General features: G+C 40.4%; 10 protein-coding genes across 18 annotated transcripts in view; 3 read left to right on the top strand and 7 right to left on the bottom strand.

The window, feature by feature from the left end:
• Positions 1-83,284: 83,284 nt before the first annotated feature.
• On the bottom strand, positions 83,285-292,307 carry cdkal1 (CDK5 regulatory subunit associated protein 1-like 1). 3 transcript variants are annotated; one of them, XM_084557649.1, is made up of 15 exons: positions 291,007-292,307; positions 288,714-288,877; positions 287,538-287,650; positions 252,360-252,444; positions 223,460-223,556; positions 219,482-219,530; positions 211,339-211,459; positions 196,296-196,399; positions 171,509-171,675; positions 162,586-162,731; positions 143,382-143,562; positions 134,169-134,231; positions 101,588-101,671; positions 98,385-98,549; positions 83,285-85,953 (listed from the first exon to the last, which is right to left on the bottom strand). In XM_084557649.1, the coding sequence occupies exons 2-15, from the start codon at positions 288,869-288,871 to the stop codon at positions 85,795-85,797; spliced, it is 1,692 nt and encodes a 563-aa protein (XP_084413775.1). In that variant the 5' UTR covers positions 288,872-288,877; positions 291,007-292,307; the 3' UTR covers positions 83,285-85,794. The 3 variants fall into 3 exon arrangements, with proteins under 3 accessions (XP_084413775.1, XP_084413774.1, XP_084413776.1); XM_084557648.1 differs by lacking the exon at positions 291,007-292,307 and having other exon boundaries at positions 288,714-288,886; XM_084557650.1 differs by lacking the exons at positions 83,285-85,953; positions 98,385-98,549; positions 101,588-101,671; positions 291,007-292,307 and adding an exon at positions 124,290-124,434 and having other exon boundaries at positions 288,714-289,406.
• A 1,585-nt stretch (positions 292,308-293,892) lies between these two features.
• On the bottom strand, positions 293,893-306,593 carry LOC311496686 (transcription factor E2F3-like). The gene is made up of 8 exons (XM_084556632.1): positions 305,983-306,593; positions 303,746-303,869; positions 301,144-301,274; positions 300,851-300,939; positions 300,435-300,593; positions 299,380-299,494; positions 298,330-298,471; positions 293,893-297,756 (listed from the first exon to the last, which is right to left on the bottom strand). Exons 1-8 carry the CDS (start codon positions 306,262-306,264, stop codon positions 297,461-297,463), a joined length of 1,338 nt encoding a protein of 445 aa, XP_084412758.1. The 5' UTR covers positions 306,265-306,593; the 3' UTR covers positions 293,893-297,460.
• A 3,434-nt stretch (positions 306,594-310,027) lies between these two features.
• mboat1 (membrane bound O-acyltransferase domain containing 1) lies at positions 310,028-325,165 on the top strand. Its single transcript, XM_084556263.1, has 13 exons — positions 310,028-310,532; positions 311,090-311,235; positions 311,556-311,633; positions 313,805-313,900; positions 316,754-316,809; positions 317,094-317,148; positions 318,151-318,343; positions 319,406-319,598; positions 319,700-319,803; positions 319,881-319,945; positions 320,070-320,202; positions 320,462-320,613; positions 322,108-325,165. Exons 1-13 carry the CDS (start codon positions 310,443-310,445, stop codon positions 322,292-322,294), a joined length of 1,548 nt encoding a protein of 515 aa, XP_084412389.1. The 5' UTR covers positions 310,028-310,442; the 3' UTR covers positions 322,295-325,165.
• An 8,805-nt stretch (positions 325,166-333,970) lies between these two features.
• Positions 333,971-372,953, bottom strand: LOC311497008 (transmembrane protein 65-like). Its single transcript, XM_084557096.1, has 8 exons — positions 371,332-372,953; positions 370,722-371,061; positions 352,995-353,039; positions 349,665-349,732; positions 349,021-349,075; positions 344,055-344,097; positions 337,743-337,848; positions 333,971-336,591 (listed from the first exon to the last, which is right to left on the bottom strand). The coding sequence occupies exons 2-8, from the start codon at positions 371,020-371,022 to the stop codon at positions 336,439-336,441; spliced, it is 771 nt and encodes a 256-aa protein (XP_084413222.1). The 5' UTR covers positions 371,023-371,061; positions 371,332-372,953; the 3' UTR covers positions 333,971-336,438.
• Positions 372,954-373,119: 166 nt separating this feature from the next.
• LOC311496941 (protein MTSS 1-like) lies at positions 373,120-418,824 on the bottom strand. Of its 7 annotated transcripts, XM_084556997.1 has the most exons (16): positions 418,172-418,824; positions 416,536-416,597; positions 411,929-412,002; positions 389,803-389,887; positions 388,498-388,589; positions 388,278-388,352; positions 387,367-387,378; positions 382,795-382,952; positions 382,428-382,535; positions 382,196-382,296; positions 380,643-380,907; positions 378,739-378,990; positions 378,306-378,539; positions 377,533-377,692; positions 377,129-377,410; positions 373,120-376,319 (listed from the first exon to the last, which is right to left on the bottom strand). In XM_084556997.1, exons 1-16 carry the CDS (start codon positions 418,241-418,243, stop codon positions 375,796-375,798), a joined length of 2,556 nt encoding a protein of 851 aa, XP_084413123.1. In that variant the 5' UTR covers positions 418,244-418,824; the 3' UTR covers positions 373,120-375,795. The 7 variants fall into 7 exon arrangements, with proteins under 7 accessions (XP_084413123.1, XP_084413124.1, XP_084413125.1 ...); XM_084556998.1 differs by lacking the exon at positions 387,367-387,378; XM_084556999.1 differs by lacking the exon at positions 387,367-387,378 and having other exon boundaries at positions 380,643-380,904.
• Positions 418,825-420,319: 1,495 nt separating this feature from the next.
• mal2 (mal, T cell differentiation protein 2) lies at positions 420,320-427,968 on the bottom strand. The gene is made up of 4 exons (XM_084556631.1): positions 427,597-427,968; positions 426,057-426,227; positions 423,386-423,586; positions 420,320-421,670 (listed from the first exon to the last, which is right to left on the bottom strand). Exons 1-4 carry the CDS (start codon positions 427,723-427,725, stop codon positions 421,599-421,601), a joined length of 573 nt encoding a protein of 190 aa, XP_084412757.1. The 5' UTR covers positions 427,726-427,968; the 3' UTR covers positions 420,320-421,598.
• Positions 427,969-429,556: 1,588 nt separating this feature from the next.
• Positions 429,557-431,127, bottom strand: LOC311496530 (CD209 antigen-like protein D; the record flags this gene model as incomplete). The annotated part of the gene is made up of 4 exons (XM_084556419.1): positions 429,557-429,933; positions 430,408-430,644; positions 430,751-430,825; positions 431,025-431,127. The coding sequence occupies 4 exons, from the start codon at positions 431,125-431,127 to the stop codon at positions 429,557-429,559; spliced, it is 792 nt and encodes a 263-aa protein (XP_084412545.1).
• A 4,026-nt stretch (positions 431,128-435,153) lies between these two features.
• Positions 435,154-443,673, bottom strand: colec10 (collectin sub-family member 10 (C-type lectin); the record flags this gene model as incomplete). Its single annotated transcript, XM_084556400.1, has 7 exons — positions 435,154-435,396; positions 435,640-435,851; positions 436,364-436,459; positions 436,623-436,676; positions 438,918-438,989; positions 441,736-441,807; positions 443,574-443,673. The coding sequence occupies 7 exons, from the start codon at positions 443,671-443,673 to the stop codon at positions 435,154-435,156; spliced, it is 849 nt and encodes a 282-aa protein (XP_084412526.1).
• Positions 443,674-491,647: 47,974 nt separating this feature from the next.
• LOC311496940 (tumor necrosis factor receptor superfamily member 11B-like) lies at positions 491,648-508,997 on the top strand (the record flags this gene model as incomplete). Its single annotated transcript, XM_084556993.1, has 6 exons — positions 491,648-491,740; positions 499,578-499,805; positions 500,462-500,606; positions 505,042-505,248; positions 507,372-507,596; positions 507,691-508,997. 6 exons carry the CDS (start codon positions 491,648-491,650, stop codon positions 508,083-508,085), a joined length of 1,293 nt encoding a protein of 430 aa, XP_084413119.1. The 3' UTR covers positions 508,086-508,997.
• Positions 508,998-518,086: 9,089 nt separating this feature from the next.
• Positions 518,087-519,548, top strand: part of LOC311496513 (tumor necrosis factor receptor superfamily member 11B-like) — a 3,212-nt gene continuing 1,750 nt past the window's right edge. The window contains exons 1-3 of the mRNA XM_084556399.1: positions 518,087-518,105; positions 518,650-519,040; positions 519,306-519,485. Coding sequence (XP_084412525.1) covers positions 518,103-518,105; positions 518,650-519,040; positions 519,306-519,485 — 574 coding nt within the window. The 5' untranslated portion in view covers positions 518,087-518,102. The remainder of the gene's footprint in view (positions 518,106-518,649; positions 519,041-519,305; positions 519,486-519,548) is intronic.

The raw sequence follows: 519,548 nt of genomic DNA, 5'->3' as shown, positions 1-519,548 counted from the left end.
GTACCATTAACATGTAGTCAGGCTATAAGGGAAGCTGGGTGTACTTTGCCATATGGCCATCTGAAGCACAGTTTGCATACTGTGCACGGGACAGAATATAAGAAACATGCCTTACATCAGCCTCATTTTCTTTCCACTTGTGCAGACGGCGAGGATGTTATGAATGGTGCGCACCCACCATACTGAATAAAGACAAACTGGAGCCAGTGCAATGCACTTGATGTAGTTATGCATTACCTAATGTTTACAGTGTATTCAGGATACAGTGGAGAGAGAAAAATATCTAGATGCGCGGTGTATTTAAAAAAACAAAAACAGACTGCATATCTAAAAGTTATTCCTTTAAGTAATTTGTATAATTGAGCATTAATTGGATTACTTTGTGGTTGTTTGCCTACAGGTGGTCTGACCAAAGTCATCGGCCAGACCACGTTCAACAGTTGAGCATCTCTTAGCGACTGCTCCATAAACGGGGAAATGTCTCTTGGACACATCAGTAACGTCAGGCTGGTGTGAGAGATGAGTCCAAGCCAAGCAGTATGCTCCGCGATTTCATCTCTCTCTCTCTCTCTCTCTCTCTCTCTCTCTCTCTCTCTCTCTCTCTCTCTCTTCGAGGCGGGGTTGGGCGGTCTTTTGTCACAAAACACACATCGAACCAACACTCCCCGGCACATCAGGCAGAGAATAGAGAGGGGAGCGAAGAGGCAGGCGACCGTGTGCGTGCAAACCGCCTGTGAGAGCACATCCGCACACCTCGAAACTGACATCTCGAGCAGTTTTCCGTGAAGACTCAAACAAACAAGCTAGGGTGCCAAAAGAAAAAAAAACAAAAAACTATACTTTACGCACGAGGGTTTACTTTTACGCACGAAAGAAACCGGGCTCAATTTGCCACAATCAACATAAAAGTTGAGAAGGAAACTAGATAATAGAGAAAAAAGAAGATGAAGAACACAGCCATTATATCGATTAGTTATTTTTCATTTTTCCTAATTTTCTGTAGAAGCTGCTGTAGACTATGATTATGATGACGTTAACGTCATTCAATTTTCAAAATATATTTTTATTATTAATATTTGTCTATTCGTACTATATTTTGCTGTTGGAAATCATAGGATACCAGAAGTTATCACATTCTGTTTCCTCGGAACACATTTAGTTTACCCAATAAAATAATTTGTGTCATCCACAAACGAGAAATTAAAAAGAATAAAAAGAGAGGTGAGATACAAGCAGGCATACAGCGTTCCACTGCGGAGTTGGAGTGTCGCTAGATGGCATCGCAGAGCCGGAGAGAGCTCAGCATGGCTGTGCTGCAGAGAATTTAGGGAGGGTAAAACAGATCAGCCCCAGCATTGAGAACAGTTACCAGGGGTGAATTACATAATGTCTCTGTGCGACAGGGAGGCATCCAAGCGATGCTGCTGTGCAGTGTGTGTGAGTTTTAAGTAAGGTATAACAGACTGGAGTTGGGCAGATCGGGCTGTGAAATTAAGGGGAGATTAAAGCAATATGGTATTGGTTAAAAAAGGAGAAAAAAAATCAGCTCACTTTAATGATCCCGGGTTCCAGGGGAGCATGCGCGTTTCTGCGCATTAAAAAAATGCCATCAAAATATGGAATGAATTGGAAATGAAATTAAAAGGTGTGTATGTGTGTGACGAAGAGATACCAACAGAGATGGTCAGATGTTCTGTATCTTAATGAAAGGAGAGTCAGAGGTGACTTGGACCCCCACAGGGAAATTAGTATGAAAGTATAGCCACCAAAGTTACTGGATGCATTTCACTGGGTACAATTATATTCAATATGGCCTTCTATGTGCAGTGCATCCAAGTAAAGCAGTGGGTAATTGGGCTCCAATTTGTGTGTTCATGGAGCAGAACTGCAGTGGAAATAAGAATGTTAGCTCATAAACTTGCAGGGCTTCACAATGCCATTTTAATAATGAAATGCAGGAAAACATTAAAGGGTCTAAGTCCACGCTATGCTTTGGAGGAGGACTGATCCTTCAGGAAAGAATATTTTAAATTAGAGTATGCACTGAGGTTTAAGAGATACTGAACACATTTAAATATAAAGGATCAGTATGAATTCAGTAATAATGACCGCACTCACTGTGTGGGTTGTAAAATTTATCTTCTTTTTTATCTTCTTCGTCTTTTTTCCTCTCTTGTACAAACTTTTAGGAACTCGGTGCACCTGGAAGGACAGCTGGTGGACAGCTAACACCTCTTTCACTACCTTGAGCAGGTGTCTTCTATTCTATTCTATATCCCAAAGACAAATAAGACCTTTCACCTAGTTTTGGCTTCATACTTAACTTGAATATACGTGTTTTTTTTATTTTTTATTATTATTATTTTTTTCAATTTCTTGGCACATTTATCTGTCTTTCTTTCTCTCCGTCCCTCCTCCCTCCCTCCTTCCCTCCCTCCCTCCTTTCCCTCTCACCCTCTCTCACCAGTGTACACATTAGTATTCCGCGCACACACACAGACACACACACACACGCCCTGAAAGGATAAGTAGTGCATTCAAACTTTCCTCTCGCTTTCTCTGTCTTTCTCTTTTACTGCCATTGTTCCAGTGAGGTGCAGCTGCCACGCGAGCTGGAGTGGGTCGCGTGCCAACCCTAATCTCAACAGGTGTTCTTTTTGCCCCCTCCTCCCAACTACAACCCCCAACTTTCTTTTGTCTGTCCTCACTCTTTCCTTCTCTCTCCCTCTCTCTCTATCTCTCTCTAGCTCTCTCTCTCTCTAGCTCTGTTCTCCCCTCCCCCTTCCACTTTACTTTATTGACCACTTTTTGTTACATCCCAGCCTCAGAAATTCAACTTTACCTCATTACAATGATCATAACTAAGTTTTCTGATGTGGATTATGTTAAGAAGTGTCAAAATGTAAGAATAAATCATAATAATATGGTTTCCTCATTGCTACACTTTATACGTTAAACTATGGCGCACCTTACTAATAAAAACTAATGTTCAACTTGTGTTTATGAAGTTAGTTCAAACTAAAAGAAACCAGTTTTACTGGTAGTATGAGTAAATCAACTAATGAAAGTACTGAAAAGCCGTCATACTAAAAGAGGGTTGCTCAGCACAGTTTCTCAAGTTATTCCTCTGGTCTTCCCTCAGGTTGTGACATATTTTGATTTTGCAACTTTTAACAAGAGCCAGGGCAAAGTCATGTTTTCCCTCAAGTAGAAATTCAAATTTTCTCTGGTGCAAGAGGTTTGTCAAACCCTCGGTAAGTGAGTTTTATTTTGGTAAGGAAACTCAGTCCTTCTATCTTTACACAGGCTTCAGCCTAGCGAGAAGTCTCCCTCCCTCTCAGTTCCCTTTCTCTATCTTCCCTCCTCCTTCTGTGCGTTCACTTTCTTATCACTCATCTGTCATTCTGTGCTCTCTCTCATCTCTCTTTCTCTCTCTACCTTTCTGTTCAGCTTAGGTCGGTTCGTTTTATTGGCATGAATGTTAAATGAAGAATGTTGAAGAAACACTCTCTTTCTTTTCTCTCCCGACAAATCTGATCTGAGGTCATCTGTTATTCAGAACACTGACACCATATGGTCAGCCACCCACTCAGAGCACATCCAGTGGGTTTCATGAAAACTTAAAATCTTCCCATATTTAAATATTGATGGAGGTGTGTAGTGACCGGCTGTCACAAACCCTGCATACAGTGTCGCCTCCTCAAACTCTGAATCATAACAATAGGTGATCCGTTACAAAAGTGCTGATCTTTCATTACATCATATTTATTCGAAAATAAGTTGAAACTGTAGGTTGAAAAATAATCAGCACCTATATGCAACTAAAATATGAGTAATAAAGAGAGACATAACCAGAAATACACAGAGGTTGATTTAAAAATTGGGTGAGATATTAAATGGGAACGTTGGGAATTGTAATCAGTGACAAAAACCAACACAATTACATTAACAATTCTGATTCTGCTCCTCTACATTGTGTGGTTCAGCCACAAGTTGACCTTTATTACAAATACAAAGGCAACGCTTGAAGCTCTATCTTGTTCGGACCGTTTAAAAAAGTGGCATTGAGTCGACAGAGAGGGGACTGATGGGAATAACCATCTTGAGGAATGTCGGAGATGTAAAGAAATGAGAAACGTTTTAATTGTTTCAGGAGTTTCTTGGAAATGAATGAATTGCGCGTCCCCGTTACAGGGACGTCACCTTCCCTAACACCCCTGATTACTTTCACTGCATCGAGTGGCAAGCTGTGCAGAATACTAAACAGTAACTCACTCATTCACTCGAATATGCACATAAGTACGGGAATCCGCAGGGTTATATTTTGCAGCAGCCCGATGTTGGTTGCGCAAGTTAATCAAGATAACCAGTGGCTGTGATGTGTATAATCGCGCTCTGACAATGCATGCCACTCAAATTAGAGGCCGCAAGTGGACCACATACCTGCGTCCTCTAGTAGCCGTGAAAGGATTTAATCAGTGGAATGAGAAGGCCTCTAAATATGAATTCTAAAGTGGATTAGAGAAAATGGCGAGGAGCAAAAGTCTTTGCTCTGTCCTCATGGACTGCCTTAGTTGGAATTTCTATATAAAAAATGGCTTTTGTGTGAGTTTTGAGCAAGAATAACATGAATTCATCTGATTTTTGTGAGATGGTGCGGTGTGTGTGATTGCAAAGGAAAGGTCATGAGGCTTTTAAGCATAGTGCACAGTTTACCAGGTGGCAGAAACACCAAAATTGCAATGGCGCTTTGGATTACTTCCTACTGCTCCTCCAACTCCGCTGTAAACTAGCAGAGAATCACCTCTTTGATTTATTGCATTTTTACTGTCATCAAAGTCAGTGTTCCCCGCAGAGTCTTTTACAGCCCCATAACAGACAGATGGCTGGTTACTGTATATATGAAATGTATTTATTCAGTCATATTTCTAAAGCTTTGTTTGAACAGGTGTTTTCGGGCACAGATACAGGCAGAGATGCAGACACACACACACACACACAAGAACACACAAACACTCAGCAACAAAGTCTTATCTTATCCAGAAAAAGCAGCTGCAAAGTATGACCCTAGCTTTGCTGTTAATGATTGGCGTTGTGTGATCAGAAGTGTGTGTGCGGGTGTGCGTGTGCGTGTGTACCTCCACACTCTCTACCTTCTCTCAACTGACAAGAGCTCATTATTAGTGGTCTAGCTTTGATTTGTGAAGTTCAGCAAGGTGAATTTGAACATCTGTCGCATTTCAAGGTTGTTCCTGTAGGGGAGAGCAAACACAGGCAGGGCTGAACTACCAAGGTAGTAATTAAGTGGAATCCACACACACACACACACACCCGCGCTCACGGCAGGTAACCGTGCGACAAGCCAATATGTGTAAGATCACAAATATTTTCTTATATTTGCGTAATCTTATGAGGCCATATCATATTAGATGGGTTGATTACTTACTTTGATAGAATTGTAGCAAAGGCAATGCAGAATACTTAACAACCAATTTTCGGCATCAACAGGTTTGAACATTGTGTAGCATGCAATATGCTTTGTTATTTAGCCCAAAATGCTCTTGTTGCATAGCAACCCTGTGAGCTTCAGAAGTTATGTGCAATATAATGTATATTTCTGTCTCAATAAAGAGATGGAACCTGGGCGGAATAGTAATGTGTTCACTATAGAAAAACAGATACACAAATGCTGTTGTTTATGACGCTAAGGTAGTCTGGTCCAACAGTAAGTGATTTTGTCTTGAATTAGATTGTACTGAATTTTCCTGCTCAACATTATTTGAGTTATACTGGATGGAAAATCTACCTCTAATTACGTTTTAACATTCACAGTACCGTGTATTCCAGTGTACAGGATGTAGAATTGAGTATCCTTTTATTTCATTTTCATTTCTAGTCACACAGGGCCATAACGGACTGAGCGAACGGACAGTGCTCTCGGTGCAGACGTAGAAATAATACTCTTGCTGTCATTCTGTGCTTCATATTAACACGCGTACTTTGAAGTAGTTATGACACTTAGCACCTGGCCTTCATGTGCAAAGTACCACAGTGTGTGACACGGCGCTATTGCAGCAGGTGAGTGGTCACTTACATCTGCCACGCAAGGCCGTAGAATGGCTTCAGTGAAGAATGGATGTGTGAACAGTGGGCTTTGTGTGCCACGGTGCATGTAGTCCACAGTATTTACATTACATTCGGGTTGCCTGGTTTCATCTGCGCATGAATGTGTTTGAACGAACGCGTGTGAGAAGACGTGTCAAGTCTGCATGTTTATGTCTTCTATGAGTGGGTGTAGGCACGTGTCAAAGGTGACCAGTTGTCACTGGGCCTTGACAGAAACCAGGTATCACTGAGACATGGTGTCACCTTGTCACCTCCAACCTTTTGTGTGTGTGTGTGTGTGTGTGTATTTGGCATACCTCTCTTGAGACCTCTCCCAACCGGCCCCAGGCAGACTGCAAGGATGACACAAGGAAGGGTCCCAGGAGTGAACCTCAGGTGATGAGGCAGCAGCGTGTGTATGTGGTTCACATCTCTTGAGATTAACTACCTCCTTCAGAGCATGGATGATGAACACGCACACACACGCACGCACACAGATGGTAAGGAAACTTGAGCTCTGCTCTTTCAGGTGGTGATGGTACATTTAGTCAATATCAGGGTCAAAAAAAAGAGAGAGGGAGTGGGGGAAAAGAATGAAGGAAAGAAACATGTACAAGCAAACAAACAAACCTTTGAGGAGGGTCCTAAGTCTTTGAGAAATGTGTGTCAAACTGGAGAACTTATGAATATTTACACAACTCTCCGTGACTTGGACGCTGGAAAAAATGTTGAACTTGGCATAACTTAGTCGTCAGTTCATCAAGCCAGACATTAAAATCCATGTATTCTAAGAAGAATCTATTTAATTATGTAGAAACACTCAGGACATGAATTCGGAAACAATGTGTCATTCATTCTAATAGGAGGGGCAACTTGGCCCTTCTCTATTGAGTTCTCCCAATGCCTCAGTAAAAGTTGCTCTCAACAAGTGCAAACGTTTTGCTTAAAAATCCTGCCGCCATTTAAGAGGACGGCTAACTGTGAGAATAAGACATTTTGTGAACAGTCCCAGAATTGGACATATGCTTTACATGTCGCGTGACAAGTGCTTCCTGTTGGTGCATCTTTAATTATTTGTATCTATCCTTGGTGAATACATGTGCAGTGGTTCTAGAAATCATAGGGACCTCAGTGACTTCACTAGAATACCAAACTGATTATTTATTCTGTTAATAATCTTTTATTAATACATTTGAAATTGAAATTCAGGTGCATCATATTAAATATCTGACAAAGCATTTCATTTCTCCCCTTTAGAGTTTGAGATTTTTGTAAGAACGGTAAATAGGATATCTGTTCTCATTGTTCCATCGCATTAGAAACATATTGGACGTAATCTATCCTCCAGCAAAGTGACAAAGTGCTTTCTCACCAATTACTGACTGCCATCTTCCTCTTCACACCTGGCAGGCAGACAGAGGATATGGCTGACAACGTGAATGTGTGTGACAGAGAGGAAGGGAAAAGGGGGGGGGGGGGGGGTGCAGGATTGGGCAGCGAGAGCCACAGAGACAGATTAAGTCAGAGAGAGGTTTTGAAGAGGTTGTCACTTGTGTTTACGCTTCGCCAGTTGTCATCAGGTGAATGACATATCTTTGTTTCTGTGATATCACACTGCTGTGGTTGAGGATCTGTTCCGATGTTCTCTCTCTTTATTTTAAAGGACCATTTTCGACAATCTAGAGTTGAATCATTGAAACTCGGTGCCCTCATATAAATGTCTACCTTGTTTATCAATACAAATTTAGAAGGGATCAGGGGTATTGGACTAGTTTAGTTGCATCAAACATACTGGGTTGACCAAAGCACACAGGTTCATTCATTTATTTTCCATCCGCTTACCCAATGTTGGGTCGTGGTGGCAACAGGCTAAGTAAGGAGCTCCAGACGTTCCACTCCCAAGCAACACATTCCAGCTCTTCCTGGGGGATCGTGATGCGTTCCCAGGCCAGATGGGATATTTAATCCCCCCCAGAGTCCTGGGTCTACACCGAGGTCTCCTCCTGGCTGGCTGTGCCTGGGTAAACCTCCAAATGGAGGCGCCCGGGGGGCATCCGAACAAGATGCCCAAACCACCTCAGCTGGGCCCTTTTGATGCAAAGGAGCAGCGGCTCTGCAAAGTCAAACACACAGGTTAACGCTGTTAAGAACCCTGAAAACTAATAATTGCAGTTATTTCACTTGATGATTCACAACTAAAACACAAAGGCACTGCATGATCCAAATCTGGACATTTGCAAATGTGATTTTAGGTCCCGAACACAGAGCTTTCGTTTTACAGATGCAAAGTTGCAGAAGTTTTACAGGGTTTGTTTTAAGGCCTGAGGTACTTGAAAACTAACATTGTGAAAATTCTGTCCTCTGTTATCTCTATATGTGTTATCTCTATATTAGTCTAAAAGCTGAAGGCCATGTGTTGCTAGTGGGTGGACTGAGCCTCAGTCTGTTGGCAATATAGTAAAATCAATAACCAGCAGCTGTTCAACTCTTAACACACTACGATATGGCCTTGCATTGCACATATATTTACTTCAATCTGAAGCAAACATTTATGTTTGGTCACTCACACAGTCAACAGATGACTGCTTTTTCTTCCAGAATTACTTCAGTGGTTCATTAACTAAAAGCAAAAATGTTTACATTACTGTCCATGACCATATGTATATGTCTGGGATGATACAGTTTATTAATGCGAGAAGTGGACAGTCAAAATCAATACAGACAAGCTGCCTCCCACATAACACAATACGTTTTTTTTTTTTTGGCTGTGGAAGACACTTAATGCAACCCTGAAGGTGCAAACTGAACAGAAAGCATTTCAGCACATAGTGGGGACAGGAAAACTAGTTAACGAAAAGAGTTTAAGAGACACAAGATATGCATTAAAAGTGTGAACGAGGCTTTAGTTAGCAAACTGTGAAAGAACTAACAATTTGATAGAGTGCAGGGTAAACATGAAACAGAAGGAGAAATCACTTGCCTTTATTAAACACTCAATACGTAGAGAAATACAGTAAAGTAGAGAAATACGTGGAAAATGTTGCTTCCAATAGTTGGACTCAGAACAAGAGGCAGATCACCTCCCTCTGGGACAAATATCCTATTTTGATGGAGGAAAATGAGTCAGTCAGTCACTGTTGCCAGGAGGAAGGCTGGGATGAAAGTAACCTTTGAAAAACATCTTAAGGAGGTCGAGGTACTGTGGGCCACCTGGGTAAAGCAACAGTAAAATTGGTAGCAAAAGAAGGTGAGCTGGCTCGAACACACACTGAAAGAAAAAGAAAATCGAGATGGGCAAGGTCACCGAAAAAAAGGGAAGTTTGCACAAAGGAGCATCTGAAAAGCTTGGCCCCGGCGAAAGTGGAGAAGAAAGAGCTGGACCGGAGCGAGAAGCAGCCAAAAAGCAAGTGTGACTGTCTGGAGAAAATATTCAGAAAGGTGCAGCGAGGGAGAGCTGCGAGAGATGTGTCCATGATCTGGAGAAGAAAAGAGGGAGCTGGCCTAGATGTGGCTGTGACTGGAGAATTGTTACAAAGGGCAAGCAAGCAAGGTACAGATCAAATTCCTGACCATGCATGCGGAAAGGTCAGCATCAGGTATGTTGCTGCAACTGGTCGTTTCTTGCATTTTGCGATAATCTAGTACTATGTTTAAGACTATTTCAGAACTAGCCTTTGGAATTGAAATAAAATAGTGCCTACTCTACATTGTCACTCTGCCTTGCTCAAAAAAGAGTGCTGACATTTTCTTTCTTCTTACAGATTTGCTCCATAGGTGGTGCTGGGCTCCATTGAGGTGGCATTTAGTTCTTTATAGATGGTGGTTATGTATAGGCAATTTCAGCTCCATTCTCAGGGCACTTTCTAAGAGCATACAATCACATTTTTGCACTTTGCTATTTTTGGATTTCATATTGATGTTTCACCGTCTCTAACCAAAGAGTTGTGCAGAAAAGGTTTGGTTGATGCCCACTCTTAAAAAACAGGGTCTTAGGTACAACTGAGTCCTTCACATGACTGCTACTATTACAGTTTTTCTTTTCAGAAGTACATTTTCTTCTTCTCTGCCTCCTGTCAAGTCAGACACAGGCAGTAGCTTTCTCAGTCTGAATCTTACCATTGCTATTCCTAAAATGGCTCCAACACCAGTAGTCCTTTCTGTCCTTGCAGGCTTGTGTCATCTATCAGTATATGAACAACAGGCTGAGTTGTGTCACGCGCTACCAGAACATATTTTGGGGTTTTGGCATGTGATTTTATGCCACACAGTCTCTGTGAAGGACCACTACACCATGTCCTTAACCATTTCACATGTCAATGGCTGCTAATTGACACGTGAAATGTGCCTCAGGGAGCGTGATATTTATATGCAGTTCATGATATCACACAGCATTTCCTCATTCTTTTTTTTTGTTCAGACGTGCTCCTAAGTGGAAGGAGGTGCAAGAGCAACAGTGTTTGTTTCCATGGCATCCTCCATCTACTTTCTGTCTGACTGACTTTCTATGCTGGACACTTCAGAATCAGTGAAACAATTTTCTGTTATTTCGTTCAGGCATGCCTGCCAAGAACGTCGAGTTCCTTGTATAGAGTTCATTGGCGTAGACTTCAAATAAACAGAGAGGGTAGCACCGTTACTTCGCTTCAACCCTTGTGTTGTTTTCCCGTCGACTATGCAAATTTTATCCTCCCGGGTCAAAACTCACCCGGATGTTCAACTGTTTATAAAGCCTAAAATTAAATCTATCACCTAATTCAGTGTTACACATTTTTAACCAATTTCTTCTCAACTAATTATGACATCTTCTGACACGCTTCTTTTCGTAATCCATATGTAGTAGACCACATAAAAAATATCAAATTCTGTGATATAGAAACATCGAAACAGGACAAAATTATCCCCGGGCTACTTATACTTATATATTAGACATATCAGATACTAGTTCAAGGCCTGCGATAGACTGGCGACCTGTCCAGGGTGTACCCTGCCTCTCGCCCAATGCCGGCTGGGATAGGCTCCAGCACCCCCCGCAACCCTTCACGGGACAAGAGGTTACAGAAGATGAAGATGAAGATACTAGTTCACAATTTCTTTTCTTTTTTCTGTCACAACGTTGGGAAAGTATCTGAAAAACGAAAGAAAAAAACAAACACCTTTTCAAGTTTTAACATTTTAACGGCTCCCGCTTCCTAACTTAGTTATCCCTAGTTGTCAGTGTGAAGGACAACTTGAAGTGATAAGACATAAACTACATACATGAACAGGCAGATCGCCAACAACACTTCATTTAGCAAATACAGTGCTTTTGGTGATCCTATGGCCTGAGGTTTAGGACTAATGTGTATAAAGGTTACGTGCACATACAGCCCATGGCTAATATTGTGCAATATTGTTCATCTTGGTTCTCTAATGGTTTTGTTATGGTCGTCTTGCAGCGGACAAATCAAAGTCTCAGCGTGCTGTGAATTGAAAGCACACGTCGTAGCTCACAGTTGGTCACGATCACAGACTCCCATCGTTGTTTAGGTGGTTATCTATAGAATAATTAAGGGCTCTGCGTTGTACAGGAATAATGATGCATTGGCTGAAATAAAGTAACATCTGTTTGTGAGGTACTGTTGGGACTGGTAAACACAAATGTACAGGCTAAGGCGAGTGAACACCTGGTCTTCACTATCGAAGAAACACTCCAGGCTGCCCTAATTTATTCCCTTCAGTCACGGAACAATTAAGATGCAGTAAGATACCTAGGATGGAAATATTATGGGTCACTCGAAAAATTCAAAGTGATTTCATATTTGTTGGGATATTTATTTATCTGTGTGTGTGTGTGTTTTGGTGTGGTCTCCGAGGTGATGACTGCCGTGTCCACACCCACTTTTACTCCCACTCACCCAGCTATTTGTTATGACAGATGACTCCGTGTGATAATGATTGATAGCTGATTGATGGCCTCAGATGACTGCTGTTCTACGACACTGCAGCCAGCCGGCTACGCGCGCTCCAACACTTTCTGCCAGTCTGCCACCACAGAGTTAGCAACAGTCTGCGTTTCGCCTCCCTCACTTCTCCAAGCCAGTCGCTCTGCACTGCGGCAGGCAGGGGAAGCAGACACACACTCTCACACACTCCTCTCAGCTCCACTCCCATATTTTTTGGAAGGGAAGAGACAAGGCGCGAGCTAAAGCCCGACAGCGCAGCGATTTTTTGCGTTTCCTTGCGGAGAGCTGCTGTAAAATCCAGAAAACCAGAAAACATTCAGGGATTTCTGCTTCCTTGCCTTGCGCTGAAAGTTGTTTCAAAGATGTCTGGAGTATCGTCAATACAAAAGGAATATGCACAACTTAACCTGCCTGCCAATAAAGAGACACACAAAAAGTGAGAAGGAAGGAAGGGAAATTTGGACCTCTGTGGTGGATTTTGGAAGCGAGCGAACATGCAATGTTCCAAGGGTCTTTTTTTTTTTTTTTTTCTGGATGAGAGTGAGAAGACAGCAGCGATGCCAAAGGTTTCTCCCTGCCCTCTTTTGAAAACACTCTTGCAGCAGTCGACCCCTTGGGCTCTGGCTATGCTTAGTCTCCACCTGCATGCCGCTGCTGATAAAGCAACGGAAATCTCCCGCGCTCACTCCAGGATATAGACGCAGCCGGGCCTTGTAATTGTGCAGATCCTGCACTCTCCATATGCAATATAAATCATATCCAGCGCAGGCGGTATCCAGCCAGGCAAGCTATACAGCAACCGGCACGCAGCCCGGAGAAAACATAACCCCAGTGGAGGAGAAGGAGAGGCAGAGAACGGTGGACTGAATGAACTGCGAGAGAAAGAGAGAGAGAGGAGAGAGGCGCTTCCAGACAGGGTGACCTACATTTAACACTGTCTGGAGTCAAAGGCAGACCAAGAGGGAGAGATGAAGAAGAGAGAGAGGGGGGAGGGGGGGCAAGCAGAGACACAATGCAGGAGAATGACATAGCACGAACGAGAGATGATCAAGAGAGAATGAGATGCGAAGACTATCAGAAAATAGCAGCGGCAGAGAGAGAAAGCTGATCCTCATCTGAGATCATCCATTTCCTACTCTGCTCCCCCTCTGCCTTTTCCCTTCTCTCCATTCAGTCATTCCCGTTTTGGCTCGCTTCCTCTGCCCATATCATCTTGCTGTCTGCTGTTTTGCTGCTTTATTTTCGTCTCTTACTATTAATCAACCATTGTCTGGCGCGTCTGGGGGAATGCGGCTGTCTGTGTTGTAACCTTAGCCCATGACACACTCACAGTCAGAGAAGGAGTCATTTAGGGTTGTTACTTTGCACACTTTCGTTGTCTTTGCACATGCGGTTCATAATCTGTTTGTTTTGTCTCTTTTTCCTCCTATTTCCCCCTACCTTTCTTTCTCTGCATCCTGTTCTTTAACCCTCTTTCCCCCATGTCCAGCCACCACATGCACCCTCCCCAACCGCAGCGATATCTTAGCTCTCTCTCCTCCTCCTCTACCAGCTGGGTAGTATTTTATAGTGGATTACTTTGTCTAGATCCATGCCGTTATCCAGTGTCACTGGAGGGGCAGAGCAGCACCAAAGCAGCAGCAGCTCTATCTGTCTCTCTGTGAGTTTGACTCATGAGCTTGGCTTCGTATGTGTCTGACTGCCTTATGGATGGAAAGCTGTCTGTCTGAAAGCTGGTGGCTTACAAGCTGGTTCTCACAGATTTTTTTTTTTTTTTTTGTAGCCGAATGTACAGTTGGTAAGGTGGTAAATTCAAGTGTGACTGCCTGCCTGCCTGGCGGAGCATTTGTCCATCTGTCAGTTTTGGATTTCCACTGTGTCACACCGCAAGGTTTCACACTGGCTTTTTGACTTAGAGGTGGCTTAGTTATATTCCCAGCTCTCTTGTTTTTAAGTCTACTCATGTATCTTTGCCCACATCGTACATATTGAACGTCGTCTCCCACAGCAACCATTCTGTCTCACCGCCTCCTTCTTTTTTTCTAGTTTCAACCACTCTTTCACCCATTTCCCTTCCCATTCCCCGCCTCCTTCCCACCCCATCTCTTCCCTTAACTTGCATGTCAGTCCTCGGGGATCAGCGTTAAGGACATGAGCGGGGATTGCAGTTGAAGGAGAGGAAACGACATGGGTAATGGAAGAGGACACACGGGCATCTGTCAGGGAAAATCAAGGGTGGAAAGGGGGAGGAAATGAATTATTCATGAAACGGAATTACGTTGCTCTCACCTTCCTGGATGAGCTTGATCAGAATCCAATATTTCCTTAAACTCTGAAAGAAAGGGAGTCGCTGACAGTCCATACACAGTTAGGACTTTAAAAGCGCTTATTTCAATGAGATATCGTTGCCTGATTTAGTTCTCAGAGTTTGAACTGCTCAGATTTCCCCAAATAAACAAATGCTTAGGGAACATTTCACACATTTTATATTTTGAACGGCAGAACTGGAGTAACATTAAAGCAATACTACAAACATGTATTCACAGCATGCTCTCTCTACTCTAATTCTGGTTTTGTTTATACAAAAGTAACTATAAAACATATTCCTACATTGCTGACTCTCATTTCACCTATACTGTATATAACACACATTGCTACTGCTTCAGGAGTAGTCACTATATAAATTGAAAACCCTGGAAATAAAGTTAAATATAGAGTCAGCTTTGACTATGTTCTGTTACCAGGACCACGCACGCTTTCTCATATCTTCTTCGAGAAATTATGTCAATTTTCGAATGGAGTATTTTCTTCCCCCCTTTTTGTAGCACTGCGGCAGTCTAAATCATCTCTAACTATGCCTCCTCTTGCCTTGTAACCCTGACAGATACTTGCTTGCCTCGGTTGACAAGCTTGTTTAGGCCACTGTGCTCTTTCTATATCAACATAATAAGGTTGACCTTTACATAAACATGCATCCAATGAACCAGCAGCGTGCCCCATTTCCCATACTGTCGTCTTCCCACATCATATGACAGGTCCATTATTTGCAAATGGCAACTACACAGCACATCTCTAGCTTCATGCCACTTACAGTGAATCACATTTGTGTGTAGTGCTTAGTTTTCTCTTCCTGTGTGGCTAAATTGCCCAGCTACTATGTGCTGTTAACGTTTCTATTGCTGTTCTTCTCACTCCCCATGTCCTGTTGAAGCTTGTAAATGTCTCTAAAATCCTGAAGGAATTGAAAAAAAAAACCTTCACAACTTGAGTTACATCAACATCGTATAGTGCATTATTAGCGGAGTACATGGCACACAATGCTAGCTGTCAGTTACGGTCCAAAAAGTGCCGCCAAATTGGAGTCATCTCCGGCATTCCACAGATGATGGCTGCTGTTCTTGAAAGTAAATTGCATCTATTTGTGCTGTAGTGCTGTTTTTTCCTTAACTTTGCTACTTCAAACAGTATGCTGGATTTTTCCCTCTGCTCTAAGGTATATCTTTTGAGGTAATAAACGAAGCTTTAAATCCCAACCTTTAAGAGCAAATGAAAGATACACAACACAGGCATTCAGATGTGGAATCCATAAAAGCCTTTATGCAGTTTGAAGCCTCTTTCTTTTTAGTGCTGCTTGGTGCCTGTCAAGCATCCAAAAGGTATATCCAGTAGTAGATATATTGGAAGATAAATTCACTTATAAGAGTGAAGGGCTGAATCTGGGCTGAACACATTGCAAATGATCACTTTGAGGCAATATAAACCACAGCGTTTCACCATCAACAGGCACAATATCCTCACCATTTGCATAATAGTTTTCAGTCTCGGATACAAAAGGTCAAGCAAGCATTCTGAAAGTCCAGAGAGTTTGTTAAACGAATCTCAAGTTCCTGTTTTGTCTGAATTTATGGTAATAACCAGCACAACGGGGAGCTGACTATGGCTCAGTGATGTTCGCGAAGCTAACGCTGAACTGACCACTGAACATTAAGCTAATCAAGCAGCAGTGTTCTTCCCTTTCATGAGTCACGTCTTTCACATTAAGCTGCATTTCCTCTGGTCTCAGTGGGCGGCCACGGCACTGTATTAATTCCTCATCATATTCGTTTCCATCTCACTCGTGTACTTGTAAGACGGCAATTTTCCCTCTTAATTCATTCTTCCACCTCGGACGGGTTAGAGGAGATTGTTTTATTATGATGTGATGTGTTAGACAGTGACACGGCTCTTCACGCTAAATGGAGGAAGTCTTCTTAAACTATTTAGCATGAAGGATGAATTGTTCACAGGGCTCCTGCTGTCTTCTCGTACTTCCCAGTTATATCGGTGATAGACCTACATCTGCTGTGTGAACGGAGGGGAGTCTTTTATTATAATGTTGTGACGGATTATAACGACATTGTAGTCATTTTGATTCTCAGCTACAAAAGTGACGCCCGTTGCGTTAAAGTGAGAAACTGATTAGAATGACGATATTTAAAAATAATGACAATTTCAGTTTCATTTCATTTCCCTCTCTCCAGTTACCAGCCAACACATCCAGCGAGACAGACACTGAGACTCAGTGTACCAGGTATGTGGCGTGCTCTCGTTTGCAGACAACCAGGCGTATCCAGTCTGTAATCCTCTCTTTGTCATTTGATCTGATCAGTTGCATAACCATGTACTGTATGTACAACAAGAACTGCACTTTTGTCCTTCTTGAGAATCTGTGAAAAATGGGATCAATTAAAAAATGACTTGGCAAGATGCTGACTGCGTCTGTGATGTATTTGTCCTTCTGCTGCTGTACATAAAGAGGATAAAAAAACATGACAGTAAGGTCATGTCGGCAAGATTTATCTCCTTGCCACCATGCATGCCGAGTTCACCACTATAATGGTGCATTTAAAAAAACAAATGTATTAAAGCACGTCTCACGTCTTTGGCAGAAACCGATTTTTGTCACGCACTGATTTCTTTGGTCCCACATTTCCCACTTTAACATCTAACACACTACCGGTATGCTACCAGAAAGCAAAGGTGGAGCTTGTCAACAGCAAAGGCAGGCAACTGCTTGGGGCCACAGGCCATTAGGGGGCCCATGAGGGGCTGATAAACTTTAAAGTAGAGCAGTGCCACTGTGCTAAGTTTTCAATGACAGCTGGAAATCTCTGTCGGGGGTCCCTACCTGACACAACTCTGCACACTAAAACCTGTCATATGTCGTGTGCATGGCTCTTTAAAGTAGTCAAGAATGACAGTGAGGCCCACTTCAAAATGGAGAGAAGTTATCCTTTTGGGAGGGGGAAAAAAGAAAAAGAAAGAAGAAAAAAAAAAAGTGGGGCAGTGGTACGTGAACCAGACGGCGATGATTAATAATAATACTAAATGGCTAACTGAATGCTGCTAGTCTAACCTTAACTATGGGGGATACATTTGAATAAAATAGCTTCACATCGTCTTGTCACATTATTTTGTTTCTTCTTTCTTTGGTGGCTGACATTAGTTAGCTAACAGAGCCGTGCGTCCAACTCGGTTGTCTAGGGTGGATAGTCTAGAATCTTCTCTGACAGAAGGACTGTATGTAATTATGCTTTAACATTATGCAAACACGTCGAAATGCCTCATGAAAATCCTCTGCCATGGTACATAATTAAAATTGACAAGTTTTGTTATTCTGCAGACATAAAGCCCTTTTTGTTATTGTTCACGTAGCCGTCTCGCTCCTCCAGAAGATGAGAAGCGGGCTTTAGGTAACAGACAAGTCAAACCAGCTTTAAAACACTGAGTCAGCTCAGTACCTCACACACACACTCACACACACTGTGTTGTGTCAACTGATGAAGAGATAACACATTTCAACTCCAGTGGAAAAAAAAAAAATACACACACCTTGTGGTTCTAGTGGAGTGTACACAATATCAACTGTGCGAGACACATAACAGATCAACTGAAGTTCAGTTTAACTGAACAAACCGACGCATGTTTGCATACGGGAATATTTAAAAAGTGTTGTACTTTGAAGCTTGATAACAGTTGTCATTTTTTGTCCTTTATTTACATTATTTAATATTTAAAAGCCGTGAACCTTAACAGGGCAAACGGTTACAGAAGATGAATGAACAATGTTTAAAGGGATTGGTAAAAAAAAAAAACAATTAATATTTAGTTCAAAATGTCATTTTTGAAAGCTTCCTAATTAGTCATTCCATTTGGAAAGACATATAGGCACCTAACAGTTTCACAATCCTCACCACAATGAAGCTATAATTTGACAGGCGTGGTTACAGCATCCATCATGACATGGTGTAGCTTTGCCAGTGGAAAACCTACTGCTTCTTTGTGTATGGCTGTATTTGTACATGCTAATGTACTGTGTGAGTGTGCAGGTAGGTAAAAAGGTTGATAAATCTGTGTCTTCCTTAATTGCCATGCAATTTGCCTTCATGTGTTTGCCTGTAAACATACCAAGTCTGTGTTCTTTTAACGTCTCTTGCTAACAGAATGAGTGTGAATATATATACACACTGACACGTTGTGTCCTGGGGCCACTGGCAGAGAATCAGCACACAGACAGCACGTACGTATTAAGCGTAACTGGCCTTTTAAATACACACGTACACAGTCATAATGCATAGAAACAGGTAAACATGCCCATGGCTTATTCCCGTGAGAATGCACTGTGGTTTTAGAGGATGAAGAGGAATACAGATTGGCAGGGTTGTGAGTACAAACACAGATCACACAAAAACACAGACTGAAAATAACAACGTGATCATGTACGTCAGTGGTTGAGATGTTCCTGGAGTTCGCCCACTGTGGCAACTACTTAACAACTCTCAATAGGTGGGTTGTTCTTTCTCACACACAGCAGGCTTTTGCCTTTTAAACGCACTTGCACACGCAATGGGAAACATCAATATATACGGTGCACATTGACTTTCCCAGCCGGAGACACGCACGCAGACACAGGAACACACACCTCTCCCAGACAGTCCCATATGGACTCATTAGGGGCCAGTCTATCACCACCTGTGCACTGAAAGGCCCAACGGACTGGCTTCGACACTGACAGTGGGCAGGATCTGTGCAGGGATTACACACAAACACACACACACACACACACACACAGGTGCAAGCTATCGTACACATAAAGACACACGCAAGCATGTGTACACAGCTCAAAGACAGATACACACCCTTTCTTGGTGGCAGGCACAGACGGCTTAGGGACAGTATGTGCACTAGCTTTAGACTAACAATAGACTGTGACCAGACGTTTTAAAAACATGCCCTTACAGACACTCTAAACTGATTTTTTGGCCTGTGACCCCATTACTCACCCTTAGGGAGATGGACTGAAACTGCACTGTCCTTTTCTGGACTACTGCACAAACTTACATTGTTCTAAACTTTTAGGTTGTGCAGTCTTCTACACACACTCTACACACATTAACCTCAGTTCATCTGGATTTTAACGTCTTTGTTGCCTTTTTTATTATGCAGGGCTAACACAAATTGTTGGAAGACAGACGTCCTCACATTGGCACCCATAGACGATAGAGTGATAAGCTTTTCTTGAAAAAGCAGCCACTACTAAGCAAACCAAAACCAGCCATTAAAAGGTTCTTTCTAAATAGACTTTCAGCATACGTACGCACCAGAGGACTAAATCTACAACTCATGTTTTATTCAAAAATGTATTTCATTTGAAACATACACTGATCGAGGATAACATTATGACCACCTTCGTAATATTGTGGAGGTCTCCCTTGTGCCTCCAAGCAGTTCAGACTCACCAGAGAATGGACATGGGCCTTCTGAGGGTGTCCTGTGGTGTCAGGCAACAGAATGTTGTTAGTGGGGGCCTTTGGGTCCTATGGGTTGAGGGGAGGGGCCTCTGTGGATCAGGCTTGTTCCAGTGCATAGGACAGATACTTGATCTGTTTGGGATCTAGGGAATTTGGAGGCCAGGTCAACACCTTGTGCTGTTTTTCATGTTTTTTTTAGTTGTTCCTAAACCGTTCATTCAAGGAGTGTCATTGCTATGGGGTGGGAGTGCCTGGTTTGGTCTAGGTGGGTTGTACATATCTAATTAACATCCACACAAATGTCAGGTCCAAAAGTTCCCCAGCATGACATTGTATTGTCACAAGATGTTGTTTACTTCTCCTGTCAATGGTTATAATGTTATGCCTTTGTTATGCATTCCAAAGAATGGGACATTTTGTTATTAGGGAAACTTTAACTTACTTTGGGAAAGCAGAGATGGGCAATCTTTCTTTTTGACACATGTGCATCTTGCAAATTAATAACAACACTGCTACTACAATGACACAACCCCTGCTAGCTCACAGCAGCAAAAACCCCAAACCTTGCTGTGTCCCAACAACACAGGCAGGCATAGCACTCCAGACTACCAATTTTGGTGTATGACAAGATAAAGTCTGAATACATTTTTAGGAATGTAGATTGTGTCATCCACCTCCTACACTGGAAGCTCAACAGGTAAGTATATTTTAATGGATATTATTAGTAGAGGAATGATTACAACAAGGTCCTAAGTTAATGTTAACTCATTTACTGGTGACGTTTTATAGTCTGGTAGGCACTTTTGTTCACTGTATTTAATGAATCGTTTTCAGTTGATGATTCCTGTTTAAATATATCCTTTTTACACAAATACAACTGAGACCATAGACAAAAGTACAGATACTTAGAACCTTGACTCAAGCCATATGAATGCTGGTGAACATAACAAAAGAAAAAGGAAGGAAAGAAGAGAAAAAGGCCAAACAAGGGAGTAACTGAATAGCAGGATGTATACAGAATTTAACAGATGAGAAGAGAGTAGATGTAAACAGAATATGAGAGAACGGCCTTTTTCAGTCTCTCCTCTTTGGTTCACTGATGTTCTTCTCATTACTGGAACAGTACCAGGGAATCAGTTGTGTCTAGGATCCCCCAGGATTCCTAGCTCTGGGAAAACCACAGCCCTGTTCATATGGCCGACTCTGTACAGTGTGTGTACTTGTTCCATAGAAGTTCCATACAATAGCAGCACTTGAAAAAGAGGGGAAGACTATGTGTGTGTGAATACTCCCATCAATTTAGTGTCGAAAGCAATTCCCAGGGTGCCTCTTGAGCTGCCTGCAGTGAGTGGTGTCTGAGAGAGAGAGAGGTGAGGTTGGGGGAGTGAAGGTGGGTGTTGTAAGTGTGTGTGTGTCACAAGAGACAGGCTCTATCTGGCAAGCAGATGGTGTTGTTACCGTAGTGTTTATCAGGTTGATTGCTGAACTTTTATTTTTTTAAAAGCGCTTGGCCAAAGGTGTAGCCTGCTTTCAGTGCTGGGCATCCATGTGTCTGACTCTCAGTGAGAAACTGATAAGAATCCACCCTTCTTTTAGAATATATAGTTCACTGGCTGCACATTTCACACAGTTTGCAAGCCACCATGCTGGTCCTGAATCAGAAAACATGACAGTGAAACAAACAAGATTCTTCCAGTTAGAGTTAATTAGTTTAGTTCAGTTTATATCAGAGGAGAAAAGCCCTCTCTGGACATGGTCTTGTTACCATAGCGCTGCTTATCAGTTTTATTCCTGAATTATTACAGTATTACAGTCAGGGAAATTGGCCTTGTATTGATTTGGATCTAAGGGTTTGTCCATTTTAATCACACTGGTGTTAGTGCAGTGAGTATGCAAGTAGTGGTAAGCCTGCCACTATAGAGCTACTACACATCTCTGTCTCGTCCATAAGGTTTACTCAAGTCTTAGTGGAGTCCTTTTACACATTTCCCATCACTTTAATTAAACCTCTAACTTGATTAAGCCGACTTATTAATACTTCATCATCAGCGGCCCATTCATCAACTGCTTAGCTACCAGCTGACTGCCAGGTCTAATCATGTCCACAGAGCTCCCACCCCCATCTCAACCTCCACCTTATGCGGTAAGATTTTGATGTTGACTGCGCAGAAGATATTCCCAAGGAAACTTCAAATTGGAGGTAACTCATAATATTGAGACAGTGTATCAACATGCAGTATTAATCTTGAGACCAACCAAGACAAAAGAAGACTTTTACGCGACGTCTAAGATTATTACAGAGGTAATGAGTGCTTTCCTACTGAAGATGTGTTCTAGGTAACATAGTCATAAATGCCATCATATCATAACATTCAATATTCAACAGCAAAGTGATTATTATAAATGTTTACTGTCACTTAGTGATCTGCTGCTTCGCTCCTACCTGTTGTGCCAATGTACATGCTGTATCAACTAAACTCAGCTAGTTCTGCTGTATTTTCTTAACATACTTGACATGTATATATATATATATATATATTGTAGAAGTGAGACTCGATTAAAAAAATTAATCTAATGAATTAATCTCAATTAATCGCATTTTAATCGCATAACAATATTTTCCCCAAAAAGCAAATTTTTTTTTATTTAAATGGATTTTAGTGGACAACTTAATCAAATAATAGTGTTGTGACAACACAGACATGAATATTGTAAACTCAAGCTCTTTTGATGTCTGGAAAAATGCATTGCATTCTCTCTACTCTCCGGACAATAACAATATCAGTGTTGACTGTTGACGTGAACTGAACCCCCACCAACGTACCAATCACTAGCAAGTAGGTGATGCAGAGAGCCCTCCACCACTTCGCCGAAGGCAGACCACACTGTACGGCAGCGCAGATGCAACATAAATTTGGGAGACAACAAAAGCATTTAGCACTCTCCTTGTACACTCTATACCCCAAAGAGAAACTAACTTGGTGAAACTAATGATCCCAGACAAGACACTTTATCAGTTGTCTGTGAGCTCCAGATCAATTCACAGCCTATCAGCCAGGACGGGGTCAAAGGCATCAAACAGGACATCTGATGACTAAGACCGACTTGACACAGACTGATTGGATTTTAAACTTTCCCTGTGTCCACGCTGTTTTTTTCTCTCATGGACAGTAGCAACCATTTCAAGTTTTTTGACCAACTTTAAACGCATCAGAAAAGCTTTCCTTTTTTCCTGATGTATTCCTGATGGTTTAAATGAATGCTATTCTACCATCCTACCAATCAAATCACCACAGTAGTGAAATATTCAAGATTGCTGTTCGTAAAATATTATTTTTTTTCCATATTGCCTACAACCAATCAGAATAGAGTGACCGTTCAACTAAGTTGCTCTCAGCGTGAACGCAGAGTTGTTAATGACCCGCCAAAGTCATGTTCTACTTTGAGCTGTTTCCCTGTATTTCCACACTTCTCAGGGGGCATAGCATTCATACTTCATCACAGTAGGTCACAGCCACATTGTTCCCCTCTGTATTGCACAGGGTTATACCTTCTTATCCCTGTCAAGGTAAAAACTTTAACCATTCACACGTGCATGCTGATGTGTGTTCACCTGCACGCACACACAACCTAATAATAGCCTAACCTTTATGCTGGATCAGTTACTGATGTCTTGGGATATTTCATCATGTTGAAGCAAGGTGAAAGATCTCTCGTTTCCAACTTTTCTTCCTCTTTCTATAGGCTTCTCCTTCCCTCTGCCTCCCCCCCCCCCCCCCACCCCCCACTCAGTGCAAACTGGCCTTTATCGGTGAACTTTGCTTGACCCTCTTCCACTAATCTGCCATGCTCTAGGGAAGCTAGCGTCAAAACGCAGAGCTTTAATAGACTAGGGGAGCTAAAGGCGAAAGTAACATGGGGGTAAAGGGAATAAGAGATGGCTGCTCATAACAGGGCTAATGCCACGAGCCGTGAACCGCCCTGCCATCTTTCATCAGCTTGTCTCAAGGTGAAAGAGACCTCGTCATTTTCATCACGGTGCACAATTAATTAAATTGAACTTATATGGTTTCTTTGTGTTAGAGCTGTTCCTGTGAAGTTTTATTAATTCATTTTCTTTTTCAGTGTTGCTCATTAATTTGTTCCTTTTTACATAAATACAGAACAGTGTTAATTTTTTATAATAGTTTTGCAAAATGCAAAGCTGACACATTTAGAATGCTTGGAAACGGGTCCATACTGTACAGAGAAATCAACTTGTCACTTGTTGGGTTGTTTCTGTGCCAATAAAGTCCATTCTAAACCGGGCCAGCGGACTGGAAGCGACACAGTTCGCACCATGTTTGTATTTTCACGCATCGAAATCAATTTAAACCCACTGCTTTCACACTCGGCTAGCTGGCACTTTATCCAGGTTTTGCGGTGGCTGTTTTAAATAATCAGCAGGGTTCCGCTCAAACTTCCACAACTTTGCCGCAGATGCCTTTGTGCTCCCAGAGGGCAGAACCCTGCAGAAAGTTACACATTTTAGAAGAAAAGTCTGTGATCTCCCATCGTCCTTACGCCTCTTTCTTTCCATCAAGAGAGCAGGAGGCGGAGGCTGGCAGGGATCCGTGAAGAGAGAGAGATGAGGGACAAAGAGACGAAATGTCAATGAGTGACGCCTAAAAACATGGACAGTAAAAGAGATCTTCACAGAAAGAAACTTTGTGTTGGTGCTAAATACATCGTGTGCTTTCAGTTTGAAAGCATGTTAAGTTCATGTGATCATGTATTTGGAACAATTTTTATTACGTTCAAAGTTTTCTCCATCACATTGTTACTAAACATTTTATTAAATTTTATGACATGTTGGTTTTCACAGTCTCTGTTGTCGCCATTTTTTCAACTTTCACTGACTAAAATTATCGATTACTACACTGAACCAGTGGTTTACGTGGTTTATCGAAATACCGCAAGAAAATATGACAATAACTGCACGTGCTGTCGTCATAATTATTCATTAAAAGGAAGCCTGAAGGAGACGTAATAGGCAAGTAATAGACATTAAAAGACATGGTAATGTACACAAAAGTAAACCACATCATAAATAAATCATAAATCATTGGTTTACATGCATTTTTTAAGGACACCCTCTAACATTATTAATTGTGCCAATGGAGACGAGAAAGTTGGTGAACTGCCTTTAATTTTCGCGCAAGTACAATCTGGAAATCTAGATCTGTACGTAGTAATTTGCAGCTGAAAAGCTTCTAATTGCACATTTCATCAAGGTGCCTGTGCGCTCTGGTGTGTAGGTACACGTGTGTATTGCGACTGACTCAGTCGTTAGCGTTCTGCCTACGCACACGCACCAACAGCCGACACACACACACACATAAGTGGTGCACTGAAACACACACCACTTATGCCCCCTCCACTAAACACACACATTGTTACTCACAAGTACACACATCTTGCAAACACACACACACACACAACATCCCATTCAATTTCACACATGTCAGGGGAGACTTCCTACCAGGCAGTCATATTAAACCAGCTCATTATTTATGCAGGGGAAGAGATTGCCAGTCGCCGATTCGCCTCATAAAATGTTAATATATTCATCGGAAGATTGTAGTCTTTTAATCTGCCCCACCAGAAAAACACTTATCTGCCACTACAGCACCATGTCGTACAGTAACTTGTTCTCTCCTTAGACTTGTTCCCTTTCTGTACTTCTCTCTTTTCCCTCATACTTGTCATATGCTCTTATTCTCTATTGCCCTTCCTCCCTCCATCCAAGCAGTAGCTGGTGATGATCACTGGGGATGCAAATTCTTGTAGTCTTCGCCTTGTTTTCTTGCTTAGCAAGATCGAGTATGTCACAGCTCCTGACTGCAGTTTTGTCTTAACCTGCTGAGACAGATTTATGACACTCCAGTATTTTAGGAATAATTTTGCTTTTGTAAAGTATAAAAATAAAATGTTAACAGCATTTTTTCTATTGTTAGCATTATATGATCTGCAACTTAGACAATGTTGTTCATTAGCGTCATTATTTTTGAAGGAAAATAAAGGTTAAAGTTTAAGTAATTTTTAGTGTGCAGTGATTGTGTTATTCATAAATAATACCAACTTAAGGCAAGCAAATGTGTATTTTACACATTTAGATGTGGATATTACCACATTTTTTTTCTATTCAAAATGTATGTCACATATATATGATTAGATAATACCTCACTTGCATGAGTACTCAACTGGGGAAGCTCCATGGCAACATCAATTAATTAAAGATTTTTACCCTATTCTCCTGTAGTCTCTCAACTTCAGAGTATAAAGTTGACAAATCTGATGCCTAGAAATGACACTGTTATGTTACTAGCATGTTTTTCTAATTGCATAGTGTGTAGATGACAGCATACATGCTGGCAGACATTACCTGAAGGGCCCTACAGAGATGATGAGGAAAACAGAGCGTGGGTATTTGGCAGGACATAATAGAGGAGCATTTTTGTGGGTTTACCATGGTGGCCACAATACCTATAGACTGCCAGGGACTCAAACTGTGCGCTTCTGTTTCCAAAGAAAACCCATGCACAGAAACTGTTCTTCCACTTTGGTTGGTACTAAATCTTAATATCTTTTCAAAGTTTGTGTAAGTATTTCAGTATTTTATTCAAATTTGAATGCAAAAAAATAATACTTAAACATGCAGTCGTCAACACTGTTGTCTTCAATGCGTCTGATGCTCAAAACCTCCTAATAAAACCCCGTCTACCACCAGCCAAACACTACACCCTGGAGTTTTAAATGGAGAGTATACATGTTGCTTGTATACAACACTGGATTATGTTTGGAGGCAACTTTTCTATTGATTTGTTTTTGTGGTGAATGATAAAGTGCAATACTTATGGAATGCATCTAACTTTTGGTTGGTTGGCGGGCATACAGAATCACACTGTTATAAACCCAGATATCACAGGATCCCATATGTCAGTGTGGATGCTCCGTGCTCTCCTTAACCTCAAGTTCTGCCAGTGCCTAAACATAACCGTAAAAAAAAGTTTAACACGGCCTTAGGCACGTCGAGTGGATATTGTACAACAATATCTGATATTTTCTCGTAAGTAAAGATATTACCGATATGTTCAGTATCACATATTTGCATTGCAACATTTCTTCATTATGTTCACACAAAAACTAACTGCACTGTTGCTGTACACACATAATGTGGAGAACCTTTTTTAATATTCTCTCCTTTGACATTTCAGACTGACTGACAAATATATCTCCTCCTGTTTTATTAAAAATATATATTTCTAGCACCTAAAACGAATACATGCTCGCTAACTAAAAATTACCCTGGTTGCTATGCAACAGCAGCCTTGTGCACGGCCCTGTCATTTCCCCAGCCAAACTAATATCCCATAATAACCTCAAATAAGCCCCTTGCTTGTATATGTGTGTGGAGTGTGTTGAGACTGAGAGAAAGAGAGAGAATGAAGAGACAGTGTCCGTCTGCCTGTCTACATAAATATTGTGTTTGTGTGCACATTTGTGCATTATGCGTGTCTGTGGACACAGCTGCCTGTCTGCCTGTATGTCTGGTGTCTTCTGGGCAGACGCACAGTGGATTATACATGATTCATTTCAAAATAAAACCGAAAACGACACAAGCACGAGTGTAAGAATCTTACACACTATGGTTAAAGCGCATTTTAAATGAGCCTGTGGATTTATCATTGTCAAAGAAATATTGTTGGCTTTTTTTACTGAAATATTTACATAAATATAAAAAAAAAAAAAGTGTTTCACAAGTGATTAGTGGGATATATGGCTGGGATTTATTATATACAACCAATAAAATAGTGCATAACACAAACAAACCGGTAAACAAAGCTTGGCTTGGTTGCGTGCCATTTTGTAGCTCTTGCTAAAAAGAAAAGAGCAAAGCAGACAGAAACAGCCACCAATAACACTATAATGTTTGTGTCAATGAACTAGGAGATGCTAGTAAGTCGCCGAGCATGAAGTCATTCTGACACCAGCGTGGGCGAGCCATCAGTATCTGCAGCCCCGTAGCTTAGGAGATTCATCACAAAGTGTTGAGTGCAGTGACAAGTTGTTGCATGTGTGCCATTTGTAAGACGGTGGCGTGTGCTTGTGTCATCCACTCTGCAAAGTGGTGTGGTGGAATTAACTGAGGACTGAAGGTCATTTCAAATTCCCTTGACATATTAAAAAACTTCACCTCCCCCCTCCAACCGGGTGCCACCGAACAAGTCATGTGATGTTGAACTGGCTCAAGTAGAAACTGTGACTGAACATGGTAGAAATGCTTGTAAATCTGTGTAAAGTGAAACATTATAACAAGTTATCTGTCTGGAGGTGATCACTGACATGAAACACAAACGTAATAGTAACTTGAAAAGATTATCATTTCTAGTTTAACTGACACTATATATGTAACATTAAAAACACTGACAGGAGAAGTAGATAACACTGACCATCTTGTGACAACGCAATGTTCTGCTGGGAAACTATTTGTTTCTTTTTGGGAAACTTTTGGGAAGCCTTTTCATAACATGAATGCCAGGTCATAGGAGATAGGATGTTACTTAGACATGCATCACATGTCTAGACATGTGCCACCCACCTAGACCAGACCGGTCACCCTGACCCCATAGCAATGACACTCCTTGTTGGCAGCAGCCATCCCCAGCAGGATGCAGCCTGACACAGACACAAAAATGGGTTTAGGAACAACTCAAAAAACATGAAAAACAGCACAAGGTGTTGAACTGGCCTCCAAATTCACAAGCTCCCAAATTACGCCAATTAACCCAAGTTACATAAACTCAACCAAACAGAAAGTGGAAGCTAAAGTAATGAACAAAGAAGGGCATGTTAAGTCAATTATGTGAAAATGACATGACATGGAGTCTTTGGTCTGACAAAAGGACACAGACCCTGGCAGAAAGTCCAGCCTTTGGAAATTGTCTCTCTTTATAATACCTCACCTGCCTGCAAATTTGTAAACATATATTCACTGGCAATGTGTTGCACATACAGTAGACCATCCTTGAGTCCTCTTTTTTTTTTTACTACTGTTCAGCCACTCAGGTCAAAATCAAGCACTGAAAAGCCTGTGTGCATTTTGAAAAGCATTAAGTGGTAGAAATCATTTTCTCACATGAAAATGATTTGCACCGTGAGGTGCGTCTTTCTTGTTCCACATGTTATTTCCTGCCTCGACCGAAAGTATTTTGATTTGTGAAATCTCATTTAAACACGTGGTCATGACGGATAGGGATAGCAACCTGTTCCATCTCCACTTGAAAAAAATAAATGAATCCCAAGAGTAGGTCAAAGACATGTTAGAGGTTACATGCAGCGTGCAAAACAATTTTTGTCTAGAGCTCATTTTTACCATGTGTTTCTTCTTCAGTGGAAGGAAGCAGGGACTGCAGTGAGTCTAGATTTTTTTATAGAAAATATACAAAACATTCAATGCAAAATTATTGTGCAGAATGATTTCAGAGTGATTTATCAGAAATGATGAAAACATGTAACATTCAATGCATTGAAAAGACTACTCTGACAACACGGCTCCCGAGGGCAGAGTTCACTTTGAAATAGAGAAAAGGAAAATTAGGTGAAGCTGATGAAAAAGCAGCTATTTGAGGCTTTTCAGCGTAACCTAGCCATATTTCCCTACTTTGCATCAGAAGTGGTCTTAAGAGCATATATATATACCTTTATTACATTCTGTGTGAACATAATTTATATGAACTCTCAGAAAAAAAAAGGAGCAACGAACTGTGCCTTTTGATTCTCCGGCTTTATAGGAGCCGTAAGCTATTCTATATGTCACTATAAATTGTGCCTATTTTTATTCTTGTGTCTGCCGCGTGATAATGAAACACATGGAAGGACATAAGCTTCACCTACTGTACTGAAGTAGTATAGAACATTTAAGAGCGATTTAGCAAGTACCATTATACTGAAGACTATTCACCAATAAAGTCACATTAAACTGCAGTTAATCAAGGAAGATTTCGACCTTTGCACTGATTAATGTTTGCTTTGTATTGACACCAGACACCAAAACGAACAAAATGTATTCTATACAGTATATCTAGAAATCATTTGGAAGGAAAGTGTTTTAACAAATGTAAAATTAAATTTGACTATAGATTCAGCTCGCATTTGTTTATTTATTACTCCAAGGTACCTTTCTGTTGAAATACTTAACACACAACAAACGTTTGCTGGAATATGCCTGCTTCTGTTTGCCAGTAAATTCAGTCCAAGTGTTTTCGCAGGAGACACAAAAACATAAAGCCAACAAGAATAACTGTATTGTTGAGGTAAAGGTCTTTTTCTGTCTCTCCTGTTTGAATCAAAGCACGTACAACTCACATCAAAATAAACTAAATAAAAAAAAATAACAACACACTTTTGGCTTTCAGAGCTCTCAGATTTAAGTCCAAGTTCCACAGCGAGTCCAAACTTTCGGTCTAAACTTTCTTCAAAGAAACAACGTTGGCCTTGACAGCATGTAACAGACTGACCTTCTGTACTTTCCAAATATCAAAAGACTCATTTCAACACCCATTCATTCACTTTCACACATTAATATAACACATTCCCTGGTACAATAGGCCAACATACAAACACACGCAGATGGCAGGCGCTGGGACCAATCCAGTGTGTGTGCGCGTGAGTGTGTGTGTGCGACTGTGGCTGTAGGAGGTTGACAGGCAGTGTGTCTGAGATTGTATGTCCAGTCCAATTCTGGCTAGGCCTGCCTGTGTTAGGAGGATTACTAGGCAAGCGAGTACATAAAAAGTATATAGGGCCATGCAGAACTTGAGGTATTAACGTGTGCCCAGCTAAGCAGGGTAACACATCCAAAACATGTGTATTTATGAGCTTCGGTGTAATAACGTCTGTGTGTAAAGGCTGCAAAATATCGAAACAGGCTTTACTCAGTTACTTAGTATTTCTGGCACACTGATAAAGCGCTTGAAGCCATCAGAGTGAATAATATCCAACAGACTGGAGAGGCCTGCTTAGATTTTCTAGCCAGCCCTCTCTGGTTTGATAAGATTGTGTTAGCCACCACCTCGCAGCACCTCAGACTTCAAACAGTTACATATTGCCCTGGAAATTGTCGCAGGGAGCGCGTCAAGTAGATAAATTCATTTTTGATCATACATTTAGCTTTAACACTGCCAGCCAGGCAGTCAGGGAGATAGGACGAAGGAGAGTAGGGGGGACATGGGGTTGAGGGAAATAACAGAGATGCAGAGATGGGGAATGACACGTATGAAGGGCATACACCAATCAGGCACAACATTGTGACCACTGACAGGAGAAGTAAATAACATTGGCCATCTTGTGACAATGCAGTGTTCTGCTGGGAAACTTTTGGATCTGGCATTCGTGTGGAAGATACTTAGACAACAACTTAAAAAACATGAAAACCTGCATAAGGTGTTGACCTGGCCTTCAAATTCCCTAGATCCCAAACTGATCAAGTATCTGTGGGATGATCCACAGAGACCCCTCAACCCATAGGACCCATCCCGTTTACACCAGGATCTGCTGCTTCTATTAGAAGTGCAAAAGGGAACAAAAGGGAAAATCTATAACCATCCTTGGATCTCAGCTAGCTGAAATCCCTAATGTTAAAAATTTGGTATCTCGCAAATACGTGAAAAGTTGCCATATTTTTCCAGGCGCACATTAATTGCTTAATGATTTGCTGCAGATCGTGTCCTTATCTACAATTAATCATGAAAATGTAAATGGGATTTCCGTGGAGGGAGCTCGCAGCCCACAAATAGTATATTAACTTTCATGCTAAGTTATGTAACGTACTTAGCTTTATGGCATTTTGTGTATAAATCAACCTTCGGGTTCTAATTGATGTAAACATGAACTGTAAATAACAGGAGGCAGAAACACCCATGAGTGAAATCCAAAGGAGGGATCAAAACACACACACACACACGCACACCCACACGCAGACTCATGAAGACTGCATAGAGGATAATTTACTGAGCCAACGTTCGATAGAGCTTAAAATAAATTGAATACAGTACAGTTTATTTCCCATAAACACCTGCAGTATCATCTTCCCACATCTGCATAACATGACTAACACCTTCTTATTCCAGTCCTGTTTACAAAATGCAAACATCCACATTCTTTTTGGTTTAAACGCTGACATGGCCCTCATGCTTTTTGCAACATGCGAAGAAGAACAACCTCATCTCCTTTGCTCCGCTACGCCTTAACAAGGTCACAGTATCAGGAGGGGAGGAAACAGGCCTCCATTATGAGGAAGAAAGTCATTGACATCATGTCACACAGCTGTAGATGTGTGTGTGTGTGTGTGTGTGTGTGTGTGTGTAGGAGTGAGACACCTCATCAGGTGGTTTCACCTAGCTGTGGTTTTCTCATAGCGCACTGTGCTGGCAGCCCTGCTAACTTCCTGCCTCTATGTATTTTTAGTCTTGCTGTCTCGCCTCCACTGTCTCAATCTTGTGCATGCACATGACAGACTTAAACAAAAAAAAACACTTATTTTACCTCTTAAACCCTCTAAGGCTTCCAAATCAGATCGACATCAATTGTCTCTTTTTTTCACATTTTTAGGTGTGAGCACTGGAAAACCATGTTGCCAAGTAGAAAGCCATGAACGCTCTCTTTCAGTATGTCGGCAGCAAATATGTGATGACATTTTTATGAACATTATTCTTCCTCCTGCAGGCTGACTTCAGAGGTAATCAGCCAGGGGACAGAGCTGAGCCAGAGACTGCGTGCACGATATATGTACTGCGAGTGAGAAAAGATATAACATAACAAGCCTTTACCCAGAGTGAGAATCAAGCTTATTGCGCTGTGTCCTGCTTAAAACTTTATAGTGGTCCTTTTTGTGCAGAGAAAGCTTTATTAAACTGGGACTGTGGGACTGAGGATGTGAAATGCAGATGTTTTTCTGACCTCCTGAAAAGCAGAGACAGACACGTCCGTGTTTCCGACGTGCAGCTTTTCATCAAACATTGTATTCGCGCTGGAATCAATATTATACACTTGACACTGTCATCTGGCAAACTTCTATTGAGAGAAAACACTTTCCCGTAAATGTAATGGGGCAGAGGGCAGAGTCAAGTGCGGGGGAAAAAAAAAATAAGACAGTGTTCGTTAATTTCCAGAGAAACTGAGCAGCTTCAAAAGTAGCAGCAACTCTTATCGTGAACAAATTAATAGCGTTTTTAACAAGTGTGACAAAGGGCAGAATGTCCAGGCACCACACTTCAATCAACAAGAACAAGTAGCAGGTTGTACAGACCAGAGACTGAAGCAAATGGACAAAAATTCAACAAAGAGCATGCCACCTCCGGAGGTGGGGGGTGTATGAAACTGACACCCAGTCACATTATCAGTATCAGTTGTCTGCCAAGGTGCACGGCCTAATCCTTTATCAACTCGCGTAATGAATCACTGTCTCCTATCAGATCTGCAGTGAGGACAGCACAGAAAATAGGTACTGAGAGCGTGTCACAGTGACAGCTACCAGGACGGAGCGTCAGTTATGCCTGAGCGTTATAGCTGCAAACTCTCACTTCCTCAGCAGCTCTGACACCGTGACCTTTTCAACATAGGATGTTCTCACAGCAGCGCAGGTGGCAGCGCAAGTCAGATGACAATTTGGACGCGCAGCAGAGTACAATGAGCGACGGAGTTAATGAATGCTTTATTAGAGTAAGTCACAGTGCAGACAGAACGTGTGGAGACAGTGAGAAGTCTTGGGATGTAATGGTGTTGAGTTGTTACATTACAGTTACTAAGCAAGCTACTGGTGATTACAAAGGAGTTGCAAACATATATACTCTCCTCTGTAAAAAGCTTGTACTGTATATAGGAGATATATATATAGTGTATATAGTGCAAGGAATCCCTTCTTTTTACACATATCTGGTCAGCAAAGCCAGAGAAATTTGGGTTTGAAAACTGAGTTTGCTATCTTAAAGGAATTCTCAATGCCTTACATGCATCTAGAGGAGAGAGGAAGCTCAAATTCGACCTTTGCGGAAGTCTTTTCAACAACAATTGTGTTTAGAAGAGGCATAGTTGTATAAGTAAACCCAACCCCTCCAAAATATGCTCAATCAACCACTCGAGCCCCGTGTTGCAGGACAGACACCATGTCCATACCCGTACTGTGTCACATCGCACAATTCCATTTTGTCCATTTATCTTCCTTCCCCTTTCCATTCTGCACTTGCCTTTTTGTTACTCTATATTAAAGCAATGAGTCAAAAGGTGCACCGTGGAATTCTTTGCGGTATACTGAGCTTATTCATGCAGGGTTTTCACACGTTTCTCACAATACACTTCAATCAGAGCCACTGTAAGTTTCACTACCTCGAATTATGTATAACTACTGCAGCTGACCACAGTGCAGTCGGCGCAGGTTAAATTCCTCCGTCACGTTACCTGAACAGGTAACCAGATATTTTATTATCCAAACCAGCCCGACTGGTCGAATTACAACTGAACTGAATTCAGAGTTGTCGTGAACTCTGAGAAACCATAAAATACAGCGATAGGCTATAAGAAAACAATGGACAGATAATGCAGCAGTGTCATACAGCAGGTGATATACAAAGCACACTATCTAATACCATTAGAGCTAAACTGATTGCTGCCAATAGTCTAAATACCGACATATTTTTACAAGATTGGTTTGAGTTCCAATGATCAGGAACATTTTTAATAGAATCGGGAGAAGCAACACAATTGTACTTTCCTAAATATGCAATTTTGAACCCCTAAGCCTCTTCTCATATAACCTAATGTTTCATCAGAATTTATAACATCTGTTCTGTAGTTTGGGGGGAAATCTGAGCCGAAGCAAACAGGAGTGATATCCTAACATCTCCACAGAGGTGATGACTGAATGAAAATAAAATGAATATATTTCATAATTAGATAAAATAAATGTTTTTTTTTTTGAGCGAGATGGATGGTAATATTTACTGAAAATGGAATTGTACATTTCACATCTGCCATGGAAAATATTTTCTTGCAGTTTAATGGTGGGTCACAGGCCGAGACTCAAGTAAAGTCAAACTGCGGTGGAACAATTTTCTCGTTCTACTAGTTTTCTTCGCTCTCTGTGTGTTGTCAGTTTGGCAATTACTTTGTGACCGTTTGATTCATGACCTCTAGACTTCTCAGTCTCAGAGTTAAGGTCCTTAATCCTCCGATGGCACAAACCTTTTTGTGCTAGTCATTTGGTGCAACCGGATCCATCAAACCTGGAGTTTGTCCCCTGCATTAAAGTATCTTCCATGCAAACAATACACGCCGTCTCGTTTGTTCTTAGTGTCATTCTCCCTGCCATCATCCGCTGCATAATGTCTATTTAAGTGTGAGACATCGGCGATGACAAGCAATATGAATGTGTGTTAGAAGAGCGATGGACAGGATGTAGTGTGACAGGGTAGAGGGGGTTAAGAGCAGTGAGAGTGGAAGGCCTGCAGAGGTTGTTAATCAGTCAGTGTCAGTGGGAGATATGGGGGTTGGGAAACAGGTAATGAGCACATGTGACACGTCAGTGATGGGAGTGTGAATGGTGGGGATGCTGCAAAAGGACAATATATAAAGGTACCACATCCGTCTGTCTGTGAGTGTTGGAGGGTGTCATAAGGCTGCACTGCATCATCAAGGTGTATTTTGTATGCATAATAAATAAAAAAAAAACTTTCTCTTGACTGGCTTTCTTCAGCCTCTGACCAACTGAAACTGACTTGAACAAACAGCCTTATTCGACATTACTTAAAATAATTACTGGATGAGCATATTCATGACACTTGAGTGTTTTTTGACTGAATTCATATTGCAAGCCATAATGCACAATTTGGCTTTAATGCTCAGATCCAGCTCTTGTGTTTTATTTTGCTTCTTGTTAAACATGGCTAGTATCAGGTTCCAGAGTAAACTGGTCCTGAACTGACCTGCATGAAAGAACAAGATGTAACAAGGAACACCCAAACAGTCAAGCTCACTATAAAACAAGCGGGTCATATGAGCGTGACCTCTCTGTTGGTTTGAGTCCTTAAAGGGGAATTACTGTTTTTTTACAACCTGGACCTTATTTCTGGCATAAAATACGATTGTTTACTCACCCATATAACTTTGGTGTCATTTGGAAGATCTTTAGATCCAGCGGAGGGCCGTGTATATCCATATAGTGGGAGTGACTGGGGCACCGAAACGCAGCCTCTAAATAACGCATTATCTGCCACGAAACTCGTTCATTTCACCAACTCCGGACTCAATGTGGAATAGCAGTAGCGTATCATAACAAAATATTGGTGAAATGAACGAGTTTTGCGGCAGATAATGCGTTATTTAGAGGCTGCGTTTCGGTGCCCCAGTCACTCCCACTATATGGATGTACGCGGCGCTCCGCTGGATCTAAATATCTTCCGAACGACTCCAAATGACACCACAGTCATATGGGTGAAAAAACGATCGTATTTTTTGCCAGAAATAAGGTCCAGGTTGTAAAAAATGGTGATTCCCCTTTAAACTTAGCTTTTAGGCTTGTAACTTTTCTCTGACACTGCAGCCACATAATTTGTTTCAGAATGCTCTCAAACCATACAAGTACAAAAGTGTCACCCCAAATGCTTATCTATCACCTCACTCACCCTCCACTAACTATTTCCTATTCGCCGGGTGACTCTTGCCGGTGCAGCCTTGTGACAAATACCTAGTTCACATTGCATAACATGATCACTATCTGTTTTAGAACCACATGTGGAAGTGGCCCGAATTAAAAAAAGATCAGATCCCTCGTAATTTGTGCTGTTCACGCTGTTAAAAGAAGAAAAGTATATCAGATTTTTTCTTCAGTCTGAGCATGTGTGTTTCCTTTTTTCCCATCATTTATTTAGTCCCTGAAGTTTCTCGCTCTTCATCTCACTTCATATCTTCATATCTTCTTTCCTACAGTTTCTTCTCCTGCCTGCCTTCTCTCTCACATTCTCCATCACCCAGCTTCCTCCGTCTCTACATCTGTCTTTCTCTTCATTTTTTTTTTATTTTTACCAAATCTGCCCTTTCTACATCCTGACCCTTTATTACGGCATCTTATTCCACCATCCTCTTTCACTCATGTCCTTCTACCAGAATACATCCATTCACTACCTCTTAGTCTACCATAACCTTTTCCACCTACTTTTCCTCCTACACGCATCTCATTCACGAGAGATTTGGTAAAAGAGATTCCGGATCACAGATCATATGGATATCAGACGCAGCCTTTCATCATACTGATGCTAAAGAGATTATCTACAGAAAGCAGAGTATAAGCAGTGTCTATCTATCTTTGTGTTATCTATCCCACTTTGCATGCTGATGCCATGCACAAGGATTTGATTAATATAGGAACTGACATCTATACACTAAGAAATCCGATGTGAACAAATAGAGGGTATTTGCATACATACTGTAGGTCATCCTGGAGAATGGAGGCAGAGGGAAAAAGATCTCGGGCGACAGATGGAGAGAAGGAAAGAGGTTGAGTGGAAAAATATAAGCCGGGTGGTATTCTGAGATAGTAAAAAGTTGTGGTGTTCCTCTCAAACCTCCGCTTTTTATTTCCAACATGCCCTCGCTGCTTATTTCGCTTTACCTGCAAGGATACAACACTTTTACTACTTACGGAGGTCCATTGCGCATTTTGTCTTCTGATGTTTTTTTTTTTTTCATAATTACATGACAGGAAAAGACTTAAAATATTGAGAAGAGAAGAGAAGAGAAGAGAAGAGAAAATGTGTTCATAATAAACCTTACATTATTGATAAGAGCATCATTATGGCTGCTTAACAATGCAGTGTCTATAAAAGGGCCTTGGTCGTTACTGTCTGAGTGCTGTCCATGAAAAGGACACAGTATGTTGTTAATCACCCTACATTAGTGCTTACACTACGACAAAATTGTTCTTTCAGCAGGTCCAGCCTGTAGGTGAACTGACATTGTATTCTTGTTGGTAAAGCATAAATCTAAACTTTGAGAATTTACAATCCTTACCTGTGTTCGTTGCTAACATCAACATTTCCATCAAACTCAGATAACAAAAAGAGGTTCAACATCACATATATTTATAGAGAGCCGCTTTACGTGAGCCCTGAAGTCATAATTGGGAGCATCAGTCAAACACAAGCAGTCATTCTGCACGAGATGCAAAAGAAGAGAACATATGAAAGGAAAAAAGACAGAGTGGTGCCTTAATCACTCGCTCATCCCTCTCTTTCGTTCCCCTTCTCTCTTTCTCTTTCTGTACGCCTTTGGAGACGCTTTAGTCACTATAATCCGCCGAGCGCTGCTTTAATCACATCTTCGTGGGTCTCCACTTTTTAATTAAGGCCCGTGTTTCAGCTCATTTCACTGCGCATATTTAGCGAGCCGGTGGGACGTCGACGCATTCATCAGACAGGAGTCTGACAGAACTGCATCAGGCGGCTCCTGAGTGTGGCTTTTAGAGACACTGATTGGGTCCTGAACCAAGGGCAGATGAAGGCCCACAACTTTACATACAAGTAGAGTACTGCATATGCTTTATTTCTATAGTTTCTTCACATGTATAATATTTTGTCTCTAAAGGGCAACCCTGACTCTTGTATCTTTAAAAACAAGCCAATGAAACATTTTCTCAGAATCTCCAAATATCATTCTCTCTGGACAACACAACATGTTGTCTATTGCTGTTACACTAATTGCCTTTAGTCCTTGATTTCAAATTGTTCGTTAAGTGTGTTCTAAATGAAATCTTATTAGTTTAATTACTGCCCGCCGCTGGCGCTGTTTGTAGTTGGACAATCTTAATTTCCATTTAAATATGAGTCTCTTTCACCCACACACAGCACAGTGGCATCAAATCTTACTCAAGCAAAGGGCAGGTTGACACAGATGGATGCACACACACACACACACGCACACACACAAATAGAAGCACACGGATGTGCCTCTGCAAGCATATGCACCTGCACAAACATGATTTCAGACTTGTTTTCTCCTTTCTACTTATATGCAGAATTCCATATTGCCTTCTTATTCCCCTATTCACACTTCCCTTTTAGACTCTTTATCGACCTGTGTCTCTCCCGTGCGCGTGCACACATACACACACACACATCTCCACCCTATGCTCCATCAGTGATCATCACAGAGTCTTCCATTAACTTCACAGCAAGCGGTTTTCCATCTCCCTCAGATTGCTCTTGTTTGTCATCCTAAGCTCTGCCTTCAATCATGTTTGCCCACGCCTTTACAGCACATTGCCCATTTAATTGGATTGAGAACCCCGTTTTGAATATGTAAGAGAAGGAGCCGCATAATAACCAGGAATATTCAAATGAAGGGCCGCGCTTTAATTGACATTTCTGGATGTGTTGAAAAGGACAGAGTCACTTTTTTTAATATATTTTTTTTATGGAGAGTTAACAATGATGTCTGCTTTGGAAGAGGTTTGCTGTAGAGAAAAATCAAGGAAAAAGGATGTGCAATCAGAATTGTCTTCTAATCTGTAAATGTATCTACCGCAGATGTTGAGTAGTTACATCAGTTATCAATGTATAATAAAAAATTTAGTCATTACTATACGGCTAACAGAAATATCTCCATTTCAATTTTTTATTTATTTATTTTTTTACATTTTGAAACGTCACAGAAGCTTTAAGCACATCTCAGCACCACACCTATTAACAAATCTAAAATGCAACATTAGGTGAGGTCAAATGTTATTGATTAGTGTGAGGAAATCAGGTTAGCACTGTCCGATTGCATAAAAGAGAAGGAAAATACTGTGGATTCAGAAACCAGAACCAACCATAAACACAAGCAACAGCAAAACGCATATGAAAGCAGTAAAGCTATGAAGAAAAACAGAATATACATGGCAGAGACAAAAGCAAAACATGCCGCTTCCCCCCTCCACACAATAGTAGGCTACAAATGACTTGCACACGTCAAAGGAAATAAAGATTGATCCTGGTAAGATTGCTCATCAGCCCTTCCCATTTTACCCAATCTGGGTTTAAATTGTGCCGTTAGAGGTAAAACGTTGATTATTGACCGTCCTATTGTAGGCTGAATATTGACGACTCTAACGCCGGCCACATGTTGTGGAGCTGGTGGGTTTAAGGTCAGGTCCATGGCGTCAAAGTTCACACTTTAGTGACAAGAGAGCACGCTTTGGTGAATAATGAAAGAGAACTGTCACTGTAATCACTGGAGGAGAACTAAACAGTTCCCACTAAATGGCCAAAGGGTAATTGTGTGTGGAAAGGAAAATAGTCCCATTATTTGGTGAGTAAGTAGGATTGATGGATGGATGTAAGGATAGATAGATAGATAGATAGATAGATAGATAGATAGATAGATAGATAGATAGATAGATAGATAGACAGACAGATAGATAGATAGATAGATAGATAGATATTTTACTTTTTTCTTAATAGAGACTATGCAATAATTTCTACATTCTTTTGATGATAGTTAATTGAGAGAAGTGAAGCCTGCGCCAGAGTCAGGATCATAAGGATCTGATGCCTGAGAAGTAGAGGCAGCAGCAATGCTTCCCATGTGTTTTGAGATCAAACAAGATTTAATGGTGATTAGATTTTTTTTTTCAAGTTGTAACTAGACCACATGAACAGGCCCCGGGGGACAGATATGTATGTCTGTATAGACACCTGCTGCCTACTGCTGTAATTACAGATTCTTAAATGCACCTTTTGGCGCACTGTTCTATTGCAGCACTGTGAGAAACAGGGACTCTATTGGCGGAGGTTGAAGACTGTTGGAGGAAACCACAGAAGCAGTTAAAGGGAACACTGCCACGTGAAGAAGAGATGGCAAGAGCTCAGATGGAGAGAGAATACAGACAGCATGAAGTAGTGACTTATAACAAAGCGACAGAGTTCAAAGCAAGGCCGAGTCCTCTTGTCTTCTCATTGCTTTTTTCATGCACGCACACGCACACACATGCACAGCCACAGACGCACACACACGTCAGTTGACAGGAATAAGGGTGATTCCATTTCTCTGAGCTGACATAAAGATCACTGTTCCATGGCCCAGGCAGCCTACCGAGCGTGCTCACTGTCGACTCCGATACTTTCCGACACTGCTGCCTCAGGGACAAGAAGACTCTGTCGCTCGCGCTCACACACAAACAGACAGGATCCACAAAGAGCATTACAAAAGAAAAGCATTTTTGCACAGCATAGGGTGTATGTGTGCCGAAATCCACCTCTGTTTGCGCACCTGCATGTGAACGGTGCACACTTCCAAACTGAAGCTTAAGTGCGCGCATGTCTGTGTATGCATGGGTGAATGAGCGTCTAGGAGACTGCCCTTCTGCCTCATCGGCAAATGCCAGCAAGAACCAATGTGTCAGTGGTGTGTGCAAATGCCAGTTAAGTTAGAAGGGCAATTACCAGTTTAGGGCTTCTGACAGCTTAGATAAAGAGATTTTGAAAAAAAAAAAAGTAATTAAAAAGAATTAAAGACATAAAAGGAGACATTTGTTGATTTCATTTAACTCAAAATCTTCTAAAACATACTTTGAAACTGAAGCCAGATCAAGATGGGAGTGATAGTGATGCCACCTCTTAGCAAAATAATATTCTGGCTGGCTCTGGCCAGTTTCAGGGTCACTCTTCTGTAGGTTACTGCCATGTGTAATTCCATTCAATAGAGTATTTCTCCACATTATCATTCATATTATATTGCAGATTGAACATGACCTCAGCTGCTGCACTGAGAAAGAAAGATAAAAGAGGGCTGCTAGAGCTATAATAGTAAATATAAGTAAAGCAACTATATTTGGGCTTGAAATCTCAAAAAGCTTTTCATTGACTCCAGTCTGTTTCCACTACAAATCCACCTTCGTAAGAGACATTTGCTTTCATTTGCAAATACTTAAGATCAAATATCCCCATTGGGAAATGCGACTGGACCTTTGATTTTATCTTTCCGCAGGGACGTCAATGCAAATCTCTTTCCAACGGGAGTCTTCTGTTAGGTTTGATTTCAATGTAAAAATACAAACATGCAGTCAGAGGCCATTGCTTTTGCTCATGAAAGAGCTTAAAATATCAAATATGAAGTGGTTGAAATTGTGCAAATGCTGTGCCACTATAAAACAAACCAAAAGAAAATCTTGTGGAGGGAGAGCTGCTATAATGGCTATAAATGCAGCTTATTTAAGTTGAATCGCAATGTTTACCTTTGGGTAGCACTGTTTGTATAGTTTATTTATGAACACATGCATCCCTCCAAGGCATGTAACGGGAAAATATATCATTCTGTTTGAAACACCTCAGATCAATGACATGAATGCTTTGGGCTCGTTATGGTATGTGATATTCTGTTTATTAATGCACGAACAAAAGGACATGTGCATAGCCTATGGACTGATTTAAATGAGGTGCACCACGAGTGAATGCACAGTTCATAAAGTAAGTTTACATGAACATGAGCATTAGTCTACTTATTGTTGGCATATCCGTGCATACAGTACTTGCAGGCACCTGCGCGTGCATGACATTGCCCTCCTGTCTGCAGTATGTATTTATCTGTGTGGCATTCCCATTAAATGTGGATACACATATCAAGTGGGATTGGGGTCACCAGTGTAATGAGCTTTGTTGTCCCCACATGGTCACCGGGTATCAGTAAAGGGCTGAGCAGACAGGAACACACACATACACACAGGTCCCCCCGGAGCAGTGTACATATAGGCGACATGTTGGCACTGATGAGGGCAGACAGCTCGCCCCCTACACATAGACAGGCCCAGACAGGATGGCGCGGTGCCAGCAGCAGCTACGGGGTGTGGTGCACGCGTATGTGCGTGTCAGCTCTGCCCGCCTCAAGTGTCCTGCTGGGAGTCGGACTCAATGTTACAAACAAACAAGCAAGAGCAAATGGAACAGGATGAATGGACACTGAGAGGAATAAATGCATTCATCCATCTTTTCACTCATGTTTTACAACTCTTGAGGGAAGGAAAGTTGTTATCCTTAACCTTTTAACATATAATATATATTGGTCTATCTTTGTTTTGGGACCTCTGTATAATAGAAAATCTTGAATGGGTATTTGTTTGATATCAGTTATTCATAACGAGGTACAGGGCATATAGTTATATATTAAACATGCCATGGTTTACTACATCAAGTGCTACAAATACAAACGATGGGTTAGATATAATGAGGCATAAACCCTTTGTGACTCAATGTCAGGTCAAGTCAGAGTCAAGGATCTTCTTTCAGATGTATGCTTTATGGTTGAGAAAAGCTTTTTTATGTGTGAGTGTGTGTGTCTGTGTGTGTGTGTCAGTCTCCCGGAGCCCACACCTCTGTAGGTGTAAATGAGACTCAGGCATCAGGCAGAGGCCTCCCTCTAACTAAGACAAGGCAAAAGAGCAAACAAGGTAGAAGACTGACATTTTGCCTCTTTAAAGCTCTTCTCTGAAACAGAGCGAGACGCGCACACACCTACACCCTGTGCGTGAATCACACAGACCCCCCGCTGTTCACGGCACTAGCTAGTTATGCTAATGTCTCCCCTCACTAAGACTGTCAAGGCGTGGAACAGGATTAGCATAAAGTTGATTTCGAAGCACGTACACACACACACATACGGACGCATCTGGGCTATTTAAAATAATCACGCCTCAGACTCTGGGAGCAATCAGCGCAGGGTGACGGGCTCTGGAAGAAAAGAACATATAGCATGTGTATGTAAACGCAATGAGTGCAATCATGACATTATGGGCCTAACTTAATCTGCATACCTGCAATATTAAAGCAATTTGCAATTTTCCTGAAAAAGGGGTTTGAGGCCAGACGTGGTGACATTATTGGATTAGAACAAAAACATACAAACTCCCCGTAATATTTTTTTTGAAGGAACACTACAGGAAATCTTTCCTGTCTCAAGCTGTTGGTCTATACAACTCAGACAGACGACTCTGGAATGAACTTATTGTTACTGCACATCTTGCACATGGCTATTTAATTTTTATTGCTTATTTTAGTTTTTTGTTATATATTTTGTATGGTATGCTGAGTGCCTGTACATTGCTGCCGCAACACTGAAATTTTCCAGTTTGGGATTAGTAAAGTATCTATTTATCTATCTATCTATCTATCTATCTATCTATCTATCTATCTATCTGTCTGTCTGTCTGTCTGTCTGTCTGTCTGTCTGTCTGTCTAATATGTCTGCATCCTACTTGAAGGTAACACAGTCCAAAGAAAAACATAAAATCCAAATCCAGGCACATACAGCTGAAAGGAAGTATAAACCAAACATATTATCTTGGTTCAAAGTAGAAGAAACCGTAGAAGTTTCCTTTTAATGCAGCGCGTACGTTTGGGTACATACTGGGAAGTGTAGGTACACTTAAAAACTATACAGATATACATGTTTAAGTCTAAATTACATTTAAGTTAGATATAAAGTGTGTTCATATAATACATACATTGATCAAGCATAACATTATGACCACCTGCCTAGTATTGTGTAGGTCTCCCTTGTGCCTCCAAAACAGTTGGAACAACACCTTGTGCATGTTTTTTGAGTTGTTCCTAAACCGCTTTTGTGTGTGTGTCTGTGTCAGGCTGCATCCTGCTGGGGATGGCCGCTGCCGCCAAGGAGTGTCATAGCTATGGGGTGGGGGTGCCTGGTCTGGTCTAGGTGGGTGGTACATGTCTGAGTAACATCCATATGAATGCCAGGTCCAAACATTTCCCAGCAGAACATTGTATTGTCACAAGATGGTCAATGTCATGTACTTCTCCTTTCAGGGTCATAATGTTATGTCTGATCGGTCTGTATATATAATATAAACAATAAAGTTTGTTAAAGTGTCACCCTAATACTGTTCACCACAGTCTGGAGGGCACGTCGGCACTCCACCACACAGTTTTGCTCAAAAGTTCTTGTGGCACAGGATTTTACTGGAGATGAACATAGAACTGAAGGACCTGAAGTCTAATTAAAGTCTCAGTCTGTGGTGAAGAATGATACATCACACATCATGTTAAAAGCTGGAAGTAACACTAAAGCTTCTGTTACGCCTAAACCACAAGGCCATTAATTATATTCTCTCTCATACATGTGTGAGAATATGCAAAACACACAGGCTCGCATCAACAGAGGTGTGCAGATGTGCACACGGCCACGCACACACATGCACACTTAAAGTGGCCACCCCACTAGGCTATCAGCTCCAGCAGACCACGGCAAGTTCCATCAGATGTTTCACTTATTTTTTTTTCTCCCTCTCTTTTCCTAGTATCTACAGGAAACAACAGATGGATGGAGAGGAGGGGGAAGCAGGAAAGGAAGGGAGAGTGGAAAAGAGAACCGAGGGTGTTTTTGAATCTAAACTGAATCTAAATTCAGCGCTGCCATATGCTGACCTGCAGAGGAATGCGCCATATGTTCAGAAATTCGTCGAGTGATACCGGGGGCAAACGCTGAATGGGTTTAATATTGCTGTAAATAAATTCAAAGAACACTGTCAGAGACCTCAGTGCTACACCAGAAGTGCTGGTGAGCAAGGCTGGAGAGCTGTGAAATAGTTTTTTTTTTCCTGTAAAGTCCAGCAATTAGCAGAAGAGAATTAATGAGTGTGGTTAACTTTGAATATAGCCTGGTACGTAACTGTCAAGGTGAATACATGAAGTATATAAAAAAAAGAGCAAGGCCTTCAAATAAATGAGTAAATTACATTTATAAATGGACTCAGTGGTGCTTTCAATGGAGGTTGAATAAATGTTATTTGAGACCAGCTCCAGTGTTTTCAACCTTCATTCTCACAACAACATGTCCAGGAGTCTTTCTATTTATTCATTTATTGTCTTTCAGTCTCTTGAATGATTCTCTTTCAGTCCTGTATGCATATATGGGATATATAATAGCCAGGGATATTGTAAATACTGCTGCATACCTAGAACCATGGTCTGAATTTAGCTATTGTCGATCCTTCTGAGCCATCTTTGACTTCTTTCTTTTGCCTTGACCCAAAGCAAAACACTGCACTGAGAAAAACAGTTTTAAAAAAAAGATGCTGTTATATTCAATGACACTGGCCTCCTTTGGACAAATGTAAATGCGAGAGTTTTCAAAGCTTTTTCCACATTTGTGGAAATGCAGAAACAGTCTGAAATACATATACTTTGAAAAATGTGAATTTCATAAGAGGATTTTTCAAATCAACTGACGGAGTAGGGGGATGCCCCAAAGGCCTCGCCTTGATCGAGAGTGGAGGTATATGCACAGAGCTGGCATTTTGATCCTCTCTCCCTTTCTCTCTCTCTCTCTCTCTCTCTCTCTCTCTCACACACACACACACACACATACACATACGTACACACATAAACCGTCAGAGTGGGATATGGGGGTTCTTCCTGCAGATGTGATGGAGGATCATTTGTGTGGATGCGGTGAGCCCCCATGCCCCATACACACACACACACACACACACACACACACACACACACACACTGCCTAGGCCCTGGTTGTCTGCCACGGGTGTCAGTACATCTAAAAGGTCTCACATAAATGGGATTAATGCAGTCTCTCTCCCATCGGCAATCATTAAGCATTCTGTTTAAAGCGCAAACACACTCAAAATAAACGCACTTCCACTCTCCCCTGCTGCAGTAAATTATTCAAAGAAAAAAAAATTAAAGGAAAGAGAAAAAGAGGGAGAAACTGAGATGGGGGGGGGGGGGGGGGGCAACTCTTCCAAGGGGGGGAGATGCATGGGATGGGAGAGACAGATAAATAGGAAGGGAAGGGGGGAGAACGCGAAAGAATTGTTTTGGAGCTGAGAATCCTAAAATGCGAGTGGCTTTGTCACTATGGGCTTGTTTGCCTCTCTCTCTCTCTCTCTCTCTCTCTCTCTCTCTCTGCTCTGTGTTTTTCTCCCATTTCCCATTTCTTTTACCTTTTGTCTCTCTCATCTTCTCCTGACATGTTCCTCCCTCTATCTCCAACTTTCTCCTCCCACCTCCCTCCCAGTTTCACATCCCTGCGTGCTGCTTGCCATACGTTAATAACTGTTTACTTCCCACTGAGAGCAATTAGGCTAAGAGGGCTTATTTTTTTTCTCCTTTCATATTCTCGAACTTTTGAAACCAGGCGTGCAGTTTGAAGTCTATATTTGGAGGCCTTAACTAGCTAGAACATAGCTGGTAAGGCTCTCTGTTGCAAATGGAAGATTTGGGGGCCAGTATGTGCAGACCAGAAAGAGCTTTGTGATATTTTAAATTAGGCTTCTAAAAGATTGTCTTAATTTACCATCGGGGCTTTTGCTTAATGGAAGGAGGAGTATGACTTTACCAGAAGTTGTTAATGTTTCTCCTTTGCTTATTATGGAGCAAACAAAAAACAGGATGTCTGCCTACTAAGTCGAAGCCGTATTCTTTTGAATCTTTGTGTGAAAATTAACCAACGCGCTATTTCTATCGTCACATTCCACAGTATGTTGTATTGAGAGGTTTCATTGAAGTTAAAAGCCTCTGGATAGGAGAGTATGCGTCTATATTAATCAAAAAATAAATAAATAAATTAATAAATATATCAGCTATTCAAAGGAGAGTATTAATTGACTTTCTCCATGAGGTGCAGCGGCATGAGTGATATCGGTGATAAAGGCCTTTCAGTCAGACTCAGTGAGGTAGTGCAGCTGAAGAAAAAAAAAACAAACAGGAAGAGATTGAATCAACATTACTCGAGCGCCGAAGGAAAGCAGATTCTGGAAAATGTAACCAAATGAAAGCTACAATAAGAACATTTCTTACAGCTAGGCACGGCACATACCAGCACATTAAGACACTGCAAAGGTATGCAGCACATGAACGCCTCTTGTCTAAAAAAAATTGTCCACATACTTGAGTAATAAATAAAAGAAAAGAAATTCCTGAATAACTCAAGAAACATATCACAGATAATGATTATTATTTATTATATAATATAATGAAATAATAATCACCGTCTTTGTAAGCTGCTTCTGATTTACACATGGCTATGTAATTCAAGCTAGTAACCATTATTACCATTACTCTTATTAATGTGTCATATGTGCTCAACAGGCGTAAATGAGCTTTATAGAAAATATATACTGAGGAATATACAATGAGTCCATTAATAACAAACCTGGGAGAGAGAGAGCATAGCGGCTGAGAGATGGTTAAGTAATTAGTAATAACTGAGTGGTCACGCTGGTTCATCAGGAGTCACTTCTGAAGAAATTGATCATTATTAAGTTTCATATTAATGCACTAATCACCTAATGATTCATTCATTTAATATCTCCCAGTCTGTTTTCTAGTAAATCATCATCATCTGCAATCTATAAACCAGAGTTATTCAGGTGCTACTCATTCACAGTTCATTATTCAGGATGCTTCAGAGTCACTCCACACTCATTCTTCAGACTAAACTTTTTCGGACACGTGTCAAAAACATATATGACTGTAAGTTTTACCAATTCAAACCCAGACATTATAACGTTTGTTACAGCTAATGAAAGAAGTCTCAGTTTATGTGTCAATACGCGAACTTCAACAACAATCTTTTTTTTAATCTTTTAATGAAACTACTTTCAGAAACAGGAGCTGCTTCATGCCTGCCTGATTTCTTTTGTCATTTTGCACTTTACATATTAATATGTAAAATGTTTTTTTTTCTCACTTATTTGAGGTTATACTGATTTATTATATATCAGAGTAATATGGGAATATAAGGTGAACCATTTTCGGGGTTTTTTTTGTGTGTTTTGGGAGGTTTAAAGTTGCCATAAAGAAGGCAAGAAGTGCACTAGTGGTTTTTGCATATTTACATGTTTTCTATTAAAAAGCATGGAACAAGGGAAGCTATACCCCTTCCCGAAAAGCCTGGTCTTCTCTGTTAGTTCAGCTCAAATAAAATGAATGGAAGGAGAGACGCAGGGGAAGGAGTGACATGAAAATTTGAGAAAACGTTTCATTGGTTGCAAAATTGCTAAACGGGCACGTGTGCTGGATGAGTCTAGTCTGGGGTAGCCAGACTCAGCTCTTATCTGTTTCAGTGGAGAGATAGTCCTATAACTATTCCGAGCCATTTAGGTTGAAACAAATTCAACCCCCCCAGTGCTCAAATAATGTGTATGATGTGTCGCTCTTTTGTCCATCGCCACATAAAGTCAGCGCAAACTATTTGATTGGCCCGGCAAATCTTTTCCAAGGCATAATCAGGTCCCAACGGAGCAACTCCAGACTAACTTTCCCCCAATAAAATGTTGTGGGCTGGTGAAGTTTGGGCTGCCTTCCAGGCTAGGATGAGACATCAACATTTTCAAATCATTTTCCAAGATATGGCATTTTAGTAGGAATACCTAATAAAATGTTGTTTTTTCGGACCAGATACTGGTGCATTGCTACCTGGCAAGGCAGCTATACTCTCGTGATGTTGGTGAAATTACATGACAGTCTATTCTGCTGGGCTTCTAGCTACGTGCTTTCAACTCATACTCAGTGTTCTGTGAGGAACTACTGGCAAAAATGGGCTCATCTTAGCTGTGAAGACTTATTCACATAAACGTTTCTTTCATGTGCAAAGACTCTTTACAAATACAGAAAGAATCGTCCAACGACATGCTAACCATTAGGTACAGTTGGCTAGCTTTCACAGCTCCTCAAACTGTTAATTGTTGTGTTTCCTCTTTGGCACGCTGCCACATCATATGGTTCATTGATATGGTTGACGTTAGACCATGATAGAAATCATAGATAGATGCTTCATTCAATCATGTGGCAGGCACTTAATCTGAAAGTGGACTTTTACACTTTCCAGACTTTATTAAAAGATGACTACCTGAAATGGTACCTACTACCTGAATCTCACATACAAACATGCAACTTATCTACTTCAGCGTATAGTTGATGAGCAGTATCATATACAGTAACAGCAATTAAACATCAAATTTGATTTTACGGGGACTTAAACTGGAAATTACTACCATCACGCACAGTAGGTCTGTTATTATTTTAAACAGCAGTGAGCCGTTATGTTTAATCACTTACTGATTAACACTCGTATTTACTGTGTGGTTGCAGTGACTGTGTTGCACTACTCTGTCTGCAGAAGATGTCAGTCTGATGTTAAAATACTTGTTAGGAAATACAGTTTGTGTAATAGTGAGTGACCCTTCACAGGACAAGCAGTTACAGAAGATGAACGAATGAATTTGTGTAATAGTTATTGGCTGATTTTTGAAATCCCGCCTATTAGAAGCTTTCCCCTCTTCAAAGCTGCATGTATATGTTAAGCAGACCAACAGTAGAGTCATCTCTTACTATACAAACAATGTCAGTGATAATCAGCCACAGATGATTAATCAGGGAGAGAAATATGTGAAAATTGTCTTTTATTTTGTTCACGACCTCTTTACTTTTCTCGTGTGTGAATAAACGCTTATCTCGGTTTTACTTGTCCTCTTTCTTCTTTCTCCTGCTGTTTCTGAATGTCTCCTCTCTTTGGCTATCATGTCCATATACCCTACTGCTTGTCTCCCTGACTACCCCCTCCGCACCACCCCCCGTTCCTTCATCAAAGTGAATTAACAAGCAGATGTTCTGATTAACTTCAGATGTAATATGCAGCCATACTGACATTGAATACATAAAAATAATTCACACTTTTTTTTTTTCCAATTAACTGTGACTTTGCTGTGGTTAATTACATTTCTCTCGGTTCAAAAGTGAGATAGCACGAGACTTCTGAGTGTAGATATATATTCCACTCCTATCCAGCAGCGATTTCCAAAGCCTCGAGATGAAACAGCAGAACTGTTTTGAAAAAAAAAGATTTTAAATGTACGCATTATGTTAACAAGTGCAATAGTGCCACCACTGCGAATTCCCAGCAGGTGAAAGTCATTTTTATGACCACAGTAATATCAGTCTTTGAAATTTCTGTCATTGTATTATATTAAATAATACTGTCACATACCAGCTTCTTTCACTCTTCCTTCCTTTTGGCTCCCCACTGTATACTATCAAATCAATCAAAAAGCTCAAGAAAGCAACTATCAAGTTAGAAAAGAGTATAACTTGAATTCGGTATGCCTTCTGAGCTTAGTCTATGACAACTAGATACTCCAGCCACGAGCTTTGATGAAATATAGTTCAAGGGATGGGGCTACAACATCCATACCTTCTTCTCATCTCTGTCTCCCTTTCGCCTTCTTTTCATTCATAAGTAATGGTACACAGTGAGACTCATCTATAACTTGCACAGCCCCTCTGTGGAAAAGCATCATGCTCATAAATGTTATCATTACCCCCAATGTATGGCACTGGATGGTATGATATATCAGTGGTATCTGTGTGCAGGCATGTGCTTTGTGTGTGTGTGTGTGTGTGTGAGAGAGAGAGAGAGAGAGAGAGAGAGAGAGAGATGGGAGTCAATGAGCCATGAATGAGGCTATTCTCATGTATATTTTACTGTAAATGTATATGTTCCCATGGGTAAATCTGGCGAACGTGTAGATTTTTCTTTGTTAATGTGAGTGGAAAATCGTACTCACTGTGTCCCAGGGCTTTCGCACCTTCTTGACCACTTATTCATAACGACACTGTGTCAGTGTGACGCTTAGCTCATGTGTCACTAAATTATTTTATCAAAGAAAAAAAATTGTCATGGATCACACAGTTTTGGTTGGGTGTGGTGCTAAATAGCTATAGGTTACATTGTTTTCCTCACAAATGTACATATGTGATTATACTACCACACATGACTCTAAGTTAACAACAACCAAAAAAATGTACTGTATACCAATCACAAAAAGAAGAAGATGGGCTGGTTTGATGAAGCACAGTGGATCCTTCATCCTACCAACAGTCAATGTTCATCTTTTACTACAGAAGAAAAATTCATTCATTCATTCATTTTCTGTAACCTTCGAGGGGGGGCTGAAGCCTATCCCAGCTGTCAGTGGGCAAGCGGTAGGGTACACCTACAGGGCGCCAGTCTATCGCATAACACAGAGAGACAGAGAGAGAGATAACCATTCACATTCACACCTACGGCCAATTTAGAATCAGCAATTAACCTAACGGGCATGTCTTTGGACGGTGGGAGGAAGCCGGAGTACCGATAGAAAACTGTAGAACATGTAAACCCCACACAGAAAGGTCTTAGTCAGCAGGCAGATTCAAACCCAGGACCTTAGTCATTGTCTACTGTCTGAAACGACAAAATCAGAATAAGCTGAATGTTAGATTCGAACCCAGAATCCAATCAAAGACCACGACATCACTGTGTTGCCCCAGAAGAAAAATTACAGCACGTAATACCACCTAAGTGTACTATTACGTAATATTGTTTTTAGCATTTTGGAGGGCACAACTAATGTTTGAGGTCATCCTCAGATTCAAACTGCAGGTTTGTGATCGTTAATGGGCCGTTACTGAACCAATCAGTCGGGAAAAGAAGATGTCGAGGTTAATCTGATTAACATCCTGTAATTTGGGTGTGTATTGTTAATGTGTGTTCAAGGTGGGTACCACCCACAGAGGTTCCAAAAATAAAAGTTTAGTCATTTAGATCTGAAGAAACCACTTGGATGAGAGGTACAGTGAAGTCCAGATGCTTCTGTTTTAGCTTTGTTTTAGACAGCATTTAAGGAAACATTGTTTTGGAAACATATTTTGTTCTTTTGGTTACCATTTGTTGCAATGAAGACGATCTTCTCTGATTCTTAATAAACTGTCTGAAGCTGGCTCCAACTACATGATTTTGTGTTTAATTTAACTTCAGATTTACTCCTCTGGCAATAAATTTGGCGGGGATCCTGCTCCATACCAAGATTCGACATTAATTATCTTGAACTTGCCAAATTACTTGCAGACTCATTGGGCTGTCTCAATTAGTAAAGTGATCAATATTTAGAATTCAAACTCTTGAAAATATTTTTCACGATAACCAATGAGCGAAACACTGCAAGGAGACAGAGCAGCTTTCAGCGTTGTTACCAGTTATAGAAATTCTACCCCTTAAGGCTAACATTAGCTAACATACTTCTGCTGGGAGATATTAAGTGACAGCTGAAATCTCACCTGCAGGTCTATCTGAAGAATACACAACAAGTGCTGACCACGTCTCCCCCACCAGTTTTCCTTTCTGCTTTCATTCACTATGGAGTGGTGCATTCATTGCTCCCTGATCTGGCACATTCATTTACATTATATCCATATCTATAAATTATAAAATTGGACAGGATTTTAAAACTCCCACAGTTGGAGCCCCCTTTGGTTGTATATTCTTCAATAAACTTTAAAGTTGGCAGACCACAGAGCAGTGTTTTGGAACATATAGGCAAATAACGTAGGTACAAAGACATCATTTGTAATAAAAACTGTCAGATTTACGGTTCCATCTACTTATGTAACTCTTACTCGCGTACATCAACCCTGAACCTTGTTTATGTGTCCTTGAGCAAGACATGGAATGCCCTACCTCTGGTATGGCACCATTAACTTAATTAAATTTCCATCACCCTGTTAAAAAAGTACAAGTATGCACTTCTCAGAAACATACTTCTAATTACATGGCCATTTAACATGGCCAGTGAGTGCCCTAAATTCTTAAATTTAGAGTGCTCCAAACTTGAGGATAATATCTCTCCCCTTTCATCACACACTGCCTTTTGTGAATATTACAGAATAGAAGTTCACAGGGTTCACATTAGCTGTGGTGGTGGTCGGGGGGTTAGAATCAGAGAGAGCACTTTGAACATATTAATTAATAATCCATGGCTGGGTTATTAGTGTGTGAGGGATTTCAGGCCCCTATTACTGTAGATGAGCAGAACCAGAGGGTATCATGGGTGAGGATGAAGGAAGAGGACACACACTTCTCTAAACTCAGTAATTTGTTTCATATTTGGTGACTCAGACTGTTGGCTACAAGCTAATGGACTTTTGGCTAAAACTATTCACTGAGTCTGCTTGAAACTGATGCTGGTAATTTGAATACAGATTTTGTTTTCCTCTGACTTAAGAACTAAATTGTCTTGACCTGTCAAAAATGAAACTGAATCCCCAGCTCTTCAGTCAGTAAACGGTTCTCTATTAATTGGTTTGTCATTTAAATAATACTGATTAAATAAAAATGTCTAACGCCATTTTACCTTTTTTTGGGGGGGGATCCGAACACATATCTTGTAAGACATGATCAAATGCAGGCCATTATCCACTCATCACATGGAAAAACACCTTGAAGCCACCACACCACTATAGGCAATTTAATTTCCATACGCTTATGCAAATGAGCTTGAAATAATCAAGCTAATTTAGAAAGATGCAAATGCGTTTGAGGTTGGGTTCATTAGTAAAGGGGGCAAGGCATGTGTGTAAGAATACGTGTAAGAGTGTGTGTCAGAGAGAAAGAAAGAAAGGGAGAGAGAGGTGGGTTTCATTAGCATGTGCAAAGGAAAGCTGTGCAGAGAACGGTGAATGTGCCAGGTATAGTGGCAGGTATAGTTGTTGATGTATTGTGGAGACAGTGCGTTTCTTTTTGTTCCTCTCTCTAAAAATTACCTTTGATAATAAACTTAATTTGAGCCTAAGCGTATTTTGAACTTCCTCAAGCTAGTCATGCACTACAGGTATACACTAAACAAAATGAAGGTTACGGTTCGATCGGTTTTGCAACACAGGCCACAGCGGCAGCTTCTCTCACAGACTTGTGACACGAGACCAATCCGCAGCAACTAATTACACAGTGTAATATCCCACCTTCACTAAGAAGGCTTGGGCTCCGCACTCAAATAGCGCTCCCGCAATTATTCTGGATCTGTTGCTGCGAACGCATACGGCACATGCATGCACACATTCACTTGAAGTACATATCCTCACATATACAGGCGTCCTCTGCCTGGTCCCTCAAGGCCAGGCTTCGGTGCCACTGCAGGTTGTAGCAATTAAAAACATCATCCTCCACTTGTCACAAACATGATGAATTTATAGCAGCAGAGCAGTAAGGCATAAACCCTACAACCCGCAATATGTCCCTTTCCTCTTCTGCTCTCATTTATCTGGGTTACCATGATATCATCACTTTTTTATTGATGGAGAAAAAAAATCCCACTCATTATCATTAAATGATTGCAGAAATACTATATTCACACAAGGTGCATGCAATGTTTTCTCTTGCCGTCGCTAAGACATGAAAATCAGGATTTTTCGTTTTCCCTCGGAGTGGCTCAGCGGCGCCGTTGTAGGGCAGCAAATACATGTACAGTACCTGTCATTCCAGTGACAGCTACATGTGCAAATGAGCAGATTTAAAAGGACAGGACATCTCGACAGACACGAGGAACACTTGACTTGTCTTATTATTGGAGAAACAGGTGAGTCGCGCCATGAATCAATTATGTGTCAACTCAAAAGCACGTCAAGATTACATGAGCTGAAAATGGTCCTTTTTTTAATTATTGTGTCAGTATAAATACAAGTAAAGATCCATGTTCAGTATCAGCCTGCTAATTGGTTTAATGTTTTGGGGAAATAACAAACACTTGGCTTGTCTCCTGGTTCGTTAAATCACGTACAGTGTTTATCTTGGCTATTTTCAAAATGGCGGACTTTCATAAAGGAGATGAGAGCGGCTGAAACGCCTCGAGGCACGCCGCTCGATCTCATCCCACTGGTCACTGGTCTGTTTGATGGTAAATGGTAGAACAAAAGAAGAAAAGAATATAGAGGGGCTTCAGAGGCTTCCCTTCAATGCGAGCTTCTCCAATGACTCCAGTCTTTATACCCAGTTTATGTCAGCTGCAACACTTTGCTCTCTGAAGAGAACACACTTGATGGTGATCAGACAGTATAAGTGCGTATGTGTACGGATGAGAGCGTGCTGTTCTGCGTGCTGTTTCTGTACTACACCCCACCCTAATGTATTCCACTTACAGTAGATTCAAAGCTACGATATGTGAAGGAAATCCACACTATAAAACTGAAGCTTTATGATGTTTACTGTGTGTGAAATGACCGCAATCTCATCAGCCACATGTTAACATATTGCAAATAATTATCATCCTCTCCATTTTCATCCACAGCTTTGGTCACAGAATTAAAAATATCGAATGTTATTTGTATTTGCATTGAAATATCTACACGCAGTGGGTTAAAGTTTTCAGAATTGGCCGTTAACATTAGTTCTTTCATCAACATCATATCTCCAAGACCAAGAAATAAAAACACATAACTTAAAATGTACGGCCGATCAGGCATAACATTATGACCACCTTCCTAATATTGTGTAGGTCTCTCTTGTGCCTCCAAAACAGTTGTGACTCATCAGAGAATGGACATGGGCCTTCTGAGGGTGTCCTGTGGTGTCTGGCAACAGAATGTTGTTATTGGGGGCCTTTGGGTCCTATGGGTTGAGGGGAGGGGCCTCTGTGGATCAGGCTTGTTCCAGTGCATCCCACAGATACTTGATCAGTTTGGGATCTAGTGAATTTGGAGGCCAGGTCAACACCTTGTGCTGTTCTTCATGTTTTTTTGAGTTGTTCCTCAACCCGCTTGGGATGGCTGCTGCCATCAAGGAGTATCACTGCTATGGGCTGGGGGTGCCTGGTCTGGTTTAGGTGGGTGGTACATGTCTAAGTAACATCCACATGAATGCCAGGTCTAAAAGTTTCCCAGCAGAACACTGAATTGTCACAAGGTGGTCAATGTTATTTACTTCTCCTGTCAGTGGTCGTAATATTGTGGCTGATCGGTGTAACATTTTGTGAACTGATGTGTCAAAATCTAGGGTTTTGCTGGTATATTAGCCTGATCAATAATTTTTGATCTTGAAGCTTCCAAATTCCCAAACACTTTTTGTTGAATATGGCAACCAGAATAACACCACAACAAAAGTGCACATTCTGTTAAGGCAAATGTGACAGTGGCATGTTGACAGCATCCAGATCATCGCCTCCAGTTTGGAATAAATCACCCGTCTGAAAATCATCTCCCTAATGCAACCCATGGTTAAACAATCAGAGCTTGTTAAGCTCCTTGTTTGTTAATCAAGTACTTGCTTGTTAAATGGTAGATGAGATAATAGACCTCTAGTGTGTGCGTCTAATTTTGGGGGCTGTCTGTCTGCCTGACTGTTTATTGCTTTTAAATATCAGGCACTGCTGTGAAGACTTCTCTAATTAGTTTATTTGCATTGCCACGGAGCACGGATGGAGTTTCACTCAGTCATGAGTTAGTTGCGTTTTATAATCAGCCTCCTAAAAATCCCCCGCAAATGTGATGTGTAATTTCTCAGTGCTCGGCTGCGTTCAGGACAAAAATGAACATTTGAACTCGCGGCTTACAGCGAGACAATTCTATTTCTGAATGTCAGGATCGCTCTCTTTCGCTGTTCTATCCTTAATCTCTTGTTTATTCCCCCTCATGTTTCCTGCGTTTCAGCAATATTCTAATCCCACTTCCTGTATCTTATTGTGATGTGGCTTTAAAACACGAGGTCCGTAGTGTTTTGATGAGTCTATCACATCGTGGCTATTCAAACACCTCCTGCATTTTGTAAGGGGATTGAGCGCACTTCATGTGCACACTATTACGAAAGTATAACGCAGCCCACATAGATTATCAGCCTCCACAGCACTGACATCAAAGGTTGAGAAAACCTCCACTTCATAGTTCAGCCTACATAACCATAAGTCATAAATCCTAAAACAAGGAAGGGTTTAGGGGGAGAGGTGTTTCTACTCTATTATGACTGTTAAGTCCTTTTTAAGAGAGAAAACAATGCTGATAAATCCTTGTCAATGAATGCATCAAACCTGATCACTCTGGATTTGATTACCATTGCCTAATATGCCATTAAACTCACACAGACAGAGAGAGAACAAGAGAGAGATGAAGAGAGGAAGAGGGAATAGTTTAAAGATCTGGTTTCTGAAATCATTTCATTGTGAGCCAATGCACACATACGCTCCTTCCGTTAAAATGCCTAGAATGGCTGAATGGTTACATGAGAGTGTTTTGATGTTGCAGCAGGTAATTCATGGCGCATTGGCCTAAAGCCGGCCACAGAGCTATGCCAGATGATAAATAACATGGATTTAGTCAATAGTGTCTGTTCTTGTCAGTAAAGCCTTTTTCTCTCTCTCAGGATTTTATTTTTCTGAGAGGTTCTTAGAGGGAAATTGTCATGTTTTCATGTCAAAGGCGTGCTTTTATCTGTTTGTTTTCCAGGGTGCTTAAAGTTGTTTACTGTGCCAGGGGGGGCTTTCATTCTGTGTGTATGTTTGTGGAAGTGTGTGTGTTCTTTTGAGTGTGTGTTAGAGAACCACCTAACCATGGATGATGCAAAAAGGAGGTAGAAATTCAACATCTAAGCCTTAATGGATCTCTGCATCAAACAGAGAAGTAGTCCGTGCCAGGCACAGGACCAGATTTTGCAGTGGCCTACTTATCTTCGATCACGAAAAGCTGTCATTGATTCTCGGCCAAATGTTGACATAAAATAAGTCAAACGTGCAGATGACCTTTCCGGGTCTCCCAAAGCAGAGCCGGGGCAAGGTACAAAAGCTGGCAGAGTATGTGATGGAAATTATTCCTCCTTGACATTTCAGGGACCTCGGCCCATCGGTTTTTAGCATTCCAGTCCAGGCACCAAAGAGAAAATGTCACCTTTTTATTTACTTGAGGGAATACACCAATTAAATGTGACTTTAAGGCCAGGCCATGATAGCTCCTCTCTACCGCTGCCACGGTCGCTCATGAGCCAGCGCACAGAAACACACACTCTCCGAATGCGTCCTCATCGTATCAGTGACATTTTAAATAATGCTGATGCTTGACCCTGTTGAGGTAACCTTTCTCACCCACGCGGTTTGGAATGATTCTCAGTAGCTTTCTGAACTAACTGCCCTGACCTGTGGAATCCATGTAGGATCTTTGTATGCTAGGAGGAAGGGTCACTCGACACGTGGCTACAGCTTCCAATGCAAACCCAGATGTTTCAAGCTACAACAAAGTGTTTCTTTGCTAATAATACTAATAACATATTTCATTCATCTTCATTCATTCATTCATCTTCTGTACCTGCTTATTCCTGTGAAGGGTCGCAGGGTCTGCTGGAGCCTATCCCAGCTGTCATCGGGCGAGAGGCGGGGTACACCCTGGACAGGTCACCAGTCTATCTCAGGGCTAACACAGAGAGACAGACAACCATTCACGCTCACATGCACACCTACGGCCAATTTAGAAACACCAGTTAACCTAATGAGCATGTCTTTGGACAGTGGGAGGAAACCGGAGTACCCGGAGAAAACCTACGCAGACTAATAATATATTTAACAGTCATATCAGGCCATATGCATCATATTCGATTCATGAGTTTCTGAGACGTCTGTCACCAAGTTCGATAAAAAAACAGTATACAATCAGGCCCTTGTCACCTTGTCAAGTTTTTAAGGACTGAATCGTCTAATTACCAAAAATATGTACTTTATTTTTTCATCATATGGTGCGTAAATCAGACACGACGCAGTAGAGGAAACATCTATGAATCAAAAGAGTGAATTTGAAATAACCAACATGAGGTGTAGCGGAAAAGTTGAAAGGATAAAGTGGACAAAAGTAGATTTCTGGAATATTTCATAATGCACATGAGCAAAACAACTGGTGCAACACTGATGAAAAGTAAAAAAAATCATGTTTATAAAGCTGCTTGCCGGTAGAAGGAGAAGAGGGAAAAAAGTACACAAATTCTCGAATAAATTGAAATTGAAATGCTGCTGTATGTGGAGTGCAAACTCAAGGCCGGTACATGCAAACATTTTTCATGTACATATTTAAGTTATAGTTAAAAAAAAGTTTTTCCATTTTTCCTAAAGTACTGATACATAACGTACGGGTAAAGTGATGCACTGCAGTGAAATACAGTTCGGGTTAATAAAGAGAAAAAATGACTAATTAGACAAATAAAAGGAAAAATGTTCATACATGTATGACTGCATAGGCTGAATGCATAAGTAAAACTATACAGTCCCTGACAAAAGTCTTGTCACTTATCCATTTTGTAGAAACAACAGTTTATAACCTGACTTTTAATTAATCCATTGGTTTTAGAAATGGCTCATATGAAAGCTAAAACCCTCCCAAATTATGTTTGATATACTAAAATAAATTTGCTTCACTGAAGAAAGATTGATCATTTAATGAACACAGAAAGGTCAGATTTTGGCAAGACAAAAGTCTTGTCGCTTGGGTACAAGTTGACCCTAAGTGCCCCTCAAATATATGTATTATCAATTTGTTTTACAAGCAATGGCTAATTACAATCCCAACAGCTTTTGAAATAATGTTTTGGTGCCAAACAAAACTGCTGAAAAGCATTCTAACGTTCACAGCTTGGTAAAGCCCACTGAGTCAGTTTTTGCAAAGACAAAAGTCTTGTCGATTGTCATATGATGCACCCAATCCTAGATTACAGCCTCAAAGAATAAGAAAAAGATTTGAAGAGACTGGAGATGTTTTTGACAAGCCCAGGTCCGGCAGACCCCGCAAGACAACTGCTTGGGAGGACCGTTTGTTGGCTCGAAAATCCAAGGCCAGCCCATTTTCCACTGCAGCAGAGCTCCACCAGGCCTTGTCACCTCAAGTCCCCTTGTCAACCAGAACAGTTTGTAGAATTCTGTCTCGAAATGGCCCAGAAACCAGCACTAAACAAAAGGCAATTAAAAAAACGTGTGGCATTTGCCAAGGCCCACAGCCTGCTAAAAGGATGGACGCTGGAAAAGTGGCAGAAGGTGGATTTCTCAGATGAATCTTCGGTTGAATTACATCACAGCCGCCGCAAATATTGCAGGAGACCTACTGGAGCTCGCATGGATCCGAGATTCACCCAGAAAACAGTTAAATTTGGTGGCGGAAAAATCATGGTCTGGGGTTACATCCAGTATGGGGGTGTGCGAGAGATTTGCAGGGTGGAAGGCAATATCAATAGCGTAAAATATCAAGAAGTATTAGCTACCTCTTACATTCCCAACCATAAAAGGGGTCAAATTTTGCAGCAGGATGGTGCTCCATCGCATACTTCCATCTCTAAATCAAAGTTCCTCAAGGCGAAGAAGATCAAGGTGCTCCAGGACTGGCCAGCCCAGTCACCAGACATGAACATCATTGAGCATGTCTGGGGAAGAATGAAAGAGGAAGCATGGAAGACGAAACCAAAGCATCTTGATGAACTCTGGGAGGCATGTAAGACTGCTTTCTTTGCTATTCCTGATGACTTCATCAATAAATTGTATGAATCATTGTCGAACCGCATGGATGCAGTCCTTCAAGCTCATGGAAGTCATACAAGATATTAAATATGGATCTCACAGCACCAGTACTTCATTCACTGATGTTATGCATCATATTTTTGTATTTGAAGTAAATGATTTGTTCAATTTTCACATTACTTTCTGTAGGCGACAAAACTTTTGTCTTGCCAAAATCTGACCTTTCTGTGTTCATTAAATGATCAATCTTTCTTCAGTGAAGCAAATTTATTTTAGCATATCAAACATAATTTGGGAGGGTTTTAGCTTTCATATGAGCCATTTCTAAAACCAATGGATTAATTAAAAGTCAGGTTATAAACTGTTGTTTCTACAAAATGGATAAGTGACAAGACTTTTGTCAGGGACTGTATATGTAGGATATAATAGATGTAAACAGTGTGTCTATTTCTTTCTTTTTTTATTAGGACAGTACAGTATTAAGTCTTGCATGTATAAAATCCTTCTAAAAGGTTCTAATGCCCTCGATATAAGACAAAATAATGCCATGTAAATTATCAATTAGTACGTTCTCAGCAGCAATATAGCCACAAATTATTAACAATTATTAACAATAAGACACTGGCTTACAGAATATGGCGCCTATGATCATTATGTCAGTGACAATGAGGTATTTTGAGAACATCCCACGCAGCCATGTCTCTGGCAAGTTTCCTATTCCACTGTAGTTTACGTGACTTGGACGGGGGTCAGGCATCGAGCCCTGTGGAATGTACAATTTTATGCAAGAAACGGCAGACCAAAAATAACTGATGCAACATATTAAATTGGACAGGAAATGCTTCTGGAACACAGGGGATCTTCATCTCTTCCCCCCCTCCTCGCCTCCCCTGCCACCCCCCTCCCCTCTGTAATTAGTGCTTTTTCAGTATTTCCAGCAAATGTTTTCATCAGTGTACAGCTTTGCTACCCTTGGCTGAGAGAGAGTAAGAGCGAAACGCGGAGAGAGAAGGTCCTCTGCGGCTGTTAATAGTTCTCATCTCTCCCTTGGACTCTCCTTTAATTGCTCCGCTCTGCCTGCAGGGTCATTATTACTCTGATCAAGTGCAACTCTGTTTTTCACTGCTTTTCGTGAATATCATTTTTCACAACAGCTGCTTTGAGGTTTCTCAGACACGGGATCAAATTTGATCACCTACCCCGATGCAAATGCACCAGCGTTCTTAGCATTAGCAGGACACAAAATCTTTCACACGCAGGGCTTTCAAGTCTTTAACAAATTTGACATCCAGAACACTTTGAAGTTGTTTTTTTTTTTTTTTTCTCGTTTACTTGCTTTAATCAAGTAAAATGCCTTTTGAGGTTTTGACAGTCAGTGGTCAAACCGCATAGATTCATTTACATTCTGCAACTGGAGGAATTATTGTGAAAGGTTCCAATTCTCATTTCTGGTTTCTATGAAATTGTTCTTCTCTGTCTCTGGGGTTATTATTACATTGTGAAACTATGTTTTTAAAGCTTTTCTGAATGTCCCTGTTATCTCAGAAAAAAGAACCGAGTGAAATTAAATTTGTCACAAAACTGTAATGCAGAGAATAAACCAGTAGTGGAACACAAGGAACAAAAACATGTCACTCAGCGCAGGTAAAGTGCTGAATGTCAGTGTTTGAAAAGGATACCTTTAAAGCCCACCTTGAATCCGACGAATAAAATGGAATCCAATGCAACACATCAAACAGTATACATATTGTCATTTTCATCTCGTTGAAAGCTGATGAATAACTTTCCTTTAAAGAAAAACGAGGTGCAAGAGCAGAGAAGAGGAAGAAACGTTGAAATGCGACTCTGAAAGACCTTCTGAATAAAATCCTCTCCACCGCAGTGAATTCATACGTTAAGCTAAAGGGTAGTTCACAGAGTGCTCTTGTGCTCATCATTCAAAGTTATGCATTTAGACAAACATCACCTATTGATTGCTTCCAGCTGAATAATGTCAACTCTTGACATTTAAGATCACATCAAGGTTTTTTCTATATTTGTGGAGAGATTGTTATGGTTAAGGCAGAGGTGCCTATTTGAAGAACCTAAGAGGCGGCATTTGACTTTTTTTTTTTTTTTTTCAAACATGTTAACTTGATAAAAATCTTTGACTGTGGAAGGATAAAGAAAGAGACGCTGTTATCTGCCCTTTAACATGGTTACTACCATATGACAAATGCCACCAAGACTAGAAGCCGTGTGAAATAACAGGGAATAAAAGATTGTATATTAGTTACACTGCATTAATGCATGTGATATTTTGGAATATAAGGAATACAAGTATTACCCAGCCTGAAACTCCCTCAATCACCTCTACTATAAAGAATACTAGGACAGAAGCTGGCATGTTGTTTGCCAACTGGTAGTCAATCATGCAAACTGTGTTGTGTGCAATCTACCATGCAGGAGTTGTCAAATAAACAAGTGGATCTTCAAATATGGAGAGGCTTATCGCTCACTTCCACTCCCCTGATGTTTTCTAATTCAAATGATCTCAACAGTGTGGCTCTGAATGCTGATTTTAGTGAGTAAGCCTACCATACGTACGCTTACCAAACATATCATCTCCACAACCAAACATTCACCTCTACAGCGTAGAGACTCTAATAGAGATCATAAAAATGTTTACAGTACTCTAAAATTCTTAAATTTATTTTATTTTTATTTTTTTTAAATGTGGGAAAAAAATAAAGAGGTAGTAGTTGGCAACAATGTATGGAATAGTGCAATACATTTTTTAAATTCTCTAAAAACAGGCTTTTGTTGAAAACAAGACAAAATAATATAAATAGAGGAGAATTTGTTTTATGGGAGTTTGTAATGTATGCCAAAACTAACGTTGTAATTACTCTGTATCTGTCTCCAGATAGGCTGCTCATTCTATCACAGGGCAAATAACTATGAGCACACATATGGAATCAGCCATTAACCTAACAAGCATGTCTTTAGACTGTGGGAGGGAGCCAGTGTACCGATAGAAAACTTGGCACAGGGAGAACATGTACAGTAAACCCCACATGGAAAGACCCCAGCAGGCAGATTCAAACCCAGGACCTCAGACATTGTCTACTGTTTGAAATGTGTCTGAAATGAATAATGAAATAAGCTGAATGTTTTTCCCTTTTACATGCAACAAACGCTTGTGAACAAAGCCTCCGAATAGCCCAGTGTCTCTCAGTTAAAATCCATGAAGCCATTTACTTCCATATTTCCACATACACTGCCTGGCCACAAAAAAAGTAGGATAATTACTGCATGGGCGATTATCTTTCAGATAGCAACAAGTTATTTAACCCCAACTGATGCAATGAGTAGCTTCTCATTTCTTAAACAACCATGTCTAAAGACACATCCTGTGGTCGTGGAAAAGATGTTAGTCTTAGTCTCTACTGTACAAGCCTGTGGGGGCAGTGCTATGATCTGGGGTTGCTGCAGTTGCTGAGGTCTAGGTTCAGCAACATTATGTGTCCAAAGAATGAGGTCAGCTGACTACCTGAATATACTGAATGACCAGGTTATTCCATCAATGGATTTCTTCTTCCCTGATGGCACGGGCAGATTCCAAGAGGACAATGCCAGGATTCATCAGGCTCAAATTGTGAAAGATAGGTTCAGGGAGCATGAGACATCATTTTCACACATGGATTGGCCACCACAGAGTCCAGACCTTAACCCCATTGAGAATCTTTGGGATGTGCTGGAGAAGGCTTTGCTCAGTGGTCAGACTCTTTCATCATCAGTACAAGATCTTGGTAAAAAATGAATGCAACACTGGATGGAAATAAATCTTGTGACATTGCAGAAGCTTACTGAAACAATGTTACAGCGAACGTGTGCTGTAATCAAAGCTAAAGGCGGTCAAATGAAATAATATTAGAGTGTGTGACCTTTTTATTTTTGGTGGCGACTTTTTTTTTTTTTTGGCCAGGCAGTGACGTTTTTAATTTTTGTTGATCTCAGATCATGACCTTTACAGTGTCACATGTCCAACATAAAAACAGGGATCTTATATTACTGCCTTTTAATTAAATTGATATAAACTGTTTCCATATAGCAACAGCATGAAGTCAAGGGTTAAGAGTCACCTGATGCACATTATACACAATACTTAGGAGGCTGATTTGGCTTCTACTCTTCCATAACTGCTGCTTCCATAAAAAGGAGGAACAACACGAGCCAGTTTAGTTGGAGAATTTCCTCTTGATAATGTCAGCCAAAGCAAAAGAATTAATAATAAAAGGGCCCACCATTTCTGCCAAGCAAATCAGACCATGAAAAAAGGATAAGAGCATTTGCTGTAATGAACATTATGTGTTCAGTTTGTTCTCTGTAATATTTACAAATATTGCATCTCACGACTGCCCTGCTGCCTTTCTTAGGCAATATTGTTTCTCAATTGCATCTCTTTTGACAACTAATGCAATGCGTGTATCAGAGGAACCAAACATATCCAAGGTGTGACTGACTGCCAGCGGTGCAATAATGAATGCCTTCCTCTGCCAAAGACCAAACTGCTTCAGTTTTCAGATGACAGCGTACCCAAAAGCAGCTCTATTATTCGCTTGGCTGAATAACAAGCTCTGTAACAATATTGTCAAATACACTTCTGTGAATATCAGAGGCGGCCTCGATGTCTGTGATTCAACTCAGTAATGTGGTTAGAGGGTCCAAAAGCACATTTTACATCCAATTTTCTTGGGCTGCGCAGTCTGGGGCCCTGCAGGCAGGACACTCAAAGCAGGGGATCCTGTAATCGCTGCATAGCTGTTGAAACAATTTGTTATGCAACCTCTGAAATACAGAGAACTAATACAAAGCACAATGGTCCATTTTACTGCCAAAATAACAGTGTTTACACAGAGGACGGAACATTATTATCTAGATCTGGTCTCACAAATGAGAATTGTATATCTTGTACATCTACTACCCGAGATAAATCTGTCTTTATCTGCATTCTTCTCTCACCTCCTACAGTATGTGTCAGTACATGCCGCAGAATCTCTCTACATATAATGTTAAGTGCGAACACTGCAGGTTAAATAGCACTCACTGATATGAACAATTAACTGAGGAACAGGGCACAATATATTAACTCTCACCATTTTCTCTTAATGAGGCCCGAGCATTAATACTTACTCTAATCACTGATACTTACCCTCAGCAGCATCCTTAAAATGTAATATGAATCTAATTGGATTTTTGCTTGTATGTGGGTGTTGTATGTGTGCGTGTGTGTGTGCGTGTGTGTGCAGATGGATACAAGGTTATCTAAAATAGCTCCTTCTCCCAGCTACTTTCCTAAATCCTGTTAAAATTGTAATTATCTATCAAAGGTGTCGTGCTGTGAAATAAGCTATGGTCTTTAATAAATACAACAAACAGATAATACCAGTTCGACTTCACAGCGAGTCTTGTAATACAAGGGGAAGGCTGGAAAGGTGATTGTTATACTTTACAGTGGGGGTGTTGTTTAATATGCACTTGGGTCCATAAATATCTGGACACTGACACAATTTTTGTTGTTTTAGGCCGTTAGCTAAAAACATACTGAAGTTACATGAGTATATAATGAGTATAGGCCTCAAGTGCAGACACTTTAATTTGACACACAGGAACGATGTAGGAATAAAACCATTTTTATACAGTTTTCTAAAGTCAGGGGCTCAAAAGAGATTGTAATGGACAGGTGTGCTATATTCCTTAAGTATTTCTTCATCAGTTGAGCAGATAATAGTTGTGTAATTGACTCCAAGTGTGAATTTGTAAACTGTTGCGTTGCAACAATAAGATATGTTCACAGGATCTCTCAGTGCAAATGAAACAGGCCGTCCTTAAGCCTCAGAAACAAAACAAATCATTGAGATGGTGTCACTGGCCAGTAGGGGATTTGCAGACTAGTTGACTAGTCGGTATGTTGACTTCACTGCTTTGCCATGACGCTTTAACCATCAAGACTAGTCACTGGTCACGTGACAACAAAAAACACAGACGCTTCTAAGAAGACAGTTGAGGAGCCCAGTGGGTCATTCCAGCAAACTAGCAGCAGTTCATCAAGTGTGTGGAAATACTTCACTTAAGATGAAGCCCATTCTACTATGACACGCAGAATATGTAAGACAGTCCTGAAATACAACAAATGTACTACTGCAATGCAGACTCATCTGAAAAGGCATCAGCTAATGCTAGCAGAGAAACGCTCCAACTCCTCTCGACAGTAGTAAATGAACGCCTTCACCCAACACCCTGCGTTACCAGAGAGAAGGAGGCTGCAAATCAACAATTTGCTGGTGAATTTCATTGTCGAAGACATTAGACCTTTAACTGCATCACACGGAGAAGGCTTTAGGGAAATACTGCATTTTAACCCAGCAACACTGTCTCATCTTACAGCAATCTGTGGAGTACTATTAAATGCTATTGATGGTGCTGAGTTGCAGCCTGTTTTTACACAGGCTATACATATCTGCAGCTCACAGTATGCAGCATATGAGCAGTCAGTTCTCAGCATATGTAATCAAATCAAGAATTCAGTGTTGCAAAGCTGACTAGTTAGTGTCGACTGTAAAAAATTTGAAGTTGTGCAACCCCTAGTGACCAAACACATATGGAGCTAACATACAATATACAGCAACTCTAAGTGGCTGTAAATGAACCACCCTGTGCATGAAATTACATTTCTTTCTCTTTTAGCTACACGGACAACTTAAAGATGCTGCATTTAAATTTTACTACGTGAAGCAGAATGTTAATCACTTGAACAACACATTCTTACACACACTATATAGGTATATATATCTGTTATTCTGATGACATTATACACACAGAATGGATCCCGATGTCAATAAATCAGAATTCAAATTGAATCTGCCAATCAGATCACGTCCCCTCGGGTCAGTCTGTCTGTTATGAGGTCAGGGTTCTTTCAGCAGATTCCTATCTTGTCAATATATCACAGTGTAGTTTCCAGTCAGCATCTTCTGTGTGTGTGTGTGTGTGTGTTTGTGTGTGAGAGAGAGCATTCCCGGCAGACCTACCTCTATTGCCCTGCCCTATTTCGACATCAGATCTGCACAATCCAATGGGGAAGAAAGTCAGTTCATTGATCCACAGCATGGGAGACATCAAAAGATCCATAGGAGAAAGAGCAGGAAGGAGCAGAGAGGGTGAAGAGTATCTACTGTGTGTGTGTGTGCGTGTGTGTGTGTGTGCGTGTGATTGAGCGAGAGAAAGAGATCACAGTTTTCATAAAATTTTCATAAAGTAATGTTTTTGTTGGAAAATAGATTTTCTTTACATGGGAGCACATCTCCAAATGTGGGCTTTCCATAGCATGAAAGAATGGAGCCGAATGTTTCCCCCCCGTCTTCTAAGATTACCGACCTATCTTGTTTACAAAAATCACTACTTCTTTGTGAAAAATAGTATGTAGAAAAAAAAAAAAAAACTACTAACAAGTAGGGCAACATTCATTACAGTGATTTCATTGGTTGGGGGAATTAGAGATGGTGTAATGCCCCAGCAACATACACATACACATAAATCCTGCGTTGACTGACTTGCCAAATCTCTGGATAGCAACACGGGCCCTGTGCCTGAAATACTGTGTATTAGTGTGTTTGTGTGTGTGTGTGTCTGAGAGAGAGAGAGAGAGAGAGAGAGAGAGAGAGAGAGACCGTAGGCATAATGCAGCACATTTTAAAAAGGGCTCCACATACCAAAACAACATGTCAATTACCATCCTGTTCCGTCCCTCAACAACACGTACTCTTACACACACGAGCACGTTTGCGAAACCACTGCCATTTATGCCATTCAACCTCTGTTTGTGACACAAAACACAAATTAAAATGTCCACTATTATGTACGCGGCGAGAGATAAATAACACATTGAAAGACGGGATGAATAGAAGCAGGCAAGTAGAGACAACCTTGACTCGGTACGCTTGCAGGGAGCCGCTTCGCCCTGGACGTCACTAATAAAGTTATTTTGTGTGCCATGCGGCTCCATTAAGAGAATTTGTAAGGCGCTGCATTCATCACAGTGAAAGTATCAAGGATTTAATAAAACACCAGGAATTTGTCCCATTCACATGTCGGGAAAGCGACAAAGCCCACAACAAGCAGAGACACGGGGCCTTATAATTACGGGGGAGGGGAGGTAAACAAAGGTTACGCAATGTTGTTCCACGGTGAAGTCTCATTCAAGGCTACGGAGCAATTTAGAGTGCAAATTCACAAATAAGCATTCTGCACATTTGTACAGTTTATGCTTACAAGTTGTCAAGGGGTTCTATCGATGATACTTAACTGATAATAAGATTATTTTTTTTGATTAACAAGGATGGACTGACTGAGAAATACACTTTTAAAAATGCGTCTGTTTTTGAAAAGACATTATAAAAAAATTTTTTTAAAAAACACAACATAGCAACACAGATGTCACTATGTAAACATAATTTGTAACCCACCGTCGTAGGCAGTTGGGCTTCACTTTGTCCGCCCATTCATCTACGATAATGGGGAAATTCTCATTAAAGTTGTTATCGTGTCAATATGTGCTTATCTCAAAAACTGTCAGCAAAGTATGACGCATTACGCTGGTAATAGAAGACATACAAAAGTGATGGATATAAATCCCTTAAAACTTTTTTTCTTTCTCTTTAGCCCCCAGTTAACATCTGTTTTGCATGTTTGTGTCCAACACATTCTTTAACAAAGTCATTAGTTGGTCTTTAGCTGATTCCATCTGTTGACTGCCAACTGATGCAATAGGAGGCAACTGCTGAGAGTAAGCTCTCCTACTGCCTCGCACAGCCTGCTCGCTTTCCTCCACTCTCTCTCTCACTCACTTGCTTTATCCCTGCACACACACACATATGCTCACACACATTTTGCAGAGTTTTAGCCCTAAGGAATTAATTTGGTGCTGCGAGTGAACAATTTGAAAATTTCCTGTAAGAAGCTGTTATGATAGTAAACAACTTAATCTGTATTCTAAGTCTTCCGAGGTCATCATGCAGGTACTTCTAAATCTATTTCCAGATACAAACATGCTGTTAATGTTAATGTTATGTGTGTGTGTGTGTGTGTGCTACAAATGTGTGTGTGTTCTGTTTTCCTATCTGGTAAGAAGGTGATTTAATCGTAGCACTTAAGGTAAAAAAAAAAAAAAAAAAAATTCAGGTTTTAATTCATTTGAACAACTGCATTTGTTGCCCTACTAATTTATCTTCCATATGGATGACACTAACAGTCCTGGGTGCAATATGGCTTTAAACTGGCACATGGTGAGGGCAAGCTGGGTTGAAAGAAGAAAAACGCACACACACACACAAAAGAGGATGGCAGACGGGACAAGGGTAGTGCATCTGCTCTTTAATTAAAATGAGAGGGGGGCCAGAGACAGGGCGTTACTCAGAATAGGGGACCATGTGCGCATACATACACACATGCATGCAAGCAGAGTCCTCTGCTGTTGGTCCACGGGACAGAAAACTGCGCCCTGCTGCAAAATTGAGAGTCAGTTAGGCGGTGGGAAAGAAGACAGCCTTATTGAAACACACCACTTGAATGAACAAAATCTGCAGCTTAGATATATGTGAATGTGGAATGTGAATCCAACAATGATGTTATGTGCAAAGGAAAACTGGTCGTATTTGTTAACACTATACAATGTGACTCGGGACGTCACATTGTATAGTGTTTAGCACTGATGGCTCACATTAAGAAAGTCCTAGGTTCTAGCCCACCTGGCAGCTGGCTCATATCTATGTGGAGTCTGCATTTGTGCCTGTGTGGGTTTTCTCCTGGTGCCAAAAATATGCTTGTTGTGTTAAGTAGGGTTTGATTGGTGATTCTAACTGTGTATATAAGTGTGAATTGTTGTTTGTCTTTCTGTGTTAGCGCTGTCATTGACTGGCAACCTGTCCTGCATGTCACCCAATGTCAGCTGAGATAGGTTCCAGCACACCCCACAACTTTCAAAGGATAAGCATTAATAAAAATGTCTTTAGTTCTCAATAACATAATCAATATACAATCAATATACAGGTGAAAATTATTTAGCGCTGACTTAATTCAAAACGGTGCCGCAGACACAGCATGCCCGCATTCACACACGCATGCACAATGTTATATGATGACAGACTCAGTGTTAATGACAGTAGCAGACTAACATCATGAGAAATGTTCCAGCCCACATTATGAGCTATTGTTATTCTAAACAACATGTCCTTTAGCCTTTGCCAACATTGTGTGTGTGGAACATTGATACAACAGATGCAGCTGTCGCAATTTGCAAACAAGAAACTGAAACTCCCTCCATGAATCCCGTGTACAGATCAGAGGCCTGTCTTTGAGGTGCACAGTAAAGTTGGAGGTGTTTTTTTTTTTGCTTTATGATGCAATTTATATTTTTCTCACTTGTCGCTGATTATCCACCGAAATTGTAAAACTTCTTCACATACGACTCCGTGTTTGTTTGCCGTTTGGGCACTTGCACCACTTCACTTCCACACATCGCTGTTATTGTCGAGTATCTCACCATAGAAAAACAAATGCTGTAACAATTTCAGAGTATTGGCACTGATCATTCCTCCACTTGTAAATAAAGTCTGCAAAAAGCGTGGACTGTACCTCCTCATATTTGAAACATCTCACAGCAGAACTAAAAACTCAGAAATGTCTGGTCCCGATGGAACAAACCACCAGCCTCAGAGAAACACGGCAGTGTAGGTGATCAATCTCAGCCCTAAAGGATACTGAAAGCTAAATGAAAGCCATTCTGTGAGCACAGTAGTAAACAAACACAGTGTCTGTGAGCAGATGGAAACTGATGTAATACTGGACAGAAGGAAAAAAACAGAACCACTGCAGGTGCTATGGCCAACATTTATGGATTCTTGTCAGAATCAAGAGTTGACAAAGTTAAACTAGAGCTGTGCGTGACGGCTGAGCAACGTTGAAACTCAATCAAGCTGAAAGCATGCATGCAAAGCTTGTTTAAATCAAAACCATTTTGTGGTGAATTATACTTTTAGTGGGTTGATTTTTTTTGAAAGAGTGGGGAAAAATGATTAAAAAGGAACTGAAATGGACTCATATCAGGGCATTGTGTGATTGTGGTCCCTTTGATGGTTTTTCATTTCATTAATTAAAATCAGTATACAACTGAAAGATACATTAAAGATACATAATATAACACACTGCGACCAGTTTCTCCTGTATTTTATAAACTCTTTATCTTAACATATTTTGATCCTAACATTCACAGTGATAACAGTAGGCATATCCATCTGTGCATAAATGCATTCTAACTACGTGCACACTGTGTGTGCAACTGAATACATAGGGTCGCTCTGGGGAATGTCTCTGTGGAAAAGAGTCAAACAGAGTGAGCAGGACCCCATATATCTACCGTGACTAACAGGATTAAACCTGACTGGGTAGGGAGACAGATTAAAAAAAAAAAAAAACGGGTGGGGGTAAGGAAAGAGAGAGTGCGAGTGGGTGAAATCAAGTTCCACTCTTTCATGCGGATGAGAGAAAGAGAGAAGGAGAATGAAGTTATGAGTATTAAAAAGAAATAGGCAAGAAAAGGAGGAGGGCATAAAAGGGTTAGGGGATCAGAGGAGATTGATCAGTCTGGCTGCGACTACGGTGGAAGTAGAGCATGCGTGTTTGGCTTTGGATTTGTGCATATCTCTACATAAAATGTGTTTTGTACCTGTGCCTGCAGTTTCCTCCACGGAAGAGTGATGCTTCTTCCATTAGCCCCGTGGCACACATATTCACCTAACCCATCCCTAGAGCAATTTAAGAGCAATTTAGAAACGTTTTCACACTTTAATGCCTTTAACACTACTGAGCATACACACATGCACACGCAAACACACACAGAGAGACATGGAGTGCAGAAAGCAGAAAGCGCAGGTCAGCAAGATGTGGTGTTACTAATCGAGCAGGATCTAATATTAGATTAATATTTAACAATGTTGCTCAATGGGGAGAGAGAAAGAGAGAGAGAGAGAGACAGGGAGAGAGAGAGAGAAATAAAACTTGTTTTACACCATCCCACACTGAGTAAAATATGTTTTCAATAAGCCTCTCCTCTGCAGAGTGAGAGACCTGCTCAGCTGGGTTCATACATTTACACCCCTGAAAAATCTCATTTACCTCAAGCACCGCAATCTCGCTTATCGTAACATTAGTCAACATGTTATATTACTTGATGTGGTTCAGAATGTCTCTGGAAACTAGCACGTGTCCTGAAAGTGTTTCGGTTATTATTCTGCAGGGATTATAGACTCAGATCTGCTGACCAGTGCATTTAGTAGTAGCAAGTAACTACGGTGCAGGTTTCATTTGGTAAGACTAGGGCATCTGAGGGTGAAAATTAAAACAAGTGAGTAATCAGACCAATTCTAAACTTATGAATGTATATCTGTCAGTAAATGCCACAGCCAAGCCAGCACACAGGAGGCTTGAGTTAATAAAATAAGATAATCCTTTAATTTATCCCACGGTGGGAGATTGGCATAAAGGACAAATGGATATTTCCCAAAATGAAAACATAAATTAAAATCTCCAAACATTCCCTGATGCCACTGAACTTTGTCGAAAACTGGGTTTTGAAAATAAATGTCCATTATAATGGATTAGACGGACAAACACACACACACAGGGTGTACTTCAACAGGACTTTCCTGACTCCATCTGTGTGACATCCACTCCGCTAAAGACTCAGAGGAGAGGCCTTAAACTGGTTTACATTCTGAAGAAAACACTAAGATTAAAGTGAAGGAGTGGGGCTCTGCCAGAGGTGTGACCTAGTCAACCTTGCTCAAATCCCAAGCCTGAGTAAAGCGGAGAGAGTATGAGAGTGGAGAGGAGCTACAGTTATTTCCTCTTGCTGCTCGGAGCAGTCTGTAATCGCTCTGCTCCCAGCTGCTCTGGGATTTCTATCTGCCCGTGCGCAGAGAAAAGGCTCTGTAACAGGGCTCTAAACAGGTTCGGCTTGTCTTATCGCCATAACTGCAACAAAGTGTGAACACTGACCTACAGTTGAACTTTGAGCCAGAAGAGTGTGTTCTTTGCATTCAGACGAAGCGCGGAGTGAAACACAGAGGTGACTTCGACGTACACAAAGTCAAGTGAAAATGTAGATTCACGTCAGGGAGCACAGGCACATCTGCTGAAGCTGAAAATGTTTGAGTTTGAGTTAAAGGTTTGCACGCCACTCCACATGTGTAGAGAGACAGAGGCTGATGGTATGTTTGAACTGCCTTATATGTGAATGCATGGCCGTGGATGTGTTTCAGAGACAGACTATGAAAAACAATACAAACATTTATATTGGTAGAGCAAGTATATGCTACAAGCTGCATGTAAAATAGTGCTCCATCTACTCTGCAGGCCTCACAATCGTATGTCTTGAGCCAAAACTATTAAATTAAGTTTATAGCTCGAGTACAAGTGTTGCTGATGTCACTAGGGTCACTAACTTTTAACTATAAATGCTTCAATCCAAATCCAGTCAAAACAAAAGTTCTAATTTAATATTGAAAGTGAATCAGGTTAAACCTCAGGTACAGTTACATTCATGTCCATTCATGTCCCCATCTTTGTGTTCTTCTCTCTTTCTCCGGACACCTCCGTTTAAGTGCCCTTGAGCATAGGGTTCAGTCTTCAGGTGCCGCAGCCGACTGAACAGCAGGACTTTGCAGTTCCCGGTTTGCGAATGTGCGTCAGAGTGTCGCCGTAATAAAAGCGAGTGTGCTCAGTTGACTTTCTCTGGATGAATAACGGTTGATACCCCATAAACGCTGATGACTGATACGAACACTCACAGAGATTATATAGCGCATGTAGCCTACACAGTGTGCCGGGAGGAATCGGAGAGAAGGACTGGAAAGTGGAGATACTATTATAATGGGAATAAATCAGGCTCCACTGTGGGGCTTGAAAATGAAACCTGACGTGGGCCATAAATCTTTAGGGATGTGAATAAAGAAGGACCAGAAATTAGATATTAGAACTTTGCTATCAGATGACACCGCTACACCAACTCAAAAATGCTCTTTACCCAAGGAAAAAAAAATTATATACAAATCACCAACATGTTCCAGGAAAGAGGAAGATAGAAAGAGGAAAAAAAGAAGACTTAAAGAGAGCAAAGGAAAGGGGCAGAAAGAGAGATTAATGCAAGCAGTAGACGGCATTAGAGAGAGAGAAAGAGACAGGGATTATGGATACTTTTCTTTTGCAGCCTCATCACAAACAAATAAGCCGATCGTCAAGACCTAGCCAGGCAATTAATATTCAAGGAATTAGTTTTCTTTTTTGAAAAAAAAAAAAAAAAAAAAAAAAAGGGAGGGTAGGGGGATTTAGATTCTTTTCCTCCCTTTGCTGCATAAGGATCCATTTTGTGAGCTTAGGCTATAAACAGCTTGAAATCACTTTGACAGCCTGCTCTATCTCATGGAATACACACATGCACACACATACACACACACACATACCACAGGGAATTTTAATTTCAACCTGTGAAATTGTAATTGCCTCTCCTGTAAGTGGCAAAGGATTGTGGGAAGGCTGGGTGCACACTCACGTGTATCAGCTCCGCTAGTCTTTATTATACTTTTATTATTCATTAATTGGTTAATTTACTTTTTTTTGTTGTTGTTGTTGTTTTCCATTTTTATCTCTCTCTTTCCTTTTCTGTTTCCTCTCAGCTCCTGTCTTTCCCTTCACTCTCTCACCCTCTCCCGTGCTCAGATCTGTTTGTCTCACAGTGATGAGGAGAGCTGGCAGAGCTGACATTAAATTAACTGGAGCTGTCAACGACAGAAGGAGGGCGGCCAGGAGAGGAAGAGATAAAAGAAGGAGCAGGGAAAAGAGGAAGAAAGTGAAGAGGAAATGAAGAAGGCAGAGGGAAGAGTGGTAAAAGAGAGAAAAACAGCACTGGGTGTAAAACCCCCATGACACAAAAATGTGATGAAAATGTCTTCAGGGCATTTGGATGCCGTTATTATTTTTCTTCTTTTGTTCATTTTTTATTTCTGACTCGTCTCGCTGCGAGGCTGCCCTGTGAATGACTTCTCGACTCGCTACGTGTGATTGTTGTTTTCCAACGTGTTGGAAAGACCGACCGCCTGCCTCGCAAACTGTCAGCAAAAACTCAGCAAAAAAAAAAAAGAAAAAGAAAAATAACGATTCTTCTCAAAGCAGAAGGCAAAACAGGCTACAAAGGCTTGCATTTGTATGTAATTAGTTGTGATATTAAGTCATTTCTAACCTGTCACAGCTCTACGCTCTCACTCAGACACACACACTATGAGGTGAAGAGGTTTCTATTAAATAACAGCAGCTCCCTCTTATCAGGGCTTAAAAGTACTTTAGGTATATGAATATGCATGCGCGTATGAATTCTTGTATTGTAAGTGCGCTGGCTGGCTCTTCATAAGCTGCCCCACGTCTTGACTGACGAATATGAGGAATGCAGAGATAAAGACATATGAGAAAGTACAAACACTGGAAGAGGAATGATCTGGTGGAAGAGAAAGTGGGAAAATAAACTGTGGAGAATGACAGGCTCCCGTAGAGCTAGTTACATGCCAAATGTTCCAGATACCTCAGAGCATCTTCATGGCGTCATTGTCAGTGGAAAACATAATAAATCTTTGCTGGCCTGACACTCAGCACTTTTCTAAAAAGAATGAGGAGGCAACGATGATGAAGATTGGAGAGTCTTGACTGTACCTGGTCGTCAGCGCTCATGCTGAAACAGTATCTCTACCTCTCTGTCACACAAAAGTAGAGATACAGTTTGTATTAGTGTAATGGTTGTGGAGTTAGAGAGATTTTTAGTTTGGATCGCTGCTTGGATTACAGTGGCTACATATGGGTCACAGCCTGGTCGACATAACTGGATAGAGATCTGAGTGCTGGCTGGTAATATATAAATCTTTATATCTATATTCCAAACTATACCGTACATTAGCCCTGGAAGCCAACCCGAAGCTCCCCCACCCACTAAAGTAATGTGAGCACTGTTGATTTTATTCACAACAAAATGGCTCTTATTAGTTGTAGGACAATCCAATCGCATGGGGAGTTATCGGACTCATATTCTGATTAGAACGGCACATTTGCTGGATTGGTTTTATCCCAAATATGTTAAATTGGGTCAGATTAAACGAAAAATGAAATAAATAAATAAATAAATAAATTCAGAATTCGATTGAGACTGGATAAATTCTTGACAAATGCACTGGCATTCGCTTGTTGGCCGTCGTTTTGTAGCTGACAATTGGTCACTGGTGGGTGCTCCGTGGTCTGATTGCCTGGTTAAACCTCCAACCTGTCCCCACTCTCTGCTTGAAAAGAAAATACACAGATGGAGTGGTGATGTCAAAGACTGGTGGGCCCGCTATCAGTACAGAAAACTTGGTGGTAGAAATTAAGATCGTGGATGAATCATGTTCCTTTGGGTACACATTTGGGGAACTCCACGCTCCGGTAATATCAGTCACTTGACTTCACTCACATTTCACTTGACATTTCACTCACTGCGGTCTAAGAGAATCGCTGGTTAGTTGGCTTGAAGGGGACAACATGTCAAGTAGGCTGCAAAATAGATGACTGACTGTTCTTTCTTCACACCTGACTGGATAAACACTGTACTCGCTCTGCTGTCAAAGGTCTTAGCTGTTAATCTTTAGACTAGACATACAACTAGTGCCATGCTTATGTCAAGCTTCTCCTTAACTACCAACGAAACCTTTTGTTATGCTAACTAAAAATTCACTGTTCACAAATCTGAACAAAACGGTAGAACAGAATGTAAACTATAACTTTAGGGCTAATAATAGAGACCACTTTAGTAATTATTCACAGTGTTCAAGAGTGTCAGCAAGTGAGTCGCAGCATACTTGGTATGATTAGTCAAGCACATAGTGAACTCTAGTTTTGCCTCTCAGAAGAACAGTCTCATCCAAAGGTCTTTAAGTGTGGACCTTTCATGCTACTCTCAGCTGGGTAGACATTCATGTGAAAACACATAACATGATGCTTTTGAAGTCAAATCTGAAACACGGTGACTTGGTAATTTGGTGCAAACTGTCTGACGTGTCTTTAATTAGTGCTGTTTGCCATAACTATAAGGCTTTGATGGAAAATGCCAATTGTTCGCTCTCTTGAAGGCTATTTCTACAAAATCATTCTTGCTTTACTGTACTGTAAGCAGCTGACTAAGAGAAGACTTGTTTGACAGGTTAAAAAAAAAACAATGTATGAGGGCATAAAACGTGCTCCTGTCTTGAGCAATACAATAGCTCAAGACAGCCTGCTCTTTGGTAGGTGTGTGTGTAATTGCATAGCTATCTTTCCGAGAACCACTTTGAGATTCAGGTGTTCAGAGTGAGGACATTTTGGCTGGTTCCTGCTTTCTCCCACCCTTTCAAGAGTTGTTTGAATGCCAAGACTGGGTTTTAATGTCTTAGAACTAGGATTAGGGTTAGAGTTAGAGTGGGGGTATGGGCAAGGGCTAGGGCTAGAGCTAGGGTTAGGGGTTGGGGTTACAGTTGGGGTATGGGTTGGGGTTACGCACTTAGTTTTGATTGTTTCCTTTAGGATAAGGAGCTACGGGATGCCATGTCACTGAATGTCCCTAAAAAGACAAAAACAAGTTTCTGTGCATTTGTATGTGGGTCCCTAACCCTAACCGTTATGCACATATGCAAGGTTTTCCGTACATTATTATTATCATGCACACATCATTGTTACTGATCATCCATTGAAACAGTCTAAAACTCAACAACCCTTGCTACAGTACTCTCCATTCATACATCAGAGGAGGTTGTCATTTAGTGTTAACAGTTATGTAAATGAGCATTGTCTCATGTGTGGACAACACCACAGGAACACTTCTCCATGGCAACAAACCAGACCTGCGGAGTCTCAATCAATGTACAGTTATTGCCATGACAACATCATTACAGTTCGTTGGCTTTCTTGGGTGATTTACTCTAATCAAACATTACCAAGACGAGAACAGAGTGATGGACATGTGTGTGCGTGACTCTTGCTTAAAAAAAATGCTTTGCGCATTCCTGCCGTCCTGATTAAATATGTGTTAAATGCCTTTTAACATGGTGATAATGATTGAAGTTTACTGTGTTAGGCCTACTTTTGACATATGCCCACGGACATCTATATCGGTTGTCTGAACCACTCCCTCTGAAAGGGAAAGCACAACGTTCAGCATTTCAAAAGTTTCCAAAAAACTTTTAAATTAATTAAATGTCCATGAAGCCGGAGATCATCTACCGTAATGACAGACACATGGGTGTTTGAAAAACTTGTCAAATAAACATTAAGTAAGTTTGTCTGTTTGTTTTTTTTTTATTTTTAGAGAACTTTTTTTTATCTACAAGCAAAACACATCAGATCAGGATTACTGAACCAAAGCGCCATCATTTTTTAATTTTCAAACAGATGAACTTAACATTTGAGTCGACTCTCTCTTATGTAAACAATACACAAATCTGCACAAATGGCGTGTCAAGAGACATTAAAACTGTCTTCAAACTGATAACAGCTTTTAACGCTAAGTAACACTGCAGTGCTGCCATGTTTCTGTGTGCCTATTAAAGTGCTTTCAAGAACAATGCTGCTGTAGAGCTAATATATTGACTTTGGTCTCCCATCCCACTGGTGATTACAAAGACGCTTAACCGTTCAAAGTCAAAGATGTATGTACAGTAGGTCCATCAAACACACACATGCACAGACACAAAACCCCGGACACACAAAGAAATGCACTAAAACAGAACTGGCAAGCCACCAAGACACTCAATAGAGCCAATCTCTCCCTCACACGGCAGGCTGTGAATTCCCAGTTTGCTTTGCAGCGACAATGGGGTGTGTGTGAGTCTGTGTTTGTGAGTGCGAGCAGATAAAAAACACAGCAATCGCTGAATGCAGGCACAAGGGCCACCAAACTAAATGCTTGGACGAAGCTGGCACGGAGACTCGTGTACGCACGCAGCTCATATGATTAGGAATGGATATGGTTGCCAAGACAGTTTCCCCTCTGTTCCAGAAGGCGCTGAGGTGCTTAGCACACAGCGAACAGACCTCAGCCTATATAAATGGGAAAAAACGAGTGTGACAGAAAGAGAGAGAAGGGTGGGAGGTAAAGGCAGAAAGCAACAAAGCATGCTGGTCACCAAAATTGCAAGAATTAATTGGTCACACCCATGTGGGCTTGCATTTGCATCCGACAATTGCTCCTGGGCTTAGCTGCAGGAAATCGGAAGCACGTGTTCAACAGTTTTAGGCGAAAGATACATCAGTGCAAATATTTCCATTCATGATGATCACAATGCCTCTCCGTCCTCAATTTATTGCATGCAGATTCTCGACTTTTACAGCAGTGTGTGCTTACTGGCAGTTAAATTTCCTGTTATCATCAAGTTCAGTAGGAAGGAACGGCGGTTTCACTGCTATTTCACAGACGTCCCTTCCACAGTCTTCATTAGAATGTGTGTTTACTGTATGAGGCTGAAGACACACGTAGAGCACCGCGATGTTTATACACAGAAATTACACGGCGCAGCGTTCCTGCTCTGTGGTAATGTCAAAGACAAGGACAAACGGTAACTCTGGCAATAGAAGGAGATGTGGAAAAGAAGGGTTTTCTGTCCCTGTTTCTGCACAAGGACAGAAAACTAGAGTAGGGTCAGGGTGGCAGCTGCAAATTAGGGCAGTGACACACAAACATGCACACGCGCACACACACACACACACACATTATTAACAGACATTGTTTGAGGAAGGCCTCAGTTGTAAGATAGTGTCAGTCACAGCTATAGTGTGTGTCTGCCCTCAGGCTGAATAGACCTCTCCTCCAGACCCACACACACACGGGTTACAGAATTTTCATATTTTTTTTTCCCCGGGACTTTTGCTTGCTGCATCCTGTGGCAATACAAATCAGCACTAAAATAAATGTCAATTATTTGATTGTGTAAATATTCTAATAGCACCTGTCTCCGTGATATCACCACTGCAGCTTTGACTGGCATGTAGATAGACGTTGAGGAATGTATTCTAAAACATGCAAAGACAGAAAAAATACATATATATATGTTTATAATGGGCATGTTGACTGACAGCATGAGAAACTGACTGGGGCTAAATTGGGATTGCTCACTTAACAAGAGGGGTATGAGCCGAAGCCTAAAAAAAAACAAACTGTTGTCTACATTTAGTTGTCGCTTACCTAAGAGCTGCCTAATTTCTGACGTTCCATGAACCGAATGAATGATTTATATTCGCACTGCGGGGGCGACAGGAAAATCGTCTCTGCGGTGGATGCAGAGGATGGAGAGGAATTTTCTTCGTCAGGCAGAAATTAAAAGGTCACCGCCGCAGATGCCGACTAATGAGAATCTCTGTCAGGCAGTTGCTTGAGTCAAGATCGTCTGTGTTGGTGAAAAACTGGTGCCACTTGTTGGCTTCAGCGTGTACTCAAAGTAACATGCATTTATCTGAACTTGCCTTCTGCGAAACTGAAGTTTAATCTAAAATGATCTGTGTTGTCCTGAAGTTTCCATCAGATCAGTATTAAAGGCTTACGACTGAAGGGAAGAGTCTTTGGCTCAGTTTTATCCAGATTTAAATGAGTCTGAAACACCCAGAGCGACCACTGACATGTTTACACTACGTCTTACATGTTGAATTATTACAGAGTATTCACTATTACAAGCCAGGCACTACACTCACAGTCAGGTTAAGCAGTTTGGGCTGTACAGCGATGACATACTGTGCAGCAGCATGAAAACATGAATCCCACATGTTGGCACTTGTGCAGTTAACAAAAAACAGTGATAACCCTAACCCTAACCCTTCACCAAGTGATATCTTACAATGTTAGCCGTTATAATAAATGCATTGTTTATCTATAGAGCAGATTTCCCAGCTAAAGATTACACAGTGCCTTGTAATAAAAAACAATAAACCAGACACCATAAAAGCCTGACTCTAACTAAAAGCCTGTCTGAGTACAAACAAGTTCTCAGCGGCTATTTAAAAGAGTTAATGCAGTGTAACAACAAGGGAGGTGCTTTCCATAACCGAGGTGCCACTGTTTAAAGAGATCGAATACCCTAGGTTTGGAATGTGGTGAGCGGATTTACCAGCCATCTCTGTGGGATCAGCTTTAAAAGGTCTGAAATATGCTCGGGAGCTTGTCCACGCAGAGTCCTAGAAGTAATCGCCGGGACTTTGAAATAAATGATTCCAAAACTGACGGCGGAGCCAATGAAGGGATGACAGAAGTGGAGCAATGTGCGCTGTTACGCCCCTCCACACCGGCACGGGCCCTGCCAATGTCAGAGCATGTCTTTGGGTGGAGCATAGGATTAAGAGACCTAATTGTGAAACATACCGCAATTTTACATAAATACAACTTTTATTTTCTTAAACTCTGGTGTCTGGTCACCTTATGTTGCACCCTTGAGACAAGTCGTAACGGCGCTCTTCGGTTGGTTCCAATTAAAATCCTTGCACAAACATCTTTAAACTATCTGAAGACAATCATGGGTTGTTATGTTAAGATAAATAATAAAAGCATTGCAATGATCTGAATGAGAAATGATAAAAGCTTGCACAATGATCCCTAATTTAGCCTTTAATAACAGCGGTCTTAATTTTGAAACATTGTTCTGTGTAAGTACACATTTTTGCCGTCTGTGTCAGACAGCTATAATGAAAATGTTGTCAGGCCCTGGAACAGGTCCACTTCCACCTTTTCACTCTTCAGTTGCGATTATACACAACTTTACATCTTGACTAAAACACCTTCGGTTAATAAAGTTTAGCAAGAACTTAGTTTGACCTGACATCAGTCGGATGACAACATGTAATTTTACAAAATGAAAATCCAGATTTAGCCTGGGTGCTTTTCCTATACTGAATCCCCAGCGATGTGGCGTGTCAGCCTCTTCCTTCCTACATTCCTACTGTACGTTCTTATGCAAGCTAAACCACTTGGAACTCAAAAGACCCAAATTAACGAAACGAAATGACACATCAGATGAGGGATGAAACAGCGAAGTGCATTAATGTTCAATCTCCCTTGGATTTGTCTTGTGCCAAAAGTTTCTCCGCTTCAAATCAAAAGAACGTCACCCCACCGATGACAAATTGACAGCAGCTGCAACCCAGACGAGCACTCAGAAACTCTTGCTTTTATTAGAAACAACTGAAGTGAATGATGCAAAGTGAATAACGATCTTCTCTCGATGGCTCCCGCCTCAATATTTCATGGTAAGTGATGATCTCCCAAACATAAAGGGTGTCTTTGCATCCATATTTCATTGGAGAACAATGCGGTGTAACTGGGATACACAGGGTGGAAATGTGCTTACAAAGCATCAAAAGAACTGTCGCACAGTATGGATGGCTGCAGAATAATATAGGGCACTGCTGGATGGATGTAACAAGCTTCACAGCTACATGCATCATTTGATCACATAATACAAAGCTAGTGTGTGTGTGTGTGTGTCTGTGTGTGTACGACATGCATCATTTGATCGGGTAATATAAAGCTTCGGCGCCTGTGTTTGTGCACAAGTTTGCTAGACATGCATCATTTGGCCATATACTACAAAGTGGAAGTATCCTGTGACATGCATCAGCTAGGTGGGAAGAAAGAAAAAAAAAAAAAAAAGCTATGCATGTATCCATGTGTCTACTACAAAATGTGCTACATGCATCATTTACTTAGATAATACAAAGGTAGTGTGTGTGTAGGCTAAAAACAGTGGTATACCTAACAAGAGGGGGTTCTGAATGTGACAGAGTGATGAATCCTGTCTCTCCTGAACAATACACACACACACACACACACACACACACATGCACACACGCTGACTTTCTGCTAAATTAAGCTTTGGAAGAATCTACAGACACAACATCAGATGGACCCAGGCATGTGTACAAACACACACACACGCAAATGCACTAGTTTTGAAATAGAAACAATCTCACACACAAGTGTAGAGCAATACTTGTGACTGGGATATACATATACAGGGCATGCTTGCACGCACACACACACACATAAAGATGCAGACATGCTGAGAGAGACACATGTGCCAGTGCAGCAAGACATAAACTGGGGCATGCATTATTAACTGTCTGAGAGTTCAGAGATCCTTTCGGGATGGTCGTATCTCAAAACAGAAAGACATTAGAGAGCAGCAAATGCAGACTTTATGCATGACAACAACTTCACCAATCAATAATTCAATCAATCAACACTTGTGCAGTTTCACTCATGACAAATCGTCCTTTATTTAAGTATTCAAGATGGTTCCGACAATGAAAAATAAAGTATTAACTATTCATATGCCACAGGTAGTCCATACACCAACAGAGCGGTCCTACTACAAGTTCTCCTGAAGTATAGAAAGAGAAAAACAAATTTCAAATACCTCCAGCGATGTGAGTTCTGCAGCTTTGTCAATACAAACATCAAAATTTTTGCTCATGGTAATTGGGGGAATCCAGTTTGTAGGTATTATACAGAGTAAGTAATATTACCTACATGTTGTTTTTTTGGAGGAGGAAAAATGGAAAACACTTGGAGTTAGATTGAGACATCCTAGAAAACATGAAACAGCCCTTAATGTTGGAAGCAGAACAGGTCATTACATACAAATAAACCAAATCAGTGTGTGTTGTGGTGATAAAATGAGAGACAGTAATGACCATTAATCCCAGCCGTCAGAACTGCCCACCGAGACATGAGCCAGGTACGTTATCAAGGAAGAGGGGATGTGTATTGCAAATAATGTCTGTTTGACTTTGATGTATGAGGCAAAAAACATAAAATGATAACACATTTTGAACAACCAATTAAACAACACGTCAAACCAGCAGAAATGAAAATTACTATGTAGCTCTGTAAATATACCGTCCATGTCTCCTTTTCAAAAATAAATACTTTGAAATTAAGTTTACACAGTAATTTTATTCAGAGTATTATACAGGTTAAAACTTGTTTCCACATAGTAACAAACTAAACACCGTCACTCTCCAGCTAAGCTAGCTGCCGAGTGATTGACTGTTTGATCATCCTGAGACCCTTATGGTACAGGTCATCACCTTGTCCTTCATGTATTAACTAATGTCGAGTTGTGCTGAGTTAATCTGCGATTCAGCTACAAGGACAAAAACACACATTACTGGTCTGTGGACAATGTCAGGCTGCAGAAATTAGTGAACAAAAGACAAATTGTTGAATTTTTTTTTGAAAAACGCACCCCAACAAAGTTCACTGAGAAACTGTTCACCTCTCAGAATCAAACACAAGTAATCTGTACTCAGATATAATCGGTACCAAAAAGGCTCGTATAAAAAGTGTTTCTGAGGAGACTGGTGACATTCTTTCCTTACAGACAAAAGACTCACTTGATATTGCGCCAACAAAGTAAAATGACTGCACAGTGGTACACTTTGCACTCATCATTCAGTACAGTTTTTCTACAATAAAGGCCAAGATGACTACTGCCAGTGCGAGCCCAATCCCCAGCTTCTTCAGCACTTCCCTGTCCAGACTGTGAGAGCCAATCAGGAAAGTGCCTGAAGAAGACATAGTAGCAGGAAGTTGGACGCCATTGTTTTGATCCTGTGGGGAGAAACATACACATTACATAATCACATTCAAGAGTTTTGATGCATAATTTAGTATCATTCTAACCCTGTACTAATAATTTACCACTGCATGTACTACAGACATGAGTCTGCAGTAAGTAAACTGACAGATATGGTAACACTGATATAGTGTGAGCTGCTCATTGGGAAAATACTTTGGTTAGTTGTTAAAAATTTTACTTTTACATCTTGTGTGATATTATGTGGCTATTCCTCCGTTAAGTGCAACCTTCTCTCACACACTTGTGGACACAGATCGTTGCAGCTAAGACCATGTTGTCTCCATAATTCGTAATTACGGAATCATCCTTAGATTAAATCAACTGGCCATGGTCACAAATCAAACAGCAAGGCTTGACAGCAGAGTGGTCAGTGATCCAACACATCAGAGGTCTATAATCAGAGAGCTCGGTTTAGTCTTAATGTGTTGGACCATTAAAAAGACATCCAGCACTGAAGAGAGGTGACAGTGAAAGATGGGAAACAGTAATGCTGATAGCAGCAGAGCAGAAGAAGGACCAAACCCTAATGTTGTTAGATTAAAAACAAAATAAATCCACCAATGCCAAAATTCATATATGTGGCGATAGTTTATGAAAGGGTAATTTGAAAATAAATAATAAAAAAATCATTTCAGAAGGGGGATCACATGGATTTATCTCATCCTCCACTTGCTAGCTGCTGCCTCTTCCTTGTATTCTCACCTTCTGTCTCTCCCCATCTGCTTCTTCTCTGGAACTCAGTTTCATTTGGAAGAAAATAATAAACTGAATTTTAAATGCAGAGCTTGTTTCCATATTTTTTGGATGAAAGCATTCATGAAACCAGCCATTTACTTATGCAAATGAGAGATGCTATTATCTCTATGTAAGCAGTTAATGCAGTTTTGTAGTGATCCAATTACTGCAGAGTGCTGTCTATTGAATCAAGCTGATGCTGAGAAGGTGCACTATGATATCACTTAGGAAGCTTGGAGAGAAAATATCTTACAGCCAAAGCAAGAATGTAGTAAAAAGACTGTTACATGTTTTATCATTGGTTTGATCAATGTTTTTTTTACATCAAATAAAACTTCTTATAAACCTGCTTCCTGAGAACACAATTCAAAGTTGGAAGCTGAGTGTTTGACAAGCTGTTAATAGTCAAAAATGCAAATTTAAACGAGCATATGATACTGTGTACTCAAACAACACTGAGAATGATGACTGAATAAAAAGCCAAAAATTTACTGGCATTTTCAGTTGCTGGAAGTGTTAATATAATTCAGTTGGTAACACTAAATATTGATCCCAAGCCCAATTCCTTTCTGGCCTCCATCACTGATCATCATTCCGTTTGATTACACATTTATTTAATTTCATCGTAATGTATGAGAGTGGAGGTGAGATTTGAAGCTGGGCCAATTGATTGATGAATAAATAAAAGATCCTGTGCAAGATGCGGTTCTTTTAATTTGAGCATTAAACAAATTGGATACGAGACCGCCAACACTTGTCAGAGCGGAGTGGTAATTGATCTGGATGACCTTGCGGTGGATACTGTACGTCTCCTCCTGCATGACAGGTGGGAAAATGCCTTATCGTCAAGGAGGTAAATTATGAAGGGCTATTGATCAGAATTTCTTGAATAACCTTTAATCAAGTTGACCACAGGGATAACTGTAGGGGGCTTGGCTCTGATATTTACCATAGGTATACTGACTCATTCTGTCTTTCTCTCTTCCCTCTTTCAAGGTAGGCCAAGAAAAGGAATGATGTATACCATCACAATTATAAAAGTTGAAATACAACTCCAAAATCAAATTGAGAAGTTGTGCTTCGGGAAAATGTGTAATATGCAAACGAGAACAAGAGTGACAGACTCTATGGCATGCAAACACCTACCTGTATGTACAGTATGTATTCATATGTAACTGAATGTGAGTGCACACCTACACATATTGCATACACATAGCTGTGTGTAAGAGCAGCTGCACAGCGTCTGTCCTCTGCCTCTGTATCCTCAACATAACTCTCTGATGGTTGTGAACACTACCTTGCCACCCACTCTTTGCTCTCACCACATTGTCGTGAATGGTTTCCTCTGTTGCGGCACACAATGCAGGATGGATACTATGACCGACAACGCCTACATGACACATCCATAAGACACTTAGGGTAACTTCAGACAATAGGTGGAAGGAGAACTGGTAACAGAGGTCTGGCTGACACATTCACATTTGCTTAACGGCAGGATCATGACTGGACTCCCTAATGGCAAAAGTGATATGATGCTTTGTTGTAAAAGATGCTTTGAAAACCAAAAAGTGCCTTGTAATTGGATGTATTGTACAGTGGTAGGCAAGTTAAGTCATAGTTTACTAAACTGGTATAGCAAATAAACCTCATTTGGGTTGAATAATTCATCTAAACTCATCAGTATGAACATAGTTGTGAAGCTTTCTTTAAGGAAGGTATGTGGTCCGCCTCTTAGCAGGTTTTAAATTGTTTTAAGGATAAAAGAAAGCTATTATTCTGACTCAAATGAATCAGAGAAAGTAATATCTTACATCTATAAAATGTTATTTAATTCTCACTTTTCAAGAAGAAAGGAACCAAGATGAATATTTAATGGAAACTGTGCCAAAAGGAGAGGTGGTCTAAGAGCAAAGGAATAATGACACAGAAAAAAGAAGCTGAGCACCAAAACCATTATCTTTCTCTGTGTTGACAGGCCAAGTATAGTGCCTTCTTCTCTACGCTTCTATTTATCTGTCTCTCTGCAGGTGTCTTTTAACAACAGGGTGCCAGAAAACTGAATAGCACTGTCTAAAATCTATTACTAGTGGGGAGGATATGTGAAAATCCAAGTGCCAGTAGGTGCATGTCATCACAGCGGGAGGTGGTAGGAGAGGAGCAAAAAGGAGAGAAGTGAAGAACTGAGAAGAAATGAGGAGAGGAAGAAAAGAAGGAGCAGGAAAAGATGAGAGATGTGGCTTTCAGTGATAGTTCACCACCTGCTAGCTATTATGCTGAGTTTGTGCATATGTCTGTGAGAAAGAGAGCTGGTATTTGTGTATGTGTGTGTACATGTGTAGACCTGCGGTAGATAATATCTGTCTCTCTGCTCACAACAGTAAAACAGAGGAAAATAATCCCCTGAAAATCATCTAACACTACACCAGGGGTACAGACTGGCCAGCACAGCTAGATACTTTTCCCTCAAGGTCTAAGCCTCTTAAATGTCTCTCTGTCTCTTAAAAAAAACAACAACTCCCAATTCTGCATATGCACCTTTTTTTAAAAACATAATCTGCCTGGGCGTCTGGTGCAGCCTTTGCCAACACACCGACATACTCACACTAAAACACACACTGTGGCGCGCACAATGCATCACGAGAGCCAGAAAACACAAAGCACAGCGGTCACATTTCTCACATGATCCTCACCAGCTGTCAGTGTCACTCTTGACACACAGAGACCATAGAAGTGGTGTGTGTGTGTGTGTGTGTGTGTGTGTGTGTGTGTGTGTGTGTGTGTGTGTGTGTGTGTGTGTGTGTGTGTGTGTGTGTGTGTGTGTGTAAACAGATAGTATAACAGGGTCCTTAGTCACGGGTGATTCAACAAAGCCATAGTGACAATCACAGTGTTCTGTTTCTGTATTTATAACAGAAAAGAGGGAGAGTAGAGGAAAAAGATACAAATAAAAGTTATAGTACTGATACAACTTCTAGTAGTAGTAGAAAGACAGACAGAGGGCATAGTAACAAACAAAAAGAGGAATCGAGGCTCAGAAGGGAACTTGAGTCATGTTCTCTGTCTGGCTTTCTCCTCACCTCAACTGTACATCACTTTGACACAACAACATATGAAGGTACTGGTATTCTGAAGCTGGTGTTACATTGCACACACAACACTAAGCATTAAATTGGTTTAAGTATCTTAATCTGATTTAATTGCGTGTTTAGACAACTTGCTTACTCATTCAACATGTGAATGCATACGCATTTTCTGTGCAAGTTGACACAAGTTCAGATAATGCGTCTAAATAAAACCATGGCCATCATCTTATGTTCTGTTTATTTAAATAAAAATGTGAGCAGAATTTCGAATAAACTGAGCAGTAGATAATGTGCTGGCTCAGTTTCCTCCCAATATGCCACAGAAAACTAAATAAACAGAAGCAATAAACACCACTGTGCATTGGTGAGTGACTGCAAACCTTGAAAAATGATTAAAATAACAGGAAAGGATCAGAAAATTAGAATTATCTTCTTGTGGTAAAAGAAACAGGTCAGTGTAATGTGGCATCAGTGTTTGTATTGTATTTAACTGATGTTAACTGATGTTTGGTTTTGACTCCATTAAGTAGTCAGAAGCAAACTATATTCTGCTATTTCCATCAACTTTTCTAATGTGATACTTCAAAATGCACATCAAAACCTGTTAATGGAAACATTGGTGGTTTATCGCTGCAAAATATTGCGGAAGGCACTCACCAGAACAAAGTACACATGTCCAGTGTTGTAATGTCCATTCCTTGCGTTTCATTTTCTGATTCATGGCCTGATCCTCAGAACAGATGATGTTGAGCTGTGGCTGCTACTTGAATCTGAGTAGTATTGATAGATAGATTCTAATCTAAAGGGCCATTCATTTCATTTATTGGTCACTCTAATGAACTTGTCCTCTGCAGCAGATATAACTCTTCCTGGTGTTTGATCATTTTTGCAACGTCGCTTTGAGAAATTTTCAAAAGTTCTTGAAATTCTGCAGTCCTAGAGTAATGATCAACTATTGACCTGGCTTTGCCATGAAATGGGATGTTACAGTTGTTGAATAGGATGACTTGCTGTATACCAACACTAGCTCAACACAACACAGTTGAGCATCTCAAATACAAGGCAAGAATTACCAACAATGTCTTAATGCAAAAAGTCTAAAAAAGTTGTTCAATATGTTATTCATATTATAACCCATTTGTGTTATTGCATCATTTTGATGTCCTCTGTAGAATAAAATTGTACTGCGAAGTAGAACCTCACGTTACATTCAGTGCATCACGATAACAATAAGTACCCCTAATGATAAATCTGTTGTCATTCAACTTCACATACATCTGGAAGATTCCTAAATAGAAGAAAATACATATGTTTTTATTTGTAAGCAATTGCTTAGAAATATATGAAGCTTAGATAAAAGTTCCATAAAGAAGTTCTGTTCATGTGTACTGTCTCCTTATTACTTCCTTGTTCCTGTGTTACCAAATTTGCTATATTCTAATTATTCCAATCTTGTCCAATGTTTTTAATTCTGTCACTCTGCCTTCAGGCCATCTGTCATGCAGCCCTCCTCCTTCTCATCTCTACCTCATCCTGGTTCTCCAGGGCTTCTCCACTGAGGTCGCCATCAACAACCACCACCAGTGTCTATACTCTGGAGGTCCTACCTCTGTCTCCTACCTTCATCTCGGACTCCACTTTTTCATGTTGCTTCTCACCAGACCCTATGTGCTAAAACATTTTAACATTTTTTTCTGACGAGCTATTTCAATAGATTTCACACTTTACTTCTGAATGATGTCTCCTTGTTGCACCTAAACTGTGGCAGTAATAGTGACAACACAGCATGTTGAGCTTGAGAAGATGGTATAATTTAAAAAAAAAATAAAAAAATCTCAAACTGAAGAAAGTCTCCGAGGAGGTTGTTTACCAGTTCTCCACTAGAGAATGGCTATTTTTGTGATCCCATGGAAGGAAAGGATAAACAAGTATTTAATAAACATATCTTTTCTTCCCCCGTAACAGTTTTTGGCTAAGTGCTTTGTTATTTACAACTTCCATCTCTGGTTTACAAAGAAAGCTCAGTGCAACGGGCATTTAAAGCCCTCTGACATTTGAAATGAACAAAACAGAATCACGGTTTTGTGATGCCATTTGACATGTTCAGTGGGAATACTGAAAATAGACCTGACTGATGTTTTGGCAGTTTAACATTTATTCCTTTGTTACTCTGACTTTGGTTCTTAAGTGCAGGCCATGTAATACAATTTGACATGCTAAATGAAATGCTTAAAATAGCTACGCCTGCTGTTTTGAAGGCAAAACAAATTATTTGCTACTAGAATAAACAGAGTCAAGTAAAGGTCAAGCAAAAACCTTTTGACATTTTAAATAAAAAGTTTAAAAATAGATTTGAGAGGATTAACTGTATCCCGACCAGAAAAAACAGCCTAATCTTTGATTTTTGTTCTTTTCCTGACAATACAGATCACAACATGTGAGCATAACGCAACATCAAAGCAACAATCCATAGCAGTTGCACATCAAGGAATAAATAGCAGAGACATACAAATTTTTGTTCAAGCTTCATGGTTGTGTGTGTGTCAGGCATGCTTGTGCATGTGCTTTGTCGGTGCGATGATTGTGTGTGTTCAGAAAGTGTTTCATACAGCCTGCGGCCAGCCGGAGTCTGCCAGGCACACCAGGGGGGGACAGCATCAGAGTATATGTGTATGACTATATAAATGTGCATGTTCAAGCTGTATGAGCTTTGTTCTACCAATGAACTACAGTTGTATGTTTGTGTGTTCCTGCGCTTAGGAACTGTAAGGATTATGATGCAAAGTACAAGCAATCCCACCCACTCTCTCTCCTAGAAAATGATAAACTGACCATCAAATATGTAAAATAAACACCACACACAAGATGGTTTGAACTATTTAAATAGAACAGGGAGGAAAGATTGGCAAAAAGTACAGACGTAGTGAAGGAAATTATAAAACACAGACTGAAACAAAGAAGGGAAGAAGAAGAAAAGAAGCAGAAATTTGTCCATTCACCTGCATTTTTGTTTTTCTATTTGTGGTTTATGGAGAGACATTGTTCACTGCTCGTATCCTTCCCTCTCTATCTCTCCTCCAACTTTCTGTCTTTTCTATACTGTCTTTCATACTAACTGTCAATTTGCTCTCTTGTGGAAGGAGCAGTTTTCTCCTCCGTGTCCTATTCTCTTGGTCTTCTTGAGGAAATACGATGTGAAAAGAGCTGATTATTAGATGGCACTCCAAGCTGCTTCTCTGTCTCCTAAACTCTCCATTTTCCTCACTCATTCTCTCCATCATTCTTGCCTCATTTTTTTTGGGGGGGCATCGCTCTCACACAGCCTCTTCTCTTCTATCATTTAATTTCATCTGGGGATAAGGACTGGTGAAGATATGTTCTACTTTTCTTTCCTTCACCATGTTGTTGAGTGCTCTCTCTGCTATTGTGTCCCATCTAAAAGACTCATTACTGTCCTTTCCCTTCTGCTGAAAGAGCGGTTTCTGTGAATGGGGGGCCAGCAGGCAGAGAGTAAGTAAAGAGGGAGAAAATGTCGCCCGTGTCAATAAAAGCAAATTTCTTTCTTTTGAAAATGTTCTCCTCTTTCCTGGAATGAAATTGCATTATGTTATCATCAAGGCATTTTCATAAACAAGATTTATGTTATTTACAGCATGACTACAGAAACAGAAGAGTACTCATACATAGCAGTTCATAATTCATAGGCCATTTGACCAGTTTGGTTTAGAGTTTGGGAAGACCTGATGCTCAATTAGAATCTACAAAGTAAATAAATATTATCTACACAGAAAATATGGTCTAAGGCTCTTAACCAAAAACAATAAATGTTATCCAGCTATCAAATCTGGCCAATCAGAAGTAATGCTAACCAACTTGTATCCTGTCTTATCAAAAACAAAAAAATAACTGGTCTAAAAATTCAACATTAGCTTAGACAATTAAAACAAAACTCTCGCTGGACACCAGATTGGATGTTGGTTTGGCTCTTCTGCTTCATAAATTTGTCTTTGTGGACACATATCCTCTGTAAGCAGAACTCTTCACTAGGTTCTTGGGCTACACACGGACAAATGTACCATCAGATCACCGTGAACATCCGGAATTGCTATACATCGTCTTATATTAACACATCCATGCATGTATTCATCCGCTCATCCATCAGTTGTGTGTATCCAAGCCATCGTGTCTCACATTCACAGCCATCCACAGTCTTTCTTAGGCGTAAACTTAGATCTATCTTTGGCTTCATATCCCATTCCTCAATAAATCCAGCCATCTATCCACCTGGCCACATTACCTCATTCTCAGACACATCAGTTCCTTCCCAGACACATCATTATAGATGCTGGTTGGTGTGTAATCATCTCTCTCTCCTGCTCTCTCGCCATTTCTGACACAATAGATCTTTTTCTTTGTTTCTCTTTTGACAAATGGACATTACAGATCTCACTCAGTTCCCATGGCCATCCAATCACCCACTTATCTAGCACTCTTTACTTTCCGCACTTCCTCTTGCATTGTTCCCCTGCACCTTAGATGAAGCTTTAAAGCTCCATCAGACTCCATCCTACCTACTAGGACATACCCAGCTATCATACCTCATCACACAGTGTCCTGGTCCTTCATGCTTCTGTTTTTCTCTTGCTCTCTGTAATTACAGACCTTGTTGCAAGACATAAAGATGAGGATCTGGCTTTTCATAGTTGTCCATTCATCTCACACATACAGATTTAGCTCAGCGTGTTGTGGACTCATGCAGAGTCCAACAGAAAAATAGTCTTCAGTTATGCACCAGTCGTTCATGTGCGTGCCCAAGTCTATATCCCTAGACAGGTATGTACAGTATACACGGGTATGCTACTGGTGCAGTCGGGGCAAGGTAATATCATCATAAATCAATCAATCACCAAGATTCCCAAAGTAATTATTAATTTAACAAGTATTTTCTTTTTAAATACATCTGAGCACAAAATCTATACATTTAAAGATTTTTTTTAAATAAATTTGCATTAAAGCGAAATTCAGGGATTTAGACCCAAAGTAACATTTAATACTTAGTTGCAAGAACACTTTTAGCAAAGCTTTTTCGTGGTCTACCTTATCTACTTCTGTTCTCCAATTCTGAATTTAATTTTGCTGTCCTCATTGTTGACTTGCATTGGTTTAAAACTTCTAGGTGCAGCGAGAAATAATGCCAAAACTGTGAGGGTGATTGCAAGTTCATGCTGACAGTGATTGACTTGATTATAGACAATGTGCAATTTAATTTGAAATTACTGGGTAAGGCAGCCCCAGTGTGTTCAGGGTAAGCTGCCGTCCTTATCAACATGAGAAAAATTGGGTTGGTTAGCTAAGAAAGTATAGAGACAATAAAGTTGATTAATCTATTTATCATTCTCTTCACAATAATAATAATATGACTATAGATACCCATACAGCTGCCAAGGACACCGTATATACCAGGCGACTCCAGAATAAGCATGTGTGTGCGTGTGCAGCTTGCAGATACTGCTGTGTTTCCAAGCCATTAGGTCAGTTATCGCACTGTGCTCAAGCGCCATTAACAGCTGACAATGCAGGTCATAAGAATCATGGATTACAGATCATCAGCAGCGTCACTGGAGATCACTTAATATAACACAGTGTTAAGTGTCAATATGGTGTGGGCAACGGAGAAAAGCAATAATTAATTTTTCAGAAAGTTCACATGGACGACTAAATTACAGCATACACTAATCTGAAAGCAAACCTCTATGTCCATCTCTCTATTTGTCTGTTCAACTGGCTTCACATTCTTATTTCATTATTTTGGCCTAAAAATGACTCAAAACATCAGCGGATTTTCATTAGCGGAAGTCCATACACTATACAAAGAGAACCTAATTGAACCAATTCAATGTCAGTCAGGGACTTCTGATTTCACAGTCTGATCCTCTCAACACATGTTTGTGGAAGCGTATGATGGTACTGACAAAGGAGCTTTCTGAGGATCTCAGAAAATGAGTTGGAGGAGATTTAAGACGACTGCTACCCTCAACAGGCCGGTCAATCAACAGAGATCACTCCAAAAGCAAGATGCATAATAATCTGAGAGGTCACACAGGACACACAACTAAAGGTCTCTCTCACATTGGCTAATGTTTATGAGTCCACCATCAGGAGAACACTGAACAACCATGGTGTGCATGGCAGGGTGGAAAGGACAAAAGTATTGCTCTCCAAAAATGCTCTCATGTGGACAAGCCAGAAGACCATTGGAGAAATGCTTTGTGGATGGATGAGAGCAAAGTAGAATTACTTGGCTTAAAGTGCATTCTACTTGGATGCATTCTAGCATCAGAACCTCATCCCGTCCCTGAAACATGGCAATGTCCTTGTTTGGGCCTGTTTTGCTACATCTTGAACAGGATGCCTTGTCATCACAGATGGACCAATGAATTCTAAATTATATCAATGAACTCTAAATGAACTTGTCAAGACATCTGTTTGTGAGCTGAATCTTAAGAGAAATAGCATTATACAGGAAGACAACAACCCCAAGAACACAAGTTGTTCTACAATGAACGGTCAAAGAAAGACAAATTTGGCCATTTTGGAATGGCCAAGTCTTCGCGTAATCCAATAGAAATGTTGTGGAAGGACCTAGTGCAAGCAGTTCATGTGAGGAAACCCACCAACATCTCTGAACTGAAGCGATTCTGCTCTGAGGAATGAGGTGAAAATTCCTCCAAGCCGCTGTAGACGACTGATCAGAAGTTACCGGAGACATTTAGTTGCTGTTCTTGCTGCACAAGGGGATCACACCAGATACTGAAAACAAGGGTTCATTTACTTTTGCATCCTCAGAGATATGCAGAAATTATTAATTGGTTCGTGAATAAACAAAAGCAAAAGCTTAATGTTTTGGTTTCACTTGTTTAATGCGCTATATAAAACCCCACCCCAGTGTACGAACGTTTGTTGAAAGAGGGTGGGGAAAAGTAAGGGGGGATGCAAACATATGTGTTAGATGGGCTGCAGACTTTACATGGCAACTAGATTTACAATGTCTGGCCTCCATTGCTGAACTTTTCATTGCCGAGTGCTGTGTTTGCTGTGAAACCTTCCTCCTTCTTTCTTTTTCATTCTCTGCTATCCATTTCCCTCTCTGCTTGCTTTCCTCTTCATCCATACCCCCCTCTCTCATGTCTCTGTTCCTTTCTTCCCCGCCCTCTCTGTCTGGTAGTAAAGGCTGATGGAGTGTGAAATTAGAAAGTGTATCATATTCTGCTCTGTGGCTCCATGTCCTGAGATATAAGCTACAGCTAGTCAGAGTGAAAAATAACATGCAGCGAAACAGATACATTAACATGGTAGTGTGTGTGAGTGTGTGTGTGCGCGCACGTGAAAAGGAAGACAGAAGACAGTTTAGCCAGCCACAGCTTATCTAAAATTACTTATCTCACGGATGACACACTGGTGCTTACTGCCAAACTACAGCATGGATTAAAAATATGGACACACATATATAGTTCTTATTATTTGCTAAGTGCACAAAATTTGAATATCCCATTGTAAACAGAACTTCCATACTTTCCATAAGGAAAGAACACATAGAGAGAGCTTGAAAGTATTTGTTTAAATTACGTGTATATCTTGTAGATCAATGTGTTCACTCGTACACATATCTATCTTTGTTGAGACATGGACTCAAATAGACCTTAAAAGGTGTTGTGTGGTATCTCGCACAAAAAAAGTTAGCAACACATTCTTAACCCATATGGGGCACTCATTGAAATACTTGGAAATGGTTAACAAATGTAGACATGTATTTAGACCATTAGAACATAAATGCTGATTCGGGCACTTGTCAACATACACATTATCACATTAGGACATTTCTTCGTGGTACCTAATAAAGCAGTTACACTCCGCGTTCATGCAGAGGTGGACCTTGCAGACCATATTTGACCCGGATTTGACCTAAGAATGCTGCCCTGATCTTTGCTGATTGGCTGGGTGAAAACCACATGCTTCTAGACCTCACTGACAGACACAGGGATATATTTAAAATGTGTGTGGAAGTTACCATTTCTGGCTCATTGCCACATAAAGGATTAAAATACTGTAAGTTGTGAGTTGGAGCTCCTGTGGATCAAACTCACTTCCAGCACAACCCCTTCCCTGGTTTGTCATTCCTTGGCCTACTGTTTCTGGGTACTCACCACTACCTAGTTGGTCCTGAAACACTTGATCCCTAATGATTTGAACCCAGCCTGTTGCTCAGGTCTTTACACTTGCTCAATCCTCCAGTATCCAACACTATGAGAATCGACTGTTCACTCACCTTCATGTGCTGTTCTTACAAGGTAATCAAAATGATTCACTTCACGTGGAGAGATCATCATATTTTGGCACACTGGTATATAAGCACCAGTTTATATTTAGCTATCTTAAATATTCAGATTTAAACTGTTAATTTTTTATGTCGCATTGATTTATAATGAAATATCAAGTGGGGTAAATTGGTTAAATAATGCATGTTTAGGCATGCATGTAATTACAGCTGTATGAAGGAGTGAGTGTGCATATGTGAGTGTGTTTACCTGCATCAAACCAGACACCTCTCCTTTCTGGAAGGGTGCAGCAATTGAGGGAGTAAACGGCTTGCTGTCTTCTACTGGTTGGCCTTTCAAAAAGTGTTTTCCTGCCTCGTAGATGTCCACCTCAATCATCTTGCCTTTGAACTCAGCCCTTTTTGGCACCAGCACCTGCAATTCAGGAGACATCATAACGTTTATCGCTGCAAATTCCAACAACCCTGTCACAGAACAGACTGAATGATCGTCAGTAATTTGTCATTTAGTGACCAACTTCATGACTTAGTGATCTAGATGATCACATCTGTCAGTTACATTTTTAATTAACTGCTTCTCAAAACAGGTTTGCCCAATGGCCCTTGGTACTTACTTAGCCACTGGCTGCTTAAAAACACAGGTGTGAATGTTTTCAGTTTCATTTATGGGAGCTCTCAAGGTCAAAAAAGTACCGCAACAGCTTTGAGGTAAACCACAGGGATTTGTTGGTTTGTCTTATCATTTCACCATGGTAACTTTAAATCACGGATGATCACAGCAGGAAGGAAGGGAAAACAAAGAGTTATAATTACGGCTTTGTGTTGAAGTGGAATTTGTTCTTACTGACTTACCACGTCACCGAAGACGGCATGCAAATTATTTTTCTTTCAAAACAATTTTCAAACTATGACAAAGTTCAGCGTCTGACCCTGATGTATGCTGTTCAATTATAGTACTGATTTACTCCATTTCACTGGTCCTTGTTTTCAGAGTTGAGCTCTTCAGTAAACACTACTTAGCGGATGAATTGTGCTGTGATTATTGTCAGGATTTAAAACTTCTGTTGTGAGAGTTTGTGTAAATTATAATTAAACCTAAAGGATGAGCTTTCTTTGTAAACATCCGCTGCTTTACTTGGCTTCCCAGGTAATGTCCTTTCTTTTCCAAAAAGTTTTGAAAGATTATATAAATTCAAAGAAAATGTGTAATAATTAAATAACAATGATAATGCCACTAAATCCCCTTTCTTTCGCTTGCCTCTTCCCAAGGACAGACTCAAGGAGAGGATCAGCAGCTTTAGACACGCTGGGAAGTTCAGTGTCTTGCATACGTTCACTTCAGCGGGGTGGTAACGTGCTGACTCAGATCATCTGGTGGTCTGTCTAACCATTACACGACTCTGCAGGGCTAAGTCACTGACGGGGCAGAGACTAGCATTTGAACTGCTAGAGAGATTGTTACTGCTGTGATGGCAGGAGCATGCCTGCCTTAGTGTTAATCTGTCAGCCTTTATCCAGCTGGTGGAATATGATAGGACACAGAGAACAGGCCAAACAGACACACAGCCAGCATCACACCTGCCCAATCAACACACCTGCTGCTCAACACTCTGACCACTGAGAGAGTGTGTGGGTGTGTGTGTGTGTAAGTAGCCAGCAGCCAGACCGGGAGTAGAGAGGTAGGACAGCATGTCCGAGGGGTACGTGCATGTGTGTGTGTAGGTGATGGTCATTCGAGACCCATTACATGGTGATTACATGATGAAAGAGCTTGTCTGATTTCACTGGAAATCCCCCCCACCCTTTCCTACTTACTCACTTAGCCACACACACACGCACACAAAGGTGGGTTGGGTACCTATTATAACTGTCAGGATAGATATCCCTCTGATGGTGCAAACGTGTAACACACACTGTTCGCAATCACACCTCTCTCTACCTTCTTCCCAATTTCCCTCAACCCATGCAACCTCTACTCTCAACCCCCTTCTGTCTTTTACTTATCTCCCAAAACTCATTGTCCCTAGTGACAAACAATGACGGGTGAGCTTTAAATAAGTAAATATGTAATTACATGAAATTGCATAAAAAAATAAATCTTAAAATGACCATCTATATCTGAGGAAGTGGTGATTAGGAAGTCAAGACTACAGCAAGAGGACAAGAGGTAAGTTGGGCCTCCGTTTTGGGAATACACTTCATGTGCGAGTACTGCATGTGACTGAGTGTCCATAAGCTATAGGTATATCCCTTAAGGGTACAGACTGGTACATAGTGTTTCCATTTCTTTTTTTTTTTCAAGTCAAAGTGATTTAAGAGTACATACCAAATACTTAAAAAAAACACACACACACACACATCAAATGACATGACACAAATGTAGAAGAAGCGTGCACGCATAAAACACACACATGAACCGAGTGACACTTGTAACTTAAGTTTATAGCCTGCAGAAGGAGGTGCAAAGGAGGAGAAGAGGGGAGGAGAGGAAAGTGGAAGGGAGGAAAAATTATTACCATCCCCTGCCCTCACTGCTAATAAAAAGCATAACTTCAAACATGTTTCTGATGATGGTTAAAGCAGGAGGAAATTGATTTATTTGAAGATGTTTTAAAGTGAATTTTTCACAGGTTGAGAGAGGGTCTTTGAAGCCACGTGAAGGTGTGTGTGAGAGAGCAGCTGTCTGTCTGTGTGTGTGTGCGCGCGTGTGTGTCTGTGTGAGGAATGTTCATGTCTTTAGGGCTGACCTTAATGTTAGTACAGTAAAAAAAAATGAAAAAAAAGAAGAAGAAGAAGCTAAAAGTGCTGCTGCTATCAGTAGCCAAATGCTCTCATGACCACCGCAGGGTGTGTGTGTGCGCGTGTATATTTGTGAGCATGTTTGATATTATAGCTAACCTACTTTAGTCAATACGAGCTTAAGCTTCTGACACCTGCTGTGAGTACTCTCATGACATGCAAAGCAAAACCTTCTGATCTGATTTACTAAGTGTGAAAATGAGGAAGAGTTGGATTTGCTTCACGTATGAAAAATATTCATCAAATGCAGATTAATTTACAGCTTTTTCACTGTAGGTTTTAGACGGGGGAGAGCAGCTTAACTATTTTAGTATTCATCCGATGCAGCAGTGTAAACAAACAGTCCCTTTGCTAAATCGTCCTCCAGCAGATACTGATATTTATACAAGTCAGTGCAACTTGAAAAGGGTCGTCACTAAATGCAGGATAATAATGAATGAATTACTAGTGATTAACCATCTGTGTTTTATACTGTATGGCAAAAATAAAACTAGCTTTAAGTAGACACATTATATTGTTGAACTGTACACAGAAAGGTTTATATATAGAAAACATTATAGTGTGCTATGCATTTATTAAAAGCAGATCAATCGTAAAATAGTGATCCAGCACACAGCACATGGAGTTTGTGCTTCAGTCATTTAATTATCTTACCTGTTCGTAGAACTTGTTGTGAGCCACATAATATTGGGCATCAAATGACTCCTCTGTCACCAGCACATGTTGCCTCTCCCCTACCTACATGAAGAATAAGAGAGACAGAATGAACAGTTATGAAGCTGCCTTTGCTCAGACAAAAACAATCAAATGTATTGACTGCTTAAAACATCCTTTCATTGCAACTGTTTCAAATGTGTTTCGATCTGTAAATGTACACGTCTGTGTAAACGTGTGCTCACTTTCCCATCCTTTCTCTACTGCCTTTTCCGTCTCTGAAGCATTCTGGTTATGTCACTAAATTAGTCATGTGAGTCAGATCTGCATGCAGGCCAGGCGGTGTGTCTGAACGGAGTGTGTGATGGTGGCATAAATCAAGAACAGGCCTTCCACCTAGAAGACTGAGATTTGTGTCCCATGTTGGGCCGTTATCTTTTCATATAGTTCACTTGTTTGCTCTTGTATTTAAATACTATTTGCTGCTTTGTTCAGTGCAAACACCAAAACTACTTGGTCGGGTTTAGCAAAATAGATAGTAGAAAACCTTTCACAGCAGTGACCACATTACAAGGTAAGGTTCTTCCATCTGCAAGAAGCTTCTATCATTTTTTTAAATTCTTTTTTTGGCTACCGGGGTGGCCATTCTTTCCCTGGCAAGGAATTTTAGCAGGTGCCACCACAAACATTGGCCATTTTAAACCCCTTTGACAATCAACCATTGCTGCTGTTTTTATGGTCAGGTAAGGCTTGACCTAAATATGTACACTAAATTACTATATGGATTTCTACCATACATACAGGATGTAAACACTTGACAATAGGTATACAGCTTTTGTTATACAGTGTATAAGGGCATCTTATGTTTATCTCATTCAGTTTTGAATCCACACAGGCAAGCTTCCTTACATGTCATGTTTCTATTCATTCCCAAATTCAATGAAAGCTTTGCTCTCTCTCATGTTTTTTCATGTTTTATGTTAGTGCAGTTCCCCTTTTAATTACAATGTCAAGGTTTCTGAGCCACTTCAGTTTAATGCTTTGCTGAGAGGATAGAGAACACAATTCAGCTCAGGTCCATACAAAAACGAAAACGGAAAAATAAAGCCTGCACGAGGTACCTTTCAAATGTGTACAGAAAACGTCTATTGAGGACATCAGAAAATCTAATAATATGAGACCTTTCAAAGAAGAAATTTAGTACTGGACAAAATTAAAGAAAGTAATTTTTTGACAAAGAATGTTGTTGACTCAAAGATAGAGAAAGAAGAGTAGAGGAACTTTATTGAAAGTACCGCAGGGATAAATAAAACCACCTCAGGATTGACTTTGACAGAAAGGTAGACATATTTTCCATGCTTTCACCCAGTGGATGAGTATCTATCCATTATAAAAATCCATTTCTGACAAATATTTGACTGTGTTTCACCACTGCTTCCATGCCCATTCCATATGACACTATTGTGGATGTAAACAGTCAATACTCTCTTGTTAAGTCTGGCGTGATACATCTCCTGACGGGTTTGTCTTGGGTGCATTTACACCTCTACCTCATTACAGCCAAAATTGCTCAAAACATTATTTATTTTCTTGCCTCAAAGCAGTGCTTATAGCATGGTTTCATGTAAAGAACAACCACGCAGAGTTTGGATCCAGCGTTTTAGGAAACAGTACAGCAAAGCAAGAAAACCTGGGTTTTAAACAATAACAGCACCTACTGTATTTGACAATATTGGGAACAGGGTGTCCTATAGGCTTAGCGGCCAGTATTTGCATTTTAACTCTCTCAACGTTGAGCCCTGTACTGCAAAACTGTGCTGACTGATCATTTCCTTAGCAATATGTCAAAGTCTTAGAAGTCACGGCTCTGACACGTTGCCCAGGGTGTTTCCATTTTTGCAGACACCAATATTCTGTACGCTTTTCTTCCCTCTTTCCCATTTTTATCCTTTTGCTTCCATCCCTCGCTACTATCTCTGGGCGTTCTCTTTGTTCTTCACACCTCTCTTCCTTTCCTCCTTTCTATTTCTCTGATTATAGTGCGTGCATGTGTGTGTTCCAAAGCAGACAGCACCTGCACTGGCATACTGACAGACTTAAGAGGAAATCAAATAAATCACTTGTTTAATTTTCAGGAAAAGTGTCCTTTCAACATTGTTACTGGTTGGCAAGCATTTGATTTCGACCCTTTGTTTGTTCCTTTGAATTGAAGGTAGGTGTCTGCTGAAAGCCTAAAATTTGTAACACAAGAAAAGGACTATTTTCACAATGCTTTAAATGTTAAGGATTTTCTTTCAAAATGCTTAAAATACGGTTTGTTTGTGTAGCTACTTGTCTTTCCTTGCGTATCTGCGAAAGTCAGAGTCTGTATTTAGATTTGTATTTACTCCGTCTGTTGAAAAATGGCACAGCATACCAAATAAGGCAAGTATGTCTTTGCACAGTGAGACGTGTATTTACTCCCCCATCCAGAGAATAACATCCCATGATACAGAGCAGATCCACTACAGATTTGTGGGATCATGAGTTTAATTGATAATTAATCCACATCATAACAAGGATAATGAGAAAACCATGGCTTTGAATTCTAATCAACATTTTCATCTGTGCCATAAATAAAGGAGCAATTCATCCAAACATCACCCAAACTATTTTGCTGCATCTGTGGCCTTTTTAGCATGAAACTGGATTAGGTTTGTAATCAGTGTGAAAAGCAGAAAACACATGCTCGTAGCGCTGCCGTAGCAGTACTAGACAAGCAAGAGAACAGCAGTACTACACAATTTACTGAAAAGTTGTATGTACGTTGAATTTCCTCAATACAAGGGCAGCCACATTAAAATCTTCTTGGGGCTTGTTTGCACCTGGCATTGAAAAGCATCCTGGTGCAGGTGTGATCACAACCAGGACAGATAGCTCTGATGGTATTCTGAGGTTTTAATGGGCTCACTTGACTAAAATCTTCAGCATGAGCTGAATATTTTCACATTCGCTTTGCACTGCAGCTTCTATGTTGTCACAACACACGTTGCTGTGTATTTTGTTTTTCTGAAAAAGGCGGCTTGTACCCTGTGCTGAGACCCCTGAAGTTAAACCATATAATTCTGGCTGATGTATCATCAGAAAAGGCAAAAGCAACCTAAGTGTTTATAATTAGTAGGGAGAGTTTTAAAATATATTTTGTCCTTGTATCTGTTAATCTGTTAAGTAACTGAACAAAGTGAAATAAACAAGATAAACTAATTGAAACACTGGAACTGGTTATGTGTAATTTGGTCATAACTACAGAATTCACATGAGGTTTTCCAATTAGCTATGTGATGTGATGAGCCAGTGAGGTAATTGCATTTTCATGTTATATTTTGGGCTACTCTCAGTTAAAGTCATGTCTGTTTACTTAAAAGTTTTTTTTTTTAATATAAATATATAAAGCATATAACTGAGATCCGATCACAAGTGCTCACTTGAGACGCATGTGGAGACAAAGTTTAAAGCCAGGTGTTGACGGACATACTTAGGTCTGTCTACTTTAAAATCATTGGATGTGTCAGCAGGGCTATAGTGTCCTGCAGACTCCATGTGCCAGCAACGAGGACATGCTGGATTAGATTTTAACCTATTCTGAAAATGCACACTTAATTTGACTCCACAGAAGATAGTAATGTAATAATAGGTACACAGTGTGGCGTCAATAAAAACAGCCACTCATATCACGTTCTTTACTTTTTCCTTAAGCAAACTCTTTCATATTAAAATTAAGGTGTCAGTCAGTTAGTACTTAACTACATAGAGTTAATAAGAGTGTCTGAGATTCTGTCTTCCAGTAAAAAATCATAAATGTCCCAACCATTGACCTGAAAGAAAATTTAAGCGTGCATTTGCAGTTTTTGTGACTTTTTCACCAGTTTTCTGAATGTCATGTCCCCAAAACCATTAAAACTGTTGAGCAGTGGCTTGCAGGCATTTACTACACAAAGCCGAATTCAGTTCTTCCACTCATTTCAAATGTATACATCTCTCTTACACATTTATTTATATTTATTTTTTCCTTTTGTTCTATCTCTTGGACTCGTTATCCACCCCTATGGCTCAGACACAAACCCAAACAAACATAGGAGGAACCGTGGAATACGATATCCAGTCTTGCTCACAAACCTTGGCAATTATCACAAACATGCAATCACAAGCACATACACACACTCACACAGATCAAATGTTACACGCAAACACACACTGAGACACGCCGTTTTGTTGCCTGCAAAACAATAGCAGTGAGGAGTGATTTAACAGGGCTAAAGAGAGATGCTCTGATCTTTTGGACGTTCTCTTTGAATAAGCATCTTGAGAGATGAAGGAAAAGCACACTTGCTGGCTTGAGCATTTAGTTTTAGCCTCAAAGTCAAACTCAAAGTAAAATATTTCAGTGCTGGTCACGAAAACTGAGAGGATTACTGGTGGCTTTTGTTAGACAAATGTAAAATCAACACAGATCAAAGTTAAACAAATGAATTGTCTTAAACGAGGGCTGAACATAAGTAGTTTAGACAGAGGAAAACCATAGCAATTTAAGGAAGAATACAAAGTGAGTCGTACGTGCGTGGATGACAGAAGGGATAGATGAAGTTAAAATAAACCAAAAAGAAGATATTGAAGTAAATTAGAAAGACAACACATTTTCAAAACACCCTTTTGAACCCTGTCCATTCTCTGAAAAACAGAATAGCTTGAGAGTAGCTTTCAAACCTGTGTCCTTAGAAAAGCAGTCTAGGTCAATCATTTCACGTTCAGACCCATACACACCCTGTCTGGTGCAGCTCAAGGTACCTTTTCAGTCAATACACTGATTCCTTATCTGTCTGTTTATGCACTGCTCCAGCCTGTCTTTTACAATACATTCAAATACCTGCCTCATACTTTGATAATTTCAGACACGTAATCATATCAATTCTAAATTCTGATATGTATTGAGAAATGGGTATTTTTCTAACCTGAAGTGTGTATTAGTCTTTATCTGGCTGCACTAAAGAAAGGAAAGCTATGTCAACCACTGCTGCCTGCAGAGTTTACAATCTGATACAACTGGCTCTGACAATGTATGCTGTCGAATTAGTAACAAGCTTTCATCTGAGATTATTGGCTTAAAGATCTGTAGAATGGAAACAATTAATTAGAAGTTTCAGTGGAGCAATAAAGCAAACTGTGAGTCAGTTTGCTTTGACTAGACCTAGACACCATAACTCCTGACAGTAAGACAAATGGACTATAGACTCACGATGTACTCTTTAATAGGCTGGTGGCATCTTAATCCAAAGGAATCAGATGCAGTAGATGTAACATGTATCAACAAATGTGAATGTACTTTAGTATTTGGAAAAAACCCCGACATAAATCCATACTCTCACCACCAACCAAATCGATTGTAGCTTCTTGTCTTGGTTTGAATGGCCTTTGATAATGTGCACAGGTAGCACCATCTAAAATATGATCGCTATTGTGTGATGTGATTTTGATATTTTGATGAATAGATCTGGAATGTCTGGTGTTGCACAAACGGACACAAAAGACACAACAGAAGAAAGAACATCCACTGAGATCTGTCATCTTACAAAAGTTTAGTCGTACTCATATATTGTCTAGAACTTTTCCAAGGATGTTTCAGTAAATCATCTGCTGTGATTTTATAGAGAAACTGCCATGGAATCAAAGTTACGAATACTGTAAGTATATAGGTTTTGAATAGCAATGAAGCAAATAACCAGCCTTTATGACAAAATTTTTTTTTTTAAATATTAAAACAACAGTATATGAAATTGGGAATACAGAGAAGAGCAATGGGATACAACAGAGTAATGACTCTTTCATGACATGCATGATGAACATTTTAGTTTCTTGGATATTTGGAATAATGAACATAAGGGAGAAGCATAATAATAGACTGACAGAGAACAAAGGAATGACTTCTAATATTTTAACTTTGGTTGGGTTTTCATCAAACTGTAATTATAATTATTATTAGTAGTAGTTAGTTAATTAAAATGTGATACAGTCTGTAAATACTTTTTGTACATTTAATATATTTACTCCTATACCTTATACTATTTTGCATCTAACTTGTATTTTTGCACTATCTTGCCATGTCACTGTAACACCTATATTTCCCAAAGGGCATCAATAAAGTGCAATCTCTTATCTTGAAACAAAGGTCTAATTTAGCCACAAATAAAATGTCTTTCAGTTTTTGAAGACATTTTATAAGAAATAATCTTATTGAGAACACTTGGACCTAGTTTTAACAGCAAAGTGAAGAAGAAGGAAATATATAAGGCATAGGATATTAGACCAAAAAACATATTTAACAAGACCACACACACAAATGCATGTGCACACACAAACTCTAAGACTGTAGATGTAGTGGCAACACAGTGTATCTGTAGGTTAGTTTAATAACAATTACCCTGATGAACCCCTGTAAAAGCACACCGGGCTAAAGCGTCACTAGCTGTGTGCGTGCCTTGAGGCTTTAAACCAGACCTCTAATATGTTCTTGGCTCTTGTAGCTTCCCCCGCCCTCTCTGTGGAAAGAGCTGGGGAAGTGTGAGAGTTTTTTTGCCCAGACAGAATGCTGTGCACCTGCATCAAATCTACAACCCCCCTCCAGGTCCTCTCAAGCATTCCCAAAGCTCACCAGCCCATGCCTCTCTCCCTCATTCTCTCTCTCTCTACCTTTTACAGACACACACACACACATACATAAAACACATAAATGGTTACACTTAAACAAAGGTAGAGCTGCTGTGAGCTCCAAGAATCAGAAATGAAACAGTAAATCTTAAGAATGAGAAAGAAGAAAAAGGGTACGTTTTCCAACTCAGTTGTGATAAAGTAAAAATGCAAATCCTTGAGTGTGCCTTACAAGAACTGAGAAATGCTAGACAGATTTGTTTAAAACAGCCTTTCCAAGAATGAAGAATAGCGTCCTCAGAGTTCTCAAATTAAACAATGCTCTGTGTTGGGTCTTCATAAAGGTCTTCATAAAGGCTGAGGTCATGAAACTGGGACTTTCAAGAAGATTCAGAGAAAGCAGTATAAAGAATGGGAAATACGTGAAGGTTGGTACATGGTATTCAGAGCCAACTCTGATAACTTTGGAGGACTGTTCTAAAACATTCTCACAGTATTCCTAAACTGGTTGATAAGAATTGCAAATGGAAACTTGTACATTACATTTCTGGAGGCTGTTTCAAATGAAGTACCTTAATGGTTGATAAAGGTATACCTCTAGGATCGATATTGGGCCCACTATGTATTCTGTACATAAATATTATTTATTTTCCAACTTTCTATTTTATGTAAATGATAGATGGGATGTGTGCTCTCAGCTACAACTTTTCTGCTTTGAAAGCAGAAAAAAATTATATATAATCTGCCATAATATCTACTTCTGCTGCCACTTGCATTAAACCACAAGACACTATATACCACAGTAATATTAGATTCATTAAACAGGATAGCTGTTGCACTCAGGCACTCACTGTGTGTTACATGAAAAGGTTAGATGGTCATCACTGGCATCTAGATTGAATTTGTATTTAATCCCAGTTGAGTTCAGATATAGTAACCATGGAGGAAATGATTTTCATTATTGTGATCTTGTTTATGTGTAATTTGCTCTCAGGTAGCTCTTGCAAAAGATGTATTCATTCATTCATTCATTCATTCATTCATTCATTCATCTTCTGTACCCGCTTATTCCTGTTAAGGGTCACGGGGTAAAAGATTTATAAGATTTACTATTTATAAAACCATGCCAGATGTCAACAAATGCGGGACACACAATTGTCTTTAAGTACTGTACTTGGGATTTGAGCTATTGACTAATCTCTAATTTACAATACAGCCATAAAATCTGTTAGGATAAAAAGTTGAGTAGTTAGTGCCACATGCTAAATGAGACAGCTTCATTTAAGAATGTAGATAGTGGATAGTGAGTGGAGTACAGCATCAAAGCAAACACAAACGTATCACTGCACTGCACAAAGATGGATATAACACATTTCAGCAACTCATAAAACATTACAAATGTATAAGACCATTGATATATTACAGCTATGAAGAGAAGACTATGTGATTAGAATTAGTTCTGGTGCATGATGATTTGTCACATAGAGCTGATCTATGCATTTCTATTTTTGCAACATGGGTTTGAAGATCATAATCGTATATGACAGTATACTCTGCTCCTATATGCTGCCTCTAGCATGTACACAAAACATACTGTGTATGGTAGCAAAGTTAGACAAAAAACTCACACATACAAAAGTACTTGATTGCCTCATCAATTGCAGCCATCCAACAGAAAAGACAGTCAAGCCTGCCACCAGTGTGACAGATCTAGTTTGCCAGACGAGAGACAGATAGATGTCTCTCTCTCTCGCACACAAACACGCACAGAGGCCTGTGACAGCAGCCCGTAGGCTGTTTAGTGTCTCAAATGCTGTAATGAATCACATCAAAACAGAGACGTGGCAGAAAATACAGAATGAAAGCCTCTGAAACATCAGTTACTAAAATACATGGCATCACACACAAGAGCTGACAAACAAAAACACACATACCTAGTCTAGGACTATGCCTGAGTCTCATTATTTAAAAAAATATGTAGATAAAAGAAAATTAACGACTTCCGCAGTATGTGTGTTGATGGATCTCTCCTGGGTTCTGGTTGAAACATGTCTTTTGATATTTTAAATCATTTTACATCAATAGCTATTAAAATATCAAAATTACTACATGGACAAAATCTTTACAATGTTACATTCACCACGACACATAAACCATTATCTCACAGACACCCGCCTGGAGATATTGCAGAGCACAGCTCCTGACAGACTATGTAACAAATGCCCTTTGGTCCAAACCAATCATTTCGATACCAAGCTTCATATTGTTAAGCAGAGATCATGTCTTTTTCTCTGCTAGAAAAGTAAAATCATATGTCACATAGCCACAGTGATTGGAAACATCCTATACTCCTTCATTAAATCATCCAATGTGGGGCCTTTTGACAGAGTGTGTGCGTGGAGGTGTGTGTGTGTGTGTGTGTGTGTGTGTGTGTGTGTGTGAGTTGGGTGTGGGGGACCATGCCTCTGGCATTACAACATTTATGTGACACGAATTGTGTGTGTATGCAACTGTAGCATCAATCAGAGCTCAGCTGTGATTGTCAGGCTGATTGTCCGTTATGTCCCTGGTGGCATTGAGACCTTAGTGTGTGTAATGCACGTGTGTGTGTGTGTGGGTGTGTGTGTGTGTGTGTGTGTAAGATACAGAGAAAGCGAGAGAGCGGGAGAAAGTGCATGTGTAATGCACACATCTATACATCCACATTAATCTATAATTGCAGCTGCAACTAATGCCTTGGCAACAGCAGTATGATTATGATTATCACTGGAGGCCACACCTGAAGACACAACAAATCATACATGCATAGGAAGGCCTATCTTGAAAACGCGCCTGATTGCTGTTCAAGGCTAGCCCTCTGGTCGTCATATTAGAATGAGAGAAAGTATGTGTTGTGATAAGGGGGGGAAAAACATGAGCTACAGGGCCAGCTCTGTGGGATGAGGCAAGGATCATGTACTCCTAATGCCTGACTGGGTTAAAAGCCGGATCATGACCTTTGGTGCATATCCTATCTCGTTCTCCTTGCTTCTTTTTTTCAGATTTTAAATGATTGTGCTAATCCAAATAAAAATAGTGAAAAAAAGGTGATGATTGGTTGTAAAACTGATAAAACCCAGAGAATTATATGTGCTCCTGAGATGAGCTGAAAAAAAGACGGTTTTGAATGTTGTAAAATTGAAAAGAAGGGAGTGGGTGCAACTGCAGACGCAGAATTACTTCTGCTACAATTCATGTGTCAAGTTGCTGGTTTTAAATTCTGTTTGTGAACATTGAGAAGACATATATTAGCAGTGAGGTGTTTACATAGGATGGATTATAAGAGTGTGGTGGCTGGATAACAGGTACACAAGCATTCACCAACAGTTTAACACAAATCGACTCTAACCTAAACCAGAAGTTAATCCTATATGATTTATCTTTAATTATAAACCCGGCCTTCATAAATAATATTATGTTTAGTGTTGTTATGTTATGGGTACTCTGTAGCCTCTAGTTTGTGGTGTTTTATTCACTGAATATTCACTGAAAAGCAATTTTGAAAAGGGAAAATACTCAATAATCTAGGAAACCAGTACATGTCTAAAAATATTGGTTTCTGAAGTGGTTTTCCTTTGTCGTGTGTTGCTTTTTCATCTTTCACACCACTCTGCTATTGTCAGCAAGAAATAAAACAGTGTCAGTTCATGTCAAGGAAGCCATAACTACGTTTGTACAGCACCTACAAGGTTTTTGCACAATTATGATGTGCTTCTCCCCTTTTTTTCCTTGTGTGTACATATTACTGACAGGGGGTTGAAGTACTCTGCACTGAAGAGATTCTTGCTCTTGGACATTCAACACTTTGATTCTCTTCATGGGCTAACGATTCAGAGTCAGTGTGTATTTGTGTGCGCCTATATGGTTCGGTATACCTGTGTCCTCATCATCTGTCCAACTGATAGCACATTTTGAAGTGTTGCTGTGATGGAGTGTTAAGTACTCTGCTGGCTTTTCTCTCTCAACATCTCACTCAGGTACCCAAGGACAAGAAGTGAAGGAAGTGAAGTATATGTTCTTTATGCTTTTTTTTTTCTTGTTTATTTTTTTTCCTTTAGATCTTGTTCTTTATTTGACAAACACAAGCGAGTAACGTGATAAGTCTGTAAGAAGGGATGAGGCAAATATGTCGAAAATGTTGTAATCTTACTTAAAATACATCAAAACAAGACACAGTGAAAACTAAGATCTAGTTAAAGCCATTTCTCCTCAATATAAGAAGCGCAGGTTTGAAAAAGCAGGAAAAGCAGCAAAAATACAACCCAGCAACCAATGCCTATGGCCACTGGTAAAACTAAAAAGGATGAAAAGAGGAGACAGAATGAGAAAATGCTGACAGGACATCTTGACAGAAAGATGTATCAATGAAATGTTAACTTCACGCAGGAGAAGAGTGGAACCCAAAGAATACAGTTCCCTATAGCTTGAGTTACAATGCACACTGAATTCACTACTAAATGATCTGCTTTATTCCAGTCCATTTCTCATGATCCCAGAGTTAAAACCACATTTTGTCTTTTCATTAAACATCTCACTACTTCAAATCTGATTCTATTCAGATTTTTACTGTCTCTATTTAGCACATCTCTTTCAAAAATAACATCCCTTAGCATCCCTTATTTAGTCTCGATAAGGAAATATACGAATAATTAAGAAATTATAAACTGAAAAGAGTTTCAGGCCTCAACACTCTTGCCATTCAAAAAAAACATCCCACAATCATCCTTACTATTTCCTGCATTGTTGCAGCTTTTGTTTAAAAATTAATAAATAAATAAAATCTGTGTTCACAGCGATGACACGATAACGTTTCCTCCCTAGCAACCTAAATACTACATAAATTGAGCAAGATTTAAAGTAAAATGGCACATATTAAAAATAAATACACTAATGTGTGCATGTGAGTGATATATACTAAACATAGACAGCAAAAAAAAGCAGATGAATGGAATGAAGTTTGCCTGTGTATCAACCACAGGGTAAGAAATAGCTGAAAAACCATCTCTGATGTGCGTGCCGCTCAGTTAGGCACTGTATGGGCAATGTGGGAGTATTCGATTATGAATCAATTTTTGTGTCACTGAGACAAAAAAAAAAAAAGCAATGACTGAATTGCAGGAAAATATGCAACACTTGCAAACAATGTGCAGATTAGTAAGTGACAACCCCAAAAGGAAGCTCTTCAGGTGGTGGTAAAAGGATTCCTAACACAGCATACATAGAATGTCCTGTTCTGATGATTATGTAATTTATTATTACTAGTATCCAGCTTTTTCTAGGTTGAGAGGAGATTAATGTATTATGGCTGTTGGCTGGCCACAGGCTCAATGAGAGCTGACGCAAACCCACAATGATTCATATGTGCTTACTGGCCAATGTATGGACAATATGCAGACTATAGCATGATATCCGGCCTTTCAAAGGAATGTAAAGACATGTCAAAGAGACAATGAATGGGTTCGGACAGTTTGAGAGACTAAATTAACATATCGTGCCTCCTAATGCTCTAATCCACATAGAAAGAAAGGCAGTGAGATGCTGTAAAGATCAAACATAACTGGCATACACACAGGGCTGCATGGCAGATTCTAACTTAATTAACTTCAGTTTAAAATATCAAACTAGACGCTCATGATTTAAAAAAACAAAAAACAAAAGGCTTTTTCTTTAATATTATTTAGCAGATGGCCTGTTACTCTGACCAGATATTGAGACAATAATCTACATTTTTACCTTTTCAATTCAAACACTTAATCCCCATCAATAATCATACAGGAACACCAGATTCTGCAAAAGCTAATCGACCAGCTGAGAAAAATCAGTTACATTATTTAGAAATGATATTTCATCCTTTCATGCCAGTTTGTCCATCTTTCCATTCATAGATGAAAACAAAAGAGGACCAGTCATTTAAATATCAATTACAGGATTGTAACTATCAGTTGTATTTCATATCTATATTTCATTTCATGTCTATATTCCCAATTAACTACTTTGTCTATAAAATGTGAAAAGAAAAAAAGTAAAAAATGTTAGTTAAGATTTTCCACAGCAAAGGTTCAGGTCTTCGAATGTGTTGGTTTACCCAACCAATGGCGCAGAAACCTAAGATGTGCACTTTGTTGTCATTCAAGAAAAACATCTTTCCCCACAATGCTCACACTGGAGAAGCGGAATCAGCAAATGTGGGATTTTAATGCGTTTTCCAAATAGTTGCCAATTAATTTCCTGTTGATCAGTGATTTAACAATTTGTAAAAAATAATCAAAACACACAAGTCATAATCTTGGAGAGAAAAAGTTGGATTGGCTTTAGCAAGATGAGACCTGAATACGAAAATGACTCACAAAGAGAGCAATATTAGCACTTCAATGGCGTTGATTGATTTATGGCAGGAGGGGTGGGTCAGGTTGAACTGACTCCGAGAGCACACACACACACATTCATGCACACTCAGATGTAATGAGCATTAATCAAAGGGAGCAAGTAGTAATCAGACAGAGCTTTAAGAGGCAAGTCTGCTCGCACACAGCTGTGCCATTCAAACCAACAGTCATCAGGAGCAGACAAGACATACAAAAAGCCCAATCCCTTAGCATTCATGCACGACCAGTAAAATAAACACGTAGCTAACATCCAGGATACACTCAATAAGAGCACTCTTGTTTACAGTTCCTATTAAACCACTTCAAATGAGCTTGCTTGCATGTTGCAATGTGTCTATTTATGACTGCAGCCAGAGTGTTTCTGTGAATTCAGTCTTTTAATGGTCACTATGCATGGAGTAGCAGTATAAAATTGCTAAACTAGCATGTGTGTGTATTGATATAGTTTATAAAAAAATCAATAGCCTGAAGCCTTTATGACCGAGACTGAGATATATGGATGTGAAGACAGCAGTCAGTGAAGAAACCTGAATTTCCAGAATAGATGTTGTCATGCATCTGAGTGCAAGAGGTGTGCAGATGCAGACAGCATGTGGGCAAGCTGAGCCATCTCTGAGTGTGGGCTAATGGCACAGATGCAAATAAGGGAGTGATCTTAGTGGCTTTTAATCATTTGAATGCGCATTATAGCAGCCTGTGTCTGTACAATTTTGAATGTGACTCTGCATGTATTCATAAAAGTGTTCCGTTTGACTTTACGTGCATTGATGCTGCCAATGAATTTGCCTCCCTGAATGTGTGTGTACATTTTGAGAGGCTGATTTTGCATACACTGAGCCCACAGCTGATGTCTGAACAAACTGGGATACAACGACCAACATGTCAGGTGCATTCATGGATTGTTCCAGGTGTACTGTTTAAATAGTGTGAGTGAGGTGTTCAACTGGCAGGTAAAGAACTGCTTCAAAGAGTATGTGAACACATATGCAAATATATTTTCTATGCAACACAGAAAACAGGGATTACCTCAATATGTGTCTCGTGTTTCAGTGTGTTTTTCGTTCCAGCAGATGCCAGGCTGTTGGGTGGCATATGGGTGGGACGCAGGGCAATTAAAGGGCCAGTGCTGTGTGTGTGTGTTTCGTGTGTATGTGACAAGCCACATGACTGAGTGGGATTTAAATGTTCATCCAAAATTAGACCCTCTATGTCACTAGCTCTGACAAACATACACACACATGCAAGCATCTTTTTCTTCTTGGCCACCCCTCTGCACATAGATTGTAATGCAAAGATGAATATAGTAAAATGAGAATACAAGCTTCCAGTAAGAGGAAACTGTTCACTAACCCATAATATTTTGAGGGGAGCAGGGCTTAGATTCTGCATTGAGATAGTTCAAAGTGTATGTAAAGTGACAGGAAATTGTGGATGAATGTTATACTTTTTGTGAGTATATGTAAAACAGTATGTGATGTTTTATTCTAGATATTAAAAAACATTTAGCATAATCAGCAACTGATATGCCAAATTCACTTCAAATTGGAAACACTTTCTCAATAAAAGCATTTTGTGTGTTGAATGTATGACTGTTTTTAAATAATAAATGAGTGTGCTCAGCGTGACATCATTATTTTATATATTCTAATTTAGAAATATCTTCTTGGGTTTTGACAAATTTATTTTCATTTATTTTCTATAAATTAAAAGGTACAATATGTGTGGCCTTGAAAGTAGAGCGTAACAGTACTACATAATATGCAGAAGCCATAATTCTATAAGATGACAAATACAGACTAATAAAAACCGGGACGAGATGATAAGAGACTCAGCGGGACATGAGGAATGTTGTGTAGTATATCACATACATAAAACTATGTATGCTTGACTTTTACTGGCACATATCACTACCACATATAGTATCTTAAAAATTTTTAAATATGTTGACCTTGATTGTGTGACCAAATCTCCTTTTGCCATTAATCCCATGCGGTGATGACCACTGGACAATACATACCAACTGGCATACTGGCCTGTGGTGGACTAGATACATAAACAAGCCTATGCACCCAATAAGATCCTTTTGCAGTCAACACCACATACTACCCCGCTTATGGGCATACACTGTCAAGCTCTAATGTCAACGGGCATTTACCCAGAAGCAGGTCAAAGCAAGTGAAAAAGACTCCATACTAAATTAGATTAATAAACTAGCCTGTGTCCTCTATAAGTCCTCCACACAGTTCTCAGTACAATCCATACTTTCCAGCAGAGGTTATTCGCTCATATATGGCACCATAGATACATAAACAACTTGCGTCCTCAATAAAGGCCTAAGGCGTTTCATGAACCACTCTGGGAAGTGTTATTTACTCATGAAATAGGATATCGTATTATATAGTTTTCAAGCCAGCCGGTGCAGTCGCTGAATGACTTTTGACTTTTTTTGAGGCTGGCAAACAAACAATAAAAAATGTGAAATATGAAAAAAACACACACGATACAGTATATACTTCGCAGGAGCCTAAAGCAAAGCAGTACAGGACCTATCAAGTAGAATTTTAGTTTAGAGGAATCATAAAAAAAATATAGTAAAAGTATAAACTTCTTGAACACATTGTAAAATTTTTGCTGTTAACACTGAAAACCACACATTAACATAAACAAAAAGACAAACTGAAAGCGTCCATAAAACAGTGGTTCACAAAATAGAAAACAAAAACTTATGTACTGCAGCAATTTCAACATACGAATGTAACTTATATGAAAACTACATAGATGTCACTATAAATAGTAAATACATACTAGATCCTTAATGTTCAACCGTATACAAACAGTACACAAACGCTTGCCATAAATGTAATAGCCTTTCAATAACAATGCAGCAACTATTGTACTTTAAGTACAGTCACATATAACAGACATAAAAAAACAAGAGTCACACATCATCAATAAAACCATAAAGCACAGGTTGTCAATACACTGTTCTATGTGTACTACACTGGAAACACAGTCTGAGGTCAATAAAACCTCCACAGCACAGCTAATACCTCCAGAAGTAACACAATTAATTTACATTATCTATCAAATAATAAAAACTGAACAGAACCGACAATTTACCCCACAGTCGGTAAAAAAAATAGCCTCTGTCCTTAATGCTCCCCTGGACTCTCACAAAGCTAATGCCAGATGTGTAAAAGATGACACTTATCAGAGGACATAGACTAATCCTATAGTCTATACTGTCGTTGCCGACGGGGAGTGAAGTGCACCGCTTGTGTCTTAGTTCAGCTTTAGCTTGAGGACTTATTGTCACTACATGTGTTGTCCTGATGAAAAAAAAAAAATTCCCCAAACAATGTAATTACAATGTGGCCTTGCAGTGACTTGTACACATACTGCCTCAGAGTACAGCAGTCAGAAGGCACTAAATACTCACACACATACACAAGGAAAGGCATGCATTCTTGTCAAAGCCGCATCAGCGACAGAAACACCACATACAGTAAACAAACTCGGTCTCACACACACAAAACTGAATGATGGAGGGTTTGAAAAGACACAAATTCATGAACACCTTCAAAAAGATGCACATATTTCTCCAGATAAGCGCACACAAAGAGCTGTAGGGACACTTCGAGTTAATTTGTTTATGCTGCAGTTCCTAGAAAGGATTGTGCTCAAGGCAGTACATCACTTCTGCAAGAGAGGAGATGACTGGAACTGGTTTGCCTCTCCCTTCATTTTTCTGTCTCCTGTTTTTGTTTTCATTCATTGTCATTCTCCATCTATGCGCTTCTTACACAGGTGTTTATCTACCATAAATGCCGTTGATGTCCATCCCCACAAACTGGGGGAGGGGTGAGACTGATCGGCCTTCTGCAGCATCACCAGGAGAAAACCTTGTGGAGCTTTGTGACCTCAAAACTACTTTTACACTGAGTTTGGTCTGATAGTTAGGAGTTGGTGTTGGCTCCTTCTCTATCATGTTTCAAACAACTTATCAAATAATGTCTGGAGAAGATGTTTTATTATATGGTTTATTTGCAAGAAGTCTGTTTACACCAATGTAGATTTCCTTAATTGTCTTTTGTCAAGACACTAGACCCCAAACTGCTCCTGATGGCAGGCAAGCACGTGCATGACAGCTCCATTGCCACTGGTTTGTGTGAATGGGAGGATGACCGACAAAGTAAAGCTGTTTCAGTATCACGATGGTAGAAAGACACTATATGAGTGGAGACCACTTTAACTGGTGTAATAAGTAAGTAAGTATAAATAATAATGATTTTCGGTTTCGATCAGAGCTACCAATTGAGGTTAAACCATTATCAACACTAACAATGCTAATTAATAACTTTTGAGATGAATAATTTCATTTGGTCAAAGTTAAAGTTTGATTTTTTTTTGTACATTTCATATTTAAAAATGTCATTATGAGAATATATAAAGTACATGTCGTGGAAATTTAACATGCAATCCACTGCTAGAAAATAGTTCAAATAAGAGTGTATCTCATTAAACAAAACAGGCACAGGTGTACGTGGACTGGTGGCCATTCAGCATTTGATCTTCCCCGCTTTCTTTCCACAAAAGCATCATGTCATCAAATTGGCTGAGGAGCCCTCAGGGTACTGCCCCTCCCTTTCAAAGATAGACCTATTTTAACAATACGCTAGAAATACATGTGACTCGGATAGATTGTAGAGAAAAAGAGTGAGAGAGAGAGAGGACACAGAGAGAAACCGAAATCCAGGTCATTTTAATTGGTAAATGGTTGTGCTATGCTTTCTGATAGCTGACCTATACAAATCATAGAAATGTATGTTAAATAACTGCACAAAAAAGGTGAAGAGAGAGTAACCTGAGGTAGAAAAATGTTGAGTAAAGGAACAAAATTCCTGTTTTGAATGACCAAGAAAGCTGTTTAGTAACAAATGTATTAGGATCTAAATTAATGCAAAATGTTATGTTGAAATGCATTCGATTATCATGTAATTTCAATGGTGTTGGCATCCACTACCAAATTTCTGGTACTTGGATATCCATTAATTACAGGATTCATAAATTTTCAAATCAAATCAAAACACCTATAAGAAAATAGACCAGGACACATACAGGACACCATTATTTAATTCATTAAAATTGCAATCCAATAATTGCCAGACTCCTTATTATAATAGTACTATTATTATAGCATAGCCTGAGAACCCACCAAATAAGGGGGCGTGTCAAATGAAGCAGACGTTTGAGGCTCACCTGTGCCCATTCACTTTTTTATTTGCTTTTTCCCCCATGAACTAAACAGTACCATAGATGAAAGGAAATACCTGCTGCATTCAAAAGAAAGAGAAAATCCATGATGCTTTTTTGCTGTTTAAAGTGATTAAAGTCCACTTTTTCTCTGGCAAGACTTCAAACAACTATAGCTCGCTCCAACAAGTCCTGGCTCTCATATATCAACATACACTCAGATGAGTAGCAGTCAAGGACAAAGAAAGCAAGAAGAAATGATGAGCAGTATGTGTAAAAGCTAAAATAATATCACAGAAGTAGAGAGAGAGGATACTAATGCATTCAATCAGATGACACAATAGACTTTTCATTTAAACATCAAAAAAGTAAAAACTTCTGAAGGTGAAATGAGAAGAAATGTAAGAGGAAGAGGGGAAATGACACATGTATCTGCTTTATAAAACTTGTTTCCTTTGTCTCCTTTTCACAGTCACTGCACACACTGTTTCCACATCTTCAACACCTTCTATATTAACAGTTGGCCAAAGCCGAAGCTTTGTACAATAGCACAAAGATGAAATTCTATACTATAACTCTGATGCAATTCTAAGCAACCAAAAGGATACAAAGAAGGCATCAAACCATTAACAACCATCAATACAATCAGAATCAAAAGTTTAAACAACAAGCAGTGGATGGGTTTTAGGACTAGCACTGTCACAAAATATGACATAGCAAAGTTATCTGCATTTACTATCCATGTGAAGATAGTTATTGCCCGATCAAGCACACAGCTGAGAGCAGACTTCTCTGCTCAGCAGAAAGCTTTGTGAGGAGCTGGTATGTTGATTATGAGCATATGATCAACTTAGACACATCCGTTACCAGTGAAAAGTTAACGCCAGCTAACTGGAAATCTACTGACAACCCAAGCCATAACGATATGACCCTGACAGGGTGGGATATATTAGGCATGGACAATTGGCAACCGTAAGGATGTAAGTGACTCTGACAAGGGCCAAATTGTGACGGCTTGGCGACTGGGTGAAAACATCTCCAAAACTTGTGAGGTGTTTCCCGTCTGCAGTGGTCAGTACCCATCAAAAGTGGTTTAAGAAAGGAAAAAAGGTGAACAGATGCTAGGATCATGGGCGATGCATGTGGAGGGCAACGGCTGGCTGTGTGGTCTGATCCAACAGACAAACTATTGTAGCTCAAATTGCTAAAAAAAGTTCATGCTGGTTATGACGGAAAGGTGTGAGAACACTCAGAGCATCACATTTTTTATATGGAACCAGTCATGGTAGCAGCCACATGAATGGCAGTACCCAAATTTCTTAAAAGAATATTACATCAAAACAAGATTCTCTGTGTTATTCACTTCCCCGGTTAGTGATTTAAATGTTGTGGCTGATAGGTATATAGTGGTAGAGCGCCATACAACAAAGCAACCAAGGGACTCAATACTGACAAACTGCCGAGGGCTAGCTAAAATCACTCGTTTTTATCATGTCACAGGCTTATCTCATCCATTATACCAACAACTAATGTAAGCAATGTAAGCAAGCTAATGTAGTGAGCTAAGGCCCTGTCCACACGTAAACGCAAATACGCCAAAACGGAGGTTTTTTTAATCGTTTTGGCCGAGCGTCCACACGTATCCTGTAAACGCATAGCCCTAAAACACACTTTTCTGAAAACGGGTCCCAGGGTGGAGAAATTCGAAAACGCAGCTCCTGCGTTTTCTTGTGGACGGGGAAAACGGGAAAACGATGACGTCATCGCCACACTCCCGAGCAGCCTTCCACATCCCGCGAGACGTCTCGTAACAACATCAACAACAATGGCGGACTACATGCTAGTTTTCATGCTGAAGACGATATTGAGCCTATTAGGTTTACTAGGGCAAAATATCATGCTCCTGTGCCACCACGCTGACCAAAAAAGGCGATTTGTAAACAGCGCTCAAGCTTTGTGCGCATGCTCCGCATCTTCCTCTCCATTTTTGGTGATTTTCTGAAACCGAAACAGCGCCACCTATAGGCCTGGAATATGAAGTAGCGTTTTCGGTCGAGCAGAAACGGACCCGTGTGGACGCGGATATTTCTTGAAACGATGACGTCGAAAACGGAGAGGAAAAAGATCGTTTTCGTACGTGTGGACAGGGCCTAAGACACTTGTAGACACAGTAATGTTACTGCTTACCTTTGTGGTTTATCCACATTTCACTGTAACCCAAGTCGGTATTTCCGTGAGCAGTTTCTAAAAACCAATTCTGTTTTGTTTTTTTTTACTTCTTGGTAGTGCATCTGCCTTACAGCAGCTTTCTGGATATTTTTATTACTTTACTACAAGACAGAAGTGACAAGAAGCACCTTTACGCAATATAAAGTCAATGGAAAAAAAGCTCTCCCATCTGGTGTGGTGAGTGGAGCTAGCACAATATAATTGAATATGTTTTTTTTTGCCAGAGTTAGTGTGATTGATTTTATTATTACATTTTTCACAACTTTCTTTTTTATTTCGGATTTAAGATCTTTTATTGACACCATAATTTTGAGTGTGCACGGAGGAACAAGAATTTTCTTTCAAAAGAAATTCCTTATCGGTCTCAATCAGGCTTACCTTACTTCCCATTTAATCTTAGTGCCCCAATGGACAAGAGTTCCAAGGGTAGTTCATTGTTTTGCTGTAGCGGCTGTGCCACATCTTTTGCATCCCCACCTCACCCTTGCTTGCTAATTACAGCAATTTATTAGCCCCAAACACCCAATTAACAGGCCTTCAGCACAACAAGCAAACACACTAATCTACACACCGCACATTGAGAGACGACTCCACCAAATATTATGAAGAAAAATTAAAACGAGGACCACAAATAGAATAGGTGTCAAAGCTGGTGAAAATGGGCTTTGTCTTCTTTTCTCCTGTTCAATCCCATAAATATTCAGCTTATTCTTTCTCCTAATGTGTTTATTTTTGTTCTTTTGTCTCACTTTCTCCTCTCCGATATGTGAAAGTGCTTGCTGTTTTTTTCCCTTTATCTTTAAGTGATTCTCTCCTTCATTGTCCAAAGCTGTCCAGGATGTTTTGAAAGAGCAGTGAGTAATGATGTTGGTCTGACCATATCACTCATTCGAGTGCAACAGTGGCATAACAAAGGCTACACACACCCTAGTGAAAATAGAGAGGTGAATTCTGCCATGCTGTATTTGGCTGTTGCTGTAAAGACCATGCATCAGTGTAATAAAATAATTCTAACTGATTGATTGGTTGTTTTAATTTCCAGTGTAGTTCACTGCAGTGTTATGACTTTGCCTAAATGCTTGTCGTATAGACATAAAACTGGATTATTGATTAGATGTCTGCAGCAGATTTATAGTTCTGCAGTGGTGGTGTATCTAGATCACTGAAATTTTCTGCCAGTGATGCTTTTTCTTTTTTAAAACAGTGTGACAGGGAGAGAGCTCGCTGTTCTCTGATTACATCATTATGGCAAAGAGTTGAAAGTTACCCGAGAGCAGCAGCCTCTGCCCTGTCATGACATTATGGTGAACCGCAAAATGCCCTGAAATATTTGATCTCATCAAACATACAGAATGTGGCTGAAAACACGAGATACTCTGAGAAAAAAAGTGAACTATTTATGGATAAAAAGAAATACTTTATAAGTTTCTCAAAAATGTCAGGATGTGACAACTTGGGAATAATCACTGTCACAACAACACGTACAAAGAATGTAAGAAAAAATACACTTGCTGTCACTATTTAAAACTGCCTTCATTTAAACTTTAAATTCTGTCACACACTCACACACACACACGCACACACTGCCTGCAGTCAGTTAATGTATCACTTATCCCCCCTGCTGTGCCCCACTTTTTGTTACTCAGTTATGAGAATAAGGCCTTTCCAGTAGCGAGCCTACCACTGGGATTATACACACAGCTCATTTGCAGGGCCATGTGCGCAGAGTGCCTTTGTTCTTTCTTAACACATGTGTGTGAGTGTGTCCTGAGTGTGAAGTCTTGCACTGTGTTTACGTGCACATAAGAAACCAGAAAGAGGCACACAGGCATGAAATCAAATAGCATATATTAAATATGCCTAAGAAATCAGCTAACAAGAGCAACAATTCACTAGTCTAACACATAAATTACGATAACATTCAGTCTTTAAGTTTTAGATTCAGAATCTCTTTGCTAATACTGCTTTGTAATATTATGGGTTCATAATATTTGTCTAGAGTAATATTTCTTTTTGGGTTTAAAATAAAGATGTCCAAGCTCTTTTTTTAATTTTTATTATGTTTAAACAAACTTTTTACTGATATCCAATCATAATGTCAACATACTATATGCAGTTTGTTATTATGTGATTCTTTCTAAGGTGCCATAATTACATATGTTAGAGCGCCTCTGGTTAGTAAGTGGTAACTGGCAGATATGGAATAAAAATCGGACTGATGCTGATGAAGAGATAGATCGGTCCAGCAAACCGCTTCATCTGAGGAAGGACAACAGTGAACCGTTGAATAAAATATCAGTGGCATTTAAGGATTTTTTTTGTTTTGGCTTCAGTTCTGTAAATGCCGACTTATTATAAGACAGATTTGACAATAAAACTATTTAAAGAAGAAAAAAAACAATAAAGAAAATGCCTGTTTCAAACGTGTTAAACAACATGCAAAAAAAAAAAACATACTTAATATATTATATTAAGAACTTAATTTTTCATAAAAGTCTTCAGCCGAGATACAGTGACCGCCATAGAAATAGAAGAGCATTTTTAAGTTCTGTCAGACAAGTGGATAACCTGTAAACATTTAATGGTCAGGATAAAAGCACTACAGCTACCAAGTACAATCAATACCTAAATGCAAGATTTTAAACGATGTTAACACGTAATTTACAATGAAAGATAAGCTCTCCACAGCCTGTGAAATGAGAAGATAAAGTAGCAAACAAAGGAACTTCTGCAGTTTGTATTTCCTGTGTAAAAGCACATTAATTATACAGAGATTGGCTGAGCTAGTCCCCTGTCTTGACAAAGTGCGTGCGACTTTGAATGTGTAATACTGCGATAAGCAGGGATTTAAGTGGAGGGAGTGAATTAAACAACCGATATTAAAAGACACGTAACCTTCACACACTAAATAAAGTCCAGGAATGCATTTCTAACGCTGTATGTCTTCCTCTTTCGTTGTTTGTTTATGTGAAAACATGTAGCCATAGCTAGCTCTAGTTAACAGGACTGAGTATATTAGTCTGACCATGGAAGGAAACAAAGTTAAGCGGAGATCGTTAAAAAGAAAGACAAGGCCGACCACAATTTTTTCCTGAAACCATGCATTTGAATTTCCATATAGATTGCAGTGGGTTTATTCGAATCAAGCTGCAAATATTTCCAATGACTGGCTATGTTAAGCAATCAAGCACAGACAATACAATTACTCCCACTGAAAAGCCTGCATACATGCATGCATAAAAACATATATCTACCAACTTCTGTGCATTCAAGTGAAAACTATGGCAATATTCCAAACTTTGAACAACTCACACAGTTGTGGCATACATATGATATATACATGGGCAGAAAACATGCACACTATGCAGAGAGACACACATACATTCTGTATAATCAGCTGTGATGGTGAAGTGAGACTCCATCCACTACAGAATGGTCATCATTAAGGATGAACTCTAGTTAACGATGCACCCAACAGGGGGAAGGAATTGTACTGAGATGTAATAATCAGTGCTGATAAGGTTGCACAAGTAGATGTAAGAGAAATCAGGTCTTCTTTTTCATCAAGTCAAGTTATTTGCCGTGATAAAATGCTAATTTCATACAGCCGCAAAGGAGAGAGAATATTTCTGTTAATGCAACAAATAGTGAGAATCTTTCTGCTAAATGCTTGTCATCTTAACACAAAAAACTAATATCTTTATGTAATTTTTCTTCTGTGCACTTCATTGCCACAATAACAGAAGACAACGTTTTGTTATTGACCATTGCACACAATGGGAGTTTTCTAGAGAACCTTTCGGTAAGTGTATTATTTATTTTATCAAATATGGCTGATTTATTTTAAAGGAGAGGCAAAATCCATATTTCAAGATAAAAAACAGGATAGAAGGGAAAGAGGGCGAATTACACACATAAATAATAAAACGTAGCTTTTCAAATGAGCCTGGCTGAATGGGAGGCCTATTGACGGAATCAGAAAGCATTCACACTCCTGTCTAGAAACCATTTAGCAACAAAAGCTCTAACACCACTCCTTCATTTATTTGTCTGCGCCTTTCTCTCCCCTCCCCACACACACACACACTCTTCGACCACCACTCCATTCATATGTCAGTCACATCGCATGCTCAAGTAGCTGCAAACCCATAGTTTCGCCTGGCCCACTGATGTGTGTGTGGGGGTGTACAGTGTGTGTGCAGTGTGTGTGTGTGTGTGCGTGTACCTGTCTGTGTTGATGTGTGTGAGTAACACACCTGCCTTTAGCCCAACAAATGGAAGCAATCAACAAGCCATTGCAAGACACACTTTGTCACTTTGAGATCAGGGTGGAGGTGTTGGGGGGCGGAAAGGAAAAGAGGAGTGAGAAGGAAACGGAGTGAAAGAGCAAATATCTTCCTGGTATTTTATTTTAAAGGGAGAAAAATTGGCAACAGAGCCACTTGTATTTCTTTTTCTATTTTTGGTCAATTCAAGGCAGTTTTGTCTTTTCTTCTGCTGCTTTTCTTTACTTTTTGTCAGGCCTATTCAGGACAGACAGGTTTGTTCAAGCAATTCCAAATGTTTCTAGTGAATATTCACTACTGTAATTCGTATGTATATAGGATTTCATGCCACTGTAAAATAAACTTCAGTTTCCATTTGCAAGAAGCCACACCAAAACGCAAAAGATAGATATAAAAATGCGACACTACATAACATAAAATGCAGTGAACATATTATTTCCTGAGACCAAAGTGTCAGACCAGAATAGCAACTCTGTTCAGGTGGCCAACTACTTGCATCACAAATTACTTTAGAAAACTTGGCAACGTCTTAGAAACAGCTGACTTCCACTTCTCCTGTGAGTGTGGAAGAAGATTAATCTATGCAGCATTTTAATATATATGCCAATATATGCCAGTATTCTATATTCTATAAATGTTATCATGCATACTTTAGATTACTTCACAGTTTGGAGTCTGAGACGATTGTGCAGTGTGGCATATATAGAAGTAAGCGTCATATTCATTTTTCCAAATTCTAAAGAATTCAGAATTGCTACAAAACACATGCAGTGCAGTCCGTCTCAATAGAAAACGTTTTTTTTATAGGTCCTATAACTTTTGGCCTGAGAATGATAACAGTTCTTAGAACTAGATTTTTAGTGTTGGTCTAGCTCCTGCATCAGACAAGGTTTTATATACAGTAATAGGCTGTGTAGGCTTCTGCGTCAATTTGACGGCGTAGCTGCGGCAACTGCCCAAACCCTATGCAGACCTTAACGCCGTAGCCTGACGCACACCTCCCCATTAATTTAACTATGCGCCGTGGTGACTGAGACCGCAAGAGCTATGATTGGTCCACTTGGTAGCGGTGCGTTTCCACTTTACTATTCCAATAAAAATGGAACACATCGAGGAAAGGTTAACTGAGGAGGTTCGGAGATACAAACATTTGTATGATTCGTCTTCGGTGAAATTTCAGCGAAAGTTTCAGTCACCATTGTTGAAAGTGAAGCAGGAAGTAGAAACTAAAATTAACCCGACTGGCATAAAAGACACAGCGCCAACTAGCGTTTGGGTGGAGTTTTTACAGAGCGAGCCAGACTGACGAGCACACAAGTATAAATGGCTCACACCAGCGCAGGCTACATGCGTAAATTGCGGCCCTAAGTACCCTAAGTGATCCTAAAATAATCCAGACAAGACTTTACTGAAACAATATGCAGTACTTTTTTAAACCACTGTATACTGCATACAACTAACTGATGCTGCTTTACTAACCACCAGCCATCTGTTACTTCACTTCAGTGTTCCTATTTGTGAAGCATATGCAAACAGAAAGAAGTCCTTGGAGGTATATAGTTCTCAGGGGAGCTCCTCCGTGGGTAGTTACCCTCAGGGATTGTTTGAGAGGAGCCAAGTAACCCCTGTTCTATCAATAAGTTGTTTCCATTACCACTTCCTACTGCTGTTGCAAAATCAAGGGACACAGTGCCACTGTGTAGTTGAAAAATATGAGTGGTTACATTTGCTTCAGCTTCAGTGGTATCCAGCTAAGTAAAAGGAACTATTACACACTGCAATGCTTGGATAGAGTTGTGGTGTTGTGTGTGTATGTTTCGAGCACAAATATACAAAGTTATGTGGTGTTGCATGATTCTGAAAAATAAATAACCAGTAATCTCTCAAAGGCAAATCTCTATTTGGCACCAAACGTAATTATGGAAGTTCACAAATGTGTTTGTGCATGTGTATGTGTTGCGCAGGTCCTGGTTATATAATTTTGACAGATTGAGAGCATGTATACATCCCTATAGTGCTCTACTGTACTGTACGCTGGCAAGCAGCATTGCAATGTGGGTGGAATACCAGTGTGCACAGATGCACGTATACAGACACAGACACTTCAGCTGATTTTAATTAAACAGGAGGTGTAAATAATACCTGATACAATAAGATACTAAACACATCTTGGCCTACCTAGCTTGTGTGTTTTGGAAAAAATTACAATTAATGCATTTACTTTGCATTTAATGCTGTTTGTCTGTGTTAAAAACCAACATGGTTGATAAACGATGACTGACATGCACAGTGTTTGTTGGCCTTACAGGCTACCCGTATGTGCAGCCCCCAACAGATAACTACAGAGAGATGCAGACATTTTCAGGGGCACACATACAGTGCGAACAAAGGGAGACTCCTCAATACGGTTGGAGTGCAAACATGAGTGTCAGGGATATTGTTTGTGGGTCCTCAGTATGCCATTTCCTAAGCAGGCACATCTGCTAGATCAGACACTCAGCAACAACAATTGAAAACTCCTGAAAAGATATTTTACCCCACAAACATTATGTGTGTGTTCTGATTTCCTTTCAAGGTGTATGTGGCACAGGGACACATACAGTTGAACATCAAATCATATATTACACATGCTGTCTACACTAAACGAGGGCAGTGAAAAATATGGAAGACAGTTACTGAGACAACCTATGTGTTATCTTTCTTCCAGAATGTGTCCTTCATGAACCCCCTAAATTACAATAATAGTGACATTTTCCATCGTTAGTTAATCAGAGATGGAACAAAAGTTGCCGTTATCAGCATGAAAATAAGTGAAAATAAAAATGTCTTTGTATGGTGACAACAAAAGATCTCAAAATTAAAATACATTTAAAGCCTTTAAATTGACATAATTAACAGCATTTCTTAACTTTCTAAAGAGCCACAGAGGACCTCACGTCAGATTGAGGGAAAAAAAAAAAAAAAAAACCTCTCACATAATAGATAGAATAAAGATGGAAGGAAAGAAAAGTTAAGAAAGCGCAGCAGGAAAATAAATCACCATAACCAATATTTCTGTCTCTTTTTTCCCCCCTCCCTTTCCGCTCCCTCCTTCTCTCACCCTGAATAGTCAGTTAATTAACAGGAAAGGAGAGAAAAAAAAAACATGGCAAGCAAATGTCAAGTTTGACAAAGACGGAGGTTAGCTTTTCACAACAGTGCAAAACAACAGCAGCTTTAAAACTCATTCTGAAAAATAAAAGTAATTAAAAATGCCAAAAGGGAAAAAAGAAGAATACTAATTGTTCAGTTTAGCAACATGCAGAAAATATGAAAAAAAAAAGAAGATCTGTTGGGTAGAGAGAGAATTGTTAGACTAATTACATTTTTTCTCTTTCTTCAAATGATAGATAATTATGTCAACTTCTAGGAGGCAAACTGGGAGTTCAGAATAACTGAAGGGGGAAAGTTTACCGAGTGTAATTAAGTGTTTTATTTTCTACCAATGCCTTCTTTCCCTTGTTAGTCTTTCATTATCAGCCCTTCATTTAGCAACCTTTACCTCCCCTTTCTATTACCATCTTCCCTTTTTTCTGTCTTGCTCAGTCTGAGTGTGTCTTGTGTGTGGCTGGGCAGGTGCAATGGGCCATGTTGACAGCCTGTCCCTCCTCTCTTGCCGCAGGGAAAACTGTCACCCCTGTCATTCAGGCCTATGAACACAGCATGGAGAATGTATGAGTGTGTCTGTGTGTGTGCGTGCTCTCAGGAGACTATGACAGTGTGTGGTGAGAGGGGAGAGGTGCTCTGTTAACTCTGCCAGAAGCGGCTGAAATGTGTGGACAGTCACACACATTGCTGACAATGACTTCAGCATGATGGGAGCTTCACAACCTCAACCTGGAAGGGCACAGCCTCCAGGGAGCAAAAACTTTGCGCCAGATGACACAGTGATGCAGCAAAGGCAAAAAAATAAATAAAAAAAGTCTGTGTGTGTGGGAGAGTGTTTTTTAACTACACACATGCACACTTATGCACCGGGGAATAAAATGTGGTCATTCTAGGGAAACAATAGCAAGGCAAGCATGATGGTGTAACTGTGAATCACCACTGACTGCACTGCCGTATATCTTTAATGAATTAAAATAGGAATAATTAAGCGGGAAAAGCAAGCTTGCAGCAGGCTGTAGACTGTGAAGATGCTGACATAAAATCTCCCAATTAAACAGGCCTCTAGTAAATACTTAAAACTTAGCTGTGACCAAAGGTTGAAAATATTGCCTGTACTGGATGAGCCCATTTATAAATGTGCCTAACTACAAGTGAGGAAGGCTGGACGAGGAAAACTGACAGTACCCTCATAAGGCTGTTTACTCTGTTAAATTGTCTTCACAGTATTTACTCGTTCACAGTACAGTTCGTATTCCCTCACTGAAAAATTCATAAACACACACCCTGCACTAGAATTGTAAAAATGCAACTATTTGACCCTTAAACTCAGTCTTGGGACTATAATAGGTTGAAGACCTGTATGTGTCAAGACCATACCAGACTTGTTTTCAAGGGTGATGCACTACCACTCATGTGGGACAGAGGCAGCCAAAAACAAGCAAGAGCCGGTATTCCAAAACAAAGTGCAAGGCTCCAACATGGCTCAGTGGGTTACATAGTCAAAGCCTAAGAGAGTCACTCTCTGCGTGTGTGTGTGTGTGTGTGTAGTGTGTGTGTCCGGTGGGGGCGCTGGCCCTAGACAAAGTGCTCTGCCAGCTTTCTGCCCACTGGTCTTTTCATTGCTGATGGATGGGCCTTGTTCAGCACCATCTGGCTAAAGGATACCTCACATTAATCATCACAAACACACACAGAAATACACACTTTCTGCCTCTTAAAACACACGCACGCCAAACAAATGCAATTGTCTGCATGTGCTGTAATAGCACTGTTTAATATATAGAGGCAAAGAGAGAGAACTGAAGAAAAAAAAAAAGATGAAGAAGAAAAAAATTACAATAGAAAGAATCAATGAAAGAAAATAAGTATTCTCTTTTTGCGGTTCAGCTAGCCATTTTTCCCCTTTTGTAATTCAGAGTTAGTCATGGGAGATTACGAAACAAAGCACAGTACAAGAACAACAATTAGTTCATTAAAAACACTGTTTCATTTGCTTGGTAGCCTGGAGCTACAATAAAGCCTCACTAACCCACCACCCTCTCCTCCACGCACTCTTTATTAATGACCCTTTCATACCTATAGGAGGATGCATATTAACAATAATGGCTGTGAAAACAGTCTCCCCTCTTTCTGAATCTATGCACGCACTCTCTCTTTATCACTCCCGTACATGGGCGTGTTAGTCAACACATAATATCCTTACATAAACAGTAAGCTGAAAGGCCAGACACCCCAGGGAATTTAATGTAAAACGAGGGACATTATCAGACTTCATTTATTTCTATCTAACGGCTATATGGGCTTAATACAAGCTGATTCGCTTTTACATTTCCACGGAGTGTGGACATGGGCAAGGACAAGGCAGACCGTGGTTGATCTGGGAGGAAGCATGCTTGACATTAGATTTGTTATCATTAAATCATATCTCACGGCTATCTGGGTTTGTAATGTAAGGGGATTTATTTGCACGTCTACGCAAACTGTGGGAAAGAAATAAGACCTAGAGTAGCGTGGCTGTAAGTTGAGCTGCTTGGCAGATTTATATGAAACTTGACAAGCTAAAAATATTCATGTATGAGGGATGAGATAGCAGCATGTGATAAAAATGACTTATATTTGACACAGATATACAATAATAGAATATAGAAATAACAAATGTGACACATCAGACTTGAGTAATTGTTTTATCAGTTCCTCTTTAGTATCCTCTTAATTTGTCAGTTAGCTTTTAATAATGAATAGCTTCTAATGTGCTTTATGGCATCGAAAAGTCAGATTGCAATGTGTGGAATACCAACGGAAAAAAGCCAGAACAAATATTCAACAGATTTTATCGGTTGTCTTCTAAAAGAGGGCATTTCAGAAGGTCTGGTGCTTTGACTGCACCCATGTTTCATCTTTAGCCTTAACTTTGGAATGGACATGGGCTTCCTCCCCGAGGATCTCATGCTGCTTGCACACTCAAAATGAATTAAGTGGTCTGAGAACTGTTGAGACAATACAGTGTCTTTGAAGAGGTACTTCACACAAAATCTATCTTTTGAGAAAGAAACCCTGTTTGTTCTGTATTTTCACTAAAAGAAAAAGACTAAATATATAGCTAGTATAAAAATGAACACGCACAGACAGCTATTTAGATGTGTGTTTTGTTGTAGGAGTAAATAAAGAAACTGTTACTCTTTGTGCACAGCCACAACTTGTTATGAAACTCCTGTTTCTTCTACCACTTTGCAAGTGTCTTTCAAGGGTCTTTTCAGAGCAGACCTTGGCTTTGTCTTTATGATATTTCACAGACAAGTGTGCAAAAAAAAAAAAAAAAAGGTGCAATAGAACAAAGAGTTCAGTGATATTTGTGAGATGGAGAAACCCGACACAGTAGGCTCAGTATGGCATACTGTCACACAGTTGGTTTCTCAATTCCTCTGAGAACTGCGCTTGCGAGAGCATGATCACAAATACCAAGTATCTAATTTAGATACAAAAGTGTTAATGCATTATAAAGATGTGCTCTGCTAACTTTGTTTAGTTCACATCCCCTTTGTGCGAGCCACACTATTTTCCACTCACTAACGTGAATGTGTGTATTATTATTAGTGTGACTTTGCACGTGCGTGTTTGTGTCCTTCTGTGAGTGGGAGGCAAAGATGCATGTCTGCCACAGCTGAAACGTGATCTCACTCATATCCTTTTAATTAGTGTATAACATAACAAATGCATCACAGGTTGTAGGTAGAAGGTCTGCAAAAAAAACAGAGCTACGGTTTCAGCATGTGCACGACATTTACCTTGCAGTAGCTTCCTCACTTTCTATTTACCTTTTTATCAAATTGTGGTAAGACTGTGTTCATGATAAGTGGACGACTCAGAGACTGGACCATTGTTATCCCTTACAACAAGGAAAAAGTGAGAGATACTGAATATCCATTTCAATCTCACCATATGCAAGAACTCACAGTAATTTTATATGTAGAAATGTAATTTATCTTTTTTTTTCATAATGGGATAAAAATGTGGCTGCTGACACGCGGGTGACACTTTCAAAAGGACATCTTTATATAAGAACTCATCACTCAAATAGTCTCTTACACACAAACCGCAGTCACAAGGGTCTCATCATCATAAGCATGCCTGAAGTGTGGCAGGTTCAGTCTGCTGTCAGATGTTAACCTGATAATGTACAGACCCACACACAGGAGCAGACACACACAGGCGCAGCTGATTAGATTTATCTCCAACTTCAGGATTCAATCTCTCACACGCTCTCACAATGTAATCAAGAACGGACACTTGAGCTGTCCTCATGCGCCCGATTGCTGACAAGAGGTGTCCATCTTGAGGAGACAACAAACTCATCACAGCCATAAATACAATGCAGCGATCGTGACCTACAACTACTTTTGATGTCAAGTGCAGGCTTCTGGTGTAGAGGTGAGTGATGCAGGATACTCAGAGCTCTACTCATTAAGAAATAGACAGTCAAAGAGCAGATGAACACATTTCTAGTGCTGTGAAACACAGAAAAGCATGTTTATGGAAAAAAGACACAAAACAATCTCTTACCTTGTGGTCATAAGGGTTGTACGAGTGGAAGAGTTGGGAGAGTTCTTTAGTCCTTTGTTTCTTCTGTGGACAGTAAAAACAAGATATAAAGAAATATTAAGTTTTTATATATGTATTTATATATATATATATATATATATATATAAAATTTAATTTAATTTAATTGTAGAGTCTATATTTAAAAATAAAAGGGCATTAATCTAGCTACGGAATTGCTTTATATTCATGATTAACACAAGACATACAGAAATATACTAATAAGCTGCTCTGAGACAACTCAATATGACACACTGTATGCTGTTCTCAGAATAGTCTTGTCCTCTTTGAATTTGTCAAACAGTTTTCGACAGGTTAAGCACAATATTGCACTTTTAATCATGATCTAAAATATCATCCCTTGGCATTTCTTCCACCTCTGGTGAACACACAGAAAAAAGACGTGACATATGGTATAAATACGGACATAGAGTACAGCTTCAGTCATGATAACTTGGAGAACTTTAACAGAAGGATAAATCAGAGACGCCCACAGTAATTCATTAAATCGATGGAACGAACAGAAGGAATACATTTGTTCACCAGCTGTGGCAGAAAATATTTTTTCTCATTTTATTCCCAGTCAAAGTCTGGCCTTAACCTTGCATGTCCTTAATGTGTAATGAGATGCACAAGCGTGAGACATGACTGTTTGATGTGTGGCAGTTGCTAATGCAATCAGTTACATGAGGCTGATGCAGTTACAGAGAACGCTAATTAGCTTGCTGATTAGGCCATGTCTGGCTAAAGGGGAAGGATATATGTATATGCTATTGTAGCTAACGGGAATATGCATTCATTGCTATTCTCCCTCCTCGTCGCTCCGTCTTTTTCAGTGTTTGCATGTAAGGGGCTGGATTCAATGTCCTTAGGCTGAATCTGTACATGTCGAACAACCTAAGCCATTCTGCTATCAGACACAGGCATCATTATAGCTTGACAGACATATGCAGCTTCAGGATGGGCAAAGGGCAGCTCGATGCTTGAATGCAGGGATGGAGGAAGATTTATTAAAATGTATAATATTTGTGGTTCCCTTTTCAAAGACGAGGACGTTAACGTACTTAGACGGGAAAAAATGGAAAGGCTGCTATATGAAAAGAGTCAAAAAGTGAGCTAAGCAATGGAAAAGAGACAACATAGAAAGAAAACACAGCAAATATGTGGGACGAAAGGTCAAATAAAGGTATCAGTACAGAACTTCCTCCTCACCCAGTTGGGATGTTCTCTGTCATTCTGTATCTACTGAGGCCCATCCTTCAACACTACACCTCGCACAGCTTTCTCCAACCTCTGTTCCTTCTATCTGCGGATCACTTCACTTCTTTTAGTTCCCCTTGGTACACTTCTACCCATCTCTTACTCAAGGCTCTTCTGATCCACACAATCCTGTAATCATTGGCCCTGTCCCTCAGCTGTCCTCTTTTTTTATGTTTTCACCTGATTCCCTCTCCCTTCCTCTGCCAAAGGGCTCTCCAGAATCTCCAAATCCTCTTTTTTTTTTTCTCATTTTCTTTACCTCTCCACATATCCCTCAGTGCTCAGCCTCCCCGCTCGATCCCTGTGTTTTCTCCAGTGGGAGAAATCTCACACTAATCATTCAGTCTCCACTCTCTCACCCATCCTCCTCCTTATAAGTCTGTCCCACCACAATTTCTCTCGCTCTCTCTTTGCCTGGAGCACCTTAGGTGAGAGCAATGCTCTCATCATTGCTTCTCAACGCCACTCTCTCTCTCCTCCTGCTATCACTTTCACCATCACTCGGTACTCAGTGATGCTCAACACTGTATGAGTGTGTGTGTCTGTGTGTGTGTGTTTGGGCAACTGTAAGACTGATCTAACTGCAGGTAAGGATGTTTTTAGCCACCAACCAGTTCAATAGCGCACGCACGCACACACACATCCAACACAAGTGCACCAACATACCCACTCACTGACTCGAACACAAACAGGAGGGGTACACTTAAAATGGACAGAAAACATGTAAGATAATTCAAAAGGCAACATGAAAAGAGACAAACCTGAGACAAATGAAAAGGAAAAAACCAAGACAGAGAGTATTAAACAGTTTTGAAACATGATGTTGACAGAAAGAAAGAAAGATCCAATCTTAGTTTACTGCACAGCATTAATGACGAGGGGCACCCTCAGCTCATTACTTGTAAATCTACAGTCCTGCTGCTTTCTTAAGACAGTTTACCTGCTCCATTAGGACGTGTACATTTGTGATAGTGAGATATTTAATTTAAATAAACTGACTAGTGTGGATAAGGTGACTAAAGGGAAGTGAATGAGAAATGCCCTCATTATCCCAGTTACTCTCAGTGTGCCTTTGAGCAAGAACTACACTGTAAGACTGCACTGAGTAGGTGGAGATATTTCCACACCTACAAGCATGATCTGAAGCATGACCAACATGATGTAAACCATTTATTTATGATCTGAAAATACATGACTAAGGATCTTCACAGACAGACAAGTAGACTCAGCTTCATCCTTCAATGTGCTTGCTTCAATCTTCCACTGTATTTCTTTTCTTACACTATTTCTATAAAAGTGTTGAAACACAAAAACTTGCTTGTGAAATAAATTTAATTATGATATGTAGTAAAAACAATGCAGCATTTACACACTGTACATATCCAGTTACAGTAAATGTATCTCTAATACTAGGAGCTGTATTGATGTGCATTGTCTGTTCAGGTGTGTATCCCTGTGTGTGTGTTTGTGTGTACGGTCTATCAACGAGAGAAGTTAATCTTGCATGCTGTCGAGGTTGTGCTAGCGACAACCCAGCAATGCAAAGCCACTGTGTGTGTGCGCATGTGGACCTGTCACTGCAGTGATGATGAACAATGGTTGTTATCATGACGTCCATCTGTTGTTGTCGCCAGAGACGGATGCTGCCTCTAACGGGAAGTGACATTACATGGATGCAGACACTTGTACTCACACAAATTCCAATATAGGAGCAGTGAAAACAGAAGCAAACACTGCATGCAAAGTGCTCACACAGCTTTTGTAAGACGTGCTACAGGAACATCTGCACAATGGTGAGAAGCAATTACCATGACTAAGCTATGATTTGGAACAAATTAATGACACTGCATAAAAAAAGTCTCAAGGCAAAGAAATAATTGTTCTCGGATGCTTCTACAACTTAAGACAAACAACCAAGACTGATATTAAAAATGTATACATCAAATGACTGAAGTTGTTGGTTTGTTATGAGATGGTTGCATGTTGTGTTGGGATTCTCTAGGTTTGTCATCACTTCTGTACATGTCAGTATGTGTTGCTCTTGGGTCTCTGCTCATTCGTAGCTATCGCCTAATGTATGACTTCCTGACACAATGTAGCTGAAATGTGTATGTGTGCGTGTGTGTTTGCGTACGCCTGTATGAATTACATTTATGTCAGTATGCCCATGTGCGAATGCGTTGTGGGGCAAGGTAACAGTGATCTTGCCTGTGCTGTGTGTGCTTCTGGCTCAACAGTATGTGCCCGTTTGTCTTTCCCTAATGACAGACAGATGTTAGTGCTATGAGTCTGACTGTTATCTACAGTAGAAGAACCTCAGGCCTAATCTGTCTGTGGTCATGTCTGTGAAGGATCAACACCTCCTAAAGCATCACAATGGAGTGGTCACTGTGGTGTTTGTGACCTTTCTTTCTCTACAGCGGGCACTAATTGTAATATATCACAACCATGCTGGCTTGAGTCAGATATACCACATGTTCTAACAAGTACAAAAGTCTGTACTGTAAATTATTCATAGAGACATAACCATACATTTGTTTTACCTAATCAAGCTCAGCCACTGTGATATGATTAAAGCTGCTCTCACAACCAATGTGTTTTCATTGTGGAATTAAGAAACATTCACGCAAGTAAACCACTTACATTCTGTACAGTGAGTACAGTCCTTTTATAACTGTGCAGCTTTATTGCAGATGTCTATTTCACAGTTATTTTTTCATGTTATCTAAATTCATAACTGTTACTAGTTAACATTTTTAATAAACTAAAGATTTCAGACGTTATTCAGTACATACGTCATTATGATGTTGGAGGTGGAACTAATAAATGTTGAACAACAGTTACAGACAAACGATAGCAGACATCAGTGTAGATGGAGTGTAGAAGGCAGGAGCAGGGTGAATATTCTGTGTTCGTCCGGCTACTGGAAGACCGAGACGAGGAAATGCATTTCAGATGTGTAGTTACATTTCTAGGGAGGTGTATGTCAGGCTACAGCACATGCAGGCTACGGGGTTCAAACTCGGAGTGTACTTACAACATAGATCTGACACAGAAGTATAAATCGAGCTCCAACCTTCTTCAGCATTAACGCCACCGATGAGCAAAGTCCTACTCGAGATCATTATTTTTCCACACCCTGTTACAATCAGTCCCTTCAGCTTGTTAAAACTCTACAATGAACAGCATGCTCGTGACCTATACAGGTAAGAATATTCATTTGAATGAGGCAAGCATAAACTGTGATCATTAAAATGCAATGTGTTATCTCTTCTATTATTAGTGGACTAGGTGCTCATTAATCAAGTGCAGGCCTACCTTGCTCCAGACAGCAGCTTAACCATTAACTCAACCTTAATACCTGTTAGACTGTTTTTAACCGAGTGTTATTATCTCCCCTGATATGTGGGTGAGAGAGTCTTGTCTCTTGCTTGCGTGTATTTGTCTGTGTGTGTGTCCATGCATGTGTTTGTGTGTCCAGGCTTAGATAAATGATAGTGAAGCTAGAAGATGGAGCTACTAGTGGCTGGGCCAGCTGTTTCACTTTGACAGCTGCTGCACTGGTGCCTCGTGGGTAATGGAGTTCTTAACCAATTACAACCTGGGGAAATTAAAAACACTGTCCCACTAGAACAGCTAATCTCCTCCTCTATCACTTTTTTTTCTCCTCTTGTTCTCTCCTGCAGCTGCTCTTTCTCAACTTGTCCTCAACACAGAAATCCAAGTGCACACATACACACACCTTCCATTCACCAAGTCCATTTATCAAGGCTAAGTTTTAGTCACATGGGGATGATTATGGAGATCCAAGCTAATAACACTCACATCTTTTTATTCTCAACGTGCTTCCCTCTCCCTCCATCCCTGTGGTCCTCTATTCTCTCCATCTGCCTTTACTCTACTCTCCATCCAGCCTTCTCTCATAGATCATTTATTATAACAGGTAATAAGTTAGACCTGCAGATACCACTAAACACCTGGACCGCATCGCAGTCGGACACTCTTTAGGCCTACATGCATTCACTGCTTTGCTTTCTGGCTCAGTGACTGTGTGTTTTACCAAACGAATATTTGTTTTGCAAAGGGAAAAATAGCAAATATTAGCAATAATTTAGTAAGGTTTTCTATCATCGAACAATTACATGCTATGAGGAGAAAATTAGAACCAAGAAAAAGTGTATTTTTTTTATTATTTCTACGTACTGACATATGTTCTTTTACCCATAGTTTGGTATTTAATGAATTCTGCAATTCTCCAGAGTACTTAACAAAGAATGCTACAGGTTACTGCTGGGTTACCTGACCTTAATATACAAGGAAGTGCAGCAGAAATAATATTGGAAAAATTCTTGCAAACCAAATTAAAACATATTTTTTTTCTCTTCACCCTTTGTTTTCCAGTAGCTAGTAGTCAATGTGACATTTTAAAAAATTCTGATTTTTCTAGTTAACATTATAAGTGGAGAAATAATGGTAGACTGTTATATCTGCTACCATACCGACTGACAATTGGTTCCACCACATTGTTTAATAGAAAACCCTAAAACCTATCACTTGCCACATTTAATAAGTCGTGGGGCACACAATGGGCCACGTCCCAATATGTTTCTTTCCGTCTCTCATCATTTTCTCCATCTGTCTCCCTTTCAGCTTTTCTTGCTAGACTTCCTTCTTCCCTTAACTTCTCTATCTATCTCAGGCCTCCCTTCCTACTCAATCTAGTTCTTCATCCATCCCTCCTGTGGCTATTCAACACACTTGTGTTCCAGACAAACCATCTGGTGCACTTTATTAATGACTGACCCTACATGGCTTAGACATCGCCTAGCTGCCACCACTCGCTGAGCGTTTGTGTGTCTGTGTGTGTGTGTGTGTGTGTGTGTGTAAAACCAGGTGCATGCTGACTGAAGAAGTGATGTTGTGTGCAGCTTTAACCACTGAAGCAGGTGCGCTGGTTGCAGTGTCCTAAACATATTTTTTTTTCTCTCACCTTTTATCACAACAATTCATTCATTCATTCATTCATTCATCTTCTGTACCCGCTTATTCCTGTTAAAGGTCGCGGGGGTCTGCTGGAGCCTGTCCCAGCTGTCTATCACAACAATTCTGACAATTAATTTATATTTAAATATCTGAAATGACAACCATCATAGTTGTTAGAAATGCAGGAAACACAATGTGATCTAGGCAATCTTATTCTGAGCATTTAACAAATATAAAGTAGTAGTTTTCATGTCAAACAAGTCACCCCTTTGTCACCTGTGAATATCAGATAATTGGCTATGTTCATTGGCTTATTCATGGATTTAGTCCATCACTCAATGAACTGCATGTGGAATAAAGTCTTGAATAGATTTGTGTTGACATCCAAACGCTGACAATAAAAGTCAGATGAGACAGATGGGGGAGGAAGAAAGAAAAAAGGAGAAAAAAAATGAGGAAGAGCAGCAGCAATGTGCTTGCCTGGGGATTGATCCCTCTAAGACACACTCAGCTTCCCCTCTGAGAATGAGGAGAAGAAGAGAGGTTGGAAAAAGAGAATGACTTATGAAGACACTTGAAAGAGATGTGTCCACACTTTGATCAGGAGAGGCAAGGGGGCAGGAGCGGGTGGGTGTACAAATCCAAGAAGATATATAACATATAGGGTTCAACAAATGTAGGAGGTCAAACTTTTTGGGCACGAATGCAAAAAGCCTATGCGTCATGGTAACGCTGTAATAATGTGAGATGTGGTGCATTTTGTTGCACATAATGTTCAACATCTTTGGAGGATGGAGTCAAAGACATAATAGAACTGGATCAAGCATGTACAGATGTGGGCAAACAACTACATATGTTTCTGCTTTAAGTTGATTGGCTGAGGGGAAAGTACCAACTCAAGTTAATCCTACAAAAACTGTAATTCCTTTTAGTAATTACAGCTCTGATTAAATAAATACACAAGGACCACATTTAATCTGACCAAAATATGTACAGTATGCACCAATCCAACATCAAAAGGTAGAAAAATGGCCAAATAAGAGCATAATGAACATAATGAGAACAAAGTGAATCAGTGTATCACAGTTTTACTAAGTGTGGCTCTGCCAAACAATAATGTAGCTGGGAAACCTGTACGGAAAAAGGTCAAGGAAACACTGGTGCTGCTGATGGTGATGTGTTCAGTGTGTGTTGCTTTTTCACTCACTTTCTCTCATTCACACCTTTACTATCAGTTGCCTCATTAGCTGTTAATTGTTTCATTTGGCAACAGATTGAGAGAGAGAGGAAGCCAGAGTGGGTATCTGTCACAAGTTGGATGGTTACACAGAGAACAATAAAAGGATCAAATTAAACAGTTACCACCATTAAACAATGTGTTAACGCCTCAAGATACTCAGCTAATGGCTTTTAGATCTGAAGGGAAGTCATAGGGAAATGCTAAGAATTGTTTATCTAAGATTGACTTTCTACAAATTTGCTACTTCCTCTCATGCAGGCTTTAGGCATTTTGACATTTATACACTGTGTATGTTGTATACTGTATATATGTAAGTCCGTGTGCCTAAGAAGGAGAGTGAAGCATTACACACACACACACAGACACATTTTTGATGGTTCTCAGGATTAGTGATATTAAAATTCATGTAGAATTCATGACAGAACTGGAACAGGATTTGACATTTTCAGGTTTTTTAGGAGATCGGCCTATGTTTCCTTAATTCACACACATGCAAATATGTGTGTGTAGTTCCAGTCTATGCACAGTGTATATGTGGAGTAGCAGATTCTTTACTTACAACAGTCATGAGCTGCTGTTTCATTAACTCAGCTTCTTAACTTTTTAAAGATTTATGTGGTTTTAAGGCTGATATCACTAACAGTTATTATATATTATAGCTTTTCTCCCTGGCCTCTGAACATTAAAGGGGAACTACTGTTTTTTACAACCTGGACCTTATTTCTGGCACAAAATGTGATCGTTTACTCACCCATATAACTTTTGTGTAATTCGTATTCCTTCGGGAGATAATTAGATCAGCGTATATCCATGTAGTGGGAGTGACTGGGGCATCGAAACGCAGCCTCTAAATAACGTATTATCTGCCGCAAAACTCATTCATTTCACAAATATTTCTCCGATTCGTTATCTATTCCCCGTTGAGCCCAGCCCAACAGTTAACTCCGGACTCAACGGGGAATAGCATAAGTGTACAATAACAAAATATCGGTGAAATGAACGAGTTTCATGGCAGATAATGCAGAATAAACTAACCAAAAAGAACTTTTTTTATTTTTTTTTTCCTTAAAATTATTCCTAGCACTGCTTCTTGCTTGATGGAAATGTAAAATGTGTTCACTGTTGTACCTTCTACTTTACAGTCCACTGACCCTTTTTGCCACAGTGATTTTCCAATCAAGATAAGCTGACTCACTTTGAATCTTACAGTTTCTGCATGACTCAAATGCTCAAATGTAGGCGCATTTAACATTGAGCTGGTTTACCATATATATAACATTTGTTTTTTGCACTACTGGTTCTTCCAGGGACACATATTTAGATTAAGGGGGAAAAAAAATTTAAATACCACAAAGTCTATTGATTTAGAACTGGAAGTTGATCCACTTCATTCGATGGTATGATATTCTGACAACTGAAATTCAAATGATCCAATCAGCCTACTCTGTTCAAACTGTTGCAATTACAGAAACACAGTTCTCTCTGATTGTATAGCAGTGTTACAAAGTGGCACCTTTGTCCTTTGTGCAGAGATCACATAAAACTGACAAACCAAAGTTTTTACCACAAAAGCTACTTACGTTGTGTACAAATACTTAATTGTGATAAATATGCTGTATTGATCACGTAAAGTGAGTAATGCTATCAAACTTTTTCACACATGAGAAGCAGAATTTAGCCTAGTTCACACTCACCACGTGTGCTGGTACTTGCTCCATCTTGGCAGCAGGTGTACCAGGTCTGGGGTAGAACTGGTTGATGAAGAGACTGGGGAATCGATAGCATTTTACCAAGTCTACTGTCTCCTGGAAGTCTTCCTCAGTCTCACCAGGAAAACCGCAGATAATATCTGTAGCAATGGTCACACCAGGGACTCTAAGGGAATAAAAGAGACACCTTGATGTTAAATATATATTTTATGCAATGGTTGTAAAAAAAACAACAACAACATTTTAAAAGCAACTGGTGTTGAAGTGACTTTAACAAGAAAAATATTTCTCTTAATAAAACTTAATCATATTGGTATTTGTATTGCGGTAAAACTAGCTGCATGGAAAATATTTTCACTTTGGTTATTCACAAGTCATGCACTATGGCGTTAAAAGAGGGAAACGTCTTTTCCCATGGACTCATTCAGCCAATCAAAACCTGATTAGCAACCTCTGCTGCCAATCGTTAGTGATTGATTATTGACCGGCTGGCTTATTGGATTAATTGTGGTCCGTCGCATGGTATGGGAATGAATGCATTGATTTGTTCCATGTATTTTGTTTGTACTGACAGCAGTCGGATGGCTTGTAAAAGAACTGCACGGGTCATCACTGTCAGTCAGACAACAATATAGCTCTAGAGGAAATACTTGACATTCCCATTAAAATGAACACAATTTGGACATGTTGCTCTAGCATTTCAATGATAAGGCTTTAATCAAAAAGGCATTTATATCATCTCTGATGCCGTAAGTAACTGTCAGTTACCATAAAAGGCTATCAAAGCTCTAGATTGAGTGGAATAGGAGGGACATTGGAGCATCTTAATATAATGGGTTACATGACAAGCAGTCTGCACCAAGTAGTAGTAGTAGTAGTATTAACAGACAGCTAGTCAATAATTTGGCTTTCTGTCTATTAATTTTATTTTCATTCAGTCATCCCATTGATCCTTGATCTTATCAAGTAGAAGTGCCACACAAAACAAGAACTGCAGTAAAAAAAAGGATATGATGAATATTTTATTGAGTCTTTAAGACATTAAGACGAAAAGAAAATATAAACATGAAGATTTTCAAGACTCACAAGAGAAAGACAGCTCAACAAAGACATTAAGAAAAGAGTGGAAAAGACATTTTCTCTGCAATCGACAGCACGATGCATCTTTAATTACATTAACTTCCTGCATCTGCAACCCCGTGATAACCTCTGACCTATTGATGAGTTCCAATTGGCTGATGGTCATTAATATTAACCAATGGCCTGCAGGCACAGGCCTCCTTGACCTCTCAGATCTGCCTGACAACCACCCTATGGAAAAGGAAAACTACATAAATTAAAAAAACTGTGTGCATGGAGTAGTCAAATGGCTAAATAAATGAATAATTCTCTATCGTTAAAATTACCTTGGATCCCCTCAAGCAGTGGTTCTAAGCCCCCTGAGTATTTAACACAAAATGCATGTTTTAATCCTTTATCTCATTAAGTAAACAAAGGACAATTTGCAGCCTGTAGGCTCCTACAGTAATCAAGTGTCCTGAAAACAGGAAGATATAGTTCATTTGTGTCTCTACTCGCATTTGTGTGATCAGAACAAAACTTACTGGCATGAATATTTTGTCTGGATGCAACATTCTGTGCAGCACATGGTATCTAACGTTAAAATGAGTGCGGTTCTCTTCTAGGTATTTAAGAAAATCTGCATAAAATCTAATTATTTATTGCTATTTAAAGCTATTGCCTGTAATATACTCCCCTGAGCCGTTTTATTAACGGCAGTGGGAGGGAAGGTAAATAAAATTAGATATATGAACAAACACGCACTTTTTTCCTCTGGCATCAATAGATAGCCGTCTCTTGCATCTCCACAGGGCTTGTATATCTAATTTGTTATTGCCCTTGGGTGGTAGTGGTGCTGAGGAGTTACAGGCAGCCTGCGTGTCCTTTTCATTCTCGTGGTAGAGCTAAAATATGAACACCATTGCAGGCATAAAAAAAAAAAGTACAATTCCTGCCACGGTTGCAAAATAACACAGGAAGAGAGAAGAGAGAGAAAACGAGCAGGAAGAAAGGTAGTGTGAATTGGCTTTTGTGGATTTTCGTAAGGTGGAGGCTGAGAGAGTTTAAAAAAAAAAAATGTAAAAAAAACACACACAGTGTCATTTTGACACCTCTGCCTCTCACAGATCTAAGGGTGAAAGAGGTGTGATGTGTGATACTAATGAACAAGTATACTGATACCCTCCTTGTTAAAATGAGAGAGGAGAGAGGTATCTTGTTATTGTTCACCTTTCAAAAACAAGTGTGTGAGAGAGCCAAAGATACAGAGACAGAGAGGGAGAAAAAGAACGACGAGAGATAACATTTCTGCTCGGCTTGCTTTCAATTAGACTGGTGCAGAAGAGGGCTATTTTTACAAACTTTGAGACTGAAAAACAGCTTTCTTTGTCTAACCTGGAATGAACTTTTGTCACAGAGTACTGGGCATAACTGTAACACGGGATGAGATTTGTGCAGACTTCTCTCAATAAGCATGTCACTTCTATATTCATATATCCAGTTTTGAATCATATTGGTGCTTACAGATCAAGACATATTCATTGTTACTATTCAATGATAAGTAGAGTTTTAACTGTAACTCTCGCTACACGTTTCTGTTCACTGTAAATAGAGGGAACTAACGTTATGTGGGGTATTGCCACATTAAACTAGAACGTGATAATACATGTTTTTGAAAGATAAATCACATATCTAAACGTTATTATAGACGGATCTAGATAGAGACTAACCGAAAACCCTGACAGAGCAAGATGAGTCTCTTTGTTGTGTAGAAAGGAGATAAACAGACATGGGGAACAGGATCTATAAAAGAGACATTATCTGATACGGTCAGGGACAGCGAAAGAGTTAATGTTTACTATCGATTACAGAAAATGTCACAGAAAGAATTTGCTATAAAACACAATAGGAAAAAAATAAGAAATAATACTATATATTAAGTGAAGTTAAAGAAAAGATAAGCTAAAGATAACGAGAGTCGTCCAAATTCATCAAAATGAAAAAAACAACAAAAAAGCAATATAACATTAATGCTGTAGGGATGCAAGAGACAATGAAGCTCAGCATTTCATACCAGGCAGCATTTAAATATAAAATCTCCAATGTACATCAACCTTATTGCGTCTCCAAATGTCATCTTTACATCCCACATGTGTGTTTATAGGACCTACATTTAATTGGTTCTCTGCTTGGCAGTGTCTGAGACTATGAATGATCTTTGTTTTAATGGAAAGTAAACTAATACCTTGTGAATATATTAGGTGCACATCTGAGAAAGAAAGGGAAGGAGAAAAAAAATCTCTGCTCTAGGAGTCAGTTGCCAAAACTAATGACTAATGCTGAGATTAGTGCTGCTGCTTCATAATAAAAGGCCTAAATCAAAAGACATAATGGGTTAGGAAAACAGGTTGGTGTTTGTCATTTCTCCTCCTGCTTCATAGAGGCAACAAGACCGCGTCCCTGAAGACAGTAGCCATTAGCTGTGGTGCGCCACCAGGATGAGATAGGATTTGCACTGGGAAAAATGTGTTCAGAGAAGACTAAATTCTCTTAATTAAATCACCAGATAAGCACACAGTCATACCCCCATCTGCCTCAATGGGATGAATTAAGCTTCATAAAACACACCATTGTCTGTGTTATTATTATCAACTCTTTGTTTGCTGAGGCTCTCTCACAATCCACGCGTGTGTGTGTGTGTGTGTGTGTGTGTGTGTGTGTGTGTATACGAGTTTCCATTCACACACGCCGCCACCCTCTTCATCATATATTCAAAATATGTGCATGTGTACACAAGTTTGTTTGCACAACAGATGCCTGTGAGCGGCCCCCGTGATAAGATGAAGGCGAGACCACTGGGACAGAAGAACCCTGAAAAGTGACAACAAGGGAAAAAGTGAGAGTGGCGTGGAGGTGTAGAGAAGAAGGCGGTGGGTGGAGGGATGGAAGGATAAGAGTGGAAGAAAGACAATCTGGGAGGGTAAATATTTACCTATTCTCGTGTCAAAAAAAGAGCTGATGCTACCTATCTGTGCTGCAGTGTGTGTGTGTGTGTGTGATATGCCTGCTCTCTGAAATGGTAATGTGTGGCACACTGGGGCTGCTGTGGCGTAGGAGTCGGACGGTGAAGGGAAAGAGACGTGGCAATGAGGAGGAGGGAGAAATGCAAATGGTAAAGAGATGTGCAAAGTTTGGAAAGCTGTTGTCTTGAAGAAAACCTCAAGTCCCAAATAAAATCTTATTAACATGTAATCTGACAGATTTACTATAACGTGTACTTGCGTGCCAGGAAGAGATAGCAGCAGCTGGAGTGAGAGTGAAAACTAATTCTACAAGGATTCAAGTTTGAAGATTAAGGAACCCTAACATATTGTGGGAAAATTAAGTTCAAGTCTGACATAATCAGTGTTTATGTGAGGGAGAGCTGTGGAGCTTTTTAGCCATCTGTCCACCTCAGCGCTCTTTAATCTTGTGTTTTTTCCACAGTCACCTTAAGATTGACTATCTACAGTTGTTTTTTAATGATAAAAACAATTCCCTTTTTGAATTATTTAAGAGGATGGCATGGTTTCTGCAACGGTTAGATTACATTTCCTCAATATGTTGCCAGTAAGTCAGGGAGATTCTGTTGTTACTGGGCCACATTTATAACAAAATTGAGGTTTTATCTGTTAAGACCTTTGAAAACAAGTGCCCAAACATTTCTGAAATGCCTTTAAATCTTACTAATGCTGCATCTCTAATGGGAGAAGCAACCAAACATCACAAACAGTCTTAAAGGCATAGACAAGCATATTTTGCATTTGGTCTTAATGGGTTGAAGTCATCCATACCAATGTATGACTTTCTTGTAAAATAAACATGCAGTATTCTTAAATCTACAATTATCAACCATCAATAATAAATTCTCCTTAATAAATTAGCAGGAACACTGACAATAGGGTTAACCCTTATCATTTCCGCGACCTGAAATAGCTTTCGTGGGAAGTTATGATACGCGGTTGTTATTTGCATTGTGTTCTCGAGGTCTGATATTAGATTTTGATCTTGATTAGGGTTGTTTTTCTTTTCGTTTAAGCTTTCCTCGCTTTTTCTTTACTGCTGCATACATTTAATTAGGATGCTAACTAACCAAATGAAAAACATCTTGAGTAAGCATTACCATACAGTATGTGTCTAACAGAAACTAGTTTCTTTCTAAAAGTGGAGACAAAAGGGGCCTTAGAAATGGGGGAAGAGTTGGGACACTTGTGAAGACTGTGCGTAATCACTCAGACACTTAAGCGTTTGATTTAGCTGTGGCAGCTGGAGGTAATGGCACTGTCATGTAGCAGCTCAATTTACAGGGGACGAGAGAGAGAAAGAGAGAAAGAGAGAGAAAGAGAGAGAAAGAGGTCTACTTGGTTATCACTCAATTTCCTCACACACTGACACCATCAGGGATGAAGGAGGGTACTGTCAGCACTAGCTGAGGAGATGCCAGGTGACTGACTAGATAACAGAATACTTACAAAGAGATTTAAGCTGCACAAGCAAACAAGGTTTCACTTTTGGCCTAGTATAAAGTATAAACTTTAATGTCTACAAAAGAAGTTTAAAAGCCTACGTAGCAACTCCCGTGACCTAAATCCTAATTACACCAGAACGGAGACAATGTCACTGCAGCTCGGATAGATGATAACAATTAATTTACTAGGTATACGAGTCAAGCCGGTCCTCGCATTCTTTTAATACGCTGTTACGTAATTCAAAAACTGAAGGATTCAAAAGAGGTTAAGGAAACCTGCAGCATATTTGAGAGTAGAGAGGTGACAGACAAATGATAGGTGTAGTGAGAGAGTGTGGCAAGTGATGGCTTCACAGTTAGCCCGAGAGGAGCTGTCAAACTGTCAGAAAGACTTTCTTAGCGTATGTCTTTTGCTCATTCTTACTTCAAATCCCTGCTTTCTCTCAGTCTAATGTGTGGGTTTAGACAGCGGAGTGTGGAATGACTTTTTTTTTCACTTATACTCAAGTGAAAACCCAGAGCTATGACAGTGTCCTTGGGTTAATAGTGTTTTTTCTCACTCTCACACACTTCTTCCTGACTTAATCGTCATTTAAGATCACTAATTTCTTTGCAGAAAGATAGCCTGCAGTTTTTATTAAAAAAAAAAAAAAAAAAGAGCAAGACAATATTTTTGACAGTTTTTATTTAGGCTAAAAAGGGCAAAAAAAATTAAAAAACAGGTAGACACCTGATATCATCTATGAATGTGTAAACATGTTGGATGTACCAGTGGTCTACTCAGTGTACACCAAGTCATTTGTCTTTGAACCTGCAGTGCAGAATAACCTCAGTCTTACCACGTAGCAGGTCATTTATAAAGATCGAGGTGGCTGCTAAGGAATGAATGGAGAGCCAAGTAAATAATGATCCCACTGGAGTCATCAGTAAACTTTATCATTTAATGAAACAGCCTGAACACAGCAGAGCAGAACTGCAGTTCAATTTAACACACACACTTACACATGCTGGCAAACGCATACTTCATTAGCCTTGGAGAAGGATAATGAGAACACACACATACACATTCCATTAGTCTGAGGGAGGCGTAACAGAAAGCACAGACACCAGAAATCCATCCATTCACACACATACGCACACAGTTATTTTGCACTCATCTAACACAGACACACACACACACGCGCATATTAAGGTTTAAGGAGGGCAGCAGTGCAAAGGCACGACACTCGTGACTGTCTAGCCAGGCGTTAAATGGACTGTCCCCTTTGCACTTTATTTCAATTTAATCCAACCTTCATCGGCATACCAGTACAATGTGATTCATCATTCCATCCCACTGCGCTGACCTGACCTGCACAGACACGGATAACATCAAGGCAGTGGATAAATGCTGGACATAAAAGCCTTATCTGAATCAAATGAATGGTGGACATGCATTACGTGCAGGCTATTGTGCTGTCTTTATCAAGCAGCTCAGCATCAGCAAGTTTGAATACTGTTAATGACAAGCATGTAACAGCACACATTTTTCTTGTCTTTTTGTTCAGGAAGAGATATGAGTAGATGCTGAAAAGACCAGTAATTAGAAGTGGTGTTTTAAAAGTGCAGTTAATGCTGTAAGAATGGGTAAATGCAAGTTAAGGAAAAAGAACCGCTAAGGCTATTTTAGGATGATGCTTGTTTGTTTACCACTGCGGGCAAAAGACTTGCAAAAGAAGAAGAGATGCTTTGAGCTTCACCAGATGACAGCGAGGCTTAAAGGTGTTCACACCTGGGTGATCCAGTCACAAGTGGGCAGCTTTAAGTATGTCTGTTCACACCTGGCATCAGAACGGATCTCCGCATGTGATCAGAGTGACGACTTGTGATTAGATAACAGTTCCACCTTCTGTGTGGAAATAAACACGCACGGTACATTTGTGAAGCATCCAGCATAAGAAATGCAAAAATCTCCCTAATAAAACATTGCTGAATTTTTAGTTTTTTCCACGAATAGTAGCGTTAATGTACAAAAAACACAGTAACTTAACCCCCAGTGGCACACATCATCACGAACACATGGCTAGTTAGTTATCCACATGCAAATGATGTTTTTATGACCGACTTGCACATCGCCTACTCATTTTCAGTTTATGATGTTATTTATTGTTGTTTGGATGAATTTATCAGTTTACAGTTACGGCTTTATCAGTTTACGGTTACAGTTACAAGGACAAAGTATATTAAAAAGTTCCCCCGATTAAAAAACACAAAACATTTACTGGTAAGGGAACACTTAAGCAAAGTGAATGGAGCAAAACTCTGAGGAGGGGGTCCTTCAATAACAAGAATGGATGTCAATGACATATTCACCCTTCTAACATAATGTTGTCATATGCAGCCTGGACAACCTCCAAATGTGATCAAGTCATCTTTGGTGCATTCACACCAGTAATTAGCAGTGACCACTTGTGATCAGATCAACCAAGATGCATCTAAATGCCAGAGGTGAACTTTACCACACAGTTCACATGCTGGATTGGATTTCAGTAATAGTAGTATAACTATTTTTATTATTTTTAATCATCATCTGATAATCATTATTAAATCAACTCATCTATAAACAGATCTGTGTTATTTGTTATGATTGCTTAGGGTAATTTAGGTACAGTTTTGTCAACTGTACAGCAATACACAAGACAGTTGGGAATGTGTCTACAACATATTCATTGCGTTGTTAAGAAAATAATAATAAAATGCTGCTTACTGATGCTGCCACAACACTATTCATATATTTAAAAGTCTTTTATGACACACAAAGTGGTGCAGTATTGTGTCACTATTTTGTATTATATTATCTGTAAATCCCTCCACATGTCATGACAAAGTAAGCTGTTATATGCCACATGTAACCTAGATCCACTTAATGAGAAACAAATCAGACACTGATCGACAGCCGTTGCTAATGCCGACTTTGAAAGGAGTAAGAACAGAAAACGAGTGTGAACGAGAGCGTTATATCCAGAAAAGGCCTTACCGATGCTACTGTGTAATTATTTTTAACTAACTAATAATGTTATGAGTCATTAAGCTGATAGGCGACAGAGCCCAAGAACAGCACCGAGTGGGGAGTTCTTTTCAGAGTGAGGAAGAACCTGTCAGGAAGAAAATCAATTAGCGTCCCTTTAAAGTGCTTTGGTCAATAAAATGAGATACGTCACAAAGATTTTGACAGAGTCAGCAGCAGGGCAATCGCTTCAATACTGTATGCAGATATATTGCCAAGGGAATACCAAGGGACTGCCAATTATTAATTGAGACTTAATTACAAAAAACACAAATAAAAATAATAATCTGAGATTAAAGAAGGTAACCGTATGTAAAGACTGAAACACTGAACTGAGGCAAAACTGAAAATACAACCATGTATCATCCCAATTAACACTTCAAGCTTGCTTTTAAATGTCACTAATATTCCTTGAGTATGTGCACACACAAGTATGCTCACTCGACATTTATTTATTTTTTGGAAACAAACAGAAGCTGAAAAGATCTTCACTTTGTGATACACAAAAACAAGTATTCAGTACATGAATGAATGGTACTGAGCTATAAACGTCATAAGTTAGTGGAAGTATCCATCCAGCTGCCTAAAACCATATAACTGGCAGAGCTTTTTACAGAAGCTTAAGGACACAACAGTAGATGAACTGAAATGACATGGAGCACATTCCTCTGAGTTTAACTGATTAAGCCCGCCACACATTACCATTTTTGGCAGCAAATTTCCCTCCCTGCAAGCAACAGTGTAGAGAGATTGAATATCACACACAAACTCAGATGTAGCAACAGAGCACAACCTCCTGCCAGTGATAATTCGCTAGAGGCTGAAATGACTAATGGACAATGGTACATTTAAAAACAGAACGGCACTCACACGCATCTACTCTCACACAAACAGATTGCAGTCCATCAACTGTGAGTGAAACTGTGGTTGGGAGGAAAAAAAAAAAGGCAGGATGACTCAAACACTAGGCAAGAAAAATATGATCTATGATATGACAGAGATAGGGAGAATGAAAAGTGAGTGAGACAGTGAAATATGACTCATAGATACTCCTAATATGACGAAGGCTCCGAGATGTGGCCAAGTATCAGCTGATATTGTTTGAGAGTGTGTGTGCACTGGGAGAGTGCAAGCACGTGGAAAGTTAACACTTTGCTGCCTTGTCACTTGACATTCCATTACGTTTTTGAGAGGCTGTTTACATGAACACATTGTGCTGCAACGCTTCCTTGCTCCCAGTCACGTGTACATGTGAAGATGTGGGTATTAGCAATCTAAGATCTGTCAGAACTAGTCGTGTCGTGCTCTCCAAGTCAAAAAGAAGTGTTTGGTATCTGATCTGAATGGACATGAGCAAGACTTGGAGGGAGGCGTGATATCGTTTACCTGTGGAGACAGCACTTTCAAACATTCTGATCCGGAAAACATTCAAAGGGCCACAGATAGCTGACTTACAAATGAAAAACAAAAGACTAAACAGTACACACAAAGAACGCCCCAGTCCAGAGTCAGAAATGTGTGAGAAGAAAATCTGAGCGTCCGACAAAAGCACCTCAGAATAGTGGCCAACTAATCAATCAGTGGGGTCAATATTTCTTGCAGACTAATGCCATTTTGAGACAATATGTTCAAGCTGATGCATTTACACATTTAAAGAGCAGACACGTCAGCAGGCAGCCTTTTCATCGTGTCTGCTGTGGAAAAATGTTAGCGCTGCCTTTTAAGTCAATTTTGTCATTCTAAGGGCAGAAGTCACTGGGTGCTGTGAACATGCCAATGCTCTATAAGTCACCTGATAGAAAACATGTTAATTGGTTGAAATAATCAACTTTTGACTAGGTAAAAAGTAAAAAAATTGTTACTCATAAATAGATTATTAAATCATTCGATGTGTCTTTTCTCTCCGTTGTACTTTCAGGTGCTGCCTTTCCACAATGCATCAAGTACATCTGATGTGATTTGCTCATCAAGGGAAGACAGAGCAGAAAGACTGAGAGAGAATAGATAGATTAGGGGGTTTGGTTGGGTTATAGTTAAAGTTGCAGTTCAGCTTTTGTGTAAAACACCAAATAACACCACTGGACTTCCATTCAGTTTCTCTGCTTTTTCATTCCTGGTGACTTGTTTCCTCTAAACACAGGACATTTGAGATGTTATGCATGTTATTGTCATCCGGTTAATAATGTCAGCATGTGGAAAATGAGTTCTTGGTTGTCTGGAAACATTTCCATAGTGATTTTGTCTGAAGTTGTTTTTATTCAGAAAGCACACACTGTCTTTTCGTGCATTCAAAGCTTAAAACTGTTTGGCGCAAGATTCGCAAGATGGAGAACTTAAGTCCCTGACCTGGAATAAGGCCATACACTTTCAAACCTGGATCTCAAGTCAACAGTGCTGCAAGTGAAGGACAGACGCAGGAGGTGGGAGGGACATAAAGATATGTTTACATCACCAAGTCCAGGATGAGTCATCAAATTGCTTTTCCGTTTTTCAGGAAATGACAAACTCACCACAAACTACTTTTTGATTATTACTGGGCCAGCTATTGAAATATAAGTGACAAGTAGTGCAGGTACAGCAAGACAAATCATGTAAAATCCCTATATAACATGTGTCTGTATGTGTGTAGAACAACCACAGTGACAAACATAAGAACAAACAGACTGTCTTCAGGTAAATTTGATCTCTGTTTGATTTTATTTTGGACTTAAAACTGAATGTGGGAAACCAGCTGATGTACTTTCCCATACTGGTGTACAAACACCATTTGTTTGAAGGAAAAAGAAAAACAAATACTACTTCGTCTCTTGAACAAATAGAGAATATGTGCAACGAAGTGAGGAAACTGTGGTAACTCAAACATAACCTCAGTCCTTTCAGAACACAGATAACCTTGAGGTTTGAGAGTAAACCCCAGATAAAAGCATGTCATTGATAAATATGATAAATTACAATCTTTTGGTTACAGAAAATATTGACTGACCACATATGTATTAGAAAAGGTTATATTCTTTCTAAAGACAAAAAGGGACAGTAAGGTGGCCAGTGAGACTCTATGAAAACTTATCACAACATAATAAATGAAAACTTTTGATTATTGTGAAGCTGTATGAGTGTTATGTGATGTGTGTGTGTGTGTGTGTGTGTGTGTGTGTGTGTGCAGATGTTTTTCTATGTTAGTGTTTTTGTGTGTGTGTGTGTGTGTGTGTGTGTGTGTGTGTGTGTGTGTGTGTATATGAGTGGTTTAAGGCAAGGAAGAAAGATTTAATCTAGAGGAAGCGTCAATAAGACAACAACGTGTTAGGAATTGCCACGAGTCATTATCCTCTCAAGTGCACACGAACACACATGCTCACACGACTACACAACTCAGTTTCAGCTGTTGCGAAGTTAATGAGTCATCTCCGCTTGTTTCCTGTTATTTAAAATGAGCCAATCCACAACATTAAATTTACTGACACACACACATATACACACACACAAACAAACACGCACACAGACAGGTAAGTAGGCAGAAAGGCTCCCCCCTCCTTTCACTCATTACTGAATTAAATGGTTTCTATACACAAACCAACAGGCAACATAAATAAACTGTGGAGACTAATTTAAAAGTGTTTTCGGGAATGTTGAGTTTTTATAAATGACATTTTAATGAGCTGAGTGACATAATCAACCTGATATTGAACATAATCGGATGTGCAAGATTATACTATTATCATTATTATTATTATATTATAGTCCTATCACAACTACTGAATGACTGGTATAGTTTATTTTTTAGTTCAGTGTCTTTTACTAGGTCAAACTGAAGTTTATGTGCAGATATTTATGAGGAAATAGTCTGCCCAGCAGTTGTGGAAAATATGCTTGTGAAACCTTGGGCAGAGCAGAGCTGCTGACTGGCAAGTTTGAACCACTCAGGTTTGTGTGTATGTGTGACAGACGTTCCCAGTGCATGCAATGACTAACGCTGTTTGCTGCACATGTTTTTGCTGTGGTTAAATATGGGTTTTAAACAAAAGACCGGCGGTCGAACGCACACACAAACACAACGCTTCGTTGACTTCACTTGCAAAATCATCAGCTGGAGGGAAAGAAGAGTAGAAAAGAGGAGGGAAATGTTGACAAGTCCCGCCAGCGTGTCAAGTTATCGCGGCTAACCTATCTCGCTCACTGTCCTCTTCCCGCCTCTTTCACCCTCCCTTTGTTCCCTCTCTTTTATCCCTCACAAGTCTGTTTTTTTTCTTTTCTTTTTGTTTCTTTCCATTGCCTGCAGGTAGCTACCGCTCCTTCCACCCACAGTTCCAGTGAAACATTAGCCCTGGCCGATACCTTAAACCCTTAAGTGTGTGTGTATGCGCGTGTGTCAACTCACGAAGGTATCTGCAACAACAAACAGAGCTGGAGACTGTCTGCACAAACACACACGCGCACACGCACACACACACACCACAGACTAGTCATGCTACTGATGCACATGTCCTGCCGTAACCCAGGCAGGTTTGATCCTTGTCACTCTTCGTGACTAATAGAGATGACTAACGCGTACACACACAGACGGGACGCAAACACAACTCTCTTGGAGCCGTTTGTTTGGAGAGAAACAGTTGCTACACTCAAGACACTGAGACACACACAAAGTTTATCATCAACACATTATATCAACAGTCGCAGCGTCACTCTGGCGGCAAATTGCAACACACTACAAACACGAAAAGGTGCCCGTAATACTAAGAAGCCTAAGCAAGCAATTTGATTGTTTTGCGAAAAGGAGTCCATTGTTACTTTCCCAGAACAAAGTCTCTGGTCAAGTCACATTAAGCAAGCCAAATGATAGATAAAGTAGAAAGGGAAAGAGTAGTCCTTCACAAGTAGGAATACATACAATAAATGTAATGTTAGTTGTAGGGATGTCCCGATCAAGTTTTTTTGCCTCCTGATACAATACAGATCTTTTAATGTTCAGCAAAAAATTGATTTGAGTCCCAATCCTATCTTAAATAAACAAAATTTCCTCCCCCGGAAATTAATAAAAGCTTTTCTTATCTTACTTGTATTCTCCCAGTCCAAGTGTGCACTGTGTGACTGTATTAAATCCAATAATGTCTAAGTTAATGTTGCATCAAAAGGGTAGTTCGTACCTTGGCTCCAGAAGCTCCAACAAATGGTAAAAACCTTTGTTCTCTTCTACAGAAATGGACTGGTCATCCAACGCCATAAACTCTGTAACCCCCTCTGTAATATTTTTCACCTTGACTCAACGTTCAGTGGTGGCTGTTGTTTCAGGGCAGCATTTGCCGTAGTATATGCAGTATATTCCATTTTTTTTGCTTTTTGGTGGCAAATCATGTTTAGTCACATTTTGGTTCATCTTCCTCTCGTTTTGGCAGCTTTGACACTAGCCAACAGTGGTGGTACTGATGGGGACATTCCTAGTTAGTGGCACCCTTTACATTAGAACATGCCATCATTATGGTGTACTGCTGTCATGTTTTGGTGTCAGACCCTGTCGACTGTGGGTTCACAAGGCCCATTTAACAAGATGTTACATGTGAGAGACACAGACTTATCATTATATTTATTAGTTACTAGTTAATATGGTGCAAACTAGAAGAGAGAGAGCTCTGAATCAACAACTTTTCTGAATACAATGTACTTAATCTCTCTGAATCACCAGGATGATTCAATGAGTTTATGTTTAATGATGGCAGTTTGTAGATAACAGCTAGTGTCTATAAAGCTTGACTAATACAGTGTCCTGAAAAGTCCTGTGACTACATAGAGTCATATAGTATCTGTCTCTGTTTCCATTAGGGTGTATGCACTACTAATTTAAGAATAAAATTCTTTCTGCGCAGAGGGCTGTATTATTTTGTAGCCTTACAGATTTATGAGTTATGACAAAGGTCAGGGTCATTACATTAGCAAGGGTTAACACAACCAATAAAGGCAAAAAGAAAGGAATAACTGAATCACTGAAGCAATGGATTGCAGCACGACAGAATGGTAACTAAAAGCTCAACTGCATACTGACTTAGATTGCTAGGTTCCTATAGGTCATGTTATAGGTCAACAGTCATTGTATGAGTCAGTTGCTGGGATCACACAGATTGATCACCTGTTAACATATTCAATTCCTTTGGGAATACAACTGTAAAAACTGGGGTTAGGGTTAGGGGAAGCTGGAGCTTTATTATTCTGAATAATAAAGTACTGTTGTACACTCCCATTTTAAAGTTTCAGCATTATTGTTGCGTCGCATCTTATCTCTGTCTTCAAAACGGAAAGTAGATTAAATACTTATACAGAATGACAGGAGTTGACAGGCACGGGAGTGAGTGTGTCTCCTTGGGAAAAGTCCCTGTGCCCTGACACTGAGAGGGTTTTCAGAGGTCAGGAACATATAACCACCAGGGAACCTAACCTATCAACCTGAGAGAAACCCTAGAAGGCCTGAGGGCCACTCAATGCCCAGCCTTAACCTATCATTAATCCCTGTCTGGTTGCATGATTTACCCCACCCTACCCTTTTTCTTATACTCAGCTCTTCTCAACTAACCCTAAAATTCAACATTAATCCGGGGCAGATTCTGCTCTGCCCACATGCTCAACCACCCCCAACTCATAACTATTCTCTTTTGCCGTTTCATCTTTGGCCCTTGTGGTTCACACGCAATTAATGCTTGAGTAGTTCAGGGAAAATCAGCCAAAACATTATAGGGAACTACAAAACAACTGTGGAAAATCCACTGACCACATCCACTCACTTTGTAATAGATTTATTCCACCATAACAGGATTTTCTCTATACATCATGGCATAAAGACTGAGCTTCATTATGTGATTTTAATTGATAGAAGGACAGAAAAGAGGAAAAATATGGTGTAAGCTGACAGACAAGAACAAATGAACCATGTAATTGAAATAATTATTCTACTGATTGTTGAAAGAAAGTGAAAGAATATAATATAGGTATAATTATGTTATCCAAGGGGAGGTATGTTTAATTCCGTTTTTCTCTGTGGAAGTGGATGATTTCAGTGACTTGTTCTATATACAAAAATCTCTAGTGGGAAGTATTTTGACATTAAACCTTTGAGAGACCAATAACACTCAACAAATTTTGCAGTGTGGGACTAACTCAAAAAAAATGTATGGTCAACTGTGAAAAATTTTGCTTGCTGTTAAATGCTGACAATTTTACTCAGTCTTTGGTTGTGCCTGTTTGCACAGAATCATTTAAAAGCCTCATGCACAAATGAAACAAATTACACTAAAATCTACTCATACGAAACAAACAAAACAGAAAGAGCAACCTGTCACCTAGTTTTAAAAAATGACACGAGGAAATCATTCCATAATTGAGTTCAAGATCTTCAGTAGAGAGATGTGATGTGTGGCGCGTGTGTGTATGCCGTTTGTTTACTGATAAAGAAGGCTGGAAGAGCGTGACCCCGCGTGACCTCTGCGGTGTTTCTGGAATTAAGCTGTTTGTTAAGAGAAATACATTTATCTCCTGCTTATTCTGTCATTCAGATAAGCTCTAACCTCACATACACCTACACAAGGCGCCCGCCACTATCTTTCAAGAGAAGTCTGTAAGCTAACAAAGTCACAACAAGAATTAGCATTTGTCACCCATAGGTCTGACTCTTACTCTTACAAAATACATGGTACGTGGCGTGTTGTTTTTAATTAAACTTTTTGCTGTTGATGTCATTTTCACATATACAAGTTGTCCAGTCTGACAAAGTGTGGATTATAAGATTGTTGCTCAAATGTAATCAAGTTAACTTATTACAGTCTTACGTCTAACAGCTACTACATACAGCACCAAACACACACTTGAGATACCTTGTCTTTCACTATCCCCTTCTATTTGTCTCTCTCTGTTGTGTTTTTTTTTTTCTGTTTCTGAAAGCCACATATCTCTATACTAGGTTCTTTATGAAGATAACTTTACGATAAAAAGAAATGTATGTTATACACAGAGCTCTCTCGCTCTCTCTCTCTCTCTCACACACACACACATGCACAGAGTGTGTTTTTTGGCTTGTCTGAAGTCCTGGCCCCTCTCCCAGACCCTGAACTGCACCCCAGCCATTACTACTGCAGCCAAATGGGTCAGACCAGGAGATGTTGATTTCACACAACTGACATCACCCGTTTGTGTATGAATGCATGTTTATGCCAGCAAGCCAGAAATGGAGCAACCATGCACACTAGCACACACACAACTCACACAAAAGGCAGTTTATGGCATGTATGAGGAATAATTGAGGATCAGATCAGTGTTAGTATGTTTGAATTACTACTGAAAGGAAAAAAGAAAAAAAAAACAACAACAACAACACGGAGACAGCAACAGAATCATAGAGACCACTGTTGGCAATGTTGCATATACACACATGAACAAATAAGCATCTGAGTCAGCATTATAACTTCTTGATTTGAGTATAAACTTCCTGAAAAAAACAAACAAACAAAAAAACCAGACAGGATTTTCTGTCTGGCGCTAGTCATAAACAAAAACACAAACTAATTTGATATATTAATTTGGCTCTGATGTCTATGTTGACAAAATGTGAGATTTTAAGGTAGCATTACTGCTACCTGTAAAAGTTGAAGCCACATTGTTGGATTTAATGGTTTATTCAAGTTAAATGTCCATTTTTCATTTGATATATTTTACACTTAAAAACAGCTCAGAGTCTTTTCTCATTGATAGGATGCAGTGCCTTTAGCAAAGCTTGGTTTATTGTTCTTCACACCATGGCGAGTGGAACCGAGCGCTTACTTTCACAGTTACTTTCACTGAAATCACTGCAGCACAGGAGACAGAGAAGACATCCCAGTCTGACATCTTATAGGAGCTTGAACAAGGTAGATCTTTCTGTGTTTGTTCGGCTGCTGAGTCACGTGAACAAGGAAATGCATTTTAGTCCAGTCACAGCCATTATGGTCTGCGTTGCTGCGACATGTAGTTACATTTCTGGGGAGGTGCACAACAGGTTGCGGCATAGGGTCCGGAGTTACGCCATATCTAAACTGCCAAAGTAATTTATTGATATTACAGTTACTGTTTGAAAAGGAATGAATTCAAAAATGTTCTGAATGCTCCATTGATCTGAATAAATATCAGTGCCCAGATTTATATTTTATATTTAAGACTGTTTGAATGTGACCTACAAGTAAGGACTTATATAAATTCTATGGATTGCTGCAGTACACAGATCTCATCCGCTTAGAGCAAACTCTGTATGTGAACATACAGAAATTAAGACTAGAATTTATACTGTATGTGGGAACCAAGACAACATAATTCAACATACACTACTGTTGCTGCATTTAGCAACTATTACAATGTGTGAACCTATGTCCATTCAGAAATTTGACTTGTTTCTAAAATAATGTAGTTACTCGTTACTCTCCCTCACAGTCTCTGCAAGTCTCTTACCTATTACATAATTAAATAAAGCAGGAACATCTTATATTGTACTCATCTTATAAAAATGTATGGTGCCATCTAATTCTAGAAATAACAGGAGGTTATCATCTGCCAACACTAGTAACATGCTTAAATACACCACTGCACGCATAAAAATATTTCTTATTAATCGTAGAATAATGCCCAGAGATTCAAGTCAGAAATATAACACAAACTCATTTTCATATGAATCCCTTCATAGCGTCTTATGATAGCATCATTTCTATGTTTATTCACCAGTCTGACATGCACTGCCACTATTAATCATACTCAAAGTGTATGACTGATTATCCCCCATACAGTAAAAGATTATGTTTGCATTTCCTGGCAATGTCAGAGGTCAAATCTGTGTATTATGTAGCTATATTTAATCCCTATCAAGAATTTACATGTGTTAGCTTTTACATCTGTGTACGTAGATTACTATATACATACATACATATATATGAATATTCCATCAAGCTATTAATTCTATGTTTGAAATGTTTTACCTTGAAAAATTATGAATCATTATTAAAGCCAGAGATTGAGAAAATATATATCAATGATGCGGTTTTTGTGACAGCCATAATAATTACATCTACATTTACCTGAATGAGTGCTGTTTAAAGTCCAGCAAATTCAGTCACCGTTTGTGATATTGAGTTTCAAAGGTTGTCAGATTAACAGAGACCTTCCCCAAACATATATAAATGAGCTGCCATAAGAAATCCAACACACGAGCACCCACCCATGCACAGCACATATGGTACACATCTGATACAAGAGATCTTATTTAGACCAGTGTATCCTGATGAGGACAATAGCAACTGATGCAGTGAGTCGGAGGCACACTGTAAGTGTGCGACTATTTTATTGATTTGAGTCAACAGAGGAAGGAATTCACTCAAGAATGTGTCCAAGTGAACAAGGAACTTCACTTTTTTTTTTTCAAAAAACAGTTAATGTAGCCATACAAATAATGTACACGCATGCACACTCACTCACAGACACTAGAGACACTTTTGTGAGATCCAAACAATAACATAAAAGATTTAGACTTAAATTAAAACAGCAGCATCAGTCCATCAGGAGTTGATATAATGCCTTACCTCTCTTTGAGGAAGTCTACCACTCTTTTGAAGTCATCAATGCAATACTCTCTCTTCATGTCCATCAGTACGCTGTCTGAGGCTGATTGCACAGGAACGTGAAGGAAGGCATAGACCCGTGGATGATTCAAAATCTTCGCCATCTCCTAGTTAGACACAGATGGAAGACGCATGGTGAGAAAAATATAATAAAATAAAGGTAAGATGTCTATATGTCATTGAATTCAAACTAGTACTCACAAATCTGCATAAATCTCATTGGGATTTGTGTGGAAACGAAAATACAATAACAGGCAATGACAGTGGACAAACCTAGGATAATACATTAGATATTACTAACAAGTAATGTCCATTAGGCAATGATTTGAGGCCTCACTACTACGGAGAGAACATTGATGGAAAAACATTATAAGAATTTTTTCATTAATTCTGCACAAAAGAGACTCAGAGTATCATGATACAAGATGTTGGAGAAAATGTTGAGTAGAAAACGCAGATAATTCTCATGTCTTCTGGTGATTACTCCTTAATCACCCTTTACTGGTAGGAGATAAAGAAATGCATGGAGAAAATTTTGAAGGTGGAAGTTCCTTTTTTGATAGTACAGTACAGTGTGATGGAAAAGTTTACTTTGTCCCTCAGGGTGGATATATTCTGGAAAACATGGAATGCTTGTGTACAAATCTCTACTGACTGAATGGGATAGGGTGTGTCGCTTGTAGAGTATCCTGGTTCAGTACGGATATCTACACTGTTTTCGGTAAATGTGTCTGTTTGTTGTTTTTTTACTCAATATTTTGTTGTAATAAAAAATGACAATTGAAAAAAAGAAGCCGGGATTTCAAAGTCTATCGTGATTTTTATGTGACTTTAGATTTTCGTCAACTGAAACGCACTAAGGAGGGAAGGGGCAAAGAGTCACCGGCTCCAGTGAATGATAAAGGCCAGCAATGAATAAAATGAAGATTCCATTAACATTCCTACCTTTTTCGTATACTCTTTTCACTCCAGACCTTCTACAATAAACTACCTCTTTCTCTTTTTTTATTTGATTTCTCCTTTTATATTGAGAAAATAAAAGAAGCTCAGAGAATTCATCGTGTACCCAGTAGATCTAAGGACCAAAGAGTCAAGGTTGCTCCAGCAGGGGCCCTTTATAACTGTCAAGTCAAGAGCTTTAACTGAAGCAAGCATTGCAAAATGGTAAGGGGGAAAAAACAAGAACGTGCACAAGTCTGTAATTAACTCAGTAAGGTTTATGGTCACTGGGCTCTTCTCTGTGTTTTAAAAGAAACGTATCCAAATCCTTAAAGATACATTGTGTTCAAGAGTTCCTACAATACCAAAAACAAGTGTTCTGTACTTAAAGGCTTTCAAACATTATATTGAGAAATCTGTTCAGATTGTAGATTATTGACAAGATAATAAAGATACTTAGTTTCATCCAAAATGATAACCAACGGTTTCACTGCATTTTAACACACTGCATTAATTGGTGGGGTTGGCAAGTTTTTTTTTTTTTTAAATCTTTCTTTCCTTTTTGCTTTAATTTCGTCAGTAAAAGACCTGGAAAGGCCACAGATGTTAGATTTTTCTGATGGACATAATCAGGATGCTATCATTACCATGCTAATCACCTCAAGACGGAGAGAAAGAAAAAGAGAGGGGAGGAAGAAATGATTTAATGATTTCCTACAAGAATTTGCTGATTGCAGTCCGTCTTCCCAATTAAGATCTATTGTAGAATGTTCTCCCTTTCATATGCAGACATTAAAGCGTGCGTGTATGAACACACACACACACACATCTCAGTTGCAGCACCACAGGGGGTTGACCGCTGGAAGCAAAGAAATTAGAAAAATTTAATTTGGTTGGAAAATGGAGCCTGATTGGTGACAGAAATCAAGTAACTGCTTGTGCGTGTGTATGGGAGAGAAAAAAGAGTGAAGGAAAAGCTTGAAACGTAACATGGATTTTATTATATTTTAAATATTTTGAGGTGAATTACGCTCTGCTTTTCTCCATGTATAAGCTTTTTTGTATATACTTTAAATTTCTGATGTGAAGCCTTTTAGAGTCTGGAACTATACAGTTGCAGTAAAGGAAAGTAACAAAGTTAAAAAGCAATAGACAAAGCATAATGGAGAAAAAAGTGACTCAGGGAACACAGAAAAAAAACACTAAATATAATATGGTCTGTGTACTTTTAACAAAACAGATCATGGTTTTATTCTGCATGTGTCTTTCCAAATTGCCACATTAATGCTTCTCACACTTTTAATATTTCCCCAAAAATTATGTAGAAGATTACACTTGCCATAAATAACACAGTTTAAATTTTAATTGAGTAAGGTTTGACTGAAGACAGCAGGTTAAAGCACGTACACTGAGATAGGGCTACGCTTAAGTTTTTTTTAAACACAACCACTAAACTGTATATAGTGCCAAAAGGAACAGTTGTGAGATTTCCATGTTTTTCCAAGACTGTGATTTGTTAAGTATACATGAAAGTCTTAGTAAATGACTGTACAAAGTATTGCTACTGCTGAATTTAATTCTGAACATAAAATTTGAATAATATATTATATGAAAATATTCAGGTAAAGAAAGGTAAGATAAGTATGGATTGTACATTGTACATGATGAGAGACAAAATGGATGCAGTCAAACGAAAAAAGGAATGGCATTGGTTACATATGACAGGTGTTCATATTTTGTCTGATAATGGCAACTATCAAGACACTTTCAAGGATGTAGCCATGGTATTTGCTGGCTGTGCCTGGTTTTCGGTACAGGTTTAACCTCTTGGCTGCACGAGGATGTGAGCTCCACCGAACCCAGTCCTCTGAAACAGGAATTGGGTACCGCCCAGCCCTTCCAATCAAAGGTCATTTCTGGTGTTTAACTTTTCGGTAAGTTCAGAAAAATTCACTGGCACTTTATTGCCATTGTGGATATGTTGCTCTAAGACAGCAAGAAGAAACAACATTCTTCATTTATTCCCCTGATGACAAACTATGCTAACTACCAAGAATGGCGACCATCAAGATTGCACCGCTACAAGGTAGTCATTCTGTTGGTAGGGTACAAAACGCTGGGAGCTGCCTGGCTGCAAATGTGCTTGCTCCGGCAGCACATATGATAAATTGGAATCGATACAGAGAAGATTAGCATGGCCCCTGCACAAGGATGACACGCAAATTCGTGAAGCGTTTCCACATTTTGTCGTACCACCTGTTTCAGCGTGGTTCTTAATCAATTGTTTCCAACTTCACCTACTCAAACACAAGATATGTAGTCAAACTCTATTCTTCTGAGACAGCTGATTTTAGATCCCCCTGCTGGTTGACAGACATACATGGTAGAAGAACAAACTCATTTTCCAAATGTTCACAAAATATTTCATTCACGCAGACACAGGAAGAACATGTAAAACCTCACACAGTCAGCCTTCAAACCCAGAACCTCCTTGCTGTGAGGCATCAGTGCTAACCACCACACCACCGTGCCGTCCAATGGCAAGATTTGACACGCACAAAAGAATGGCTCCTACCAGATCTCATTCAGTAGACAGATGTTCATATTTTGTCTGATAATGGCAACTATCAAGACACTATCAAGGATGTAGCCATGGTATTTGCTGGCTTAGTCTGGTGCCCGAACAAGGACGTGAGCTCCACCCACCCCGGTCCTCTCAAACAGGAATTGGGTACCGCCCAGCCCTTCCAATCAAAGGTAATTTCTGGTGTTTAACTTTTTGGTAAGTTCAGAAAAATTCACTGGCACTTTATTGCCATTGTGGATATGTTGCTCTGAGACAGCAAGAAGAAACAACAAACATTCTTCATTTATTCCCCTGATGACAAACTATGCTAACTACCAAGAATGGCGACCATCAAGATTGCATCGCTACAAGGTAGTCATTCTCCTGGTAGGGTACAAAACGCTGGGAGCTGCCTGGCTGCAAATGCGCTTGCTCCGCCAGCACATATGCTAAATTGGAATCGATACAGAGAAGATTAGCATGGCCCCTACACAAGGATGACACGCAAATTTGTGAAGCGTTTCCGCATTTTGTTGTACCATCTGTTCCAGCGTGGTTCTTAATCAATTGTTTGCAACTTCACAGCGTCAAATAATATAACTTTCATAAAAAAAAAGTTAATATTGGACGCCCATGTATAAATACAATATTGCCATGTAAAACACTGCAATAATATACTGAACCCCATACCCGCCAGTGCATATGTGCAATTTCAATGTCACTCTGTATTGTGCTGTAACATCATCAAGTGACTATGCTTGAGCTTGACAAAAATGACCAAAATATTTTCCTTAAAAAAAATCAATAATTGTGCAACAAGTAAACTTAAAATTATAACTAAACCCTAACTCATGAAACAAGTATGTAAATAAATGTGGGTTCCACAGTTGTAGGTTACGTTTCAGTCAGTGGAAACTCTAAACCTGTTTAGTCAAGTTTATTATTCATCTCTGGGTACTGGAGGTTTTTGTCCTCCAGTATCCAGAAAACAAACAGATAAAGCCACAATAAATTGCACAACAGAGATTACTGCTGAGCCGCCCTGCAATAATACAGAAAGCCCAATTCATTGCAGAAAGTCAAGTTATAATAAATAACTTTCACTGTAGTGAAGTGGTGGACCCTTCACACAATGCTACATCTGGCCTCTAAAGTGATAAGCCTTGTAAAGGCAACATTAAAATAAAATGTTTGTTTCCCAATACAGCAGGTGTGTTTGTGTAGTTATGACTTCGTTACAGGTATTTGGTAGTACCTCAGCCTTTCTGAGGCCCATCGAAGATGAGATAAAAAGAGAACAGTCACACTTTTTATGATAAGAAATTGGGAGAGTGAAAAAATTAAGACAAAAACAAGGAAATAGATAAAATGTTTAAACAATTACAGGTTATGTCCAGTTCTACATAACTATTGTACAACTACTGCTGTATTTAATTTGTTACTTTTTGTATTTATTTAATGTGTACGTTTCCTTGTCTTATGTGCACTGTCCTTGATACTTTATGTTGCTGCAACACTGCAAATTTCCTCACTGTGGCATAAATTAAAGGATTATCTTATCTTAATTACTCAGATAATTACACAGTGAAAGACATAATAAATCAGAGCAATTTTTCTGGTGGATGCATTTTCAGGACAAAAATGTTTGGATTTTTGTTTGCAGTGATAACGATGAGAAAATGTCAAGTCAAATAATTATTTGCTTGCAATGTTGTTGGAGTCATTGAACACAAAGAACAAACTGGAGAGTGAGTGTGAATGGCATATCTGATGCATCTTGGTCAAAATGAGATGAGCTTGGGCTAGGTGTTTAATGGACAACAGCTATTTCATTTATCTTAGCCTGACTGATTACTATACACAAAGAGGCTACTTTCACACCTCATTTACTGTTTCTTCGAGCATGGTCGTTTCAATCACACACACAGGCTTGCAAAGGCACAGGCACCGTTATCTGAACGTGCACACACCTTATATGATCAGACGCCCTCTTTATTGTGGATGGACAGAAAGATGGGAATGCTAAGTTAAAACATTTAAAGCCTGATCAGGGGAAAAAAACAGTTAAATGAAAAACAAAAAAGTAGCATTGTTAGAGACATTTTACCTGCAGCTACTCAAAAAGGAACCACTGACAGCACAATGCAATCAACAAAAGTGTCAGAGAGAAGTGGCCCATGAGAGGCGATTGGACCTTTAACTGCTCCAATCAGCAAATGGCGCTATGAGGCCGTCTACATCTGTCAAGAAAAAATGGCTGCATGTAGGAAGAAATTGTGTGCTCTTGTGTGACAGAAAGAGACAGAGCAAAAGCGTTGATCTGTGAGTATGTGTGAGAGAGGGTGATCTTTAACTGGGTAGTGGAGAAGTTACTTGGCCTTTTCAGTGTCAATCACAGCTATTCAGGGGGCTGCTGTTATATAAGTGCTGGTGTCTATCAGGAGAAAAGACAGCTGGATATCATTTGGCCTTTACTTAAGATGAAAGATAAATATACTTGGGAGATTTGGTGTTCATCATCGCCAATTGTTTTGCTGTGATTATCATCATGAGGAAAATTGGAGAAAAGAGGCAAAAGAAGGGGAGATGGATGGATAATTAGGAGAAGAAAAGGAAGAATTTTAAGGTACGGAAAGATTTAAAAAACACAGTAGCAACAAGAATATGAAGAATTAAAGAAAAGAAAGGAAAGAAGAGGCAAGACAACATCAAGAAAAACTAAAAAGAAAACTTTCAAAGGCTTTTAAAAATAACCCATTTACTTTCTGGAAAGTCTACCTGCCAGGTCTTGGGCTAATAATTAATATGAGTATATTGAAACAGTAAAAACAGGAGCAGAAAAAAAGAAAAAACAAAGTGTGGGGCAGAAGTGAAAAGGACAGTTAAGAGGGGCAGGCAGGGAAGAGGAATAAAGGAGGGGAGAGAAGGAGGAGAAAGGAGAAAGGGTAAATAGGGGACAAGAGCAACAAAAGATGATGTAAGTTGAAGAAGACCATGCTTATCTGTCTTTATGTAGGTTAATTGACTGAGGATTTAAAGTCAGTAAGATATAATTTAATTCAATGCATAGAGATTAACAATAAAAGGGCTGGTAACATATGAAATTATTCTTAACATCCTCACACACAAATCGAGCGAGTGTGTCTTTCTAGTATATTTCTAATTATCAGTTAATTGTTATTCCCTATCATTAGGAGGGTGGTTTTTTAATTGTAATGTAGCCAAGCAGAAAGCCTACCTATACATGTGGGGGACAATTAGCCACCTCCATTAACCCCTGGTTAATTACATCCTCTATTGCTGCTTCCCACAGCACTTTTCCCAGTCCTTCGTACCCCTCGTCTCTATCCCCAAGCCTTTACCCCCTCCTTTTTTACTTTTTAAATTGATCTGCCCTCATTTTATCTATCTTCAATCTCAGCCATCTTTGATTGTCTGATTCAAAATGATCAGTTGTGAACTTAATCAGATATTATTAAGCACTAAAACTGTAGTTCCATTTTATTTTTCTAGGTTACCATTACCCTATTTTTGCCCTAATTGTGCTTGCACTCTTCATTAATAGTTTTTCTCCTGTACCTTCTCCAAACAATCTTCGTGAGATTGGGAATAATAAAAAGCAAAAAGTGATGCCTATGTCCTACACTCAAATAAACAAACAAAATAGAATCAAACTTTTCTCTATAACGTCACTATCAGCCAATCTAGGTTAGCAACTTGTTCATAGGGTCTTATTTAATTCATCTAGCCCTTTCATTGAAGCACACATTCAGATGACACTGCGTCTCAAGTTTCCAACAGAACATTGACAAATTAGACAGATTGTGATGTGCGCTAACTAAAAGTGCCAGAAGGCATCGCTATTCTAACCAAAGACAGGTTTCCTCACCATAAAATCATGGCTAGACTGTTATCTTGTAAGTGAGCAGTGCATTCAAAAAGTTTTGTTATTAAGTAGACCAAAAGTGGCCACACCATCACATAATAATACAAGATTTGGAAGGAAACTTCACCACAGATATAGAATTTACTAAAGTAAAAATAAATAAATAAATAAAATAAAATAAAATAAAAAGGATTTTGGACACACTCAGTGATTGGGTCATTAGAGCAGCATTCATTAGAGAAAGGGGACAGGGCCAAACAGTCCCCCCTTAACGACATGTCAGTATCTAGCCATTAACAGACAATAGTCATGCAAGTATCTAGTCTTTAACGGACAATAGTCAAGCTAGTTTCGGATGGGTTACACCAACAGAAGTTCCTATTTAAACCTCGACTCCCCACCAGTCCTTTAGAAATGAAGAAGCCTTCTTGGATGAGTGGCAAAACATCTTCAAGAAACTCTACAAGTCCAGTTGCTTTTCTTTAACACTTTTGAATATACCATGATCTGGATTACTGAGAACCTTCACAGACAGCCAATGATTGAGTGTTTGCTATTGCTGGTAAAGTGCTTTGGAAAATTGACTGTGGTCCTGGACCTTCCGTTGCTGATGTCGACAATGTCTATTGTCAATTAATGGTGAAAAATGGGGACAATATGTTTGCGTCCAGAAAATCTGATTTAAAAGCAGTGTGTAGAATGGCAAAAACAGATTTAAATAATTCAAAATACTTACAGATGTGAAAAAATACAGAGGGGTAGAGAGAGAAAAATAGGGAAGAACAACACCCATTGTTCCATTAAAGAAGACAATAATGACTGATAAATGTGGGTTGCTAAGGAGGACACAATGGCCCTTAATTGACTCATTACGGAAAGAAGAGAATGAGCTAATGAGTGAAGAATGAGTGCTGCAGCTCAGCTGCTAGGTAAGCAAAAAAACAGAAAGACATTCGGTTATTCAAATCTAGGCAAAATAATATGGTTTGTCCACAGACAGGGATACAAACAAAATGGAGAAACTGAAAGGTCTGAAGTGATTCATTATTTTAGTTTTATTCATCGCTGATGTATTGTTATCTTTGATAGTACTCCTGGGTGAAATGACTGGCTTTTGTGTACATAAATCCATTACACTGTGGGAACTCATCTCTCTTTATGAGTCAGAAAATTCTTGTTAATTTTGATAAGAAAACCTTTGTGGGCCCATTTTTGTGGGCCCTACAAGGCTTTGAGGGTAAAAACCTTCAAGACGTGTCAACCAATCAACCAAGACTTGATTTTAGAGTAAAGGAACTTAGTTTGGATGGTTATGAGGGTTAGATGCTAGGGCTAGGCTTTTCTCTGCTACACAACTATTTAAGGGTTAAAAAAATGTGTGTGTGTTTAAGGCAAAAAGAGAGAGAGAGAAAAGAGAAAGACATAATCTTTATACTCTAAGCTGTGCATAGGTCAGATAGATGTGTGTCAGCACATCTATGTACTGTGCATACCTCTAGGTGTTCCAGGATATATGGTGGGTTGGTCATACCCAGCCTCAACATGGCGCCTTCTGGAATTTCTTCCACCAATCTCCATAGCAGTGTGGGTAGGTCTGTCCCTATGTCTCTGCCATAAGCTCCTGTGTCCTCACTGGTCAACCAGATCTCACACACTCCCTCTGGACAGAGATACAGACAAAGAAAATAAGAATTAAACAATGCCTTTTTTAACACATTTTGCACATGATATTTTACTTTATTGCTACCAAGAGTTTAAACATTTTCATATAACATGCACTCTAAATCTGACTTCTTTATTATTTCATTATAAAATCATCCTTTCAGATAGGCTTTTAGACAGAACATGCTATTAGATGTGTTTCACTGTGTGTTAACTTGTTTATGTGTTATATTACTGTTTATCTTGGTTTTTATTTATTTGATTGAGATGCATTTTGTGACTGTTGTCTGTAAAAAGGGCTACATAAATAATCCTGACCCTTCAATTACATACATATTTACTTTTCAAAAAAAATAATATTTCCCTGAGCAATAGATCCCAACAGGGCATTCTTTGCTGTGACTATAACTATTGTTACACTTAAGGGAATCTCACATTTACGCAACCTTAATGGAATTAAAAATAACCTCACCTATTATAGGTAATGAATGCAAAACCTGTAGGCTGAAACCTGGGGGAAATATGTGACTCAGACTTCTGTTTTGATGGTTTTTAAATTAAATTAAGCATTGTTTGTTGTGTAACGTTTCCCTTCATCTATTTTTCTTATAAAAAAAAGTTCACCCAGATTTTGCTATTATCAGAACATTCTTTAAATACTAAAACTGCATTAACAAATTATATATACACTCCCTGTCAAGTATTAAAAATACCCATCTTGCAAACATGCATGGCAGGAGTGAGAAGGTCACATGCATCATAGTGGTGATCTACCGGCTTCATGCTAAATTAGAGCGACGCTCAGCAGTCGAGCTTAATGATCTAACTGTCATTTGGCTATAGGTCTGGAAATGGTTGAGTGTCTGCTTAAGCTATGTGTTAAGACATATTACATCATACAGGCACACAAAAATACATTTGCACTTGCAGGGCCAAGAGTCTGTGTGAATGTGCACAGATATACACACACACACACAAAGAAAGAATCATTCTCATCATTATCATTAGCTGCGCAGAGACAGACAGAAAGATGCATGTGAGCGTTCGGATATCAAAAATTAGGTTTGGCTAATTGGACAGAGAGAGAGAGAGCGAAAGGGAGCGCGAGAGAGAGAGCGCGAGAGAGAGAGCGCGAGAGAGAGAGCGAGAGAGAGAGCGAGAGCGAGAGCGAGAGCGAGAGAGAGAGAGCGAGAGAGCGAGAGAGCGAGAGAGAGAGAGAGAGAGAGAGAGTTCTCAAATCTGCGCATGAGCCAGATAGATTAAAAATGACATAATTGTCCAAAGCTCATCATTGTTGACATTAAGGTCCATCCATTAATGATTTCTAGAGGCAGCCATGTTAAGAACTCCATCAATCACAGATGCTCAGATCACATCAGTGTAACACAAACACACAACACAAGAATCTTTTCAGATCGTCATGTCCATTTGCTTCAGTATGCACTTAATTTAAGGCATATTTCAACTTTAATACTCTATAAAAGCTTAGCACAGTACATTTTTGTATCATTTTATAACTCAGTTTATTTCATGATGTTTCATGTTTATTTTGTGTAATGTTGTCCACTGAATGACCTGGAGCTCAAGCTCAGTGCAGGAAGATGCCATTATGTGCTGGTCCGTAATAAAAGAGAATTTTTAGAAACAATAATACTATTATAACAGCTTTGGTTATCACATAATTTGTCAAATTGTTATATTTCAAGCAATCCTTTAAGGAAGATGGTGACGGAAAATTCCCAGGGCAGCTCATCTCAGCCTATTTGGGCTAAATGACACCATCTCACTGACAAGTCAAGGCCCTTTACTGCATGCCAGGAGTGAATGTGTTCCTACGTCCACCCCAACAGCAGTGGAGTTATTTTCCATGTAACAGTTCCGTCCCAGAATAATACTGGCCAAGTGGCTGGTTAATGCAAGGCCAGCCCTGCGTTAAATTGGCCTAAGAACTAAATTGGTTGCTTCCAAAACAGAATTTCTGTGATTCCAGTCACACAATACTGACAAGACAGTGATTATGTGAATTGTCAAATACCCCTTGTGATTCTTGTGTTTATTTTGTTTTCAGCAAGACGATGCTTGAGAGAGTTTGCAAAGGGCCACAATTACACACTGACCTTTGGGTAAACTACATAACCTGCCCAGTACTTCTCTCCTTTGGCAGGCTTCTCTTTTTTTTGTGTGTTAGCTGGGCCAATGGTGTTATTGTTGGCCAAAGGTGCAGAGAAACTAGCCATCAGGAAATGTCTGCTTGCTCTGATACAATATCCACAGCTGCTTCCCCTGGTTTGGGTTTATGTGCAGTCCAGAGTGAGGTAGTAATGGTGGCGGTCAGAAATGTGTCTCAGGTTTGTTAAGATTACTTTCAAAAACATCTTAGGTGAGATAAATGTATAAACCTTACAGTGTACGGATCATAAATGTTAGTTTGTGAGAATGAACTCTGTTTTTGACAGGTAAGACGCTAAAACCGCTGCAAAGTGGTGCTGTTCCAAAGCTGACCACAACCTTACTGATTCAATCATCCAAGCCGCAACACCTCTCATGACGTTGATATTCCACTCCATGATTACTGAGGGAGCATCAGGCCCTATCCACCTACAAACTCTGCCTTCATTTTTTTTCCCAGATGCCAAATTACTCAAAACTGACTTCAAAGTTAGTTCCTGCCACAGCTGGAGGACAACACAACTACATTGTGCTATGGACATGAAAACACATACAAAGTCACAGGGGGAATACAACACCAGTCTATTGTGACTAGTAAATTGGATGGATGGATGGACGGACGGACGGCCAAAAGTGGGAGAGACAAATTCCATCCAGCTTTGACCTGCGTGTGTTCACATTACAAACCTTTCGCCTAAGGCATTCTTTCCATGTTACTTTATGATGTAGTTTGATGTCACAACACTTAAAAACAAGGGTGGGCAGCAGGACAGTTTTCCTGAAAGCTATTAACATTCCCTCAACGTAGACACAGTGGTACAAAAAACAGCAGACATCTAAAGATATTAAAGGAAAAAAAAACAACAGCACTAGGGGATTTGGGCTTTCAGGGTTACAACTATAGCTAGACAGACAGAGAAAAGGAGCAGCACATGCACAAAAAGGAAACAGCTGTATGTGAAAGTTTCATTTGTCCTTGTCCAGGAATAACACCATCAGTACGTCTGACAAATGCCATACACGCATCAAACAATCATCGCTGCAGTTATCTGCCAAATACTTGTTTGCTGTATGTTTTTTTAGTTTCAGACCATCAGAATGAGGACATTTTAGTCAATTATCACACCTTCAAAGGTGCTATTGAAAGTCTAGCACACCCAAATGTCTTCAGAAAAAGAATGTAAGTCGGTTTAAGTGAAACATGACAGCGTGTGTATATTTATGTATGGTGGAAAGGCTGTCAGTGGTGAAGGAAAGAGTGAGACTATCTCCTGCCCAGTATAGATTTCTCATGACATGAGTTAACGAATAAAATGGTTTTGGTCTGTACTGGTTGTGTCAAAGAAAAGTGACAATCAAAGTATTACTTTAGAGGTCACTAGTTTCTGTTTCCATTACATCATACAAGAAGCTCAAATCAAATCCTAACAGATGTAAACATAAAAAAATACCACTGAAATCTATTATTTCATCACAAACATGATTGTTTTGATTCTGCAGGAGACGACAATATATCACTGCGCTGTTTACATGTATAATTTCCTAGGGCCCACAGTCCCCACTCTGCCTCTGGATACAAGAATGGGAAGAGTGGGAGGAGGAAACAGACGAGAGCTTTGAAGTGGTTATTTTGAAGCATGACAGAACAAATTGATTCAGGTGATTAGGAGCTTCAGTAAACGCCACTGTTGAAACAGTAAGAGGGTCTGCATCGATCAATGAGACACGAGCAGTGCAACATGACCACACATTCTCATGACATGCTTGTTGTTGTTTGTTTGTTCACATCAGCTGGGATTTCTTCAGTAGCACGTGCATGTATATACACTTCCTAACAACAGCTGAGTGGGCTGTCAGAAGTATCAGAGGGTAAAGTTATTTGAAACAAAGAGAGCCTGTCTAAAATCATGGCTAGACTGAAAGTTTCTACGGTGGAAGTGCTAAAACACTTCATGGAAAATTGGATTAGTTGTATCTAAAGAACGGCTTATAAGATGAAAAGACTAAAGCCACCACAAACACAATAGATCAAGCTCTGTTCACTGGAAGAAACACAACTGAATGAAAGCTTTAATTTGCTAAATAAAAACACACGTCTTGTCGGAAGAAGGCTGTCTAGCAGCATTCTCAGATGACAAGTTGCATCTCTGAACCAAGAGGGGAAACGAGGCAACATGCTTGTGGTGGGTTAAGACATACCAGCGTTTCACAGTGGATGATAGAAAACATGTCCCGATTACTGCTTAATACAACTGTAAAGATTCGTGGTTGGAACGGAACGTTGTAAGCAAGGAGATGAACAGGACGGACTGATGATACCGCAGTGTATCAATCCCACAGTAAAACATGGTGTGGTGAAATATAAAGTCTGAGATTGTTTTTGCTACTTTCGAGTTGGAGACCTGCACCAAACGGGCGGCATCCTGACCATGGAAAGTAGCACTGTTATTCAGAAACCATGCTACATCCTCCTGTGTGAATCTTTGTGGAGGAGGATAAAGACTGCAGCATGATAATAATCCCAAGAAACACTAAAGTTCTGGAAGAACTACTTAAAGACCAAAGAAAACGAAGGAGTACTGACTGTTATAGACAGTGGTCCACGGTCACCTGATCCCCAGACAACATTTACAGATGCAACTGAAACATTTAGGAACAAAGCATTCCTGGCATCACAAGAAGCTATAACATTGTCAAATCATACTGGGTTAACTGATAACATGGGTTGCAACATATTCTGGAGTTGGTGCAGCTCAAGTGCATGCTGACATTAAAGCAAACATATATAACATATATTCTTAAATCTATGCAAGTTTTTGCAAAGATTCAACTTTTTCATTCAAACTCTAGCAAATTACAAACAAATGCAAAATGGAGGTACCTGCACTAGTGGTCTCTTGGACTTGTGTATAAGTCTGTACTGGATATGGGTTGTGTATCAACAAACACATACATAAGTTATCCTTCTATCCCTACAGTACACATTACATATGGATTAAGTATCCCCCCTTATCTTAATGTCTTTGGCATGATATATATTTTGATTGGTTGCCACAGGCTATAATGTTGAACAGATTACACATGAGGTGCACATATAGATGATCCTATTAAACTACTAAAACTGTATTCTCCGTAACACAAGTCAACACATGGCTAAGCATGTTACAGGAGAAAGGGAGCGTGAAGATGGAAATCAGAGAACGTTTGGAACTTCAAAATGACACTGAAGGTTTCTGAGGTGTTCACATACTTGATAGTAATGTATTGGATTTAAATAACAGCCTAACAATATGAATATATGTCCAGATATACCATACCTTGAAATATAAGCATACACAAACGCCCGCTTGTGCGTCATGGTGGCTTAACGTACACAACATGCTTAGCTGTGTGTTGCTTTGTGTCATGGAAAATATGGACTTAATAGAGTATAATATGATTATTTTCATGTGCATATAGTCTGAAATCTATTTACCACTCAAGACGTGAATGACCCTGCAGATCTGCAACTGCAAAAATACAGAATATGAGAATATGAAATATTGGCTAAGAGGAAAGAAATTACACAAATCAATGTTTGCCTGTGCCCTTGATTTGAACACTTTCAACTCTCTTCTTTTGCTGGTTAACACTGAGACCAGTAATTAGACAAGAATATAAATATGCACAAACACACATCCAGTTCCTGCAAAGAGAGCCAAGTGCCTGTAGACTGTACATGGATCGATATCTTCGCTCTAAAGTACATTCAGTCTGTGTGTGCCCCTGAATTTACATGTAGAGAGGGCCAAAGATTACACATAAATAATGTGTAATCGATACTATTACCATGTTCTAATTGTATTCATACGATCAAACTAGATGCTTGTTATAAAGATATCAGACTGAAAAACACGTCATCTGTAGAGCAAATAACTAAAACATTAAACTTATTATATTAATGTAATTTAAAAACAATACATTTAAGTACAATTTCTGGTTAGAAAACACAACTACACACATGTTAACATAGACCCCTCTGACATGCTAGTCTGAGACATAAAAACATACATTAGCTGCTGCTTGGAGCTATTCATTTATTTGTTCAACATTAATATGTATCATACAACAAATTAAAATTGCCTTGAAGGGATGTGTATTTGGCCTTGCAACACACAGTGTATACACTGTGCTTCATACACTCACACATTAATGTAATCCAAAGACTTTTCAAGAAATGATTCACTTCTTTGTCATATGAAAGACACACACACACACGCACACACTATATAACCGTGCACCACTTTGTACAGTGCTACTGACTGGAAGGCCTGTCTGACCTTCAATCACATTAGTCCCTCCCTTATCCTCCCCCATCAACCGCTTCCCTCTGGCTGTCTGCCTCTACTGTAAACCTCCCCAACCACCACTAGACAGTAAGAAATTCTAGGGCAGATGTCAGCAACAGTAACTTGAGATATTAAATGATGAGTTTGGAGGGAGAGAGAAAAAAGTGAGGTTAAATTTAGTGGAGCAAAGATTGCTGAAAGAAGATGGTTGAATAAATGTTGCCTAATGTTGGAATGAGTGGTGAATTTATTAAACAGGAATGAATCATTTGGCGCCGTCTTCAGCATAAGATTGTTAACTGAACTGGCATTTTTTTTAATTTTCACATTAAAGACGTTTAAAACTTCAAACACTATCAAACTATATGTTTTCTTTTAATTGGTTTAAACCCTCCTTAATCCCTGCTTCCCAACGTAACAAGTAAACACGTGTAATTTCACCACTTCATTTAATTCATTTGATACTTCTCCAAAACAAGTTTTTTAGGCTTGAAATGTATAAACTTTACTAATAAACATTTTCACACATAGAAACAGCAGCTACACACATTCACAAGCTTCCCTTCAATCTACACTACACACATTTACACACAACTCACACTCAAACACCACACACAGAGTTTAATTGCAGTAATTAAGCAGCTTAATTTAGAGCAACAACTGTTTATGTGGTGCGTGGGTGTCTTGGCAGGTAGCATCATCATCACGGATTAACCCAACACACACTTATGCAAATATTCTCTCTCAGGCATGTTTAAACCGAAGACACGCATGTGTGCAGGAACACTGATGTGTACATGTTGCACAGGCATGTGTGCGCACACGCACACATGTGTGGCTTTAATGAACAGCCTACACAATCCTTTAAACAACAACACATCAGCTTTAACCTACTTTCACATAGTTTCTGAACTACAGGCATGACCTTCTACGCACGCCTGTGTGAGATAGATTGTCTGAATACATCAAAGCCTTTATGTGTGTGTACATATGAGCAATGTATGTGGCATAGGGGAAACATGGCATGGCATATATGGGTCAGACATATTGTATGGATATATCAAAAGTAATTGGCATTACAGTGAGCGTTTATATAAATACATCGGAAAGTTATAGTCCTTCTTTCATCTTTTCTGTGTGTGCATATATTTGTGTGTGTGTCGTCTCAGAGGAAGCATCTTGTGAAGCTTCCATAGTAGATGGACTGTTGTATGTAAGAAGAAGGGAGAGCTGTGGGAACCAAAAACAGCCCTGTGGCTGCTAGTAGTGCTGCACATGAATGCTTCATCCTCTGAACTTAGATGAGTTACAGTCAACTAAAGGACAGAGAAAAGATGGAAGTGGAGATGGTAACTGATTGTTCAGTGATGTTTAATGATAAAATGTTCGACAGAAAAGAACAGGCATTCAAAGATTTCATTCATTCTTCTAAAGCATAAGTTTTGCATGTTATTGTAAACTATGTCAGTACAGAGATTATCTGCACCATCTTGGACCCAATGTCAGTTTGTCAAGATAATGAACTTGTACTGCATGTCATAAATAACACAAGCGTTAAAGCTGAGAGGAGGATGAATGGCTGATGGGCCATGTGGATGAGAGGACAGGGAGCCTGAGACACAGAGAGTGTGAGGCAGATCTAATTTCGGTATGCTTCAGAGGCCCCAGGAATTACAAAGTGCTAAGGGCTGTAGACAGAAAGACACACACAATACACACACACGCACACACGTATGTCTCAACATTAAGATTACATATGGAAATGGGGTCCTATTAAAAAGTCATTGAGGTGGTAATGGTTAATATCAGCTGTCAAGGAGTCAAGGCAGTGGACACGGACACACACACGGACACACACACACACACATATATAATCACACTTATTCCCACATACACACACGGACATACACATCCAGTAGTGCACTTGTGTTATTAATCAGACATAATAAGGTTTAACTCCTTTCAATTCAAGGTTGTTGACCTAATTTCTTTGCGGGGAGTGTGTGGGTGCGTTTGTGCAGACACTAATTTGATAAATAATAATATGTCTGGTCAGTATTTATGCTAATATATTCATGACCCACCAGCAGGCATCCTGTTTGTGTTTGTTAGTTCACTTAGTGTGTGTGCATGCATGTGTGCGCATGTGTATGTGTGTGGAATTAGTTAATGTACCAAGTTCAGCCAAAGTGCACAGGGGCCATGTATGTGTGTTAATTAAGTTAGTGACTAAATAATATATATTGGGTGTGTTTGTAGCTGTTTGGATATTTATAAATTTGTGTGCATGTGTGTGTGTTTACTTAGTTCTAAATTCTAAAAGATTACCATATTATGTAAATATTTGTATTTCTATGTAAACATATAGGGCCAGTTTTGTAGTTAAGCTTTAGAATAATGACTGTGGACTGTTTACAAAGTTAAAAAGCTAAGGAATATGCCATTATCTTGCTGTTCTCTTCTCTCTTTCTTCTGTCTGTACCCGGCTGGCCTTAGGCAGATGGGTCCCTCCATATGAGCTGGGTTCTGCTCAAGGTTTCTTCCTGTTAAAATGGAGTTTTTCCTTTCCACCGTTGCCTTCAGGCTTGCTCTGGGGGTTTCAGGCCGGGTTTTTGTAAAGCGTCTTGAGACGATTTGTATGGCTATTGACGCTATATAAATAAAATTGAATTGAATTGAATTGAATATCCAAGGCTATAGTTTCCAATCTGCCCATCATCCCCAAGTGATTCAACATATTGTACACACAGTACTTTATAGCACAGTTTGCCTTTTGGTCACTGGATAGCCCAAAAAGGCAGTCTTGGATATAAAAACATTGAAATATATAGTATTTTTTTAAAAAAATGTTTCTTTAAGAAGACCAGACCTTATGGAGAAATTAGCTCTTGAAAAGACGAATCAAAGATAGACTGGTTTAGTCAAAGTAACAGTAGACATATTTGGGGCAGACCAAAGAAAACTTTTTAGGATAAGTATTTGATATGAACTGAGTAAAGTAGTGTTCTGGTTAAGGGTTGCTTTGCTGGCAACTGAGGAGTCATTGATGAGTTCAGCATCATCCCAACTAGTACGTAAAGATAATTTGAGCCGATCTTCCCAAAAGTTGAAGATCACCTTTCAATGAGATAATGGTCCTAAGCACAAATCCACTACGGAAATGCTCAAAAAGAAGAACTGGCTGGTTATGGAATGGACTAGACAAAGCCAGGGTTTGAAACCCATTGAAATGTTGTGGTGGAATTTAAAGAAAGAAAACCCTCAAACATTTTGCAACTGAAGGAATTTTGAATGAAAAAGTTTTTCAAAACTTTCTACAAGCCAGTGTCAGAGACTGGTGAATAATGCAAACTGTCTAGAGGAATTAACTTGTACTAAACGAGATAATATTAGTGTTCTCATTATTTTAATAAACTTTGTTTTGTTGAAAAACCCAATATAAATAAACATTGTATTTCTGGCACAACTTCACCTGCTACCAAGGTGCATGAAGGCGATTTTATATTATTAAATATCTAAAAAGGAGTGCATGCCATCATTCTCTCACAGATTTCCTTCATGGCCACCTCAAGCCAGGGTGGCTTAATGGGCACAGACCTGTATGTTTATCACTTACTAAGAGATGAATAAGAATATCCGCCCCCTCAATGTCTCTTTAGAGAAGAAAGAAGAGGCTTTCAACTCTGCGTGATTGCTGCTATACACCTGAAGGTGTGGGAATCATATGGGTTTTTCATGGCAGATACTGATTATTAGTAATCAAAGAGATATAATCAATAGTTTGTGCCAATATAGATTTATAGTAAAACATTTTTAAAACTGAGTCAGTGAATCCCATGATGCACTGGATGACAGTCCAAAAACGTGAAGAGTGGAGTAATGCACATACCTCAACAAACAGTTCTAGCAACTGGGCAAGGGGGTATATCTGACTTGTGCCTCAACACACACACGTACCCTCAAACATGCAATGGGGGTCGAAGAGAATCAAGCATAGGGTTTTCTGCAAAGTGACAGATGTGGTGACAGGCTGTCCAGTCAGGCAGAAACACTCAATGACTTCTTTAGCTGAAGACCTGGAGTGACAGTGACCATGGCTGGAGAGAAACGTGTGAAGACAGTATCTCTCTGTCCTTCTCTCAACCACACAAAGGAAAAAATTACTAACTGTTCAACACTTCATGATCAGAGTCAAGACACCCAAGCTTAGTTTTACTTTTGGTCTGTCACTGTCTCATTTAGTTTCTTTTGGGGGTCTCTTATACAACAAGCAATTGAGAAAAAATGAACCAGGAGATGGAGACTTTCCACTTTCCTGCATCTTGGGTTAAACATCTTATATAGGTTGAATTTGCCCATGATGCCTGTTGCCTCTCCACTGCATTCATCGGTGATAGCTGTTGGTCTTCCCAAAGGAGGGAGGCTACCATTCCCTCTGTGAAGACCTTCATCCAGCTCAATGCTCAGTCTGCTCTCCTCCAGTCCACCAGCAACTTACAGAGGTCAGGCAACTAAATGAGCAAGGCTTCTCTCTACCTCCTAGAACGAAGGGTGTGATTAGTAATTCAAGATCTACCTCTGACAGTGGAATCCAGTAAACTGGTTACATGTTTTGTGGGACTATCCCCGCTCTCAGTTCATCAACCTAGCAATCTTATGCCTCCATCTTCCTCGCTCTGTGAAAATCCATCCATTAAATTTTCACCATAATACAAACTCCCTTTTAACTGGCCCCCTTCTGTTTTGGGCATTTGAGTCTGTGCTTTATTACAGAGCCCGGAAATTGAACTGAAAATTGTATGTAATTGATTAAATTCTTCATTATAACAAACACAAGTTGCTAAATAGTATAAAGCTGTGCCCCTTTGGTGAATAATATTTCCCATGACAACAAAACAGCTGTGTCTTAAATTTTATAATTATATTCTGTGACACAAAAAAATGTCACAGAACAGGAATTGCTGTTTGGCAGAAAGAGGCTGACAGAAGCAGGAAGACAGATGTTGAAGACATGTCCTAACAAGTCTTAATATGTATGGACACGTACCCGGCTGTGGAAGCTTGTGTGCCCTGCTCTAGGATTCTCTTCTCTTCCTGGTCAATGGAAACTATCTTCTCTGTTTTGAACCACAGGCCGCGATAGTGTCCATTTCCCATGATCAAAACATTCACAACACTGGCAACTGGTACATAAGTAAACAGAAAAAACATGTTGTTTTTCCAACTTTCCCTTATCATCTTTGTTGTTACTGATCTCCCACTGAGTCATTTGTCTTGTTGGTGTTACACTTCTCTGAATTCGCTTCTCTTCTTACTTTTATCTTTCTATCATCTTCTGCAACGATTTACTATCCCCTCTCAGCCACTGGATTTTCCACTTGAGTATTGATCTGCTTTGCCCATTCTGCAAAGTGTTAGTATTGAATATGTCTGTGAAGGTTCTCAGTCATCCAGGTCATGGTATATCCAAAAAAGTTCAAAAAATGGCAACTGGACTTGTAGAGTTTTTTGAGAAGACGTTTCACCACTCATCCGAGTAGCTTCTTCAGTTCTAGGGGACTATTTATTTAAACCTCAGACTTCCCAGCAGTCCCCTAGAACTGAAGAAGCTACTCGGATGAGTGGTGAAACGTCTTCTCAAAAAAAGTCCAGTTGCCTTTTTTGAACTTTTTTGGATATTAGTATTGCATAGTCTGTCCAAGTAGTGAAACAAAAACCCACAGATGTGGATATACCCAAAGATCAATGCTAGTGCTGTGATTACCCATGTCATTTAATTTCAAAGGTGAGAAAAATTATTGTTACCTCCACTTCTCCAATACATATTTTCTGAGCAACAAAGCTGTATCATATGGTTTATTTTGAGCTACACTGTGGAATATAGGTAATATAAATATTTCTTATCATATGCAGTTCATTTTTCTAGTTATTGTGTTATGTAAATAAATTAATGTTTAAATGTCGATTAGGTGTTCCCTTTAATATAGGACTGATGGGCTGAGTCACTACGTGTATTAAGAAGTCTCTTTTTCCGGTAAACCCCTCATTTTTTAACCTGACACTTGTCATTTATGGGACCTCTGCCCATATAGCTCTTTGGCGGCTTTTCGAATATACAACAGAATGCCACTTACATTCAGTTTAGAAAACAATTCTCATATCCATCAACAGAAAAGTAAATCCAGGCTGTGAAGGAGCACACATAGTAACCCCACACCTGCTTGGTTTGGTTGACAATGCCAGCTCCCCACGCACTAGATTTGCATATTGTGCATGAACATGCCATCTGATAACATTGCCAACATGCACAATGAGTAGGCATGGACTAGTTATTTGGATAGCATTTTTTTTGGTGCAGATCAGACAATATTCAAATATCACAAGTCTTAAGATGCAACCTTTGACATTAAAACTTTTAAACTAGCATACAGTTTGAAAAAGAGTTTACAGCTTGAAGATGAGGGTCTGCAATTAACAACAGAGTCTGAGCTACACTGAATTCTAACTGTAGTATAATGATGTTTACTAAAGAGGTTGCATCCATTGTAAGGCATGGATCTTGACTTTCTCCATAAAGCGGTGGACAGTGCCTCCGTCATTATTTTACCATAGAGCAGAACATTTTAACAGTCATTCTTTGGGGCGCATGAATGCATGAATCTGCTGACATTCTTGGTAGCAGTGTTGTTGACTTTTCATTATACAATAATGGGGCAAAATGAAAACGATCAAAATAAAAAGATCATGGTAAAATGATCGTGCACATAAGCACTTAAACTGTTTATGAAGGAGGAAAATAAAGGCTTTGACAACAAAATACTACTGATGAATTGTCTGTTTGTTGGTAAACAAAGCTGCTAAAAGGTTTGTGTTGAATGGTTAATGCGATAGAGAATTATTTTTAGACTGCATTTAGATAAAACAAAGGTTGTTTATCAAGAGTCAATGTCATACACGACCTTAAGCACAAAGAAACAGTTTGACTTAGAAGAGTTGGAGGGAACATTTACTAGAGGACATGCACAACAGTTTCCAGCATTTGCAAAACATTCCTCTCAGGAAGTGACTGTGTGTGTTTTTGAGTATGTTTGTGTAAGTATGTGCGTGTGCATCAGCTGTCTCCCCTGTAGCCCTTTCATGTCACCCAACACCAGGGGCTCGTGGCTGTGGCCATGGGTGGTCCACTATGTGAGAACTGCTTCCTGCAGGGGGTGTGAAGAGACCCCCTGATGGTATCAAAATATATACCACAGAGAGACAAACACACACACACCCAAACACACACACACACACACACACACACACTACACGTTACTGCAAGTTATACTCAGAGAATGTGGGTGTTCTTTCTTAGATACAAACAAGGACGTAATGAAGGCAAATAAAGATATTTTTGCTGTTGGATCCCTCTGCAATATTGAACACGACTTATTCAACAGTGAACTTGTTTATCTCAACATCAATAATACTGGACAATGTGACCCTTGTCCAAATCCAAAATAGCTTCAGAAATACCTCCAAATACAAGAGGTCACCCCATTTTACCCTTGATAAGTAGGCATAATATGTAAGATAAAAAATAAATATGTATTTCCCCATCTGTGCCTTCAAACTGACACACAGTGTCACAGCATTAAAACCCTTAAAATCATGGTTAATAAATAATCATCATATCATCATACTACTTCAAATTAATTTACAAATGAATAATAAATAAATGCAGATGCAAATAACTTCAGGGCTAATGTTTTGCTGCTGGCTTCCGTTGTTCATTCCGCTAAATAGGAAATAAATTAGTTGTTTATGATATGTGCTTTGTGGAATGAACCATTTTTAGCCATTTCATAAGCAGTGGTATTATTTATCAATCTGAGTGCAGATAAGGCTGCAGTGGTTCATCATCAGAGAGTAAACTTAGCGAGAGAAGGAGATATGACAGAGAAGTTATTCAGAGACACTGGATTGTAAGATAGATAAGAGTAGTCACATGAGAAAAATGTTAGCAAAGACTAAGAGGACACTGATGAAGACAAAAATGTGATTTAAGTTAGAGAGATGAGTCAATGAAGCTAGGGAAACAAATTTGAACCAAAACTGAAAGATCAGAATGTGAGGAAGATGGCTCTGACTGAAAATGGGGGAAGATGAAAGGGAAAAAAAGCTGTAATGGGAGAATGAGAAGGAGCAGAGTGGATAAAGAAGGTTCAGAGAGAAAAACAGTCAAACTAAGAGCATAAATAGGGTTGAGCAGCACCAAATAATCTCAATATCTGGTTGACTTTACATTTCTGTCTGTCTTCAACTATCCCGACACTCCTCAGGGGGCTTTCCTCATTAAACAATAAATAAGGAAAACACATGCTCAATAAGATGACTAAAATGTAAGAATTGAGATATATTTTACCAAGGTAAAACTTCTGTTTCCTTCTCATTTTCTTTCCAGCACTTTTCAGTCTCGCTTATGTCAGGCTTTTATTAGACTGCCTCTTTTTCTTTCTTTTAAAGGTAATGAGTTGTGTTTATCACAACATTGATGTGAGGTAGAGTTAATTACAGGTAGACTAACCAATTAACAGTGATGTGTGCGTTAAGTGGGTGTACATGTGAAAACTGTGTGTGTGTGTCTGTGTGTTTGAAATGAATTGTCTTTAAACTAATGGTGAGTAGAAATGCATTCCAAGGTGTATATCAAATGTTGGGACTTTACAGTGACTTAAAGATAGTCCATTTATGTTATGAAAGAACCAATGATACTGTTTGTCCATAAATACGTGTTGAAACCTTTCTTTATAAATCTTTAGTGACAATTTATTCTGATGAACAGAGAGAAGCACTTGGCACTTAAAGATTATTTGCCTCTGGATTTGGTGGTGATCAAAGTTAGAGCTAAAAGAAGGGTAATTTTGGATGGGACTTCCATCTGATGGCCAGATATGTAATGCTTATCCTGTCAGTTGGGTATGTGAAGTATTAACTGATTTGATATAATAAGTTTATACAGTGTTAATATGTCAATATTGTTCCACTGACCCCAAATACCCAAAACAGTATTACTTAATGCAGATTTGTAGGAGGACTTGTAAATACTAGATAAATGTTAGTAGTTATAAGATTTAATTATGATAAATGTAGACTAAATGTCCCATTGCCGTCTATTTTTCACTGATCTAAAGCAGTCTTCTCACTCGGAAATCCCATACAACTTAAATATGCCACATGGCAGAGACTTTAATACCCAGGCTTGGATCACTAAAGGGCCTTTGTTTTCTGGCGCTGTCAAGAAGCTGAAAGTGTTCCAACACAGAGCTGTACGGATTAAAAAGCTTGATTAATCTCACCTTCTCCAGCCTCCCAAGGTTTAAAGCACACACTTCAGGAACTTAACCACTTGTAGGTTTACTCTTGTTTTTTTTTTTTGTTTTTTTTTTTTTGAACTGGTGTGAGTTTATGGTGAAAATAAAAGATTTCTAGCTACCTAAGAAAGAAATAAAGGATGGAAAAACATCCTTACATGATGTCACTATTCTTGTGTAAAGAAAAAAGTTATAGTGAAGACTATTTCTTTAAATGGAAAAATCGCGACAAATATTTACAAGGTTAAAATAACAAAGAGGAGAGTGTCATTTTTTTTAATCTTTTGTGACTCGCATGGACCAACAAGGAGGAAGTTTGTATGTAAACAACAAAGCAGCAGTGTGCTGAACAGCTTGGGAAGGGGAACACACACACACACACACACACAGACAGATACATATTTTGGGAGGAAGAACTAAAAGCCAAATGTGAGTCAGAGGACTTACAGCAGTTAAACATTTTAACAGTCACAAGCTGACTCTGAGTGTGAGACTGTGTGTGCGTAGAGCCATGCAGACAATAACAAGACCACTGAGGCAAGCACATGGTCCCAGTCTTAATCCAAGTGTCCTACTGCCACCTATTGATTGAATGTGGTAATGTTCTCCCCTCCCCCACACAGCGCTGTGCTGCAGCAGCACACAGAAGTACACACTGCCCTAAGGTGAGAGGAAGGGAAATAACAGATGGAGCAGAGGAGGAACGGGGAACAGAAGACATGTCATGAAAGGAAAGAAGTAAGGAAAGGGAAGAAATATGTTTTAGAGAGAGGAACTAAACTCCAAAATGTCTTTCTCTCAGCACCCCCAAACAACAACTTCCAAATATGTAATATCCACATCTGTTGCTCAGAGCAACATTTCAGCTCATCTGCAGCTGTGTGAGTTACTTCATTCGTATGCCGTCATGCCAGTCCTTTCTCAGAATGCATTTTCTGCATGTACTTTTCAGTGTATTCAAGTAATGTAAGTAAGTATGCAAAAAATACACACAACAACATTAAGGTGTAACTGTTGGTTGCACAAGTGTAAAGTATGTTTGATACTGAAATATGATCTAGAGTTTATACTGTAAACCGTAGCTAAGGCTGCACATAAAGTTACGCATTTATTGAAGGGCATTTATACAAACAACAATCCAGGAACAGTGCAAAGAGAACAGCTTTTACACCCATATAAAACACTAAAACAGGTTTTTGCAACTTTAAGTGTGGTGTATTGTAGGTTTAAAACATTTAGTATCACAAGGCAAAAAGCAATTCAGTGGAAATGTAGTAGGACTATAAAGAAAAGTATCTGATAGTGAAGTGGAACAGGGAGAGGAGACAAGTTCACAGAGGACAGAGCAGATGGTGTCTGCTGGACTTACACAATCACACATAGACAAGTGCGCACAGACACACAACACACTGGTGACATAATAGCAGCATGCCAGGTGTGCGGTTGGTGGCCTGCAGTCTGGCATTGACTGTGAGTCGTGCGTGTGTGTTGCGCTCTCTTTGTGTGAAAGGGGCCCCCTATTCACTGCTTTCTGCTGCCAGCTTGGCACTAAATCACAGGACAAGACGGTACACGCGCGCACACATACGCAAACACACATGCGTGCACACACCACCCTGCGTTGTCTTTTTGTCCAGCCTGGGGAGAGCATTAAAAGAGGTCAAACAAGAATGCAGAGGCAGAGACGCAAATGAAGGACAACGGCAGTTTAGATGAACTTTGAGAGTAAAAGACGATAACAAAAGTAGAAAATAGATGTTCTCTCTCTTCTTTAGTGTCTCAGCGTCTTTCAACTTGTCAACACACTCCAGTACGCACACAAAATGTCCCTGCATAATGAGCAGTAGTAGAGGTGAGACGGCAGCCGCTTTGTCCGAACCTTGCATGAGTGAGTGTGTGTCTGTGTGAGTGTGTAAACATCAGATAAAGTAGTGATCTTATTGGCTCTTTAGTGTCTCATGCAGATAATCAAATAATTTAACATTAACATATCTACTGCTATTAGGTTCTATTAGGTTTCTTAGCAACAAAGCACAGGTAGGACTGATAACATTAACAATGGCTCATTATTGCTGTGTTTTTGTAAGTTCTGCTACTCAGCCAGTGTGAACATGACAGGGCCCTGAAAATGGAACATCTAAATTTAATGCAGACATGTTTATGTGTAGTGAAGAAAACTTAAGACTACCAGTTTTCACCGGGATGTAGGGAGTAGAGACAAGCAACCGAGATAAACTTTGCGAATACTCAAACTGCTCCAAACAAATCTCACAACACTGACATGTTGAAGAAAAGATACTGCACCCCTGTAGAGGTACAGATTTCACAGGGTCTCATGTTGCTCAATGTGCACAAGGAAGTATATGCCACTGTCACAGAAGCACTATGACAATTAATTTGGAGGATTAATTAAATGTAGTTCATGCTTATAGTTAAAATTTGTGTTTTACAAGTGGAAAGAAAATCCTTAACCCTTAACTCCTTTAGTATTGAGCTTCATCCACAGAGCCTTACACCTACTGTACTGTTACAGTCGTGCTAAAGTCATGAATATAGCTGCACAACATTAACTAACAATGGCTTAAAACAACTTAAGTCCAATCCTTTCTTAATGCTTTGGTCATGGAAACATACTGTTGAACTCTGGTGCATGTGTCACCAATCCTGTTTTGAGTTTACGGGCTCAAAACAGCCAGATAATAAAGAACTGCTGCTGGAGTCTGAGTCTGCACACATGGAAAAACCTGTCTGTGTGAAAAATATCAGCAAGTTATCGGCCTGGAAGCGATTCAAAAAAATCCATTTTTAGCTTCTCCATGAGAGCTTTCCCAGAGGATAATGAATTTGACTGCCTCCACACACAGGAAATTTGTGCTGGTGCTTGCATGCTCAGCAGTTTCCCAGCTTTCCAATACAAGGCACTTTGGTGACTCAACTATGATCAATGTTCTCCTATCAATATTTCAGTCTATCTGCTCGTCTGCCTCTAGATTGAGTTTCCTTTTAATCTTATTACCTCCATCTAGTTTACCTAATGAACTGGAGTTTAACCATTTGAACATTTTCTTTATTTGCAGAGAAAATATGTAAAAATGTCAACAGCTACTGAGCATACACACTTTCACATCTGTCTTGGCCTTGTAAATCTGTCAGAAGACAATGTTATTTTGGTTTCCTGTATTACCATGTTCTCGGTATTCTACAGGCTTTTCTTTGCTGCTGGGAAAACCAGCCACACGGTCCATTTATCTTTAATGAAATCTAATTTAAGGTGTTATTCAATGTACAGACTAAACTTTACCACCCAACCTGGACGAACCACTCACCCACAGAATATCATTCCTGGCAAACTCTGGCAGCCTCGTCTGTCCATGTGTCACGTAGCTACAGCAGCAGAGGTAAACAAAAGCTGACACCTGTCACAGATGTTGGAGCAAGCCAGAAAGCTAGCCCACATATCTGTCCGTCTATCTGTGGCTATCTGTCATATGTCATCCAGCTGGAGCCAAGAAACCAAGCGGTGTCATTTCTGCTAATGTCTGTGTTTAACACTGATACCAGTAGTCATGTGGAAATGAGGGAAAAAGCAGATGATATCAGAGAACATCAGTGGATCTGTTTGCTTCCAGTCTATAGTGTTATCATCAAAAGGGACTTGCAATGTCAAAGTTAACAAGCTTACTTGAAATCAAACTTGAAAGTTTGATTATATTGTCAGTTTCATGAGAAAAAGGTAGCTCATGCAGCATGATGAAATCCAGGTATTACTTCGCGCTTTCATGTGCTACTTAAAATCTAGTGCTTCAAACAAGCTGTCAGTTCCTAAAAAAGCTTTATGGGTGATTGGAGGTTTCAGTTGTGTGTTTTCATTATGCCAACACAAGCTAGAGCCCCAAATTCAAGCTGTGTCGTGACTGCTGGAACGCATGTCACACACTAATGTAGTGTGTCATGTGGGAATGATCGCAGTGTGTCTGTATCTATGAAGCGTCACATCCTGTTTTAGACAGGGCCATTTCAAAAACACCCTACTGACAGTTTGAAATGACAAGGCGTCAGCCTCAGTGGGGGTTTGAGACCACAACAAATATAGAGTTCTCTCTCGCTCTCTCTCTTCACTTCCCTTTCACCTCACTCTGCCTGACTCCCTGCCTCCCATCACACTTCTCAGGGGCAGATGCTATGTTTACAGGACAGCATATCTGCAGATTTCAGAGCTTAAAGCCATTTAAAGGGGCTTTGCAATCCTTCTTTTAACATGACTTTTTTTTTTTTTTACATTAAAAAGCACTGCAGAACATGACAAAAATATACCTTATGTAACATGTATTTTTGCCTAAAACTGTGTGATCCCTTGTGTTGCCCTAGAGGATTTGTGCATCCTATCCGTTGCTATAGAGGGACTTGATGGAAGACAGGAACTCATATCACAGTCTAAACTGTCGGTGCAACTAATGCACTGACGACGGGAATGATTTGGGGAATTTAAAGACACAATGTCAACAACCAAATAAAGAAGCATTTCTCTTTTGGAGTTCAGTCATAAAATCTTGGTAGTGTTGCAGGGCAAAGGGTTAGTGCAGTGGTCTCAGGGACAGATCAATGGATGAGCCATTTGTGTACTTAGCTTCCATGTTCAAACTGTTTTTAGTGCATGACTATTCTGACTAGTCACTGCATGAAGACAAGGATGAAAATTTATACATTTCTGGGCAAGTAGTTTGTGGCAATGTCGTAATATGTCCTGCCGCTGAGGGATTACTCCTGGCCTGATGGTAGCTAGTCTCGATCTGAGGAACTTCTCACTAGTTGTACAAAAGAACAAGTTTCGAAGCTTGTTAGGCAATACGACATCAGCATCGAAGAAATATTGTTAAAGGAGGAAGTAGTCACTGCTGTTTGCTTAAGTCCTGTCAGTTACAATGTAGAGTTCAGGTGACAGGATCGGTGAGTCAGTAGCTTTTCTTTCAGCAGCTTTAACTCTTGAGGAGCTAAAACAACTGCTGTTATTGCAAATGGAGAGGGTGGGAGTTTCCAGGTATGCAAAGGTGTGCTTGGCAGTTAGTGTAGTATTTATGTCAAGTTTCTGTCATCTATAGTTTTCTCTTAAAGTTGCCAAGTTTGTAACGTTTATGATCTAGGCTAGAAACTTTGTCTTTCAAGGCAGGGTGTGACAGCCTCGGGGTTGAGGGGCAACTGATAGTGATGAGAGGACGGGTCAGTAAGACCATTCGTTAAGAGGACTAATGCCCAATTTATAGTACCGCAACAGGTTGACTGTGTAACTTCATCGTAGCTCTGGATCCTACACCTTAACCTGACGTGCACCTCCCTGTCAGTTACACAGGGGGTGTAACTGACACCCCCTGTGTAACTGATGGTTGCGTATGTAACGCATAGTTACAATTGTAACTATGCGTTGCAGTGACACGGACCATAATAGTGGTGACTGGGCCAAAATGCATTTCCTTGTTCACGTGACTTAGCGGCCGAACGAGCACAGAAAGTTTTACTTTGTTCAGGTTTATACACACTGTCTACTTATACGTCTTCTCTGTGTTCTGTGCTCCAAAGAATTTTGTTTAAACTAACTTTTGATCCAGATTTATTATCTTCAGTTCCAACATAAGCCACTCAGTTACTAACCATCGTGTTAAGCACAGAAACTCAACACAGCTGGCTAGTCGGCACCTAGTGTTTCAGTGTCATAATTACATAACAATATCGACATGCTAAATTAAGCTTAAAGGCAAACAAGGGAGTTGTTGACCATGATGCTCCTCATGGAGATTTGCCATCTTCAACTTTTGAATAATTCTTTACTTTGGATTTGTTGTCTTTTTACATACACACCTAAAGATACATACTTTCATATTAACACACAGGCCAACCCACACTCACTTACGGTTTCGTTCATGTGATACTCACACAACAAACTACACATATGAACCCCTCTGCTTGTCACCCATACATTCACATACACCCACAACCTTGTCATTCCCTATGACATCCTCAGCCTCCATTACCTGCATGCATTAACAAACCTCTCTGATGTTAAAAATTATACATTCATACATTTGAATAATTCAGATTATTTTAAAAGCTGTGTACTCACACTCTCTCCTTTTTTCCAGACAGAATGAAAGCTATTTACCTCAAATCACATTTGAATAAATCCCATAAATTCTTTCAAAGTTCCCTGAGATAAACCAATCAACTATCCCCACCGCTGGCTGACTCGCCAATAAAAATTAGCATTCATACTTGCAGTCTATTTTTATTCAAAATACATTGAATAGTAAATCAAATTGCAGGGTCTATTTGTAAGGCTCAATTTGTTTGAGATAAGCAAAAGGTGGCTAATAGAGTGAGAGTGAGAGAGAAATGGGGCTTTGCTGCACTTCTATAATGTGATTCTAAACCTAACAAAAATACTTGATGGAGTAAACCGTGTGCATTTGATTCATAAATGTGGTAGATGATTCCATTTGTTCAAGAATAGAGAAATATATTACATGTGACAGCCAATATATACATTGGATGGCAGAGGTGGATTCTAAATTATTCTTGAGATGAAACTTGCTTATCACACTCACCAATGAAAAGCAATTAAACCTGATCAACAAGAATCAGGAAACTAAGGTATGAACTGTGTCTCAGCACGAACAAAGTATTTTAAAGGTTTGCTCACTTTAACTAATATTTAAAGGTTTGATTGTGACAATGACAAAGAACACTGGACAGTGAAACCTCCTTTCTCCTCTCTTCTTGCACATCTCTGTCACGGTCTTATTCCAACTGTCTGTAAATTATAACAGGCGTTAACCTCCAGCTTCCTCTTCTCTGTTTTGACAACAACAACTAACTGTCTCTGACACTCATGTTTCCTGCGTTGTAACGGATTAACCCTCTCAAAACACACACACACCCATACGCGCACACATACACCACAGAGCGTACAGTCTCTTTTGGTACATTTTGGTCCAGTAACTAGTGGTTTTGACTGAAGCATTAATTTCTCTATTTTTGAATATTGCCTACTGTTGTCATCAAGGCAGTAACTGAGTTCTTTTTTTTTTTTTTTGTAAAGCCAAAACTATAAACACATTCATTTAAAGAAAGTAATACAGGTACAGCAACGTAGGTGACATTTGAGTCTCCCCAAAATATCAGTAAGCTGTGCATTTTTAAATTCCCTGAAACGAGTATAAAGGGCAGGTGTGTTTCACCCTGCTTCACCCATATCACACATGTAAAAACATACAAACACGCCCCAAGGTTCAAGCAGCTGGTGAGTTTGCCCTTGACTGCTCAGCCCATGGCAGTGGCTTGGATGCAGCTGTTTTAGATGGTTCTGGGTGGGATTTAGAAAGCCACGTCCTTGTCAAGGGTATTTTCTTTTTCTTTTTTTTTTTTTAAATATTATGCCAATATAGATCCTGCCCAGTGTACTGTTAAAATGTCCTGCTCTTTTGTCATATTATTGAGACCACTGCATTGGTTCCAGTGAAGAAGTCAACATTTTCTATTAGACAGCCGTTCACAAGTCGTCAGCTGACTGTCAACTGCATTGTCTTTCTTTAAGTAGGAGGTTCCCAAAGCTTTGGACCGATAGCCAAACAACTGTTGCTATGTACAAGTAGAGTGGGAGTATGGTGCTGCTTACTTTTTAAATGGAATACACGCAAAAATAAACCGCTTGAACCTGTAATGCTGAACATGGTTTTGAAAGACATCTGTGTAAAGACTAAGAACCAGTGAATTCAATATCCTGTAGCCTAGAGCTTGGCAACACCAGAACGGAAGAGCTCTTCAGAAGGCACATAGAGAGGCAATGCACTAAATAAGTAAGCAGGATATTTGTTAACCTTTAGCTACCGTTTCTGTTTCTTCTACTCATTATACCGTGCATATAGTGTAAAAATAGACATATTGAAGTAACTAAATTTAACATTTTTGGCATCTCATCCATCAAGATAAGAAAAGTTGAAATAAAGGCTTTGTATAGATTTTCATGTCTTTGACAACTCTCAGGAAGAAGGGCTGTGTGCAGTAATACCTACTAAACAAGCTACTATTTGATCACAAAATCATTCGTCTAAAAGGTCCCATGGTAAAATGTTTAGGTTGAGCAGTATTTAAACAGTGTGCATAAGACCTTAGCCTGCTGGTATATTTATTCCAGTGTCTGCTTATAAAGATTATGCACACATATTTTTGGAAAGTAGCTTTTAAATACAGTATTTGCAAATAACATAAAACGGATGATAGCTCTTCAATAAGATAGCTGGCCATTTGTGTTGTCAATGTGTAGACTTGCCCTTGACTGACCCGCCCGAGGCTCTAATAGAGGCATGGCCTGCTGTGCAGTTGGGGATTCTGGGAGTGTGCACTTAAGGAACAGATGCCAGGGCACAACAGCTGTTCCTCTGGCATCAAACTAGAGCCAACTGGCTGGACCCTCTACCCAAGAACAAAAACATCAACATGTGTTACTAAAACCTCCCCCTCTTAATAAGACACACAGTAAGCTGAAGCTACACACATTAATACACTGGATCAACTGATAACACCACCAAGAACCACAGTGAATCCCAGGGACACAATACGAACAGTTTAAACACATCACACCAGGAATCTAAATCTATTTCTCAATATTAGCACTACAAATTCTGCAGTGAACACAACTGTATATATATATAAACCCTGACTGAAAGTTGAGTTGTGATTGTGTGTGTCTGTAAGTATGAGAAAGATAATGTACTCACCTTGGAAGGACTGCCTGGCCCTCTCCACCAGCTCCTCAATGGGATAGCTGGCGAGGTCTCCTCTAGCATGCTTTGTTTTGCAGTACGTACATGCATTCAGACACCTGGAGTGACAGAAGAGAAAGAAAAAATAACGAGGACTGTCACTGTTGGCATGGAAAACAAGAGAACAGTACTCCACAGACATCATCAACCACAGGATGAAGCAAACGCTGTTTTATGCCAAGACAGCAAGCTAATATTACAGCAAACCATTAAAAAACCCATGAAGAACACATTTTGTATTATAAATATTATGTTCATCTGTTCACTGTGTTCTACACAAACATCAGTTTTTAGTAAATCTTAATTTACTTTTAGAATCTGGACAACACAGCAGAATGTTTTATATTACACACTCAGTTTGTTGCAGCTGGTATTGCTAAAACAAACAGTCCTGCAAAAAATCCTCACTTAATTAGGGCGTATAATCTCCAGTTTTTATATAAACAGTTTCAAAGATGTGTGGATTCAACCTTATCACACTTACGCAGTCTGTAGTTTATTAAACTGTTAAAATGGATTGCATTATACTGAGGTGTTCATTTGAAGTATGTATTAGATTGCATTCATTAGCTTCTGTTAGCTTGGTATTTCTACAAACCTGGCACTTCAATACATAGCAGTTATAATATAAAATGTGAAAAATAGATCATCTAAACTGAAGCATAAATGTGGGAGAAGATAAAGTAGAACAGAATGAGTGAAAGAAATGAACAGTAGAGACTGTATAAAGAATATTACTGAGGAAAAGGATGTCAATAGAGCAAAGGCATTGGAAGGCAAAAGCAAAACTGCACTTTTTTTCCTAAATCGTCTGTAAGAACTTCGGCAAATTTCAATATGACCATGGGCAGCTGTCTCTCAGACTGGAGTTAACAGAGGAAAGATTGGATTCAATACACTGTTTTGTTTTACAAAAAAAAGCTTAATTCAAATTGACTGTAGAGGGAAGGGTGTAAGACAATGAAGCAGAAAAAAACAAGAAACTAAACAGAAAAAAAAGGAAGAATACTCCCTTACACTAGATCAAAAAGCGTGGGAGGGTATAAATTGAGGGGTCTTTGTTTGTAATGAAGGAAACTTTTCTTTCAACACTGCCAGTAAATCACTAATGAACAGTAGAAGAAAAGCCACTATTAAATACTTTACAGAGTGTGGGATTCATTTCTGACCTCCAGTTCGTCATACTTGGTTTAAAAAAATATGCACTGTTATTACCACAGTAGTTTCTTTTCATGCACTTCAAATTTGGTTTAAATTTCTTACAACAGCTCTTGTGTGTTACAGCAACGTGCTGTGGGGTCAATGTGAGTTAATCACTGTGGTATTCCATAAGCAGAATACTGCATGTCAAGTGGTGTTTACATGAAAGACCCAAACTGACTAAAGCCCAGCCTCTCATAAAGAAAACCACATTTCACACTGCACGACTAATGGAGGCACTACACGGAAGAAAAAAAAAGTTCAAGTTCCTCTTAAACGCAAGTGTCACAAAGTTAAAAGTGGTTTGCCGTGGGATTTATACACTCCAGTGCAGCGACAAAAACATCTTACTATAGATTAATAACCATCAAAAGCTATGAAATCAGACAGTCGCAGATAACAAGCGTAAACCCTGTTTCTGTCCATGACAGAGAGAAATAACAAGGATTCCCCAGAAACTTGACACAAACAGGCCAACAACACAGAACTCTTGCTTTTCCTAGAAGACCGCTTTGCTAATGAACAGCCATGTCTCCCAGTTACTAGTCGTAGGATGATGTTGGTCACATTGACAGATCTTGCTAGGCAGTGGAGAGACTAAAAGTATATCTATAATATTTATATAATACCCTGTGTGCAAAGCCTTGAAGCAGCTGCAGTAGGAAAAGGGTGAGACATTACCAGGAATGTGCAAATACGTAATAGTTCTTAGATCACAAATAAATATAAATGTTTTTGGAAAAAATGTATTGGCTACGTGTTGCTCAAATTCAGACACAACAACACATTCACTCCAGGGCAGTGTCCAGTTGCACAGTCCAGTACTGTCGGTTACTAAGCAGGTTCATTATCACAACTGAAGCATTGCTGCTTGGTCAAGATTGAGCAATTTATGAAATATTAAGGTAAATAATCACAAAAAGTCAAAGAACCCATAGCTTATGTTATGGGACAAACTTTGTCCACCGCATTTACTGGACTGTGCACTGGAACACATGCAACAATATCTTTTAAAGCATTTTGAAGGACAAGTGGCAGAGGAAATTGTTAATGACACAAATCACCAAGACAGGAATAGAAATCAGAACATCAGAACTATCTATCTATCTATCCGTCTGTCTCGCTTTCTCAGGGTATTGCTTACCCTAGCTGAGGGCACTGAAGATGGCAGCTAGGTCATAGGACCTAGCTGTGGAGAAAACACAGACAGATGGGACCCAGAGTGCATGTACACACACACAAACACACGCACACATGCATGCACACACCCAGCCACCACCAGGGGGTCCATCCATCTTAATGTGATCAGGCCCAGCTGAGTGGATCACACCAACATTAATCTCAAGCGACAGTCAGTGGCCTGTCTTAGTGTCTGTGTGTGTATTTGCATCAATTATGTGCATGTGTGCTCATGTGCCTTGTGTGAGTGTGCTGCTGCCGAACATTTGTCCAGTATCACAACAACGCATTAGCAGTTTCGACTTCTCCATTAGCCTAAGCACACTCCGACAACTAGTCAGCACCCTTAAACTAACAGTGACTCGAGGAGAGGAGCAGTATTACTACGTCTGGCACATGCTTGGTTTGTGTATTGTATTGCAAGAACTTGAAATGATACAGAGATTTGGCATTACCTTTACTATTTATGAAAATTAACCACGTAACATCTTCAACACTCAGGTGGCCTAAAGGAGAAGTTCTTCTAGAATTGAAACCTGATATTTCTCCTCCTTATCAGCCTCCAACCTTTCCCTACTTTGTATCTGTCCTCTCTCCCTTCTGTTTCATTCCAGTTAATTAAACCACAGAGGTAGCTGGTGTACCTGACAACAGTGTAGTTCATCAATGTGTTACAATGAGAAAGGCTACCTTCCCAGTGTGTGTGTGCGTCTCAGTCTAAGACAGAGAGACTATTGTGTGGCTACAGTCTTGAAAAGGTAACAAAGAAAGGAAAGCCCCGAGGTTCCTCTATACATTTGTAAAAACCTCTCTCAGCACACATACACAAACACGTTATAGTTCCCTTTGGAGATGCTCCCCTGTGCAGCATCTTAAAGACACAGACTGGGAGAGAGCTGAACAGGGACAGGTTTTCTCAATGATAAGCATTTAGGATCTACACATTAATTAGAAAACTGCTCTATGCATAAACAAATTGGGCCAGTGGGGCATTTACGTGAGGCTGTACGTGTGTTCATGGGGGTTTGTTTTGTGCCAGCTTCAAAATGTAATTATGAAAACAAAGCTTGAACTGTGAGGGGAAGTCTGAGCGCTGTGCAAATTGTAAAGCGAGATTATTCATTGTACTTAATGTCGATACTGGGAGACGGGCAATGTGGGTATATGAGCAAACAAAATCTTAAAACTGCTATTATATGTCCAAACAATACTTCAAGCCTGTAAGTTTGCTGTTAGTGTCAACTCAAAGTCAAAGTGGAGCTGGCAAAATAATATAAAGTCAAGGAACAAAGGATGCTGACACAATGGAGTAAAGACCGATTAAAACCAATGAATAGACCATTAGTAATTCTGAAAAAGACTGGCAGTTAAAGCCACTTCAAGTTACATGGGAAGTTTGCACGTGCACCAATGATCTTGTACGACTCAGATAAAAGCAATACTTAAAATATTCAATATAAAAGTAAATTAGGAGCTCTGATTTTGAACCATGAACATGGTTTGGGATTAAACAGAAATGGCTTACAGTTTGTTATGGAGCATCAGTGTCTTTACTCACTTTTCCTGTGATTATTAAGTGCAGACAAAGCTGCAAGCAATGCAAAAGTGAGAGGCTACAGACCACTGAGAGTAAATCAAATGATACTCAGACTTTTTTTTATATAATTCAAAATAGTGTGCGAACAAGACATTATTGTTATTATTGTCCGGGGAAGAGTTGGTTAAGACTCGAAAGGTCTGGGTCAGATTAGGAAAGAAATGTTTCACATTAGGGTTGCTTTTGCATATTTGTCTATGTGAGTGTGCAAATCTTTTCATCTACCAGTGTGTGACTGTGTGCGACTGTGTGTGACTGTGTGCGTGCGTGTGTGTGTGTGTGTGTGTGCTAATACAGCTGGGGCCTGTTTCTCTCAGTGTTCAATCCAGTCTTTGTGTCTGGCCTCTTCAATTCTGTTATTGAGTCTCATGTTCCCCATGCTATACACTGAAAGAGCTCAGTGTGTGTGTTTTAGAAAGTGCGTCACATGCCTTGCTGAGTTTTGTGCAGCTACTACAGCAGCTTGGCTTGTTGTTTTGACTTGAAGAAGGCAGCACGTGTATGTGTGAGAGCGCTTGTGCATTTGAGTGTGAAACCACAACCCCATGTCTGCATAGGAACTGTGAGTGTTTTCCCAACTTCTTGTTTTGTCTGTAGACAGACCTCGAGACAGTGTTTGGACTAGATCAATCAGTCCATTGTTACCGGACAAGAATGGTATGATGTTTGTTTATTATTGAACTTGCAGGTTTACTGATAAAGTCAGTCCACGTGAACTGAACTTAGACTTCTGGGGGCGCAGATTCACTCCATGGGCAGCTAATCATTTCACCTGCTATCTGCCTGACTTACTGAACACTTTACAGCATAACTGACTGATAGATGAAATCCCTAAGCATTGTCAGTCTGTCTGAATTTCAAGCAGACTTAAGTTGATGCATTCATACGGTGGACTACTGATTCTCTAACAAACTACCGGACTTACTGTACGTCTGCACTGCAACCCTTTGTGCTCAATTCAGATTTAATGCTCAGATCACATTATTTTTAATATGTGGCTAACATCAGATTCCGATGTAGAATGGTCATGGTCCAAAGCTGAACCGGATGATCAAAAAGAACAAGACTTCACACACATCACTCAGTTGTAGGGAAGTAAACAGGTGACTGAAGTTCCCTCTTCCACTGACGGCCTGTTTGTGACTGACTAAGTAAATTTTACAAAGCCTTATTAAGCCCTCTTTTAGTACCAGGTCAGTACTGAAGAATGCTCAGTAAAATGCATTAAAATCCAACTGTTAATGTGACTGGGCCTTTCTGTGTGGAGTTTGCATGTTCTCCCTCTATCTGCATAGGTTCTCTCCGGGTACTCCGGCTTCCTCCCACCATCCAAAGACATACTCGTTAGGTTCACTGGTGATTCCAAATTGGCCGTAGGTGTAGGTGTGAATGGTTGTCTGTCTCTCTGTATTAGCCTTGCGATGGACTGGCGACCTGTCCAAGGGTGTACCCCGCCTCTCACCAAATGACAGCTGGGATAGGCTCCAACCCTCCCAGCGACCCTCCAGAGGACAAGCGGTTACAGAAAATGAATCAATTGTTAATGTGCATGAGTATTCTTTAAATTTACAGATATTTAAAATCTCTGTTCGACTTCTGACAGGTTGGTTGGAAATTGACTGAATATCTGCTTCACAAGGTTGATTGAACATATGGTCAAGCTATAGCAAGAAGTACCTTGCACTAAATGACTAGTGAGTGCCAGCAAACAGCAAAGATCCACTGCCAAGATTTGTTCACTCGAAAGGTAAAGAACAGCTCATGCATGTCCAGAGGGATTGTTTATCTGATGGTGTGGCCTTATTGACTTGGTCCCCTAGAATTGGAGGAGTATCTATCAAAGGAGTTACAATTCCTACAAACTTAATTTGTCCTAGATGTAATCAATATCTTATTAAAGTCAAGAAGGTCTTTGAAGCAACCATCCATATTAACACTTAAAAATCCACTGCACTGCAGCCAGCACAACAAAAAAATGTGTCATTGTGCAGATAATCTAACTAGACTACATATGTGCACACACGCCTACAAACAAAATTACATCCATCAATGTCCAGTAGCTAATCACTGGGTTGATGTTTGTGTCTGACGACTGTCAACCATTTACCACTTTGTCTGTAAGACAGTCAGTTGTCTTTGTCTGTGTGCGCGCATGTGTGTGTGTTTGCCTGTGACACACTGAAGCTAATTCAGTTACTCTGGGGTTCTGTAGCGTAATACCTTGTAATGACACACAATCTCATTTTGTCCAAGGAGACACATCAATCTTTTGGATTTACTGTGGGGAGCAGGGTCTCTCCTGGTGAGTGAGTGTGGTGAACAGTGGATGGTGTGTGTGTGTGTGTGTCTGTGTGAGTCTCAGGCATATATTTGTGTGTTTGTGTGTTAAGCAGTGGGGAAGAGGGAAATGGAATAAAATGTTCAGATCACTGGAGCTGAAAACTACCCATACATTGGTTTGATAAACAGCAGGAAAGGCCACCGTGGTACATAGCTAGAAGAGGTGGGGGCATGTGTGTGTGTGTGTGTGTGTGTGTGTGTGTGTGTGTGTGTGAGAGAGAGAGTCTGTGTGCGTGAGTGGGAGCGTGTCTGCATATGATCATGTGTGTGCCGTGAATGAAACAGAAAAAGAAAATGGGAATATCTTTGTGGAGCTGCTTGTGTTTGTATGTGTTGTCCGCGTGCTAAAGTGCAAAATCAAAGGAGACTGTGTGTACGCTGGGCAGCCATGCATTCTCACAACTGTACACACACGTGTACGTGATCAGAAACTCTTATGTAAACACCCTTCACTCAGCTATAATTCTACTTTTCTGAAGCACATCAGCACGTCCCCCCGCCCTTTTGCTGCTGCTTTGACGTGATGCACTCTCACTTCTGCTCTTTGGAGAGAAAAACAACACAGAAAAGAAAAGATGAGATAATTGACCAACGATAAACAAAATGAAACAGCAGTCATGCAGAGAAGTCCAAGGTGGCTTACGTATTGCTTGAAAGATGGGAAAGAGATATGGGCCAATTATTTGAAGTGAATATCGTGCAAAACCCTCGCGGTGGATATTCTGGTCTTAACGGAGTCTAAAGCTAAGACTGTTATTGTTGAGTAAAGCGTGTATAAAGGAGAAAGAGAGAAAAAAAGATTGCTGTTTATCTTTGAGCAGTCTCACCTTATTCAACATTGTTGCCAGAGAAACTGAAATTATAAATAAGTACACAGACCTGATTCAATTTGCTTCTCACTTGGCTCATGACTTACCATCTACCCCTTTTCTTCTTCTCTCTGTACTATGAACCCGTTTGCCTTTGAAGCAGACAAAGAGACTTTAAACTCCTCTCTTCTGCCAGTGACTACTACTACTATTCTTCAGTGGTGATCTTTATTATTATAAAATGTACCACAAATGAGCTGTGTCTTTTTTTACCCTGCTATGTCAAGGCCCGTAGCCTTAAAAACACAATGTGCTGACTTGGTGCTTAAATTCTTGCAATGAGGGCCAAGAAAAGAATCCAACAATGGAAGACGTGCTGAGACAGAGAAAGCAAAGTGAGTCTATCATGCAATGATTTGTGGTCTGTAATGGATTAAACTGAGCCAGTAAGGTATGTAGGATAGTAGAAAACCTGTATGAAAACTGTTCTTAAACCTTTAAGTTAACTAGAAGTGGCTCTCAACTAGAGACATAATCTTGGCCACAGTGGCGCAGCAACACCATTTCTGATGTACAGTGTATTTTTGACAGCTGTGCACTGCGACAGTGTTGTCAAACTCATAAGTCTGCGGTCTGGAAGGAAGATACTGTCCAAAGCATGGCTTCATTTGACAAAGAAAGGTGACAGCAGTTAAACAGCAGTTTAGTTTGGACATTCACTCTGACCTTATCATGTTAACCTAGGCACATATCGGGTTATGGACAATAGTGATAAAATCCAAATGTTTCCTTTTGTTTTTTACAGTAAGAACTTGAGTTTTTATATGCAGCACATCGCTGGACAAAGCTTGACAGTCAGGTTCTGACCCTGGCCTGGCTTGTTCTACTGTGCATCTATACATTGGTAAATGCAAATTTACTTCTCTCTTAGCCGGCTTAAACCTTGAATGTTCCACCTTGGTCACAATGGTTAACATAAATCTACTTAAAGGTCAGGAGTACTGTTGATAAGACCCATTATTCCACTGTGTTGGCCTGGGGAGTGGATGGAGAAGTTGTGGCAGCAAGATGAGAATCACAGGAAGCTAACGCAACAGCTAACACACTGGGGGCCTCTCAGCTAACACAAATACATTCACAATGCGCGTTAACATACATACAAGCTTAGAGGGCAAGAAATTTCCCCTCTTCCCTATAACAAAAACCAAGACTAGAAATGTATCGTCTTTTAAATCCTTCGATGTTCGCCTCTATTCAGTACAGACCACAGGCACATTTCACTCTCTCGTTGGCTTTGTTTGTGTAGTGCTTGAGCGTGAATACATGTATTTTGTGACAATGACACTGATAAGAAGGGATAAAGGTTTGTCAGAAATGAGCCTTTAGCCCGTTCAAATCACGCATAAGTGTAGCCAACCACAGAAATGAACAGGAAACAACAGAAAAAAACAATAATTCAAGATGAATTCTGTGTAGCTTTTGTAAGGCGTCCAACACATCCACGTTTAAAAGGTATTAAATATCCATTCAAAACCCTAACAATGGAATCGCGCTATATTCAACATAGCCTAATGGCCAGATTAAATTAGCTTTCTATTAAGTAGATTAATATGTTACTATTAGTGTCAGGAGGTGAAAAAGGAAAATCAGGGGAACTGAAGAGAAAAGGCCGAACAAAGGGAAGAGGATAAAACGCTGTGTTGGCTCCAAGGTTATTTATTATACAGTGTAGATTGGTTAGACCAGTAGCTTAGAGAGTAAGAAATTTTCACTCTCCTGTAACAAAAACCAAGACTATTGAAATGTATCGTCTATTAAATCCTTCGATGTTCGCCTCTATTCAAGAGATGTCAGCATCTCTATTTGTCTACCTATTGTAAGCTCAACCCGGGAAGCATTTGAAGGACAATGGTGTGCAGTAGTAACTGAAGAAAACATCAAACCAAAAGTAGCAGAATCTTTTTTGCAGCATCATATAATGCCTTAGAAAAAATCCTATTCAAAGGGCATAGGAATCAATAGATGAAAATATTTCCACTAAGCCTGACATCAGATACTACAATTGATTTTCATTTCAGAGTAATTTTCACACCGGGTTTTGACAGAGGTGCAGCCCTCCATATGAACATTAATTCATCATCTAACTATTTGTTGCAAAGTATGAGCTGCTGACTACAAACATCAAGGTTGTAGTCAGCCTTCCAGCAATTCTTCACTTGTGTTTAAACTACTTTCTACCTGCCTGCCCGGAGGATACAAATGATGAAGTCGGGTATTGGTTTGGGGTTAGAGCAGAGGATCATTAACATCTGACTTTAGCACACCACAATAACAATGACAGAGATTATGACTCCCAAAAATGCAACTAAATAGAGAACAGGGAAGAGACAGCTAATGAAATGTAATGAGCTGTAACAGCGGAACAAAGGGCTTTCTTTTCATCTAATGCTGAAGGTTCACACAAACAGACACAACAACAAAATACACACAAGTTTAATGGCCCATTCTGACTGAGTGGCTATAAATTTTTTGTTTATGACGCTGAAGCATCACAACTGAACTTACACACAAAAGGGCTTTTACTGTCACTAACACACACGCAGAGCAAGAATAGACGGTTAGTGCAGCCTACGGCAAAACACACACAAGCAAGCACCAGCTTTCTTAATGGTATCAGCCGTGCTAAAACTGGGACTCAAACAAAGCATTACAAAGACTAGTATGTCTTTTTCCAGTCTGAGACAGAATGGCAAATGAACTTTGCCCTCAGGCTTATCTGTTTGCATAAAGAGAGTATGGAAGAAATAACATAAGAAACAATCCGAGACTAAACGCTGCAGACTAGAACGTAAGACAATTAAAGAGCACAAGCCTAACATGAGCTGCTGGAGTCAACATCAGAAGAAACAGTAGGTTAGTGTTCAAAGCAACCACATCTTATCTGATCCCATGTCAAAAACACCAACTGCTGTGCGTATATTTCCAATGTTTCTCTCTTTTATTCTACTCATTCCCACGTCGACTCCCTCCACTGTGTCACATCAATTCACGCTGACCTCTCAATATGTACATGCACGCACTGTGAAAAAGCTTTCAGTTCTGTTGATACTATTTCAAAGTTTGGAGGTCATCCACATCATCTCAACGCTGTTGAGTTGAATTTGTTTATAACAAAATGTCCCTGATTGGTTGTAGGAATATACAATTGCATGGAGAGGTACGCTTTCTCAGACTGAAACATAACCCATAATGAAATCCAAATGGTGTGTTACAAGACTCATATTCTGATAAGATTTGAGTCTGGCTACGTCAGGCTATTCATGAAGTAGTCACCTGAAATGACTTTCCATTAACAAGAATGTCTTGTCAAGAGTGATTATTTGAATGTGTTTAACACATCAGTTGCATTGTGCAGAAGTAGGGTTGGTTCTCGACAATGAATGGCCCTGTTCAGCTGTTGTTCTAATAGATATTATTACAAGAGAACCCTTTAGAGGAGCTAAACAGTTGATGTTGAGATGTGTCTGCCACTGTGCTACCAAGAAGTCACTGCTGAGAAAGAATAGGAGGAAGAGAGTTGCTTGGAAACCAAACACACCTCCAGGTTATGTAAAGGCTATGTGGCCAAGAAGGAGAGTTGTGGAGTGCTACGTAAGATGACCTGGTCTCCACAATCACACAATGTAAACCTAGTTTGAGAAACTCTGGGATGAGTTTGACCGCAGAGTGAAGGCTAAGCAGCCAACAAGTCGTCAACACTTCTAGGAACTTGTTCAAGAGTGTTGGAAAGCCATTCCAGGTAACTACCTCGTGAAACTGATTGAGACGATACCAAGAGTGTGGAAAGCTGTCATCAAAGCAAAATATAAAACATATTCTGGTTTAACACTGATTACTACATACTTCCATATGGGTTTCTTTATAATGCTGATGTCTTCAGCATTAATCTACAATACAGAAAAGACTAAATATAAAGAAACACCACTGAATGAGAAGGTGCGGCCAAACATCTGACTGAAACTGTATATATTTGAGATTGTGGATAACTACATTTTATAGACAAAGGATTTTACTATTTACACTTAAATGTATTGCTTTTCAATGAATAGGACTCAAAATGTGATCTCAAAAATGCTTTTCCAACAAATATTTATCCACCACATTCATAATATGGACAAAAAAAATCATTGTGTCTACAAGTAAATGAATGAATCAAACTGAAACCCTAAATAGCAAACAAAACACGAATAGCCTCAAACTAAAAATGTGGCCAAATCATGCATCCATAGCATTACTGTAACATGCTGCTTTAAAGCAATACTCCGGGCTTTTGTTCAGTTATCAAGTAAAGTTACCCCAAAATAACTGTGCTAATGGCTCAGGAGAAATCTCACAATTTCCCTTTAATATAAAGCCAGAGGCTGTTTAAGGCCTTGCTGGACTATATTGAATATATTTTCTCATGAGGATTAAATTAACTTCATGGGAAAAAAGCCAATCTAATTTGGATTTAATAGGCGCAAATGAAATTAATATGCAACTTAATGAAACTAATATTGTGAATCAATTTGAATGCAAAATTAAATTTTTATAGATAATCCCAGGTGAGACACTATGCCTGGATGTTGTGAGGATTAATACTAATAAAGTGAAAAGGATGGCGCAATAGATTCAGACTAAGATTCAGTGCAAAGTCATTTGAAAGAAGAAATAGCTTTTATCGAAGTAAGAAGTTTTGAAGAGATCACTGTCTATAGCCAAACCGTGTGTGAAGGTTTGAAAGTTTTGTTCTGTATGAAATCGTTTCAAAAAATAACACAGCTGCTTTTTTTGAGTGATCTCCAGAAAAGATAAAACCACCATAAGTGATGGCAGTTTATTAGTAGGGAGGGCATTTTGTAATGCAAGGTGTGAACACACATATATAAAGCTGGCCAGCAGTGATCCAGTGATTGCTCAGGATGTATGTTATTACCAGTTCTGAGCAGGACCTTTCAAAGGAGATTACTTCAGCAAAATAAAAACTACACCTTTCAGAAAGCCAAATTTAATCACTTGATCACCAACACTGAATATCACTGAAATCAGTAACATGTGTACGTCACAGGCAACATTTTTATATAAATATGTATATTACATTTGCATTTTAATCCCCTAAAATATTGGAGTGGAGGATCTGCAATTATCTTATGGAAGCACTCTACCCTAGAAGATGACATCAACTTGACATTTAGTAAGATAAAAGACAGAGCTTAAAAGGAAGCATCCCATGAGCCGAGTGTTTGCACACACACAAAAAAAATAAATCCAACTGCAGACTTTTAAGACACGCATGAAGAAATGGTTCCAAATGTTCTTTTTGATGTAAAAGCAGTTCGGATAAAGAAAAAAAAAAAAACTACAACAAATCATGTTGTGCATGTGACTGTGTGTCACACAAGGGTCTCTCTGTTTCATCAGTTGACAAATGTCACCAGTGATGTCACCACTACCTCAGAGGACCATAATGAAAACAGATCGTCTAAAAACAGAACACATAAAGGACACATTCTCTCTCTCTTGTCCTTACAGACAACCGCACAGACACACAACCATTAGGAAGACCATGTTAAATTAATGACTGAGCAGCTCATACAAAAGCGCACACTGGATTAACTTGGATTTTCAGTAACAGAAGGGTTATTCGGGAAAGATCTGTTCAGCTGTTGACTCACCCAGTCATATGTACAGTATGTGTTCTACTAAAAGAGTTTCGGTTAAAATAGTATAAACAAGGGGATTTATTTGAAGCCAGTCTGACCCTTTTGAAAAACAACAGCAAGATCATCTGGATCAGACACAGACCCCCTGCTGGATGGAGGCTGGCAAGGGATTGACATCTGGAAACACATACAACAACACGAAACAACTCATGCAAAAATGCCTGGAGGCTTGAAGGCTAATGAAAGCCTACCGAATACAAATGGTTAAATACTGTAGGTAAACAAACAGAGAAAGCAAGAACTACTATTCCATTAACAAAAAGACACACAAAGTAGTGAAAGGACCAAACACAATGTGTGTCTACATCTGTAGGTATTCAGAACAGCAGAACCAGAAACACACCAATCATATGACAATAGTGATGACAGATAAGTGCAGAAAGCTGCAGCTGGCCCACCTGCACATATGGTGACAGCTGCATTTCCACTTGGTAACAAACACAACCACATCTTGCAACTTTTAAACGTGTGTAATTCGGTGCTGACCACAAGTGCCAATTTATCTGAACAACGGTGGCTGATCCGGACGGATTTACAGCTTTTCTGGTCGTATTAGATCAAATGTAGTCTAAGAAGCTTTCGCCTGGAATAAAGACCACTAAGCTCTGCAGACTGAAAGCACCTAAGGCAGTCAACTCTTTAGGAAAGCACTAGACTTTTCAATTGATGCTTTTTTTTTTTTTAATTATAGGTGGGAGGAATGTCAGTTCTTAACGGAAGTCATGATATTTGCGCCTCTCTCATCTTCTCAATCTTGCGCTGAGATACACGCACACACACATCCCCACAACAACAGTACTGCTGGTGGTAATATAAAGCACACACACAGCTGAGTGAATGAAACAGACATGGCTGTAGTTTCCATGAGGCTGCAATCGTGCTCTTTAAACATACGTGCAACATAAACGCTAGGAATGAAGACGAGAAGAAAAGTATGGGGGATGTATTAAACACTTGTTAACGCATGTAGGTCGTAAAAGACAAAGGTCCCACTCTAATAAGTATGAAGATGTAAATGGATGACTTTTATTGCTGCAATGTAAAGTATGGTGGTGATCTCACCACACAGTATCACAATATATATAATATGCATCACTATCACACCCAAAATAATCATGAAAACGCCTACTCTGGTTATATGACAGCAATAAATAGTAAGTCACGACCAAAACACAAGTCATAGCGTTCTTATTGGTCGGCCTCTATGTTACTTGGACAAGGGTACACAGCAGGTTCAAGGACAATTTCCAGTGAAGCTCACGTTTGTTTTCTTGACAGGAAGTTAAAAAAGCAGAAGAACCAGACCACATTTGTATGAGAACAAATGAATATTTGTTTAAACCTGGAAAGCTCTTATAGAAGACCAGGGCTTTGTCCACAAGCCATTTACTTCCTTTCCTTTGTGAGTCAAGCCGTTAATGTACGGACCTATAAGACATGCAACAGGATGATTGATGGATTATTATCAGTGGAGGTCCAGCACATTGGAATTAGTCTGTCGTAATCCTTTTTAACTAGCCCGCGGAGAATACAGCACATAGGTTAGAGGAGACACACATATCTGAAAAACAACATGAAATTAGCTCATAAAATCACGTGTGTCTGTGTTTGCACCTCTGAACACATAAAAAAAAGGTCTATCTACCCTATGTAATCTGCTTTACTAGCATTATTGTTGATATGCATGTTAAAACCTCACACAAGATAAGTATTCTTTAGGGTTAGGGTGATGGCAACAAAAATTGTTGCAGGATAATGCAGAACATTACAGCTATGATGGAGAAAAAGCTTTTATAATAGGAGTCAAATGGAAACTAAGGCACCTGTTGGGTCCCTGTTACATTTACATTTGACAAACAGCACTATATCCACATAGTAGGACCCTATACACACACATCCAAAGCAAACCATGTGAACTGATAAAATTAGAAACACAGAGGGGCTCTGTTTAAGTGGTTGAGCAAAGAGAGAGAGAGAGAGAAAAAGCAAGCATATACACACACACACAATAAACCAACTCAGCAGGGAAGGGAAGCAGTGAAATTGAATTCAGTTAAAGCTGAATATTTTATGAGTTGTTTTCTCTGTTTGTTTACACGTCTGTGTCTTACCCAGTGTTAATGGAGATGATTTCAATGAGAGGGTTCTTCCGGATCTTAGGCAGGTCCAGCCTGGCTCCTCCAAGCCTCCGGCCTCCATCTTTCTTCTGACTCAAAAGACGAACTGAATGACCTGAAAAAACAAAACAATAAAAAAAAAACACATTACCTCATCACATATTACTTTTCACTACAACACTGACTATAACACAGACCGTGAGTGTCTCTGTTGTTTACTTTTTGCAGATGTTACGTACATTTACGCACATTTGGACCTTTCTATGTCAAAATTAGTTCAACATATTAAGTTAAATATATTTGTTTCAATTGGTAAACCTCAATTCCTGAATAAACAACAGGAGAGGCATTTCAATTAAAAGAGAGAAACATAACAAAGATAAGTTTACTATGGTTGAATCACTTTCTCTCGCTTCTTAACACACAATCAGGCATACAATAAACAGTCCCAATTACATGTATTTATTTCCTCATATAAACACAATGTCAAATTGAAATCCTGATTTCCACTGCACATTATCAACCTCTAGCCAGCCCAATAAATCCATCTATCGCTCATCAGTTCAGTATGTTAGAGTAAACATTACACGAGGAAATGCAGAGCAGCCAATCAAACCACTGTTGTAAAGGTGTGGTGAAAGGAGACAGTTCAGGCCTAGAAAAGACGATGCGATAATAGTCCAACATGTAGCATAGGGCAAAATGGAAACAACATTCTTGGTAGAGTAAATTTCACTGATATTAATGGAACAGCTACTAGAGGTGAAACCAATGAAGGATAAAAACGGAAATTAACAAGAAAAACTTTCTCAGTATAAGTGAAAATTTCTCAGATCTTGCTTCTATAAAGTGTTTTAAGACCATCTAGGTTGTTACCAACAGTATAGAGGCTAAACTGAATTGAATTCGATCAAAGCACACGGTAACGACTGTTAAAGTATTAGTGGATATCACAGTGTCACAGAAGCAAATGAAAATCCACAGCTGGGTCTAATAGCTAATAGCTATTAATGTCCGGCCTTTGGTGTGTGGAAATAGAATGCAGTAGTCTGTCCTCTCTAACCATCTAATAGGCTACCAGCTAGAAGTGTGCGAGATGGAGGCGCTGAGGGATGGAATTGTCTTCCTGTTTTCATCCGCTTTACAAGGGTCTCCAGGGAGGGTGGGTTCAGGGCAGGATGCGTGGTTATCAATTGGTAGATAAAAATGACAATCTGCCCCAGAGGAGGACAAAGAGCCAATCGGTGAGGCGTGACTGGTCGTAATATCCAAGTACAAGCGAGGAAATGAGAAAACTTCCCTCGTGGAAAACAGCTGGGACTTTGAGCACATTTGGCCGTAATTTCCTCAAGATCAGTGCGCCTGCCTTTGGTCATGAAACAAGGATTCAACACTCTGTAACTATAGTTTCATCTGTTGATTGACTCAATTAATGCATCTGTATATTAACAGTTCCTTTAACGGATTCACAGATACACCTTCTTCTCTGTTGTTGCTTTAAACGTTTTACCAGATGTTCATTTAACAATGTGCTGTATGAAGCAGAACAAGCCAAGACAAATAACAATGATGATGGCTAAATAAGATGAAAAAGTCTAGAGCAACACTTCATGGCAGTAAGGGAAAACCCATTAAACCGTATGCCAGATTTAAAAGTATTATAAGTTAAAAAGCAATGATTTACCTTTTGTTTGACCAAAAGGAAATGATCTAGATCTTTTTACCAATTTCTTTTCTATGGACAATGAGGCTTACCATAATTGCTTTCATATTGTCACTGAGCAATGGGCCTTGACACATTTGGGAGATATACAACTTCAATGCCTGAAAAAAAGGCAGTAATTTTGCTCTTAGGTCTGTTGGAGCAGGTTTGTGGTAAAATCTGTTTTTAAAATTTTCATATTTTTCCAGTTCACGTTGGACATTCATTTATGCACGGTGGGAAAAGTTTCCAATACATAATTGCATACGCAGACTTGTCAGGAGAAAGCAATTACCAGTATGGTGTTGGATTTCCAGATGTTTTTCCAAATTATGAGCCTGTCCATTCTAATAAAACTTGGAAATTGTCATTCTCTCGTTTTCTTTTCCCTCTAAAACTGTGCAGGACCCCTTTCAATAAGACTACCACCCAAAACTAGAAAAAAAATGTTCTCACTGCCAGCATGGAGTCACTCCAGGAATGTACACCAAGTCAAATTCAATTTCAGGGACTAGGGGACCATGAATGGGAAGCAGGAGATAAAATGAGTTGCTGAAGAAAATCAAAGAATGCTTCCCCATTTGTCATCTCAATTACAGAGTTTAGGGCGGCCAACTGCTGCGACGGGCAACCATGTATAAACACAAAGACACATATCATCCTATACCACAATTTCTTGTCACTCACTGCCCTCTTCCTTTCCCTCCCGCACTTTTGCTGTCTTTGTTCTTTTCGCTCCTTCATAAATAAAAGCAGACATAAATCCTGCTATCCACTCATAACAACCCATTAAAACACGCTAGAGGAAAGGAGGGATGGACGGCAAGGATAGATGGATGGGAAGGTAGATGGATGATGGGATGATGATAGAAAAAAAAACACATCACAGATGAAAGATGTATAGGATAGTCAGATGGATGACTGGGTGAGAGGGGTAGAAAGCTAAATGGATGACCTGTTGACCTGTGTGTGATGTCTCATAAGTGGTGGGTCTTGTTGTGCTCTCTGGTTTGATTGTAAAGCAGCAGGCGGGATTGGGGGGATGGGGACCCATTGGAAAGAGGGGACAGAGGTGACAGATGAGGGGGACAGAAGTGTTTGTCTTTATATTGAAGTTTTATCCTTTCAATATAACTGCCTAATACATGAGCAAAACCGACTTTGAAAAAGCAGTTTATTTCCATGCCAAATGTCAGTCGGATCAGTCTGGATGTGCCTTGATGTAAACGTTTCAAAAGAACACTTCCTTTAAAAGTCACACGTGAGACTTTGATGCTTGAAAAGGCTCCGAGTTGTTTTTTGTCACTTCCAGAGAGGCTCACTGAAACAGAAATCTTCAGATGAATTAAACTATATATGAATGTGTTCACTTGTCTCTTGGTACATGCTCTTCATTTCCTCTTCCTCAAGTTCAGCCTCACGTCTCCATGGTTCAGCTTCAATCTTTTGGCACTGATACAGGCAAAGAGTTTGTTTATACTGCTAGAACAAGGATCATAAGGTTATATGGACGCCATATAGACTATTAGCCTGTCTAACCTTTTCAGCATAGTGTCCATGTCACATGCATACACCGAGTCTAAACCGTTTTTGAACTATAAAAGAGTATCAGGTGAAAAGGTTTCATCCAATTCTGTCTTTTAAGTAAGAGATGGTGAATATTTGGAGGCCAATAAAGAAACAAAGCCCTGTAAGGAAAGAAGTACATCAGATATGTGTTAACAGAGCAAAGATCACTCTACATGTTCCCTAGTCTTTATGTGGGCTTCTGTATCTATTCATTTTCCTCCATATTTTTCTCTTCAAAAAACTCTTGTGTGTTTTGTTTGCTGAGCATCACTAAGAAGCTTAAAAACTATCTGGGTGCCCTTGCAAAAATGTGTATCAATGGGTGTCATTAATACATTTTTATGGATCTGCCAAGGAAAACTCAAAGCCGTGATTGTTGCTAGCAAGAAAAGAAACATCTGGCACAGCAAAATAATTAGATAAGCAGGCTTGCGACGGTAACAACACCGCCAGCAAATCACTGACGCTGCACAAAGGAAAGTGACACAAGACTGCAATGTGTACAAATTAAGACTCGCTGGGCTAACAACAATAGATAACACGAAAGAATAAAAACATGCCATGTCTTTTACAACAGGCTGTAACTTGAGCTTCATGTTACACTGATTCATCGTGATTAAAAGCAGTTTTACAGTAGTGAGGTATCCTTATGGACTGATGGTAAGTTGTCTTTAAGTTGGGGTCCAAATGGAAAAATCACACCTCAAGAACCAAGTTCCTTAAAGCACACAGTTTCGCCATGTGGGGGAAAAAAACCTGCAAGCAATTTTGGCAGAGCAAAGACCTGCATCTATTAGTAGTTCATTGAAGTAAGTATTTTAGTAGCCATAACGAAAGTCAAATCCCCTAGCTTAAAGGTTTATGCCCAGGCCTCCGAGACGAAATAACAGCTCTCAGTTTATACGAGGTCATAAAGAACTGTAATGATACTGGGGAAATTAGTTTCTATGGAGGGGGTGGAGGTGGGAGGGGGAAAAAAAAGAAGGTAGGGAGAGCTGAAGGGACGGATCAGAGCAGCGAGAAAGCAGAGGGAGGTGAAAAAAGGAGGGAAAGAGATCAAAAGATGCGGAGGAAAGGGTGGAAGCAGGAAATGGAATAAGCGGAAAGAATGAGCAAATCATAGAGAAGAAAGGGGGAATAAAAGTCACAGTGTGTATGTGTGAATGTGTGCATGCGTATAGCCAGACGATTTAGGGTTGATGACACGTTGTAAAATTAAGCCTCAATTCAGCTGTCCTTCATTAGAGTGAGGCCTGCAGTGCAAATGAGTCACACACACACACATACACACACTGTAAACTCAATCTGTTCTTTATTAGAGAACAGCTGGGGGTGTATGACAGCTTGACTGGACACTCTCACACTGTAAACTCTCTCTGACCTTCATTAAACAGTTTAGTGCGGCGGTTCACTAGCGGTTTGAATGGATGATCTAATCACTGCCATGTGAGACTGTCAGTGAGCCTTTTGGACTGACAAGACTTGACAAGCAACTCGGACAGCGAGATAAAAAGGATCCCATAGGAACATGTCAACCTAGCTTTTAAATACACATCAGTCTGAGCCAGATGAATCTTCAACACAATAAAACAAAACTTTTGTCTGAATTTTGTCTCGTGAAATTTACCACCTGTAGACCATGAAAAAACTCTGAGTCCAACACTTTACAGTGTTATCTGATTATGTACTCTAAAGGAATGTGATGTGATATATATTGAGTCTTATATCACACTACAAGTTATTCTTAGACCTTGAATTGGAGTTTACGTAAGACTTTAGTCAATAGAGTGGTAGGAAATAAGCCAGATGAATAAATAAATAATTGCCTTTCAAATAAATTGATATTGTGTGGCATTTAAAATATGTTGGCAAGACAACTTCTTGCAAGACAACAATAGAAATGGTTACACAAGCTGGATTTTCCCTCTGCTGTTTGCTGAGAATTCGGTCAGCGGTGTGCACTGATCAAAATCCATATACCGCACCACGTCCACTCCATAGCAACAGACCTGCACTTTGGTTCAACTCTACATATTAGCAGGACGGAAATGTCAGAGCTATTCTTTAAAAATGATGCTGCAAGGTCAGCAAGACTAGCAAAAAGCTTCAAGCTCCTAAAAAAGAATATAATGTTTTAAATCAAGATGAGTTCAAATAATAACACAACATTGATCTTGTCACAATACAATGTTCTGCTGGGAAACGTTTGGACCTGGCATTCGTGTGGATGTTATTAGACATGTACCACCCACCTAGACCAGACCAGACACCCTCACCCCATAGCAATGACACTCCTTGATGGCAGCAGACATGAAGAACAGCTCAAGGTGTTGACCTGGCCTCCAAATTCCCTAGATCCCAAACTGATAAAGTATCTGTGGGATGCACTGGAACAAGTCTGATCCACAGAGCCCCCTCCCCTCAACTCATAGGACCCAAAGGCTCCCACTAACAACATTCTGTTGCCAGAACACCCTCAGAAGAATAATTGCTGAAGGATGTCCCTTCTCTGATGAGTCACAACTGTTTTGAAGGCACAAGGGAGAAGGAAGGTGTTCATAAAGTCATGTCTGATTAGTGTATACGGGGTATGCGCACAACATACACTGTAAGAAAGGATTATGTGGTCATGTAGATTTGAATTAATGTATTAGGTAAAATATATTCAATATAATTGTGTTTTTGATTTTGAGGCAAATATTTAATTAACTTTCAAATAAAAATGTTTGGAATAAAATCCACCCATTGTAGTTAAATAAAACATAAGCATTATGTTAATCTAATTCCAAATAGAGAGAATATTGAGGGAATTCAAATTAATGTAATCAGGCAAATTTTAATTGAAAAGCACTTCCTGTCAAAGTGCGCTTTTTTTTTAATGCAGCAGGCTATCATCTACCCAGTGGAGCTCGTTGTGTCTTCCCGGGCAGGTAACTTAACTTCTCCCTGTTGTTTCGCTGTTTTGTTGCAACTTGCAAATGTGAAGGTAACTTACCTAATCACACGGGAAATCACCCTATTAACAGTGTCACGTTTTAGAGCCGCAATTTTATTTCTTTTCATGCATAACTCTTGTTAATTTTAGCGTGGTAATGTCCGGTACACAGTGGTTAGCACTTAACGTTAGCAGGAGGGGAGGAGGCTTAACAAGGCACAAACTTTCTCATTTTACAGCTAATCAGTACACTAAAAAAGTTTCTGAAAACATTTTAGGAACAGAATACTGTTTCATATCTCATTAGCTGTGTTTAGTTTGATAGTTGGAGTTTCGTGAGCCGGCCGCCGAACTCCATTGGAAAAAACTGCCATTTTCCATAAAGATGACTGGTGATGAATGCCTTGTTAACTCGTCATTTAAGTTATATTTTTACTGAAATAAGTCCACAATTATCCACAAAATAGTTGCCGAATCAAACAGTGGCTCCTACTGTTACTTTATTTTTTCAAGTAGACTGACACAGATCTGTGACCTTTGTGTTTTTGTAGTATCTTTTTTTTTTTTTAACAGCTTCAGTGCTCCTTGTCATAGATTCTCCAAATCTCTGAACTCACCTCGAGGGATGAACACTATTCTAGTAATGACTAGTGTCTAGTAATGCAATATGCTTGCAATATATTTCTGACAGTTTTATACTAAGACACTTACAATTTCATGTTGCAGGACACTGAGAACTTGGAGGAAATTGAACAGCTCATAATGGCAATTATTGTGACCCCAAAGACCGGAGCTTCTACAAGCAACAGCCCAAAGAACATTGGAATTGTCATAGAGGGCGTGGAAGTCATCACAGGACTAGGAGATATTGTAAGGGCTTGTTCTGGCCTCCTTGGCTTGACCTATGCGCTGAATCTCAATTATCCCAGACAGCTGATGTACACCTTTGAGGTATTCCAAAAACTTTTCTTGGAACTGGATGATGCAAAGTCCAGTCCCTCAAGAGCAAGCTTCTGGCTTGAAATGAGACTGTAGTTGCAGTGCAAAATTTTGTACTGCACAATGTTCAGCTTCTACAGAGCTTGAGAATTGCACATTTGAAAGTGCTATGTTTGTAAGTTAGCACTGATTTGGACTCTTATCCCATGAATGTCAGTGACATCTCTATTGTGGTTAGTTCAAAGTACAAATGTTTTTTACTCCGTACACATTACACTTTTCTGCTTTTGTTTCGGTACATGCACTTCTGGAGGATTTTTCTTTGGCTTGAAATGAGACTGTGGTTGCAGTGTACACTGTTGTGCAGTTAATTGTTAATAAAAGTCTTATTTGAGTATTTGTGGAGTTCTGTACTTTCTGGGCCATAGGCTAGTTATTCCTAAGAAAGAAGAATATTTAGATTTAATTCATTGCATTGATTAAATTCAAATTAATGAACAGATTAATGTAGATGATTATTATTCAATTATATGTCCTTGATATACAGAATTAAATTAATTTTTATTAGTACTATTTACACATTAGGGAGTTTCTCTTTTTCAAATCAACTCAATATTTTTGTTTAGGTTTTAATTAATTCTGTACTGTTTTCTATTCAAATCTACTCATATAAAATGGATAACTATTAAGGGTCTCATTTACAGATGGGACGCAGACCTACACAATATTAGGATAATCTTGTGCCTGATCGGTGTAAACAAGTCAATAAGAAATCATAAAAAGACTTAAAAAATAATATTGAAAAGGCAAAAAGAACAGACTCTGAGACACGCTACTTTACTAAAAACAATTTTACAGCTCCAAAACTTGACTTCCTATTCTAACAAAGACAAGGACTCGCATTCATTACTTGATCAATACTTTGCTGCGCACTCACTCATAAAAGTGCTTAGTGCTTCTGTGTGTGTATGTGTCTTTGTGTGTTAAAATACCTTTAACAGCCTCGTCCACTACTTCCACCACACGATCAATCTGCTGGACCTGAAATACAAGCACACACATGGGAAAAGTTTATTGATGCTGACAGACCAAGTCCACGCAGTCAAACAGAAGCCAGATATCGACAACCCACAGACACACATACACTGATCCACTTTTAAACAAGGCAGGCATGTAAATATACACAAAGGCAGTATGCAATAAGCCCACAAACAAACAAGTGCAAAAAGATTCAATCACACTGAGCCTTCTCCAGTCAGGATTAAGCTATATGGATTTCCTAAATGCCACTGAGGGTGTGTGTAGGTGTAACATCATGTGTATAATGTATTGACAGAGACAGTCAGAATTGTGTTATGGTCAGGCAACGTTAAAGAAGAGTTATTCTCCTCAGTGACTCCTACTAAGAGTTATTCTGAGACACCACCTATTCAAGTAAAGAAAATATGCTTGTTCCCGGTGGCAGCAGCTTAGTGAGAGCCTGGATATTAAGAGGCTGATATTAAAAGAGCTATAACAAAACTGATTTTACTAATCTACCATCCTTTGGAAATAATGTGAAGAGGAAAAGGGGCTGAGCAGCATGGGTAGAGAAGCAAAGAAGTGGGGGAAGAAATTTATAATATCTCCTGTCAAACCTGTAATTTCTAGTGCCATTATTCCTCCTTTCATTTCTCCCAGCATCCTTTCCACCTTTAATTCTCTCACTTTCTCCATTGTGAGAGGTCTGCGCTGTAGCCCTTGGCTCCGGCTTTCAGTGCCCATTACTTCTTGTAAGTAACCTTTCTTTCAAACCCACTCACACGGATGCACACTGTGCTTTGCAGGCAGCAGTTACATGCATGTTACACACTGAAATAAAACCTATTTCTCTACAACGGCCAAGCAATCTGGGTCTATTCAGAGCAGCAACGGGTGTCCCTACTTACAGTAAGAGTCTGGTGTCGTTTACATTTTAGCTATTAGCTTAGATTTTTGCCAAAAAAATCTAGCCAGAAATTAAGTTTCATAAATAAATGAAGGTTTATTACTCAATAAACAATTTCCATCTTGCTTTTTTAAAAGATTATTGTCTACACCAAACATATGCATACATCTCATTTACAAATCAAGATGCCCTTCTAGTAAGAAATGTTTCGACAGAATGGGTTGACATGAATTGAAGACTATTGGTGAGAGAAATTACTGGCTTATGAATGAAGAATTAAAAACAAATTACATAAAAGTGAATGCACAACTCGATATCATTATTTTTTAATGAGTTGTCAGTTTGTATTTCAAACAATATAAATTTACCACAAGCAGTAATGTGAGGTGCATTTAGCATAATTTACCATAATCAGGCTAAACTATTAAAAAAAAGTACATAAACTTGCTTCACACTAATGTTGCCAACCTAAAACACACACACACTTGTGTCTTGAAAATACTGATGTGTAGCGTCTCATGCATACCCACTGTGATCCTCTGATTATAACCATGTGTGCGTGTGTACAATGTGTGTCAGACGCAAGACGTGACAAGTCTAGTTCAGAGAAGCAAAACACAGCAGGTTTGTGTGTACCTTATACACAATACACCGCCATTCATTTCAACGTCAGACAGAAAAACACAACAGAAACACAATGGCGCACATAAAAGAGGACATGCACACAGGTCAATTAAACAGAATGACTTCAACAGGAAGCATTTTTTTAACTACACCCTTTATCTAGCCGTTATTGCAATCACTATACACAAATTCTCGTTATTTGCATCTAATTTGCATAACCCACCAACTGCCACTGTCATTACGTGGTTGATTGTAACTACCAAGGATACACAAGGGGAGTATGTGCATGCTTATACGCCTCTGTCTGTGTTTGTTACTATGTGTGCCTGTTCATGCATGCATCCATTACTGCGTGTGCATGTGTGTGTGTATCAATGCATAATCCAATCGACTCATCACAATGAAAGGACCGGCAGTGGTAAACTTCCCAGCTGTTTCTGCCTCACCCTGAAGGCTATTACATATACAAGCCTGTTTATCTGAATGTAATTATATTATACATACATGCCACTTTATTTGAATGTAATTATATTACACAGTGGCTTGTTTACTTAAATGGAATAACATTATTTATGGTAAAGAATATTTAACGTAACATGTGAGCCGCCCGCCATCCCATTACTTTTAAGGCAGTGGCAGCAGTGTGTTTGTTTATACAAGAAAATAAATTCAGCATTATGTGAAATTAAGATCACAGGTTTCTGTGGTAACTTTGAAGGAAAATACTGGTTCTTTGTGTGCAAGGAGTGAAAAAAAATGAGTGCATGCACACTGTATATGACACTTTGTTAGCAACTAGCTCTCCCAAATATGGATTAAATACTTTCATTGTTATGTACGGTACAGGCATGATTGCACTAGGGGTTGAACGACTTCGGATTCAACTAATCAACGTCAACTAGTCGATGACGTCGCACATAAAAACACAGTAGAAAGTTACGCTTTGCAACAATTTAATCTATATTCTTGACCTGAATACATATTGTAGCGTTTCACACAAAATAAACTGTTTATTGAAGCTTGAACACGGGCTACTGTCGGCAGTAGCCCACGCTCTACAACCACAGCAACAATGTCAACTAATAGAACACAACACAGATCATAAACACGTGCTTATCAATACTGTGTGCTGCAGATATGTATAGTCTATATAAAGGAGTACTTCACAGTATGTTGTAAGATAATATAATGTAGCCGGGATAAATTAAATAAAAAGTGGTATATCTCTGAATCCTTTTCCATGTATAGCAACTAAAGGTCTAATAACTTCAGACAATGAAATTCACCAGCAAATTATTGATTTGCAGCCTCCTTCTCTCTGTTACTGCAGGTGAAGTATTGAACTGACTGTCGCCGAGAGGATTTGGATCGTTCCTCTGCTAGCGTTAGCAGATGCCTTTTCAGGTGAGTGTGCATTGCAGTAGTCCATTTGTTGTATTTCAGGACTGACATATATTCTGCATGTCACGGTAGAATAGGCTTCATCTTAAGTGAAGTATTTCCACTGCTAGTTTGCTGCAATGACCCACTGGACTCTTTATCTGTCTTCTCCGAGGCGCCCATATTGTTATTGTCACATGATCGGCGACTAGTCGACCTGCTGCTTAAAGCATCATGGCACAGCAGTAAAGTCGACTAGTTGGTACAATCCCTACTTTGCACACAGCTCAACTACAAAGTAGGGTCTGAAGGTATCAATTAACCATTCTCATTTTAAATAAAATATAAGCTATAAGACTGGGGACTGTTAAGCCACTGGGTAGTGGCAACAGACAGAAAAGTCAACTCAAATAACAGAGCACTTATTTACACAGACAAAAACTGACAGACCTGACATATCTTTACAGTTTCTCCTCTCAGGTGAAAAAGAGAAAATCAAAGAACTGTGCCGTGGTGAAAACACAACAACTTAGGTTAATATAACCACAGGCGAAACTCTCTTGTTTGAGAGGACAATAAAGACATAGAGGAAGGACATCTACATAAAAGGATATTTGATTCCTTCCTGTCCTTGTATGTACATATTTACGTTAGTTATGACCTTGTGTGTTAACTGAATTTTCCTTTTAAGCTTTAATCACTTTGGTGTCTGATGGCTCTTTACTAATTATCTAACTAGAGGGTCAAGCTGACCCATGTCACCTTTAACAGAAAAGTCTGTTTGTAGTGAGGGTTCAAAACCATGAGGTTTTCCTCTCACTGAGATGTCCATTTCTTTCTCTGTATTTACAACAGACCTCCAGTTAGTAATAATCTTTCTTTTGCCGCATGGAGAACATCTTCATGAAGAGTAAAAGACATTTACAAAAAATATATAATAGTTCAGATAAATGCAAGATAACCAGACACAACATGATGGCAGCCTGATGAATGAGGAGTTGAATCTGTGAATGTACACATATCCCATAAGTATACATACCCCAATAATGCTGAGACCTTTGAGGTAGTCCATCCGTGGCTGGGCCTGGGGAACACAACCTGCTACGACGACCTTTTTCTCCTGATCCTGGGCTTTTCTGTACAAGCAAACACAAGAAACCATTATGAGGACTTTAACATTACTATATAGCAGTACAGTACTGCAGTTTGCACAATTCCAGTTTTTTTAATTAACCACGCAAATAAATTATAGTACAAAAAAAACAGTTTAGCTCAACAAATTGTGATGTTTCTGGATTTTTACGGCCGTGTTCAGACCTGCTGTTAACATCTTATTGACGTCCTGAGTGATCAAATCACAAGTGGTCAGGTCAAGTACAGCTGTGAACACACTGAGGCTGGATCACTGAGACCACATTTGAAGGAGGCCTGGTCGTATTCTTTCACAAGTTTATGTATCCATTAATGGGGAGAGCTCTTTGACATACAGTATTTTGTCCTTGTAGTTGTAAACTAACTAAATTATTAATAAATCTAAATGAGATTTACAAATAACTTGACAAGTGTGTTTTCGGTGAGCAAGAGATTTATAGCTCATAGCTCATACAGTTTATATCATGTCTGGGTGCACCGCAGACCGTTGTTGCTGCTTCGTTTGTGGTTGTGAAACACACACACTAGCAAGTGTCTGTGTGCACGTAACTCCACAAAAAAACTAAATTCTAAAGTTGACATATACCAATAGAAATATTTAATTAATCGGTATTCCTAAGCCAATAATGCAAATATATTGGTTTGATGGAGCTCAAATGTGTCTTCAAATTCAGTACCAGTCTCCTCTGCCTGTATGAACTGCATTCTCATTCTTTAAACGCAAACCCTAGAAACATTTATGAAGATAAATCAATTAAGAGGGGCTGCTATTATCTGTAGGAAGATGAAAAGTAAACACTAAACAATCCTTCTGATGTGTACTGAGCTTACCCACAGCAAATCACATGCTGCAAAATCAATTTGTATTTGTGAGATAAGTAGTTAGTCTATGTCTGATTATCAAAGAGAAGTAAGAATTTGGCAAATGGCAAATGCATGCCCTTGGTATTTTACAATTACTTATTATTAGAAATGAACAGAGGAATCACAAATTTCATTTGGCAAGATGACATGAAGTAGAAATAGCTGGAAATACAGTAAAATACTGCAACAGACCACAAGGATTTTCCTTGTGCTTGTTCAAGTGTGTGCATGTGGATCTGTGCAATTCTTCATGTCACCTCCAGTTAGTGGCAGTGAGATTTGAGACACTCGGTCTGTCTGACAAAAGCTTTTGGAGCTGCCCAGACTATGCCATGAATCTTTAATAATGAAGCCTCCTGACAGCTGGAGTGAGAGAGGGAGCGAGGGAGGGATGGAGGGAGGGGGAATTGTGGGAGGGGGACAGAGGAGGAGCAGTGAAACTGGATGCAAACTGTCAGTTGTGCTTTAATTCAGACTGTGTTTGTATTCTTCAGCAAAACAAAGAGAGATAGTGATTGAGATAGAGAGGGGGGGCGAGTGAGATCAGTGTGAAGGTAGACAACTCAATTCAAAGCCACGTCACGTGAATGAGGAATGGAGGGACACATGAAAGCTAAAGTTGGGAAGAGCCGGTGAGATGAAGGGTAGTAATAAAGTGTTACTACTGTATTGACCAAGCAAGTTAGCATATGTACATTACAATTTTAAACAGTATTTAAAACAAAATTTACAGAACAATCAGCCATGACCGGTGACCGACAGATAAGCTCACATATGTCAGATACTGTGCCAGTCAAATTAAATAAAATGTGGTTTACATCCTGAGCACAGTGACAAAGTTGGTAGTGTCTCAACCAAACACACATGCACGCCAACATGTCCTCAGCGTGGATGTTATTCACCCAGAGGGAACAAGACAATAAACTCAATTTGTAACACCTGTAAAGCCAACATAACTTGCAGATGAACAACCACAGAAGTGAGAGGGGCACAGAGCCGGCCACAAGCCAGCAGTTGTTATCGTTGATGCGGCAATGAAAAGTTGTGTTGTTATTCAGCTATTTTCTATTGGGAAAGTAATGTTAGATAAAGTTAGACTTTGGATTTGCAACCAGCTACAACAAACGACTAACAATGTCAGAAATGATGCCTCATTCAGCACATTAAGAGAAACTACGCATCTAAAATCCACGATTCCTTCATCTTTTACCATTATTATACAGTAGAGGGTATAAGAATAAGAATAATATTCATGGTTCAGTGACTTTCTGTAAATGACTAGACAAACTTTCAAGACTGACAAGGAAGCCAGGACAAAGGAAAGTAGCTTGTTGCTTAGCGCAGCTCCTTCTCCCTACATTGATAGTCAGTAAGAACTCACATTGGCATCACTGCACACACACACACAGTAGGGGTGTGTCTGCATAATTCACACAGTCTCCTGCCAAAATGCGCCAAACGTTCTTTTAATGTGCTACTCGCTCCTTGCCCACAGACGCGGAGCCATAGCTGACACAGCGAGTCAGCAGACAGTGCCTGAGTCGTCGCCTCAGCGCCCCAGGGGGAGCAGGCCAATCACGTTGCACACAGTTCTTTGGGTGGGATGAGATGGAATGGGATTATGAGATGCAGTTGCCGTGGTGATACTTTTGAGCCCAACCGAGCGCTCGTTGCCAGTGACCCGGACCTGAGCAGATGTCCCCCAAGATCAGACGACGATGTGTGTGCATGTGTGTGTGTGTGTGTGTGTGTGTGAGCCTGCACACACGTTTCTCCTTGACTTCCTTGGCGCCTCGCCCTAAATCTCTAAGACCCTCTGTTAACTCTTTGTTTCCGCTCTCCACAGCCTCAAGACCACACGCATGCATACAGTGTGCGGACGCCCATATGCCCCCGAATATACTGTACACACACAAACTATTGGTCACGTCTTGCGATAGCAACAGTATACAAAAGTCTATGCATACATGTATGTCCTCAGTGGAACGTATATATGGTTGTCCTGTGCTGTACATACTGGTTTTTAACAGCTGAGTGGACACAGTGAATCAGTCAAATTAGACCAGACTAAATGTCCAACTGGATTGATCAGGTTGACTTGGAGATGTCCCTAGCTATGAATATGACATTAAAATAACTCTAGGCATTAGATGGACCACAGTACATGACCTATATAAGGTCCTCTTGTACTTTCTCACGAGAAAACCTGAAGTGAAAGAGAAAAGAGAGGGCCTTCCCTTCTGGATTACTGCAGTCCTCTATAGTACAATTTACATGACTGCAGCTGAAATGTAGTGACATCATCGCATAAACTGAGCTCCAATGCTGATGTTTTCATAACTGCCACAACGGTCTCCCATCTGAAAAATGCTGTCTATGTCAACATTAAGAAATATAACAAATGTACGAGTTCATAGAAGTATTCAGACTTATCTTTTTCCTTGAATATTTGAGAGTCAGTTTCATATAGCACGTGGTGTCTCATATGAGCAAATGTCATAATAAATTTTGACACAGTGTTAATGTTGCCCACCGTAGGGCTTCAACAACCCACCAGTGTAATTAAATATGTTGATTTGTGTCGACTGCATCTACGCATTCACTGGCAGACATCTTGAAAATGAGAATTCATCCGAAAAGGACTGAACTCAATCGTGAAAATGTGAGAACTCCTTAAACAGAGACGCTAATTAAATTGACACCTAAAAATGACACGGCAGCACAAATGCTAAGAGCAAGCATCTAAACAGAGAGCATCCTGGGACTTTCTGACCTCAAAACAACAAGACAGCAGCAGCAGTATTCAGACTGTAACAGTGAGTTTCGCCTTATTCTTGCTTGGTTGCCTGAAAGTGTGTCCTTATCGCCCTGGAGCAGATGCTAATGCTGAGTATGGCAACACTGCTTTCCAGTGTATTTGGAAGTTGTAAGCATTGTAGACTTTTATTAACATTATATTTAAGTTGGTGTTAGCAACCTTTTTCCACATAAATAATACAGATGCCCGTCCAATTAAAATCATGACTAGGTATTTAAGTAAAATCATACATCATTTAATAGTAGAATACAGAAATCGCTAATTAGGTCCACACTGTATAAATTTAAAATTTTGTTATGATGGTTTCTGAAATGGTTTCTGCATTCATCTATTTCATGTCAAAACAATTGATTCAAAGCCCAGATAGCTCAGCTGGTAGAACATCTGACTTTTAATCTTAGGGTTCAAGTCCCTGTTTGGGCGTTAGCCTTTGGGAAGCTGTGGCGTAGTGGTTAGAGAAGCAGCTTTAGGACCGAAGGGTCAATTTGCTCCCTGGGCGCGCTACACAAGTGGCAGCCAACTGCCTCGAGTGTACGCACAACTGTGTGAACGAATGGATGTGTCAAATGAAGAGGAAGAATTTACCAATGTGGGATCAATACAGCATAAATTATTATTTTTTTTATTAAAATGTTTCAAATGGAAGAAGTTATGGTTAATATTTAGAAGCATCTTTATATGTCATTTGAAGTTGTCAAATACAAATACACCAATACCAAAAAATCGCATCAATGATTTGTCAGGAGGAGAAACATCCAAACAAGTTAGCAGCAGTGGACGGTCCGTGTGTGTGTGTGGCTGTGTGTGTGTGTGTGTCTCCTCTCAATGACTCTTCCTGCTGCTTAACATCCTCAGCCCTACACAGATCGTGGGGGAGAGGATGAGCTCATTATACACACAGGGCCAGCCATATGCTCCTTAACAAACATGTTGCTTAAAAGGATGAGGTCATACTTTTAAGAGTAGCAAGGAATTGTGTGTCACTAAGACGTACGTGCCTGTATTGCAATTAACTCCTTGTGCTGCTTAACACAGTGGACATTCTGTTTGGAAATTTTCTTAAAAACAAACTCAATGTTTAAAAGTATTTTCTGACGCGTAACTGATTTATTACATCCCCATTTCCCCCCTTTCATTTTCTTAGCTCTCCCTTCCCTTTCTTATATACTTGGCTTGTCCTTGCTCCTCTGTCTCCCTCATCCTCTCATCTGCACATCGACAGTTGTTTCTGGCTGATTTGACAACGAGCCAGCCACTCAGCACACTCCTGACCTCTCTGCATTAGCATAAGCAGCAAGGGGCAAGGTTAAGTACCCATCAAGCCTCAGTAATTAAGATGTGAGCTGGTGTGTGCATGAGTGAGTGTCAATGTGGATAAGTAAGAGAGAGAGAGGGGCCAAATGCATTTAATCTTCCACTTCATATATTTTCCAGTTCCATTAACTCTTAATTTATACAATAATTCACAGTTTGGGTTGGTCACTGTCCTAGTTTTAATTCCAGTGGATATTACACTCCCCCAATTTACCTGGGAGGACTACAGTGTGTGTTTTCTTTTATTTTATGTTTTATTTACTATGTCATATTTATTTCCTTCTGAGTTTTTTTAAGCAGCTGCAGAAAATGCATCCCCTCTGACTGACAACACAGGCAGACTGGGGAGAAAACACACTTTGTTACTCTGATAGAGAAAGTAGCCTTTCCTGTGTGAATACAGGCAAACTTTACCAAAACAACTGTCAAAAATACAAACTGTATAAATAAAACAGCAGCTAACTCTGGACCTGTGGGTTCTGACTGCAGACAAACTAAACAAAATGAAAGTTGTTAATGCAGCAGACCAGAGACCTCTTGGAGATGAAGCTGAGAGAAGTGAGAGACAGAAGAAGAGTGATTGACAGGAAACTGTCAAAAGAACATCTCCGTAAACAAGAAAAAACGAGAGAGGCATTGATTAGTGTAAAAGGAAATAGTGGACATTAGTGGAGGGAGTCAGCCAAGTCCCACATTTCCAGATGTACGTCAACCTCCATTTTGAACAGTAATGTTTTAGCAACCAGTGTCTAATGAGTAATCCAAATTAGAGATATACTGTTTACAACAGGGTTGTTTTTTTCTGTGTCTCTCGGGCTCATCATAACAACATTACCAACAGTAGAAATAGCAATAGCATCTTTAAATGTCGGTGCAGAGGATGTTAGGGAAGAAGTTACTTTTTACAGTGGACTGGCTAACTTGGACATACAGCTAATGTATTTATTTTCTGTAACAGAAAGAAGCCAAGGCTGCAGCTGCATTAGCCTTGTTAAAAAGCTGCCAAGAGCAAAATAGCTTGTGTATGTGTTTGACTAGAAGCCCAGACTCATTGAAGAAATACTGGCACCAAAAGCTGACTGTGATTTTGGATCATGTTTTCTGAGTCTGGACACAAACGTCGTACTTGAACACACCGTAAAGACTACATGCAAAAATCAACTAGCGCATACACTTGCCTTTCTAAAACAAATATTTCTCCATACCAGTAGGTGGACATGGTCTGTGTTCCTCATTCAGTGAGGAGCTGGGATTAGCTGGGAAACATGGAAATTAATAACAACTATAAACTGACATCCATGACATCGTTGTAGAAGCTAAGCCAATGTTTTAAGAAACTGAAGTGTTACCACGAGGGTAGACGACAATGAGTGAGTAATGTTAACAAAAAACACTATGTTTGGTCAACAAAGTAAGTAGATGAACAGTGCAGCAGTGTTATTCCAAGACATTCAAGACATTATGTATAATGAAAGGGTAGTGCACCGGGGTTTAAACAAGCTTGCATGTAGGCAGTGCAATAATGGCTGTATGAGCAGGGCAATTCAGCTTTTTCTGTAAAAGTAGCAGTGTATATCAATAACCTTTCTTGATTCAGTCAAAGGGCAATTTTTTATGTTAACTACATTTTGAGAGAAATGGAGGATGCAATCACTAGTTTAGTGGGTGAAATGGGAAAACACTGTGATTAGACTAAGAAACGCCCTTAGTAAAAAAAATGTCCTTGATAATTTTTTGCTAATCCAACCCAGCGGGATGCCAAAGAACAAAAACAGTTCCAATGGTTATTAAAATCAGGTCACCTTTTATGTCCTTAGTATATACTGCCCTTTATAACTGTTAATCTATATGGACCCATGAACATTAATCGATAGATGTTTGAAAAAAGCATGTTTTGAAAAAAAAGAAAAGCTGCACACGAAAACCAACACAACTAAAAGAAAAGATAAAGTAAGAATACGAGTCCATCAGCTATTTACACGTATTCTTTAGAGGGGCTAAATATCTGGATACTGCATATTTTATTTAAATATCTAAATAGAGAGGGGAAGCGGGATACTTTAGAAGAGAAGGAGAACCAAGGGGGAACCAAGCAGGACTCAAATAGAAATGGAGATGGAGGATGGGAGGTCAGGGGCTGCAAAGAAGGATTGTGATTGAGGGATGAGACAAGTTTGATAGGTACAACTACTGAATCCTCTGGGATATCGCTCTCTTCCCCTGACACAGATACTGATACAACACGAACACACAGACAAACACAAACTCTTCAGTGACTGATGCCCATAAAGAGGCAATGAATGGGAGAAAACTGAAATGAAGGAAAATGGAAACAAAGCAGGAAGTAGAGAAGGGATGCCTGGTTTAATCAATAAAAGATAATTACATGAAAGCAGGACTATAAACGTGAGTTGTGGTAATTGATGTTAGAGGCTATATAAATTTGGACAGCCTAAGCACCAAAGGAAAGTTGCAAATGCCCCATTGCCTGTCTTGAAACCCCAATCTTGATTTTTAAAGATTTTAACAGTAGCAGAAAGATTGAGATCGATCAGCATTACCACAACAACCATGACCAGGCCTAAACCAACCATACAGAACAAAAAAAATTGACTTGTTTTCAGATTTGCACATTTATTACCAATGTGGTTTATAAAGGCATTCACATTTAAGCTGCGTTTTACAGGATACAGGCAATCTGTTGACCAATCAATACACACCTATAACATGGCTAGTTTATGACTAGCTCACATGGCCTTCGGGTATATCAGAGATAGGATGCAGCCCAATTGTCAACGTGGGCCCAGTAAAGGCAAGTCAGAGGAAATGCAAGGCTTTCAGATTATGGCCTTTTAAAAAAAAAATGCCTGACACAACAGCCTCGTGCTGTGAAATGGACGACATCTGTCTTGTAAAAATCAGTTGGATGTGTGATAAATATTGCATTACTGTAAATGAGTTGTATTCACCGCTTGAATGGTTCATAATAGAGAAAATGCTAATAAAAAAAAAAAAAGCTGCAGCAATGGCAAAGGCCCACACAAACATTCTAACAAACAAATGGGCAAGGAACTGCATTAGAGATGGGCACTGGACTAAATCACAAAGAAGGGAATCCGGAAGTTGGGTCTCGTGACTGAGTCCCCTTTTCCAAAGCAAAACCATCTATTCTATAGGAGAGGCTGTTATGGGACAATATTATCGTAGCAAACCTGCCAACTCAGGAGAGACCACTGCCAAGTTAATACGTTTGGAAGGGAAAATAAACACATATGGAACCAGAGAGTTACTGGCTTCAAGGTAGCAGGAATCAAGTAGTCTCAAACCAAGCCCATAGTTCCCCGACCCAAACATTTGTGGGAAAATTTTGGTCTGGAGTCACCCCATTTAGAATTGATTATGCACAGCAAAGATCTGCCCTGTCAATCAAACTGGTAAGACTTTATGGCAGGGGTGTCAAACTCATTTTAGTTCAGGGGCCACATACAGCCCAGTTTGATGTCAAGGGGGCCAAACCAATAACATGATAGCATAATAGCATATCTACCTATAAATAACGACAACTCCAAATGTCTCCCTTTGTTTTAGTGCAAAGAAGAACATTATGAAAATGTTTACATTTAATGACTGGACATTTGAAATGCAATTTCTGTTTAGTTCTGGGTCTCAGCGTTGTGTTATGTCCACAACTCTTACTAAATCTGTGTGAACCCTAGGAATAGCAATTAATTTTTTTGGAAAAATTGCAGTTAATGTCTTCTATGTCATTTTTGCAATTCGCAAATTCATCCCGCGGGCCAGATTAGACCCTCTGGCGGGCCGGTTTTGGTCCCCGGGCCGTATGTTTGACACGTATGCTGTATGGGCTTTAGGTGGTGAGTAAGAGCAAAAGAACAGTTATAGGTGATTACGGCATTTCTCAAGAAACATACGTCACATAATCTGTTGCTCAGATTAGAACAAATGTCGGCAAGAAGATTTTTTTGAGGATTTTTGAGTTTTGCAAGACATGTTTGTAAAGCAGTTCTTGTCTCAGACTTAAAGGCCCAGACTTAAAATATATGTGTGTGTGCAGGCATATAAGAATTTCACTTTCTCTATATACGCTTGCATACATGCGTAGGTGTGTGTGCACTCTGTCTCCATGTTTGTGTGTTTCTATGCAATTATTCTGAGAGGAAACATGAGGAGAGAATCATTGCTAGGATGACACAGGTGAAAGGACATTCTTGGATGAATGAATGCACAGAAAATTAGTCCAAGCATAAACAATTATGATTGGTTTCAAGGTCATAAATTATTACAAGCAAGGGTTTGGAAAAGTGGAATGGCACATGCTCAGTGACCTGGAATGCATCAACAATCTTTGCAAACCAGCGTGTTTTTTTTTTTTTTTTTTTTATTATTTCCAGCAGCTAACAAAGACAGACAATAATTACAGCATTCTAACAAGCAACGATTTCAAAGCGGTACTACATAAACCCACAACATTGTTAATCTGTCCCAGAAACTCGCGTTTTAGTAACCTTTGAAAATCCCTAACTGCCATAAAGAAAAACAGCAATTGGTAAAATTAAGTTAGACAGCAAGACAAGCAGAGAGTTAGTAAACAGTTTAATATGTAGGTGTTTAAGGTTCATGTGTCTTATATTATCGTAATTTATTTTTACCTCTCTTGTAAAACACAGTAAATCTAGAAGATACTGGGATTTTAAGAGAATACCAACTGTGAATAAATAAGGGCTGTCAAAGCATTAATAACACCACATATTTTTTATATGTGATTAACGCATGCACATTCTTATTGTTATTATGACCTGAGCATGCACCGTAGTTAGAGAATACAGAAGGGGATCAAAGCGGAAAAGCAAGCAGAATCTAAAGTGCAGTTGTAGTAAATAACTTCCAAAGAGATCCAAAAGAGAAGAAGAAGAAAGCAAGCACAAGCTAAGAAGCATAAATGGATAAAGTAACGGGTCTTTTCAATTGCAAGTTCAACCTCAAAGCTTGATGGTCAAGCACACAGCTATGAACAGAGGGCCCTCCTAGTCCTTTCCAAAAGCAGACCAGGCTTGATAAATGCAATGGAGACGCAGAATATTTTTGAGCATGCAGTGCCTTGGATGTTATTCTGGAGAATATTTTAGACAGTATTTGTCATTGTGTTGGATTGTTGCAATAACAGATATTTGCATATTGCTATCAATAACACTTTAGTTTTTGTTTTTTTTAAAGTGCAATCAATTTGCATTAATCACAAGTTAACGATAGAAATCATAGATTAATCATTATTCAATTCTTTTATCGATTAACAGCCGTAATATGAATTAATGCAGGCAGAAGTATTGCTGGGATATGCATTTATAGTTACTGCATGGTGTCATGGGCTGCAGCTCAAGACAAGACTAAGCAATATCACACTATACATGGCAGCTAAAGTGAGAAAGTGTGAGCTTCTCTGGAGAAGAAGTGAGAGCACACATGCACAGGAGACTCTAAATATTGACAACTGTATAATTACAATTCTGTACAATCCTAGAGCTACACACGCTAGCCTTCTTTTCCACTGTGTATTCACAGTGAGTCATGATCACTGGCTGGTGATACTATGGCTCTGTCTCAGAGCAGTACAAATCTGTAACACCCTGCACACTTAACTAAGCCACTGTATGTTGTAAAGGTTGATTCCCTGACCTGATGTGTGTGTGTGTGTGGTCAGTGAACTGCAGAAGAGATGAAGAAAGATTTGCTATTTTCATCTTGTAGTTTTATAGCTCCCCCACCATGTGGGAATCATCACAGCATGGAGTTTAGCTTCACACCAATATTTTTTTTATTTTTTATCTAACAGACTGCATCTTCAGTTATCTGATCCACTCTCCTTTGAGATCAAACCGGTAATAAGTGAAGATATTGTTTAAAAGACAATAAAATAATAAATATATGATTCCTAAATAATAAATGTCAAAATAAAGATAACTTTATGTGTGCATGTGTATACCGTATAGTGAAATATCTAACTAAATAGTTAGGTTAACATGAGTTGGTACATCATTATTTAATCTATAAGAGCACACATACAAAGGTAGATGGGTGGATACATGCACAGTGAGAGTGAGGCTATGTCGACTATGGGAGACTCATTATAATGCTACAAAGTCTAAGCTTCTATTCAGCCTGTTAATTTCCCTGGCTGAAGCCTCTTCCCCCCGCACAGCCTGAAGTGGCTCCACCGTGGCACATCAGTCCCTCTAAAAGACCCCCTCATTTAACCACAGTGCTGTATTTATTCTAAATAACATTCCTGTAAAAGCCAAGGATGCAGTGTGCACAAAGCCAACTGTCTGATTAAATTGCTATGTAGGACCCCCTTATTTGGTTAAAAAATTAATTTATGGACGTTTTTTTTTTTTTTTCTTCCCTCTTCTCATCTGAGTCGACACCAATTAAAAGAAAGGTTCAAGGCATGGTTCATTAAATTAGAAAAGAGAAGAAAGTAAACAGGGGAATTGTTGGAAGAAGAAAAAAAAAAGCTTTACAGTATGAGGAGGTGATTTTTAAAATACATTTGGCTTGTTAGAGGGACAGTGAATATTTTTCTCGTCGGTGATGAATAGAACGCCTGCCGCTGCCTCTTTTGTTGAACCACATTTGTTACATCTTTCCACCGATGTCCTTCTCACATTTCCAATCAGTAAAGACGTGTTGAACAAAAGGGCCATGTTCTGTGGTCTGCATGATTCATTATATTCGAGTATAAGTCACTATAATGACCTGAATTCTCATCTGAAGACTAACATTTAGTGAAATAACCAGTTACAACTGCAGGATTATTAATCTAATATATACAACTGACTTTAGAACTTATTCTTATATGTATATGCAATGTAACATTTTAATATTTATTAAAGTGTGTTTAATCTACAATCACCTTTCTAGCTTCTTCTTGTTCAGACATTAAATCTTAAGATTATTATTGTTAAGTTGCACATGATTATTTCCATTTTTATCATTGTTACTATAGTTTTGGAGTGAAATTCTAAAAGATGTGGAAGTACAATTCTCTAAAAGCTGCGCTCACCAAGCTGTAAAGCAGCCGTGTGCCTGAACAAACAGGAGAAAACTTTACTACATAACAGTGTTTACACCAGCTGTGTCCAAATGGCACACAGAAGATGCATTGTGGTATCTTATCTGACACAAACACAGAGCTAAGCTTACAGTACATACACCTACAACAATTTAATCTGAAGTCACATAAACCCCCAGTGGTATTCCAGCAACCAGGGAATGTACTGCAGCCTCTGTTCCACATGTGGCCTCATTCCCCACAGCAATATTCCTTCCTTCCATATCCAGCTATCTGTCTGTTTACAGCACCTCAGAGGTTAAGGACTGCCATGGGCGTACGAAGGCACCGACCCACCAACCCTGTGCTTCACAGAGGTTGGCATCTAGCTGTGTACATTTGCGTGCATCCATCATTCTTTGCACATGTACCTATGGCAAAGCTGAATGCCTTGGGCTTGTGTCACTCCAAATAATGTGTGGTGAAACTGCGTCTTGGCAAGTATGCCACTGTCCATCTTCTGGTTAAATACAATTAGAAACAAGCCCTCTGAAATGAAATGTAAGATGCTTTGATTACAGCATCTTCAAGGCACATGTTTAATGTATGTACCCATCAAGATACAGCAGCTGAATGTACATGTATATACAACGCACAAATGAAACTACGCACGGACCGATACTCATATTAATTCAGATGTGCAGCCATCGTTTTACATTAGGTTCACGGGATTGTAAATTTAGTCTTCTCCATAATTTAATAACTATCTTAAATGTAATGTGACCTCTTTATTACCTCCTCTTTCTTCTACATCTCTGTCAAAGTTGGCCTTCCCTTCATGCTGTCGTCTGCTTTCTACTCCCATCTTTTCTCTTCCACTGTGTGCATCGCTCTCAAAATTTGCCCTCAGGGTTTAAGCATAAGGCATGCAAAGGTCAAAGATCTTACTGTCATCTTGCATGACTTAATGTATATCAAGCACGTCTCTATACTTTAACATATCAAATCTGGACTTGACGTCCTTTGAGAGAGAGAGTGTGTCTGTATCTTCATCAGTGTGTGCGCATTACTAAAGAGTTTCTCAAATAATTCTGCTGTCACTTGTCACCCTGAAGGTGCATGGAGAATGAGCACTCTCTTATAGGGAAGAGGAAGAATGTCATCTTTTATAACTTGCAGCAAGTATAAAGTATCTCAGTAGCTCAGTAATTTCCAGGTCAGCGCTTGTTTTGCTAACACCAGCAAAAAGGCCTCTGGAATCGTCAGCTAAAAAAAGACAAGAACTCGGTTCAACAGTTCATAAGTTTACAGGTGCTCCTCAGGAGAACACACAAAAACTCATTCCTGCCGTTGCCCTTTTCTCTCGTACAGTTGGGAATTATTAATAAATGATTAGGCATGTAAAAAGGGTTTGTAGACACAGACGTGAAAGGCTCTCTACTCTGTGTGGGTCAAACTGAAAGTACACGTGTACATAATGAATATACACTGATGTAATTCTGAAGCCAAGGTTTGTTGTGTCCACAGTGTATTTGTCCGTGGGTGAATAGATGTTGGCTGATCATGTTTCAGTGTCACAGGATTTGGTCCAGTGTCAGAACCCTCAGTGTGTAACTAAAGATACTTGATAGGAACACAGCAGCTGCTATGCTGGCTGGTACACACACACGCACACACTCACAGGTGCCACCTGAGTCAGCCAGTCTCTTAGACCTTCTCACCTTCTTCTAAACACATACAGTCAATCAGATGGCATTGTGGCCTCCCTTTTTTTTTTCAAAAGAAAAGTATGACACGCTAGTTTAAACACAAAATACCAGTACGTTACAACCAGAGAAAAACAGATCTAGCATTAATGTTCATGTCACTAAGGCAGTTTGAGTAAAATCAGAAGAGGCACACGGTGAAAGAGGGGTGGAGCAGCAGGTGTTGTGTGTACGTGCGTGTGTGTCAGTGCAGGTGAACAGAGGGTCAGTGCACTACTCTCCATATGCCATCTGTCAGACGAGCTGCATCCTGCACTGACATTTCCCTGCATTCAGTAACAATCTCAAACTCACAAACCCCGGGCCGATGCATTCGCCAGCACAGATATATATACACATGAATAGTATACCACATTTCTAATCAAAAATGTGGATTATATAAAGTTGTCTTTATTTATTTATTTACTGATAGATTTAAAGATGGCATGAGGCTTGTCTTTGCTCAGTGCCTACATGCTTTAAATCTGAAATACAATTCTTATAGAGCTCCAACTATTTTTCTGAGCAATTAATGTTATTTCTAAAGTCCCTGATAAACTGTTAAGCCTTTGAAATGTTGACAAAAAAATGTGAAACATTTTGAAAGCGCATATTTAAAGTAATATGGACTGAAAACATTGAAAAATGCAACAATTCTCATCACATTTAGGAAGATGGGATCAGAAAATATATTTCATTCTTGCTTGATTCACTCAGCTACAGAATGCAAGTCATTTTTCAAAAAATACCGTAATACACAGACATTAATTCAGATTCACATTTGTAATTTGTCAAACTGTTGAGAAATACACTTCAGAATACTCTAAAGAACCAGTTTAAGGATAAAAAAGTTATTTGCAGAGTGTGAGCAATTTAAATTGACTTACTCCCACTTAAAATAAAGACTGGCGCTTAAAAGTTATAAGACCAACTCTCAGGTGGCCATTAGGGCTGGGTATCAGTACTGATTCCCTGAATAGTTTCAACTCACTAGGCCCCAAGTCCATTCAATTAATTTGGAGTTATTTCAGTTTTAAGTGATTTCTCAGATTTGTGGTATTTCCTGTGGTTGGCACATCTTACCAGGATGGCTTTGCTTTTGTTCAGCACTTCACTGAATTTTCTTAAATTTGTCTGGCCTTTGTTAAAAAAAAAACAAAAAAAAACAAATATAACTGAGGAATTTAAAGGATTTGATTCCTTTTCTACTGACTAAAAGGTAGACAAAATAAAGTGCCAAGACGTATCAGAGAGCGCTATCTTGATCATTCAGAAAATTCTAGACATTCATCCAACATGAGCTCATTTAAGTTAGAATCTGTCAATTCAGCCCTGACCTAAGACTGACTCCCTCAGTCCCGTGTCTCTCCTAGTCTTTTTCTTGCCCTCTCCATCATTCTCTCTCTCTCTCTCTATTGCAGGGCAAGTCCTAATGAGGCACTAATGAGATTCTGAGTACTCTTCTGAATGAGATTACAGTGAATTATGTATAAAGCCTTTAAGTCACTGCTTTAAAATTACTAGAGTGAGCCATGTAGCAGCATGACGGTCTCGTGTTTTTATAAACTGACAGCACAGCGACAGTGCTAGTTTTGTTTTACAGATGTGTATATCAAAAATATTAAATAATTTTTTTGTGTGTGTGTGAAAACAACAGGGATAGCACACATGAAGTATTTAATTATTATACAATTGTAATGAAATTGCGAACTCGTAGTTTAATCTTGAGGGCCAATATGACCCTGATAAATCCTTTCTAGACAACCTGGACACGAGGCATGGGTGGGCTTGTACACTGGGCTTGTATACTTGAGGAGACATACGCCAACAGCATAAAACAATATCTCATTGTGCCAGGAATGTGAACTCTGAAACCGATGACAAGAAAAGAGAGAAATGACATGGCAAAAGATGGAAAAATTAAGTTGAAAGATGGGAAAACTAGAGTCACCAAGAGAGCACATGAGGGAGCAAAAGCTGAGAGAAGATAAGTGGAGAACGAATGATAGGCAGACAGAGGTAATGGTGTGACCTTGTGAAAGCTTGTCATCACCTGCTGGGAAAAAATTACCTGCAGGAGATATCCCCAAGTACACAACGCACCAGCGTATGAGAGTGGTCTCTCTCTACCCTATAGCTTCTTCACTACCTCTTTAACTACTCCCAGATGACGAATATCTTACTTGCTTGAAATAACTAAACTCAATTAAAATGGAATAGAGATGACTCTGGTGGGTCCTCTGCTTTCATTAATTGGGAGCAAAATAACCTCACTCTCATTTACTCCTAGATTTCATCCATCTTCACTTCTTCCGCCCCTTCCTCTACTGTAATTTGTCTTCATCTCATGTTATCATTTCTAGCCGCAAATTCAATTAAAAGCATCTTATTACTGAAAATCTCGAAACTGTCGCCAAGGTCAGCAGTTTTGCATTAAAAAGGTTTTCTGCTGCATGAGCTGCAACATACATGGAGTCAATTGTTTAAGAAAAAACAGGTTATGTGTATTTCAGTGTGTAGTAAGGGACATATCTTTTTCTAGTAAAAGTTTCTATTATAAAAAGGGGTTAACTCTGTCACTTTGTTGTGTCTTATAGGACTTTTTCAATGAGAACTCAGTGACACATAACCTGGAGCTTCCCATAAGCTGAACAATTAGAGAACATGTAGGTTAGGCAGAGGTGGTCGAATTCCACTGTATTCTAGATACTGTTGTACAACACGTGTTTGAGATGCACACCTTTAAAAAGATGCATACATCTTATACATTGACTGTATTAATATGGAAGCTGAACTGCTTCTCAAAAGTGAAGCCAAAGCAAGTAGAGCTCCCCCTGGTGGCTGGCTGCAGTATAAGTCATAAGCTCCACCTCTGCCATGTTAGTGGATGGGACTTGGGCCAAACTAAAACACTAAAATACACGTCACAGATTTTTTTCAAGGATGGTTTGTATCATTTTAGGTGGTTAATATAATGTTGATGTATGTTCAATTATCAATTTTTGGATAAGTTTCATTTGTGTTAGTTATTTGATGCAAAAGAAACAGGATGTGACATAACATGACTTCCAGCTGCCATGCCAACCGCTCCGTAAAGCGGTTCCGTGGACCTTGATAAATAAATAAATAAAAATAAATACAGTGCATAATCCAACATTTCTCTGTAACTGTTTGAGATAGAGCAGAGCATAGTTTTAATTAAATGAAAACGAGCCTGGCGGAAGTGTGGTCGTGTCATCGATATTGTGGCCCATGCTGCACAGACTCTGGCTCCAAATTTGCAAGATGGCACTGCCTGTCTCCCTGGGAAAATAGCGTCAGTTTGGCCAATGGAACTGGCGAGACATTGTCCATATTTATACAGTCTATGATCTTATATGCTTGTGTTTAAAGTAAAAACACTAAACTAGTAACAACCAGAAGCGCAGCCAAGAGACTATATGATAAGTCCAGCAAAAACACCCATTCTCACAGTTCTGCCATGGTTTGCCCTGAAAAGCAGCAAAGGAGGAAAACAGCACAGAGTTTGCTGAGATTTTGGACAGATGTGCATGTAAGACTGTAAATCCTACAAAAAGAACTAGAGGTGAGCAACAAAGCCAAGTTCAGGTAAAGCTGTTTATGTACCTGTACGTCTCCTTCAGCCGACACACATCAGTTGATCGTCATGATAAAGGAAAAAGTGAAGCAGGTGTTAAAGCAGTGGGGGGGGGTTCTGAATTTAATCAAGTGTGCATATGTGTGTGTCCGTTTGTGTGTATCCGCCTTCATTTCACTCCTGTCACAATAGCAGCAAGACGTGTCCTGGGAGAATAAGGTCTGGCCTACAACGTGCTCGAGGGGGAAAACACGCTGAACACAGGCGAACAGGCACACATCCAAGAAGTTATCAAGGGAAATAGCTTCATACCAAAAAGCTTGTTTTGTTATTGATCAGGACCGCCCACTTTCTTCAGCTTATATTACGAGGGCATTGCGAACCTGTTAAATCTGTAAAATGCAGCTTTGAATGATTCAAATCGCACCAAAAAAAAAAAAAACACAGGGAGGTGAAAGACGGAAAGAAGGGAAATACTACTCTACAAGAGTTGTCTAAAAAGATGATTTATGTCTTCTTCTAAGTGTATTGATGTGGAATTATTGTGATAAAAATGACCTGCAATAAAAAAGAAAAACTGCAAACGCAAACATATCAATTACAATAAATCATCTGTAGATACACAACCTAACCAAACAAGAGGAAAGCCCAATATGAGCACTCTAATGACTTTTAACACGAATGATGACATATAGACCATGCACTAAGTCTCCCTGATCAATGATTATCTGGACTACACACACGCACAATACATGTATACATAGTATGTGCAAAGCCCCACAGACTCAGCCAGGTGATTCATCACTAGCTGAGGACAGCATGACCTCCAAACCCTTTTCAAGGACCTCCGACCTCTTCAACATGACCTTTTCCAAGGGTCACTGCAGATTTATCAAACAACATAATGAGCATTACAACCACCATCACTCACTAATGCTGGCTCTCTCACAGGAAAACATAATATACAGGCCATATAAAAATAACAACGCCCCGTCAGCCTCCTGCCGAGACCTCCCATCTCAACATATTTCACCATTTTCTTATTACAGCTGACAGTTGACATTGTCTCTCCATCTTGCACTTCAGCCCCGCTGCTTCTTTTATCTTTTCCTTTTACCTTTGTCTTCAATTCCCCACCCTTGTCTTTTGTCACATACTGTACCACGTACAGTCCAAGTCAGTCGCTGATGCCTCATAGAAAAATGGCAGTGTGATGTAGCTGCCCATGGGTACGCTGCGTTGCTGTGACCTGAGACACTTTCCTGGTGAAGCACAAATCTTTGCGACTCAGCCTCACTCTCAGCTCTGACACTACTATTGACATCTGCTCGAATTAACGGCCTGAATATATATTGTGCCTGAAGCCAGTGTTATACCAATGACCTATTTGTTTTGTTGATTTAGAGATTAAAGTCCTATTGATATAATATTTCCCCATCCTATAATTTATAAGACCAGTGGGAACAAACTAATGCCTGACCCAACCAAGGACAAGGACTATATGCTTTGGGCTTAATTCCCTGTATTTACTCCAGAGTAAGGCACATCAGTTTCATTGTCAAATAAATGTATATGCAGACTCATAAGACTGCAGTTTACGCAAAAAAAAACAGAAAAGTAAAAAGCAAAATCTGGACTCATTATTGAAGTATATATTTATTGTCCTTTGAAATGTAAAGCCTCCTCCGTCCTTTCCCAGATGTGAAATTTGAGTGTCAGTGACATCCACATCTCTAAATAAGACACCAGTGTTAGCTGACAAGTGTAAGAATTGCGTGACAAGTCCATCAACCCCCCCCCCCCCCCCCCCCCCCCCGCAGAGGGATTTAGCGTCCCTTCATTCTGTTAAATCTCAAACCACACGGACGCTGTATCACCTGAAGAAGAGAAAACGGTTAACATAAAACGCGGGTAATCCTGTCACATCATAGTGAGTTAATGCACACAATATTTTATCGTCTTTCCTGTTTTCACTGTCAGTTTCCGAATAGCGTCAGTCGGATATGTGGTATGACGAAGATACAGCTCATGAATATTTCATACATTCTGTACATTGAGCATTTTATCACTGATTAGTCCACTGTTTTCAAAGGTTGTAACAAGTTTATAACAACTGTGATTCATATTTGCATTTTTACAAACCTTTTAAGAATTTCTTTAATAGGAACCATTAAGATTTGTTCATTAAAAAGAAGAACTTTAATTTAAAGCCTATCATCAGTAACTGTTAATGAAAAACTTTTTTTTTTTTTTTTAAATTGGCATCAACATAGCCTCTGTAAATTTAATGATTTAAAACCCTCCTTCTGTGAGGAAAATCTGTGACATTTCCGCCCTCTATAACTTTCAGATGACTGGTCCCATTTGCACACTCATCCTCTTCCAAATGTTTAAAGCTTTGATCTGATACTGCAGTATGAGAAGCCATGCTAGAAAACATATGGGCCTACGGTTTAGCTTTAATTTTAATCTGATTGACTAGGTTGTGGTATGAGACGGCCCTTGCTCATAAGTGACTACAGTAGACCCACCATTGCAGTACACTTCAAAAGGCGATGACCCAGCTTTGCCACTATTGCTATCCATATATTATTTCCTACTTTTTAGTCTTATCTTTGTCACACTCCTATAGATGTTTAAATGGCTGACATGATCGCAGAGTCCCCCAATATGGATACGAGATTCTTTAAAGCCTCTCAACCAAACTAACCCAATCCCTTTACAAAATGTAGAATTTAACGTTGGATTCCACTAAGGAAGCACGGTTTCTTGCAACACACTGGGGTGAAAGATCTCCCTTTATCTTCAATCCTATATTAACTTGGCCTCTTATGGCTTAAATCTGCAATCGGGGCTCAGCAAAAAGGCAGGAGCCCAGTGGGGAGCCTTAAGAGCTCAGCCATCTGAACAGATGAAAATCGGCGGTTGTTTGTGACTGCTGTTCAGGAAGGCCTTATAAGGCCCGCAACAATGTGACAGGCTGTGATTATGCAGCCATTTACTTAAGGGATCACTCATGCACACACATCCACAGAGCTGCAAAACAAAACTCGAAAAAAATGGAGAACAACAGTGATATTTCCAACACACTTAAGCTTTTGCTCAGTCTGGGAAGAACACATAACGATGCTCTGCAGTGACTTCATCAGTTTGTAAATGCTTTTACATTTTCATCTTCTCAGCTTGCTAAACATCTACCATGCAGATTCCTAATATCTAACACATTAATTATTAGCAAGCCCTAAATAAGTGAAATGCATTAGCACCATAAAGTCCCTGAATCTGAAGAGCTAATTTAGTTTCATGTACGTACACACAAACACAGAATAAAGGCACAAGCCAAAATAAAGTCATGTTTAACAGATCCGGCTGGATGGCGAGAGAAGTTGTTGGCTCAAGCCTCTAGCACCATACTGTGAGCCGCTCCGCATTGTAGCCACATACACCACACACACTCATGCCTGGATACCAAAGCCTCACACTGAGTTGAGCTTGGCATTCAAACCCACTTTGTAGAGCAGATGTGACAGGTTGTTTGTGAGTCGAATTCAACAACACACACACAGAGACACGCACACGTATCGTCTAAACTATGTTTATCAAGATTAATATCCAGTAAATGAGTAAATATATAAACAGAAGAAGCCTGAAGATGCTCAGAGATTTGCCTGGATGCAGAAACTGTCTAAAATCATCACAGCAGGTCTTTGCTGGTCCTCTAATAATCTCCCTCCATCTTCATCTAAAGGCAACAAATGTCCTGTTTGCACATGTGTGCACTTCTTCCAGGCATATTTAAAAATAGCGTTATTCTTAACTAATGGGATGCCTGATTTTATTTATTTATTTATTTTCATGAGTTTGTCACTTCCAGTTGACACAGTCACACAAAAGCACATCTACACTACACTGAGGGGATTTGTTGTTTTGACAGTGTACTCCTCAACTGAGTCACGTTCACTCAGAGCTGTCAGAACATTTCACTTGCATATTGTGGATGTTTATCTTGGGCATATATTAAATGTCTTTTACGCTTTTTAAATAATATGTATGAACATGTAAGAACTGTGTGAAATTGCGTGCCTCCCAGTGAAAGCAATACTCCTGTCTATGCAGTGTCTGCATTAACAGTAATGCTCCAGTGTTGACCAGATAGCAGCAGAAACACCTCTGACTTGACATTCTATTAGCAGAGCTGTATACTTTTCACTGGCTGAGGAAATGGGAAGACATAATACCTGGCCTTTTAAAGCCGATAGAAAGTAAAGTCTGTTAGGAATAGAGATTTAACATCATTAGCCTTTCATCACATTAAGTTGTCTATCGCCTTATCTGATAAACAAGCTTAAAAAAAAGTAAGGCTGTTACTTCACTTTCAGCATTCCTTGCACAAAACTGGGTTGATTGCTTCAGTTTGAGTTGAGACAGAAGTACCCAAATCAGGTGAGACAGCACATAATTACTTTATGATAGGGTAAGTCTGCACAGGCTGGAATGATAGACAATGATCAGATTATTGCCTGAAGTCCAGTTAACAGGTTCATGTTGTGAGTTAGATCAAAAGTAGAGCTAAGATGAAGAGAGGGGATTAAATAAAATGATGCAACATAGCAACTGTTCACCACAACACCAGCAGTGAACTATGAACAAATGTAGACTGAGATGTGAAACGTACACAGAAGGAGTCCTTGGCGTTCAGTGACAACAACTAACAGTGCCTATGAATTGAATCATAAGTGACCTTAAAGCACCTCACACTGTCACTATACAATAAGAGAATGAGAAAAAGAGAGTAAGGCAAGGCAGAACACATGAGAATAAGAAGCAACCTGAACTACTAATAAACTGATCCATAAAAATGTTCCTCTCTGTGCATGCCTTGTTGTGATTCTCAAAGCTCTGAACTCGAAGAGACAGGACACCTGAACTCAGCTACACACCCCACATCTCCCTTCTTTGTCAGTGCTTTAGGCCCTCTGTCTGTCTGTCTGTCTCTCACTATTTTTGTGTCTCTGTGTTCCCGAAAATGTAGGCTAATGCCCTGTAGAACTGACAGATTAAATGCCAATCCCTGGGTTGTACCAAAACCAGCCCCAGGCATCAAGCTCTGTGTGTGTGTCTCGGTCTGTGTGTGTGTGTGTGTGTGTGTCCAGCCAAATACAAATCTATGCCTGTGTGTCTGCTGTACTGCTCAACACAGACATAAAACAACTGCCCTTAGTAAACAACTCTAAAGGTCACTGCAGATTTCAGATTGTTTTTACCTCGTTGTCATGTCCTGATGAAAGGGAAACATTTCTGGCCTTAATGTCAGTCACGTCCGTGTATCAGTTCATTTAAAGCAACATGCTGTAAGGCCTCTAAGGCACCTCCATATATTATAAGAAATGTACACTTCATTTGACCACACAGCCATGTCAGAATTTTGACTGATATTTATAAATACATGTTTATGTGGGTGAGTGGTGGTCACAGTTTTCTGTTGGTCCGTCTTGAATCCTTTACTAATACAGCAGGTCAGGTTTTGTCATTTGAAAGATTTACCACCTGTCAGGCTTCAAGGTTTTCAGATTGAGACTGTGGAACAACATACACCGATCAGGCATGACATTATGACCTAATATTATGTAGGTCTCCCTTGTGCATCCAAAACATTATTTCATCAGAGAATGGACATGGGCCTTCTGAGGGTGTCCTGTGGTGGGTCCTATGGGTTGAGGGGAGGGGTCTCTGTGGATCATCCCACAGATACTTGATCAGTTTGGGATCCAGTGAATCTGGAGGCCAGGTCAACACCTTGTGCTGTTCTTTAAGTTTTCTGAGTTGTTCCTAAGCCGTTTTTGTGTGTCTGCATCCTGCTGGGGATGGCTGCTGCAATCAAGGAGTGTCATTGCTATGGGGTGGGGGTGCCTGGTCTGGTCTAGGTGGGTGCTACATGTCTAAGTAACATCCACATGAATGCCAGGTCCAAAGGTTTCCCAGCAGAACACTGTATCGTCACAAGATGGTTAATGTTATTTACTTCTCCTGTCAGTGGTTCTAATGTTGTGGCGGATCAATGTATGTAAATTCAGGTTGGATTTTCCCATTATGATTATATTTAGCAAGTGCAACCTTTGGGCTCTGGTAAAAATGTGGTCAGAACACAATGGCATAACATCACTTGCCCAGTGACAAAGGATATCATCCTAACCAACAGATGCAGTATATATACATACAGTATATTGTGTTAAATTCAGCCATACACTCTGCACAGTCTATGTTCAACCTTCATTGGGTTGTGTAAAAATGTAAATTTATGCAGAACCAAAAAAACACACAGCATAAGTAATAAAAACGGTCTGCAATTATTTCTTAGTCCATTTAAAGGCCTTCAAAATTATATTTAAATTCCTTTCTATATTATTTTAATATCATTAAATATATTAAACTGGAGGTATCCTCATTTGATTTGGTACTCACAAAATAAGGACTCATTTTCCTGTTCCGTTTTTTTTTTTTTTTTTTTTTTCATTTATTATTAGATAATACAAAAGTGATGAATTAAAAAAAAATGTTTATTATCAAACTAATTTACAAGAAAAACTAAGACACACTTTCTTATTTTTCTGCTGCAGTTTCCTCTATACTACAGCCATAAAGCAGCTATTTTTTTTGTTTTGTTTTCTAACACACTTCAGGCAGCATATGGTCGACAATCAATGGCCTCTACATTTGTAAAGAAACTACAGCCACAGAGGTAGATTGTCTCGTAGCTAGAGGGTATAATACATATTTACCACCCAGCCTACACATCTGTTACAAATACGCAGTATAAGCACAGCACATACACCTTGGACATCTTCCAAGAGTTCATTCTGAGCATGTGTGTCCCTTTTCAATTAACATTAATGGTTTTTTTCTTTCATTCTTATGGCAGCTTCATGAATATTAAAACCATACTGAAATGAATTTAAATATAATGTGGGAATTGGTGTATTTTGAAAACACGAGAACACAACTCCAAGTTGGGTTCTAATTCGTTAAGCATACATTCCCTTGATCATACAAATTAACAGGAACAGCCAAGTGGAGAAATCCAACACACATACACATAAACAGAGAGCAGTTTAATCACATGCGTTGAGCAACTGTTTCTTTAATGCATTCCGCATTCATTGATTTGAAAGGTCTCCGACACTGAAATGCACTATAGATTTTGGCATTTCAAACACACACACATAAATACCCAAACATCCATACTAATTGACTTTTTAGCATTCAGAATCTGCTCTATTAGCAGTTTATGCTACTGAGTGAGTTCCTGATGTAAAAGAAAAACTGTAGGGCAGAGAACGGCTTCACGCTTTTAAAAGAAGCTGGAAGAAGAAGCTCCCCCACATGTCAACTAACCCCTGCATGCTGACCAAAATGATACAGGCAAGCTCCAATACAAAGTGCAACAGTTTCAACGAGTGGCACAACATAGCAGAAAGTAATTAAATAAACAAATACAGTACCAGACTTTGATATCATCCTAATAATCCCATATGACAGCAACACAAAAATGAATCTTAAATCTCCCCCAGAGCAACTCAAATTAATATCCAAGCTCGCTATAGAATTAACCTAAATGGATTTGTGTGCGCTTATTGCCGGGTGTTTACATAATGAAAAACTGCACCCACATATGCACGGACACATACGCACCCACCCACCCACACACAATGCAGACTCCAAAGAAACCTTGTGCATATCCGATAGCATTCTCTCACAGGAAAACCTCTCACAACATTCCTACACTGCCTGGGCATCCATCCACCTGACAACCCTCACAAATTTAACTCCATATGCCAGACACTCAGCATGAATGCCAGCCATGCCCCTGTTCTCCAGAGGTAATAAACCCTCTTTTCACTGCGTTTCTCCAAACCATGACAGAAGACTGCCGAAAGCACCCGGGGCTTGTATTCTAAAGCCCTCAACTCATTATTGCACTTTTAATTAGGTGACGATGCATATGTTTATGTGCGGTTGTACAGAATATCCCCCATGGGGTACATTTTATTATTTTGTACTGTTGTATACTGTGCACTGCTTTATCGGCATTAATTTTCACATTCACCTTTCTAAGAATTTATTTAACAACAAATAATTGTATTAATAAGTTAAATAAGCTCATATATGATTGGACCCTAAGTTACATTTATGAAGCAGCAACCGCCTATTTGTTTTAAGTTTGAGACGTAACTTCAAAGCTCACCAAAACAATGACACCTATGGAGGGAACCAAGGTGGTTATTGCATTGCTATCTGTTGAGTTTGGTGAATTTTCCATTGGTGTTGGTGATGTTTGAGAGAGGACTGCTTCTTTGAAGACGACATATAAAGGGGAGGAAGAGAAAAGGATGGTCAAGGGACATCCAAGATCCAAGTTTTACTGAAGGGAACCAAGATGTTTGTGGATAAGGGCTGTTGCAGAAGAGCAATGAGAAGTTAACTGATGAGCAGTTGAAGACCAAGCTACTTCCCAAACAGTGTGGTAGACCCATTACCTAGAGGACAGTTGCTTTGCAACCCTCCAATGGCTTCCAAAATCAAATATTTAAATTAAGTAGTAGCATTAGCAGACAGCTACAAAGTCTGAAAACCACTGCGGTTTCTGGTGTTCTGTATTGTGTTTACTGAACATAACATGTACTTGTGACTGTTGTGACTGTAGCTTCTGTGACCTAATAGGGAGCAGTACAATGTCCTCCTATCTCTCCAAATGGAGCAGTAGGAGAGAGTGTCAGCAAGACATACACACATTCGGAGATAGCAATCAAAATTAAAATGGATTTTGGGTTAAACCAAATCCAGACATGTTTAATAACTCCAGACATGATGCAGCATCGAGTGCAAAAGTGTGTGTAAATTCTTAGTGTGACTTTGTGGTACCAGGAGGTGCAGGCATAAGGGCCAGCGTGTGACTGAGCACGAGGCAGACCGTGCGCCTGCCTCCTTCTCTTATTTTTTCTCTCTGTCGATCAAATGAAGGGAGGCCAAAGACAAAAATGAAAGCATGGGGAAAAAAATAAAAGAAATGACAAGCGGGCATTTGAATTCTCTCTGTATATCACATACCCCCTCATTTAGTGTCTCATCATGCAAGCAGCAAGTAATGAAGGAAGAAAAACTTTTATTCTCACTGTGCGGTGTGTGTGTGTGTGTGTGTGTGTGTGTGTGTGTGTGTGTGTGTGTGTGTGTGTGTGTGTGTGTGTGTGTGTGTCCTTCCAAGTGAATAGAGCATTAATTACATTAGCATTACAGCTGTGTGATTTCCAGTCAAAGAAAACTCTGGCATCAACATTTTCAAGTCTTGAAGAGTGTTATTATTTTGTGCATTTCAATTGACAAATTCTTTGTATAAAAAAAAGGCATGACAGAAAGAGTGAAAGAAAAAGAAAAGTGGCATCAGGAGACGGCTGAAGCAGAAAGACAGGAAGATTGCACTGATCAAGTTGCCCATGTGAAACTGTTCACCCTTGAAACTGTAATATTGCCTTATGATAAAGTGACAAATGATAAATTGCAGCTTTTTCATGTAGCCTCAAATGGAAATCAACTCAAAGAGTGCAACAACTTAAAAGCCTTCATTTTGTCTATTCAGACATGTGCGACTGTTGTACTGATGATTGTAAAGAAATACAGTAGCTGCAGTTCTTCTCCTTTTTTCTAGTGCTTCAAACAGCCTGAACAGAGTAGCGGTCTCCCCATGTTCACTGTGAATAATATCAGTATGTGCTGCATATAACTTGGGTGGAGTACAGTACAGTTGCAATGTAGTAGAGTGATTTTGTTTTAGTGTTATGTCCCTCTGCACCCCCACTGGCTTTGCAGTGGCAGTACAAGCGCCTTTGGCTGGCGCATTAGTCTAACCAGTCACACCTGAGGAAGTGGGAATAAGACCTGGCTGAAGAGGCCTGAGGAAACTTAACTGCACCCTTTTGCCTTTATTTATTAAATAGAACCTTTCTTTTTGTAATTCTGCTCTCATATTTCCACTTTATGCTCTAGCCCTTGAGCAGTCCGGGGCTCAAAAGGCCAGTTGGGGTGCAAAGAGGTCGTAACAGCATGTTTTTGAATAGATGCAGTAACTGTTGCCTTATCTGTTTCTTTATTCAAAAAGTTTTAGAACAGGAATAACATCTGATGACAAAGCATCACATGAGCTCTCTTTTCTGGTTAACTCCTCAAACTGAGCCACAATAGACAGTGTCTTTTCCAGAAGTGTCCGCTGACGGAGAGCGAGATTGTCTGGAAACTCATTGGTCCCAAACACTTCCAGACAATCATTTCTGCTGCACAAAAGACTGTAGCATTATACTACATGCTACTAGCATTTATGTCGTTTTTAAGGCTGGTTCAGCAGCACCAGGGTGAGGCAAAATGTTGAACGTCCAACAATTTCTTGTCCGACAGCCACACTATCGGTTATAACTGTCTAAACAATGACGTGGAGCCAAGCTGCGCAGCCAGGTTTGTTGCGTAGTTAAACCCCCAGATTCTATGAATATAAGCTTAGTACATAGCCATAAAGCTGTATCATGTGTGGTTGTATCGGAGCTGTTTTACAAACAAAAGTAAATGAGCACAGTATCATTTTTGGTGCATCCCTCATAATATCGTTCATTACTGTGATGAGTAATTACAATTAACTCTGTGACGGACTCAAACAGCAGTAGCCAGTGCAGAAGTGCATTAGCATGCCGCTAAACTGAATTATCCTAATTTTACGTCATTCTGATGTTAGGCAATGAAAATTAAATCCACTTCCCTCATCATACAGGGGAAGCACGGGACGATTAAATCTGCATCTGCAAATTCTCAAAATATTAACAGTTAATATGTTATTATTTAGTAGTTGATACTACTGTATTAGTAACATAATCTTGACTACATATAAAAAAAGAAACTCATTCTCAAACAACAGCTCACACATGCCAGGTATGTGCGCCCCCCCATGGAAAGAAATAAATCAAAATGCAAAACACTTTCCATCTTAAATTCCCTGTGTTTATGCAAATACGTGTGTGTTTCTCCCTCTCTCTTTGTGTGTGTGTGTGTGTGTGTATCTAACATGGGGAAACAAGCTGAAAAAATGTCTCACACACACACATTTATGCATGAGGGAAAAATGCATTTTGCAAAAAAGCACCATAATTACTATTTGGCTTTGCAGAAGTAGGAAAACACAATTTTGAAATGACCAAAAAATATATTCTAGCATCTAGATCACGTTTATCGGTTAGCCTCATGTTTTGAATCTAGCTGACGGGTATAAAAGATGTAGGTACTCTGGTAGGTTATTGTTGTCCTGTGTGTGTGTGCGCGCGTGTGTGTGGTTTTTTTCAGTACTTGATTGAGTTCCTGAAGTGGTCCTCTGCTGGGTTTTTCACTGTGCAGCTGTTGAGCAACCACACGTCTGCTTCTGTTGGGTCATCTATAGACAAAGAGAAAGTTTAGTTTTGCAGAATAAAAATGCAAGCGGGACTTTGTAAACTAGAAGCACACGGCATGTTAATGATGCAGACATCACTGGTTCAAAAAGTCACAACCAAAAGATCTTTTAGGCATCATCCAGTTTCCTAACTCCCAACTTCTAATTGAAATGGCCATAATTCGTACTGGAGCAGTTAAAGCAATGCTGTCAGTAAGAGAAGACTCTGTTTACTCTCATGTGAAAATTAAATAAGATAATTTATAAATTAAACATTTAAACCATTAAAATCTCAGTTTTAAAAATGGCACCAACAGACTTCTGATAGTAATTGTTTGGTTCACAAGGCATACCACACCAAACAGAAGCAGTTTCACACCCTGTCTACAGCTAACCAAGAACGCTGAAGCTGTGTGCCAACCTGATTTACTTGTACCGGCCTTATTTTCCTGGGTTACATTAAGTAGAGGTTGTTTTGTTTTTGTTGTTTGTCCTCAGTCATGTGTTACCTCCCTGTTTCAGATTTCATCTTCCTAGAAGGTTTTAGCTGTAACCTGACTAGTTTTGTTTTTATCTAGGAAATGTACAACAATGTCGCAATGCCAGCTGTTTTCAATGTGCTTTCTTGCAGGAAAGGTACAGGCCTCATCCAGTTTCTGGGCCAGCTGAGACATAATAAGGTCTTTGTGCTGGATTATAAAATGTACCTGGCATAGCAGATTACAGTCTATACATGCAGTTGGTCACGGTTAAAATAATGGATAAAAAAAAAAATGCATTTGCCATTAGACTCCCAATCATTTTGACGTTAGCTTCAACACGATCAAACAGAGTTGTAATACTCTTTGCATGGAAGCTCTTTTTGGACCTTGGCAACGATCTTTGACAAAACAATCCTCTGAAATGCATTTATGATTGTCAGTTTTACTATCCAACTTTCCAAATAAGATTCTAGGCTTCACTTTAGACAATACTGGGAAGAAATTAAATTAATAAGTCAAACTAAATCAAAATACTTGAAGAAAGGGCTTAAAGACATTACAGGTTGCTTAAACTTTGAAGATCACTGAAACATATGCTTAGTTAGCATGAACACATACACACACTCGCATGTGATGTTAAGCTTGGCTGCTACTCAAGACGACGGTGGCAGGCTTAGCATGGCACTGCCAGGAGAGCTGTCACACACAAAAAAACACACGTACTCAAGGAGTTATTGCAAAGCGGTTGTGGGGAGCTAGAAGCCGCCTCCTTTACGCCACATTGAACCAGATATTTCACTTGGAATCCACTTCCATGCTGCAGTCAAGCGCACACACACACACACACACACACACACACACACTGCAGTTCCTGTATTAGTTAATCTGATATTTATTCACAGTCCATTTCTCTAAAAAACACACAGACAAAAACGATAAAAAATGTCTCTCTTTCTCAATCCCTCACTTAAATAAAAACACACATATCGTTTTTAGACCAAGAGCCAACTACAAAGGAACACTCCAGTATTTATACATATCTATGATAAGAAACAAATAAAGGAAATTATTATCCACTTTCATTCATATTGTGGCTGAATGATCAATACTTGAGGAGGTCTTGAAACGCTGATATGTCCAATTTAAAACATATGTTGTGCCAAATGTTTGAAATGTGGCCGATAAGGAAAAATTCAATATGACAACAAATCTATAACACAACTTTTAATTCAGACAACTCGAACCAAGAAATATACAGCAGTTTGGGGTTTGATGTGTGTTAGGTGACTGGATCAGACAGTAAGCAAGATTTAATGATGTCTCATAAAAACAGAAGTACAGCTGCATGTCTCGGAGAAGAACTAAAACAAAATGAGTCACTCTGGTAGGATGTGAATCATGTGTATGTTTCGGGTTTGTTTATTTGTTTGGGCATCGTGTGTTGTGGGGGATGATCATTTCTTTTGGGAGGAAGCTCTAAATTGAAAGACCAAAAAAAATAAAAAAATACTGAGTAATCCTAAAGCTGCAAAAAGGACTATGGAGGGAGTGGTCTCAGCTGTGTGGCTGCTCTCTCCTCTCTGCCTCGAGGGAGGCTTTCCAGACCAACAATAACAAGCTCTCCATCAATTTAACACACATGCATACACACAAACGCACACAAGACAGAAACATCTGCAAAACAATTCTATCTACAGACTCAGCACAACTTTCTAGCAAGATAAAAAACTACACAGAAAAGTAATGCTGCAGGACAAATATGCTGGAGTTGCAATGTTTGGATATTTTAGTTTTAAAGCTGCTGTTTGCCTTATCACATTAGTATAGCAACTCAATATTATTTATAAATGAAGGCACCAATCAACTAAACTAAAACTACTCTTAAAGACTGACTTAGTAAAATGATATTGTGAGGTTTTGTAGATTGTTGAAAATTGCAGAAAACTATACATCTTGTAGCTCAAAGATAAACCATGATGGTGCCATCTTTAATGCAATGCAAACTCTTCTAAGTCATTTAATGAAGTGAAAACCTGTTTGCTATGCTGTATTTTTGGAAGACGCAAGCAATATCTAACAAACTGTCTACAGAGGAGGAACAGAAAGAGCAGCATATTAGTATAGGACTGGCAATCGCTGTCACATTCGCGGTGACAGTTGCTTCTGCTTCCTTTTAACTAACTGGAAACTTATCAATACACAACTGCTGTCAGCCGTGTCACAAGCAGTAAATTAAATTTAGCAATGCAGTGGTTATGGTGATATATAAAGCAGTGCGTTATGTACTAAATGGACTTAAAGTAGATAAACTGAAATAATTTCAAAGGTACTTTCTCAAAAACACAGAAAAGAGAGAAGTATGAGTACTTCTTCTAGTTAAAGAAAACTCTTTTTGGACTGAACATTATGCCATGGTCATAACTGTGTTTAATTACTAATTTATTTATGCATGCTTTTCTGTTCATCTCATATCTCACCGTGAGAAAAGCACCCCTCAGTGACTCAGCATTCAAGTGCTCATAAATTCCCACCAGATAAAGAGCCGTTCCTATTGGAAAATCTCTGGAATCTCTTATTTGCATTAGATTTGCATAGGCATCGAGGAGCAGCCAATGGCAGCAGAGTCATTTGTTTAGTTTTTGCCTGTCGTGGCCATAGGGCGAATGAGTGAGAATTTATTTGAACAGAATGTTCCCAAAAACTGTTGACTTATCTTTTATCTGATGAAGAAAAGGCCCAGGGGGAAAGACATGCATCCTGGTTTGTGTGTGTGTGTGTGTGTGTTTGTGTGGATGTGAGTTGTAAAGTCTTTTACTATGCCTGTGTGAAACCCACTAACACTGTGGAACTTATCAGTAGATAGTATGCATGAAGTGTTGACGCTGTTTTCAATATCTAACTAGCAACGGTTTATTGACGCAATTACAACCTTGGCATTATCATCAGGCAAACATTGTTCTAGTTTTTTTTTTTTTTTTGACAACGTGCATGGAACAGCTCACTAAAAGCTGAATCCCAGCACATCCCTAAAACTATTTAATAAGATTCAAATGTTATATTAGTTTATTCTATGTAGTTTTTTTTAGAAGTAGGAAAGCTGAAAATAGCTTTACACCTACACACCTCTCTCTTTTCTTTCTCTCTCAAACACAAACACCCACATACACACTATTTCTCTTAGTTTGCAGCCCTTATATGAAAAACCTCTTTTATATTTTAACCAGTATAAAACAATATATTCTATTTGACCACAACTGATGGTGTTTGTAAGTTTCTCAGATAAGGAATGTAAGGAAGCTCCACCAATCTCAAACGGTTGACCCCACAATGCACAAAAAGAAATCGGCCTCTGCAAGTGTGCGTGTGGGTGTGTGCAAGGAGGTATTTTAGGTGCAGAGATGAACCTTAGCTCATTCCTTTAAAAAACCTCCCCGCTGACTGACCCAAATGACTAAATCTAATCCATGAGGTTATTTCTGTGCGTGCCTCTGTTGTGTACGTGTGTGTTTATGTGATATTCACCCTAAATTCACCCCACAACCAAATCATACAAGGGAGACAGGGATATTGGAAATGCAGCACCTGTGGTCAGCGTGTGAGTGTGTGTTTGTGTTTGTGTGGGCATATACACAGGGTCATACATAACACATTTCAATCACACTACTCCCTATGGAGATGAGGGAAAAGAGTTATGGGAGCAGGTGCATTCACCAAATAAGCATAGACGGACAAAAGACAGAAAGGCTGAGCACAAGGACCAGATGGCTGCTACTAGACATAAAAGGAAAAGAAAAAAGGTAAAGAAAGGGGGTAGGACAGGCAGACATGGAAGAGCACGGACTGACACTAAGTGATGTTTTAGTGGGCAAGTACCCAAACTTATTTATACGACATGGAAAACATGAGCCAGACAAAAAATAAATCAATTCTATGTCAGCTAACATCTTTGTGACTGAGAGATGAAGAGATGTGCTTAAAAAAGGAGAAATAATTGTGTGAAATCTGACACTGCAAACTTCACAACTAATTATTTTATCACAGAGACTAATTAGTAAGACGTTGTGAGGAAGGTTTTGTCAGTTACGCGGAGAGTTTAAAAATCTAGTTAAAATCAGTTTTTAACATTAGCCTTTTCTGTGCTGCCAGCAGTTTTAAATATTTAAGTAACCATACGCTAATGCTACCACAAAGTCACATTAACAATCATTTGACTGATGAGGTCCAAAATAATTAGCCTTTTGGAGCAACATGGAGAGGGCAGAGATTGTCGCTGGTACTGGGTAAGTCCAGTCATGAAAAGCATCAGCCCAACAGATGAATAATGGTGTGCGAGGAAAATAATAGTTAATATCTAAATGGGATTTAAGAACAGACCAACAATAGAAGCACAAATAAGAATAAACAGAGAAAGCGAGAGATTTCATTGTGATCTGAAATAAAACATTTGGTTTGTTATTTGGTCTGTAATCAAAAGGAAATATGAATGGATGAAACGTTTCTATGTGAGTGTATTCTGGGTCTGGAGGAAAGTATATGTAGGCAAATGAGGAATAAATGTGTTAATGATGGAGGATTTTGGGGACTGTGATATGGATGTTAATAATACTAACCCTGAAGACTATGATCATAGTAGTGATAACAGTAATATCTATAATAGTACATAAGAGTTGAGTATTATACCTGTATACTATGACACTAATATTATTTCAGTGTGATATTACAACAATGGGTCTTGGGAAAATAATAGTATCAGTAGATAGTGATGGCACATGTGGTGTGCAGCTGCATTCACATGCACACACCCACTCATAAACAAATAGCCAAGTGATAAGATGAGTGTATGAAATGAGGGAGTGAGAAGCATCAGGAGTGGTACAACAGGGTTAGTTTACAGCAGTGCTCTTTACCTTTACTCCTTTCCCCCAGTTATTGTATTTAATCATTACCTGGTTGCTGTTTGACAACAAAATGTTGGTTTTATAAAAATCCCCTAGTATATCCCCTAGTAGATACTGTTTGTGTTTTTGCCGTTACATATAATTACATAAATATTTGGTTTCAGAAACCCTAGAAAATTATGTGCTCTGTTGTTTCACAGATTTTTGTTAGTCTTGTCGATTCACCTACAGGTGTGTGCAGGATCCCACAGAGAAAACGAGAAGAGGCTCAGCTGCAGGGTCAGAAAGCAGAGAAACATACAAACAATAACAGGCAGAATGGGAATAAGCCGATTTCCCCAAACTCCCGAGGATGTACTGTATGCAGATGTGTCAATTCACAACTGAAAACTGTAAACAGAAAATTCAGCTCAGTAGCTTACTGTAAACAAACAGCTGCTTTTCACACTGGAGTGAGAAAGTGCATGAATTTGTCAGATTTTCTTAAGGTATGGTTAAAATACTTACTAGGTGAAATATTCCTTCACAGCACATAGTGTATCTTAGTTGAAATAATTGCACAATTTAATTTTTGAATGCATATTAAATGTTTGCATGAATACTAACCATAATGTACAAAATAAAGTTGCATTCTGATTAAAAGTCATCAATGTACCCGTTACTCCACAAATTGGTAAGTGTGGAGGGCCAAGGTCAAGTAATATTCATGGGAATGCCTTTATAGTTGGATAATTGAGTTTGTCCTGAAACTGGAAATTTGATTTTGCTGTGTTTTTTCTTGTTTGCCTTCCCTAACTTGTGTTTGCAGAAGATAACAGTGGTGACAGTAACTTGATACCATAGACCTGGCATGTTCATAACCCCTCCCTTATTTACTCATAATAAATGAGAGAAAAAAAAATTGATAAATTAAGGAGGGATTTGCCAAAGGATCCAGCCAAGCTCTAACTTTTGTTGTAATTTATTTTAGGTCTGCCATAGCCATAAAGCAGACATATGTTCATGTAGCATCAAAACGTCTTTTTCTTCTGTTTTGAGTGGGATAGCTTTAAAGCTGGCAAATATCGGAAAAGAAGTTGAGGAACCAAAATCACGTGACTAAACTTCTGCTCTATGGAAGTACTTTAGTCTAGAAAATGAAGTCAGTCAGACAGAAATTTGTAAATCGTGCCACAACAACGTTGGGGTGGTAGTATGTGATTAGCCACTTTAAAAAACTTTACACTTTAAGAAAAAACAGAATACCTCAAGACAACATAAAGGCGAAAAATATTACAGAGATGGTTACAGAGATTATGGCGTTGGATGACCTGACTGTTTCCACAGAGAGACCAGGTTTTCGGCGTCTGTTGGAGCTTCTGGGCACAAGGAATGAGCTGCTCTCTCGACATTAACTTTGACAGTCCTATTTATTGAACTTAATACAGTGGCACGGTGCACACGTAAGCTGGGAGAATACAAGTGAGATAAGAAAAGATTCATCTCTATGCGAGGACATTTTGTTTATTTAGAGTTGGATTGGGACTCTGATCAGCCGATACTCAATATTAAAGACCAGTATTGGATCAAGGGGCAAAACAAACTTTGTTGTGCCATAGCAATGACACTCCTTGATGGCACCAGCCAACCCAGCAGGCACACAGAAACGGTTTAGGAACAACTGAAAAAACATGAAAAACAGCACACGGTGTTGATCTGGCCCCCTAGATCTCAAATCACTAACGACATTCTGTTGCCAAACACCACAGGACACCTCAGAAGCCCAACTGTTTTGGAGGCACAAGGGAGACCTACACAATACTAGGAAGATGGTCAAAATGTTATGTCTGATTAGTGTATAAGGGGCATGTGCACCACATATACCCACAAGCTGGTGGGTATACAACACATACAACAGGTAAAGATAAAAGGTTGATGGATCTTCGGAGTGTGTCTGGAGCAAGCACAGACGGAAAGCAAAACTGGAAAAAGGGAAAATTCCACTTCACACCGTCATTGACCTGTGAATATTCAACCAAAAGCCAAAAACACATGTGATGCCCTTCCCACTGCCTCGGAGGCGGACCTAACCTAACTGGAGTCCAACTGGCTGACATGGGAGGGTCGTCAGCTAATGCAGCTCACCTGAGCCTTCCAGGATATAAAAGCTGCCACAGGTATGCACTCTGTTTCCCTCATCCATCAGTCATCTTTGGTATTTGCATTCATCAACTTTTCAGCACATATGCCACACATCAATGCACTACTTGCATTGCCAATATTGCTGATTTACACACTCCATTGGTTGTTTATTGTTAATAGCTTTAATTTGCTTTAAATGTATTTTTAGTTGACTCTCTTCACTTGCTGTCTTTGAGCCAGTTGGTGACAAATGGGGCCTCATCCAGGATAATTAAACTAGTTTGGTAAGGTTAAAGGTTGCCTTGGTGTGCCATATGGAGGCATTGTTAATGACCGGATTAGTTTACATTTAGCAAATGCTATACTGCGTTAAAGTGCTGCAGTATAGCTTTAAATGGCTTTGCAGATTTTTGGAGGTGCTGTGTAGGATTTTGACTTGGAGTGATTACTGGATTTATAGTTCATGACAGAAAAGATGAATATGTCTCCATTGTTTGCTTTGTAAGCTCATTCGTTTGAGGGCGATCATGCAAGCCGTTTGAGTGAGTATAGTCACATTTCAGCTTGTCTAGAAGGCCTCTCTTTTTCTAGTTGGAACTGGCTGATTTCAGAGACTAACATGCTTTTCACTTTAGTGTGGTTGACACTTCCACAGTTTCCAGAAGGTTTCCAGTTTCTATTAGCCCTTCGGCCTGAAGACTAGTGTTGTGACTAATTAGTGAGATCAGTTGGCTGGGCCTGTGGAAACTGGACTAAGACTTTTATTTTACTCTTGTATCTGTGTGGGTGCATTTATTTCCTGCACAAAACCTGGTTCAAATAGCAGTATTTAATTGAAGTGGACAGGGTCACATGGACACAGCAGAACAATGGGGATAGAGTATGTAGAAGAAACGGTGAGTCAAGTTATAAAGCCTTAAAATAAAACATTCCTTTTTGATTATAGGTAATGTGGTCTAAATGATCACTTTTGTTATATGGCTGCAATCTAAAATGGCTATTCTGATGCAAGCACTATGGCCTCCATGATTACTGTGCAAACAGCTTTGTTTTCTGGTTGCCAGGAGCAAACTTGGCATTTTTAGTTCTCACTGATTATAAAGTATCTCTCCTGTGTTTTCAGGCAGTTCATAAAGGTTCATTGCAGTCTGTGTATATTTATGTAGGAAAAGGAGCTCTGGAGACTCTCTGCTTTCCAAGCAACAGAAACCTTTCATAAAGACTCATTTAATTCTCTCTTGATATAGATCATGTATAGCCAAACTTTCACTAAAGTCATAGTAGCTGGAGTAATATTTTCCACTGAAGACAGACCTAAAGTAAGTAGTTGAACTTTCTGAGTGTCCCTCACAGCTATATGTACAAAATACAAGTTGCATATATTTAAATTTAAATCTACTGAAAAGTATGACCATGTAAAGGTTGTTCCAACTTGAATTGAAAGTACGTCAGCAATCGAGATGTGCAGATATACCAGACCAAAGAAACGATCTGTGGTGTGCCTCATCCCCTCTGGCCTTCAGACCTCGTAGATGATATATGAGGGTTATGGGCGAGACATTTGGGTGAGGGAGTATGTCTGAGTGAGAGAGAAGAGGCAGATAGCAGCCCTAGAGGTCAGTATGATGCTCCTGGTGCTTCACATACAAGCCACACCATGACCCACTTTCTACCCCATCACACACTTCTCTCCCTTGTTATTTCTGTCTTCTACCCTCCATCCATTCCACCCGCTGTCTCAAACACATCACCCCCTCCCCAACCCCTGTCTCTCATCTAACACACGCACACACAAAAACACACAGGACATGCTGACCTTGGGATACAGTGCAGTGGTGGTTTATAAGGGTAACCATGCCGGGGCAAGGGGTGGCTTTGGGGCGAATGGCCACACTTGACTGAGCTAACAAGGCCTGCACGGCCTTATTGGCTGGACAGCTGGATGCCAGGCCGACTGGCTGGGAGGACAGGTGGACTGGAGGCCAGGGTGGGGCAGTGACCCACTCCCCAGTGCTATGTATCTCAAAGAAGTCAAATACAATGATCACTGTCAGGAGTGATGTACTTGCTAACATTTGGCTGCAACTTTAATTGTCATAACTGCTATGAAAAATACAACATTTGCACATACAATATACATCAATAGATCTGTAAGGTGACATTCCCACATGTCTTATTTGGTTTTATATGAAAAGAATATAATTAAAATTAAATTAAATAAATAATGTATCCACGTAAATGACTGCTACATTTGATCAGAGGGGGAACGAAACATGAGGGGAGGCATAGAAGTACAAGGTCTACAAACTGAAAATTAACCACTTCCCTCAGTCTCACACAGGGCACTGATAAACTGGCCAAAATGTAACGTGTACTGTCACATGCACACACACATATTGCAAAAGCATATGCGTGAGAAGAGATGAGGTGCGCATGTCTGGTTGGGACAACATGCTTAATTCCCAGCTGACAACATTTCTGTCTAAAAGGTTCCATTTCCTTGGAGAAGGTCTGTGTGCGTGTGCGTGTGTGTGTAGGTGTGTGTGTCTTTGCCTTACTGACGTGGCGAAATGTGAATGGGTCTTACAGGACTCACGAGTTTCACCTCCAATCACATTTTACAAGTAAGCACTTGCACACACACACACACACACAGACGCACACGGTGGGGCCTTGGGGTTTGGCAGTTGGTCTATCCATCGAGCAGGGTGAGCAACCACTCAGCCGTGGATGATAATGCAATCAACTGCCATTAGAGGGATGCTGACTGGCCACACAAGCACACACACACACACACACACACACACACACACACAGAATGCACCTACCCACAATACGCTGACGCCTGCCTCAAGTTAAAAACTGCACACACTGTTGTGGTAAGTTAGGATATTTGTTTACACAGGCTACAGGTTTGTCATATTACGTGGGTGGTTAGAAACAACTATTTTGTGAAATGAGTGATCATTTATACTAAGTCTGCAGCTTCTCCCTTGTACTTCCCCCTCTTTCTTAAGGTTTTGGACCATAACACACACCAAATAAAATTTGACATTTCAAGAAGGTTAGCTTGGACTTTAAGATGTGATGGGTACATTTTTTGCAATATTTTCAGGCTTTATATTTTAAACAATAAATAAAGAAAAACCGCAGAATAAATTTCGAAATTAATAATCACCACTTACAGCCATAAGTGTAACATCCAGTAACAAAACAAGGAAGACATACATAATATGTGCTCATATGAATAGCCAAAACACCTCACAGACAGAAAAACACATAAGCACAATCACATCTTCCATCCTCATCGGCAGTTAATCTTCTGATGCAACAACAGAGCAACACCAGTACAGAACACTGAATGCCGCGGTGTTACTACAGCTTTGGGGCAAACGTTCTCTGTCCTATTTGTGCCTTTATGCTGTTTTTATTCTATTTGTTTATTTCTGTTCTTGCTGATCTCATACAGATAGCATTGAGAAAGTAATTAACATCAGCCTGGCATGCACCTGGACTGGCTGAATGCAGAAGGTTTCATTTTGTTTTTATTAAAGGATCCTCTTTGACTGTTTTCACTAAATTATAAACTCAAACGTTAAAGGCAGAAATCCTTTGTAAGAAACTACACCTAAGATCCCAGTGCAGAGCACTCAACGGGAAAATATTTGTCAAATGTCTTCTCAACTTTTCACTAAAGCAAAGATGTTTAGCTGTGGGTTCAAGAGAAATTTGTCATGTTGAGTTGAACTACCTGCAGTGAACACAGTCTGCTGCCGGGATGCAGGTCTTTTAAGCCAGCGAAAAAAACTGTCAGTGCTTTCAGTAAATATGCAGCTAATGCTAATCTTGCAAAACTGGTGTCTTTTAATAAAAAGAGGAGAGATAAAAAGTTCTATAACCTTTAAGACACATTTTTATATTGGGCCAATATTGTTTCTTAAAACGCTAGAAGTGTAAAAGATATATAAAAACAGAGCAGTCAAAGCAAGTTTGCATGTACAGTGAGTTTGGGAATGAAGGCAGAGAGCAACAAGAAGACACCAGCACTGGGTAACACTCACATACAAAGTTAGTGATCACAAAGACAGATGAAAAGGACTCTTTACATTGCAAGGGATTCAATTTTGGTCACTTTGGGAAGCTTAGTTTTCAGGATTGGAAACGCCAACTTAATACGAGCATAAGCCCAAAACAGAAAAGTGTTTTCAAATGCATCCAAACGTATTAGCGTGGACATCATCTAAGCTGTCCTTTTTTTACAGTTCCTGTCTGTTCTCTCCCCATCTCTCTTTCAAACATACTCACACACCAAATATACCAGACTAACTGTCCACATAAGCTTTGTTAAGTGGCAGAAATTCACAGCAGTGGTTGTTGTAGCATGAGAATAATCTGCCGTCTCTCCTCAAGAGACAGATATGGATGTGCGTGAGTGTCTCTGTGTCTGTGTGTATTAAGATGTCGGGAGAGTATGCCAAGTTGGCACAGCAGGAGCCCATGATAGCACTCACATCAACGGTTTGACAACATCTTAGAAAAATCTATTCACTCGGGATTTCTATCCTGTACTTAACGACTCTGAGTACATTACTGTTGGAAAGGAAGAGTCAGCTTGACAGATATAAGCAGAGAGAGACAGAAACAAGAAGGACAGAGGAGGACGGAGGGATGGGAGGGAGGGGGGAAAACTCAAGAGTAAGAAGTTAGGAAAGACGGAGAAAGACTAAGAGTAAGAGACAAGAAGAAAAAAACTCAAGAAAATCGTTTTAAAAGGTGAAGAGAAACGGACACAAAGAGAACAAAATAACAAGGATGAGCAAAGGAGAGACCAAGCATTAGAAGATTAAGTGAGGTATCTCAGTGAAAAATAGCAGGCGAGCTCTGCTGAAAGTGGAGCAGGAATGATGAATGCTGCAAGACAAGCCAACCGCTAATTTGGATGGCAGAAGTTTGCTTCTACAGGGCAAGAGGCTGGAGTCAATCTGTCTCTCTTATGTGTGATCACAGAGCCACAGTGGGTGCACCTGGGTCCAGACAAGGGCCCCTCTCTCGACTAAAACCAGCTAACTGGCAAAACACAGAAGCAGCCACATATCTGCCTACACTCAGCAACTTTAAGGCCCATTTTCCATTTGAACTGGAGGAATAAATACATTTGGAGCGATTACGTTTCAAAGTAAGCACTGTTAAAGGAGACAAAAGGGTCAAAATATAGGTTGTATATGGAAAGTCCAACCGAAGAGAGTAAAGACAAATATCTGCTAGTCGATATCGCGTGATTTTAAATGTGCAATAAGTGTGATTTATTGAGCAGCGTGCAGGCAGGGGATGAAGAGCAGTCCTAAATAGATTTTTGACATTACACTTCTCACCTTGCATAGATAGGATGATTTGAAGCCTCAGGTTCATGCAGTAATTGGGGCCAATCACTAGTCTGCGGCTCAGACGGAAAACCATTATGATCATCAGCGCAGACATGAAACTATATTTCGCACAGCGAGAGAGGGATTATTAGAGTCAAGGGCACAAAAGTCAGTGTGTCTGGGATAAAGAGGAGCCACGAAGGTTAGTGACTGACAGAGTAATGACTCACTCCACACACCTCAGAGTAAAACACACCTTCACTTTCTAGATGGAGGCCAGTGTAAGAATAATCCAGTATTGATTCTTGATATCTGGAGAGTGGTCCTTGCATTTGGGCCTTCTCAGTATATATATGTATGTATATATGTGCTGTACTTTTCAAGTTAAAACTACATTTTAAGTTAAAACTAAATACAATAGAAACTTGGCCATCTAACAATGCCGTCATGAATTGCAGCAGGTTAAAGGGACCTGAACCTTATTTCTGGCATACAATACGATCGTTTACTCACCCATATAACTTTGGTGTCATTTGGAGTCGGTTCGAAGATATTTAGATCCAGCAGAGCGCCACGTATATTCATACAGTGGGAGTGACTGGGGCACCGAGGCTGCGTTTCGGTGCCCCAGTCACTCCCACAAAGTTACATGGGTGAGTAAACGATCGTATTTTATGCCAGAAATAAGTAGCCTGGGTGCCAGCCGAACTTAGTCCCGCCCACAACATTTTTTGGTCTGGAAGTTCGGTCTGGCGTTGCTCCGTTGAGGCGCAATTATGCTCGAACAGGAGCTGTTCGTACCAATCAGATTCTCAGGGCGGGCTTTATACGATGATGGACAGATGATCAACAGTAACGTAATCACGTCACCAAAAAGCGCTTGGGTTGCATTTTTTTACAACAAAGATGGCTGCCGCTGGAGAACTGAGATGTGTAGATTCTGCCATCGAGTCTGTTCTAGAAGATATCGACAGCGCATTAATTTTAAAAGAGGAACAGATAAATGCGATCAAGGCATTTGTTAATCGGAAAGATGTTTTTGCCGTCCTTCCTACGGGATTCGGCAAAAGTTTAATTTATCTGGCTCCGATGGTCGCTAAGAAGATGGGACACAATTAACATACGTCACACACTCCGTTGCTCTGATTGGTTATAGGTCTATCCAATTGAGTGCAGAGGCATTTTTTTTCCTGGTTCGGTTGAAACACGCCCCATAATCACAGCCCAATGGAGCGGTACCAGACTCACATTCTGACTAGAATCGAGTATGGCTACGTCAGGCTAAGAAATAAGGTCCAGGTTGTAAAAAATGGTAATTCCCCTTTAAACTGTGGCCAGTCCAAAGAGTGACCATCTTTGCATAACTGCCACAGTTTCTTGCGTTTCATTCATCATATGAACCATAACCAAATCAAGAAAGTGGTTAGCTTGATTAAGTCTTTGTACTTGAAGGACATGCACCGCGAACATGCTCGCTGTAAAAATACACTGGGTACAACACCCCAACGGCTAAAAAAAAAAAGCGCAATCCAAACATTTGCCATTGTCATCTTGGCAGCACATGAATCCGCCTAACTCCAGGCTAATTCATGCCTGGAGTTTGGCAGTGGAGCTTGGTGACACCTTGGTAGAAAGCCAGCCAGGCACCCACCTGTCAGTCGAAGCGGCCATGCCCTTATTTACAGTACTTTAAGCCTGGACATAATTTAAGCTTTCAAGCTTCAGAAAAGTGTACACCCATTGTAATGAATGGGGACAGGTGAAGTTGGGCATTTTAACTAGGTGTGGATGTCTATGGGGATTGACTCACTTTTGGTTTGACTTTAATGCTTATGACCCATTTTACTGATTCCTTGTCATTTTTAAGTCTTGCAGCTCCTGGATAAATCACACAATAATTTAATTACATAACATTTAAACTATGTCAGGGATTTCTCTTGTTTTTACTGAACAGTCCAAACATTAAAATGGTCAGTGTCATTCTGTAAGCCTCTCTTTGATGCTATAGTGTGCATTAATGGGTGTGTGAGAGAGGGAGAGATATTTTCTGAACCTCAGAGCCAACTGTCAAAATCATGCACACCATGGTAACCACGGTCAGTTCCCCATTTCACAACAATAACAGACTAGGCAAATATTGACACGCCATTTCTCTGACATTACAAATGTGATTATATTTGCTGTTTGCCCTAGGAGATGGCAGTTAAAATTCAATGGGGTGTGTACCCCTCTGTGTGTGACTGGGTGTGTGCATGTTAAATTTTAAGTGGAAAAAAAAAATAGGACCACGGGAAGAACACATGTCAATTTGCTTTGTACACAAAAGAATGTTTTAGAAAGACAGTGAGGGATTCAGAAACGTGTGTGTGGGTGTGGGTGTGTGTGTGCGCACATGTGTGCTTTTATTCTGTTTCTCCCGCTTGTCACCTGGAAGAGAGACAAAGACAAAGACAGAAAGGTAAAGGAAAAAAAAGAAAAAAGTAACAGCCACCTGTATGTAAAAACTCACCTGTCCTTTTAAAAATAGAACAGATGAATGTGAACTGTGGCAGATGGAGCCTGAGCCTTAATAAAAGTACAAGTAAGCTAAGAGGGGATGTGGTCAATGAAGGGACAATACCAAAGCAGCACTGTTAGGTTTTTTGGGTTCACTATTCACAGATATACACAATAACCAATCCTATTCTCCCCACAGGTCAGGTCAGAGTTCAAATATACCCTGTGAAGGAATGAACGCTTGGGATGACTCAGATGGTTGGTCGCTCTCATTCACTTACTCAATCAAATAATCCTGATTAAGCAAAGAAGGACAATTGCTCACAATATTTATTTTAAGTCTGCATTTTAGTTAAACGTTAAATATTCCCAAATCAGTAGACTAAGCTGCCTGCTACCAACTTATTTTCACTATTATAGTTGTGCATGACTTTTTTTTTTTTACTTTGGCTTGGCTTCACCTGAATCCTCTTCACCATGCACACCCTGTTCATCTCATTTTCAAGGAAACTGAAAGAAAGGCCAGCTTCTGTGCAACTTTACAAGTGTTCAACAGGGAGATAAGGATGTAACAGTTTGCTCCTTTGCATACATCAAATACAAAATAAAGAGAAAAACTACTTAAGTAAACGACTTTACAGAATGATGACAGTGTGATGACATGAGCCTGTTTATCCAGGGTATATACACTATATTACCAAAAGTATTCGCTCACCCATTCAAATGATCAGAATCAGGTGTTCTAATCACTTGGCCTGGCCCCAGGTGTATAAATTCAAGCACTCAGGCATGCAGACTGTGAAACAAGACATTTGTGAAAGAATGGGCCGCTCTCAGGAGCTCAGTGAATTCCAGCGTGGAACTGTCATAGGATGCCACTTGTGCAACAAATCCAGTCGTGAAATTTCCTCGCTCCTAAATATTCCACAGTCAACTGTCAGCTCTATTATAACAAAATGGAAGCGTTTGGGAAAAACAGCAACTCGGCCACGAAGTGGTAGGCCACGTAAAGTGACGGAGAGGGGTCAGCGGATGCTGAAGCACATAGTGCAAAGAGGTCGCCGACTTTCTGCACAGTCAATTGCTACAGAGCTACAAACTTCATGTGACCTTCAGATTAGCCCAAGTACAGTACGCAGAGAGCTTCATGGAATGGGTTTCCATGGCCGAGCAGCTGCAGCCAAGCCACACATCACCAAGTGCAATGCAAGGCGTCGGATGCAATGGTGTAAAGCATGCCGCCACTGGCCTCTAGAGCAGTGGAGACGCGTTCTCTGGAGTGATGAATCACGCTTTTCCATCTGGCAATCTGATGGACGAGTCTGGGTTTGGAGGTTGCCAGGAGAACGGTACATTTCAGATTGCATTGTGCCAACTGTGAAATTTGGTGGAGGAGGAATTATGGTATGGGGTTGTTTTTCAGGAGCTGGGCTTGGCCCCTTAGTTCCAGTGAAAGGAACATTGAATGCTTCAGGATACCAAAACATTTTGGACAATTCCATGCTCCCAACCTTGTGGGAACAGTTTGGAGCGGGCCCCTTCCTCTTCCAACATGACTGTGCACCAGTGCACAAAGCAAGGTCCATAAAGACGTGGATGACAGAGTCTGGTGTGGATGAACTTGACTGGCCTGCACAGAGTCCTGACCTGAACCCGATAGAACACCTTTGGGATGAATTAGAGCGGAGACTGAGAGCCAGGCCTTCTCGACCAACATCAGTGTGTGACCTCACCAATGCGCTTTTGGAAGAATGGTCAAAAATTCCTATAAACACTCTCCTCAACCTTGTGGACAGTCTTCCCAGAAGAGTTGAAGCTGTAATAGCTGCAAAAGGTGGACCGACATCATATTGAATTCTATGAGTTAGGAATGGGATGGCACTTCAGTTCATAGAATGAGTAAAGGCAGGTGAGCGAATACTTTTGGTAATATAGTGTATGTTCATATGTTCTTTTCAGTGGTGGGCTGTCAGGGCCAGCAAAGCCTTCTCTGCTGACCTAAACTTGATCAAAATCACTGATTTACTTTTTTATATTTTCCCATTTATCTTATTAAATTATTCTCAGCTGCGGTGCTTCTGGCAGTGAGTGTAACGTTGCATTAGATCTTTTATCCAATCATATTTGTTCCATCATGTGCTGCCGAAGTCAAAGAAATCTGCCTGGGCCTTCACAATTAAAAAAGCTGAAGCTTGAAACACATTGTAATGACGCTATTCCTTTAACCAATCACATTTCAAGTTGGTATTCTTAGGCTTTCTCTGTGGCCTACAGTAGCGTCAGTGTTTTTGTGTCCTCTGATTGGAGGGTGCTGTACAACCAAATCACCCTGTTAACGGTTTGATAGCTATATTTTTGAACACACGATGGCGGAAGGAGGAGGGGCTATTGATTTGGTAGCAGATCTTAGAAAGCCATTTTCACTGCAGACTTTCCAGGAAAAGCTAGATAGTGTGAGGAAAGTGGAAAGTCCGCCCACCCCCGGAGCTAGCTTTACCCAGCCGGGAAAAGGGTGTGTCTGCCACTTTCAGGTCCTCAACTATGAGCACTACCCTTGGCTGACAGGTTCAGAGAATAACTCCAAATCGTTTCTTAAGTTCTGGGGAGAAAAAATGAATTGTATTTACATCTTTTAGGTATATTTTTGTCATTTTATTGAGTCGAAAATTGATGTATTTGCTGAATTTGACAACATATGTGGCACTTCAGCTGCACACCACATGTGTGTCCGTACAGTGTTGATGGTTTCTATAGCAGTGTTTTGAATAAGGCTGGGGGTCAGTGAAGCCCTAGGTGGATAATACACGGCCACTGGTTCTTTTGGAATAGACAGATTACAAATGAGAAGACAGCGTTCTACAGACGAGGTGCATTGTGGGTGCATTTGGGAGTTAATCGACCCTGAACATGTTTAGTTCGTCATGTTTAATTTGCATAAGTTTCCGAAGTAAAACCAAGTTCAGAGTGTCTCCCGATGCATTTATTTCAGAAAAGATCAGTCATAAGTCTAAAAAATACAGTCAAAGAAAATAATTCAGAAACTTAGCTAGCTAGTGGCGATGGCCCACTGACTCAAGATGACCTGTCTAACATCAGACCAAGCAGAAGTTTTATGACTAGACACTGCTACACTGTCAAATGGTTATCGGAGAATTCAAGTTTGAACAACATCTGTTGTTTTTTAACAAATACAGTGGTGATGGTGGTTCAAAATAATGTGCAAATTTAGTCCAATAACATAAAACATTTTTTGAGGGACTATTAGAACAGCTTGTATTAAGCACAGGTTGCATTAGCTTGCATTCACAAGCAATAAGCCTTCCACATATTTACGCACCACATGTAAAGTGTCCTAGTTTGATTAATACTAATAATTAGACCTTCTTCTGCTTTTTTTTTTATTTCTGGGTGAAATTGAAACAATTTAGGTCATCTGGCCCCTTATTCCCAGATCCAAGTTAAGGGACATGCAAATCAGATGCAAATGCCTTGAAAAAAAGTGAAAACTAGTTATCGGCCCTGGTAATAAATACTGAATTTAGCCTCTTGGCATTCCAAAAACAGCCATTTGGGGATCATATGCAAATGGTATGCAAATAGTCCAGATGCAGAGAGCTTTTATTTTTCTGATACAGAGAACATGTGGGGTGTTCTGGTGCCTTAGATGGCACAGGCACGGCACAGGCACATAACATGCCCCTATGATGTTGTAGGTTTGAAGCCAACTCGTGTTGCCTCCCCCTGACACTTGTACTTTTGTACTCGCTCTACAACTATCATACATAAAAGAAGAGGTACAGATGATAGAAAGTGGAAAGAAAGAAAGCAAGACATTATATGGGAGATGGAAAATGAAAGGCTAAGACAAGGAGACAAGGAGAATGGGAAGAAAAGCATATAATTTCAAAACTAAACCCCAGACAGTGTTGTCAGCTGATTAGAGGATCAGTGTGAAAATGAATACAGAGGGGAAAAAAGCCACAGACTGTAAGAGTTAGGTTCGAAGAGAGAAACAAGTCAGTGGAAAGAAAGAGAGGTTGGAGATGATTAAAAGAAGAGAAAAATAAAGATACAACAGCAATAGAGATGGAAGAAGCAGACACAAGCATTATTATTATTATCATTAGACTGACAGAGACACATAATAGAAAAAGGCCGGGGAGAGACACAAGAGACAGAAAAAGATATAAGAATAAAAAGGATATAGCATATGTAGACAAAACTCAGACGAGAGAAGTACGCACACAGTTTGCTGATCGAGCTTGTGTAAAAAAAGGGGAGGGTGTTAGATGTAGTAAATTAATCTAGAGGAAACACAGTGTGCACGTAAAACACATGATAAGCTTAGTGGACCACCTTGTTCAATTGGCAATGTCTCCTCAAATTACACGCATCGCTTACACACATACACAGTGCTATGTCTCCACTAGCCACCCCACCATAATCACTATAATGCTCTTAATTGAAACCCAGTGTTGCCCTGAACACATCACCTGATCTCTCTACCTGCAATGCGACCACATTTAAAATGAATACTGCAAAGCTCTTAATCACAGCTTCTCCCCTCCAATTCGCGCACACAGGCTTGCTCCTGATGTGCTTAACACTAAGCAGTGAGAGGATTGTGGATGTTGGCAGGTAGACTGGTTATTAGACAGGCTGTTTGCTGAAAGTATGTGCACCAAGACATTTGACACACATGCTATTACAAACTGCTAGTCTAGCTTACAGGCTCTGAGTGTATTTATATACGAACCAACAGAGCAGGCTTTTGCATTTGAAACGTCTTGTATTTTGTTTATCTTAACACAGATAATCTGTTGTGATTACAGAACCCCATAGATTGTATTTTTTAAAAGAGAGAGGTGCAGAGAACTATAAGGCAATAGTGTCAAAACTTGTGAATAATAGTAATTATGCAAAAAATAAAATCCGATATTAACCGAATAAGACATTTAAGTAAATACAATGATACTCTTCCTGAGTAATAAATAATACCTAAGACTAAAAATCTACAACATAACTACAGCTACTTGTCATTTCTTCTGATTTTACTGGTTATAATATTACACCTACCACATTCTCACAAGCACAATATAGCATTATATTAATACAAGCCTCAGCTAAATCCAATGTCACTGTTTTTTTATTTGAACAATAAAATTGCAACATATATTCAAATCTGATCTGATAAGAAATTACAGCAGACATCTCTATGGATGGATAATCCTATGGAACCACTGGAAGCATTTTAATACCACAAAGCTGCCTATGAGGTTTGTGTGTGTGTGTGTGTGCGCATTTGTTTGACTACAGATTGTGCTTCATGTGTGCCTCCATGCATCCGTGAACAAACACATTAGATAGGTGGGGCGGATATAAAGGCAAATCCCAGAGAATGTGCCTCCTAATTAATAAAACATGACAAAATGGAACAATTTAAGGAATTTTCCATTGTAAATAATTTACGTTTTTGTTCATAGTCTGCTTTAATAAGGAGTCTGCTCCTTCCTTGGGACAAAAATAAAATAAATAAAAGGAAATAATAGGACAAAAAGGAGGAAAAGCTGCTGTATAAATATAAATAACAAGCCTAAAAAACCCATAGTGAGGACATGATAGAGAGCAGGGGTGTGGGGGCGTCTCACACACACACACACACACACACACACACACACGATTCCTCTCCCTCTAACAAATTCCACAGAAAACAGATGGCATCAGAATTATCTGATGTCCTGTCAACGTCTTTTTATATGCTAATCGAGCTCCTACACACATCTGAGTCTCTTTCATCAGATATCAGGTCAGAGAAACTAAATCAAGCTGAGACAATCAGTGCTGCTAGTGTCTTACAGTACACCGAGATATGTAGTCACATACCAATGTATCAATGCACTTAATGTCATGAGACTCAGACAAAGTGTGGGGCTAAAATAGGTGGGTGATGCTGCCTTTAACACTTTAAGCGACAAATAAATAGGAAAGAACATTCTGCTACTCCTACTTATTCTCTCATATAGATATATAGATACAGCACACCTGACAAACTTCCATGATAGTCACTTATTTATCATCTGCCAGTAGTCGGTCTGTCACTCAAACAACACTGTCACAGCAGGAGTGCTGCTGTTTTCAGTTTCCGTTGAGCTCCTGTACTGCATGTAGCTATTATTGATGCTTAAAGCGTATGTTTTTAATTCAAGATTCCTGCTTCAAAGAAAATCTGTTTCAAAGTGAAGCTAGTGATCGGATTGGCAGATTGTAGCACACGGCCACCTTTAGAGACAGCTACAGAACCAGAAAACTCTTACTACCGAAAGCTGGATTGATCAAAAGTAGTTTTCAATGCTTATTTTTATAAACTTTAAAAAAAAAAAAAAATGCTGAGGGCAAAGCGTGAAAAACTAATATTTATTAATAAATTTGTGGCGACAACTATAAGTGATGAAGTTATTGGGTCTTCAAGGCTCTGAGGAGTTTTAGTTTTGACAAATGTCCCTCTCGTTGCCATGTTTCCAAATGTGGAATCCCCATGAGTCTGATCAGTGTGGTTCCTTGTGTAAATAACAGACATAATACAGACATGCATTATGAGGGAAAGTGTTCACAGCATGGGCTCTGATTGTTTGTACTGACTGATGCACATCGGCAGATTTACACTCAGTACGGCAGACTACATGAAGAGGCTAATAACGCACCAATCATATGTAACATCACATTTGATCTTAGGCCACCCAGATTAGTTTTCCAAATTGCTTAAACACATTTTGATGTATTCAGTCCAAGAAAATATAAATAATATCCAGAAAATTTCATTTGTAAACTTAAGGTATCAATGCATGACTGATACAGACTCGTCATAATAGTCCTGGTCAGCCACTGACTGCTACCATGGATAATGACATGTATACACACACACATTCCACAACCACAACTGTAAAATAAGTTAAACAACAAAAGTCTGAGACACACAAACAACACCTTTCGAGGACAGATTTATTGAGTTCAACCACACACACAGATACACACTCACAATCATCAGCACAGATCTCAAAAGGCAGTGTCTGTGTGAAAGATTAGAAGAGACACATCTGTCTGCCATGTGGAAAGCATTGGATTATCGATAACCTTCCCACACCTCTGTGTGTGCACGCATCCCTTTGTTTGTATGTTTGAGCCAGCAACTGGAAACACAAGCAGCGAATAAATAATTAACTAGTAATGATGAAAATAACAATTTTCCTCTGCTTGACTCAATCGTATTCTTTAAATGCCTTTAAGCTAATGTACTCAACCCTTATTCTGCCTAAGACCGTACACACAAAGTAAAAACACTTCGGTACCATGTCAGAATTCATTAAAATAGTACTAAAGTGTTGGTTGGTTGTTTTATTTGTATATTACAAAAACAAAACAACAACAACCAGCCCCTATTTGGGACCAAAAGCAATCATTCACCTTTCCACACAGACAGTCACACACAGACGACCAGGAAATTACTTGTGGTTCCACTTGATGCTTAATCAATACCGATCGATCGCTTTCCTGGCTAAACAGTACTTGTATTTACTCTGCTAACTTTACCACACAGATCTATATTACTAACATAACATAACCACAAGACGAGACAGAAGAGTTAAGGCATCTGGACATCAAGTCTGTATTTAATGATTTCAAGCTTTTAATCGAGCTGCAAAGTTATTCCAGTTGTTTCATGGTTTTCTTCAGGATGTCAGTGATCCAGTTTCATATGCTACAAGCAACTACACATTAAAAACAAGTCAACCAACTTCCTCCAATCTCCAACTGCAGCTAGCAGGATGTACAAAGTTTATCAGAACCCCTTTTAAATGAGAATATTTGCATATATGATTAAGACGGATGCAAAAAAACAAACAAAAAAAAAAAAACACAGAAAACCAATCCTGTTCCAAAGCCTTTAATGTCAGGCAAAAGTCGTGTTTAAATATAATATGAGCAACAACAAAAGGTTGTGCTTGTTTTTAAATGTGCAACAATTTCAGACAATAAATACAGGCTTGGTGTGCAAACTTCGTGCAAGTCTCCAAGAAAAGGAAGCACAAAGAAGTGGAGTTTAAACCGTTTGAAACAAGCTCAATTATTACCTGTCTACACCCTGCCTTGCAGAAAGGACGGCAGACAAGCTATTAGGCTTATAACCTGTGGATGGCCACACACAGTTACTTATTTCATTCACAATTTCTGTCTGGTCAAGCAAGGTCCCGCTGTTGCTCCCAGTCAAGTCATCGTTTCTGCATGGCGATCAAGGTTACTTTATCCAATGATGATTCAAATTAAACCCGTTGCTCAAATCATCCGCAGCTTTTAAATCCACTTTATCTAATATCTGTGCTCTCACTTGGAAATCTAGCGCAGAGATGATTCATTTATATGTATGAAGAACAGATCAGATAGAGACACATGTAGAATTAATGTGTTACCGAGGATAGAAGTGCACACACTCACACCCAAGCATACTCACATTTGATGCCTTGTAGCATTAAAATACTTGAGAGGACATCTGACTTTGTTAACCTACCGAACTAGACCCTCGTCGTTCAACGGATCCAAACGCTAACAGGACCTCACAAAACTCATAAACTCACACGACACACAAACACAGTTATTGCTCTTCACTCCCAGGTAGTCGATGCTTTCATTTCAGCAGGTGGCCTCATATGAACATCCAACGGTGCAGGTCACCCCTGCTTTCCATTTCAGCAGGTGGTCAGTGAGTAATGGCACTGATGGCTGAGCATTCGACGCTCAGACAGAAAGTGGGGGTTATCTTCCAAAACAACACAGAGGGGCCAAAGCGAAGAGGGGGAGAGAGAGAGAAAACCCTCAAAGGAGGCCTTGAAAAGTCATTTACTACATGTCCTTGAATGCCTAACTCTCAGTTTCTTTGCTTTCTATCCATAAGTCACCCACACTCTTTATCCACCCACACAAACAACAGTCTGGCAAGGAACATTAATTACAAGTGTCTTTCAAGCTTTCATTTCCCGTTCATCGGGGAAATTACATTTGTTTTCCTTGTTGAGTCAAGATGACAGGGAAAACAAAGAGGGGAAGGACAAATGAGAAGTGAGAAACTAAGAAGTCTCTTTCAGCTTGTAAAATATTAGACAAGCTAATTATTCAACTACAGACAAAGTAACAATGAGTGGACAAGTGTAAAAACGGATGGATCATTTCACTTCGGCGATCTTAGCTCTTCGGCCAAGGACATAAATTTTACTGCAATTTTAAATATCACTGTTTGTACAATTCAGAAAGTCATGTTATTTATGTTGAACTCTTTCACATTGATACCTCTGTCACAATCAGGGCAATCCAGACTCAAGCAGAAGTGATTAACAATGTAACTTAGGAATAGAGGAATCAGTTTAAAGGTTCTCCATCATTATGTTAAATGCCTGTTTTTTACTGTCAACTAATTTCATGACCTTTAATCAACAATGTATTAGTTTGTGACGCTACTCTCTGACGTTGTTATGAAGTTATATGAGCAAAAACATCTGTGTAAAATCATGTCATGAGTATGTACTTAATAGTCAATCAACTTGAAACTGTTGCTTAAATAATGTTATGAGGATAGAAAATCCAACGAATAGAAAAAAATCAGCATGTTAAATAATTCTGTTTAGCATTTGCAACAACTACAATAGCTCACATTTGCCGGTTGTCATAGTAACAACAAGATTTGTGGCTTAGGAGTTTTTTTTTTTTGCAGGAGCCCAGAAGCTGGAAAAATATAACAATGAAGGAAGGCAATGAAAAGATGTGGCACAGCTCAAAGAAATACAGACACCTCACAGCAAACTGAACGTGAGCCATAACACACATAACAAACATAAAAATAAAAAACAGAAATGGCTGTGCAATAGACAGGCTTCTGGTGGAAGACAGATATCCATCTATGTCTGCTGAAAAGTACAGACATTTTGAGGAATAATGTGATATCAAACATTAGCTACCCACACTTTCATTGAAGATGCTTCATATTTTACATATTTTACACTAAATAGCAAAAAATAAGAAAACCTATTTCACATTAGAGCAATTATCTTCATTACATTTATATATGACTACGTTAAAGTAATGAACTGGCAAGACATGTCCACAGAGAGTGGGTTACATACACCTAACTGGGAGTTGACCAACATATTTACAGGCATGCTGTGTAAGCCATGGAGACAGCTCCGGTCGAGACACTGGGGGTAAAGTGCCTTGTTAAATGGCACCTGATGCAACTTGTTGAGGGGAGGGAAGTCTTCAATTTCTTATGTGGTATGGTCGCCTGAGATTTTTAACTGTCAGTATGCGGGCCATTAGCTTTTATTTATACCATTAAGGCCACCTTTGATGCCAGAAAGCATCATCTTCCTTCTTTGATTTAAGGCTCAACACGATGGATGTGAGCAAAACCTGGCTTCACCGCTCATCATCTCCTTTGCTCTTCGTCTCCCAGTCCCTCCATGCGTCTATCCCCTCCACCCCCCAAGCCTTTCCTCTGGGCTCCTGCCTTATCCCATTACTCACATCCCCTCCATGATATTCCCATTATATCCCTTCAGGGTATTCACAATCCCTGTGGATTGAATGCGGTATTCCTGGGATAACAGGGGGGTTCACTGGCTGGCTGGGGTCTGAAGGGAATAGGGAATACACATCCTGCCTCTACAGGGAAGCAGCGAAGGAAACTCCTTTCCAGCTTCTCCAATCATTTATCTCTTGCTCTGTTCATCAGACAAATGAAAGTGCAAGTGAACAAATGACTGGACCGAGGGAAGACTGGAGCAGGAATTCTTGCTTCCATTCTTCTTCCTCCCCTTCCTCTGAGGTTTGAGAAACAAGCATGAGATATCACTGCCCTTTGGGGAATGAATTTGTTCTGTCTTTTGTTATTTCTCAGAGGAGCAAGAAGTAGACTCCTCTTCAGTCGACTGGAATTCTGTCTTTCTTTTCTTTTCGTTTTTTTTACTAACAGGCACCTAACAAGGAAGACATTTGTATCTTTAAACAAATGAGTAACAGAGAAGAATATTTTTTTTGTTTTCCTCTTGCAGTTCCCTAATATTACTAGTAAATATCCATTGTGGCATTTGAAAAACAGACATGCTGCTTTAATATTAACGGTTTACACATTTGCTTAAGACTCGGCTAAAATAATCTAATCCTTTATACATCTCCCGGGCTGGCACTGTGGTTTTCAACTCCCATGACAATTTCTTAATGCAATGGTTATTATCATCAGGTCAGTTTGTGATGCCATCACATGATCCCCTCTTTCCTCCGCCTATGCCGCTTTCCTTCTTCTCCTCTATTCAAAGCTCCCTCAAGGGAAGGCAGGAATAGTCGAGGTCCTTAATCCCATGGCTTCTAAACGGTTACTGGGTGCCGCCTACACGTGGGTCACCTTGTAGGATCACCAAACCCCACACACGCACACACACACACACACACACACACACACAAGGATCAATCTAATCTCCTGGTCTTTAAATGGTTACACCTGACTGCTTGGGTCTTTTTGGAGGACATCAGACTCGTTCAAAGCCTTGGAAAGTGTTTGTGTGCAGGCGATAGGAGACCGCTATCCTAGTTTTGTTTATGTCACATATGTTTGATACAAAAACAGCTACTGAACCACTTCAATTGTGGATAATAAATATGCCTGTTCAATTTGTAATTGAAACTGGATTTAGTTTATTTTCTTGCATTTATTTCTCTCACATCTTGATTTATATCCAACATTTTATTTAGCCTCAGTTGTAATGCACTAATTTTGTCTTTCCTTACACTTCCTTTGTTGCTTCACCCACTCTACCCTTCATCCATCCATCTCTTTATTCCTCATTTCTACAGATTTGCTGTATTCTTATTTGCTTCTCTGGCAGCACGCTGTCCTCCCTGTTCGCCTTCCTGTTTCCAACCATCACTTTGTCTAATTCTGTCTTTAAGTGCATCCGTGTCTGCAGTCTGTACCCTTCATCGCAGCACCCTCCTCTCTTCCCCGGTGCCTTTCCCTCTCATCTTTCCTTACATTGCCCTCTCCTTCATTTTTTTCCCACATTCTCCCTTTCTAAATCGGCGAAGCTGTGTGACACGCACAGCTACAACACAGTAGAAGTACAGCGAGCGTGCAGAGTCTTTCTCGGGCGCCCAGATGCTCGGCGATACGTCTAATCTTGCAGAATGATGACTGTCGAAAACGGAACCGTCTCTCACACACACTTTCCCTGTACACTACCAATTCCCACCACGTCTGCGACTGAGTGTGAGAAGAGCAAATGTGTGTGTGTGTGAGCCGGCTCTGTGTGCCAATGTGTGTGTATATGTGAGAGGTGGAGTCAGACACAACATTGTAAGTTTTCATTGGCTATAATATTGCGGCGTGTAATGTTGCGTAGCACACAGTCAGCGAATCAGAAGACCCTCACACACTCCGTTTTATGAATGAGACGGCATGTATGCGCGGTACACTCACTCAGAGTGAGAATACTCTACAGTGATGTAATACAATCACACAGAGCAGCAGAAGCGCTTGAAACGCGAATGCAGTATGAGATCAATTAGGAAGGTCTCTCAGCTCAAACAACTCAAACATCAAATTCAAAATGTAAAACTGGTAAAAGTGAGTAAATATTACTTAAGATTTATGTCAGTAAAATACATTTATTTACAAATGTATAGTATTTTCTTCAGCTGCCATTCAGTACAAATTGATTATTATGTGTGTCAGCTCAAACAGGCATCTGGTAATAAAAGCACATTTAATGCCAAGAATATAATAAGATGTTTTTTCAAGTCAATGATGCATTTAATATCACAATTTAAAAGCAGTTCCTTGTCTCAGACAGCAAAGGAATAAGACATAGTATGTGACGCCCCCAGCATTTGCTGTCCCCAACCTGTAAATCCTGTTGATCAATTAAGTCCTCGTATCATTTTATCAAAACAGCACACACCCTCTCTCTGAAAGCTATATCCTCCAACCGTCTGTGTCCAAACCAGGAACTAAGAACGCCTCATTTGGCTGACATTGTGTACCTGGGAGTAATTTTGCCTAACCGGTATGTAAAATTATAACTGAAGAGCTGTGTGCGTGGCTGGCTGGCAGAGAAGAGATTGGGAGGGGAGGAGACCAGCCAAAAACAATCAAAATATCCTGGTGTGACTTTCCATGAAGGGTGTGCGTGTGTCTGTGTGCGTTTGCATGTGTATGCGTGTGTGTGTGTGTGTGTGTGTGCGAGCATACATGCCTTTCTATGAAGTCACTATTTGGCATTGCTCTGCTTCTAAACTGAGGTTCATTCAGTCTGCTATCATGGGTAAACAGTGCCCTCTTTGGTTGTACACAGGAACAACAACTAAGGACAAGCCAGGCTGAACAAGCACAGGCAGTAAAACAAGTGTTGAGACGATGAAAGCAGAGGGAAATAACACAGGTTGTTTTCACAAGAGGCTAAAAGAAATTTTCTATTCACACACACATTGATTATTTATCTCTGTAAATAAGCCCACGACTTGCAAGTGAATGTAAGAAACAAGATGCTCTCCAGCCAAACAAAGCTGCCAATCTTCTCACACTCTGACACCTACACACTGTCTACATTTAGCCCTAACCAGCTGGCCTAATTATATCTCAGATAACATCATGTTTAGCTTTAAAAAAGGGGGAAGTAACAAGTTTTAAAACTATGAATGGGAACAGAGAGTGTTTTTGAGGAGGATGACCTCATCCTGATACTGCAGAGATGCTTCATTTCAATTAAAAAAAAAAAAAAAACTCCTGCATGGGCCAAGGCTGCCATCTATAGGCCAACAAGAGAACTGCTACTACGACTCACACCAGGTGATGTCATAGTTTAAGAAAGAAAGAAAGTGTTGGAGAAGTGGATGAAAGAACGACACGGGAGGGCATTGAGTGCGAAAGAGAAAACAGGCAGGAAGGATGGGAGAGGGAGAAAGGAGAGAAGGTGATGTCATGTTTTCAGAGCAGTGAAAGCTGTCTTTGTCCAGACTCTTTGATTAAACTCTGCAGAGCGACACTGCGGATTTCAACAACCGCCCCTTCAGAGGTAGCAGTCGGATATTTATTTATACACCATTTTGTTTGGAAAAGGACATTCTGACTCACAAATGACAATGTTCGCATCGATCACTAGCTCATTTCAGTGCTGGTCATTCCAGATTGTTCCAGTCTCTCCCATACACTTGTACGTAAAATGTCATGCTGTTCTATAAAACTGCACCACACTCCGACACCATTGAAAACAATCACTACCTGTACCCCTGTGTAATCTCCTTAGATGTTGGCCACGACAGGCAATTTCTCCTTCCAACAACCTTACGGGGTAAATACAAAGAATGTATGAAGGCGTAAACTCAAAGAAAAGGAAAGGGAGACGTCGCAGGGGAGGAGGAGGAGGAAACAGGAGGACAGGGACAGAAAAAAGGACAAAAGAAAGCAAACATGGGGAAAAGATATAGATAAACAGCTGAGGTGTAGACAACAGAAACCAAACTAATCCTTTAGCGTCAGCAGTGAGACACTGACCTTTAAAATACTTTACTGGGAAGGGAATTAGAGAAGAAATAGAAGGCTGAAGGAGAAGGACAGAGGCAGTATTTAACAGTGAAAGATTAAGGTATATTTGGTCTACATTATAGGGTAAAAATCATGACAAACGACAGAGGATTACTCTTTTTCTAAGCTATTATGTGCCAAATATTAAGAAGACTTGGATGTGAAAACACCTGGACAGTAAACATTTATACATTTTTCTAGAATTGAAATCTTCATGTTGTTAAAAACACAGTTGCAACAGGAATCTCTCGGCACTGCTCTCATTGAATAATGTGTATTTGGAAGAATTAGACATTAAAAATATCACGTCTAGAGACCATGTATTTAGAGAGCCACGGCTATTCTGGTAAGAAAATGTTATGAAGCAGATGCTCCTCATCACAGTGGCGTCAGTGAAAGAAGATACTAACACTGGAGCTAATAAGATAAATATACACACCTGCCAGTGCAGCGCTGCAAACACCAGGTAGACAAATACACATCTAAACGTCAAACATGAATACACCCTCTAGCAAATAAAATGCATGTAGTCAATAGGCAAACGAAAGATAAAAGACACTAAAACAACTCTGGTTCGACACTGACAAGTATACCTACATCACATATCAAGTGACGTGTCTGATCTTGATGAACGATGTCAACGCGTCTGGATGCCGCATACAATAATGTGTTTTTAATCTCATTTTGAACTTTACAACTGTCTGTATTATAAGATAAGAAACGTGGAGCGACATCCTTTATAAGCATAGATTTGGGGTATTTCTACTAAGCAAAAAATAGTTATTTTATTCACTTTGTGTTTATATTTTAGTAATAATAGTGTGTATTTAGCATGTATTTCTCCTCCTCTGCTGCTATTTAAAACATTTACCTTTATTTTTTTTGTTTTTATTTTATAAAGGCTGACTCATGGATCCTTGCACAAGCATGCCAATGTACCTGTAGTTTCTTGTACCTGTGCAACTGGCAATAAAGTCTATTCTATTCTGTTCTTTTCTAGTCTAGGCGAAAAACCAATAACATGAAAAGGCTGTGACACTTTCTGGAATCACCATTTTTGTGTGGTCACTGCATAGCCTGCTTTTAGGGAGAGGAGGAAACAGAAACAAACCTATCCAGAGATTAGAAAAAAATCCAATATCCATAACTGCAAGTTTTAACCTTATTACCTCAGAGTATATTACATTACACCCTCTTGCATCTTTATCTGCTGAGCAACTTAAGACAAGCAGAGAAGCAATGTGTGCTGTAATCAGATTCTGAGAGAGACAGACATTTCTTGTGCAAAAATCAACCTCACTGAATATAAACCACTGCAGGTTTTCACTTGTTTGTAATTGAAACCATTCCACAAACTTGAAGAGTCAAAACAGATCTATGAAGGAACAATCTGTACACAAAATGATCTGCTACCGAGTCAATGCAAGTGAGAGACAACAAAGTCAGTGAAGAGAGAGAGACATGTGGTATCAGGAGAGGAGCTCACAGGACAGAGGAAAATCCCAAACAAAGAAAGGTGGAAAAGATCGAGAGATCAAGGGTCTAAACTACCAGATGAGGGGGGGGAAACAGTTGGCCCATGCTCAGGAGCAAATTATGTCTTGGGTGTGTTTGTTGACTGAGTGGGTACATCTGCATTTTTGAAGTATGTGATTAATGTCCTTCTTTAGCTGTGGAAACCCCACGGAGAGAGAAACGCCTGAGGGGTTAACTCGCTTCTTCTTCTTCTGTCTCAGTCGGTCGCTCTCTCGCCACACACACATACATGCTGCTGTGTAAAGACACATGGTACAACACAAACACTCATAATGTATTCATATAGCTAGGGCACAATTAATCACACGTGGTCACAAGTCCATGAGGTTATACACACGGACAACCCAGAACACAAAACTGATCAGAAGATCATATTTAACTGGCAACTACAAACCTTAGAGTGCTCTGATCAATTGGCCACGGATCATTATCGACCAATATTCTACGACAACCTCTGTAATGGCCTGACAGATAAGACAATCAGATGATACACAGAATGAGAGATCATTACCCAGCGCGCACCCAAAATGCACTCTAGCCCAGGATACATGGTCTGCTTTGTGATGTCCTGGCCTCTGGACCGGTGCAGCAGAACGTAGCAGCCCTGTGCACCAGAGGAAGTAGCAGGAACCAGCTCCCTGCATGCTATCTTTGCAGGCATCGGCAGCCAAGCATCATCACAGATGAACATCTATCTATCAGAGCAAGTCATCCCTCAAACCGGACAGACGCTTTTTAATTGACTGGACAACAAAAGCTGTTTTTCTGCTCTGGCCCAAGCGACACAAGTCTACTTCTGCTTTTCAGTTAGGTAGTTTATGTGTAAATAATCAAAATAAGTCTCCTTTTAAAGCAGCTTCAGACAGACTCTGTGATCACTGATCGGTGTCGAGCAGTAGCGCTTCCCACGATCAGCCATCAGTGATAGGATGCAAAAATGCTGATCGGAGCAACTCTACAATCTAACACAAACATTGTGAAATAATCACCTTTATCTTTTTGTCTGTGCACACAAACACCCTCACAATGAATCCCTCACAAAAGATCTCTGATAATCCAGAACATAATATGTCTGGAGTCCATGCAAAACACATGTAAAACTAAGAATGAGAGATAGCATTCAGCAAAGTCATGATCCTTTAACAGTCTGTGAAGTCTAGTGTGTTTTCTGTTGTATTGCTCCGTCAGATTAAAGTACTTAAACTACTGATGTAACAATGGCCATTTACAAACAGCAGATGATTACATATAAAGGAAGGAACAAACTCCATCAGTTTGTTCAAGGACTGACAAAATTTAAACATGTTCAAAACCCACACATTTACTATTTTAAACATATATCAATACATTTGCATGGATAAGTTTGTTGAGGACTGGGAAGTTCAGTTGATTCAAAAACTAAAGTCCCCCATCAGAATGATGCACAATGTGCAGCTTACTTACAAGGTAAGACCGCCCCCTTGTGTTTAATCCTGATATTGACATAATATGGACACGTTGTACCATTTCACCATTTGTTTGTTTATACAGTCAAGCCTGAAATTATTCATACCCCTGGCAAATTTTGACATAAAGTTACTTTATTCAACCAGCAAGTTTTTTTTTGATTGGAAATGACACAGGCGTCTCCCAGAAGATAATAAGACAATGGACAAGAGGCATCATTAAGGAAAAAATTATTTCTCAGCTTTTATTTACATTCATTCATTCATCTTCTGTAACCGCTTGTTCCTGTTAAGGGTCGCGGGGTCTGCTGGAGCCTATCCTAGCTGTCATCGGGCGAGAGGTGGGGTACACCCTGGACAGGTCGCCAGTCTATCGCAGGGCTGACACAGAGAGACAGACAACCACTCAAGCTCACATGCACACCTACACACCTACGGCCAATTTAGAATCACCAGTTAACCTAACAGGCATGTCTTTGGATGGTGGGAGGAAGCTGGAGTACGCAGACACAGGGAGAACATGTAAACTCCACACAGTGCTAACCACCTCGCCACTGTGCCGCCCGCTTTTATTTACATTTGAACAAAAAGTGGCATGTCCAAAATTATTCATATACTTTGCAAACTCACAGTCTATGGGAAAATCCAAAGTTGTATACCATTCCAAATAGTCCAAGCTGTTCTAAAGCATCTTAATTACCCTGATTCATTGGAAACAGCTGTTTTAATCAACTCAACAGGTGAAAAACAGCAGCTCTCTGCAGTTGGTTTGTGGACTATCATGGCTAAGACAAAGGAGCTCACTAAGGACCTGCGGCTGCGCAATGTGGCTGCTCACAAGTGAGGAAATTGCTATAAGGCCATATCTAAATGTCTTCAAGTTCCAGTGGCTACAGTGCAAAGCTTTATTAAAAAATACAGGATGTTGTGCCCTGTGGAAAATCTCAGAGGACGTAGTCGGAAGCCAAAAGTGCTGGTCAGGAGAAGAGTGAGATTGGTGAAAAAGAAACCAAGGATCACCACCAAGGCCATCCTGGTGAATCTGGGCTCTGCTGGTGGCAACGTCTCAAGGCAGACAGTCCAACGGACACTGCACACAGCTGGGTTCCACGGACGCCGACCAAGGAGGACACCACTTCTCCAGATAAGGCACACAAAAGCCCGCTTGGCCTTTGCCAAAGCTCATCTGGACAAAGAACAAGCCTTCTGGTCTTCTGTTTTATGGTCAGATGAAATAAAAATTGAATTGTTTGACCACAATGATGTATCTTTCATTTAGCGTAAAAAAGAAGAAGCCTTCAACCCTAAGAACACCATCCCCACTGTCAAACATGGTGGTGGGAACCTAATGCTTTGGGGGTGTTTTTCAGCCAATTGACCAGGGAACCTAATCACAGTAAACAGCACCATGAAAAAAGAGCAATACATCAAGATTCTCAGCAACAACATCAAGCAGTCTGCAGGGAAACTTGGCCTTGGGCACCAGAGTATATTTCAGCACGACAACGACCCAAAACACACAGCAAAAGTGGTTAAGAAACGGTTAGCGGACAAAAACGTTAACGTTTTGCAGTGGCCCAGCCAGGGTCCTGACTTAAATCCAATTGAGAATCTGTGGAGGGAGCTAAAGATCAGGGTGATGGCAAGGAGACGCTCCAACCTGAAAGAGTTGGAGCTCATCGCTAAATATGAATGGGCAAAAATACCAGCGGAGACATGCAAAAAGCTGGTCAGCTACCGAGTCAGTCTTCATAGGAAGCATTTGACTGCTGTAATAGCCAATAAAGGCTTTCTATTGATTATTGAGAAGGGTATGTATAATTTTGGACATGCCACTTTTTGTTCAAATGTAAATAAAAGCCGAGAAATAATGTTTTCCTCAGCGATGCCTCTTGTACATCATCTTATCTTCTGGGAGACGCCTGTGTCATTTCCAATCAAGAAAAACTTGCTGGTTGAATAGAAGTAACTTCATGTCAAAATTTGCCAGGGGTATGAATCATTTTGGGCTTGACTGTATATTTATCTTAACTCTTATTTTAGTATTCTATTAGTATTTTTTTGTAGTACATTGCTCACTAACTTCCAGTCAGTGGACTTCAAACAAACAACCACGATGAAAGACAAGCTCTTACCAGTCATCTTGTATCCGCTGGCAGCAAGCTGTCCGGCCATGTACTCTCCATCCGAGTTGTTGTGACTGCAGCCCCATGTTTTCATCCAAATCTTTTGTGTGCCAGGGATCAAACTAAAAATGAAATGAAAGTCTGTTATAAGACATGCAGACATTGTAAAATCTTTATCTAAATATAATATTACATCATAAATTGACCATAGAATTAATTAACTGGTAATAATTTCAAAAGCTCTTCAGATTTAAAAGGTACTTTTAGTATGTCTAAATACAAAAGCTTTCCACAAAACAACAAGGTTGAGACTTCTTGAGAAAGCTTCTTCAGGCTGGTTTCAGGCCGGCTTTGGTTCTGTGGTTTGAGAACCACAAAACCAATGCTTTTCGAATGCAGTGTCTCAGTCAAGTGGCTAAACCTTTGCAAATTCTTCAGCAAGTTCCGTATACAATTTACTTTAGCTTGTACTGTCTCAAAACCTCTGCTGCAGATTGAGGAAAGGCCTTGTCAAAGACAAGACTTGATATGAAATTTGAACCAGGCAGTATATGAAACCCCTCTCTTCCCCGACTGAAGGACTTTTGCATGGAAGAGTTGTCGAAAAAGATCTTTAAGCAGAGCTACAAGAAGTCATTTCTGCTAAAGGGGGCAATACTAATATAACTTTAGAAACCAATGGTTTTCACAGATGAAATATATATATTATACTTAATATATTAAAATTCAAATTTAAGTTGAACAATTTCATTCATTCATTTCCTGTAACCGCTTGTCCTTTGGGGGATCACGGGGGGGCCGAAGGCTATCCCAGCTGTCAATGGGCAAGAGGCAGGATACACGCTGGACAGGGCCAATTTAGAATCACCAATTAACCTAACAAGGTTAACTGGGAGGAAGCTGGAGAGAACCAACGCAGACACAAGGAAAACATGCAAACTCGACACTGAAAGGATTCAAACCCAGAACCTTCTCGCTGTGAGCTATCAGTGCCAACCACCACACCACTGTACTGCCCTAGTTGAACAATTAAAAAAGCTAGCTTTTGTAGCATTGTTCCAGTATCCAGTTCCAGTATCAGTCATATCTGTGGACAAATCTTTAACAAAGATCATACATCTGCTTGTCCAGATATGTAATAAAAGTTTAACATTACTGCTCTACTGTATAAAATATTTGACATACCTGTCAGCCTGGAGCTCCTCCTCGCTTACAAGTTCTTTCTTCCTCCTGGCCCTCGGTATGATATTCTTTCTAGCAGACAGTCTTTCATGAGGAGTGGGGTCACTAGAAGACACCATGTCCTCAATGTCTTCAATCAGAGAGTCACAGGCGGACGGCATTATGGTCTGAAAATCAAAAGTAGTGATTGTCAGAAAACAAAGAAAATGACTTTTGCCCAAATATTGCATTGGTTGAATTTTTAATACTAAAACTATGGTCATACTAACTAGGAGCACCATTCCAGTCTCACATTGAGATGACATGTTTATCAATTAGAGCTGCAACAATCAAGTGATTCCCACAGAGGACTGCCAGACTTCTGTAGCAGTAGCAGGATGAACCAGGGCGACACTTGTTCCTTCCAGCTCTGAGCTTTGAGCATTGCTCAACATCACTTAAAGGTTTTTCATCTGCTGCACTCAATATCTTTGGCCAATTACATTTTCTCTTTGTTTAGGAATCTGTAGTAGACTTGATGCAGCATAGCTGTCTTTTGTCTTGTTGCCATTTTCATTTGTGCCATGGTTTACGATTTTTAGATGAAACTGTTCAGCAGTCTTAAATGGCTTGTATGTTTGCCTCTTGTACAGTAATAGACCTCCACAGGAGTTTCTCTTTATGATTTTGGGCCTGCTTTTTGTGTTTTGTGATAATTAGTTTAGTGCAACTGTAATCTAATAATAAATACATTGGGCTATTTTGCCTACATTGACTGATTGCCACTTCTGGTGGCAAGACCAAACAGACTTACAACACACTTACCAATAACCTAAATGGCCACATTTGTACAAATTTCAAAAGGAGTATGTTACATTGGATACCATCTCAGCAGCCAATGTTTTCTGTAAATCTTGCTAAAACAAAAATCTCGCAATTGAACAAAGTGACAAGATATCAGTATTGAATATCAACAAATCAGGACTCATATATTGAATTTTTACAAGTAAATAATTCCTCTGATCAATATAAAAAAAAGTGGAATGTAACACAAGATGGAGCTTGTCCTCATTAACACTGACACATACACTCACTTGAAGGTTCATTAGCTTCACTAGAAACAATTAATGAATTCTAATATGACAGTCCTGCACTAAATCATTGACCTGGCAAAGCCATACTCAGTTTTTATCGGAATATGAGTCTTGTAGCACACTATTTTAATTTCATTATGGTGTACGTTTCAACCGATACAGAGATAAAACACACCTCTGCGCGCAACTGGATAGTCCTACAACCAACCAATCAGGGCCATTTTGTTGGAAACAAATTTAACTCCACAGCATTCAGTTGATCTGAGTGACCAAGTCAGACTATGCAGGAGCATCATCAGGTTTAGTGTCAACACTCCCACACAAAAAATGTACAGGCAGGGAAGTTGGTTTGGCTTTCAGACTACTATATCTTAGCCTCATGAAGGTTATGGCATCCATGATTTTTTTATAATACCAAAGAGGTGTTGATTCAACTGTGTTTTCATTTTGGAGGCTGCGGTTAGTACATTACATTAAACTTATCAATCATGAACAATCATAGTCCATGACTGTTATATTAGAAAGCAGTGGTTTTCACTGGTGTGCCTAATGAACTGGCAAATGCGTGCAAATGTTGCTTTTCAGTGAGATGTCTACATCTGTCCATCTCAGGTGCATGTAGTCACTTCATAGGAATAACACGGGGACTTTGGTATACTTATCTTTATGTTCGTTTTATTTTATTTTTTCTAGAAATAAGCTAATACTGACGTTGAAACACTTCTCAGAAATACTCAATTAGCAGAAATGCAGAATTTTTTGGTAAAGTCTGTTAAAAAATACGTTTAATTTTAAGTCCTAACCAATATGTTGCGAATACATTACTTATTTGTAAGAAATTAGAAAAATACTTGGCTGTTTTTGACAGTGACTGCTCAAATATGTGCCTAATTAAATATAACAGTAGTGTTGGTAATACATATTAAGGGTTTGTACACAAAAGTAATCATATTTAAGTTGTATTACCTACCGAGCTGGTATTTCCATTAGTTCAAGTGACTTCCACAAATAATGTAAACGCGTGCACGCGCCAGGTTGATTATCGTCTACTATTACAAATGAGAAACACCTGTGAACATGTACTCATCAACCTACAGTTGCATTTAGTTGGTCAACATGAGCATGCTAGCTATTAGCGTGGCTAGCCTCATTAGCTAGCTATTACCCACGTGCCTCCTGCTGTGGACCGACAAACGCACTGAGACGCTTCACAAGTATCTCACCTGAGTCGCAATGTGGATGTCGGTGTAGATCAACTCGAATTCCGAGAAACTGATGTTTTGCAAGCGGAGGAAATGATTATTTACACCACCAAAACAGTAGAAACAACTCTCAGACAGCCATACTTGTGCGTAGCTACGGAAAGTAAAGACGGACAAACTGAACGGATGCGCATTTTGCTAATGGAGAGGGATTGAATTCCTAATATTTTAAAATCAGCTCGTAATATCACACTGACCAGCATATACCAGCGTACATATTTAATATTAGTGCGTTTATTTTATGCTTTTACAGTATTCCAGTAGTACAGATGACCTAAAGACATTTTGTTTTTACAGTAATAGCGGCGATTGCGCGCCCCTAGTGGTCAAAATATTTGCAGGTAAGACAAAAAGATGACATTAAACTTTCATCTTCAAATAAAATACAAATCACAAAAGGAAAACCTCTTAAAAAGATATGTTCTATGTTAAATTTTACACATTAACATTTGACATAAACATTCAATTCTTTTCTGGGGTCTACAGGCTTGATGACCTATAGTAAGGTCAATGGAAAAACTTTTAACTTGCATCTCTAAGGGTAGTCCATTGAATATTCAGAGGCATTTCCTTCCCGTCTTCAGCTTTTTACAGATGGTGGTTTGCTACCAGAATATGCTGGTCATTAAATTAATTCATTCCTCAATTGGCCGGTGAAATGTTCCCTGTGCCACTGGCTGCAACACAAACCCAAAGCATGATCAATCCATTTTGTGCTTGACAACCGGAGAGGTGTTCTTTCCATGAAATTGTGTTGGATTTGAGTTTAGCTTCATCGCTTGTTGTTTCAAAGTGGCATCAGGCTTGTTCAGTTGCTCATTTGCAAAGTTTTGATGCCGAATCTTGCAGAAAATGTTGTCCTCCCAATATTCTTACTCGAAGGTCCCATTGGCGCATCCACTCCACAGTCTGTTTAATGTTCCTTATTGACCTTCAAATGATGATTTTGATTCGTAGAAGTCCTTGGATCAGTTTTCTGACAAAGTCGAATGTTCTTCTGGACCTCAACTCAAACACCACCATCCCTGTTGACTGGCATCCCTTAATTACACTGAGGAAGTAGCTACATGTAAAGACTTCACTATCTATTTATGGACTTCATATCTGCTTTGTGGACAAATAGTATTTTAGTTTTCAGTGCTAAGCAGCAGTCTGTCAGCTTCTCGTGGTTGTCAGCTGTTGTAACAGGGTTAGAGGAGTCTGAGTATTTATAAAGATTTGGAATATGCGTCACCTGGCCATTCCTAACGATGATTGTGAACAACCCGTAGCCCTAACAGGCTAATTGAAGTCTGAGCTCAAAAGTTTTGCATGTGCCCCTTAACTTCTTTTCAGTCTGTGTAAAAAAACAAAACAAAAAAAAAAAAAAAAACATGTAGACTAATTTAATTCAAAATGTTTAAAGAATGTTTTATCTTGAACTTTATGTCTTTTGAAGATTGGTAAGTAAATGTTAAGTCCCCATTTATCATCAGGGAGTGTACCTCTGGATTGCACCTATTTCACAGATGAAATACATAGAAGGAGATACTGTACATGTATTTTCATATATGAAGTTATTGCTAAAGTAATCTCTTTAAAAATATCATAACTCCTGCTGCAGCTTCACATTAAAAGCATTTCACACCCACAAGTCGACTTTTTTGTATATATCTTAATTTTCAACGAAAGATTTAAGATGAATATATATAAAACATAAAGAGTTCTACTCAGCATTACAGTCCTTTCTCTATCCAGAATTGATATCTATGTCCATGACTTGGCTACAGAGATGTCAAATATCATTACATTTCCAACAAAATACAGCCAACGCCAAGTTAACTTATACCATTGTTAGTATAGCAGGCCGGCTAACTTCTACATGTTGCAGAAAGGTTTCCTCGTTCAAGCTCCATTTTCATGTTTCTCATTTTACGCAAATGATTACATGCGTGAGTCTAAAGTACAAAACAATCAAGAATAATGTAAACTTTACATTTAGAACACAGAAGAGATTAAAATTTGCAGATGGGTCTGTAAGCATTTTTTTTTTAGTTGTACTGCTCTCATAGATGATGTGCTTCGTTACAGATATCTTGGTAAATGGTCGTGTATCTATATAGTGCTTTTCACACACCAGTGCACTGGGGGCAGCTTTTCATTCTTGTGAATCTTTTAAGACCTCAGCTACCCATCTAACTGAACCCTTTTTTACACATTTTAACCCCCCCCCCCCCCCCCCCAACTTTCTCTCACATGTTCATCCTGTTTATGAGAACACTCCCCTAGAGAGCACTGTAAAAAATTATGTTCCTTGTTACAAGTTGGCTTTTACTGAGTAGTAACATTGGAAATTAAACAGGTTTTTAAGTTTTTTTGACAGCAAATTTAAATAAAATATTACAGGGAGTAATAAGGAGCAGCCACAGTGAGCTTTTACATGAAGAACTGCAGGTGACTTGGGATAATGGGACTCCCTAACTGTGCTCTGCTGTTGGTAGATTCATGCTGTGTGCAGGATAAAATCAGAACACAGATATTTACAGAACACTGCAAAAAGTCAAATTATTGTCCAACTTCTTTATTAAAATGTATTCTGCCCTCAGAATTTGTTGACCGGTATAATTTAACCACATGAGTGCGGCTGATCAAGGGTTTCTAAACTTTACATGCCACTGTACCTTAACCTATAGTACAAACTAATCAATAAAAACAAAACCAACAAAATATCTCTGTCATTATTTATATTGCCTTTATTCAAATTTTCAATTACAAATGCCCAGAGTACAAAAACAAATCCATTTATTCCACCCCCCACCCCCCCACCCCCCCACCCCCCCAAAACACACACACAAAAATTCAGTTCAAATTCCTCTTTTAACAGATGTACAGAAACAACTCATAAGTGAATAACGCACACCAAAAAACACCAAATTAGTTTACCATCAACACATTCAATAGCACTTTCACCCATGCGTTCAAATTGCAAATAGCTCTTTTATGTGGTTAGTGGAAACAGGCAGCAATGTTATAATCTTACAGTCAATTCTCTCCTCTCAAACGGTTGTCGCATAGCCTTTACAGTATATTTACGGATCAGTTTATTGTATTTGGTAACAGCTTAAGCATATCCATAAGAAAACAGCAGGGGAAAACAATGTTACGTGTCATTTGACATGGTGTGTAGTTAACTACACACTGTGGCAAAGGATATGTTTCTGTAAGCTCTAATCACACATCAGGATCAAACATTGGAAATGATGGAGCGGCAAATTTAAATCGTCAGTTATACCAGACAGTAGCTTCAGCGGTGCGTTAAAATCATTGACATTCCATTAGAAACTTATGGAAAGGTACAATCATGTTTCCATCACGTAAAAGGGGCTAAAATATTTCAACCAGATTCTGGTTGCTTGGGACAGATAGAGGAAACATAAGTATTCAAATTGTAAGGAGTGGCACTGTGGTTAGTAAATACACTGATATAAATATACCTATAGGGAAGTTGTATTCTGTGAATCAGGGCATTTCTGTGTTCAGTCAAATTTCATTCATTTCTGGCTGTAGTACATATCACATATAATTCAAGTAAAGCTGACAAAGAAAATGAATTATCTCAACTGAACGGGCAAGTGTATCTTTACAAAGTCAAAAAGCTGTTTTAAAGAGGCAATCTCGAAGATTTGTCTTTTGCTGTGACTATCTGTCACCAGATGACGTAACAGAGTGATGATTGAGCCTGTAGCCTATCACTGATGAAATGATATGTAAAACCTTGCATACACAATATTCAGATTTAGGCGTCTGTGGAGACATTCCCACCTAAAATGACAAGCTGCACACACAGGTAGTGATCCGTGACAAAGCAGTCGGCAGAACACGCACTCGACCGACTGAAAATGTCACTCAGACAATACTGCTTGGCAGTAAGTGGATATTGCAGGTGTGCTTTTAAGCGTCACTTCTCACAGGTGTAAAAGGGGGAACAAAACTGCGATCTTCGAGATTGCCGCTTTAACGAAATGTAAAAATGCAGAAATATTTAAAAGAGCATCAGACTCCCTCACGACAGTACGACAAAACGGACACACAGTGTCACAAAAGCAAAAACTGCACACTTCAGCAGAGGACGACCAAATCACTGATCCCGGTTCAGTGATGCCTACAGACATGGCAACGCCTCATGACGACCAGTGAAGTGGCAGATAGGCTGAATGTGTACGAATGACTGCATGCGGCATTGAATGTGTTCTTGTTTTGGGGTCGAAGAGACACTCAGCATTTTAGAGAAAAAAAAAAAAAAAAAAAAAATGACAAAAGAACTCAATAACTTACTGAAAAATATTCAAAGAAAAAATATATTGCAATATACTTTTCCACTTATCTACCCTTCAAATGTGCATCCCATTATTCAAATTTATCACGGGACAGCATGAGACCAGTTTGAGTAAAGGTATTCTCATTATAATATCTGGGTATAAGCGGAACCTCCCACGCGTCAGAAAACCAAAGTGCGATGTAATACGCGACATCACTGCTAAATAATACAAGGGTAATAAATTCAATGACAAGGGAATTCAAATATTCATACACACTATGGCATTAACCTCTACGCCCTACTGCTACTGCCCGACATTAAGTGAGAGGTAGCCTACGGTACCTTGTGCACTGGAAAAATTAGAAAACTGTACATCAATTTACACCCGGCACGGCTCGCTCTTGAGCAAGCTTCGTCTGACACAATTCAACACGCGCACGTGTCAATCAGATCGGGGGAAAGTTAATAATAACAGCAGCAGTATTACCTTTATTTATCATCAGGGATGTAATAAAACACAAGCTATTAGAAGTCATTGTGTTTCTAACACCGTAAGATAAAACATATCCATCACACAATTGAGCTTTTCTCGATGAAACACTGCTCTTAACGTTAATGGCTCCAAACAACACATGACATTAAGGCTTGGTTGCACTAAATTCAGTTGTATTTGTAATTTTTTTTTTTCCTTTATTTTATTTATTTATTTATTTTAAATAAGAGGAAAAAAAAGCCCTTCATTACATGCTGAAGTCTCAGTTAGTGGCTATGTAGTCATTTGTTGCTCACGTGACCACGGAGTCATTAGTTACTTCTACCCTATTAAAATCTATTAAAATTTAAGATTTAAAATTAAAAAACAAAACAAAAAAAAACTAATGCTCACTGCTTCGGTTCACAGTGCACTGAGTGGCAAATGATTCAAAACTTTGTCTCATTAGCTCAAACCACAGCATGGCTGCAAAGCGCTCAGTCTGACCGAGGGAGGAGGCATTAGGGGAAGCCGCTCATGGCGGCATCTTCTCATGGAGGAGGATGGGGGAGGAAACGAGAACGGAGGAATTCGGAAAGTGTACACAGCATGCATCCAAACAGGTCCAGTTTATGTTTCAGGTGTTTCGCCAAAAGCCCGTATTACCCAGAAATGATGGCTCTTTTTCTCTCACGGTGAGTATTTTTCACTGTATTATAAAAAAAAAAAAAAAACTGCAGTTGCCCACTTGATTAGTAGATGATAGACTGATGCATGTCTGTCTTGTTCACAAACATTTAAAGAGGATACTATTATTTATTTTTTTTGTCGTTTTAGTTACGATTTGAAATGTAGCTTTTGAAGCCTCCATAATGAGTCTTCCATGCAACTCATCAGTGGAGAACAGCGACTACCTGTACCCTCATGTTAACGTCATAATTAAAACGCCAAATATGTAACTGGTGCCTGTGGTAGCACAGACACGAGAAAGGTGCCAAATCTAACCGTTAATATCTTCAGTCGTGGACGCTGTGCACCAATCGTATTCTCTTTTTAAGAGTTAACTGGATTTCTAAAATGTTCTACACTTGCACACAACACACGTCTATTTAACAGTCAGCGGCGTAAGCCTTCAGTGATAGAGTAATAGAATGAAATCAGACTCCACTCCTCTACACTTGGCGTTAACACATCTTGAAGTTTACCTCGATGAGTGTGTACACCCGACAAGGAAATGCATCGCAGATAAAAAACACTGATCGAGATATAGCAACACTGTCCCTGCTCTTGAAGAGTCCACCTGTGTTTGAGAGTAGTCCTACGGTTATGCTAAACCCAATCCCCCAGGATGTGTGCCAACCCTAGGTGGTGCAAGTGTGTGTTCCTTTAGGCTTGATCTCTCTCTGTTGATCTCTCTGTAACCTGACATTCAACAACACTGCATCGTACATAGAGATGGATACTGTTACCCTTCCTGTTCATACTCTAACACCTACGTAATTTACCATCCACTAAAAAAAAAAAAAAAAAAAAAAAAAAGATGGCAGAGGCTTCACACTGACCAGGGCGTTTACCACACACACAAAATAAGGATCATAGTATTTCGCCCCCAGTGTTTCATTCCCATCCGTTTCTTTTAGCGACTGCTAGCTACACAGGAGATCATCCAGCGCGAGTGGGGGCATTTTATCAAAGTCACAGTTGTCAAACAAGTCGCTAATTCCCTGATCATCTCCCAAACCTAACAAGTAGTCGTCTTGGTCGAGGAGAGGGGGCCCGAGGTTTAAGAAGGGCCCCAAGGATGAAGGGATCTGGTCTTCTGTCTGCTGGAGAAGACTGGTGTAAGGGGACGAGATGGGGGAAAGCGTTGTGACGGAGACAGCTGAGGAAGACGTTGGTGGAGTCAGGAAGGAGCTAGGAGAAGTGGCTGTGCAGCTGGGATCTGTGAAAGGAAACAGAAAATACTAGTTATTACCACGACATAGCCATGGGTACCACAAACTGGCAAGGACAGAAGTGAGCTGTTCATTGAACACTGCTTGGGATAACCGTTTTTCAGCTCGACTCTTCTTTCTCCCAAACCTCCAGCAGCATGGAAATCTCTTCTAGTATCAGTTTTTAGCAAATTAAACAGCACTAAACACCTGAGGCCAGCACTGTCTTGTTAGTTTAGGCTGTTTTCACACATAACAGGAGATTGTTCATGTCAGATGAGTTCTCCCTACTGGAAATACTATTTGGTTCGGGCAAGGGTTGATGCCTTAGTAAAATTCGTTGGAGGAGGACCATAATGATGATTCTTGATGCATTGAGGATAGATGTTAAAGATATAGGTAATAGGGAAATGGAGGAAATATGGCACAGACAACAAAGCCTAAACAATGTCAATAGACAGACATGTAGATATGTAATGTAAGCAATAATTAAGTTGTTTGATTTTGAAAGTAAAGCTGACATTACGTCTATATGCAGAATATATTTCTGTACGCCACACTGATATTTATCTGAAACAAACCTTGGAGGACTTTGACAAAGGGCGAGTTCCCGTTGATGTCTGTGTTGCCGTTCTTTATAGGGCTCTTGGGGTCATTCTCTTCATCTGGGCAGAGCAGGACTTCTATAGGACCCTTGGTGCTGGTCAGATGGATAGATAAACTCTGGCGAGATAAAAATCGGCGGGAACAAAAGTATAAATTAGAAAACTGCCAGCACTCAACTTGACTGGAAGGACTTCTGACTCCACTTAAATGTATCAGTGCCTATCGATGTATATTTGTACACCAAATGTAATGTGCATGAGTGTGAATGAGTCCGTGCATGTAATAGAGTAGTAACTGGTGCCTTGGTTTTGTTAGAAAAATGTTTATCAGGTAACTGGGTACATATACACACTGGCTCCCTTGTATAAAATAGTAGTATAAAGTATAGTATTCAAACAGAATTATTGTTCTATACTAATAGCCAGTTTAGACTTCTGCGTCAAGTTGACGCAGAGGCTACGGCAACAACGCAGACACCTATACAGAGCCAAGCACCGCAGCTGACGTGCACCTCCCCAGAAATGCAACTACGTGCCGCAGTGTCGCAGAGTGGAAGAGCTGTGATTGGTCCACTTGGCAGTAGCGTGTTTCTGTTTTAGTATTTCCATCTGCTTCTCCATCTCCGCAAGTTTCAAATTGGTTGTTTTGGATCAATAAAGAATGGGTAAGGTTAACTGAGGAGGTTTGGAGATGCAGACATTTGCAGGAATCGTGTTCGTCGAAATCTGGCCAAAATTTCGGAAAGTGAAGCAGGAGGAGTGAGCCAGACTGACGAGCGTACAAGTATAAATGACTCACACTGGCGTTGGCTACGTGCGTAGGTTACTGCGTCTAGGTCCTACAGTACTCTAAAAGCGCCTTAATGTGTCCCAGACCAGCAGAAATACTTGGTTAAAAGGGTTAGGTCTGACGTCTTTTAAGAAAGTACAAGTCATAGGTCGGGTAACAAGCGAGCAAGTAGCATAAATCTCCTCAGGACAGCGAGGATAAATCCCATCTGTGTGTGTTGGTGCATGTACACAAACCTCATCAGGGTCTGGTACTTCAAGTTTGGTGTCAGAAGGCGCTTTGACGACAATAACAGTCTGATCTCGGAGGTTCCCCAGCTGTTTCATGTCTTGGTATGTTACATAAGCATATGTGGAAACAGAAAGGTTAAAGAAATAAAACCGTGTCCAGTATCAGTGCATGTACGTTAATATAACGCTGACATATTTTGTCTCAACAGTCCCACCTTGACAGACCAAAATGTTTGATTTCTGATCGTTTGTTTTTGGGTCGAATGAACACATTCTTTCTGCACGTTTGCCCCACAGGAAGTAAACATTAGGTGATCAACGGAATCAATGTGGTCAGCTGTCATGGTTTGTCTGCCATGGCATGCACGGCAGAGTGGCATGGAAAAAGCTACTGCTTTCCATAAACAACATTTCTGCCCGTCTGCAGTTTGCTAAACATAATCTGGACAAAATGAAATGTTTTGTGGAAGGCTGATACCCAAGTAGAGTTGTTTGGTTTAAATGAGAGGTGTCGTGCTTGGAGACGAAAAGAGGCCGCTTTAAAACCTCATCCTCTCTGTGAAACACGGTGGTGGTAATGTCCTTGTTTGGGTCTGTTGTGCTGCGTCTGGGCCAGGACGGCTTGCCATCATTGATGGACCAATGAATTCTGAATTATAACAGTGAATTCTAAATGAAAATGTCAGGACATCCGTCTAAATCTTAAGAGAAACTGGGTCACGGAGCAAGTCAAAGAGAAAAACCACCAGTATGTCGGAACTGAAGCAGTTCTGTACTAAGCCGCTGTAGACAGCTGATCAGCAGTTTCCGGAGACATAAAGTGGTCACACCAGAAAGTGAAAATAAGTACTGCAACTCTCAGATACTGTACGTACAACTTATTTTTGTCTTGAATAAATAAATGCACAAGTATAATATTTGTGTTTCATTGGTGTGATTGGGTTCTCTCTATCTACTCCAACCCTAAGTCCACTGATGTTTTGAATCATTTTCAAAACTTCACTGAAGTGGGACAGTCTTTTTCAGTTTCTGAAACAACATATCAACGAATAAAAGGATATTTCTGGTTGCTTTGCAACTCGCTCATGTGTCGCACGTCCAAGCTGCATCTCTGGATGAGTTGTTCGAGTCTCTGCTCTTCTTCAGCCAGTGCAGAAACTTCGGCGGTCAGTCTTTGTCTCTGGCTCAGTGCCCCCTCTACTTCCAGCAGACTACAACCCCTGTGAGGAAGCACAGTGCATTAGAACAGATTCTGGTGCAGCATGCTCAGTTTCAAATGTTTGATACAAAAGCTTCGACAATGCAAAAAAAACGAGGGTCCTATCTCAGTTCTGTACAACTGCCATTTCTGTTGTAGTTGGTGCACCACAGATTTAGGTCCCAACACTTGAAACACAGTATGAAACAAGAAAAGAGCAAAGCCGGAGGAAATCAAACTGTATTTTTCAGGACAGGGTAGCACAGAAAGACCACGTACATCCACTGAATGTTGTTCTTTGATTTCTTCTTGATGAGATGAATGCCTTCTAGTACATTGGTGATATCATACAGTCGTCTTTTCTGTACCTGAAGGAGAAAACAAGAAAACGTGTCTAGCTTGGTGCACATTTCATAGCAGATAGTAACTGTAAATTACCCATTTCTAAATCAACCACCAAACAGAGACCCTGGAAGTGTTTCCGAAAATTTCCAGTGCTCCGAATTAACCTAAATGTTCAAGACATTCCCTTTAGTGCCACATGGACTGTTTCAGTTTAGATATGAATCTACCTGTAGGGTTTCAGCAGCAAGGTTGAGGTCCAGAACACCATCAGAAGACTGAGCAAGAAGGTCCACAAACTTCTTTGTTAACAGGCCCAGGGACGTGTCGTACCGCGTCTTCTCTGTTGGAGACTTTGGCGCTATGGTGGACGATAGGAAGAGCAAATGAATTAATATACCCAAACATTGGCAAAGAAGTTAAGACTTAAACATTTCAGGTCACCGTTTCACTCGGAGCGCGCTCACACCTGGCATTAACATGAGTGATAAGAAGGCGGCTCGACGCATGCACATGAACGGACCAAAGGCAAATACAGATCCGATCTACCAGATCACAATTTGAGGTAGTTTGGGCCGCACATGACCACAATCTCTTAGCAGCGTCAACACAAATGTCTCGGTCCCCGTTAAAGGACCACCTATTCAACAAGTCTTCTCATGCCATCTGAAATACTACAGTATATTCATATTGTAGATTTCATAGACAGAGATTTTACTATAACTATTTTTTAAATATATTTCTTACCTTTACAAACACCTGACTCAAGCTGCTACTAGAGACTGCTGCCAAATAAAAATTCGTTTTAACTTGTGTGTAATGACAAAGTTCTTCTTCGAGTCTGCCTCATTATCTCTGTTTTATGACTTTACAACTATATCCGATTGTTAAGTATGCACTGAAAAGGGAGCCTGGAGAAGATTGAAGAGTCTCACCAATAATGAATGTAATCACAAATCTGACTAAAACTTTGTTTATACTTTGTTTATAATCTGGTTGTCAAATCTTTCTTTTTGAGTTTATTACATACCGGTAGCATCACATTGCTTTAGGATACACGAGTGTCTCCTAAAGCAAGGAAGTTCGCTAACTCCATAAATTATCTTACTTTTACCCTGTTCAAGACAAATTTGTTGACTAATGACTGAATATCTCTCTGTATTATCATGTTTTTTTACTAAGGTTTTTCCATTTCGCAGCCTGATATGAGTACAGTACGTTTATCGTGTGTAAGGATGGGTTATAAACTATACGTGTATCGAGGTGCATGTGAAGATGCATTCTGATGCCAGACGTGAACGGACGAACGCCGAGCCGTACACTCCGTGTTCGGAGCAGCCAAGACGATGAAGCGTGTTTATACCTGGTAATAATATGGCCTTAGGCAGGAGAGCGTGAACCAGATCACAGAGCTCCAGATAACAAAAAGCAATGCTACCCAGAAGAGTCAGAAGAATTAAGTAGGTGGAGCGGTAGAATTTCAACGAAAGTACCAGGCAAGAAATCCTAGATCACCACATTCAGTTCTGTGTTAATGTGTCACATAGATAGTCTAGAAACTAGTGTGCCATTTTTCTACTTGAGGTTTAACCACTGAAACACATTGTAATAATAGGAAGAGTGCAATAGAAAATAGAAGTTGGAGGCCTTAATCAGTTATAATCAGCTGAGTTTGTGTGATACATTACAGGTCAAACAATGGGTTGAGGTTAGCCTTCATAATCCTGGGCTTCATAAAGTTCTGGGTTATAGTTTGTAGTTTAATATAAATGGCTCTGTGCCGACAGAATTGGTTCCTCTCCTTCAGATTTTGAATTTGTTAAAGGGAACTACTGTTTTTTTTTTACAACCTGGACCTTATTTCTAGCATAAAATACCATAGTTTACTCACCAATATCACTTTTGTTTCATTTGCACTCGTTCGGGGGAGATAATTAGATTAGCGTATATCCGTATAGCGGGAGTGTTCAGGGCACCGAGACGCAGCCTCTAAATAACGCATTATCTGGCGCGAAACTCGTTCATTTCGCCAATATTTTGTTATGATACGCTAGTGCTATTCCCCGTTGAGTCAGGAGTTACCTGTTACCGTCATCCTAACCTGGACAGTGTCGTCTCTGAGCGTTGCGCGCACCCGCGACGGTCGGCTTGTTTACCTGTAATTTGCTACTCCTAGTTTTTTGCAACACGGCTGAATATTTTTCCGACTCTGAGGTTGTGGACGAACCATGTCATCTCTCATCAATCAGAGATGACATCGTCCAGGTCAAAAGACATCATCCGGGGACTGTAGGTCAATCTACAGACCCCGGATGATGATAACGTGTAACTCCTGACTCAACGGGGAATAGCACTAGTGTATCATAACAAAATATTGGCAAAATGAACGAGTTTCGCGGAAGATGCAGGCTGCATCTCGGTGCCCTGAACACTCCCACTATATGGATATACGCTGATCTAATTATCTCTTCAACAAGAGCAAATGAAACGAAAGTGATATTGGTGAGCAAACGATGGTATTTTATGCTAGAAATAAGGTCCAGGTTGTAAAAAACAGTAGTTCCCCTTTAAGTCCAGTCATATAACTTGTAATAATCACAGTAGCAGTAGCTCATAATTCTAAATATTGTTGAAAGTGTTAATGTTTTTTTATGTTTACCATAATGTGTTGCACACTCATGGCATCTGCTATTTTTAAAATCTCTTGTATGCAAGACTTGGTGTGGACGATTTGAATCAGGATGAATCTGAAAAACTGCTGTAGCTGTAAACCTCTCGACTCACTGCACACACAGGATGTCAGTGGGCGTCTTAAAATGTTCTGCTTCTTACTTCTAGGTGTCTTTAGTCGTGCACCATTGGCCGCTGCGGCTCCTCCTCCTCTGCCTCTTGGAGTTCTGGTTGGTTCCGATTGGTACTGGTGATCTGAATCATCGAGAGCTAACCGTCTTTTCGCCTGGGAGGGAACAAAAGAGATAGTTAACAACGGACGCGATTGTTTCCAGTCATTTCACAGGAGGAATCAGTCACCTCTGAAACCACCTGAAGTAAAGCCTAGTAACTATAATACTCTCTCTTCAGTGTCTCGACAGCGTGGCCTAATGACAGAATATTAAACACCAAAAAAAGGTCCTCTGTGCATTTTTATAAATTGTTTATCCTGCACTGATACAATTTGATTCCCTTTTAATTACTCAGACCAAAAGAGATTGTTCTCTGCAGATTGAAAATACGGAAATTTCCAGGGACGCCGTTGTAACTTCCTTCCCAATTCTTCATAAAAATGATTGTGGTGAAATAAAGTTTATCACGCTCAGTCAATGACCACGTGTATCACGAAGCCCAGTGATTTTGATTCCTCTTTCTCTAAACAAATAGGCCAGGACAAACCCAAATAGCTTGAGAGTGAGTCACACCAGTCGGTTTGATCATGTGCCGCACACTCGTGCCAAGGAAAACGAACAGCGGCACACGAAAAAAACAGCACATGTCTGGAAGAACACATAACTGGTGCTGACAAAAACAAGGCACTTTAAACTGAAAAGCCAGAGAAAACTGTTGTGATCCATTGTGAGCTTATTGCATCTTTGAGGTGACCCCATAACTTGGATCCCCAACATCAATGTCCATCTAACGTTGTAAAGGAAAATTTTACTTCTACCAAGTTACTAGTTTAGCTAGGTAATGGTCGGGTATGTTCATTGCCTCCAATTTTGCCAATCACACACCATTTTCTGCCCCAACTGTACAATTTAATACCAACTTTAAGCCCATTCATGTGGTGAGCCAATCCTGAACTGTTATGCCGCCGCCTCCTCTTTGAAAAACTGAATATTTTGTTTGTCCCTCATCTAAATTAACATTCCAGTCATCGTGGCCTAGTGTGCTGCAGGAGCCCACCCTGTTTTAGTTGTCTTTAAGCAACACACCATTGCCAGTGTGCTTGTCTACTGCATTTCCCTCCAAATTCCTCAAAGGCAGAAAATGTAGCCCCATGAAACACAAAATGTACTAAATCATTAAACCAATCTCTGATACGTTATCTCCCTCGATCTGGCATAAGTCTGAGGAAGAATAAATAATGTGTCCTCTGTTGACAGGCAAAGTGTCAGCCATTTTATATCAGCAAGCTGCTCCCCTCACCCCCCCATGCCTGGTCATGGCTACAGCCCGAGATACAGAGACTGGTTTAGTTCATGAAAGATGAATAGCCAGGGACTAACCTACACCCTGAATACAGCTGAAACTAGTCTGTGTGGTTTGTGCATGTGCAGAATACAGGAAACGTACAATCAGCACTAAAGCAACAAACTCGAGTTTCACTTTGCCAGGCACACAAAAGGCACCATAACGTTACTTTATTTGCAAAAACAGGGACGTGAAACACTCATAAAATAAAAGGTCAAGGCCGACAACGTATTATGTCGCCCTCTAATAATCGATAGTGCTACTAGCCTTGAAGGCTAACACATATCTTTCGAGCTTCATCCAAGTTGGCTTGCATCTCCAGCGACGACTTGAGCAAATATCTTATCGAGCAGTTCCGAAACTGAAGTGAAGCTACACCTATGTTTAAGCCCATATCCTCGCAAGTTTCGCCCCTCGTGTGTTGTTAGGAGCCTAAAAAAAACGAGCTAACCAAGGACCAGACAGCCCAACAATCCCCCCCAACCCCCAAATTAAGACACCCAACAGCAGCCACTAGGCCATCGCTAACGTTATTCATCTCTTACCAACATTTCCATCTGGCTGCAAAGGTGAAGCGCACTCAAAAGCACCATGAAGTTAGCTAGCACGCTATTATGTGACAGGTCTGCGTGTCTTTGACCGCACAACTAGTTTTAACTCGCATTTTGCCTCCGCACAGTCAACAAAAACACTTAACCGGAGCACTTGGACAACTTAGCTAGCGGTAGTTAGTTAGCCACCTCGCTAGGTTGAGTCGTGGGAATGCTCTGGCTAAGTGGCTAACGTTAGCTGCCTGAACAACAAGCTCGGCTAGCTTAGCAAGCTAACATGACTGGTTGTAGCAAGCTAAATATGCTCAAACGTGCTGTAGAAATTATTACCGGGGGTCTTCCCAGAGCGGGTCGTTGTCCTGCTCCGTTCGCTGCAGCTTGTTGTGGAGTTGTGTAAATGTTGTTAATCTGAGGCTCGGATAAACACACATTTGATGTCTGTGTAACGTTGCAAGGCGGTGGTGTAGTTATTATTTGGATATACGTAGCGTTGGATTGACCGGGGTTTAAACGATCCGATAGAGCTGTTAAAATTATATTATTGTCCAGAGGAGAGCCCCCGACCCCCGCTAAAATCACTTTGTCCGGAGCCGAGGAGATCCCTCTTCTCATCTTGCGTATACAGGGTAACCCCTTTCTCGTCTCTGAACTTTCAAGCCCGTGTGGCTGCTAATCCGCCGCGATAGTCACAAAAATAATCAGACAAAAGTAAAGACGAATGTCTGAATTATCGACTTTTGAAAAGTATTTGTCCTTATGAACGTGCATTTAGGCAGATGCAACGGATTAAAAAGTAGCGCAACTCTCGTTTCCCCCGTCTAGAAATGGCTTCAGGAAACGGCCTGATGAATGAAGGGATACGGTTTACGCGCTCAAGAGCCCTCCCGCGAAACTCAGATTTCCCGGGAAATTTTCAAACGAAATTTACATGCTAGACGCGATTGGTCCTTCAAAAAACAGTCCCCGCCCACCTCAAGGGCTTATCGACCAATGGCGGCTCAAGATTCAATACGCCACGTGTTCATTGGCAGTTGTAAACAGGGTGCGTCACCTGTCACGCCTTGCGTGTTGGCGGACCGGACGCTAGGTGGCGGAAGTGAACTATTTTGCTGCTTGAAAAAGGGTGAAGCTGTAAATAAAGCAGTCTAAAGAACAACGTACCTGCAAAATAATGAGGATGAATAGTTTTATACATGTTTTATCAATTGATACAGAAATTCGAGTCATAAGATTTTGTTTATTCTAAAGTTAATTAAAGATTTGCTTGATTTTTGTGCTCTCTTACATGTCAGAATGGCAAGTTCTTCTGTTATCACAAAATACTAATCTCCAGGATGAAAGGTTGCTGTGGTTGCAATAAAGTGTGATTGCTTTACAGTGTTTTACCAGTTGGTAAAGGAGTGGAAAGTAATGAAAGTGCTCAAAATACAACTCATAAGGTCAAATGAAATACAATGTGCATACTCCTCTGTTTTCCTCCTAAGCAATGGTCTGATTAGATTTTTAACACTGCAAGGTGTTAGTGCATCTCATATTGTGCACATCTTTTTTCACAATACACCTCTGTGTAATGTTAAATTATTCAAAACCTCACAATTACTTTGTTATGGTTAAGTTGGGATCTCATTAATGATTTAAAATAAACAAGTTCGTTTGACTGCAATAAAAATGCAGGTCCCAAAACTCAATCTCAATGCAGCCCCTGTTACCACTGCAATAACAGTGACGACTCACTTAATTTCCAGTGAAAGCTAACTACATGAACACAATTATAAAAGAATCTGCAAACACCACAGCTCTCTCAGTTCAGGTCAGCGTGGTGTCTAAAGCAATGTGGCTCCACATGGAAAGAAATTACCTTCATGTGCAAGAAATCTGATTGTGAAACATCATAAAGATGAGCATCACCATTCTAATGAACAGAGGGCTCAGAGGCTTTGTTAGCTATTTATCCAAAGCAACTTTGCATTCAAAAACAAGAAGGTACTTCTGACTTGGCACAAGAAGTATCTGTATATATTTCAATGGCTGCACAGACTGGACAAACAAATGCTCTTATAATGCAATATTACAGTTAACATGAAAACATGATGAAGTCTGTTGAATACTGACAGTCGCGTCTTTGATCTGTTTGAGTGGCAAAACTTCCTGCCACGAATGTGACCAGGAACCTCACTCTGTGAAACCTTGAGGTTGAACTGTGCCGATATGGGACGGTGAACACAAGTTCATGCACCCAAACCAGATGTTAAGATGACTAAGCTGAGAGAAATTTTCCAGTAAGACAATCATAAACATTTTTATTTTTTTTAAAGAAATCAATTAATCTATGACATGGCCAAATATTTCCCCTAACTTGGATCCCAGAGAATACATTTGCAGTGTTTTAAAGTGGAAGATGGGGTGATTTGATTTGACAACACTATACAATCTACTAAGCCAAATGCCCCCAAATAATATCTTTAAAATGGAAAGTAGTGCAGCAGCAGCAGAGAGCAGCTGTGTTTTCAAGGCATTAAGCGTAACCCATGTGTTTTTAACTATACGTGACAAAATTAACATTAACAGATATGCACATTTGAATAATTTAATATTTTCAAGTCAAGTAGAGTATATTGTTGGAGTCAAAGGCAGATTAGCACTGCACACTGCTGACACGCATGATTAATATGTCAGAATGTTTCGTAAATAGACCAAATCGTGTTGGGAGTTGACACAGGTTGAAGAGACTTATGTTCAGCTGGAGAAAGCTCCAGTGTGCACCTTCATATTTAAACAAGCTTGCCCTGGCCGCAGATGACCCTCACCTCTGTCCTCACTGTTGTGGGAGACAAGAGAAAAGGATGTCCTTCTGCAGGGAGATATTAAATGTCAGTTTTATTGTTCATTAACAAGGAAATCTAACATTCGAAGCTGAATTCATAACGCCTGACACATTTTAAAGGTCGTTGACGTTGACATTTGGGCATTATTGTAATTCACAGCAATGCTTAATGTACTCCCATGTGTCACTCAGCTCTGCAAGCCACTGGAGTCTCAGCAAAGAGCGGTCAGTCATTCCAAATATGACCTTTCGTACCACACTCTACAATACATGCATACTAATCCAGTCCTTTTTTGAAGAAGTTTGCAGCTGCCTTATGTAGGCCAAACTTTGCCAAAGCAAAGTGGGTCTCCAAATAACTGATTCAAACCCTTGTTTTTATTGAGATACCCACTGCATCATGTGGCCTGAACTCTGGAGACTGGAGCCCTTACGCATCTCCTTCCTGCTCCGATCAGTGTATGACACCCTTCCATCACCAACGAACCTCCACAGATGGGAATGAGGGAGGACCCACTGTGCAGGCTATGTGGAGAGACAGGAACAATGGCGCACATACTGGCGGGATGCGAGACAGCTCTCGGCCAGGGAAGATACAGATGGCGCCATGACAAGGTTCTCTGTGCACTGGCCGACATCGTGGAGCAGGAGAAACAAAAAAGCGCCAGACCAATGTGAGACCAACACCATCTATACCGTTCATCAGGGAAGGGGAGGAAGACCAAGAAGAGCCTCCTCCAAACAGCACAATCGTGGGAGATGAGGGTTGACCTGGGAAGGAGATTACTCTTCCCCCAGGTTGTGCAAACATCACAGAGGCCTGACTTGGTCATATAGTCTAAGGAGTAAAAGAAGATCATCCTGATCGAACTGACGGTCCCGTGGGAAGATGGATGCGAGGATGCCCACGAGAGGAAAGCCTCCGAGTATCAGGACCTCGTCGAGCAGTGAAGGGACAAAGGATGGCAGACCTGGCTATTCCCAGTTGAGGTCGGTTGCGGGGCTTTCCCGGCACAGTCTGTGTGGAAGACGCTCACAGCTCTGAGAATAGCAGGAAGGGAGAGGAAGGCAGCTGTCCGTAGGTTAGGGGAGGCAGCAGAAAGAGCATCTTGTTGGCTCTGGAATAGGAGGGAGGAGTTGAGCTGGGGGCCAGGAGGGGATGGGCAGTGGCTGGCCATCACTGCTGACCCGCCAACCTGAGGGCATTGTGGTTTGGGGTTGAAATGCCCTGTGATAGTTGGACAACACCTGACGAAATTTTCTCCTTGCTGACAGCTACAGTCATGCAGATGTGGCTGAAGAAAGTAGCGTCAATGTAGATGTATCTAATAGCACCCACTACTAAGCAACTCATTTTGTGTCAAGTTTGAAAGGCAGCTTGAGCACCACTGGAAGTAATATATAGCCATTATCTTTAAAATTTTATTTGATATAAAAAACTGTATTCCACTTTGAGTTGTTTGTCTTGAAAACATACAGTTATACTTTGCACCGTCAACTTAAATAAATAAATAAATAAAAATATGTGTTATAACTGTTATTATTAATATACAATTAATAATTTAAACAATCTTCGCTTGTCTGAGTAAAATCCAGAGTATATCTTTTCCTCTTTATAAGCATCGCATTGCTTTCCGTTTGTGGTGTATTTAAAACTTCATATCACACTCTTCCTGCGCGGGCTTTTATTTTGTAAGGAACAATCGGAAATGCTATTTATACCGCGTCTGTCAGCCTGAGGCTGAGCCGGAGGAGGAGAAGAAGAAGAAGACGACAGAGGACGGTGGCGGAGGAGGAGGAGGCTGATCCAGCCCTGATCAAATCTGTGGACTGGTTTGACTTGTCATGCGCTCTCTCGGGAAAACTGTGTGCTCCGGCCCCAGAAAATAGCTGGCAGTCAACTTTGGAAAAGATAAGAGGCTAAGAAGACAGCAGGGAGGCGTCGCGATAGAAAAAGCTACCCGGGATGGGCGAGCCGGCGGACTCTACGTTTAAAACCACTGGATCCAAGTGGCTGCTGCCTGTCAGCGAACACTTTAGCTTCCCTCTTGATCAGGTACGACTATCTGCCCATTAGCCACAGCTTAATGGAGGTGTATATGGGGACAATTGAGCAGCGTTTTTTTGTGAATGACGCTCCGTATCGTTAATTAACGGTCTGTCAGTTAGCGTGCTGTCACCAGTTAGAGACATGGGGTGATTCCTCAACGGCCGTCCTGTCTGTATCAGAGTATCAGATTTTTTTTTTAATGTTTATTTTAATTTTCCGTATTTTTAAAAAAATACAATCAGAAAATGAAAAGTAAAGAAATAAATGAATAAAATTCTGTAACTGTTTTGATATTTTTAAGAATCACAGCAAAACTATTCAGCTCTATATCTTGACTGGCATGATGAAGCAAGTTCAGACAAATCCAAACAGAAAAAAAAAGTCTATAACTGTTTTGATGTTTTTAAGAATCACAGCAAACCTATTCGACTCTATGTCATTGAAATCGAATGGCACGATGAAGCAAGCTCACCTTAAACTGTCATTATATCCTCTTATAAAGGCATTAGGAGTTGTGCTTTAATTCAAACACCCGTCATCATTTCTGTCTCCCCCTCACACAGGTGAATTTTTTGGCATGCCAGCTCTTCGCCCTGGCTGCTGCCTTCTGGTTTCGTCTCTACCTCGGCCCTCGCCACGCCAACCCCCTGGTCAGGCACGCTGTCGCCACTCTCCTTGGCATTTCCTTTCTCATCTTCTGCTTTGGATGGTACCGTACGCCACACTGTCCCGTTCCCATTCATTTTTAACAGCCTGCGCTGAGAGTCAAAGAGAGGTCTCTGACTTCCTTTCTCATACATGTCCAGAGCTCTACTATAATTATGAGCCACGGGTTCATAATTATAGTAGAGTGCACAGATTAGAGAAGGCATTTGACGTCTAACAGGGGAAACATGTCCAGGCTGTATTGATACATGCGGAGTGCATTGTTTTGCAGATACACTGCACATCATCATGTCAACTTTTAATCAGCGCCAATGTACTTGCAATGAGGTACTTTATCTGCCTGGTGTGTGTTCTTCCCTGCAGGTATGCGGCTCATATCCTGATCGTGGTGGCTGTGAACTACCTGATCATCATTAAAACCGACATTGGCAATGTACACAGGTGAGTGCTCATACCTCAAATCGTGAGCTACAGAAAAGTCTGGGATTTGGATATGTAATGGAGACCAGACGTTGGATCTCTTTTATTTTTTTTATTTTTGGCTGATCACACACATGTAGTATTATCAGGGGAAAAAAAATGCGTCCTGGCCTTCCCCGTGTAAGCAATTTCCTTTTGTCTAATTATAGACAAACCCATGAAACACTCATCTTTCCTGTTGTACGCTATATTCAAAGCATTGCTGCACGAGTTGTAGAACAGACTGGTGTGTGCATCTCATCACATTGACTGGTGAATGACAGGGCAGCTGCAAACCATCCCAATTTCCACAGCAGTGGTGCAATTCCGGCTAATTCAATACTGTTGTTTCCAGGTAAAACTTGTCAGACTACCTCGGCCATGCCCAGCCCAGCCCAGAAACTGCTTACGTCAAATATGGGTGTTTGGTGGAGTGGGCCAAAGTCTTAGTTTAATCACTGGCAATCATACTGATAATTTATGTGTGGTGTAATGAGGCTTTTTATGGTTATTTAAATAGTGTTTTAAAATAATGTTTTCCTTGACCACGCCCTCAAGCTTTCCCATTCATCCACTCACTCCCACACATTCCGTCACAGACTTCAGTGCAATGTACCCCACCCCCATTATAGTACCAAAACAATGTGGCTTGAACCAAAGTACCGCTGTTAAAAACACGAGACTAACTTGAAACACGTCAGATGGAAGGCAGCCAGACACGCCAGCCGGACCAGTCCGTTTGAATAATATGGAGGCACGCTGGCGTACGTGCATTTTTCTTGATGCTCATTTGTGTGTGTGTGTGATGGGTTGAGATGGAATGACTTAAGTGGTGGTTGATTTCTCTTTAAGAATGGAGCAGCAAAAGTGTGGTATGCTTTGGTTCCTGTGGCATTCGCGTCTGTAAGGATTGCCAACAGGTGGAGCAAGATAATTGTGCCATTGTCCTGTACATTTAGAAGCACCACGCAGTGTAAACATTGTTCCAGGATTAGCCGAATGTGCTGTATGATGTGAAACACCTCTCCATCACTGGTAGCTACAGGGTCACGGGAGGTGACTCTGAAGGGAACAGGACACTCACAACACTCCAGTGCACAGCCACAAAATGCACAATGATTCAGTTAATTTAAAACGACTTGTTGTGGTGATCTTGATGTTATCTCTAACCTATAGTTCAGTTATTTCTGAAGATTTATTTATTTTTTTTAATGTTAATTGACCTTTACCCGATTACTCAATTTTCCCTTAAAGGAGAACTCCGGCGCAAAATGAACCTGGGGTTAATAACACATGTGTACCCAGTTCGACCGTTCTCTGGTATTTGCTTTCATGCATTTGTTTTGTTCGTCAAATGTGACCAGTTCTCTTGCAAACCGCTAATTAGCGTATAACGCTAGCCTTGGCATCTGGCTCGCATATCCAGGCGGGCGCCATCTTGGGGTAACTGAACTCTCTTCGTTCAGTGCTCTCAGTGCTTTCTTCCCGCAACAGACAGTTCAGTTTCCCCAAGATGGCGCCCGCCTGGATATGCGAGCCAGACGCCAACGGTACTGTGTTCCTTTTTTAATAAACTGCCTGTATACTTGCAAAGTTCTCAATGCTTCGGTTTACATGTAGAGACCCTAGTTATGCTACCGTGTAAGTGTGGTGATATTGTGAGCCTTGTTAGTGGTATAGAAATAGCGATTTCTTTTTATGTGTAGGTGTGCCCCGAAGGCTAGCGTTATACGCTAAATAGCGGTTTGCAAGAAAACTGGTCACATTTGACTAACAAAACAAATACATCAAAACAAATACCAGAGAACGGTCGAACTCGGTACACATGTGTTATTAACCCCAGGTTCATTTTGCGCCGGAGTTCTCCTTTAAAATATATATGAAACAGTTATAATCATCTGTCTTAATATATCCATATTTATTGAGTATTTATTCCTTTTTATATTTTCATATTATTAGTATTTACCTATTTTTACATTTACTTGTCTTAACATTTCAAAAAGTATTTTCTTATTCTTTTAGAGCTTGTTTATGACTCCATACCGGGTCAACCAGGGACACCCCAACAAGGGGACAGACCGTATCGTAGTATCACAGGAAGATCTCTGTGTTCTTTTGGCTGATTTAAGCTTTGCTCATTCCTCAACACACAGGTATACCATGGTGACGGCTATGGGCTATCTGACGGCGTGCCAAGTGAGCCGTGTCTTCATCTTTAACTACGGAATCCTTTCCACTGACTTCTCCGGGTGAGGAAAAACTGAATCATTTTCCCCTTTGTATGTCGTTGCCACACCTTCTCGATTACAATTATTAGTCATTTGCAGTTTTAGAGTGGCTTTTAGGTTATCAGTTAGCGTTTCCTAACTATGTGGTACCTGCTTACACAGTGGTCTCCGCCTCGGCCTTGTGTAAATATTACAGCGCTGATTAAAGCGCAGCTGCAAGGATTGTTCACAGTTGGCGCTGCCCAGCCAGGTGGAGTTAAGATTACCTCCTGGCAACGGTCATTCTGTTGTGTTGGAAGCGTGGTTGCTTCACAAAGATCTGAAGATTAAGTGTTCGGCATGTTTCTCTTTGTTGGAAGAGTTTCATGATATGATTACATTTAGTCCTTCACACTGTAGTAGTGTCATAAAAAATGCAAAAAGAAGAACTGGGAAAACAGTGAAGCAAGGGGGGATTTTCTGTTACACAACATCAAAAGTGACTGTTCTTTCATTGTTCATTACTTCAATCAAACATCAAAACTCTTCCCATAAGTATTAACAGCTTTACATTCATTACATAGAGGTCCTTTGAAAGCAAGGCCTCCCAGTACACGTGGTTCATCAGGTGAATGTCTAAGGTGGCTCCAGTGTTTTTACTAGAAATGTCCATAATCAGATAAGATAGATATCACTTTTTGTTTATGGGCTCTTTATAAAGCCGGTAGCTGACTTTGTTGGGTCCTGTATCAGCAGCTTCTTAGGCTCTTTCCAGTGTGGATGGGTTTTTTTTGGCAGCCTCTTTTATATGTCATGTGATTTTAGGGGCGAACAGCCAGGCCCATGAGTCAGCTGTTGGTATAATCATACCGTATGTTGATTAGTGACCTTTCATTTCGGAGTAGCCTCATGTTGCAGTATCCAGCATGAATCCCATAAACTATGACAACTACTCACTGAGGATTTTATGACTTATCCAGGTTGATCAACGATAGTTTGACTCCCGTTTCCTGATATATCAGCTGGCGGTTATGTGGGCGTGCTTGTGGTTTTCTACTTTTAATGTCCTTGTAGGAAGACGTCATTCTTAATCTAGATCTTGTCTCTTAAGTTGTGTACATCCGTTGGTATTTGCCAGTGAGCATTTACAAAAATGTGTGCGGCAGTGTGGCAGAAATTATCTCAAAATCTAGTGCACTATGCCCACTCTGCAGTCTGCATGGAAAAACGGGGTCTGTATGCGGCAGCGGTGGAGCGTTGCACGTACCGCCTGGCACACTGAAAGTGTTTCTCTAAAGCTCACTGCCAACTCCCTTTGAGCTGGCACTGCCAGCCGCACGACCAGCCCCTCTCGGCCTCAGTTTTCCATGCTGTGCACACAATGCAGCTCACTCACATGCAGGAATCAGAGTGTGTGTGTGTGGGTGTGTGGGTGTGTGAAAGAGAGAGAGAAAGGGAGATAGGGAGATGTAGTCTATATGTGCCTTTGTGCACACACATTCTTGGAAAAGAGAGTTCTTTCTGTGAGGAAGAGGGTGTGAATCTTACTGTACAGGGCCTTTATTTGTGTGTGTATTTGTTCTGAATACCAACATAAGCACAAATAAATACATGTTAATTGTGTTTCATATGGAAGAAAAACTACAGGATTGGAGGAGTGACTTCTGCCTACTAGCTCTGTTCTTTAAGTGGAACAAATCTTAGAGCAAACTTTTTACAACTTTGTACTCGATAAGCTGGTTTTCAGTATAGAAATAATGATTTAATAGGCTCCTGTCCCCCCATCAAACCTCCAGAGGACAAGCGGGTACAGAAAATGAATGAAAGAATGAATGAATGAATACAAGGGGTGGTGTATGACTTTTTTTTTTTAATCACTGTGGAATCTGCTTCTCTCCATCCCACATGGTGTGAGCATCAGGCAGTGTGCTGAGTTTGCAGAAGGGACTGAACCATGGCAGTAGCAAAACGACAAACAAATATTTGAAAAGCTGGAATCAGTGTGGGAGGCATCGCTGAAATCGTGGTCCCGTCTCGCTCTGTTTGGGTTCTTTTCCTGTTGATTGAATTCAGTCAAGTTAGGAGAAAAATATTACTGCCTGCGGAGTCAACGCTCCACAGGGGGCTGGATCACTCGTCATGTCAAACAAGTTGATGTTTGGGGCATGTACACGCATGTACATATGTTATCAGATCATTTCTTTCAGCGTCCATGTAAATGGTTAAGTTTGAATCTCTGGTCTGAATGATTCCAATCAGGTTGAAGAAATATTGTCCACATAAATGTAGCCACTGTCTCTCTAAGTGACAAGTGAGGTCCAAAAACACACATGCAATGACCGCCGATCGCCACAGGTGTCGCCAAAGACGACAAAACAATTCCAAGAGATGGCCACTTTAAATTACTAAAAATAATCATTGAATTCTTGTCACCCTCTCCACTCTTTGTTTACTAGTATTGCAATTTATTTATTTATTTACTTATTTACTTATTTATTTATTTGTTTTTTCTCTCTTTCTTTCTTTATTTTTTTATTTTTTATTTATTTATTTATTTTTTTTCTCTTCACCCACCCACCCACATAACACAACACGTACAACTAGCACAGTTTATTTTGTTCAATGTTCTACACTGTTTTTGTCCTTGTCTTGTAAGCACCTTGCTTGTTTTTCTAAATAAAAAATAAATAAATAAATAATCTTTGTCACTAAAATATCCTACTGATCAGACAAGGCTGCATGCTAAGCTGCCATGGTCTTGGCTTCTGACTTTTAAAACATTTAAAATTGTGTTTGGTTGAACCAAGGTTAAAAACATCACAAAGCTTTTGACTGCTGGAAGGTCCTTGTTATCTTGTATTATGCTCAATAATTGACCTGCTTTGTTTTGTACAGACCTTTGATGATAGTCACCCAGAAGATCACCACACTGGCTTTCCAGCTCCACGATGGTAAGATAGAATGCAAGCAAACACAAACACACATGCAGACTCGAGACTCATGTTGGAAAGCCTTTTACAAATGAGACAACATGCTCGAGAAGAAGTGATGCAGAGTTTCAGAGCGGCTGTAACAGGAAACATTTTATCAATAAGATAAACAATGACTCCTTTCTAAACTGAATGCAAGTTATGACACGTTGACAGTGAGGCTGTGCAATACCAGGACTCTGAAACCAGCAAAATGGAATTTGAGTTAATTTAGTATGCACACTTTCTTCCTGACTTTTTTTAAGGTATGTGTAAGAAAGCTGAACAACTGACATCGGAGCAGAAGCTAATGGCTATAAAGTGAGTATTTACTATGAAATCAAGTTTCAGTTTCTTGTACAGTGGATTGGATTATAACAGACTGGAGGTCCTCTTCATTTCTCTCTCACTGAATATAACATTTCATTCTTGAAAAGCTCCCCTTTGTGGTATATAATATTTATATTATAGGAATAAAGACACAGAGATTCTTGTATGCCTCTGAATTAACACCTTATTTAAAGAATAAATGACTCTTTCTTTTCCTTTAGCCACGAAGGACATTGACAAGGAGATGAAATCATGGTGAATTGCTTGTTCATGGGAAAAAAAAGCATGCTGGGAACTTAGAAACGAGGCATCATTTTGCATGGGAAACCTTACATTGTTTTGCATGTAAATAGATTAAATCACATTCATCAGTGTACCATGCATGTCATTTTAAAACAAATTCAAAAATGTATCAAAAAGCTAAGCCTGGAGTTATAAATCCCTGCGCTACCTGTTCCACTTGAATTGTATTGATCCTGATTCCAGTTTTTATCCATCAGTTCTGGTTGTACTGTAAACAGTATATACATCTTTTGATGCATTTGTATGTCCAACAGACTGAAACTCAGTCATAACTTTGCTTTTAGTCATCAGTAAGAACGATGAAAAGCGGATTGTTTGATGATGGTTCCTTGGTTCTTCCTTTTTTTTTTTTTGGCAGTTCATAAACGGCAGCAGCAGCTGTTGACCTAGTGGAGAGTCAGAGGACTTCGATCAAACACGAAAACAGTTTAAATATGAAAATGTCATTACATATTTCCTTTACTGTTATCATTCGGCCACATAATATACTGTATGTTCAAAGGACTGCTTTTTGATAGTTCTCTGTTCAGATATAAACAGCATGCATCTTTCATATTTCCACCCAAGTTAGAAGAACATATGTAGTAACACTGTTGCATTTCACCTGCAGTGATCACAGTTACCATAACTGAACGTCAAAAAAAGGTTTCTTGGTATTGCTTTCAGTGATTTCTCCTGTCCTCTCTGCAGTGTGAGGCCTTCTCTGATCGAGTACCTGAGTTACAACCTGAACTTCCTGAGCGTGTTGGTGGGGCCGTGCAACAACTATCAAGACTACGTAGACTTCATAGAAGGAAGACACATCAGCAGGAGGCTAAGGCAGCATCCTGGGACATGTAACGGGCAGAATGGCTATGATAAATCACCGGACCCATCACCTTTGGTAAGTTCACGAGTACATATCTGGTCTCTGCTCTTGAAGTCTTTTTTTACTTCATCATAACATATTTTAAAACGATATCTATGAATAAGGAACCCGTTTCTAACTCTTAGCATTTACCTAATGATCCAATTCAACAAAAGTTCAGATGTTCAGATTTATTCAATGTGGTCTGACTAGGAAAGATGATGTCTACTAGATTCTGCCATTGATTTGTATTAAGTTTTGAGTGTGATTTGTGCTGATTGTACACCAATGGCTTCTTTAGAATCATTGAGGAGAACATGCAATCTCTGCACAGAACCCAGAACCAACCAACAATCGGAGCAAACTCCTAGTAATAGTCCAAATACTGATGCTGCTGCCTCGTTGTTTAGAGGTCGGAAAGTGTTTACTAAGTTTGGGGTTTTATATTGACGTAGTCCTTTATGGCATCAATGAGTTGTTGCAGCCCTTATCAGGAGGTCTACTGTAAGATGAAGTACACCGTTCCGGGTTTATTCTTGGGTATTTAAAAACATCAAGTGTAGTTTTAAATTACATATGCACACAAAGCAATAGCTGTCCTTGTGTGAAACGTCAGTGTCTCATAAACAACTGGAGTCACTCGGTCACTGACATGTGGCTCATTTAAACAGATCATAAAGAATCAGGGAACTAAGGGTTCAGATCCTGTCTGTCCAAGCCAATAGGAACAGTCTCCAGTTTAAAGGGAGGCTACGGTCTTTGAAGTGGTGTTGTATGACTTTCCATAGCCAGGGTTTTTCCTATAGTAATTCAGATGGTGGTCAGCAAACGGCTGGTTTGGAGCAGAGACGAGTACTGGCACAGATGCCAAGCAGTGCACTGCTGTGGTGCGTATAAAGTGTGTAGACAATACATTGACTGTGTAAATACCACATTATCGTTTTAAAATGCATCACTTGAATAAATGGAAATAGTGCGTGGCTCTTGGGACTTGAGTGACTTGGGTAGTCCAGCGGTCATTCAGCGGTCAGTCGTGTCTTGGTGCATGTGTAATGTATGTTTCCATCAGTGCTCAGCAGTTATCCGTTTTCTCTGCAGGATGCTGTCTGCCGAAAGTTAGTGGTCTGCAGCGGCTGTATGCTGTTCTTCCTCACAGTGACCCGGGCCTTGCCGATAAAGTACAACGTTGACGAGGACTTCGTCAGCCATGCCTCCTTCCTCAGCAGACTCACTTATGCTTTCTTCTCCATACAAGCTGCCAGGCCCAAATTCTATTTCGCCTGGACACTAGGTGAGTCCTCCGTATATGTCTACATGCCTGTAAAAACCTGAAAGTGTTTTTTATTTTTATTACCACTGAATTCATACGATTGTTTTCCTCTGTCTTTTCAGCCGACGCAATCAACAACGCTGCAGGTTACGGTTTCCTGGGGATAGATGAGAATGGAAAGCCGTCCTGGGACCTCAACTGCAACATCAACATTATCGGGATTGAGGTACATAACATAGCCATACAGCACTGTCAGTGAATTAAGCATCGCACTGTTACTGTAGATGCTCATCTTTTTTTCAGACGGCAACGAGCTTCAAGACCTTCATAGACAACTGGAATATTCGAACAGGAGTTTGGCTTAAAACGTAAGTGCTGGGAATGTTAATTCAGCTACTCGTTCGCATTTTCAGAACCCTCCTCAGATCTTTCAATTCATAACTTCTTTGGAAATGAATTTGAACTGATTCGCCCTCTTCTTTGTCTATTCAGAGTGTGTTATGACCGAGCCCCAAAGCACAGGTTGCCGTTGACCTTTATTCTGTCAGCCCTGTGGCACGGTGTATATCCAGGCTACTATTTTACTTTCCTCACCGCCATCCCAATCACCATGGCAGCACGAGCTGTGAGTATACTGGAAATTCAAATGAATACTACAGCATACAACTTGAAGACAAGTGACTTGTATATTCTAAATCTCAATACTTTTCCAGTCACAACTATGCAATTTTTAAATAAAAACCAAATAAATGTTTGCAGTGTAACTAAAAAAAACAAAAAAAAACACAGTGTTGGCTTAGCCCTTTTCTCGTATAATCTAACTTCACAAATCCTTTCATGAAAACAATAACTTCTCTCTTTCTCTCTCTCTCTCTCTCTACCAGGTACGAAAGTCTGTTCGCCATTTCTTCCTGGGCTCTAGAATCCTCAAGCTGGGTTACGACATCTTAACCTGGGCGGCCACCCAGTTTGCCATCTGCTACACTGTCATGCCTTTTCTACTTCTTTCAGTAGACGAAACTATGGTTTATTACAGGTACGTACTACTAGGCTTTAAACATTTCTTATCCTCTTAAAGCCATCTTGTGGCTCCCTCATCCCGTGGCCCATATTGTCTACATTTTGCCATGTGTTTGGGTGAGGAGTACAGTAAATTGGCGGCAGCTTTTTTGTCTTAGTTTGACAGTGGAGGGAAAGGGAGTGGGAGACAGGAAATATGACCTGCCACAAGGATATTCCCAGGACTTAGCAGTTACATAGTTGGCTGCTTTATCATTATCACACCGAATGCCGCAGCATCTGATTTTTTTTCTGCATGTGAATAAACTGTTTTAATGTAGCTTTTGCCCTCTCCCCAACCGACGACATTTTCAGCATTGGTGATATAATTTGTAATTGAGGTAGTGGTCTACAGTCTTCAGTTTAAGGAATTTTATTTCTCAGAAGCCACACAATAAACTGTGAAACTGTCATATTTAGATTTTTTTTCTGCTGCAGAGTTTAAATATAAACTATTAAAGGCAGTGGTACTGATGCTTTTTGCAGACTTTTAGTGACATATTCCAGAGGGATTAAATGTAGGATTATGGTGAGAAAGCTGTTGTCCTGACAAATACTAGCTATGATGAAATCAGTCGTTTGGTGCACAGGCACTAAACATAGAATACCAAGGACTACGGATGACTATCGTTTGATGGTTTTATTTCCACATCGTCCTACATATTGCTTAACACAGTGAATAATTTAAGTGCCAGTATGTTCATTATTAAGTGATGCCGTTCGTTCCTTACCAACCACACTCGGTTCACTCTCGGCACTAATGAAAGCTCCAGCCATGATGAAAATCTTGGAGTGTGTGTTTGCTAAATCTGATGTTCAGGGGAAAAAATCTACAAAATCAGAACTTTCTATAAACAGCATCTCATAATGAACATAATAAAAACAGATGAGATGGTGTGGCTCACCAGTTGTCATCCATGACCATTCCACAGCATAGGTGGTCTCCTAGAGGTACAAGAAGACTCTGAAACCTTTGGTATGAGTCAGGAGGTGGAGCTCATGTTTAAAATCCACAACTTGGAGAACTGTGTGTCTCTGCATGGATGGGGTAACCATGGATTGACAGTACTGTCAAAGCCCAGATCAACCCACTTGACAGCCACTGTAATCATGTGGAGATCCCAGTCTTTGGGCTATTTTACAAGAAACCATATTAAGATGGGTCCAGGAAATCATCTCAGAGCCAGCACCACCTAAGCGTATGGACTTATCTTGCCATACAGTAATTATCTAAATGGTATGTAAAGAACCACTGTATCAGCAAATCTCCTGCCACTTGCGCCACATTATGACATCTCAAAAAAATCCACTTTGTGGTTTTTAAACATGTAATTTTGTGGCTAGCTCTAATTTGTCATGTCACATTTTCCTGCTGATCAACATGTCTGCTCACAGTATATAGATGTTAGAATATTTACCTTCCCTTTTTTTCTTTTTTTCCCCTTCCCCTTTTTTTCCCCCCTTCCTCAAGGTCCATGTTCTTCCATGTGCACATCATCAGCATTCTGGCTGCAATCGGCTTCCATTGGAAACACAAACCCAGGAAACCCTCTGCCACCACCAAAACTTTTTCCTCCGTCTCCTCCACCTCTTTCGCAGCTTCGTGCTCAGCCCAGTGCCAGCCTGTTCACTCCAACAACAACGACAAAATAGACTGAAAATCCCCCTCTTCATGTTCTTTTACAAGGGTCTCAGTACTTGTTCCTCTCTCAAAGACGAGAGTATCATCACAGGGCATTCAGCCAACATAAAATGGGAAAACTCTTTGCTATTTATTTTTGGGGGGGATACTGCAAAGAGATGGGGTAAAAAACTTTGAAGGTACAACACCAAATTTGTACCCATGGTGCTGGATGTACATTAGAAGAGCCTTTTGCCAGGTTGGAAGATCAAGACAATAGACACTGTCAAAAGACACAGAAGCTGAGGATCACTTTCTCACTTTCTTTCCTGTCCTCCATCTGCACTGCACTGCTCACTGCTGGGATCTTAGCCAGCACAGTGGGGAGAGCGGCCGATAAACAGGGCACAAATGCCAGAACACATACAAACTCGTGCATAAACATACACCAGGAAACAAATATGCACATACTCTCTCCCTCAGACAGGCTCGCTCGGTCACACGCTGATGGAACACAAAGGTTGTCTTTGTGAGTCCACAAAAGTGCGTGCCAGTGGATGTTGGTGATGTGTGCTTGTGTGTGATGGTTTGCCCACTGCTACGTCCCACCATCCTCTGCCAGTGACCCCGTGTATTTCCTCCACCGTTAACCGCCTCATGAAAAACTCATTTGGCCAGTCGAACCGTTACTGTTATCATTATTATTATCATCCATTCGTACAATAGGTTTTTAGGCAAGATGGTAGCTCCTACAGGTGAGGAGGCTTGACCATTTTCTAGGACTTTATTTCTGTATCTTTAGCTGTACCCCTGTAAACCTAAGGAAATGGTTCTTGATGTGTTAGAACTTACCAAGTGCACGGTGCTGGATACCTGCTATCATAATACAGAGTAACTGAACAAAAAGCTGTAGTGAAACTGACAGGAAATACTTATGACGTTTCTCTTTTTGGGCAGTGATCATTACACGCAGCAAAGACTGGAAAATATGACAAGTGTTTTTTTTTTTGTTTTTTTTTAGGTCAGTCGTATGTGGTCTCAGTGGGAGGATGGTGCTGTGTGTGTTCAGTGGTTCCTTGTAGGACCGAGAGGTTGTTTTAACAGGGACATCTGGTGGTCGTTTGTACAGTCTGAGCTGACTGCAGACTTTTCAGCATCTCCCAGTGAAACTTTACGTCAGCCGTGAGCATTTTCTGGCTTTTACTTTTGCACAGTTAAATTAGAAGTTGATGTTTTGATCACAGTAAACGCAAAAGTACGCATTCCACTTTTTAAAAATTATTAATTACTCCGAATTTCCTTTGTTCAAGAATTTAGCACTAATGATGATTTAATTAGCACTGGTAGTTTTGAAAGTGGCACAGTGGTTTGGTTATTAGTGGTGCAACCTACAAGCTGAGAAAGCGAAAATTAACATATTGTCAGTTTCCATTTGCTTGTTGGGACAACTCTTTCCGATCACAAGTTGTTAATCTTGCTACTATTTAATATATTTATTGATTATGTTGAAATTCACAATAGTACCTCTAATGGAGTGATTGAAGTGTAAGTATTTGATTTGAGTTGATGGTAACATGTTAAGTCCCAATGACAGAAACTGGCTGAATGCTCATTCCAAGTACGTCTCTGCTAAAACATAGGAATGGATTTGTGAAACGAAACCCTCATTGATTGAAATGTAACTTATAACCTTGAGAATGTTTTTTATCAATTATGTCTGTTGCACTCCATGTTGACACTGTGTTTTTAGACCAGGGAACGGCACATATATACAGTATGAATGTGTGGTCAGAATGAGCAGCTATTTGAATGACTTAATACTGATAATGAAGATATATTTCTGTATGTTTTACAGATGTACGTGTTGACTAAATGAACTGACCGTGTGAATGGGTTTGTACCCAAGGGATATCTTCCATTGATCCACTTTAGTATTGTGTGTGTGTGTGTGTGGGGACAAAAGAGTGAGTGGTGTGAGATATGTGTGTGTCTGTGCATATATATGAGTTACAAATAAAGCATCAGTGAAACCAATATTTTAGATGGACTTTTGTAAAAGTTTGTAAGTAATTTTTATAGTTTATTATTAATAATAAAGACTAATCATAAATCACTATGAAGACAAGCCTGTCGTTTTTGTATTCTTGTGTTCTAAGAACAAGTAGAACCTAATTTTAATAATTCCCGGTGGCAGCGAGTCATATTTGTTGCGTGTCTCTCAGTGTTTATAATCTACTCTCTCCTTCAGCTCCAGCATCAAGTCAAACCCTCTGTCGGCGAGACCTCTTCCAAGCTGTTAAACCTCCAATGATGTTCTCAAAGTGGCTCCATCCCTCACAATGTCTGCAGGTGTGAGCTGTGTTTTGATCCTTCATGAAGGTATAGCTGATTAATTGCAACCTAGCCAGCACAGATAAGAGAAAATAAGGTAGGTGATTTCACAGTATATCCATATTATTGAGAGAGGCATTGACATCCACTGCACAAATACAATGATCAAGCCAGTCTGTGTGCAGATTTCTTACCAGACAAGAACATTTTTCACATTTTTCTAGGTAAAATAAGTTTGCCGTAAGACTGGTGAGACTCATAAAGTGTAAACTTTTTCCATTCCTCCATAACATATAACCATGTTCTCTAGAGGGTCTATGGGGATGGTAGTAATCTATCACAGGGCTAACACACAAAGACAAACTACTCACATCCACACCTACGGCTAATTTTGAATAACCAATTAACTTAATGAGCATGTCTTTGGAAAGAGGGAGGAAGCTGGAGAAAATCCACAGGAAGCACAGGAAGAAGTGATTCACAAAGAAAGGTCCATTTGGCAGGCACGTTCAAACCAGGAACCTTCTTGCTATGAGGTGACAGTGCTAACACATATTAGCCCAATCAACATGCACACACACTGTCGCCAGCTGGTCATTTACTGCCTCATTCAAGGCATTGCTCCTCCTCTTGGTATCCTACCTAGGGGTGCTTCTGGCCTGAGATCACTGGTGCATTGCCTAGCACCAAATGTCTTGTTTTATCTCCATCAGTGTGGCTTGCTTTCTAGGGGATCTATTGCTCACCGATCCTAAATCTTGCTCTAACTCAGAGTAGCCTGTATTTGAAGTGCTGCTCAGAAGTGAGTTAAGTAGAAATAAAAAATTCTATGACCAAATGACCACTTGAATCCCCCCAAATAACATCACACATTTGCATTTGAAGTTGTTGCCTAGCAACTGATTGATCCTCAACTTTTCCTTGCTGCCAGTGGGCGGAGCCTAGACCCATTTGAAGATGTTGCTAAGCAACATCTTCAAAGCCAAACCTATGATGTCATCAATCCTTTTTAAGAGTGTTTATGTAAAAGCTCTAAAACACAAACACAACCCACTTCTGCACATTTCTACACATTTCAAGTTTCGAGGGAGATTTACATCACAGGAAGGATCAGATCAACAGCAGATCATCCGATTTATTCACATTTAATTTATTTCCCACATTTAATTCTGTCAGGACAATGAACATTTTAGGGACAAACGTGGCGACAGCTAAACAAGGTCAGAGTTTTAAGAACGTTATTCAAAAAGCAAAGGAAGTGGCTGTCGGTGAACTATTTGAAAAGCTGGTTTTGGTGGTCATGTCTACAACTAGTAGAGAGATTCATTGTGAGAGCGAAGATCTGAAGCGCTTATTGGAGAGGAAATCAAAGAGAATATGGGCCAAGGTAAAGCATATTGACTTCAAAATTTCAATGGACATGTTTGATCATGTGGAAGATGTTCTGTTGAAAAATCTGGCAGAAAAATTCGGCAGTGTGGACATTCTGCTGCCTTACTTATTATATGACGCGACCAGAGAGGATGAGGTAATCATCGACTCCATCAAGAGTTACCTGCTTAATCCAAAACCCAGAACATTCATGGATAGTGTGAAGCAAAGTTTATCGAATAAGTGGCTCTGGATTACAGTGGGCTCAGTTTGCGCAATTTCGGGTTTACTTTATCTAGCCAAACAATAATTCATATCCCCTTAAGGGTTCTGGGTTTGGATACACCGGCCGACTGTATGTTCTTGATTGTATGTTTTCCCTGTGCCTGGGTGGGTCCACCCGTCAACGGCCGAGAGGGTTGTGATGTGCTACCTGAATGGCAGTTTCCTTTCCTTTTCCTTTATCATGTTAGTTGAATGTGTGTTTCTTAGTTTTAGCCAGTTAGTTGTTTTGTTGTAGGTCTGTAAATATTCTGTTGAGAACCAGTGCGAAGCAGTGGTTACCATTTTACCAGTTACCAGTTAGTACCGGTTACCAGTTAGTACCATTTTCTTTCGGTCACTGTTCTACCTGAATGGTGTTTTCCTTTGTCACTTCACCTACTTGTACATAGGGTTTAGTTAGTAGTTTGGGAACAAGGTAGCTGGTGCCTCACAACCTTGGTTCCCTCCGGGCACTCCAGTTTCCTTCCACCATCATCAAAAAACGTGGGCCTTTCTCAGGGCCTTTCTGTATCAAGCTTACGTGGGTTTCCTCCAGGCACTCTGGTTTCCTCCCACCACCATCAAAACTATGATTTCCCCCCACCATCATCAAAAACGTGGCCCTTTCTCAGGGCTTTTCTGTATCAAATTTAGGTGGGTTTCCTCCTGGTACTCAGGTTTCCTCCCACCATCATGAAAACCATGGGTGCTGCTTGATCGCGGCGCCTCAGGACTAACCCTCCATCCGACCATGCAATTTTGTTGTACAATGTTTTATATGTCTGTGAAGGTTCTCAGTCATCCAGGTTATGGTATATCCAACAAAGTTTCAAAAAAGGCAACTGGACTTGTAGAGTTTTTTGAGAAGACGTTTCACCATTCATCCGAGTAGCTTCTTCAGTTCTAGGGGACTGGTGGGAAGTCTGAGGTTTTTAATAGGAACTCCTCCTGAAAACTTGCTTGTTAGGCTAACAACCAGAAACTGGTGCGGCTAATTTCCATTAACAATTGGGTACTTACCTGTTGTTGAGGGGGGACTGTTTTTGTCCCCTCCTCTTCCCTATGAATGGTGCTCTAACGACCCTTGTCCATCAGAGGCTCCAGTGTCAAGGTGTGAATGAGATTGAAACTTCTTGGGGACAGAAGTTAAAACTGTATTGTAAATAGATGGCGGATTAAATCTCAGTCCACCTCCTCTGTTTAGTGAAGGTTTTTCCAGTCTGACATAGATGGCTTCCTTTTCTCCTCTTTCAAACCATCGGTCTTCTCTGGCTAAGATTTGGATGTTGTTATCTTCAAAGGAGTGTCCTTTGTTCTTCAGGTGTAGGTGGACCGCTGAATCGTTTCCTGATGAGCTGGCTCTCCTGTGCTGGTACATGCGTTTGTGGATGGGTTGTTTGGTTTCCCCAATGTATAAATCTGTACACTCCTCACTGCACTGAACAGTGTACACTACATTACTCTGTTTTTGCCTGGGTGTTTTGTCTTTTGGGTGGACCAGTCTTTTCCTAAGTGTATTCCCTGGTTTGAAATAAACTGGAATACGGTGATTTCTGAAAATTCTCCTAAGTTTCTCGGACACTCCAGCCACGTAGGGGATGACGATGTTTTTCCTTTTGTTGCTCCCCTCCTCGCTGTCCTTTGTGGGGTATCTTTTTGAGTTTTTTCAAAGGCCCAGTTGGGATATCCACATGTCTTGAGTGCTCGTTTAATATGTTTTTGCTCCTTCTCCTTGCCATCCAGTCTTGTGGGTACAGTCTGTGCTCTGTGCTGAAGAGTTCTGATGACCCCTAGTCTGTGTTCCAGGGGGTGGTGGGAATCAAATAATAAGTGCTGATCAGTGTGGGTGGGTTTTCTATACACTTCAAAGTTGAGGCTTTGGTCTTCTTCCACATGCACCAGACAGTCCAGGAAAGCCAAACTACCCCTGCTGATGTCCTCCCAAGTGAACCTGATGTTGCTGTCCACTGCATTGATGTGCTGTGTGAAAGATTCCACTTCCTGCGTCTCGATTTTGACCCAAGTGTCGTCCACGTACCTAAACCAGTGGGTGGGGGTGTTTCCTGTGAAAGAGTTCAGGGCTCTGGTCTTGACCTCCTCCATGTAGAGATTGGCCACAATAGGTGACACTGGTGACCCCATTGCACAGCCGTGTTTTTGCCTGTAGAATCCTCCATTAAATTGGAAATAGGTGGTCGTCAGGCACAGATTGAGCAACACACAGAGTTGGTCTGGGGTGAGGGTGGTCCTACCAGCCAAGGAGTCATCCTTTAGTAGTCTTTCCCTTACTACTCTTGTGGCTTCTCTGGTGGGGATACACGTGAAGAGGGAGGTTACATCATAGGAAACAATGGTTTCCTCTGGACCCAGTGTGATGTTGCTAACTTTGTGGACGAAATCCCTGGAGTTTTCAATGTGGTGGGGAGTGTTTCCCACCAACGGAGACAGGGTGGATGCCAGGTGTTTAGCAATGTTGTATGTGACCGAGTTTATGCTGCTGACGATGGGTCTGAGAGGTGCTCCTTCCTTGTGTATTTTTGGAAGTCCATAAATACACGGGATGGCATCCCCGGGATACAAACGATAGTAAAGGCGTCTATCGATTGCCTTCTCCTTCTCATCGTTTGTATCCCCATCGTCTCTCAGACCCATCGTCAGCAGCATAAACTTGGTCACATACAACATCGCTAAACACCTGGCATCCACCCTGTCTCCGTTGGTGGCCAACACTCCCCACCACATTGAAAACTCCAGGGATTTCGTCCACAAAGTTAGCAACATCACACTGGGTCCAGAGGAAACCATTGTTTCCTATGATGTAACCTCCCTCTTCACGTGTATCCCCACCAGAGAAGCCACAAGAGTAGTAAGGGAAAGACTACATAAGGGATGACTCCTTGGCTGGTAGGACCACCCTCACCCCAGACCAACTCTGCGTGTTGCTCAATCTGTGCCTGACGACCGCCTATTTCCAATTTAATGGAGGATTCTACAGGCAAAAACACGGCTGTGCACTGGGATCACCAGTGTCACCTATTGTGGCCAATCTCTACATGGAGGAGGTCAAGACCAGAGCCCTGAACTCTTTCACAGGAAACACCCCCACCCACTGGTTTAGGTACGTGGACGACACTTGGGTTAAAATCAAGATGCAGGAAGTTTAATCTTTCACACAGCACATCAATGCAGTGGACAGCAACATCAGGTTCACTTGGGAGGACATCAGCAGGGGTAGTTTGGCTTTCCTGGACTGTCTGGTGCATGTGGAAGAAGACCAAAGCCTCAACATTGAAGTGTAGCACTTATTATTTGATTCCCACCACCCCCTGGAACACAGACTAGGGGTCATCAGAACGCTTCAGCACAGAGCACAGACTGTACCGACAAGACTGGATGGCAAGGAGAAGGAGCAAAAACACATTAAACGGGCACTTAAGACATGTGGATATTCCAACTGGGCCTTTGTAAAAGACTCAAAAAGATACCCCACAAAGGACAGCGAGGAGGGGAGCAACAAAAGGAAAAACATCGTCATCCCCTGCGTGGCGGGAGTGTCCGAGAAATTTAGGAGAATTTTTCAGAAATCACCGTATTCCAGATTATTTCAAACCAGGGAATACACTTAGGAAAAGACTGGTCCACCCAAAAGACAAAACACCCAGGCAAAAACAGAGTAATGTAGTGTACACTGTTCAGTGCAGTGAGGAGTGTACAGATTTATACATTGGGGAAACCAAACAACCCATCCACAAACGCATGTACCAGCACAGGAGAGCCAGCTCATCAGGAAACGATTCAGCGGTCCACCTACACCTGAAGGACAAAGGACACTCCTTTGAAGATAACAACGTCCAAATCTTAGCCAGAGAAGACCGATGGTTTGAAAGAGGAGTAAAGGAAGCCATCTATGTCAGACTGGAAAAACCTTCACTAAACAGAGAAGGTGGACTGAGATTTAATCCGCCATCTATTTACGACACAGTTTTAACTTCTGTCCCCAAGAAGTTTCAATCTCATTCACACCTTGACACTGGAGCCTCTGATGGACAAGGGTCGTTAGAGCACCATTCATAGGGAAGAGGAGGGGACAAAAACAGTCCCCCCTCATCAACAGGTAAGTACCCAATTGTTAATGGAAATCAGCCGCACCAGTTTCTGGTTGTTAGCCTAACAAGCAAGTTTTCAGGAGGAGTTCCTATTTAAACCTCAGACTTCCCACCAGTCACCTAGAACTGAAGAAGCTACTCAGATGAGTGGTGAAATGTCTGCTCAAAAAACTCATCCAGTTGCCTTTTTTGAACCTTTGTTGGATATACAATGTTGTATAAATAAACCAAATAAAAGACAAATAAAGCGCTTTACTTTTTCTTTTCTTTTCTTCAATTTGACCAGGGCTGTTTTAATTGGTTATGATGCATAATGTGTAAAATGATCCCACCATTCTGTGTTACCTATTTTGAGCCAACTTCATTACAAGTCATTACCGCAAATTTTAAACTTCTTTTACACCTGTATTTATGAAAATAAACCTAATTTACATGAAATTATTAGGTATTTGGGATACTGATTAGTATATGTCAAGCTTTAGTCAGGATACCCGCCGGTCAAAATTGACTGATGCAGTTGTTTTCATAAATAAAGAGAGCAAACAAATATAATTTGCAAAGTGCAGCATTTATTTAAAAAAAAATCTTTCTTTGACCTTCTTCTCTGTGTGTGTGTGAGATGGACAGCCCGTTGGCCCCAGACAGGGGGCTGTAATCTGTTTACAGCTGTATACACTGGTGAAATGCAACAAAAGTAATAAACGACAAATCATTCAAAAATTAATTCTTATTTCACACAAGAATGCAATGCATTGACCTGAATGAATATCGATAAATATTACATGAAAAAAGTGTAATACCTTGTGGAGGTTGTAGACTCCCCATGTTCTGGATATAGTCAAGAATGATCTGGAGCTTTTTGTCCTCTGTGGTGCTACTAAAAGCGTGCTAATGAGAAGCATTTTTTTCTCTCTCTCTCTTCGGGGCAGTAGGAGACAAGAGAATGCTTTATCTTCATTGTGCTGTCTCAGAGTGAAATGTGAAATTCCCAGATGATGCTGTATTTATAATCTCAGTTTTTTTGTTTATAGTTATCATGTCCTGAATTTGTGCTACAAAGCGCAATAGTGTGACCCATTCCACCACTAAATATAATCGGGTCAAACTGACCCGGGAAGACAACAGATGCTACAAATTTTGATGAAACACACATAATTTAACAAATATAGTCATAATTAATTTGACTTGTGAAGAATATCAGAATCAGAATCAGAATCAGAATCAGCTTTAATGACCAAGTATGTGCACATACAGGGAATTTGACTCCGGTAACTTTACTCTCTTGTACATAACACACAAACTTACATAAGTGAAGACAATTAAAAATAAAATTAAGATAAAATAAACTAAATCTCAATCTATACATATAAAAATATAGAATAAGAGCAGATATATACAACAAGCCAGGGTTTTGTACAGTGACTATATACAGTAGTGCAGTTATTGTTTATTGTTCATGTGAATGGTCTCACACTCTGTGACTGCTCAGAGCGACAGCCCGGGGGAAGAAACTGTCCTTGTGGCGGGTGGTTTTGGCATACAGCGCTCTGTAACGCCGGCCTGAGGGGAGGAGTCTAAACAGGTTGTGACCAGGGTGTGAGGGGTCTGTGGAGATTTTACTGGCCCGCTTCCTGACCCTGGACCAGTACAAGTCCTGGATGGAGGGAAGGTCGGTACCAATGATCCTCTCTGCAGACCTGACTGTTCTCTGCAGTCTGTCCCTGTCATGTCTGGTGGCGGATCCAAACCAGACTGTGATGGATGTGGTCAGGACAGACTGGACTATTGCAGTGTAGAAGATGATCAGCAGCTCCTGAGGCAGGTTGAACTTCCTGAGCTGACGCAGAAAGTACAGCCTCTGCTGGGCCTTCTTCCTTACAGAGTCTATGTGGGAGGTCCACTTCAGGTCCCGTGAAATTGTGGACCCTAGGAACCTGAATGACTCTACTGTAGGGACTGTCCTGTTGAGGACTGTGAGAGGAGGGGTTGATGGGGGTCTCTTCCTGAAGTCCACTGTCATCTCCACAGTTTTGAGCGGGTTTAGCGCCAGGTGGTTCTGACTGCACCAGTGGACCAGCTGTTCCACTTCCCTTCTGTATGCAGACTCGTCGCCATCCCGGATGAGTCCAATGACGGTGGTGTCGTCTGCAAACTTCAGGAGTTTCACAGAAGGGTTACTTGAGGTGCAGTCAGTGGTGTAAAGGGAGAAGAGCAGTGGGGAGAGAACGCACCCCCGGGGGGCGCCAGTGCTGAGTGACCAGGTGCTGGATGTGAAGTTACCCAGTTTCACCTGCTGCCTCCTGTCAGTCAGGAAACTGGTAAATATAACTATAACTGGTAAATATAACTATGTGATTGCTTACTGACATCTTACCCATTCCTGTACTTACTCATTACCAGTCCCAAGCACAGAAAACTGCTTTCTCACCAGATTTCTAATATATAATCTTTGAAAATGTTCCACCTAATTTTTGTTATGTTTTTGGAGCTAAATGTTGTGTAGTGTTCATTTTAACATGCACAACTTTACAAATGGTGCCCCATATGAACATGTCTCTTTTTTGTACTCACTGGGCAAAATTTGTCTGTGATCAACATGCCATTTATCAACTGTGCACAATTGTTAAGGCAAGAAAATTAATTTTGATAGAAAATTGGAATATTCATTGCCGGTATCTATCTAATCTAATCTAATCTAATCTAAGCTACAGGATGGCAGTTCACACAGCACTAACAACCGAGCATCTTTGATGCACAAACTTGGACACATCATCAGTGCTGTTTCCGGGAGCCACTGGGTCTTACAACCCACTTGTTCAGATAACTCTACTGAGAGGGATCAGATCCTGGCCTGTGTTCATAATGTGGCATGTGGCTCTAGGGGGCAGAAAACAGTGGAAGAAATACTGACACATAGTTTTACATCACAAAGCCCACATTCACAGAGTCACCGATCGAAGCTGATGCAGCAGTAGGCAAACCATCATACACAAGCACATACATACATGTACACACAACATCCACTACGCAAAGCGGGTGCAGCTTTCTCTCCTCTTGTCCTTTGCGGTCTCACAAAGACAGCCTTTGTGTGCCATCAGAGACTGAGCAAGTACCAGCATGTCTAAGAGAAAGTATTTGTTTCCTAGCGTCTGCTTTAAGCAGTTTCTGTATGTGTCCTGGTTTTTGTACCCTGTTCATGGGCTGCTCGCCCCACATAAGGGCTACGCGACAGACAGCCAGAACTGCAATTGGCGTAAAGAACGGGGACTGATAGGCTCAGAGAACAGGGGCAAACAGACAAAAGTAGCGACGCTAAAATGTGAATGAAGTGATTTTGACAGCGTGGGAAAGCGGAAGTGACAAAGAGAATGTACACATCACGTGTTCGGTGGTCTGCTATGAAACAAAAAAGTTCAGCTCTCAGCTAAATCCAAGCTTAGTTCCTGGAAAGTTGAAGCTTACCTCATCCCTCCTTTCTTTATCAGAAAAAAATTAAGATAGACGGCCCTCATGTAGCACGCAAAAATACCAAAATATATCAAATACATTTGGTTCTGCACCCATCTTCCTGCAACGTGCTGTATTCATCACACCATGGGGGATGCCCACAAGGAACAATTTAATGTGCTTTTACAGTCATTTAACATTTCATCCGACTTTCAAATATTAATTCACAACAATTCAAAAATGTTGAACAAGATGTAGGTCTTATTTGCCTTCCTTCCAGTAACACCAAATAATTTGTGATGTGGTGCAGTATTTTGACATATTTTGCCTGAGACAAGCAGTTTAATGACAGCATAAGGGGGGGGAAATGGATAGTTTAATTGGATGTCATTACTATAGTCATATTTGTCCTATCAAGCAGCTGATTTTCTTCTTCTAATAGCAACCACACACACACACACACTTGGTCTAAATCTACACTCTGTAGTTAATCAGTTCACACCCTAGAGCGCTCTGTTATTAATCTGCAGAGCCTCTGTACACTAAGACAGACAACCCAATATTTTTTACAAGTGGCTCGTTGTGTCCTCCTTTATTTTAAAATCCGGTGATTCATGTCTTGCTGTAGTGCACGACCTCAGAACATACTCAGTTTTTTTTTTTTTTTTTTTTAAATGTTCATTCTTTGTTTTATTAGCAGTGCATGCAAGGTGGAAAGAGCAATCAGATTGAAAATCCTAACTATATATGTTAAACCTTCTTGTAGGATCACTGTCACCCACATAGTAAATATCTGGAACAATCATACACAGGCTCAGTCTCCTCTGTGAGAGTCAAGGTTTTACAACATGTTTAGCGAGTGTAGTAATGTCCAATAAGTTGCAAGGTCCTTCATATTAGGAAAAGCGGTGGAAGATGTATTTTGTCTGGACCAAAGCTTCCTTAACGTCGTTCTTTGAGTTCAAGAGAAGACACAGTGAGAACATACATGAATACAAGTCTGAATATTATAACAAAAATAAATACATTTTCTCAGATATAACTCCATTCTGCTTCCTTTGATTTTAGCCCACATATGAAGTCTTCAGTGACCTGTACCGTGCAGGTGACGACAAGAAAAAATAAATAAAAAAAGTTTGCAGTTTGTTAGTCTAGTTTGCATATTAACACGAGACAGATTTAGAACAGTAAATATCAAGTTATAAATTAAAATCGGGAATTTTAGCAGCCAACATTTGGGAGACTGAATACTTATCAGGGACAGCAAACAGTTGAATTACGCTCACTTGTCAGTTCATTAGGTACACTAATGAAAACTAATGCATTCTAATGTAACACTGCACTACATCTCAGCTTCATGAAGTTTATAGTATTCATTTGTTTGAAATAGCAGACAAGCTGTTGATTTAACTGTGTTTTCATTTTTGGAGGCTGTGGCTTGTAGTTCTGTTGAATTGTATTGTGTTGTAACGACACATATTTCGAGGTCACGTGACAAAAAAACAGTTTTGCGCACCACAAACTTCATCCTCCAAATTATCAAGCTGTTGAAATTGAAGTTGAGAGTTAGTGCAGGACGATTGAATAAGAATTTATTTGTTTTCTAACTCTCAACCAGTGGAGGGCAGTAGAACGGACATTATGATGGAGGTACTGGAAGAAATATAGTTGTGCGTTAGTAAAAGCAGCTTTTTCACAGAATGAAAACAGGATAACAAGCATCTCATATCAGGTAAGATAAAGAATCAGTCTATCTTACAATGAATGAAACGTGTTGCGTTTGGTTCCCATTAGCTAATGAATAGCTGGGGCAGATTAATATCATATAATAATAAAGGACATTATTATATTTTGTCTTTCTGTTCAGGTCCTCTCTTCTTCAAACTGATCTGAAACTGATTTTGTAAAGTTGCATCTTCCTGTTCACACGTCATTTTTTTAAAAGATTTTTCGGTAATGTTACTAATCACACATGTATACTTAAAAAAAAAGAATCAAAAGAATCAGTAATCAGCTGTTATAGTAGATATAACTTAAAGGCAGACATGCTTCAAAACATCTTTCCTTAATAATAAAAAAAGTAAAATAAATTAAAACTGTTAAGATAACACAAAAAACCTTTATAATGTATTTTTTTTTACACTGAATTGAACTATTGGACTTAGTCTTTGTTCAGTCTTCTTATATTAGTTATGACTCTTTTTGACAGAAAACAAGAAGCCTCTAACTTTACCAAGATACTTTTAATGAGTTTCTATAGTGTCCCTGCACTGGCTTCCAAACCGACAGTTACCCTATTTGCCATCTAACCATTTAGAGTCACAAGTTTATATTTCTTCCATTGAACCGATTCACAACAGAGGAGACAGAGGCCATGGCGATGTGTGTTAGATAAACAGGTTTCAGCTCGCATCCGTCAGTTACGGCGCAGCGGTTAGCAGCAGTCCAATCTTTTTCTTCTTCAAGAGATGACCTATCCCTGTGCTTACGTTCAGAGTCCACGATCAAATAATATCTAAAATCCTCTTCAGAATACCTTTGATTGAGCCGTGCAAAGTGCCTGGTGATTAGACCGCACAGCGCAAAGCCAATCAGTCTCAGGTTAAGCCAAGTATTCTCATGGATTTCATATAGTATTTGTCTCCGCGTGAGTTATTAAGCTTCAGTTTTTGTTGCTCTCCGCCGGAGCAGGCGGTGACTGTGTTTTTTCCGTCTGCCCCGCCTTGCCCTCTTTCTTCTTCTCGTCCTCGTCCTTGAAGAAGAGAAGAGGAAACATGCCGAGGATGCAGCCGATGCCCACGCCAATGGCTTTACCCTGCATGCAAGAGAATGAAAGAAAAAGGAAAATCATGATATGATCAATATCCTAAAAGTCCATAAAGTAATTTTGGCCATACAGTTTGGTCATTAATAATACATATTTTTATACACTGTACATACAGTATATGGTATATATTTGACTTACAAGAGACTAATCATAGTGCTGATCAGCTTGGTTTGAATGAATCAATTAATAATGGAACTTTATCATTCTCTTATTGTGCTCAGTCTTTTTATGCTCACTTCACTGATAACTAGTGGTGACAAAGGTCAACTGTGGCGTTGCTGCACGTCACCTGTGTCTGGGCCACAGGTGCACGCAAACACACCGCAAACTAGCATAAACAGTGGGCATAAAACGTGTGAACATCATTGTTAAATGAGCAGGTTTTTGAGGTGCAAACACATTCTGCACCGATAGAGGAACCTGAGAGGAAATAGCTCCCCAGACCAGCAGGTGTCAGTAATCGGTCAGTCAGTAGTATCGACTGTTTAAAACAGAAAACTGGAAGCTACTGCAGAGGTACAAACCGAAAATATTCATATACTGGAATGTTAAGATGAGATGAAGATGAAGATCTCCCCTGCTGATGTGCACCAACACTGACAGCTAAAGCTAGGGCCAAAGGTGCACATCAACGTTTGACTGCCAAATTGGTGTCTCATGGATGAATAAACAAAAACTGGCATATTTCTGTTTGCAAGAAATTCAATTAAATTAAACAAGGTGGTAAAAGTACTTCCAAACGTGCTAGAAGAAATGGCATGACCTTTTAATAATGAGCTGGCGCCTTTTAGTGGTAGACTAATCACTGAAACTAATTACATTTCACACTTCAGCAGTCAAGGCTTATTAACAATCATTTGGTTCTAATTTTCTTTCACAATCGACGAGTGATGAGAAGAAGACATCACAGAGACTTGTGGTTCTGTTGTCAGCGTACAAAGGCTCGACACAGTTTGATGTTTGCGATTCCACTGCACAGTGAATAGAAACCCATGAAAAATGCTCTCTGTAGTAGGTTCATTAGCATTCACTCTGAAATTATGTTGTGGGGGACTTGCATCACGGACCCCTCGGACTAGAACAGAGACACAGACAGTTCTAAGGCAAAATGCGTGTTGTGTCGGCTTTTTCATACGAACCGAGTGAGAGCTGACTCTGGTCTGCCACATATCAGCCTGCTTCGGGCTCAGGTCAGGAATCTGCATCCCCAACCGAGAAGCCAAGGCCTCCACGTAACCTGCCAGCCTAAAGACAGGGAGGGACGGGTGAACAGGAAAGATGAGTACACAAAGAAACAATAAAGAACAATAATCATGTTACGTCATATGAACACGTTTGTCTTCTTTAAATTTTGATATTTGTGAGTTAATATGTTCGCATCTGTTTATTCTGATGAGATGAGCGACTGAATGATCAAATGAGTTTCTGAGCAGGGCAGTCCGTGGATTTTATTAAAAATGTCATTTCAAATGAAATTTCAGTAAACGCTGTGAGAGAAAAAAAACACATCACTCAGACACATGTGAAACACACAAACACACGATGAGACCAAATGAGAACTGTTTGTTTGTTAAGGGTTGTGGCTAGTTCACATACCAGTCACCTGACCATGATCCATTAAAACACTCACAGAACAACACTTTGAAACCCTGCGCAGACCAAAGTCATTGATTATAATGACAAAATAAATCGATCCCATTCTGCTGCTTATTGCTGCCATTTGTCATAAACCCAGCAAGACGTCAAGTCTTCGCTCTGAAATCATTTCCAGCGCTATTGGTGGCTTTATACAGATGATAGAGCAATGGCAGCGTTCATTTACTCATTACTCATCAATCATTGAAAACCTTTAGTTCAATTCAGGAAATAAATAATAAGTTCCTATCTATCACTAAATATGGTCACACAATGGTAAATGACCCTATGTCACACAGACGTATAGCAATATTTATATATTTGTATTAGACAATAGTTGATGGGTTCAGAGACTGCTTCTAGTACAAACTGAACAATTCACATGGCTGCAGGTTCACATTAATGAATGACATTGCTATAGTAGTCACAGGAAATATGATGTGTTTGCAAGTGAGCTTGGTATTATTGCTACCATTCGTCAGAAATGGATAAAGCGCATCTACAAAAGGGTTGAATCAGCTTGAAATACTGCAGGGAGGAATCGGACGAGAAGCAGCAGCCACAGTGAGCTGTCAGATGAAGAGCTGCAGGCGACGGGCTGCACACCTCCAGCTTCTCACAGCCAACTCTATAACCTGTAGTATTAAACTGCTGTTATCGCCGGCAAAATACAGGTGTAACGACAAAATTGAGACATTTCTTTACTATACAATGGTGAGTGTGTTATGAGTCTCTGTTGTTGGCTATGGTCACTTGCACCAAGTTCGATTTAAATCTGTTCGACGCGTGTTTAGACCTGGATTAGAGTCTTGCCTGTGAGAAATTTAATAAACTGGACAATGACACACACAATGGAGCAGCTTCACAAAGATACTTTTGAGCAAAAGGCCCATGACAGCCCGCTTAGAGGTAGCCAGATGGCATTTAAAGGAGTCTGAGAACACGACTAGAAAAAATAAATAAATAAAATGATTCTCTGCTCTGGCTACTACTATATAAGGACACTAAATTAAATTGCAACAACAAACACAGTAACACGATTATGAGTAAACTAATGGACAGCTGTCATGTGTTATTACATGTGGCCTCTCTTCAAGCTGCCAGAGCTTGTAAATACAGTGCCAGTCAAACAGTCTGAATGTGAGAGGAGAAATTCAAGTGAATATTTTGGACCCCAGGTCTGGTTCAGTCACCGGCACTAATGGATCCTCAGTTCACTGCACACACAAATAAGCTGCAGCTTGAGCCGGTGACTTTGGGGAGTGATAAATAGCATGCAGCATGTACAGTATATGAAGGTGAAAGGCAATCAGAGGAAGTCTGTGTCTGTGGCCCATAGCCTTTCATTACCCTATAGCAGGGTTAGAAAAAAAAAACCAATATGACAATCATTTGTTAGTTTTTTTCAACATCTGCTCTGATTTCACTGCAGCTAGTTTTATGGTCACAGAAATACATACTTTCTGTTTAGCCCATAAAACGAACATTAAATTTAAGTAACTGTGACCCAAATGATGGCGCTCAGCATGCTACATTAGCTTCATTGTTTGGTTTTGTGTCTGCTTCTATTAAATGTGCACCAATCACTAACCCAGAGGACTAACTCTAGTATTCATCCAAAGGTTTCAGAGGTTCCTGAGTGGAGTGGAGTGGATGGGTTTAGCCTTAAAAGACAGGGCGAGGGGCTCAGCCATCCGGATTGAGCTTGGAAAAGAGCCAGTGGAGCTGGTTTGGGCATCTGTTAAGGACGCTTGCTGGGTGCCTGTCCTTGGAGGAGACCCAAAGGTGGACCCAGAATTCACTGGAGGAATCAACAAATCTCACCTGCCTTGGGAAAGTCACACATGAACAACCAGAAAACGCTGCTCAAAAGAGGGACGACTATAACACCTTGGCTCATCATGTTGCCGACTAACTTCAGATAAGCTGAACAGAACGTACGGCTTTTAGATTTAACTTGTGAACACCTCAGACTCCACAGCAACAACACCATGTCAAACTCAGTTCAGAAATTTCACACACTTGCAACAGCAGGAGGCGAAATAAACGAAAAAAATATAAAACTCGAATAAATGCAATACTGTAATTTGTGATCTGTGAAAGCACAGTGATCCTAGGTCCTGGTATCATCGCTCAACATGAGGAAGATGGATCACAGTGTGAGAAGCAGATAGAGGCGTGAAACATGAGCCGTCTGCATCACAAGCAATAATAATAAAAAAATAAAAAAATAAAAAACTCCACTGAAACATTTTATCGTCTGGAAAATTACATTTGCAGACACTGAAACCACACACATTCGTAAGGATACACAGTTTTCTTTCTGGAAAAAAACATGAGACTCTGTTTTCTTAGATGTGGACCGTAACAAAACTTAGTTCTAGGAGCGTGGTTCAAGTAAAAATGTGCATCAATATCATGAAAACAATCAACTACAAGGAAAAAAATGCACTATAATGAGACACGCCTACCTACAGTATAGTAGTAAATTGCAATATTAGTAATACTAACAAACTTATCACAAAAAAAGTCCTCCATTCATTCATCCATTGACTCTGTCTCTCCTTCTATAACCTAATGGAATATAATTCACTAATGTGTGCTCTCTCTTTTCTCTAACTTGGTTTTACCAGGAGCTTCATCTGCCCCAGAAACTCACTGATGCATTGTGTCCACAAGAAATGCAAACAGCTGAGGCTAAACTGGCCCATCAGTATGACTCATGAACTAATGTATTGTGGCTCCACAAGCACTTCTACAAGAGGAAAATTCCCCCTACGTGATCAAATATGCACACACTGGCGCACGCGTGGATACGGTTGCACAGATTGCTCAACGCCGGCCTCAACAAAGTGCAAAACCACACACAAGACCAGCAGTCACTGTCTCTTAAATGATTGTCGGGTGGGAGGATTTACAAACAATCGCTGCGATGTAATCACTGCATTACTGACCAAACAAAACCCTGGAGGAACATGCTGCCGCGACAGCTACATCCATCAGTGATGTTCGATTACAGGACTGGGGAGAAAGCCGGGTTAACAGAAAGCCGAGTGCCTTTCACGAGAAGATCAGCGGGTTAGGATGTACACAATGGCCTCCTTCTTGCTCCTGTTCTCGCTTTCCATTAAATCTGAACAGGGGCTCAATGTTTTAATGCGCAACTTACAATCTAAGTGTGTCTGCTAAAATGCTATTTTACATTCGTTGAAATAGAAAATACCTATGATTCTGCAATCCAAGCATTACACAGCAAAAGTACATAAGCATATTTGCATAACAACTCAATTAACACCAACAAATTAGATATGTATTTGAACAGCATCCTGGTCTTTTCTCCGTCTCATTAAATGGGATGGTAAAGGCTTGAATGGCTTTCTGGCAGACTTGCAATTAATGTCTTTAAGCTTTCTCAGGAAACACTAAGCTAAGTTCCCACTTAAGCTCACCGGCAGCATTGTAATCAGCTGTTTTCATTTGGAGCTTTTCATTTGGTCGATTTCTGCAGGTGGAAACAATAACTGAACATCATTACATGCCGCCTGAAATAGGGAAACTTGATACTACTCCAAGTTAACCGCAGTCATCCATTAACCTGCGATGCTGCACATTTACTGGCAATGAAAAATGACAGTGCTAAATCCATTCATTGGCATAGGGCGCAATCGCTTTCAGCAAATTCCCCCCTCGTGACAATCCAAGGAGAAATCAGATGGCGGCCCAGACGTCACTCAGGTACTAAGGACTGGCCCATGTGGGTATAACCACAATAACCACACATTCTGACAATGACAGAAATTAGTCTGTAAGGAGCAGCCGTTGTTAAACACTCTGGCTAACGTTAAATTCAGTTCAAGTTCAGTTGTGAAACGTAAATGTAACCGTAAAGTGTTCAGAAAACACTCTGTCGCTGCCGTCTGTAAATGTCATCTTATTTGCAGTTCAAATAATTAAGTTTAATGACTGATCATGAAAGAGTTTGGAAAAAAGTTAAAGGCCCAGAAATCGGATCTGTTTTAAGTTGACTGGAGTAAACCAACAGACCATTAAACTGAACACAAATCGTCCGTAAAGAGTCATCTGGGATCTCCTCTGAGTCTGAGCTCAACGACAACCTCAGCCAGGAGTCTACTGAGCCTCCCGCTCAGCTCTCAGCTGCCACTGAAGTGCCAGTAATTTAAAGCAAGTACCCTGTTTATAAGCCTTTCCTGTTTGAAACAAACATAAGCTGCGATGCAAATGTTGCACTGAAGGACACTCCAGTGAGACTGAGTAGCACACAAACAGCCTTGATGCTCACAGGATTAAATCTGTCAAAATGAAAAAATATCCTCTCTTGTCTGGTTCCGTCAAGCCTCACCTTGACAAACTGGCCACACTGGCTCTATTTTCCTGATGACTGAGTGGCAATGGGCAACACCCACACAAAGAGACAAAACTGTGCAAGTCTACTGGGAGTGTTTACAGGGATCACAACAACTTGACCGATCTATCACACTGAAACAGGGCAGAGGAACCAGCACATTCCACTGAGTGCATGCCATTAATAATCTGTCGATGGCAACAGTTCGGAGGCCTCGTCTATTAAAAGTGTCATGGTAGGACGAGGATGTTGGTCCCTGTGGCCACTAGGAGGCTCTGAAGTGGATAATGAAGCAGCTGACTGAACCTTGCAGCACATGGCAGTCATCTGAAGACACATCAGCTTCACATTACCCTTTTATAACCTTTAATTGATCTTTGACTGAATCCATCGGCCGACTGGGGCCTTTCTGTGTGGAGTTTGCATGTTCTCCTTGTGTCTGCATGGGTTATATCCGGGTACCCCGACTTCCTCCCACCGTCCAAAGACATGCTTGTGATTCTATCCCTCTCTCTCTGTCTCTCTGTGTTAGCCCAGTGATAGACTGACGACCTGTCCGTGGTGTACCTCGCCAGAGGACATTTGGTTACAGAAAATGAATGAAATGATGATCTTTGACAGGAAGCGTCAGGAACAGTCACTCATGACTGTCATGATTTAGAATAACTTTTACTCTCACTTCATTTACCTTCTTGATTATGTATTTTAATTGTTAAGAAAAAAAAGAAAGCAAATGTCTCCATGGTTTTGTGTCTGTTTGTAGACACTAATTTAAAATTAAGGAAACTAAAGGAGGAACTCTGGAATGAATCCAACATGTATTAGTGAAATGTTCAGTCCATGTTACAACAGAGAGTTAAAAAGTTATTAGAACCGGAACTATATTATGGGAATATTTGTGCATAAAGGTACTTCCTTCTCTGAAGGACACACTGTACAGCAGTCTCAGTGATTGGGACTGCAAACAGATCACAAATAAATATATATAAAGTATTACATCCCTGTTTATATGCCACTCATTTAGACTGTCTAGATTTAATCAAACCGCATGAATAAGCTTCAATTAGTCTCTTTCGTATTCGTGGCGATATCCAGTTTTTATGCTTTGCACAGCTGCAGTTTCCTTTGGGACCTCCAGTGGATTTTGTCCCTTGCTGCTCCCGCTTATCTTCCTCTGGGCTAAATTCATTAATTACCGTTTAACACAGAGCAATTTAATGACTTAACCTTCACTAAGATAGGAGTGGAAATGTGTTGGGAATGCTTTAACATCATAAAGTCAGTTATAAGGATGTGTTTATATCTGAGTGAAGCAAAACACTGTGTTGCATTAATAGCTGTGTAATAAGATGTGTGCACACATTAAAACTGTTTTATCCTGGTTCTAAATTACTTCAAAATTACAATACGCTGCATATGTCCGTGTGCTTGTCTGCGTGTTTGAAAGCCTTACCCCAGTCCTGCCAGATCAGATACCAGGTTGCCGAGGGCAGCAGCTGTAGGCAAATGACAAGATGAAAAAGAGGAATGATTACAAAATGAGTTGGGAAACAGAGGTTTGTGCTGATGGCAGCCAAGAGGCACAAGAATGTGTTCGTCTGAGCTTTTCATCACGAGAAAGGGAAAAAGACTGTCAGACACTCGGTTGTACCTGGAGGCCTCTTCAAGAAGACAGTGTGGTATCATTCATTCATTAACAGGATGCATTTACAACAATATTTGTAAGATAATAGCCCTAATTATCCATGTCCGCCTCTACTGTACAATAAGTCAAGTATTACTGGGAAACGGAGTTGGTTGTTTCTTTGATTACTCTCCTGCATCGTGACTGTACTGAATAATAACTGGTGGAAAGTGCAAGATCTGAGAACAAGTGTGGGTGAAGTGTAGTTACAGAACATCAGAAACCCTAGGTGGTGATGGCGTGCGTCCTAATGTCTCCGGTGTCCTCCTCTGACTGTAGCAACACAACTTCATTAAAGAAGCCGTATCTAACAGAGGGGTGAGGAGTAGGCCAGCAACTGGGTGGAAACTTCTTCGTCTACTTCCCTTTAGTACTCCAGGATATGTGGTACTTGAGTGGCTACTTGCAATAGATTAAGACGCAGCCTGCCTGGACCAGTAAGAATAATGTTTAGTAAAGCTGTGCACTCATATACAACACACAGAGGAAACATAGGTCAGTACTTTTTCCATGGGATATTATAGATAAACACAGTGCATAACCGCAGTGCATCCGGGGCTCATTACAGAGGCAGATGCTGTGCACAGGACCATATCGCTGTGGACTCTTGAGCCTTAATAACTTCAGATGAATAATCAGAGCAGTAGGGCAGCACTCCGTAGAGCAGTGCCCAAGAGAAGAGGATAATGGCAGGCTGAAATAACTAATGAAATAAGAGCATAGAGTTGACAGGCGTGCCATCATCGCTGAATCTGCATGCCCCTTTGGAGGTTTTACCGTCATAGCAATAACAGAAATAGAAAAAGTCTGCGATTTGCTTGTGTTCTCTCACGACCGTGACCGCAGGGTGTTGCTGCAGCTTCCGCAGCAGCACAGAACAATCTTCATCTAGCTCCGACAGAAGTGCTTCCGTCTGATCTCTGAGATAAATTACATAATACACCCAAACAAGCATCCAAAGTGTTGTCGTATGTCTAAACACTAATCAGCGCCGACTTCAGAGCCGCAGTCTCATTAGAGAAGGCGGCGTGTGCATCACTCTGGGAGAGTGTTGTTTACTCTGCGTCCCGGCAGACCCGTGACCCCTGACCTCGCTGCCACCTACTGGAGCAAAGCGTCGGTGTTAATAAGCTGCTGCTTTGTGTCTAGTTCAAAGCAAGCTTGTTAGTTTGTTGCTCCGTTTGAAGCTCTCGACTTGTGACTCTATTAAAACTTCGCAGAGGCACAAAAGTTGCTGCAAAACATCAGCTTCAACACAAAAAATTTAAAGACTGTTTGGGTATTTTCAGCAGAAATGTGTCTCAGTCTGACTGTAAGGATGAAATCTCTGCAACTGATTTTTGTTTTGTAAATCCGTGTCCACTGGAAACATCACATAAATCTGTGGCTGCAGCACAAATGAAATACTTTTCATTTTAAATTTCTTCCAAAAATCTCTGCTCTTTTCTCTGAAATATTAATAATGACACACAGGAGAAGCGACGTACCATTCCATATAAAGGTTTACAGTGCAGTAGCATGCTTTCCTTTCTATGTTAGATTTGTACTGGTAGTTCTTCAAAAAGAAGAACAAGGGGTTAGATCTCAGATTAGTTATACGGTCTGATTAAAGCGGGTCATGATACAGTAATAAACCGCTGCTGCTATACATCATACCTCTGTATACGCCCCCGAGGAGACGGATGTAATGGAGAGCGCTGCAGGCTTGATTATTTGGTCAAGCTGTTCAAATGTAATTGCAAGGAAAGGTCAGCTGTGCTGCTTTAACTCTCCGCCACTGTGTGTCCTCTGCACTCCTCTGCAGGCTGCTGAGATTTTTGAGAAGTTCCAAAGATGTAGACTACCATGTAATGTTTTCACAACGTTTACTGAGCTATAAAAGTTCTGCAAATGACGCATTATATTTGAGGAAGGGGAGTGAACCAAACAGAGAAAAATAGAACATGATTCACTCCTGTCTGGAGTTTATATCTTACATGGATTTTTCCTTTAGGGCAAAACCTCAACATTAAAATATTAAAACATTTAGCCTACAAAGAAACGTTTGATTGCACTATTCGTCTCTTTCTGCAGCTTACATCATGATAGACCTTGCCATCTTTCTCAGGCACTTCCTAAAACTTTCTAGACCGGCAGCAACACCAGAGACGCTGTCTGCACGTGTCTGCATCATACGCTGATGACTAATGTCGTATAAATGGGCCGTGAAACAATATGAAATGACCCTAGGACATAATGTTGACGTGCAATACCTATCTAGGAGTCCCAACAATGACACAAGCACATGTGAGCATGTGAGAGTTGGAGCTCTAAAAGATGCTTCACGTACAGTCACAGATCAAACTAGTAAATCAGAGATCGGAGAGAAAGATGTGAGGAAAAGCAGCTCATTTATTCGGTCTGATGTGGTAATGATAAAGATATTACTGAGCTATTAAGTTCGGAGAGATGCACAAGAATTAGAATGTCGCAGTTTGCAGGGGAGACGGGAAGGGATTTTTACGGCAAGTCTCAGCAACATTACATCGGCAGTCTCCCCTTAGTTGAAATGTTTCATGGATTTAAACCCAATTCGGGGTTTTTCACGCCATTACCTCTCTTTAAATTAAGTAATTAGGCCAAATCTGCAGTGCACCATTCATGATACATCTTCCATCTTTGTGGAGCAAGCCGAAGACACATTTGTACAGACTTGACACTGCTACTAAATCACTCTCGACTGGGTTAGATAACGGCAGCCTGTTGCTTTGCAGAATGTCCTCAATCTGGCGGAGGCGAGTAAATGGATTCTGGGTAATAGAAACTGGGTTAAGGCTGTGCTTGAGGAGAGATGGTCTTTCTGGTTCTCGTCTCTTGTGGCCGTGTGGGCTCCCCGGCAGTCGTACGCTATTCCACAGCTCTAATTGAAAGAGGGTGCCAGCAGATACCGCTCACTGTCGAACCTGGATTAGGAAATCTTGACACGGAAAGATAACAAGCTTCACCTGTCAATCTAGAATAGCGTGCCTGAAGATGAAATTTGCACTTTCAGCCTGAGTTTTAGACCTGATAAGCCTCTCTGTATGGACCCTACCATGCTTGAAATTGATCCTTGGGCTTAATCAAAATCCCAATCATTCATTCATAGCAAAGTTCCCAAAGAAAATGAGCAAATGCATAGTTTAAATTTGAAAAAATGATCTGAGATTGGAGTGTACAGGAGATGGTTTGACAAATAAGGAGCCTCAAAGTGAAAATTCAAATGACCCTTCTCTACAGTACAGCCGAGAGATTATGCTTTAGTCGGAAATGTTAAAGCCTTTTACACCTCAATATCCCCGTGAAGCGGAAAATAAAACGCTTCAAGACTCCATCAGCTCTAACTCCTCTTACACTTACAGATACATTCATTTATTCAGTCTATCTGATGTGTAGGCATTTGGATTAAAAGAGAGAAGGTGAGACATGCAGTGTGAGGCAGAGTTAAAATGGATGCATGGCAATATGTAGCCCCTAAACTCCTCATTTCTTCTCTGTTTCTGGACAAATCAACAGCAGCGATGTAAAAAGCACCAGATGCAACAGCCTGATTTGTTCAAATACTTAACCAGCGATGGTCACAGGATTTGAGAAAACAAATATGCTCTTAATGCTGTTAAACGTGTAAATAAATACGATTTTCATGCCTCACCTTACAGAGCTAATGTTAGCGGGCTCCGTCGTGCATTCACATTTAGTCAAAGTAACATAATAAGTGTGTCAACCAGGCACGCTGAATATCAACAAGTGACGACATTAAAGTGCTAATGTGCCCCTTTGAGCTAAGTGGATATTGCTTCACCCATTCAGTCTGCTGGCGAACATCATTATCATATTTATGAAAGGTTCATCATCCAGGCCACTGCTCCTTCTCTAACGTGACCTCACTATCTTCTTCTTATTGTTTTAATTAGTGTCACAGCGCTTGGCATGTTGTGAGTTTATCATGAAATATTCATCATGAGGCGGCGCGCGGTGTCAACAGTGAAGTTAAAAATGGTTTTCTGTCTTGGGAGCAGGGAGGTCACTGGGGTCTCGCGCTCTGATTAAGATGTAGACAGGAAGCGGGACCTGCAGTCTGGGTCCACAGAATGCATCTCTGAACTGAAACTTAGTCTGTGAGTTAATATTTTTTACTTAACTTTGTAAACCTTACAAACTACAATAACTGTATTGTGGTTGCGCGCCTTTGCCAACAATTCAAGTCTCAATCTACACCCATGTCTGCACAGACTCAATACATGAAGACTAAAACATTGAGATGTCGCAGTGAAGCTGACCTCTGACTTTTTGAATTCCACATTTGCATAATAATTTATTTAAGAAAAACACCAAATTTTGAACAGTTCATCCCCAAATTCAAGAGAATAAGGAGAAAAAATGTCCCTCATTTCGTTCCAGAGACAGCGTGTTCTCAAAAACTGGACGGCCCCTGCATAGGTGGACAGCCTGAACACATGTCTCCTCTAGTCACAATTATTTTTAATTTGACAGCTGAGGTAGTGTGACACATGTATAGACAAACGGAAAAGAAAAAGAAAGAATCGGAAATACTAAAAACACACATTTACTTTGCAGCAAGCGACAAGGATGTTTCTGTTTCTTTTAATGTTATTCAAAAACCTTCACAGAAATACTTAAATGAAACACCATGTATTAATGTAAAAAGAACAATTTCAAAGTAATAGGTTGCATTAAGATCACAAGATTCTCTGACCTGCCATGGTTGAAATGCCGAGGACCACGCCGATGGATAACTCAATCTGTGTGCCCTGAGAAAAACATAGATTACAAAAGTTAGTCTCACTGTGTGTGTATTGAGAACCATCAGGGCACGCTATTGTAGGAGTTATAACTATATTAGACTTTAAAATCATATTCATTATATTGAGTCTGATAATATATGAACATAACAGTGTGGTTGAAAATGCCAGTGTGTTTCCAGTATAGGCATGTTTTTATATAGTGCATAACCTTATTACATACATATACAGTATGTACATAAATACATACTATTTACAATTCTGATTTAATAGAAGCTTTCTGTATGTTTTGCTTTCTATCTGTAGTGTAGACATCTCATCCCATATGACAGAAAAAGCTAGTTGGAATCTTTCGTGAGCATCAGCCTGAAATAATAAAAGGGTTAGCCCTGGAGGCCTGGTCTTCAAGTATACATTTCATCATATTGCTATCGTAATCTCATAAATAAACAGCATCAAACAAACATCATTTTATATTCTTGTTCTCCCTCGGTACTTCAATCCAAAGCCATTCAACATCGTAGGAGTAAGCGTAACAGATTCTTCACGTACAGTAAATCCCCCGTACCCACGGAGCTGCAGGCGCACCAACACTTACGGCAACAATCATGATGCAGTTGTCCAGGAATCCAAATCCAACGAAAGGAAGAGCATTGTGCAGCAGAACTGTAAATTGAACGAAAACAAATAATCGCCATGAGACGAAAGAAACAACATATGGATTGTATTTGATTCTGCAGTAATTAACAACAACCAAACATAATGAAACCTAGTAGAGCAGAACTGTAACGGAACGAGAACAAACACAAGTATGATGACACAAAACACATTGGTGCTGAGAGCGATATGAATACTAGAAAGCTGCTGCTGTTGGAGAAAGAAATATTGATTAATAATGTGGGCCCAAATGATTCATTCATACATGATTTTAGATATCCATATCAATTAGGTTAATAAGAAGTTACTGTGAGAGCACAGTTGAAGTGGTGGATATCAGGGCATCTGTTTCAGGTGGTAAAATGTAAAGCAGTTAATACACACTAAACGTACCCTGAGTTAGGAGATTAGCTGAGGTCACTGATACACTTAGATTAGGGTTTGTCGTTAAATACAAAATAAATAGCAGCGTAAATATCGAGCGGCTCCATTTCCGACAGAGTAATGTGTTTGCCCCTCTTCATGCATGTGTGGGCATCGATAATACAGACAGTTTGATGTACGGTTACTGCCGTGAAAGTGAATCTTTTAAAATGTCACTCCACCGTCCCAGGAACGTTTATTCTAGTTAAAGTTAAAGTTAAAGTTCAGTCTAGTTTAAGTCACCAATCTGCAGAACAGTGCATTCTTAAAACAGAATCACTTCTATCCTGCTGCAGCTCTCCTCCAGCACATATTAATGGTTTCAGTTTAAGTGACTGAGCCTGAGAACACAAAACACCTACTCACTCAACTCTTAAACGCCAGAGGCAAAGCTGAAATAGAACAGCAAGGGCGCTCCATCGCTTGATACAGAGGCCTGTACAATCAATCTTGTTTCAGGAGCTGCTGTGTAAATTCAGGTCGTCTCAACAGCAGCAAGTGAGGATTTATCAAGAACATTCATTAGACCTCTTATATCTCTGTAGTATGCAGTGAAATACGGAAAAGCATCGCTGACTAGTGAATGAATTCACTGCATTTAATAATACAGAAGAGTTTCAATCAAAACTCAGAGACTGTCCATGCCTACATTTTAATTTCACTCTTATATTCACTGCACTCAACTGTTGCAGGATTCATTAGCCTGTTTAACTCACTAAAGGCTTTGAACATACATTGTTTAAATAAAATATGGCACAGATCAAAAATGTGGCGTATAAAATGAAACTGTTGAGCCGTTCCTGTAAAATAGGATGAAATGTCAAAGTGGTAATTAGATAAGTTATCCTTGTATTTGTTTTAATGGGAAGTTAAAGAACTTCATTTACCTTTTTTATCACTGATGTAATTTGACTTTTGTCAGCTTGTGAGTTTTCCTCCAGTACCACCATCATGTTAAACTCTTAGATGTTCTGTAATCACTTAATTGTACCAAAGGTTAATTGTTTCACGTTGCAGGAAACCATTTTTCTTTGTCAAACATTTCCTGCGTTGCTTTACATACTTGTTTTTCAAATGAATGGCTGCATTTCTTTGGTTACATACCACTGCCATATTAGAATTAGAGGTTAAGGACCTTGAGATAAACATCTGGTGGCACCAGAGTGGCACCACTCTCAGGTGCCTTTAACCCTTTATGGGGCAAGGAACCGGGTGGTTTTCACCCAGCCAATCAGCAAAGACCAAGGCAACATTCTCAGATCAAATCAGAGTCAAATGTGGTCTGCAAAGTCCACCTCTGCATGAACGCTGAGCCTAACTTCTTTATTAGGTACCATCAAGAAGTGTACCTAATTGCTTACCACTTAAGGGCAAAGAATCATAAATGGTAACTTTATTAATCTTGATTTTCTGCATGAAAATTAAAAATTTTGAAAATTTTCACAAAAGTAAAAAAGTCTTCTTATGCCCCACAATAACACTCTAGGGATGAAATTTTTATTATTTCAAGTAAGCAAAGGAAAACTTGAGAAAACAATGCCAAGACTTGCTGTGTTGAAGGAGTCACAACTGTCTCACTCTGTTTATCACTGTTGCTTCAGTGACAGCCGGCTGAGTCAATGTTTCCCTTTAAAGTTTCACTCAGCCGTGTTATCTTTTTCCGAGGAGCAGGAAAAACAGCATTTCAGCACGGCGGGAGAATATTTCTGAAAGTTCAGCTTACTAAAGCAAAGATCTCTCTGTTAAGTCTACGCTGTGGGGAAGAGAGATGGGAAAACACAGGATGACGTGAACTCCCGCAGGTTTTCTGTGCTCGCAGCAGGAAGAGAGGACGAGAGAAAGTTGAGGTCATATCACTGACTGAGCACTGAGCACAACAGAATGAAGAAAGCCTGACGAAGCTTTTAGCTGCAGGTGGATTACGTACAGTACGTGTGTGACCTTGCATATGCAGAGAGAGAAATGGGCCGCTACCAATGACAAAGCCACATGAAAGAGCTTCGAACTGCCTAATGTGCTAATTCAGTTTTATTTCAACCTCCAGAACCTGAGTGCCCCTGGTACTGGGGGCAGCTGGCCATAAACACGGTCCCTAAATGTACCAAAATAACCAATATAGAGTGCCTACTTAAACGGGCCTCCTCTAAAACTTTCTTAAATGTCTCTGCTTCACTTAATTAGCATCCGTCTTGGCTCTCGTGTTCCATCTTCATTTACTTCTATTTACTTAGAGGCCAAGAGTTGATTGAATTAATTTGTATAGGCAAAAAACAGCTGCTTTTCAGGTTCGGGTGACGCCAACAATTCTCAGAAGAACTACATGTAGTCCTGGAATAATTTTCCATCATTTATTAGATATGGCCCGAAAAAACAAAAAAATCTTAATAAGTCACAAACAGAAAAAGGACTATAATGTTTATCTGCATACAAGCACATGTGTAGTATCTTCTGTTCATGTGTTTCTAATTTATAATATTCCATAAATTTGTTGTAGCAGAGCTTATTTCTTTGTCAAACAAACAATTAAGGAGTCTGTGTGTGTGTTGGACATAATATTAAGTGAACTGTACATTTTTTATCAACACATTTCAATTCAGAATTGATGGTCCTATTATTTATGTCATCCTTGCCTTGTTTGAGATGAATTAATTCAGGTCCACATATATATATTTTATCTTTTTAATTTGGGGGAAACAGTGGTCTGATCATTAATTAAAACACGGTCTTCTTTAATCGTCCTGGTTGACTGATGGGTAAACGGGGGACGTCGATCCAGACCGTCATGCTTCAAGATTAAAACCAAATTTTCAGAAGAGTTCTTCTAAAAGGAAAAAATAGACCTTTTTACCGTATCTTAACTGTGCTCGAGTAGGTGGTGCGATTTCCAGTTGCCCTGAAAAACAAGAAAAAGAAAAGTATTACAAGGATAGATCTGGATCAGCTTGTGTTTCTGCGACTATGGATTACAGCAAAGTCTATCATTTAGGACCGTCTGGACACAAAAAAAGGCTGGAAAGGGAGAACATTTGAGCAACATGACAGAGGAGATGAAAGGGAGTCAGGGGAAGGGTTTAGGCAGAGGAGGAAACAGCATTTCCCTTGTGCCATTTCCCTCTGAGGCAAGGATGAGGACTAGAGTGACGTCAGAAAATAATAATTCTGTTGCCAATCAGGCTCCAAGAAAGACCTGCCAGCACGCTGATTATATGTGGAGTGTTAATGGGGTGAAAAACAGGCCTGTTGGTCTGCCTTCACAGATTTACAACAGATTCAAAGTGATAACATCTGACACAAACTGGAAGAAAACAAAATTACTTTACTGAGATCTAATTAAGTTTCTCCGTGCCGAAAACTAGATATAAGCTGAAGGTAAAGAGCTGTAACATCTACCTGTATATCTCAATGATATACTGCAGAGTTAAATAACACTGGATGTGCTGCACTCCCAGCCACTGAGCTGGGAAGTAAACCAAGGGATAATTACTTTAGTTTTAAGGCTGAAGACACGGGACAAGATCATTTCCGTTGCAGGTTCCGTGAAATTGGATTTATCGCCATGAGGTCAGTGGAAATGGTAGCAGACATAATGAAGTCTGTTCCACCGGTTCCAGGTGTTATTGTACCGCTGCACGGAAAAACGGGCTGGAGCAGGTTGTGCTTCTGAGGCGGCGAAGGCAGTGAATTCCCAACAGAGTCTGTTTCAGCTACTTCTACGCCCGAGACACAAGTATGCAATCGCGCACACACTTGCACTCCCGAGTGCATCATGTCCACTGGAGTTGCTACGAGCTAAAACGAGAACAAATTCCAAAATTCAATTTGTTTTCTTGGAGGAAAGCTGTTACTGTTTTTTTTTTTGTTGTTGTTTTTTTTACAAGCTGAACCCAGTTTCCCTCTTAAATTGCTCAATGGATAAATTTATGTAGAGAAAGTATTGGGTTTATCAAATTTAAACTCACAAACATCCAAAAATGCACAGAAAATGAATAGAAAACTATAAACTCTAAATTCTTCCCTCCAGTCCGTCTTAGTTTCCACCTATTTCCGCTTCCTTCTCTCTTCCTCTCCTCTGTGGAGTCGGTGTCAGATTGCAAGCCTCGTTCTGCAGACTTCAGTTCAATCCACATCTCATGTTGCTAACAATACAAAGGACGACTGTCGGCCTGAATGACGGCTCGCTCGTGGTAAAAAAATGCTACTCCCACATTCAGTACAAACACTGCGTTCATCATCAGCTCTCATACGCGGACACGCACAGATCTGTCAATGCCTCCAGCTCCAGCAGCTGCTTGTTCGTAATGAAATATCGGCCATTTCCGATTCCCTCATGAGCAATACGGCTTTTTATCTCATTGCACAGGTTCTGGAAAATGTTCTCAGCTACAGGAGTATAAACTATCCTGCTACAAGGCAGAAATGAACCAGCAATGAACAAATTTCTTTCAATTTATCACTCATTCAGGGCTCGTTTGAGGTTTAATTAAAGGCTGTCGATGATCCTCCTGTGGCCATCAGACAATATTTTCAGGATAACTGCTGCTTTGACTGCAGAACTGTTCACACCTAAGCCTTACTAAACACCTAATGCTGAATTATTGCCTGCTGTCACATACCTGCAAAACACTGGAAGTTAAATAACTACAGAAACGTTACAGATATGGGTTCGTTTATAAAGATCACATTCAAAGTACATCTTTAAGCATTGATTATTGCCAGCTTAACAACATTGTACATTTGAAATTAATTCCACTTTAAATTCTGTTATTCTTTTCTGTACTAAATTGTATTTTTATGGATGTACAGGGGGAAATCATGAACTCTCTTCCCACTCGTGAATGTCAGCCGGTGTCAGATGGGTGAATCCCACATAAATCAAACTGGTGAAGGTCAGCTGAATTAGTCATCTGCTAAAGCGAGGGTAGCGGCGTCAAAATATGTGCTGCGAAGAGCCCTGGTCACGAACTGCAGGGCTCCGTGTTCGTGACTGGTGTCTTCGAGGCTGCTCTGTCTGCAACAACCAAGCAATTCAGCGTCGATCCATAAAAATCAGTTTATTTCAAGAAGAAGACTGATCTTCCAAATGTTTAGATAAACCTATTCACACTATTGTGATCCCTTTTCATAATCACCATATTTATTATTCTTACTAACTCATCTCTGATTACTACTTTGCTTGTACATGAAACATAAGGGAAAAGGAGTAACGAATCATAAGAATATTCTGGTGTCGTTTCTGGCTGTGTTGAAAAATGATTGACTCTCAGAACTGACCCAACATGGCTAATCATGCATAAGACACATCTTAACCTCAGAGCTAAAGGTTAACATTGGCTCACTCTAGTATTCCTTTGTAAGACTCCTTTAGAGGTGTATATGCAAAATGTTTTATTGAGGCCTTTCTCAAACTGCCAGCCCTAATCCAGATTGGATTTTAGAAAGTCTGAACAGCCAAAAAAATAACTTCATTAAATTACATTTTGCCAGTGAAATCCAACCAACTAAATTCCAAATAGATTTCCACGGATGTTTCTCAGAGTGGAAACTCTGGCCACTCAAAGTTTCTTCCTATAGCGCACTCATGTCATACGTATGTGAGTGAACTGCATTAAATGTTTGCTTTGTCTCAAGGCATCAAGAAAAACTACTGTCCGTGGACAAATGCGAAAATCCATTTTCTGTACAGGCAAAGCTCTTAGGAAGCTATCAGAGCAGGATAAGTCACCAACAAAGCCCTGTAGTTACTGATGGTTTGTCTTTACCACTGCAGGCCATGCAGATACTGAGAGTTGGGGGTGTATGAAAACACAAACCCACTCTAGTAACTTGCAAACAGAACAGTTGAGCTTATCTGCAGCCTGAACAAAGAGAAATTCTCACATCGTTTGACGCATTTGTTTTATCATTATTCCTCTGACACAGAATTATTCTACATTTCCGAACATAAAACATGATAAAATGTGTAATAGTTTCTGTGTTGTTTTTTTCTGACTCACCTAACTGCGTACCAGACAGCAGTTATTGCGGCCATACACCATTAAATGATGCAAAAATGCACTCAGTGGTCACTTTAATAACTCTGTCAAATGTTGATATGAAATGCAATACATCATTCCAACCCAAATCAGTGGTCCACCGCTGCTGCATTTCCCCATCACTTAAAACAAATGAGGCTAAATGAAAACGCAGCTGAGTCCCCACCTCGTTGCTAGTCACACAAAAAAAGAAAAAAAAGAAAAGAAAAACGAGATACAGAGTCCCCTGAACATTTTTTCCCTTCCAGTCCACTGGGCTCCATCCATCCACTTATTAGAACTGTGATTGCTGACATGACTGTCTACTGCCCGCAAAACTCTTCTGGCACAAGTATTGATTGCATGGAGCTGTTGTCTTTAGAGACTTCAATTTCAGCGGACTGGAGTGGTGAACATATTTAATGGGCTGTGATAAGTCGCTAACCACGAGCATAATTAAATACCAAAGCAGTCATGTTTCATTCTTCTCCAGCTTTTTCTTTTCTCGTGTCCTCCCACACCAGAATCAGCATCTGGCATCCGATAAAGACCGTGTTTACGGATAAACAGAAAACATGACGTGTCACCAGTTCGGTCACAGAGTTTAACCGCTAATTGCTAGATCTGATACAGCACTTATTATACAGCACACCACCTACAAGGTGGTAATCATTACAAGAAAAACACACAAGCCACATTTAACACAGGCGACACTTCCGTCTGGCCGCCGGTTCCAGAGCACTCAGAATCGGACAAGTACACACACAAAAAAAGTCACACATTACAGCAATTTCACAATTTGAGCCCGATGAATCTTGGCATTGTCATCTTGGAATATGCCGGTGCCATCAGGGAAGAAACAATCCATTGATGGAATAACCTGGTCATTCAGTATATTCAGGTAGTCAGCTGACCTCATTCTTTGGACACATAATGTTGCTGAACCTAGACCTGAGTAACTGCAGCAACCCCAGATCATAGCACTGCCCCCACAGGCTTGTACAGTAGGCACTAGGCATGATGGGTGCATCACTTCATCTGCATCTCTTCTTACCCTGATGCCCCCATCACTCTGGAACAGGGTAAATCTGGACTCACCAGACCACATGACCTTCTTCCATTGCTCCAGAGTCCAATCTTTATGCTCCCTAGCTAACTGAAGCCATTTTTTCCAGTTAGCCTCACTGATTAGTGGTTTTCTCAACTCTACACAGCTGTTCAGTCCCAATCCCTTGAGTTTCCTTCACATTGTTCATGTGGAAATGCTCTTACTTTCACTATTAAACATAGCCCTGAGTTCTACTGTTGTTTTTCTTCAATTTGATTTCACCAAATGTTTAAGTGATTGCCGATCACGATCAGGATTTTTTTTCTTACCACATTTCTTCTTCAAAGACGATCCTTCCAGTTTTTAATAATGTGTTGGACAGTTCTTAACCCAATTCTAGTAGTTTCTACAATCTCCTTAGATGTTTTCTCTGCTTGATGAATGCCAATGATTTGACCCTTCTCAAACAGACTAACATCTTTTCCATGACCACGGGATGTGTCTTTCTACATGGTTGTTTAAGAAATGAGAAGCTACTCATCGCATCAGTTGGGGTTAAATAACTTGTTGCCAGCTGAAAGATAATCGCCCATGTAGATCAGAAAACATTGTAGGGAGCACAGTGATCTGTTAGCTGAAGTGCTGCACACGTGCAAATTGTCAGCGAGAGATGCTCTTCTCATCGTTCTGCTGTGTAAAGACTCATGCTGTGTGTAGATTAAAATCAGATCACGACTGCTCACAAAGTGATGAAAAAGGACCTTGTGGAACAAATCACAGAGAAACGCACCCACAGTGAAGGCCAGGCATTATTGAGCCTGTGCGTGAGATGGTTGCATCTTGTAGTATGGTTTGAAGTGATACTGACACACCAGCCCCCACCAGGCTATAACGTTACTTCAGGTTTCACACATTTTAATGTGTTTGAATGCAAAGAAAAAGAAAAGTCCTTGATGGTATGTTGTTCTCAGGGGTAGCTCATCTGTGGGTTGCTGCCCTCAGGGATCCCCAAGGACAGTTTGATGTGAAAGTGCCTTTAACACTCAACTTCTGTTTTCCTGTGATTGTTTGAAGCCACATTCTGCTGCCTTTGTTTTGCCTTAACAAATGGCTCCTTACAGACTCTGTAAGGAGCGCCAGCAGCAAGGAACACAGCTTGAGTGAACACAGCTTTGGAAATTGAACCAAACTCCAAGTTTTTTTTTTTCTCTGAAAAACTCTGTTACAATGATTTAATGTCTGTCAGTCCATTTTTTATTCACCGCTGTAAAAATGACAAATCGAGGCTGTGAGATTTTCTGCTAATTCAGGTATTAGTGTTACGGGGGTAGAAACAAAAGAGTTAGCAAGGACATTTTTCATCACAGGACTGCAAACAGCAGTACACTGCAATGTGTGTATGTGTGTGTGAGACTCTCCCTAGCGTCTTGGGCTTTATCTAGTAAATGTAGACTAAACAACATCCTGGGAATTTATTGATTTTCAAGTTAAAGGGATTCCTATTGTCAGAGGGACGTGCTGTGTGAGTCTATAAGAATAAATCCACAGTATGTTATCTAACTTGAATTGTATATGCACAAATGAAGGTGTGTGTGTGTGCGCGCGCATCTGAGCGTGTGTGTGTGATATAAAGAGTTCAGAAGAGGAGGAACAATAAAAGGCTGGAGCCATTCATCAACTGCACAGCACCTTGATATTCCCCTGTGATGTATGAGACAGAAAAAAGGGGAAATTACACAGCACACAGAAAGCAGGCCTGACGGACAGGACAGCCATTAGCAAACATGAGACGGGAACAAATTTGTGGAGGAGGAACACATTTTATGGAAGCAAGGTTGAAATTCATGTGTGAGACTGATGATTAGATTTCTAAAAAACATAAAATAGTCTTGGAAGAAATGAGTTCAAGGACATTTCAGTCTCTAAATTTATTACACCTGACTTGTGGCCAAATGTAGTTGAGAATTTCTTTGCGATTTGCATGTGAAAGCTCATTTGAAACAAAAACTACTTTTTTCCAGTGTTGGCCTTTACCAACCCCTCAAAGGACATCTGAATGTCATCTCTTCATAATATACTCTTTGTCCACTGAGAGAAAATAATGAGCAGCTCCTCTATAGATGCAAAACTACCCAATCAGTATAGTTCTGTGAGAGGAAAATCCAAAGCACTAGAGCGTGACCCCACACTAACTGAAGCCTAACACTCTAGTTAAAACTTCGCTATTTTTCCCGTGAGTGCCTTGAACTCTGTACAGCAGGTACCAAAATAAATACAGCAGTCCGCTAACTCCCGGGGCCAATTTAGGCAGCAGTGGTGAGCCTGAAGCCAAACACAGAAACAGACAAACCCACACAGCCATGTTCTTGAAAGGATCCCCTGACAAATAGCAAACCACAAGAGACGAGAAGGAAAGAAGATCTAGGTCTTAGTTAGCACTCAGTCAGGAAAAAAGCAGAACAGAACGAGGGAAAATGTTTAATTGAGCCTAAAATACATTAAAAAGGTTCACTTTAAAGAAAGAAAACCCTTCACAAACATGCTGCAGTTCCAGGAAAACTATAATAATGACACCAAAATATATAAACGATCTTACTCTTACTCCACAATGATGGTGATACAGACTGGTTGCTAACACCAACATTTAAGCAGATGCTCACAACATTTTGTGACAAGGAAGCCCTGTAACGGTCCTGGCATTCAATTAAAGACAAACCTCCATGGTCCGTGTAAGTTAATACCGGACCACCTGGTGTTCTAAGTATCAACTGATTATAGGACCAGCCTCTATGGGCACATTTACAGACACAACATCATGTTGGTGCGGTCAGAACGTTTCATTGTTAACCACAGGCGTAACATTAGCAACATCAAAAATGAATGACATTCAGGTGGCTTTGTTCCAAGGTCTGTGGCTCACTGCACCCCGAGCTATCATTAATGAAATTTGTTTCACCTGCACCGTCCCTGCCATGCCAAGTCAAAATGTCTGCTCCTGTTAGGAACAACTTGCCACCTATTATGATTTGGCAGAGCCGGCATGTTCCCGAACATAACAGCACTGGCAGCCGGAGTGGATGGCTTACATAGTTTGACTGTGGCACAGACTATTCTTACTATGACGATGAGAGAGATGTTTGTTCATCTTTTGCAACTGTTTTAAGTCCCTGCAGAGATATTTCCAGTTCAGACATGTGAAGGATGTTTACCATTATCTACCCGACTGGACTTTGTTCACTGCAGTCAGTTTTTCAAAATCTGAATATTGAATATCACTCACTGTGGATGTGTAAGGGGCAAATTCCAAACAGCATGCTGATTTAAACATAACTTTCATATTTGGAATATTCTTTTTTTTTTTCAACTGTGACATAAAATCTGGAGCTCAGTGACAAAACCCACTGAGAATTACCACCCAGTTAGAATTAGAATACCACCCTGATGTTCACAATAGGACTACAGGGTACAACAGAACTTTAGCATCTTTTATCTCATTGTTTTGAATCAATAAATTTTATATCCAGCAAATGCCTTCAAATGGAACTCATTAACTTGTGGTTACGTCATGGAACCAAAATACTTGGCATTCAAATAGTAACTTCAGCCCCAAATTGGGAGAACACTGCTGCTAGGCAGCTGTTGGTGTCTAAAAAGCCATCAAAGCTAACAGTTAGCAAGCTAACAGTCGGGTAGCTTAACGTAGGAAACGCAAAGATAAAAAGATAAGATAAGTGGAATAAAAATTCCACTTATGAGGTGTTAAATACCACAAGAGGGGCCTGTTCACATGCATTTCTTGCGAACACAGTCAACACAACTCAATTTCAAAGCAGCTAATGTACCTGGATGGTCCATTGCTAACAATTATGAGTGTAACGCTGGACTCTAACAATAAAAAGTCGCCATCTCGGCTACTTTGCGGAAGGGCAGGGACCACTAATCAATTTTTAAACTTGTGTTTCAAACAGTGAACAGCATACACGTCACAAAAAGTGTTTATTTTTCATTGTGCTGTTGTCAGATAGAAGCCAACGGTATGTTTGTTGGGCTAATTTAGCAGTCAAATGGGCCTGCTAACGTTAGCTGGTCTACCGAGTTAGCGCACAACTTGCTATGTTTGTTTTAAAAGAACACTACCTCGCCTAAATTCACAGACTAGGAAGAAAGAACGTAGTGTACACAAAGTATTACATAGAAGGGTAGTAAAGGAAGTATATTCTGTGAATTTGGAGGCCAGGTCATGTTTTCTGAGTTGTTCTTAAACTGTTTTTGTGTGTGTGTCTGTGTCAGGCTGCATCCTGCTGGGGATGGCTGCTGCCATCAAGGAGTGTCATTGCTGGGCTGGTCTGGGTGGGTGGTACATGTCTAAGTAACATCCACATGAATGCCAAGTCCTAAAGTTACCCAGCAGAACGCTGTATTGTCACAAGACGGTCAGTGTTATTTACTTCTCCTGTCAGAGGTCATAATGTTATGCCTGACACTCAGGAGATGGTAGAAAGCAGCTATAGAGCTACAAGAGGAGCGAATCCTACATGAATACTAATGTTCGGATTTTTTAGTGAAGCCATTTCCCATTAAGGTGTGCAGTTTGGCATTTTGTCAAGTTAAACCCAGCATATTTGCAAAGCAGTAAATACGGGCCTGGAGGGAAGGACCAAGCTTAACATCTACTGTAAGTGCTGACTTTAGTCTTATGGGGCTGCAGTGAACTCAGCAGCTATGTGACTGTCTCACAAGGTCAACCACAGAAGCTTCTGCAGGGGCCAGGTACAGACCAAGGAGAAATGAAGGTAGAGTAATCTGCAGTGTGTTGATCTGCAGTGTCCACATTATACAAGTAAAGAGCAGAAAAGAAATAAAAAGAAAACAGTTTTGTAAGGGACAAAAAGTAAGCGTGAGTTCTTGTAGGAGGTCTTGATGTCCTATAAAAAAATAAATTAAAAAAATAAATCCATCCCTGTCTCTTGCGCTCTGAAGCTCACGACCTCATGACTGAATGGACAGGCTCGCAACAACAAATACCACCTTGAATATCAAACACATTCTGCTGCGCATAATGATATTTTCTTGGCTTCTGTGGCACCTTTGTAATTTGATTCATGTCTCGATCCATCTGCCTAGGCTTCACAAGAGAGAACAACCATATGCAGTGATTTTCCTCTTCACTTTCATAACTTCAACATTTAAAATTTTAATTGCTGCCAGATTGCCACCTGAAAGTCACATATGGGGCTCTATTTTTAAGCCATTGTCCTTCATTTGGCCTTGATGGGCTCTTTTTTAAAAAAGTCTCAACACAATGAAAAGCAACTTTACTGCATCTTGCTGACATTTTCCCTATTAAGAGGCAGATAAGGAGAGAAAATGATAAAGGACACAGGAAAGGAAGCACGAGATACAAGAAAAAGTTCACAAGCACAGAGAGAACAGAAGACAGGACAGGCTGGTAGAGAGCAGGTGCAACTGCTTAAATACTGAGAGAACTAACGAGGAGACAAGTGTGAACAGGTATGTCAGTGGGTGGGGAAGGTCAGGTGACCAGGTTTGGAGGGAAGGTCCAGCGGAAACTAGGGGCTGGGCGGAGATGAGCAGCTCTCAGGTTGAATGGATAAAACAAACCAAGCTGAAAGGGTGAAAACCAAAAAAGAAGACATAGATGAGGCATATAAAAATAATAGCAATTTTCGAGTTGATTGTTTTGGACCAATAAAGATGGAACCCATTGAGGAAAGGTTAACTGAGGAGGTTCGGAGATACAAACATTTGTATGACTCGTCTTCGGTGAAATTTCGGCAAAAGTTCGAGTCGCCATTGTTGAAAGAGAAGCAGGAAGTAGACACAAAAATGAACCCGACTGACAAAAAAGACATAGCGCCGACTAGTGTTTGGGTGGCGTTTATACAGAGCGAGCCAGACTGACTAGCACACAAGCATAAATGGCCTCGCACGGGCGTAGGCTACATGCGTAGGTTACGGTGTCTATGTACCACAGAGGTATAAACTCTGCTTAAGCCATGACGCTTCTGGATGCTACATCTCTCTTTGGAGCATTTGGAAAAAGATGTTCCAAGATGTTTCTAGATGTTCACTTACTTAAGCTTTTCTCTTTATGCAAGATTCCATGCATTTAGTCATCTGACTGTATTCTCAATCACCTCATGGAGCTAAATTTGCTTAATTATCCAACTACAACACATATCTGTCAATAACTGCCAGCGGCAAGTTCTACAGTTTTAAATGTCAGTCTAGAAACTGGAGACTTACTGCGGTACATAGACTGTGTATAACTCATCAAATAAGAATAGTTTTGGTCACACTCCAATAAGCTCAATACAGTACATTCAGTAATCACTTTCTCTCACTGGCACGCTGGGACTGATTAGTTATTAAAGGCTGCAGCTCTGATGCTGGCTCAGTAAATATACACAGGGTGATGAATGACCTGTTTTTGGTACCAAGCTTACCAGCCAAAAGTCACAGAGACTCATCCAATAGAACTGATTGTCTGGCACATACTAATACGTTACAAGTAATCACAATAACAAGTAATTCTTGAAGAGCGCTGTCTCCAACAAAGTTAAATACCAGCAGGGCTGCTGATGCGCTGATGTCTCTCAACATTTTTTACAGACTGAAGAGAGTCACTCGGGCTTGGGCATGGGTCACAGTGCATTTAATGTCACCACGGAGTGCCATTCTGCAGCAGTGTGTGTGTCTGACTTAGCATGACAATGACACAGTGTGAGCCGAGGCAGCATGAAGAAATGACAAGGTGCTAAGCCCTGTGTGGCAATGCGAAATGTGAAAGGAGGTGGGAACACGTCACTCCCCCTTTCAGTACAAAAGGTGAAATAAAAATATCACCATCGACTGTGACTGCATCATATTGAGCATCAAAAATATTATGCATTGAAATATACGCTAGTGTCTACTGAATCAGTCACGTTTCAAGAGAAGATGCAGACGCTTTGATTAAACTTGACCAGCTGTTGGAAGAGACAGAGTAATGAGTTTATCCATGGCTGTAAGATTGCGCACTGCAGCCTAAGGGTCACAGTGAACATAAACAAAAGAATAAGGAACAACCCGAAGTCTCCCTCCATCTCCCTGCTCTCTTCCCTGTTTTGCATCTGAATTTAGAAAAATTGCCTCTTACTCCTCTCCTCTCATCTTCCTTTCACCAGCAGCCCAGTGGGGAAAGCATGTGTATAGTTGATGACAGTCTGCGGACTGTCCACTTGACATGAAAAATGTCTTTAGTCCGGCTCCCTACCAACAACAGCAACAACAAACCTAATTAGCTTTCCAGGATCCAACACTCTCACTTAAAGAGACAATGCAGAAAGGTATCTTCAACAGTATGTGTAAGACATACACCAAAACAGCAAGTATGACGAATTCTGTCCCCAAGAGTCTGCTTCTGCTAGGTTCCTATTTACAAAGGTGTGTATATCAGCACGTACTCCTGGTAGCACAGGTTCAATATCAACACATACAATACAACGCAGTCTAGTTTTCTGCAGTGTCCACGGTCGCTGCTTTGGCTTGCAAATCATCTTGCTGGTATGAAATATGAAATATAAATGCAAATCACTGAAAACAACGATTGCTGACTGATTGGTTCTTTAATATCGATGCGACAGCCGACATATCACAAAATCTCTCCAGTAGTTACGTCCTAATTTACTGCCATCAAAAGTCCTCTCTATTTTTATCTGTGTTTATATCATGAGCTCACTTTTTGTTCCCCATTCCTGGTTTGATTCATTGTATGAAATAATTGTCCTAGACTGATTAAATTGCAAGGTGACTCTGACTTATTCAACAGGAGCATTGATACCAAAGGATTATTAGAGTCCAGCCCCCTCATTGTTTGGTCTACAGCTTTTCTCTTCCCCTTTGTTTACTCATTCACCTCAGTCTTCTTGCCTACTTGGGTTTTAGTAACTCTTCTTACTTCCATGAGAGGTATATTTTAAATTTTAACTTCTGAAATGAACCCTAAATGCCCACCAGGAGGATGTACTTGTGTATGACCTTCTCCTCTCCACTCAAACAACCCTCTAGTTCTTGAGAATATCTTGGCTGTTACTGTCAAGCAATAAAATACTCAGCGGACATAAAGTTGTTAAAGCTGTGAAAACCAATAAAAAAAATCAGTGTATTACAGTCTGATTTCCCCAAATTTAATCACAGTATGGGTTATATGTGCTAAAAAAATTCACCGTATAAACTTCATAAGACGATGACATGTCAGTGTTTTGTTTACGGCTTGAAGCTCTGCCCCCTAGTGGACAAAACATCAATTAATGCATCTTTAAAAGTCAGACCAGTAAGAATAATACTGCCTTACTGTCTAAGAAGAGGTTTGACACGACTGTTGATTGATATCTCTATTAAACTTTGGTTTTGGTAAGAGTTTTCTTTCTAAACCTGAATTTCTCCGTAATAGCAAATACAATATGTACACGCAGTAGTCAAAGGATTGTGTTGTTTTGAGTCAGGCGCTTCATAATATAATATGTAACTTAAATTTAATAGCACAATCCAGAACAGAGGAGAGTGCGTTCGGGAAATATGGCCACAACTGGTGTAGCTCTACTGCAGTACACTCCATTAACCCAGAGAACAGACTTCAATCACAGGAAGACATCCAGCAAAATAAAGGGTTTGGCTTCAGCCTCGGGGTGGAACGATGATGGAAATTGATAAGCCTGTCAAACACTCAACCTCTCTGCCATCAAAACAGTCACAGAGAGAGTCCCTCAACCACAGATTCAGCTCGTCCAACAGCATGAATATACAGCAGGTAAGAGAATGCCTCTGGGTTTTTATAGCAGGAAGGTGACGATGTCAGCAAGCTCCAGCCAGGCAGGCCCCAGAGGAAATAAGCTGTCCTCTGCGTACTGTCACCTCAGTACACTGGCTCATATTGAGATCCTGTTGCGTTATTTGTGGTGTCTCTGTATTCAAAGAAATATAAATGTTTAATGTGTTCTGGCACCGCGTGATATTCTATGGTCGTGTTATTTGTCTGGTAAATGGCGAAGCTGGGTCTCGGATCAAGTTTTCTACTTCCAGTGAGTGCGATCCTTTGCCTTTGGCAGACTGAACGTGTGATACACATCTCTACACCGTGGGGCTCATGAGGGATTTAACGCTGTTTGCTCTTCGTTGATCTTTGTAGTACGCAGAGGGCGCCTCGCAGCATGTGTTCAGGATGCAATCAGCCACATTCGACGGGAAAATAATGACGTACCATCAGGATCAGCGAGCGTGGAAATGACTAGAGATGATGGATTGGCCAGCCTGTACAAGTCCTACTTGATATTCGCATACAGAAATATACATATATTAAATATCAAAGATAAGAAAACTCAACACAGGTGACAGACAACCCGAGTTTGTGTATTTTTTTAAATGAGTTTGTGCTCTGGGAAATGATTTACTACCAGTAAGGACCACGCAGTCTTATCTTATTGAGTAATAACTGCCACTAAAGGTGTGAACGCTCAACCGCAAGGGATAGTCTTGATCGATAAAAGAGCACAGTTATTCTGTATAGGCGAATTACTGCAAGAAGACATTGTTCACTTCACTTGTCTTCACTGTTACCATCTCTGTGATAACTGCTTTCAGTATTATCATCACAGCCCGAACGACTACCACGATTCTAAACGTCCTATCAGTAGAAGCCTAACTGGCTTATTTAAGCACGCATGGATAGAGGGGAACTGCTTCTCTGACCCAATTAGTAATATAAAGGATCGATACCATTACATGTGAACAGAAACATGCTTCCCTCTGCAGTTATTTTTATGGTTTTCCAGGATCCAGTATCGAGGATCTTCTGGATAACTGCAAACAAAAATCAATGGCTATACTGACACGGACGATATTTTTATTTCAACCCGCCTGAAATCGTTTACATGGACGCTAAATAAAACGATTAAATATATGTGTTTACATGCACCAAAACATCGATCAGAATATAAATTTTTTTGACATGAGGCTCTGCCGGCTGTGGAGTACTAGATCTGCCAGAAAGCTATCATAAGAAGTTGCCATGTTTCTGTCCTGGATATTCATCACATCATCTCCACGTGGGGAAAGATTTTTCATAAAATATATAAACAGTGACGGGGTGGTCAGCACTGATGCCTCACAGCAAGAATGTTCCAGGTTCGAATCCATGGGCCAGCTGGGGCCTTTCTGTGTGGAGTTTGCATGTTCTTCCTCCCACCATCCAAAGACATGCTTGTTAGGTTCATTGGTGACTCTAAATTGGCCGTAGGTGTGCATGTGAGTGTGAATGGTTGTCTGTCTCTCTGTGTTAGCCCTGCGATAGACTGGCGACCTGTCCAGGGTGTACCCCGCCTCTTGCCCGATGACAGCTGGGATAGGCTCCCACCCCCCCCCCCCCCGCAACCCTTCACAGCTTAAGTGGTTACAGAAGATGAATGAATGAATATATAAATAGTCCACCAAAAAAGATAAACTGTTAAATGGATTATTAAAAGGGTATATCAATCCAACTGAAAATGCCTTCCAAACGGTCCAGTCCGGTCCAAATAACATGAGACATTTTTGCAGTATTAGTGGAATACTGGTGTCCAAGTAAACAAAGACAATAAAAGGATTTTCAATTGATGGGACACTTCAGTTAGAGCAACTAAATCATTATAAACCAAAACAAGTGAGACTGTTAACGTTAACAGTCGCGGCTGTGCTTTGTTTGTGTTGTTGCTACTTGTTATGCTGACTCTCACACACTGTAACGGTGAAATGAAACAGCACAGACTATTCATAGCAATGGATGCACGTATGCTCAACATTCAGCAGTCTGCTGCTATAAGTTTAAATGAGCCTGGTGTATTGGTGTACGGTGGTGGGCAAAGTAGTTCAGTAGGTGAGTGAACAAACAGGAAAGCGTCCTGGGTTTAGGAATATATTCATTTCTTGGTTATATAAGGGATTCTATTAACTTTGATTACTACTGTGCAGACTGTCCTCCAGCACGGGAATCATCTGTCTATCATGAGACTCTACAGCAGACAAAGCTCCACAGTAAACGCTTACGTCCCTGCAGCCCTGCAGGAATAAAGTGAAACTGTTTCATTTTTATCCACAGTGCCAGACCGTAGCACGATGCATCTGATTTTTGTATCAGTGTTATTATAATATTTAAATAAGAAGTGAAAGGAGCAATGGTTAGGTTTTCTATTATATATACTTGTGTTATAATGTCAGAGTTGTGTTGCTCAAGCAAAACCGATATGCAGCAGCCTGTCAGAGACAAAACACAAAACCCTTGAATTAAATTATGAGCATCTTTTTTTAAAGTTCAGACTCTGCACTTTGTTCCCGGAGAGCAATATAAAGGGTGACAGCAGCTCAGAGGAGCGAGCACCCGGCCGACCTCATATGCCGCAGAGGTTCCTTATCATCACTCATGTTTTGTCTCGTTCCCTTCCTCCATTCTCTTCTCTATCGATCGACCCATATTGTTCTCTTAGTTCTCTCTGCAAGTGGGAGATTCTCTGCGCTCCTCCGCGCAGCTTTACACTCTCATCATTTCATTCTTACGTTTCATGAAATCCGAAGTAACGCCTCAGTGCTGTGGGTTAAAATCATATTAATGCAACCCAGTTTTCTCCTTAACATGCTGTGCTGCCTAGGAGGTGTCATAAACTGTTACACTGGTCCGTCTACAACAAATCTCAATAAACACATATCTGCGTGAATATATGTATGTGCATAATCTTCGGGCAAGGAGCAAGATCTTTGTACAGTACAGGAAGTTGTCTGGATGCTGTAGCATTGGCCAGTCATGTTTGAGCTTTGGTTGTATGCTGATAAACAGTCTGTGAGGAGAGCAAAAGAGGAAGAGCATCCCGTCATACTCTGTTGGCAAACAAGCTAACGTGTCATGTTCGAACCTTAAAAAACTTGAATGTAAACTGTCAGACATCGCCTCTCAAGCTGCTAGTCAGTGTACAGTAGATGAGGCACAGAACAGGATGTCTAGGTCCGAATATTTGTTATCTGGATATCCACTGTCTAAACCGGGAACCCCAAAACCTTGACCATTTCCCTTGAGGCTAAATTATCAGACAGCGGATGATGGATTCCCAGATTGGTTTACAACATATCGGGTAAAGCCAAAATGAAAATATTTGACTTTCCATTGAAAAAAAAAATAAAAAATACATTCTTTTTGAAATACTCACTAACTTTATCTATTTTCGGAGGTGACTCATTCTCCCATGCATGGCTGGAATCAGTCCCCAGCACAAGACCTGTCTGGCCTGCAGGCGTGACAAATCGCCATCCCACCACGGGGCTACATGGACAGCCATTCACGCTTGCATCCACACAAGCACTGACAAACAGTACAAGCCTTCGGAGCGTGAATAAAGTGAAAACAGACGAGTCGTAAATAGATCACGGTCTAGTAGATGTACAGGTTTACGAGCAAAATGCCGGAGTGGAGAAAGAGATGAGTGCCCCTGAAGTGGCCCCAAAGAAAAGCCACAGACCGGCTTCCAGCTGAATGGTGTGTCTTAAGGCTACGCATTTACTAATCAATGATTCACAAATAATGGATCAGATAGATGTGGAAATGAGAATTACTTTAATGGTAACATACACAAACCATATCGATCCGTGTTTATAGATTCTCTTTTCTACGGAAACAAAGAGGTCAAAGGTCGGAGAACAGGGTCAGCTGCGGAGAGGTCCTTCAGGATTAGCCCTTTTTATGGTGGAAATATCATATATACAGATTCAGGAAGGTGATAATTCAACTGTAGGATGATTTTTAAAGATGCCGTTTGTGGTGAAGTTAACTTGAAGTGTTTCTGTTATTTAGCCCACTGACTAAAATGTGGTCGTCAAAATAATAGAAACATGTGCTGGTACAACACAATACAATTGAATAGTATTACAAACCACAGCCTCCGATATGAAAACACAGTTGAATCTGCAGTTCTCTGAGTTATTCGAAACAAATGCTGAATATTATAACTTTCTTGAATTTAAGATTTAGTGCAGTAGTGTTATATTAGAATGCAATTGTGAACCGGCCCCTTCATCTCATTGCATGCACTCTGTCCCTGAATGCCATCGCCTGCAACTCTAGCTTGTGTCAATGATAATTAAGCTGACGGGGGAACATTTCTGACCCCAGAATTGACTGCTTGTCATCACACATTGTATCTAGTGATAGAGTGATAAACAATAGATGTAACCATGACTTGTCCTCAATTATCACTATGAAGCAAAAACACTGAAATCAATCAAAAATTACTTTTAATAATAATAATAATAATAATAATAAAAGCAGTAACCTTTTATGTTTACCTCCTGCAGGCTTTTGTAAATAATTACATTCATAAATTTAGGAATATGTGAGAAGATCTTGTGTGTCTGAACTGCAGCTCCATTCAAAGTACAGACTGTACACTGAAGCACATCTTTATTGCTGTATGCCGTGCTCTGCCACATCACCTACCTTGAGCAATGGCTATGGACTCGAACCTGTGCAGTTCCCGCAGCAGGCAGGTGCGCTCAGAGGGATGCAGGCTGTAAATAAAGTCCTTGGCACCGCGCGGCGAGTTGAGCGGCTCCACGGGCTCCTTCAGGGGGTGCGTGCCGAGGTGACACCGCTGCACCAGCGCGGAGAGCGGCGGCGGCGGCTCCGCGGCGAAGCGCCCCGCTGACGCCTGGTGGTTCGCGAGTCCGGCTCTGGCCAGCCCAGCCCCGGCTCTCAGGGAGAAGGCAGGCCGCAGGACTCTTCGCAGGCAGGGCAGCATCTCTTAAAGATACGGAGGTTAGAGCAACGCGCCGGGAATCTAAAGGAGAACAGGCCTAGTTAGTCCGCACTCACAGAAACCACATGACATGACGCTTTATATAATTATATCACAATGTGAATTCATCGCTGCAACGATGGGTCGCGTGAAAACACTCCACATCCTCAATCGGGATCATTATTCAAGAGCGAAAGACATGAACACGAGAACGTAATCACACATCATTCACACTGATTCGAGCTTGCTGCCGAGCACAAAGCAGAAACAGACGTACAATTATCAAACTGTAACTTGTTTTATCGGACGCACCTCAGTCGATGCTGCGCTGTCCCGTCCGACAACCTCCACCAGAAACCTTGAAAATCCCCGAGCAGCTCCGGCGCATACGTCTCCTCTTCGACCCTTCGCTGTTTACTCGGCAGACGGTAGCGCACGGACCTCGGACACTCAACTTCCTGCCGTATTTGTACGAAATCACATTTTTGCGAGCGCAGTCCGGTCTGGTGTAACCTCTGGCAGGCAGGGTGATGATGATGATGATGATGATGATGGGAAGCGGATGGGAGGGCGGCCAGCAGCAGCAGCAGCCCCTGAAAATATTTTCCAATGGCAGAGCTGCTTTCCTCCGTGCGTAACCGTGACGGCACCAGACGTACGCACACCCCATGCATATGCATAGGCGCCTGCATTGTGTTCATGTTATACTACGTTTGCTACAACGAAGAAAACACAAAATCTGTCCTTCCACATTTAAGGTTATTATTATTAAATATTAACCGTACTCTCACATGACAAGAAATCTGTCTCATACGGTTTATTTTATATTTAAAACACTTTTTTTAACCTGATATGTTCACTGTGGAATATGGCTAGATTGCTGAAGGAAAACACTCCACATTTGCTATTTAGTGATATAGAGGCCAACAAAGAGAATTTGCAGCTGTACCACTTTCAGTTTTCATTCAGAACTGTGAAAACGTAAATGTAAACAGTGTAAAAGGAGTGTATTTGTCAGTTGGGTGTGTACCTAGCCCTCTGCTATTGTGCATGTAGGGTATTTGAATTATTCAACCGGTCCACACCCCAGGAAAATATGACACCATGCGGAGGTTGTTGTTTTTTTTCTTTAAGGAAGAGGGCTGCACCTAAAAGAAAAGTGTTTGTTTTACTGCTGGCGTCTTATCTGACTGATTTATGGGGGTTTTCTGCGCAGATTTGACTGTTTCATCGACTAGAGGAGTGTTCTCTGGCCTCCAGAGATGGGAGGGGTGAAGCACTATCCAAGTGGAAGATATTAATCAAGTTGGAGTGTCAACTGGAAGCTGGTATGACGGCTCCCCCTGGTGGCAAGAATTATGCACATCATTTGTTTATATTCTTATCAGCGGTAGTCTGTGCTATGGGTTATCCCTCATGCCAGCATTTCCCAAAATGCCCACACTATGGCCACTTATCAGACTAGGTCAGTGTAAAAGCTTTGTCATGGGAAACAAAAAGGTCAAACCACCTGCAGCAGTAAGTGCTCCTCACAGTGGGCCGTTACATCATGAGCCAGTGTGCAGAAATGATTCACCTGACAGTTAACCTTTCCTGTTTTCAAGCTCAAGAATAAACTCCCAAGCCCAATATTTTAAGTGAGCAAGTATCTGCTTTGGCTGAGCAACGCTGGCTAAGTGTTGTGGGGACTGTTCGAGTCTGTGGAAAAACAGACTCCAGCTAAATGAACCTGGAGGTGAGAGTATATCGAAAGAACAGAAAGAAAGACATCTCACCATAGAGAAGCCGGCCTGGTGGAATATTTGATGATCTTCATACGCACATTGGCTTAATTTATGATGATAACAGGTAACTCCGGACTCAACGGGGAATAGCACTAGCGTATCTTAACAAAATATTGGCGAAATGAAATGAGTTTCATGGCAGATAATGCGTTATTTAGAGGCTGCGTTTCCACTATATGGATATATGCGGATCTAAATATCTCCTGAAGGAGTGCATATGACACAAAAGTTATATGGGTGTGTAAACGATCGTATTTTATGCTAGAAACAAGGTCCAGGTTGTAAAAAACAGTAGTTCTCCTTTAATGAGACGTTTGTGTTCTGATTTTGGCTATTAGTCCGATTGTTAAATACCAGTGTCCGTGTAAAAGCATCAACAGTCAGGGAGGCAAATCAAAATTAATATATATTTTTTATTGTATTGCTAAAGCTGTCATAACACAAACAACAACGAGCTTTAACCTGCTGAATGAACTGCGTCATAGCCTGAACTACACAGGGACAGACAGAGAGGTCAACTCTCCTCAGGGTCAAAAATAAGCTAAAAACTAAACTAGAAAACTGTATTTATTTATTTTTTTTACTGTACTTTCAAATCTCACAAACTATAAACTTATTCATAGGATATACTGACATTTGGCATTATATAATATATATTTATGCTAGCAATTTAAATATGGGAATTACAGGTTGATAATACAAGTTTTAGACAAGATGGATGGGAAAAAGTGAGACATTTAAAATCTAATCATCCTCAGGGAGCAGTTCAAAATTTGCATGTCAGACTAAAATATGTAGAATCAAAAAGAATTATTACTTTAAACCAAGATTTTGGCAAATCCATTGGGAAGAGATTTTTTTTTTTTTTTTTTTGACCGAACTGAGGGTGAAGATGGTGCAGCTCCGCGTGATCCCCAAACGTGGACTCATAATACTGAAGCAAACCAAAACCTGTTCAAAATGCTCATTTTAAAACCGTGTGCTTCTTTACCCGCCGCAGTTTATACAAATGAAATAAGGGACTTCAAAGCAGGAGAGTCATAAACATTTCACCGCCTCAGATAAGCACATGCACCGACTCTGATATCTTATAGTACGTATAAAAATAGAGATAGGTTGAGAAAGAAGAGGAGATTTAAACACTGAGAAAGAAAATAAATTAAAAAAAAAAAAAAATCGTGTGAGTTCCTGGACTAACTTGTACAGCTGAATCATATTTACAGTTTCATACATCTTGTAGTAGCCATGGTCTCACAGTGCTTGAACTGAAATGCAAATCATATAAACTATGACTATATTATGACACATTGACACTAACAGCGTATTTAGCCAATAGTCTTTAAGGACGAAAAAAAATAAAAATTAAAAATTAAATGTATCTAATAACACATTTCTTAAATTATACACTGGATTTTTTTGCAATAAAAAATTGTAAGTGTTTGTAAATGAGCATACACGTGTTTAAAAGAAAATAAAGAAATTCAACATAACAGCACCTAGACAGAACAACAAAAACAACGTGGCGTTACCAAATTACAGCTTTACACTGACAACTTTGAAAACATCAAAAATAATTTTCCTTATTAGCTTCTTTAATAATATATATATATATATATATATAAATTTGATTTACTGTTGACATGGCACATCTGTACTTGGACACTTATTAACGCTGTGATTAATCGATGCACAGCAGGGCGTAATATGTCTAATGAAAGCTACACAAAAGATATATTAAGACAAACCACTGGGAAGTTCTACAAAGCTCAGCATGTAGAGACTGTAGATCAAACGAGGCATACTGGAAGGAGAAAGAAAAAGACACATCTCAAGGCAAATGATATATCCGATTTAAAGACGTGAAATCGTTTTGGCACCGTGGAGAAGCAGAGAAGTGAAGACACAGAGGAGCACTGATAAGCCTCCTCAGATACAGAGACATTATTTACAAATCGCAGCGATACTAAGACAAGTAAAGCAAAACTGGACGTAACTTGCAGCGTCTCTTAAAGTCACAGCGTCGAGCTTGTGACACATAACTCTGTAGTCTCACTGTAGTCTCCCAACACTGTGTCAGAGTCTGTTCCTCTGCTTTTTAGGAGCGGTCCATGTTGGTCATACCTCTACACATGGTGGCTTTGTGGGCTGTATTTAAGTGTTTAAACTGTGAGTGGAGGAAAGCACCTTTCTACAGCAGTCTGTGCAGCTCAGGAGTTCTCAAACGGTCCAGTCAACAGCCAGTCACTGGAGCTCTTCCTGCTGCACCTGAATATTGTTCTCTTGATGCAGTGTAGTACTTGAAGTGGTTATTGCATGCCTTTTGCCAAATCACACGGGAGTTTTTCCCCATGACTCCAAAACAATGAGTATGTTCACATAACACACAGTGAAAAAAGGCATATCCATTGTCATCGTCCAACTCAGTCAGGGAGAAAGCTGTGTTAAGTTCATATTTACTGTCCACTTAAAGAAATCAACACGGTGTAATGCTACTCTGTCATTCTTGGTTTTCATTAACAGAAACACATCCTAATGTTTCTCACCAACACCACATTTCTATTGGCCTGGACTGGCTCATGTATTTTAGTGCTTTGGCCTGTGTAAGATCTGAGGTCTCCTCCTTATAGTCAGGATTGTACTATAACTCATGTCACACAAGGGTGAACACAAGTGATCCATTTTTGAATTAAGAACCTGGCTTTACATCATTTCTGAGGTATCATGAGCCAAATTTGAAAATGAACAACAGCCTATACATTGTTGTTTATTTAAATCACTGTAAATCTGTAGTGAACATTTAGAAATGCTGCCTAGTAAGAACAATTAATTTCTCCTAGTAGCTTAAGAGGCCTTTTCATTTTGAACACTGCACTTCTATCAGCAACATTTTTTTTTTTCTAAAGCTTTTGACCTAATTTACAAATACAACGACCGAGGAGCTTTGCTTCCGTTCTTGCGACCTTCAGCTAAACATAACATTACGAGGATGTCGTCATGCGATGCGCGGCGCAGAGCGATCGTTGGTGAGGGTTCTCTTGAGTTTGACCCCCTTTCTGATGGCCACCAGCATGTTTCCTCCTTCTTGCTCCCCTATCTCGTCTCCCTGTCCCGTCTCGCTCTGCAGGAGCTCCTGGGTCAGCTGGTGGTGTACAACGGGAGGGTTGGTTGTAGCCTGACCGCTCCAGGACACTACAGGCAGCGTACCTGCATGCTCCCCTCCAGGATATGTTGGAGAATCTGGGCTTTCTACTCCTCCCATCTCCTCTACGCCCCTGCTCCCATTAACAGCTCCTGACATATCAGGCACTGTGGGGATTTTTACTGGGATGACAGGAGTACGAATAGGAATGGGTCCTGTACCTCCAACAGAGCCCGTGCGGCGGGCAGATGGTTTTGAAGAAGGGGTGCGGCGGATTGTGGCAACCCCAGGCGTGATGATAACTGGACCATGGCCTGTAGAAGAGGGAACAGAGGCATTATGGGAGCTGGATCCAGAAGAAAATCCGTGTTCAGGCCCTGCAACGTACAGACATATATCTAATGTTTAGGGCGCCAAAACCAGAGTAGAAGCAGAAATTATGATTATGGATCAAATTTAGAGTGGAAGCCATTTTTTTCAGCCCACAAAATTTTAGTGGGGAAATTTTGGTCTGGAGTTCATTATGCTGGTGGAGATATTCCAGGCAAATTAAACAGTTTGGGTGTACTTTATGCGGTGATGGACAGAAGAGTAACAGTGACAGTTGATTAAACAACAAAATGGCTGTAATTGGTTGTAGGACTATCCGATTTCACGCAGAGGAATTTTATTTCCCCTGTATTAGTTGAATCCTTGCCCATAATGAAATCCATATGCGGTGTTATCAGACTCATATTACTTTAAGAATTGTGCTTGCCCAAACCAGCCTATAGAAAATTAACTAAACTATATGACCTACATGGCCAAGTCAGGTCTACTTCTCATACAGTGGCTGCAGCCAGATGACAGGAAATTATATGCAATGTGAAAGGAACTGGATGTAAAGCAGAGGATGAAGGTTTGTGCAAGGCTAAAAAAAATCTTCAGTATGATTAAAAACACACTCTCTGGGAAGTGCAGTTTGTTCTTCTTCTCATGTTGTCTCTGAAGGTGAGGCTAAATGGTCTCATTCGCACCTTGTGGTACTAAGTGGTATTACAACTCATGACAGGACAGTGCTAGCTGGTTAGCACGCTAACTTTAGTTACAAATTGTAACTCAGGATTTATTGGCATACAGCAAAATGATATCTTATGATCATGCAACATCAAGAAGGTAAAAATGCACATATCAGTGTTGCCTGTACCTGTAGGGGTAGGAGGATATGGTCCAGTGGGAGTACATGTGTAAGCTCCTGTGTGGATGGGTGTGGAGGGATAGGTCCCCATGTGGTAAGCCACTTGTCCAGGGTAAGGAACCTGGGTGCTGGGCAGGCCGGCTGTAGAGGCGGGCCGTTTGGTCTGGAACATGCGCCTGTAGGACTGACTGATGTCACTGTTTCTGGGGATGGTGGAGGACTTATCGAAGTCAGGCTGCTGCTGCTCAGACTCTTGGTCTCCGGCCATTGAGAAATAGTCGTAGTCTGAAACTAGATTGGGACAAATAGAGAGGTTAATAAGGAACAGAGACAGCATGGTACGGTACAAAACTGAGAGTAAATCAGGTTAGAAGTGAGGCTTTAAATAGTTTTTTCTTTATCGAGTGTGGCACCTTGTGATGGTATGGTGTCCTCAGAGCAGCAGGGTGTGTTGGTCTGTGTGCTGTAGCCACTGGAGCACTGGATTGAGTCTCTACTGGACCTTTGCATGTCCAGCTCCAGGCCCCTGGATAAGGCCAGAGCCAGTTCATCATGAGCCTCGATATCACCAGCCTAAAGAAAAACAGATGCAGGTGATGGAAAAACATTTAGTTATAGAGCCGGGAAACAGCAAGGTGCAATTCATTAAAGTCATTAAAGTCATTAGGTACAACCCATTAAAGTCATTATATGGGAACGTTAGTGGTCTGAGTCTTTTTAAATCATCTAAATGCCATGACTGTAATAATGTTGACCTGCTAGAAGTTGAATGTGAGGTCACCTGAAACTCGAGCACAACAGATGGTATTAAATGTAAAGTGACCTATGTAAATAAGCTTCAGTGATTACTGCCAAAAAGTTTTAACTGTATCACTTAACATTTTTGTTGGAATTTGTCTTTAGCTTTCGCAAACTACTTGTTTTTGAGCTTAAAGCTGGGAAGTGAGACGCATGTAAGTGAAGAGAAATGAAATCAAATGGAGTCTAATAAGAGAACAGAAACAAGAAAAATAAACAGAAGTATGAATGAGTTCTTAATGAGTGAATAAACAAGTCATAAACTGTAAAAAGTGAATGAATATCTGTCTCAAAGCCAGGCAGGCTTGGCTAATCAGTAATTAACCAGATTATTCTATTTATAACAATCTGCCTTTTATTGTCTTCTGAGACCGAAACGAAAACTGACCTTCAAAGGTGCAGACAAAATCCTGTTGTTCTCTTCCACTAGTGCCGACTGGCTTAGTGTTTGTAGCACAGCTGGAGCAGGTGCTGGGCTAGAGATCAAGGCATGGCCAGAGGGTGGGCCGCTATTATTGTTCATGCTCCCATTACTGCCCGCCACCACTGGAGTCTCTTTGTCTTTCTTCCTCCTTAGCGTGTTGACCATAGGCTGGTCATAAGGCCCTGGCTTCGCCCAGTCCTGAGGAGAAAGACATGTCAGTGTTTGTTGCTCTAATGTGCTTTTAATGAGAATTACATTTTCCACTCTTCTATTTTAGTTGACAGTTCTGAAGACGGAGGATGTCACCAAAGTGTAAAAGAAAACTGCCTGTGTGAACAAACCGAGGACGAGGAGAATGGAAATGTGTCGATAGTCAAATCTGAGGAGATGGACAAACCTTCCAGCTGGGGACTCGTGACGAAGGCACCATGGGGGAACCCAACGTGCAGTAGTGAGTGTGGTCTGGCAGCAAGGCTGAGGCAGGACGTGACCATGAACGAGTGGGGCAGGAGGAGGAGGTGGTGGTGGAGGATGAAGAGGATGTAGGGAAGAAGGGGAAGGCAGTGCCTGACCCTGAGCCTAAACTCCCTCCGTTGCTATGCAGGTAAGGGGAACTGGCTGGGCTGTAGTGGTCAAACCCATTGGACAACTGGTTGTGTGCATGTCGGTGGGAGGAGGGAAGATAACGGAAAGAGACAAAATAAAGAACCAACCAAACACACAATGGGATAAACAATTGAAATGATAAACAGTGGAAAATAATAAAAACACATCACAGAGGATAAATGGAACATAAAAATAAGGAACATATATTGCTCACAATCAACAGACAACAAGCGGAAGTGGTCACAAATGCTGAACTGAATAAAAAGTGAAGAACCCGATGAACATGCGGGGGAGTTTGGTGGTTCCCTTAACACGTCGGTGATCTAGCTAACGTCGTGATGTGTGTCTGATCCTGACATGCTTCATTGTGGATGAGTGTTTTTCACCTTGTCAGTAGCGTGCTGAGGTGCAGTAGCAGCAGCTAGAGAAGAGGGGGAGCTGCAGTCACTGTGAAGTTGCCCAGTCTCTGACATCTCAGAGGAGCTGGAACCAGGACAAGGCTGGGACAACAGCAAGCAGGCAGTGAGAGGAGACCAGAGGGACAGAGGAGGAGGAGGAGGAGGAGGGAGACAGACAGACATGCAGGTGGAGAATTGCAAAGACAGACATGTCAGCAGGTAGACAGCACAGAGAAGCAGTTTGTTAGATGGCAGAGGCAACTTTCCACAGTTCTCAGCAGTTAGTGAGGAGTACAGCTGAGTGACAATAGAGGCTGCAGAGGAGGTGCTCAGGAAATCATAACAGCATTGACATCAGCAGTGTTAGTGCTAAGTACTAAGCCTTGCCAAAGGGAAGCACAGTCAAAGTTCTTCTTTACTGGCATGTAGAAAGTATCCTGACAAACTCAACTTGTGTTGCATGATATTTAACAGGATTAGCAACTAAAACCAGGATTATTTTATTAACATTAATTACAGGATACTTTATCCATGCCTACAGGCTAGCTGAGAATTCGAGGTCAGCTACAAACATTAGCCTGTATAGAAAAGGGAACTGGAAATGGATGAAGGGCTGTTCTCTTTCAAACACCAGCGACTAAACCAGGAATGAGGCGATGAGAGGGCTGATTCCCAGGACTGTACTGTAAATGGGTCAGGAACTGACTTGCCAAACCACCTTCAGTGCATCATAAAAACTTGGAGCCTAACTATACCAATGTGTTCTGGACGGGGGATCTCTGGTTCCTGGCATGCAAAGAAAATGTCAACCGCTGCAGCCCCCCTTTCATGGTTGATCTCAAACCACTAACCCCACACAGACAAACCCCCTTGACTAAGGCACTGACAATTATCTTAAACCTTGTCTTGAATGGTTAGATAAAACTGACAGAATGAAACCTGCTGATGGAGACATGCTTTTTAATGCCTGTAAAACATGCTGCTGACATAGTGGCGCGTCAGTTTACTGTGATCCATTTAATGAAAATAGGACATAAAGTATACCTCCTAGTTTAGCCAACCCACAGTCTGTCACAGTGGTCGACTTTTTAATGGCAGGATGGGCCTGACCTGTTTTGCCCCAGGCTAGAATGGAGGCAGACTAATTTCCTGCACATTTCTGCTATAATAATAGCAGTGAAATGACTTCACCATCACATAGACTTACTGCTGCCAGCTAAGTGCCTCTCGTAGTGGAAAAGGAGATGGGCTTAAAAGACGGTTAAGTCTTGGTATCTTAAGAGTTTTTGCTTCTTACCTTTGTTTCAGCTGCCCTTGGCGAGGATGATTTGGACATCGTGTACTGGTCTTGTGATGAAGAAATGAAGCCCGAGTCGTGAGAGGAGATGCTAGAGAGCCGAGCCGGGGCCTGCTGGGGTAGCGTGGAGCTGCGGTATCGATGGCAGGGGTGATGGTGGTGGAAGAGGTGGTGTGAGGAAGAGGAGGAAGAAGAGGAGGAAGGAGAATGAGAGTGAGAGCCACTGGATCCCCTGGAGTCACTACTGTTAACGCTGTTCAGACTACTGTGAAAGGGGGAAGGAGCAAGGGATGAGGGGAGGTCCAGAGGAAGCAGAAGTTTGCCGGTGACAGGCAGGGTACAGAGAATCAAGTGCACCCACAGATGGGGGGGGGTTGAAGGAGGAAAAGTTGGGTAAAGAGGAGGTAAAACAAATAATAGAGAGGGAGTGAAAGCAAAGGATTGGGGGAAATGTGGAGGAGACAAAGTGGGGAAACAATTAACACAGCACACCAAGATGCAGCAGGTAGCAACTGAGGCCAATCCCGTCAAAACAACACAACAAACCAACACGAGAGGCGTGAAATCATAAAGACAATAATTATAGGCCGGAAATTACAGGATTTTATGGCCTTGCGAGAGTTTTTCGAAAATATTGATTTTAAAACTGAAGAAAGAAGAAAACATTGGGTCTAATTACTGAGGGAACTGAACCTGCAGCTCGCTTAAGCTGCACGTGTTATACTAGCATGCACAAAAAGAAAAAATTACAAATGTGTGTGAATTAACCGAGTCCCAAAAAAATTCACTGATTGCAAAGCGTCGAAATTATAACAGCAGCTGTTTCTCAGCATTAATGGATTTCTCAAGTGATTCTTTTTGGAAAACATAAGAAGCAAAAGCTTTGAACTATGAGATGAAAATGCTTCATTGTAAAAAATCACATTTAAGAATGAAGAAAAAGCAGTCTTATTTGGAAGTGGAAGTCTTGCATTTTTATGCTACAGGTCATCATTTAAAGTTTTCATACATCAACCACGGTCCCAAAATAGGTGCTACAAGATTTTTTATATTCCAGAGACCCCAAGCTTTAGATTTCTTCTTTAAACCAGACATGCAGGGAGCATGGAGGACAGAGTGAAGAAGACACCGCCTGAACAGCTCAAGTTTTACTTTTCATCCACAGGACAGATGTTATACGTCTATCTCCACCTCATATTGACCACCAGGTGGCAGACACAGTAAGGTCAAGATATTTTTTTTTCTCCAATTCTTTGTTTAACAATAACAAATTAGAGTCATAACCACTAAAAGTGTCATATTCGTAGTAGATCTGACATGAATACATGCTGTTATGTTACTGTATGACCTCTGACAGTTCAATCTCTTCTCTCTTGTTTCAGCAGGAAACTGGTGACCAGTGTAAGTGGAGTAATTTTATTTTCACTTTAATGTCATTTTGAAACAAACTAAGTTGTAAAAGTTTTATGGGTCCAGTAGAGACATGTGCACTGGCAAGACAGAGTAACTCTCTTTCTATAATTTGAGTCTTGTGATTGGTTAGATGAGCCTACCTGCACATGCTGGACTTCCTGGACATGGTGGTGGTGCTGGGGGAAGAGGGTGGAGTTTGATATGACCAACCATAGTCTGAGCCCTTCAGATCCATGATCACCTGATGGGAAGGAAAATATTAGGCATACAAAGGTAACGTAATGTAAGACCTTAAATAACCACAAAAGTAAGACCAACATGTCTTTTGGAAGAATGTTTTTATTTTTATTTTAGTTATTTATCTGTCCTCACCTGTTCACTGGCAGGGGGAAGCTTGTGTGGGTCAGATGTCAGGGCCTTGAGGTCATCAGAGATGGCCTGGAGATGTGTAACCTCTCCCAACATAGAAATCTCCTCATCCTGAGGAACACAGAGAACAAAGGCATTTACAGATAATTACTATTTGAGCGGTAGAACGTTCTTTATTCAAGAGTTTATACGAAACAGTTATTATTTAGTGTATAACAGCCTAGTTATGATTGTCTGAAGGAAAAAACATGACAGACTAAATGAAACGTTTTCTATCCAGTCTCTGAGATTTAAACAAAAAGCAGAGGCCCATACATGTGTTTTAAGAAGACTTTTTGGCTTTTTTTTCATCTCCCTCCGCTGTACTCACCACCACAGGCCGAAGCATGGCTACAAACCAGCAGAATCTCTGCCTTTCCTCTATAAGAGCCTTTCTCAGGGCCTGTTTCTCCGTCTCTTCCAGCAAAATGTATTTATCACTGACATCCTGCATGGCGCTGTCCAACTGGGGCTGGATATCTCCACGGCCTTGGAAACAAAAGAGACACAAAAACAAAAGGAATATACTATTTAAAAATGAAAGGTTCTTGGATACATTTTAATTACCTAAACTGAAAAGACTATATTCTACCTTGACTTCCTTCATGACACAAATAGTACAAATCAGAGTTAAGCTATGTAACATGCATGAATTATCACAAACAATACCACTGTGTAGCAAGGGATGAACATTTAATTGCATGTGGTGTTCTTGGTTTCTAGTACTTCTGTCTGGTGAACTGCTGCTCTACATCTTTTCATTGTGGACACTGCTATCACAAATGCTACCATTTGAATGTTCCCCCTATATCACCTCAGCATGAAGGGCCACTCTTGTCCTTAAAGTGTTTCTTGCCTCTTGTTCAGAGGCGGCAAAAAGGTTATCTACTTCAGGCTAATCTGCTGAAAACCTCAATCTATTATGACAAGATGGTGTTTCTAGACACGGTTAAGAGAGACGTGGTGTGTGTTTGCTTTCATAATGACAAGGGTGCAAGGTATCTTCAGGACCATCTGGTCCTTGTGCTGTTTATATGTGTGTTTTATTATGCATATGTAAATCCAGGATTGTTTGGGGATAATTAAAATCCCAAGGTTATCCTGTTACTCAGCATTGTGCGCTTTTGTTCTGCGTGTGTGTGTGTGTGCAGAAATGTGGCTGTGTGTGCATTTGTGTGTTTTTAAGAGCCTGAAGCCAAATCGAGCCCTCTTGAGTTCTCTAAGGAGGCAGGAAGGTTGGCGACTGCCCAAGAGGACATACAGCGGACCTCAAAGGCATTATCTAACCACTCAAACTACACTTACACACAAACACATACACACAGTTTTAACTTTGATACATCAAGGTTAAGCCCACAATGAAACAACTCTGTGGTCTCTCTGTCTGCTCTTGTCTGGACAAAGATAAACTGGCGTCTTTTCTTCGTTGACATTTGATTTGAGGGCCTGTATCATCCAAATCAGTAGTAGAGAAATACAGCAAAAGTTACGCAGGCAAATCTTCCTCCCCTCAATTGTAAAACAGAAGGATGTATATTCTATGTTGAGCACAAAGCACCATTGTAATGCGTTACACAAGACAGCGTGAAGAAATGCTGTACAACTGAAACTACTAGTTCATATCAGTCTACTAAACCACAAACAAAATGACAGTTAAAAATGGATTGCATCATATGTACAAATACCAGTGTACAAACAACGCAGACTAAAATAATGGAGCTAGTTTGAGTCTCATGTATTAATGGATGTTGACGAAATAAGACGATTTTCCAAATGTAGGAAATCAATTTACGAAGCTCGGTGGGGTGAATTTAACGCTGGACTCTGGAATGTGACTGATGTGTGTGTCTACTATGGCTGCTCCTACTATATCACATTATGTACGGCGAGCACGATGAAGTAAATCGACTGTAGAAGCCAGACTGGAAAGTTTAAACTGCAGTATATATTTTCAGTCTCATATAGATCCAAAGGCAACTTCTGGAGCAGACCAGTGTGCAATTATATTGCATGAGGGTTTGTGGAGAGCTGAACCTGAAAGACAGGCCTCACTCATTAGTCTGGTTTCCACTGCAGGACCAAACTCATTATTATTCATGTCCCTGCAGGCAAAGTCTTTTTCCATCTAGTTGGAAATTATTTGTAGATTGGGCTGACGTTTCAAATAATCACCAGATATAAAGAGCTGGTCAATCGTTATCGAACACATAACATCACAACAATCATGTATTATGTGCATCGGTAAAGTCTCTTTGTCACTGCAAAATGTTCTCTACATGCCATGACAACAAAAGATGCTTTGAGCGTATGTGATCTACGCTGTGATCGTCAGGGATGCGCTGTATGTCGCACAACACCGAGAAATTTTCTTATCACAATACAGTCTTATTTTCTCTTTGTGTGTTTTTTGAGAGAGTTTCAACTTTAAGGTGTCCCTTTAGCCCCGGAGAGAAAAGAAGCTTTTTGAGCCCCAAAGCCACGGATGCTGTGGTGTCTCTCTGGCATGCAGAGCACACAGACTTCTGGTTTTCTCCCACCAGTTCAAATACTGGCAGACGGCTTTCTCAACATAACCAAAGTGGTTTTGGAAAGACACTACAGTAAGTTGAGGTACTTTGTCTGAGACAGATGGAAAGCCAAATATTTTCTTTGTTGCCGTTTTTGTAGTGTCCATCAGCAACTCGAGTAGTACTCCTATTTCTGTTAAAGGCTGTCCCTGCTAAGAAGAAGCACCTCATCCCTTCACTTGTTGAATAAAACGAAAAAGACAACTGATTTCATTAAGACCTATTGAGTGATTTTTAAACTTAGCCCCTTTAAAGTGAATCATGAGGTCCTCATTTCCAAATATACATACATTCATGATACCCATAGTGCTCATATGAAAACCAGCTATTATTAACTACTTTCAGCTGACCAGACAGAGCCTGAAAATATATTTAGTATTTTACAAGGAGTCATAATCATAACTTCATCGGCTTGGGACAGATTTTAGAGTTGATGTAACACGCATAATTACAGGGATGGTGAGGGTTGCAAACACACAAAGGGATACAAGTGTGCAGAAACAAAGCAGGCACATCCTGGCATGAAGTTTCAACCCGTGGTAAGCAAAGGGGTTGTTAAGTGCTGAAGTAAAGCTTCGGATATGTTACAGCCTTGTCTCTTGTTCCTTGGTTTGTCCACATTCCCAGTCTCTGTGCTATAACTTGTGCATCTGTGCAACTATGTGAATGACAAGGTCTTGACTGCCACTTTTTCATTCTCTTCAACCGCAGACAAACACTGAGGTTCAGTGTAGATCTGTGGTCACTGACCATCCTGTAAACAAATCCACACCACAACATATTTCAATTAGAGACACACTAGTCTCTTAAATATGGCAGCACCATTACACCAAACAATATCCTTCACCAGTAAATTAATCATTACCCTGATTTTAATAGATAAGATTAGTTCAGCCAATTGATTCATCCTCACTTCAAACACAGCTGGAGCATCAAGAAAGGTTCTTTAATGTGAAAGACTTTGAACATTATTTGCACTGCAACTATACTATAAAGAAAAAAAGATTTAAGCTCAACACAAGCTCAACCAAAAGACGTTGTGTTCTGATCTGTGTGACGGAGAGGTTGGAAAAGCCCCACAGTCTGTGCACATGTAGATACATGAGAACACATAAATGAGATTAACTGCTCCAGCATTCACATGGCCAGTGATTACATTAGGTTGCAGTCACAGGTTGTTTCTTAGCACGGCCGGGGTCTCAGGTCAGAAAAACACCCTCACAAGACACGTATCAAACATCAGAAATGGACTCGCCCACAGGAGCAGACAGATGGTGTTTTTATTTCTGCGAGCAAATGGAGTGCTCGTTTGTCAAGTTGTGGGATATAGTTGTCTATTTTGAAATTTGATTTGAGTATTTGTGTGCGGCGCTATGAGCCATGTGCAGTTAAGTAAAGTTAAAGTAATCACACTACTGAATTTGTATTTATATGAAAGAAGAGAAGTTAGATGTGTTTTTTTTCCCCCTCCTGTCATCAAAACATTCTGATGTGTAATCCCGAAGTTTGCTTCGGCATGATGTGGCACTAGCTGCAGGAGGAAGACTATGGCAAAAAGCATCACTAATGTTAAAAATGCTGAAGCTTTATTTTACCAACACTTTTTCTAGGTGCTGTAACGACGTGGCTTGCTGAAGATGAGACAGAGGGGAGATGTTCAGAGCAACTGAACACAAAAACTACCAGCATGGACCAAACCAAGGCCGACAACACAGAGCTAATAAACAAAAAGACTTAGGGATAGGGTTAGGGTTAGGGTTAGAACACTTATATGATGCATCTACAGTTTCTCTTGTAAACATCATACTCCTTTTATTCTTCTAGCCACAGCATACTATTACTGAGTTTAATGACTCCCTAACATATTCTCTTTCTGATGGAGGCTGGACTAACTTAATTGAACACCTTTATTGTTCAAATCTCTATGAAGGAACACTTATTTACCTCAGATGCTTACCATTACAAGCACAAGACCAAGAACTACAGACAGTGAATGAGATGGCTCAATAAAAAACAAACAAAGCAAAAACTGCGAAGACAAAGTAGAAGAGACCACAATAAAAAGGACTAACGCTTCATTTCTGCAATCCTGAATAAAAAACTAGAGCCTCTACATTCACAATTATATATCTGGATGGACCATTATGCTGTGACAACAATAGACTGTAAACAACAGTTGTCATATCTGTTCAAGAACATGAACATGAATCATGCATACATATATTTAGCAGCATTTACACATACTCATTACCTTTCATAATGCAACCAAAATGCTTGATTGAGCATTATAGTGTAAGCAACAATCTAGACAGTGTCTATGCTAGAAACTGACTTACCCAGATTATCAGCTGCAGTGCAGCATAAGGTGAAGGATGGTATCAGAGCAACATGGGGACAAGGAGAGGAAAAGATCCAAGTCAACTAAAAGACTGCCAGCACTAAACACTGATCCATCACATACATGTGCAGCTTTGTGTGTCTGGATGCTAGATGAATGAATGAATTTATATGCATCTAAAGTATGTCGATACAAGGAATGTAAAACATTTAAATCTAGTGCATACTGAGAAGAGTCGCCTACTTTTTGCTTACTTTTTCTTCTAACCATCTGTTAACTTTGAGAATTTAAGTCAGCCACTGATTTAAAACTGAAACTGGAGGCATAATGAACTAATTCCTTTTTTGTGTATGGTATTTTTCTCTAGGTAGGTGAATGTGTACTGTATGTAGAACGTGAGCCAAGAGAACTGCAGAGGGAAAAAGGCCCTGCCCTCTCCGAGAGCATTTACCAAGTAAGGTAATGTTTATCCATACTAGATCTGCACAACTTAATCAGTGAGGACAAACATCACTGCTGTCTGCAGAAAAACTCATATATGCAATCTGGTCTTTTTCCCATTTTCCATTTTAAAATAAAAAAAGATACCTAAGCCCCCTTCATGAAATGAATTATTTATGTATACATGTATATGTTTGACTTTTCCTTTCATCCTAGATGTAGACTTCTTACACAGAGATGTATTTAATCCAGACAACACAAATCAAACTAGAAATCTACCAAAGCCTAAGCACATTAAAGAGTTCAGCTAAAACAAACTGGAATAATTCACCAGTACATGAGTAGCAGTTTTTCTTTCTATTATCTTGAGTAGGATGATTATTATTAGTAGTAGTACTGTTAGAACAGGAATTGGCTCCATCATTAACAGATTAATTATATTTAGTAGTGTTAGTTAAATCGCCGTACCTTTCTTTGCTTTCTTCTGAAGTTTCAGTGTGTCCGAGGACTTCTTCTTAATTTCCTGCCGAGCTCTTTTATACTCTGGTTCAAACGGACAAGGGAAAAGGGTAAAACATCAGTACACATATTTTACTTTTTTGCTACGACAACCTGCATATCACCCAAATAAAAACAAATATTTTACATTGCTTGAAAGCTCTTCCATAATTGCATTAGGTTATCCTACCTTTTGCATGGTCCTTGTCCAAAGTGTTGACTCCTCTTTTCCAGTCTTCCATCTGTTCTTGCAGAGGGTTGATCAGACCCTCCAGGAAGCCCCTGTGAAAACAGCAGGTTTGTTACTTCTGATCAGAGGTCAGCCGGATCAACTGAACCATTTATAGTAAGTTTTTGAACAGGTACACATTTTTGTTTGTGTCGTTAAAGTGGGGAACTTTTGTCCCCCATGCTGGCAGTCTACAGTTCTTCTGCCTCTCTGTTGCCATGGTTGCTCCCCTCTCTTCAGCTCTGGCAGACCAATCATTACTGGTTGATGTAAAACATCAAACTGAGTTTAACCGATTTAAAACACTGTTATACTGCAAAATACAATACAGACTTTACTTGGGCCTGATGTGCTTAATAAGCACTGTGGAAAAAAGTTTGGCAATGTTAATATAAAAGTCTTGCACTACAGTTTCAAAGTGCCAAGCCATAGCTTTAATCTTAGTATGTTTACATTTCTACAAAAGGAACTGTGCGGGAGATACAGGCAGTTTAACACATAGTGGAACAGTATATCTGTCATCCAATTAAAGAAGCAGACAGACTGTCAGACTTTGGTTTGCCTTTCTGTTTGTATAGCATATAATCTTGTGTCAATCATTAACAGGCAAAGAAAAACACAGACTGTGAGAAAAAACTCTGCATGTGCGTCACAGGACGCTTGTGCAGTTATGTTTGTCAATCATTACCCGACTGTGCCCATCTTCCAAGATGCATTTGTGAGTGTGAGAGGTGGACAGCTGCAGTGTTACTGCACAAAACTAAATTTAGACTTGCAGACATTACTACAAAGTGCGCGTGTGTCAGTGGGTGGGTGGGGATCATAGCCCCCCTGTGTACAGCCCCTGCTATGGAGATCCAAGTGGAATCTGTACTGAAATGCCAACTGAAATTAGAGAGGCCCTTGTCTGTGCAGTGTGCGTCTGTACAAAAGAGGGATGTGCAGTGTGCGACTTTACTGAGACATTTTAGATGCACGTGCTGCCAGACAAATCGTCTCTTTCCCAGCATTCCAAGAGAAGGGGGCAGCCACACACACACAAACAAACAAAATGCCACAACATGGAGGAAATGGTGGAGTAACAATTCAAACCCACTTCAGCTGAACTGCTAGCAGACCAACTTGGGTCAAAGTACATTAACTGTAAGCCGCTAATAGACAAGTGCTGAATGGCTTTAACGTACCAGAGCTTAAGTGTGACTTTCAAATGACAACAGTACTATGGTTGAGATGAACTGAATAAAAGCTAAAGCACAATACACTTACGTGGAGAACTGTTTGAGTTTAGCCTCTATACTGCGATGTCTCATACACATCCTGGTCAACGCTGAGCCGATGTCTCTGGTTCCACCTGAAGAATATAATTGAAAAAAAAGACAAACAACATGAGACTTTGATAATTTGATAATTTCAGAAACCATTCATGTTCATCCATACAACCAAATCGCAGATATGACTCACTGTCACAATAACTACAAAAAGGACATGACATAATACAGAAGTTGTTGTCAAACTACTCCCATGAAAATATAACAACAGGATGGGGCAGAGCAAAGAAAACCCAGAAAGGAAGAGTGGACAGAATATTTTACACCGTGATTCAAATTGCGACAAACATTGTCCAAATTTAGCCTTAGAAACAATGATGTCCGAAGTTAAAATAAACTGAGAAATCAAAGTCTGATTAACTCCCAACAGTCATCAAATAGTCATTTGATACTTGAAACAAACTGTTTGCTGCGGCCTCAGTCCCATTACTGTACCATTACTTGAAGACTGCAGCTGCATAGTTTAGCAGGACCTTTAATTACTTTAGCACAGTGCAAAACTGTACATATGTGCCTTTGACATAGAAATTACAATTAGAATTTTCTATTTATGAACTTTCAATGTGATAAGATGCAACTTATGTTCCTTCCTGCCGGTTGCTGCACATCTGAAAACTAAATGAAAGGTTAATTTGAAACTACAGTGTTCAGCAGGCAGCTCACGCTGTTGAGGAATTAACATCATACTTAAGTGGAAGAGATTTCGCTGCAAAAAAACTACTGCAGGACTTTCTAAAAGAAACATCATTAACATGCACTCACTGAACCCCCTCTCTGCACTGCCTCAGAAAACTGTCAAACAGTGGGAAACACTGAGTTATGAATTGCACATGTATTCAGGACAAGAGATGCGATGGGAAGTTAGAGCTGGAGCTTAATGAATGTGATTTAGGGTTGCGTCAGTTTCCTTTACACAGACTAACTAGCTGTCCACTGGAAGGCCTCAGGCTGGACAGCTAAGCAGGGACCTGACATTGATTGACAGAACTATTGTATGGCTGCTCAGTATGACTAGCCAGTTTCTCTGTGGGACTACTTTATGTATGTCTGCGACTGTGTGTGTTAGTGTGTGCATGATAGCGAAACGCTGGGGGCAGATAGATCTCGTATGAAACTGTGCAGAGTTATGGTGACATTCTGTTTTGTGTATCAGAAACAGAAAGAGAGAGAGATACTCTCCGTTTATGTGTCTATTTGTGTGTTTGGCGGTGATAATCTGATGTGAAGTGTGAACCCCCTCCTACAGAGCGAGCCATTCTGCTGTCAAGCACAGTCCTCAGTGCATGCAGAGACTCACACAGAGCCGTCACTCACTCACACATTTACAGACAATTGTCTTCGGCTCTTTCAGTGGTTGGACAAAAACACTTGCTTGAGGATGATGATTCTTATTTATTTAGAACAGCTTATCAGGCTCCTCTGTACCTTATACTGTGAGCATATGTAAGAGCTACTGTCTGTGGTCTGGAGTGGGGAAATTTTGTGAATTATATTCAATTTATGGAGCAGTGGATTCAATTATTTGTGAGGAAAAGCCTGTGACTCCTCCGAAGAACGCTGTGTTTTGTGCTCTCCATCTCCTTCTCTTTCACTGACTTAAACAACTTGCTCCAGGGTGACAAAATACCTCCCCTTGTCTCCATCCCATGAACTAGAGCAGCATTCATATTTTTTATATATTTTTTTTTTTTTGTCATAGTTGCTGTGGGATTTGGAGTCAAGTTTGTCAAAGAGCTGATCTTTAAACAATCTGCATCTGTCCTGCTCTTCTGAAAGACCAGTGTTAGCTCTCTCTCTCGCTCTGTGACTGCCTCTGTTTGGCTTTTCAGCAAACTTTAACAGAGAGATACTGGGTGACAGTGTATGAAACTATTCTAGATGCCTTTCAACTACATGTAATTTACTGTCAGACCCACTGATATTTCCCCTTTTTCGCCCTCTGTTCATTCATTAATACACTCCTCTTTTCTGTGTGCACTTTATTGCAGAGGGTGTGGCTATAACACGCCATAAAAGACCTCTCTGTTATATAACACCATAATGCTCTTTCATTCCCGTGTTTACTTGTTTAGTCATTATATCCTTCCATCCATTTGCCCACCTTTCCCTGACTCCGGCCTCTTGTTATTCCTGAGGGTGTGGCGTGATAGACGCCACCGTGCCACAGAGAGGCCACACGGCCACATGGTTAGTTATACATTAGAAAGTAAATGTAGTGTTCCAGCCCGCGCTGTCTAGGGAAGAGTTTGGTTTCAGCTGATTATTCATTGGCCACAACCACACCCACATACTTGGATTCGATTGGAGCTATAAGAGAACCAAAATATGCTCTTGGCTATATGCACAGAAAGATTGCTCTGTAGCACATACCGAAGTCAGATTTTGTGAAATTGTGTAAATATTGATTTGAAGGGGTCCTCTACATGGCACATTTTCTTTCAAGGGGTTATTGTGTGATGTGTATCTGGCAAAAAAAAACCAGCGTCTCCTCTTTTTACCACCGTTTCTCCCTCTCACAGCAGGTAGCCGGTCACTGGGGCCTATGCATTGTGTGGTAGTTGCTGTGGCAACCACATATAATATGTATGTCTATTATTTGTGTCTTGGCCTGAAGATGTTTGGCCGGGTAAGGACCCTTGATTTCTATCGTATGTAATGTACAGATGCAGTCAACAGTACAGCAGTGTGTGGTAGGGGATAACTCAGTATTTTTGCTATCTACTTCTAATGCAATAAACGAATGTGGGAAGACATCTTTCTGATGTAACATTTTGGGATTACTTTGGCTTCTTTTGCCATATTATAGCGATATTGATTTCAGCCACGTCGACCAACAGGAGCTCACACTTTACACGCAATAAGGAGAGGTGTTAGGGGTTAGGAGGCTGGCCAAAAGTAAGTCAAGCCAATGTCCTCCATTTGAGGAACGTTTTGTTGCTCTCAGGATGAAGTGGCTGCCAACACACAACACATCGTCCTCTCCGTCGAGTACTGAGTGACCCCTGAATAGAAATAGCTGCGCACACACACACACACACACACACCGAAAGCAAGCTTCAACTGCCTCACTACTGCGCCAGACCACTTCAGTGTCTGTGTAGTGGCATAGCTGGCTGTCAGTAGAAATAGCTGCTGTGTAGCATGGTTATCGCAGAGGCTTGTAATTATCCCTGCACCATCAGCTTAACCAGTTGAAAACACATACACAGACACTCACAGAAACTGTGAGCTTCCTACTTCGGTGCATCTGTGTACCGTCATTCCTGCTTTTTTTTTATTTTTTTATTTTTTTTTTAATGAACCTAGTGAGCAATAAGACAGCTCTGGGTACAAATTTAGCTGCAGACTTTTTTTTTTCTCCACAAAGCCTTAGCCACACAGTATAAGGGAAAGTCAAGGGACTGTCTTGAAACTGAATACATATAAGACACCTACGTTTGTGTTCATTAATTCACACTTAATTTCAATTAATCATCTTCCCCTTACGAGTATGAAATTGCAATATCCAGAGTCAATATTCTAAACAAAACTTCGTCTATGGTTTCTGCTATTTCAGCTTTCTGTATGCGGTAGTGTCTCAAGGGTCTAAGGGGACATTTGTGACAGAAGTGATAGTTTTCTCAGTGTGTGTGTGTGTGTGAGAGAGAGAGATACTACGGCAATTTGATGTTGAGGTGCCAAGTCTGTCTCTGTCCTCAACCCCCTTCCAGACTGTTCCTTGGAATGTCACACTGTGCTGACGCAGATTGTGTCTGGTGTGTGTTTTTGCACTTTGTCACAAAGTATTACAAAGAGAGGTCTCCAAAAGGCCAGTGCGTTAAAGATGCATGTGTAAATCTGTTGAAAAAGTACTGTAAAAATACACCCACTGACTCAAAAGTGTTATTATTAGCTCTCATTATAACTTGCAGCCTCTGCAGCTGTATAGTACCAAAATATCCTGTGTTGGCAACCGCTGTTTATTTTTCTTATAACCTCACATCTTGGTTAAACTTACAAGACAATCGTCCAAAAGGCAGCAGGCTGTGTAACTCATCCTTTTCTTAAGATTGGATAAATTTGGCTCTTTTGTATTTAAACAACAGGATTAACTTTCAGGATTTGATTCCAACTGAAACCTTAAATAATAACGGCATCATTACAGCAGGAAGCAAAACGATGTGATACGATCTTCTGCTAGAAGACTGAAGTCAAAATTACAATATAAAATGCCAGTGATTTATTTGCACAGCGATAGCCCAGAGCTAGATCTAAGATAAAAACCTCTTCCAATATAGACAGATTCAGCCGTCAGTATTAAATTGCATGTAACCCCTAAACCACAGCATTAGTCTAAAGGAGGCAAAATATGATTGTGATAAACAGTGCAGCGCGTAATCATAAAAAATACACAATTCCTTATTAATCTAGATGACCCTATCTTATTTTACAAAAAAATAAATCCAAGCTCTCTTTTTGTGCGTTTTTAAACAGATCTCAGCTTTCCATTACAGTGTAGAGGGAAAAATGATATGAAGAGAGAATCATGACTGATGTAGTTAGGCAAAGAGCTTTCTCTATAAATAGATATAGTTTAATGAGTTACGTGTGCAGCAGCATAATCAACAATAAATGAAAATGTACTGTACATTTATATTAAAAAGAACCGATGGTGGAGAGAAGGGAGGAAAAAAGAAAGAAGGAAAAGTAAAGAAAGGGAGAGCAGAGTGCGGTAGTTTTGACATGTAGATCAGAGAGACTGGCAAACTCAAACCAGCTCAGTGCATGGGCACCAGATGGACGCTGTTAACTACGGGCCAGTGGTTACGCTGATAAGAGACTGGAGACTCTGCAGCTGGATACACACATACACACTAATGCACTCTACCAGCTGGACAGAAGTAATGCGATCTGTTCACTAGCTAATTAGAGAGAGCTGGGGAAAAACACTGAGGCTCCATTCAAACTAAGCCAACTAAATTTGAAAACACACCTTTTCTTCTTCATGTTGGTCTTTGTTAAAGAAAAGCTGGTGTTTTTCAAACCAAAGAAAAAAGTGAAGACATGTTTTCAGATGATAATATATCTATCTGTGAGGTTGCAAGCTATGTAACACTACTACTAACACTACTACTAATGTAATACTGCTTTTATACCATCTAAATTTACTTTTTAAACTTAGTAGTTATGTTATTTCTACACTAGACAATACTTTCAAATGCATCACTGTGTGAGACTGACAAGAGTCGTCAAACACAGACACACACACACACACACAGTCCTAGCTGAACAGTTGGCATTCCCAGATGGAGCCACCCACACAGTACAGATACAGGCTAGCGTTTCATTCAGGGATTTATATGTCTACTCTGTCAGTCTGGTAGCCCACTGTTAGTGTCCAATGACATTTTTCTATAACTGATAAATTAAGTGGCTTGTTGTGAGGGGTTTGGGTGTATAAAAAAAAGTGAACGTATGAATGAACTGATCAAAGAATGATTTCAATAAATGGACTTTCATACTGGTAAAGGGGTTGAGTAAGGTGAGGATTATGGTTACCATACTCTCAAAGTTCAAGGGCTTATAATATTTTGTTCCATTATTTGGCCAGGCATTCTTGGGAACCAAGCCTACCTATTCATTGATCAATAGCTGCTGACAGAAAGCCAGCTTGTCAGTCTTAACGTTGCTTACCCCCACACACAAACACACACACACACACACGACAGTCAGCAAGTCTATCCTCTGCGGGCAACAGCACATACAATGTGTGGGCGAGCAAACACACACGCACCTGCTGTGGTGTGATCAGTGCTGACACTGAAAAACTCTGGACTGTCTGACTACATCTCCCAACAGCTGTCATGCAAAGACGGGAGAAAGGGAAATGGATGAAAGAGAGGAGATGAACAGGAGGATATAAGGAGAAATGATAGGGAGTAATTACAGCTATTGTAAAAATTATTTTCATGTATTATGAACATGGAAACTAATGAACTAATGTTTGACAAGAGGGTGTAGTCATGGTAGTCATGTCAAAGCTGTCTCTTGTGTCCTGGCAATAGCATTAATGGTGCAATAACAATTGAATTTGCTTTTTAGTCTTTATGAGGATACCTGTGTTATAGCAACCAGTAGAGAATTTAGAAAGTAAAATGTGCCCCTCTCAGACCTGAAGCTACCATTATGACCTTACAATAGATTATTACCAGATGTATAGAGGGACAAAGAAAGTAAACTACTGAGACATACAGTAGTAGTTTAACATCCCTTTCTCTTACGATAAAGCGACATATATTAACTGAAAACTGACATATGAGATAAAGGAAAATGAGAGGTAGGGCATCGATCACAGATCATTAGCCAGGTAAAAGCCATGATGCTGCACGTCAGTGCATCAATGAAGTGAGGCACCAAAACTACCGGCTGACCTCTAAATGTCTGAGAGCTGGGTATGTCGGACAATAGAAATATAGATAGATCCGGTGTCCAGTACCTTCATTACATAGACACAGAAGAAGATATGAAAGATATTTAAGATATTTAGGCATATATACATGTCTGGGCAATTCAAAAAAAAAAGAAACATTAATAATCTACAGTATGTCCCTTAAAGGAAATCTAAAGAGACACTGAGAAGTGTAAACTGTAGCTGTGAATGTGTGTCACTGTGCCGCTGCAATGCAGTGAAATGCATCCTGAATAGTAATGCATCAGATTCCCATTACCCTTCTCTCCTCTACGTTACACTCCTTTCCTGAGTGTTGTGTGTTGTCCAAGCTGCTCTCATCTACCCTGCTAGCTCTGCCTCCCTTCTTCCTCTGATCATGTTCACTTCAGTCTTCCCACTAATTTGTCCTCTTTCATTACCTTTATTCACTCTCTTCTGTCATCTGCTGTGTAGAAATAGAAAAACGAGCACCAGAATGATCCTTTAGTGATACATGCGGTTATGATTTAAAGGCGCAGTATCTAGACGACTGGACCGATGTACACAAAACAGACTAGAGCAAAAGTGTGTCAGTGTGCCACTGTAGTGCTGCAACCTGAATACTAATGAATGTAGTATAAAATTCAGAAACGAGTCCTCTTACAGTGGGGGACTGAGAATAGGAAATGGGACTTCTGCAGTTTAGTGTGGCACGCTTGGATGTGAATGGCCGGGGAGAACAAAAAAAATACAGACGTGTGCATAGATAACCAAGTCATTTGAATGTGCAAGTATGCCACCTTTGTGTGGTTCTGCAGCGTGAATGCTAACGAGTACTCGAGGCAGCAGATAAACAAGAAAAGATAGCTGACAAAGGCACCCGTTGCTCCCTGTCCCTGCCGTCTTATTTGAATGCAAGTAAGCTACTGTATCTCCACTCTCTCTACTTTTATCCTCGTTCTTTAGCCGTTTTTGTTTCACAGTGCTTTTATAAATGGATAGTGAATCAATGAATAGAGTGTGTTCTCTGTGGCTCATTCTCATCCCTCAAATTTGTCGCACATCCTTTCTCTATTTACAGAGAAATAAATTCTACACGTAGTCAAATGCATGTCCACCCAGGAATGTTTGAAAAAATTGGATTTAAAATATAAAATTTGGGATTTCAGTATGGCTGGAAAGGTGTTCATTAGACCAACAGTGTAGTCATAATATAAGACTAAAGATTTAACATATAAAAAGTCTGGTAGTTTTAGGACAATGCAGCAGGACAATCATCCTCAACATGCAACTGCAACAGATTTACGGCCAAACAGTGACTGCACAAGTCCATCGCCTGACCTCAATTCAACTGAGCAGGTGTGCCACTTGTTTTAGACCACACTGAAACAAGCTGCACAAACAATACATTAATGAGAGCAGAGCAGCACCACAGAAGAAGCAACAAGCCCACATCATGGATCACGGTCAACTGTTGAGAAGGGGGCTGCATTAGTTGGACGGTGGGAATCCTCTGCTACAAAACAGTTTCCAGACTTGACATGCAAGTTTAATCTCCTTGGTTTACAGTATCCCTGTAGTGACATGTCACAACTGCACATGATCGCAATCTAAATGTAGGCCATTTACTCTACTGTATTCCTTTGGTTTAATCTTTTAAGCCGTTATATCTCTGATCTTGTTCTCTACAGTGCTTTCTAAGTTCTGTTTAGTTTTCTCCCTCCGCTTTTTAAAAAAAAATTTTCTCCTCAGCTCCCGTCTCTAGTCTCTGATGTCTCTGTGAAAGTAGTACCATAATGTTAACACATTGCCTGACTTAATCCAGTCAGTAAGCAGTTGGCTAGTTCAATGAGCGGTCAAAGTCAAGACCAAAATAAACGGGGAGAATATCCCATGGGAAAGTACATCATGAGAGGACAGCATTCGGGAATGTCCTCTCCACCGACTTGACAGTGAGAAATGTTTCACAAACGCAAAAAAATAAAACCTGCATAGCCCTACAGCAATATGGATTCTTGACATCCAACCCCTGATCTGAATCTAGAGGGGACCCACAGACAAGACAGTATGTTGTTGTTATAGGTTGCAATAAAACTAGCAATAAAGGGCTTCCTTCGCTGATAGTATGTTCTCTAATAGCATCCATCAACAGCAGCAATATATCTGCTGTCCAGAATCTAACCAATTAAAGCCTCCAACGAGGGGATTTAATCATGTCATGGGATAACCAGAGAGAGAGAGAGAAAAAAATAGAGACAGACAGCCAGAGTGAAAGGGAGTGAGAATAGATTAACCCAGAGCCCACTTTTGGTCTTTTCTGAGCTTTGCTGCCCCATTTTTTCTCTAATCTTCCTTTCTGGTCTGACACACATTTCACAGACAGACAGAAAGGATTTACTAGGACCTCTACCAGCGAGTTGAATCAATTGCTGCTTTGGATGAGTATTGGTATCTTTATTTGTGGAATGTATAGCTGAAAAGCAGTGGCGATGATAACTAATATGGGGAAAAAAATGATATATCAAACAATGAAACAGAATCAGGATAAATTTTTAACTCAAGCACACTTCTTACGTACGCATTAGATAAACGAGACACAATCTCGTGTCAGCATATGGTCTGCAAACAGCGAACGTGCAAAAAGTCTGATGCCACGGTTAATCATTTACAATGTGGAGGACAGAGGTTCATATATTCACTGCAATGTCTGAATAACTTGATGAGTCACAGGGGGCGAGTCCCAACCGTCTCACACACACAGGACTAAAGTTTAGATCGCAACTTAGTCGTTCATAGTATGAAGAAGGCGTGCGAGATGTTCAAATCAAATTTTAGGTGCAGCGATCATAAAAACAGAATGTAACAGAAGAATGAAATAAATATAATTGTTAAAAGATTTGCAATGGATTAGTCTGTTAAAACATGTATGTGTAAACCATACAGAGAAAAACAGGTAATTCAAGTGAGGAGGGTGGATAACGTGTACTTACAATAGTTACTTAATACCTTGCAGACACATGGTCTTAAAAAAATGGCTCTGAAAAGCCTTTTACTGCTTAATACCACCAATACTCCCATTAAGGACCATGCCAGGAACAAGAAAAAAATATTCTTGAAGGTGTTTTCTGAGGTAAGGCATACACAAGGAACAGTGTGTTATTCTCTTATCTATGATGGAAACAGGTCCAATTATCACCTGACATCTTTCTCTCAGCTCTAGTATTAAACCACATTTACTGATACCACCAGTGACTGCATGCCTGCAAATCTACCTGAACGAAAATATTTGAGAATTTTTCTTTACAAAGCTAGAAACAAGTCAGCAGTTTGTGATATCATTAACTGACAATGAAAACCTAACTTACAACTGACTTCAATCCCAGCAGGACGTTAAAAATATCTACATGCTACAATCTTTGGCTTTTTGCCTTCTGCGCTCGGTATGTGAACGCGCCTGCGACCTTTCCTTTCCCTGTAGGGAGACAGACGGAGAGGCCTCTAGTCTGTGAGACACTGGTGATAATTTGAACCAGAGACGCACTAGAAAGACTGAACTATTTGTCAGTGCAACACAACACAGCCTTGTTTGCAATAATGGCCACCAGATTACATCTACCGTGTGTGTCTGAGCTTTCTCGTGTATATGTGTACATGTGGAAAAGCCCCCCCACTATACTGTCAAAGAGTTAGCGAGGGCATTTTCTCCACCCCCTATGTCACCCCACATCCATCCACCCGCCCAACATACACACTTCACACAAACACATCATTCATTCAGTGTTTTATGAAGTATCTATGGGACGATGGGGAACAATTAGGACACTGAAAGCGCACTCAGTCAACTTGGTGGCTGACTAACTTCTATGGACTGAACTTAACTACTATTTGTTCATCTATTAACCAACATAGAGACCACATTATCCCACAAAATCAGTGACAAACTAATTCTTTATATAGAAAAAAATGCTCTATGGCACAATTGTTCAGAAGGGTTTTCAATGTAGTCAGTGAAATTATCATTTTCCTCAAAAAATAAGGATTGTAAAATAATGAAAGACATATTTAATACAAGATTTCAAAATAGGGGTATATATATGCACTTTAATGAGGTAACTTTGTCCTAGATCACCTTTAATGTTAATGCCCTAACAGATGGCCCACCTGCCCACTTACACAGCGACAAGCTCATGACGGAATCCCACTGTGCATGTGAGTCACTTATTTGTGCGTTCATGCAAATGTGGAGCTGTTGCACCACAATATTTTATTCTGTCACGGCCAAATACAACTCAGCTCTTTCGGTCCTCTGTCTCTGGCTCTCTACCCTCCATCTTTCTCTCTGTCCTTGAGGAGAGTTTCAATTGTGGAGGAAGTCCCTAATGATGAACGGAAAACGGCTTGGTGTCACAGACCAGCTGAGTGTACACCTGGGCTCGACAGCCTGGACACAGATAGGAGGTGAGGTTGTAAATATACGAGAGGGAAAATGTGGAAAAATAAAGAAAAGCAGTACAGTATCATATACAGCATGATCTTGAATTACTTTGCTCTTTGTAAAACTATTAAAGTATATTAAACGGGAAATCAGAGGAAAATATAAAAGGCCAGATACATCTACCTCTGTTTAACATTTTTTACAAACCAAGACCTTGAAGGGCGATGCTCAGAGGGCCAACTTCTATACGAAACACAGTCTGAGCCTATTTGTGTGCCATATAGAACAAAGGCACACTTTGTTCTGTCACGGCCTGGCTGCAGGGATGTGGTCTTATGTTAATGTGTTCAGCGCTACCCATTAAAAAGATAAACCCAAAATTATCATACACAACCATGATTAATACATTCGTAAGCTGAAGTATACCTATACACCAGACTCTAAAAGTAAATAAATCAGCACACACATTGCAGACAGATGCAAATAACACACACACACACTTGTGTACACTAGAAGGGAACTAATGTGCAGACACAGAGCAGACGAGCTTGGTTGTCTTCAGTTTACCAGGAATGCAAACATAAGTAGAAAGAGGAGACGTCATCCACCAAATGTTTTCCTACTGTGGAATATTAAACGGGCAAATTTGTCAGCTACTGAGAATAAGTCATCAGAAATCAGATATTAGTGAGTAAAACCTGAAGACAGTGTTTCGGGATCTTTTAGGGCAGGTTAACGTAGGAACGTATCTGGAACGTAATCTTCCCTGTTGAGAGGGTTGGGCTGCCATCATTTAACTGATGTCCTTGGTTTACCTCTAGTCATGTGAAGATTGAGGCGCATTAATCAATTTAACTAACATCAAGAAAAAGACAAAAATACTAAGATGTTCTCTAAGGGTGTAACTGACCAGAGACAGGCTGACTCCTTTTGTTATCCACTCCACTTTAGACTACTCTTATTTTATTTCCAAGCATGGCTTTCCTCTTTGTGTTGACTTCTGCTGTATATTATAAAATGAATTGTGAGAAAATAAAAATCTAATATAAGATAAATACATTTTTACCATCAGTAAGGAGTATGGATTTCGGCAGCTTGCTCAAGAGATGCCTCTCATCAAACCACCTCTGTAAGACACAAGTCTGAGGTTCATTTGCCTAAGAAATGTGCTTTGAATTTTCTTTGCATGCGTGTCAGATGTTCCAAATCCAAAGCTCACTGGTCAGACCGGGTTTATGTTTAAACAAAAACAGAGAGCAAACAGTGCTAACACACACAAACACTCGTGCGGACACACACTGCATGCACACATAGTCAAGTCTAGAGATGAGTCTCTCTTCTGATTCGTGTAGTCTCTTCTTCGTCTTAAAAACACAGACTTTCTCGAAATAGGCTCTGTGTTTTAACTTTTTGTTTCAAAGAAAGTTCCTTGCATGTTTCTGTGTTAATGCATTTATATTGTAAATTAAGAGTTTGACCCATAGAAATATTGTCTGAACCTGAGAGATGTCAATTTTGACATGTGTCCATGTGCACACAACAGCAAGCTTGAATTTGTCTTGTGAGTCTATCCGTGACTGAGTGTGTTTGACCCATTAACTGATCTATTTGCTGGTTGCACTGATCTGTAAGATTCCCAGGGTAGGCTCGGTGTGGCCAGAGGAGAACAGAGAATGGTTTGAGAGGCATAGAGCTTGTTCAGTGGATGGGATGTAGGTCTGGGCTGGATAGAAGACAGGAAGTGTAGGCTACACAGCCACAGCTAGTGGTGTACTGAAACCAGAAAAGAGGACAGAGCCTTCTCAGAGAGAGGGCATTGAGACAGTGGGTTACTTCAGGATCTTAGGCTGCTCTGTAACAGAGAGCAAGGCATGAACTGAAAGGGGCAAAGAGGAAAGGGCCTAAGAGGAAAGGGCCTGTTTTTTTCAATAGAGCTGTATGGAGGTCTGTCCATGGCAAATCAGAATGACAGCGCTTAGAGAAATGAAGAAAATGCAGTTAGGCTGATATTCATGTACGTTCCATAAAAGTCTTGGGTTCAGTGCATTCCAAGCTGGGTTTAGAAACCAAATATGTTCTTGATCACTTCAGACAAAATGCTCCTTTGTCTTGGAGCCTGTCAAATGAAAGTATTCTATCTAGAGTTAACCGAGTCAACTAGATCACCTTTTACTTTAATTAAGATGGGTTGACATGCTAGTTCACAGTAATTGTACGCCCTATTGTCACTCAGCAAAAAGCGATGAGAGCCGGAACAGAAGCCTCATTGAGAAACAACCAGGACATGAATATGCACAAACCCACATATACACACTCGAGGGTAAAGATGTGTAGCATGTGCTTGCCTGAATGCGCACATATATACAAAGCACTTGATTATTTTACTCTCACTTGGACAAGTTTGTGCTCTGGGTGGCTTATCGCCACATTAATGAGCAGTGTTTGGCATTTCCAGACTCATTCACATTCAAAAACTAAAGAGATCTGTATACAATAATGACTAACCTTACCTCTATCCTTCATTTTGACTTTAAAACACCCAACTTTAATGTCACCAAGCTGTAAACTGTCTGCATCACATGCATGTAAATTGATGTCTTACTAAAAAGTAAAAAGCGTGAGGATATGAAAATATGTAATCTATGCCTATACTAGTGACAGGCATACATAACGGATAACAGATGTGACACCATTTGCCCTGAATTAGTAGAGGCACCAAGTGCATTACCAGATGACTGGAAACAGTAGAGGGTAAATCTTTGCGGACATCTGGGGTTTACAGCCCCATTCGCCTTGGATAGCTGCTAAACACAGCATCCCAGGAGGAGCAACAATTTCTACAATAACTGCTGTTTTCGGGTGTGCCCGTTGTCTTTTTTCGGTTTCACAGTCATGTAGTTGTAAAAAGAAGAAGCTACACACCTCTAGAATGGAAGTTATTTTTGGGTATTGAACTCATTGTAGGCACACATGGGCCTCAGCGGACCTAAGCTATTCCATAAGGAGGGGCATCAATGCTGTACATGGGAGAGGTTATACAATGAGTTGAGGCTAGGCAGTGTATAGAGGGCAGAAAGATGTAGCACAGACACTTTGGAACAAGTAAAACAAGTCGGCATATATGGAGCAAGAGGAGAACTTGATGAACTCCATGAGAGAAGTCCACCTCAACCACTAAAATGGTGAAATTAGTACTGGACTTATTTTTGTTAAACATCCCTAATATCAGTATTGAATACAATATTGTCAGGAGGCACTAATCTACATGTACCTTTTGATTTCTATTTGAGATTCAGCACTGCAGCAAATATTACAGCGCAACATGAGCTTTTTTTTTTAATTCTTTAATCTTCCAGCTCTCCTCTGAGGAAGGACCAGCACGCATTAAAGTTTCATAAAGGCAGCAGCTTACTCGGACATACTGGGCTGCTTCCAGTCAACATACAGGTGTTTATGTATGGTCAGCGTTCTGTTTGTTTCCACTGGCTTTCATGAAAAACCAGGTAAAATCAAGTAAGAGGTATAGACATGGCGAGGAGAACAGAGTTATTGTTGGGCAACATAAGACAACACACAATGAGTCAGCAATCGTCCAACATGACAGGATGTGAATACGTCAATGCACAATAAATAGCAACCTTCAAATCTGAGAATTTCTTTCAAGGAATAGTTATCACACGGCGGTCATACTGGACTGGAGGATTTAAAGAATTAAAAGCTCAAAAATCAAATTAGCTGGAAACAGATTAAACAAGCTTCTACATGTTGGCTTTCTGGCAGGTGTCTATTTCATCTCTACAGAGTCAGACATGTCCTTACAGACCAACAAACACGAGAGCTGCTGACAGCGCCGCTGGGATTAATACATACACACACACACAGTCCCACATATGCCGTATAGGTGTACACACACAGACACACACATGCTGCTGTACATGCTGAGACATTGTCCTAACAGCTGCCAGCCCACATGCGACAGCCATGGTTATTTTTATACCGTTAAATTAACTATTATGCTTTGGTTGTTGTGAGAAATTTTGTGTTGTGTGTACATGCTGTTTCATGCAACGAGCAAGAAAGAGGATGAGATCTGCCAATTTACCAGTCGTTTCATACGCTATATTACATGTACTATGTTGGGGGGCCTTTGGGTCCTATAGGTTGAAGGGAGGGGCCTCTGTGGATCATCCCAGATACTTGATCAGTTTGGGATCTAGTTAAATTATATTGCACTGTATTGTCACAAAATGGTCAATGTTATTTACTTCTCCTGTCAGTAGTTCTAATGTTGTGGGTCATCGGTGTATTCCAGAGGTCAGTGGTATTAATTATGTACTACACCATACATGACCATTCAGACTACAAGCTCTCTCAGACACATTTCAACTCCAAGATGTTTTATCCTCAATTTACAAGACTGTATTTCACGGTTTAAACAAGGGTCAATGGAAGACACAAACCAGCCCTCCAATTATACAAAACTGGAAAAGCTGGCTCTCCGTAAACCTATGTGATTTGTAAGTGAACGTCTTTATAGCCTAGCAACTTAAGTCCTATTGGCTTACTTTTAGTCCAACAACATGCAACTGTTGGAACGGGTCAGCATTATTGTATTGTTTTTATTTTTTGGTCTCTGTGTCTCGACTGTTGCATGCATTGAGAACGTCGCTCTGCAGTCTGGTAGCTGTCAGCTGTTTCACTGTGTCTGACTCGAAAGAAATCTCACTACTCACCCACTCTGTCACTAACACACTCACTTAGTGGATGAAATACCCCCAAGAGGTAGCACAGATGTACAGGATGAACACAGAAATGCACAGACAATCAAGCTATAAAAGACTACAGGCACACAAACAACAGACACATGCACAAGTCCATTATGCAAAGTAGGAAACTATGACGCATGTATAACTTGACACAAAGTGGAGGGAAAGAAAGCATCTACTGAAATGAACTGATGCTTTCTGAAACAAGAGAAGCGCTGTTCTTTTGCCTTCTCTGTTCTCGTGCCCCTGTTATCGCTCTCTTCATGATTTCAATAAGGCTTTGTCTTGTTTTTCCACTTCACAGTTTCAAGTTTTTGGAGGGAAGGAGTATGGTTCAGACTGCTCGGTTTTGCCTCTGCCAGCAGAATTTATTGTACAAAATATTAGATCTGGCGTCAAATAAAAACAAAAGCTGGTTGTAGACTGTACTTTTTGGAGCTTGAGTGGTTAAAACATAAATGGAGAAATGCTACACTTCTAAGGACACCTTGGTGAACTTTAGGTAAAAAAGGAAAGCATAAGAACACACAAAGAAAGCAGGTTCGTGTAAGGGTACATATAAGGTTGTACCAGGTTTACCCTGTCCATCTGGTAACTAAACTGTTTTGTTACCTAGTGTTTTCTTAGTTACATCATGTCTGAGCAAAGCCGTTTCTGCATGACCAGGTACTTTAGTATACTGCAGTGAAGTCACCTTTTGGAGGAAGTAATAATGATACAAGCACGTTATTGCCAATGGGGGGTATCAATGTGAGTCATCCTACAAATTTAACTTTAGTTTTGCCAAGAGTAATGAACCTCCAGCAAACGGGCCCTGCTAAAACATGTCTCTCTACTCTGTTAATAGTCAAAGTTCTCAAGAAAATAATTCCGCTCATCTGCAGCAATCACATCACAGACACTTAAACTGCAATCTAATTTAAAAACTACAGATTCCCAGCCCTGTTGTCCAGAGTATCACATTTTTTAATTGAACAAAATCACACACAACTCTTAGCAACAGCTTGTTTGTCAGTCTCCTGGACACTAAAGGGCATTGTTCCATGTAGTCTTACGTCTGAGTGCGTTTGCCACAAAACACATTTAACCATTAATGTTTTCACACGAGTTTAAAATTAAATAGAATCATTAGCGTTGTTATTGCGAACATTGTCACGTTGCTTCAAAGCAGATGGAGCTCTGTAGGTGTGCAGCAAGTGTTTGTGCCATGAACACCATTAAAAAACTGCGGATTAAAAGGCATGCCAAACAGCAACGCCAGAGAAAGAGTGGCATCACCTCAGGCAGCGCGAAGCTTGCAAACAATGCAATCCAAAGTCTTTTCTGTGTGCTACTACTGCTAATTATAAGATAAGAGATAAGATAAGATAAGATAATCCTTTAATTTATCCCATGCCTTGCCAAGTACTAAAGGTCACCCCTCAAATGTTGTTTACTTCTCCTGTCATTGGTCAGATTTAAAAGTAAACTGAATGAAATAAAGGAGAGAAAAGGCAGAATTATCCCTTTGATTGACTGACAGATTGAAGATTGTCAGAGTCTGTGTTTTCAGGTGGGTGAGTGTTCCAGAGGCAGGGAGCTGAGCTCAATACTGCTATTCAGCTTAATAAGGGTAAGCGTACATAAATTAAACACCCATCAGCATAGAGCCTTATCTTCTGTCACCAGAACTGCTGCAGGCAAGACAACTCAGAACATGTTAAGTCCATTTTTTCTTTGTATTTCATTTTCAATTTTAAAATCTATGTATCTGACATGAAACAGTGACATACGACACTAAGCTCTAACCAGATGTTTTAGTTTGTTCCACAGTGCAGATGTTGGTCTCTCAACTTGACTGCAAAAGTATTTGGTGTTTGAGCTAGTTCACTGTAACCAGTATAAAAAAAAAATGTGTGCTCAGGTTACATCTTCAGGAACTTGCTGCTGACAGACAAAGCCAGCCAACCAGTTTACACCATGCTAAAAAAATGTCCCATCCATTCTGAAAATACATGCAGTAGTCAAAACAGATACTGCTGAAATAAACATAGCTACATGAATGAAAAGCATATGCAAAATGACCTACACAATGAACCCTGAGATTTTTAAAAAATAACTTAAAAACCGTTACAGACTTTCCGTGTAAAATCATAAAAGGCAGTAAAAGAGCAATGGAGACAAGTCAAAACAAATTTGAATGTGCTTTATCAGAGTGAGACAACAAATCAAAGTGAGCCCACACTGTGTGGGTGGAGAAAGTTAAAATCCAAACACACGAGAGCACAGTGAAATAGGTAGCTTTAGCGAACCGTGCATGTCAATGAGTGTGAGACAGAGGGAGACAAATAATCTTTCTGGCTTTGACTGGGTAGCTGTGTTGTAGACACGTTATTTGTAGTACTCACGTGTGTACAAAAAGGAAGTCTGAGATCCTCAACTATGTCTAACTATGTTCTCGCTTTTTTCCAAACATTGTCCTCCTGGCATTCCAGTTATTTGGTTTCATTCAACCGTGGAAACCTGAAGCTTTTACAATTGTCGACAATAAAAAAGCTCCTGTGGGTCTCATTGTGTGTTTATTCTGGTAACACGCATTCATTCTTGCATCTTAATCCCCATTTCTTCCCTAACTGTACTCCCATTGTGCGCCTCGTCCAAGTGATGCAAAAAACTGGCACGGTGCTCCAGGCTTAACCGGGAGTTTTCTTTTCTGTTCATCTTCATCAATTCATTCATCTGGTTCTCATGAATCTTTACAAATACTATAAATCACTTACATGCAAAAACAAAAACAGCAAACAACAGCTGGTATTTATATAAAGCTACAGTGTTTTGCAGAGCTATTTCCAAAACTCGGTCGATGGTTGTTTTCACGCCACAAGTATTAGCTCATGCCGTGAGTATTTACTAGTGTTAACACTGCTAGGCTGTTTCACAACATCAGTGTGTTTTGAATCAATTATAACTATTTGAACTATATTGCTGCACAAAAACAGACCATGTTAAAACGATGGCATTTTGCACAATTTACAACGTCTAATCTTTCCTTGATTGTGCTCACCTCAATTAATAGCTGACACGCCCTTCAGTATCAACAAGATCTTTAATGTAACAAGCATAAAACAGTGTATGCATATAATTCATACAAACACTAAGCAAGCCTGAGAGTGCTATTCTAACAGATGTTCAACACTGATAATGACACTGACTGATTGATGTGCTAAGGTGCAAATAATTTATCTCACCCACAATATAGTAAGTACGAACAAAGCTGCGAACACGCCAAAAGATTATCTTTGAAGAGGTTGTAACCACATATACCATAAAATGTTTGGCATGCACATTCAACATATTTATATTTTTACAGCAAACACAATATTCCAGTCCAAAGTCTAAGCCGTCTCTCTTGTTTCTCTTCTTTCCGATCATGATTCATCAAGCGATTAAGACTGATAAAAGACTCCCAGGGTAACTTTCATCTTAACACCTGTATACGTGCCACCTGCCAGATATCAAAGTACGCCGCATCTATAAATCAACTCTTGAAGTTTTACGAGTTATCATCAGTGTCAGTATCTGAAAAGCAGCGCTACACAACAACCCCATTATAAATGCAGCCGAAAGTCCTGTTCTTGTGACTAATGGACTAAATTACCTGCAATATGTGCACTGTAATCTGTTGTTACAAGCCCTGTAGTTTCATGATTGATTTGTTAGTTTAAATGCTCTTGCCTGACCAAAGTCTCAATGCTCAGATAAACACCAGAGTTTCTTTTATACTCAGTAGCCTTCCACAATTAATCCCTTTCTTTCGGTGGAGGATAGACACACTACCTGCCATCTTCAGAACCTAATGGTGACTGCTAGGACTAACATAAATAACGTTTAGTAGACTTTTACTCCGATTTGGCAACTGACACAATGTTAGAGTTGTTTGTGTGACTGCATCATCGATAAAAGCCCGAACCTAACCCCAACCATCATGGCATATCGCCTAAATACGCTACGCTAACTTGTCTCTGTTACACTCTGAGGGTATGTGGGTCTTGTTATGATAATTAGATTATTTATCATTTATACAGACTAATAATGCTACCAGGTAAAGTGTGCTCTGTGCATTGTGGTCCATTGATCTAGAGATAATGTGCAGATTTGTTCCCCGTGACCAATCGACTGGTTCAAGAGTAAGTATGACCACAATGTTCTTTGGCTGAGCAGTTGGTTGTTGTTAGAGGAACAGTGTCCTTTTCAAGTTTGGGCCCTGAAAACATACACGCACTTGATTTCCATGCCATTACCATGTTAATGGGTGTGGGAAACAGGTTAGAACAGGAAGGACAAGACAGAAGTAGAAATAAAACGAATACAGGAACCACCATCTACTGTATGTATAGAGTACGTGGCTCCAGGAGCCTCTAGCTAATTTTAATCAGCTAAATTAGAATTGTGTGTCTGTATTTTAACGGATGCAAATGTGAAACCATGCAGATCTATGACTCTAAAGACACTATGGCAATACAACATGGCTGTGACGTTTTTAGAAATACATTTACACTTCTGCACTGTAGGTGTACACTACGGTAAGTTGATCTACTCACTGAGCAGAAACATGACTACACCCGTTACGCCCAGAGGAACATTTCATACACGTAACCATCTTGTGGAAACAGTAGTTTCCAACAGAGCTGTTGGGTTCGGTTACAAATGATTCCTCAGTAAATATGACTCTAGAGATAAAGGTTTGTAGAAGTTTATTTTCCACAAGAGTTATTACTATTGTGGAGGCTGATCACACAGTAGATAGATCAAAGTCTGTATCATTTCTTCTTGCTTCTAAGTCACTAGAAAGTTTGTTCACCACAAAAAATCTTATCGCTAGTACAGTAAAGAAAAGTAAGTTAAATGAGAAAAAGTTTCTTCCAGACTCACTCGTCTGCCTCCCACCAACTTTCAGTATACTTTATAATGTGCTCAGAGGCCAGAGAACTACATTCATAAATCATAAACGTCAAAACAAGAGAGCAAATGAAATAAAAAAAAACAAAAAAACAAACAGCAGTTTTTCTCAATATCAGCGTTATTCTCTCCAACACATGTTGGTCAATGCAGCAGCTATCAGGAGGCATTAAAGCTCGCTAGAGCACAGCCAATTCAGAAAGTCTTTAATCACTATGGAAAAATCTAACAACCCTATCTGCAGGAAGCCAGCCATTAGGTTAAGCAGGCATGTGTGTGCCCATGTGTGTGATTGTAGTAAATTATATCTAGTTTAAGTGTCCACAGTAGCTAAAACTGATATTTTCCTTCAGGAATTTGATAAATGAAGCAAAGGATAAACTAAGCGGAAGGGTGTTATATTGTGTATTGTGTTGTGAAAACATTTATACCCTGTACAGACATTAACAACCAAAACAAAAAGCTTAAAAGCATAATAGGTTCAACTCATACATAAAACAGCTGTAGGGGCTATTTATAACCTGAAGGGCTGTCATACTGCAACAACACGTAATGGATGGTTTATTAACCTGGTAATCATGACTCATCATAATACCTCAGTACTATCATGTGGTGCTATCAAGCTATCTACCTGTGATAAAGATGTGTCAGGCAGCAGAGTATTATGACTCATTATCCATGCTTGCCTCTATGCTGGAGAGCTCAGACGGAGAGTAAAGCCTGAGCAACAGAGCAGAAAACGATGAGTGTTATGTGATACTGCTACCCTAAAATACAATGTGTGGAGAGACCGGGGAGCGAAAGTGATGAAAGAGCAGATGAAAAATGACGCAACGCACTTCAGCTAACCGTACCCGACTCCTTCACGGCAAACAGATACCCCGTGTGAGTTGTACAGAGAGAGAGAACGATGACTCCTTGACTGTACGCCCCCATCTCTCCCCTTAGCTCCATTCCCTCCTCCCTCTTCCTCTCTGCCGTGAGTGAGGTGATGAATGTGTGTGTCTGTCTCAGTTACTATTAATAGTATGGTGCAGCGCTGGAGGTGTCAAAGCTAGGGAGGGATGAGATCTCTCACTCTCTCGTGCTCCGTATACAGAATTAAACCAGACTAGCAGCGAGTCCAGATGTAGCAGCGGTGGGCTCGAGGTGGTTGTGGGCTCAAGAGAGCAGAGGAAGGGGGGGAAAGGTCGAAGACAAAGCCAGCAGCAGCAGAGCTTCAAACTGCATACTGATGGATTTACTACCCATACGATAGAGCAAACAACTCGCAGAACTTCTCAGCACAGTGGGGTGAACGACTACACTTACACAGTAGAGCTACGGAGACAAACAACGTGACAAACGGGTACCCAGACGCATACAGTGTCAAAAAGTGATTTAACTGCTTTAACCCTGTCAGTGCTGTGCTACATCTGGGGTCCATCAAGAATCATTTAATAGATGTAGAGTCGGTTAGCTGGAGACGACCACTAGTTACACACTCAGTTTCGTGCATCTGTTTGACCGTTCCTACCTCTCGAGTTGGTAGCCAGGTCGGCCACCTTCTGAAACGCATCCAGGAAGGCAGCCACGGCAACCACAGTCGCCCTAAGAGGGAAAAAAAGGAAATCAGAGGTTTGTTACTTGATAAAAAACACATTTAGAAAGAAAAAAAACATACTTTTACACTAAAAATTAGAAAATCTTTGCACACTAACAACGGTGGAAACAGGACCTCATATGTGCACAAACTGTTCTACACTACAGATTATAACATCGACCCTGATAATTTCACAATTAAAGCAAATGTGTTAAGCATACGTACGGATACTGTTAAATGTGTGTTTAGGTTAAAACTTGATCGTGCCCTGCTGTGTGAGGAATGTCTATGTAATTACTCGGAGACCACTGGAATCTGTCAGAAACAGCACAGCAGCCCCCGAGTTTGCCACACCTACAGGTCAATGAAAGGATCAATGTGGGATGATGGAAATGATGGAAAAAAAAAGGGGGGGGGGGGGCTGCTGGGTGATGCGAGTTCACAGCTAATACCTTCTTCTCTGTCATCTTGTATGATTTAGCAACACATTTACAAAGTACAATATAAAGTGCTGCGTCTATGATAGTCATAAAGAACGTACAAAATCCAGTCTGTCATAGAAAGTACTTTCTGTTCTTCTCTTTACAGATGCCATCTTGTTGGTATCCTGATAGATCCTAGCAAACCTATCTGGCTGCCTAACACCGCACTTACATTTCTAGCTGGCAAAATGCCGCTTGGCTGGCGGGCCAGCAAACACGGGCCTACTTCAGAAACAACAGACTGCTCATGATTAAGATCACAGGTATGAAGATGAAAGACTTAGTGTGTGCACATGTGTGTATATACGATATCTGATCTCCCCAGCCGAGACTAGACTACCTATCAGTCATGCCTGCTACACAAAGAAACACGACTGATGAAACTTTTTCCAAAGTATTTCCAGTCACAAAAGCTTGTTTGTTCTAACCCAGAGTATGTTGATTTGTAAACACTTCTTATTTTCCAGGGGCCAACAGAAAACCTTTTTAACACAATCTGGGAATTTCCTTTAACACTCCAGTCGGGTACCTTCCATCACTGGGCAATAGAATAGCTGAACAGAGTACAGTGGTGAGTTTTACATTTATGTTTGACATGTGAGATGGAGCAAACTCCTTTTTATGGTCCGATGCTTGGTATACTGTTTCTAGTTTTAAAAAACACACTTTCTTAATGTTTATTGTCTTCACTGAGATGCACAGTATTTAGAAATACAACCCCACGTTGCGTCCTACGAGCCTGATAAAAACAGATCAATTGATAAACAACCCTTGATTACAGTCTAAAATTTTTCCACAATTAAATAGATGTTAAGAATTGTATCCCATCAAGGATATAACTTTTTCTCCCCCTTTATACCTCAAAAACGTAATGCAAAACTGGTTAACAAATGTTGTGTTGTTTTGAGACCCAGGGTATTTCCTGGAAGTGGAAAAAAAGAAACGTACGAGTAGGCACACGCAGATTCCTTTCTATTTAAAGCCCACCGTGAGTACCACAACAACCTCTAACTGATATCCGCCTCCATGAATTTATAACATGTACACATTCGTCTATGGATCATATTTTACACGCAGTCGCAGCTAAGTCACGTTCAGCCATTAATTCAAAGCAGGTTTGTGTGATAAGTTTTTAGTATGATTGCTTCCAGAGCACTTAAGTACAGTTAACTTGATCAGGTCGTCTGCTTTTAGCGGCTTTTATAAGAAAAATACCAAACCTTGGAGCTGGTTTATCCATTCACTACACTCTCCAATCACCACTTTGTGATTGTTAAATGGGCAGATTAAACTTAGTCCAACAATGACCTGACTGCATCCACTAGTCTTAACATCTGCACATTGTCTGTTTTTGGGTCAAGATAAAAAACTTTAACATATCTATTCCACAAGCCCTGGCTCAAGCCCCTATGGAGACCGCCATAGTACAGCACGGTACTCCTTGTGACAATGATACATTCAGTACTTCTGCCCTTATCTATTCTTAGTTCAACAGAAACTGGAATTCAACTCTAGTAACTCTGAATCATAGGAGGAGGTTGCGGTTACAGACCTGAGCACTGCGTGTGCTGGGTTTATCAGTTGATCCACCCATTCACTTATCAGTGCATCAATCTACTTTTCCATCCACCATCCACATAGTTCTCTACTCCTTCCTGTGGCCAAATAAATTTTATAACCACCCAGTAATAGTTCAAATATGCCGTAACTATATTTTGAAGTTTTCAGGCGGTCGGTTTCAACGCAAAAATTTACTTTAAAGCAGAATGATGGAGGCCTGCGCGCAAGCCTAGCTCTGACACAGCTGCATCAGCTATGGCCCACCAAACAGACCAAACACTGACAAGTTGAAAGAGGACTGTGATTAGAAATCAGTTAGCCTGTATTCCACCCTGCCCTCTTTCTTCAAAGCTCTGTTCAGTATGCATGAATATGTGTGTGTGTGTGTATGTACGGCTTGTGTGTGTGTGTGTGTGTGATGGCCCCTTAAAACCAGAAAGAGCATAAAAAGAACACCATTTCCGAACCAAAGGGGGAAAAAAATGACAGAACTACCCCAGCACTGTAATTGGTTGATTTCCTAGTTGCTTTGTGAGAGGGGAGCAGAGGGGCTAAATTACAGAGTAGTATGCCTTAGGACGTCATTACACACAGACATATGCCGCGACCACTGCTGGCTACTCACTTATCCAGGCTATGGAGGGAAGGTGGGTGTGTTTGTGTTTAACTGCATGTATGGGATTGTGTGTGTGTGTGTGTGTGCGCGTGTGTGTGTCTCTATGTAGTCCAGTCCCCAAACAGATTACAGAGATCTGTGGGTGGGGGGTTGTGCTACCGTCAGAAGGCTATTTTGGCATTTGTAGTGGCTGGAGACAGGCTTTAAAGCAGACAGAAAAAGTGTTATTTGTAGGTCACGGAGAGCAAACCCAGATAGCACACATTTATTAGCGCTCCAGAAGCAAGGGCATCCTTATAGGCATCCATATGCCGCCACCACTGCAGGGCGTAGGCCAAAAAAGCTAAAACATGGTCCTCTTTTTATGAATGATGCTCATAGATCTTTTCATAGAGAACAGGATGACTGATCTTGATAGAGCAGGAAAGCGGTATGGTGCTAATAACTAGCTAATCAATGAATGTGTGGGACAATGGCACAATGTACTTTTTTACCAGCATCTTCACCATTGAGCTGTCACTAACCTACTACTAAATAAAAAGATCACGTAAGGTCAACCTACTGTCATTAGCACCAAGGTCACAAATACTCCCCTGCGATTTTAGCATGGCAGGGTCACATATTTAACCCCCAGACTGATGGAGACACTTGAATAAAATATCGGCATTCATCAGCCTTAATTCTGAGACAAAGGAAGAACGGGACACAGAGCGGCCCCTGGAAACTATTGTTAAGTCATCGAGCCTTTATACAACTGCCAGTTTATGTCCATCTGAGGACACGTGGACACTTAAATGGGTAGAAAACTGCCATGCTTTATTCATCCAAAAATAATTTAGACCACGGGACATCTATATTTGCAGTACTTGCCGGACAATGAGCTTTTATTTCGCTGTCACAGGTTATTTGTCCTCCGACACGTGGCCACTTAAAACCAACTAGGAAAGGTGACTGGGATAGGCATCTATTGTTGGCAGAAGATTTGGAATACTTTTGGCAGGAGGTGGAAATTTACAGCATGAGAAAGACAAATTAAATCAGGCTTTAGGGAGGCTATATGGGCGAAAAAGGACATGCTGTGACCTACGGACGGCATTGTTAAGAAGTGAGGCTTTTATGTAAACGTCAGTGTTCGTTAGTCTAAGGACACGTGTCCATTTTAAACTCCATGGGAAGGGAATTAAGACTGACAACTAATGTCAAGGCCAAGAATAAGTACAAAATCAGTGGCTCAAATGCAATTATTAGTGCAAGTTGGTGTCTGCATATGGTACTAGGGATGTTATGCAACAGTCCTCGTTATATTTTTGGGAATGGTTCTCTAGTGTGTTGTTTGCAGAAAATCCATAATAATCCATTCAAATTAATAAGCGGTCCTATCCACCACTATCAAGTGAATATTAAGAGTTGGGCTCATAAAGATAAAATAGGTAGACTCCAGTCTAGAACCATTGTGATGGTGCAACAGGGCGGTGTATTCAAAAAATAAACATTAGTAATTAATGTTGAAGTTTTCTTATCAGTCCACACAAATCTGATTACTTCATATGCGTCAAGGTCCAATGTTTTGTCTGTCTAGTCAGGTGGAAGAGTCAGTTAATGATTAAGATACGTGCCTTATATAAATTGTGACTTATTCACTACACCTTTCCATTGCATTTTGAAGTATTTTTTTCAATATTGCTATTTCTTTTTTTCAAATATCTGGCATCTGACCTAGAGTTTTTAGGTGCAAAGTGAAAATGAACAAAAAGCAGGTGTACCTTCACTGTTTATTCAACAAAATCTTTCTTTTTTTTTTATGTTACACCACTGTTTGCTTTAGCAATAAAACTGACGGAAGTATACACATGTGTTGTACGTGCACACCAACATGCTCTCACCTGAGCTGCGACTGCAGTTTGCCAGCCTTGGTGATAAAGTCCTCCCAAATAGGGTAGCTGCTCTGTGGGAGGGGGAAAAAAAAAAAAAGAGACACAAACATGACTAACGCAATCTCATCATCGGAACAGATCTCAATATTCCCACAGTTGCATAACAGTTCAACCAATATGAGGGAAAAATTATGCCTCACCTTACCTGCAGGACTCAACAGAACAACAGTTTTCTCACACATTTAACCAGAGTATGCTAAATCAAAAAAACATGTTATTCCACTTTGTTTGCCAATAGGGTTTCTGAAAATTGAATGTGTTGTAATAGCAAAGAGCTTTATGCATTTCCTAAACGTCTGCCTTCATTTTCAGCATTTAATTGAGGAGTGGACATTATTTCCTGCATGTGTTAAGTTGCAAAATGGGTCATGGGCCTCTTTTAGAAAGATCCCCGCACAACAAGAGCACTAACACTATGTTATAATGAGCCAGGTTCCCAGAGGGACTCTTACATTTTCTTTCCGAATTCAGGTCCCGGGCTGAAAATAGTTCAAGAGGCTTTTATTGAAACCACAGCAGAGAACAAGTGGTTTAATGCACCGAAAAGAGGAGGCTGGCGCTGTAGTGATGACTATAGGATGAGAACATGTTTGTCACTGATCTGCTACTACCGTCATGGGCCTGAGGAATGTCGTGTTATGCTGCCAAACATAACACCCAACAACCAACTCAACTTTTTGTACAGTACCCGTTCCTGTCACTCAAAGATTTTTTCTTTTCCATCTCCCTCTCTGTGCATGTTTCTCACCCTTGTCACTTATCACTCAAATTTACTTTCCTCTCTGCAAACAGCTCCATGACTAATGAGCATTTCTCTTATCATTTTTTTTACTCCTCTTGTTGACAGAAAAGTCAACTTTTGTGTTTAATGAAACGACAGACACCGAGCATCTGTGTGTTTCCGCTGCTACAGTAAAAGACAAGAGAGACTGTGGACCGGAGTGATGCATGGGGGTTTGAGAAGTGCTGAATGCCTGAGAAGTATTCATAACAAACCTTCTGACACCAGTAGACCCGTTGGCTGGCCATTTGACCTGCACATGTCAGAGCCTTCAGACCCCGTGGGTCATTTTCCACCCTGACAGCTACAGTGCCTATGTTCTCCACATTCCTCCAGGCAAGTACAACAGCTGGGGAATCTCCTAATTGTCTCATCAGCCCAAGCTCTGTCAAAAATAACATCCAAATAAGTTGCCCTAGTTTTTGACACTGATGGTTGCCCTAGATACCCTTTGGATGCTGCATCCTGTTCAAACTGGAACTAATAAAAAAATATATATTAAAATGGAGAAAAAATAATACAGAGCATCAACTATGATAATATACATATCATAAACCAAACGTGGGTTAATGCAAAACACAAAGTGCAGGCTAAATAAGGAAAATATTTTGTTTTATATTAACTATAAGAAGGTTAAGGTTGAGTTTAAGTTAAGGAGCCTGACGCTAATGTTGAGAAAGTTAACTTCGCTAAATGACTTTATATGTTCCTGCGGTATAATGTTTAGGAAGTCAACTACCCAGTTAGGATAGATAGTTTTCGGACGTCGAAACAAGTTGTGTTTTCAAACTTCACTGAACTTACTTTCATGTCTCCGATAACAGTTTGGAAGAGCCCTCCGAGCGCGCTGCATTCCTTCTCGATAACAGCCTCCATTTTCAGGACCAACTCCGGTGGTCAGTCCCGACTCGGTGAGCCGTCTTCAGTCCGCCACCTCCTCCGCTCCGGAAAACCAAACCAAAAAATAGAAAAAGGGAAAACTCCCAAAACTATGTGGAAAAACAAACGAGCAGGCTTGTACTAATGTTTACTGCTCTGGAATCGACAAAGAATAACTTTTTCTTTTTTTTTTTTTAATCTCAAAAGAAACGCAGCCCGGTTCTGCTCTGGTGCACGGTAACTACTTGGAATCAAAAGAAGCTGTTGGGACCGAAGGAGAAATTTAAATCCCCCTCTCCCCTCCACGCCGCCGCGCTCATATCCATGACTGCACCGGGGAGGTAATCTTCTGCAGACGGTGCTACTCGCAGAAATAATCCACAATGTTCAGCCGGGAACGTTATTCTATATGTTGACAGGTAGGTAAGCACCGACAACAGTAGTAGTTCCTCTCACTACTGCCTTCCCAACACTGAGAGGGAGAAGAGACGACGAGCCGAGAATCAAGCATGAAAACAATAACATGTGTTTCCGGTTTACTCTGTTCCATCAAAATAAAATACAGTTTAAATGAATTATTAAACAGTAAACGTTATAAAGTTGCGGTCCAATTTAAATCCTTCTCATAATTTTGTTAACTCAGAATGATAAATATATTTTTGTGTTTGAGAGTTAGATAAAGTTTTACTATTGTAAGATTTTTGAAAAGGGGCAAGGTTTTCAGACAGCACATTACTTATGTCACAGTACAACATTTCTACATAAAGTAAACACGAAGATGATTCCTTGCCCATAGATAAAGGTGAAACCTAATTTTCTTTTAATAGTTGGCATATTTTATTGTGAAGGAGTACTCCTATACTTCCGGTACCAGAGCCGCAGAGGTGAGCTGAGCGGTGAGTGAACGTGCGCAGGGGCAGTAATGCGCGTTCATTAGTTGGTTTTAATGATTTTCACTTGACAACATTTTCGGGACAAAACAGCTAAATACTTATACGATAGCAAAAATAAATAAAAATAAAAATAAAAAACGTGTTTTATAACATAAAGGCATTTTATTTCACTTATAAATCGTTGAGGTTGCAATAAGAAAATAATAAAAACTACAAAGCGCCTAAACATTTTTAACTAACGTGAACGTTTTGCTATTTATCAATTAACACTGAGTAATCAATGAAATTGTGCAGTTATAGATAACGGGTGACACCTAGTGGCCGAAATATAAACGACAACACAAAATCACTGCAAGGAGTTGAAATGGAAGAACATTTTATATGAAACCTTATTATTTCATTTCAAATCCATTTTTATTGTGGGGGACTGGGGGTATACATGCCATCCATAGGGAAATATCACATTCCTTATCTTTTCTTAAAACCAAATTAAAACATTTACATTACGCAGAGCTGATTTTGCTAATTATTTGCATACTCGCTGTGCTGTATTTTCTTTGACACAAGTAGTAGGTGTATAGTAGTGTTGCGACATACTGGCAGCCTTGTAAGTAGTGCATATCAAACCGATGTGTATGTGATGACGTTAGAGAGAGTTTTACTGGCCTGATGGCATTGTATTGCATTGTAATATGCAGAACATGATGCTGCTTAATTCAATTTATGAACACTTCACACAGGCAGGGAACGTGTCCCTTAGAAAACAATATGGATGCAAAAGAGGAGGACAGCCTGTTGAGAACACGAGCATTCATCAGGATGAGCATTTGATGGAGCTCGACATGATAAATTAGCAAAAGGACAAGAGGTCTCGTAGCTAAATGCTCACTTTATTGTAAAATAACAAAAGTGTATCTGGATATTGTAAATCTGTGTATCTTTTCAATGTCATTTCAGTGATACTGCTCTTTACTGGCATATGGAGCCCAAGGAAAGAACATATTGTATTGTGTAATGTTCATAAAATATAGGATCGTCTCATCATCATCAGAGAGAAATCATTTACCTGGTCTTTTGGGGCTTTTATTTGTGGAACCAGAGGAATTCTCTGTGAGATTATATAACATAGATGCTGCAACATGTAGAATTTAAAATGTTTTGCCTTTGGCGCCTGCTAGTGGTGGCATAAAAGAACACACCGTGAACCCTGACAAAGAACATGACAACAATCCACAAACACACGTACAGTATTTTGTTTTTTCAAAAAATTTATTTCTAAAATGCATTAAAAATATTCAAAAATAGCAGGTGTCAAAATAAAATCAAAAACTTAATTTGAAACTTTTTTAAAGCAATTATCTATTTTAATAGCCTGATGCAAACCAAAGGGTACAGTATATGTAACTAAGAAATTATGTAGCAAGTAAGATAGTTATTGAATTTATATTTTTTATACTCCATCAATACAGTTAAATATAAACATCAAAAATATACATACAGTATTTAAATGAACCACCAGTAGATCATTTAGTTGTTGTTGACCAGGTTTTAAAGATTACTTCACCAGAATGACTGATTTACCAAAACAAGACCTCAGATAAATTTTATATATGAGTAAGTCACTAAAGTTTTCGGTAGTTACAATGTTATGACAATCAGTGAAATTTGCTGAGAGAATCACGAAGGGAAAGTTCAAATATGACAACATTAACATTTTAAATCTAAAGAATTTACAGTTCCTTAGCACCAAGATAATTGAAAGACGGCCATGCAGCCTGTTATAGTCTTCAAAACGAGCTGCGCCATGAAATCAGTTCCGCGTAACGTGTTAGCAGCATACAGTATGTAGGCACATTTTGATGGTACTAAAAATAGGAAATATTTGTTCCAGTGAGACTGTGACTCAGGAAATAGGGCAACATCTGCGTGATTCATGTAGATTAGAAAGCAAAACCAAAACTCTAAAGCATATTTTTTTCTTGCAAAATGACCCTATTTCAAAATTCTATATAGCATACCACTAACTTCCGTTATCAGTGAGCAGCGGGTAAGCTGGGGTAAGCAGCTTCGTTGACAGCAGGGCTTGAGGAAAGGTGAAGGAAACAGTGAACCAAATGAAACAAATGTATATGGTGCTATCTGGACAACAACTTAAACTGCTATTCTTGAATCCTCTTCTCACTGAACCCACTTAAAATTGTTGCATTCAATGTCCCAGAAAAAAAAATTCTGAAATAGTATTATTGTGTAGAGATCTTGACAGATGTTTAGTCTGAGGCAGATGTTTTACCATCTATACTTTCCACCGTATCATTGATGCAGTGTTTCCCATCAGCTTCCCATCAGAAACGTATGAAGTGGGCACTTAACTGCATCTCTGTGGGGCAGTGGACAATTTGGCGGGAGTTGCAATGTATTCTGTATTTATGAGGCAGTTATAAAATTAGTTTGTTTCCCTGCTAAATCCTCCACCTCTTGAAGCCCATCACCATACTGCAGCCGTAGCACAGAGTCACCACGAATGCAAATATCTGAAACAGAGTGAAACAAAGAAGAAACTTAAGTAGAGCAATTTTACCCACATTACCCATCCAGCCTTTTTTCTATTAAATTTTTCTAGGTTTGTTTAAAACAAGCATTACAATGAGGACGAAATGCGGTTTAAGTCCCTTTGAATGCGGCTTGACTGTTGTTGTCAGACAGGCTGGTTTCAGCATTTTAAATACTACTCATCTACTGGGATTGTCACACACAACCATTCCTAGGGTTTACAGAGAATGCACTGAAAAATAAAAAAAAGACACAAAGTGATGGAGAAGGAACTGTTTTGGGAAAGTGGAAGAGCTACTATAAGCCGGGACGCTAGGAAGATTTACAAACTTCTCCTGAATCACGCTGATTAGTTGGTCTACATTTATGCATTCCAGATGATCCTGAAATTATTTGTGCATTTGAATGTTCAGATCTGACACAGATGTAAAACAGACAACACAGATGTAAAAAGCTTTCTGTGTGCTCTTTGAACTGGTTGTTTTGTTTCCTTTCGTCACATTTGTCTTTCTTCTCTAAGCGGAACAGCCCATAGACTGTATAACAAAGATGAAATGCAGGAGGGCTCATCTAAAGTAAAGCCAGAACAAGTAGAGCTCCCCCTGGTGTATGGCTGCAGTGTAGGATATAAGCTCAACTTCCTCGTTGTTAGTCGATGGGACTTTGACTAAACAAAAACACTGAAGTAAACATTTGCAAGAAAGGTTTCTGTCATTTTAGGTAGTTAATATGATGCTGGTGCATGTTCCAGTGTCCATTTGCTGAGAGGTTTCGCTTTAGTTAGTTATTTGATGCTATACAGATCGGATGTGAGATCATGATGACTACCAGTTGCCATGCCAACTGTCCCGTAGAGACCGTGAGAGTAGGGAAAAAAAACAAACAAACACAAAAAGAAAGTACAGTGTATAATCCAACCTTTCAAGACACGGCACGGCAGTATTAATCAAACAAAAAGGTGAATGAGTCCGGCAAAAGTGTGGGCAGGGCATCGATAACACAGGTCCGTGTGGCTCCACTCTCGGACCATACTGTGCAGACTCTGGATCCAAACTCGCAAGATGGTGCCACCCGCATCCCCGGGAAAAGAGTTGTACATATTTATATACAGTCTATGGAACAGCTAATCAATCTCTCACTGACTTGAACTCCCACTGATCCAACAACTGAATGGGCTGAAAAGCAGATGACCAGGGTCCGACTAGTGCCAGCTGTGCCGGACAGGCCGTAAAATCTAGGGCTACACAGATGCTCACAAAGAGCCTGACACTGGCAAACAGCTGACTGTTGGCTGCCCATTCTGAAGAAGAACGGTTTTGAAACTCAATGTGGTGACTCCAGACATCGCCATCTGGGCAGTGTCTGACTTGCTGTCTAATAAAAAAATAGGCAGAACTGAGGCAGCATTTTAGGGGATTTTTTGTGCCAGACGGTACACATGTTAATTTCTGCTGTAAATTTGGGAATTTCAACATGGAGCTCTTTGAGGATTGACCCGATTTTGGAGCCTGCCTCAAGTTGCCATGTCAGGAATTGCATTTTTTAGCACTTCACAATAACTTCCTTTTTAGCCCCGGAAGATGCCTCCAAGAGTTGTTATTCAACACTTTAAAAAGTCTTTCAGAAGCCCCCAAAATTCAGTAGACTTGTAGAAATTCTGCATGCACTATATGCTATTTATGGAAAGTTCACTCACCGTGGCTGCCACATTAATACTGTATTGCTTGTCAGTCAGGACTGTGAATATATTGCCTCGAGGGTAGGTCATACACAGGACGACATCAGTGCTGTTTGCTAGTTGCTTGATGTGAGCTCCTCCATTTGCTGCTGTTGTCGCTGCCTCCAACACGAAGGCAGCAAAGTAGAAAATTAAAGCTATGAAATGGTAAAACATGTCCTGAAGGAAAGAAGGAAGGACATATTAGGATTAAAATGTGCCAGATTTTGTCCTCGCTGTGGTATCCGCAGTATCTACCTGTACTTTGGCATTCACAAAACAAATCTGTCAAACAATCAGCCATTTTAATTACACTGCCAGTCAAAAGTTTGCACACACCCTCTCATTTAATGGTTTTTCTTTATTTTCATTATTATTTACGTCGTAGATTCTCACTGAAGCCATCAAAACTATGAATGAACACATTTGGAATTATGTAATAAACAAAAAAAGTGTGTAATAACTTCCTCAAAATAGCCGCCCTTTGCTTTGATTACTGCTTTGCACACTCTTGGCATTCTCTCAATGAGCTTCATGAGGTAGTCATCTGAACTGGTTTTCCAACAGTCTTGAAGGAGTTCCCAGAGATGCTGAGCACTTGTTGGCCCTTTTGCCTTCACTCTGCGGTCCATCTCATCCCAAACCATCTCGATTAGGTATAGGTCAGGTGAGTGTGGAGGCCAGGTCGTCTGGCGCAGCACTCCATCGCTCTCTTTCTTGGTCAAATAGCCCTTACACAGCATGGAGGTGTGTTTGGGGTCATTGTCCTGTTGAAAAATGAATGATGGTCCAATTAAACGCAAACCGGATGGGATAGCATGTCACCATCCGTTCACCTTTCCGGCATTGCACAAAGACACGGTAGGTGGAACCAAAGAACTCAAATTTGGCCCAAAGCACAGATTTCCACTGGTCTAATGTCCATTCCTTGTGTATCTTGGCCCAAACAAATCTCTTCTGCTCGTTGCTTTTCCTTAGTAGTGGTTTTCTAGCCGCTATTTGACCATAAAGGCCTGATTGGCGCAGTCTCCTCTGAACAGTTGATGTAGAGATGTGTCTGCTCCTAGAACTCTGTGAGGCATTCATCTGAGCTCTAATCTGAGGTGCTGTTAACTTGCGATTTCTGAGGCAGGTGACTCAGATGAACTTATCCTCAGCAGCAGAGGTGACTCTTGGTCTTCCTTTCCTGGGACGGTCCTCATGTGAGCCAGTTTCGTCGTAGCCACAAGTGAACCCTGACAAGGCACACCCGTGAAGTGAAAACCATTTCAGGTGACTACATCATGAAGCCCACTGAGAGAAGTCCAAGGGTTTGCAGCGCTGTCAACAAAGCAAAGGGTGGCTACTTTGAGGACTCTAAAATATGAATCATATTTGGAGTTATTTCACACTTTTTTGTTACATACACACTACATAATGTACAAATACATACAAATACATAACAGTCATGAAAATAAAGACAAACCATTAAATGAGAGGGTGTGCCCAACCCTTTTGACTGGTAGTGTACTTATGAAGAATAGCACAGATACAAGGAACATGACAAATAAAATAACAAGTGAAAAGGTGATTCAGGGTGCAACTGCCATATAAAGAATGAAATGAAAAGGCAGAAATAAAGAAAGGGATTTAAGAAACATAAAGAGAAGGAGAGAGGCATGTCTGCGAGTAGGGTTAATGAGAGTTTGTGTTGCAGACTCTGTGAGCCTGGTGGCACTACAGTCAGGCCTTTGTTGCGTTTTAGTGTGAGCTCATCATCCATGTCACTCATTGTTCGGCCGAAAACAAACAACCCCACACGCCTGGCTACTCCTGGGAGCAGGGCCTGGAGCCTGAGGAAAGACTAGCTCTGTCTGAGAGACTAGACTTGAATCCACTACTATGACATAACACACGAACAGGGCACAGTTTCTCACCTTTTTGGTTCAGCACAATAATTTGTTCTTGGAAGCATCTTCACTCGTATCTCCTCAAATCTTGCTACTTTTATTTCAACTGTAAAAGTGACTGAGTCATTTTAAGGCGAGGGCAGCTCACATAAAAGGGCGTGTGATCCAACAAGAGAGGTATTAAGTAAATGACTCGCCTCGCACTTTAATGACAAAATAATGAGTTTAGTTCAAATGAATGCATCAATGTCATAACCCTAACCCTAACACAAAGCCATTACACACCGCTATACTGTATTACAGTCATGTGCACTGGTAGAAAAAGGTTAGTTGGCTTCCAGTTTTCATAGGGCATTCATTGTTTGATATGTAGACAGCAGGTTGAGTTGAAATACTAAGACTGACTGACATGTTGGCCGTTGAACCAAGACTCTGACTTTAAAGCAACAATCAACAGTTGTTGCCATGACATTATCAAACACTGGCATTCATGTTAGTCATCTTTGAGACTGCCCTTTTAACTGACATTATACTTTTTCTTTTTCATCATGTTTCAACAAATCATTGTTTAATCTATGACCCGTGAGACTGACCAAAATATATATCCTCAAAATGATTTATAAGTGAAGCTCAGCTAGCAAGGAAAACATGAAGGTCTCCTATCTTAATGATGTCAAGGATGAACAGATAAATATGTTGACAGACAAGACAAGAAGCGGAACACACTGACAGACTAATTGGCTCGTATATCTGCTGCTCACCAAGAAGTTCCAGTCAGTGTTGATGCGGCTGGCCAAACCAGTGATGAGGAGAGCGAGGTAGGCCAAGGAAAGGAAGAAGGAGGTGACAGAGACGAACATCACCCAGCCCTGCAGCAGAGGAACGGGCACATTGGAGGACGCCACCAGGATCCATACTAGACCACCAAAGACCTGAGGATATAAACCCGTCATTTTGATATGAGGTACCACAAACACGGGGGTAGCTGTATTGTTAAAAATAGGCCTGATACTCAGTTCAGCAGCTCAGTGCTCAAACAGCTCCAGTGCAAATACACGCGATACCTTTTTTTTTTGCAGCAACGTGTGTTCATAGAATCTGGGGTTACAGTACGTAACCAATGTTAGCTGAGTAGGTATGTGGCAATAGATGCAGGTTAGCTGAATGTTAATGAAGGTCTTATGGCTCAGGGAAACTTGAACATTAAAACATTGCGCATTAGCCTACTCCTGCCTGGAAAGCATCCAGGTGCCAACTCAACCAGCCTATAAAAAACTTCCATCAAGACATGGCTAACCACTGGAACAGCAATGCTCACTTTACTGCAGTGGCCAGAAGGTGGTTCCGGGATTATTCAGATCCGAATATGAGCTCCCCCGACAATCTCTCTGCTCTCTCTGCAAACTTATATACTTTCATTTACATGAAAAAAACATATGTTACTGCTTAATGTACAAATGATTTAATCGAATACACTGCTAGTCATTCAGGCAATTTCACCATTTACCAGATAAGCTATTATTATATCCGTTTTAGACTTAAGACTTAACATAGAACTTGAAACTCTGGAGTACCTCTGTAGGTGCTATGAGGTGTCTACAAGTAACCACGAGTAAGTTCTCATATGTCACTTGTGCTTGGTCAGACTGGTAAAGTGGTAAAGGTGCATTTCTACATCTGAAAACAGCCCTAACACAGAGTCATCTTGATAATAGCAACAAGCCATAATTTGCATATGGTGCAACCTGCAGGTCCATTTATGAAAGCCTCCAAGTGCAAACAGGCCCACAGATAAATAGTAAAATAACCACAAGATTAGAGGTAGCATGTAAAGGCTACGTAGAGGTCACCTTGCAGGGTTAATGATGGCAGTGTGCTGCTAGCACCGCACAAACACACCTATTAATTGCTCCATTGACTGTTGTAACGTTTTAATTTATATTATTTTGATGGAGGTATTGATCATGAAAGGTTTGGTATTTTTAAAGTGAGCGTTGAGACGTAACAGGTGTCTGGATCGTAGCAGCCAGTGCAGCCAACGTTGCTTGGAGTGACATTTGCCTTCGCTTTGGCTGTCAAGCAGCAATAAACCCAACCCTAAGGCAATCTCAGGAACAATCAGCGTGTTGACACTGATCACACCTAAATAAAAGGAAAGACCGTGTTACAGTCCTGCATCTAAAAGTCTAACTGCACTTGAACGAGTTCATCAATTATTAATAAAGAATTAATGACTGTGCAGGCACATACACGCGTACGAGATGTCATCTACAGGTGAAGCTTTTACAAAACGACACTTACTATTTCTAAACAGATCAGGGCTCCGGAGTAAGTCCTCAACACATCCAGTCCCAAAGGTAAAGAAATAGTTGGCGCTGGGAAGGAGGTGGCGGCGGGATTAGCGGCGGGATTAGCGGCTGGTTCCGACATCTCTTCTCCGTGTCTCCTCCTCTCCTCTCTGGCTCTCACGCTCTCGTCTCCCACTAAAATACACCCCGCTAGACAATGGACGGTGGCAGCGGGAGAAATTCCTCCGGAGTCATGTGTCCCCCAAACAGGTCGGACAGGTGCAGGGGCCACTCCCTGGAAAACGATGCTGCGTTCAAGGACGTCGCGGAAGCTCCTACGTCCAAATATCCATTTTTGGAAAACTCACGTGTCCATACGAGAAACATAACTGAATCCCAAAACTGATTCTTGTTTTATTAACACTTATGTTTTATATTACTCCACCGTTTAGTCTTTATAATATGGAAAATAACCTGTTCATTTTAATCATGTAACTAAGCTTTTGATTTATTTATGGAGGCAGTCATGTACAATATTATGAAAAGTGAATATAATACAAATAGGTTGGTTAGTGGCTATGCCATTATAATAACTTTGGTTTTCCAGAAATAAAACATACATTTTTATTACTTCCTGCTTTTTGCATATTACATGAGTAATGCTGCAGTTTATCAGGCATGTCATAAAATCCTTGAGGGTGTGACGATACAGGTAGGTCGTAGACAGGTTTGAGCTGTTTTCTTGGCTTTTATGCAATCACACCCCTCTGTATAAGATCTGCTTGTGCTCACAAGTCCAACTTCAAGTGAAGGCATCGATTTTACACACACTGAACCACTCTGTTAGAGCACTTGACACCACAGCTCAGGGACATTATGTGAGAGGGAAAATCAAATAGTCGGAGCCCTGACTAGACCGCATTGATTCCTGCTAGAAAAGAAATGAGGGCTGAGAAACAATGGCGTGACGATAACGTTCACAGAGCAAGAGCAAGGAAGTTTAAAAAGTAAATATTAGTTTAAGAGCTGGAGCTGAGGAAGAGAAGAGAAGTGATTTCCACACTAACAGTTTGCAGAACTCTATATTCAAGAGTTGGGTGGGGATTTTTATTTATTTATTTATTTTTAGGGACAGATTTTGAACCAAAAAGTAAAACTGCAGTGTTGCTACAGCTGCAGGTAGGAGTTTCTTGTGGGGAGCACAGTTAATGATTAGCTAGGATTTGTATTATGTGAGCCAGTGTTGATATAACCTCTGAGAGGGCACTGTTCGCTTTAGTGCGGCGAGCAGTTAGAATCAACATGACCTGTATAAGATCCCGTGTGCTTTCACCCGGTCTAAGGTCACTGTTTTTATTTTTGGCTATGAAAGAAATATTTTGCATGGTAGATATTTTTCAAGGTTCAAGTCCGTGTGAAATACGGAAGTTCTGGGAGGCACATCTTCGGCCCTGTTCTCACTTCCATCTACAAAACAGCAGGACTGCAGAAATATAACTTCTTTTGACCTAAACTATTTTTTTTTGTGTGTTTGTTTTTTTGGAATGATTTATTCAGGGCAAATCTGTGACCTCTAAATAATAAAACAGAAAATTAACTGATCCAGCATTATTTTGTCAGCGTTTTATTGATTATTATGGAAGCAGCAGGATGGTGCTTAGGGACCGATTTTGAACCAAGAAAAAAAAAAATCACAAGATACAAAAGTGAGTGAGTATTTCTAATTACTAATTTCTAATAGGTAATGTAATGTTTTATAGATATGACTTTACATTATTGTTTTTTGCCATGGACGTTTGAATGGAATACATATGGAGTCAAACGAACAATTGCCAGAAGTGATGACAACCGGACAAAAGGCATTTGGTAACAGTGCAAAGAGTCAAAACATCTATTGTGGACATTTGGGAAACAAAAGTATAATAAGTGAATAAAACCGTATATGCTCAGCTCAAAAACAAACCCATCGGACCCTAATCCTCACAAATCCATGGTAGTTTCGCATTGCAAGCCAAATCATTCCATTTCCCGTTTGAACCGGCGATGTTCACACAATCCTCGTCTCCAGCACTATTTGGCTCCCCATCTCGCCAGAACCCCAGACCCTGTAGATCAGACCCGTCCACCCACTTCCATCTGCCCTCTTGCTGTGCATCAGACAAACCGATCCAGGTGCTGGAGTAAATCCTGGTGACGAATTCCAGCTCCTCTCCTGAGTTTATGATCACCATGTCGGCTTTTCTCTGCAGACAGTCTCTCCTGCTGTCCTCCCAGGTTTTGGACTCTCCTTTTGCTGAGGCGTAGTAGCACTTTTTGTTGAACTTTACCCATCCAGGTTGGCAAATTTTATCTAGACAGAAGACAAACGTGTCATCCTGTGATCCTGCTCAGTTTTGGGATGCACAGGAACCACAAGCTTATGTCTACAAATGGTGTATTGCAGAATAGAACAAGTTTGCCCTAGTATAGTGAAATCTAGGCCCAGGGTTGCTTATGTTATCCTTTATTCTTATATAATGGTATAAAGTATTGCCTCCGAATGGAACAATGATCATAAATAGCACATTCCTAACTAAGTCTTATACTTTCATTGCTGTAAAATACTTTATACACTATGAGAAATTCATAGTGAATCAAAATCAGAAGGCTCATTGGAAAAAATAATAGGCTGTCTGAATTTATGTTTCCTTGGTTATGATCAATAATATTATTGTCCTGGTCCTTTAATGGTTTGTTAATGTACCTTTATGTTCTATGTTTTCTTCCATTTCCTTTCTACAATATCAAAGATGATTCAGTTTCTTGCCTAATCTGAAGGTCTCACCTGCCATGCTGTGATTTAGTCTTTTGACCTCCTGTAGCAAATGATCTAGACTCTCAGCTACAGCGTCATATCGGCTCTTCAGAGCCTCCATCTCTTCGGTCAGTCTGCTGGAATTAATCTTCAGTTGGTCTTGCTCATCTCTCAATGCATCGTTGTCCTTCGTCAGGTTAGAAACCCGTTTTTCAAATCTCATCAGATCAAGTTTAAGTGAGTTCAGATGACCAATAGCATTGGTATCTGCAACAAATTTATTGACAATCAATGATGGAAACTGTCAGTTGCCCATTTCGCTTTTCAGCCTTTTCTGCAATCATGTGATATGTTGGGACAGTGTTGTACTTACTGTGGGCCGTAAAGACAATGATCACAATGAGCAGAACAAGTCCCAGACATACTGCAGCAACTCCAGCCCACCACACTGGATTGGCATAAGGAAATGAAAACCACAATAAAGCGGAGTAGTTTGTCTAAATCCCAATAAATTAGCAGTAGTCACTCACTACCTACATTTCATCATCATAGTCTTTTTATATAGCCATTTTATAATTATTACACCTACTACTTCAGTTTTGTTCAGTTGTTTAAATTCTGGAATGTGGTTCAGTGTGTAGTCTTACCTGGACGAGTTCTCCATCCATACTTTGACTTATTGCCAGTAGCCATTGTGTTCAGGTTTTCCCCTTCAATCTCCCCTGATTTGTTGATCAACACGACTGACATCTGGCAGATTCGTGTCTTGTGCACAAAGTTTCCAAATGTTGCAAGAAGCAGCTTTTTAATGTCCAATTTTGCTTACGCAGCTAATGCTATCACATGACTTCTGGGGAAAACAATACTATGTGACTCATTCAGGTTCCTAGGGTCCACAATTCACAGGACCTGAAGTGGACCTCCCACATAGACTCTGTACGGAAGAAGGCCCAGCAGAGGCTATACTTTCTGCGTCAGCTCAGGAAGTTCAATCTGCCTCAGGAGCTGCTCGTGGGCTTGTGACCGGAGGGTTGCCGGTTCGAACCCCCGACCGGTAGAAAGTGCCCTTGAGCAAGGCACCTAACCCCTCACTGCTCCCCGAGTGCCGCTGTAGCATGGCAGCTCACTGCTCCGGGTTAGTGTGTGCTTCACCTCACTGTGTGCTTTGTGTGTTCACTAATTCACGGATGGGATAAATGCAGAGACCAAATTCCTTGTATACACAAGTATACTTGGCCGAGAGACCTTAATCTTTAAAATCTTTAAAAATCTTTTAAAAAAATGACAGGGACAGACAGAAGATCACTGGTACTGACCTTCCCTCCATCCAGGACCCATACCGGTCCAGGGTCAGGAAGCGGGCTGGTAAAATCTCCACAGACCCCTAACACCCTGGTCACAATCTGTTCAGACTCCTCCCCTCAGGCCGGCGTTACAGAGCACTGTACGCCAAAACCACCCGCCACAAGGACAGTTTCTTCCCCTGGGCTGTCACTCTGATGAACTCTGAGACCATTCACATGAACAATAAACAACAACTCTGCACTACTGTATATAGTCACTGTACAAAACCCTGTTTTGGTGTATATATCTGCTCTTATCCTATGTGTACAGATTGAGATTTTTTATTTTTTATTTTTTCACTTATTTAAGTTCCGTGTGTTTCTCTACAAGAGAGCAAAGTTACGCTGATTCTGATTCTGATGATATGGAGTGATTTTTAAAGCTGCCCTCTGAGAATTTTCTAAGAATACACTAAGAAAATTTACCACACAGAAGTTAAGAATTGCTCCTACTTAAATATTCAAGTAAACTTTGCTTGAGATTATTTGTCTTCTTCACTAAGTTTCACTTTTGATTTTTTATAGTCGACTAAAATGTGGTGAGGTGGTTAGCACTGATGCCTCACAGCGAGAAGGTCCCAGGTTCGAATCCATGGGCCGACTGGGCCTTTCTGTGTGGAGTTTGCATGTTCTCCCTGTGTCTGCGTGGGTTCTTCCTCCCACCATCCAAAGACATGCTCATTAGGTTCATTGGTAATTCTAAATTGGTCGTAGGTGTGAATGTGAGTGTGAATGGTTGTCTGTCTCTCTGTGTTAGCCCTGCAACAGGGTGTACCCTGCCTCTCGCCCGATGACAGCTGGGATAGGCTCCAGCAGACCCTGCGACCCTTCACAGGAACAAGCGGGTACAGAAGATGAAGACTAAAATGTGGTGAAAGTCGAGTCGATGTCACACATAAAAACACAGTAGAAAGTAATACTTTGCAACAATGAAATCTATATTCTTGACCTGAATATATATTCTAACGCCTCACACTGAAGAAGCTACGGAGGCTTTTCTACAAGGTAATTGAAACTTGAACCGTAGCCCATGTCAACACCGCTCACATGGTGCGTTAAGGAACTGAACATAAACACATGTACTTATCAATACTGTGCGCTGCAGATATGTATAGAATATATAAACTGGCACCGTCAGTAGTGTTTAATAGTAATGCATTACTTTCAAGCAACTTCATATCATTAGGAAATATCAAAGACAAATACAAATGTGGCCCTTATCTGATAAAACAAAAAGTGCAGAACAGCATATTTTTTTGTACACTTAAAGCAAATGAATACGAAAGGTAATACAAAGCTTTAAGCCTTCTTCAGCAAGTACACTATATTACCAAAAGTATTCGCTCACCCATTCAAATGATCAGAATCAGGTGTTCTAATCACTTGGCCTGGCCCCAGGTGTATAAATTCAAGCACTCAGGCATGCAGACTGTGAAACAAGACATTTGTGAAAGAATGGGCCGCTCTCAGGAGCTCAGTGAATTCCAGCGTGGAACTGTCATAGGATGCCACTTGTGCAACAAATCCAGTCGTGAAATTTCCTCGCTCCTAAATATTCCACAGTCAACTGTCAGCTCTATTATAACAAAATGGAAGCGTTTGGGAAAAACAGCAACTCAGCCACGAAGTGGTAGGCCACGTAAAGTGACGGAGAGGGGTCAGCGGATGCTGAAGCGCATAGTGCAAAGAGGTCGCCGACTTTCTGCACAGTCAATTGCTACAGAGCTACAAACTTCATGTGACCTTCAGATTAGCCCAAGTACAGTACGCAGAGAGCTTCATGGAATGGGTTTCCATGGCCGAGCAGCTGCAGCCAAGCCACACATCACCAAGTGCAATGCAAGGCGTCGGATGCAATGGTGTAAAGCACGCCGCCACTGGCCTCTAGAGCAGTGGAGACGCGTTCTCTGGAGTGATGAATCACGCTTTACCATCTGGCAATCTGATGGACGAGTCTGGGTTTGGAGGTTGCCAGGAGAACGGTACATTTCAGATTGCATTGTGCCAACTGTGAAATTTGGTGGAGGAGGAATTATGGTATGGGGTTGTTTTTCAGGAGCTGGGCTTGGCCCCTTAGTTCCAGTGAAAGGAACATTGAATGCTTCAGGATACCAAAACATTTTGGACAATTCCATGCTCCCAACCTTGTGGGAACAGTTTGGAGCGGGCCCCTTCCTCTTCCAACATGACTGTGCACCAGTGCACAAAGCAAGGTCCATAAAGACGTGGATGACAGAGTCTGGTGTGGATGAACTTGACTGGCCTGCACAGAGTCCTGACCTGAACCCGATAGAACACCTTTGGGATGAATTAGAGCGGAGACTGAGAGCCAGGCCTTCTCGACCAACATCAGTGTGTGACCTCACCAATGCGCTTTTGGAAGAATGGTCAAAAATTCCTATAAACACTCTCCTCAACCTTGTGGACAGTCTTCCCAGAAGAGTTGAAGCTGTAATAGCTGCAAAAGGTGGACCGACATCATATTGAATTCTATGAGTTAGGAATGGGATGGCACTTCAGTTCATAGAATGAGTAAAGGCAGGTGAGCGAATACTTTTGGTAATATAGTGTATATCCCCTGCTGTCAGTGTGGACACAATGTCCATCAATCATGTATTCAATCATGTATTAACTGGCAGATCACCACCTTCAGTAACTCCAATACCTCCAAAAAGGACATCCACTCGGGTTTGCCATGACTAAAGACAGATGAGACATAGATGTATTGTTTAGCCAACTGACAGTATGTCACAAAAATTGAAAATAGCATTCATAAATCCTGAGACTGCAGTCTTAATATTGTCTTGTACAGTACAAGCCATCCTGTAACTGTGTCTCCCTCTAGAGGCCAAAAGGTGCACTCAGCGTGAAAGCTAATTCAATTTAGAAAGTTAAATATCTTAGTTTCTTTAGTAGCTCGAGTTAAACTCTTAAAAATGATATAAATGAACAATTACTTCCTTTTAGAAGTGCTTACATGTTGTGAGCTTACGTTGCATTAGTCAGATAACAAACCACAGATGACACATAACTCACATTCAGACTTTACTAAAACAAGAACCCTCAAAAAAAGAACAGGAAAGGTTTCCTCCAAAAGCTGAAACTGATCATTAAAATGCAATATATTGTTAAAATAGTAATTAGAATTTCAACTGATAAACAGCCTCACTGATGTAAATCTTAAAGTAAGTCACCAAGAAAAGTGACATTTTCTTTTTTTTTCAGTCTCATCAGATCAACCTCGGTTTTAAACTAGACATCTGGACCACGTCTGAAACATTTACTATAGTTTGTACACAGTTAGGAAATCTGTAGAAGTACATTCTAACTGACTAATAAAAAGAACAATAGTGGAAACACTATTTTATAATTTCTTATTATTTGTATTTTGGCTTCACCTAATCACTGAAATAAGATTATCATCAGCTCTTGCTCATGATAAGGCCGGTGTGGCTCTTCCTCCTCCTCTTCCTCCTCCTCCTCCTCTTCTCCTGCTCTTTGGGAACTCACACATGAAAAACATGGTGGCCTCGCACTCCACACGACCCCATGTCCCACTGCTGAGCAGCTCCACGCAGCTGGAGTTTGTGCTGGAACGTAGATCCTCCTCTTGGCTCCAACCTGCGAAACCCTGCAGAGGGCTGGAGTCTGCGTACACGTAACTGCTGTTTCCATCCTGATGATGTGGACACAGGAGAGAAATCATTTTCAGGTTATTATCAGGTTATTTTAGTTTTTTATTGCTTTAAATCATCACAACAGCCAATGTTACTTTTTGCACCTAAATTAAATGAGTTGATCAAGCTACTAAAGGCCATTATGTTCATGTTTGTGAGTTTTGGGCTCTCTTAGTGTTAATGTTCATTATTAACATTTATGATAGATGGCCTGTTTCTACTTAAAGACCAACAACACTTACGGTGTCCTTGCTTTGAGCCTGTACTCCTATGTAAGCGCTGGTCAGGCCTGCCTGGCTGACGTAGTCCGCCATGAGACGGTTGGTGTTGCTGGTTTTAGGCATGGCCAGGCCGCCTCCTCTTAGCTTGCAGTTCATCGAAGCCTCTCTGAACCTCTTCAGCTCCTTCACCAGGAGGTAGTACCTCTCCTCTGTCTCCCTCAACCCCAAGACAACTGCACAGGGCAGAGTTTAAGGTTAAAGGTCACCAGGAGTATGCTGATGGATTTGATTTTATTCACTTAATACAAAGGTTGTTATGCCCCATCGAGTTCAGCAGCATTATTGTCATGGCACAGTGAGAAAAATGAAGGATTAATCTTTACTTTATCAGTATGGCTATGCTGATCAGATCATCCAGGTCATTGTATATCTAGAACAAAGCTAAAACAAAGGCCAGTGGACTTTTATTTAGTACATTACATTTGTGGGTGGTAGCCACATGAAACTTACACAAATCACATAAAACTCAGTCATTTAGAACTAAAGCCACTTGGATAAATGATGACACATCTTTAATAAGACTCAAACAATTCCAGTTGCCTTCTTTTCTGTAATCTGTAATACTTTAGATAATCACCTGGATTTTATTTTATGTTTTGGGCTGCTGCAAGTTGTTTGACACAGTTTTATCTCCCTGTCTCTCACCATTAAATGTGTAGTGTACGTATGTTACGTGGGGACTCACCATTCTTCACAAACTTGACGGTGTTGCTAAGCTTGCCTACGTTGACGTCCAGCTGTCCCACCACCTTCCTGTACCTGCCACAGTCACACGTTGTGCCTGGTGGATTGAACAATGGTTAACGCCGCGCCTTGCTTGTTTGTCTTAATGTCTAACACGACTGTGCCGCTGCGTTCCTGTGGAATTTGGATAGCTGTTTTATCTGTAAGACACTGCTCAGCTCATCACATGTCAGTGTCTGCATGCTGTAGGAGCGTCTCACCTGGTTTCCCCTTTAAACCGGCAGGCCCGCCCGAACCTGTGTCACCCTTGTCACCTACAGAACCATAAAAATCAGACAGAATCTTTTTTTTGGTTGCTTAATATAAACATACTAAACTATAAATAGAAAATTAGGCAGCAAGGAAACATTTTCTTCTCAGAGTTGATGTGTTAGAAGCTGGAAAAAAGGGCAATTGGAAGGATTTGAGCGACTCTGACGATGGAGAGATTGTGATGGCTAGACGACAAGCTCAGAGGATTTCCCCAGCCTAGAAAGTGGTCCATAGAAGAAAAAGCAGTAAACTGGTGAAAGGCTCATGGGCAGCCAAGGCTTATAGCTCAAACTAAAATTTCTGACAATTTTAATTATAAGAGGAAGGTTTTAGTGCATCAGTCAGTTTTGTATAGGGCTGTGTAGACGCAGACCAGTCAGGGTGCCAATGTTGACCTCTGTCCGTATCACGGTGTAGTTACAGAAGATCACCACCAGGTGGCTGTATAGTACATCAAAGGAGTAGGCGAGGCTGCACAAGGTATAGATTTAATCAGGTTAAAGTCTCCCCCTGTTACAAAGCAGATTTAATTGTTCAAACTCCAACATGTCATCACAAATATATAATTTTAATTGTGGTCACTGATCAGCGGCAATATTAAAACCACTGACCTGAGAAGTAAATAACATTGACCATCTTGTGACTTGTGAATACAATGTTCTGCTGGGAAACATTTGGACCTGGCATTTATGTGGATGTTACTTAGACAGGTACCACCCACCTAGACCAGACCAGGCACCCCAGCCCCATAGCAACCTTGATGGCAGCAGCCATCCCTCAGCAGGATGCAGCCTGACACAGGCACACAAAACAAAAAAACAAAGGTGGGGTTTAGGAACAACTGAAAAAACATGACGAACAGCACAAGGTGTTGATCTGGCCTCCAAATTCACTGGATCCCAGACTGATCAAGGGTCTGTGGGATGCGCTGGAAAAAGCCCGATCCACAGAGGCCCCTCCCTTCAACGCATAGGACCCAATGGCCCCCACTAACAACATTCTGTTGCCAGACACCACAGGACACCCTCAGAAGTCCCATGTCCATTCTCTGATGAGACACAACTGTTTTGGAGCAACAAGGGAGACCTACACAATATTAGGCAGGTGGTCATAATGTTATGCCTGATCAGTGTATACTTCAGTGTGGAAATTAACCCGACTGGCGGTTGCAAATTTTGGGGAAGTGGGCTGAGTACAAACAGCACATGAGGAACAGCCAGTACAGTGTGCAGTCTGTCCAGCCTTTGTTTGTTATACACATGGAACAAACATTAAAAAAAAAAAGTAAGAGTTAAAAGCTCACTGATTTAATCTAATAAAATGTGACAGAGGAGGTCATCCAGTGTCACATAGCTGGTCACGCAATACAGTTCACCAGTATGCCACTACATGCATGTTCCAAACTAAATGCAGCTATTATAAATACATAATATGCACTGTTTGTGTGAAATTACAGCAATTACAGAATGGACACCAGTTAAGCTCATGCATATGTGGAAATGAAACCTACTTTATGAGACTGAATTAGATTCTGTTAGAGCTGGCACTGCCCCGAAAACAAGTCTTTTTCCCCCCAGGTGTTTTATGAGCTGCAGGCTTTCAGGATCAAGGGAAAATCCTAAACTGTGACCTCACTCCTTCGCCCGAGATGGCTGATGCACCGCCACTTTCCTGTAAGCGTATTAAACGTAATGGACGCCGAGAAAAAGTGAATGTCTAAGCGAGGCAGCGGAACATGACCGCTCATAAAAAACAAAAATAAAAGATAGAAATAGTTTATCCACCCTGGGCAGGGAAACTGCGCATGACATCATGTTGCAGGATTATGTTTTCTTCTGACCTTGGATGTGATAAGTTAAAACATAAAAAGAAATGGAGAGAAACGTGGACTTTTTGGGGGGAAACTGTCTAGTTAATGAGCAGTTTTAAGGCAGTTTATCCTTCAGTATCCATCTTGGGATTAATTAAGCGCCCCCATTTCAGCAGAGATGCCCATTACTTTGGTTTGAGTCTGTGGAGCAGCCGTCCAAGATCAGAAGGCACGGAGGAGAGTTCTCCTTCAGGCTATTTTAAAGTCATTAAGGTTCGGCAGAAACCACAAGACCTATGGCACTAAAGTAGAATACATTTATACACTTGATGATTGTAAATGTATTAGTGAAAAAATCTAAAAGGCCCACAGTATGTTTACAGTTCACTGGATGAGGAGAAGTAGGAGAACGGCAGAACCGTAAACTTAAAACCTTTGTCTCCGATAGGTCCCATCTTTCCTGTGTGGCCCACTTCTCCTGGAAGGCCCAACTCGCCTGACACTCCTGTGGAAGAAGAGACAAAAACAAAATCGAAATCATTGGAAACTACAGACCATATTGCATAGGGTACATCAATGTGTCATTCAGGTTTGCCATGTCCTTGCAATGACTGTTGTCCTGACTTTCTACCATTTCCTGTCGTTCTTTAGTTATTTCATGGATTTCTAGCGTAGCCAGTGTGAATGCGTTCCATCCCGTCTCAGCTTTAAGAGATTATACCTGCAAGCACCGAAACCTCAGTTTATTTCCTAGACTGACAGCTGCGACTGTAATAGCAAACTAACTCAAGTACCTTGTGTCGACGGGACTCCTGTGATTTGCAAATATATAAATAAACGTGTGATGGATCACTGTCCTTCACTGTAATTAGATTCCTGTCATCTGTTTCTCTTCTCAGTTTGGTGTCAGAAGATACTTGGTGCGCAATTTTGGATGGTACGGGGGAAGCGTACGAAGAAGAATAATTGCGTGTGTGTGTGCGTGTGTGGGAAAACTACCGAGCAGACTGAGGCTTCCCGCCAGCCCGAGTGTTTCCTCAGGAAACTATTCGGCCCGAAATTGATGGCGTTCGAAACACTAAGTGACGCAGTGGAGAAGCCTATTGCTATTACAGGGATTTGCCACACACACATACTGTACAGCCAGCTATTCACCACTCTCTTTTTCACATGTCCCACTTTCTCATGTTGATACTCTGCTTGATGACTTGTGAGAAGTGCTGGCAGGGCGTCTGAGGCCTTATGGATTGTGTGAGGTTTCGCCATAATCTGCACTCAATTTTTAAGGAATTCTCTACAAGTAAAGTAAATATTTTGACAACACTGACCTGAGAACTGATTGTGAGAAGTGATTATAGGTGTTTGGGTTTTTTTTTTTTTTTTTTGCTATGTGAAGAAATTCAATCTGTTGCTCTCCTGTTATTCCTTCTGCGCCTTGCAACAGTTGATTAATGTTGTTTTGGCAGTGCTCACACTTGCCAGTTAAACCGTCTATCTTAACGTCCAGATAACAGTCCTTGCTATCACCGCAGTCGCTCTTTATAAAGGCCAACCCTTCCAACTGGTGTAACGTCTGGATACTCCAGCTGTTGGAGGATAAAGGCGGTGAAGACCACATTTGTCCCCGGAATTATGGCGGCTAAGATGTGTGCGTTACACAAACCTTAAACTATGTCAAAAACTCTCATACATAACAAAGATTTTAAAGCAGATGTCAGATCAGATTTTTTATTTCATATATAGTTGGTCTTAAGGGACATTCACTGCACACAATCAAGCTCTTCTGGTTATAATGCAGAAATTTCCACCACTGTAGCAGTTAATCAAGAAATCCAGCTATTTAAGCTTGGAGCAATAAATAGTTGTTGTTGCCCTCCAGAGCTTTGATAGTCACATATTCCCTTTTAACATTCCAAAATTAAGCAACTGTTTCCTGTAAATCTGCCTAAATTAAAACAAGGGAATATATGCGTCATCTGTCGAGCTGCTGACATACTACAGTTACAAAATCATCACAGGAACCTGCGTTCAGGCCCTGTAGTAAGCATACACACAGAGAAACCATAATCACTGGGTTTGAAATTCTGTAGAATATTATCCGCAAAGTTGAAAAGTTGAAAAAGGTTCACATACAACGTATGTACCTCCAGTCCTGGCGTCTGTCTCTCACACAGACTGATGAGGAAAGTGTGCTGTTGTGTGTAAAGTCTGTTCATGTATTGCGTGTCTGTGCGGTGACCTCTGTGTGAGCATACTGAATAAAACAAACATCTGAAGAAAAAAAAAGAAGGCAGCCAGGAACTGGTGGTTGTTTCACATGTGCGTATACATTCATGTATTTCTGTCTATGCATGTATGTGAGTATGTGTGCGCAGACAGCTGCGTGTATTATATGACTGGTTGGTTGGCCAGCTTGTCTACAACCCAGTTGGAAAACATAGGGTGAAGCAGGTCACCCTGAACTTTTCTTCCGCAGCAATTAACAAGTCTGCTTCCTCCACAGAAACACATAATTGCCTGTCTGTTAGTCTTTCTGTTAGTCTGTCAGTCACATAGCAAAGGGCAGCATGCCGTCTAGATCAGGCAAAAGGAAAATCTGCTGCTGGGCCAAGGTCTATTTCAGACATTATCTTTCTTTCTGTGCCAAATTCTCTTTTCACACGCTTTTTTTCTACTCGTCATTTGTCTTAAAGGACCACGGTGTGGGATCTAGCAGCATCTAGAGGTGAAGTTGTAGATTGCAACCTGTTGAATATGCCTAACTGCACCTTCAGCTTGCCTTTGGTTTGCTGGTAGTACCATGTAATGCAAGCCGCCACTTCCGCACAAAAATATGTTAGATCCCGAAAAGATAAAAAAAATCGTGACAATGCAACATGGAAAAAAACAAAACTGCACGCAGCTCTGTTAAGCGCTCAGTGTCTGTTGGAAACATATGCTAATGAAGAAGTGAGGGATTTTCTCAGTTACACATGCCACAATGGTTGCATTTACCTATATTCAAAATGAAATACTTTTTAAATTTTCAGGTGAGTTTGCAGGAGCTATGTCTGCAGTATGTAGGGAAAGCAGACTAAACTTTTCTTTATTTCCCTTTTTCAGTTTTCACTTTGTCATTATGGGGGAGTTCACAGCAGATGGCTCTCAAGTGAACAAAAAAATATTTTAGCATGAGAATGCAACATAACGAAATGTGATAAAATCATCATCTAGCACTTACAGTATATAATAAACACATGGATGCCTTATACCTGGAAATCCTGGCGGTCCATTCTTCCCCAGTTTCCCTTGATCTCCCTCCTCTCCGACCTCACCTTGGTCTCCTGGATTGAAAAGACCACACAAATGAGATTTGTCCAAATCCAAAGTGATGTTAATACTATGAGAAGAGGTCACATTTCCCATCAGGATGATGATACATCATCAACACTACCGGCAGGCCAAGAAAAACTACAGCACAGTGCTGTGGTGAATGATCTATGAGATTCAGGTCCATTCTTGGGTTTGGGTGCAAGTTACCGAATAAGACTGAATCATCTGTGGATGTTTATACACATACAATTCTCTCTTCATATTTTAATAGATGTTCAGTGTAGGCAACGTAATGAAAAGCAGCAGTTCTAATGACAACATTTTGTTCAGAATGGAAAGCATAAATGAAGTGTAAATAGTGGGTTCACTGATCAAAGAGCTCTAAAGAGGTTGAAATATAAAGAGGTTTCCATTAGTGCAGTAATTTTGCCCCACTTGATGCAGATGGCAGTTTATATCTTGTTAAGTGCCAGACTCTGTAATAAACTCCTTACATTGGCCTTGCGGAGTGCTTGGGAAAATTGATTGTTGAGTTTTGCAGCCTGTGTAGACATCAGCTTAATCTGTGTTTCTGCCTGCGTGAAGTCCTTTCATTTTGTGAACTGCTACTGCACTGAAAACATGTACAGAAGAATTACTTATGTGCCCCATTTGTGCAATTAAAGTGTCAAATCATGTTGAGAACGCTGATATCAAATGTATTCTGGCAAAGATTTAACATTTATAACGACGAGAACTGAAATGTCTTTCACATCTCGATAAAAAATAAGATGCCCGTACAATGAAAAAAAAAAAGATTTTGTCAATCTACCAGTAAATGCAATAAAACTCTGTTGAAATAGCTTAAAATAAATAAAAATACATTTTTTGAGGTGTATGAAACATAGAAAAATGCACATCCGACACCCACTCAAATACGCAGACGTGAGTGTACGCACACACAATGACTCTGCGGTCAGCATAGCCTCTGGATGAGTTTTGTACAAATAATCAGTTCGTTTCAGTGGCAGCTGTCAAAACACACTCTGTCAAAACAACAAAAAAAAAAAATCTGTGGAAAGCGGTAATAGTTGATGTTGCAGTCAGCTCTTCTGCCGCCACTTGATTCTGCAGATCAAGAACTACTTTTGTAAAACAGAATTCAGAAACTGATGAGATTTTGTTGCCAGTCTCAGTTTCTGCACGGCAGCCCTTTAAGAAACATTTGTGCCAGAAGGTAGCTGGAAAAAAAATAGCTTAACTTTGTGTTTTATTAGGTCTCTTTGTCTGAATCAGCAGGGGAACAAGCTACTGGATGTCATAAAATGGAAAACACACTCAGGGAGGCTTTCCCTCCCAAAAAAAAAAAAAAAAAAAAAAGACTGTGGGGTAGCAGACAGCTTGCTAGTAAACTACAGGACATGTAGTGCTTGGAAGCTTTATCATCAGCTCTGTAAAATGTGAGAATATATCGAGGGTATTTCCTCAGAACACACTCGCACTTTTAAGACTTCTATACATTCAAACGGAGGTCATAAACTTAAATTTCCTTATCTCCAACAGCATGGACAAACAATAGTCAAGATTGGAAGCAGCCCAAGAACTCAAACAGCAGGAATTTGCAAGCATATGAGTATACTTACTCTTTTTTCACATTTTATTCAGTTTAAAAGTAATTAGAGACACATATTTACAAGTATAAATGATTAGTGGATCTAATGCATCATGCAGATGTGTGTGATTAACAAGTTTTCAAGTCAACACTTATTAACACATACAGTAGAGGTACATGTGTTACCTTTAGCTCCAGGCAGCAGGGAATTGGTACAGACTTCTGTAGAAGCAGAGGTGCAGCTGAGCAGAGCCACAAACAAACCGAGCATCAACAGCCCCACCATCTCCCAACCATCACAGACCGCTGCAGAGGATTTTTTTTAGTTCGTCCTCGAAGATACTTCCAAGCGTCGAGGCAGGACGAGAGATCGGTGCAGAACTAATGAGCAGCTATACTGCAGGGAAGCACAGAAGAAAGCTCGGATAATGTTTATAGAGCACACACACACACATGCTTGTTTACAGAGTCTTATCATTTACTTGTCAAAATGTCAAACAACACTCACCAGGGTACTGCATTCCTCTGTATGTCTTGTCTGCCTGCTTCCACTACATGTGAACATCACAACATAATTAAGTAAGATACAAAACTGGGGAATCGGTGAGATCATTTTAATCGTTTTAAATATTATAAATTAGCACTTTTATTTGTGCAAATTACACTCAGAATCACACGCTGTTAGCACTTCCGTATTGCAGTTCAGAAAGACAACAAATAGCAAAAGTTATTATCTTGCGTGCACAACACAACTGACTATACATAGGTTCATATGGTTGTATAACTTACTTCAGCTACATTCAGTACATACGGTGCATGTTCAGGATGCTGTACAATGACATTTTGGCTGAGATTGTCATCGGCAGCTCAATCAAACATTTTTTTTTTACAGCAAATACAACAAAAACGAAAAATAGGAGAATGACTGCTTTCTCACAAAATATAACTGCAAAAATAACTGGTGAACATTTAAACTGTCAACAGAGTTTGGTTAACAACGTAACTTGATGCAGTATAAAATCAAATCTGAACCCGTAACCTTTCTTTCAGGCTTGACAAGGATCAGGTAGGTTTAACAAATTGTAAAATAAATAAACAATAATAATAATAATAACGTCATTTGTAAAGTAAATAATCTTACTTATTGACAGATCCGCATGCTTTGAATGTTATTAACTGCAGAAATACAAGTACTCAATCTCAACTGTTTGGTTTATACAAATTTTGCAGAATTTGCTTCCCTGCTCTTTTCCTAGTTTTTATTATATATTTCAGTGCTTATACAATGAAACATGATGATATGATACATGATATTCTAATATGGAACTTTTCTCACAGTTTCCAGACTCTGTTTAAGCAACATTAACAAGCTGCTGACTCCAGCCACGCAGATGTGACTGTAGTATGACGCTCATCTAACCCTTGGAAAGTGAATAAGGGTTTTCCCAAATGGTCCTGTTGCTTTAATATAACATTATATATGCTATAATGTTAGAAATGTTAATGTTACATTTGGCTTTCCATCTGCTTATCTGACCGACCAAGGTATTCCGTAAGTCCCTCATTAAAGTTTTCCGGTTCCTGGTCCAGAGCAGATATGATATCACTTGTTTCTGGGTCTATCCCAATCTCCTCCCAGCTGGCCGTGCCTGTTAAACCTCCAGGAGATATCCCTACCAGATGCCCGAATCACCTCAATCCTCCCCTTTCGACGGGAAGTAGCTTCCTCCAGATGTTCTAATCCTATCTCTCAATTTGAGCCGAGCTAGACTGTAACCAGTCTGCGATGTCGAGGGTCAGCATAACTTGGTCCCTGCCTTTGCTCACAGCCTACCTTACATGGGTGAAGGCTTGACCACCAGATACTTCTGGATGAACTCCTGTTCCCCTTTTCCAGATGAGGTGCTGCGACATTTTAGCCTGGCTCCTCCCCTGTGCCTAGTTTGCTTTGGAACAGGCGGCTTTAGTCGCCACAACACGGCTCCCAGGAACTCAGTGACACATAAATCCACTGTGATGAGGTTTCAGTTCATCTGGAAGTTAATTGACGCACAGAACATTATGTCCTGTCTCATTTTGGAAGCTTAATGAAAAACTAATACTGTCCATGCAGTTAAAATTACTGACTGAAAGTCAGTGAATACCCTTTTCAGACATCTAGGCACGTTGACAATCAACTGAAAATTACTGCACTGTGTATTAAGCCAATATTAAGTCAAGGTCCAAAGAAACTATGGTGTTTTCTTATCAGCAAGTAGGGAGTAGGGAGCCCTGAAAGTATTTTACTCTTCTTCCCAGACTACAAACCATTTGATAGGAGGTCTTTATACTTACACACACAGACACAGAGCATATTATGTACATGCACTTACAAGAATACATGCCCACAAACACACAAGACACAAAAATGGTGCGTGCACAAGAGTGAAAATGCTGTGTGCACAAAGATTCTTGCCTAATTGCATCCTCCGGTTTGTCACTATGTGATCAAAACATTCAGGGATTAGAGGGTTTCGGAGGCCCCAGAGGGAAAGAGAGAATGAACGGGGGTGAAGGGTTGTGGCAGAAGAACAGAAAAAGACAAGAACCGACTAACCATAAGAAAAGATAATGAGAGAAGGAGTGATAATAGGAGAAGGAGACACAAGAACAAAACACAAAGCAGGGAAAAAAGAGGGATAACAAAAAAGGAAGACAGTGTGGTCAGAGCCATGTCTTGGCAAAAAGAGGGATCCCCTTATTTAAGAGTTATGCTTCCCGGGATTCTTAAGTGCTCCATCAGAAAGACGAGTCACTGAGTGCGCTCAGCTCTTTGATGTACAGGGAGTGGTTGACGTTATCGACCATTAATTGAAGCAAACTGGGAGTTTAATCTTAATCAGACTGTTGTTCCCTGAGGGACTGAGACGGCTCATCATCACTTTGAAAAGCAGCCATTTTGAGTTTAAATGCTCCGTCGCCTTTTTATGTGGGTTGACTGTTATAATGTCACTTGTATTTACAGACCGAAATCTTTGAAATTCATCCAGCATTGGCTGGGAAAATGACACGTTTTCTATTGATACACTTGGACAAGCAATAGTCATTAATTCTTCTTGCTGATTGTGATGTTTGTTTCTTTTGGGTTATCTTTAAAAAGCCGTTTAAACCACAAACACACACAAACACATACTTGACAATATTTCGGGCCTCACGCATTTGGTATCAGTGACAGAGCCCGACGGCAGTTTCTCTTGGCCTCTGCCACTGTTTGCTCCAAGCTTCGAACACTGTTGTTGCTGCTCAGGAATTTGTTATTGTTGAAGCTTTGTACTTTGGTACAAAAGTTCTTTTATGGCTCTGGATTTGTGTTGTGGGCTTGCTCAGTGAAACATTTCCAGGGCCATCAACATGTATTGTGGCCAGTGTGTACTCTTGGACTCTTGGACATTATTTTAATATTCCCTCTTGTCATGATGGATTTTTTGCCACACATTGGTAAACACTCTCTTTCCACATCCATCAGATGCAAAGCAACATTATGTTCTTGGCTCTACCTCATGTAAAAAAAAAAAAATCCAATTTTCATCTTTTCTGCCTTTGTTTAGGTCTCCATCAACTCCTGGGGGAAACATATTGCTCTTTAGATGCTAAATGCTCCGTTATGTTCACCAGATGGTTGCTAATGTTGTCCATCTGCTGTCTGGTGTTGCATTCATTTTAGCCTTTTTTTAAGCTGCTAACAGCGTACAAGTTAACGGTCTTGTTTCCACCATAGCAGCTCATGACATCTGTCCTTTTTTTGTTATTTCTACTGGCCCTAAAACTTGATTTATTATTGACTAAAGGCCACTCATCCATCCATACATTTTTCAACCAATACAGTGAACAAATACCCCTACACACAATCGGATGGCACAATCAGCGCCATTTTCAAGGCGTTCAGATGCTGTGTATGACTATGTCGCTATCACCATTCTGTCCATCGCCGCATAAAGTCTGTCTAAATGGCTTTCAGGTTAAAGCTCTTAAGACCAAACAGGAATCTAAATCTTCCATTTTCATTTTGTGCGAGTATGTGTGTGTGTGTGTTATGAGTGTATATTAATCACCCTTTCAAATTGCGTAGGCTTTCTCTGTTTCAGTCAAAGTCCGGAAAAGCGTAGCATTCTTGCGAATACGTTTGTTTTTACATGTCTCACACACACGCATAGAGACGTACACAAGAACACCCCTGCCACACCGAAGGCTAATTGTTTACATGAGGTTTAGATTGCATTCTCTAATTAAGTACGTGATTCACGCTCCTGGATTGAGGGTTGACTCCATCGTGGTAACCACACCACAAAATAACTCTGTTGCTTACAGTCCACACACCATCAGACTGGGTTCGTACTTTAAAACAGCAGTAGTAGTATAAACTTCCCACATGTGTGTCAGTGACAAATCAGTCAACGGCAGTTGCACCATATAAAACATTTACGTAACCTCTGCCCTGAGCCACATCAATTTAGTGTACGGTGTCATAATTGCCCTGTGTTTCCTGGTATTTACCAGAGATTTGGGCACAGGCTAAGCCCTTTCTCAGGAAAGCAGCAGGCACGAAAACAAATTCGGGGCGACAGCCAGAGTCACATCATGCGATGCATCCCTTTGTTCTTGAGATTTCACTTTTTTTGAGGAAGTGAGTCAGTTGATTTTCAGCTTCACTGAAGGATGTTCACCAGGAATCAATTAAAGGCATGTTTCAATACACAGTTCCCAAGCAGTCAACTGTGAACACCGGTGGTCTTCATAATCACTGGTGCTGTTGCTGAAAAACATCATGTCTCATATTCAATATTTTGAACACACAGGATGAACGGGATGGTGCTGACATTTTTATTGAGTGAAAACAGTTCAAAGGCACTTCACAGAGTTTTTTTTTTTCCGAGCAAGCAAACCTGATGCTTACTCCATTATTTATCTTAATGTTTGTCCAGAAACCCAATAAAGATTCAGTTACCTCTGACAGTAAAAACAAGGAAAGCTTGTGGCCCATCTTTGAAATGTGTATGTTCAAAACGGGCGATTTTACATGGGGTTAGGGTTGAAGCAATTCCTCCAAAACAGGTATGGAGACATTTTTAATTTAAGGCAAAATGCTTTTTCTTCCAGACATCATTCACATTTCAAGTGTATTTGTGGTTATTCAAGCTATATATAATGATATAAGTCTTCCAAGATTTCCCTCAGTCTTGGCCTTGGGCCAGCAGACACAGTGGCCTCTCCTACTAACCAATTGTGGAAAGACCCTCTCAGTGTGGTCAGAACAACACATTCACTTCCCACCTTCCATCACTGACTAAAAACTCATCTCTTTTCCCATGAAACACTCTTCCCACAGGATGATTTCCCCTTTTTACTCATTGACATTGCTCCGAAAACAAACAAATGAAACCCTATTCCAGTAAGTAAAACAAGCAAACGCGCAGAATATTTGTTGTTACACTAGTGGAGCACCATCGTGACTGCCCTGGGTACATACAGCATGTCCCAACCAAATTGTGCGTCCCTTTCTATAGTAGCACATTACACTTGAACTGACCAGAATAGGCCATGACACACCAAGCCAATGGTCCTTGGCGATAATCTGTAGCCCTAGTTTTTCTGGTGTGTCCCGCACCATTGGCTTTAGTCAGACTACTGTCTCCAGCTTTTTGTAATGAGTCAGTCAAAGAGGTTTCACTGATTGATTGCTCAGGTTTGTGGTAGATTTGGTGTGTTCATGCTTTTATACACAACCTAGTTCATTATATTTGTTCTCCTCTGAGAATAAGTGCACCGTAGTCCAAATATTAAATAATGTTTGCATTTCTATTTGGTCCTGTTGTCCAGCAACACAACTTCCAGTATAACAAGAGAATGAGAAACATCAGGACACATTTGGACATGCAGTTCAGACGCAGGCAAAGGTAAAAGTACCGCAACAGGTGTACCAAGCTACGTGCCCACTAGAGTCCTTGTGGAACATGTGGGAGGAAAATGCAAAGTTGAGAATGCTGGTCTGGAGGTGGAGAGCTGAAATGAGGAGGAATGGTACCACCCACGCGTCTAAGTGCTTGTCAGATGGTCAAACAGCCTCGGAAAACCCCGACACCTTTCCACAATTAGAATTAAGGGAGGTGTGTTCGACGATATCTGTAACTTTCCAAAATGAACGGAGGTGTACAAGTCCACACTTCACAAAATAATTTGTAAACAAATATCCATATGAACTGACTTCCGTGTATTGCCAGCTGGTGCAGCCATGCTGCCGGAAACCTGCGTATGCACGGTTTACAATGCTCATCCTTCCATTAACTTAGCACCGTTAAACAGAAACCTGAACATGTCTTTTAGCGCAACATGGGGAAACGAAAATTTGACAGTCACACCCTTAGCCCGAGATGAGATGAGAGAGGACCAAAAACATTTTCGATAATTGACAAGGAGAGTCAAACAGAGCTTGGATGCCATTAGCTTTCTAAACAAAATTTTTACAACCTCTCATAGGCTAAAGTCCATGGTAGATATAAATGCCGTCTTTAAGGTAGTTCACATTTGTGTGTGATTACCAATGTCCGATGTTTCACTATGACATTAGTTTGCTATTGACACAAGTTTTCACAAGACACACCGAGAGCTGACACCTCATTTGATCTGCTCTGTATCGATACAGACAATCCTGGTCCTTGTAAAGTTTGAGAAATGATGAATTCATTCATTCATCTTCTGTAACCGCTTGTTCCTGTTAAGGGTCGCAGGGTCTGCTGGAGCCTATCCCAGCTGTCATCGGGCGAGAGGCGGGTACACCCTGTACAGGTCACCAGTCTATCGCAGGGCTAACACAGAGAAACAGACAACCATTCACACTCACACCTATGGCCAATTTAGAATCACCAGTTAACCTAAGGAGCATGTCTTTGGACAGTGGGAGGAAGCCGGAGTACCCGGAGAGAACCCACGCAGACACAGGGAGAACATGCAAACTCCACACAGAAAGGCCCAGTCGGCCCATGGATTCAAACCCGGGACCTTTCTTGCTGTGAGGCAACCATTCTAACCACCTTGCCACTGTGCCGCCGAAATGATGAATTAAAAAAGCAAATATGTGGTAACGGCACAAAAACCGAGTGATAAGATTATATTTTCTTAACAAAATCAGCTTGTTTGATATGGGAATACTATGAAGGAAAGTAGTGGAGTTGTGGTTGGGGTGACGGATGTATATTTACATCTTCCTTCCACTCTGTTAACTTTGGTCGAATATCCATCTCTTCCAGGAAGTATTAGAAAAGTTTTCATTTTAAGTCTTGTTTAACCATGACCAATGGGTTTCCTCAACTTTAAATAAACGTTTTTGCTGCTAAACCTCAATTTCATACTTTCTTCACCAACCAGTCCTAACCTTGACCAAAGCGGTTGTAGCCAGTTACCTTTATATCAGCTGTCTATCATCTGCAGCTCGTGATACACATGTGGAAACCAAACACATTCAGAGTAGTAGTTTTACATTATGCCACACAGATGCCATTGTCTCGATTTCGGTTTGCAGTGAAATTAAATGGGTCTGCGCTGAACAGACTCACTTCAGTATATCAAATGTCAGCTTTGTTGTCATAGTAGTAAAATGTTAAACAGCTATTCAAACGAAGGGAGAGGGAAAAAGTAGTAGCTGTTGGATTATAATGAATTGTATTACTCAAAGTACTTCTGCCACACTGTATAAACTTTCAAACTTATACTATTTGCTGAATAAAGGCTGCTTTCCAATTTCAAAGAAATGCACTGTTCCCCCCACAACTTGTCAGATTGTTAGAGAAGAAAATCTGTTGCAGCCACAAAACAAGCGTTGTTTGCTTAAGACATTTTTTTTTTTTTAAATCCATCTCGCAGTCTGCGTTTCTCTTCAGTATTCTGTACCCTGGCACTTGATCAAACCAAGTTTCTGGACACTGTTTTACCCTTCTGGAAAAAAACTTTTATTTTTCGAGGAAAATTATAAACAGCAGCAGCAGCAGTAGGACTATTGTGTCAGTACGCATGCTACATATATCTTTGCTAAACATTGTAATACAGGGATGCCACTCGTAAAAAGGCAGTATTTTGTTTTTTCAACCCTTTCACCGAGAACTCTTGGTCCTTTATATATACATAAAGTTGCTTTATACATAAAGTTGACACTTCTTTGCTTCAAAAGCAGTTGTCAAAGATGTGTACCCATGTTTACGTTGGCCTCTATGTTCTAAGCATGTGAGTGTAAAATCATTGTAGCATGTCTTTCTGATGTGAGGCCTGATTTGCTGTCATTTGCATCGCTTGAGCTTCCCGGAGAAAAAGTCCCCGGGGGAAGTTTGATCAGCTTCCCTGAACCCTATAAATGGATACAAAGTAATTTTCTTCTCCAAATTTAAGCGCACCGCGTAGTTCTAGGAGAGACTGGGCAAGCACCGCACTCAAACAGGTTTTCTGTATTTGCAAAGAGGAGAGGTTATTACGAGACAGATAATTCACATTCGTGGTAGACAAAAAAAAAAAAAAAGAGAGAGAATGGAAAATATGCAGACATTTGGGAAGACAGATGGATATTACAGACACATTGACAGGAGGCAGAAGTTGGAGGGCATACGTACAGAATAATAATAATAATCACCAGCTTAATGACTGAAATCACTGGCTGTGTTTTCTCTGGTATTATTGCAACTGATGTGAAATATTTTAATTAATAATTACTGTGATTTAACCTCTTTTTAAAAGGGTTTTGTAGAGAAACATTAGATAGTTTAATATTGCACAAATCTTTCCATAATTGTTTCCAGGGAAGATCATTTTAACAGCACAAGGAAGACACTGCCGACACAGGAACCTAAGCCAGCAACAAATCAAATCTAGCAGATCATTTTCTCCTCCTTGACATCAAATAGTGTAGCAATGCTGTCTAATACTATCAACACACACAGGCACGACTGACTTTATCCTTTTAAGTGATTAATCTCACTGAGATTACAAACCCCTCGTCAGGATTGAACGTAGTATTTCCAGTAAAGGTTGATTGCGCAACGGCCTTCATCTCACTCTCGATGAAACGTCGACTTTAGATAGGGAGCTGTAAGCCGCAAATTGTCATGTGCAAGGAGCTGGCGATGTTAAATAAAATGAGTCAGACGGGTGTTGAGAAAACCACCTCTGGAGCGCTCGCCATTTCTCACGACTCCACCTCAATGCTTTGGATGCCCCAGTGTTTTTATAGTATACCTCATCCAGACCTGTGGTTGCACTTTAATATTAAAAATCCTTCCTGCTCTCTGTGATTGACTTAAGCCTAAAATACCTCCTGTGTGTGTGTGTGTCTGAACTACACCTAAAAGTTTGGAAATAACCTCTGCTTGAGACTGAGTAACAACTGGGGAATCAACTTAAGCTGAACACGCATCCCATTTTTCAAAACTGCTTCCTCCACTCATTTAAAAAGCTGCACAACTTATTTAACAAGATAAGAAGTCCAGCTCAATATTTTTAGAAACTCACATATCATCTCATCATCATAACAGACCTACAGGGATATGTAGAAGTACATGGGTGGCATGATATGAACATATCTATGTGCATGAACATGGACGTGGTCTCACTTTTAGGATTATGCTTAACCACTCATATTTACTTAATATTTTGTAAGCTCTAATGCACACCAGACAGAGACAGACAGATTTTGGGGCTAATCATCTTGTCCCTTGTCGGATAAGGAGATTAAAAGAACAAACTGTGTCTTTCTTAGTCCTAGTCAGATTGTCTCGTTTGAGCATGTACTGCTCAACTTTGGGGCGAGTTAGAGTGACAATTATTAAAATTATTCCAAGGGTTTCAAACAATGTTCCCACCCAGAGAATCTTTGTAATTTTATTTAAAAACTAACCTGTATAAAACTTAAATACAATACTCGTCCTTGAGCACTGAATGCCCCCCTTTTTGGGCTATTTACAACCCTGCAAGTTGAAAGTTTTTGAAAAGTCCAAGTTTCCCCAAAGTTTAATGAACTTGTGCACACATATCACTACTCAGTACCGCGGAGGCCCCACTGCCCAGAGGTTAGATCATTCTGTGGCCCATGGCTGCTTCAGTCCACTCACACTTTCGTAGGTCCTCTGACCAGCCAAGCCTCTAGAGGGTCTTTGCCATGACTGGCCTTATGACGGTCCTCCTGAGGGTCCGCCTACAGTTCTTCCTGTCTGCTTACCCTCCCTTTGACCCCCTGCTCTCCATCTCCACCAACCTGGCAGTCTCTGGTCCCCCTAGTTGACTCTTCTGCTCTCAGTCTCTGGACTTTTGGACTCAAACTGTTTTCTCTATGATGGATTACCCCCTTTGCCAGAACCTGATTTGCTTTATCCTGTTATGTTAAGGCAGCACTACGTGTTCACAGTTAATTTCATAAAATTTACTTGATTTTCATCTTACCTTATTCTTCACCTTTTTTTGTGACAATAAGAAAAATACACAAAGGTCTAGAGTAAGATAATTGCGTAATAATTTTGCTGATATTTTCAGAAACGGCGGGAGTAAATTTAGTTTTAAATTTAGATATAATTTACTGTGTAATTTTATAAAAATGTTCCCTAGTCCTTTGCATGTCCTACATTAAGCTACCCGGTTGTTATGATGTTGTTACCACAAACTTACAGCACATGATTTCTGACTGAGTCACATTGATTTTCATCTGCAGAGGTGGTGAAGTGGTGAAGACAAGAGCTCCCAGGCCACACTCCCACTACATCTGTTGCTATTGTTTTGTTTTGAGAAACCTACAGACTGTGCATTAAAATACACTTTAGCTTAATTTAATTTATAAGTACCTATTCTTGTGAAAGTGATATCTCGGTATGGCCTTGATGGAATGGAAAATTTACAGTTTGGTGGTAAAAGGTGAAAGAACTCGTCCGATGGAGATAAATTATGAAATGGTATCACGTTATATCTGAAAATTCATTGTGGCATCTTAATGATGTTCAAAAACCCTTTTATAAAATTCCTTCAAAGTCTTCAGTACATATATTTTGGACAGGCATGGATGGATAAACTGCAACTAAACTAGATGGCAAAGGCCTTAAACCACGAGGCGAGACTTCTAGTTTTGGTCATTTTAACAGTCCGTTAAACACAGCCCACGTACAATTTGATGGAATAAACAGAAAACGAGGGAAAGCTTTTAACGGTACTTTCATGTCACTGTGGACAAATTAGTGTCTCGGAGAATTCCCCTCGTCCCTTGAACACATCGTGAAAGTGGTTTGGTTGTACTTTAAAAGCTTCCCAGTCTTCTACATCAGTCTCTTGGCAGCTCAACCTGTTTGTCTCACGCTGAGTCTTTGGAGGTTGACTGAATGACTGATTTCAACATCACTGTCTGAGACACACACACGCGCGCACATGCACATACATACACACACATGCATAAGACATATGCATAAGCAATTCTCACAATCCAACTGCAAGATGACCTCAGCTCACCTTTGAGGTTACATCTTGAGTCTCTACTAGGGAGTGACAGTGGTGGGAAAAGAACTGAGATCTTTTACTTCAATATGACTAAACATACTACTTACTCATATTTTCACTTAAACAGATGTACAATAGTTTTCATTGTATAATTGCCGCAACCAAGCAACGTGTAAGAAGATAAAAACTTTTATTTCAGCAGAGAAAACGACTCTTCTCTTTTTATTTGCAATAATCTTTGGCGTCTGATGTGTGCACTTGCTCAATGTTAAGTGTGCGCAACAGGTCCTATACATTCCCCAAAATGTATTTTTGTTTTGCTTTTATGAGGATATCACATTATTACAACATCTCTTTTCAGATAATTAATTATCTGGCCTTCAGAACTGAGGCATTGCTAAAATGGTTAATGAAGCGTTAAAATGTGCAATTCTGGATTCCATGTTTTCCTTCCCTTAATGTAATTGATGACTGTTTTCACAGTGTGATTGATGAGGGTTCAAGTCACTGGAATTTGGCTATGAGGTAACATCATCATTTCCGGAAAACAAAATAACAAAACAGGCTTTTCCTTGAAACAGACATTTGTTCAAACTACAAGACTTTAAAATGACAAGATTTTGCGAAACACCTACGGAAGGAAAGTATTTTTAGGGAAAAACAAAAACCGGACTATTAGAAACCTTTAGACTCAAATGTAGATCTTTATTTTATGGCTTTTTCTTCAGGGCATAAATCACTGACACAGAAAATTAAATTTGTGGTGGATGACTTATGGAATGACAACAGAAGGCTGGAGTGGCTTTTGAAGACTGAGGTTGGAGCCACTAATGTTGCTTTAGGCACAGCAAGTCCTCGGTATGTGTGTGTCTGTGTGTTTGATATACTGTGTCTGGATGCAGAGTTACAGCTGCAGTCACAATCTTTTGTTTCATGCACAGAGCGCCGATGCGTTCACCTCACTGCTGTGTGTAATTACACGGAAACAACAAACTGATCGTTATTCTGTATCAAAATCAGTTGTGTCGACGCCGGCGGGGTACGGCAAGCAGGCTCGTATTAGGGTTTGTACCGTGATGTGTGGGCTGAGATCATGATGTGTGGGTTGAAACTGTGATGTGCGGTTTTGAAAGGCTGCATGAAATATGGGTCCGCGTCGGTGACAGTTTGCAAGAGAGACCTGCTCCGCTGTTTGCTCTCACATTCACCCTATAAATCAACCCAACAAGCGAATTGTTAAATTTTACAAGAGGAAGGGTGGAGAGGCAAAAATCTGACTGTGCGTAGCTGAGACGAATTGATTCCAACTGAAAGTTTTTAAAATGAAACTGATGCAGTTACTGACAGACACTGGGTACTGGCCATGTTATCAATCATGAGTGTAGGGCAAAATGCATTGTTACGGAAGTATGCTTTAGAAGTTATATCACCAACTGTGTAAAACAGATGCTTCCCTTCCATCGAGATGTCTACCTAATAGCTAAACCTAACGTGTCAACAACTTTGCTAACACAGCCAAACATTAAAACCCTAAAATCCAGCAGCTTTGTCTGGCAGAGTTTTATTTTGAACAGCTTTCACCAGTAACTAAAAGCTAATCCAATATTTACTTTGGCTCTCAGTGGGTCACTCTGTCTTTTCTCTTATTAGCTTGCACCGCTAGCATCCTCTGCAGTCACTTGGCCTCAGATAATACTGAAAATATATATATTTTTTTCTCCTACGTTTTGTGCCAATGAGCATTAAGACGGCGTTCACACAGACAATACCATGCTAGCTTGTTGCTATAGCTACCCCCACACCCATAGCTCTTGCGGAAGACAGTAGCAGATCATCTCTCTAAGAACAGGTGACATGGACTCAATGTCCCATCAAAATTAACCAGTGAACAGAAAGAGAAACAGTATCAACAAGTTGGTAGTGCTTCGTAGCTTACTAACGTCCAAGCTAACAGTGACTCTTCTGGTTTCCCCCTTTGAATGATGAATGCAGACTACTCTCACCTGCTGTCATAAAGAGTTATTGTAATGTTTAATTATTTCTGGGTATGTTCTTTTCTATCAGTTTGTTAAAATCTCTATCATTTCAGATGTCTTCACTTCCCCTGTGTGGTTGCTGCCTCTGATTGTTTGTCCCGCCCTGATGTGTTTCACCTGTGTCTCATTCCCTTTGTATTTAGTCTCAGCGTTTCCTTCTTCCTTTGCCTGCTCGTCAATGTCCTTACAGTATTTTCCTCGCTTGCTTGATGACTTTTTTCCTCGTTACCTTTTGGACCTTGTATTTGCTTACTTTTTCGAAGTAAAGACCTTCTAACCTCCACCTGAGTCCTCATCTACCAGTTCCTTGTTATAGTTACGTCCTCTCAGGCAGCCACATAATGCATGTGCCAGCTGATCATTGGCTGTAGTTTCTGCAGCGTGTTCTTTAATGTTGGTTTCGTGTCAGCCGGCAAAATTAATCCAGCAGATGACTGCTTATACAGCAGATTGCTGTGGTTTCCACTGAAAGAGGGAAATCACTGGGGAAGAAAAAGATGACAAGACACACAAGTGAGATCAAGATCAAGATATTCTGGCTATGAAAAGACATGAGGTTGAAAGCAGTTTCATCATGACAAGTTAAATGATGATTCTCCTACACACCGTCCTAAAAAAGAATGTGACTCTTAAAAGCCGTCTTAACTTGCTTGTCTTGTAAAACACCTTCCCTTGACGCTGTGGAAAGTCGCAGTCAAGATCAAATGAGAATCACATTCATTGCAAAAATAAACATTTATTCACAGTTGCGTGAAATTCCTTAACATGAGTTTGACACCGGATTCGCGATAGAATCTTCATCTATATCGTGAATCTATCACATTCAGTGTCGAACTGCAGCTGTTTCTGCTTTTTGTCTGCCTCCCATAAATTTTATGTGGTTGAGAATTTTCTTTTTTTGTCCCAGTTCGTGTGAATAAAGCCTGTACTGCAAGTTGCAGTCACATGGCTTGTTTCTTGAAAGTTTCAGGAGAACAGCAAATGGAAAGATAAAGCAAGAATCCAGACATGGCTTGGCCAGATTCTTCAAGTAACAACTCTACTGCCTAACAGGATATTACTGTTTTAACATTAAGTGTCATTTGATTGTAGAAAATGTTTTAGATGGTAGATCTCACAAACAGGAATTCATATTCACCAGCTTCATTTCAGGTAATATGATACAGCTAGAGATATTTATACTTATTTGCATAAGTATAAATCCTTTCATGTTTATTTGTATCCATACATATTTCCTAACTGTTGTTTCTGCAAAGCTATGGCCCACATATTCACACACACCAGTGTCTGTGTATGAAACTGTGTTTCTTCTTCTGACACATGGGACAACTTAGCTCTGATTTATGCCATTTCCTCTCACTGCAGTAGTGAGAACGTTTTCCCACTTCGCCAAAGAGGAAACAAGACAGAGAGCAACTGAGGAGACACGTAAAGGAGGACAAAATATTATTTGAAACAACAGGAAAAGAGGGACCATAAGTAAATAAAGATTTATTTTACAAGCCAAAATCAGTGAGGCTCAAAGAGGGGAAATCTTCCAAACCAAAATAAGATGCAAAAAGAGGTCACAGGTGAATTTCAGACAAAATCATTTTCTTCTAGAGAAATTAGGTGCTTAGGAGGTGATTCTAAAATACCCTTATTCAAACAGCCTTTCAAAACAGTGATTAGTCTAAATGCAAAACATGTTAATTCATAATATTTGCACAATTTTGATCACACGTTGTTTTTTTAATATACAGTACACATTTAAATTATGGTCATGGACATGTCCTTGAATGCGCATACACCTGCAATACATTTAATTCCTGCCAGGATAATCTGCCATCTGAAACATATTTTCTTTATTTAGAGATACTCAGATGTAATCTTGGAAAAAAATTTCAAATCAAAAACACCTTTTTAAGAACCATATATTCATGCAGTGCATTAAATTTGGTGTGTTAGCTCCACGGGCCTGTTGAAACCAGTGGCTGGGTTTTTAGTGTAATGATTCTCATTAAAAATGAGAACGCACTTGCTGAGTCTCAAATGTGATGGGTGCATACATGTTGCTGTAGACACTACATGTCCCACATCACGTTGCCCTTAAAGTGCTCCAAATCAAGTGAGCCATATGCAAAGTGCTTCGGTATGCAAGACATCCGTGGCTATGATGGGATAATCACCGCTCACGGGATGGGTTTCAGAAATGATCTTGTTTCAGAAATCCAAACCGTTTATGGCCAAACTGTGATCATGGTGGTGGTTTTGTTGGTTGGCTAAAGTGTCACCCTTTCGTGTAGACAAGAATGTCAACATGGGTGGGCACGGAGAAAATTGGGTGGGCCTAGGTTGTCGACACTATCGTGCAGCTCGTACGGATTCTTGGCGGTTTAAATGTGCTTTTCTGAGCTCATAGTGGCCTGTATTTATTTATTTTTTTGGCGTCGAAGGATGGATGTCGTCAAAAGAAAACGAAAAGGGAAAAGGCTGAACTAGTAGCCACGTTAGTATGTGTCGTTACTATTTGGCACATGAGGAGACACACCTGCAAGCCATCAGTTTGCTTCCTCTTGCTTTTAATGACATTATGCTGTGAACAAACTTGAGTATACTGCTTTGTTCTGGTATCTTTATTGTTGATAAGACAAGATAAGATAGGACTTTATTTGTCCCTGTGGCGAAATTAAGGTGTTACAACGGCAGGGAACAACAGTGCAAAACACAAAAACATAGAATAAGGTAAGACAAGAGAAACTATATAAAAGTAAATTTACATATTGTATCAGGTTTAAAGTAGCTAACCACCTATTACTACTAATACTAATAACTTCAGTTGGTGAAAAACCAACTGGGGCTGGACAATGAGTGACAGAGTAAGGGCTGCTTTCAGTATAGTGTTAGAAAAATGCACTGCCACTGAAAATATATATGCCATATGTTAAACAAGACACAAGTATTTCTTGTGTTCATTAGTGGTCACATAGTCAAAAAACTGAAGAATACTGAAGGACTGCTTGTCGTTGGATGATCCTTCCTTCTGATTGGGTGGACCTGAGAGTCAAATAGTTGGATCTAAGCCACGAGAGTGCCACCATGCGCTTCCTACTAACGGTGTCTTGCTTTCCAGTTCCCCGGTTTGTCACTGTGAATCAACCTTTTCTCCGGGGACTTGATGAGGTTGTTAGGTCATCACAGGCGCTTGGGTAATTATTGTGATGTGGTCATCTTAACTGTTCCCTTTGCTGACTTCTTCCCATCATCCCGCTGGCTCACATTTTAGGTTCCATCCCCTGGACTAGCTTGTGCTCATCTTTGCCGTCAGCGTTGTCAAACTGTGACCACAACACTGCAAAGGCCAGCTCTTTCTGGAACCCACGGCTTTCTGGAGCCAGCAGTTAAAGCCACCGTAAATTGGTTGATTTGCAAAATATCTCTTGCCCATTCTGCATCTTCAGGGAGACACTAAAATACAAAGCCCATGCTTGCTTTCCATTACCAATCTGAAAGAGTCTTTGTACTTCTTTTGTCTTTAAACGCAATTTATTACCATAATAGATAGCCTCTGAGCACAAGTTTCAAATAATATTGCTTCCAGGAACACACATGTAATAAGCAGTGAATAATTCAGTCCTATAACCGTCTTCAAACACATCTTTCCATCTAACTGTGGTTATTTTGTTCAGTTTCTGTATGTTTCCCACTTTACTTAAACAGAGGCGACATCTCTTGAGTACATTTCACTTATTTCTCACTATTTTTCTCTCCATCTCTCTGTGCTCCTTATTCCCTCCTTCTCATCCAGCCAGCCAGCAATGACAGGCTGTCACTTACAGATCAGTCTGCGTATATTCTTTCTCTCCGGGGCATATGGTGGAACATATGATACAGCAAATAGCAGGAAGGGAGGGGTGAGGCAGGAAAGAAGACTAGCAAACTGCGATGGATGATTGATTTTATGGAACATTGGAGCCGTCACATAAATGTTCATTCATACTGTCGACTCTGGGTTTGGGATTATCCAGCTGTCTATTAGGATATTGGACCATTTTGCACCTCTGGAATGCTCAGTGTTCTTTTAGTTTCATTACTGAAAACAGAATATCGTTCACCAGCTTGGCAGCCTTTTTAGGTGGGAAAATCAGAAACTCCTCTTAAAAAGTGTTTTATTGTGACTTTTCTGAAGTGTAATTCTCACTGAGAAAAACTGCGGAGGATGAAAACAAAAGCGATTTTGTTTTTATTTTTTTATATCCAAATTTTACACATAGGCGTGTGCTGTTAGAGACAGAAACATCTTGAGGTACTTTTCACCGCAACATGTGGTTATGCCATTTTTATGTGTAAATCTTCGTCACATGCTGTGCTGAAAGTTGTCTCCACCTAAAGGAAATCTGTGCAGCCCGAAAAGCTGGGATGAGACCGATCGCGGCTCTGAGTCTGAAAACTTTTATTGATATTGATCTCTGCTGAGATTAAATTTGTATCGTGTTACAGGAGACTGCATGTCATTCTGTTTGTTCTCTGGATGTGAGATGAATTGTGTTGAAGGCTTGATGGAGGCTTCAGTCGGAGGTTGTGAGGATAGTCACCGTGTCATGATATATTTAGAAGCAAAGCCAAAACAATTCAACTTGACTTGCTTGAAGATTCTCGATGACGTTTCACCCCTCATTCAAGGGCTTTCTTCAGATCTAGTTGACTGCTGGGAAGTTGAGGTTTTTATTTGGAACATCTGTGGGTGGTGGCGACTTGAAATTCACACTGACTGGGGTCACGACTATAGGAATGCACAGACTTTTACGTTGAGGGAAACAACCACTTCACAAAAGCACTGCACACAGGAGAGCTAGTCCTCCTTCATTTGTAGGTCAGTCCACCTACACCCGTGGGACAAGGGACACATTTTGGAGGACAACAACAGACGCATTTAACTTTTTGGAAGAGGAGTAAAGGACCTACTGTATGTAAAAGTGGAAAAACCCCGTCGAAACGGGGAAGGTGAACGGAAACACTACTCATCAGGGGCTTACAGCAAGGTCTCTATCCAAAAGGTTTCTTCCCAATTCACGCCTTGAGTCTGGAATCCATTAATGGGCTGTTAGAGAACAAGTAATGGTGAAAAATAACAGCACACCACGCAGGTTAATCTGAGCATCTTCCTCCATTTGCAGTATCGGATCATTAACAGAACCTAATTGTGTGAATTTCAAGTCAGCACCACCCGCAGATGTTCCAAAATAAAAACCTGAAACTCCCAACCAGTCGGTGAAGAAGCCGCGTGGATGAGTGGTGACACATCTTCAAGAAAACTTGTGCGAGTCCAGTTGCCATGACAATCAATCACCTGCAGCATTTTACAGCAGCTTTTTCAGACCACGTTCCCACCCTGTCATTAGTTATTTTTACCACTACGCACATATAAATCTAACCCCTTCAGCTTGCTGAAACCGTCTAAATAATTTTTCTGTGATGTCAAAGTTTGGCTGCTACATACCTCAAATCAAAGTAAAAGTTTGTGGGAAGAACATCCTTAAGTCCAATTTATAACTTTAATGTGTGTCTGTGTGTGTGTGTGTGTGTGGTTTGATTTGATTGGCAGTAGTTAGCAATGCAAGGCAACAACCCAACTATGGCACACATTAAAGCACATTTTTATTTAAACGTTGCTAAACTCCCGACAGGACAAATTTAGAAGAATCTAATGGGAAAACATGACTTTTTTTTTTTTCAAGTGAACCGTATCCACTCATAGAATGAAACTATTTGACAAACATCAGTTTAAAAATCCGTTTGTCTGATTCTCCTCTATTGTTCAGAGAGTGAGACTCACTGACATTACCAGAAGTCCAGCAACACAAACACTCATACTGGTTGCCCAGCCCATTTACATTTACAAAAGACTGTTCAGCTTCTCTGGAAGTGAACAAATTGGAGCCACAGGAGCTACAATAACAGTCCTCTTTTCTTCCATTTATTCTTTCTCACTCTATCATTTTACCATCTCCTTGCTTTCGTCCCGTGGCTCAGTCAGGAGCTCTCATTTTCCTTTTTTCTTGCCGCTCCGTCTCCTTCTCTTCTTGTCTAATGGGCTAAATCTGTCACTGTCCTGTTAGAGAAATAAACACAGCGCCAAAACTAAAAGCAGGAGGACAGAGAGCGACTGTGCCGGTTCTGATGAGAGAAGCAGACAGAGCACTGGCAGCGCGAGCTGAGCGTGTCTGGGAGAGAGAGAGACAGTTAGAAAGAAAACATTACGTCGTCGAGGCAGACTAGAGAGGTCACTCAAGATGAACCCCGGGGACAAACAGAGCGTCACTCCCGTGAAGTTGGAGGCCCACGCAAATACATAAATTTCGAAGATAAAGCAGCTTTTGTGCATAGTTTTCAGTTTTTGTTGTAACCAACAACCTCCGTGGTGTGTTACAGACTCCAGCATGTCTACATACGTACAAATAAAACTCTGACTTAAACAACTTTTCTTGTTAATCTTGCGGATGAGACAGAAAATTACCAGGCTATCAAAAGTTACAGCAACAGGTAATCCTATAACCTTGGCATTGTGCACGTTACTCTATGATTCATATCACAACATGGAGTAATGAAGCAAAGGCCTGGGTATCATGCAGAGCAAGATAGCACATATCCATCAACTGCTGCTTGAAATCACTGCAGTAAAACCTAAACGTGTCATATTGGAGCCCTCCTTCTTCTTCCAGGGACAGGAGTAATAACACAAACACTGTGGATCCGTGTGCATGACGTATGCCACCATCTAATGCTACATAAAGCTACTAGCTTTGGAAAGTCCCAGGCCCGTGTTTAGAAATAGTTTCAAAAATACAGAAACATTTCCACAGTTGCAGGACATTAATCTATCATTTAGAAAGTATAAACGTGAAAGCTACATTTCCTACTCAAAATCCCTCACCATTACCAACCAGTAAGCAAAATTCCTGTCTGCCCTTAGTTGTTTCTATTTTTTCAGGACTCTCCAATACGGAACAGCTGTCTGGGTTTGTCTTTGCCATTGAGTGCTTCACTGCTTTAATGAAAAGTTTTCCTTCAGGGGTTTCTTTTCTGTATCAGAAACATTAAAAACTTGCATTTCATCATTGTGCGTGCCATAGGTTTCCTATGTGCTGGTTGCTGGAGGCTAGTCTGTCCTCATTGGCAATCTTTGCTGGACAATGTACAATGCATCACTACCAGTGCAGAGATATTTACCTGCTGATGATAAGCTTTCATTATCAGTGTTGTGTGAACTTGAATGTGACTGATGCTAATTTATGTAAAAGTAAAACATTTCTTTCTATATTAATTTTGGGCTTTTTTTTTGGTAATTGGAACTTTGAGTGAAAACGGTGAGTATGCACGTCAAAAGAAGAATTACATACATATAAAATACATATTTTGTAGATTTCCTATGTGATGCAAGTGAACAGTAAAATATTTTGCCCATAAGAAGAAGCGTGACAATAACTGGCGATTACACCCGATTGTGACATCACCATATTTGCGAGGGCGAGACCATGCTGGGAATAGCAAACCCTAAGCTGCTAGAGATCTGGATAGGATAAAGTGTGGACTCTGATGAGCTCAACCCAGAAGACGCAGAAGTTTCAAAATGAAATAACAGCTAACAGCATCATAGGTGAACACATTTAAAGTTTGACAGCAAAGACATGATTGGCTGATTGAAAAAACTGTTGAACTGGACGTTCCCTTAGTCAGCTGGTTTGCGAAGCAGGAAGGGAGAGAAAGTTGTAAGGATGGATAAAAATAGCCTTGCCCTGAGCTTCACTTGACCTCACTTCCCATCTGCTATACAGGAAATCCTATTGCATGCTGTTATTATTTCTTCTCTCTCTCTGTCATCGTGGTCATATCTGTTAAAAATTAAGATGATTGTTTAATGTTGCCTCATTGCAAAAATAAATTCCTGACCATTTCCCATACACAGGGCATAAAGGGATTTTTCATCAAAACCCCTTCAAAGGTAAAGGAGACCGTTTACTAACCACTTTCGTATGATGTGAAGTACAGTAGATAAATCAACTCTGGCCACACGGCTGGTACAAATATAGGCCTGCAGTTCAACAACAGAGCCTGGTTTAAGTCATTAGCGGCAGAATCAAAGCCCACCCTCGCACACATTCATGGTCCTCATTTAGAAGCAGGAAGATCCCTTTAGGGCTGAAATCACTGTGATATTATTTAGCTCCAATGCATCATATTTGACTGGGGTTTAAGGGTTTCTGCCTGCCTTAGCCAGTTTAATCTGGGTAGCCGCAGTAGCTTGGAACCCCACTGATATTTAGTCATGGTCGCGTGTCTTAAGGCTTAGCAGACTGCCACTTGTCGGCGGGTGTGAGTCACCGAATGGTCGATGATGCTCTGGGCAGAAATGATCCATGGCATGACAGGAGTAAGGATGTCTGGCAGGTGAAATAACAAACTCCGGTGAATCACGAAGCTCATATGAAATGATTGTTGGTACAGTCGGCGACGTCCGGAAGAGAGGGTGTTGTGTGTCTTTTTGTGAGTTGCGGGACAGCGCGGTGATGAGAGGTAGGATCAGTATTTGAGGGGGAGAATATTTTGCATTGATGAAAAAAACGAGTGTGCGAGCGCTACGTTTGACCACACAAGCACACACACACACACGGACACACGGACACACAGTGACCCATTCATCAGGGTCTGTGGAGTCTGGAAACTCCCCTGTCACAGCCAAACACACACACACACACAGTCACACACACACGCACATTCACACACAGTATGTGTTAAAAACACTGTGTGAGACACATTAACAGTTGGCTTGCTGAATCCGTCTGTCACATTTCATGCATTTAAAGAAATTTGCAACCTCAATAAATCTGTTGGCTTTTTCTTGTCTGACATGAAAAGCTTCATATAATGTTATGGGATGGTTTTCACGCCATCTAAATCACCGAGGCCTGGGGTGGCTTTGGCTAATTGTCATGTTGTACGGTTTTGTATTTTTGGCTGAATCTGATTTAGTCAGGGGTGTGGCAGGCATTTGCACTGTGCAAAAAACGTCTATGCGAGGGAAAATTTAGAAGCATTTAAAAAGGCAGGATTCATCAACCACAGTTGGAAGTATGAAGTCGTTTTTCAGTGAAGGACTAAGAAGGTATTGATTTTAATCATAAATTACTCCTAAAATACTGCGTGTGTGCATGACTACACATCATTTGTGTGAGTGGACATCAGTCAAATATTGCAGATATTTCTTGTTGGACTTAGGAGGTGCTGCTACACTTTTGGATGTTAGCAGTAAGGCCGTAGTGGCAGTTTAAATATCAAACTGATAAAATAAACATAAATAATAAAAAGTGGGAAAATAATAAATTGCATTTCCCTGTAAGGTTGATTCTTCTGTTGCTCCTCCAGAGCCGTTTTCTTTCACAAAACCACAGAAGCAAGAAGGAAATGGAACTATGGGATGATTATTATTATCATCAATCAGTTCCTCCACATTTAATTTTCTTGCTTTTTTAAAACAATTTTCATTTCTCTTGATCAAGACGAGGCGCCCGTACACACAAATTTACTTGACTTGCATAAAGGCTGGCAATCCAGCTAGAAATTACATGTCCTCTAAATTTCCCGTAACTGTCCAGAGAAAAACAACAATGCTCCTCTTCCAATAGACCCAGTGAAATTGCAGCGGTAGTGTGAGCTTTGCCTTCAGACGTCTAATTTGACGGCTCCTCGATGTGATGGCAGAGCAGAGACGGTGAGAGGAGAGAAGAGGAGAGGAGAGCAGGGAAGCGGAGGAAATTGGAACATTGTGTGACCACAGAAAGGCCATAGATGGTTTTAATATGCCCCACTAAAAAGAAAAGGGGAACGCCAGACAAACAAAAGGGGGTTTTGGCAGCACCTCTTTCGCAATCGACCTGGCCAGCTGCTCAGGCAGTGTGCAGGGCGGCTGGGGTGTCACACACATGTGTGCGAATTCCAGCTCGCTTTCCTCTTTCTTCATTTCCATTCACTTTCTCCGTACAAGTCTCTGGGTCCATCCCATCACGGTAGCGGGAATTGGAGCCGTAATTACTGTTGCATTTTTTAAATTGTCTCAGTCTTTTGTCACCATCAAATGACACCAAACAGTGATGTCCTACTACAGTGTCACTTGCTACTCTACTTCCTGTTACAACATTTTAAAATGAACAGGCAACAATGACAAGTAACTACCATGACGGATCACAAAGCCACATCAACCGTCTCAGCTTCCGAGAATACACACAGAGACTGGAGTAAATTAAAACGACATTGCTGCCTTTTCTTTAGCTATTTCAATCATATTATGCTGCCTCCGGGGAAAAGAGTCAATTACTAAAACAGAAACTTGGAAAGAAATCTCCCAGTGGCAGGAATCAGGGACATCTAAACCACATCTTTAAGAGGGACTGGAATCTAAAGCAAAGCAGATACCCGAATACATTGCAGATAGACACATACAGAAGTCTACATATGTAGAGTATATACAATAATATACACGGAAACAGAAAACCCCAAAAGAAACACACACACGGCTCTTGCATGGCATGAACATGAGAAGTTATATACACAAGGCCTGGCATCGCATGTTCCAGTACGTGTGTGTCCTACATTTACCAGAAACTGTATTAACAATAAGAACTCTAACGAGATGATTATATGATTATTACTGTCTTGGCCAAAGAGAGAGAGAGTTTCAATCAAAGAAAGGGCAGTGGCGGTCAGAAGGAAAACGACATGAAAGACTCAGGGAGGAGTTCTGGCTAACCTAGAAGGCCTTTTAAAATTTTCTTTAAATTTCAAGGATTGTCAGATCTTTAAACACAGGCCTGACTTTAAATGAGACACACACAGATTAGTATGTTTTGCTAGTGCAATAAAACTTGGGTTCTTCTTTTTGTTTGATACCGTGTGACATCAATTCAAGTGCAGCTCAAACCTTTCATCACACGCAAGAAGCTTGGTTTTCTTTCATGTTTTTTTTGTAGCGCCGCCTTCGAAAACAGTATATCTGTTAAAATTGGGATATTTGCTTGGGTCACACATTGGGTGTGAAGCAATGTTCTTGATACGACACTCTTCAGGGAGCAACCTCACACACATTGCACCATTCTTGCACTTCTTTACGTCATTCCAACTTTTGTTCTGACAGAAATCCCTGAAACTCAGATCAAAGGCAGACGTTTCACTGTCTCATTTAACTCGATTCTGCTGCAGAACACAAGGACTGATAGGTGATTTAAGACGATCGCTGACCATTTGAACCTACATCCAGATGCAGACCCAGCTTCCAGATGTTCATTGATAAACTATGGACCCAATTTGGCCAATCCACTCACACTGGACCACAATACTCCCATGTGAATGGGAGTATGACGGAGTGGCCTTCTCCCCAAAGCCTCAGTGCTGCTTTGAACCTCAAGAAGGGTTTTGAAAGAGACTTAGTAGCTCAGCTCATAATATGGTTACTGGTTAGCCACCAGCGACCACACTCTGCTCTCTGATGTTGCCTTCAGAGGCCCAATGCAGCTGGCTGATGGTCGAGGCTTGGCTCAACAAAACTCTTTGTAGTGTGGCAGGTTGCAAAAAACATGGAATGCCCCTTCACTGGATTCCTGCCCCCCAAAAGCTTATTTCTATCAAGGACAGGAAACATAAGACAAACAAACTGAACTGTCATCTCAGAACAAGAGCGTATTGCGGTGTCAGAGGTTCGTTAAAAGTGGGCTACACATGCACCTTGAAGGTGGAAGGAGGAAACAAGCTGCCCTTTGTGTTGTGGTATCTCTCTCTTTCAGTCCTTCACAATAACACTGATCTATGGAAAAGATTTTACTCCAACCTGTTAAACTATATTCAAAATCAATAAAGGCTATCATAATCATAAACATAAACAACAATTTCAATAAGTGGGTCTGTGTGTTTTACTTACACCTGCCAAACCAATTTATTATCAGCTGCTTTAACAATAAACTTAAGCTTTCTGGCCTCTGACTACAGCTTCTGCAAGGACTTTAGGTAATTGTCAGTTTGAACCTTGAAAATCAGACAAAGCTCATGTGGATGATTTGGGAAGAGCTGCTTTTCACACTTCTGAATAAATTTGTATTTCTGGTGCAAATTCACCTGCTACCAAGGTGCATGGAGGAGGGAGAGGGATTGTAGAAAGGTCAAGACTCTAGCAGCACTAGTAGTGCAGTTCTGAATAAAATATATCATACACTGGAGTTTATGGCTTATAAGTATAAAGGTATTGTTTGCAGTGAATCTCCTCCAACAGCCTCTCCTCAAAACAAGCATTCCTCGTGTTTTTGTGGCGCATGCACATGGGCACATGGGAAACCTTTGCCACACATGCCCTTGTGGACACATAGACGCAGAAAGCAAGGCCCTAAGACTGTATAGTCTATGTACACAGACCCAATGGTGAGAGAATATGCATGCAGTGTGCTACTCCTAGACCACTTAACTCTTGCTAATAATGCAGGAGAGCTTTGCACGTTTTTGGTTGAGACTGCTTTTATTTTGTATATTTTAATCGAATTATATATTCAGTCTAATCTATGAAGACACTAAAGGTACTGAGAGTGGCTTGAGGGGAACAAATGTATAAATTACCCCGTCTATACCTTCCCTGTGCCTCCACTGTTGAGAGGAAGCTGAATTTGACATTTTAAATTGCCCATGGATGTTAATGTATTTCTCTGTTAATGTATTGATATTCTGGGAAGCTCTCCAGACAGTTTTCCTGCTTGTTGTCCAAAACATTCTGGGAAAACTCAAGGCCCTTCTCTGACCTTCAGCAGTTATAAACAGGCTCGTGGACACATCAAAGTGGTATTGCATATCAAGCCAATCTTCCCATAAAGGAGTAACTCAACATAATGTAAAAATATATTTACTGGCTCTTTTTTTCCCCCATTATGCGTGAAGGTAGCTCCAGGATTCAGTTAGAATAAAGACTGTGAGCAGCAGCTAAGCTGGCTGAAAATCCTACGTGGCTGAACATTTTCTCAACAAATGGCAGTCTGTGTGTCGGACCAGTCCTTCTGTGCAGCGACTCCACTGACTGAAGACTGCAAATCACTGCACCCGCTTGTTGTTTGCCAAGAAAACATACTAGCATAAAAGGTTGAACTTATTTGAGTGGCACAGGATGCCAGTAAGCAAATTAGATTCATTGTGTAAATTGTTGCACTTTATAAACCTTGAGGCCCAAGTATTTTTTCTGTTTCAGACTTTATTCTAAGCTAGGCTGACCTGCCTCGGTCCAATCTCTAGCTCCGTACAACACAGAGATGTGACCTTTGTATAAATCTTCTCCTATGTCATACACTGGGAAATGTATACTTATATGAGCTCAAACTGTTTGGTCACGTCAGTGTGGACTGGAAACATAAAACTCACTCACTCCAACCAGCTCATTGGGCTTGGCTACCGATTTGATGTTACATCTGAAATAAAACAAGAACAGGCATAGGTTAACATCACAGTGTGAAATCGCTAAGCCACTGAGAAACCCATGATTCATGCAGTTAATATGTGTTGTCTCGGTCCAGTCATACACCGAAGGATATCCTGCCTGGTTTCTTTCACGGATAAAATAGATATGACACCTACACATTAGTGAGTTTGTGTCACTGAATCACACCACCTGGTTGACTTGTACTTTCACACCCTGAAAGATCCACCCCACCCACACCCCAGCATGCACACTGTAGGCCGTTCTGAGCTTTGTTACGCTGATCATTTTGGTCACCACTCCCTTTCACTCCATGCACTTCATGAAATATTTCACTGGTGACTCGTGTGTTTGTCACAGCTGTGATGGTCTTGTTAAATCTTGGTGAGATATAAAAAAAAAAAAAACAACCCGCTTTTTCTGGAGAATTCACATGCTGACGCTTCTTCTGGGGCTACAGAGGAGTGAGAGTTCTCCCACCTCAGTGAAAGCAGACACCCTGTTTACCTGCAGTTGCTGAAGTTGTGTGACTTTCAACTCATCCTATCGATGACTTTAATTGTATGACACTCAAAGGGAAAATCACAGAGTATGATGATCATATCATACTAACAATGAATATAGCATTGGTGTCATCCAGCAATCCTGTAAGTCTTAACCAGTCAGTGACATAAAGAGTATATGTCTGCATGTTGTATCTATTTGTATTTATGTATAAGGCAGCATAGACGTGTAGCTTTTATGCAACCCCAATAGATCTCCTCATGGTCTGCTTGCTGGCCTTTCTGTGTGTGCACTGATAACGAACCTGGCATTTACATATGCACAATGCTGGTTCTGTAAATGGAATACTTTGAGAGACCAACCAACCAACCAACCAACCAACCAGCAAAAGTACGTGTTCATGCTTGTGCCAAACAACAATCTTTGGTTCTGAAAAATAAAACCAATGTGGAAGTACCAGAAACTGCATTTCCTTGATATTAATCACCATAGACTTCCACGTTCTTTACTTCACGCAGAAATAAACATGTTTACAGTCTGAAATAAAGAATGGTTTGGATCTTTATAGCTAATAACCCAATTCATTAAAATGTACAAGTGGTGACTTTTTATAAAAAAAAAAGTCCTCTTGTTTGTATTATATCAAGGCTCAAAGTTAATAAGGACATGGCGCCTCAGTTAGGTATGCCACACTGAGCTTCAAGACCAGTCTCAGGAATTCTATGGTGCACGTCAAGGAAGGTTTGTCCATCTTTACATACGGCCCTTGATTCTGCACAGACAAGGGAGGAAAAATGGGGGAAAAAGGGCAGTGTGAGATTAATGAGGAACAGTAAATCTAGCTAATGCTAACCTGCTAATCTTCTGAAGGAGAACTGTGCATTAAATCACCCAAGAGGTAAATGCCAGACAAGCATGAAGCAAAGAAGGAGTGGTTTATAATAGGGCTCTGAGTTTGAGAGTTTAAAAGATTGACGTTGTATGTGGAGGTTGCTCTTTTCATGTTTGACATTAGTTTTTCTGTGTTTCACAGAACCATGTGCAGTCGTTGCTGTATCAGCTGTAGCAGTTGGTGAGTTGAATCACTGCTTGGAGCTTGTGTCCTAGTTAGCGTTTTGTTGTGTTAACCAACCGTACAGATGTTTGGTTGGTTTGTTAACTACCTCGCTAACAGCCACTGATTACTCTTGCTGAATTTTAGGCCTCAAGTTTTAAATGAAGCACGAATGGGTGTTTTCTTTATTTACTTCCAAATATCAAGAATCTTTGTCAGTAATGATTTACCGTTAATATGTTATGTGAAACCACTTAAGCTGTATTTTCTTGTTATTTGTTTCTCCTGACTTTGCTTGTTTGGTGATTGGTCATTGACTTAAATGAATTGAAACCATGTGCGGGACTCACATGACTACTCTATATACAGTATATACAATGAGTTCAGGACCTTGGTGGAGGTTGTTTTTGCTTTCATGCTTATTTAGAGGCTCTTTTTCAGGTTTCTGACATCAGCTGCATGGAGACCTCATTTCAGTATGTTAACAAAGGTAAAGCTGACTTAAAAGAGAAAAAGGCACCCTTTACAAACACAGACACAAACTTAATTTGAATCCCAACACGTCCCACACATAAAGCGTTGCATCATAAATCCCTGCATCACGTCATCTTCAAAATTCAGAGATCTGATTCAAGCTTCCCCCAGCCTGAGGTGATTTGCACATGCATTAGCAAAAATACCACACACCTTGACAATTAGGCAAGAGTAAGGGTTAGCCTAACCCTAACCTACTTATATTCATGTTTAGGGTTAGGGTTAGAGTTACCCCAAATTTTAAAAGCGTCTACAAACCCTGCAGCAAGAACTGTTTTGAGTGATCTATAATGACTCGGATGATGGGCATTGCAAAGGCAATGATGTTACTCAAACTTGGTAGGTGGTTCCTAGGCCTCACCTGGTAACTGTCAAAAGGTGTGTCAGTATGAGATGTATTGCAGCCATGTCAAAGCATGTCATCGCATAAAACGTATGCCTTCGTCAGTCACATTTCAGTTTTCGGTGGAAAAGATTTCACAACAGCCAGATACCGCTCAGACTAAACTGTGAAATGTTTCCATTTGTTGATTTTCCGTGGCGCTCCTTTTTAGCTAAGTCACGGAAACTCGAACTACTAGAGCCTGACTAGAAGGATATTGTATTTCTGGGGATGTTCAGGTATTAATGTAGCTAATTAACATGCATACAGTTTAATTTTAAATTTTACCAGAACAAAAAAACAAACAAACAAAAAAATAGAACCAGTCAGCAATAACTCCATAACTACAAAGACAAAATGAGCAACCATGGGCTCTATGAATAAGAGACACTAATACAACAGTTTGCTATGGCTTCTATATTTATTTTAACCATCATTTTTGCCATCTTCTTAAAATAGTGATAGGTTGCATTTTAGTAGCAGATAAAGCCAGGGATTGGTAGACGGACCTGAAGGCTGAAAAAAGGTTAAACGCTAAAAAATAAAAAATAAATCATTCCTTCATCTTCTGTAACCACTTGTTCCTGTGAAGGGTCGCGGGATCTGCTGGAGCCTATCCCTGCTGTCATCAGTACACCCTGGACAGGTCGCCAGTCTATCGCAGGGCTAACACTGAGAGACAGACAACCATTCACACTCACATTCACACCTACGGACAATTTAGAATCACCAGTTAACCTAATGAGCATGTCTTTGGACGGTGGGAGGAAGCCAGAGTACCCGGAGAGAACCCACGCAGACACAGGGAGAACATGCAAACTCCACACAGAAAGGCCCAATCGGCCCATGGATTCGAACCCGGGACCTTCTCGCTGTGAGGCATCAGTGCTAACCACCTCGACACTGTGCCGGCCTAAAAATAAATCATAAAGCATTATTATTGTAACCAAACATTTTAAGTTAATAAAAATAAGATGTTAGTAGTTTATGGTGAATGCAATCTACAGTCCAGAAATTGTGTGCGATTCGGCTGGTTTCAGTTTTCAGCATTCGAACATACCCTTGTCATTTTTGATCAAGTTCAGCAATTCACTGCCTTTCCAGACTCTGCCGATAATAACTAATCCCAGGCCTCTATTCAACCTTTGCTAAACTGACTCACCGTTTCTCAGCATTGCACTGCTTCACATGTGACTGTTGGAGTCTTAGGCTTCCTGGTCAAAAGAAGTTTGACATGTTTTTTTTTAGGAAGTCCCTTGTTAATTTAGCTGTCCCACCCATATTTTCTAACCTTGTAGTGAGATTGGATCTGTTAGCGTCACAGTCGCCACCCTGTTAGCTACGCCCAACACTGTTGGCCACCGTGACTCTGATCTTGCTTTGTCCAACCTCAATTTAATCAACCTCACAGAGGTCTGGAGAATATCTAAAGAAAAAAAAAAGAAAGCTGCACACGAATCCTGAGACGGTGACTGAGTTTAAAAATGTTTGCCCTAGGAAACAACACCTCAGTTTGTCTTCTGTTGGAGTGCAAACTCAAGCCCCAGTTGTGCTGTTTTATTGGTTTGTAGTACCGAGTAACACACAGAGCAGCCATTATATGATCCAGGCCACACAGATCTGCCTGCTTTTGCAGAAGTAACCCCTTGTTTAATCATCTATCACAGAAGCTTTCTTTACCACGTTTTTGTGAGTTGCAAGCTACTGTACTGTGCTGTACTGTGCTTCATGGGTCCCACTCTAACTTAGTTATTTTACTTAAGCATTATTTAGAGTCTGTGCAGCAACAGCAAGTTATTTTTTACCTTTGTATAATGATCTGCTGTTTGTATATTTAGTAGGAAAATGCCTGTTTGTATTTTCTGCAAGGCAAATTCTTGAGAAAAAATAGCCAGCTGCTGGCTGAAGAAAATCAGCATTTATAGAGATCACACACAGGTGTTGAAGTGTTTTCATTTGAAAGTGCACTGGGAGTCAGCTTGTGAGGATGTGTAGGCACAGAAGCACTTTGAGATGAATGTTAACGTCAGCATGTTGACCGCGGCCATGATTATACTGTAATTAAGACGGTCACAGAGAACTCCTATCTGGGAACCCTAGGGTGTTCAAGGCAAATTTTGCTCCGTTCTGCTCATAATGAGGGGACTGTGTGAAGGTGACTCCAAGAAAGGCAGGCATAGGCTTCATGTACTTCTGGTCAGGTGGACATTAATCATCACTCGTTCCTCTCATGGTATGAACATTTGAATGTTTTCTGTAACCCTGTTTGCTGTGTGTTTCTTGTCCTGCTTTACTTCCTGTCTTTGTGTTCGTAACTAATGTTGGGGCAGTGGTGGCTCAATGAAGTTGGTCCATACTGTACATAATGTATATGAGACAAAACAAGGTGTCTTTTTTCAAAAACATTAGTCAGTTTGCAAAATAAAATGTAGTGATTTTCTGTTCGGTGACAACCAACTGCTCCACAGGTCAAACCTACTCTGGACTTAATCTGCAGAAGGTTTATTCAATGTAAATAAGATTAGATGTTGCCTCAAATTCTGTAATTCCAGTTGATCGTTACAAATCCTCTGACGTGCCCTGACTCGTTACTTTAAGAGACAAACAGACCCAGGTCATGAGGGCATAATTCACATGTGTAATTTCTTAGCATCCCATTTTAGGAGCCCAACACGAACGACTCGGGTCATTTGCATTGGCCTGATTTTAATTTTCGCACCTTGTTGTAAACCATAGGCAGCGCAGAAAATCTGATAAACAGCAACATGAGTCAAGATGACGTGTGAATTACATGATTGCCAAATATCTTGCCCAAAGCTAAAAGGATTAAAACACACCACAGATCTCAACAAAATGTAATAAAAAATGATCCAACCATCTAACCGAGGATTCTTTCACTATTTTGTCATGACTTGAAAATGCCGGCCAGACACACGCACTTTGCTTTGGTGCTTCGCTACCAAAAACAATTAATAGCTACCTACTGTGGTAAATCCCATTTAAATCTGGCTTTCGTGTGATTCATTACAGCTAATAAAGGTGATTCTAACTGTGAGGACCTCTGCCAACCATTACAGCAGCAGACCTCACTGTTGATTCACCTCAGCTTATACATAAGTGCTCTCCGCCACTCTACCACCCATTGCTCAGTGTTGCCAGGAGAGGCACTGGCTAGCCCACACACCAGTTCAGTCTGTTCTCCTGGCCGGCTCCCTCTGGCTTCCCAGCACCGAGCCACTGTGTGATTCCACTGGGGAACATTCATTTATGTTTCCCTTTGCCTTTGAATGTGGAAATAAATAGTTTCCGACCGACCAGACGGGGATCGCTGAACTGTTTTTAGAGGCATCACCAGAGCGTTGCTGATTATGGCTTCCAGTCCTGCATTTACACACACACAAAAAAAATCTGATTTTGAACTATTTATAAAGCAGATGTGCTATTTGACATAATGTCTCAGTACAATTAATCCTTAAAGAAAATCCTGTCTGAACATCACTGTTCCAGTGCTAATTCATCCTTAAACCCTTAACTCATTCAATAAATTGATGACAAATGCAATATGGAATCTCATGTTGCACATATATATCTATAACACTTTGTATTTTCCCAGCATCATTTGTATTGTGTGTGTGCGTGTGTGCGGTTCAGGGAGATGACAGAGTAAATGGCAAAACAATGAGATTACGCTGCAATAGGAATGCACTGAAAAACCTCAAATGGTCTTGGACTCAGATTAAACCGTATGTTGTGAAAGTATGAGTTTTTCTCCTGAACACGTAGTCAGACTGGTCCTATACTGTAAAAGAAACGAGGCAACTTACGGGAAATACTCTGTATTTCAGGTTGCTGATGATAAACAAGACACGGAGACAGACAAAACAGCTGTTTGGCAGCAGGCTGTGAGATATGTGTGTGTGTGGGTGTGGGAGTCCTTTCAAAATGTCTGTTTTGCACTCAATTTGATTACAGGTGACCATTTTGCAAACGGTCCAAGATAAATATTAACGACAAGCAATGAAAAGTAGCAGGTGATTTGCAAACAATTAGGACCAACCACACATACACCAACACCAGGCACCTGGTTTAATTAAGTTAATTAAGTAAAATAATCTTCAGGATTATCTGTGGTCAGATTTTAGATGAGATTGTTTCCATTTAGCCTGTGTCGCTTCTTTTCTCGACCAGCATGTCGAGTGGGTCCTGTTGGAAAGAAAGAAGCCTAGTGTGAAGTCGTTTATATAAGCAGTTATCATATTTTGTTTGTAGAAGCTGTTACATTGTCTTCATGCTCTGCAGGCCCTCTCCATCAGGGGTCGTTAAAAGTGCGTTCCCAGCTATTTTCATTTCCTCTAATGAATCCTCAGACTGCAGCTCATTCAGTCTTTTGCTTGTTGTTTGGCAGAATAATCCTGAAGAAAGCTCCTCACCTGTTCCGGACAGGCACATTTTGAATGAGCATTGCCCTCGCGTGGGAAAAGGGCATAAGTGTTCCTTAAAGACTTTTCTCCTGTTAGAAATGCTTCCTTGTCATAGCAGGGGGAAAAAAAACACCTGGCCGCGGCGCCTCCGTACAGGTGAGCTAGTTCCGGGATGCTTTCATGTCTTGCTGAGGCACCTAACGGAACTGAGCCGCAGTTAATAAAATTTCCCTCACCCGTGCTTCCCCCGCCATGACAAGTCAAAACATTTCCATTTGAAAAAAGGTCCATTATGTTGTCTCAGAAAACCATGACACGGTGACAGTGAGTCAGCAGACCGGGACGGTGATTTTTAAGAATCTAAACATAAATAACCCGTCCTTCATTTCATTATCCACACCTGTGCTTTTCAAATGTGACGCGTCAAAATAAAAACACGCTTATACGGCGAGGTGGTTTCTTTCTGTGTCACAGTTTACGCATTTATTTATTTTTTTAAACTGAGTTCAAAAAATGATTGAAGTGCTGTCAGATTGCAGGGCCTCCATTCAGTCCAGACATGTGGTTCAAATTAGTTTTAGTATTAAGCATGTGTGAAATAATCAAAAACACATGAACTACTAAATAAATAAAAACTTTTAAGAGGCAAGTCTGGTAGAGTCTGAAAACAAACATGCTGAGAATATTGCCTTGAATAATAATAAAAAAAAATACATTAAAGCTACTATAGCATCTCATTATGTCACTCCTCCAGCTCAAACACAGTGTAAACTTGTGTTTCTCTCTCTATCCATGTAATAATTCAAGATCACAATTGTAACTGTCATGAGTTTTAGACCCTTTTCCGTTACTCAGTTTGGTTTTCCTTCTGCTTCCTGCTTCATTTTGACATGATCCCTTACCCTGTGCCTTTCTGTTTAATTTTACTTCCTGCTTTTGTGTCTTTCTTCCCTGCCTCTGTAACTGCTTTAACATATGTCTTGTCACCCTCTCCACCGTTTGGTTCACCTTGTTTCTTGCTGTCCTTTTTCTTTTAGGTTCTGTTAGGGTTTCTTTGCTTTTTTATCTACCTGCCTCACACAGCAGCACCTTTTAGCAAATTTAATAAATAGATTGTTGGTGTTTCATCCTGCCCCAGTCCTTGTGTGTATTTTTTTTTGCAGGTAAATCAGGTAATGGTGTTGCAGGCCGAAGCAGTTTCTTTAAGCTGAAAGACTTCACCACCTGCAAGGGTTAAAAATCCCAAAATCAAAAGGAATGTGATGTAATACAATTTGACAGAGCTGAAACAGATGTATGAGACATGGCTCTGCGAACGAAAAACATTAAACCCAATATAGAAAACTTATTTGCATTTAGTCTTTTAGCATTTTAAATGTACAACATTGAAAGGGAGGTGGTCATTGCTACCAGAATTTGAGACGAATGCTGCGTTCACACCAGCAGCAAAAGAGCGACGAGGTACAATTCATTTCAATAGAAGGCGTCCATGTCAAAGTCAGCTTAGTCATTTCTGCTACATGTAGGTGAAACAGAGAGGTTTGAAATTGTGAAGACAAGATATATATTTTTAAAAAAACTACACATACACCGATCAGCCACAACATTAAAACCACTGACAGGAGAATTTAATAATTCAGTTTAACAATTCAGTGTTCTGCTGGGAAACTTTGGACCTGGCATTCTTGTAGATGTTTCTTAGACATGTACCACCCACCTAGACCAGACCAGGCACCCCCACCCCATAGCAATGATACTCCTTGATGGCAGCAGCCATTTCCAGCATGATGCAGCCTGACACAGGAACACACACAAAAACGGTTTAGGAACAAAAACATGATGGACAGCGCAAGGTGTCGACCGCACCTCCAAATTCACTAGATCAACAAGCTTGATCCACAAAGTCCCCTCCCCTCAACCCAAAGGTCCTCACTACCAACATCCTGTAGCCAGACACCACAGGACACCCTCAGAAGGCCCATGTCCATTCTCCGATGAGTCACAAATGTTTTGGAGACACAAGGGCGACCTACACAATATTAGGAAGGTGTCATAATGTTATGCCTGATTGGTGTATGTACAAATACTGCACATGGGATACTGTGTGCAAGATACAAAAAAGAAAATTATGTTATTGCTACGTGACAGGCATGACGCGCCAAACTTGATTTGGCTTCAGCTTTTTCCACCAAACCAACACCTGGCCATTTTGGCCAATGGAACTTGGAAGCTCTTGTCATCATCTTTATCATAATGATGTCTAGTTTCTCTCTCTTGCAGCTTTTCTGTGGTCCTTCATCTTGGACGTTATATGTGCTGAATCACAATGTAGAAATCATAGATCAGTCGTTATTTGTGTCTCCTGTCTTAATCATGGTGGTTAGTGTGAGTCACTTGTTTGTCCTTCCTTCCAAAAGATCCACTTTGAAAACAGGTGCTCACATCTGCTGTCAATTAAGGCGTTTAGCAACAGCTTTCCAAGGAACAAAAATAAATTGTAGTGATCAGACACACAACTGACAAAATTACAACTGAAATACATCACATACACACTCTTACTCTATCTCTCTCTCTCTCTCTCTCACACACACATACACACACACACGTAGGATAGTTTCCATCCCACCTCTCATTTCTGTGTTTATTAGTCTGTGTGTGTCTGCGTGTGTGTAAGTGTTTCCTCTCCATCTGCCGTGCACACACGCTCACGGGTCCTCCTCCACTTTCTAACAGACAGATATGGTATTCCCTCTTTCTCTTCATGTGGTCACAGTGACGCTTCCAAGAAAGTCGAGCAGTCCGAGAGCTGGGCCGCAGCATGACCGTCAGCAGACCGCCGTTGTGGTCGGAGAGGGAGACCTTGCTGAAAAGTAAACCTCCCGCGGATGGATTTGGTGAGGCTTAATAAAATTCTCCTCCCGACAACCTCTGTTAAACAAATATGGCACGGGGGTTTCAGGACCCAAAGGAACACATTCATTAATATTTACTTCTCCCCTGTCTCCACTGATCTCTTATTCCTTATTTGTCATTTTTGAATTGAGATCCATATATCAGATTCACTTTTCTTGTTTTACTTTCCTCCAGTTCTTTGCCGGCCCTCTCTTTTTCCGCTCCCTCTCATCAGTGCGCCTATCAATTTCTCTCTCCTGAACGGTTTCCTCTGTGCCATTTCCAGTCAGTGAGACCCAGCTCAGACAAGTATAGTTTTCAACGCCCTTTTACTGGCAATGAACCCATCAGTGGATATAGCTCACACTCCTGGCAGGCTGGTAACTTTGCATGTATAAAAAGAACGACAATCTGTCAGCACAGCCTTGTAGTGTTCTGCATCCTCACCGCCATTGGATCGTCATCACTGTAAAATTATTCTCAGCATAAGTACATCTCGTTAGAAAAGTAAACAAGCCTAAGTGATTGTAAATGACGGAGGGAGGTTGACTGGAAGTCACATGTCAGCTCCCGGGCCTCCTAAATACGTCTGCGCTGGTAAGAATGAGCAAATAAAATCAGGAAGGCCACATAATTTAAGGATTTGTTTTACAACTCGGGTTGTGTTTTCCTAATGGTTGTCATAATTTACTCACCAACTTAACTGCTGATATTTAGTGAAGTGCTGATGGCCTTGCTGAAAAAGAGTCCAACGGAGCACGCAACACAGACAAACAGGCTGTAAACGGACCCCCGCTGTGGCTCATTTTGGATAGAAAACAAGGTCGGTACAATGCCCAAATTGTCCATTGCAATTAGATTTTTGCAGCGCAGCCTCCTGCTTCTCGTGTGACCACACCAAAGCTGCCTGACTGGATGCAATCCTTGATTTTCACGGCACATTTTGCACTGGAAAAATGATTTGTTGTTTCAGCTAGTGGAATTAATCCCCGTGGAAATGTGGACATTCCAGTTACTAGCAGGCTTATAAATTAAATGAATGCCAGTGATTGCAAACCGTCATAACAACACGTGTTGCGCTTTGGTTTCGTTAGGTAAAATCTACACCAACATGTTTCTGCCATGATTGTATGGCAGGATGGTGTGTATTGGGGCCATCTTGACAGTAGGCAACAAATGAGTGGGACAAATGACGCGTAGGACCATGTTGGACCGCCTTTTTGTTTTGGAACGATGTGAAAAATGCATTAATAGAAAAATTCCAATGCCAGGCCGTAGTGATGATGTGATGTAGTAATGTTTCCTTTAAGTAGCTTTAAGTTTTGCTAGGTTGAGTATCTGAGTAAATACGTTACGTCACTCAAAAATGGTTTCTGCACTGTCTGACATGAGACAGACTGGGTGCTAATAAAATCAGTGCCTGAAACAAAAGCATGCAACGAATTTGGACGTGTGACTGATTCTGATACAAGCTCCCAACCCAGATCCAAAAGTACAACTAAAATAAGCTTAAGCTGTCATATAAAAAAATACCGCTCTATATAAGACAAGACGGGGCACCAGTGGAAGCAAACTAGATGCTAGATGCTAAACATGATAGCTATTTACATGTGAAGATGTCATGCGGATTACTTGAAAGTTACATTTTCCACAGGTTTCATTAGATGTCTGACTCACACAATGAAACTGCATGTATTGTTGTGCTTCTGTCAGATCTCTCGGTGCAATATCCTACACTGGATTTTCTATTAAATGCCTCATTTTGCCAGCAATCTTTAGCAGTCTGCACCAAATCATATTTGGCTTTACTTGCAGCTTGTGCAGCCGAAGAGAACCCATAAACTCCTGTTTTACCAAATCTGCCAACATAAAATGTAAGCGTAGGTGCTGTTTAACTCTCCACCACATTATTCTGCATCCTGTCATCGCGCTGATTAAAGAAATATTAAGGCTTGGACCGCTTGGGGAGGGCCATGTTTCACTCTACCATAATGTTTATTCAGGGACTGTAAAGGAATGAAGAAGGGTGCAAGAGTATTTTTCATTTTACAAAAGGTGAAAGGGGCAATGCAACAAAAATCAACATGTGGGCCAAAAGCCAACATAAATGTTCTTAAAAATGTTGGCTGTTCCGACTCCACACACACACATTGTTAGAGAACACACACTCACTTCTGGGTCTGGTGTCTTTTTCGCCCCTTGCCCACGGCACACACGCCCACCCACACACTCACATGCAGACAGGCAGGCCATTCCTTTGAGCCGAGCTAAGTGCCCAGTGCTGGGAAAGCCTAGTGGCCTGCATGCCAGTGGCATCCTGGTGAGAGAACAGGAAAGCATGCTGCTGTTTCAGAGGCTCCCGGCCTGTTTGTCATCTTTTCCAAGGTAACCAGAGGCTGCAGGAGATTAGCCTAGTGGAAAATACTCACTGAGAGATAATTATGGAAAAAGACAACAAAGCAAAAATGTGAGACTCAAATGGAAACCCCGTAGTCATGTCTTGATTATGTCATTTATGAATAAGAATGCTTAAAGTGAAATGTGAAATAATGGGGCGATTGTAAGTCTGCGATAGCCAGAAAAAGAAAGCACAGGAAAAGGAAAGAATAACAAAAGTAGATCCCACTTTAAGATAGACATTAAAGTGGGATTATTTATTAATATGCGCTTGGTACTCGGTTTAGACTACTGCAGTGAGGACATACACCAGTGAAGCTGAATAGATTTCACAGTGATATCCCAGGCTGGTGTATTAAATGTGGTCAGGAAAGGGGAACTTTTTATAACAGTGTTTGAGATTGTAATAAAGTTTCTAGAGGGACTGTAAAAATACTGAGTATACACACAAACATTAAAACCCCAAGTTTTTCATACTGGGATTAAATCCTGATAAGATTGTGTAAGGCAAATGCTGATGTTTTAAATTTATGCCTTTAACTTGGGGAAAGTGTTATTGCTCTACAATGGAAAAAACAGCTAAACCTGTGTTTGTCAGCTGGATCTACTACTTCCGGGGAAAGAAAATAAATCTTTAAAGGTCCCTATTCTTAGTAATATCATAACTGTAGCTCAGAAATTGAAGCCCAATAAAATGATCAGAGTTGCTCAAATAAAAGGAGTTATATGATGGGAAAACAAAATAGAGTTCTGTGTAAAGCTGAACAGAAGAATTTGAAATTAAATGGACCTATGCCATTTTCACAATTTTGACAGTTTGATAAATCACCCTCCCGACCCACAACAATTGTAATTCCACTGTAAACATTTTCACAGTCAGTTACAAGTAGTCTGAGAGATCTTTTCAGTGCTGCTGAAATGAAATAAAAAATGGATCTTTTGATTTATGAGATTGCCATTACTTTTTTCTTTCTTTGCTTTATTGCATTCTTAGCAGCTCCAACTCGCTACAGCATGGCCGTATCTGTCGCCACCCTGGTCCCGACGGAAACGGAATGAATTACATTGAAATTTAGCAAATGTTCCTGTCCCCCGGGGGGGAAATGGGAAGAACTCAGGTGATCAATCAAGATTAAAATGTTCCTATACATTGAGTGAATACCTGCAAAACTCCATTGCTTCCCATCAGGCTGTTGGCCAGCATGTTAGTACGCTTATGGTACATTCACAATGAAAATGACAAAAGCTACAGTTTTGGGCAAGCTGCCATGAACTGTTGCTCAGGCACTTTTTGAAGTTGTTAGATGTTGTGATCCATGTCATTGGGGTTTTGAAACAAAGCGAGAGCCAGATCAACTTTGATATGTAGCGTGACAAGTGTACGACATCACTTTGTTGTGTCATATTGCACCCTTCAGCCTTTTTTTAAAAATTTTACTATTAGTTGCTGTTGCCTTTGTTTTCTAATGTTTTTACTGAAGCTTTCATTGAATTTGTTTTTTAATGTTTTTTTTGCTTTCACTTTGAACAAGACTTCTTATCACCGACTATTTTAATGTAAGGTAGCACAACCATTTACAACTTGTCAGAGCACAAAAGGCTCCAAATATCCTGTGCATGTGCAGTGCTATTTGAGAAAAATCTCAGCTCTGTCAGGCATTAAATATTTCTTAATGAAACCTCCCATGTGTTTTATTTTTACTCTTTTAGGGGAGTGCAACAGGGGTGAAGCCCTACAGTGTACAGTGTAACTACAGTAAGTCCATCTTTACTTTGGGTCCGCGCCACCTTAGATTGTGGCCGGCGAGTAGGATCGCCTCTACCACGCGCTCATTTTGGATGGTAAACATTAGGCACAAATACACACATTGAGAGCTCCCTTCATGAAACGAATTAGACAAACAAGGAAGAGGGCTGCTGCCTCTTGTCTGTTGACTTTCTCCCGGCCATCACATTTCCCCCCGCTGGCAGCAAAATAATTAAAATGCTGTAAAATATGTCCTTGTAATTCAACTGTGAGTATATCCGGTGGCCTCCCAGCCAAGAATTGTCTGTGAAACAGTTCATTCATTCTGGAAAATGAATACACCGGCAGTACGTGGATTAATATTGCAGATAATGACTTGAATCTACTTCCTTATTGGTGCATAGTCCACGGTCTAGTTCATCGAGTCTATAATGGCCACGAGATTCAGTGTCACAGTTCTGATTCAAAACAATACGTGTGTTGTTTCAGGTACATCAACTTCAATCTTCTACAACCTCATTCTCTACATTTGAAGCTCTTTTCCTGATAAGTAAGTAAATTGCCTAACATAGTGCACTGCCAGAAAGCCCATATTAGCTTGTCAACCCGTGGTGGAAATGTGGAATATTTATTAGTTTGCACATTACTGCACCAAGTTCACATGCCTGCCAGGTAATGCCGAGGTCCACTGGAAACAGGGGAAATGCTGTCTGTTTATTTGAACATAAAGTACATGTTCAGCTTTTACAGGGAAACCAGGGTGAAAGTATAGGAATATTTAGAACAGAAAATAACAGTAAACACAAGTGAACACTGTTTCCTCATTTATTTGCCCTCTATTGTGTGGGAGTTGTCCTGGTTGCAATTATACGAGATGTGCTACCCAGCGATGGAAATAGCCACTGCATTTCTCCTCACAAAGACAGCTAAATTGTTCCCAGAAGTGATTGGAAACTATCTGATCACTGTCAATAGTGTTAAATACATCAGCAATTTTTTTTATGACATATATTATATTATAGGCTTTACATAGTTGCATTTCAGTCAAAATTAGTGTGTACAGCTTTTGTACGTAGCATGGATTGATGACACCACCTCAAAGGTTATGACCATGCAAGCTAATGAGTAACGATGTACTAGACGTCTCGCTTACATTATCATGCTGACATGCTCATATGCTGCCTTCAATGGAACTTGTGACCTTGTGGTTACACCGTGAAAGGTCTTGTCAACAAAATGCTTGGCGTTCGAGTGACAACAGCTGCCACGGGTCGTGAGAACACTGCGTCCAGAAGCCACCGAGACCAACAACCAGGCAACATTATGCAAAGAATGCCAAGTCGCAATAAATGAGCCTGTCGGAACAAAAGCAATACACGACTAAATTACAGTATGTTAAATTTCCATACGCCTTGTCATTTATGCAAATGCCATCAAACACGGGTCACTACTCACGTGCCTCAACTCAAATTTCCACTTACAAGGTTGTGAATGAGACAAGGAAGCAGAAGTGAGAGTGTTACCATCCTGACGCCAAGCCAGTACAACAATTTCCATGTTCACCACCTCATGCTATATTTTAAACCAAGTACACAAAAAGTTAGGTTTCAAACAATGGACACCGTTAACGGTTGCCGCCTTGGCTACCTAGTGAAATTAGCAGAAGAGGATCGACCGCCAGTTAATTTTAAGTCAGTTAAAATTACAACTAACGAACACGACAATGGCACGCGGTACATCAAAGTAGCATTGTACAATTGCAAAGTTACACACATCTACAAGTGTTCGTTTTTCATTGAGTAACAGTCTACTGTTTTCATACAGTATGTTTATACAGTCACTTGATTTAATTTGAAACAACATTACCGTGTCAAAATTCACACTCAAAGCAAGTTAGAACATCGTGTACATGGAAGTGTACTAATGACATCTATAGTAAAAAATCATGGGGCAGATGAAATTTGAGGGGCTTTTTCATATTATGGCAAATGGCCTTGTTTTTATACAGCGCTTTCCTACTTATTGGTACTCAGAGCACTTATAGACACATCTTTCAATTCGGTATCTTGCTTAAGGACACTTCGGCATGTGGCACATTCCGGGGATCTAACCGCTAAACCTCTGGTTCGTGGACAACCCGCTCGATCTACTGAGCCACAGCCGCCCCCGCGGAAAAGAGATAACAAATCATGACGGAACTACACTGTGTATATGTGGCACTAAAAATATGAAGTCACAACCCTTTACCAACACCGATAGCGCTCTCAGAGTGACATTTGTCGATGACAAAGGGGAACAATCGTCTCCTGAGACCGAGCCTTATTGCATGCGTCAGTCTCAACACCGCGCAGTTCATAAGCCCAGATGAGTTTCCCCTAAATCATCTAGAGAAACCTCACCAGAGAAAACAAGGTGACCACATCAGCTGCCGTGGAAATCCAGGGATCCCTCAGCTGTTATTTCTTCTCTCAAGGTCACATGTGACTCACTGCTTTGACTGGCAAGACTTCCAACGCTGGGCACACAGTCTGCTGGAACCCTCATCCTTTTTTCATGCCCGAGGTTGCCTTCTGCTACCGCTTCTTTTCACTCTCTTTACAGACAGTGTGTTGCCTGTAAGCCACCAAAATCTACATCGGTCTCAATCGCTTTTTCTTCACGCCTTCTTACTAATCCGCCCCCGTGTGCACCCGCAATATCTCTAGGTATCTTTGGCCCACGTTGATCATTTCAGAATCCCATTGAGGCCTTTGCGTCAGTTAGTAAAATAAAGACTTGTCCACTGTGATTTCCATCTGAGGGGCCCAGGCAATGAGAGATATAAAATATCCTGAAACGAGAACTCTGAGGTGGACCGCAAGAAGGCGGAGAGTAGAATACGAGAAGGTCAAGATCCTTAACAAGGCAACATGTTTCTTCTGTGTCTGTGCAGCAACACATATTAAAGTGGTGTGGCCTGGGTTTCTTGAAAACCTTTCACACTAAGGTCACCTTACCCCACGGCAACTAAAGTGACCTAAGTAACAAAAAGGGCAATTTTTTCAGGTGACGTCTGTTGCGTGTCCAAACACCACTATTCCATAGTTGCCACAAATTTCCTAGAAACCATCCTCCACCTTTAAATATGCTTTTACTTGTTAGCTTAGTATAATTGAAAAGTTACTATTGAAGAGTCATGCCATTGGAAAGGAGAACATTAGGATGACACAGGTAGATTTGACATATAATAGACCTGATGGTCATCTAGTGGATGCAGTGTCAGCAAGAAGAAAGCCCAACCAAAGCCTACATAAGGCGGGTGGAGAGTTGGTGATAAATTAGGTCACACATAAGATTTATTTCCATTGTGTTGAGATCTCAGATTGTTGCAGACTTTCTAAAACGCATTTAAAACTCTTCACTACTGATAATAACACATGTACATACGGGGGCCACTGTGCTCAACCTTTACTTTAGCACAGTATACTCCATGTTAGTAATAGTTCTACGGTCTTAAATCATTACTTTGCCATCAGTGAAAACAGTGCAGAAGAGATCGCTTTATTTGCGTGGTCAAACACCAGCAAAGCCATAAAACATTCAATCAAACCAATGCAAATAGAGCATGGTACCCGATGGTGGAGCCTTAGCCAAATTCATGCTTCCAAGCACATACTGAGCACTACAAAAATGTACAACGGAGGAAGAAATATTCCCCTCTAACTGGAAAATGAAAATGTTGAGATGAGCAGAACCAGCAACCCTTAACTGGCCTGTAAAAGTTACTGTAATACCACAGGCATGGTAGATATGTCCAACTCAGAGACCAAATAAAAACCCTAGCTTTTGCCAGATCTGCGTTTGGAGACACAGTAGATGGTGTTAAATCTTCAAACACCGCTGCATGAATGAGGTGCTTTGTACTTTTTTATTTTTTTTGGAATTGATTTCATATCGTTGTTCCTCTTAAGTTAACCTACAAACATGGTTAATTTGCATGAAGGAGTGAAAACCTTTGTTGCGCATGTTGACAGAGCGCTCACAGTGTCTCACAGTCGCGATCAACACACCGATCAACAGTTGTCAGTTCCCTTTTCCATTCATTCCTTCATGATATCTGTTATGGAAATGAGCGGGGTTCAGATTAATATGGTACTGGCTCACCCATACACATTCACAGGTTTAATAGGTTTATGCACACACGGTCGTTTCAAAACGCTGTACACAGCAAACAAAGTTAACGTACCTGAATAATAGAGGCTGTGACCATGACAAATCTGCTATCGGCTACTAGCATGCAAACAAGGTGGAAAAACACCACACAGAGCTAATCTCTAAATCAGGAATTATTCCTCACCATTGGAGTCGCCTCACATCAATACACGTACGTGCATTGGTGCATTTTATCCTACATAAGTAAGTGAGGTATTGGGTTTAAATGAGCCTTTAGATCTGACAGGGTTAGACTTGGCCTTGAATACACTTTGACAGGCTATTCAAAATGTAGTATTGTTGATGACAGGCCAAAACCAGCCAGAGATTTATGGACATAATGAAAGTCAGCAAACTGCATTGCTGTGATTTAAATGTGTGTGTGTGCGTGTGCAATGGTCATGAGGCAGCAGTGTCTGGTTCACCTCGTAACACCCACGTTTACCCTTGTGCTCACTACAAACCTCGCCAACGACTAACGTTTCAGAAAAGCAAAACGTTTCTTAATGTGTGTTTTAACAGGGTGGACGTTCAGCTTCCGATCCACATTGTTGTGGAGTAACCCTGATCCCTTTACTGGAGGAACAATACATTATGTGTTTTTCTTTTTGTATATATGATTTGTGTGCGTGTGTGCATATGTGTGTGTTCAGTCCTACTGTGGTAAACTCTGACCTCACCACCAACATTTCCCTCACAGCCCTCGGCTGGACCAGTGGGTGGGTGAGTGTATATTTTCTCTCATTGCGTGGAGATCCTGTGCTACTACGTCAGACGGCCGTGACATTTTGTCATTTCGTCTTCTGAACGGATGACGCGGCTACAAAAAGACAAATGGAAAACCACATTTGTTTAGGGACCTTTCACTCTACGTCAGCCTCCTTGTGTCAGTGTCATGTGTTGAGATCATGGCGTGGGTGTGCCCTTTTGGGTTTACTACTTGTGTAGTCCAGCACCATTAATGCATTTTTGTGTTGCTGTTGAAACCAAAAATGAAGTCCTTTAAACATATTTTATGGAGCATGACCCATTTAATATTTTGGAAAATTCTAATTAAAGCTTTAACCAGAGTAATGGAGAAAACTTCTGAACAACTTCATGACCCACATGTTTCTCACAACTGTCAGTGGTCTTGTGCATTGATAGATTTGTTTAGTACGTGAAAACACACAAGAATGTTTTTTTATTTTAGAAAATGGAAAATGTTCTTTGGTGGGAATCTATTATTCTTACATTTGCTTTGGTAGGTTAACATCTGAAAAATAATTTACTCAAAAGCTGTAACGGTGCCTCTGTGCCGATGACAGCTGCCGCCAAAGGTATCGTCTTTTCTTTTCAGGTTGTCTTGTGAGCACTCAGCAGCACCTTGAGTGAATTCCAGCAAATTTCTTAAAGATTACATTTTGATGGTGAGAGGCGACTGTTTCCGATGATCATGAGAAAATTTCACACAAATATCTAATGATGAAGTGATGACATTTTATAAATCGAGAAGGCAATAAGTGTCCATCTACACAACACCTTTGAGATTAAAAACTTTGCAAAGCAGCCGATATAATTTATTCTGTTGTCTTCACCAACCTGGAAATTCAATCACATGATACAAAGTTATTGTGTTTCACAGAAAATATTTCAGGAAGATATATTTCTTTGAATCAGCAAGCTCTGATTCAAACAAATATATTTCTCTCCCCAAATCTGAAGAACATGTGCGGTATAATTTGCTTGTCTGAGTATTAAAACTTTACAGTGAAATTAAACATGCCCTCCTACATCCAATTATGCCATCGACATCTGGCCAATAAACAAGGACATTCACAGTAAAATTCATTATCTCAAACCTGTGGCTGTGTGTCATTCTCAGAGCTGTCTCGGGTTCCTGGAGTATAACAAAATAAAATGAATAAAATGAGAATAGAGCCTCCAATCAAAGGGAATTTTCAAGTGTGCAGACATGTGCTGGTTATACAAGAGGATTTGAACTGTTGCTGCTTTAACCCACAGACAGATTAAATGTGGTAGCAGAAAATAAAACAGAGGACGGCTAAGAAGAATCGTGTGTTGAAAATCAGTTCTTGGCCACATAAAACGGCATTATGTATTACACAAAAATGAGTAAACATCTGACAGTACATTTCCTGCAAAGTGTGTTTGAAATACTGCCCTAAAACTAAATAAACTCATGGGTTCCAGTCCCCTTAAAGCTTCTTTGGGCATCACCAGGCACAAGCTGTGACGGCCCACGTTCTCGAGTAAGACAATATTTGGGTCTTAACTCGTGAGATCGCTCCTTCTTAGCACATTGTACACTGTTGCCCATCCACACTGAGACAACATTTCTAAATTCCCTATGTTGGATGTCCAAATAAGCTTCACCAGTCTAACTAAATGATTCTGGCCGGCCCAAATAAACAGCTGCCAGTCACTGTATTTGCACGCTGTCAACCCAGGACTCAAAACATTTATCCTGGAAAAAAAAGTTCCTTTGTTCAGACTGATTAAAGCAGCTTGTTTTTACTTTAACGCTTCGGATGTCACGTTGGGTGTTGGAACAGATTTGTTCGTCAAATGCTTCACTTATAAAAACTCTTCTTGGCATTGTGGAATTTATATTACAGGGACATGGAAACAGTTGCTGGATAGTTTTACTTCAGTGCTGCATTTGTGTTTCACCAGTCAGGAAACTGTTGGGAAAGTTATTGACTTTCTTTCCTCTCTAATTGAGGAAAATGCACAAGGCACCAAAAAGACCCACCTTCGTTAAAGTACATAGAGATCTTACCTGTGTTTTACTGTCTTTCCCTTGGTAACAGAGTCACTTATGGTGTTTGCCTTATTTGTCTAACATGTGCCATATATAGTTGGGGATTTTCGTTAAGCCTCATCCATAAATGAATGCACATCATCCAACGATCACTGGATGCTGCGTTTCAGAACCGGCTTTGTTCCCTTTGATGTCGCCTACTTTGCGTAACAGCTACGCGAGGATGCAACTTATTTTTAGGTCTGAAGAAAGGGAGGGGGAGAGAGAGAGAGCGAGAGGGAGAGGGAGACGAAGAGAGAGACGGGGAGAGGGTTGCACACAACATTGCAGCGAGGTGGGTGGGCACTCTGCACCATATAAGAGCGGTGATGGAGCCCATCACGCCACAGTTCATTCACATTTACGCAGAGGAGATGAGCGCACGGATAGCCAAATCCAACCCGGCAATGAAACTGATTGTGGTGAGTAAACAGACTTTCTTTAGCTCTTCTCCTTGAATTTGATCACATCCCATGGAGCACATGGACATTTCCTGCTTTTATTATTATTATTTATTTATTTTCTACTCCCCATGTAAGGTATTTTAAATAGATTGTAGCGAGACGTGGATGATTCCTGCGCTGCACTCGGTTTCAACTGGGTATGGACACTCGCCGTATAGTTTACATGTATTCAGAGTAACTAGTGATACATAAAAAGGAAAATATTTCCCAATCGCACGTTGCGTCTGCTCAGCATGCTTCTGTGCAGGTAGTTTGACGTTGTCCAGTCTGCACGCTGCGGCTCTGGTCACATGTCCCGCTGAAATGCAGTTTGAGATTTTGGTGACAGTTGATAACAGACGTGTTTGCTGGGTTTGTGGACAGAAGTGATGTTTTAGGTTTTGGCATGTTGCTCGAAGCTTGTGTACGTTATCATAGTTCAAACTAAGACAGTTTTCCCTACAGGTAAGCTACCTGTAGGCACATTATCTGTGACACAGGTGACATTATACTATATATACCGTGTGTGTCTGTGTTTGGTGTCTATCTTCTGTAATAGAGGTAATAGTGGAAATTACAGAAAGTGTCAGATGTAGTGTGTGTCTTGTTATGAGATTTTTCCAACAGCAGTTTCAGTAAATTATCTTTGCAAATAGAATTGTTTATACAGGAGGTTGTTTGCTTTTGGCAATGCAATTACCTTTTCTTTCACTGCTATGAATGCTCCCTGTACACCTACAAATAGAGTCTCCATTTTTTTATTTATTTTTTTTAATTGTCAATGAATGAAAGTTTGCCTTGGGTCTCATTTTGCCGCCTTTACTATAGAACGTTTAAAATGAATGAAACCTTACACCCTTAAATTAGAGTCACGTGGTGAGCTCCCGGCAGGTGGTGTTTGCCAAACAGCAGGCCTGAAAACATTACACTAATTTGTCCTGTAAGTTTTTCAAATGTCTGCCCCTGAGCTAAAAGCAGTTATTTCCTTCGGTGTGTTTTGCATGCTGCGCTGCGTTGGAGCCTTTGCCGTGTTTTGCATATCTTGCATGTACAGATCTCTATCGGGGCAGAAACAGGTCACACACTGTAGCTGGTAAACACTGGATCTACTATCTCTCCTAGGGTGTGTGTGTGTGTGTGTGTGTGTGAAAGTGAGAGCTCCCTTTTTTTTTTTTTTTTTTTTTTTTTGCCCAGCTAGGTTTGTAAGTTGCTACTTTGTGTGCAAAGTGGCACAAGGCAGTGAAATACAAAGTGATCTGTGTGTGTGCGTGCGTGCATATCCACTTTGTGCCACTATATAATGTGATACCATCCACATGCTGTCTTTCCTTAAAAAAATTACATATTTTTTCATGTTTATCCATCATTTAGTGACTCAACCAGTCATTTGACCAGACAACAAGCCCCATTTTAACCGACTAATGAGACAGTCATACAACCACTTAGTCAGTATCGAATGTCAACTTCCGGCTAATGGGTCAATCCGTACCCCTCTGGGCATGTCAGCCAGCCAAACAGTCAGTCTGTAATTAATCCTCTGCTAAAGGGTGCAATTTTGTGTCCAAAAACATTGTTTTTTAGAAGTCCGTCCAGCTGTTAGTGCACCTGTGTGCTCCAGACACATGTGGTGTCTCTGTAAACACACATTTTGTTTGGGCGCTTGCCACGCATGATGTCAGTGGAATAGTCAATGCTGCCTGTTTTTGTGAAGACGCATGCTTCAATGAGTAAGCTGTGATTTTTTTTATTTTACTTTTATTTTTTTTTTATGGAAAATAATGCTGCTCTGTTAGAAGAGCAGGTATAGCAGGTCAGGGAGACGGCTAGCTGGCGTGCTTAGCGTCCATCTCTTCACTCATCCTATAATCCAGCTCCCTCCCAAAGTCCCTTTGTAGGACCATGCTCTACCCCCCACCCCCCACCCGCTCCATTGTTGTCTATTATCTGTCCTCTCTTTATCTTTACGCCTCCCTGCCTTTACTCTCTGTTGTGGCAGTTGGCATCGGCCGCATCAACTTCCCCAAACCTTTCAGCAGGTTTACATGCACGCCGGCTAAGAGGAGATCACTTGACCAAACGGACTCAACGTGAATTTTTTTTTTTTTAACTCCAAGACAAACACTGGAGGAAGGGTGGGGCAGTGAGAGGGGTAGGGGGAGGGAGACATACAGAGGCTGCCTTAAGGTACAGGATTAACATGTTTTAAACAAACAAGAACAAGTTCCCCTTTTCCATCAACAGTAGTACTGATAGCAGCGTGTGTGTCTGCGAGTGCAGCACAAGTCTGATGAACTAATTGATCCCGATCCTTGTTTGTGATGAAGAAGAGAGAGCAGGGTAGAGATTAGTGTCCCTGTCACACACACACACACACACAGGCCTTCACCTGTATTTTATCTTACTACTGCATGAGTCATATTAAAAACAGTCTGACTGGACTGATGCAAATGTATGTGGTGACCTTTTATCTGACATTATGTGATGGAACATGAGGAGAGTTTGATTTATTTGGCGGCTAGTATCAACAGGCAGAAAAAATGTTGACATCCGTTACATGAGCAAATGTAGCAGAGTAACATGACAAAAACAAACAAACAAAAAAAATGAATCTAAGTCTAGAGTAAAAGCACATTTGAAATTTAAATTGAACAGCAGAGTTTATATTCAGCGAGGAGTCCAGTCCAGAGATTCCTGACCTGTGGTTTGGTCTCATCTTTATGGTTACTCTGTAAAACTGCAGTGTCTCGAGATGATTATAGGATTATTGGATTTTTATCTACGTTTTCTGAGAAGCAATTTGGTCATTTTATTTTTTTGGGACCAGATTCAGTGCATCCATCCAGAGGATTAGAAGGGAAATCCCTCTTTGGTTTAACAATGCACAATAAACGGTGACAAACAGTTTTGTTTTAAATAAATATAAATTCCTCGATTAAGTGAATCTGCTGATAAATAAACAGCTCCATCACTCTTAATATACTGATAACAAAAGGATTTCTGTTTTCTGAAAACAAAGAAAACCAGTAAGTGCTACAATTGGAAAAAAAAAATGTCTGAGATTTAGCTCGGTTTGCACATAAGCAGAATGACCAAATGTCAACGTTAAACGTGTGCTCACCTGCATAAAAGGCTTTTTTTTTTTTTTTTTTGCCACATTAGGAGCGCCTCTGCCTTGAGATAACTGGGTGAGTGTATGAAGGGAACATTGCAAAGTGTCCTGTGATGTTTCATTGCACAGTGTCCTGCCGTCTCTGCCTGAACTCTCACACACAAACACACACACACACATGCACACACTCCATGAGCTGGAATCCCCCCTCGGACCACCTGCGCTCTACAGTTAACTGAATCCATGTGACTGGTGGACAAGCTGGTGTAGTGTGGTTTGGTCCCTTTGTGCCATGGCTCCTCTCCTCATGCCATGATTTAAAACTGTCCTTGGGCAAAGCAAACACAGATTCTCCTCTCGCTTTGCATTTCAGTGCGCTAAAGAATTCAGCGTGCTAAAATTTATTCTGACTCTCAACCATATTTCCCAATGGAAGGAACATTTTAACACAAATCTATACATTGTGAATTAGCATTGTTAATAATTGATGTATTTTATGCTTGTACATTTACCCTTTGCGCGATCAAAACAAAAAGAAATTTGGATGAGATAAAACATGCTACCTGACCTGAGCTTTATTTAATAAATTAAAAGACTGAAATTGCATTTAATAAAAAGCACTTTAGCTTCAATTTATATTTAAGAATTTATCTAGTTTCGACTTTACCAAATATTATCTCTAGATGACGCTCTCGTCACAAGCTTATATGCAAAGCATGTGTGTTATTGCTGTCAGGTGCCTGACGCCCCTGTGTCATGCACTGCTTAAAGTGCTCTGCACCCTCTTTCACCACAGTTCTCTTATCAGATCAGCCACAAACAAAAAACCCTATTTTTGAGAAGTCTGTTTCGATTCTGTGTCACCTATACTGCATGTGTGACAAAAAGCCAGTAAACAACATCTTACTGCATCTGGCTGACGTCGCCTGTAGTGGTGAGGGTGGTCTGTCTCGTCGGTCCACCGTAGCCATGTGCATCCCCACCACTTAGCCACTTGAACCCATTTGTGTTGTTGTTTGTTTCATACGAACATCTGCCCATAGCACATGTGCCCTGGTGGCGAGTGACTGTGCTCGTCATCAGCACACTCTCTGGCTTCCAACTATTTATTGGCGTGGCTTATGTAATCAAACTGTATCAGATTAAGCTGATTTAAGCAGTATAAACATAAAGTGCATCAAGGGCGACAACGTATTGAGGCTGCTTTTTGCAACAAGCAGCTTCACACGCAGCTCTCATCAGTTACAGTCATTTACATAGCACCTGCCCTCCCTCGCTCGAGGGCAGTCTATAGGTAGATGATTATCACTACCTTCAGCCAGGCTTTCCTCTCACTTGGCCTCATGTTGGATTTGCCTCTTGCTGAGCTTTGCTCTGATGATGCTAACGGTATAATTATGGCTGTCAGTGGCCCCTAGCTGCTGTGTAATTTGGGTTACCAGCGGTCGTCGATGATGTCGTCAGATGGCAGCTTCTAAGGCAACAAGGAGGGTGAAAAGTTCAGTATCTCTTTTAGCTGTTGATAGGCACACTCACACACACCACAGGACATTTCCCAATGAGTTAATTCTCCAAAAAGTTTGCCGGGAGCATAAACTACTGTGCTGGCTGGTTTGGAAAGTTTAGAACTGACTTAAGACGTTAATCACTGTCAAGGTTTCTTATTTCAAAAACTATGTCTATAATAGAATAATCTTCGATTTAAAATCTACCTTGGACGTGACACTAAACAATAATGCAACGCAAACAGCACGTTACAGATCACTCAGGTGAATCTATCTGAGGTACATATCGTTAAACATCCTCCTCAAAGCTAAATATGTAGAAGCTAATTCATTGTAGACATTCTAGTCTGTAACCACGTGAATCACAAAAACTGTGATTGTGACGTTTAATTCATGCCTGCGATTGGTACGTGCAACCAGACTTATAGGTTATGGTTTCTGTATATCACTGAACTGAACCTTCATGCATGATGTGTTCACAATGCTGGAGAAAAAGAACAGGCTGCAACTCATTTTCAATGGAAGCTGGAAATGTGAACATGTGATGCTTCGGGAGCGTTATTTATTCAACGCTCTCCTACATTTGCTTGTTCACATAAGTTTTGATGGAGCATGAAACTAGATTGATGATGAAAGAGTGAATGACTCACGATAAGACTGTATGTATGAGGTATGCATTGGACCATTGAGTCATTATGTAGTATCAAAGGCGTATCTCTCCGATCTCTTATCCTAATAATCACTGAATATACATTTTTCTTTTTTTGACCTGCAGTCTTGTTTCTGACTCGCGCCTTTATTTGGTTTGAGTTATATCTTGTAGTCTAGTCAAACTGCTGCGTCGCATGAAGTTTGAAAAACAATAAGATACTGACCTCTTACACGTGTGCTCAATCTAATCTGCGCTGACAGACGATAGCGTAGACCTGCCAGTAAACTCATCCTGACCTGAACCGAACATGAAAGTCGAAGCAACAAGTGTAACCATACCCAGATTTGCAAAAAAATAAAAAATAAAAACCCAGGTGACCATATGCCGGCCCTCTGCGCACTCCACCTCCCTCCTGATGTTTCCGAACTGATTGGATGTGGTCTCACGGCTTAATAGTGTGTATATACACTTCTTAATTTTGAGGAGCAGGACTATGATTATGGGTTTGATTCCTGCTGGGGCCACCCATGCTACAAACAAACTCGTGCAGTCATGGCGCTGCTCAGCGAGTCGCTGCGGATGAAAGCCTTCCACCAAATGTTGTGCACAGAGGTCGATAGGTTTTGCCGGGAAAACCGCTTCGCTCGCCAGGCCGTTTGAAGCTCAGGCTTCTATTATGGTGTGTAAAACCCATTCATCTATTTTTACTATCTTTTTCAGTGATCTCCTTTGCGAAGGGAAACAGAAATAGACAACTCAATAAAAGTTTACTGTATCGAAAAACGAGTATGTATGTATAGTAGTAAATTATTAAGAGGGAACACAAATGCAGTTACAATGCTGAATAACAGATCAAAGAAGTTTGGAGCCGTGTGTTCAGTAACATATGGCAGATGGGGAAGTCGCAGCTGTACTGCGAGCTGTCTCCTCTACACTCACGCCCACGCATAGGTTTTTAATGAAACGATTTCTGCAGCCAAATAGTTTGTAATGCGGTAATGAATTAAGGGTGCAAAAGCACAGATCAGTACACAATGAAAATAGCTCTTTTGCTTTCTGACGCTCCCTTTGTCCCACGCTCGTGTTTTATACGTTTCAAGGTGGATGGCATAGGAGCAAATACATACGTGCAGGAAGGTGATCAATTGTTTTTCGGCGGGTAAGCTGTAGAACACAGCGGTCTGAGTGCTTTGTATTCTGGTGGTGCATGGGGAAAGCCCAGTAACCTCCAACAGTCCTCTTCATGAACAGCAGCCAGGAGAGGAGACCACAGAGCACGCAGACCAACACTGAGGGAGACGGTAATTGAACGTGAACCTTGACAAACATGCAACGCACACATTCCTGCATTTGTGTGCACTCCTGCTGTTTTGTCGAGTTGTTTGTTTCGGGGTTTTTTTGTTGTTGTTTTTTTGAAGATGCGCACACAAACATGGCAGAAAGCAAAAACAAATAAAAAGCAGCGCACGCATACACAATGCAAGCCGGGTCTATTGTTAGCCAGTTGTCCAAGTGGGGAGGATGTATCCCGGCCAACGGGAAAGTCCGCAGAGCCAATGGCTGAGGGCTTAGGATGGAAGGAGCCTGTTGTGTGACATCTGGTTTGCATGTGGCCTCCACTAGTTACATGGCTACATGTCAAACATGCTCACCAACTGATATCTTATATTTTAGATCTGACCAAAGCTTTTCAAGCCCTTGTTAGGCGATGATACATGGGCTTGTTTGTGAAGCGCAGGCCCGTCTCAGAGGCTCGCTAACAGCCTCCCACTTGACAGGGTATAGATGGGTTGCATTTGGATGGGTGAGGGGTGCATGGGTGCGGTGTGCTTCTCGCTCCAAGGCCGTATTAAAGTGCTATAGATCACCCTTGAATCACATCACATGCTCTTCAGCTGCGAAGGCGCCTCTCTTACAGAGCTGCTGACATGGATAGAAAACTGCTGGTGAGGTCAGAGTACACAGGACTGAACAATTAGCGTCAGTAATTCTGTGTCACTGACTTATTTGATTCAGTATGTGCCGACTGAAACATCTGAATTCATTTAAAAGCTTTGGAAAAATAGTTTAACAGATGAGAGAAGATGCCAGTAGTTCAATAAAATAAATTGAATCTCCTAATCAAAACAATTAGATGTGATAAAATCACGCTCGCAGCATGCTGCTAAATAATCACTTGAGGCAATTTAAAGGAACAATATTGCCTACTGCAAATATGCAGTCATTTCAAATGTACTGTAATTGTTTGATAGGGGGGTCCCAGTGCAGTGATCAATGTTCACAAGACTGTTCTCCTCAGGCTGCATGATCTGCACTGTAAAAAGCAGAGGAAATGACTTTAGGGCTGCATGTCCACCAGGAGCTTCAGCTTTACTGCGGTGACCTTTCTTTCAACTCACTCTTACTGGAAGCTTCGGGCTGGCGAGTACTCCGTGATATAAAAAATATTTGAACCTTTTGCCAGAGGGGAGCTGCGCACGAGATGGGTTTCATTAGAGATGTTGTCGCGGCTGTTGAGTCACTGCTAAATGCACTTTCTTTCTCTCGCAGCTCTTCACAGCTTCTCTCTCCTGGGCCTATCAGCAACCGGCCGTACCGCCGAAGTACGAGTACCGCGACCCTGTGACGTCCGACCTCCTAATCTGCGACCAGTGTCCTCCCGGGACGGCCGTGAAGCGACACTGCACCGCCGACACGCCCACAGAGTGCCAGCCCTGCCCTGAGATGCATTTCGCGGAGAACTGGCACTGGGGGGACACATGTCAGTACTGTACCTCGGTATGTACGCAAGTTTCGCACATCATCTTTATACTCAGCTCAGTATATTCAGCTTATAGTAGTTTCTTCTATGTGTGTAAGAAGTTTTAACGATGGTTTTTGTTATTTAAAATAAATCCGCTTAGTGCCACACTCCAGCTTTTAGTTCAACTTTGAATTACCCAAAGCTGAACTCACATCATGGTCATGAATCCTGCTCAAGTACAACATCCTCCATCTGCCCCTTTATTATACTCTGTTGAGGTTTTCCTTGTGTCTTTTCCTTAGAGCCATGACCGTACTGTTTGTTTACAATTTGGCAGAGATTTCTCTTTTTTTCTTCCCGTGTTTCCACTTCAGTGGTTGTTACTAAAAATGAACGTCTCATTGTGCTCATTGCAGTAGAATGATCTTCCCCCAGAGTTTACTTACTCATAAATTATGCAGTCGTCACACTCTGTGTTTTTTTTTTGTTTTTTTTTTAACACGTTTGCTGCGGGATCTTTTTACTTTCACGCTTTATACGACTGTTAAACATTCGACACATCTTGTGGAGCAGTAAAACGACAATCGCGGTGACCTGTTTAGGTTACTCGCGTGCTTACAGTTTGTAATGTGTGCTTCGTGTATGCAGCGTCCCAGGTTCATGACATGTGACCGTGGCCTTCTGTGTTTAGGTGTGTAAGGAGAGACAGCTAGTGAAACAACAGTGCAACAGCACCCATGACCAGCGATGTGAGTGCGCTCCAGGTTTCCACCTAGTGGTGGAGTTCTGTATCCCACACAAGACCTGTCCACCTGGGCACGCGGTGACGGCTTTAGGTAAGAAAGTGCATGCTATTTTTAGAAGGTATAGTTCACAGTGGTGACCTTATTTTGACATAAACTGTTTTATTTGTGGGTTTCCTGTCTGCAAATGAATTGGATTTAAATTGGAAGGCGGGTGAATTAAAGTAGGTAACCATATTATAAAGAGGAAATCAGGAGTTGAGTCTGTTTAGTCTACACACAGGCTAAGAGGAAGTAGTGCTTTCACTTCATGGAATAAAAGAAAAAAACTTGCAGTAAAAAGTGTTTTATGTTAACAGTGTGTGTTTTCAGTGTTTTGAGCAGAACTCCCATCATTATATATTTAATTTTTTCCTCAATCCTCTCATCTGGGTTCCCGTTTTACTATTTCACTGCCTCAAATCAATTCCATCCGTCCCAAATATTCTGCAGTGGCATGTCCGGAACGCTGCCAGAGCAGAGACACATTAGGATGTCCTCTTTCGTGTATCACTGGAAGCTCCTCTGTCTGGCTTCCTCCCTCTGCGAATCAGATCTGTTCCAGATGTAGATGTCCCGTTTCGCAGAAGCAACTTCTTTTTTCTTTTTTTTTTCAAACCTTCCTTAGAAATGCTCTATTTCTCGTTGATCTTGTCCTCCGAGAAATGCTGTGGCCGTTTCGATCTGGTTGTTACTTCCTTTTTTTTTTTTTTTGCCTCCGTCAAAAAGATGTGTGAACACACATGACAAAGAGAGGCCATTTGGGTTTATCGTATATAGTTATTTTGTGTCTGTGTTGTGAATGTTAAACACATTCTTGCGTGAGTAGTTGTCAGGAACACCCACTCAAGTTATGGCTGTAATTTTCCTATTTGTGAACTTTTGTCTGCGTCTTTTCACCACAACATTACCACTTCATTTGCAACAGTATGTTGTCAGAACGGATTTAGACTCAGATGATTAAGCGAGGGATACATTTTAGTGGGATATAAGTGCACACTGCTCCAAAAGATTTCTTTGGAGAAAATATTTCAACTAGAATCTCCATGCTCCAAGTTCAAACCTCGAAGTTTAGCATCGTGACTTTGCTGTGGAAATCACATTGTTACAAGTGTGGGAAAAGAGCACTTTACAGTCTCTTGCATGTGTTAAGTTTGCAAGGGCCTTGTGATGAATGTGTCTGAGCTGCCTCAGTCTCTTCCATTATAATCCATGCTGTCATAATTCATCACACCCTCAGGGCGTATCTGCTGTCATCCATCAGGAGATTAGGATTTAACTCATTTCATCTGTGTGTCAGAAGAACCACAGCTATTTTACTTGTGTTGGTCATCAGTAGCTTTAGCTCATCCCCTCCGATCCAAGTCTTACTTCCTCATAGTACTGCGTATACGTACGTTTCTATCTCATTTTCATTTTGACTGAAGGGCTTTTATCTGACTGAAGGGAGCTGACTAATACAATTTATTATAAGGAAATAATCCTTAGTTACCGTACATACGGTATTAGTAGTGTGAAATTCACATAACATGTCATAGCAGGAGAAGTTAGTTGGGTGTGATCCGTTTTAAAATTAGCAACAGAGGGTATCATGACATTGTTAAAATGTTTGTTCTAAATTTACCACCATCATTTTAGAAGAAATGTTTATTGAGAAATGTCAATAAACCTGTTTTATGGCATGAAGCTTCCTCTGTATTCCGTGTTTCCTCTTCGATTTTTCTGAAATTCGTCTTGACTGCACGCACTCAAATATACACCAATCAGGCATAACATTATGACCTCCTTCCTAATATTGTGTAGGTCTCCCTTGTTCCTCCAAAACAGTTGTGACTCATCAGAGAATGGACAGGGTCCTTCTGAGGGTGTCCTGTGGTGTTTGGCAACAGAATATTGTGCGGGCCTTTGGGTCCTATGGGTTGAGGGGAGGGGGCCTCTGTGGATCAGGCTTGTTCCAGCACATCCCACAGATAGTTCATCAGTTTGAGATCTAGTGAATTTGGAGGCCAGGTCAACCCCTTGTGCTGTTCTTCATGTTTTTTTGAGTTGTTCCTGAAGCATTTTTATGTGTGTCTGTGTCAGGCTGCATCCTGCTGGGGATGGCTGCTGCCATCAAGGAGTGTCATTGCTATGGGGTGGGGGTGCCTGGTCTGGTCTAGGTTGGTTCCACATGTCTAAGTAACATCCACATGAATGAATGCCAGTTTCCCAGCAGAACATTGAATTGTCACAAGATGGTTGGTGTTATTCAGTTCTCCTTTTCAGTGGTTTTAATATTGTGGCTGCTCGGTGTATAATCCGCTCTAAAGGTAACTACGCTAAGTGAGTCATAGTGCAAACCTTACCGATACCTCAAACAGCTGCTGCTCATTCAGAGCGATGCTGTTTGAATCCTAAAAAAAAACTAAAACAGTTCCACAGCTCATAAATAGAATTAGGTTTTTTACCACTGAGAAAAATTAGATTATAGCAGAATGTCATCCATGACTCTCCAGAGACAAACACTGTCTCTATGTGTTTGCTATTAGCTGCCTCATCAGCTGTTACCTTCTTTTTCAAAGTCCAAAACCTAACAGTATAGCACCAAATGCATTCCCGGGTGATGAAGAGTTGTTATCATGGTGGATATCCAACCTTTTTAGGGCGCATTCTCTGCTCATTGCGTCACTGGTGAGCGCTGGCAACATGAACGCAGTCTGATGCGGAGTTTCGACATTCCAACGAACAGTATCTCCTCGTTTCTGCTGGAACCACATCACAATCTGCCGCTGCACTTCTCATGACTTCATCTTAAACCCGAGACTAGAACCAAGCCACCACATGGATGAAACAACATTTTCCAGTGACTGCGGTTATCATCTGACCCCCGTAGTCCTGATACCGCTCGACACATGAGACAACATTTTCCATATATTCCTCCGACATGGATCCACAATTTGGACAAGTCTAATGAAATTCAGCAGACGTGAGGCAGCATTTCAGGGGATTCCCCTTCCCCTTGAAGCTGAAGGACTTATTATGTAATGCCTTGAGCTGTGGTTTAGACCTTAAAACCACAGGATGCTCGTTCCAGTCTCCCAACAACTCGTGCCTTTTATGACTCCGTTGCTTTCCCCTTGATCTCCCTATTTGTCTGTTTCTGGTTGTGGCTCTCAGAAGGGGGTATTTGAAGTCATTTGAGCTGGTTTATTTGTGTTTTGTGTTTTCTGGTGGCATTGATCTGTAGGTAAGGCACATTGTTGAAAAGAATCAAAAAGCTAAGCGATGAAGTAAGTAAAATTTGACTTTTCATTAGGTTTTTAGTTGCAATTTTTGCCCCAAAAATATTTATTATGCACATTATTACACACAATACTATAATACCTATTTAACAAGGTAAGGGTTGGCCAAAAAAACAAACTAATACTACAATAAAGCTACAAGAACGCTGAATTTGACCAGAGATATCAGAGTTATCAAGTTCTAATTGACTCAATATACCGTATACTATACGGTATATTAAGTCAAAGAAAAACAGTGCATCAGAGTCTCAGTGAGGCAATAAAAAATGGTGTTGTCTGCAATTTTTGGAGGAAAAACTGCTATCGAAATAGTTTTGCAATTTAACAAAACTCCTTTGACCTTTGCATTTCTAGCCAGCTAATAGATAAAAGTATTACGACACCCAGTTATGACGCTTCCGAAATTATTTCTGACAGTAAAGATCTGCAAATGTGCTGATTTTGCAAACAGGAAACCAGAGAAAAGTACATTATTGTCAGCAGATAAAACTTAAACAGTTCTTACAGTCACACTGACACATTCTTTACTGTACATGCTTTGTCATCAGTGGTGCAGGAAACGACTTCCATTTACATATCAGCTGGTGGTTTCGTGTTCTAATGCTGCACGGTGAAAAGTACCACGATAGCAGGAAACTAATCAAAGGTTAAATCTGATATGAGCTGATCTTTTCATCCCACACTGCTTTCACTTCTACTCTGTACAGATAAAAATAAAATGAGGATGTGATCACAACTCTAGTTCCACTACATGGTTTGCCATTCATGCTGTGGTCCATGTTTACAGTAATGTTGTCATGGAGTTAGACGTTGTCAAAGAACACTGTAAATATTGGAAATTTCGGGGTGTTGAATAAATAAATGACATTATTACGGAATCACAAGTATTAAAGTTGTTTCATTTTAAAAGAAATGTCATCTGTCTGTCAGTCAGGCCAGCAGATCACTTTGTGTCTGCCGTTTAAGTCACATGCTGTTGTAGTGAAAGCACACGAAACAAGAAATAGAAACTAAGGAGGTGAGTCATTCTCAGAATCACACACAGTCATCAGTCGTCTTGACGGACTGTCACATGTCACTGTGGTCGTGGCATGAACGTGTCAGCTCAATGATGTAGGTCACGCACTGAAAACATCATTTCACATGAAACTAAAGATGCCTTTAGTTCTTTTCCTGTAATTCAACTAAACCGTGCGCGTCTCTTGCAGGCACGCCAGTGACCGACACGGTGTGTGAACACTGTCCCGATGGTCACTTCTCACCCGGCGGCTCCTCCACTGAGCCGTGTCAGCCCCACACCAACTGCTCAGACTTGGGCCTGAAGACGCTGAGATGGGGCACATCCACTTCAGACAGCCTCTGTGGCAAGAAGGCGACGCTGGAGTGCTCCCAGCATCACATTATGTGCCACACTGGTGAGAACATACGCCGTGCCGTGAAAAATAGCGCCTCAGCCGGAATCATGTGGAAGATTTTAGGACTAATGCAGAGTGCAATCAGGGCTCATTAGTACAGTTTGTACCCAGAACACACACACAGAGAGACAATGTCTTTGAGTAAACCTCAATTGTCAACAAAACTGAATTATTTCAGACATGTGGTCATTTTCATTCTCGAAGGCAGGGGATTTCCTTGGTCAGGTTTGATATCCAGATTTCATTCTTTTCCAAATTTCTTGCGTGTCTGAAAACCAACACAAGAGAGAAAAGCCAGGGCTTGAATCAGATGTTTATGGCACTGCTGTCAAAATGACCCAGGATGGATCAATTACTCCTTTAACTGTCACATCCGCGAACACAATAACAGAGGAAGCTGAGTCAAACACAAAATGAGACAAAGGAGAGCTGATAGCCTTTGTTACTCAGACTGTAACTAGTCCAGGGCAGAAGCCTCAAATATGACACTAAATTCCCAGAGCCTGAGAAACCAGCGTCACCGAGGAACACACACATATAGATGAGCAGAACCCGGCGCACTCATGCACACTGTGCAGCACACTGACGAGAAAACGCACGGAGCTGTTGTCCCTCTGGGAGGGTGATGCTTTCCTCAAGCATTCATTCACAAATTATCTTCCTGTGAACTACACAACCGCAGATCGTCTGCTGCGAATCCTGGAACAGCTTAACAATTTTTTAACAAAAAAATCTGCAATTGAAAGCAGTTGGGATTCCCAGAGTTACTATTTGATTTGGAGAAACCACCAGGATGTCAATGGCAATTACAGACAAAGCCACAGTTACATCATCCAGCCATCAGAGGAAGAAACCAAAACGTCATCTCCACATTAAAGTTACTACACTGACAATGATTTTTTTTTTTTTTTTTTTACCATATTCCTTTTTCACATTTACTGCATGTCAATCAGAAATCCTTCTGACACACACAGAGAAATGATTCATACGTGCATCATCTGACTGAAAGCGGGAACATCCAAGGTTTCAGAAATTTGGGAAATAAGCCTGCCCTTAAGAAAAGGGTTTTTTTGGTCTCATAAGGAAAGCTATGGAGACCTCAGCAGTTTTAAAAAAAAAAGATTTTTGTCGATCAACACACATGAGTGAAGTCAGGCTTAGATAGACTGATGGAAACAGATTACAAGGCAACACAATAAACATGCATATTCTCATTTATAAAGCTGAAAATAACAAGCAAACAATAAAAGGTACTTTACCTTGTCACCCCAGATTCATACTCATGGTCGTTTGCTAGCAGCACAGTGAGAAGATTAAAATGAGGCTAACTGCTGTTGGTCTGATGACCGAAATGTTGCAATGACGAATGCTGGGTCATCTTAAAACCTAGTGAAACAGTTACGTCAGCAGAGTCAGTGTGTAATGTCACTAGCAAATCAGTATCTATTTAAAGTTTGCTACCATGAGCTAGCATTAGCCACCATAGCCCAAAGGTCATACCAGAGCAACAAGCACAGCTTAGGTTACACTTCTGTATTCTGATCTATGCAGAACTACGCAAAACTACGCAGGAGCCTTGCATGTCGCCATTGTTCTGTTAATGCGTAATCGTCATTGGCTAGTCACCAGTTTCTCTGCGTACTTTAAACATGGCAACGTCAACTGAACCCACTCACTTTGGAGCCGGAGTTAATAAATGTTAAACAACTGCTGCATTTATTAAAATGAGTGCAACACATGAAAGGGAGAATACGTCAGAGTAGATGGTTTATAGGAGGCAGAAAGAGAGTTTTCAGTCCTCGCCTGGGCCGCTGAGAGGCATTAGTGAAAAAGTGCACCGATCACAGCTGTTGTTGCTAAGGCGCAGGTACGAAGCATAAATCTGGCTGTAGGACGATGAAGGAGAAAAACTGCAGCGTATTTATTTCATCAAGATTTTTTTATTTTTATTTTTTTTGATTATTCCTCTCTAAGGGGAACAATATGTTGCTTCATCTTGCTTTAAGCAGTTGGATGTCCACCAGTTGCGGCATCCAACATTTTATCCATGGAAGACTTTTACAGAAGATCAGCATTATAATATTTGCCCACTTTCTCTGTCTGTTTCCTATGATTTATCCCAGATGTGACTCTTTGCGAGGAGGCAGTCTTCCAGTCCCTAGCTTCCCTGCAACTGTCCTCAGTGCCCCTGGAGCGACTGTTGGAAAGTCTTCCTGGGCGGAGGGTGGATCGTAAGAGCCTGGAGAGGCTGAAGAAGGCTTGCTCTCCCCAGCAGCAGGTCCTCCAGCTGCTGCGACTGTGGAGGGAGCAGAACAAGGACCAGGACAAGCTGTACGGCATCATACAAGGTGTGGAGGAGGGACACGTATGGGTTGAATTTGAATTTTTGTTGTTGCTTGAGTTCATTTTTTGTGTACTAAAATTAGCACCATGTGTCTCTAGGCGTGAAACACTGTGAGAGGAAGGTCTCTCGCTGCCACAATCTAAAAAACCTGACCCTTGATGACCTCTTGAAGGTAGCAAACAGCCTGCCAGGGGTGAGAGTTCAGGAGGAGGATGTTCGGGAAGTGGTCTCTGCCTGTCTGCCCAGGCAGTACATCTTGCAGATTCTTCACCTCTGGAAAGGAGCAAACCAAAACCTGGATCTGGCTAAAGGTCTGTCTCACAGCTTGAGGGTGCTGCGCAGCCAAGCGGCGCCACGCTATCTGCTGAAAGGCCTGAAGAAGATCAGCCGCATCATTGGAACCACTTCGGCATACAAGATGTATGAAAAGATGTTTGTTAGTATGCTTCAGGACGAGTCGTGTTTTAAAGCTCATAAGCCATTTAATGAATAAACTGGAATAAATGCTATAACAAGTATGACCAAACACTAATGATTTGCCAAATAGTGAACACTTAATGACACAGTGAGCAGGTTAAACAGACATGGGTCACATGACAATGCCAGGTCTTTAAGATATCACCAGATGATATCAAGCTATGGATATAGTGCCTAGATGTGTTTCATTTTGCTATACGAATGATGGGAGGCGAAATTCTTCTTTGCCTCTCTGAGTTTTTGTCAAAACCTTTTCCCAAAACGAGGGCATATTGATTAAATGAGGTAACACACATAACACATAATCTGTCTGCAGTGCAGAAAAAACTAGCTCCAATCAGACGCAAGCAAAATTTAATAAAGGTATCCTGGGAACTCTCTGACCGGAGTCTGTGAAAAGAGAATAACTATTTAAGATGTAAATAGCACACTATTTTATGGAAAATGGGTTGGCAGATGTGTTTTTTTGTTTGTTTGTTTTTTTATTGCTTTCTCGCTGTTTGAGAGGAAGGATTTGGTTTCATAATGAAATACATGTATTTTCCTCAGTTGTCCATCGCTGGTTTGTTTGTTCTGGACTGCTGACTAGTAAAGCTCATCTAATTTCTTTATTTTATATGAATGTACAAAGGAGTGCAATTGTTTTTTCTATTTAAAAAAAAAGTACCTTCTGAATATGTAAAGGCTTATGTTTATTACTTTATCGGAAATACTGGTTTTCCAAATGCTGCAAGTTCATGAAGTGATATTTGTTTTATATTTTGTTTTATCACTTTTATATTATAGATGTATGACCTTTATTGTATATATGCCTGACTGGTCCTCTTTAAGCTTGTGTAACATGTGAACATTTACGTCGAATTGATTGGACGACATTCAGTTTGTAAAAATGCATTGTTTCAACATAAATAAGCAATGAACTGACAGATGAACGGGTTGCCCTGGTCATTTCTGCTTTTGCCTGTAAATCTTTAAATATTCATTATTCATGGGTTTTTGACAAATCCTTTGCACATCATTATAATTAATCATTAGCAAATGCTTTGGGGCCCAGGATCAGTCCTAGGGCCAATATTTGGTGATTTAAAGGTTTGGTGTTAAAGGGTGAAGGGAGCGATTTGTATAAGAATAAGAATAAGATGTTTTATTGTCATTGTCCGGTGAAAAACAACAAAATACAGGTTGACAGCTCTTTGGTTCAAATCGAAACTATAACAGCATAAAGATGAAAAAAAAAAAGATACACGCTAAAATACAATACATACGGGGGTCACGTGATGTCGGACTAGGAGACGGTCGGGTTTGCGGGTGCTCCGCCAACACTCTTCATATATTCTACATTCTCTCTCAAACCGCGTTATCTTTTTATAGTGTAAATGCAGTAGTATGACTCTTGAACAATACTGGACAAGACAACACCAAACAATGCCAAAGGGAAAGAGTAAATTGCGACAGCCGATTGATAGCACGGCTACGGAGCTAGCACAACATGGCGGCGAGCACGATGAAGACGACGAGGAGGCAGAACTTGAACCTGGACTCGCTAAAGCGCTGGATTTGATGACTAATAAGCTAATGATGGCCATTAACGAGAAACTCGAACCTTTGGCTAAAACAGTTCTCTCTCATACTACCGAGCTGAAAAGGGCTAACGACCGCTTGGACGAAGCAGAGGCTCGGGTGCTACAGTTGGAGGCCGCTAACGAGCCGCACGCTGAGCGTATAGCAGCTTTGGAAAGAAAAGTTGAATCCCTCCACGACCATATTGACGAGCTGGAAAACAGAGGGCGGCGGAAAAACATCCGCATCCTCAACCTGCCTGAGAATATTGAAGGGGGAAATGCTTTAGACTTCTTTGAGCACTGGCTACCGGAGTTTCTCGGCATGGATACTAAAAGGGGCCGAGTGAAACTGGAACGGGCGCACCGCTCTCTAATGCCCAAGCCCGGATCTGACCAGCGGCCTCGCCCCGTCATTGTTCGCTTCCACGCGTTCCCGGACAAGCAGAGAGTGATGGCAGCGGTACGGAGGAAAGCAGCGGGCGGGGATATCACTCTGGAGGAAAGGAAAATATCCTTCTACCATGACCTGTCTGCTGCAGTTCTTCGTAAACGGAAAGAGTTTAACGAAGCTAAACAACGGCTCAGGCAAATCGGCGCTGACTACTCCATGCTCTTCCCTGCAAAGCTACAAGTTTCTCTGAATGGCATCAAGAAAACCTTCCTCTCCCCGACAGAGGCTCTGACCTTTGCAGCAAGTGCAGCACGTCAGGAATGACGGAGTCTCCTACTATATGAGAGCTAAGTTCGAACACTCGGTTATGTTTACTGGTGATTATAATCTGTTATGATAGACCTTACATGCATGTGAATGATTACTCGCCAGCACAATATGTGTTAAGGTGCTCCCCTTGTTTAATTATACGCCAGTATGCATTCAGTGGATGTCCAAGACGATTTACACTTAGATGCGGTGAATTTTTGTTTATCATGTAATATCTGGGTGTTGTTGTGAGCCCCGGTTAACTGGATGATGTCACTTGCTTTATTTCTTTTTTGTTTATATGCTGTGAGAGACACGTTTGGCCCTAGTGAAGGCGCCTTACAGAGCAGCAATCCCCTCGCAACCTGGGGAAGAACCCCCATCATCCTTTTTCTTTTCTTTCAACATTTCTCTTTTTTTTTTACATGCACAGTTTCTTACCGTTATACTTCTATGTGTTCGTTTTTTGTTATTTGTAGTTCATACTCAGTACTGGTCTTCCACATTCAGTGTATCATGTCGACGTATTTGGATAAAATGCCAATAGAATGATGCCCTCTTATAAGCTAAAACTCTGTTCATGGAATATAAGGGGTTTAAGAGGTAATGTGAAGCGAAGAAAGGTCTATTCCTTGCTAAAAAGGGAGGGGGTGGATGTGGCTCTATTGCAGGAAACCCACTTAGAGGACAGTGAGCATCTTAAACTTAAATACAGTTGGGTTGGTCAGGCGTACTTCTCCTCTTTTACCACCAGCAGCAGAGGGGTTGCTATATTGATACACAAGAATCTACCATTCCAATTTAAAAAGTGTATGAAAGATAATTATGGAAGATTTGTGATTATAAACGGTGTCTTACATGGCAAGGAAATTACTATTATGAATCTTTATTGCCCACCTAACTATTCCCCAGACTTATTAACTAAAGCATTTTCAGAATTTGCAGAAGTAACTTCGCCATTGGCCTTAGTGGGAGGTGACTTTAATTGTTTACTTAATCCTCAACTTGATAGGCATCCCCCACGAAACTCTCCTCTGTCAAACCAGGCTAAGGCCCTCTTATCGATTTGTGAGGAAATCAGCTTCGTTGATACATGGCGAATATTGCATCCGCCTGATAGAGAATTCACCTTTTACTCCCCTCCTCACAAATGCCACACACGAATTGATTATTTTTTCGTACCCCAGTCCGTGATGCAATTGGTGCCCTCCTGCTCAATAGGCAATATTGTGGTTAGTGATCATGCAGTTGTGCTCCTTGAGTTGTCTCTCGACATAGAAGTTGCAAGAAGTAAACGCTGGAGATTTGACACGCGTCTCCTGAAAGATGACAAATTTGTGTCTCATCTGAAAAGTGAATTTAGGATATTCTTGTCTATTAATTCACAATCTACCAATAACCCATCCTTACTGTGGGAAACTACAAAAGCATACATCAGGGGTTTAATTATAGCATACTCATCCTCGAAAAAGAAGAAACAATTAGAACAGCAACTAAAACTTGAAAAAGAACTGGCAGATATTAAAGGTGCACTCTGTTCAACATCAGACCCATTACTGTTGCATAGGAAATGCGCATTACAGGCCGCTCTAGACACTTTACTAACCCAACAGGCTAAAACTGCTTTCCTCTTCTCAAAACAAAGGTTATATGAGTATGGGGATAAGCCCAGTAAGTATTTATCTCATCTAACCAAAATTAAAAGGGATCCTCAAGTTATTCTTTCAATTTTAGATGGAAATGGCACCCGTCACTTTGATACCAAAAACATTAATAACACTTTCAGGCAATATTATACGAGATTGTATGAATCGGACCAACCGCAGGGAGTCTCGGATAGGATGGAATCCTTTTTAGGAAGATTAACCCTTCCAACCATCTCTGATTCTCAAAAACGTGAATTAAACGCTCCCATTTCTAGGGAGGAGGCCCTGCTAGCACTTAAAGGCATGCAGTCAGGCAAGGCACCGGGGCCTGATGGTCTGAGCAGTGAATTTTATCGAGAATTTCAGGATGTGCTTTTAGACCCCTTTTTGGAAATGTTGGACCATTCTTTCATCACTGGTAGCCTTCCCCAATCACTAAGAGAAGCCGATATCACCTTAATTTTAAAAAAAGGAAAGTCCCCTGAGGACTGTTCAGGATACAGGCCTATTGCTCTTCTGAATCAGGACATCAAAATATTATCTAAAATATTAGCAGTACGTCTCGAAAAAGTTCTACCTTCTCTTATTAGAGAGGATCAGACAGGCTTTATCAAAGGTAGGAGTTCTAGTTACAATGTCAGGAGGCTCCTACATATTATCAATATTTGTCAGACACAGGAAATTGATAGCGTGGTTATTTCACTAGATGCAGAAAAAGCTTTCGACCGTGTTGAATGGTCATACCTGTTTAATATCCTGCATAAATTTAATTTGGGGGACAACTTTATCAGATGGATTAAATTATTATATAAAAACCCTGTGGCCTCAGTCATCACCAATGGTTATAGGTCTGACAACTTCCCACTTCATCGTTCAACTCGCCAGGGCTGCCCTCTTAGTCCTGCTCTTTTCGCCCTTGCAATAGAACCTCTCGCTGAGGCTATAAGGCAAGATGCAGATATAATTGGCATAACTGTGGGTGGGATACAACATAAAATTTCTCTCTACGCGGACGATGTTCTGCTTTATGTGCTGGAACCTGAGACTTCTGTTTCACGTCTGGTTGATGTAATTACTTGGTTTGGATGTTTTTCAGGCTACAAAATCAATTTCTCAAAATCTTTAGCTATGCCGATGGGAAGTCTTAGAGATAGATTTGACACCCTACCCTCATTCCCATTTAAATGGTCCATAACAGGTTTTGTTTACCTCGGTATTCATATCACACCTTTATTTCATGGAATGTATAGGGCCAATTTTAACCCCCTCCTAGACTCCATAAAGAGAGACCTGGACAGATGGGCCCCACTCCCCTTATCATTGCTTGGTAGAGTTTCTGTTATTAAAATGAATATTTTGCCAAGGTTGTTATACCCCCTACAGATGATCCCATTACTTTTGTCAGGCAAGGTACTGAAGCTGCTTAATGGCTGGCTGAGTGACTTCATTTGGAATAAGAGGAAGCCCAGGCTGAAAATAGCAAAACTACAACTTCCCAGTTCAAGGGGTGGTCTAGATCTTCCCAACTTTAGATGGTATCAGCTGGCATCTCATTTGAGATTTGTGGCAGAATGGGTCAAGGAGGAACCTACTTCTGATCTGCTGAGTCTAGAAAGGTCGCAGACCTCAGGCTCACTGTTAGGCCTTTTGGCCTTCAAGGACTTAAAGTCAGCCAGAGGCCATTATAAAAACAACCCTATAATCCGTAATACTTTAAAAGCATGGTTTATTACACAAAAGCTTGAAGGGAGGTCTGGTCTAACATCTTCATTGGTTCCAATTCAGGGCAATCCTAACTTCTTACCAGGCATGGTGGATGGTGGGTATGGCACTTGGACATCTCGAGGGATAAAAAGGATGCGTGACTTATTTCAGGGTGCATCCATGATGTCATTTGCACAACTTCAAGAAAAATATAATCTTCCCAAGCATGACTTTTACAAATACCTACAGATCCGGGACTTCATAAACAGGGAAACTACTATTAATATTGATACCACTACATCCGCAGTTGAACAGGTGCTCCTCCTTGGCCCAACTAAGAAAGCCATCACTCGTTTTTACAATGTCTTAAGCCAGACTGATGTGATAAATATACAGGATGTTATGCAGAAATGGCAAGGTGAACTTGGAATAGATATTGATGGGGACAAATGGACTAAGATATGGACTCAAACAAAGAAAATATCTGTGTGTAACCGCGCCAGATTACTGCAATTTAAGATTGTGCACCGGTTACAAATCTCTCCTAACAAAAGACATAAAATGAACTCTCAACTCTCGCCTGCGTGTTTAAAATGTAAAATCTCAGTGGGCACCTATACTCATTGTATCTGGTCATGTCCTAAAATACAAACATATTGGATGGGTGTTTTGCAGGATCTTGAAAAAATATTTGGTGTTGTGTTGCACATGGACCCCCTTTCCTTAGTCCTGGGTTACACCAATCAGAATACCTTTATGAATGCCAACGCTGCCAGACTGTATAATATCCTCACATATGCAGCAAGAAAAAACCTCTTTTTGTCTTGGATAAGCGACAAACCCCCCAGTAAATTGAACTGGCACAAGATAATTATGGAATGCTTCCCCCTTGAGTACCTGACATGTCTGCTTCATTCGTCAGAAGGACAATTTATGAACATTTGGACTCCATATCTTCGCTTCTCCAACTCTACAGTGGCTTCAGTGCTGTCGAATGCTGTTCTTGGCTAGCCTTGGGCTCTTTGTCTTGTTGTCATTGCACTGATTGGGTGAATGTGAGTTGTAAGTATATGTACGCTGTCTAGACCAATGTTGTACTGAATATTGTTTTGTTGATGTGTTGGTATGTTAAAAATTCAATAAACATATTTGAGAAAAAAAAAAAAAATACAATACATACAATAAAAACACCCATTAGCACACAACTTAACGTAATTGGTACAGTGAGAAATAGCAGCATTTTAAGACAGTAAACATTAAACAATAGTGCAAATGGTATCCATGGAAATCCACGCAAATGTGCCTATTTAGAGTCAGTGGACTGGGGAATAAATACTGTATGGGAGTTATTGCACAACAGTCTATGAAGAAGAAGGTTGAAGGTGAGAGGGATCTGATGGCTTGAGGGTAGAAGCTGTTTTTTAATCTATTAGTTCTGGATTTGATAACTCTGTATCTCTTCCCAGAAGGCAGTTTGGTGAACAGTCTACACTGCCAGGCACCTGGATTTAACGAAGCAAATTGGTACGAGCCTCCTATTGGATAATTACTGCATGGGTGATTATCTTTCAGCTGGCAACAAGTTATTTAACCCCAACTGATGTAATGAGTAGCTTCTCATTTCTTAAACAACCATCCTGTGGGTGTGGTAAAGATGTTAGTCTGTTTGAGAAGGGTCAAATCATTGCCATGCATCAAGCAGAGAAAACGTCTAAGGAGATTGTAGAAACTACTAAAATTGGGTTTAGAACTGTCAAACGTGTAATTAAGAACTGGGAGGAGAGTGAGGAACCATCGTCTTTGAGGAAGAAATGTGGTCAGAAAAAAATCCTGATTGATTGTGATCGGCGATCACTTAAAGGTTTGGTGAAATCATATCTAAGAAAAACAACAGTAGAACTCAGTGCTATGTTTAATAGTGAAAGTAAGAACATTTCCACACGTACAGTGAGAAAGAAACGCAAGGGATTGGGACTGAACAGCTGTGTAGCCTTAAGAAAACCCCTAATCAGTGAGGCTAACTGGAAAAAAGGTTCAATTTGCTAGGGAGCATAAAGATTGTACTCTGGAGCAATGGAAGAAGGTCATGTGGTCTGATGAGTCCAGATTTACCCTGTTCCAGAGTGATGGGGGCATCAAAGTAAGAAGAGAGGCAGATGAAGTGATGCCCCCATCATGCCTAGTGCCTACTGTACAAGCCTGTGGGGGCAGTGCTATGATCTGGGGTTGCTGCAGTTGGTCAGGTCCAGGTTCAGCAACATTATGTGCCCGAAGAATGAGGTCAGCTGACTACCTGAATACTGAATGACCAGGTTATTCCATCAATGGATTTTTTTCTGATGGGGCCTCAGGGTAAGAAGAAAGGCAGATGAAGTGCTGCACCCATCATGCCTAGTGCCTACTGTATAAGCCATCAATGGATTTTTTTCTTCCCTGATGGCACAGGCACATTCCAAGATGACAATGTCAGGATTCATGGGGCTCAAATTGTGAAAGAGTGGTTCAGGGAGCATGAGACATCATTTTCACACATGGATTGACCACCACAGAGTGCAGACCTTAACCCGAATGAGAATCTTTGAGATGTGTGTGCATCAATACAAGATCTTGGTGAAAATTTTCATGCAATGCTGGATGGAAATAAATATTGTGACATTGCAGAAGCTTATCGAAACAATGCCACAGTGAATGCGTGCTGTAATCAAAGCTAAAGGCGGTCCAATGAAATATTGTTGTGACCTTTTTGTTGGTGGTGACTTTTTTTTTTTGGCCAGGCAGTGTATGTCCATATGTCCAGGATAGGTCTGATCCATGCAATGTACCTGGCTTTCTTTTGGAGGGGGGTTCTGAATCCGTAACTCAGGCTTGGAATCAAACGACCAACTTAAATGTACTTCTACCGGTCAAACTTCCAAAACTGTCACACACAATTAGGGTTAGGTGTTAGGGTTAAGGTACAGTCTCCAAACTATGGAACAAATGCATATTTATTTTTAAGGTACTTTTGAGTTTGGAAGTGCCCTGTGATAGACTAGCGACCTGTTAACAGTTACAGAAGATGAATGAATTAATGAATGAATGAATGAATGAATGAGTCTGGAAGTTTTGTAATGCCATGTGTAAAACCATCTAAAACCAGAGACCCACAAATTAACTTTCTAAGGATTCAACTTCCTTTTGCAGCGCTGAAGACATTATGACTAATGGTTACATAAGCGACCCTGACCGTAATGAGGAACTGCATAAAAAGTAGTAGAGAATAGGTGTGTCTTTCTTCCATTTAAATTCATACATCATATTTGTCAGTAGAATGAGTGACTCACACTTAGATTCACTGTGAGCACACCCCATCACAGTTGTACTGAGTTCTCAAATTCTATGAAAACAGGAAGAGGTCACAGACATAGATACTTGTTTGACTCATCACGTATTCGCAGCATTTTTTAAAATTCTTCACTAAATCAGCACATTGTCATTCTGCACACACCTCAATGAGTCACTGGCACGTTCTTCAAAGGAAAAAGATGCTGACACAAATGTAATAAAAAAAAAAAAAAAAAAAAATTAAAAAACAGTCAGCGGAAAATATTGTAAAAAACTACATTTTGGTTTTTCTCGAATATCAGAGATTGTTGTAATACGGTGCCCATGCAAATGAGAGACGCTGAGACATTTCCTGGAAACGTTAGTCTCAGGGCTTTTACAAGTTGTGCAAAGGCAGATATTGAGTCATGGAATATTACTGTGACATTGATGATTTCCTTAGATTAAGTTCATCTATCAAATTAAACTGTGTTTTAAAGTTTAACACAGGCAAAGTGCTTTGGTTGACATTACAGCGCAACATTTACTTTGACCTCTTGTAATTAAAATTCTTTGCCTTTATGATCTGACACAAATTTCAAACAATTATTTCACACTGCATGGATATTTATGATTTGTCTTAGCAAAATCATACCAAAATGATGAGACTTTAGACCCTGCAGAGGATTTTGGCCCCCGTATTCTTTACTTCATAGCAAATAGAGCATGAGTGCAAGTGCTCTATTAACATTGTATCTTAACAGTGGCCCTAATTGACCAGGATATTTTGAAATTCAAATTCGGGTAAGTCCGACACTGGCTTTATATCTTGGAAACGTCAGTTTCTTGCGATTTTACACCAGTTTCTCTGCTGCTTAACCACAGCTAACGACCTTCCTAACACTTCCTGCGATATGTTTTCGAAAATCCTTTCAGCACTTTGAAAAAAATGTCCAGTATTTCACTTCACTCTACATGTGGAAGTTGGCTGACCTTTTAAACAGAGGTTTTACAGCCTGAAAACCACAAACACCCACGTACGCTTTCTTGTTAGGAGTATAAAATGAGCCTGATGCTGTTGCCAAACCCTCTTTGACAGAAGTGACAACACCACGAGCATGGTGAGTATTGTATATGACAATATTCTGTAATACTTTTTTAAACTTCTTACATAATTTCTTAAGCATTTAATCTTTAAAGAAATATGTGATAAATGTCTCACATACAAAAATTGTTGCTAAATGGTTAAATTAAATTATAGTAGCTTTTTATTGTACAGAAAATGTATTAATTGATCTGACTGTGAATTGTCTAAAACTCATAATCTCTAGTCTCTCTAGGCATCTGGCATCGCTTATATACTGTCTATGTGTTTTTAACATATAAAGGTGCATCTATTTAGCGCATCAACCTTAAGGCTCTAATTTTTACATTCAGATTTATTTATTTATTATGAATTCTTGGACACTGAACAGTCATTTTAGAAGTTCAGTATCATGTGAAGTTAGACAAAGGCCAAGTTATTTTGTCTCTGGGAATTTACTGATTGTCTTGCCAGTAGTGAAGGGAAATGGGATCAAGACGTAGGTATAGTAACCCGTGAGATTGTAATACTTTCTGTTCTGCTCATCAACGGTTATCCCTACCCTCTCTCTCTCTCCTCAGCTCTGCCTACCAGCGCTCCTCCTTCTCTCTGGTATCCTCTGTGGTGCCTCAGCGGTGGATCCCATTCCCACCTATGAGCACCAGGATCCGTTTACCAGGCAAATCCTCCACTGCAACAAGTGTCAACCAGGTACTCACATGGTCGCTCACTGCACCGCCACCAGGCAAACACAGTGCGCTCCGTGCAGAGAGGAGCACTTCACCAAGCTGTGGAACTACCTGCCCAGGTGTCTCTACTGCGGCAACTTGTGCTCTGAGAACCAAGAGGTGGAGATCGAGTGCTCTCCGGTCAGCGACAGGGTGTGTCGGTGCAAAGAGGGCTTCTACTCCTCTGATGACTTCTGTATCCCACACAAAGAGTGTGAGGCCGGACGCGGAGTCCGAACCAAAGGTACTGTCTTCGGAGAAGCAAAGAACAGCTTGTTTCAATCTCACAAACCATTAATATCCTGGTATAAATAACAAAATAAATGAAATATAAAGTGCCAGATTATATGTTTATGTTTACTGCAACTTATCAGACTCTGTTTTCAAAGTTAAGGAGGAAGTTCAGGAACTGCTTTGTAAACTGTGCACAACATAATGACTCTCAGGAGGAACAATGGTTGGTTTAAACTCTCTAATGACCCAGAATGTTCTTTGTTGTCCCCTCTCAGGTACACTGGAAAAGAACACTGTCTGTGAAGACTGCCCCGATGGTTATTTTTCCAACTCATCTTCTGCGTTGGATTCGTGCGTAAAACACCAGGAATGCTCAAGTGCAGAGCTTGTGCTCCTCCATGGCACAGTGTACCAAGACACTGTGTGTGGCACCTGTGAGGATCTTGCAAATGGAGGTGTGTATGGTTTGTAGAGTGATTTCATAAAAATAGGAATTTAAAATAGGAATTTCACAACGT

Source organism: Chelon labrosus (genome assembly GCF_963514085.1).
Source record: "Chelon labrosus genome assembly, chromosome: 12".
Taxonomy (NCBI): Eukaryota; Metazoa; Chordata; class Actinopteri; order Mugiliformes; family Mugilidae; genus Chelon; species Chelon labrosus.
This window is presented reverse-complemented; position numbering and strand designations above follow the sequence as displayed.

Bases quoted from the DNA above. Each gene is read 5' to 3' on its own strand.
- mboat1 (XM_084556263.1), top strand. From the start codon at position 310,443: ATGGGCGAGCCGGCGGACTCTACGTTTAAAACCACTGGATCCAAGTGG. The intron at 310,533-311,089 runs GTACGACTATCT...CCCCTCACACAG, and splicing joins TTAGCTTCCCTCTTGATCAG to GTGAATTTTTTGGCATGCCA. The intron at 316,810-317,093 runs GTAAGATAGAAT...ACTTTTTTTAAG, and splicing joins GGCTTTCCAGCTCCACGATG to GTATGTGTAAGAAAGCTGAA.
- LOC311496686 (XM_084556632.1), bottom strand. From the start codon at position 306,264: ATGAGAAGAGGGATCTCCTCGGCTCCGGACAAAGTGATTTTAGCGGGG. The intron at 303,870-305,982 runs GTAATAATTTCT...GTTCCCTCCCAG, and splicing joins CCGCTCTGGGAAGACCCCCG to GCGAAAAGACGGTTAGCTCT. The intron at 298,472-299,379 runs GTTTGTGTACAT...TTATCTCGCCAG, and splicing joins AAGTACCAGACCCTGATGAG to AGTTTATCTATCCATCTGAC.
- LOC311496941 (XM_084556994.1), bottom strand. From the start codon at position 416,768: ATGTGTGAGAAAACTGTTGTTCTGTTGAGTCCTGCAGGTAAGGTGAGG. The intron at 389,888-411,928 runs GTAGGAACGGTC...TATATTCTTCAG, and splicing joins CCTGGCTACCAACTCGAGAG to GTGGAACCAGAGACATCGGC. The intron at 378,540-378,738 runs GTTTGTCCATCT...CTTTCTCCTCAG, and splicing joins CACGAGTCCCCAGCTGGAAG to GACTGGGCGAAGCCAGGGCC.
- cdkal1 (XM_084557649.1), bottom strand. From the start codon at position 288,871: ATGCCGTCCGCCTGTGACTCTCTGATTGAAGACATTGAGGACATGGTG. The intron at 252,445-287,537 runs GTAAGAGCTTGT...CTTTGTCTATAG, and splicing joins CAGCGGATACAAGATGACTG to ATGACCCAACAGAAGCAGAC. The intron at 143,563-162,585 runs GTAAGGCATTAT...TTATTCCCTTAG, and splicing joins GTAGACTTCCTCAAAGAGAG to AGTCCCTGGTGTGACCATTG.
- mal2 (XM_084556631.1), bottom strand. From the start codon at position 427,725: ATGTCGGAACCAGCCGCTAATCCCGCCGCTAATCCCGCCGCCACCTCC. The intron at 426,228-427,596 runs GTAAGTGTCGTT...TTATATCCTCAG, and splicing joins CCCTGATCTGTTTAGAAATA to GTCTTTGGTGGTCTAGTATG. The intron at 421,671-423,385 runs GTGAGTGAACTT...ACTCTGTTTCAG, and splicing joins GTATTAATGTGGCAGCCACG to ATATTTGCATTCGTGGTGAC.
- LOC311497008 (XM_084557096.1), bottom strand. From the start codon at position 371,022: ATGCTGCCCTGCCTGCGAAGAGTCCTGCGGCCTGCCTTCTCCCTGAGA. The intron at 337,849-344,054 runs GTAAGGCTTTCA...CCCTGTCTTTAG, and splicing joins TCTGATCTGGCAGGACTGGG to GCTGGCAGGTTACGTGGAGG. The intron at 336,592-337,742 runs GTTCGTATGAAA...TCTTGCATGCAG, and splicing joins CCAGAGTCAGCTCTCACTCG to GGTAAAGCCATTGGCGTGGG.